The 487,587-nt window shown below is 49.2% G+C and overlaps 1 protein-coding gene across 1 annotated transcript; it reads left to right on the plus strand.

Moving 5' to 3' along the window:
• Positions 1-190,188: 190,188 nt before the first annotated feature.
• Positions 190,189-483,025, plus strand: ATF6B (activating transcription factor 6 beta). The gene is made up of 14 exons (XM_085640283.1): positions 190,189-190,920; positions 216,161-216,295; positions 217,328-217,469; positions 258,669-258,860; positions 266,760-266,950; positions 267,740-267,925; positions 292,134-292,225; positions 374,988-375,137; positions 455,639-455,746; positions 457,819-457,912; positions 459,959-460,032; positions 461,920-462,031; positions 464,202-464,286; positions 476,189-483,025. Exons 1-14 carry the CDS (start codon positions 190,189-190,191, stop codon positions 476,479-476,481), a joined length of 2,586 nt encoding a protein of 861 aa, XP_085496409.1. The 3' UTR covers positions 476,482-483,025.
• Positions 483,026-487,587: the final 4,562 nt, after the last annotated feature.

Genomic DNA, 487,587 nt, shown 5'->3' on the forward strand with positions numbered 1-487,587 from the left:
TGAGTTCATAGTCCATCCGGAAGATCCTTTTTGCAGTAACTTTGTAACTTTTACGCACCCATTGAAAACCTATGGGAGCACGCGTGTGACTATTTGCTCTGCACACGCAACCCGTGGACCTCCTGGTCACCAACTAAAGTTAGCTCCTTGTAGGCCCAGCGATTCTAGAGGCCCTAGGCCTTTTCCCTTTTCTGTTTGTGGTACTTATACCACTATTTTAGTATATGGTTTGAGCGGCCACCAAGGCCTATCCATATAAAGTGCAACTTCTGTGTATTCTACTATAATCTTGTTTGACGATTTGTGCTCCTGTGCTCATAAAGAGACTAGGGGTTACTTTGAGAAATAAATACATATATATTTTGAATTTATATCTGTGTGGTGTCCTTTCATTGGTATAAAGGGGGGTTGCATTTGGTAAAACAGCTGGCTTAACACGCTTCACGAGTTTAGCCTCAAAGACTGCTTAGCCTACGCTACCACTAGGGCAGCTAGTCCGAAAAGGTTGACTAACAACCACACCATAAGGGTTGCTTGGCATGGTACAAGGTGGTCACTTTAACTAGTGAACATCATAAACCAGGCCAACTTCTCACATTGGTGAGCAGCGGTTGGATTTGAGCTTGCTGTGTTTTACCATTGTAATCTCTTGGTTACCAATTGAAAGATCACGCAGCAGAATGTCGAAGTTCCCGTCTTCTTCTTAGTTTCAAGTTGATTCCAGGATGTCTGAAGTCTTAGGACACAGCTCCTACCTTTTAAGCGGATTCTAGGGGCCGGACTACCTGCTAGGTCCCTCCCTATGGGTGGGACCAGGAAGGGGGGTGGTTACACCCCCAATCCTTTGTCCAGCTCGCCCCAGGCCCGGGACTGGTGTGCCCCAGGACCGGTTTGAACTGGCATATGCACCGAGGCTCCTTGTGAGCCACAGGCATGTCTGGTTTCTTTCAAGCCCTACCTGACCAATACACAAAATCCTGTCTGGGGTGGTGCATGCACCTCCCCTGGCAGGAAACCCTTTGTCCACACCTCCCAAGCTGGAAGGACTCCCAGCAGCAGGAGGGCAGACTTGTGTCTGTGGTGGCAGCATCCATTTTGTGGAGCTGAGGCTATGTCTGATTTTACCCGGGTTTCAGGTACTGTACATGTCGTGTCCCTCTAGAAGGGTGGAATGCTAACCCCGTCACCAGAATTGGCGAGGGGTTAGTATTCCAATTCGTATGACACCTTACTCGACATGTTTTGATAAAGCCAAACCAAAGATAGCATTTAACCGCAAGGTTCATAATGCACTTAAGAGTATATGGTATGACGATATCTGGAAACAGTAGAAGGAAGTTGTTCCGACCACTGCAGACAGGCTCAGCTCATGCCAGAGCACCATCTCACATGGAACCAAGCACTCTGCCTTCAGGATTGTTAAGGCCTGCCATAGGAGTGACTTATAGGTTAACATGTGTCCCATTTAAGGTTAGGTATAGGTATACTACACCTAAGTAAGAGGTGATTACACCAACTTACCCCAGCTGAGTGATCAGCCAGTTGTGTCAGATTGTTAGGCCAAGCCTGGGGTGGCATAAGACATGCTTCAGCCCCTGGCAGGCCTTGGGTACACCAATGCCCTGCGTACCTAGTGTACACTGGTACAGGGGCTGACAGGGTGATCCACTTCCAATTGGTTATGCACCTAGGGTGCATAGTTTTAATTTAGTAGAGAGAACAGCAGGCTGGGGGTCTGATTGGCAGGCCCACAGCCTCAATATGTCAAAAACCAGTGAAGCAAAAAGCAAAAATTTTGGGTGACCATAGGATAGCAGACCCTACTCTCCTACACAACCCCCCCCCCAAACGCTGGGACATTAAACTAGCCTTGACCAGTCTCGTCTTCATGTCCTAAGTGGAAGTACCTGGAGAGACCATCTGCATTCCCATGGTCAGTACCTGGCCGGTGCTCCACTGTAAAGTCCATCCCCTGTAGGGAAATGGACCACCTAAGCAGTTTGGGGTTTTCACCCTTCATCTGATTTAGCCACAAGAGGGGCTTATGGTCGGTCTGAATCTTGAAGTGAGTGCCAAACAAGTATGGCCTCAGCTTCTTCAGGGCCCACACCACAGCAAAGGCCTCCCTCTCAATAGCTGACCAATTCTTCTCTCTGGGGGTCAACCTCCTGCTAATAAAAGCAATGGGTTGGTCTTGACCATCTACATTAAGTTGTGACAGCACAGCTCCCACACCCAACTCAGAAGCATCTGTTTGGACAATAAACTCTTTGGAGTAGTCAGGACTTTTCAGGATAGGTGCAGAGCACATGGCCTCCTTCAGGTCATCAAATGCCTTTTGACAGCCTACTGTCCACTGAACCTTTTTGGGCATCTTCTTGGATGTCAGATCATTAAGAGGAGTCACAATGGACCCATAGTTCTTAACAAACTTCCTGTAATACCCAGTCAAGCCCAAGAAAGCTCGAACTTGAGTCTGGGTGGTTGGAGGGGACCAATCCTTGATGGACTGTATCTTACTCTCCAGTGGTTGAACTTGGCCCCCACCTACAAGGTGGCCCAAATACACAACCTTACTCTGCCCTATCTGGCACTTAGTAGCCTTGATAGTGAGGCCTGCCCTTTGCAGAGCCTCAAGAGCCTTCTTCAGGTGGATCAGGTGATCCTCCCAGGTGGAGCTAAAGACAGCAATGTCATCAAGATATGCTGCGCAAAAGTCATCCAACCCAGTAAGGACTTGGTTCACCAGCCTTTGGAAGGTGGCAGGTGCATTCTTCAGACCAAAGGGCATCACCACAAACTGATAATGCCCACCTGGGGTTGAGAATGCTGTTTTGGCCTTAGACTCCTCAGCTAACCTGATTTGCCAATAGCCAGCTGTCAAGTCAAATGTGCTCAAAAACTTTGCAGAAGCTAGTTTGTCTATGAGCTCATCTGCCCTTGGAATAGGGTGTGCATCTGTCCTGGTGACAGCATTGAGTCCTCTGTAGTCCACACAGAACCTCATCTCTCTCTTGCCATCTTTGGTGTGAGGTTTGGGGACCAGAACCACTGGGCTAGCCCAGGGGCTCTCTGAGGGTTCAATGACACCTAATTCCAGCATTTTATGTACCTCAGCCTTTATACAGTCCCTGACGTGGTCAGGTTGTCTGTAAAGTTTGTTCTTTACAGGCAGACTGTCACCAGTGTCCACAACATGGGTACACCAGTCAGTTTGACTAGGTATCAAGGAAAACATATGTGAAAATGATTGTAGAACCTGTCTACATTCAGTCTGCTGATGGGCAGTGAGGTTGCCTCCAAGGGTCACTCCTTCCACTGAGCCATCTTCAGGGTTCTGAGACAACAGGTCTGGGAGAGGGTCACTCTCTTCCTCCTGTCCCTCATCTGTAGCCATGAGCAAGCCCATGTCTGCCCTGTCAACATATGCTTTAAGCCTGTTAACATGGAGTACCCTGTGGGGACTCCTGGGAGTTCCTAGGTCCACCAAGTAGGTGACCTCTCCCTTCTTTTCCAGGATTGTATGGGGTCCAGACCATTTGTCTTGGAGTGCTGCTGGGGCCACTGGCTCCAACACCCATACCTTCTGTCCTGGCTGATACTCAACCAAGACAGCCTTTTGGTCATGCCAAGCTTTCTGTAAGGCCTGGCTTGCCTCAAGGTTTTTAGATGCCTTCTCCATATACTCAGCCATCCTGGAGCGGAGACCAAGTACATAGTCCACTATGTCTAGCTTAGGCTTTTTGAGAGGTAACTCCCATCCTTCCTTCACCAAACACAGTGGGCCTCTCACAGGGTGCCCAAACAACAATTCAAAGGGGCTGTAGCCAACTCCTTTTTGTGGGACCTCTCTGTAAGCAAACAGAAGGCAGGGTAGAAGGATATCCCATCTTCGCCTGAGCTTTTCAGGTAATCCTTTGATCATACCCTTTAGGGTCTTGTTGAATCTCTCAACAAGCCCATTGCATTGTGGGTGATAAGGGGTGGTGAACTTGTAGTTGACACCACATTCCTTCCACATAGCTGTCAAGTATCCTGACATAAAGTTGGTACCTCTGTCAGATACTACCTCCTTAGGAAACCCCACTCTGGAGAATACTCCCAGCAGGGCCCTGGCCACAACAGGAGCTGTAGTGGTCCTAAGGGGAATTGCCTCTGGATACCTGGTGGCATGATCCACTACCACCAGTATAAATCTGTGCCCAGATGCAGTGGGAGGATCCATGGGACCCACTATGTCTATTCCCACTCTTTCAAAGGGGACCCCCACCACAGGTAGTGGTATTAGGGGGGCCTTTGTTGTGCCACCTGATTTGCCACTGGCTTGGCAGGTAACACAGGAGCGACAAAACTCCTTTGTATCTTCATTCATATGAGGCCAGTGAAAGTGAGGGACAAGCCTGTCCCAAGTCTTGTTCTGGCCTAAGTGTCCTGCTAAAGGAATGTCATGGGCCAAGGTAAGAAGGAAGCCCCTAAATTGCAGAGGTATGACCAACCTCCTGGTTGCACCAGGCTTGGGGTCTCTAGCCTCTGAATAAAGGAGCCCTTCATCCCAATACACTTTATGGGTACCTTGAGCATTCCCAGCAGCCTCAGCAGCAGCCAGCTGTCTGAGGGGTTCAAGAGAGGGACAGGATAACTGAGCCTGCCTCAAGTCAGCCCTTGAAGGTCCCCCTGTCCCCAGAAACTCAACCTGATCAGGTTCAAGCTCTTCAGGGACAGTTCCTTCAGGGTCCTCTAGATCAGCTTCCTGGGAAGGCTGATCATCACTCTGAGGCAGGGGGGAAGGCACAGCCTTGACCCTCCTGTTCTTCTTCTTGGTAGGTGCTTGGTCCATTGTTCCAGGATCCAAGACCTGAGGTTCAGTGAGGCACTTTTTGGCCTGTGACCTGGTCACAGCAAGGACATGTGATGATATACCTAACATCTCTGCATGAGTCCTGTACTCCACTTCTGACCATAGAGAACTCTCTAGGTCATTGCCCAACAAACATTCTACTGGGAGGTCTGCACTAACCACAACCCTTTTGAGGCCAGTTACCCCTCCCCATGAGAAGTTAACAACTGCCACCCTATGTGAAGTAGTGGCATTGCTGGCATTGGTCACCAGGTAGTTCTCACCTGGTATGAACTGTCCAGGGTCCACAAAGCCTGGTGTCACCATAGTGACACTGGCACATGTGTCCCTGTAGGCTTGAGCCACTTTGTCATTAATTAAAGGAGTCTGTCTGTACTTGCCCAGGTTACTGGGGCTCACAGTCAGGGACAAATCAATGTCCCCATCACAGATCAAGACTGCCTGTGTAAGGGTTCTGTCTAAGTCAGAATCTCCTTCAGTTCCCATAGTGATTCCCACTACACCCTTTGTCTGGGGACCAACACTGCTAACAGTAGTACTGGGAGCAGGTGCCTTAGGGGCAACAGTGTTGGGGGCTCCACCCTTTTTGCAATCACTAGTCCAGTGAGTTGTATTTTTACAATGATTGCACCAGGGTTTCTTCTGACCTTCTTTCTTCTTCTTGGACTGTTGGGACCCACCCTCCTTAGCAGTAGTTTGGGGCCCTGTTGAAGACTTCTGGTCTTTAGGTTTCTGATCTCCACCCTTTTGGTCTGTTTTCTTCTGATCACCCCCTTGGCCCTGGTTCTGGTTCTTTTGCTTAACCCTGGTTCTGACCCATTTGTCTGCCTTCTTTCCCAATTCTTGGGGAGAGGTCAGATCAGAGTCAACCAAGTGTTGATGCAGTTGCTGGTTTTGACAGTTATTTAAAATCTGTTCTCTCATCATCAAATTATACAATCCTGTAAAATCAGATACCTTACTTCCCAGCAACCAACCCTCCAAAGCCTTAGTGGCACATTCAATGTATTCAGACCAGTCCTGAGTCTGTGTCTTTTGGGTGTCTCTGAACATTAACCTGTACTGTTCAGTGGTTAAGCCTAACCCATCTACCAGAACACTCTTCAGGACTCTGTAGTTTCTGACATCCTCTTCTCTAACAGTGAGGAGTCTGTCTCTGCCTCTTCCTTCAAAGGAGAGCCAGAGGATTGCTGCCCACTGGTCTTCAGGAACCTGCTGTACTTTGCAGGCTCTCTCAAGAGCAGTTATCCATTTGTGGATGTCATCCCCACTTTTGTAGGGGGGCACAACCTTAGACAGGTTCCTATTGTCAAAGACCCTATCTTTGTCCTTAGGGACAATGCTGCCACCAGTGGGTATAGACCCACTCTCTCTAGGTTGCCTAGCCTTGTTCAGTTTTTCTTCCATCAGGGCTACTTCTAGCTCCTGCTTCCTGATCCTCAGCTGGGCTTCCTGCATTCTGGCCTCATGTTCCCTCCTCTGAGGGGTGGTCATCCTTTTCCTGGAGTGACCTTGAGAGCCCCTAGAGCCATGAGAAGCATTGGAGTCACCTGAGCGATTCCTTTGCCTCCCAAGCCCTGTGTTAAGTCCACTGGGGAGATCCAATGGGGGGAACCCATTGTCAGTCCCCAATAGCCTTAGTTTAGCTGGGCCAAGTAAAATACTTGGCACTGGGCTAGTTCTCCCTTCATCATCACTACTTTCTGTATCCTCACCACTTTCCTCCCCTGTAGTATGGTTCTCATCTAAGGGATGGCTATTGGAACTGGGTACCTCTGTAGTATCTTCAGAAGGGGGGCCTCCTGTTCCTGACCCTAAGGGGGCTAACTGGGAAGCTTTCTTGAGTGCTCTCTGATTCTCATCATTCTGTAAGAGCTCTCTGAGCTCAGCAGAGTTTGGGTTCTTGGGCTGTTTAAGGCCTCTAAGAGTTGCCAAATGCCTGAGCTCATTCTGATTAAGGGTAGCAAAGCTGGATGTTGCCCTCTGGGGGTCACTCTCAACAGAGATGGGTACAGTGGACCCCTCTGCCCCGGCCATTGCTCTTAAGTGTGGGTGGATGTGTTGCAATCTACCTACACTTGTGTTTACCTACTAAACCTATCTAGTAGTTGTAGTCAGGGTGTGCTACTCCCTTTGCTCTACAACAACTAAGTTCAGTAGAACTTATGTATATCTAATCTTGTTTTATATGTACCTACAGGTACCTATGTGATCCTTCAATTGGTAACCAAGAGATTACAATGGTAAAACACAGCAAGCTCAAATCCAACCGCTGCTCACCAATGTGAGAAGTTGGCCTGGTATATGATGCTCACTAGTTAAAGTGATCACCTTGTACCATGCCAAGCAACCCTTATGGTGTGGTTGTAAATCAACCTTTTCGGACTAGCTGCCCTAGTGGTAGCGTAGGCTAAGCAGTCTTTGAGGCTAAACTCGTGAAGCGTGTTAAGCCAGCTGTTTTACCAAATGCAACCCCCTTTTATACCAATGAAAGGACACCACACAGATATATATTCAAAATATATATGTATTTATTTCTCAAAGTAACCCCTAGTCTCTTTATGAGCACAGGAGCACAAATCGTCAAACAAGATTATTACAGAATACACAGAAGTTGCACGTTATATGGATAGGCCCTGGTGGCCACTCAAACCATATACTAAAATAGTGGTATAAGTACCACGAACAGAAAAGGGAAAAGGCCTAGGGCCTCTAGAATCGCTGGGCCTACAAGGAGCTAACGTCAGTTAGTGACCAGGAGGTCCACGGGTGGCGTGTGCAGAGCAAATAGTCACACGCGTGCTCCCATAGGTTTCAATGGGTGCGTAAAAAGTACAAAGTTACTGCAAAAGGAATCTTCCGGATGACCTAGGAACTTAAGATTTGGAACACAGGCACTAGAGATGTATTACTACACTTGGGCACAGGTGTGCCAGCTTTACCTCACCCACAGGAAGCGGGTGCATAGGCCTCGAAGTGCGTCGGGTTTCTTCTATCTGTTCCGTGGAGCTTGAAGACAAAGATGCTGCAGGCGGTCGGTCCGGGAGAGATGCAGTGGATCCAAGAGTGGATCGGAGATGTTGAAGACCTGTAAGCAGAGGGGACAGTGTTCACAGTCACTAGCCAGTGACCAGCGTGGCACCAGGTGGGTACCAGGCGATGTCGGGTGCAAACAGGTGATGAGGGGTAGCTTGTCTCCGCAGCCACGTGGTCCCTGAAGGTCGACGACGTCCAGGAGTCGGCACACGAGCGGTCCCACGCAGGCTCTCGCTGTCGGCGGTGTCGGCGACTTGATCGAAGCAAACAAGCCTTGGCAAAAGCAATTGCAGGAGGATTCGGAAATCAGCTGTTGGTTCTGACCAGCAAGGTCAGAGGGATTGCTCCTTTGGAGGGGAGCAAGGGCCAGTCTGGAGCAACCAGACCAGCGGTGTTTGTCGTAGATTTCGTCGCCAAGATGGCCACTAGCCAGCGGGCCAGCAACCGGTTAGGCGCGTCGAGTGGCAAAATGCAGAAGGGCCCCACGCAGATCGTGGAGATGCTGGAGGGCTCACCTTTGGTGCAGATGCTGCTCGAGGGTTGGGCTTCTCAGGACCCAAAGCACAACTTGGAGGGAGCCTCGGTTGTTGCACTGGTCAGCTTGTCGTAGTCGTTCCAAGATGGCTGGCTCCACGTGTCTCGGTGCCTCCACGGGTCTCCTCTTTTCAGGGACTGTGGATCGGGCGGTGAGAGGTCTGGAGGTCCAGGTCTTGTCAGTCTCTGGGCTCGGGCTCCGGCGGGAGGCGGCGGCAAAGCAGACGGTGATTCGCTGGATGGTGCTTGCGTTAGCAAGGTGGTCACTCCCTGACCACAGGGGAGATTTTCTTCAGTCTTCTGTGCAGCAGAATGTCGAAGTTCCCGTCTTCTTCTTAGTTTCAAGTTGATTCCAGGATGTCTGAAGTCTTAGGACACAGCTCCTACCTTTAAGCGGATTCTAGGGGCCGGACTACCTGCTAGGTCCCTCCCTATGGGTGGGACCAGGAAGGGGGGTGGTTACACCCCCAATCCTTTGTCCAGCTCGCCCCAGGCCCGGGACTGGTGTGCCCCAGGACCGGTTTGAACTGGCATATGCACCGAGGCTCCTTGTGAGCCACAGGCATGTCTGGTTTCTTTCAAGCCCTACCTGACCAATACACAAAATCCTGTCTGGGGTGGTGCACGCACCTCCCCTGGCAGGAAACCCTTTGTCCACACCTCCCAAGCTGGAAGGACTCCCAGCAGCAGGAGGGCAGACTTGTGTCTGTGGTGGCAGCATCCATTTTGTGGAGCTGAGGCTATGTCTGATTTTACCCGGGTTTCAGGCACTGTACATGTCGTGTCCCTCTAGAAGGGTGGAATGCTAACCCCGTCGCCAGAATTGGCGAGGGGTTAGTGTGAGAAGTTGGCCTGGTATATGATGCTGTGAGAAGTTGGCCTGGTATATGCTGTTCACTAGTTCTAGTGACCACCTTGTACCATGCCAAGCAACCCTTATGGTGTGGTTGTAAGTCAACCTTTTTGGACTAGCTGCCCTAGTGGTAGCGTAGGCTAAGCAGTCTTTGAGGCTAAACTCGTGAAGCGTGTTAAGCAAGCTGTTTTACCAATAGTAACCCCCTTTTATACCAATGAAAGGACACCACACAGATATATATTCAAAATATATATGTATTTATTTCTCAAAGTAACCCCTAGTCTCTTTATGAGCACAGGAGCACAAATCGTCAAACAAGATTATCACAGAATACACAGAAGTTGCACTTTATATGGATAGGCCCTGGTGGCCACTCGAACCATATACTAAAATAGTGGTATAAGTACCACGAACAGGAAAGGGAAAAGGCCTAGGGCCTCTAGAATCGCTGGGCCTACAAGGAGCTAACGTCAGTTAGTGACCAGGAGGTCCACGGGTGGCGTGTGCAGAGCAAATAGTCACACGCGTGCTCCCATAGGTTTCAATGGGTGCGTAAAAAGTACAAAGTTACTGCAAAGAGGATCTTCCGGATGGACTAGGAACTCAAGATTTGGAACACAGGCACTAGAGATGTAATACTACACTTGGGCACAGGTGTGCCAGCTTTACCTCACCCACAGGAAGCGGGTGCATAGGCCTCAAAGTGCGTCGGGTTTCGTCTATCTGTTCCGTGGAGCTTGAAGACAAAGATGCTGCAGGCGGTCGGTCCGGGAGAGATGCAGTGGATCCAAGAGTGGATCGGAGATGTTGAAGACCTGTAAGCAGAGGGGACAGTGTTCACAGTCACTAGCCAGTGACCAGCGTGGCACCAGGTGGGTACCAGGCGATGTCGGGTGCAAACAGGTGATGAGGGGTAGCTTGTCTCCGCAGCCACGTGGTCCCTGAAGGTCGACGACGTCCAGGAGTCGGCTCACGAGCTGTCCCACGCAGGCTCTCGCTGTCGGCGGTGTCGGCGACTTGATCGAAGCAAACAAGCCTTGGCAAAAGCAATTGCAGGAGGATTCGGAAATCAGCTGTTGGTTCTGACCAGCAAGGTCAGAGGGATTGCTCCTTTGGAGGGGAGCAAGGGCCAGTCTGGAGCAACCAGACCAGCGGTGTTTGTCGTAGATTTCGTCGCCAAGATGGCCACTAGCCAGCGGGCCAGCAACCGGTTAGGCGCGTCGAGTGGCGAAATGCAGAAGGGCCCCACGCAGATCGTGGAGATGCTGGAGGGCTCACCTTTGGTGCAGATGCTGCTCGAGGGTTGGGCTTCTCAGGACCCAAAGCACAACTTGGAGGGAGCCTCGGTTGTTGCACTGGTCAGCTTGTCGTAGTCGTTCCAAGATGGCTGGCTCCACGTGTCTCGGTGCCTCCACGGGTCTCCTCTTTTCAGGGACTGTGGATCGGGCGGTGAGAGGTCTGGAGGTCCAGGTCTTGTCAGTCTCTGGGCTCGGGCTCCGGCGGGAGGCGGCGGCAAAGCAGACGGTGATTCGCTGGATGGTGCTTGCGTTAGCAAGGTGGTCACTCCCTGACCACAGGGGAGATTTTCTTCAGTCTTCTGTGCAGCAGAATGTCGAAGTTCCCGTCTTCTTCTTAGTTTCAAGTTGATTCCAGGATGTCTGAAGTCTTAGGACACAGCTCCTACCTTTAAGCGGATTCTAGGGGCCGGACTACCTGCTAGGTCCCTCCCTATGGGTGGGACCAGGAAGGGGGGTGGTTACACCCCCAATCCTTTGTCCAGCTCGCCCCAGGCCCGGGACTGGTGTGCCCCAGGACCGGTTTGAACTGGCATATGCACCGAGGCTCCTTGTGAGCCACAGGCATGTCTGGTTTCTTTCAAGCCCTACCTGACCAATACACAAAATCCTGTCTGGGGTGGTGCACGCACCTCCCCTGGCAGGAAACCCTTTGTCCACACCTCCCAAGCTGGAAGGACTCCCAGCAGCAGGAGGGCAGACTTGTGTCTGTGGTGGCAGCATCCATTTTGTGGAGCTGAGGCTATGTCTGATTTTACCCGGGTTTCAGGTACTGTACATGTCGTGTCCCTCTAGAAGGGTGGAATGCTAACCCCGTCGCCAGAATTGGCGAGGGGTTAGTATTCCAATTCGTATGACACCTTACTCGACATGTTTTGATAAAGCCAAACCAAAGATAGCATTTAACCGCGAGGTTCATAATGCACTTAAGAGTATATGGTATGACGATATCTGGAAACAGTAGAAGGAAGTTGTTCCGACCACTGCAGACAGGCTCAGCTCATGCCAGAGCACCATCTCACATGGAACCAAGCACTCTGCCTTCAGGATTGTTAAGGCCTGCCATAGGAGTGACTTAGAGGTTACCAGGTGTCCCATTTAAGGTTAGGTATAGGTATACTACACCTAAGTAAGAGGTGATTACACCAACTTACCCCAGCTGAGTGATCAGCCAGTTGTGTCAGATTGTTAGGCCAAGCCTGGGGTGGCATAATACATGCTGCAGCCCCTGGCAGGCCTTGGGTACACCAATGCCCTGGGTACCTAGTGTACACTGGTACAGGGGCTGACAGGGTGATCCACTTCCAATTGGTTATGCACCTAGGGTGCATAGTTTTAATTTAGTAGAGAGAACAGCAGGCTGGGGGTCTGATTGGCAGGCCCACAGCCTCAATATGTCAAAAACCAGTGAAGCAAAAAGCAAAAATTTGGGGTGACCATAGGATAGCAGACCCTACTCTCCTACACAACCCCCCCCCAAACGCTGGGACATTAAACTAGCCTTGACCAGTCTCGTCTTCATGTCCTAAGTGGAAGTACCTGGAGAGACCATCTGCATTCCCATGGTCAGTACCTGGCCGGTGCTCCACTGTAAAGTCCATCCCCTGTAGGGAAATGGACCACCTAAGCAGTTTGGGGTTTTCACCCTTCATCTGATTTAGCCACAAGAGGGGCTTATGGTCGGTCTGAATCTTGAAGTGAGTGCCAAACAAGTATGGCCTCAGCTTCTTCAGGGCCCACACCACAGCAAAGGCCTCCCTCTCAATAGCTGACCAATTCTTCTCTCTGGGGGTCAACCTTCTGCTAATAAAAGCAATGGGTTGGTCTTGACCATCTACATTAAGTTGTGACAGCACAGCTCCCACACCCAACTCAGAAGCATCTGTTTGGACAATAAACTCTTTGGAGTAGTCAGGACTTTTCAGGATAGGTGCAGAGCACATGGCCTCCTTCAGGTCATCAAATGCCTTTTGACAGCTTACTGTCCACTGAACCTTTTTGGGCATCTTCTTGGATGTCAGATCATTAAGAGGAGTCACAATGGACCCATAGTTCTTAACAAACTTCCTGTAATACCCAGTCAAGCCCAAGAAAGCTCGAACTTGAGTCTGGGTGGTTGGAGGGGACCAATCCTTGATGGACTGTATCTTACTCTCCAGTGGTTGAACTTGGCCCCCACCTACAAGGTGGCCCAAATACACAACCTTACTCTGCCCTATCTGGCACTTAGTAGCCTTGATAGTGAGGCCTGCCCTTTGCAGAGCCTCAAGAGCCTTCTTCAGGTGGATCAGGTGATCCTCCCAGGTGGAACTAAAGACAGCAATGTCATCAAGATATGCTGCGCAAAAGTCATCCAACCCAGTAAGGACTTGGTTCACCAGCCTTTGGAAGGTGGCAGGTGCATTCTTCAGACCAAAGGGCATCACCACAAACTGATAATGCCCACCTGGGGTTGAGAATGCTGTTTTGGCCTTAGACTCCTCAGCTAATCTGATTTGCCAATAGCCAGCTGTCAAGTCAAATGTGCTCAAAAACTTTGCAGAAGCTAGTTTGTCTATGAGCTCATCTGCCCTTGGAATAGGGTGTGCATCTGTCCTGGTGACAGCATTGAGTCCTCTGTAGTCCACACAGAACCTCATCTCTCTCTTGCCATCTTTGGTGTGAGGTTTGGGGACCAGAACCACTGGGCTAGCCCAGGGGCTCTCTGAGGGTTCAATGACACCTAATTCCAGCATTTTATGTACCTCAGCCTTTATACAGTCCCTGACGTGGTCAGGTTGTCTGTAAAGTTTGTTCTTTACAGGCAGACTGTCACCAGTGTCCACAACATGGGTACACCAGTCAGTTTGACTAGGTATCAAGGAAAACATATGTGAAAATGATTGTAGAACCTGTCTACATTCAGTCTGCTGATGGGCAGTGAGGTTGCCTCCAAGGGTCACTCCTTCAACTGAGCCATCTTCAGGGTTCTGAGACAACAGGTCTGGGAGAGGGTCACTCTCTTCCTCCTGTCCCTCATCTGTAGCCATGAGCAAGCCCATGTCTGCCCTGTCAACATACGCTTTAAGCCTGTTAACATGGAGTACCCTGTGGGGACTCCTGGGAGTTCCTAGGTCCACCAAGTAGGTGACCTCTCCCTTCTTTTCCAGGATTGTATGGGGTCCAGACCATTTGTCTTGGAGTGCTGCTGGGGCCACTGGCTCCAACACCCATACCTTCTGTCCTGGCTGATACTCAACCAAGACAGCCTTTTGGTCATGCCAAGCTTTCTGTAAGGCCTGGCTTGCCTCAAGGTTTTTAGATGCCTTCTCCATATACTCAGCCATCCTGGAGCGGAGACCAAGTACATAGTCCACTATGTCTAGCTTAGGCTTTTTGAGAGGTAACTCCCATCCTTCCTTCACCAAACACAGTGGGCCTCTCACAGGGTGCCCAAACAACAATTCAAAGGGGCTGTAGCCAACTCCTTTTTGTGGGACCTCTCTGTAAGCAAACAGAAGGCAGGGTAGAAGGATATCCCATCTTCGCCTGAGCTTTTCAGGTAATCCTTTGATCATACCCTTTAGGGTCTTGTTGAATCTCTCAACAAGCCCATTGCATTGTGGGTGATAAGGGGTGGTGAACTTGTAGTTGACACCACATTCCTTCCACATAGCTGTCAAGTATCCTGACATAAAGTTGGTACCTCTGTCAGATACTACCTCCTTAGGAAACCCCACTCTGGAGAATACTCCCAGCAGGGCCCTGGCCACAACAGGTGCTGTAGTGGTCCTAAGGGGAATTGCCTCTGGATACCTGGTGGCATGATCCACTACCACCAGTATAAATCTGTGCCCAGATGCAGTGGGAGGATCCATGGGACCCACTATGTCTATTCCCACTCTTTCAAAGGGGACCCCCACCACAGGTAGTGGTATTAGGGGGGCCTTTGTTGTGCCACCTGATTTGCCACTGGCTTGGCAGGTAACACAGGAGCGACAAAACTCCTTTGTATCTTCATTCATATGAGGCCAGTGAAAGTGAGGGACAAGCCTGTCCCAAGTCTTGTTCTGGCCTAAGTGTCCTGCTAAAGGAATATCATGGGCCAAGGTAAGAAGGAAGCCCCTAAATTGCAGAGGTATAACCAACCTCCTGGTTGCACCAGGCTTGGGGTCTCTAGCCTCTGAATAAAGGAGCCCTTCATCCCAATACACTTTATGGGTACCTTGAGCATTCCCAGCAGCCTCAGCAGCAGCCAGCTGTCTGAGGGGTTCAAGAGAGGGACAGGATAACTGAGCCTGCCTCAAGTCAGCCCTTGAAGGTCCCCCTGTCCCCAGAAACTCAACCTGATCAGGTTCAAGCTCTTCAGGGACAGTTCCTTCAGGGTCCTCTAGATCAGCTTCCTGGGAAGGCTGATCATCACTCTGAGGCAGGGGGGAAGGCACAGCCTTGACCCTCCTGTTCTTCTTCTTGGTAGGTGCTTGGTCCATTGTTCCAGGATCCAAGACCTGAGGTTCAGTGAGGCACTTTTTGGCCTGTGACCTGGTCACAGCAAGGACATGTGATGATATACCTAACATCTCTGCATGAGTCCTGTACTCCACTTCTGACCATAGAGAACTCTCTAGGTCATTGCCCAACAAACATTCTACTGGGAGGTCTGCACTAACCACAACCCTTTTGAGGCCAGTTACCCCTCCCCATGAGAAGTTAACAACTGCCACACTATGTGAAGTAGTGGCATTGCTGGCATTGGTCACCAGGTAGTTCTCACCTGGTATGTACTGTCCAGGGTCCACAAAGTCTGGTGTCACCATAGTGACACTGGCACATGTGTCCCTGTAGGCTTGAGCCACTTTGTCATTAATTAAAGGAGTCTGTCTGTACTTGCCCAGGTTACTGGGGCTCACAGTCAGGGACAAATCAACGTCCCCATCACAGATCAAGACTGCCTGTGTAAGGGTTCTGTCTAAGTCAGAATCTCCTTCAGTTCCCATAGTGATTCCCACTACACCCTTTGTCTGGGGACCAACACTGCTAACAGTAGTACTGGGAGCAGGTGCCTTAGGGGCAACAGTGTTGGGGGCTCCACCCTTTTTGCAATCACTAGTCCAGTGAGTTGTATTTTTACAATGATTGCACCAGGGTTTCTTTTGACCTTCTTTCTTCTTTTTGGACTGTTGGGACCCACCCTCCTTAGCAGTAGTTTGGGGCCCTGTTGAAGACTTCTGGTCTTTAGGTTTCTGATCTCCACCCTTTTGGTCTGTTTTCTTCTGATCACCCCCTTGGCCCTGGTTCTGGTTCTTTTGCTTAACCCTGGTTCTGACCCATTTGTCTGCCTTCTTTCCCAATTCTTGGGGAGAGGTCAGATCAGAGTCAACCAAGTGTTGATGCAGTTGCTGGTTTTGACAGTTATTTAAAATCTGTTCTCTCATCATCAAATTATACAATCCTGTAAAATCAGATACCTTACTTCCCAGCAACCAACCCTCCAAAGCCTTAGTGGCACATTCAATGTATTCAGACCAGTCCTGAGTCTGTGTCTTTTGGGTGTCTCTGAACATTAACCTGTACTGTTCAGTGGTTAAGCCTAACCCATCAACTAGAACACTCTTCAGGACTCTGTAGTTTCTGACATCCTCTTCTCTAACAGTGAGGAGTCTGTCTCTGCCTCTTCCCTCAAAGGAGAGCCAGAGGATTGCTGCCCACTGATCTTCAGGAACCTGCTGTACCTTGCAGGCTCTCTCAAGAGCAGTTATCCACTTGTGGATGTCATCCCCACTTTTGTAGGGGGGCACAACCTTAGACAGGTTTCTATTGTCGAAAACCCTATCTTTGTCCTTAGGGACAATGCTGCCACCAGTGGGTATAGACCCACTCTCTTTATGCTGTCTAGCCTTGCTAAGTTTCTCTTCCATCAGGGCTACTTCTAGCTCCTGCTTCCTGATCCTCAGCTGGGCCTCTTGCATCTTGGCCTCATGTTCCCTCCTCTGAGGGGTGGTCATCCTTCTCCTGGAGTGACCTTGAGAGCCTCTAGAGCCATGGGAAGCATTGGAGTCACCTGAGCGATTCCTTTGCCTTCCCAGCCCTGTGTTAAGTCCACTGGGGAGATCCAGTGGGTTGAACCCACTGTCAGTCCCCAATAGCCTTGGTTTAGCTGGGCCAAGTATAACACTTGGCACTGGGCTAGTTCTCCCTTCATCCTCACTACTGTCAGTATCCTTCTCACTCTCATCCTCTGTGGTAGGCATCCCATCTAAGGGGTGACTATTGGGAAGGGGTACTTCAGTGGCATCTTTAGAAGGGGGGCCTCCTGTTCCTGTCCCTAAGGGGGCTAACTGGGAAGCTTTCTTGAGTGCTCTCTGATTCTCATCATTCTGTAAGAGCTCTCTGAGCTCAGCAGAGTTTGGGTTCTTGGGCTGTTTAAGGCCTCTAAGAGTTGCCAAATGCCTGAGCTCATTCTGATTAAGGGTAGCAAAGCTGGATGGTGCCCTCTGGGGGTCACTCTCAACAGAGATGGGTACAGTGGACCCCTCTGCCCCGGCCATTGCTCTTAAGTGTGGGTGGATGTGTTGCAATCTACCTACACTTGGGTTTACCTACTAAACCTATCTAGTAGTTGTAGTCAGGGTGTGCTACTCCCTTTGCTCTACAACAACTAAGTTCAGTAGAACTTATGTATATCTAATCTTGTTTTATATGTACCTACAGGTACCTATGTGATCTTTCAATTGGTAACCAAGAGATTACAATGGTAAAACACAGCAAGCTCAAATCCAACCGCTGCTCACCAATGTGAGAAGTTGGCCTGGTATATGCTGTTCACTAGTTCTAGTGACCACCTTGTACCATGCCAAGCAACCCTTATGGTGTGGTTGTAAGTCAACCTTTTTGGACTAGCTGCCCTAGTGGTAGCGTAGGCTAAGCAGTCTTTGAGGCTAAACTCGTGAAGCGTGTTAAGCAAGCTGTTTTACCAATAGTAACCCCCTTTTATACCAATGAAAGGACACCACACAGATATATATTCAAAATATATATGTATTTATTTCTCAAAGTAACCCCTAGTCTCTTTATGAGCACAGGAGCACAAATCGTCAAACAAGATTATCACAGAATACACAGAAGTTGCACTTTATATGGATAGGCCCTGGTGGCCACTCGAACCATATACTAAAATAGTGGTATAAGTACCACGAACAGGAAAGGGAAAAGGCCTAGGGCCTCTAGAATCGCTGGGCCTACAAGGAGCTAACGTCAGTTAGTGACCAGGAGGTCCACGGGTGGCGTGTGCAGAGCAAATAGTCACACGCGTGCTCCCATAGGTTTCAATGGGTGCGTAAAAAGTACAAAGTTACTGCAAAGAGGATCTTCCGGATGGACTAGGAACTCAAGATTTGGAACACAGGCACTAGAGATGTAATACTACACTTGGGCACAGGTGTGCCAGCTTTACCTCACCCACAGGAAGCGGGTGCATAGGCCTCAAAGTGCGTCGGGTTTCTTCTATCTGTTCCGTGGAGCTTGAAGACAAAGATGCTGCAGGCGGTCGGTCCGGGAGAGATGCAGTGGATCCAAGAGTGGATCGGAGATGTTGAAGACCTGTAAGCAGAGGGGACAGTGTTCACAGTCACTAGCCAGTGACCAGCGTGGCACCAGGTGGGTACCAGGCGATGTCGGGTGCAAACAGGTGATGAGGGGTAGCTTGTCTCCGCAGCCACGTGGTCCCTGAAGGTCGACGACGTCCAGGAGTCGGCTCACGAGCTGTCCCACGCAGGCTCTCGCTGTCGGCGGTGTCGGCGACTTGATCGAAGCAAACAAGCCTTGGCAAAAGCAATTGCAGGAGGATTCGGAAATCAGCTGTTGGTTCTGACCAGCAAGGTCAGAGGGATTGCTCCTTTGGAGGGGAGCAAGGGCCAGTCTGGAGCAACCAGACCAGCGGTGTTTGTCGTAGATTTCGTCGCCAAGATGGCCACTAGCCAGCGGGCCAGCAACCGGTTAGGCGCGTCGAGTGGCGAAATGCAGAAGGGCCCCACGCAGATCGTGGAGATGCTGGAGGGCTCACCTTTGGTGCAGATGCTGCTCGAGGGTTGGGCTTCTCAGGACCCAAAGCACAACTTGGAGGGAGCCTCGGTTGTTGCACTGGTCAGCTTGTCGTAGTCGTTCCAAGATGGCTGGCTCCACGTGTCTCGGTGCCTCCACGGGTCTCCTCTTTTCAGGGACTGTGGATCGGGCGGTGAGAGGTCTGGAGGTCCAGGTCTTGTCAGTCTCTGGGCTCGGGCTCCGGCGGGAGGCGGCGGCAAAGCAGACGGTGATTCGCTGGATGGTGCTTGCGTTAGCAAGGTGGTCACTCCCTGACCACAGGGGAGATTTTCTTCAGTCTTCTGTGCAGCAGAATGTCGAAGTTCCCGTCTTCTTCTTAGTTTCAAGTTGATTCCAGGATGTCTGAAGTCTTAGGACACAGCTCCTACCTTTAAGCGGATTCTAGGGGCCGGACTACCTGCTAGGTCCCTCCCTATGGGTGGGACCAGGAAGGGGGGTGGTTACACCCCCAATCCTTTGTCCAGCTCGCCCCAGGCCCGGGACTGGTGTGCCCCAGGACCGGTTTGAACTGGCATATGCACCGAGGCTCCTTGTGAGCCACAGGCATGTCTGGTTTCTTTCAAGCCCTACCTGACCAATACACAAAATCCTGTCTGGGGTGGTGCACGCACCTCCCCTGGCAGGAAACCCTTTGTCCACACCTCCCAAGCTGGAAGGACTCCCAGCAGCAGGAGGGCAGACTTGTGTCTGTGGTGGCAGCATCCATTTTGTGGAGCTGAGGCTATGTCTGATTTTACCCGGGTTTCAGGTACTGTACATGTCGTGTCCCTCTAGAAGGGTGCAATGCTAACCCCGTCGCCAGAATTGGCGAGGGGTTAGTATTCCAATTCGTATGACACCTTACTCGACATGTTTTGATAAAGCCAAACCAAAGATAGCATTTAACCGCGAGGTTCATAATGCACTTAAGAGTATATGGTATGACGATATCTGGAAACAGTAGAAGGAAGTTGTGAGAAGTTGGCCTGGTATATGCTGTTCACTAGTTCTAGTGACCACCTTGTACCATGCCAAGCAACCCTTATGGTGTGGTTGTAAGTCAACCTTTTTGGACTAGCTGCCCTAGTGGTAGCGTAGGCTAAGCAGTCTTTGAGGCTAAACTCGTGATGCGTGTTAAGCAAGCTGTTTTACCAATAGTAACCCCCTTTTATACCAATGAAAGGACACCACACAGATATATATTCAAAATATATATGTATTTATTTCTCAACGTAACCCCTAGTCTCTTTATGAGCACAGGAGCACAAATCGTCAAACAAGATTATCACAGAATACACAGAAGTTGCACTTTATATGGATAGGCCCTGGTGGCCACTCGAACCATATACTAAAATAGTGGTATAAGTACCACGAACAGAAAAGGGAAAAGGCCTAGGGCCTCTAGAATCGCTGGGCCTACAAGGAGCTAACGTCAGTTAGTGACCAGGAGGTCCACGGGTGGCGTGTGCAGAGCAAATAGTCACACGCGGGCTCCCATAGATTTCAATGGGTGCGTAAAAAGTACAAAGTTACTGCAAAAGGAATCTTCCGGATGACCTAGGAACTTAAGATTTGGAACACAGGCACTAGAGATGTATTACTACACATGGGCACCGGAGTGCCAGCTTTACCTCACCCACAGGAAGCGGGTGCATAGGCCTCAAAGTGCGTCGGGTTTCTTCTATCTGTTCCGTTGAGCCTGGGACAAAGAGGCTGCAGGCGGTCGGTCGGGAAGAGATGCAGTGGATCCAAGAGTGGATCGGAGATGTTGAAGACCTGTAAGCAGAGGGGACAGTGTTCACAGTCACTAGCCAGTGACCAGCGTGGCACCAGGTGGGTACCAGGCGATGTCGGGTGCAAACAGGTGATGAGGGGTAGCTTGTCTCCGCAGCCACGTGGTCCCTGAAGGTCGACGACGTCCAGGAGTCGGCTCACGAGCTGTCCCACGCAGGCTCTCGCTGTCGGCGGTGTCGGCGACTTGATCGAAGCAAACAAGCCTTGGCAAAAGCAATTGCAGGAGGATTCGGAAATCAGCTGTTGGTTCTGACCAGCAAGGTCAGAGGGATTGCTCCTTTGGAGGGGAGCAAGGGCCAGTCTGGAGCAACCAGACCAGCGGTGTTTGTCGTAGATTTCGTCGCCAAGATGGCCACTAGCCAGCGGGCCAGCAACCGGTTAGGCGCGTCGAGTGGCGAAATGCAGAAGGGCCCCACGCAGATCGTGGAGATGCTGGAGGGCTCACCTTTGGTGCAGATGCTGCTCGAGGGTTGGGCTTCTCAGGACCCAAAGCACAACTTGGAGGGAGCCTCGGTTGTTGCACTGGTCAGCTTGTCGTAGTCGTTCCAAGATGGCTGGCTCCACGTGTCTCGGTGCCTCCACGGGTCTCCTCTTTTCAGGGACTGTGGATCGGGCGGTGAGAGGTCTGGAGGTCCAGGTCTTGTCAGTCTCTGGGCTCGGGCTCCGGCGGGAGGCGGCGGCAAAGCAGACGGTGATTCGCTGGATGGTGCTTGCGTTAGCAAGGTGGTCACTCCCTGACCACAGGGGAGATTTTCTTCAGTCTTCTGTGCAGCAGAATGTCGAAGTTCCCGTCTTCTTCTTAGTTTCAAGTTGATTCCAGGATGTCTGAAGTCTTAGGACACAGCTCCTACCTTTAAGCGGATTCTAGGGGCCGGACTACCTGCTAGGTCCCTCCCTATGGGTGGGACCAGGAAGGGGGGTGGTTACACCCCCAATCCTTTGTCCAGCTCGCCCCAGGCCCGGGACTGGTGTGCCCCAGGACCGGTTTGAACTGGCATATGCACCGAGGCTCCTTGTGAGCCACAGGCATGTCTGGTTTCTTTCAAGCCCTACCTGACCAATACACAAAATCCTGTCTGGGGTGGTGCACGCACCTCCCCTGGCAGGAAACCCTTTGTCCACACCTCCCAAGCTGGAAGGACTCCCAGCAGCAGGAGGGCAGACTTGTGTCTGTGGTGGCAGCATCCATTTTGTGGAGCTGAGGCTATGTCTGATTTTACCCGGGTTTCAGGTACTGTACATGTCGTGTCCCTCTAGAAGGGTGCAATGCTAACCCCGTCGCCAGAATTGGCGAGGGGTTAGTATTCCAATTCGTATGACACCTTACTCGACATGTTTTGATAAAGCCAAACCAAAGATAGCATTTAACCGCGAGGTTCATAATGCACTTAAGAGTATATGGTATGACGATATCTGGAAACAGTAGAAGGAAGTTGTGAGAAGTTGGCCTGGTATATGCTGTTCACTAGTTCTAGTGACCACCTTGTACCATGCCAAGCAACCCTTATGGTGTGGTTGTAAGTCAACCTTTTTGGACTAGCTGCCCTAGTGGTAGCGTAGGCTAAGCAGTCTTTGAGGCTAAACTCGTGATGCGTGTTAAGCAAGCTGTTTTACCAATAGTAACCCCCTTTTATACCAATGAAAGGACACCACACAGATATATATTCAAAATATATATGTATTTATTTCTCAACGTAACCCCTAGTCTCTTTATGAGCACAGGAGCACAAATCGTCAAACAAGATTATCACAGAATACACAGAAGTTGCACTTTATATGGATAGGCCCTGGTGGCCACTCGAACCATATACTAAAATAGTGGTATAAGTACCACGAACAGAAAAGGGAAAAGGCCTAGGGCCTCTAGAATCGCTGGGCCTACAAGGAGCTAACGTCAGTTAGTGACCAGGAGGTCCACGGGTGGCGTGTGCAGAGCAAATAGTCACACGCGGGCTCCCATAGATTTCAATGGGTGCGTAAAAAGTACAAAGTTACTGCAAAAGGAATCTTCCGGATGACCTAGGAACTTAAGATTTGGAACACAGGCACTAGAGATGTATTACTACACATGGGCACCGGAGTGCCAGCTTTACCTCACCCACAGGAAGCGGGTGCATAGGCCTCAAAGTGCGTCGGGTTTCTTCTATCTGTTCCGTTGAGCCTGGGACAAAGAGGCTGCAGGCGGTCGGTCGGGAAGAGATGCAGTGGATCCAAGAGTGGATCGGAGATGTTGAAGACCTGTAAGCAGAGGGGACAGTGTTCACAGTCACTAGCCAGTGACCAGCGTGGCACCAGGTGGGTACCAGGCGATGTCGGGTGCAAACAGGTGATGAGGGGTAGCTTGTCTCCGCAGCCACGTGGTCCCTGAAGGTCGACGACGTCCAGGAGTCGGCTCACGAGCTGTCCCACGCAGGCTCTCGCTGTCGGCGGTGTCGGCGACTTGATCGAAGCAAACAAGCCTTGGCAAAAGCAATTGCAGGAGGATTCGGAAATCAGCTGTTGGTTCTGACCAGCAAGGTCAGAGGGATTGCTCCTTTGGAGGGGAGCAAGGGCCAGTCTGGAGCAACCAGACCAGCGGTGTTTGTCGTAGATTTCGTCGCCAAGATGGCCACTAGCCAGCGGGCCAGCAACCGGTTAGGCGCGTCGAGTGGCAAAATGCAGAAGGGCCCCACGCAGATCGTGGAGATGCTGGAGGGCTCACCTTTGGTGCAGATGCTGCTCGAGGGTTGGGCTTCTCAGGACCCAAAGCACAACTTGGAGGGAGCCTCGGTTGTTGCACTGGTCAGCTTGTCGTAGTCGTTCCAAGATGGCTGGCTCCACGTGTCTCGGTGCCTCCACGGGTCTCCTCTTTTCAGGGACTGTGGATCGGGCGGTGAGAGGTCTGGAGGTCCAGGTCTTGTCAGTCTCTGGGCTCGGGCTCCGGCGGGAGGCGGCGGCAAAGCAGACGGTGATTCGCTGGATGGTGCTTGCGTTAGCAAGGTGGTCACTCCCTGACCACAGGGGAGATTTTCTTCAGTCTTCTGTGCAGCAGAATGTCGAAGTTCCCGTCTTCTTCTTAGTTTCAAGTTGATTCCAGGATGTCTGAAGTCTTAGGACACAGCTCCTACCTTTATTCGGATTCTAGGGGCCGGACTACCTGCTAGGTCCCTCCCTATGGGTGGGACCAGGAAGGGGGGTGGTTACACCCCCAATCCTTTGTCCAGCTCGCCCCAGGCCCGGGACTGGTGTGCCCCAGGACCGGTTTGAACTGGCATATGCACCGAGGCTCCTTGTGAGCCACAGGCATGTCTGGTTTCTTTCAAGCCCTACCTGACCAATACACAAAATCCTGTCTGGGGTGGTGCATGCACCTCCCCTGGCAGGAAACCCTTTGTCCACACCTCCCAAGCTGGAAGGACTCCCAGCAGCAGGAGGGCAGACTTGTGTCTGTGGTGGCAGCATCCATTTTGTGGAGCTGAGGCTATGTCTGATTTTACCCGGGTTTCAGGTACTGTACATGTCGTGTCCCTCTAGAAGGGTGGAATGCTAACCCCGTCGCCAGAATTGGCGAGGGGTTAGTATTCCAATTCGTATGACACCTTACTCGACATGTTTTGATAAAGCCAAACCAAAGATAGCATTTAACCGCGAGGTTCATAATGCACTTAAGAGTATATGGTATGACGATATCTGGAAACAGTAGAAGGAAGTTGTTCCGACCACTGCAGACAGGCTCAGCTCATGCCAGAGCACCATCTCACATGGAACCAAGCACTCTGCCTTCAGGATTGTTAAGGCCTGCCATAGGAGTGACTTATAGGTTACCAGGTGTCCCATTTAAGTTTAGGTATAGGTATACTACACCTAAGTAAGAGGTGATTACACCAACTTACCCCAGCTGAGTGATCAGCCAGTTGTGTCAGATTGTTAGGCCAAGCCTGGGGTGGCATAATACATGCTTCAGCCCCTGGCAGGCCTTGGATACACCAATGCCCTGGGTACCTAGTGTACACTGGTACAGGGGCTGACAGGGTGATCCAACCAATTGGGTATGTACCTAGGGTACATGGAGTCCATTTTACAGAGAGAGCAGATAGCCTGAGAGCCTGAATGGCAGGATCTCAGGCCAACTAAGTCGAAAAACCAGCTAGACACTAGGCAAAAATTTGGGGGTAACCATAGTCAGATATCCACCTTCCTACACAACCCCCCCCCAAACGAAGGGAGATAAGGCTGACCTTGACCAGGTAAGCCTATATTGCCCAAGTGGCCATATAAGGAGGAACCAGCACTGGCATGGTTACCCCCTGTCTCATGGTCCACTAAGCAATCCCTCACCCTAAGGGTATCAGAGGGTCTCCACCATAGGGAATCTCTACCTGTGGTGTGTCTTGGCAAAGTAAAAGGCTGGTGTTGAGATGGAGTACTGAAGTGAGTGTCCTCAAAGTGAGGCCTCAGCTTCCTCCAATCATCCTCCACCATGGATGCCTTTCTTTCTTTAACTGAGTTGCACTGTGCTCTCAGGGTCAGCCTCTGGCTACCTAAAGCTGGAGGCTGGGTCCCTTTTGTGGGCTTACTGGAGGGACAGGTCAGGTTTGGGGCCCTAAGGTCCCATGTTTGCCTGTGCCCAACAGAATCCCCCTGGGGGAGGTCCCTAACTACCTGTAAAGGAGATCCCTCAGGAATGTTTTTACCCATCACCTGACTAGGGCTACTAGCCAGGCAATCCTCATTCTTTTGATGGGGGGGTTCTTGTGGACAGGGGCCCTCTGGGGGTCCACTGGCCTCCCTGACCTCTGCAGCCCTGGGCTGACTGAGGCAGGGTAGAGAGAGGCAGGCTACCTGCACCAGACTGGATCCCACCTTGGAAGGGGCCACTGACATCAGAGGCTCTGCCAGGCCAGGCCTGGCTACCTCTGGGGCAGTTCCTTCACAAGGGGTGAGGTCAGATCCCTGAGGAGGCTGACCTTTTCCTAATGTCTGGGGAGAGGGAGACTTTTCTTCCTCCCCACTACTCTCAGTTTGTGTGGAGTGATCCATTGTTTCAGGCTTCACTACACCTATGTCAGTCTGAGTATAGGCTGAGACCATTACAGCCTTGCCAACCTTTTCAGGGGGGCACTCAGTTTGTGTTTGAGCTGTGACTGTCACAGCTCTGCCAGTCCCTACAGGGAAGTCTGTCTGTGCCTGGGCTGTGGCTACCACTGCCCTTCCAACCTTTTCAGGGAGGAAATCTATTTGGACAGGGGTTGTGAATGGCACAACCCCCCTACCCTTTTGTGAAAGGCCTACCATTTTAGAATGGGTGTCTTGTTCAACTCCAGCCCAAGCTGAGAGTTCTAAGTCATTCCCCAGTAAGCAGTCTACAGGCAAGGTTGGGGACACTGCTACCCTTTTAGGGCCAGTGACCCCTCCCCAGCTGAGACATACCTCTGCCATGGGATGACTGTTCTGTTTGCCATCAATGTTAGTCACCTGGTAGGAGAAACCGGGCAAAAGCTGCTCAGAGGGAACTAGCCAATGGGCCACCATTGTGATGCTAGCCCCAGTGTCTCTGTAGGCCTCAGCTTTTGTACCATTGATGTAGGGCTCCTGTCTGTACCTACCCAAAGTGTTGGGACAGGCAGTGAAGTTGGCAAACCCCATGCCACCATCACAGACAAGAGTGGTTGCTGTAGGGGAATTGGCTAAGCCAGGGTCCCCCTGTGTTCCCCAAGTAAACCCACCCAGATTTCTGGGGGCACTCCCACCACCTGGGGGATTACTGCTGACAGTAATAGGTGGTGTGACAGGAGTAATTGGAGGAACAGTTTTGTTTTTAGCCCTTGGGCAACCGCTGTCAGTTTTCCAATGCCCAGGAGTTTTACACTCATGGCAGTAGGGCTTTTTAGCTGTGGTAGAGGAGGGAGCTTGGGACCCACCACCCTGTGTGGAGTTTTGGGGCCCTGAGGACGGTTTCTCTTTTTCTTTATCCCCACCCTTCTCTTGAGGCTTGGTGGTATCTTTCTTTTGGTCACCACCCTGGTTTTTAGGCCTGATCCTGGTCCTGACCCATTTATCTGCCCTCTTTCCCAATTCTTGGGGAGAGGTCAAATCTGAGTCTACCAGGTGTTGATGGAGAAGCTGGTTTTGACAATTACTTAAAATCTGCTCTCTCATCATCAAATTGTACAATCCTGTATAATCAGACACCTTACTTCCCAGCAACCAACCCTCCAAAGCCTTAGTGGCACATTCCACATATTCAGACCAGTCCTGAGTCTGTGTCTTCTGGGTGTCTCTGAACATTAACCTGTACTGTTCAGTGGTTAAGCCTAACCCATCAACTAGGACACTCTTCAGGACTCTGTAATTTCTGACATCCTCTTCTCTAACAGTGAGGAGTCTATCTCTGCCTCTCCCCTCAAAGGAGAGCCATAAGATTGCTGCCCACTGGTCTTCAGGAACCTGCTGCACTTTGCAGGCTCTCTCAAGAGCAGTCATCCATTTGTGGATGTCATCCCCACTTTTGTAGGGGGGCACAATCTTGGACAGGTTCCTATTGTCAAAGACCCTATCTTTGTCCCTAGGGACATTGCTGCCACCAGTGGGTATAGACCCACTCTCTCTATGCTGCCTAGCCTTGCTCAGTTTTTCTTCCATCAGGGCTACTTCTAGCTCCTGCTTCCTGATCCTCAGCTGGGCTTCCTGCATTCTGGCCTCATGTTCCCTCCTCTGAGGGGTGGTCAGTCTCCTTCTGGAGTGACCTTGAGAGCCTCTAGAGCCATGGGAAGCATTGGAGTCACCTGAGCGATTCCTTTGCCTTCCAAGCCCTGTGTTAAGTCCACTGGGGAGATCCAATGGGGTGAACCCACTGTCAGTCCCCAATAGCCTTAGTTTAGCTGGGCCAAGTATAACACTTGGCACTGGGCTAGTTCTCCCTTCATCCCCACTCACATCTGTATCCCCATCACTTTCTTCCTCTGTGGTAGGCATCCCATCTAAGGGGTGACTATTGGGAAGGGGTACTTCAGTGGCATCTTCAGAAGGGGGGCCTCCTGTTCCTGTCCCTAAGGGGGCTAACTGGGAAGCTTTCTTGAGTGCTCTCTGATTCTCATCATTCTGTAAGAGCTCTCTGAGCTCAGCAGAGTTTGGGTTCTTGGGCTGTTTAAGGCCTCTAAGAGTTGCCAAATGCCTGAGCTCATTCTGATTAAGGGTAGCAAAGCTGGATGGTGCCCTCTGGGGGTCACTCTCAACAGAGATGGGTACAGTGGACCCCTCTGCCCCGGCCATTGCTCTTAAGTGTGGGTGGATGTGTTGCAATCTACCTACACTTGGGTTTACCTACTAAACCTATCTAGTAGTTGTAGTCAGGGTGTGCTACTCCCTTTGCTCTACAACAACTAAGTTCAGTAGAACTTAAGTATATCTAATCTTGTTTTATATGTACCTACAGGTACCTATGTGATCTTTCAATTGGTAACCAAGAGATTACAATGGTAAAACACAGCAAGCTCAAATCCAACCGCTGCTCACCAATGTGAGAAGTTGGCCTGGTATATGCTGTTCACTAGTTCTAGTGACCACCTTGTACCATGCCAAGCAACCCTTATGGTGTGGTTGTAAGTCAACCTTTTTGGACTAGCTGCCCTAGTGGTAGCGTAGGCTAAGCAGTCTTTGAGGCTAAACTCGTGATGCGTGTTAAGCAAGCTGTTTTACCAATAGTAACCCCCTTTTATACCAATGAAAGGACACCACACAGATATATATTCAAAATATATATGTATTTATTTCTCAACGTAACCCCTAGTCTCTTTATGAGCACAGGAGCACAAATCGTCAAACAAGATTATCACAGAATACACAGAAGTTGCACTTTATATGGATAGGCCCTGGTGGCCACTCGAACCATATACTAAAATAGTGGTATAAGTACCACGAACAGAAAAGGGAAAAGGCCTAGGGCCTCTAGAATCGCTGGGCCTACAAGGAGCTAACGTCAGTTAGTGACCAGGAGGTCCACGGGTGGCGTGTGCAGAGCAAATAGTCACACGCGGGCTCCCATAGATTTCAATGGGTGCGTAAAAAGTACAAAGTTACTGCAAAAGGAATCTTCCGGATGACCTAGGAACTTAAGATTTGGAACACAGGCACTAGAGATGTATTACTACACATGGGCACCGGAGTGCCAGCTTTACCTCACCCACAGGAAGCGGGTGCATAGGCCTCAAAGTGCGTCGGGTTTCTTCTATCTGTTCCGTTGAGCCTGGGACAAAGAGGCTGCAGGCGGTCGGTCGGGAAGAGATGCAGTGGATCCAAGAGTGGATCGGAGATGTTGAAGACCTGTAAGCAGAGGGGACAGTGTTCACAGTCACTAGCCAGTGACCAGCGTGGCACCAGGTGGGTACCAGGCGATGTCGGGTGCAAACAGGTGATGAGGGGTAGCTTGTCTCCGCAGCCACGTGGTCCCTGAAGGTCGACGACGTCCAGGAGTCGGCTCACGAGCTGTCCCACGCAGGCTCTCGCTGTCGGCGGTGTCGGCGACTTGATCGAAGCAAACAAGCCTTGGCAAAAGCAATTGCAGGAGGATTCGGAAATCAGCTGTTGGTTCTGACCAGCAAGGTCAGAGGGATTGCTCCTTTGGAGGGGAGCAAGGGCCAGTCTGGAGCAACCAGACCAGTGGTGTTTGTCGTAGATTTCGTCGCCAAGATGGCCACTAGCCAGCGGGCCAGCAACCGGTTAGGCGCGTCGAGTGGCAAAATGCAGAAGGGCCCCACGCAGATCGTGGAGATGCTGGAGGGCTCACCTTTGGTGCAGATGCTGCTCGAGGGTTGGGCTTCTCAGGACCCAAAGCACAACTTGGAGGGAGCCTCGGTTGTTGCACTGGTCAGCTTGTCGTAGTCGTTCCAAGATGGCTGGCTCCACGTGTCTCGGTGCCTCCACGGGTCTCCTCTTTTCAGGGACTGTGGATCGGGCGGTGAGAGGTCTGGAGGTCCAGGTCTTGTCAGTCTCTGGGCTCGGGCTCCGGCGGGAGGCGGCGGCAAAGCAGACGGTGATTCGCTGGATGGTGCTTGCGTTAGCAAGGTGGTCACTCCCTGACCACAGGGGAGATTTTCTTCAGTCTTCTGTGCAGCAGAATGTCGAAGTTCCCGTCTTCTTCTTAGTTTCAAGTTGATTCCAGGATGTCTGAAGTCTTAGGACACAGCTCCTACCTTTATTCGGATTCTAGGGGCCGGACTACCTGCTAGGTCCCTCCCTATGGGTGGGACCAGGAAGGGGGGTGGTTACACCCCCAATCCTTTGTCCAGCTCGCCCCAGGCCCGGGACTGGTGTGCCCCAGGACCGGTTTGAACTGGCATATGCACCGAGGCTCCTTGTGAGCCACAGGCATGTCTGGTTTCTTTCAAGCCCTACCTGACCAATACACAAAATCCTGTCTGGGGTGGTGCATGCACCTCCCCTGGCAGGAAACCCTTTGTCCACACCTCCCAAGCTGGAAGGACTCCCAGCAGCAGGAGGGCAGACTTGTGTCTGTGGTGGCAGCATCCATTTTGTGGAGCTGAGGCTATGTCTGATTTTACCCGGGTTTCAGGTACTGTACATGTCGTGTCCCTCTAGAAGGGTGGAATGCTAACCCCGTCGCCAGAATTGGCGAGGGGTTAGTATTCCAATTCGTATGACACCTTACTCGACATGTTTTGATAAAGCCAAACCAAAGATAGCATTTAACCGCGAGGTTCATAATGCACTTAAGAGTATATGGTATGACGATATCTGGAAACAGTAGAAGGAAGTTGTTCCGACCACTGCAGACAGGCTCAGCTCATGCCAGAGCACCATCTCACATGGAACCAAGCACTCTGCCTTCAGGATTGTTAAGGCCTGCCATAGGAGTGACTTATAGGTTACCAGGTGTCCCATTTAAGTTTAGGTATAGGTATACTACACCTAAGTAAGAGGTGATTACACCAACTTACCCCAGCTGAGTGATCAGCCAGTTGTGTCAGATTGTTAGGCCAAGCCTGGGGTGGCATAATACATGCTTCAGCCCCTGGCAGGCCTTGGATACACCAATGCCCTGGGTACCTAGTGTACACTGGTACAGGGGCTGACAGGGTGATCCAACCAATTGGGTATGTACCTAGGGTACATGGAGTCCATTTTACAGAGAGAGCAGATAGCCTGAGAGCCTGAATGGCAGGATCTCAGGCCAACTAAGTCGAAAAACCAGCTAGACACTAGGCAAAAATTTGGGGGTAACCATAGTCAGATATCCACCTTCCTACAGAAGTTGTTCCGACCACTGCAGACAGGCTCAGCTCATGCCAGAGCACCATCTCACATGGAACCAAGCACTCTGCCTTCAGGATTGTTAAGGCCTGCCATAGGAGTGACTTAGAGGTTACCAGGTGTCCCATTTAAGGTTAGGTATAGGTATACTACACCTAAGTAAGAGGTGATTACACCAACTTACCCCAGCTGAGTGATCAGCCAGTTGTGTCAGATTGTTAGGCCAAGCCTGGGGTGGCATAATACATGCTGCAGCCCCTGGCAGGCCTTGGGTACACCAATGCCCTGGGTACCTAGTGTACACTGGTACAGGGGCTGACAGGGTGATCCACTTCCAATTGGTTATGCACCTAGGGTGCATAGTTTTAATTTAGTAGAGAGAACAGCAGGCTGGGGGTCTGATTGGCAGGCCCACAGCCTCAATATGTCAAAAACCAGTGAAGCAAAAAGCAAAAATTTGGGGTGACCATAGGATAGCAGACCCTACTCTCCTACAGATGCTCACTAGTTAAAGTGATCACCTTGTACCATGCCAAGCAACCCTTATGGTGTGGTTGTAAGTCAACCTTTTCGGACTAGCTGCCCTAGTGGTAGCGTAGGCTAAGCAGTCTTTGAGGCTAAACTCGTGAAGCGTGTTAAGCCAGCTGTTTTACCAAATGTAACCCCCTTTTATACCAATGAAAGGACACCACACAGATATATATTCAAAATATATATGTATTTATTTCTCAAAGTAACCCCTAGTCTCTTTATGAGCACAGGAGCACAAATCGTCAAACAAGATTATCACAGAATACACAGAAGTTGCACTTTATATGGATAGGCCCTGGTGGCCACTCGAACCATATACTAAAATAGTGGTATAAGTACCACGAACAGAAAAGGGAAAAGGCCTAGGGCCTCTAGAATCGCTGGGCCTACAAGGAGCTAACGTCAGTTAGTGACCAGGAGGTCCACGGGTGGCGTGTGCAGAGCAAATAGTCACACGCGTGCTCCCATAGGTTTCAATGGGTGCGTAAAAAGTACAAAGTTACTGCAAAAGGAATCTTCCGGATGACCTAGGAACTTAAGATTTGGAACACAGGCACTAGAGATGTAATACTACACTTAGGCACAGGTGTGCCAGCTTTACCTCACCCACAGGAAGCGGGTGCATAGGCCTCGAAGTGCGTCGGGTTTCTTCTATCTGTTCCGTGGGGCCTGTAGACAAAAGTGCTGCAGGCGGTCGGTCGGGAAGAGATGCAGTGGATCCAAGAGTGGATCGGGGATGTTGAAGACCTGTAAGCAGAGGGGACAGTGTTCACAGTCACTAGCCAGTGACCAGCGTGGCACCAGGTGGGTACCAGGCGATGTCGGGTGCAAACAGGTGATGAGGGGTAGCTTGTCTCCGCAGCCACGTGGTCCCTGAAGGTCGACGACGTCCAGGAGTCGGCTCACGAGCTGTCCCACGCAGGCTCTCGCTGTCGGCGGTGTCGGCGACTTGATCGAAGCAAACAAGCCTTGGCAAAAGCAATTGTAGGAGGATTCGGAAATCAGCTGTTGGTTCTGACCAGCAAGGTCAGAGGGATTGCTCCTTTGGAGGGGAGCAAGGGCCAGTCTGGAGCAACCAGACCAGCGGTGTTTGTCGTAGATTTCGTCGCCAAGGTGGCCACTAGCCAGCGGGCCAGCAACCGGTTAGGCGCGTCGAGTGGCAAAATGCAGAAGGGCCCCACGCAGATCGTGGAGATGCTGGAGGGCTCACCTTTGGTGCAGATGCTGCTCGAGGGTTGGGCTTCTCAGGACCCAAAGCACAACTTGGAGGGAGCCTCGGTTGTTGCACTGGTCAGCTTGTCGTAGTCGTTTCAAGATGGCTGGCTCCACGTGTCTCGGTGCCTCCACGGGTCTCCTCTTTGCAGGGACTGTGGATCGGGCGGTGAGAGGTCTGGAGGTCCAGGTCTTGTCAGTCTCTGGGCTCGGGCTCCGGCGGGAGGCGGCGGCAAAGCAGACGGTGATTCGCTGGATGGTGCTTGCGTTAGCAAGGTGGTCACTCCCTGACCACAGGGGAGAGTTTCTTCAGTCTTCTGTGCAGCAGAATGTCGAAGTTCCCGTCTTCTTCTTAGTTTCAAGTTGATTCCAGGATGTCTGAAGTCTTAGGACACAGCTCCTACCTTTATTCGGATTCTAGGGGCCGGACTACCTGCTAGGTCCCTCCCTATGGGTGGGACCAGGAAGGGGGGTGGTTACACCCCCAATCCTTTGTCCAGCTCGCCCCAGGCCCGGGACTGGTGTGCCCCAGGACCGGTTTGAACTGGCATATGCACCGAGGCTCCTTGTGAGCCACAGGCATGTCTGGTTTCTTTCAAGCCCTACCTGACCAATACACAAAATCCTGTCTGGGGTGGTGCACGCACCTCCCCTGGCAGGAAACCCTTTGTCCACACCTCCCAAGCTGGAAGGACTCCCAGCAGCAGGAGGGCAGACTTGTGTCTGTGGTGGCAGCATCCATTTTGTGGAGCTGAGGCTATGTCTGATTTTACCCGGGTTTCAGGCACTGTACATGTCGTGTCCCTCTAGAAGGGTGGAATGCTAACCCCGTCGCCAGAATTGGCGAGGGGTTAGTATTCCAATTCGTATGACACCTTACTCGACATGTTTTGATAAAGCCAAACCAAAGATAGCATTTAACCGCGAGGTTCATAATGCACTTAAGAGTATATGGTATGACGATATCTGGAAACAGTAGAAGGAAGTTGTTCCGACCACTGCAGACAGGCTCAGCTCATGCCAGAGCACCATCTCACATGGAACCAAGCACTCTGCCTTCAGGATTGTTAAGGCCTGCCATAGGAGTGACTCATAGGTTACCAGGTGTCCCATTTAAGGTTAGGTATAGGTATACTACACCTAAGTAAGAGGTGATTACACCAACTTACCCCAGCTGAGGGATCAGCCAGTTGTGTCAGATTGTTAGGCCAAGCCTGGGGTGGCATAATACATGCTGCAGCCCCTGGCAGGCCTTGGGTACACCAATGCCCTGGGTACCTAGTGTACACTGGTACAGGGGCTGACAGGGTGATCCACTTCCAATTGGTTATGCACCTAGGGTGCATAGTTTTAATTTAGTAGAGAGAACAGCAGGCTGGGGGTCTGATTGGCAGGCCCACAGCCTCAATATGTCAAAAACCAGTGAAGCAAAAAGCAAAAATTTGGGGTGACCATAGGATAGCAGACCCTACTCTCCTACACAACCCCCCCCCAAACGCTGGGACATTAAACTAGCCTTGACCAGTCTCGTCTTCATGTCCTAAGTGGAAGTACCTGGAGAGACCATCTGCATTCCCATGGTCAGTACCTGGCCGGTGCTCCACTGTAAAGTCCATCCCCTGTAGGGAAATGGACCACCTAAGCAGTTTGGGGTTTTCACCCTTCATCTGATTTAGCCACAAGAGGGGCTTATGGTCGGTCTGAATCTTGAAGTGAGTGCCAAACAAGTATGGCCTCAGCTTCTTCAGGGCCCACACCACAGCAAAGGCCTCCCTCTCAATAGCTGACCAATTCTTCTCTCTGGGGGTCAACCTTCTGCTAATAAAAGCAATGGGTTGGTCTTGACCATCTACATTAAGTTGTGACAGCACAGCTCCCACACCCAACTCAGAAGCATCTGTTTGGACAATAAACTCTTTGGAGTAGTCAGGACTTTTCAGGATAGGTGCAGAGCACATGGCCTCCTTCAGGTCATCAAATGCCTTTTGACAGCTTACTGTCCACTGAACCTTTTTGGGCATCTTCTTGGATGTCAGATCATTAAGAGGAGTCACAATGGACCCATAGTTCTTAACAAACTTCCTGTAATACCCAGTCAAGCCCAAGAAAGCTCGAACTTGAGTCTGGGTGGTTGGAGGGGACCAATCCTTAATGGACTGTATCTTACTCTCCAGTGGTTGAACTTGGCCCCCACCTACAAGGTGGCCCAAATACACAACCTTACTCTGCCCTATCTGGCACTTAGTAGCCTTGATAGTGAGGCCTGCCCTTTGCAGAGCCTCAAGAGCCTTCTTCAGGTGGATCAGGTGATCCTCCCAGGTGGAACTAAAGACAGCAATGTCATCAAGATATGCTGCGCAAAAGTCATCCAACCCAGTAAGGACTTGGTTCACCAGCCTTTGGAAGGTGGCAGGTGCATTCTTCAGACCAAAGGGCATCACCACAAACTGATAATGCCCACCTGGGGTTGAGAATGCTGTTTTGGCCTTAGACTCCTCAGCTAACCTGATTTGCCAATAGCCAGCTGTCAAGTCAAATGTGCTCAAAAACTTTGCAGAAGCTAGTTTGTCTATGAGCTCATCTGCCCTTGGAATAGGGTGTGCATCTGTCCTGGTGACAGCATTGAGTCCTCTGTAGTCCACACAGAACCTCATCTCTCTCTTGCCATCTTTGGTGTGAGGTTTGGGGACCAGAACCACTGGGCTAGCCCAGGGGCTCTCTGAGGGTTCAATGACACCTAATTCCAGCATTTTATGTACCTCAGCCTTTATACAGTCCCTGACGTGGTCAGGTTGTCTGTAAAGTTTGTTCTTTACAGGCAGACTGTCACCAGTGTCCACAACATGGGTACACCAGTCAGTTTGACTAGGTATCAAGGAAAACATATGTGAAAATGATTGTAGAACCTGTCTACATTCAGTCTGCTGATGGGCAGTGAGGTTGCCTCCAAGGGTCACTCCTTCAACTGAGCCATCTTCAGGGTTCTGAGACAACAGGTCTGGGAGAGGGTCACTCTCTTCCTCCTGTCCCTCATCTGTAGCCATGAGCAAGCCCATGTCTGCCCTGTCAACATATGCTTTAAGCCTGTTAACATGGAGTACCCTGTGGGGACTCCTGGGAGTTCCTAGGTCCACCAAGTAGGTGACCTCTCCCTTCTTTTCCAGGATTGTATGGGGTCCAGACCATTTGTCTTGGAGTGCTGCTGGGGCCACTGGCTCCAACACCCATACCTTCTGTCCTGGCTGATACTCAACCAAGACAGCCTTTTGGTCATGCCAAGCTTTCTGTAAGGCCTGGCTTGCCTCAAGGTTTTTAGATGCCTTCTCCATATACTCAGCCATCCTGGAGCGGAGACCAAGTACATAGTCCACTATGTCTAGCTTAGGCTTTTTGAGAGGTAACTCCCATCCTTCCTTCACCAAACACAGTGGGCCTCTCACAGGGTGCCCAAACAACAATTCAAAGGGGCTGTAGCCAACTCCTTTTTGTGGGACCTCTCTGTAAGCAAACAGAAGGCAGGGTAGAAGGATATCCCATCTTCGCCTGAGCTTTTCAGGTAATCCTTTGATCATACCCTTTAGGGTCTTGTTGAATCTCTCAACAAGCCCATTGCATTGTGGGTGATAAGGGGTGGTGAACTTGTAGTTGACACCACATTCCTTCCACATAGCTGTTAAGTATCCTGACATAAAGTTGGTACCTCTGTCAGATACTACCTCCTTAGGAAACCCCACTCTGGAGAATACTCCCAGCAGGGCCCTGGCCACAACAGGAGCTGTAGTGGTCCTAAGGGGAATTGCCTCTGGATACCTGGTGGCATGATCCACTACCACCAGTATAAATCTGTGCCCAGATGCAGTGGGAGGATCCATGGGACCCACTATGTCTATTCCCACTCTTTCAAAGGGAACCCCCACCACAGGTAGTGGTATCAGGGGGGCCTTTGTTGTGCCACCTGATTTGCCACTGGCTTGGCAGGTAACACAGGAGCGACAAAACTCCTTTGTATCTTCATTCATATGAGGCCAGTGAAAGTGAGGGACAAGTCTGTCCCAGGTCTTGTTCTGGCCTAGGTGTCCTGCTAAAGGAATATCATGGGCCAAGGTAAGAAGGAAGCCCCTAAATTGCAGAGGTATAACCAACCTCCTGGTTGCACCAGGCTTGGGGTCTCTAGCCTCTGAATAAAGGAGCCCTTCATCCCAATACACTTTATGGGTACCTTGAGCATTCCCAGCAGCCTCAGCAGCAGCCAGCTGTCTGAGGGGTTCAAGAGAGGGACAGGATAACTGAGCCTGCCTCAAGTCAGCCCTTGAAGGTCCCCCTGTCCCCAGAAACTCAACCTGATCAGGTTCAAGCTCTTCAGGGACAGTTCCTTCAGGGTCCTCTAGATCAGCTTCCTGGGAAGGCTGATCATCACTCTGAGGCAGGGGGGAAGGCACAGCCTTGACCCTCCTGTTCTTCTTCTTGGTAGGTACTTGGTCCATTGTTCCAGGATCCAAGACCTGAGGTTCAGTGAGGCACTTTTTGGCCTGTGACCTGGTCACAGCAAGGACATGTGATGATATACCTAACATCTCTGCATGAGTCCTGTACTCCACTTCTGACCATAGAGAACTCTCTAGGTCATTGCCCAACAAACATTCTACTGGGAGGTCTGCACTAACCACAACCCTTTTGAGGCCAGTTACCCCTCCCCATGAGAAGTTAACAACTTCCACACTATGTGAAGTAGTGGCATTGCTGGCATTGGTCACCAGGTAGTTCTCACCTGGTATGTACTCCCAGGATCCACAAAGCCTGGTGTCACCATAGTGACACTGGCACATGTGTCCCTGTAGGCTTGAGCCACTTTGTCATTAATTAAAGGAGTCTGTCTGTACTTGCCCAGGTTACTGGGGCTCACAGTCAGGGACAAATCAATGTCCCCATCACAGATCAAGACTGCCTGTGTAAGGGTTCTGTCTAAGTCAGAATCTCCTTCAGTTCCCATAGTGATTCCCACTACACCCTTTGTCTGGGGACCAACACTGCTAACAGTAGTACTGGGAGCAGGTGCCTTAGGGGCAACAGTGTTGGGGGCTCCACCCTTTTTGCAATCACTAGTCCAGTGAGTTGTATTTTTACAATGATTGCACCAGGGTTTCTTCTGACCTTCTTTCTTCTTCTTGGACTGTTGGGACCCACCCTCCTTAGCAGTAGTTTGGGGCCCTGTTGAAGACTTCTGGTCTTTAGGTTTCTGATCTCCACCCTTTTGGTCTGTTTTCTTCTGATCACCCCCTTGGCCCTGGTTCTGGTTCTTTTGCTTAACCCTGGTTCTGACCCATTTGTCTGCCTTCTTTCCCAATTCTTGGGGAGAGGTCAGATCAGAGTCAACCAAGTGTTGATGCAGTTGCTGGTTTTGACAGTTATTTAAAATCTGTTCTCTCATCATCAAATTATACAATCCTGTAAAATCAGATACCTTACTTCCCAGCAACCAACCCTCCAAAGCCTTAGTGGCACATTCAATGTATTCAGACCAGTCCCGAGTCTGTGTCTTTTGGGTGTCTCTGAACATTAACCTGTACTGCTCAGTGGTTAAGCCTAACCCATCAACTAGAACACTCTTCAGGACTCTGTAGTTTCTGACATCCTCTTCTCTAACAGTGAGGAGTCTGTCTCTGCCTCTTCCTTCAAAGGAGAGCCAGAGGATTGCTGCCCACTGATCTTCAGGAACCTGCTGTACTTTGCAGGCTCTCTCAAGAGCAGTTATCCACTTGTGGATGTCATCCCCACTTTTGTAGGGGGGCACAACCTTAGACAGGTTTCTATTGTCGAAAACCCTATCTTTGTCCTTAGGGACAATGCTGCCACCAGTGGGTATAGACCCACTCTCTTTATGCTGTCTAGCCTTGCTAAGTTTCTCTTCCATCAGGGCTACTTCTAGCTCCTGCTTCCTGATCCTCAGCTGGGCCTCTTGCATCTTGGCCTCATGTTCCCTCCTCTGAGGGGTGGTCATCCTTCTCCTGGAGTGACCTTGAGAGCCTCTAGAGCCATGGGAAGCATTGGAGTCACCTGAGCGATTCCTTTGCCTTCCCAGCCCTGTGTTAAGTCCACTGGGGAGATCCAGTGGGTTGAACCCACTGTCAGTCCCCAATAGCCTTGGTTTAGCTGGGCCAAGTATAACACTTGGCACTGGGCTAGTTCTCCCTTCATCCTCACTACTGTCAGTATCCTTTTCACTCTCATCCTCTGTGGTAGGCATCCCATCTAAGGGGTGACTATTGGGAAGGGGTACTTCAGTGGCATCTTTAGAAGGGGGGCCTCCTGTTCCTGTCCCTAAGGGGGCTAACTGGGAAGCTTTCTTGAGTGCTCTCTGATTCTCATCATTCTGTAAGAGCTCTCTGAGCTCAGCAGAGTTTGGGTTCTTGGGCTGTTTAAGGCCTCTAAGAGTTGCCAAATGCCTGAGCTCATTCTGATTAAGGGTAGCAAAGCTGGATGGTGCCCTCTGGGGGTCACTCTCAACAGAGATGGGTACAGTGGACCCCTCTGCCCCGGCCATTGCTCTTAAGTGTGGGTGGATGTGTTGCAATCTACCTACACTTGGGTTTACCTACTAAACCTATCTAGTAGTTGTAGTCAGGGTGTGCTACTCCCTTTGCTCTACAACAACTAAGTTCAGTAGAACTTATGTATATCTAATCTTGTTTTATATGTACCTTCAGGTACCTATGTGATCTTTCAATTGGTAACCAAGAGATTACAATGGTAAAACACAGCAAGCTCAAATCCAACCGCTGCTCACCAATGTGAGAAGTTGGCCTGGTATATGATGCTCACTAGTTAAAGTGATCACCTTGTACCATGCCAAGCAACCCTTATGGTGTGGTTGTAAGTCAACCTTTTCGGACTAGCTGCCCTAGTGGTAGCGTAGGCTAAGCAGTCTTTGAGGCTAAACTCGTGAAGCGTGTTAAGCCAGCTGTTTTACCAAATGTAACCCCCTTTTATACCAATGAAAGGACACCACACAGATATATATTCAAAATATATATGTATTTATTTCTCAAAGTAACCCCTAGTCTCTTTATGAGCACAGGAGCACAAATCGTCAAACAAGATTATCACAGAATACACAGAAGTTGCACTTTATATGGATAGGCCCTGGTGGCCACTCGAACCATATACTAAAATAGTGGTATAAGTACCACGAACAGAAAAGGGAAAAGGCCTAGGGCCTCTAGAATCGCTGGGCCTACAAGGAGCTAACGTCAGTTAGTGACCAGGAGGTCCACGGGTGGCGTGTGCAGAGCAAATAGTCACACGCGTGCTCCCATAGGTTTCAATGGGTGCGTAAAAAGTACAAAGTTACTGCAAAAGGAATCTTCCGGATGACCTAGGAACTTAAGATTTGGAACACAGGCACTAGAGATGTAATACTACACTTGGGCACAGGTGTGCCAGCTTTACCTCACCCACAGGAAGCGGGTGCATAGGCCTCGAAGTGCGTCGGGTTTCTTCTATCTGTTCCGTGGGGCCTGTAGACAAAAGTGCTGCAGGCGGTCGGTCGGGAAGAGATGCAGTGGATCCAAGAGTGGATCGGGGATGTTGAAGACCTGTAAGCAGAGGGGACAGTGTTCACAGTCACTAGCCAGTGACCAGCGTGGCACCAGGTGGGTACCAGGCGATGTCGGGTGCAAACAGGTGATGAGGGGTAGCTTGTCTCCGCAGCCACGTGGTCCCTGAAGGTCGACGACGTCCAGGAGTCGGCTCACGAGCTGTCCCACGCAGGTTCTCGCTGTCGGCGGTGTCGGCGACTTGATCGAAGCAAACAAGCCTTGGCAAAAGCAATTGTAGGAGGATTCGGAAATCAGCTGTTGGTTCTGACCAGCAAGGTCAGAGGGATTGCTCCTTTGGAGGGGAGCAAGGGCCAGTCTGGAGCAACCAGACCAGCGGTGTTTGTCGTAGATTTCGTCGCCAAGGTGGCCACTAGCCAGCGGGCCAGCAACCGGTTAGGCGCGTCGAGTGGCAAAATGCAGAAGGGCCCCACGCAGATCGTGGAGATGCTGGAGGGCTCACCTTTGGTGCAGATGCTGCTCGAGGGTTGGGCTTCTCAGGACCCAAAGCACAACTTGGAGGGAGCCTCGGTTGTTGCACTGGTCAGCTTGTCGTAGTCGTTTCAAGATGGCTGGCTCCACGTGTCTCGGTGCCTCCACGGGTCTCCTCTTTGCAGGGACTGTGGATCGGGCGGTGAGAGGTCTGGAGGTCCAGGTCTTGTCAGTCTCTGGGCTCGGGCTCCGGCGGGAGGCGGCGGCAAAGCAGACGGTGATTCGCTGGATGGTGCTTGCGTTAGCAAGGTGGTCACTCCCTGACCACAGGGGAGAGTTTCTTCAGTCTTCTGTGCAGCAGAATGTCGAAGTTCCCGTCTTCTTCTTAGTTTCAAGTTGATTCCAGGATGTCTGAAGTCTTAGGACACAGCTCCTACCTTTATTCGGATTCTAGGGGCCGGACTACCTGCTAGGTCCCTCCCTATGGGTGGGACCAGGAAGGGGGGTGGTTACACCCCCAATCCTTTGTCCAGCTCGCCCCAGGACCGGGACTGGTGTGCCCCAGGACCGGTTTGAACTGGCATATGCACCGAGGCTCCTTGTGAGCCACAGGCATGTCTGGTTTCTTTCAAGCCCTACCTGACCAATACACAAAATCCTGTCTGGGGTGGTGCACGCACCTCCCCTGGCAGGAAACCCTTTGTCCACACCTCCCAAGCTGGAAGGACTCCCAGCAGCAGGAGGGCAGACTTGTGTCTGTGGTGGCAGCATCCATTTTGTGGAGCTGAGGCTATGTCTGATTTTACCCGGGTTTCAGGCACTGTACATGTCGTGTCCCTCTAGAAGGGTGGAATGCTAACCCCGTCGCCAGAATTGGCGAGGGGTTAGTATTCCAATTCGTATGACACCTTACTCGACATGTTTTGATAAAGCCAAACCAAAGATAGCATTTAACCGCGAGGTTCATAATGCACTTAAGAGTATATGGTATGACGATATCTGGAAACAGTAGAAGGAAGTTGTTCCGACCACTGCAGACAGGCTCAGCTCATGCCAGAGCACCATCTCACATGGAACCAAGCACTCTGCCTTCAGGATTGTTAAGGCCTGCCATAGGAGTGACTCATAGGTTACCAGGTGTCCCATTTAAGGTTAGGTATAGGTATACTACACCTAAGTAAGAGGTGATTACACCAACTTACCCCAGCTGAGTGATCAGCCAGTTGTGTCAGATTGTTAGGCCAAGCCTGGGGTGGCATAATACATGCTGCAGCCCCTGGCAGGCCTTGGGTACACCAATGCCCTGGGTACCTAGTGTACACTGGTACAGGGGCTGACAGGGTGATCCACTTCCAATTGGTTATGCACCTAGGGTGCATAGTTTTAATTTAGTAGAGAGAACAGCAGGCTGGGGGTCTGATTGGCAGGCCCACAGCCTCAATATGTCAAAAACCAGTGAAGCAAAAAGCAAAAATTTGGGGTGACCATAGGATAGCAGACCCTACTCTCCTACAGTTAGTATTCCAATTCGTATGACACCTTACTCGACATGTTTTGATAAAGCCAAACCAAAGATAGCATTTAACCGCGAGGTTCATAATGCACTTAAGAGTATATGGTATGACGATATCTGGAAACAGTAGAAGGAAGTTGTTCCGACCACTGCAGACAGGCTCAGCTCATGCCAGAGCACCATCTCACATGGAACCAAGCACTCTGCCTTCAGGATTGTTAAGGCCTGCCATAGGAGTGACTTATAGGTTACCAGGTGTCCCATTTAAGGTTAGGTATAGGTATACTACACCTAAGTAAGAGGTGATTACACCAACTTACCCCAGCTGAGTGATCAGCCAGTTGTGTCAGATTGTTAGGCCAAGCCTGGGGTGGCATAGTACATGCTGCAGCCCTTGGCAGGCCTTGGGTACACCAATGCCCTGGGTACCTAGTGTACACTGGTACAGGGGCTGACAGGGTGATCCACTTCCAATTGGTTATGCACCTAGGGTGCATAGTTTTAATTTAGTAGAGAGAACAGCAGGCTGGGGGTCTGATTGGCAGGCCCACAGCCTCAATATGTCAAAAACCAGTGAAGCAAAAAGCAAAAATTTGGGGTGACCATAGGATAGCAGACCCTACTCTCCTACAGGTATGTACCTAGGGTACATGGAGTCCATTTTAAAGAGAGAACAGCCAGGCTGAGATCCTGAATAGCAGGATCTCAGCCCAACTAAGTCGAAAAACCAGCTAGACACTAGGCAAAAATTTGGGGGTAACCATAGTCAGATATCCACCTTCCTACACTTGTCATGTTGTGTGGTGTGTCGTGTGGAGTGGCGTGTCGTGTGGAGTGTCTTGTCATGTCGTGTGGCGTGTCTTGTCATGTCGTGTGGCGTGTGGAGTGGCGTGTCGTGTGGAGTGGCGTGTTGTGTGGAGTGTCTTGTCATGTCGTGTGGAGTGTCATGTGGCATGTCTTGTCATGTCATGTGGAGTGTCTTGTCGTGTGTGGAGTGTCGTGTGGAGTGTCTTGTCATGTCGTGTGGAGTGTCTTGTCATGTGTGGAGTGTCGTGTCGTGTGGCGTGTCTTGTCATGGTGTGTGTAGTGGCGTGTCTTGTCATTTTGTGTGGCGTGTCGTGTGGAGTGGCGTGTCGTGTGGAGTGGCATGTCGAGTGTCTTGTCATGTCTTGTGGAGTGTCTTTTCATGTCTTGTGGAGTGTCTTTTCATGTCTTGTGGAGTGTCTTTTCATGTCTTGTGGAGTGTCTTGTCATGTCGTGTGGAGTGTCGTGTGGCATGTCTTTTCATGTCATGTGGAGTGTCGTGTGGAGTGTCTTGTCATGTCGTGTGGCGTGTCTTGTCATGTCGTGTGGAGTGTCTTGTCATGTCGTGTGGAGTGTCATATGGAGTGTCTTGTCATGTCGTGTGGAGTGTCTTGTCATGTCGTGTGGAGTGTCTTGTCATGTCGTGTGGAGTGTCTTGTCATGTCGTGTGGAGTGTCGTGTGGAGTGTCGTGTGGAGTGTCGTGTGGAGTGTCTTGTGGAGTGTCTTGTGGCGTGTCGTGTGGAGTGTCTTGTCATGTTGAGTGGAGTGTCTTGTCATGTCGTGTGGAGTGTCTTGTCATGTCGTGTGGAGTGTCGTGTGGAGTGTCTTGTCATGTCGTTTGGAGTATCTTGTCATGTCATGTGGAGTGTCTTGTCATGTCGTGTGTCGTGTTGTGTGGAGTGGCATGTGGAGTGTCTTGTCATGTCATGTGGAGTGTCTTGTCATGTCGTGTGGAGTGTCTTGTCATGTCATGTGGATTGTCTTGTCATGTCGCGTGTTGTGCCATGTGGAGTGGCGTGTCGTGTGGAGTGTCATGTGGAGTGTCTTGTCATGTCGTGCGGAGTGTGGTGTGGAGTGTGGAGTGGCGTGTGGAGTGGAGTGTCTCGTCATGTCGTGTGGAGTGGAGTGTCATGTGGAGTGGCATGTCATGTGGAGTGGTGTGTCGTGTGGAGTGGCATGTCCAGTGTCTTGTCATGTCGTGTGGAGTGTCTTGTCATGTTGTGTGGAGTGTCGTGTGGTGTGTCTTGTCATGGCGTGTGGAGTGGCGTGTCTTGTCATGTCTTGTGGAGTGTCTTTTCATGTCTTGTGGAGTGTCTTTTCATGTCTTGTGGAGTGTCTTTTTATGTCGTGTGGAGTGTCTTGTCATGTCTTGTGGAGTGTCTTGTCATGTCGTGTGGAGTGTCGTGTGGCATGTCTTTTCATTTCGTGTGGAGTGTCGTGTGGAGTGTCTTGTCATGTCGTGTGGCGTGTGGAGTGGTGTGTCGTGGCGTGTTGTGTGGAGTGTCTTGTCATGTCGTGTGGAGTGTCTTGTCGTGTGTGGAGTGTCGTGTGGAGTGTCTTGTCATGTCGTTTGGAGTGTCTTGTCATGTGTGGAGTGTTGTGTCGTGTGGCGTGTCTTGTCATGGCGTGTGGCGTGTCTTTTCATGTCTTGTGGAGTGTCTTTTCATGTCTTGTGGAGTGTCTTTTCATGTCTTGTGGAGTGTCTGGTCATGTCGTGTGGAGTGTCGTGTGGAGTGTCTTGTCATGTCGTGTGGCGTGTCTTGTCATGTCGTGTGGAGTGTCTTGTCATGTCGTGTGGAGTGTCGTGTGGAGTGTCTTGTCATGTCGTGTGGAGTGTCATGTGGAGTGTCTTGTCATGTCTTGTGGAGTGTCTTGTCATGTCGTGTGGAGTGTCTTGTCATGTCTTGTGGAGTGTCTTGTGGAGTGTCTTGTGGAGTGTCTTGTGGAGTGTCTTGTGGAGTGTCTTGTGGAGTGTCTTGTGGAGTGTCGTGGGGAGTGTCGCGTGGAGTGTCTTGTCATGTCGTGTGGAGTGTCGTTTGGAGTGTCTTGTCATGTCGTGTAGAGTGTCTTGTCATGTCATATGGAGTATCTTGTCATGTCATGTGGAGTGTCTTGTCATGTCGTGTGGAGTGTCTTGTCATGTCGTGTGGAGTGTCTTGTCATGTCGTGTGTTGTGCCGTGTGGAGTGGCATGTTGTGAGAAGTTGGCCTGGTATATGCTGTTCACTAGTTCTAGTGACCACCTTGTACCATGCCAAGCAACCCTTATGGTGTGGTTGTAAGTCAACCTTTTCGGACTAGCTGCCCTAGTGGTAGCGTAGGCTAAGCAGTCTTTGAGGCTAAACTCGTGAAGCGTGTTAAGCAAGCTGTTTTACCAATAGTAACCCCCTTTTATACCAATGAAAGGACACCACACAGATATATATTCAAAATATATATGTATTTATTTCTCAAAGTAACCCCTAGTCTCTTTATGAGCACAGGAGCACAAATCGTCAAACAAGATTATCACAGAATACACAGAAGTTGCACTTTATATGGATAGGCCCTGGTGGCCACTCGAACCATATACTAAAATAGTGGTATAAGTACCACGAACAGAAAAGGGAAAAGGCCTAGGGCCTCTAGAATCGCTGGGCCTACAAGGAGCTAACGTCAGTTAGTGACCAGGAGGTCCACGGGTGGCGTGTGCAGAGCAAATAGTCACACGCGTGCTCCCATAGGTTTCAATGGGTGCGTAAAAAGTACAAAGTTACTGCAAAAGGAATCTTCCGGATGACCTAGGAACTTAAGATTTGGAACACAGGCACTAGAGATGTATTACTACACATGGGCACCGGAGTACCAGCTTTACCTCACCCACAGGAAGCGGGTGCATAGGCCTCAAAGTGCGTCGGGTTTCTTCTATCTGTTCCGTTGAGCCTGGGACAAAGATGCTGCAGGCGGTCGGTCGGGAAGGGATGCAGTGGATCCAAGAGTGGATCGGAGATGTTGAAGACCTGTAAGCAGAGGGGACAGTGTTCACAGTCACTAGCCAGTGACCAGCGTGGCACCAGGTGGGTACCAGGCGATGTCGGGTGCAAACAGGTGATGAGGGGTAGCTTGTCTCCGCAGCCACGTGGTCCCTGAAGGTCGACGACGTCCAGGAGTCGGCTCACGAGCTGTCCCACGAAGGCTCTCGCTGTCGGCGGTGTCGGCGACTTGATCGAAGCAAACAAGCCTTGGCAAAAGCAATTGCAGGAGGATTCGGAAATCAGCTGTTGGTTCTGACCAGCAAGGTCAGAGGGATTGCTCCTTTGGAGGGGAGCAAGGGCCAGTCTGGAGCAACCAGACCAGCGGTGTTTGTCGTAGATTTCGTCGCCAAGATGGCCACTAGCCAGCGGGCCAGCAACCGGTTAGGCGCGTCGAGTGGCAAAATGCAGAAGGGCCCCACGCAGATCGTGGAGATACTGGAGGGCTCACCTTTGGTGCAGATGCTGCTCGAGGGTTGGGCTTCTCAGGACCCAAAGCACAACTTGGAGGGAGCCTCGGTTGTTGCACTGGTCAGCTTGTCGTAGTCGTTCCAAGATGGCTGGCTCCACGTGTCTCGGTGCCTCCACGGGTCTCCTCTTTGCAGGGACTGTGGATCGGGCGGTGAGAGGTCTGGAGGTCCAGGTCTTGTCAGTCTCTGGGCTCGGGCTCCGGCGGGAGGCGGCGGCAAAGCAGACGGTGATTCGCTGGATGGTGCTTGCGTTAGCAAGGTGGTCACTCCCTGACCACAGGGGAGATTTTCTTCAGTCTTCTGTGCAGCAGAATGTCGAAGTTCCCGTCTTCTTCTTAGTTTCAAGTTGATTCCAGGATGTCTGAAGTCTTAGGACACAGCTCCTACCTTTATTCGGATTCTAGGGGCCGGACTACCTGCTAGGTCCCTCCCTAAGGGTGGGACCAGGAAGGGGGGTGGTTACACCCCCAATCCTTTGTCCAGCTCGCCCCAGGCCCGGGACTGGTGTGCCCCAGGACCGGTTTGAACTGGCATATGCACCGAGGCTCCTTGTGAGCCACAGGCATGTCTGGTTTCTTTCAAGCCCTACCTGACCAATACACAAAATCCTGTCTGGGGTGGTGCACGCACCTCCCCTGGCAGGAAACCCTTTGTCCACACCTCCCAAGCTGGAAGGACTCCCAGCAGCAGGAGGGCAGACTTGTGTCTGTGGTGGCAGCATCCATTTTGTGGAGCTGAGGCTATGTCTGATTTTACCCGGGTTTCAGGTACTGTACATGTCGTGTCCCTCTAGAAGGGTGGAATGCTAACCCCGTCGCCAGAATTGGCGAGGGGTTAGTATTCCAATTCGTATGACACCTTACTCGACATGTTTTGATAAAGCCAAACCAAAGTTAGCATTTAACCGCGAGGTTCATAATGCACTTAAGAGTATATGGTATGACGATATCTGGAAACAGTAGAAGGAAGTTGTTCCGACCACTGCAGACAGGCTCAGCTCATGCCAGAGCACCATCTCACATGGAACCAAGCACTCTGCCTTCAGGATTGTTAAGGCCTGCCATAGGAGTGACTTATAGGTTACCAGGTGTCCCATTTAAGGTTAGGTATAGGTATACTACACCTAAGTAAGAGGTGATTACACCAACTTACCCCAGCTGAGTGATCAGCCAGTTGTGTCAAATTGTTAGGCCAAGCCTGGGGTGGCATAATACATGCTGCAGCCCTTGGCAGGCCTTGGGTACACCAATGCCCTGGGTACCTAGTGTACACTGGTACAGGGGCTGACAGGGTGATCCAACCAATTGGGTATGTACCTAGGGTACATGGAGTCCATTTTACAGAGAGAGCAGATAGCCTGAGAGCCTGAATGGCAGGATCTCAGGCCAACTAAGTCGAAAAACCAGCTAGACACTAGGCAAAAATTTGGGGGTAACCATAGTCAGATATCCACCTTCCTACACAACCCCCCCCCAAACGAAGGGAGATAAGGCTGACCTTGACCAGGTAAGCCTATATTGCCCAAGTGGCCATATAAGGAGGAACCAGCACTGGCATGGTTACCCCCTGTCTCATGGTCCACTAAGCAATCCCTCACCCTAAGGGTATCAGAGGGTCTCCACCATAGGGAATCTCTACCTGTGGTGTGTCTTGGCAAAGTAAAAGGCTGGTGTTGAGATGGAGTACTGAAGTGAGTGTCCTCAAAGTGAGGCCTCAGCTTCCTCCAATCATCCTCCACCATGGATGCCTTTCTTTCTTTAACTGAGTTGCACTGTGCTCTCAGGGTCAGCCTCTGGCTACCTAAAGCTGGAGGCTGGGTCCCTTTTGTGGGCTTACTGGAGGGACAGGTCAGGTTTGGGGCCCTAAGGTCCCATGTTTGCCTGTGCCCAACAGAATCCCCCTGGGGGAGGTCCCTAACTACCTGTAAAGGAGATCCCTCAGGAATGTTTTTACCCATCACCTGACTAGGGCTACTAGCCAGGCAATCCTCATTCTTTTGATGGGGGGGTTCTTGTGGACAGGGGCCCTCTGGGGGTCCACTGGCCTCCCTGACCTCTGCAGCCCTGGGCTGACTGAGGCAGGGTAGAGAGAGGCAGGCTACCTGCACCAGACTGGATCCCACCTTGGAAGGGGCCACTGACATCAGAGGCTCTGCCAGGCCAGGCCTGGCTACCTCTGGGGCAGTTCCTTCACAAGGGGTGAGGTCAGATCCCTGAGGAGGCTGACCTTTTCCTAATGTCTGGGGAGAGGGAGACTTTTCTTCCTCCCCACTACTCTCAGTTTGTGTGGAGTGATCCATTGTTTCAGGCTTCACTACACCTATGTCAGTCTGAGTATAGGCTGAGACCATTACAGCCTTGCCAACCTTTTCAGGGGGGCACTCAGTTTGTGTTTGAGCTGTGACTGTCACAGCTCTGCCAGTCCCTACAGGGAAGTCTGTCTGTGCCTGGGCTGTGGCTACCACTGCCCTTCCAACCTTTTCAGGGAGGAAATCTATTTGGACAGGGGTTGTGAATGGCACAACCCCCCTACCCTTTTGTGAAAGGCCTACCATTTTAGAATGGGTGTCTTGTTCAACTCCAGCCCAAGCTGAGAGTTCTAAGTCATTCCCCAGTAAGCAGTCTACAGGCAAGGTTGGGGACACTGCTACCCTTTTAGGGCCAGTGACCCCTCCCCAGCTGAGACATACCTCTGCCATGGGATGACTGTTCTGTTTGCCATCAATGTTAGTCACCTGGTAGGAGAAACCGGGCAAAAGCTGCTCAGAGGGAACTAGCCAATGGGCCACCATTGTGATGCTAGCCCCAGTGTCTCTGTAGGCCTCAGCTTTTGTACCATTGATGTAGGGCTCCTGTCTGTACCTACCCAAAGTGTTGGGACAGGCAGTGAAGTTGGCAAACCCCATGCCACCATCACAGACAAGAGTGGTTGCTGTAGGGGAATTGGCTAAGCCAGGGTCCCCCTGTGTTCCCCAAGTAAACCCACCCAGATTTCTGGGGGCACTCCCACCACCTGGGGGATTACTGCTGACAGTAATAGGTGGTGTGACAGGAGTAATTGGAGGAACAGTTTTGTTTTTAGCCCTTGGGCAACCGCTGTCAGTTTTCCAATGCCCAGGAGTTTTACACTCATGGCAGTAGGGCTTTTTAGCTGTGGTAGAGGAGGGAGCTTGGGACCCACCACCCTGTGTGGAGTTTTGGGGCCCTGAGGAAGGTTTCTCTTTTTCTTTATCCCCACCCTTCTCTTGAGGCTTGGTGGTATCTTTCTTTTGGTCACCACCCTGGTTTTTAGGCCTGATCCTGGTCCTGACCCATTTATCTGCCCTCTTTCCCAATTCTTGGGGAGAGGTCAAATCTGAGTCTACCAGGTGTTGATGGAGAAGCTGGTTTTGACAATTACTTAAAATCTGCTCTCTCATCATCAAATTGTACAATCCTGTATAATCAGACACCTTACTTCCCAGCAACCAACCCTCCAAAGCCTTAGTGGCACATTCCACATATTCAGACCAGTCCTGAGTCTGTGTCTTCTGGGTGTCTCTGAACATTAACCTGTACTGTTCAGTGGTTAAGCCTAACCCATCAACTAGGACACTCTTCAGGACTCTGTAATTTCTGACATCCTCTTCTCTAACAGTGAGGAGTCTATCTCTGCCTCTCCCCTCAAAGGAGAGCCATAAGATTGCTGCCCACTGGTCTTCAGGAACCTGCTGCACTTTGCAGGCTCTCTCAAGAGCAGTCATCCATTTGTGGATGTCATCCCCACTTTTGTAGGGGGGCACAATCTTGGACAGGTTCCTATTGTCAAAGACCCTATCTTTGTCCCTAGGGACATTGCTGCCACCAGTGGGTATAGACCCACTCTCTCTATGCTGCCTAGCCTTGCTCAGTTTTTCTTCCATCAGGGCTACTTCTAGCTCCTGCTTCCTGATCCTCAGCTGGGCTTCCTGCATTCTGGCCTCATGTTCCCTCCTCTGAGGGGTGGTCAGTCTCCTTCTGGAGTGACCTTGAGAGCCTCTAGAGCCATGGGAAGCATTGGAGTCACCTGAGCGATTCCTTTGCCTTCCAAGCCCTGTGTTAAGTCCACTGGGGAGATCCAATGGGGTGAACCCACTGTCAGTCCCCAATAGCCTTAGTTTAGCTGGGCCAAGTATAACACTTGGCACTGGGCTAGTTCTCCCTTCATCCCCACTCACATCTGTATCCCCATCACTTTCTTCCTCTGTGGTAGGCATCCCATCTAAGGGGTGACTATTGAAAGGGGGTACCTCTGTGGCATCTTCAGAAGGGGGGCCTCCTGTTCCTGACCCTAAGGGGGCTAACTGGGAAGCTTTCCTGAGTTCTCTCTGATTCTCATCATTTTGTAAGAGTTCTCTGAGCTCAGCAGAGGTAGGGTTCTTGGGCTGTTTAAGGCCTCTAAGAGTTGCCAAATGCCTGAGCTCATTCTGGTTAAGGGTAGCAAAGCTGGATGTTGCCCTCTGGGGGTCACTCTCAACAGAGATGGGTACAGTGGACCCCTCTGCCCCGGCCATTGCTCTTAAGTGTGGGTGGATGTGTTGCAATCTACCTACACTTGGGTTTACCTACTAAACCTATCTAGTAGTTGTAGTCAGGGTGTGCTACTCCCTTTGCTCTACAACAACTAAGTTCAGTAGAACTTATGTATATCTAATCTTGTTTTATATGTACCTACAGGTACCTATGTGATCTTTCAATTGGTAACCAAGAGATTACAATGGTAAAACACAGCAAGCTCAAATCCAACCGCTGCTCACCAATGTGAGAAGTTGGCCTGGTATATGCTGTTCACTAGTTCTAGTGACCACCTTGTACCATGCCAAGCAACCCTTATGGTGTGGTTGTAAGTCAACCTTTTCGGACTAGCTGCCCTAGTGGTAGCGTAGGCTAAGCAGTCTTTGAGGCTAAACTCGTGAAGCGTGTTAAGCAAGCTGTTTTACCAATAGTAACCCCCTTTTATACCAATGAAAGGACACCACACAGATATATATTCAAAATATATATGTATTTATTTCTCAAAGTAACCCCTAGTCTCTTTATGAGCACAGGAGCACAAATCGTCAAACAAGATTATCACAGAATACACAGAAGTTGCACTTTATATGGATAGGCCCTGGTGGCCACTCGAACCATATACTAAAATAGTGGTATAAGTACCACGAACAGAAAAGGGAAAAGGCCTAGGGCCTCTAGAATCGCTGGGCCTACAAGGAGCTAACGTCAGTTAGTGACCAGGAGGTCCACGGGTGGCGTGTGCAGAGCAAATAGTCACACGCGTGCTCCCATAGGTTTCAATGGGTGCGTAAAAAGTACAAAGTTACTGCAAAAGGAATCTTCCGGATGACCTAGGAACTTAAGATTTGGAACACAGGCACTAGAGATGTATTACTACACATGGGCACCGGAGTACCAGCTTTACCTCACCCACAGGAAGCGGGTGCATAGGCCTCAAAGTGCGTCGGGTTTCTTCTATCTGTTCCGTTGAGCCTGGGACAAAGATGCTGCAGGCGGTCGGTCGGGAAGGGATGCAGTGGATCCAAGAGTGGATCGGAGATGTTGAAGACCTGTAAGCAGAGGGGACAGTGTTCACAGTCACTAGCCAGTGACCAGCGTGGCACCAGGTGGGTACCAGGCGATGTCGGGTGCAAACAGGTGATGAGGGGTAGCTTGTCTCCGCAGCCACGTGGTCCCTGAAGGTCGACGACGTCCAGGAGTCGGCTCACGAGCTGTCCCACGAAGGCTCTCGCTGTCGGCGGTGTCGGCGACTTGATCGAAGCAAACAAGCCTTGGCAAAAGCAATTGCAGGAGGATTCGGAAATCAGCTGTTGGTTCTGACCAGCAAGGTCAGAGGGATTGCTCCTTTGGAGGGGAGCAAGGGCCAGTCTGGAGCAACCAGACCAGCGGTGTTTGTCGTAGATTTCGTCGCCAAGATGGCCACTAGCCAGCGGGCCAGCAACCGGTTAGGCGCGTCGAGTGGCAAAATGCAGAAGGGCCCCACGCAGATCGTGGAGATACTGGAGGGCTCACCTTTGGTGCAGATGCTGCTCGAGGGTTGGGCTTCTCAGGACCCAAAGCACAACTTGGAGGGAGCCTCGGTTGTTGCACTGGTCAGCTTGTCGTAGTCGTTCCAAGATGGCTGGCTCCACGTGTCTCGGTGCCTCCACGGGTCTCCTCTTTGCAGGGACTGTGGATCGGGCGGTGAGAGGTCTGGAGGTCCAGGTCTTGTCAGTCTCTGGGCTCGGGCTCCGGCGGGAGGCGGCGGCAAAGCAGACGGTGATTCGCTGGATGGTGCTTGCGTTAGCAAGGTGGTCACTCCCTGACCACAGGGGAGATTTTCTTCAGTCTTCTGTGCAGCAGAATGTCGAAGTTCCCGTCTTCTTCTTAGTTTCAAGTTGATTCCAGGATGTCTGAAGTCTTAGGACACAGCTCCTACCTTTATTCGGATTCTAGGGGCCGGACTACCTGCTAGGTCCCTCCCTAAGGGTGGGACCAGGAAGGGGGGTGGTTACACCCCCAATCCTTTGTCCAGCTCGCCCCAGGCCCGGGACTGGTGTGCCCCAGGACCGGTTTGAACTGGCATATGCACCGAGGCTCCTTGTGAGCCACAGGCATGTCTGGTTTCTTTCAAGCCCTACCTGACCAATACACAAAATCCTGTCTGGGGTGGTGCACGCACCTCCCCTGGCAGGAAACCCTTTGTCCACACCTCCCAAGCTGGAAGGACTCCCAGCAGCAGGAGGGCAGACTTGTGTCTGTGGTGGCAGCATCCATTTTGTGGAGCTGAGGCTATGTCTGATTTTACCCGGGTTTCAGGTACTGTACATGTCGTGTCCCTCTAGAAGGGTGGAATGCTAACCCCGTCGCCAGAATTGGCGAGGGGTTAGTATTCCAATTCGTATGACACCTTACTCGACATGTTTTGATAAAGCCAAACCAAAGTTAGCATTTAACCGCGAGGTTCATAATGCACTTAAGAGTATATGGTATGACGATATCTGGAAACAGTAGAAGGAAGTTGTTCCGACCACTGCAGACAGGCTCAGCTCATGCCAGAGCACCATCTCACATGGAACCAAGCACTCTGCCTTCAGGATTGTTAAGGCCTGCCATAGGAGTGACTTATAGGTTACCAGGTGTCCCATTTAAGGTTAGGTATAGGTATACTACACCTAAGTAAGAGGTGATTACACCAACTTACCCCAGCTGAGTGATCAGCCAGTTGTGTCAAATTGTTAGGCCAAGCCTGGGGTGGCATAATACATGCTGCAGCCCTTGGCAGGCCTTGGGTACACCAATGCCCTGGGTACCTAGTGTACACTGGTACAGGGGCTGACAGGGTGATCCAACCAATTGGGTATGTACCTAGGGTACATGGAGTCCATTTTACAGAGAGAGCAGATAGCCTGAGAGCCTGAATGGCAGGATCTCAGGCCAACTAAGTCGAAAAACCAGCTAGACACTAGGCAAAAATTTGGGGGTAACCATAGTCAGATATCCACCTTCCTACACATGTCGTGTGGAGTGTTGTGTGGAGTGGTGTGTAGAGTGGCGAGTGGAGTGGCATGTCGTGTGGCATTGCATGTCGTGTGGAGTGTCTTGTCATGTGTCATGCCGTGTGGAGTGGCGTGTTGTGTGGAGTGGCGTGTCGTGTGGAGTGGCGTGTGGAGTGTCTTGTCATGTCATGTCGTGTGGAGTGTCTTGTCATGTCATGTGGAGTGTCTTGTCATATCGTGTGGAGTGTCGTGTGGAGTGTCTTGTCATGTGGAGTGTCTTGTCATGTCGTGTGTCATGCTGTGTGGAGTGGCGTGTGGAGTGGCGTGTCATGTGGAGTGTCGTGTGGAGTGGCGTGTGGAGTGTCTTGTCATGTCGTGTCATGTGGAGTGGTGTGTGGTGTCTTGTCATGTCATGTGGAGTGTCTTGTCATGTGTGGAGTGTCTTGTCATGTCGTGTGGAGTGTCGTGTGGAGTGTCTTGTCATGTCGTGTGGAGTGTCTTGTCATGTCGTGTGGAGTGTCATGTGGAGTGTCTTGTCATGTCCTGTGGAGTCTTGTCATGTCGTGTGGAAAGGTGTGTGGAGTGTCTTGTCATGTCGTGTGGAGTGGTGTGTGGAGTGTCTTGTCATGTTGTGTGTCGTGTGGAGTGTCTTGTCATGTTGTGTGGAGTGTCTTGTCATGTCGTGTGGAGTGTGTTGTCATGTCGTGTGGAGTGTCTTGTCATGTCGTGTGGAGTGTCTTGTCATGTCGTGTGGAGTGTCTTGTCATGTCGTGTGGAGTGTCTTGTCATGTCATGTGTCGTGTCGTGTGGAGTGGAGTGGCGTGTGGAGTGTCTTGTAATGTCGTGTGGAGTGTCTTGTCATGTTATATGGAGTGTCTTGTCATGTCGTGTGGCGTGTGGAGTGGCATGTCATGTCGTGTGGAGTGTCATGTGGAGTGTCGTGTGGAGTGTCGTGTCGTGTGGAGTGTCGTGTGGAGTGTCTTGTCATGTCGTGTGGCATGTCTTTTCATGTCATGTGGAGTGTTGTGTGGAGTGCCTTGTCATGTCATGTGGAGTGTCGTGTGGAGTGTCTTGTCATGTCGTGTGGCGTGTGGAGTGGCGTGTGGAGTGGTGTGTCGTGTGGAGTGGCGTGTGGAGTGGAGTGTCTTGTCATGTCGTGTGGCGTGTCTTGTCATGTCGTGTGGAGTGGCGTGTCATGTGGAGTGGCGTGTTGTGTGGAGTGTCTTGTCATGTCGTGTGGAGTGTCGTGTGGCATGTCTTGTCATGTCGTGTGAAGTGTCTTGTCGTGTGTGGAGTGTCGTGTGGAGTGTCTTGTCATGTCGTGTGGAGTGTCTTGTCATGTGTGGAGTGTCGTGTCGTGTGGCGTGTCTTGTCATGGCGTGTGGAGTGGCGTGTCTTGTCATTTTGTGTGGCGTGTCGTGTGGAGTGGCGTGTCGTGTGGAGTGGCATGTCGAGTGTCTTGTCATGTCTTGTGGAGTGTCTTTTCATGTCTTGTGGAGTGTCTTGTCATGTCTTGTGGAGTGTCTTGTCATGTCGTGTGGAGTGTCGTGTGGCATGTCTTTTCATGTCGTGTGGAGTGTCGTGTGGAGTGTCTTGTCATGTCGTGTGGCGTGTCTTGTCATGTCGTGTGGCGTGTCTTGTCATGTCGTGTGGAGTGTCGTGTGGAGTGTCTTGTCATGTCGTGTGGAGTGTCATATGGAGTGTCTTGTCATGTCGTGTGGAGTGTCTTGTCATGTCGTGTGGAGTGTCTTGTCATGTCGTGTGGAGTGTCTTGTCATGTCGTGTGGAGTGTCGTGTGGAGTGTCTTGTCATGTCTTGTGGAGTGTCTTGTGGAGTGTCTTGTGGAGTGTCTTGTGGAGTGTCTTGTGGAGTGTCTTGTGGAGTGTCTTGTGGAGTGTCGTGTGGAGTGTCGTGTGGAGTGTCTTGTGGAGTGTCGTGTTGTGTGGAGTGTCTTGTCATGTCGTGTGGAGTGTCATGTGGCATGTCTTGTCATGTCGTGTGAAGTGTCTTGTCGTGTGTGGAGTGTCGTGTGGAGTGTCTTGTCATGTCGTGTGGAGTGTCTTGTCATGTGTGGAGTGTCGTGTCGTGTGGCGTGTCTTGTCATGGCGTGTGGAGTGGCGTGTCTTGTCATTTTGTGTGGCGTGTCGTGTGGAGTGGCATGTCGAGTGTCTTGTCATGTCTTGTGGAGTGTCTTTTCATGTCTTGTGGAGTGTCTTTTCATGTCTTGTGGAGTGTCTTTTCATGTCTTGTGGAGTGTCTTGTCATGTCGTGTGGAGTGTCGTGTGGCATGTCTTTTCATGTCGTGTGGAGTGTCGTGTGGAGTGTCTTGTCATGTCGTGTGGCGTGTCTTGTCATGTCGTGTGGCGTGTCTTGTCATGTCGTGTGGCGTGTCTTGTCATGTCGTGTGGAGTGTCTTGTCATGTCGTGTGGAGTGTCATATGGAGTGTCTTGTCATGTCGTGTGGAGTGTCTTGTCATGTCGTGTGGAGTGTCTTGTCATGTCGTGTGGAGTGTCGTGTGGAGTGTCGTGTGGAGTGTCTTGTCATGTCTTGTGGAGTGTCTTGTGGAGTGTCTTGTGGAGTGTCTTGTGGAGTGTCTTGTGGAGTGTCGTGTGGAGTGTCTTGTGGAGTGTTGTGTGGAGTGTCGTGTTGTGTGGAGTGTCTTGTCATGTCGTGTGGAGTGTCGTGTGGCATGTCATGTCATGTCATGTGAAGTGTCTTGTCGTGTGTGGAGTGTCGTGTGGAGTGTCTTGTCATGTCGTGTGGAGTGTCTTGTCATGTGTGGAGTGTCGTGTCGTGTGGCGTGTCTTGTCATGGCGTGTGGAGTGGCGTGTCTTGTCATTTTGTGTGGCGTGTCGTGTGGAGTGGCGTGTCGTGTGGAGTGGCATGTCGAGTGTCTTGTCATGTCTTGTGGAGTGTCTTTTCATGTCTTGTGGAGTGTCTTTTCATGTCTTATGGAGTGTCTTGTCATGTCGTGTGGAGTGTCGAGTGGCATGTCTTTTCATGTCGTGTGGAGTGTCGTGTGGAGTGTCTTGTCATGTCGTGTGGCGTGTCTTGTCATGTCGTGTGGAGTGTCTTGTCATGTCGTGTGGAGTGTCTTGTCATGTCGTGTGGAGTGTCGTGTGGAGTGTCTTGTCATGTCGTGTGGAGTGTCTTGTCATGTCTTGTGGAGTGTCTTGTGGAGTGTCTTGTTGAGTGTCTTGTGGAGTGTTGTGTGGAGTGTCGTGTTGACTGTCTTGTCATGTCGTGTGTCATGCCATGTGGAGTGGCGTGTCGTGTGGAGTGGCGTGTCGTGTGGAGTGGCGTGTCGTGTGGAGTGTCTTGTCATGTCGTGTGGAGTGTCGTGTGGAGTGTCTTGTCATGTCGTGTGGAGTGTCGTGTGGAGTGTCTTGTCATGTCGTGTGGAGTATCTTGTCATGTCATGTGGAGTGTCTTGTCATGTCGTGTGTCGTGTTGTGTGGAGTGGCATGTGGAGTGTCTTGTCATGTCATGTGGAGTGTCTTGTCATGTCGTGTGGAGTGTCTTGTCATGTCGTGTGGAGTGTCTTGTCATGTCGTGTGGAGTGTCTTGTCATGTCGTGTGAAGTGTCTTGTCATGTCGTGTGTTGTGCCGTGTGGAGTGGCGTGTCGTGTGGAGTGTCATGTGGAGTGTCTTGTCATGTCGTGCGGAGTGTGGTGTGGAGTGTGGAGTGGCATGTGGAGTGGAGTGTCTCGTCATGTCGTGTGGAGTGGAGTGTTGTGAGAAGTTGGCCTGGTATATGATGCTCACTAGTTAAAGTGATCACCTTGTACCATGCCAAGCAACCCTTATGGTGTGGTTGTAAGTCAACCTTTTCGGACTAGCTGCCCTAGTGGTAGCGTAGGCTAAGCAGTCTTTGAGGCTAAACTCGTGAAGCGTGTTAAGCCAGCTGTTTTACCAAATGTAACCCCCTTTTATACCAATGAAAGGACACCACACAAATATATATTCAAAATATATATGTATTTATTTCTCAAAGTAACCCCTAGTCTCTTTATGAGCACAGGAGCACAAATCGTCAAACAAGATTATCACAGAATACACAGAAGTTGCACTTTATATGGATAGGCCCTGGTGGCCACTCAAACCATATACTAAAATAGTGGTATAAGTACCACGAACAGAAAAGGGAAAAGGCCTAGGGCCTCTAGAATCGCTGGGCCTACAAGGAGCTAACGTCAATTAGTGACCAGGAGGTCCACGGGTGGCGTGTGCAGAGCAAATAGTCACACGCGTGCTCCCATAGGTTTCAATGGGTGCGTAAAAAGTACAAAGTTACTGCAAAGAGGATCTTCCGGATGGACTAGGAACTCAAGATTTGGAACACAGGCACTAGAGATGTAATACTACACTTGGGCACAGGTGTGCCAGCTTTACCTCACCCACAGGAAGCGGGTGCATAGGCCTCGAAGTGCGTCGGGTTTCTTCTATCTGTTCCGTGGAGCTTGAAGACAAAGATGCTGCAGGCGGTCGGTCCGGGAGAGATGCAGTGGATCCAAGAGTGGATCGGAGATGTTGAAGACCTGTAAGCAGAGGGGACAGTGTTCACAGTCACTAGCCAGTGACCAGCGTGGCACCAGGTGGGTACCAGGCGATGTCGGGTGCAAACAGGTGATGAGGGGTAGTTTGTCTCCGCAGCCACGTGGTCCCTGAAGGTCGACGACGTCCAGGAGTCGGCTCACGAGCTGTCCCACGCAGGCTCTCGCTGTCGGCGGTGTCGGCGACTTGATCGAAGCAAACAAGCCTTGGCAAAAGCAATTGCAGGAGGATTCGGAAATCAGCTGTTGGTTCTGACCAGCAAGGTCGGAGGGATTGCTCCTTTGGAGGGGAGCAAGGGCCAGTCTGGAGCAACCAGACCAGCGGTGTTTGTCGTAGATTTCGTCGCCAAGATGGCCACTAGCCAGCGGGCCAGCAACCGGTTAGGCGCGTCGAGTGGCAAAATGCAGAAGGGCCCCACGCAGATCGTGGAGATGCTGGAGGGCTCACCTTTGGTGCAGATGCTGCTCGAGGGTTGGGCTTCTCAGGACCCAAAGCACAACTTGGAGGGAGCCTCGGTTGTGGCACTTGTCAGCTTGTCGTAGTCGTTCCAAGATGGCTGGCTCCACGTGTCTCGGTGCCTCCACGGGTCTCCTCTTTTCAGGGACTGTGGATCGGGCGGTGAGAGGTCTGGAGGTCCAGGTCTTGTCAGTCTCTGGGCTCGGGCTCTGGCGGGAGGCGGCGGCAAAGCAGACGGTGATTCGCTGGATGGTGCTTGCGTTAGCAAGGTGGTCACTCCCTGACCACAGGGGAGATTTTCTTCAGTCTTCTATGCAGCAGAATGTCGAAGTTCCCGTCTTCCTCTTAGTTTCAAGTTGATTCCAGGATGTCTGAAGTCTTAGGACACAGCTCCTACCTTTAAGCGGATTCTAGGGGCCGGACTACCTGCTAGGTCCCTCCCTATGGGTGGGACCAGGAAGGGGGGTGGTTACACCCCCAATCCTTTGTCCAGCTCGCCCCAGGCCCGGGACTGGTGTGCCCCAGGACCGGTTTGAACTGGCATATGCACCGAGGCTCCTTGTGAGCCACAGGCATGTCTGGTTTCTTTCAAGCCCTACCTGACCAATACACAAAATCCTGTCTGGGGTGGTGCACGCACCTCCCCTGGCAGGAAACCCTTTGTCCACACCTCCCAAGCTGGAAGGACTCCCAGCAGCAGGAGGGCAGACTTGTGTCTGTGGTGGCAGCATCCATTTTGTGGAGCTGAGGCTATGTCTGATTTTACCCGGGTTTCAGGTACTGTACATGTCGTGTCCCTCTAGAAGGGTGGAATGCTAACCCCGTCGCCAGAATTGGCGAGGGGTTAGTATTCCAATTCGTATGACACCTTACTCGACATGTTTTGATAAAGCCAAACCAAAGATAGCATTTAACCGCGAGGTTCATAATGCACTTAAGAGTATATGGTATGACGATATCTGGAAACAGTAGAAGGAAGTTGTTCCGACCACTGCAGACAGGCTCAGCTCATGCCAGAGCACCATCTCACATGGAACCAAGCACTCTGCCTTCAGGATTGTTAAGGCCTGCCATAGGAGTGACTTATAGGTTACCAGGTGTCCCATTTAAGGTTAGGTATAGGTATACTACACCTAAGTAAGAGGTGATTACACCAACTTACCCCAGCTGAGTGATCAGCCAGTTGTGTCAGATTGTTAGGCCAAGCCTGGGGTGGCATAATACATGCTGCAGCCCTTGGCAGGCCTTGGGTACACCAATGCCCTGGGTACCTAGTGTACACTGGTACAGGGGCTGACAGGGTGATCCACTTCCAATTGGTTATGCACCTAGGGTGCATAGTTTTAATTTAGTAGAGAGAACAGCAGGCTGGGGGTCTGATTGGCAGGCCCACAGCCTCAATATGTCAAAAACCAGTGAAGCAAAAAGCAAAAATTTGGGGTGACCATAGGATAGCAGACCCTACTCTCCTACACAACCCCCCCCCAAACGCTGGGACATTAAACTAGCCTTGACCAGTCTCGTCTTCATGTCCTAAGTGGAAGTACCTGGAGAGACCATCTGCATTCCCATGGTCAGTACCTGGCCGGTGCTCCACTGTAAAGTCCATCCCCTGTAGGGAAATGGACCACCTAAGCAGTTTGGGGTTTTCACCCTTCATCTGATTTAGCCACAAGAGGGGCTTATGGTCGGTCTGAATCTTGAAGTGAGTGCCACACAAGTATGGCCTCAGCTTCTTCAGGGCCCACACCACAGCAAAGGCCTCCCTCTCAATAGCTGACCAATTCTTCTCTCTGGGGGTCAACCTTCTGCTAATAAAAGCAATGGGTTGGTCTTGACCATCTACATTAAGTTGTGACAGCACAGCTCCCACACCCAACTCAGAAGCATCTGTTTGGACAATAAACTCTTTGGAGTAGTCAGGACTTTTCAGGATAGGTGCAGAGCACATGGCCTCCTTCAGGTCATCAAATGCCTTTTGACAGCTTACTGTCCACTGAACCTTTTTGGGCATCTTCTTGGATGTCAGATCATTAAGAGGAGTCACAATGGACCCATAGTTCTTAACAAACTTCCTGTAATACCCAGTCAAGCCCAAGAAAGCTCGAACTTGAGTCTGGGTGGTTGGAGGGGACCAGTCCTTGATGGATTGTATCTTACTCTCCAGTGGTTGAACTTGGCCTCCACCTACAAGGTGGCCCAAATATACAACCTTACTCTGCCCTATCTGGCACTTAGTAGCCTTGATAGTGAGGCCTGCCCTCTGCAGGGCCTCAAGAGCCTTCATCAGGTGATCCTCCCAGGTGGAGCTAAAGACAGCAATGTCATCAAGATATGCTGCACAAAAGTCATCCAACCCAGTAAGGACTTGGTTCACCAGCCTTTGGAAGGTGGCAGGTGCATTCTTCAGACCAAAGGGCATCACCACAAACTGATAATGCCCACCTGGGGTTGAGAATGCTGTTTTGGCCTTAGACTCCTCAGCTAATCTGATTTGCCAATAGCCAGCTGTTAAGTCAAATGTGCTCAAAAACTTTGCAGAAGCTAGTTTGTCTATGAGCTCATCTGCCCTTGGAATAGGGTGTGCATCTGTCCTGGTGACAGCATTGAGTCCTCTGTAATCCACACAGAACCTCATCTCTCTCTTGCCATCTTTGGTGTGAGGTTTGGGGACCAGAACCACTGGGCTAGCCCAGGGGCTCTCTGAGGGTTCAATGACACCTAATTCCAGCATTTTATGTACCTCAGCCTTTATACAGTCCCTGACGTGGTCAGGTTGTCTGTAAAGTTTGTTCTTTACAGGCAGACTGTCACCAGTGTCCACAACATGGGTACACCAGTCAGTTTGACTAGGTATCAAGGAAAACATATGTGAAAATGATTGTAGAACCTGTCTACATTCAGTCTGCTGATGGGCAGTGAGGTTGCCTCCAAGGGTCACTCCTTCAACTGAGCCATCTTCAGGGTTCTGAGACAACAGGTCTGGTAGAGGGTCACTCTCTTCCTCCTGTCCCTCATCTGTAGCCATGAGCAAGCCCATGTCTGCCCTGTCAACATATGCTTTAAGCCTGTTAACATAGAGTACCCGGTGGGGACTCCTGGGAGTTCCTAGGTCCACCAAGTAGGTGACCTCTCCCTTCTTTTCCAGGATTGTATGGGGTCCAGACCATTTGTCTTGGAGTGCTGCTGGGGCCACTGGCTCCAACACCCATACCTTCTGTCCTGGCTGAAACTCAACCAAGACAGCCTTTTGGTCATGCCAAGCTTTCTGTAAGGCCTGGCTTGCCTCAAGGTTTTTGGATGCCTTCTCCATATACTCAGCCATCCTGGAGCGGAGACCAAGTACATAGTCCACTATGTCTAGCTTAGGCTTTTTGAGAGGTAACTCCCATCCTTCCTTCACCAAACACAGTGGGCCTCTCACAGGGTGCCCAAACAACAATTCAAAGGGGCTGTAGCCAACTCCTTTTTGTGGGACCTCTCTGTAAGCAAACAGAAGGCAGGGTAGAAGGATGTCCCATCTTCGCCTGAGCTTTTCAGGTAATCCTTTGATCATACCCTTTAGGGTCTTGTTGAATCTCTCAACAAGCCCATTGCATTGTGGGTGATAAGGGGTGGTGAACTTGTAGTTGACACCACATTCCTTCCACATAGCTGTCAAGTATCCTGACATAAAGTTGGTACCTCTGTCAGATACTACCTCCTTAGGAAACCCCACTCTGGAGAATACTCCCAGCAGGGCCCTGGCCACAACAGGTGCTGTAGTGGTCCTAAGGGGAATTGCCTCTGGATACCTGGTGGCATGATCCACTACCACCAGTATAAATCTGTGCCCAGATGCAGTGGGAGGATCCATGGGACCCACTATGTCTATTCCCACTCTTTCAAAGGGGACCCCCACCACAGGTAGTGGGATTAGGGGGGCCTTTGTTGTGCCACCTGATTTGCCACTGGCTTGGCAGGTGACACAGGAGCGACAAAACTCCTTTGTATCTTCATTCATATGAGGCCAGTGAAAGTGAGGGACAAGCCTGTCCCAAGTCTTGTTCTGGCCTAAGTGTCCTGCTAAAGGAATGTCATGGGCCAAGGTAAGAAGGAAGCCCCTAAATTGCAGAGGTATGACCAACCTCCTGGTTGCACCAGGCTTGGGGTCTCTAGCCTCTGAATAAAGGAGCCCTTCATCCCAATACACTTTATGGGTACCTTGAGCATTCCCAGCAGCCTCAGCAGCAGCCAGCTGTCTGAGGGGTTCAAGAGAGGGACAGGATAACTGAGCCTGCCTCAAGTCAGCCCTTGAAGGTCCCCCTGTCCCCAGAAACTCAACCTGATCAGGTTCAAGCTCTTCAGGGACAGTTCCTTCAGGGTCCTCTAGATCAGCTTCCTGGGAAGGCTGATCATCACTCTGAGGCAGGGGGGAAGGCACAGCCTTGACCCTCCTGTTCTTCTTCTTGGTAGGTGCTTGGTCCATTGTTCCAGGATCCAAGACCTGAGGTTCAGTGAGGCACTTTTTGGCCTGTGACCTGGTCACAGCAAGGACATGTGATGATATACCTAACATCTCTGCATGAGTCCTGTACTCCACTTCTGACCATAGAGAACTCTCTAGGTCATTGCCCAACAAACATTCTACTGGGAGGTCTGCACTAACCACAACCCTTTTGAGGCCAGTTACCCCTCCCCATGAGAAGTTAACAACTGCCACACTATGTGAAGTAGTGGCATTGCTGGCATTGGTCACCAGGTAGTTCTCACCTGGTATGTACTGTCCAGGGTCCACAAAGCCTGGTGTCACCATAGTGACACTGGCACATGTGTCCCTGTAAGCTTGAGCCACTTTTTCATTTATTAAAGGAGTCTGTCTGTACTTGCCCAGGTTACTGGGGCTCACAGTCAGGGACAAATCAATGTCCCCATCACAGATCAAGACTGCCTGTGTAAGGGTTCTGTCTAAGTCAGAATCTCCTTCAGTTCCCATAGTGATTCCCACTACACCCTTTGTCTGGGGACCAACACTGCTGACAGTAGTACTGGGAGCAGGTGCCTTAGGGGCAACAGTGTTGGGGGCTCCACCCTTTTTGCAATCACTAGTCCAGTGAGTTGTATTTTTACAATGATTGCACCAGGGTTTCTTTTGACCTTCTTTCTTCTTTTTGGACTGTTGTTGGGACCCACCCTCCTTAGCAGTAGTTTGGGGCCCTGTTGAAGACTTCTGGTCTTTAGATTTCTGATCTCCACCCTTTTGGTCTGTTTTCTTCTGATCACCCCCTTGGCCCTGGTTCTGGTTCTTTTGCTTAACCCTGGTTCTGACCCATTTGTCTGCCTTCTTTCCCAATTCTTGGGGAGAGGTCAGATCAGAGTCAACCAAGTGTTGATGCAGTTGCTGGTTTTGACAGTTATTTAAAATCTGTTCTCTCATCATCAAATTATACAATCCTGTAAAATCAGATACCTTACTTCCCAGCAACCAACCCTCCAAAGCCTTAGTGGCACATTCAATGTATTCAGACCAGTCCTGAGTCTGTGTCTTTTGGGTGTCTCTGAACATTAACCTGTACTGCTCAGTGGTTAAGCCTAACCCATCAACTAGAACACTCTTCAGGACTCTGTAGTTTCTGACATCCTCTTCTCTAACAGTGAGGAGTCTGTCTCTGCCTCTTCCCTCAAAGGAGAGCCAGAGGATTGCTGCCCACTGATCTTCAGGAACCTGCTGTACTTTGCAGGCTCTCTCAAGAGCAGTTATCCACTTGTGGATGTCATCCCCACTTTTGTAGGGGGGCACAACCTTAGACAGGTTTCTATTGTCGAAAACCCTATCTTTGTCCTTAGGGACTATGCTGCCACCAGTGGGTATAGACCCACTCTCTTTATGCTGTCTAGCCTTGCTAAGTTTCTCTTCCATCAGGGCTACTTCTAGCTCCTGCTTCCTGATCCTCAGCTGAGCCTCTTGCATCTTGGCCTCATGTTCCCTCCTCTGAGGGGTGGTCATCCTTCTCCTGGAGTGACCTTGAGAGCCTCTAGAGCCATGGGAAGCATTGGAGTCACCTGAGCGATTCCTTTGCCTTCCAAACCCTGTGTTAAGTCCACTGGGGAGATCCAGTGGGTTGAACCCACTGTCAGTCCCCAATAGCCTTGGTTTAGCTGGGCCAAGTATAATACTTGGCACTGGGCTAGTTCTCCCTTCATCCTCACTACTGTCAGTATCCTTTTCACTCTCATCCTCTGTGGTAGGCATCCCATCTAAGGGGTGACTATTGGGAAGGGGTACTTCAGTGGCATCTTCAGAAGGGGGGCCTCCTGTTCCTGTCCCTAAGGGGGCTAACTGGGAAGCTTTCTTGAGTGCTCTCTGATTCTCATCATTCTGTAAGAGCTCTCTGAGCTCAGCAGAGTTTGGGTTCTTGGGCTGTTTAAGGCCTCTAAGAGTTGCCAAATGCCTGAGCTCATTCTGATTAAGGGTAGCAAAGCTGGATGGTGCCCTCTGGGGGTCACTCTCAACAGAGATGGGTACAGTGGACCCCTCTGCCCCGGCCATTGCTCTTAAGTGTGGGTGGATGTGTTGCAATCTACCTACACTTGGGTTTACCTACTAAACCTATCTAGTAGTTGTAGTCAGGGTGTGCTACTCCCTTTGCTCTACAACAACTAAGTTCAGTAGAACTTAAGTATATCTAATCTTGTTTTATATGTACCTACAGGTACCTATGTGATCTTTCAATTGGTAACCAAGAGATTACAATGGTAAAACACAGCAAGCTCAAATCCAACCGCTGCCCACCAATGTGAGAAGTTGGCCTGGTATATGATGCTCACTAGTTAAAGTGATCACCTTGTACCATGCCAAGCAACCCTTATGGTGTGGTTGTAAGTCAACCTTTTTGGACTAGCTGCCCTAGTGGTAGCGTAGGCTAAGCAGTCTTTGAGGCTAAACTCGTGATGCGTGTTAAGCAAGCTGTTTTACCAATAGTAACCCCCTTTTATACCAATGAAAGGACACCACACAGATATATATTCAAAATATATATGTATTTATTTCTCAAAGTAACCCCTAGTCTCTTTATGAGCACAGGAGCACAAATCGTCAAACAAGATTATCACAGAATACACAGAAGTTGCACTTTATATGGATAGGCCCTGGTGGCCACTCGAACCATATACTAAAATAGTGGTATAAGTACCACGAACAGGAAAGGGAAAAGGCCTAGGGCCTCTAGAATCGCTGGGCCTACAAGGAGCTAACGTCAGTTAGTGACCAGGAGGTCCACGGGTGGCGTGTGCAGAGCAAGTAGTCACACGCGTGCTCCCATAGGTTTCAATGGGTGCGTAAAAAGTACAAAGTTACTGCAAAAGGAATCTTCCGGATGACCTAGTGTAGGAAGGTGGATATCTGACTATGGTTACCCCCAAATTTTTGCCTAGTGTCTAGCTGGTTTTTCGACTTAGTTGGCCTGAGATCCTGCCATTCAGGCTCTCAGGCTATCTGCTCTCTCTGTAAAATGGACTCCATGTACCCTAGGTACATACCCAATTGGTTGGATCACCCTGTCAGCCCCTGTACCAGTGTACACTAGGTACCCAGGGCATTGGTGTATCCAAGGCCTGCCAGGGGCTGAAGCATGTATTATGCCACCCCAGGCTTGGCCTAACAATTTGACACAACTGGCTGATCACTCAGCTGGGGTAAGTTGGTGTAATCACCTCTTACTTAGGTGTAGTATACCTATACCTAACCTTAAATGGGACACCTGGTAACCTATAAGTCACTCCTATGGCAGGCCTTAACAATCCTGAAGGCAGAGTGCTTGGTTCCATGTGAGATGGTGCTCTGGCATGAGCTGAGCCTGTCTACAGTGGTCGGAACAACTTCCTTCTACTGTTTCCAGATATCGTCATACCATATACTCTTAAGTGCATTATGAACCTCGCGGTTAAATGCTATCTTTGGTTTGGCTTTATCAAAACATGTCGAGTAAGGTGTCATACGAATTGGAATACTAACCCCTCGCCAATTCTGGCGACGGGGTTAGCATTCCACCCTTCTAGAGGGACACGACATGTACAGTGCCTGAAACCCGGGTAAAATCAGACATAGCCTCAGCTCCACAAAATGGATGCTGCCACCACAGACACAAGTCTGCCCTCCTGCTGCTGGGAGTCCTTCCAGCTTGGGAGGTGTGGACAAAGGGTTTCCTGCCAGGGGAGGTGCGTGCACCACCCCAGACAGGATTTTGTGTATTGGTCAGGTAGGGCTTGAAAGAAACCAGACATGCCTGTGGCTCACAAGGAGCCTCGGTGCATATGCCAGTTCAAACCGGTCCTGGGGCACACCAGTCCCGGGCCTGGGGCGAGCTGGACAAAGGATTGGGGGTGTAACCACCCCCCTTCCTGGTCCCACCCATAGGGAGGGACCTAGCAGGTAGTCCGGCCCCTAGAATCCGAATAAAGGTAGGAGCTGTGTCCTAAGACTTCAGACATCCTGGAATCAACTTGAAACTAAGAAGAAGACGGGAACTTCGACATTCTGCTGCACAGAAGACTGAAGAAAATCTCCCCTGTGGTCAGGGAGTGACCACCTTGCTAACGCAAGCACCATCCAGCGAATCACCGTCTGCTTTGCCGCCGCCTCCCGCCGGAGCCCGAGCCCAGAGACTGACAAGACCTGGACCTCCAGACCTCTCACCGCCCGATCCACAGTCCCTGAAAAGAGGAGACCCGTGGAGGCACCGAGACACGTGGAGCCAGCCATCTTGGAACGACTACGACAAGCTGACCAGTGCAACAACCGAGGCTCCCTCCAAGTTGTGCTTTGGGTCCTGAGAAGCCCAACCCTCGAGCAGCATCTGCACCAAAGGTGAGCCCTCCAGCATCTCCACGATCTGCGTGGGGCCCTTCTGCATTTTGCCACTCGACGCGCCTAACCGGTTGCTGGCCCGCTGGCTAGTGGCCATCTTGGCGACGAAATCTACGACAAACACCGCTGGTCTGGTTGCTCCAGACTGGCCCTTGCTCCCCTCCAAAGGAGCAATCCCTCTGACCTTGCTGGTCAGAACCAACAGCTGATTTCCGAATCCTCCTGCAATTGCTTTTGCCAAGGCTTGTTTGCTTCGATCAAGTCGCCGACACCGCCGACAGCGAGAGCCTGCGTGGGACAGCTCGTGAGCCGACTCCTGGACGTCGTCGACCTTCAGGGACCACGTGGCTGCGGAGACAAGCTACCCCTCATCACCTGTTTGCACCCGACATCGCCTGGTACCCACCTGGTGCCACGCTGGTCACTGGCTAGTGACTGTGAACACTGTCCCCTCTGCTTACAGGTCTTCAACATCTCCGATCCACTCTTGGATCCACTGCATCTCTCCCGGACCGACCGCCTGCAGCATCTTTGTCTTCAAGCTCCACGGAACAGATAGAAGAAACCCGACGCACTTCGAGGCCTATGCACCCGCTTCCTGTGGGTGAGGTAAAGCTGGCACACCTGTGCCCAAGTGTAGTAATACATCTCTAGTGCCTGTGTTCCAAATCTTAAGTTCCTAGGTCATCCGGAAGATTCCTTTTGCAGTAACTTTGTACTTTTTACGCACCCATTGAAACCTATGGGAGCACGCGTGTGACTATTTGCTCTGCACACGCCACCCGTGGACCTCCTGGTCACTAACTGACGTTAGCTCCTTGTAGGCCCAGCGATTCTAGAGGCCCTAGGCCTTTTCCCTTTTCTGTTCGTGGTACTTATACCACTATTTTAGTATATGGTTTGAGTGGCCACCAGGGCCTATCCATATAAAGTGCAACTTCTGTGTATTCTGTGATAATCTTGTTTGACGATTTGTGCTCCTGTGCTCATAAAGAGACTAGGGGTTACTTTGAGAAATAAATACATATATATTTTGAATATATATCTGTGTGGTGTCCTTTCATTGGTATAAAAGGGGGTTGCATTTGGTAAAACAGCTGGCTTAACACGCTTCACGAGTTTAGCCTCAAAGACTGCTTAGCCTACGCTACCACTAGGGCAGCTAGTCCGAAAAGGTTGACTTACAACCACACCATAAGGGTTGCTTGGCATGGTACAAGGTGATCACTTTAACTAGTGAGCATCATATACCAGGCCAACTTCTCACATTGGTGAGCAGCGGTTGGATTTGAGCTTGCTGTGTTTTACCATTGTAATCTCTTGGTTACCAATTGAAAGATCACATAGGTACCTGTAGGTACATATAAAACAAGATTAGATATACTTAAGTTCTACTGAACTTAGTTGTTGTAGAGCAAAGGGAGTAGCACACCCTGACTACAAGTACTAGATAGGTTTAGTAGGTAAACCCAAGTGTAGGTAGATTGCAACACATCCACCCACACTTAAGAGCAATGGCCGGGGCAGAGGGGTCCACTGTACCCATCTCTGTTGAGAGTGACCCCCAGAGGGCACCATCCAGCTTTGCTACCCTTAATCAGAATGAGCTCAGGCATTTGGCAACTCTTAGAGGCCTTAAACAGCCCAAGAACCCAAACTCTGCTGAGCTCAGAGAGCTCTTACAGAATGATGAGAATCAGAGAGCACTCAAGAAAGCTTCCCAGTTAGCCCCCTTAGGGACAGGAACAGGAGGCCCCCCTTCTGAAGATGCCACTGAAGTACCCCTTCCCAATAGTCACCCCTTAGATGGGATGCCTACCACAGAGGAAGAAAGTGATGGGGATACAGATGTGAGTGGGGATGAAGGGAGAACTAGCCCAGTGCCAAGTGTTATACTTGGCCCAGCTAAACTAAGGCTATTGGGGACTGACAGTGGGTTCACCCCATTGGATCTCCCCAGTGGACTTAACACAGGGCTTGGAAGGCAAAGGAATCGCTCAGGTGACTCCAATGCTTCCCATGGCTCTAGAGGCTCTCAAGGTCACTCCAGAAGGAGACTGACCACCCCTCAGAGGAGGGAACATGAGGCCAGAATGCAGGAAGCCCAGCTGAGGATCAGGAAGCAGGAGCTAGAAGTAGCCCTGATGGAAGAAAAACTGAGCAAGGCTAGGCAGCATAGAGAGAGTGGGTCTATACCCACTGGTGGCAGCAATGTCCCTAGGGACAAAGATAGGGTCTTTGACAATAGGAACCTGTCCAAGATTGTGCCCCCCTACAAAAGTGGGGATGACATCCACAAATGGATGACTGCTCTTGAGAGAGCCTGCAAAGTGCAGCAGGTTCCTGAAGACCAGTGGGCAGCAATCTTATGGCTCTCCTTTGAGGGGAGAGGCAGAGATAGACTCCTCACTGTTAGAGAAGAGGATGTCAGAAATTACAGAGTCCTGAAGAGTGTCCTAGTTGATGGGTTAGGCTTAACCACTGAACAGTACAGGTTAATGTTCAGAGACACCCAGAAGACACAGACTCAGGACTGGTCTGAATATGTGGAATGTGCCACTAAGGCTTTGGAGGGTTGGTTGCTGGGAAGTAAGGTGTCTGATTATACAGGATTGTACAATTTGATGATGAGAGAGCAGATTTTAAGTAATTGTCAAAACCAGCTTCTCCATCAACACCTGGTAGACTCAGATTTGACCTCTCCCCAAGAATTGGGAAAGAGGGCAGATAAATGGGTCAGGACCAGGATCAGGCCTAAAAACCAGGGTGGTGACCAAAAGAAAGATACCACCAAGCCTCAAGAGAAGGGTGGGGATAAAGAAAAAGAGAAACCTTCCTCAGGGCCCCAAAACTCCACACAGGGTGGTGGGTCCCATGCTCCCTCCTCTACCACAGCTAAAAAGCCCTACTGCCATGAGTGTAAAACTCCTGGGCATTGGAAAACTGACAGCGGTTGCCCAAGGGCTAAAAACAAAACTGTTCCTCCAATTACTCCTGTCACACCACCTATTACTGTCAGCAGTAATCCCCCAGGTGGTGGGAGTGCCCCCAGAAATCTGGGTGGGTTTACTTGGGGAACACAGGGGGACCCTGGCTTAGCCAATTCCCCTACAGCCACCACTCTTGTCTGTGATGGTGGCATGGGGTTTGCCAACTTCACTGCCTGTCCCAACACTTTGGGTAGGTACAGACAGGAGCCCTACATCAATGGTACAAAAGCTGAGGCCTACAGAGACACTGGGGCTAGCATCACAATGGTGGCCCATTGGCTAGTTCCCTCTGAGCAGCTTTTGCCCGGTTTCTCCTACCAGGTGACTAACATTGATGGCAAACAGAACAGTCATCCCATGGCAGAGGTATGTCTCAGCTGGGGAGGGGTCACTGGCCCTAAAAGGGTAGCAGTGTCCCCAACCTTGCCTGTAGACTGCTTACTGGGGAATGACTTAGAACTCTCAGCTTGGGCTGGAGTTGAACAAGACACCCATTCTAAAATGGTAGGCCTTTCACAAAAGGGTAGGGGGGTTGTGCCATTCACAACCCCTGTCCAAATAGATTTCCTCCCTGAAAAGGTTGGAAGGGCAGTGGTAGCCACAGCCCAGGCACAGACAGACTTCCCTGTAGGGACTGGCAGAGCTGTGACAGTCACAGCTCAAACACAAACTGAGTGCCCCCCTGAAAAGGTTGGCAAGGCTGTAATGGTCTCAGCCTATACTCAGACTGACATAGGTGTAGTGAAGCCTGAAACAATGGATCACTCCACACAAACTGAGAGTAGTGGGGAGGAAGAAAAGTCTCCCTCTCCCCAGACATTAGGAAAAGGTCAGCCTCCTCAGGGATCTGACCTCACCCCTTGTGAAGGAACTGCCCCAGAGGTAGCCAGGCCTGGCCTGGCAGAGCCTCTGATGTCAGTGGCCCCTTCCAAGGTGGGATCCAGTCTGGTGCAGGTAGCCTGCCTCTCTCTACCCTGCCTCAGTCAGCCCAGGGCTGCAGAGGTCAGGGAGGCCAGTGGACCCCCAGAGGGCCCCTGTCCACAAGAACCCCCCCATCAAAAGAATGAGGATTGCCTGGCTAGTAGCCCTAGTCAGGTGATGGGTAAAAACATTCCTGAGGGATCTCCTTTACAGGTAGTTAGGGACCTCCCCCAGGGGGATTCTGTTGGGCACAGGCAAACATGGGACCTTAGGGCCCCAAACCTGACCTGTCCCTCCAGTAAGCCCACAAAAGGGACCCAGCCTCCAGCTTTAGGTAGCCAGAGGCTGACCCTGAGAGCACAGTGCAACTCAGTTAAAGAAAGAAAGGCATCCATGGTGGAGGATGATTGGAGGAAGCTGAGGCCTCACTTTGAGGACACTCACTTCAGTACTCCATCTCAACACCAGCCTTTTACTTTGCCAAGACACACCACAGGTAGAGATTCCCTATGGTGGAGACCCTCTGATACCCTTAGGGTGAGGGATTGCTTAGTGGACCATGAGACAGGGGGTAACCATGCCAGTGCTGGTTCCTCCTTATATGGCCACTTGAGCAATATAGGCTTACCTGGTCAAGGTCAGCCTTATCTCCCTTCGTTTGGGGGGGGGTTGTGTAGGAAGGTGGATATCTGACTATGGTTACCCCCAAATTTTTGCCTAGTGTCTAGCTGGTTTTTCGACTTAGTTGGCCTGAGATCCTGCCATTCAGGCTCTCAGGCTATCTGCTCTCTCTGTAAAATGGACTCCATGTACCCTAGGTACATACCCAATTGGTTGGATCACCCTGTCAGCCCCTGTACCAGTGTACACTAGGTACCCAGGGCATTGGTGTATCCAAGGCCTGCCAGGGGCTGAAGCATGTATTATGCCACCCCAGGCTTGGCCTAACAATTTGACACAACTGGCTGATCACTCAGCTGGGGTAAGTTGGTGTAATCACCTCTTACTTAGGTGTAGTATACCTATACCTAACCTTAAATGGGACACCTGGTAACCTATAAGTCACTCCTATGGCAGGCCTTAACAATCCTGAAGGCAGAGTGCTTGGTTCCATGTGAGATGGTGCTCTGGCATGAGCTGAGCCTGTCTACAGTGGTCGGAACAACTTCCTTCTACTGTTTCCAGATATCGTCATACCATATACTCTTAAGTGCATTATGAACCTCGCGGTTAAATGCTATCTTTGGTTTGGCTTTATCAAAACATGTCGAGTAAGGTGTCATACGAATTGGAATACTAACCCCTCGCCAATTCTGGCGACGGGGTTAGCATTCCACCCTTCTAGAGGGACACGACATGTACAGTGCCTGAAACCCGGGTAAAATCAGACATAGCCTCAGCTCCACAAAATGGATGCTGCCACCACAGACACAAGTCTGCCCTCCTGCTGCTGGGAGTCCTTCCAGCTTGGGAGGTGTGGACAAAGGGTTTCCTGCCAGGGGAGGTGCGTGCACCACCCCAGACAGGATTTTGTGTATTGGTCAGGTAGGGCTTGAAAGAAACCAGACATGCCTGTGGCTCACAAGGAGCCTCGGTGCATATGCCAGTTCAAACCGGTCCTGGGGCACACCAGTCCCGGGCCTGGGGCGAGCTGGACAAAGGATTGGGGGTGTAACCACCCCCCTTCCTGGTCCCACCCATAGGGAGGGACCTAGCAGGTAGTCCGGCCCCTAGAATCCGAATAAAGGTAGGAGCTGTGTCCTAAGACTTCAGACATCCTGGAATCAACTTGAAACTAAGAAGAAGACGGGAACTTCGACATTCTGCTGCACAGAAGACTGAAGAAAATCTCCCCTGTGGTCAGGGAGTGACCACCTTGCTAACGCAAGCACCATCCAGCGAATCACCGTCTGCTTTGCCGCCGCCTCCCGCCGGAGCCCGAGCCCAGAGACTGACAAGACCTGGACCTCCAGACCTCTCACCGCCCGATCCACAGTCCCTGAAAAGAGGAGACCCGTGGAGGCACCGAGACACGTGGAGCCAGCCATCTTGGAACGACTACGACAAGCTGACCAGTGCAACAACCGAGGCTCCCTCCAAGTTGTGCTTTGGGTCCTGAGAAGCCCAACCCTCGAGCAGCATCTGCACCAAAGGTGAGCCCTCCAGCATCTCCACGATCTGCGTGGGGCCCTTCTGCATTTTGCCACTCGACGCGCCTAACCGGTTGCTGGCCCGCTGGCTAGTGGCCATCTTGGTGACGAAATCTACGACAAACACCGCTGGTCTGGTTGCTCCAGACTGGCCCTTGCTCCCCTCCAAAGGAGCAATCCCTCTGACCTTGCTGGTCAGAACCAACAGCTGATTTCCGAATCCTCCTGCAATTGCTTTTGCCAAGGCTTGTTTGCTTCGATCAAGTCGCCGACACCGCCGACAGCGAGAGCCTGCGTGGGACAGCTCGTGAGCCGACTCCTGGACGTCGTCGACCTTCAGGGACCACGTGGCTGCGGAGACAAGCTACCCCTCATCACCTGTTTGCACCCGACATCGCCTGGTACCCACCTGGTGCCACGCTGGTCACTGGCTAGTGACTGTGAACACTGTCCCCTCTGCTTACAGGTCTTCAACATCTCCGATCCACTCTTGGATCCACTGCATCTCTCCCGGACCGACCGCCTGCAGCATCTTTGTCTTCAAGCTCCACGGAACAGATAGAAGAAACCCGACGCACTTCGAGGCCTATGCACCCGCTTCCTGTGGGTGAGGTAAAGCTGGCACACCTGTGCCCAAGTGTAGTAATACATCTCTAGTGCCTGTGTTCCAAATCTTAAGTTCCTAGGTCATCCGGAAGATTCCTTTTGCAGTAACTTTGTACTTTTTACGCACCCATTGAAACCTATGGGAGCACGCGTGTGACTATTTGCTCTGCACACGCCACCCGTGGACCTCCTGGTCACTAACTGACGTTAGCTCCTTGTAGGCCCAGCGATTCTAGAGGCCCTAGGCCTTTTCCCTTTTCTGTTCGTGGTACTTATACCACTATTTTAGTATATGGTTTGAGTGGCCACCAGGGCCTATCCATATAAAGTGCAACTTCTGTGTATTCTGTGATAATCTTGTTTGACGATTTGTGCTCCTGTGCTCATAAAGAGACTAGGGGTTACTTTGAGAAATAAATACATATATATTTTGAATATATATCTGTGTGGTGTCCTTTCATTGGTATAAAAGGGGGTTGCATTTGGTAAAACAGCTGGCTTAACACGCTTCACGAGTTTAGCCTCAAAGACTGCTTAGCCTACGCTACCACTAGGGCAGCTAGTCCGAAAAGGTTGACTTACAACCACACCATAAGGGTTGCTTGGCATGGTACAAGGTGATTGTAGGAAGGTGGATATCTGACTATGGTTACCCCCAAATTTTTGCCTAGTGTCTAGCTGGTTTTTCGACTTAGTTGGCCTGAGATCCTGCCATTCAGGACCTCAGCCCATCTGCTCTCTCTTTAAAATGGACTCCATGTACCCTAGGTACATACCCAATTGGTTGGATCACCCTGTCAGCCCCTGTACCAGTGTACACTAGGTACCCAGGGCATTGGTGTACCCAAGGCCTGCCAAGGGCTGAAGCATGTATTATGCCACCCCAGGCTTGGCCTAACAATTTGACACAACTGGCTGATCACTCAGCTGGGGTAAGTTGGTGTAATCACCTCTTACTTAGGTGTAGTATACCTATACCTAACCTTAAATGGGACACCTGGTAACCTATAAGTCACTCCTATGGCAGGCCTTAACAATCCTGAAGGCAGAGTGCTTGGTTCCATGTGAGATGGTGCTCTGGCATGAGCTGAGCCTGTCTGCAGTGGTCGGAACAACTTCCTTCTACTGTTTCCAGATATCGTCATACCATATACTCTTAAGTGCATTATGAACCTCGCGGTTAAATGCTATCTTTGGTTTGGCTTTATCAAAACATGTCGAGTAAGGTGTCATACGAATTGGAATACTAACCCCTCGCCAATTCTGGCGACGGGGTTAGCATTCCACCCTTCTAGAGGGACACGACATGTACAGTACCTGAAACCCGGGTAAAATCAGACATAGCCTCAGCTCCACAAAATGGATGCTGCCACCACAGACACAAGTCTGCCCTCCTGCTGCTGGGAGTCCTTCCAGCTTGGGAGGTGTGGACAAAGGGTTTCCTGCCAGGGGAGGTGCATGCACCACCCCAGACAGGATTTTGTGTATTGGTCAGGTAGGGCTTGAAAGAAACCAGACATGCCTGTGGCTCACAAGGAGCCTCGGTGCATATGCCAGTTCAAACCGGTCCTGGGGCACACCAGTCCCGGGCCTGGGGCGAGCTGGACAAAGGATTGGGGGTGTAACCACCCCCCTTCCTGGTCCCACCCATAGGGAGGGACCTAGCAGGTAGTCCGGCCCCTAGAATCCGAATAAAGGTAGGAGCTGTGTCCTAAGACTTCAGACATCCTGGAATCAACTTGAAACTAAGAAGAAGACGGGAACTTCGACATTCTGCTGCACAGAAGACTGAAGAAAATCTCCCCTGTGGTCAGGGAGTGACCACCTTGCTAACGCAAGCACCATCCAGCGAATCACCGTCTGCTTTGCCGCCGCCTCCCGCCGGAGCCCGAGCCCAGAGACTGACAAGACCTGGACCTCCAGACCTCTCACCGCCCGATCCACAGTCCCTGCAAAGAGGAGACCCGTGGAGGCACCGAGACACGTGGAGCCAGCCATCTTGAAACGACCACGACAAGCTGACCAGTGCAACAACCGAGGCTCCCTCCAAGTTGTGCTTTGGGTCCTGAGAAGCCCAACCCTCGAGCAGCATCTGCACCAAAGGTGAGCCCTCCAGCATCTCCACGATCTGCGTGGGGCCCTTCTGCATTTTGCCACTCGACGCGCCTAACCGGTTGCTGGCCCGCTGGCTAGTGGCCATCTTGGCGACGAAATCTACGACAAACACCGCTGGTCTGGTTGCTCCAGACTGGCCCTTGCTCCCCTCCAAAGGAGCAATCCCTCTGACCTTGCTGGTCAGAACCAACAGCTGATTTCCGAATCCTTCTACAATTGCTTTTGCCAAGGCTTGTTTGCTTCAATCAAGTCGCCGACACCGCCGACAGCGAGAGCCTGCGTGGGACAGCTCGTGAGCCGACTCCTGGACGTCGTCGACCTTCAGGGACCACGTGGCTGCGGAGACAAGCTACCCCTCATCACCTGTTTGCACCCGACATCGCCTGGTACCCACCTGGTGCCACGCTGGTCACTGGCTAGTGACTGTGAACACTGTCCCCTCTGCTTACAGGTCTTTAACATCTCCGATCCACTCTTGGATCCACTGCATCTCTTCCCGACCGACCGCCTGCAGCATCTTTGTCCCAGGCTCAACGGAACAGATAGAAGAAACCCGACGCACTTTGAGGCCTATGCACCCGCTTCCTGTGGGTGAGGTAAAGCTGGTACTCCGGTGCCCATGTGTAGTAATACATCTCTAGTGCCTGTGTTCCAAATCTTAAGTTCCTAGGTCATCCGGAAGATTCCTTTTGCAGTAACTTTGTACTTTTTACGCACCCATTGAAACCTATGGGAGCACGCGTGTGACTATTTGCTCTGCACACGCCACCCGTGGACCTCCTGGTCACTAACTGACGTTAGCTCCTTGTAGGCCCAGCGATTCTAGAGGCCCTAGGCCTTTTCCCTTTTCTGTTCGTGGTACTTATACCACTATTTTAGTATATGGTTCGAGTGGCCACCAGGGCCTATCCATATAAAGTGCAACTTCTGTGTATTCTGTGATAATCTTGTTTGACGATTTGTGCTCCTGTGCTCATAAAGAGACTAGGGGTTACTTTGATAAATAAATACATATATATTTTGAATATATATCTGTGTGGTGTCCTTTCATTGGTATAAAAGGGGGTTGCATTTGGTAAAACAGCTGGCTTAACACGCATCACGAGTTTAGCCTCAAAGACTGCTTAGCCTACGCTACCACTAGGGCAGCTAGTCCGAAAAGGTTGACTTACAACCACACCATAAGGGTTGCTTGGCATGGTACAAGGTGGTCACTAGAACTAGTGAACAGCATATACCAGGCCAACTTCTCACATTGGTGAGCAGCGGTTGGATTTGAGCTTGCTGTGTTTTACCATTGTAATCTCTTGGTTACCAATTGAAAGATCACATAGGTACCTGTAGGTACATATAAAACAAGATTAGATATACTTAAGTTCTACTGAACTTAGTTGTTGTAGAGCAAAGGGAGTAGCACACCCTGACTACAACTACTAGATAGGTTTAGTAGGTAAACCCAAGTGTAGGTAGATTGCAACACATCCACCCACACTTAAGAGCAATGGCCGGGGCAGAGGGGTCCACTGTACCCATCTCTGTTGAGAGTGACCCCCAGAGGGCACCATCCAGCTTTGCTACCCTTAATCAGAATGAGCTCAGGCATTTGGCAACTCTTAGAGGCCTTAAACAGCCCAAGAACCCAAACTCTGCTGAGCTCAGAGAGCTCTTACAGAATGATGAGAATCAGAGAGCACTCAAGAAAGCTTCCCAGTTAGCCCCCTTAGGGACAGGAACAGGAGGCCCCCCTTCTGAAGATGCCACTGAAGTACCCCTTCCCAATAGTCACCCCTTAGATGGGATGCCTACCACAGAGGAAGAAAGTGATGGGGATACAGATGTGAGTGGGGATGAAGGGAGAACTAGCCCAGTGCCAAGTGTTATACTTGGCCCAGCTAAACTAAGGCTATTGGGGACTGACAGTGGGTTCACCCCATTGGATCTCCCCAGTGGACTTAACACAGGGCTTGGAAGGCAAAGGAATCGCTCAGGTGACTCCAATGCTTCCCATGGCTCTAGAGGCTCTCAAGGTCACTCCAGAAGGAGACTGACCACCCCTCAGAGGAGGGAACATGAGGCCAGAATGCAGGAAGCCCAGCTGAGGATCAGGAAGCAGGAGCTAGAAGTAGCCCTGATGGAAGAAAAACTGAGCAAGGCTAGGCAGCATAGAGAGAGTGGGTCTATACCCACTGGTGGCAGCAATGTCCCTAGGGACAAAGATAGGGTCTTTGACAATAGGAACCTGTCCAAGATTGTGCCCCCCTACAAAAGTGGGGATGACATCCACAAATGGATGACTGCTCTTGAGAGAGCCTGCAAAGTGCAGCAGGTTCCTGAAGACCAGTGGGCAGCAATCTTATGGCTCTCCTTTGAGGGGAGAGGCAGAGATAGACTCCTCACTGTTAGAGAAGAGGATGTCAGAAATTACAGAGTCCTGAAGAGTGTCCTAGTTGATGGGTTAGGCTTAACCACTGAACAGTACAGGTTAATGTTCAGAGACACCCAGAAGACACAGACTCAGGACTGGTCTGAATATGTGGAATGTGCCACTAAGGCTTTGGAGGGTTGGTTGCTGGGAAGTAAGGTGTCTGATTATACAGGATTGTACAATTTGATGATGAGAGAGCAGATTTTAAGTAATTGTCAAAACCAGCTTCTCCATCAACACCTGGTAGACTCAGATTTGACCTCTCCCCAAGAATTGGGAAAGAGGGCAGATAAATGGGTCAGGACCAGGATCAGGCCTAAAAACCAGGGTGGTGACCAAAAGAAAGATACCACCAAGCCTCAAGAGAAGGGTGGGGATAAAGAAAAAGAGAAACCTTCCTCAGGGCCCCAAAACTCCACACAGGGTGGTGGGTCCCAAGCTCCCTCCTCTACCACAGCCAAAAAGCCCTACTGCCATGAGTGTAAAACTCCTGGGCATTGGAAAACTGACAGCGGTTGCCCAAGGGCTAAAAACAAAACTGTTCCTCCAATTACTCCTGTCACACCACCTATTACTGTCAGCAGTAATCCCCCAGGTGGTGGGAGTGCCCCCAGAAATCTGGGTGGGTTTACTTGGGGAACACAGGGGGACCCTGGCTTAGCCAATTCCCCTGCAGCAGATACTCTTGTCTGTGATGGTGGCATGGGGTTTGCCAACTTCACTGCCTGTCCCAACACTTTGGGTAGGTACAGACAGGAGCCCTACATCAATGGTACAAAAGCTGAGGCCTACAGAGACACTGGAGCTAGCATCACAATGGTGGCCCATTGGCTAGTTCCCTCTGAGCAGCTTTTGCCTGGTTTCTCCTACCAGGTGACCAACATTGATGGCAAACAGAACAGTCATCCCATGGCAGAGGTATGTCTCAGCTGGGGAGGTGTCACTGGCCCTAAAAGGGTGGCAGTGTCCCCAACCTTGCCTGTAGACTGCTTACTGGGGAATGACTTAGAACTCTCAGCTTGGGCTGGAGTTGAACAAGACACCCATTCTAAAATGGTAGGCCTGTCACAAAAGGGTAGGGGGGTTGTGCCATTCACAACCCCTGTCCAAATAGATTTCCTCCCTGAAAAGGTTGGAAGGGCAGTGGTAGCCACAGCCCAGGCACAGACAGACTTCCCTGTAGAGACTGGCAGAGCTGTGACAGTCACAGCTCAAACACAAACTGAGTGCCACCCTGAAAAGGTTGGCAAGGCTGTAATGGTCTCAGCCTATACTCAGACTGACATAGGTGTAGTGAAGCCTGAAACAATGGATCACTCCACACAAACTGAGAGTAGTGGGGAGGAAGAAAAGTCTCCCTCTCCCCAGACATTAGGAAAAGGTCAGCCTCCTCAGGGATCTGACCTCACCCCTTGTGAAGGAACTGCCCCAGAGGTAGCCAGGCCTGGCCTGGCAGAGCCTCTGATGTCAGTGGCCCCTTCCAAGGTGGGACCCAGTCTGGTGCAGGTAGCCTGCCTCTCTCTACCCTGCCTCAGTCAGCCCAGGGCTGCAGAGGTCAGGGAGGCCAGTGGACCCCCAGAGGGCCCCTGTCCACAAGAACCCCCCCATCAAAAGAATGAGGATTGCCTGGCTAGTAGCCCTAGTCAGGTGATGGGTAAAAACATTCCTGAGGGATCTCCTTTACAGGTAGTTAGGGACCTCCCCCAGAGGGATTCTGTTGGGCACAGGCAAACCTGGGACCTTAGGGCCCCAAACCTGACCTGTCCCTCCAGTAAGCCCACAAAAGGGACCCAGCCTCCAGCTTTAGGTAGCCAGAGGCTGACCCTGAGAGCACAGTGCAACTCAGTTAAGGAAAGAAAGGCATCCATGGTGAAGGATGATTGGAGGAAGCTGAGGTCTCACTTTGAGGACACTCACTTCAGTACTCCATCTCGACACCAGCCTTTTACTTTGCCAAGACACACCAAAGGTAGAGATTCCCTATGGTGGAGACCCTCTGATACCCTTAGGGTGAGGGATCGCTTAGTGGACCATGAGACAGGGGGTAACCATGCCAGTGCTGGTTCCTCCTTATATGGCCACTTGGGCAATATAGGCTTACCTGGTCAAGGTCAGCCTTATCTCCCTTCGTTTGGGGGGGGGTTGTGTAGGAAGGTGGATATCTGACTATGGTTACCCCCAAATTTTTGCCTAGTGTCTAGCTGGTTTTTCGACTTAGTTGGCCTGAGATCCTGCCATTCAGGACCTCAGCCCATCTGCTCTCTCTTTAAAATGGACTCCATGTACCCTAGGTACATACCCAATTGGTTGGATCACCCTGTCAGCCCCTGTACCAGTGTACACTAGGTACCCAGGGCATTGGTGTACCCAAGGCCTGCCAAGGGCTGAAGCATGTATTATGCCACCCCAGGCTTGGCCTAACAATTTGACACAACTGGCTGATCACTCAGCTGGGGTAAGTTGGTGTAATCACCTCTTACTTAGGTGTAGTATACCTATACCTAACCTTAAATGGGACACCTGGTAACCTATAAGTCACTCCTATGGCAGGCCTTAACAATCCTGAAGGCAGAGTGCTTGGTTCCATGTGAGATGGTGCTCTGGCATGAGCTGAGCCTGTCTGCAGTGGTCGGAACAACTTCCTTCTACTGTTTCCAGATATCGTCATACCATATACTCTTAAGTGCATTATGAACCTCGCGGTTAAATGCTATCTTTGGTTTGGCTTTATCAAAACATGTCGAGTAAGGTGTCATACGAATTGGAATACTAACCCCTCGCCAATTCTGGCGACGGGGTTAGCATTCCACCCTTCTAGAGGGACACGACATGTACAGTACCTGAAACCCGGGTAAAATCAGACATAGCCTCAGCTCCACAAAATGGATGCTGCCACCACAGACACAAGTCTGCCCTCCTGCTGCTGGGAGTCCTTCCAGCTTGGGAGGTGTGGACAAAGGGTTTCCTGCCAGGGGAGGTGCATGCACCACCCCAGACAGGATTTTGTGTATTGGTCAGGTAGGGCTTGAAAGAAACCAGACATGCCTGTGGCTCACAAGGAGCCTCGGTGCATATGCCAGTTCAAACCGGTCCTGGGGCACACCAGTCCCGGGCCTGGGGCGAGCTGGACAAAGGATTGGGGGTGTAACCACCCCCCTTCCTGGTCCCACCCATAGGGAGGGACCTAGCAGGTAGTCCGGCCCCTAGAATCCGAATAAAGGTAGGAGCTGTGTCCTAAGACTTCAGACATCCTGGAATCAACTTGAAACTAAGAAGAAGACGGGAACTTCGACATTCTGCTGCACAGAAGACTGAAGAAAATCTCCCCTGTGGTCAGGGAGTGACCACCTTGCTAACGCAAGCACCATCCAGCGAATCACCGTCTGCTTTGCCGCCGCCTCCCGCCGGAGCCCGAGCCCAGAGACTGACAAGACCTGGACCTCCAGACCTCTCACCGCCCGATCCACAGTCCCTGCAAAGAGGAGACCCGTGGAGGCACCGAGACACGTGGAGCCAGCCATCTTGAAACGACCACGACAAGCTGACCAGTGCAACAACCGAGGCTCCCTCCAAGTTGTGCTTTGGGTCCTGAGAAGCCCAACCCTCGAGCAGCATCTGCACCAAAGGTGAGCCCTCCAGCATCTCCACGATCTGCGTGGGGCCCTTCTGCATTTTGCCACTCGACGCGCCTAACCGGTTGCTGGCCCGCTGGCTAGTGGCCATCTTGGCGACGAAATCTACGACAAACACCGCTGGTCTGGTTGCTCCAGACTGGCCCTTGCTCCCCTCCAAAGGAGCAATCCCTCTGACCTTGCTGGTCAGAACCAACAGCTGATTTCCGAATCCTTCTACAATTGCTTTTGCCAAGGCTTGTTTGCTTCAATCAAGTCGCCGACACCGCCGACAGCGAGAGCCTGCGTGGGACAGCTCGTGAGCCGACTCCTGGACGTCGTCGACCTTCAGGGACCACGTGGCTGCGGAGACAAGCTACCCCTCATCACCTGTTTGCACCCGACATCGCCTGGTACCCACCTGGTGCCACGCTGGTCACTGGCTAGTGACTGTGAACACTGTCCCCTCTGCTTACAGGTCTTTAACATCTCCGATCCACTCTTGGATCCACTGCATCTCTTCCCGACCGACCGCCTGCAGCATCTTTGTCCCAGGCTCAACGGAACAGATAGAAGAAACCCGACGCACTTTGAGGCCTATGCACCCGCTTCCTGTGGGTGAGGTAAAGCTGGTACTCCGGTGCCCATGTGTAGTAATACATCTCTAGTGCCTGTGTTCCAAATCTTAAGTTCCTAGGTCATCCGGAAGATTCCTTTTGCAGTAACTTTGTACTTTTTACGCACCCATTGAAACCTATGGGAGCACGCGTGTGACTATTTGCTCTGCACACGCCACCCGTGGACCTCCTGGTCACTAACTGACGTTAGCTCCTTGTAGGCCCAGCGATTCTAGAGGCCCTAGGCCTTTTCCCTTTTCTGTTCGTGGTACTTATACCACTATTTTAGTATATGGTTCGAGTGGCCACCAGGGCCTATCCATATAAAGTGCAACTTCTGTGTATTCTGTGATAATCTTGTTTGACGATTTGTGCTCCTGTGCTCATAAAGAGACTAGGGGTTACTTTGATAAATAAATACATATATATTTTGAATATATATCTGTGTGGTGTCCTTTCATTGGTATAAAAGGGGGTTGCATTTGGTAAAACAGCTGGCTTAACACGCATCACGAGTTTAGCCTCAAAGACTGCTTAGCCTACGCTACCACTAGGGCAGCTAGTCCGAAAAGGTTGACTTACAACCACACCATAAGGGTTGCTTGGCATGGTACAAGGTGGTCACTAGAACTAGTGAACAGCATATACCAGGCCAACTTCTCACAGTGATCACTTTAACTAGTGAGCATCATATACCAGGCCAACTTCTCACACCTAGGAACTTAAGATTTGGAACACAGGCACTAGAGATGTAATACCACACTTGGGCACCGGAGTGCCAGCTTTACCTCACCCACAGGAAGCGGGTGCATAGGCCTCGAAGTGCGTCGGGTTTCTTCTATCTGTTCCGTGGGGCCTGTAGACAAAAGTGCTGCAGGCGGTCGGTCGGGAAGAGATGCAGTGGATCCAAGAGTGGATCGGAGATGTTGAAGACCTGTAAGCAGAGGGGACAGTGTTCACAGTCACTAGCCAGTGACCAGCGTGGCACCAGGTGGGTACCAGGCGATGTCGGGTGCAAACAGGAAGGAAGGTGTAGCTTGACTCTGCAGCCACGTGGTCCCTGAAGGTCGACGACGTCCAGGAGTCGAGTCACGAGCTGTCCCACGCAGGCTCTCGCTGTCGGCGGTGTCGGCGACTTGATCGAAGCAAACAAGCCTTGGCAAAAGCAATTGTTGTGGGCAAGGAGATAAGCTGATGGTTCTGACCAGCAAGGTCAGAGGAACGGCTCCTTTGGAGGGGAGCAAGGGCCAGTCTGGAGCAACCAGACCAGCGGTGTTTGTCGTAGATTTCGTCGCCAAGATGGCCACTAGCCAGCGGGCCAGCAACCGGTTAGGCGCGTCGAGTGGCAAAATGCAGAAGGGCCCCACGCAGATCGTGGAGATGCTGGAGGGCTCACCTTTGGTGCAGATGCTGCTCGAGGGTTGGGCTTCTCAGGACCCAAAGCACAACTTGGAGGGAGCCTCGGTTGTTGCACTGGTCAGCTTGTCGTAGTCGTTTCAAGATGGCTGGCTCCACGTGTCTCGGTGCCTCCACGGGTCTCCTCTTTGCAGGGACTGTGGATCGGGCGGTGAGAGGTCTGGAGGTCCAGGTCTTGTCAGTCTCTGGGCTCGGGCTCCGGCGGGAGGCGGCGGCAAAGCAGACGTTGATTCGCTGGATGGTGCTTGCGTTAGCAAGGTGGTCACTCCCTGACCACAGGGGAGATTTTCTTCAGTCTTCTGTGCAGCAGAATGTCGAAGTTCCCGTCTTCTTCTTAGTTTCAAGTTGATTCCAGGATGTCTGAAGTCTTAGGACACAGCTCCTACCTTTATTCGGATTCTAGGGGCCGGACTACCTGCTAGGTCCCTCCCTATGGGTGGGACCAGGAAGGGGGGTGGTTACACCCCCAATCCTTTGTCCAGCTCGCCCCAGGCCCGGGACTGGTGTGCCCCAGGACCGGTTTGAACTGGTATATGCACCGAGGCTCCTTGTGAGCCACAGGCATGTCTGGTTTCTTTCAAGCCCTACCTGACCAATACACAAAATCCTGTCTGGGGTGGTGCACGCACCTCCCCTGGCAGGAAACCCTTTGTCCACACCTCCCAAGCTGGAAGGACTCCCAGCAGCAGGAGGGCAGACTTGTGTCTGTGGTGGCAGCATCCATTTTGTGGAGCTGAGGCTATGTCTGATTTTACCCGGGTTTCAGGCACTGTACATGTCGTGTCCCTCTAGAAGGGTGGAATGCTAACCCCGTCGCCAGAATTGGCGAGGGGTTAGTATTCCAATTCGTATGACACCTTACTCGACATGTTTTGATAAAGCCAAACCAAAGATAGCATTTAACCGCGAGGTTCATAATGCACTTAAGAGTATATGGTATGACGATATCTGGAAACAGTAGAAGGAAGTTGTTCCGACCACTGCAGACAGGCTCAGCTCATGCCAGAGCACCATCTCACATGGAACCAAGCACTCTGCCTTCAGGATTGTTAAGGCCTGCTATAGGAGTGACTTATAGGTTACCAGGTGTCCCATTTAAGGTTAGGTATAGGTATACTACACCTAAGTAAGAGGTGATTACACCAACTTACCCCAGCTGAGTGATCAGCCAGTTGTGTCAAATCGTTAGGCCAAGCCTGGGGTGGCATAATACATGCTGCAGCCCTTGGCAGGCCTTGGGTACACCAATGCCCTGGGTACCTAGTGTACACTGGTACAGGGGCTGACAGGGTGATCCACTTCCAATTGGTTATGCACCTAGGGTGCATAGTTTTAATTTAGTAGAGAGAACAGCAGGCTGGGGGTCTGATTGGCAGGCCCACAGCCTCAATATGTCAAAAACCAGTGAAGCAAAAAGCAAAAATTTGGGGTGACCATAGGATAGCAGACCCTACTCTCCTACAGTCAGTTAGTGACCAGGAGGTCCACGGGTGGCGTGTGCAGAGCAAATAGTCACACGCGTGCTCCCATAGGTTTCAATGGGTGCGTAAAAAGTACAAAGTTACTGCAAAGAGGATCTTCCGGATGGACTAGGAACTCAAGATTTGGAACACAGGCACTAGAGATGTAATACTACACTTGGGCACAGGTGTGCCAGCTTTACCTCACCCACAGGAAGCGGGTGCATAGGCCTCGAAGTGCGTCGGGTTTCTTCTATCTGTTCCGTGGAGCTTGAAGACAAAGATGCTGCAGGCGGTCGGTCCGGGAGAGATGCAGTGGATCCAAGAGTGGATCGGAGATGTTGAAGACCTGTAAGCAGAGGGGACAGTGTTCACAGTCACTAGCCAGTGACCAGCGTGGCACCAGGTGGGTACCAGGCGATGTCGGGTGCAAACAGGTGATGAGGGGTAGCTTGTCTCCGCAGCCACGTGGTCCCTGAAGGTCGACGACGTCCAGGAGTCGGCTCACGAGCTGTCCCACGCAGGCTCTCGCTGTCGGCGGTGTCGGCGACTTGATCGAAGCAAACAAGCCTTGGCAAAAGCAATTGTAGGAGGATTCGGAAATCAGCTGTTGGTTCTGACCAGCAAGGTCAGAGGGATTGCTCCTTTGGAGGGGAGCAAGGGCCAGTCTGGAGCAACCAGACCAGCAGTGTATTTCGTAGAGTTCGTCGCCAAGATGGCCACTAGCCAGCGGGCCAGCAACCGGTTAGGCGCGTCGAGTGGCAAAATGCAGAAGGGCCCCACGCAGATCGTGGAGATGCTGGAGGGCTCACCTTTGGTGCAGATGCTGCTCGGGGGTTGGGCTTCTCAGATCCCAAAGCACAACTTGGAGGGAGCCTCGGTTGTTGCACTTGTCAGCTTGTCGTAGTCGTTCCAAGATGGCTGGCTCCACGTGTCTCAGTGCCTCCACGGGTCTCCTCTTTTCAGGGACTGTGGATCGGGCGGTGAGAGGTCTGGAGGTCCAGGTCTTGTCAGTCTCTGGGCTCGGGCTCCGGCGGGAGGCGGCGGCAAAGCAGACGGGGATTCGCTGGATGGTGCTTGCGTTAGCAAGGTGGTCACTCCCTGACCACAGGGGAGATTTTCTTCAGTCTTCTGTGCAGCAGAATGTCGAAGTTCCCGTCTTCTTCTTAGTTTCAAGTTGATTCCAGGATGTCTGAAGTCTTAGGACACAGCTCCTACCTTTAAGCGGATTAAGGGTGGGACCAGGAAGGGGGGTGGTTACACCCCCAATCCTTTGTCCAGCTCGCCCCAGGCCCGGGACTGGTGTGCCCCAGGACCGGTTTGAACTGGCATATGCACCGAGGCTCCTTGTGAGCCACAGGCATGTCTGGTTTCTTTCAAGCCCTACCTGACCAATACACAAAATCCTGTCTGGGGTGGTGCACGCACCTCCCCTGGCAGGAAACCCTTTGTCCACACCTCCCAAGCTGGAAGGACTCCCAGCAGCAGGAGGGCAGACTTGTGTCTGTGGTGGCAGCATCCATTTTGTGGAGCTGAGGCTATGTCTGATTTTACCCGGGTTTCAGGTACTGTACATGTCGTGTCCCTCTAGAAGGGTGGAATGCTAACCCCGTCGCCAGAATTGGCGAGGGGTTAGTATTCCAATTCGTATGACACCTTACTCGACATGTTTTGATAAAGCCAAACCAAAGATAGCATTTAACCGCGAGGTTCATAATGCACTTAAGAGTATATGGTATGACGATATCTGGAAACAGTAGAAGGAAGTTGTTCCGACCACTGCAGACAGGCTCAGCTCATGCCAGAGCACCATCTCACATGGAACCAAGCACTCTGCCTTCAGGATTGTTAAGGCCTGCCATAGGAGTGACTTATAGGTTACCAGGTGTCCCATTTAAGGTTAGGTATAGGTATACTACACCTAAGTAAGAGGTGATTACACCAACTTACCCCAGCTGAGTGATCAGCCAGTTGTGTCAGATTGTTAGGCCAAGCCTGGGGTGGCATAATACATGCTTCAGCCCCTGGCAGGCCTTGGGTACACCAATGCCCTGGGTACCTAGTGTACACTGGTACAGGGGCTGACAGGGTGATCCAACCAATTGGGTATGTACCTAGGGTACATGGAGTCCATTTTAAAGAGAGAACAGCCAGGCTGAGATCCTGAATAGCAGGATCTCAGGCCAACTAAGTCGAAAAACCAGCTAGACACTAGGCAAAAATTTGGGGGTAACCATAGTCAGATATCCACCTTCCTACACAACCCCCCCCCAAACGAAGGGAGATAAGGCTGACCTTGACCAGGTAAGCCTATATTGCCCAAGTGGCCATATAAGGAGGAACCAGCACTGGCATGGTTACCCCCTGTCTCATGGTCCACTAAGCAATCCCTCACCCTAAGGGTATCAGAGGGTCTCCACCATAGGGAATCTCTACCTTTGGTGTGTCTTGGCAAAGTAACAGGCTGGTGTTGAGATGGAGTACTGAAGTGAGTGTCCTCAAAGTGAGGCCTCACCTTCCTCCAATCCCCCTCCACCATGGATGCCTTTCTTTCCTTAACTGAGTTGCACTGTGCTCTCAGGGTCAGCCTCTGGCTACCTAAAGCTGGAGGCTGGGTCCCTTTTGTGGGCTTACTGGAGGGACAGGTCAGGTCTGGGGCCCTAAGGTCCCATGTTTGCCTGTACCCAACAGAATCCCTCTGGGGGAGGTCCCTAACTACCTGTAAAGGAGATCCCTCAGGAATGTTTTTACCCATCACCTGGCTAGGACTACTAGCCAGGCAATCCTCATTCTTTTGATGGGGGGGTTCTTGTGGACAGGGGCCCTCTGGGGGTCCACTGGCCTCCCTGACCTCTGCAGCCCTGGGCTGACTGAGGCAGGGTAGAGAGAGGCAGGCTACCTGCACCAGACTGGGTCCCACCTTGGAAGGGGCCACTGACATCAGAGGCTCTGCCAGGACAGGCCTGGCTACCTCTGGGGCAGTTCCTTCACAAGGGGTGAGGTCAGCTCCCTGAGGAGGCTGACTTTTTCCTAATGTCTGGGGAGAGGGAGACTTTTCTTCCTCCCCACTACTCTCTGTTTGTGTGGAGTGATCCATAGTTTCAGGCTTCACTACACCTATGTCAGTCTGAGTATAGGCTGAGACCATTACAGCCTTGCCAACCTTTTCAGGGGGCACTCAGTTTGTGTTTGAGCTGTGACTGTCACAGCTCTGCCAGTCTCTACAGGGAAGTCTGTCTGTGCCTGGGCTGTGGCTACCACTGCCCTTCCAACCTTTCCAGGGAGGAAATCTATTTGGACAGGGGTTGTGAATGGCACAACCCCACTACCCTTTTGTGAAAGGCCTACCATTTTAGAATGGGTGTCTTGTTCAACTCCAGCCCAAGCTGAGAGTTCTAAGTCATTCCCCAGTAAGCAGTCTACAGGCAAGGTTGGGGACACTGCCACCCTTTTAGGGCCAGTGACACCTCCCCAGCTGAGACATACCTCTGCCATGGGATGACTGTTCTGTTTGCCATCAATGTTGGTCACCTGGTAGGAGAAACCAGGCAAAAGCTGCTCAGAGGGAACTAGCCAATGGGCCACCATTGTGATGCTAGCTCCAGTGTCTCTGTAGGCCTCAGCTTTTGTACCATTGATGTAGGGCTCCTGTCTGTACCTACCCAAAGTGTTGGGACAGGCAGTGAAGTTGGCAAACCCCATGCCACCATCACAGACAAGAGTATCTGCTGCAGGGGAATTGGCTAAGCCAGGGTCCCCCTGTGTTCCCCAAGTAAACCCACCCAAATTTTTGGGGGCACTCCCACCACCTGGGGGATTACTGCTGACAGTAATAGGTGGTGTGACAGGAGTAATTGGAGGAACAGTTTTGTTTGTAGCCCTTGGGCAACTGCTGTCAGTTTTCCAATGCCCAGGAGTTTTACACTCATGGCAGTAAGGCTTTTTACCTGTGGTAGAGGAGGGAGCTTGGGACCCACCACCCTGTGTGGAGTTTTGGGGCCCTGAGGAAGATTTCTCTTTTGCCTTATCCCCTCCCTTCTCTTGAGGTTTGGTGGTATCTTTCTTTTGGTCACCACCCTGATTCTTAGGCCTGATCCTGGTCCTGACCCATTTATCTGCCCTCTTTCCCAATTCTTGGGGAGAGGTCAAATCTGAGTCTACCAGGTGTTGATGGAGGAGCTGGTTTTGACAGTTACTTAAAATCTGTTCTCTCATCATCAAATTGTACAATCCTGTATAATCAGATACCTTACTTCCCAGCAACCAACCCTCCAAAGCCTTAGTGGCACATTCAACATATTCAGACCAGTCCTGAGTCTGTGTCTTTTGGGTGTCTCTGAACATTAACCTGTACTGTTCAGTGGTTAAGCCTAACCCATCTACCAGAACACTCTTCAGGACTCTGTAGTTTCTGACATCCTCTTCTCTAACAGTGAGGAGTCTGTCTCTGCCTCTTCCTTCAAAGGAGAGCCAGAGGATTGCTGCCCACTGGTCTTCAGGAACCTGCTGTACTTTGCAGGCTCTCTCAAGAGCAGTTATCCATTTGTGGATGTCATCCCCACTTTTGTAGGGGGGCACAACCTTAGACAGGTTCCTATTATCAAAGACCCTATCTTTGTCCTTAGGGACAATGCTGCCACCAGTAGGTATAGACCCACTCTCTCTAGGTTGCCTAGCCTTGTTCAGTTTTTCTTCCATCAGGGCTACTTCTAGCTCCTGCTTCCTGATCCTCAGCTGGGCTTCCTGCATTCTGGCCTCATGTTCCCTCCTCTGAGGGGTGGTCATCCTTTTCCTGGAGTGACCTTGAGAGCCTCTAGAGCCATGAGAAGCATTGGAGTCACCTGAGCGATTCCTTTGCCTCCCAAGCCCTGTGTTAAGTCCACTGGGGAGATCCAATGGGGTGAACCCATTGTCAGTCCCCAATAGCCTTAGTTTAGCTGGGCCAAGTATAATACTTGGCACTGGGCTAGTTCTCCCTTCATCATCACTACTTTCTGTATCCTCACCACTTTCCTCCCCTGTAGTATGGTTCTCATCTAAGGGATGGCTATTGGAACTGGGTACCTCTGTAGTATCTTCAGAAGGGGGGCCTCCTGTTCCTGACCCTAAGGGGGCTAACTGGGAAGCTTTCTTGAGTGCTCTCTGATTCTCATCATTCTGTAAGAGTTCTCTGAGCTCAGCAGAGGTAGGGTTCTTGGGCTGTTTAAGGCCTCTAAGAGTTGCCAAATGCCTGAGCTCATTCTGGTTAAGGGTAGCAAAGCTGGATGGTGCCCTCTGGGGGTCACTCTCAACAGAGATGGGTACAGTGGACCCCTCTGCCCCGGCCATTGCTCTTAAGTGTGGGTGGATGTGTTGCAATCTACCTACACTTGGGTTTACCTACTAAACCTATCTAGTAGTTGTAGTCAGGGTGTGCTACTCCCTTTGCTCTACAACAACTAAGTTCAGTAGAACTTATGTATATATAATCTTGTTTTATATGTACCTATAGGTACCTATGTGATCTTTCAATTGGTAACCAAGAGATTACAATGGTAAAACACAGCAAGCTCAAATCCAACCGCTGCTCACCAATGTGAGAAGTTGGCCTGGTATATGATGCTCACTAGTTAAAGTGATCACCTTGTACCATGCCAAGCAACCCTTATGGTGTGGTTGTAAGTCAACCTTTTCGGACTAGCTGCCCTAGTGGTAGCGTAGGCTAAGCAGTCTTTGAGGCTAAACTCGTGAAGCGTGTTAAGCCAGCCGTTTTACCAAATGCAACCCCCTTTTATACCAATGAAAGGACACCACACAGATATATATTCAAAATATATATGTATTTATTTCTCAAAGTAACCCCTAGTCTCTTTATGAGCACAGGAGCACAAATCGTCAAACAAGATTATCACAGAATACACAGAAGTTGCACGTTATATGGATAGGCCCTGGTGGCCACTCAAACCATATACTAAAATAGTGGTATAAGTACCATGAACAGAAAAGGGAAAAGGCCTAGGGCCTCTAGAATCGCTGGGCCTACAAGGAGCTAACGTCAGTTAGTGACCAGGAGGTCCACGGGTGGCGTGTGCAGAGCAAATAGTCACACGCGTGCTCCCATAGGTTTCAATGGGTGCGTAAAAAGTACAAAGTTACTGCAAAGAGGATCTTCCGGATGGACTAGGAACTCAAGATTTGGAACACAGGCACTAGAGATGTAATACTACACTTGGGCACAGGTGTGCCAGCTTTACCTCACCCACAGGAAGCGGGTGCATAGGCCTCGAAGTGCGTCGGGTTTCTTCTATCTGTTCCGTGGAGCTTGAAGACAAAGATGCTGCAGGCGGTCGGTCCGGGAGAGATGCAGTGGATCCAAGAGTGGATCGGAGATGTTGAAGACCTGTAAGCAGAGGGGACAGTGTTCACAGTCACTAGCCAGTGACCAGCGTGGCACCAGGTGGGTACCAGGCGATGTCGGGTGCAAACAGGTGATGAGGGGTAGCTTGTCTCCGCAGCCACGTGGTCCCTGAAGGTCGACGACGTCCAGGAGTCGGCTCACTAACTGTCCCACGCAGGCTCTCGCTGTCGGCAGTGTCGGCGACTTGATCGAAGCAAACAAGCCTTGGCAAAAGCAATTGTAAGAGGATTCGCAAATCAGCTGTTGGTTCTGACCAGCAAGGTCAGAGGGATTGCTCCTTTGGAGGGGAGCAAGGGCCAGTCTGGAGCAACCAGACCAGCAGTGTATTTTGTAGAGTTCGTCGCCAAGATGGCCACTAGCCAGCGGGCCAGCAACCGGTTAGGCGCGTCGAGTGGCAAAATGCAGAAGGGCCCCACGCAGATTGTGGAGATGCTGGAGGGCTCACCTTTGGTGCAGATGCTGCTCGGGGGTTGGGCTTCTCAGATCCCAAAGCACAACTTGGAGGGAGCCTCGGTTGTTGCACTTGTCAGCTTGTCGTAGTCGTTCCAAGATGGCTGGCTCCACGTGTCTCAGTGCCTCCACGGGTCTCCTCTTTTCAGGGACTGTGGATCGGGCGGTGAGAGGTCTGGAGGTCCAGGTCTTGTCAGTCTCTGGGCTCGGGCTCCGGCGGGAGGCAGCGGCAAAGCAGACGGTGATTCGCTGGATGGTGCTTGCGTTAGCAAGGTGGTCACTCCCTGACCACAGGGGAGATTTTCTTCAGTCTTCTGTGCAGCAGAATGTCGAAGTTCCCGTCTTCTTCTTAGTTTCAAGTTGATTCCAGGATGTCTGAAGTCTTAGGACACAGCCCCTACCTTTAAGCGGATTCTAGGGGCCGGACTACCTGCTAGGTCCCTCCCTAAGGGTGGGACCAGGAAGGGGGGTGGTTACACCCCCAATCCTTTGTCCAGCTCGCCCCAGGCCCGGGACTGGTGTGCCCCAGGACCGGTTTGAACTGGCATATGCACCGAGGCACCTTGTGAGCCACAGGCATGTCTGGTTTCTTTCAAGCCCTACCTGACCAATACACAAAATCCTGTCTGGGGTGGTGCACGCACCTCCCCTGGCAGGAAACCCTTTGTCCACACCTCCCAAGCTGGAAGGACTCCCAGCAGCAGGAGGGCAGACTTGTGTCTGTGGTGGCAGCATCCATTTTGTGGAGCTGAGGCTATGTCTGATTTTACCCGGGTTTCAGGTACTGTACATGTCGTGTCCCTCTAGAAGGGTGGAATGCTAACCCCGTCGCCAGAATTGGCGAGGGGTTAGTATTCCAATTCGTATGACACCTTACTCGACATGTTTTGATAAAGCCAAACCAAAGATAGCATTTAACCGCGAGGTTCATAATGCACTTAAGAGTATATGGTATGACGATATCTGGAAACAGTAGAAGGAAGTTGTTCCGACCACTGCAGACAGGCTCAGCTCATGCCAGAGCACCATCTCACATGGAACCAAGCACTCTGCCTTCAGGATTGTTAAGGCCTGCCATAGGAGTGACTTATAGGTTACCAGGTGTCCCATTTAAGGTTAGGTATAGGTATACTACACCTAAGTAAGAGGTGATTACACCAACTTACCCCAGCTGAGTGATCAGCCAGTTGTGTCAGATTGTTAGGCCAAGCCTCGGGTGACATAATACATGCTTCAGCCCCTGGCAGGCCTTGGGTACACCAATGCCCTGGGTACCTAGTGTACACTGGTACAGGGGCTGACAGGGTGATCCAACCAATTGGGTATGTACCTAGGGTACATGGAGTCCATTTTAAAGAGAGAACAGCCAGGCTGAGATCCTGAATAGCAGGATCTCAGGCCAACTAAGTCGAAAAACCAGCTAGACACTAGGCAAAAATTTGGGGGTTTATGTTGTGTGGAGTGTCTTGTCATGTCTTGTGGAGTGTCTTTTTCATGTCGTGTGGAGTGTCGTGTGGCATGTCTTTTCATTTCGTGTGGAGTGTCGTGTGGAGTGTCTTGTCATGTCGTGTGGAGTGTGGAGTGGTGTGTCGTGGCGTGTTGTGTGGAGTGTCTTGTCATGTCGTGTGGAGTGTCTTGTGGAATGTCTTGTCATGTCATGTGGAGTGTCTTGTCGTGTGTGGAGTGTCGTGTGGAGTGTCTTGTCATGTCGTATGGAGTGTCTTGTCATGTGTGGAGTGTTGTGTCGTGTGGCGTGTCTTGTCATGGCGTGTGGCGTGTCGTGTGGAGTGGCGTGTCGTGTGGAGTGGCATGTCGAGTGTCTTGTCATGTCTTGTGGAGTGTCTTTTCATGTCTTGTGGAGTGTCTTTTCATGTCTTGTGGAGTGTCTTTTCATGTCTTGTGGAGTGTCTTTTCATGTCTTGTGGAGTGTCTTGTCATGTCGTGTGGAGTGTCGTGTGGAGTGTCGTGTGGCGTGTCTTGTCATGTCGTGTGGAGTGTCTTGTCATGTCGTGTGGAGTGTCGTGTGGAGTGTCTTGTCATGTCGTGTGGAGTGTCATCTGGAGTGTCTTGTCATGTCGTGTGGAGTGTCTTGTCATGTCGTGTGGAGTGTCTTGTCATGTCTTGTGGAGTGTCTTGTGGAGTGTCTTGTGGAGTGTCTTGTGGAGTGTCGTGTGGAGTGTCTTGTCATGTTGTGTGGAGTGTCGTTTGGAGTGTCTTGTCATGTTGTGTGGAGTGTCTTGTCATGTGGAGTATCTTGTCATGTCATGTGGAGTGTCTTGTCATGTCGTGTGGAGTGTCTTGTCATGTCGTGTGGAGTGTGTTGTCATGTCGTGTGTTGTGCCGTGTGGAGTGGCATGTCGTGTGGAGTGTTGTGTGGAGTGGTGTGTAGAGTGGCGAGTGGAGTGGCATGTCGTGTGGCATGGCATGTCGTGTGGAGTGTCTTGTCATGTGTCATGCCGTGTGGAGTGGCGTGTTGTGTGGAGTGGCGTGTCGTGTGGAGTGGCGTGTGGAGTGTCTTGTCATGTCGTGTCATGTGGAGTGTCTTGTCATGTGGAGTGTCTTGTCATATCGTGTGGAGTGTCGTGTGGAGTGTCTTGTCATGTGGAGTGTCTTGTCATGTCGTGTTGAGTGTCTTGTCATGTCGTGTGTCATGCCGTGTGTCATGCCGTGTGGAGTGGCGTGTGGAGTGGCGTGTGGAGTGGCGTGTCATGTGGAGTGTCATGTGGAGTGGCGTGTGGAGTGTCTTGTCATGTCGTGTGGAGTGTCGTGTGGAGTGTCTTGTCATGTCGTGTGGAGTGTCTTGTCATGTCGTGTGGAGTGTCATGTGGAGTGTCTTGTCATGTCGTGTGGAGTCTTGTCATGTTGTGTGGAGTGGTGTGTGGAGTGTCTTGTCATGTCGTGTGGAGTGGTGTGTGGAGTGTCTTGTCATGTTGTGTGTCGTGTGGAGTGTCTTGTCATGTCGTGTGGAGTGTGTTGTCATGTCGTGTGGAGTGTCTTGTGGCGTGTCGTGTGGAGTGTCTTGTCATGTCGTGTGGAGTGTCTTGTCATGTCGTGTGGAGTGTCGTGTGGTGTGTCGTGTGGAGTGTCTTGTCATGTCGTGTGGAGTGTCTTGTCATGTCTTGTGGAGTGTCTTGTGGAGTGTCTTGTGGAGTGTCTTGTGGAGTGTCTTGTGGAGTGTCGTGTGTCATGCCATGTGGAGTGGCGTGTCGTGTGGCGTCTCGTGTGGAGTGGCGTGTCGTGTGGAGTGGCATGTCGTGTGGAGTGTCTTGTCATGTCGTGTGGAGTGTCGTGTGGAGTGTCTTGTCATGTCGTGTGGAGTGTCTTGTCATGTCGTGTGAAGTATCTTGTCATGTCATGTGGAGTGTCTTGTCATGTCGTGTGTCGTGTCGTGTGGAGTGGCATGTGGAGTGTCTTGTCATGTCATGCGGAGTGTGGTGTGGAGTGTGGAGTGGCGTGTGGAGTGGAGTGTCTCGTCATGTCGTGTGGAGTGGAGTGTCATGTGGAGTGGCGTGTCGTGTGGTGTGTCGTGTGGAGTGGCATGTCGAGTGTCTTGTCATGTCGTGTGGAGTGTCTTGTCATGTTGTGTGGAGTGTCGTGTGGTGTGTCTTGTCATGGCGTGTGGAGTGGCCTGTCTTGTCATGTCTTGTGGAGTGTCTTTTCATGTCTTGTGGAGTGTCTTTTCATGTCTTGTGGAGTGTCTTTTTATGTCGTGTGGAGTGTCTTGTCATGTCTTGTGGAGTGTCTTTTTCATGTCGTGTGGAGTGTCGTGTGGCATGTCTTTTCATTTCGTGTGGAGTGTCGTGTGGAGTGTCTTGTCATGTCGTGTGGCGTGTGGAGTGGTGTGTCGTGGCGTGTTGTGTGGAGTGTCTTGTCATGTCGTGTGGAGTGTCTTGTGGAGTGTCTTGTCATGTCGTGTCATGTGGAGTGTCTTGTCATGTCATGTGGAGTGTCTTGTCATATCGTGTGGAGTGTCGTGTGGAGTGTCTTGTCATGTGGAGTGTCTTGTCATGTCGTGTTGAGTGTCTTGTCATGTCGTGTGTCATGCCGTGTGTCATGCCGTGTGGAGTGGCGTGTCATGTGGAGTGTCATGTGGAGTGGCGTGTGGAGTGTCTTGTCATGTCGTGTGGAGTGGTGTGTGGTGTCTTGTCATGTCATGTGGAGTGTCTTGTCATGTTGTGTGGAGTGTCTTGTCATGTCGTGTGGAGTGTCGTGTGGAGTGTCTTGTCATGTCGTGTGGAGTGTCTTGTCATGTCGTGTGGAGTGTCATGTGGAGTGTCTTGTCATGTCGTGTGGAGTCTTGTCATGTTGTGTGGAGTGGTGTGTGGAGTGTCTTGTCATGTCGTGTGGAGTGGTGTGTGGAGTGTCTTGTCATGTTGTGTGTCGTGTGGAGTGTCTTGTCATGTCGTGTGGAGTGTGTTGTCATGTCGTGTGGAGTGTCTTGTGGCGTGTCGTGTGGAGTGTCTTGTCATGTCGTGTGGAGTATCTTGTCATGTCGTGTGGAGTATCTTGTCATGTCGTGTGGAGTGTCGTGTGGAGTGTCGTGTGGAGTGTCTTGTCATGTCGTGTGGAGTGTCTTGTCATGTCTTGTGGAGTGTCTTGTGGAGTGTCTTGTGGAGTGTCTTGTGGAGTGTCTTGTGGAGTGTCTTGTGGAGTGTTGTGTGGAGTGTCGTGTTGACTGTCTTGTCATGTCGTGTGTCATGCCATGTGGAGTGGCGTGTCGTGTGGCGTGTCGTGTGGAGTGGCGTGTCGTTTGGAGTGGCATGTCGTGTGGAGTGTCTTGTCATGTCGTGTGGAGTGTCGTGTGGAGTGTCTTGTCATGTCGTGTGGAGTGTCTTGTCATGTCGTGTGAAGTATCTTGTCATGTCATGTGGAGTGTCTTGTCATGTCGTGTGTCGTGTCGTGTGGAGTGGCATGTGGAGTGTCTTGTCATGTCATGTGGAGTGTCTTGTCATGTGTGTGGAGTGTCTTGTCATGTCATGTGGAGTGTCTTGTCATGTCGTGTGGAGTGTCTTGTCATGTCGTGTGGAGTGTCTTGTCATGTCGTGTGAAGTGTCTTGTCATGTCGTGTGTTGTGCCGTGTGGAGTGGCGTGTCGTGTGGAGTGTCGTGTGGAGTGTCTTGTCATGTCATGCGGAGTGTGGTGTGGAGTGTGGAGTGGCGTGTGGAGTGGAGTGTCTCGTCATGTCGTGTGGAGTGGAGTGTCATGTGGAGTGGCGTGTCGTGTGGTGTGTCGTGTGGAGTGGCATGTCGAGTGTCTTGTCATGTCGTGTGGAGTGTCTTGTCATGTTGTGTGGAGTGTCGTGTGGTGTGTCTTGTCATGGCGTGTGGAGTGGCCTGTCTTGTCATGTCTTGTGGAGTGTCTTTTCATGTCTTGTGGAGTGTCTTTTCATGTCTTGTGGAGTGTCTTTTTATGTCGTTTGGAGTGTCTTGTCATGTCTTGTGGAGTGTCTTTTTCATGTCGTGTGGAGTGTCGTGTGGCATGTCTTTTCATTTCGTGTGGAGTGTCGTGTGGAGTGTCTTGTCATGTCGTGTGGCGTGTGGAGTGGTGTGTCGTGGCGTGTTGTGTGGAGTGTCTTGTCATGTCGTGTGGAGTGTCTTGTGGAATGTCTTGTCATGTCGTGTGGAGTGTCTTGTCGTGTGTGGAGTGTCGTGTGGAGTGTCTTGTCATGTCGTGTGGAGTGTCTTGTCATGTGTGGAGTGTTGTCGTGTGGCGTGTCTTGTCATGGTGTGTGGCGTGTCGTGTGGAGTGGCGTGTCGTGTGGAGTGGCATGTCGAGTGTCTTGTCATGTCTTGTGGAGTGTCTTTTCATGTCTTGTGGAGTGTCTTGTCATGTCGTGTGGAGTGTCGTGTGGAGTGTCTTGTCATGTCGTGTGGCGTGTCTTGTCATGTCATGTGGAGTGTCTTGTCATGTCGTGTGGAGTGTCGTGTGGAGTGTCTTGTCATGTCTTGTGGAGTGTCTTTTCATGTCTTGTGGAGTGTCTTGTCATGTCGTGTGGAGTGTTGTGTGGAGTGTCTTGTCATGTCGTGTGACGTGTCTTGTCATGTCATGTGGAGTGTCTTGTCATGTCGTGTGGAGTGTCGTGTGGAGTGTCTTGTCATGTCGTGTGGAGTGTCATGGGGAGTGTCTTGTCATGTCGTGTGGAGTGTCTTGTCATGTCGTGTGGAGTGTCTTGTCATGTCGTGTGGAGTGTCTTGTCATGTCTTGTGGGGTGTCTTGTCATGTCGTGTGGAGTGTCATGTGGAGTGTCTTGTCATGTCGTGTGGAGTGTCTTGTCATGTCGTGTGGAGTGTCTTGTCATGTCGTGTGGAGTGTCTTGTCATGTCTTGTGGGGTGTCTTGTCATGTCTTGTGGAGTGTCTTGTGGAGTGTTGTGCGGAGTGTCGTGTGGAGTGTCTTGTCATGTCGTGTGGAGTGTCGTTTGGAGTGTCTTGTCGTGTGGAGTGTCTTGTCATGTCATGTGGAGTATCTTGTCATGTCATGTGGAGTGTCTTGTCATGTCGTGTGGAGTGTCTTGTCATGTCGTGTGGAGTGTCTTGTCATGTCGTGTGTTGTGCCGTGTGGAGTGGCATGTCGCGTGGAGTGTTGTGTGGAGTGGTGTGTCTTGTGGAGTGTCTTTTCATGTCTTGTGGAGTGTCTTTTTATGTCATGTGGAGTGTCTTGTCATGTCTTGTGGAGTGTCTTGTCATGTCGTGTGGAGTGTCGTGTGGCATGTCTTTTCATTTCGTGTGGAGTGTCGTGTGGAGTGTCTTGTCATGTCGTGTGGCGTGTGGAGTGGTGTGTCGTGGCGTGTTGTGTGGAGTGTCTTGTCATGTCGTGTGGAGTGTCTTGTGGAGTGTCTTGTCATGTCGTGTCATGTGGAGTGTCTTGTCATGTCATGTGGAGTGTCTTGTCATATCGTGTGGAGTGTCGTGTGGAGTGTCTTGTCATGTGGAGTGTCTTGTCATGTCGTGTTGAGAGTCTTGTCATGTCGTGTGTCATGCCGTGTGTCATGCCGTGTGGAGTGGCGTGTGGAGTGGCGTGTGGAGTGGCGTGTCATGTGGAGTGTCATGTGGAGTGGCGTGTGGAGTGTCTTGTCATGTCGTGTGGTGTCTTGTCATGTCATGTGGAGTGTCTTGTCATGTTGTGTGGAGTGTCTTGTCATGTCGTGTGGAGTGTCGTGTGGAGTGTCTTGTCATGTTGTGTGGAGTGTCTTGTCATGTCGTGTGGAGTGTCATGTGGAGTGTCTTGTCATGTCGTGTGGAGTCTTGTCATGTTGTGTGGAGTGGTGTGTGGAGTGTCTTGTCATGTCGTGTGGAGTGGTGTGTGGAGTGTCTTGTCATGTTGTGTGTCGTGTGGAGTGTCTTGTCATGTCGTGTGGAGTGTGTTGTCATGTCGTGTGGAGTGTCTTGTGGCGTGTCGTGTGGAGTGTCTTGTCATGTCGTGTGGAGTGTCTTGTCATGTCGTGTGGAGTGTCGTGTGGAGTGTCGTGTGGAGTGTCGTGTGGAGTGTCTTGTCATGTCGTGTGGAGTGTCTTGTCATGTCTTGTGGAGTGTCTTGTGGAGTGTCTTGTGGAGTGTCTTGTGGAGTGTCTTGTGGAGTGTTGTGTGGAGTGTCGTGTTGACTGTCTTGTCATGTCGTGTGTCATGCCATGTGGAGTGGCGTGTCGTGTGGCGTGTCGTGTGGAGTGGCGTGTCGTGTGGAGTGGCATGTCGTGTGGAGTGTCGTGTGGAGTGTCTTGTCATGTCGTGTGGAGTGTCTTGTCATGTCGTGTGAAGTATCTTGTCATGTCATGTGGAGTGTCTTGTCATGTCGTGTGTCGTGTCGTGTGGAGTGGCATGTGGAGTGTCTTGTCATGTCATGTGGAGTGTCTTGTCATGTGTGTGGGGTGTCTTGTCATGTCATGTGGAGTGTCTTGTCATGTCGTGTGGAGTGGAGTGTCTTGTCATGTCGTGTGGAGTGTCTTGTCATGTCGTGTGAAGTGTCTTGTCATGTCGTGTGTTGTGCCGTGTGGAGTGGCGTGTCGTGTGGAGTGTCGTGTGGAGTGTCTTGTCATGTCATGCGGAGTGTGGTGTGGAGTGTGGAGTGGCGTGTGGAGTGGAGTGTCTCGTCATGTCGTGTGGAGTGGAGTGTCATGTGGAGTGGCGTGTCGTGTGGTGTGTCGTGTGGAGTGGCATGTCGAGTGTCTTGTCATGTCGTGTGGAGTGTCTTGTCATGTTGTGTGGAGTGTCGTGTGGTGTGTCTTGTCATGGCGTGTGGAGTGGCCTGTCTTGTCATGTCTTGTGGAGTGTCTTTTCATGTCTTGTGGAGTGTCTTTTCATGTCTTGTGGAGTGTCTTTTTATGTCGTGTGGAGTGTCTTGTCAGGTCTTGTGGAGTGTCTTTTTCATGTCGTGTGGAGTGTCGTGTGGCATGTCTTTTCATTTCGTGTGGAGTGTCGTGTGGAGTGTCTTGTCATGTCGTGTGGCGTGTGGAGAGTTGTGTCGTGTGGCGTGTCTTGTCATGGTGTGTGGCGTGTCGTGTGGAGTGGCGTGTCGTGTGGAGTGGCATGTCGAGTGTCTTGTCATGTCTTGTGGAGTGTCTTTTCATGTCTTGTGGAGTGTCTTGTCATGTCGTGTGGAGTGTCGTGTGGAGTGTCTTGTCATGTCGTGTGGCGTGTCTTGTCATGTCATGTGGAGTGTCTTGTCATGTCATGTGGAGTGTCGTGTGGAGTGTCTTGTCATGTCGTGTGGAGTGTCATGTGGAGTGTCTTGTCATGTCGTGTGGAGTGTCTTGTCATGTCGTGTGGAGTGTCTTGTCATGTCGTGTGGAGTGTCTTGTCATGTCTTGTGGGGTGTCTTGTCATGTCTTGTGGAGTGTCTTGTGGAGTGTCTTGTGGAGTGTTGTGTGGAGTGTCGTGTGGAGTGTCTTGTCATGTCGTGTGGAGTGTCGTTTGGAGTGTCTTGTCGTGTGGAGTGTCTTGTCATGTCATGTGGAGTATCTTGTCATGTCATGTGGAGTGTCTTGTCATGTCATGTGGAGTGTCTTGTCATGTCGTGTGGAGTGTCTTGTCATGTCGTGTGTTGTGCCGTGTGGAGTGGCATGTCGTGTGGAGTGTTGTGTGGAGTGGTGTGTAGAGTGGCGAGTGGAGTGGCATGTCGTGTGGTATGGCATGTTGTGTGGAGTGTCTTGTCATGTGTCATGCCGTGTGGAGTGGCGTGTGGAGTGGTGTGTGGAGTGGCGTGTCATGTGGAGTGGCGTGTGGAGTGTCTTGTCATGTCGTGTGGAGTGGTGTGTGGTGTCTTGTCATATCATGTGGAGTGTCTTGTCATGTCGTGTGGAGTGTCGTGTGGAGTGTCTTGTCATGTCGTGTGGAGTGTCTTGTCATGTCGTGTGGAGTGTCATGTGGAGTGTCTTGTCATGTCGTGTGGAGTCTTGTCATGTTGTGTGGAGTGGTGTGTGGAGTGTCTTGTCATGTTGTGTGGAGTGGTGTGTGGTGTCTTGTCATGTCATGTGGAGTGTCTTGTCATGTCGTGTGGAGTGTCGTGTAGAGTGTCTTGTCATGTCGTGTGGAGTGTCTTGTCATGTCGTGTGGAGTGTCATGTGGAGTGTCTTGTCATATCGTGTGGAGTCTTGTCATGTTGTGTGGAGTGGTGTGTGGAGTGTCTTGTCATGTCGTGTGGAGTGGTGTGTGGAGTGTCTTGTCATGTTGTGTGTCGTGTGGAGTGTCTTGTCATGTCGTGTGGAGTGTCTTGTCATGTCGTGTGGAGTGTCTTGTCATGTCGTGTGGAGTGTCTTGTCATGTCGTGTGGAGTGTCTTGTCATGTCGTGTGGAGTGTCTTGTCATGTCATATGTCGTGTCGTGTGGAGTGGCGTGTGGAGTGGCTTGTGGAGTGTCTTGTCATGTCGTGTGGAGTGTCTTGTCATGTCATGTGGAGTGTCTTGTCATGTCGTGTGGCGTGTGGAGTGGCATGTCATGTGGAGTGTCATGTGGAGTGTCGAGTGGAGTGTCGTGTCGTGTGGAGTGTCTTGTCATGTCGTGTGGAGTGTCTTGTCATGTTGTGTGGAGTGTCTTGTTATGTCGTGTTGAGTGTCTTGTCATGTCGTGTGGAGTGGCATGTCGTGTGGAGTGGCGTGGCGTGTGGAATGTCTTGTCATGTCTTGTGGAGTGTCTTGTCATGTCGTGTGGAGTGTCTTGTCATGTCGTGTGGAGTGTCTTTTCATGTCGTGTGGAGTGTCTTGTCATGTGTGGTGTCGTGTGGAGTGGTGTGTGGAGTGGCGTGTGGAGTGTCTTGTCATGTTATGTGGAGTGGTGTGTGGAGTATCTTGTCATGTCGTGTGGAGTGTCTTGTCATGTCGTGTGGAGTGTCTTGTCATGTCGTGTGGAGTGTCTTGTCATGTCGTGTGGAGTGGCATGTCATGTCGTGTGGAGTGTCGTGTGGAGTGTCCTGTCATGTCGTGTGGAGTGTCTTGTCATGTCGTGTGGAGTGTTGTGTGGAGTGTCTTGTCATGTCGTGTGGAGTGTCGTGTGGAGTGTCTTGTCGTGTGGAGTGTCGTGTCATGTCGTGTGGATTGTCGTGTGGAGTGTCGTGTCATATCGTGTGGAGTGTCATGTGGAGTGTCTTGTCATGTCGTGTGGAGTGTCTTGTCATGTCGTGTGGAGTGTCTTGTCATGTCATGTGGAGTGTCTTGTCATGTCGTGTGGCGTGTGGAGTGGCATGTCATGTCGTGTGGAGTGTCATGTGGAGTGTCGTGTGGAGTGTCGTGTGGAGTGTCGTGTGGAGTGTCTTGTCATGTCGTGTGGAGTGTTGTGTGGAGTGTCTTGTCATGTTGTGTGGAGTGTCTTGTCATGTCGTGTGGAGTGGCATGTCGTGTGGAGTGGCGTGGCGTGTGGAATGTCTTGTCATGTCATGTGGAGTGTCTTGTCATGTCGTGTGGAGTGTCTTGTCATGTCGTGTGGAGTGTCGTGTGGAGTGTCTTGTCATGTCGTGTGGAGTGTCGTGTGAAGTGTCTTGTCATGTCGTGTGGAGTGTCTTGTCATGTCGTGAGGAGTGGTGTGTGAGGTGTCTTGTCATGTCGTGTGGAGTGGTGTGTGGAGTATCTTGTCATGTCGTGTGGAGTGTCTTGTCATGTGTGTCGTGTGGAGTGAAGTGTCTTGTCATGTCGTGTGGAGTGTCTTGTCATGTCGTGTGGAGTGTCTTGTCATGTCGTGTGGAGTGTCTTGTCATGTCGTGTGGCGTGTGGAGTGGCGTGTGGAGTGGCATGTCATGTCATGTGGAGTGTCGTGTGGAGTGTCTTGTCATGTCGTGTGGATTGTCGTGTGGAGTGTCTTGTCATGTCGTGAGGAGTGTCTTGTCATGTCGTGTGGAGTGTCTTGTCATGTCGTGTGGAGTGTCGTGTGGAGTGTCTTGTCATGTCGTGTGTCGAGTGGAGTGTCTTGTCATGTCGTGTGGAGTGTCTTGTCATGTCGTGTGGAGTGTCTTGTCATGTCGTGTGGAGTGTCTTGTCATGTCGTGTGGCGTGTGGAGTGGCGTGTGGAGTGGCATGTCATGTCGTGTGGAGTGTCGTGTGGAGTGTCTTGTCATGTCGTGTGGAGTGTTGTGTGGAGTGTCTTGTCATGTCGTGTGGAGTGTCGTGTCATGTGGATTGTCGTGAGGAGTGTCGTGTCATATTGTGTACTTCTCACACGTGTGGAGTGTCTTGTCATGTCGTGTGGAGTGTCTTGTCATGTCGTGGTGAGTGTCTTGTCATGTCGTGTGGAGTGGTGTGTGGAGTGTCTTGTCATGTCGTGTGGAGTCGTGTGTGGAGTGTCTTGTCTTGTCGTGTGGAGTGTCTTGTCTTGTCGTGTGGAGTGTCTTGTCCTGTCGTGTGGAGTGTCATGTCATGTCGTGTGGATTGTCATGTCATGTCGTGTGGATTGTCGTGTGGAGTGTCGTGTCATATTGTGTGGAGTGTCATGTGTGGAGTGTCTTGTCATGTCGTGTGGAGTGTCTTGTCATGTCATGTGGAGTGTCTTGTCATGTCGTGTGGCGTGTGGAGTGGCATGTCATGTCGTGTGGAGTGTCATGTGGAGTGTTGTGTGGAGTGTCGTGTGGAGTGTCGTGTGGAGTGTCTTGTCATGTCGTGTGGAGTGTCGTGTGGAGTGACTTGTTATGTCGTGTGGAGTGTCTTGTTATGTCGTGTTGAGTGTCTTGTCATGTCGTGTGGAGTGGCATGTCGTGTGGAGTGGCGTGGCGTGTGGAATGTCTTGTCATGTCATGTGGAGTGTCTTGTCATGTCGTGTGGAGTGTCTTGTCATGTCGTGTGGAGTGTTGTGTGGAGTGTCTTGTCATGTCGTGTGGAGTGTCGTGTGAAGTGTCTTGTCATGTCGTGTGGAGTGTCTTGTCATGTCGTGAGGAGTGGTGTGTGGGGTGTCTTGTCATGTCGTGTGGAGTGGTGTGTGGAGTATCTTGTCATGTCGTGTGGAGTGTCTTGTCATGTTGTGTGTCGTGTGGAGTGGAGTGTCTTGTCATGTCGTGTGGAGTGTCTTGTCTTGTCATGTCGTGTGGAGTGTCTTGTCATGTCGTGTGGAGTGTCTTGTCATGTCGTGTGGCGTGTGGAGTGGCGTGTGGAGTGGCATGTCATGTCGTGTGGAGTGTCGTGTGGAGTGTCTTGTCATGTCGTGTGGAGTGTCTTGTCATGTCGTGTGGAGTGTCGTGTGGAGTGTCTTGTCATGTCGTGTGGAGTGTTGTGTGGAGTGTCTTGTCATGTCGTGTGGAGTGTCTTGTCATGTCGTGTGGAGTGTCTTGTCATGTCGTGTGGAGTGTCTTGTCATGTCATGTGGCGTGTGGAGTGGCGTGTGGAGTGGCATGTCATGTCGTGTGGAGTGTCGTGTGGAGTGTCCTGTCATGTCGTTTGGAGTGTCTTGTCATGTCGTGTGGAGTGTCGTGTGGAGTGTCTTGTCATGTCGTGTGGAGTGGTGTGTGGAGTGTCTTGTCATGTCGTGTGGAGTGTCGTTGTAGGAGAGTAGGGTCTGCTATCCTATGGTCACCCCAAATTTTTGCTTTTTGCTTCACTGGTTTTTGACATATTGAGGCTGTGGGCCTGCCAATCAGACCCCCAGCCTGCTGTTCTCTCTACTAAATTAAAACTATGCACCCTAGGTGCATAACCAATTGGAAGTGGATCACCCTGTCAGCCCCTGTACCAGTGTACACTAGGTACCCAGGGCATTGGTGTACCCAAGGCCTGCCAGGGGCTGAAGCATGTATTATGCCACCCCAGGCTTGGCCTAACAATCTGACACAACTGGCTGATCACTCAGCTGGGGTAAGTTGGTGTAATCACCTCTTACTTAGGTGTCGTATACCTATACCTAACCTTAAATGGGACACCTGGTAACCTATAAGTCACTCCTATGGCAGGCCTTAACAATCCTGAAGGCAGAGTGCTTGGTTCCATGTGAGATGGTGCTCTGGCATGAGCTGAGCCTGTCTGCAGTGGTCGGAACAACTTCCTTCTACTGTTTCCAGATATCGTCATACCATATACTCTTAAGTGCATTATGAACCTCGCGGTTAAATGCTATCTTTGGTTTGGCTTTATCAAAACATGTCGAGTAAGGTGTCATACGAATTGGAATACTAACCCCTCGCCAATTCTGGCGACGGGGTTAGCATTCCACCCTTCTAGAGGGACACGACATGTACAGTGCCTGAAACCCGGGTAAAATCAGACATAGCCTCAGCTCCACAAAATGGATGCTGCCACCACAGACACAAGTCTGCCCTCCTGCTGCTGGGAGTCCTTCCAGCTTGGGAGGTGTGGACAAAGGGTTTCCTGCCAGGGGAGGTGCGTGCACCACCCCAGACAGGATTTTGTGTATTGGTCAGGTAGGGCTTGAAAGAAACCAGACATGCCTGTGGCTCACAAGGAGCCTCGGTGCATATGTCAGTTCAAACCGGTCCTGGGGCACACCAGTCCCGGGCCTGGGGCGAGCTGGACAAAGGATTGGGGGTGTAACCACCCCCCTTCCTGGTCCCACCCATAGGGAGGGACCTAGCACGTAGTCCGGCCCCTAGAATCCGCTTAAAGGTAGGAGCTGTGTCCTAAGACTTCAGACATCCTGGAATCAACTTAATACTAAGAAGAAGACGGGAACTTCGACGCTCTGCTGCACAGAGGACTGAAGCCAATCTCCCCTGTGGTCAGGGAGTGACCACCTTGCTAACGCAAGCACCATCCAGCGAATCAACGTCTGCTTTGCCGCCGCCTCCCGCCGGAGCCTGAGCCCAGAGACTGACAAGACCTGGACCTCCAGACCTCTCACCGCCCGATCCACAGTCCCTGAAAAGAGGAGACCCGTGGAGGCACCGAGACACGTGGAGCCAGCCATCTTGGAACGACTACGACAAGCTGACAAGTGCAACAACCGAGGCTCCCTCCAAGTTGTGCTTTGGGATCTGAGAAGCTCAACACCCGAGCAGCATCTGCACCAAAGGTGAGCCCTCCAGCATCTCCACGATCTGCGTGGGGCCCTTCTGCATTTTGCCACTCGACGCGCCTAACCGGTTGCTGGCCCGCTGGCTAGTAGCCATCTTAGCGACGAACTTCAAGAAATACACCGCTGGTCTGGTTGCTCCAGACTGGCCCTTGCTCCCCTCCAAAGGAGCAGTCCTTCTGACCTTGCTGGTCAGAACCATCAGCTTATTTCCTTTTCCTACAACAATTGCTTTTGCCAAGGCTTGTTTGCTTCGATCAAGTCGCCGACACCGCCGACAGCGAGAGCCTGCGTGGGACAGCTCGTGACTCGAATCCTGGACGTCGTCGACCTCCAGGGACCACGTGGCTGCAGAGACAAGCTACACCTTTCTTCCTGTTTGCACCCGACATTGCCTGGTACCCACCTGGTGCCACGCTGGTCACTGGCTAGTGACTGTGAACACTGTCCCCTCTGCTTACAGGTCTTCAACATCTCCGATCCACTCTTGGATCCACTGCATCTCTCCCGGACCGACCGCCTGCAGCATCTTTGTCTTCAAGCTCCACGGAACAGATAGAAGAAACCCGACGCACTTCGAGGCCTATGCACCCGCTTCCTGTGGGTGAGGTAAAGCTGGCACACCTGTGCCCAAGTGTAGTATTACATCTCTAGTGCCTGTGTTCCAAATCTTGAGTTCCTAGTCCATCCGGAAGATCCTCTTTGCAGTAACTTTGTACTTTTTACGCACCCATTGAAACCTATGGGAGCACGCGTGTGACTATTTGCTCTGCACACGCCACCCGTGGACCTCCTGGTCACTAACTGACGTTAGCTCCTTGTAGGCCCAGCGATTCTAGAGGCCCTAGGCCTTTTCCCTTTTCTGTTCGTGGTACTTATACCACTATTTTAGTATATGGTTTGAGTGGCCACCAGGGCCTATCCATATAACGTGCAACTTCTGTGTATTCTGTGATAATCTTGTTTGACGATTTGTGCTCCTGTGCTCATAAAGAGACTAGGGGTTACTTTGAGAAATAAATACATATATATTTTGAATATATATCTGTGTGGTGTCCTTTCATTGGTATAAAAGGGGGTTGCATTTGGTAAAACAGCTGGCTTAACACGCTTCACGAGTTTAGCCTCAAAGACTGCTTAGCCTACGCTACCACTAGGGCAGCTAGTCCGAAAAGGTTGACTTACAACCACACCATAAGGGTTGCTTGGCATGGTACAAGGTGATCACTTTAACTAGTGAGCATCATATACCAGGCCAACTTCTCACAGTCGTGTCATGTCGTGTGGAGTGTCGTGTCATATTGTGTGAAGTGTCGTGTGGAGTGTCTTGTCATGTCGTGTGGAGTGTCTTGTCATGTCGTGTGGAGTGTCTTGTCATGTCGTGTGGAGTGTCTTGTCATGTCGTGTGGTGTTGTGTGTGGAGTGTCTTGTCATGTCGTGTGGAGTCGTGTGTGGAGTGTCTTGTCTTGTCGTGTGGAGTGTCTTGTCTTGTGGAGTGTCTTGTCTTGTCGTGTGGAGTGTCTTGTCTTGTCGTGTGGAGTGTCTTGTCTTGTCGTGTGGAGTGTCTTGTCTTGTCGTGTGGAGTGTCTTGTCTTGTCGTGTGGAGTGTCTTGTCATGTCATGTGGAGTGTCGAGTGGAGTGTCGTATGGAGTCTTGTCCTGTCATGTGGAGTGTCTTGTCATGTCGTGTGGAGTGTCTTGGCGATCCGTGTGGCGTGCCGTGTGGTGTGCCGTGTGGCGTGCCGTGTGGTGTGGCATGGCGTGCCGTGTGGTGTGGCATGTCATGTCGTGTGGAGTGTTGTGTGGAGTGTCGTGTCTTGTCATTTTGTGTGGCGTGTCGTGTGGAGTGGCGTGTCGTGTGGAGTGGCATGTCGAGTGTCTTGTCATGTCTTGTGGAATGTCTTTTCATGTCTTGTGGAGTGTCTTTTCATGTCTTGTGGAGTGTCTTTTCATGTCTTGTGGAGTGTCTTGTCATGTCGTGTGGAGTGTCGTGTGGCATGTCTTTTCATGTCGTGTGGAGTGTCTTGTCATGTCGTGTGGAGTGTCATGTGGAGTGTCTTGTCATGTCGTGTGGAGTGTCTTCTCATGTCGTGTGGAGTGTCTTGTCATGTCGTGTAGAGTGTCGTGTGGAGTGTCTTGTCATGTTGTGTGGAGTGTCTTGTGGAGTGTCTTGTGGAGTGTCTTGTGGAGTGTCTTGTGGAGTGTTGTGTGGAGTGTCTTGTCATGTCGTGTGGAGTGTCGTTTGGAGTGTCTTGTCATGTTGTGTGGAGTTTCGTGTAGAGTGGCGAGTGGAGTGGTATGTCGTGTGGCATGGCATGTCGTGTGGAGTGTCTTGTCATGTCGTGTGGAGTGTCATGTCGTGTGGAGTGTCTTGTCATGTCGTGTTGAGTGTCTTGTCATGTCGTGTGTCATGCCATGTGGAGTGGCGCGTCATGTGGAGTGGCGTGTGGAGTGTCTTGTCATGTCGTTTGGAGTGGCATGTGGAGTGTCTTGTCATGTCGTGTGGAGTATCTTGTCATGTCATGTGGAGTGTCTTGTCATGTCGTGTGTCGTGTCGTGTGGAGTGGCATGTGGAGTGTCTTGTCATGTCATGTGGAGTGTCTTGTCATGTCGTGTGGAGTGTCTTGTCATGTCGTGTGGAGTGTCTTGTCATGTTCTGTTGAGTGTCTTGTCATGTTCTGTTGAGTGTCTTGTCATGTCGTGTGGAGTGTCGTGTGGAGTGTCTTGTCATGTCGTGTGGAGTGTCTTGTCATGTCGTGTGGAGTGTCTTGTCGTGTCGTGTGGAGTGTCTTGTCATGTCGTGCGGAGTGTGGTGTGGAGTGTGGAGTGGCATTGTGGAGTGGAGTGTCTCGTCATGTCGTGTGGAGTGGAGTGTCATGTGGAGTGGCTTGTCGTGTGGAGTGGTGTGTCGTGTGGAGTGGCATGTCGAGTGTCTTGTCATGTCGTGTGGAGTGTCTTGTCATGTTGTGTGGAGTGTCGTGTGGCGTGTCTTGTCATGGCGTGTGGAGTGGCGTGTCTTGTCATGTCTTGTGGAGTGTCTTTTGATGTCTTGTGGAGTGTCTCTTCATGTCTTGTGGAGTTTCTTGTCATGTCTTGTGGAGTGTCTTTTCATGTCGTGTGGAGTGTCTTTTCATGTCGTGTGGAGTGTCTTTTCATGTCGTGTGGAGTGTCTTGTCATGTCGTGTGGAGTGTCTTGTCATGTCTTGTGGAGTGTCTTGTCATGTCGTGTGGAGTGTCGTGTGGCATGTCTTTTCATGCCGTGTGGAGTGTCGTGTGGAGTGTCTTGTCATGTCGTGTGGAGTGTGGAGTGGCGTGTGGAGTGGTGTGTCGTGGGGTGTTGTGTGGAGTGTCTTGTCATGTCGTGTGGAGTGTCTTGTCGTGTGTGGAGTGTCGTGTGGAGTGTCTTGTCATGTCGTGTGGAGTGTCTTGTCATGTGGAGTGGCGTGTCGTGTGGCGTGTCTTGTCATGGCGTGTGGAGTGGCGTGTCTTGTCATGTTGCGTGGCGTGTGGAGTGGCATGTGGAGTGTCTTGTCATGTCTTGTGGAGTGTCTTGTCATGTCTTGTGGAGTGTCTTTTCATGTCTTGTGGAGTGTCTTTTCATGTCTTGTGGAGTGTCTTTTCATGTCTTGTGGAGTGTCTTTTCATGTCTTGTGGCGTGTCTTGTCATGTCGTGTGGAGTGTCGTGTGGCATGTCTTTTCATATCGTGTGGAGTGTCGTGTGGAGTGTCTTGTCATGTCGTGTGGCGTGTCTTGTCATGTCGTGTGGAGTGTCTTGTCATGTCGTGTGGAGTGTCGTGTGGAGTGTCTTGTCTTGTCGTGTGGAGTGTCGTTTGGAGTGTCTTGTCATGTTGTGTGGAGTGTCTTGTTATGTCGTGTTGAGTGTCTTGTCGTGTGTCATGTCGTGTGGAGTGGCATGTTGTGTGGAGTGGCGTGGCGTGTGGAATGTGTTGTCATGTCGTGTGGAGTGTCTTGTCATGTCGTGTGGAGTGTCGTGTGAAGAGTCTTGTCATGTCGTGTGGAGTGTCTTGTCATGTCGTGTGGAGTGTCTTGTTGTAGGAGAGTAGGGTCTGCTATCCTATGGTCACCCCAAATTATTTCTTTTTGCTTCACTGGTTTTTGACATATTGAGGCTGTGGGCCTGCCAATCAGACCCCCAGCCTGCTGTTCTCTCTACTAAATTAAAACTATGCACCCTAGGTGCATAACCAATTGGAAGTGGATCACCCTGTCAGCCCCTGTACCAGTGTACACTAGGTACCCAGGGCATTGGTGTACCCAAGGCCTGCCAGGGGCTGAAGCATGTATTATGCCACCCCAGGCTTGGCCTAACAATTTGACACAACTGGCTGATCACTCAGCTGGGGTAAGTTGGTGTAATCACCTCTTACTTAGGTGTAGTATACCTATACCTAAACTTAAATGGGACACCTGGTAACCTATAAGTCACTCCTATGGCAGGCCTTAACAATCCTGAAGGCAGAGTGCTTGGTTCCATGTGAGATGGTGCTCTGGCATGAGCTGAGCCTGTCTGCAGTGGTCGGAACAACTTACTTCTACTGTTTGCAGATATCGTCATACCATATACTCTTAAGTGCATTATGAACCTCGCGGTTAAATGCTATCTTTGGTTTGGCTTTATCAAAACATGTCGAGTAAGGTGTCATACGAATTGGAATACTAGCCCCTCGCCAATTCTGGCAACGGGGTTAGTCCCCCTTCTAGAGGGACACGACATGTACAGTACCTGAAACCCGGGTAGAATCAGACATAGCCTCAGCTCCACAAAATGGATGCTGCCACCACAGACACAAGTCTGCCCTCCTGCTGCTGGGAGTCCTTCCAGCTTGGGAGGTGTGGACAAAGGGTTTCCTGCCAGGGGAGGTGCATGCACCACCCCAGACAGGATTTTGTGTATTGGTCAGGTAGGGCTTGAAAGAAACCAGACATGCCTGTGGCTCACAAGGAGCCTCGGTGCATATGCCAGTTCAAACCGGTCCTGGGGCACACCAGTCCCGGGCCTGGGGCGAGCTGGACAACGGATTGGGGGCGTAACCACCCCCCTTCCTGGTCCCACCCATAGGGAGGGACCTAGCAGGTAGTCCGGCCCCTAGAATCCGCTTAAAGGTAGGAGCTGTGTCCTAAGACTTCAGACATCCTGGAATCAACTTGAAACTAAGAAGAAGACGGGAACTTCGACATTCTGCTGCACAGAAGACTGAAGGAAATCTCCCCTGTGGTCAGGGAGTGACCACCTTGCTAACGCAAGCACCATCCAGCGAATCAACGTCTGATTTGCCGCCGCCTCCCGCCGGAGCCCGAGCCCAGAGACTGACAAGACCTGGACCTCCAGACCTCTCACCGCCCGAACCACAGTCCCTGAAAAGAGGAGACCCGTGGAGGCACCGAGACACGTGGAGCCAGCCATCTTGAAACAACCACGACAAGCTGACAAGTGCAACAACCGAGGCTCCCTCCAAGTTGTGCTTTGGGATCTGAGAAGCCCAACCCTTGAGCAGCATCTGCACCAAAGGTGAGCCCTCCAGCATCTCCACGATCTGCGTGGGGCCCTTCTGCATTTTGCCACTCAACGCGCCTAACCGGTTGCTGGCCCGCTGGCTAGTAGCCATCTTGGCGACGAACTTTACAAAATACACTGCTGGTCTGGTTGCGCCAGACTGGCCCTTGCTCCCCTCCAAAGGAGCAGTCCCTCTGACCTTGCTGGTCAGAACCATCAGCTTATTTCATCTCCTACAACAATTGCTTTTGCCAAGGCTTGTTTGCTTCGATCAAGTCGCCGACACCGACGACAGTGAGAGCCTGCATGGGACAGCTCGTGAACCGACTCCTGGATGTCGTCGACCTCCAGGGACCACGTGGCTGCAGAGACAAGCTACACCTTTCTTCCTGTTTGCACCCGACATTGCCTGGTACCCACCTGGTGCCACGCTGGTCACTGGCTAGTGACTGTGAACACTGTCCCCTCTGCTTACAGGTCTTCAACATCTCCGATCCACTCTTGGATCCACTGCATCTCTCCCGGACCGACTGCCTGCAGCATCTTTGTCTTCAAGCTCCACGGAACAGATAGAAGAAACCCGACGCACTTCGAGGCCTATGCACCCGCTTCCTGTGGGTGAGGTACAGCTGGCACACCTGTGCCCAAGTGTAGTATTACATCTCTAGTGCCTGTGTTCCAAATCTTGAGTTCCTAGTCCATCCGGAAGATCCTTTTTGCAGTAACTTTGTACTTTTTAGGCACCCATTGAAACCTATGGGAGCACGCGTGTGACTATTTGCTCTGCACACGCCACCCGTGGACCTCCTGGTCACTAACTGAAGTTAGCTCCTTGTAGGCCCAGCGATTCTAGAGGCCCTAGGCCTTTTTCCTTTTCTGTTTGTGGTACTTATACCACTATTTTAGTATATGGTTTGAGCGGCCACGAGGGCCTATCCATATAAAGTGCAACTTCTGTGTATTCTACTGTAATCTTGTTTGACGATTTGTGCTCCTGTGCTCATAAAGAGACTAGGGGTTACTTTGAGAAATAAATACATATATATTTTGAATATATATCTGTGTGGTGTCCTTTCATTGGTATAAAAGGGGGTTGCATTTGGTAAAACAGCTGGCTTAACACGCTTCACGAGTTTAGCCTCAAAGACTGCTTAGCCTACGCTACCACTAGGGCAGCTAGTCCGAAAAGGTTGACTTACAACCACACCATAAGGGTTGCTTGGCATGGTACAAGGTGATCACTTTAACTAGTGAGCATCATATACCAGGCCAACTTCTCACATTGGTGAGCAGCGGTTGGATTTGAGCTTGCTGTGTTTTACCATTGTAATCTCTTGGTTACCAATTGAAAGATCACATAGGTACCTGTAGGTACATATAAAACAAGATTAGATATACATAAGTTCTACTGAACTTAGTTGTTGTAGAGCAAAGGGAGTAGCACACCCTGACTACAACTACTAGATAGGTTTAGTAGGTAAACCCAAGTGTAGGTAGATTGCAACACATCCACCCACACTTAAGAGCAATGGCTGGGGCAGAGGGGTCCACTGTACCCATCTCTGTTGAGAGTGACCCCCAGAGGGCACCATCCATCTTTGCTACCCTTAATCAGAATGAGCTCAGGCATTTGGCAACTCTTAGAGGCCTTAAACAGCCCAAGAACCCTACCTCTGCTGAGCACAGAGAACTCTTGCAAAATGATGAAAATCAGAGAGAGCTCAAGAAAGCTTCCCAGTTAGCCCCCTTAGGGTCAGGAACAGGAGGCCCCCCTTCTGAAGATGCTACAGAGGTACCCAGTTCCAATAGTCACCCCTTAGATGGCAATAATACCACAGAGGATGAGAGTGATAAAGGTGCTGATACAGAAAGTAGTGATGATGAAGGGAGAACTAGCCCAGTGCCAAGTGTTATACTTGGCCCAGCTAAACTAAGGCTATTGGGGACTGACAGTGGGTTTACCCCATTGGATCTCCCCAGTGGATTTAACACAGGGCTTGGGAGGCAAAGGAATCGCTCAGGTGACTCCAATGCTTCTCATGGCTCTAGAGGCTCTCAAGGTCACTCCAGGAAAAGGATGACCACCCCTCAGAGGAGGGAACATGAGGCCAGAATGCAGGAAGCCCAGCTGAGGATCAGGAAGCAGGAGCTAGAAGTAGCCCTGATGGAAGAAAAACTGAACAAGGCTAGGCAACCCAGAGAGAGTGGGTCTATACCCACTGGTGGCAGCATTGTCCCTAAGAACAAAGATAGGGTCTTTGATAATAGGAACCTGTCTAAGGTTGTGCCCCCCTACAAAAGTGGGGATGACATCCACAAGTGGATAACTGCTCTTGAGAGAGCCTGCAAAGTACAGCAGGTTCCTGAAGACCAGTGGGCAGCAATCCTCTGGCTCTCCTTCGAAGGAAGAGGCAGAGACAGACTCCTCACTGTTAGAGAAGAGGATGTCAGAAATTACAGAGTCCTGAAGAGTGTTCTGGTAGATGGGTTAGGCTTAACCACTGAACAGTACAGGTTAATGTTCAGAGACACCCAAAAGACATAGACTCAGGACTGGTCTGAATATGTTGAATGTGCCACTAAGGCTTTGGAGGGTTGGTTGCTGGGAAGTAAGGTATCTGATTTTACAGGATTGTATAATTTGATGATGAGAGAACAGATTTTAAATAACTGTCAAAACCAGCAACTGCATCAACACTTGGTTGACTCTGATCTGACCTCTCCCCAAGAATTGGGAAAGAAGGCAGACAAATGGGTCAGAACCAGGGTTAAGCAAAAGAACCAGAACCAGGGCCAAGGGGGTGATCAGAAGAAAACAGACCAAAAGGGTGGAGATCAGAAACCTAAAGACCAGAAGTCTTCAACAGGGCCCCAAACTACTGCTAAGGAGGGTGGGTCCCAACAACAGTCCAAAAAGAAGAAAGAAGGTCAAAAGAAGCCCTGGTGCAATCATTGCAAAAATACAACTGACTGGACTAGTGATTGCAAAAAGGGTGGAGCCCCCAACACTGTTGCCCCTAAGGCACCTGCTCCCAGTACTACTGTTAGCAGTGTTGGTCCCCAGACAAAGGGTGTAGTGGGAATCACTATGGGAACTGAAGGAGATTCTGACTTAGACAGAACCCTGACACAGGCAGTCTTGATCTGTGATGGGGACATTGATTTGTCCCTGACTGTGAGCCCCAGTAACCTGGGCAAGTACAGACAGACTCCTTTAATTAATGACAATGTGGCTCAAGCCTACAGGGACACATGTGCCAGTGTCACTATGGTGACACCAGGCTTTGTGGACCCTGGACAGTACATACCAGGTGAGAATTACCTGGTGACCAATGCCAGCAATGCCACTACTTCACATAGTGTGGCAGTTGTTAACTTCTCATGGGGAGGGGTAACTGGCCTCAAAAGGGTTGTGGTTAGTGCAGACCTCCCAGTAGAATGTTTGTTGGGCAATGACCTAGAGAGTTCTCTATGGTCAGAAGTGGAGTACAGGACTCATGCAGAGATGTTAGGTATATCATCACATGTCCTTGCTGTGACCAGGTCACAGGCCAAAAAGTGCCTCACTGAACCTCAGGTCTTGGATCCTGGAACAATGGACCAAGCACCTACCAAGAAGAAGAACAGGAGGGTCAAGGCTGTGCCTTCCCCCCTGCCTCAGAGTGATGATCAGCCTTCCCAGGAAGCTGATCTAGAGGACCCTGAAGGAACTGTCCCTGAAGAGCTTGAACCTGATCAGGTTGAGTTTCTGGGGACAGGGGGACCTTCAAGGGCTGACTTGAGGCAGGCTCAGTTATCCTGTCCCTCTCTTGAACCCCTCAGACAGCTGGCTGCTGCTGAGGCTGCTGGGAATGCTCAAGGTACCCATAAAGTGTATTGGGATGAAGGGCTCCTTTATTCAGAGGCTAGAGACCCCACGCCTGGTGCTACCAGGAGGTTGGTTATACCTCTGCAATTTAGGGGCTTCCTTCTTACCTTGGCCCATGATATTCCTTTAGCAGGACACTTAGGCCAGAATAAGACTTGGGACAGGCTTGTCCCTCACTTTCACTGGCGTCATATGAATGAAGATACAAAGGAGTTTTGTCGCTCCTGTGTGACCTGCCAAGCCAGTGGCAAATCAGGTGGCACAACAAAGGCCCCCCTAATACCACTACCTGTGGTGGGGGTCCCCTTTGAAAGAGTGGGAATAGACATAGTGGGTCCCATGGATCCTCCCACTGCATCTGGGCACAGATTTATACTGGTGGTAGTGGATCATGCCACCAGGTATCCAGAGGCAATTCCCCTTAGGACCACTACAGCTCCTGTTGTGGCCAGGGCCCTGCTGGGAGTATTCTCCAGAGTGGGGTTTCCTAAGGAGGTAGTATCTGACAGAGGTACCAAGTTTATGTCAGGATACTTGACAGCTATGTGGAAGGAATGTGGTGTCAACTACAAGTTCACCACCCCTTATCACCCACAATGCAATGGGCTTGTTGAGAGATTCAACAAGACCCTAAAGGGTATGATCAAAGGATTACCTGAAAAGCTCAGGCGAAGATGGGACATCCTTCTACCCTGCCTTCTGTTTGCTTACAGAGAGGTCCCACAAAAAGGAGTTGGCTACAGCCCCTTTGAATTGTTGTTTGGGCACCCTGTAAGAGGCCCACTGTGTTTAGTGAAGGAAGGATGGGAGTTACCTCTCAAAAAGCCTAAGCAAGACATAGTGGACTATGTACTTGGTCTCCGCTCCAGGATGGCTGAGTGTGAGAAGTTGGCCTGATGTATGATGTCACTAGTTCTAGTGTACACCTTATATCAGTCCAAATACCCTTATGGTGATTGGTTGTAAAGTCAACCTTATAGACCAGCTATCCTAGTGGTAGCATGGACAAGAGCAGTCTTAGGCTAAACTCTGAATGGCATGTGAAGCCAGCTGTGATACCATATATAATCCCTTGAATACCAAATGAAAGGACACCACAACAGATATATATATAAAATAAAGTGTATTTATTCTAGTCAAACCCTCAGCACTCTTTATGAGATTAGAGGTAAGTACAGCACAGTCTTATTTAAGCATACATTAAATCACACAGGTAAGTAATACAGTTAGGCCCTAGGGGCCACGCAAACCATATACTAAGTAAGTGGTATAAGAACCACTGTCACGGAAATAGAATAGGCCTAGGCCTAGGGAATCGCTGGGGCTACACTACACTAGCGTTAGTTAGGAAGTGGGAGGCCCACGGGATTCGTGTGCAGAGTGGAAACACTCACGCGTAATGCGTAAAAGTCAATAGCAATAGTACAGTTTAGAAAACGATAGATTTAGGACACTTCCGGAGTAGCTAGGAAGTTGAGACTTGAAAACTAGACACTAGGATAGTCACTATCCTGATGAGCACTGGAGTACCCAAGTTACCTAGCCCACAGGCTGCGGGTGCATAGGGGTGAAGATGCGTCGTTTTCGTCGTCGACTCCTATGGATGCCTGAAGAAAGATGCTAACAGGCAGTCAGTGAAGAGTGTCCGGTGGATCCCAAGGCTGGGATCAAGAAGAGAAGAAACCTGCAAGCAGAAGGGACAGAGTCAAGGTTACTAGCCAGTGACCACGTGGAACCAGGCGATGTCGTGAAGATTTGCAGGTGAAGGTGAAGCTTGTCGCTGCAGCCAGGAGGACCAGGAAGCGTCGAGGACGACCAGGACCAGGAGGCGAGCTGTCCCACGAAGGCTCTTGCTGTCGGCGGCGTCGAAGTTGGACTAGGACTCACCAAGCCTTGGCAAGCGGAACCCACGAAGAACGAAGGACTTGCTTCTGGTTCAGACCAGGAAGGTCTGGGGTGCTTCTTCTTTGCAGAGAAGCGGGAGCCAGTCTGGAGGAGCCAAACCAGCGCAGAAGATTTCAGGGTGCGTCGTCACAAAGGCCACTAGCCAGCGGGCAAGCAACCGGACAGACGCGGCAAGCAGGAAAATGCTGAAGGGCGACACGCAGGACTCGTGGAGTGTGGGGGGCTGATCTTCGGTGCAGATGGTGCTTGGGGTAGGGGCTTCTCAATCCCCGGTGCACAACTTCGAGGGTACCTCAGAAGCTGCGCTTTAAGTTACTAGCCACTTTTTCCAGGTAGCCGGTCCCGCGTCGCTCGTCGCCTCCACGGATCTCAGCTCTGCTGTAGATGTGGATCAGGGTCGGAGAAGTCTGGAAGTCAAGGCTCTGGTCAGGCTCTGCAGTCGGTTCCTCGTAGAACGTGGGCAAAGCAAAGGGTAGTCTCTTGATGGTGCCTGTTTGCACAGGATAGCCACTCCTTGGCTACAAGGGAGATTCTTCAGTCTTCTTCTTTCGTCGAATGTCGAAGGTCCAGAGTTTCTGTTCAGTTTTGCAGGTTCAGGATAATCTAAAGTCTTGAGGCCCAACTCCCACTCTTATACTAATCTGGGGGGCTGGGATACCTGCTAGGTCACGCCTTATGGGTGGGACCTGGGAGGGGCTGGTTACACCCACTTCCCTTTGTCCAGTTTCGCGCCAGAGCTGGGGCTGGAGTGCCCCAGCGCCGGTTTGAACTGGACTATGCAAGGAACACCTTGTGTGCCCCAGGCATGTCTCATTCCTTTCAGCCCACCCTGCCCCAATACACTAAAGGCTGTCTGGGGAGGTGCTAGCACCTCCCCAAGCAGGAAACCTATTGTCCAGGCCTCCCTGGCTGGGATCACTCCCAGCAGCAGGAGGTCAGACTTGTGTCTGTGGCAGCAGCATCCATTTTGTGATGCTGAGGCTTTGGTTAGAGTTAAACAGCAAAGTAGGATTTTAACATGTCTCTCCCTCTAGAAGGGAGGAATAATATCCTCATCACCAGAAATGGTATGGGGGTATTATTCCAAAGTGTTAGACACCTTACACGACATGTTTTGATAATGCCAAACCATAGTTACCATAACCGTTTAAGATTATAAGGCACTTTAAGAGTATATGGTAGGCTATATCATAGAACAGCTATAAGGACATGGTTCCGAAAGCTGCAGACAGGCTCAGCTCATGCTAGAGCACCATCTCACATGTTACCAAGCACTCTGCCTCCAGGATTGTTAAGGCCTGCCATAGGAGTGACTGATAGGTACACATGTGTCTATATATAAGGGTAGATATAGGCATACTATATCTAAGCAAGGGGTGATTACACGGCCTTGCCCCAGCTGAGTGATCAGCCAGTTGTGTCTGATTGGAAGGCCAGACCAGGGGTGGCATAATACATGCTGCAGCCCCTGGGAGGCCTAGGGTACACCTATGCCCTGGGTACCTAGGGTACACTGTACAGGGTCCAATAAGGTGATCCTTACCAATTGGGAATGTACCTAGGGTACATGGAGTCCATTTTAAAGAGAGAGCAGACAGCCTGAGACCCTGAAGGGCAGGATCTCAGGCCAACTAAGTCGAAAAACCAGCTAGACACTAGGCAAAAAGTTGGGGGTAACCATAGTCAGATATCCACCTTCCTACACTGAGTATATGGAGAAGGCATCCAAAAACCTTGAGGCAAGCCAGGCCTTACAGAAAGCTTGGCATGACCAAAAGGCTGTCTTGGTTGAGTTTCAGCCAGGACAGAAGGTATGGGTGTTGGAGCCAGTGGCCCCAGCAGCACTCCAAGACAAATGGTCTGGACCCCATACAATCCTGGAAAAGAAGGGAGAGGTCACCTACTTGGTAGACCTAGGAACTCCCAGGAGTCCCCACAGGGTACTCCATGTTAACAGGCTTAAAGCATATGTTGACAGGGCAGACATGGGCTTGCTCATGGCTACAGATGAGGGACAGGAGGAAGAGAGTGACCCTCTCCCAGACCTGTTGTCTCAGAACCCTGAAGATGGCTCAGTTGAAGGAGTGACCCTTGGAGGCAACCTCACTGCCCATCAGCAGACTGAATGTAGACAGGTTCTACAATCATTTTCACATATGTTTTCCTTGATACCTAGTCAAACTGACTGGTGTACCCATGTGGTGGACACTGGTGACAGTCTGCCTGTAAAGAACAAGCTTTACAGACAACCTGACCACGTCAGGGACTGTATAAAGGCTGAGGTACATAAAATGCTGGAATTAGGTGTCATTGAACCCTCAGAGAGCCCCTGGGCTAGCCCAGTGGTTCTAGTCCCCAAACCTCACACCAAAGATGGCAAGAGAGAGATGAGGTTCTGTGTGGATTACAGAGGACTCAATGCTGTCACCAGGACAGATGCACACCCTATTCCAAGGGCAGATGAGCTCATAGACAAACTAGCTTCTGCAAAGTTTTTGAGCACATTTGACTTAACAGCTGGCTATTGGCAAATCAGATTAGCTGAGGAGTCTAAGGCCAAAACAGCATTCTCAACCCCAGGTGGGCACTACCAGTTTGTGGTGATGCCCTTTGGTCTGAAGAATGCACCTGCCACCTTCCAAAGGCTGGTGAACCAAGTCCTTACTGGGTTGGATGACTTTTGCGCAGCATATCTGGATGACATTGCTGTCTTTAGCTCCACCTGGGAGGATCACCTGATCCACCTGAAGAAGGCTCTTGAGGCTCTGCAAAGGGCAGGCCTCACTATCAAGGCTACTAAGTGCCAGATAGGGCAGAGTAAGGTTGTATATTTGGGCCACCTTGTAGGTGGAGGCCAAGTTCAACCACTGGAGAGTAAGATACAATCCATCTAGGACTGGTCTCCTCCAACCACCCAGACTCAAGTTCGAGCTTTCTTGGGCTTGACTGGGTACTACAGGAAGTTTGTTAAGAACTATGGGTCCATTGTGACTCCTCTTAATGATCTGACATCCAAGAAGATGCCCAAAAAGGTTCAGTGGACAGTAAGCTGTCAAAAGGCATTTGATGACCTGAAGGAGGCCATGTGCTCTGCACCTATCCTGAATAGTCCTGACTACTCCAAAGAGTTTATTGTCCAAACAGATGCTTCTGAGTTGGGTGTGGGAGCTGTGCTGTCACAACTTAACGTAGATGGTCAAGACCAACCCATTGCTTTTATTAGCAGAAGGTTGACCCCCAGAGAGAAGAATTGGTCAGCTATTGAGAGGGAGGCCTTTGCTGTGGTGTGGGCCCTGAAGAAGCTGAGGCCATACTTGTTTGGCACTCACTTCAAGATTCAGACCGACCATAAGCCCCTCTTGTGGCTAAATCAGATGAAGGGTGAAAACCCCAAACTGCTTAGGTGGTCCATTTCCCTACAAGGGATGGACTTTACAGTGGAGCACCGGCCAGGTACTGACCATGGGAATGCAGATGGTCTCTCCAGGTACTTCCACTTAGGACATGAAGACGAGACTGGTCAAGGCTAGTTTAATGTCCAAGCGTTTGGGGGGGGTTGTGTAGGAGAGTAGGGTCTGCTATCCTATGGTCACCCCAAATTTTTGCTTTTTGCTTCACTGGTTTTTGACATATTGAGGCTGTGGGCCTGCCAATCAGACCCCCAGCCTGCTGTTCTCTCTACTAAATTAAAACTATGCACCCTAGGTGCATAACCAATTGGAAGTGGATCACCCTGTCAGCCCCTGTACCAGTGTACACTAGGTACCCAGGGCATTGGTGTACCCAAGGCCTGCCAGGGGCTGAAGCATGTATTATGCCACCCCAGGCGCGGCCTAACAATTTGACACAACTGGCTAATCACTCAGCTGGGGTAAGTTGGTGTAATCACCTCTTACTTAGGTGTAGTATACCTATACCTAACCTTAAATGGGACACCTGGTAACCTATAAGTCACTCCTATGGCAGGCCTTAACAATCCTGAAGGCAGAGTGCTTGGTTCCATGTGAGATGGTGCTCTGGCATGAGCTGAGCCTGTCTGCAGTGGTCGGAACAACTTCCTTCTACTGTTTCCAGATATCGTCATACCATATACTCTTAAGTGCATTATGAACCTCGCGGTTAAATGCTATCTTTGGTTTGGCTTTATCAAAACATGTCGAGTAAGGTGTCATACGAATTGGAATACTAACCCCTCGCCAATTCTGGCGACGGGGTTAGCATTCCACCCTTCTAGAGGGACACGACATGTACAGTACCTGAAACCCGGGTAGAATCAGACATAGCCTCAGCTCCACAAAATGGATGCTGCCACCACAGACACAAGTCTGCCCTTCTGCTGCTGGGAGTCCTTCCAGATTGGGAGGTGTGGACAAAGGGTTTCCTGCCAGGGGAGGTGCATGCACCACCCCAGACAGGATTTTGTGTATTGGTCAGGTAGGGCTTGAAAGAAACCAGACATGCCTGTGGCTCACAAGGAGCCTCGGTTCATATGCCAGTTCAAACCGGTCCTGGGGCACACCAGTCCCGGGCCTGGGGCGAGCTGGACAAGGGATTGGGGGCGTAACCACCCCCCTTCCTGGTCCCACCCATAGGGAGGGACCTAGCAGGTAGTCCGGCCCCTAGAATCCGCTTAAAGGTAGGAGCTGTGTCCTAAGACTTCAGACATCCTGGAATCAACTTGAAACTAAGAAGAAGACGGGAACTTCGACATTCTGCTGCACAGAAGACTGAAGGAAATCTCCCCTGTGGTCAGGGAGTGACCACCTTGCTAACGCAAGCACCATCCAGCGAATCAACGTCTGCTTTGCCGCCGCCTCCCGCCGGAGCCCGAGCCCAGAGACTGACAAGACCTGGACCTCCAGACCTCTCACCGCCCGATCCACAGTCCCTGAAAAGAGGAGACCCATGGAGGCACCGAGACACGTGGAGCCAGCCATCTTGAAACGACCACGACAAGCTGACAAGTGCAACAACCAAGGCTCCCTCCAAGTTGTGCTTTGGGATCTGAGAAGCCCAACCCTCGAGCAGCATCTGCACCAAAGGTGAGCCCTCCAGCATCTCCACGATCTGCGTGGGGCCCTTCTGCATTTTGCCACTCGACGCGCCTAACCGGTTGCTGGCCCGCTGGCTAGTAGCCATCTTGGCGACAAACTTTACAAAATACACCGCTGGTCTTGTTGCTCCAGACTGGCCCTTGCTCCCCTCCAAAGGAGCAGTCCCTCTGACCTTGCTGGTCAGAACCATCAGCTTATTTCATCTCCTACAACAATTGCTTTTGCCAAGGCTTGTTTGCTTCGATCAAGTCGCCGACACCGCCGACAGCGAGAGCCTGCGTGGAACAGCTCGTGAACCCACTCCTGGATGTCGTCGACCTCCAGGGACCACGTGGCTGCAGAGACAAGCTACACCTTTCTTCCTGTTTGCACCCGACATTGCCTGGTACCCACCTGGTGCCACGCTGGTCACTGGCTAGTGACTGTGAACACTGTCCCCTCTGCTTACAGGTCTTCCACATCTCCGATCCACACTTGGATCCACTGCATCTCTCCCGGACCGACCGCCTGCAGCATCTTTGTCTTCAAGCTCCACGGAACAGATAGAAGAAACCCGACGCACTTCGAGGCCTATGCACCCGCTTCCTGTGGGTGAGGTAAAGCTGGCACACCTGTGCCCAAGTGTAGTATTACATCTCTAGTGCCTGTGTTCCAAATCTTGAGTTCCTAGTCCATCCGGAAGATCCTTTTTGCAGTAACTTTGTACTTTTTACGCACCCATTGAAACCTATGGGAGCACGCGTGTGACTATTTGCTCTGCACACGCCACCCGTGGACCTCCTGGTCACTAACTGAAGTTAGCTCCTTGTAGGCCCAGCGATTCTAGAGGCCCTAGGCCTTTTTCCTTTTCTGTTTGTGGTACTTATACCACTATTTTAGTATATGGTTTGAGCGGCCACCAGGGCCTATCCATATAAAGTGCAACTTCTGTGTATTCTACTGTAATCTTGTTTGACGATTTGTGCTCCTGTGCTCATAAAGAGACTAGGGGTTACTTTGAGAAATAAATACATATATATTTTGAATATATATCTGTGTGGTGTCCTTTCATTGGTATAAAAGGGGGTTGCATTTGGTAAAACAGCTGGCTTAACACGCTTCACGAGTTTAGCCTCAAAGACTGCTTAGCCTACGCTACCACTAGGGCAGCAAGTCCGAACAGGTTGACTTACAACCACACCATAAGGGTTGCTTGGCATGGTACAAGGTGATCACTTTAACTAGTGAGCATCATATACCAGGCCAACTTCTCACACTTGTCATGTCGTGAGGAGTGGTGTGTGGAGTGTCTTGTCATGTCGTGTGGAGTGGTGTGTGGAGTATCTTGTCATGTCGTGTGGAGTGTCTTGTCATGTTGTGTGTCGTGTGGAGTGGAGTGTCTTGTCATGTCGTGTGGAGTGTCTTGTCATGTCGTGTGGAGTGTCTTGTCATGTCGTGTGGAGTGTCTTGTCATGTCGTGTGGAGTGTCTTGTCGTGTGGAGTGTCTTGTCATGTCGTGTGGCGTGTGGAGTGGCGTGTGGAGTGGCATGTCATGTCGTGTGGAGTGTCGTGTGGAGTGTCTTGTCATGTCGTGTGGAGTGTCTTGTCATGTCGTGTGGAGTGTCGTGTGGAGTGTCTTGTCATGTCGTGTGGAGTGTCGTGTGGAGTGTCTTGTCATGTCGTGTGGAGTGTCGTGTCATGTCGTGTGGAGTGTCGTGTGGAGTGTCGTGTCATATCGTGTGGAGTGTCATGTGGAGTGTCTTGTCATGTCGTGTGGAGTGTCTTGTCATGTCGTGTGGAGTGTCTTGTCATGTCGTGTGGAGTGTCTTGTCATGTCGTGTGGAGTGTCTTGTCATGTCGTGTGGAGTGGTGTGTGGAGTGTCTTGTTATGTCGTGTGGAGTCATGTGTGGAGTGTCTTGTCTTGTCGTGTGGAGTGTCTTGTCTTGTCGTGTGGAGTGTCTTGTCTTGTCGTGTGGAGTGTCTTGTCATGTCGTGTGGAGTGTCTTGTCATGTCGTGTGTCGTGTCGTGTGGAGTGTCGTGTGGAGTCTTGTCATGTCGTGTGGAGTGTCTTGTCATGTCGTGTGGAGTGTCTTGGCGTGCCGTGTGGCGTGCTGTGTGGTGTGGCGTGGCGTGCCGTGTGGTGTGGCATGTCATGTCGTGTGGAGTGTTGTGTGGAGTGTCGTGTCTTGTCATGTCGTGTCGTGTGGAGTGTTGTGTGGAGTCTTGTCATGTCGTGTGGAGTGTCTTGTCATGTCGTGTGGAGTGTCTTGGCGTGCCGTGTGGCGTGCCGTGTGGCGTGGCGTGTGGTGTGGCATGGCGTGCCGTGTGGTGTGGCATGTCATGTCGTGTGGAGTGTTGTGTGGAGTGTCGTGTCTTGTCATTTTGTGTGGCATGTCGTGTGGAGTGGCGTGTCGTGTGGAGTGGCATGTCGAGTGTCTTGTCGTGTCTTGTGGATTGTCTTTTCATGTATTGTGGAGTGTCTTTTCATGTCTTGTGGAGTGTCTTTTCATGTCTTGTGGAGTGTCTTTTCATGTCTTGTGGAGTGTCTTTTCATGTCTTGTGGAGTGTCTTGTCATGTCGTGTGTAGTGTCGTTTGGCATGTCTTGTCATGTCGTGTGGAGTGTCTTGTCATGTCGTGTGGAGTGTCTTGTCTTGTCGTGTGGAGTGTCGTGTGGAGTGTCTTGTCATGTCGTGTGGAGTGTCGTGTGGAGTGTCTTGTCATGTCGTGTGGAGTGTCTTGTCATGTCATGTGGAGTGTCTTGTCATGTCGTGTGGAGTGTCTTGTCATGTCGTGTGGCGTGTGGAGTGGCATGTCATGTCGTGTGGAGTGTTGTGTGGAGTGTCTTGTCATGTCGTGTGGAGTGTCTTGTCATGTCGTGTGGAGTGTCGTGTGGAGTGTCTTGTCATGTCGTGTGGAGTGTCGTGTGGAGTGTCTTGTCATGTCGTGTGGAGTGTCGTGTGGAGTGTCGTGTCATATCGTGTGGAGTGTCATGTGGAGTGTCTTGTCATGTCGTGTGGAGTGTCTTGTCATGTCGTGTGGAGTGTCTTGTCATGTCGTGTGGAGTGTCTTGTCATGTCGTGTGGAGTGGTGTGTGGAGTGTCTTGTCATGTCGTGTGGAGTCGTGTGTGGAGTATCTTGTCTTGTGTGGAGTGTCTTGTCTTGTCGTGTGGAGTGTCTTGTCATGTTGTGTGGAGTGTCTTGTCATGTCATGTGGAGTGTCGTGTGGAGTGTCGTATGGAGTCTTGTCATGTCATGTGGAGTGTCTTGTCATGTCGTGTGGAGTGTCTTGGCGATCCGTGTGGCGTGCCGTGTGGCGTGCCGTGTGGTGTGGCATGGCGTGCCGTGTGGTGTGGCATGTCATGTCGTGTGAAGTGTTGTGTGGAGTGTCGTGTCTTGTCATTTTGTGTGGCGTGTCGTGTGGAGTGGCATGTCGAGTGTCTTGTCATGTCTTGTGGAAAGTCTTTTCATGTCTTGTGGAGTGTCTTTTCATGTCTTGTGGAGTGTCTTTTCATGTCTTGTGGAGTGTCTTTTCATGTCTTGTGGAGTGTCTTGTCATGTCGTGTGGAGTGTCGTGTGGCATGTCTTTTCATGTCGTGTGGAGTGTCTTGTCATGCCGTGGGGAGTGTCATGTGGAGTGTTTTGTCATGTCGTGTGGAGTGTCTTGTCATGTCGTGTAGAGTGTCGTGTGGAGTGTCTTGTCATGTCGTGTGGAGTGTCTTGTGGAGTGTCTTGTGGAGTGTCTTGTGGAGTGTCTTGTGGAGTGTTGTGTGGAGTGTCGTGTGGAGTGTCTTGTCATGTCGTGTGGAGTGTCGTTTGGAGTGTCTTGTCATGTCGTGTGGAGTGGCGTGTAGAGTGGCGAGTGGAGTGGCATGTCGTGTGGAGTGTCTTGTCATGTCGTGTGGAGTGTCTTGTCATGTCGTGTTGAGTGTCTTGTCATGTCGTGTTGAGTGTCTTATGTCGTGTGTCATGCCATGTGGAGTGGCGCGTCATGTGGAGTGGCGTGTGGAGTGTCTTGTCATGTCGTGTGGAGTGGCGTGTGGAGTGTCTTGTCAAGTCGTGTGGAGTATCTTGTCATGTCATGTGGAGTGTCTTGTCATGTCGTGTGTCGTATCGTGTGGAGTGGCATGTGGAGTGTCTTGTCATGTCATGTGGAGTGTCTTGTCATGTCGTGTGGAGTGTCTTGTCATGTCGTGTGGAGTGTCGTGTGAAGTGTCTTGTCATGTCGTGTGGAGTGTCTTGGCGTGCCGTGTGGAGTGTCTTGGCGTGCCGTGTGGCATGCCGTGTGGCGTGCCGTGTGACGTGCCGTGTGGTGTGGCATGGCGTGCCGTGTGGTGTGGCATGTCATGTCGTGTGGAGTGTTGTGTGGAGTGTCGTGTCTTGTCATTTTGTGTGGCGTGTCGTGTGGAGTGGCGTGTCGTGTGGAGTGGCATGTCGAGTGTCTTGTCATGTCTTGTGGAATGTCTTTTCATGTCTTGTGGAATGTCTTTTCATGTCTTGTGGAGTGTCTTTTCATGTCTTGTGGAGTGTCTTGTCATGTCGTGTGGAGTGTCGTGTGGCATGTTGTGAGAAGTTGGCCTGGTATATGATGCTCACTAGTTAAAGTGATCACCTTGTACCATGCCAAGCAACCCTTATGGTGTGGTTGTAAGTCAACCTTTTCAGACTAGCTGCCCTAGTGGTAGCGTAGGCTAAGCAGTCTTTGAGGCTAAACTCGTGAAGCGTGTTAAGCCAGCTGTTTTACCAAATGCAACCCCCTTTTATACCAATGAAAGGACACCACACAGATATATTCAAAATATATATGTATTTATTTCTCAAAGTAACCCCTAGTCTCTTTATGAGCACAGGAGCACAAATCGTCAAACAAGATTACAGTAGAATACACAGAAGTTGCACTTTATATGGATAGGCCCTGGTGGCCGCTCAAACCATATACTAAAATAGTGGTATAAGTACCACGAACAGAAAAGGGAAAAGGCCTAGGGCCTCTAGAATCGCTGGGCCTACAAGGAGCTAACTTCAGTTAGTGACCAGGAGGTCCACGGGTGGCGTGTGCAGAGCAAATAGTCACACGCGTGCTCCCATAGGTTTTAATGGGTGCGTAAAAAGTACAAAGTTACTGCAAAGAGGATCTTCCGGATGGACTAGGAACTCAAGATTTGGAACACAGGCACTAGAGATGTAATACTACACTTGGGCAAAGGTGTGCCAGCTTTACCTCACCCACAGGAAGCGGGTGCATAGGCCTCGAAGTGCGTTGGGTTTCTTCTATCTGTTCCGTGGAGCTTGAAGACAAAGATGCTGCAGGCGGTCGGTCCGGAAGAGATGCAGTGGATCCAAGAGTGGATCGGAGATGTTGAAGACCTGTAAGCAGAGGGGACAGTGTTCACAGTCACTAGCCAGTGACCAGCGTGGCACCAGGTGGGTACCAGGCAATGTCGGGTGCAAACAGGAAGAAAGGTGTAGCTTGTCTCTGCAGCCACGTGGTCCCTGGAGGTCGACGACGTCCAGGAGTCGGTTCATGAGCTGTCCCACGCAGGCTCTCGCTGTCGGCGGTGTCGGCGACTTGATCGAAGCAAACAAGCCTTCGCAAAAGCAATTGTTGTAGGAGATGAAATAAGCTGATGGTTCTGACCAGCAAGGTCAGAAGGACTGCTCCTTTGGAGGGGAGCAAGGGCCAGTCTGGAGCAACCAGACCAGCAGTGTATTTTGTAAAGTTCGTCGCCAAGATGGCTACTAGCCAGCGGGCCAGCAACCGGTTAGGCGCGTCAAGTGGCAAAATGCAGAAGGGCCCCACGCAGATCGTGGAGATGCTGGAGGGCTCACCTTTGGTGCAGATGCTGCTCAAGGGTGGGGCTTCTCAGATCCCAAAGCACAACTTGGAGGGAGCCTCGGTTGTTGCACTTGTCAGCTTGTCGTGGTCGTTTCAAGGTGGCTGGCTCCACGTGTCTCGGTGCCTCCACGGGTCTCCTCTTTTCAGGGACTGTGGATCGGGCGGTGAGAGGTCTGGAGGTCCAGGTCTTGTCAGTCTCTGGGCTCGGGCTCCGGCGGGAGGTGGCGGCAAAGCAGACGTTGATTCGCTGGATGGTGCTTGCGTTAGCAAGGTGGTCACTCCCTGACCACAGGGGAGATTTCCTTCAGTCTTCTGTGCAGCAGAATGTCGAAGTTCCCATCTTCTTCTTAGTTTCAAGTTGATTCCAGGATGTCTGAAGTCTTAGGACACAGCTCCTACCTTTAAGCGGATTCTAGGGGCCGGACTACCTGCTAGGTCCCTCCCTATGGGTGGGACCAGGAAGGGGGGTGGTTACACCCCCAATCCTTTGTCCAGCTCGCCCCAGGCCCGGGACTGGTGTGCCCCAGGACCGGTTTGAACTGGCATATGCACCGAGGCTCCTTGTGAGCCACAGGCATGTCTGGTTTCTTTCAAGCCCTACCTGACCAATACACAAAATCCTGTCTGGGGTGGTGCATGCACCTCCCCTGGCAGGAAACCCTTTGTCCACACCTCCCAATCTGGAAGGACTCCAAGCAGCAGGAGGGCAGACTTGTGTCTGTGGTGGCAGCATCCATTATGTGGAGCTGAGGCTATGGCTGATTCTACCCGGGTTTCAGGTACTGTACATGTCGTGTCCCTCTAGAAGGGTGGAATGCTAACCCCGTCGCCAGAATTGGCGAGGGGTTAGTATTCCAATTCGTATGACACCTTACTCGACATGTTTTGATAAAGCCAAACCAAAGATAGCATTTAACCGCGAGGTTCATAATGCACTTAAGAGTATATGGTATGACGATATCTGGAAACAGTAGAAGGAAGTTGTTCCGACCACTGCAGACAGGCTCAGCTCATGCCAGAGCACCATCTCACATGGAACCAAGCACTCTGCCTTCAGGATTGTTAAGGCCTGCCATAGGAGTGATTTATAGGTTACCAGGTGTCCCATTTAAGGTTAGGTATAGGTATACTACACCTAAGTAAGAGGTGATTACACCAACTTACCCCAGCTGAGTGATCAGCCAGTTGTGTCAAATTGTTAGGCCAAGCCTGGGGTGGCATAATACATGCTTCAGCCCCTGGCAGGCCTTGGGTACACCAATGCCCTGGGTACCTAGTGTACACTGGTACAGGGGCTGACAGGGTGATCCACTTCCAATTGGTTATGCACCTAGGGTGCATAGTTTTAATTTAGTAGAGAGAACAGCAGGCTGGGGGTCAGATTGGCAGGCCCACAGCCTCAATATGTCAAAAACCAGTGAAGCAAAAAGCAAAAATTTGGGGTGACCATAGGATAGCAGACCCTACTCTCCTACACATGTCTTTTCATGTCGTGTGGAGTGTCTTGTCATGTCGTGTGGAGTGTCATGTGGAGTGTCTTGTCATGTCGTGTGGAGTGTCTTGTCATGTCGTGTGGAGTGTCTTGTCATGTCGTGTAGAGTGTCGTGTGGAGTGTCTTGTTATGTCGTGTGGAGTGTCTTGTGGAGTGTCTTGTGGAGAGTCTTGTGGAGTGTCTTGTGGAGTGTCTTGTGGAGAGTCTTGTGGAGTGTTGTGTGGAGTGTCATGTGGAGTGTCTTGTCATGTCGTGTGGAGTGTCGTTTGGAGTGTCTTGTCATGTCATGTGGAGTGTCTTGTCATGTCGTGTTGAGTGTCTTGTCATGTCATGTTGAGTGTCTTGTCATGTCGTGTGTCATGCCATGTGGAGTGGCGCGTCATGTGGAGTGGCGTGTGGAGTGTCTTGTCATGTCGTGTGGAGTGTCTTGTCATGTCGTGTGGAGTATCTTGTCATGTCATGTGGAGTGTCTTGTCATGTCGTGTGTCGTGTCGTGTGGAGTGGCATGTGGAGTGTCTTGTCATGTCATGTGGAGTGTCTTGTCATGTCGTGTGGAGTGTCTTGTCATGTCGTGTGGAGTGTCTTGTCATGTTCTGTTGAGTGTCTTGTCATGTCGTGTGGAGTGTCGTGTGGAGTGTCTTGTCATGTCGTGTGGAGTGTCTTGTCATGTCGTGTGGAGTGTCTTGTCATGTCGTGTGTTGTGCCGTGTGGAGTGGCGTGTCGTGTGGAGTGTCGTGTGGAGTGTCTTGTCATGTCATGCGGAGTGTGGTGTGGAGTGTGGAGTGGCATTGTGGAGTGGAGTGTCTCGTCATGTCGTGTGGAGTGGAGTGTCATGTGGAGTGGCTTGTCGTGTGGAGTGGTGTGTCGTGTGGAGTGGCATGTCGAGTGTCTTGTCATGTCGTGTAGAGTGTCTTGTCATGTTGTGTGGAGTGTTGTGTGGCGTGTCTTGTCATGGCGTGTGGAGTGGCGTGTCTTGTCATGTCTTGTGGAGTGTCTTTTGATGTCTTGTGGAGTGTCTCTTCATGTCTTGTGGAGTGTCTTGTCATGTCTTGTGGAGTGTCTTTTCATGTCGTGTGGAGTGTCTTTTCATGTCGTGTGGAGTGTCTTGTCGTGTGGAGTGTCTTGTCATGTCTTGTGGAGTGTCTTGTCATGTCGTGTGGAGTGTCGTGTGGCATGTCTTTTCATGCCGTGTGGAGTGTCGTGTGGAGTGTCTTGTCATGTCGTGTGGAGTGTGGAGTGGCGTGTGGAGTGGTGTGTCGTGGGGTGTTGTGTGGAGTGTCTTGTCATGTCGTGTGGAGTGTCGTGTGGAGTGTCTTGTCATGTCGTGTGGAGTGTCTTGTCATGTCGTGTGGAGTGTCGTGTGGAGTGTCTTGTCATGTCGTGTGGAGTGTCTTGTCATGTGGAGTGGCGTGTCGTGTGGCGTGTCTTGTCATGGCGTGTGGAGTGGCGTGTTGTGTGGAGTGTCTTGTCATGTCGTGTGGAGTGTCTTGTCATGTGTGGAGTGTTGTGTCGTGTGGTGTGTCTTGTCATGGCGTGTGGAGTGGCATGTCTTGTCATGTTGTGTGGCGTGTCGTGTGGAGTGGCATGTCGAGTGTCTTGTCATGTCTTGTGGAGTGTCTTGTCATGTCTTGTGGAGTGTCTTTTCATGTCTTGTGGAGTGTCTTTTCATGTCTTGTGGAGTGTCTTTTCATGTCTTGTGGAGTGTCTTTTCATGTCTTGTGGCGTGTCTTGTCATGTCGTGTGGAGTGTCGTGTGGCATGTCTTTTCATGTCGTGTGGAGTGTCGTGTGGAGTGTCTTGTCATGTCGTGTGGCGTGTCTTGTCATGTCGTGTGGAGTGTCTTGTCATGTCGTGTGGAGTGTCGTGTGGAGTGTCTTGTCTTGTCTTGTCGTGTGGAGTGTCTTGTCATGTTGTGTGGAGTGTCTAGTTATGTCGTGTTGAGTGTCTTGTCATGTCGTGTGTCATGTCGTGTGGAGTGGCATGTTGTGTGGAGTGGTGTGGCGTGTGGAGTGTCTTGTCATGTCGTGTGGAGTGTCTTGTCATGTCGTGTGGAGTGTCTTGTCATGTCGTGTGGAGTGTCGTGTGGAGTGTCTTGTCATGTCGTGTGGAGTGTCGTGTGAAGTGTCTTGTCATGTCATGTGGAGTGTCGTGTGAAGAGTCTTGTCATGTCGTGTGGAGTGTCTTGTCATGTCGTGTGGAGTGTCTTGTCATGTCGTGAGGAGTGGTGTGTGGAGTGTCTTGTCATGTCGTGTGGAGTGGTGTGTGGAGTATCTTGTCATGTCGTGTGGAGTGTCTTGTCATGTTGTGTGTCGTGTGGAGTGGAGTGTCTTGTCATGTCGTGTGGAGTGTCTTGTCATGTCGTGTGGAGTGTCTTGTCATGTCATGTGGAGTGTCTTGTCATGTCGTGTGGAGTGTCTTGTCATGTCGTGTGGCGTGTGGAGTGGCGTGTGGAGTGGCATGTCATGTCGTGTGGAGTGTCGTGTCATGTCGTGTGGATTGTCGTGTGGAGTGTCGTGTGGAGTGTCGTGTCATATCGTGTGGAGTGTCATGTGGAGTGTCTTGTCATGTCGTGTGGAGTGTCTTGTCATGTCGTGTGGAGTGTCTTGTCATGTCGTGTGGAGTGTCTTGTCATGTCGTGTGGAGTGTCTTGTCATGTCGTGTGGAGTGTCTTGTCATGTCGTGTGGAGTGGTGTGTGGAGTGTCTTGTTATGTCGTGTGCAGTCGTGTGTGGAGTATCTTGTCTTGTCGTGTGGAGTGTCTTGTCTTGTCGTGTGGAGTGTCTTGTCTTGTCGTGTGTAGTGTCTTGTCGTGTGGAGTGTCTTGTCTTGTCGTGTGGAGTGTCTTGGCTTGTCGTGTGGAGTGTCTTGTCATGTTGTGTGTCGTGTGGAGTGGAGTGTCTTGTCATGTCGTGTGGAGTGTCTTGTCATGTCGTGTGGAGTGTCTTGTCATGTCGTGTGGAGTGTCTTGTCATGTTGTGTGGAGTGGCATGTCATGTCGTGTGGAGTGTCGTGTGGAGTGTCTTGTCATGTCGCGTGGAGTGTCTTGTCATGTCGTGTGGAGTGTCGTGTGGAGTGTCTTGTCATGTCGTGTGGAGTGTGGAGTGTCTTGTCATGTCGTGTGCAGTGTCGTGTCATGTCGTGTGGATTGTCGTGTGGAGTGTCGTGTGGAGTGTCGTGTCATATCGTGTGGAGTGTCATGTGGAGTGTCTTGTCATGTTGTGTGGAGTGTCTTGTCATGTCGTGTGGAGTGTCTTGTCATGTCGTGTGGAGTGTCTTGTCATGTCGTGTGGAGTGTCTTGTCATTTCGTGTGGAGTGGTGTGTGGAGTGTCTTGTTATGTCGTGTGGAGTCGTGTGTGGAGTATCTTGTCTTGTCGTGTGGAGTGTCTTGTCTTGTCGTGTGGAGTGTCTTGTCTTGTCATGTGGAGTGTCTTGTCTTGTGTGGAGTGTCTTGTCTTGTCGTGTGGAGTGTCTTGTCTTGTCGTGTGGAGTGTCTTGTCATGTCGTGTGGAGTGTCTTGTCATGTCGTGTGTCGTGTCGTGTGGAGTGTCGTGTGGAGTCTTGTCATGTCGTGTGGAGTGTCTTGTCATGTCGTGTGGAGTGTCTTGGTGTGCCGTGCTGTGTGGTGTGGCATGGCGTGCCGTGTGGTGTGGCATGTCGTGTGGAGTGTTGTGTGGAGTGTCGTGTCTTGTCATGTCGTGTTGTGTGGAGTGTCGTGTGTAGTCTTGTCATGTCGTGTGGAGTGTCTTGTCATGTCGTGTGGAGTGTCTTGGCATGCCGTGTGGCGTGCCGTGTGGTGTGGCGTGGCGTGCCGTGTGGTGTGGCATGTCATGTCGTGTGGAGTGTTGTGTGGAGTGTCGTGTCTTGTCATTTTGTGTGGCATGTCGTGTGGAGAAGCGTGTCGTGTGGAGTGGCATGTCGAGTGTCTTGTCATGTCTTGTGGAGTGTCTTTTCATGTCTTGTGGAGTGTCTTTTCATGTCTTGTGGAGTGTCTTTTCATGTCTTGTGGAGTGTCTTTTCATGTCTTGTGTAGTGTCTTGTCATGTCGTGTGTAGTGTCGTTTGGCATGTCTTGTCATGTCGTGTGGAGTGTCTTGTCATGTCGTGTGGAGTGTCTTGTCATGTCGTGTGGAGTGTCGTGTGGAGTGTCTTGTCATGTCGTGTGGAGTGTCGTGTTGAGTGTCTTGTCATGTCGTGTGGAGTGTCTTGTCATGTCATGTGGAGTGTCTTGTTGTGAGAAGTTGGCCTGATGTATGATGTCACTAGTTCTAGTGTACACCTTATATCAGTCCAAATACCCTTATGGTGATTGGTTGTAAAGTCAACCTTATAGACCAGCTATCCTAGTGGTAGCATGGACAAGAGCAGTCTTAGGCTAAACTCTGAATGGCATGTGAAGCCAGCTGTGATACCATATATAATCCCTTGAATACCAAATGAAAGGACACCACAACAGATATATATATAAAATAAAGTGTATTTATTCTAGTCAAACCCTCAGCACTCTTTATGAGATTAGAGGTAGGTACAACACAGTCTTATTTAAGCATACATTAAATCACACAGGTAAGTAATACAGTTAGGCCCTAGGGGCCACGCAAACCATATACTAAGTAAGTGGTATAAGAACCACTGTCACGGAAATAGAATAGGCCTAGGCCTAGGGAATCGCTGGGGCTACACTACACTAGCGTTAGTTAGGAAGTGGGAGGCCCACGGGATTCGTGTGCAGAGTGGAAACACTCACGCGTAATGCGTAAAAGTCAATAGCAATAGTACAGTTTAGAAATCGGTAGATTTAGGACACTGCCGGAGTAGCTAGGAAGTTGAGACTTGAAAACTAGACACTAGGATAGTCACTATCCTGATGAGCACCGGAGTACCCAAGTTACCTAGCCCACAGGCTGCGGGTGCATAGGGGTGAAGATGCGTCGTTTTCGTCGTCGACTCCTATGGATGCCTGAAGAAAGATGCTGACAGGCAGTCAGTGAAGAGTGTCCGGTGGATCCCAAGGCTGGGATCAAGAAGAGAGGAAACCTGCAAGCAGAAGGGACAGAGTCAAGGTCACTAGCCAGTGACCACGTGGAACCAGGAAGGAACCAGGCGACGTCGTGAAGATTGCAGGTGAAAGTGAAGCTTGTCGCTGCAGCCAGGAGGACCAGGAAGCGTCGAGGACGACCAGGACCAGGAGGCTAGCTGTCCCACGAAGGCTCTTGCTGTCGGCGGCGTCGAAGTTGGACTAGGACTCACCAAGCCTTGGCAAGCGGAACCCACGAAGAACGGAGGACTTGCTTCTGGTGCAGACCAGGAAGGTCTGGGGTGCTTCTTCTTTGCAGAGAAGCGGGAGCCAGTCTGGAGGAGCCAAACCAGCGCAGAAGATTTCAGGGTGCGTCGTCACAAAGGCCACTAGCCAGCGGGCAAGCAACCGGGCAGACGCGGCAAGCAGGAAAATGCTGAAGGGCCCCACGCAGGACTCGTGGAGTGTGGGGGGCTGATCTTCGGTGCAGATGGTGCTTGGGGTTGGGGCTTCTCAATCCCCGGTGCACAACTTCGAGGGTACCTCAGAAGCTGCGCTTTAAGTTACTAGCCACTTTTTCCAGGTAGCCGGTCCCACGTCGCTCGTCGCCTCCACGGATCTCAGCTCTGCTGTAGATGTGGATCAGGGTCGGAGAAGTCTGGAAGTCAAGGCTTTGGTCAGGCTCTGCAGTCGGTTCCTCGTAGAACGTGGGCAAAGCAAAGGGTAGTCTCTTGATGGTGCCTGTTTGCACAGGGTAGCCACTCCTTGGCTACAAAGGAGATTCTTCAGTCTTCTTCTTTCGTCGAATGTCGAAGGTCCAGAGTTTCTGTTCAGTTTTGCAGGTTCAGGATAATCCAAAGTCTTGAGGCCCAACTCCCACTCTTATACTAATCTGGGGGGCTGGGATAGCTGCTAGGTCACGCCTTATGGGTGGGACCTGGGAGGGGGTGGTTACACCCACTTCCCTTTGTCCAGTTTCGCGCCAGAGCTGGGGCTGGAGTGCCCCAGCGCCGGTTTGAACTGGACTATGCAAGGAACACCTTGTGTGCCCCAGGCATGTCTCATTCCTTTCAGCCCACCCTGCCCCAATACACTAAAGGCTGTCTGGGGAGGTGCTAGCACCTCCCCAAGCAGGAAACCTATTGTCCAGGCCTCCCTGGCTGGTTTCACTCCCAGCTGCAGGAGGTCAGACTTGTGTCGTGGCAGCAGCATCCATTTTGTGATGCTGAGGCTTTGTTCAGAGGCTAACAGTTGAAGTATGATTTTAACATGTCTTTCCCTCTAGAAGGGGGGAATAATATTCTCATGTCCAGAAATGGCATGGGGGTATTATTCCACAGTGTTAGACACCTTAGACGACATGTTTCGATAAAGCCAAACCATAGTTACCATAACCGTCTAAGATTATAAGGCACTTTAAGAGTATATGGTAGGCTATATCATAGAACAGCTATAAGGACAAGTTTCCGAAAGCTGCAGACAGGCTCAGCTCATGCTAGAGCACCATCTCACATGTTACCAAGCACTCTGCCTCCAGGATTGTCAAGGCCTGCCATAGGAGTGACTGATAGGTACACATGTGTCTATATGTGAGTTAGGTATAGGAATACTACACCTAAGCAAGGGGTGATTACACGACCCTGCCCCAGCTGAGTGATCAGCCAGTTGTGTCAAAATGGAAGGCCAGGCCAGGGGTGGCATAATACATGCTGCAGCCCCTGGTAGGCCTAGGGTACACCTATGCCCTGGGTACCTAGGGTACACTGTACAGGGGCCAATAAGGTGACCCTATCCAAATGGGTTATGCACCTAAAGTACATAGTATTAATTTAGAGAGAGAACAGCAGGGCTGTGGGTCTGATTAGCAGGCCCACAGCCACATCTAAGTCGAAAACCAGTAAAGCAAAAGCAAAAAGTGGGGGTGAACATAGAAAGCAGACCCTACTCTCCTACACAACCCCCCCCCCAAACTTAGGGACATTAAACTAACCTTGACCAGTTGAGTCTTCATGTTCTAAGTGGAAATATCTGGAGAGTCCATCTGCATTGGCATGGTCAGTCCCAGGTCTATGTTCCACTGTGAAGTCCATCCCCTGTAGGGAAATGGACCACCTAAGAAGTTTGGGATTTTCACCCTTCATCTGATTTAGCCACAAGAGGGGCTTATGGTCTGTCTGAATCTTGAAGTGAGTGCCAAACAAGTATGGCCTCAGCTTCTTCAGGGCCCAAACCACAGCAAAGGCCTCCCTCTCAATAGCTGACCAACGTTTCTCTCTAGGGGTCAGCCTTCTACTTATAAAAGCAATGGGCTGGTCTTGACCATCTACATTCAGTTGTGAAAGAACAGCTCCCACACCTAACTCAGAAGCATCTGTCTGGACAATGAACTCTTTGGAGTAGTCTGGACTTTTCAGAATAGGTGCACTGCACATGGCCTGCTTCAGGTCATCAAATGCTTTTTGACAGCTTACTGTCCACTGAACTTTCTTTGGCATCTTCTTGGAGGTCAAGTCATTAAGTGGTGTCACTATGGACCCATAGTTCTTAACAAACTTTCTGTAGTACCCAGTCAGGCCCAAGAAAGCTCTGACCTGAGTCTGGGTAGTTGGAGGAGCCCAGTCCTTTATGGTCTGGATCTTGCTCTCCAGTGGTTGAACCTGACCCCCACCAACTAGGTGGCCCAGGTATACAACCTTGCTCTGCCCTATCTGGCACTTAGTGGCCTTGATAGTGAGGCCTGCCTTTTGCAGGGCCTCTAAAACATTCCTCAGGTGGACCAGGTGATCCTCCCAGGTGGAGCTAAAGACAGCAATATCATCAAGATAAGCTGCACAATAATCATCCAACCCAGTAAGGACTTGATTCACCAACCTTTGGAAAGTGGCAGGTGCATTCTTCAAACCAAAGGGCATCACCACAAATTGATAATGTCCTCCTGGGGTCGAGAAAGCAGTTTTGGCCTTTGCACTCTCAGCTAGTCTGATTTGCCAGTAGCCTGCTGTTAGGTCAAATGTGCTCAAAAACTTAGCAGCTGCCAGTCTGTCAATGAGCTCATCTGCCCTAGGTATTGGGTGGGTGTGAGAAGTTGGCCTGGTATATGATGCTCACTAGTTAAAGTGATCACCTTGTACCATGCCAAGCAACCCTTATGGTGTGGTTGTAAGTCAACCTTTTCGGACTAGCTGCCCTAGTGGTAGCGTAGGCTAAGCAGTCTTTGAGGCTAAACTCGTGAAGCGTGTTAAGCCAGCTGTTTTACCAAATGTAACCCCCTTTTATACCAATGAAAGGACACCACACAGATATATATTCAAAATATATATGTATTTATTTCTCAAAGTAACCCCTAGTCTCTTTATGAGCACAGGAGCACAAATCGTCAAACAAGATTATCACAGAATACACAGAAGTTGCACGTTATATGGATAGGCCCTGGTGGCCACTCAAACCATATACTAAAATAGTGGTATAAGTACCACGAACAGAAAAGGGAAAAGGCCTAGGGCCTCTAGAATCGCTGGGCCTACAAGGAGCTAACGTCAGTTAGTGACCAGGAGGTCCACGGGTGGCGTGTGCAGAGCAAATAGTCACACGCGTGCTCCCATAGGTTTCAATGGGTGCGTAAAAAGTACAAAGTTACTGCAAAGAGGATCTTCCGGATGGACTAGGAACTCAAGATTTGGAACACAGGCACTAGAGATGTAATACTACACTTGGGCACAGGTGTGCCAGCTTTACCTCACCCACAGGAAGCGGGTGCATAGGCCTCGAAGTGCGTCGGGTTTCTTCTATCTGTTCCGTGGAGCTTGAAGACAAAGATGCTGCAGGCGGTCGGTCCGGGAGAGATGCAGTGGATCCAAGAGTGGATCGGAGATGTTGAAGACCTGTAAGCAGAGGGGACAGTGTTCACAGTCACTAGCCAGTGACCAGCGTGGCACCAGGTGGGTACCAGGCGATGTCGGGTGCAAACAGGTGATGAGGGGTAGCTTGTCTCCGCAGCCACGTGGTCCCTGAAGGTCGACGACGTCCAGGAGTCGGCTCACGAGCTGTCCCACGCAGGCTCTCGCTGTCGGCGGTGTCGGCGACTTGATCGAAGCAAACAAGCCTTGGCAAAAGCAATTGTAGGAGGATTCGGAAATCAGCTGTTGGTTCTGACCAGCAAGGTCAGAGGGATTGCTCCTTTGGAGGGGAGCAAGGGCCAGTCTGGAGCAACCAGACCAGCAGTGTATTTCGTAGAGTTCGTCGCCAAGATGGCCACTAGCCAGCGGGCCAGCAACCGGTTAGGCGCGTCGAGTGGCAAAATGCAGAAGGGCCCCACGCAGATCGTGGAGATGCTGGAGGGCTCACCTTTGGTGCAGATGCTGCTCGGGGGTTGGGCTTCTCGGATCCCAAAGCACAACTTGGAGGGAGCCTCGGTTGTTGCACTTGTCAGCTTGTCGTAGTCGTTCCAAGATGGCTGGCTCCACGTGTCTCGGTGCCTCCACGGGTCTCCTCTTTTCAGGGACTGTGGATCGGGCGGTGAGAGGTCTGGAGGTCCAGGTCTTGTCAGTCTCTGGGCTCGGGCTCCGGCGGGAGGCGGCGGCAAAGCAGACGGTGATTCGCTGGATGGTGCTTGCGTTAGCAAGGTGGTCACTCCCTGACCACAGGGGAGATTTTCTTCAGTCTTCTGTGCAGCAGAATGTCGAAGTTCCCGTCTTCTTCTTAGTTTCAAGTTGATTCCAGGATGTCTGAAGTCTTAGGACACAGCTCCTACCTTTAAGCGGATTCTAGGGGCCGGACTACCTGCTAGGTCCCTCCCTAAGGGTGGGACCAGGAAGGGGGGTGGTTACACCCCCAATCCTTTGTCCAGCTCGCCCCAGGCCCGGGACTGGTGTGCCCCAGGACCGGTTTGAACTGGCATATGCACCGAGGCTCCTTGTGAGCCACAGGCATGTCTGGTTTCTTTCAAGCCCTACCTGACCAATACACAAAATCCTGTCTGGGGTGGTGCACGCACCTCCCCTGGCAGGAAACCCTTTGTCCACACCTCCCAAGCTGGAAGGACTCCCAGCAGCAGGAGGGCAGACTTGTGTCTGTGGTGGCAGCATCCATTTTGTGGAGCTGAGGCTATGTCTGATTTTACCCGGGTTTCAGGTACTGTACATGTCGTGTCCCTCTAGAAGGGTGGAATGCTAACCCCGTCGCCAGAATTGGCGAGGGGTTAGTATTCCAATTCGTATGACACCTTACTCGACATGTTTTGATAAAGCCAAACCAAAGATAGCATTTAACCGCGAGGTTCATAATGCACTTAAGAGTATATGGTATGACGATATCTGGAAACAGTAGAAGGAAGTTGTTCCGACCACTGCAGACAGGCTCAGCTCATGCCAGAGCACCATCTCACATGGAACCAAGCACTCTGCCTTCAGGATTGTTAAGGCCTGCCATAGGAGTGACTTATAGGTTTCCAGGTGTCCCATTTAAGGTTAGGTATAGGTATACTACACCTAAGTAAGAGGTGATTACACCAACTTACCCCAGCTGAGTGATCAGCCAGTTGTGTCAGATTGTTAGGCCAAGCCTGGGGTGGCATAATACATGCTGCAGCCCTTGGCAGGCCTTGGGTACACCAATGCCCTGGGTACCTAGTGTACACTGGTACAGGGGCTGACAGGGTGATCCACTTCCAATTGGTTATGCACCTAGGGTGCATAGTTTTAATTTAGTAGAGAGAACAGCAGGCTGGGGGTCTGATTGGCAGGCCCACAGCCTCAATATGTCAAAAACCAGTGAAGCAAAAAGCAAAAATTTGGGGTGACCATAGGATAGCAGACCCTACTCTCCTACACAACCCCCCCCCAAACGCTGGGACATTAAACTAGCCTTGACCAGTCTCGTCTTCATGTCCTAAGTGGAAGTACCTGGAGAGACCATCTGCATTCCCATGGTCAGTACCTGGCCGGTGCTCCACTGTAAAGTCCATCCCCTGTAGGGAAATGGACCACCTAAGCAGTTTGGGGTTTTCACCCTTCATCTGATTTAGCCACAAGAGGGGCTTATGGTCGGTCTGAATCTTGAAGTGAGTGCCAAACAAGTATGGCCTCAGCTTCTTCAGGGCCCACACCACAGCAAAGGCCTCCCTCTCAATAGCTGACCAATTCTTCTCTCTGGGGGTCAACCTTCTGCTAATAAAAGCAATGGGTTGGTCTTGACCATCTACATTAAGTTGTGACAGCACAGCTCCCACACCCAACTCAGAAGCATCTGTTTGGACAATAAACTCTTTGGAGTAGTCAGGACTTTTCAGGATAGGTGCAGAGCACATGGCCTTCTTCAGGTCATCAAATGCCTTTTGACAGCTTACTGTCCACTGAACCTTTTTGGGCATCTTCTTGGATGTCAGATCATTAAGAGGAGTCACAATGGACCCATAGTTCTTAACAAACTTCCTGTAGTACCCAGTCAAGCCCAAGAAAGCTCGAACTTGAGTCTGGGTGGTTGGAGGGGACCAGTCCTTGATGGATTGTATCTTACTCTCCAGTGGTTGAACTTGGCCTCCACCTACAAGGTGGCCCAAATATACAACCTTACTCTGCCCTATCTGGCACTTAGTAGCCTTGATAGTGAGGCCTGCCCTCTGCAGGGCCTCAAGAGCCTTCTTCAGGTGGATCAGGTGATCCTCCCAGGTGGAGCTAAAGACAGCAATGTCATCAAGATATGCTGCACAAAAGTCATCCAACCCAGTAAGGACTTGGTTCACCAGCCTTTGGAAGGTGGCAGGTGCATTCTTCAGACCAAAGGGCATCACCACAAACTGATAATGCCCACCTGGGGTTGAGAATGCTGTTTTGGCCTTAGACTCCTCAGCTAACCTGATTTGCCAATAGCCAGCTGTTAAGTCAAATGTGCTCAAAAACTTTGCAGAAGCTAGTTTGTCTATGAGCTCATCTGCCCTTGGAATAGGGTGTGCATCTGTCCTGGTGACAGCATTGAGTCCTCTGTAATCCACACAGAACCTCATCTCTCTCTTGCCATCTTTGGTGTGAGGTTTGGGGACCAGAACCACTGGGCTAGCCCAGGGGCTCTCTGAGGGTTCAATGACACCTAATTCCAGCATTTTATGTACCTCAGCCTTTATACAGTCCCTGACGTGGTCAGGTTGTCTGTAAAGCTTGTTCTTTACAGGCAGACTGTCACCAGTGTCCACCACATGGGTACACCAGTCAGTTTGACTAGGTATCAAGGAAAACATATGTGAAAATGATTGTAGAACCTGTCTACATTCAGTCTGCTGATGGGCAGTGAGGTTGCCTCCAAGGGTCACTCCTTCCACTGAGCCATCTTCAGGGTTCTGAGACAACAGGTCTGGGAGAGGGTCACTCTCTTCCTCCTGTCCCTCATCTGTAGCCATGAGCAAGCCCATGTCTGCCCTGTCAACATATGCTTTAAGCCTGTTGACATGGAGTACCCGGTGGGGACTCCTGGGAGTTCCTAGGTCCACCAAGTAGGTGACCTCCCCCTTCTTTTCCAGGATTGTATGGGGTCCAGACCATTTGTCTTGGAGTGCTCCTGGGGCCACTGGCTCCAACACCCATACCCTCTGTCCTGGCTGATACTCAACCAAGACAGCCTTTTGGTCATGCCAAGCTTTCTGTAAGGCCTGGCTTGCCTCAAGGTTTTTGGATGCCTTCTCCATATACTCAGCCATCCTGGAGCGGAGACCAAGTACATAGTCCACTATGTCTAGCTTAGGCTTTTTGAGAGGTAACTCCCATCCTTCCTTCACCAAACACAGTGGGCCTCTCACAGGGTGCCCAAACAACAATTCAAAGGGGCTGTAGCCAACTCCTTTTTGTGGGACCTCTCTGTAAGCAAACAGAAGGCAGGGTAGAAGGATGTCCCATCTTCGCCTGAGCTTTTCAGGTAATCCTTTGATCATACCCTTTAGGGTCTTGTTGAATCTCTCAACAAGCCCATTGCATTGTGGGTGATAAGGGGTGGTGAACTTGTAGTTGACACCACATTCCTTCCACATAGCTGTCAAGTATCCTGACATAAAGTTGGTACCTCTGTCAGATACTACCTCCTTAGGAAACCCCACTCTGGAGAATACTCCCAGCAGGGCCCTGGCCACAACAGGTGCTGTAGTGGTCCTAAGGGGAATTGCCTCTGGATACCTGGTGGCATGATCCACTACCACCAGTATAAATCTGTGCCCAGATGCAGTGGGAGGATCCATGGGACCCACTATGTCTATTCCCACTCTTTCAAAGGGGACCCCACCACAGGTAGTGGGATTAGGGGGGCCTTTGTTGTGCCACCTGATTTGCCACTGGCTTGGCAGGTGACACAGGAGCGACAAAACTCCTTTGTATCTTCATTCATATGAGGCCAGTGAAAGTGAGGGACAAGCCTGTCCCAGGTCTTGTTCTGGCCTAAGTGTCCTGCTAAAGGAATGTCATGGGCCAAGGTAAGAAGGAAGCCCCTAAATTGCAGAGGTATGACCAACCTCCTGGTTGCACCAGGCTTGGGGTCTCTAGCCTCTGAATAAAGGAGCCCTTCATCCCAATACACTTTATGGGTACCTTGAGCATTCCCAGCAGCCTCAGCAGCAGCCAGCTGTCTGAGGGGTTCAAGAGAGGGACAGGATAACTGAGCCTGCCTCAAGTCAGCCCTTGAAGGTCCCCCTGTCCCCAGAAACTCAACCTGATCAGGTTCAAGCTCTTCAGGGACAGTTCCTTCAGGGTCCTCTAGATCAGCTTCCTGGGAAGGCTGATCATCACTCTGAGGCAGGGGGGAAGGCACAGCCTTGACCCTCCTGTTCTTCTTCTTGGTAGGTGCTTGGTCCATTGTTCCAGGATCCAAGACCTGAGGTTCAGTGAGGCACTTTTTGGCCTGTGACCTGGTCACAGCAAGGACATGTGATGATATACCTAACATCTCTGCATGAGTCCTGTACTCCACTTCTGACCATAGAGAACTCTCTAGGTCATTGCCCAACAAACATTCTACTGGGAGGTCTGCACTAACCACAACCCTTTTGAGGCCAGTTACCCCTCCCCATGAGAAGTTAACAACTGCCACACTATGTGAAGTAGTGGCATTGCTGGCATTGGTCACCAGGTAGTTCTCACCTGGTATGTACTGTCCAGGGTCCACAAAGCCTGGTGTCACCATAGTGACACTGGCACATGTGTCCTTGTAGGCTTGAGCCACTTTGTCATTAATTAAAAGAGTCTGTCTGTACTTGCCCAGGTTACTGGGGCTCACAGTCAGGGACAAATCAATGTCCCCATCACAGATCAAGACTGCCTGTGTAAGGGTTCTGTCTAAGTCAGAATCTCCTTCAGTTCCCATAGTGATTCCCACTACACCCTTTGTCTGGGGACCAACACTGCTAACAGTAGTACTGGGAGCAGGTGCCTTAGGGGCAACAGTGTTGGGGGCTCCACCCTTTTTGCAATCACTAGTCCAGTGAGTTGTATTTTTACAATGATTGCACCAGGGTTTCTTCTGACCTTCTTTCTTCTTCTTGGACTGTTGGGACCCACCCTCCTTAGCAGTAGTTTGGGGCCCTGTTGAAGACTTCTGGTCTTTAGGTTTCTGATCTCCACCCTTTTGGTCTGTTTTCTTCTGATCACCCCCTTGGCCCTGGTTCTGGTTCTTTTGCTTAACCCTGGTTCTGACCCATTTGTCTGCCTTCTTTCCCAATTCTTGGGGAGAGGTCAGATCAGAGTCAACCAAGTGTTGATGCAGTTGCTGGTTTTGACAGTTATTTAAAATCTGTTCTCTCATCATCAAATTATACAATCCTGTAAAATCAGATACCTTACTTCCCAGCAACCAACCCTCCAAAGCCTTAGTGGCACATTCAACATATTCAGACCAGTCCTGAGTCTGTGTCTTTTGGGTGTCTCTGAACATTAACCTGTACTGTTCAGTGGTTAAGCCTAACCCATCTACCAGAACACTCTTCAGGACTCTGTAGTTTCTGACATCCTCTTCTCTAACAGTGAGGAGTCTGTCTCTGCCTCTTCCTTCAAAGGAGAGCCAGAGGATTGCTGCCCACTGGTCTTCAGGAACCTGCTGTACTTTGCAGGCTCTCTCAAGAGCAGTTATCCATTTGTGGATGTCATCCCCACTTTTGTAGGGGGGCACAATCTTAGACAGGTTCCTATTGTCAAAGACCCTATCTTTGTCCTTAGGGACAATGCTGCCACCAGTGGGTATAGACCCACTCTCTCTAGGTTGCCTAGCCTTGTTCAGTTTTTCTTCCATCAGGGCTACTTCTAGCTCCTGCTTCCTGATCCTCAGCTGGGCTTCCTGCATTCTGGCCTCATGTTCCCTCCTCTGAGGGGTGGTCATCCTTTTCCTGGAGTGACCTTGAGAGCCTCTAGAGCCATGAGAAGCATTGGAGTCACCTGAGCGATTCCTTTGCCTCCCAAGCCCTGTGTTAAGTCCACTGGGGAGATCCAATGGGGTGAACCCATTGTCAGTCCCCAATAGCCTTAGTTTAGCTGGGCCAAGTATAATACTTGGCACTGGGCTAGTTCTCCCTTCATCATCACTACTTTCTGTATCCTCACCACTTTCCTCCCCTGTAGTATGGTTCTCATCTAAGGGATGGCTATTGGAACTGGGTACCTCTGTAGTATCTTCAGAAGGGGGGCCTCCTGTTCCTGACCCTAAGGGGGATAACTGGGAAGCTTTCTTGAGTGCTCTCTGATTCTCATCATTCTGTAAGAGCTCTCTGAGCTCAGCAGAGTTTGGGTTCTTGGGCTGTTTAAGGCCTCTAAGAGTTGCCAAATGCCTGAGCTCATTCTGATTAAGGGTAGCAAAGCTGGATGTTGCCCTCTGGGGGTCACTCTCAACAGAGATGGGTAGAGTGGACCCCTCTGCCCCGGCCATTGCTCTTAAGTGTGGGTGGATGTGTTGCAATCTACCTACACTTGTGTTTACCTACTAAACCTATCTAGTAGTTGTAGTCAGGGTGTGCTACTCCCTTTGCTCTACAACAACTAAGTTCAGTAGAACTTATGTATATCTAATCTTGTTTTATATGTACCTACAGGTACCTATGTGATCTTTCAATTGGTAACCAAGAGATTACAATGGTAAAACACAGCAAGCTCAAATCCCACCGCTGCTCACCAATGTGAGAAGTTGGCCTGGTATATGATGCTCACTAGTTAAAGTGATCACCTTGTACCATGCCAAGCAACCCTTATGGTGTGGTTGTAAGTCAACCTTTTCGGACTAGCTGCCCTAGTGGTAGCGTAGGCTAAGCAGTCTTTGAGGCTAAACTCGTGAAGCGTGTTAAGCCAGCTGTTTTACCAAATGTAACCCCCTTTTATACCAATGAAAGGACACCACACAGATATATATTCAAAATATATATGTATTTATTTCTCAAAGTAACCCCTAGTCTCTTTATGAGCACAGGAGCACAAATCGTCAAACAAGATTATCACAGAATACACAGAAGTTGCACGTTATATGGATAGGCCCTGGTGGCCACTCAAACCATATACTAAAATAGTGGTATAAGTACCACGAACAGAAAAGGGAAAAGGCCTAGGGCCTCTAGAATCGCTGGGCCTACAAGGAGCTAACGTCAGTTAGTGACCAGGAGGTCCACGGGTGGCGTGTGCAGAGCAAATAGTCACACGCGTGCTCCCATAGGTTTCAATGGGTGCGTAAAAAGTACAAAGTTACTGCAAAGAGGATCTTCCGGATGGACTAGGAACTCAAGATTTGGAACACAGGCACTAGAGATGTAATACTACACTTGGGCACAGGTGTGCCAGCTTTACCTCACCCACAGGAAGCGGGTGCATAGGCCTCGAAGTGCGTCGGGTTTCTTCTATCTGTTCCGTGGAGCTTGAAGACAAAGATGCTGCAGGCGGTCGGTCCGGGAGAGATGCAGTGGATCCAAGAGTGGATCGGAGATGTTGAAGACCTGTAAGCAGAGGGGACAGTGTTCACAGTCACTAGCCAGTGACCAGCGTGGCACCAGGTGGGTACCAGGCGATGTCGGGTGCAAACAGGTGATGAGGGGTAGCTTGTCTCCGCAGCCACGTGGTCCCTGAAGGTCGACGACGTCCAGGAGTCGGCTCACGAGCTGTCCCACGCAGGCTCTCGCTGTCGGCGGTGTCGGCGACTTGATCGAAGCAAACAAGCCTTGGCAAAAGCAATTGTAGGAGGATTCGGAAATCAGCTGTTGGTTCTGACCAGCAAGGTCAGAGGGATTGCTCCTTTGGAGGGGAGCAAGGGCCAGTCTGGAGCAACCAGACCAGCGGTGTTTGTCGTAGATTTCGTCGCCAAGATGGCCACTAGCCAGCGGGCCAGCAACCGGTTAGGCGCGTCGAGTGGCAAAATGCAGAAGGGCCCCACGCAGATCGTGGAGATGCTGGAGGGCTCACCTTTGGTGCAGATGCTGCTCGGGGGTTGGGCTTCTCAGATCCCATAGCACAACTTGGAGGGAGCCTCGGTTGTTGCACTTGTCAGCTTGTCTTAGTCGTTCCAAGATGGCTGGCTCCACGTGTCTCGGTGCCTCCACGGGTCTCCTCTTTTCAGGGACTGTGGATCGGGCAGTGAGAGGTCTGGAGGTCCAGGTCTTGTCAGTCTCTGGGCTCGGGCTCCGGCGGGAAGCGGCGGCAAAGCAGACGGTGATTCGCTGGATGGTGCTTGCGTTAGCAAGGTGGTCACTCCCTGACCACAGGGGAGATTTTCTTCAGTCTTCTGTGCAGCAGAATGTCGAAGTTCCCGTCTTCTTCTTAGTTTCAAGTTGATTCCAGGATGTCTGAAGTCTTAGGACACAGCTCCTACCTTTAAGCGGATTCTAGGGGCCGGACTACCTGCTAGGTCCCTCCCTAAGGGTGGGACCAGGAAGGGGGGTGGTTACACCCCCAATCCTTTGTCCAGCTCGCCCCAGGCCCGGGACTGGTGTGCCCCAGGACCGGTTTGAACTGGCATATGCACCGAGGCTCCTTGTGAGCCACAGGCATGTCTGGTTTCTTTCAAGCCCTACCTGACCAATACACAAAATCCTGTCTGGGGTGGTGCACGCACCTCCCCTGGCAGGAAACCCTTTGTCCACACCTCCCAAGCTGGAAGGACTCCCAGCAGCAGGAGGGCAGACTTGTGTCTGTGGTGGCAGCATCCATTTTGTGGAGCTGAGGCTATGTCTGATTTTACCCGGGTTTCAGGTACTGTACATGTCGTGTCCCTCTAGAAGGGTGGAATGCTAACCCCGTCGCCAGAATTGGCGAGGGGTTAGTATTCCAATTCGTATGACACCTTACTCGACATGTTTTGATAAAGCCAAACCAAAGATAGCATTTAACCGCGAGGTTCATAATGCACTTAAGAGTATATGGTATGACGATATCTGGAAACAGTAGAAGGAAGTTGTTCCGACCACTGCAGACAGGCTCAGCTCATGCCAGAGCACCATCTCACATGGAACCAAGCACTCTGCCTTCAGGATTGTTAAGGCCTGCCATAGGAGTGACTTATAGGTTTCCAGGTGTCCCATTTAAGGTTAGGTATAGGTATACTACACCTAAGTAAGAGGTGATTACACCAACTTACCCCAGCTGAGTGATCAGCCAGTTGTGTCAGATTGTTAGGCCAAGCCTGGGGTGGCATAATACATGCTGCAGCCCTTGGCAGGCCTTGGGTACACCAATGCCCTGGGTACCTAGTGTACACTGGTACAGGGGCTGACAGGGTGATCCACTTCCAATTGGTTATGCACCTAGGGTGCATAGTTTTAATTTAGTAGAGAGAACAGCAGGCTGGGGGTCTGATTGGCAGGCCCACAGCCTCAATATGTCAAAAACCAGTGAAGCAAAAAGCAAAAATTTGGGGTGACCATAGGATAGCAGACCCTACTCTCCTACAGTGGGCATCTGTCCTAGTGACAGCATTGAGACCTCTGTAGTCCATGCAAAACCTCATCTCTCTCTTACCATCTTGGGTGTGAGGTTTTGGCACACGAACTACAGGACTAGCCCAAGGGCTCTCTGAAGGTTCAATGACTCCCAGCTCCAACATCTTTTGTACCTCAACTTTTATACAGTCCCTGACATGGTCAGGTTGCCTGTAGATTTTACTCTTCACAGGCAGACTGTCACCAGTGTCCACCTCATGGGTGCACCAGTTTGTCTGACTTGGGGTCAGAGAGAACATATGTCTGTAGGATTGCAGAACCTGTCTGCAGTCCTGTTGCTGATGGACAGTGAGGCTGTCAGAAAAGACCACACCATCAACTGAGCCATCATCAGGGTTCTGAGTCAACAGGTCTGGGAGAGGGTCACTCTCTTCCTCCTGCCCCTCATCTGTAGCCATGAGTAGCCCCATGTCTGCCCTGTCAACATATGCCTTCAATCTGTTGACATGAAGCACCCTGTGGGGGCTTCTGGGAGTCCCAAGGTCCACCAAGTAGGTGACTTCTCCCTTTTTCTCAACAATAGTGTGGGGTCCAGACCATTTGTCTTGGAGTGCTGCTGGGGCCACTGGCTCCAACACCCACACTTTCTGTCCTGGCTGGTAAACAGTCAGTACAGCCTTTTGGTCATGCCAAGCTTTTTGGAGTTCTTGGCTTGCCTCAAGGTTTTTAGAAGCCTTCTTCATATACTCTGCCATCCTGGAGCGGAGACCAAGTACATAATCCACTATGTCTAGTTTGGGTTGTCTGAGAGGTCTCTCCCATCCTTCCTTCACCAAACACAGGGGTCCTCTTACAAGATGCCCAAACAAAAGCTCAAAAGGGCTGTAGCCAACCCCCTTTTGTGGGACCTCTCTGTAAGCAAACAGAAGGCAGGGTAAAAGGATGTCCCATCTTCGCCTAAGCTTGTCTGGTAATCCTTTTATCATTCCCTTTAGGGTCTTGTTGAATCTCTCAACAAGCCCATTGCACTGTGGGTGATAGGGTGTGGTGAACTTATAGTTAACACCACACTCCTTCCACATTGCAGTCAAGTATCCTGACATGAAGTTGGTACCTCTGTCAGAAATGACCTCCTTTGGAAAGCCCACTCTGGAGAATACTCCAAGCAGGGCCCTTGCCACAACAGGAGCTGTTGTGGTCCTCAGGGGTATTGCTTCTAGGTACCTGGTGGCATGGTCCACTATCACCAGTATGAATCTGTGCCCAGATGCTGTTTGTGGGTCCATTGGTCCTACAATATCTATGCCCACTCTTTCAAAGGGGACCCCCACCACAGGTAGTGGCATGAGGGGGGCCTTTGTGGTGCCACCTGATTTGCCACTGGCTTGGCAGGTGACACAGGAGCGACAAAACTCCTTAGTATCTTCTGACATATGGGGCCAGTGAAAGTGAGGGACAAGCCTGTCCCAAGTCTTGTTCTGGCCTAAATGTCCTGCAAGGGGAATATCATGGGCCAAGGTTAGAAGGAAGCCTCTGGACTTCAGTGGTATGACCAACCTCCTGGATGCACCAGGCTTGGGGTCTCTAGCCTCTGAATACAGTAGCCCTTCATCCCAATACACTCTATGGGTACCTTGAGCATTCCCTGCAGCCTCAGCAGCAGCCAGCTGTCTGAGGGGTTCAAGAGAGGGGCAGTCTAATTGAGCCTGCCTCAGATCTGCCCTTGAAGGTCCCCCTGTCCCAAGAAACTCAACCTGATCAGGTTCACGTTCTTCTAGGACAGTTCCTTCAGGGCTCTCAGAATCATCCTCCTGGGAGGGCTGATCCACCACCTGAGGCAGGGGGGAAGGCACAGCCTTAACCCTACTGCTCTTTCTCTTGGGTTGTGACTGGTCCATAGTTTCAGGATCCAGCACTTGTTCAGTGGTGCACTTTTTGGCCTGTGACCTGGTCACAGCAAGGACATGTGCATCTATCCCCAGCATTTCTGCATGGGTCCTATACTCCACTTCAGACCAAACTGAAGTTTCAAGATCATTGCCCAGTAAACACTCTACAGGAAGGTCTGAACTAACAACAACTTTCTTGAGGCCAGTTACCCCTCCCCAGGAGAAGTTAACAATAGCCACACTATGGGAGGTAGTGGCATTGCTAGCGTTGGTCACTAGGTAATTCTCACCTAGTATGATCTGTCCAGGGTCCACAAAAGCAGGTGTCACCATTGTGACACTAGCTCCAGTGTCCCTGTAGGCCTGAGCCATTCTTTGGTTGATAAAAGGTGTCTGTCTGTACTTGCCCAGGTTACTGGGGAGACAAAAAGAGTACAAAGTTCCTCAGGTCAAAGAAGAGAAGGTAATAGTTTCAGCAAGAATTGTCGTGTGTCACGGAAAGGGGGAAAGCCTTTTGTTGGAACTAGGGCTCTCACACACCCAGCAAGCTAGGTGTCATGCTTCATCATTTGAGCCTGCCCCTCGTCAGGTCGGCGCTGCAATTCCTGACGGGCTCCCAATAATGGGGCTCTTTGGCGGGGATCTTCTGTTCCTGCCGAAGGGTGCTGTGGGGGTAAGGGGCCCTAGACTGTGTAGATGTGGTGTGAGGATAAAATAGGTACTGTTAGTCCACGAAAAAATGTATTTAATGAAGTGGTAAACAGCCTAATTAAAAGAAATGAGAAAATGAGGTGGGGATAGCTACTAGTGGTTATGACGCTAGTTGTGTATGCCCTACACTCAGGAAGATCAACATGTTTCTTGCCTATAAAGTCAGTAAATGGTCACGGCAATTCGTCAGGATCAAAAAACATAAACTATCTACAATGAAGGTATGTGTGTTTTACATACCAGAGAGGTGCTCAGGAGTAACCTATGGAAAGATGGGAAACAGAAAAAACACATGACAAAATACCGCACGGTAAATTATACACACACAACAAAATGAGCTGAAATCATCAAGAGTCTCCTGGGGAGTTGCTCCCAGGGGGGTAATGAAAAGTCAAAAATGACGAGACCAACCCAGAGACAGGACTAAGGGCGGAGACAGACAGAGGGGAGGTGCAGCACTCACCTCGTGTACTTGCAAGGCAATCTTGCAGCAGTCTCCGGCGGGTAAAAAAGGACTCCGACGTGGGTCCTGGGGTAAAAAACCGGGAAGGGGGATTTTAAGTAGAGGACAAAGCCAAGTCCCCATCACAGATCAGAACAGCCTGAGTAGGTACTCTGACTAGGCCAGAATCCTCCTCAGTTCCCAGGGTTAACCCTACTACACCCTTTTGCTGGGAACCACCACTTACAGCTGAACTAGGGGGTACAGTTGCCTTAGGGGCAATGGTGGCTGGGGGCTTATCCTTTTTGGTGCACTCACTAAACCAATGTGAGTTGGACTTACAATAGTTGCACCATGGTTTCTTTTGGCCATCTTTCTTTTTATCCTTTTTGGGACCACCCTCCCCCTGAGCCTTTTGGGGGCCTGGTGAAGACTTCTGGTCTTTTTGTTTCTGCTCATTACCCTTCTTGTCTGCCTTTTTCTGATCACCACCCTGGTTCTGGTTTTTCTGCTTAACTCTAGTCCTGACCCATCTATCTGCCTTCTTTCCCAATTCTTGGGGAGAAGTCAGATCAGAATCAATCAGGTGTTGATGCAATAGCTGGTTTTGACAGTTGTTAAGTATTTGCTCTCTCATGATCAAATTATACAATCCTGTATAGTCCTTAACCTTACTTCCCATTAGCCAGCCTTCCAGAGCCTTAGTGGCACAATCTACAAAGTCAGTCCAGTCCTGAGTCTGTGTCTTCTGGGTATCCCTGAACAACAACCTGTATTGTTCAGTGATTAGGCCAAACCCATCAATCAGAGCACTCTTCAGGACAGTGTAATTATCTGCATCCTCATCACTAACTGTGAGGAGCTTGTCTCTGCCTTTCTCAGAGAAGGAGAGCCACAAGATAGCTGCCCACTGACTTTGGGGTACCTGCTGTACTTTGCAAGCTCTCTCCAAAGCAGTTATCCATTTGTGGATGTCATCCCCACACTTGTAGGGAGGGACAATCTTGCTCAGGTTTCTATTATCATAGTGCCTGTCTCTATCCTTAGGGATATTGCTGCCACCAGTGGGTTCTGACCCACTCAACTTTTGTTCTCTAGCCAGAGCAAGCTTCTCTTTGGCAAGGGCAAGTTCTTCCCTCTGAATCCTCAGATTAGCTTCCCTCATTCTGGCTTCATGCTCCTTTCTCTCAGGGGAAGTCATTCCCCTGTGAGAGGAAGCATTAGAGATGCTAGAGACATGGGAGTGGATGGATTCCCTTGAAGGGGATCTGTCCCTCCTGCTTCTCTGTGTAAGCCTACTTGGGGGTCTGTAAGGGGGGACCCCATGCAAACTCCCATGTAAGCTTAGGTTAGCCTGGCTAAGTCTTCCTACTTGGCCCTGGCTGTCTACCTCTTCATCTGAAGTCTCCTCTGACTCCTCTGTGGTGGGTAGACCCTTCTCTGTACCTAGGGTACCTGCCTGAGTTGCCCTAAGAGTATCATACTCCTCTAGGAGTTGTCTTAACTGAAGGAGGGTAGGGTTTGCACCCTGTTTTATTCCTCTGGAGGTACACAAGTGTCTCATCTCCTGGAATGTTAAGGTATCATATCTAGAGGGGGTCTTTTGCAGACCTGATCCTCCTGAGAGAGCATCTACTTGATCTCCTCTCAGAGACATGATCTAGTGAGGGTGTGGTGTGTGCACCTACCTACACTAGTTGTTTCTACTAAACCTCTCTAGTAGTTGTAGTCAGGGTGTGTTACTCCCTTCAACCTACAACTACTAAGTCCAGTAGGACTTAAGTATTATAATCTATGTTATATGTACCTAGACAATATCTGTGTGATCTTTCAATTTAGTATCTCAAGATTACAATGGTATTACAACAGCAAGCTCAGATCCCAACCGCTGCTCACCAATGTGAGAAGTTGGCCTGATGTATGATGTCACTAGTTCTAGTGTACACCTTATATCAGTCCAAATACCCTTATGGTGATTGGTTGTAAAGTCAACCTTATAGACCAGCTAACCTAGTGGTAGCATGGACAAGAGCAGTCTTAGGCTAAACTCTGAATGGCATGTGAAGCCAGCTGTGATACCATATATAATCCCTTGAATACCAAATGAAAGGACACCACAACAGATATATATATAAAATAAAGTGTATTTATTCTAGTCAAACCCTCAGCACTCTTTATGAGATTAGAGGTAAGTACAACACAGTCTTATTTAAGCATACATTAAATCACACAGGTAAGTAATACAGTTAGGCCCTAGGGGCCACGCAAACCATATACTAAGTAAGTGGTATAAGAACCACTGTCACGGAAATAGAATAGGCCTAGGCCTAGGGAATCGCTGGGGCTACACTACACTAGCATTAGTTAGGAAGTGGGAGGCCCACGGGATTCGTGTGCAGAGTGGAAACACTCACGCGTAATGCGTAAAAGTCAACAGCAATAGTACAGTTTAGAAAACGGTAGATTTAGGACACTTCCGGAGTAGCTAGGAAGTTGAGACTTGAAAACTAGACACTAGGATAGTCACTATCCTGATGAGCACCGGAGTACCCAAGTTACCTAGCCCACAGGCTGCGGGTGCATAGGGGTGAAGATGCGTCGTTTTCGTCGTCGACTCCTATGGATGCCTGAAGAAAGATGCTGACAGGCAGTCAGTGAAGAGTGTCCGGTGGATCCCAAGGCTGGGATCAAGAAGAGAGGAAACCTGCAAGCAGAAGGGACAGAGTCAAGGTCACTAGCCAGTGACCACGTGGAACCAGGAAGGAACCAGGCGACGTCGTGAAGATTGCAGGTGAAAGTGAAGCTTGTCGCTGCAGCCAGGAGGACCAGGAAGCGTCGAGGACGACCAGGACCAGGAGGCGAGCTGTCCCACGAAGGCTCTTGCTGTCGGCGGCGTCGAAGTTGGACTAGGACTCACCAAGCCTTGGCAAGCGGAACCCACGAAGAACGGAGGACTTGCTTCTGGTGCAGACCAGGAAGGTCTGGGGTGCTTCTTCTTTGCAGAGAAGCGGGAGCCAGTCTGGAGGAGCCAAACCAGCGCAGAAGATTTCAGGGTGCGTCGTCACAAAGGCCACTAGCCAGCGGGCAAGCAACCGGGCAGACGCGGCAAGCAGGAAAATGCTGAAGGGCCCCACGCAGGACTCGTGGAGTGTGGGGGGCTGATCTTCGGTGCACATGGTGATTGGGGTTGGGGCTTCTCAATCCCCGGTGCACAACTTCGAGGGTACCTCAGAAGCTGCGCTTTAAGTTACTAGCCACTTTTTCCAGGTAGCCGGTCCCACGTCGCTCGTCGCCTCCACGGATCTCAGCTCTGCTGTAGATGTGGATCAGGGTCGGAGAAAGCTGGAAGTCAAGGCTCTGGTCAGGCTCTGCAGTCGGTTCCTCGTAGAACGTGGGCAAAGCAAAGGGTAGTCTCTTGATGGTGCCTGTTTGCACAGGGTAGCCACTCCTTGGCTACAAGGGAGATTCTTCAGTCTTCTTCTTTCGTCGAATGTCGAAGGTCCAGTGTTTCTGTTCAGTTTTGCAGGTTCAGGATAATCCAAAGTCTTGAGGCCCAACTCCCAGTCTTATACTAATCTGGGGGGCTGGGATACCTGCTAGGTCACGCCTTATGGGTGGGACCTGGGAGGGGGTGGTTACACCCACTTCCCTTTGTCCAGTTTCGCGCCAGAGCTGGGGCTGGAGTGCCCCAGCGCCGGTTTGAACTGGACTATGCAAGGAACACCTTGTGTGCCCCAGGCATGTCTCATTCCTTTCAGCCCACCCTGCCCCAATACACTAAAGGCTGTCTGGGGAGGTGCTAGCACCTCCCCAAGCAGGAAACCTATTGTCCAGGCCTCCCTGGCTGGGATCACTCCCAGCTGCAGGAGGTCAGACTTTTGTCGTGGCAGCAGCATCCATTTTGTGATGCTGAGGCTTTGGTCAGAGGCTAACAGTTGAAGTATGATTTTAACATGTCTTTCCCTCTAGAAGGGGGGAATAATATTCTCATGTCCAGAAATGGCATGGGGGTATTATTCCACAGTGTTAGACACCTTACACGACATGTTTCGATAAAGCCAAACCATAGTTACCATAACCGTCTAAGATTATAAGGCACTTTAAGAGTATATGTTAGGCTATATCATAGAACAGCTATAAGGACAAGGTTCCGAAAGCTGCAGACAGGCTCAGCTCATGCTAGAGCACCATTTCACATGTTACCAAGCACTCTGCCTCCAGGATTGTCAAGGCCTGCCATAGGAGTGACTGATAGGTACACATGTGTCTATATGTGAGTTAGGTATAGGAATACTACACCTAAGCAAGGGGTGATTACACGACCCTGCCCCAGCTGAGTGATCAGCCAGTTGTGTCAAAATGGAAGGCCAGGCCAGGGGTGGCATAATACATGCTGCAGCCCCTGGTAGGCCTAGGGTACACCTATGCCCTGGGTACCTAGGGTACACTGTACAGGGGCCAATAAGGTGACCCTATCCAAATGGGTTATGCACCTAAAGTACATAATATTAATTTAGAGAGAGAACAGCAGGGCTGTGGGTCTGATTAGCAGGCCCACAGCCACATCTAAGTCGAAAACCAGTAAAGCAAAAGCAAAAAGTGGGGGTGAACATAGAAAGCAGACCCTACTCTCCTACACTTGTCATGTCGTGTGGCGTGTGGAGTGGCATGTCATGTCGTGTGGAGTGTCGTGTGGAGTCTTGTCATGTCGTGTGGAGTGGCATGTGGAGTGTCTTGTCATGTCGTGTGGAGTATCTTGTCATGTCATGTGGAGTGTCTTGTCATGTCGTGTGTTGTGTGGAGTGGCATGTGGAGTGTCTTGTCATGTCATGTGGAGTGTCTTGTCATGTCATGTGGAGTGTCTTGTCATGTCGTGTGGAGTGTCTTGTCATGTCGTGTGGAGTGTCTTGTCATGTTCTGTGGAGTGTCTTGTCATGTCGTGTGGAGTGTCGTGTGGAGTGTCTTGTCATGTCGTGTGGAGTGTCTTGTCATGTCGTGTTGAGTGTCTTGTCATGTCGTGTGGAGTGTCTTGTCATGTCTTGTGGAGTGTCTTGTGGAGTGTCTTGTGGAGTGTCTTGTGGAGTGTCTTGTGGAGTGTCTTGTGGAGTGTCGTGTGGAGTGTCGTGTGGAGTGGCATGTGGAGTGGCGTGTGGAGTGGCGAGTGGAGTGGCATGTCATGTGGCATGGCATGTCGTGTGGAGTGTCTTGTCATGTGTTGTGTCTTGTCATGTCGTGTTGAGTGTCTTGTCATGTCGTGTGTCATGCCATGTGGAGTGGCGTGTCGTGTGGAGTGGCGTGTGGAGTGTCTTGTCATGTCGTGTGGAGTGTCGTGTGGAGTGTCTTGTCATGTCGTGTGGAGTGTCGTGTGGAGTGTCTTGTCATGTCGTGTGGAGTGTCTTGTCATGTGTGGAGTGTCGTGTGGCGTGTCTTGTCATGGCGTGTGGAGTGGCGTGTCTTGTCATGTTGTGTGGCGTGTCATGTGGAGTGGCATGTTGAGTGTCTTGTCATGTCTTGTGGAGTGTCTTGTCATGTCTTGTGGAGTGTCTTTTCATGTCTTGTGGAGTGTCTTTTCATGTCGTGTGGAGTGTCTTGTCATGTCGTGTGGAGTGTCGTGTGGAGTGTCTTGCCATGTCGTGTGGAGTGTCGTGTGGAGTGTCTTGTCATGTTGTGTGGAGTGTCTTGTTATGTCGTGTTGACTGTCTTGTTATGTCGTGTTGAGTGTCTTGTCATGTCGTGTGTCATGTCGTGTGGAGTGGCATGTCGTGTGGAGTGGTGTGGCGTGTGGAATGTCTTGTCATGTCATGTGGAGTGTTGTGTGGAGTGTCTTGTCATGTCGTGTGGAGTGTCGTGTGGAGTGTCTTGTCATGTCGTGTGGCGTGTCTTGTCATGTCGTGTGGAGTGTCTTGTCATGTCGTGAGGAGTGGTGTGTGGAGTGTCTTGTCATGTCGTGTGGAGTGGTGTTTGGAGTATCTTGTCATGTCGTGTGGAGTGTCTTGTCATGTTGTGTGTCGTGTGGAGTGGAGTGTCTTGTCATGTCGTGTGGAGTGTCTTGTCATGTCGTGTGGAGTGTCTTGTCATGTCGTGTGGAGTGTCTTGTCATGTCGTGTGGCGTGTGAAGTGGCATGTCATGTGTGGAGTGTCGTGTGGAGTGTCTTGTCATGTCATGTGGCGTGTCTTGTCATGTCGTGTGGAGTGTCGTGTGGAGTGTCTTGTCATGTCGTGTGGAGTGTCGTGTGGAGTGTCTTGTCATGTCATGTGGAGTGTCGTTTGGAGTGTCTTGTCATGTCGTGTGGAGTGGCGAGTGGAGTGGCATGTCGTGTGGCATGGCATGTCGTGTGGAGTGTCTTGTCATGTCGTGTTGAGTGTCTTGTCATGTCGTGTTGAGTGTCTTGTCATGTTGTGTGTCATGCCATGTGGAGTGGCGCGTCATGTGGATTGGTGTGTGGAGTGTCTTGTCATGTCGTGTGGAGTGTCGTGTGGAGTGTCTTGTCATGTCGTGTGGAGTGGCATGTGGAGTGTCTTGTCATGTCGTGTGGAGTATCTTGTCATGTCATGTGGAGTGTCTTGTCATGTCGTGTGTTGTGTGGAGTGGCATGTGGAGTGTCTTGTCATGTCATGTGGAGTGTCTTGTCATGTCGTGTGGAGTGTCTTGTCATGTCGTGTGGAGTGTCTTGTCATGTCGTGTGGAGTGTCTTGTCATGTTCTGTGGAGTGTCTTGTCATGCCGTGTGGAGTGTCGTGTGGAGTGTCTTGTCATGTCGTGTGGAGTGTCTTGTCATGTCGTGTGTTGTGCCGTGTGGAGTGGCGTGTCGTGTGGAGTTGTCGTGTGGAGTGTCTTGTCATGTCATGCGGAGTGTGGTGTGGAGGGTGGAGTGGCGTGTGGAGTGTCTCATCATGTCGTGTGGAGTGGAGTGTCATGTGGAGTGGCGTGTCGTGTGGAGTGGTGTGTTGTGTGAAGTGGCATGTCGAGTGTCTTGTCATGTCGTGTGGAGTGTCTTCTCATGTTGTGTGGAGTGTCCTGTGGCGTGTCTTGTCTTGGCGTGTGGAGTGGCGTGTCTTGTCATGTCTTGTGGAGTGTCTTTTCATGTCTTGTGGAGTGTCTCTTCATGTCTTGTGGAGTGTCTTTTCATGTCTTGTGGAGTGTCTTTTCATGTCGTGTGGATTGTTTTCATGTCGTGTGGAGTGTCTTGTCATGTCTTGTGGAGTGTCTTGTCATGTCGTGTGGAGTGTCGTTTGGCATGTCTTTTCATGTCGTGTGGAGTGTCGTGTGGAGTGTCTTGTCATGTGGCGTGTAGAGTGGCGTGTGGAGTGGTGTGTCGTGGCGTGTTGTGTGGAGTGTCTTGTCATGTCGTGTGGAGTGTCTTGTGGAATGTCTTGTCATGTCGTGTGGAGTGTCTTGTCGTGTGTGGAGTGTCATGTGGAGTGTCTTGTCATGTCGTGTGGAGTGTCTTGTCATGTGTGGAGTGTCGTGTGGCGTGTCTTGTCATGGCTTGTGGAGTGGCGTGTCTTGTCATGTTGTGTGGCGTGTCGTGTGGAGTGGCATGTCGAGTGTCTTGTCATGTCTTGTGGAGTGTCTTTTCATGTCTTGTGGAGTGTCTTTTCATGTCTTGTGGAGTGTCTTTTCATGTCTTGTGGTGTCTTTTCATGTCTTGTGGCGTGTCTTGTCATGTCGTGTGGAGTGTCATGTGGCATGTCTTTTCATGTCGTGTGGAGTGTCGTGTGGAGTGTCTTGTCATGTCGTGTGGCGTGTCTTGTCATGTCGTGTGGAGTGTCTTGTCATGTCGTGTGGAGTGGTGTGTGGAGTATCTTGTCATGTCGTGTGGAGTGTCTTGTCATGTCGTGTGGAGTGTCTTGTCATGTCGTGTGGAGTGTCTTGTCATGTCGTGTGGAGTGTCTTGTCATGTCGTGTGGAGTGTCTTGTCTTGTTGTGTGGTGTGAGAAGTTGGCCTGGTATATGATGCTCACTAGTTAAAGTGATCACCTTGTACCATGCCAAGCAACCCTTATGGTGTGGTTGTAAGTCAACCTTTTCGGACTAGCTGCCCTAGTGGTAGCGTAGGCTAAGCAGTCTTTGAGGCTAAACTCGTGATGCGTGTTAAGCCAGCTGTTTTACCAAATGCAACCCCCTTTTATACCAATGAAAGGACACCACACAGATATATATTCAAAATATATATGTATTTATTTATCAAAGTAACCCCTAGTCTCTTTATGAGCACAGGAGCACAAATCGTCAAACAAGATTATCACAGAATACACAGAAGTTGCACTTTATATGGATAGGCCCTGGTGGCCACTCGAACCATATACTAAAATAGTGGTATAAGTACCACGAACAGAAAAGGGAAAAGGCCTAGGGCCTCTAGAATCGCTGGGCCTACAAGGAGCTAACGTCAGTTAGTGACCAGGAGGTCCACGGGTGGCGTGTGCAGAGCAAATAGTCACACGCGTGCTCCCATAGGTTTCAATGGGTGCGTAAAAAGTACAAAGTTACTGCAAAGGAGATCTTCCGGGTTAACTAGGAACTTAAGATTTGGAACACAGGCACTAGAGATGTATTACTACACTTGGGCACCGGAGTACCAGCTTTACCTCACCCACAGGAAGCAGGTGCATAGGCCTCAAAGTGCGTCGGGTTTCTTCTATCTGTTCCGTTGAGCTTGAAGACAAAGATGCTGCAGGCGGTCGGTCCGGGAGAGATGCAGTGGACCCAAGAGTGGATCGGAGATGTTGAAGACCTGTAAGCAGAGGGGACAGTGTTCACAGTCACTAGCCAGTGACCAGCGTGGCACCAGGTGGGTACCAGGCGATGTCGGGTGCAAACAGGAAGGAAGGTGTAGCTTGACTCTGCAGCCACGTGGTCCCTGAAGGTCGACGACGTCCAGGAGTCGAGTCACGAGCTGTCCCACGCAGGCTCTCGCTGTCGGCGGTGTCGGCGACTTGATCGAAGCAAACAAGCCTTGGCAAAAGCAATTGTTGTAGGCAAGGAGTTTAAGCTGATGGTTCTGACCAGCAAGGTCAGAGGAACGGCTCCTTTGGAGGGGAGCAAGGGCCAGTCTGGAGCAACCAGACCAGCGGTGTTTGTCGTAGATTTCGTCGCCAAGATGGCCACTAGCCAGCGGGCCAGCAACCGGTTAGGCGCGTCGAGTGGCAAAATGCAGAAGGGCCCCACGCAGATCGTGGAGATGCTGGAGGGCTCACCTTTGGTGCAGATGCTGCTCGAGGGTTGGGCTTCTCAGGACCCAAAGCACAACTTGGAGGGAGCCTCGGTTGTTGCACTTGTCAGCTTGTCGTAGTCGTTCCAAGATGGCTGGCTCCACGTGTCTCGGTGCCTCCACGGGTCTCCTCTTTGCAGGGACTGTGGATCGGGCGGTGAGAGGTCTGGAGGTCCAGGTCTTGTCAGTCTCTGGGCTCGGGCTCCGGCGGGAGGCGGCGGCAAAGCAGACGTTGATTCGCTGGATGGTGCTTGCGTTAGCAAGGTGGTCACTCCCTGACCACAGGGGAGATTGGCTTCAGTCCTCTGTGCGGCAGAGCGTCGAAGTTCCCGTCTTCTTCTTAGTTTCAAGTTGATTCCAGGATGTCTGAAGTCTTAGGACACAGCTCCTACCTTTAAGCGGATTCTAGGGGCCGGACTACCTGCTAGGTCCCTCCCTAAGGGTGGGACCAGGAAGGGGGGTGGTTACACCCCCAATCCTTTGTCCAGCTCGCCCCAGGCCCGGGACTGGTGTGCCCCAGGACCGGTTTGAACTGGCATATGCACCGAGGCTCCTTGTGAGCCACAGGCATGTCTGGTTTCTTTCAAGCCCTACCTGACCAATACACAAAATCCTGTCTGGGGTGGTGCATGCACCTCCCCTGGCAGGAAACCCTTTGTCCACACCTCCCAAGCTGGAAGGACTCCCAGCAGCCGGAGGGCAGACTTGTGTCTGTGGTGGCAGCATCCATTTTGTGGAGCTGAGGCTATGTCTGATTTTACCCGGGTTTCAGGCACTGTACATGTCGTGTCCCTCTAGAAGGGTGGAATGCTAACCCCGTCGCCAGAATTGGCGAGGGGTTAGTATTCCAATTCGTATGACACCTTACTCGACATGTTTTGATAAAGCCAAACCAAAGATAGCATTTAACCGCGAGGTTCATAATGCACTTAAGAGTATATGGTATGACGATATCTGGAAACAGTAGAAGGAAGTTGTTCCGACCACTGCAGACAGGCTCAGCTCATGCCAGAGCACCATCTCACATGGAACCAAGCACTCTGCCTTCAGGATTGTTAAGGCCTGCCATAGGAGTGACTTATAGGTTACCAGGTGTCCCATTTAAGTTTAGGTATAGGTATACTACACCTAAGTAAGAGGTGATTACACCAACTTACCCCAGCTGAGTGATCAGCCAGTTGTGTCAGATTGTTAGGCCAAGCCTGGGGTGGCATAATACATGCTTCAGCCCCTGGCAGGCCTTGGATACACCAATGCCCTGGGTACCTAGTGTACACTGGTACAGGGGCTGACAGGGTGATCCAACCAATTGGGTATGTACCTAGGGTACATGGAGTCCATTTTACAGAGAGAGCAGATAGCCTGAGAGCCTGAATGGCAGGATCTCAGGCCAACTAAGTCGAAAAACCAGCTAGACACTAGGCAAAAATTTGGGGGTAACCATAGTCAGATATCCACCTTCCTACACAAATCCCCCCCAAACGAAGGGAGATAAGGCTGACCTTGACCAGGTAAGCCTATATTGCCCAAGTGGCCATATAAGGAGGAACCAGCACTGGCATGGTTACCCCCTGTCTCATGGTCCACTAAGCAATCCCTCACCCTAAGGGTATCAGAGGGTCTCCACCATAGGGAATCTCTACCTGTGGTGTGTCTTGGCAAAGTAAAAGGCTGGTGTTGAGATGGAGTACTGAAGTGAGTGTCCTCAAAGTGAGGCCTCAGCTTCCTCCAATCATCCTCCACCATGGATGCCTTTCTTTCTTTAACTGAGTTGCACTGTGCTCTCAGGGTCAGCCTCTGGCTACCTAAAGCTGGAGGCTGGGTCCCTTTTGTGGGCTTACTGGAGGGACAGGTCAGGTTTGGGGCCCTAAGGTCCCATGTTTGCCTGTGCCCAACAGAATCCCCCTGGGGGAGGTCCCTAACTACCTGTAAAGGAGATCCCTCAGGAATGTTTTTACCCATCACCTGACTAGGGCTACTAGCCAGGCAATCCTCATTCTTTTGATGGGGGGGTTCTTGTGGACAGGGGCCCTCTGGGGGTCCACTGGCCTCCCTGACCTCTGCAGCCCTGGGCTGACTGAGGCAGGGTAGAGAGAGGCAGGCTACCTGCACCAGACTGGATCCCACCTTGGAAGGGGCCACTGACATCAGAGGCTCTGCCAGGCCAGGCCTGGCTACCTCTGGGGCAGTTCCTTCACAAGGGGTGAGGTCAGATCCCTGAGGAGGCTGACCTTTTCCTAATGTCTGGGGAGAGGGAGACTTTTCTTCCTCCCCACTACTCTCAGTTTGTGTGGAGTGATCCATTGTTTCAGGCTTCACTACACCTATGTCAGTCTGAGTATAGGCTGAGACCATTACAGCCTTGCCAACCTTTTCAGGGGGGCACTCAGTTTGTGTTTGAGCTGTGACTGTCACAGCTCTGCCAGTCCCTACAGGGAAGTCTGTCTGTGCCTGGGCTGTGGCTACCACTGCCCTTCCAACCTTTTCAGGGAGGAAATCTATTTGGACAGGGGTTGTGAATGGCACAACCCCCCTACCCTTTTGTGAAAGGCCTACCATTTTAGAATGGGTGTCTTGTTCAACTCCAGCCCAAGCTGAGAGTTCTAAGTCATTCCCCAGTAAGCAGTCTACAGGCAAGGTTGGGGACACTGCTACCCTTTTAGGGCCAGTGACCCCTCCCCAGCTGAGACATACCTCTGCCATGGGATGACTGTTCTGTTTGCCATCAATGTTAGTCACCTGGTAGGAGAAACCGGGCAAAAGCTGCTCAGAGGGAACTAGCCAATGGGCCACCATTGTGATGCTAGCCCCAGTGTCTCTGTAGGCCTCAGCTTTTGTACCATTGATGTAGGGCTCCTGTCTGTACCTACCCAAAGTGTTGGGACAGGCAGTGAAGTTGGCAAACCCCATGCCACCATCACAGACAAGAGTGGTTGCTGTAGGGGAATTGGCTAAGCCAGGGTCCCCCTGTGTTCCCCAAGTAAACCCACCCAGATTTCTGGGGGCACTCCCACCACCTGGGGGATTACTGCTGACAGTAATAGGTGGTGTGACAGGAGTAATTGGAGGAACAGTTTTGTTTTTAGCCCTTGGGCAACCGCTGTCAGTTTTCCAATGCCCAGGAGTTTTACACTCATGGCAGTAGGGCTTTTTAGCTGTGGTAGAGGAGGGAGCTTGGGACCCACCACCCTGTGTGGAGTTTTGGGGCCCTGAGGAAGGTTTCTCTTTTTCTTTATCCCCACCCTTCTCTTGAGGCTTGGTGGTATCTTTCTTTTGGTCACCACCCTGGTTTTTAGGCCTGATCCTGGTCCTGACCCATTTATCTGCCCTCTTTCCCAATTCTTGGGGAGAGGTCAAATCTGAGTCTACCAGGTGTTGATGGAGAAGCTGGTTTTGACAATTACTTAAAATCTGCTCTCTCATCATCAAATTGTACAATCCTGTATAATCAGACACCTTACTTCCCAGCAACCAACCCTCCAAAGCCTTAGTGGCACATTCCACATATTCAGACCAGTCCTGAGTCTGTGTCTTCTGGGTGTCTCTGAACATTAACCTGTACTGTTCAGTGGTTAAGCCTAACCCATCAACTAGGACACTCTTCAGGACTCTGTAATTTCTGACATCCTCTTCTCTAACAGTGAGGAGTCTATCTCTGCCTCTCCCCTCAAAGGAGAGCCATAAGATTGCTGCCCACTGGTCTTCAGGAACCTGCTGCACTTTGCAGGCTCTCTCAAGAGCAGTCATCCATTTGTGGATGTCATCCCCACTTTTGTAGGGGGGCACAATCTTGGACAGGTTCCTATTGTCAAAGACCCTATCTTTGTCCCTAGGGACATTGCTGCCACCAGTGGGTATAGACCCACTCTCTCTATGCTGCCTAGCCTTGCTCAGTTTTTCTTCCATCAGGGCTACTTCTAGCTCCTGCTTCCTGATCCTCAGCTGGGCTTCCTGCATTCTGGCCTCATGTTCCCTCCTCTGAGGGGTGGTCAGTCTCCTTCTGGAGTGACCTTGAGAGCCTCTAGAGCCATGGGAAGCATTGGAGTCACCTGAGCGATTCCTTTGCCTTCCAAGCCCTGTGTTAAGTCCACTGGGGAGATCCAATGGGGTGAACCCACTGTCAGTCCCCAATAGCCTTAGTTTAGCTGGGCCAAGTATAACACTTGGCACTGGGCTAGTTCTCCCTTCATCCCCACTCACATCTGTATCCCCATCACTTTCTTCCTCTGTGGTAGGCATCCCATCTAAGGGGTGACTATTGAAAGGGGGTACCTCTGTGGCATCTTCAGAAGGGGGGCCTCCTGTTCCTGACCCTAAGGGGGCTAACTGGGAAGCTTTCCTGAGTTCTCTCTGATTCTCATCATTTTGTAAGAGTTCTCTGAGCTCAGCAGAGGTAGGGTTCTTGGGCTGTTTAAGGCCTCTAAGAGTTGCCAAATGCCTGAGCTCATTCTGGTTAAGGGTAGCAAAGCTGGATGTTGCCCTCTGGGGGTCACTCTCAACAGAGATGGGTACAGTGGACCCCTCTGCCCCGGCCATTGCTCTTAAGTGTGGGTGGATGTGTTGCAATCTACCTACACTTGTGTTTACCTACTAAACCTATCTAGTAGTTGTAGTCAGGGTGTGCTACTCCCTTTGCTCTACAACAACTAAGTTCAGTAGAACTTATGTATATCTAATCTTGTTTTATATGTACCTACAGGTAACTATGTGATCTTTCAATTGGTAACCAAGAGATTACAATGGTAAAACACAGCAAGCTCAAATCCAACCGCTGCTCACCAATGTGAGAAGTTGGCCTGGTATATGATGCTCACTAGTTAAAGTGATCACCTTGTACCATGCCAAGCAACCCTTATGGTGTGGTTGTAAGTCAACCTTTTCGGACTAGCTGCCCTAGTGGTAGCGTAGGCTAAGCAGTCTTTGAGGCTAAACTCGTGATGCGTGTTAAGCCAGCTGTTTTACCAAATGCAACCCCCTTTTATACCAATGAAAGGACACCACACAGATATATATTCAAAATATATATGTATTTATTTATCAAAGTAACCCCTAGTCTCTTTATGAGCACAGGAGCACAAATCGTCAAACAAGATTATCACAGAATACACAGAAGTTGCACTTTATATGGATAGGCCCTGGTGGCCACTCGAACCATATACTAAAATAGTGGTATAAGTACCACGAACAGAAAAGGGAAAAGGCCTAGGGCCTCTAGAATCGCTGGGCCTACAAGGAGCTAACGTCAGTTAGTGACCAGGAGGTCCACGGGTGGCGTGTGCAGAGCAAATAGTCACACGCGTGCTCCCATAGGTTTCAATGGGTGCGTAAAAAGTACAAAGTTACTGCAAAGGAGATCTTCCGGGTTAACTAGGAACTTAAGATTTGGAACACAGGCACTAGAGATGTATTACTACACTTGGGCACCGGAGTACCAGCTTTACCTCACCCACAGGAAGCAGGTGCATAGGCCTCAAAGTGCGTCGGGTTTCTTCTATCTGTTCCGTTGAGCTTGAAGACAAAGATGCTGCAGGCGGTCGGTCCGGGAGAGATGCAGTGGACCCAAGAGTGGATCGGAGATGTTGAAGACCTGTAAGCAGAGGGGACAGTGTTCACAGTCACTAGCCAGTGACCAGCGTGGCACCAGGTGGGTACCAGGCGATGTCGGGTGCAAACAGGAAGGAAGGTGTAGCTTGACTCTGCAGCCACGTGGTCCCTGAAGGTCGACGACGTCCAGGAGTCGAGTCACGAGCTGTCCCACGCAGGCTCTCGCTGTCGGCGGTGTCGGCGACTTGATCGAAGCAAACAAGCCTTGGCAAAAGCAATTGTTGTAGGCAAGGAGTTTAAGCTGATGGTTCTGACCAGCAAGGTCAGAGGAACGGCTCCTTTGGAGGGGAGCAAGGGCCAGTCTGGAGCAACCAGACCAGCGGTGTTTGTCGTAGATTTCGTCGCCAAGATGGCCACTAGCCAGCGGGCCAGCAACCGGTTAGGCGCGTCGAGTGGCAAAATGCAGAAGGGCCCCACGCAGATCGTGGAGATGCTGGAGGGCTCACCTTTGGTGCAGATGCTGCTCGAGGGTTGGGCTTCTCAGGACCCAAAGCACAACTTGGAGGGAGCCTCGGTTGTTGCACTTGTCAGCTTGTCGTAGTCGTTCCAAGATGGCTGGCTCCACGTGTCTCGGTGCCTCCACGGGTCTCCTCTTTGCAGGGACTGTGGATCGGGCGGTGAGAGGTCTGGAGGTCCAGGTCTTGTCAGTCTCTGGGCTCGGGCTCCGGCGGGAGGCGGCGGCAAAGCAGACGTTGATTCGCTGGATGGTGCTTGCGTTAGCAAGGTGGTCACTCCCTGACCACAGGGGAGATTGGCTTCAGTCCTCTGTGCGGCAGAGCGTCGAAGTTCCCGTCTTCTTCTTAGTTTCAAGTTGATTCCAGGATGTCTGAAGTCTTAGGACACAGCTCCTACCTTTAAGCGGATTCTAGGGGCCGGACTACCTGCTAGGTCCCTCCCTAAGGGTGGGACCAGGAAGGGGGGTGGTTACACCCCCAATCCTTTGTCCAGCTCGCCCCAGGCCCGGGACTGGTGTGCCCCAGGACCGGTTTGAACTGGCATATGCACCGAGGCTCCTTGTGAGCCACAGGCATGTCTGGTTTCTTTCAAGCCCTACCTGACCAATACACAAAATCCTGTCTGGGGTGGTGCATGCACCTCCCCTGGCAGGAAACCCTTTGTCCACACCTCCCAAGCTGGAAGGACTCCCAGCAGCCGGAGGGCAGACTTGTGTCTGTGGTGGCAGCATCCATTTTGTGGAGCTGAGGCTATGTCTGATTTTACCCGGGTTTCAGGCACTGTACATGTCGTGTCCCTCTAGAAGGGTGGAATGCTAACCCCGTCGCCAGAATTGGCGAGGGGTTAGTATTCCAATTCGTATGACACCTTACTCGACATGTTTTGATAAAGCCAAACCAAAGATAGCATTTAACCGCGAGGTTCATAATGCACTTAAGAGTATATGGTATGACGATATCTGGAAACAGTAGAAGGAAGTTGTTCCGACCACTGCAGACAGGCTCAGCTCATGCCAGAGCACCATCTCACATGGAACCAAGCACTCTGCCTTCAGGATTGTTAAGGCCTGCCATAGGAGTGACTTATAGGTTACCAGGTGTCCCATTTAAGTTTAGGTATAGGTATACTACACCTAAGTAAGAGGTGATTACACCAACTTACCCCAGCTGAGTGATCAGCCAGTTGTGTCAGATTGTTAGGCCAAGCCTGGGGTGGCATAATACATGCTTCAGCCCCTGGCAGGCCTTGGATACACCAATGCCCTGGGTACCTAGTGTACACTGGTACAGGGGCTGACAGGGTGATCCAACCAATTGGGTATGTACCTAGGGTACATGGAGTCCATTTTACAGAGAGAGCAGATAGCCTGAGAGCCTGAATGGCAGGATCTCAGGCCAACTAAGTCGAAAAACCAGCTAGACACTAGGCAAAAATTTGGGGGTAACCATAGTCAGATATCCACCTTCCTACATGTGGAGTGTCTTGTCATGTCGTGTGGAGTGTCTTGTCATGTCGTGTGGAGTGTCGTGTGGAGTGTCTTGTCATGTTGTGTGGAGTGTCTTGTCATGTCGTGTGGAGTGTCTTGTCATGTCGTGTGGAGTGTCTTGTCATGTCTTGTGGAGTGTCTTGTGGAGTGTCTTGTGGAGTGTCTTGTGGAGTGTCTTGTGGAGTGTTGTGTGGAGTGTCTTGTGGAGTGTCTTGTCATGTCGTGTGGAGTGGCATGTAGAGTGGCGAGTGGAGTGGCATGTCGTGTGGCATGGCATGTCGTGTGGAGTGTCTTGTCATGTCATGTGTCATGCCATGTGGAGTGGCGTGTCGTGTGGAGTGGCGTGTGGAGTGTCTTGCCATGTCATGTGGAGTGTTGTGTGGAGTGTCTTGTCATGTCGTGTGGAGTGTCGTGTGCAGTGTCTTGTCATGTCGTGTTATGTGTGTCATGTGGAGTGTCTTGTCATGTCGTGTGGAGTATCTTGTCATGTCATGTGGAGTGTCTTGTCATGTTGTGTCGTGTGGAGTGGCATGTGGAGTGTCTTGTCATGTCGTGTGGAGTGTCTTGTCATGTCGTGTGGAGTGTCTTGTCATGCCGTGTGGAGTGGCGTGTCGTGTGGAGTGTCGTGTGGAGTGTCTTGTCATGTCGTGTGGAGTGTTGTGTGGAGTGGCATGTAGAGTGGCGAGTGGAGTGGCATGTCGTGTGGCATGGCATGTCATGTGGAGTGTCTTGTCATATCGTGTTGAGTGTCTTGTCATGTCGTGTGGAGTGTCGTGTGGAGTGTCTTGTCATGTCATGTGGAGTGTCTTGTCATGTCGTGTTGAGTGCCTTGTCATGTTGTGTGTCATGCCATGTGGAGTGGCGTGTCGTGTGGAGTGGCGTGTGGAGTGTCTTGTCATGTCGTGTCATGTGGAGTGTCTTGTCATGTCATGTGGAGTGTCTTGTCATGTCGTGTGGAGTGTCTTGTCATGTCGTGTGGAGTATCGTGTGGAGTGTCTTGTCATGTCGTGTGGAGTGTCTTGTCATGTCGTGTGGAGTGTCTTGTCATGTCGTGTGGAGTGTCATGTGGAGTGTCTTGTCATGTCGTGTGGAGTGTTTTGTCATGTCGTGTGGAGTGGTGTGTGGAGTGTCTTGTCATGTCGTGTGGAGTGGTGTGTGGAGTATCTTGTCATGTCGTGTGGAGTGTATTGTCATGTTGTGTGTCGTGTGGAGTGGAGTGTCTTGTCATGTCGTGTAGAGTGGCGAGTGGAGTGGCATGTCATGTGGCATGGCATGTCGTGTGGAGTGTCTTGTCATGTTGTGTTGAGTGTCTTGTCATGTCGTGTGTCATGCCGTGTGGAGTGGCGTGTCGTGTGGAGTGGCGAGTGGAGCGTCTTGTCATGTAATGTGGAGTGTCTTGTCATGTCGTGTGGAGTGTCTTGTCATGTTGTATGGAGTGTCTTGTCATGTCGTGTGGAGTGTCGTGTGGAGTGTCTTGTCATGTCGTGTTGAGTGTCTTGTCATGTCGTGTGTCATGCCGTGTGGAGTGTCGTGTGGAGTGGCGTGTCGTGTGGAGTGGCGTGTGGAGTTTCTTGTCTTGTCGTGTCGTGTGGAGTGGCATGTGGAGTGTCTTGTCATGTCATGTGGAGTGTCTTGTCGTGTGGAGTGTCTTGTCATGTCGTGTGGAGTATCTTGTCATGTTGTGTGTCGTGTCGTGTGGAGTGTCTTGTCATGTCGTGTGGAGTGTCTTGTCATGTCGTGTGGAGTGTCTTGTCATGTCGTGTGGAGTGTCTTGTCATGTCGTGTGGAGTGTCTTGTCATGTCGTGTGGAGTTTCGTGTCATGTGCAGTGTCTTGTGGAGTGTCTTGTTATGTCATCTGGAGTGTCGTGTGTAGTGTCTTGTCATGTTGTGTGGAGTGTCTTGTCATGTCGTGTGGAGTGTCGTGTGTAGTGTCTTGTCATGTCGTGTGGAGTGTCTTGTCATGTCGTGTGGAGTGTCTTGTCATGTCGTGTGTTGTGCCGTGTGGAGTGGCGTGTCGTGTGGAGTGTCGTGTGGAGTGTCTTGTCATGTCGTGTGGAGTGTTGTGTGGAGTGGCGTGTAGAGTGGTGAGTGGAGTGGCATGTCGTGTGGCATGGCATGTCGTGTGGAGTGTCTTGTCATGTCGTGTGGAGTGTCTTGTCATGTCGTGTTGAGTGTCTTGTCATGTCGTGTGTCATGCCGTGTGGAGTGGCGTGTCGTGTGGAGTGGCGTGTGGAGTGTCTTGTCATGTCGTGTCGTGTGGAGTGGCGTGTGGAGTGTCTTGTCATGTCATGTGGAGTGTCCTGTCATGTCGTGTGGAGTGTCTTGTCATGTCGTGTGGAGTGTTGTGTGGAGTGTCTTGTCATGTTGTGTAGAGTGTCTTGTCATGTCGTGTGGAGTGTTGTGTGGAGTGTCTTGTCATGTTGTGTAGAGTGTCTTGGCATGTCGTGTGGAGTGTCTTGTCATGTCATGTGGAGTGTCCTGTTATGTCGTGTTGAGTGTCTTGTCATGTCGTGTGTCATGTCGTGTGGAGTGGCATGTCGTGTGGAGTGGTGTGGCGTGTGGAATGTCTTGTCATGTCGTGTGGAGTGTCGTGTGGAGTGTCTTGTCATGTCGTGTGGAGTGTCGTGTGAAGTGTCTTGTCATGTCGTGTGGAGTGTCTTGTCATGTCGTGTGGAGTGTCTTGTCATGTCGTGAGGAGTGGTGTGTGGAGTGTCTTGTCATGTCGTGTGGAGTGGTGTGTTGAGTATCTTGTCATGTCGTTTGGAGTGTCTTGTCATGTTGTGTGTCGTGTGGAGTGGAGTGTCTTGTCATTTCGTGTGGAGTGTCTTGTCATGTCGTGTGGAGTGTCTTGTCATGTCGTGTGGAGTGTCTTGTCATGTCGTGTGGCGTGTGGAGTGGCGTGTGAAGTGGCATGTCATGTGTGGAGTGTCGTGTGGAGTGTCTTGTCATGTCGTGTGGTGTGTCTTGTCATGTCGTGTGGAGTGTCGTGTGGAGTGTCTTGTCATGTCGTGTGGAGTGTCGTGTGGAGTGTCTTGTCATGTCGTGTGGAGTGTCGTTTGGAGTGTCTTGTCATGTCGTGTGGAGTGGCGTGTAGAGTGGCGAGTGGAGTGGCATGTCGTGTGGCATGGCATGTCGTGTGGAGTGTCTTGTCATGTCGTGTGGAGTGTCTTGTCATGTCGTGTTGAGTGTCTTGTCATGTCGTGTTGAGTGTCTTGTCATGTTGTGTGTCATGCCATGTGGAGTGGCGCGTCATGTGGAGTGTCGTGTGGAGTGTCTTGTCATGTCGTGTGGAGTGTCGTGTGGAGTGTCTTGTCATGTCATGTGGAGTGGCATGTGGAGTGTCTCGTCATGTCATGTGGAGTGTCTCGTCATGTCATGTGGAGTGTCTTGTCATGTCGTGTGGAGTGTCTTGTCATGTCGTGTGGAGTGTCTTGTCATGTTCTGTGGAGTGTCTTGTCATGTCGTGTGGAGTGTCGTGTGGAGTGTCTTGTCATGTCGTGTGGAGTGTCTTGTCATGTCGTGTGGAGTGTCTTGTCATGTCGTGTGTTGTGCCGTGTGGAGTGGCGTGTCGTGTGGAGTTGTCGTGTGGAGTGTCTTGTCATGTCATGCGGAGTGTGGTGTGGAGTGTGGAGTGGCGTGTGGAGTGTCTCGTCATGTCGTGTGGAGTGGAGTGTCATGTGGAGTGGCGTGTCGTGTGGAGTGGTGTGTCGTGTGGAGTGGCATGTCGAGTGTCTTGTCATGTCGTGTGGAGTGTCTTGTCATGTTGTGTGGAGTGTCGTGTGGCGTGTCTTGTCTTGGCGTGTGGAGTGGCGTGTCTTGTCATGTCTTGTGGAGTGTCTTTTCATGTCTTGTGGAGTGTCTCTTCATGTCTTGTGGAGTGTCTTTTCATGTCTTGTGGAGTGTCTTTTCATGTCGTGTGGAGTGTCTTTTCATGTCGTGTGGAGTGTCTTGTCATGTCGTGTGGAGTGTCGTGTGGCATGTCTTTTCATGTCGTGTGGAGTGTTGTGTGGAGTGTCTTGTCATGTCGTGTGGAGTGTCTTGTCATGTGTGGAGTGTTGTGTCGTGTGGTGTGTCTTGTCATGGCGTGTGGAGTGGCATGTCTTGTCATGTTGTGTGGCGTGTCGTGTGGAGTGGCATGTCGAGTGTCTTGTCATGTCTTGTGGAGTGTCTTTTCATGTCTTGTGGAGTGTCTTTTCATGCCTTGTTGAGTGTCTTTTCATGTCTTGTGGAGTGTCTTTTCATGTCTTGTGGAGTGTCTTTTCATGTCTTGTGGAGTGTCTTGTCATGTCGTGTGGAGTGTCTTTTCATGTCTTGTGGCGTGTCTTGTCATGTCGTGTGGAGTGTCGTGTGGCATGTCTTTTCATGTCGTGTGGAGTGTCGTGTGGAGTGTCTTGTCATGTCGTGTGGCGTGTCTTGTCATGTCGTGTGGAGTGTCTTGTCATGTCGTGTGGAGTGTCATGTGGAGTGTCTTGTCATGTCGTGTGGAGTGTCTTGTCATGTCGTGTGGAGTGTCTTGTCATGTCGTGTGGAGTGTCTTGTCATGTTGTGTGGAGTGTCTTGTCATGTCGTGTGGAGTGTCTTGTCATGTCGTGTGGAGTGTCGTGTGGAGTGTCTTGTCATGTCGTGTGGAGTGTCTTGTCATGTCGTGTGGAGTGTCTTGTCATGTCTTGTGGAGTGTCTTGTGGAGTGTCTTGTGGAGTGTTGTGTGGAGTGTCTTGTGGAGTGTCTTGTCATGTCGTGTGGAGTGGCGTGTGGAGTGGCGTGTAGAGTGGCGAGTGGAGTGGCATGTCGTGTCGCATGGCATGTCGTGTGGAGTGTCTTGTCATGAGTTGAGTGTCTTGTCATGTCGTGTTGAGTGTCTTGTCATGTCGTGTGTCATGCCATGTGGAGTAGCGTGTCGTGTGGAGTGGCGTGTGGAGTGTCTTGTCATGTCGTGTGGAGTGTCTTGTCATGTCGTGTGGAGTGTCTTATCATGTCGTGTGGAGTGTCTTGTCATGTCGTGTGGAGTGTCATGTGGAGTGTCTTGTCATGTCGTGTGGAGTGTCTTGTCATGTCGTGTGGAGTGGTGTGTGGAGTGTCTTGTCATGTCGTGTGGAGTGGTGTGTGGAGTATCTTGTCATGTCGTGTGGAGTGTCTTGTCATGTTGTGTGTCGTGTGGAGTGGAGTGTCTTGTCATGTCGTGTGTCATGCCCTGTGGAGTGGAGTGTCGTGTGGAGTGGCGTGTGGAGTGTCTTGTCATGTCATGTGAAGTGGCGTGTGGAGTGTCTTGTCATGTCATTTGGAGTGTCTTGTCATGTCGTGTGGAGTGTCTTGTCATGTCGTGTGGAGTGTCGTGTGGAGTGTCTTGTCATGTTGTGTTGAGTGTCATGTCGTGTGTCATGCCATGTGGAGTGGCGTGTCGTGTGGAGTGGCGTGTCGTGTGGAGTGGCGTGTGGAGTGTCTTGTCTTGTCGTGTCATGTGGAGTGGCGTGTGGAGTGTCTTGTCATGTCATGTGGAGTGTCGTGTGGAGTGTCTTGTCATGTCGTGTGGAGTGGCATGTGGAGTGTCTTGTCATGTCGTGTGGAGTATCATGTCATGTCATGTGGACTGTCTTGTCATGTCGTGTGTTGTGTGGAGTGGCATGTGGAGTGTCTTGTCATGTCATGTGGAGTGTCTTGTCATGTCGTGTGGAGTGTCTTGTCATGTCGTGTGGAGTGTCTTGTCATGTTCTGTGGAGTGTCTTGTCATGTCGTGTGGAGTGTCGTGTGGAGTGTCTTGTCATCTTGTGTGGAGTGTCTTGTCATGTCGTGTGGAGTGTCTTGTCATGTCGTGTGTTGTGCCGTGTGGAGTGGCGTGTCATGTGGAGTTGTCGTGTGGAGTGTCTTGTCATGTCATGCGGAGTGTGGTGTGGAGGGTGGAGTGGCGTGTGGAGTGTCTCGTCATGTCGTGTGGAGTGGCGTGTGGAGTGGCGTGTAGAGTGGCGAGTGGAGTGGCATGTCGTGTGGCATGGCATGTCGTGTGGAGTGTCTTGTCATGAGTTGAGTGTCTTGTCATGTCGTGTTGAGTGTCTTGTCATGTTGTGTGTCATGCCATGTGGAGTGGCGTGTCGTGTGGAGTGGCGTGTGGAGTGTCTTGTCATGTCGTGTGGAGTGTCTTGTCATGTCGTGTGGAGTGTCTTGTCATGTTGTGTGGAGTGGCGTGTGGAGTGGTGTGTGGTGTGAGGAGTGGCATGTGGCATGTCTTCATGTCGTGTGGAGTGTCATGTCATGTCGTGTGGAGTGTCATGTCATGTTGTGTGGAGTGTCGTGTGGAGTGTCGTGTCATGTCGTGTGGAGTGTCGTGTGGAGTGTCGTATCATGTCTTGTGGAGTGTCTTGTCATGTCGTGTGGCATGTCGTGTGGAGTGTCTTGTCATGTGTGGAGTGTCTTGTCATGTCGTGTGGAGTGGCGTGTGGAGTGGTGTGTGGCGTGTGGAGTGGCGTGTGGAGTGGCATGTGGCATGTCTTCATGTCGTGTGGAGTGTCGTGTCATGTCGTGTGGAGTGTCATGTCATGTCGTTTGGAGTGTCATGTCATGTCGTGTGGAGTGTCATGTCATGTCGTGTGGAGTGTCTTGTCATGTCGTGTGGAGTGTCTTGTCATGTCGTGTGGAGTGTCTTGTCATGTCGTGTGGAGTGTCTTGTCATGTCGTGTGGAGTGTCGTGTGGAGTGTCTTGTCATGTCGTGTGGAGTGTCTTGTCATGTCGTGTGGAGTGTCTTGTCATGTCGTGTGGAGTGGCGTGTGGAGTGGCGTGTAGAGTGGCGAGTGGAGTGGCATGTCGTGTCGCATGGCATGTCGTGTGGAGTGTCTTGTCATGAGTTGAGTGTCTTGTCATGTCGTGTTGAGTGTCTTGTCATGTCGTGTGTCATGCCATGTGGAGTAGCGTGTCGTGTGGAGTGGCGTGTGGAGTGTCTTGTCATGTCGTGTGGAGTGTCTTGTCATGTCGTGTGGAGTGTCTTATCATGTCGTGTGGAGTGTCTTGTCATGTCGTGTGGAGTGTCATGTGGAGTGTCTTGTCATGTCGTGTGGAGTGTCTTGTCATGTCGTGTGGAGTGGTGTGTGGAGTGTCTTGTCATGTCGTGTGTAGTGGCGTGTGGAGTGGCGTGTTGTGTGGAGTGTCATGTTGTCGTGTTTCACGGTGCTTGCCGTTCCCCCCCGCTAACGCACACACAGAAACGGCCGGGAAACTCACTTCCGGGAGGAGGTTGAGTCCCGGTCTAGTCTTCTGCCTGTCGTTGAAAGGTCACGGAAGCACTTCCGGGGGATACGCTTAAACATCGCGTTTCCCGCCGGCTCCGTGCTTCGTATTCTATTGGATTTCCCCCGAGATGCGAGGTGTTGTTCCCGGAGCCGAGAAACGTCAGAAGCGAGCTGGTGCATTCTATGCTGGAGCGCTGCTGGTTGGCTGTCTTCCTCACGCTGGAGAACACGTCGAGGTACTACCCCTTCACAAACCTTGGAGCCCTTGTGACGCCAGTGCGTTGAGGGGTTTGCCTGGGGTTCTTCCGCGCAGGAGCGCTTAAGGGTTATTTTGGTTTTACCGCGCAGGAGCGCTTAAGGGTTTTTTTGATTTTACCGCGCAGGAGCGCTTAAGGGTTATTTTGGTTTTACCGCGCAGGAGCGCTTAAGGGTTATTTTGGTTCTACCGCGCAGGAGCGCTTGGGGGTTCACTCGAGTTTCATAAAACTTGAGCGCTTGTTCGTTCTCCTTGGTTTCTCAGCGCTGGAGCGCGATCCAGGGCAGTTGTGACTTCCGTTTACGGTAACCTGTGCCACGTAGGCACGCCTAAAAAGGGGGGTACCGGGTTTCTAGCACAGGAGTGCTTTACTTTGGGTTTGTCGCCTAGTATTTCTACTTCCCATCGCACTGGTGCGCTGAATTGGGAAAGAGCTCCACAGAGTTGGAGCAGTGCTAAACATTACATTTGTTTTCCAGGGATGCCACTGTTTAATTGTGTCTTATTGGTTCTACAATACGCGCAGAAGCGCTTTCCTTTGGTTTGCTGAGGAGCTTGTGTAGGAGAGTAGGGTCTGCTTTCTATGTTCACCCCCACTTTTTGCTTTTGCTTTACTGGTTCTCGACTTAGATGTGGCTGTGGGCCTGCTAATCAGACCCACAGCCCGGCTGTTCTCTCTCTAAATTGATACTATGTACTTTAGGTGCATAACCCATTTGGATAGGATCACCTTATTGGCCCCTGTACAGTGTACCTTAGGTACCCAGGGCATAGGTGTACCCTAGGCCTACCAGGGGCTGCAGCATGTATTATGCCACCCCTGGCCTGGCCTTCCATTATGACACAACTGGCTGATCACTCAGCTGGGGCAAGGTCGTGTAATCACTCCTTGCTTAGGTGTAGTATTCCTATACCTATCTTACATATAGACACATGTGTACCTATCAGCCACTCCTATGGCAGGCCTTAACAATCCTGGAGGCAGAGTGCTTGGTAACATGTGAAGATGGTGCTCTAGCATGAGCTGAGCCTGTCTGCAGCTTTCGGAACCATGTCCTTATAGCTGTTCTATGATATAGCCTACCATATACTCTTAAAGTGCCTTATAATCTTAAACGGTTATGGGAACTATGGTTTGGCTTTATCAAAACATGTCGTGTAAGGTGTCTAACACTTTGGAATAATACCCCCATCCCATTTCTGGGGATGAGGATATTATCCCTCCCTTCTAGAGGGAGAAGACATGTTGTAACCTACTTACCCGGTTAAAGTTAACCAGAGCCCCAGCATCACAAAATGGATGCTGCTGCCACAACACAAGTCTGACCTCCTGCTGCTGGGAGTGATCCCGGCAAGGGAGGCTTGGACAATAGGTTTCCTGCCTTGGGAGGTGCGAGCACCACCCCAGACAGGCCTTAGTGTATTGGGGCAGGGAGGGATGAATGAAACGAGATACTGCCTGGGGCACACAAGGTGTTCCATGCATAGTCCAGTTCAAACCGGTGCTGGGGCACTCCAGCCCAAGTCCTGGCGCGAAACTGGACAAAGGGAAGGGGGTGTAACCACCCCCCTCCCAGGTCCCACCCATAAGGCGTGACCTAGCAGGCAACCCAGCCCCCCAGATTAGTATAAGAGTGGTAGCTGGGCCCCAGGAGATTAGATTATCCTGAACCTGCAACTTGAACAGAAATCTGGACCTTCGACATTCGACGAAAGAAGAAGACTGAAGAATCTCACTTGTGGCCAAGGAGTGGCTACCCTGTGCAAACAGGCACCATCAAGAGACTACCCTTTGCTTTGCTGAAGTTCTACGAGGGACCGACTGCAGAGCCCAACCAGAGCCTTGACTTCCAGACTTCTCCGACCCTGATCCACATCCACAGCCGAGCTGAGATCCGTGGAGGCGACGAGAGACGTGGGACTGGCTACCTGGGAAAAGTGGCGAGTATCTTCCAGCGCAGCTTCTGAGGTTCCCTCGAAGTTGTGCATCGGGGATTGAGAAGCCCCAACCCCTAGCACCATCTGCACCGAAGATCAGCCCCCCACACTCCACGAGTCCTGCGTGGGGCCCTTCTGCATTTTCCTGCTTGCCGCGTCTGTCCGGTTGCTTGCCCATTGGCTAGCGGCTTTTGCGACGATGCACCTTCAAATCTTCACTGCTGGTTTGGCTCCTCCAGACTGGCTCCCGCTCCTCTGCAAAAGAGAAGCACCCCAGACCTTCCTGGTCTGCACCAGAAGCAAGTCCTACATTCTTCGTGGGTTCCGCTTACCAAGGCTTGGTAAGTCCTAGTTCGACGCCGCCGACAGCAAGAGCCTTCGTGGGACAGCTCGCCTCCTGGTCCTGGTCGTCCTCGACGCCTCCTGGCACCCGTGGCTGCTGCGACAAGCTTCACTCTTCACCTGCAATCTTCACGACATCGCCTGGTTCCTTCCTGGTTCCACGTGGTCACTGGCTAGTGACCTTGACTCTGTCCCTTCTGCTTGCAGGTACCCTTCCTTCTTGATCCCGGCATTGGGATCCACCGGACACTCTGCACTGACTGCCTGTCAGCAACTTTCCTTCAGGCATCCATAGAAGTCCACGACGAAACCCGACGCAAGTTCACACCTATGCACCCGCAGCCCGTGGGCTAGGTAACTTGGGTACTTTGGTGCTCACAAGGGTAGTGACTATCCTAGGGTCTAGTTTCCGAGTCTCGACTTTCTAGCTACTCCAGAAGTGTCCTAAAACTGCTTATTTCAAAACTGTACTATTTCTATCGATTATACGCATTACGCGTGAGTGTTTCCACTCTGCACCTGAATCCCGTGGGCCTCCCACTTCCTAACTGTTGGTAGTGTAGTGTAGCCCCAGCGATTCCCTAGGCCTAGGCCTATCCTATTTCCGTGACAGTGGTCCTTATACCACTTCTTTAGTATATGGTTTGCGTGGCCCCTAGGGCCTAACTGTATTACTTACCTGTGTGACTTAATGTATGCTTAAATAAGACTGTGTTGTACTTACCTCGAATCTCATAAAGAGTGCTGAGGGTTTTGACTAGAATAAATACACTTTATTTTATATATATATCTGTTGTGGTGTCCTTTCATTTGGTATTCAAGGGATTATATGTGGTATCACAGCTGGCTTCACATGCCATTCAGAGTTTAGCCTAAGACTGCTCTTGTCCATGCTACCACTAGGATAGCTGGTCTATAAGGTTGACTTTACAACCAATCACCATAAGGGTTGTTTGGACTGATATAAGGTGTACACTAGAACTAGTGACATCATACATCAGGCCAATTTCTCACATTGGTGAGCAGCGGTTGGGATCTGAGCTTGCTGTTGTAATACCATTTTAATCTTGAGATACTAAATTGAAAGATCACACAGATATTGTTTAGGTACATATAACATAGATTATAATACTTAAGTCCTACTGGACTTAGAGGTTGTAGGTTGAAGGGAGTAACACACCCTGACTACAACTACTAGAGAGGTTTAGTAGATACAACTAGTGTAGGTAGGTGCTCACACCACACCCTCACCAGATCATGTCTCTGGGAGGAGATCAAGGAGATTCTCTCTCAGGAGGGGCAGATCTGAATAAGATCCCCTCTAGATAGGATACCCTAACTTTTCAGGAGATGAGACAATTGTGTACCTCCAGAAAGTTAAAACAGGGTGCAAACCCTACCCTCCTTCAGCTAGTACAGATCCTAGAGGAATATGATGCTCTTAGGGCCTCACAGGCTGGTACCCTAGGTACAAGGGAGGGTCTACCCGCCACAGATGAGTCAGAGGGGACTTCAGATGAAGATGTAGACAGCCAGGGCCAAGTAGGAAGACTTAGCCAGGCTAACCTAAGCTTACATGGGAGTTTGCATGGGGTCCCCCCATACAGACCCCCAAGTGGGCTTAACCAGAGAAGCATGAGAGACCGAACCCCTTCAAGGGAATCCATCCACTCCCATGTCTCTAGATCTCTAATGCCTCTTCTCAAAGGGGAATGACTTCCCCCCAGAGAAAAGAGCATGAAGCCAGAATGAGGGAAACTAATCTAAGGATTGAGAGGGAAGAAGTTGCACTTGCCAAGGAGAAGCTTGCTCTGGCTAGAGAGCAAAAGTTAAGTGGGTTAGAACCCACTGGTGGCAGCAATATCCCTAAGGATAGAGACGGGCACTATGATAATAGAAACCTGAGCAAGATTGTCCCTGCCTACAAGTGTGGGGATGACATCCACAAATGGATAACTGCTTTGGAGAGGGCTTGCAAAGTACAGCAGGTACCCCAAAGTCAGTGGGCAGGTATCTTGTGGCTCTCCTTCTCTGAGAAAGGTAGAGACAAGCTCCTCACAGTTAGTGATGAGGATGCAGATAATTACACTGTCCTGAAGAGTGCTCTAATTGATGGGTTTGGCCTAACCACTGAACAATACAGGTTGTTGTTCAGGGATACCCAGAAGACACAGACTCAGGACTGGACTGACTTTGTAGATTGTGCCACTAAGGCTCTGGAAGGCTGGCTAGTGGGAAGTAAGGTTAAGGACTATACAGGATTGTATAATTTGATCATGAGAGAACAAATCCTTAACGACTGTCAAAACCAGCTACTGCATCAACACCTGATTGATTATGATCTGACTTCTCCCCAAGAATTGGGAAAGAAGGCAGATAGATGGGTCAGGACTAGAGTTAAGCAGAAAAACCAGAACCAGGGCGGTGATCAGAAAAAGGCAGACCAGAAGGGTAATGATCAGAAACAAAAAGATCAGAAGTCTTCACCAGGCCCCCAAAAGGCTCAGGGGGAGGGTGGTCCCAAAAAGGATAAAAAGAAGATGGCCAAAAGAAACCATGGTGCAACTATTGTAAGTCCAACTCACATTGGTTTAGTGAGTGCACCAAAAAGGATAAGCCCCCAGCCACCATTGCCCCTAAGGCAACTGTACCCCCTAGTTCAGCTGTAAGTGGTGGTTCCCAGCAAAAGGGTGTAGTAGGGTTAACTCTGGGAACTGAGGAGGATTCTGGCCTAGTCAGAATACCTACTCAGGCTGTTCTGATCTGTGATGGGGACTTAGCTTTGTCCTCTACTGTAGGCCCCAGTAACCTGTGCAAGTTCAGACAGACTCCTTTTATCAACCAAAGAATGGCTCAGGCCTACAGGGACACTGGGGCTAGTGTCACAATGGTGACACCTGCCTTTGTGGACCCTGGACAGATCATACTAGGTGAGAACTACCTAGTGACCAACGCTAGCAATGCCACTACCTCCCATAGTGTGGCAATTGTTAACTTCTCCTGGGGAGGGGTAACTGGCCTCAAGAAAGTTGTTGTTAGTTCAGACCTTCATGTGGAGTGTTTACTGGGCAATGATCTTGAAACTTCAGTTTGGTCTGAAGTGGAGTATAGGACCCATGCAGAAATGCTAGGGATAGATGCACATGTCCTTGCAGTGAACAGGCCACAGGCCAAAAAGTGCACCACTGAACAAGTGCTGGTGTCAAGAATTCCTGTCATACAAGGGAAACACGCCCTTATGTAAACAGGAGAGCTGTTACATAACTCAAGGGAAACACGCCCTTATGTAAACAGGAGAGCTGTTACATAACTCAAGGGAAACACGCCCTTATGTAAACAGGAGAGCTGTTACATAACTCAAGGGAAACACGCCCTTATGTAAACAGGAGAGCTGTTACATAACTCAAGGAAAACACGCCCTATAAAGGGAGGAACCGGGAGGTACAAGGCTGTCGGATATTGTGTTTACACCGACGTACCTGCTTCGTGAAGAGCAGTGTTCCGGAGTGGTGCTCCAGTAAGGCAAGAACGGAGGTAGGTCGAGTCGTTACTCCCTGGGCCGTGTCTTGCCCCATCGTCACCTGTGAAGGACCCGGAAGCTCTACCGGTCAACCATTGAGCTTCGCTTTTTGACTCGGCTGAGTCCAAGCGCAGTGGCGCTTTTGCTGGTTGGAGTCGTAACTCCCAGCCCGACCAGAGACACAGGGACTGCCAGCTGTAACGCACACCAGGAGGTGTTTGCCGCGTTACAGACTCGGAAGTCCACAGGATCGATCGAGCGGCTGCTCTCGGTTCAGTCTTCTTGCTTGTGATTGGGGTATCGGTGACGCATCACCAGGAGGTGACTCCGCGTCCCGGTGCAGTCTGAGGAAGAGGTTGAGCGGCTGCTCCCTTCAGGTAGAGACCCCGGCTGGGTGTTTCCCTGACTCCTCGATTCTCCCCAACACTCCTCGTGCCCCTCACAGCCTACCGATTGGCATTGTCGGCCATTTCATTTCTGCCCTCTGTTGGCATACGCCGGGATCGGCGTATATGCAGAGGACGGTTAGGACCATCCGTGCTGTGGGCTGGTAACGTACTTAGCCTGGAGGATTCCAGTGACTATAACTTTTGTTTGTTCTTTGTATTTTATTTGCCTTCATTAAAAGAACTAACCCTTCACAAGTGGTTGCGTCCTCATTGTCGTGTCTGTTAAACGATCCTGAGACGTTCAGGGCGTTACAGCTGGATCCTGAAACTATGGATCAGTCACAAACCAAGAGAAAGAGCAGTAGGGTAAAGGCTGTGCCTTCCCCCCTGCCTCAGGCACTGGATCAGCCCTCACAGGAGGATGATTCTGAGAGCCCTGAAGGAACTGTCCTAGAAGAACTTGAGCCTGATCAGGTTGCGTTTCTTGGGACAGGGGGACCTTCAAGGGCAGATCTGAGGCAGGCACAATTAGACTTCCCCTCTCTTGAACCCCTCAGACAGCAGGCTGCTGCTGAGGCTGCAGGGAATGCTCAAGGTACCCATAGAGTGTATTGGGATGAAGGGCTACTGTATTCAGAGGCTAGAGACCCCAAGCCTGGTGCATCCAGGAGGTTGGTCATACCACTGAAGTTCAGAGGCTTCCTTCTTACCTTGGCCCATGATATTCCCCTTGCAGGACACTTAGGCCAGAACAAGACTTGGGACAGGCTTGTCCCTCACTTTCACTGGCCCCATATGTCAGAAGATACAAAGGAGTTTTGTCGCTCCTGTGTCACCTGCCAAGCCAGTGGCAAATCAGGTGGCACCACAAAGGCCCCCCTTATACCACTACCTGTGGTGGGGGTTCCCTTTGAAAGAGTGGGCATAGATATTGTAGGACCAATGGACCCACAAACAGCATCTGGGCACAGATTCATACTGGTGATAGTGGACCATGCCACCAGGTATCCAGAAGCTATTCCCCTGAGGACCACAACAGCTCCTGTTGTGGCAAGGGCCCTACTTGGAGTATTCTCCAGAGTGGGCTTTCCAAAGGAGGTTATTTCTGACAGAGGTGCCAACTTCATGTCAGGATACTTGACTGCAATGTGGAAGGAGTGTGGTGTGAACTACAAGTTCACCACACCCTATCACCCACAATGCAATTGGCTTGTTGAGAGATTCAACACGACCCTAAAGGGAATGATAAAAGGTTTACCAGACAAGCTTAGGCGAAGATGGGACATCCTTTTACCCTGCCTTCTGTTTGCTTACAGAGAGGTCCCACAAAAGGGGGTTGGCTACAGCCCTTTTGAGCTTTTGTTTGGGCATCCTAAGAGGACCCCTATGTTTAGTAAGGGAAGGATGGGAGAGACCTCTCAGACAACCCAAACTTGATATAGTGGATTATGTAATTGGTCTCCGCTCCAGGATGGCAGAGTATATGAAGAAGGCTTGTAAAAACCTTGAGGCAAGCCAAGAACTCCAAAAAGCTTGGCATGACCAAAAGGCTGTGCTGACTGTTTACCAGCCAGGGCAGAAAGTGTGGGTGTTGGAGCCAGTGGCCCCAGCAGCACTCCAAGACAAATGGTCTGGACCCCACACTATTGTTGAGAAAAAGGGAGAAGTCACCTACTTGGTGTACCTTGGGACTCCCAGAAGCAACCACAGGGTGCTTCATGTCAACAGATTGAAGGCATATGTTGACAGGGCAGACATGGGCTTACTCATGGCTACAGATGAGGGGCAGGAGGAAGAGAGTGACCCTCTCCCAGACCTGTTGACTCAGAACCCTGATGATGGCTCAGTTGATGGTGTGGTCTTTTCTGACAGCCTCACTGCCCATCAGCAACAGGACTGCAGGCAAGTTCTGCAATCCTACAGACATATGTTCTCTCTGACCCCAAGTCAGACAAACTGGTGCACCCATGAGGTGGACACTGGCGACAGTCTGCCTGTGAAGAGTAAAATCTACAGGCAACCTGACCATGTCAGGGACTGCATAAAAGTTGAGGTACAAAAGATGTTGGAGCTGGGAGTCATTGAACCTTCAGTGAGCCCTTGGGCTAGTCCTGTAGTTCTTGTGCCAAAACCTCACACCCAAGATGGTAAGAGAGAGATGAGGTTTTGCATGGATTACAGAGGTCTCAATGCTGTCACTAGGACAGATGCCCACCCAATACCTAGGGCAGATGAGCTCATTGACAGACTGGCAGCTGCTATGTTTTTGAGCACATTTGACCTGACAGCAGGCTACTGGCAAATCAGACTAGCTGAGAATGCAAAGGCCAAAACTGCTTTCTCGACCCCATGAGGACATTATCAATTTGTGGTAATGCCCTTTGGTTTGAAGAATGCACCTGCCACTTTCCAAAGGTTGGTGAATCAAGTCCTTATTGGGTTGGATGATTACTGTGCAGCTTATCTTGATGATATTGCTGTCTTTAGCTCCACCTGGGAGGATCACCTGGTCCACCTGAGGAATGTTTTAGAGGCCCTGCAAAAGGCAGGCCTCACTATCAAGGCCACTAAGTGCCAGATAGGGCAGAGCAAGGTTGTATACCTGGGCCACCTAGTTGGTGGGGGTCAGGTTCAACCACTGGAGAGCAAGATCCAGACCATAAAGGACTGGACTCCTCCAACTACCCAGACTCAGGTCAGAGCTTTCTTGGGCCTGACTGGGTACTACAGAAAGTTTGTTAAGAACTATGGGTCCATTGTGACACCACTTAATGACTTGACCTCCAAGAAAATGCCAAAGAAAGTTCAGTGGACAGTAAGCTGTCAAAAAGCATTTGATGACCTGAAGCAGGCCATGTGCAGTGCACCTATTCTGAAAAGTCCAGACTACTCAAAAGAGTTCATTGTCCAGACAGATGCTTCTGAGTTGGGTGTGGGAGCTGTTCTTTCACAACTTAATATAGATGGTCAAGACCAGCCCATTGCTTTTATAAGTAGAAGGCTGACCCCTAGAGAGAAACGTTGGTCAGCTATTGAGAGGGAGGCCTTTGCTGTGGTTTGGGCCCTGAAGAAGCTGAGGCCATACTTGTTTGGCACTCACTTCAAGATTCAGACAGACCATAAGCCCCTCTTGTGGCTAAATCAGATGAAGGGTGAAAATCCCAAACTTCTTAGGTGGTCCATTTCCCTACAGGGGATGGACTTCACAGTGGAACATAGACCTGGGACTGACCATGCCAATGCAGATGGACTCTCAAGATATTTCCACTTAGAACATGAAGACTCAACTGGTCAAGGTTAGTTTAATGTCCCTAAGTTTGGGGGGGGGGGGTTGTGTAGGAGAGTAGCGTCTGCTTTCTATGTTCACCCCCACTTTTTGCTTTTGCTTTACTGGTTTTCGACTTAGATGTGGCTGTGGGCCTGCTAATCAGACCCACAGCCCTGCTGTTCTCTCTCTAAATTAATACTATGTACTTTAGGTGCATAACCCAATTGGATAGGATCACCTTATTGGCCCCTGTACAGTGTACCTTAGGTACACAGGGCATAGGTGTACACTAGGCCTACCAGGGGCTGCAGCATGTATTATGCCACCCCTGGCTGGCCTTCCATTATGACACAACTGGCTGATCACTCAGCTGGGGCAAGGTCGTGTATTCACCCCTTGCTTAGGTGTAGTATTCCTATACCTAACTTATATATAGACACATGTGTACCTATCAGCCACTCCTATGGCAGGCCTTAACAATCCTGGAGGCAGAGTGCTTGGTAACATGTGAGATGGTGCTCTAGCATGAGCTGAGCCTGTCTGCAGCTTTCGGAACCATGTCCTTATAGCTGTTCTATGATATAGCCTACCATATACTCTTAAAGTTCCTTATAATCTTAAACGGTTATGGTAACTATGGTTTGGCTGTATCAAAACATGTCGTGTAAGGTGTCTAACACTTTGGAATAATACCCCCATCCCATTTCTGGTGATGAGGATATTATCCCTCCCTTCTAGAGGGAGAAGACATCTTGAAACCTACTTACCCGGTTAAAGTTAACCAGAGCCCCAGCATCACAAAATGGATGCTGCTGCCACAACACAAGTCTGACCTCCTGCTGCTGGGAGTGATCCCGGCACGGGAGGCTTGGACAATAGGTTTCCTGCCTTGGGAGGTGCGAGCACCACCCCAGACTGGCCTTAGTGTATTGGGGCAGGGAGGGATGAAAGAAACAGGACACTGCCTGGGGCACACAAGGTGTCCCATGCATAGTCCAGTTCAAACCGTTGCTGGGGCACTCCAGCCCCAGTCCTGGTGTGAAACTGGACAAAGGGAAGGGGGTGTAACCACCCCCCTCCCAGGTCCCACCCATAAGGCGTGACCTAGCAGGCAACCCAGCCCCCCAGATTAGTAGAAGAGTGGTAGCTGGGTCCCAGGAGATTAGATTATCCTGAACCTGCAACTTGAACAGAAACTCTGGACCTTCGACATTCGACGAAAGAAGAAGACTGAAAAATCTCCCTTGTGGCCAAGGAGTGGCTACCCTGTGCAAACAGGCACCATCAAGAGACTTACCCTTTGCTTTGCTGAAGTTCTACGAGGGACCGACTGCAGAGCCCGACCGGAGCCTTGACTTCCAGACTTCTCCGACCCTGATCCACATCCACAGCCGAGCTGAGATCCGTGAAGGCGACGAGAGACGTGGGACCGGCTACCTGGGAAAAGTGGCGAGTATCTTCCAGCGCAGCTTCTGAGGCACCCTCGAAGTTGTGCATCAAGGATTGAGAAGCCCCAACCCCAAGCACCATCTGCACCGAAGATCAGCCCCCCACACTCCACGAGTCCTGCGTGTGGCCCTTCTGCATTTTCCTGCTTGCCGCGTCTGTCCGGTTGCTTGCCCGTTGGCTAGCTACCTTTGCGATGACACACCTTTGAATTTCCACTGCTGGTTTGGCTCCTCCAGACTGGCTCCTGCTCCTCTGCAAAAGAGAAGCACCCCAGACCTTCCTGGTCTGCACCAGAAGCAAGTCCTCCATTCTTTGTGGGTTCCGCTTGCCAAGGCTTGGTGAGTCCTAGCTCGACTTCGACGCCGCCGACAGCAAGAGCCTTCGTGGGACAGCTCGCCTCCTGGTCCTGGTCATCCTCGACATCTCCTGGTACCCGTGGCTGCTGCGACAAGCTTCACCTCTTCACCTGCATCTTCACGATATCACCTGGTTCCTTCCTGGTTCCACGTGGTCACTGGCTAGTGACCCAGACTCTGTCCCTTCTGCTTGCAGGTACCCTTCCTTCTTGATCCCGGCCTTGGGATCCACCGGACACTCTTCACTGACTGCCTGTCTGCAACTTTCCTTCAGGCATCCATAGAAGTCCACGACGAAACCCGACGCAAGTTCACACCTATGCACCCACAGCCCGTGGGCTAGGTAACTTGGGTACTTCGGTGCTCACAAGGGTATTGACTATCCTAGGGTCTAGTTTCCGAGTCTCGACTTTCTAGCTATACCAGAAGTGTCCTAAAACTGCTTATTTCAGAACTGTACTATTTCTATCGACTTTTACGCATTACGCGTGAGTGTTTCCACTCTGCACCTGAATCCCGTGGGCCTCCCACTTCCTAACTGTTGGTAGTGTAGTGTAGCCCTAGCGATTCCCTAGGCCTATTCTATTTCCGTACAAAAGGGGGTGGTGATGGACGGAGCATCAGAACCAATCAAACACTCACACCCAGTCAACAGATCTGGGTTTTATCCATCACCGTTCTTTATCCCACTCTGCCACCCCAGTTCAGACATGGCCATATGCAAATCAGTCTGACCTTGTGCCTCATGGGAACAGTCCAGCCCGAACTGCCAAGCCATGCCTTCCCTGGACCGGAAACAAGCTTCCTAGGACCGGTTTCTGGCATTTCAGCCGTCTTCAGCCAGGCTTGCTTGAATCCAGTGGCAAAGTGAGCAAGGGACTCACGTCTGAGCATACCCTGCCAACTTATGGCGAACAAAGCGGTACAAAAGGGGGTGGTGATGGACGTAGCATCAGAACCAATCAAACACTCACACCCAGTCCACAGATCTGGGTTTTATCCATCACCGTTCTTTAGCCCACTCTGCCACCCCAGTTCAGACATGGCCATATGCAAATCAGTCTGACCCTGTGCCTCATGGGAACAGTCCAGCCCGAACTGCCAAGCCATGCCTTCCCTGGACCGGAAACAAGCTTCCTAGGACCGGTTTCTGGCATTTCAGCCGTCTTCAGCCAGGCTTGCTTGAATCCAGTGGCAAAGTGAGCAAGGGACTCACGTCTGAGCATACCCTGCCAACTTATGGCGAACAAAGCGGTACAAAAGGGGGTGGTGATGGATAAAACCCAGATCTGTTGACTGGGTGTGAGTGTTTGATTGGTTCTGATGCTCCGTCCATCACCACCCCCTTTTGCACCGCTTTATTCTATTTCCGTGACAGTGGTCCTTATACCACTTCTTTAGTATATGGTTTGCGTGGCCCCTAGGGCCTAACTGTATTACTTACCTGTGTGACTTAATGTATGCTTGAATAAGACTGTGTTGTACTTATCTCGAATCTCATAAAGAGTGCTGAGGGTTTGATTAGAATAAATACACTTTATTTTATATATATATCTGTTGTGGTGTCCTTTCATTTGGTATTCAAGGGATTATATATGGTATCACAGCTGGCTTCACATGCCATTCAGAGTTTAGCCTAAGACTGCTCTTGTCCATGCTACCACTAGAATAGCTGGTCTATAAGGTTGACTTTACAACCAATCACCATAAGGGTTGTTTGGACTGATATAAGGTGTACACTAGAACTAGTGACACCATGCATCAGGCCAACTTCTCACAGGCGCCACTTCCTAAAAGATGCCAAACACACAGTAACCATCTACACTGATCACAAGATTCTCCAGTTTCTACGGTCAGCATGTGCCCTCACCGCCCGACAGCTTCGATGGACCCTGTTCTTCAATGAATATAACTTCATGATCACGTTCCGACCCGGGAAAGAAAACGCCAAAGCTGATGCCCTATTACGGCTAGGAGAATCCGACGAGGAAGCCGAAAACACCGAGCATGTTCCCATGATTGCTGAGAAACACTTCCAGGGCGTTGTAACATCCTCGGACTTCCTGACTCAGGTAAAAAAGTACACGAAGCAGTCCGACCTAGAGGTTCTGGCAGAAGTACACAAAGGGGTGACTTGCGTGGACGGTTTGCTTTTTCATGGAGAACGGTTGTACCTACCTGGGTTGCCCAGTCAGCAAGAAGCAGTCCGGCTGTGCCACGATCATGTCCTATCCGGCCACCCTGGCTATCATAAGACGCTTGAGCTCGTACAAAGACAGCTCTGGTGGCCAACAATGGTGACCGACATGCGAAACCATGTAACTAGCTGTGCCATTTGTCTATTGAGTAAGAACAGGTCAGAGCCTCCTGTTGGTCTTCTACGTTCCATTCCGGTGCCACCGTATCCGTGGCACACCATCTCCATGGATTTCGTGGTGGAACTCCCACTCACCAAGACGGAGCATACCACGATTCTCACCATAGTTGATCACCTCTCCAAGATGGCACATTTCGTACCCTTGTTGAAATTACCCACAGCTGCGGAACTGGCCTTAATCTTTGTGCACGAGGCGGTCCGCCTCCACGGCATTCCATCGGTGGTTATAACAGACCGGGGATCGCAATTTGTGTCCCGCTTCTGGAAGGAGGTGTGCAGGATCCTCGAGATGGACGTGCGCCTGTCCTCAGCGTACCACCCCCAGACCGACGGTCAGGCAGAAAGAACAAACCACACCATGGAGCAGTACCTCCGTTGCTTGCTGCTTATGGTTGAAAAAGAATGGTCCGAGGTACTATGGATGGCGGAATACGCCTACAACAACGGCAAGCATTCGGCCATCGGCATGTCCCCCTTCTTTTGTCTCCACGGCCGTCACCCTCGCACCTCTGCCTGGGAGGTTCCCCGGGACAGCCAGTTGCCATCAGTACGTTCATATCATGATTCCCTGCGCAGACTCTGGCAGCAAGCACGGTTTGAGTTGGCCAAGGCAAAAGACACCTACAAGGCACATGCTGACGCTCATAGACAGAGGGAGCCCAATTGCTGCTTGGGTGACTGGTTGTGGCTGTCCATTCGGCACCTCAACGTGCATGGCCCCAAGAAACTGTTGCCCCATTTTGTGGGTCCCTTTGTCATTGAGAAGGTGGTCAACCCCGTGGCTATGAAGCTCTCGCTTCCTCCGCACATGAGAATCCACCCAGTCTTCCATGTCTCTCTTCTGCAACCGGTCCGTTCTGGTGGCACTGTTCCCTCTCCTCCTTCTCCGGTGGTGGTGGAGGACCATGTTGAGTATGAGGTCAGGGCCATCTTGGGTTCTCGTCGTACCAAGGGTAAGCTTTTCTACCTGCTTGACTGGAAGGGTTACGGACCGGATGAACGGTTTTAGGAGCCTTTGTCCCATGTTCGCCATGCTCCCGTTCTAGTATGTGCCTTTCATCTGAGTCATCCTTTAAGCCCTCACCCTGCCTCCCCCTTTTGAGTTTCTGCGGGTGTTGGGGGGGACCTGTTTTGGGGGGGGGTACTGTCGTGTTTCACGGCGCTTGCCGTTCCCCCCCGCTAATGCACACACAGAAACGGCCGGGAAACTCACTTCCGGGTGGAGGTTGAGTCCCGGTCTAGTCTTCTGCCTGTCGACGAAAGGTCACGGAAGCACTTCCGGGGGAAACGCTTAAACATCGCGTTTCCCGCCGGCTCCGTGCTTCGTATTCTATTGGATTTCCCCCGAGATGCGAGGTGTTGTTCCTAGAGCCGAGAAACGTCAGAAGCGAGCTGGTGCATTCTATGCTGGAGCGCTGTTGGTTGGCCATCTTCCTCACGCTGGAGAACACGTCGAGGTACTACCCCTTCACAAACCTTGGAACCCTTGTGACGCCAGTGCGTTGAGGGGTTTGCCTGGGGTTCTTCCGCGCAGGAGCGCTTAAGGGTTATTTTGGTTTTACCGCGCAGGAGCGCTTAAGGGTTATTTTGGTTCTACCACGCTGGAGCGCTTGGGGGTTCACTCGAGTTTCATAAAGCTTGAGCGCTTGTTCGTTCTCCTTAGTTTCTCAGCGCTGGAGCGTGATCCAGGGCAGTTGTGACTTCCATTTACGGTAACCTGTGCCACGTAGGCACGCCTAAAAAGGGGGGTACCGGGTTTCTAGCACAGGAGTGCTTTACTTTGGGTTTGTCGCCTAGTATTTCTACTTCCCATCGCACTGGTGCGCTGAATTGGGAAAGAGCTCCACAGAGTTGGAGCAGTGCTCAACATTACATTTGTTTTCCGGGGATGCCACTGTTTAATTGTGTCTTATTGGTTCTACAATACGCGCAGGAGCGCTTTCCTTTGGTTTGCTGAGGAGCTTGCACAGGCGCACCTCACCTGGATTAAACTTTGTTGGAGCTGCACTCATTTCGGTATCCCGTGGTCTGCCGAGCACTGGTGAGTCTCCAGAATAGGGGACAGGGATATTTTCTGTGTGTGTTTTGCGGATCTTGTATAAAGTGGGAGTTGGGGTCCTTCACTGATCTGGGTCTTTCCTGTTTTCCAGTTAGCTCCGAGATACCCTGCACACCAACCCACTACCTTATTTCTGGCTCCCTTCCCTGCGTCCATCTCATCCCTGCTGGGTCCTACTGTCCACAAGGGTCAGGTGGGTACAGGGGCGGGCGCTCTTGTCGTCTCTGCGGAATTGCTTCACAAGCAGAGGTAAGTCTTGTGGGGCACTTGACACATGTCGAGTGTCTTGTCTTGTCATGTCGAGTGTCTTGTCTTGTCATGTCGAGTGTCTTGTCTTGTCATGTCGAGTGTCTTGTCATGTCGTGTGGAGTGTCTTGTCATGTTGTGTGGAGTGTCTTGTCATGTCGTGTGGAGTGTCTTGTCATGTCTTGTGAATGGCGTGTCGTGTGGAGTGGCGTGTTGTGTGGAGTGTCTTGTCATGTCGTGTGGAGTGTCTTGTGGAGTGTTTTGTCATGTCGTGTGGAGTGGCGTGTGACGTGTCATGTCATGTGGAGTGTCTTGTCATGTCGTGTGGAGTGTCCTGTGGAGTGTCTTGTCATGTGTGGAGTGTCTTGTCATGTCGTGTGGAGTGTCTTGTCATGTGTGGAGTGTCGTGTCATGTGCAGTGTCTTGTCGTGTGGAGTGGAGTGTTGTGTGGAGTGGCGTGTGGAGTGTCTTGTCATGTCGTGTGGAGTGTCTTGTGGATTGTCTTGTCATGTCGTCTGCAGTGTCGTGTGTAGTGTCTTGTCATGTCGTGTGGAGTGTCGTGTGTAGTGTCTTGTCATGTCGTGTGGAGTGTCTTGTCATGTCGTATGGAGTGTCGTGTGGAGTGTCTTGTCGTGTGGAGTGTCTTGTTGTGTGGAGTGTCTTGTCGTGTGGCGTGTCTTGTCGTGTGGCGTGTGGAGTGGCGTGTGGAGTGGCGTGTGGAGTGGCGTGTGGAGTGGCGTGGCGTGTGGAGTGGTGTGTGGAGTGGCGTGTGGAGTGGCGTGTGGAGTGGCGTGTGGAGTGGCGTGTGGAGTGGCGTGTGGAGTGGCGTGTGGAGTGGCGTGTGGAGTGGCGTGTGGATTGGCGTGGCGTGTGGAGTGGCGTAGCGTGTGGAGTGGCGTGGCGTGTGATGTCGTGTGGAGTGTCTTGTCGTGTGGAGTGTCTTGTTGTGTGGAGTGGGGTGTGGAGTGGAGTCTGGAGTGGAGTCTGGAGTGGAGTGTGGAGTGGCGTGGCGTCTGGTGTGGAGTGGCGTGGCGTGGTGTCTGGAGTGGAGTGTGGACTGTGGAGTGTGTAGTGTGGAGTCTTGTCGTGTGGAGTGTCTTGTCATGTCGTGTGGAGTGTCTTGTCATGTCGTGTGGAGTGTCTTGTCATGTCGTGTGGAGTGTCTTGTCATGTCGTGTGAAGTGTCTTGTCATGTCGTGTGGAGTGTCTTGTCATGTTGTGTGGAGTGTCTTGTCGTGTGGCGTGTCTTGTCATGTCGTGTGGCGTGTCGTGTCATGTCGTGTCTTGTCATGTCGTGTGGCGTGTCTTGGCGTGTGGAGTGTCTTGTCGTGTGGAGTGTCTTGTCGTGTCATGTGGAGTGTCTTGTCGTGTGGAGTGTCTTGTCGTGTCGTGTGGAGTGTCTTGTCGTGTCGTGTGAAGTGTCTTGTCGTGTCGTGTAGAGTGTCTTGTCATGTCGTGTGGAGTGTTTTGTGGAGTGTCGTGCCCTGTGGAGTGTCTTGTCATGTCGTGTGGAGTGTCGTGTGGTGTGTCGTGCCATGTGGAGTGTCGTGTCGTGGGATATAGTGGTGTGGAGTGTCGTGGGATATAGTGGAGTGGAGTGTGGTGTGGAGTGTCGTGGGATATAGTGGAGTGGAGTGTCGTGGGATATAGTGGAGTGTCGTGTGGAGTGTTGTGTCGTGGGATATGGGATATAGAGTGGAGTGTGGTGTGGAGTGGCGTGTGGAGTGTCTTGTCATGTCATGTGGAGTGTCTTCTGATGTCGTGTGGAGTGTCTTGTCATGTCGTGTGGAGTGTCTTGTCATGTCGTGTGGAGTGTCTTGTCATGTTGTGTGGAGTGTCTTGTCATGTTTTGTGGAGTGTCTTGTCATGTCGTGTGGAGTGTCTTGTCATGCCGTAAGGAGTGTTGTGTGGAGTGTCTTGTCATGTGTGGAGTGTCTTGTCATGTCGTGTGGAGTGTCGTGTGGAGTGTCTTGTCATGTCGTGTGGAGTGTCATGTCATGTCGTGTGGAATGTCTTTTCAAGTCATGTGGAGTGTCGTGTGGAGTGTCTTGTCATGTCGTGTGGAGTGTCTTGTCTTGTCATGTCATGTGGAGTGTCTTGTCTTGTCATGTCGTGTGGAGTGTCATGTGGCGTGTCTTGTCATGTCGTGTGGCGTGACTTGTTGTGTGGAGTGTCTTGTTGTGTGGAGTGTCTTGTCATGTGGAGTGTCTTGTCGTGTGGAGTGTCGTGTAGAGTGGAGTGCCTTGTCATGTCGTGTGGCATGTGGTGCCGTGTGGAGTGTCGTGTCATGGGATATAGTGGTGTGGAGTGTCGTGGGATATAGTGGAGTGGAGTGTGGTGTGGAGTGTCGTGGGATATAGTGGAGTGGAGTGTCGTGGGATATAGTGGAGTGGAGTGTCGTGTGGAGTGTTGTGTCGTGGGATATGGGATATAGAGTGGAGTGTGGTGTGGAGTGGCATGTGGAGTGTCTTGTCATGTCGTGTGGAGTGTCTTGTCATGTCATGTGGAGTGTCTTGTCATGTCATGTGGAGTGTCTTGTCTTGTCATGTCGTGTGGAGTGTCTTGTCATGTTGTGTGGAGTGTCTTGTCATGTGTGGAGTGTCTTGTCATTTCGTGTGGAGTGTCTTGTCATGCCGTAAGGAGTGTTGTGTGAAGTGTCTTGTCATGTGTGGAGTGTCTTGTCATGTCGTTTGGAGTGTCTTGTCGTGTGGAGTGTCTTGTCATGTCGTGTGGAGTGTCTTGTCATGTCGTGTGGAGTGTCTTGTCTTGTCGTGTGGAGTGTCATGTGGCGTGTCTTGTCGTGTCGTGTGGCGTGACTTGTTGTGTGGAGTGTCTTGTCATGTGGAGTGTCTTGTCGTGTCGTGTGGAGTGTCGTGTAGAGTGGAGTGCCTTGTCATGTCGTGTGGCGTGTGGTGCCGTGTGGAGTGTCGTGTCGTGGGATATAGTGGTGTGGAGTGTCGTGGGATATAGTGGAGTGGAGCGTGGTGTGGAGTGTCGTGGGATATAGTGGAGTGGAGTGTCGTGGGATATAGTGGAGTGGAGTGTCGTGTGGAGTGTTGTGTCGTGGGATATGGGATATAGAGTGGAGTGTGGTGTGGAGTGGCGTGTGGAGTGTCTTGTCATGTCGTGTGGAGTGCCTTGTCATGTCGTGTGGCGTGTGGTGCCGTGTGGAGTGTCGTGTCGTGGGATATAGTGGTGTGGAGTGTGGTGTGGAGTGTTGTGGGATATAGTGGAGTGGAGTGTCATGTGGAGTGTTGTGTCGTGGGATATGGGATATAATGGTGTGGTGTGGAGTGTGGTGTCATGGGGTATGGGATATAGAGTGGAGTGTGGTGTGGAGTGGCATGTGGAGTGACGTGTGGAGTGTCTTGTCATGTCGTGTGGAGTGTCTTGTCGTGTTGTGTGGAGTGGCGTGTGGAGTGTCTTGCCATGTCGTTTGGAGTGGAGTGGTGTGGCGTGTGGAGTGTCGTGTGGAGTGTCTTGTCATGTTGTTTGGAGTGTCTTGTCGTGTGGAGTGTCTTGTCATGTCATGTGGAGTGTCTTGTCATGTCGTGTGGAGTCTCGTGTAGAGTGTCTTGCCATGTCGTGTGGAGTGTCTTGCCATGTCGTGTGGAGTGTCATGTGGAGTGTCTTGCCATGTCGTGTGGAGTGTCTTGCCATGTCGTGTGGAGTGTCATGTGGAGTGTCTTGCCATGTCGTGTGGAGTGTCGTGTGGAGTGTCTTGTCATGTCGTGTGGAGTGGCGTGTCATGTGGAGTTGCGTGTCGTGTGGAGTGTCATGTCGAGTGTCTTGTGTTGTCATGTCGAGTGTCTTGTCATGTCGTGTGGTGTGTGAGAATTTGGCCTGGTATATGCTGCTCACTAATTCTAGTGATCACCTTGTACCATGCCAAACAACCCTTATGGTGGTGGTTGAAGTCAACCTTGATAGACCAGCTATCCTAGTGGACAGTGCAGTCTGCAGGCTAAACTCTTGAGGGCTTGTTAAGCCAGCTGTTTTACCATATGTAACCTCCTTGAATACCAAATGAAAGGACACCACACAAATATATATTCAAAATTTATATGTATTTATTTACTTAAAAGTATCCCCTATACTCTTTATGAGCACAGAAGCACATTAGTTTAAACAAGGCAGTGTTAAAATATACAAAAGTTGCACAATTATGGATGGGCCAGGTGGCCAGCTAAACCATATACTAAAATAGTGGTATAAGAACCACGAATAGAAAGGAAGGAAGGCCTAGGGCCTTGGGAATCGCTTGGACGACAAGGAGCTAACTGTAGTTAGTGACCAGGAGGCCCATAGGATGCGTGTGCAGTGTGAAAAGTTACACGCGTGCACCTATTGATTTCAATAAGTGCGTAAAAGTTACAAAGTTAAAGGAAAAGAAGTCTTCCGGGTGGACCAGAACCTAACAACTTGGAACCTAGACACTAGAGATGTTTCTCTACCCAGGAGCACCGGAGGGCCAGCGTTACCTCACCCACAGGAAGCGGGTGCATAGGGGTCAAAGTGCGTCGGGTTCCGTCATGCAGGTCTATGGAGCCTGAGGATGAAGATGCTGCAGGCGGCCAGGCAGGAAGAGTTCGGGTGGATCCAAGGGTGGATCTGAAGTGTAGATGACCTGTAAGTAGAGGGGACAGTGTTCAAAGTCACTAGCCAGTGACCGGCGTGGAATCAGGAAGGAACCAGGCGATGTCGGGTGCCAACAGCTGAAGAAGGGAAGCTTGTCTCCGCAGCCACGTGGAAGTGAAGGGATCGACGATGACCAGGAGTCACTCACGAGCTGTCCCACGAAGGCTCTAGCTGATGGCGGTGTCGGCTTCTTGATCGGAGCAAACAGGCCTTGGCTAATGCAAGCCACGCAGGAATCGATGCAATCTTGGTGTTCTAACCAGCAAGGTCAGAGGGGCTGCTCCTTTTCACAGGAGCAAGGGCCAGTCTGGAGCAACCAGACCAGTGGTGGTGTTTGTAGATTTCGTCGCCAAGATGGCCACTAGCCAACGGGCCAGTAACCGGGATGACGCGTCGAGTGGCAAAAAGCAAAAGGGCCCCACGCAGATCTAGTGGATGCTGGAGGGCTGATCTTTGGTGCAAATGCTGCTCGGTGTTGCGGCTTCTCAGGGCCCAAATCACAGCATTGAGTATGCCTCAGGTGCTGCGCAGTCAGCTTGTCGTGGACGTTTTAAGATGGCCGGTCCCACGTCTCTCGGTGCCTCCACGGGTCTCTTCTTTGCAGGGACTTTGGATCTGGCTCAGAGATGTCTGGGAGTCTGGGTCTTGTCGGGCTCTGGGCTCGGTCTCCGGCGGGAGGCGGCGGCGGCAAAGCAGCCGTTGAGTTGCTGGATGGTGCCTGTATTCACAGGGTGGTCACTCCTTGGCCACAAGAGAGATTCTCTTCAGTCTTCTGTGCAGCAGAACGTCGAAGTCCAGTAGTTCTTCTTATTTAAGTCGAGTTTCAGGATGATCTGAAGTCTTGGGACACAGCTCCTACTCTTATTCCAAATCTAGGGGCCGGATTACCTGCTAGGTCCCTCCTCTGGGTGGGACCAGGAAGGGGGGTGGTTACACCCCCTTTCCTTTGTCCAGTTTTGCACCAGGACTGGGGCTGGAGAGGCCCAGCTCCGGTTTGAACTGGCATATGCACAGGGACACCTTGTGTGCCCCAGGCATGTCTCAATCTATTCAGCCCTCCCTAACCCACTACACAAAATCCTGTCTGGGGTGGTGCAAGCACCTCCCCTGACAGGAAACCCTTTGTCCACACCTCCCAAGCTGGAAGGACTCCCAGCAGCAGGAGGGCAGACTTGTGTCTGTGGTGGCAGCATCCATTTTGTGATGTTGAGGCTCTGTTTAACTTTACCCGGGTTTCAGGTTGGGTACATGTCGTGTCCCTCTAGAAGGGTGGAATGCTACCCCCGTCGCCAAAACTGGCGAGGGGGTAGTATTCCAAATCGTATGACACCTTACTCGACATGTTTTGATAAAGCCAAACCAAAGTTAGCATTTGACCGCGAGGTACATAATGCACTTAAGAGTATATGGTATGGCAATATCATGAAACAGCTAAAGGACGTTGTTCCGAAAGCTGCAGACAGGCTCAGCTCATGCCAGAGCACCATCTCACTGGAAACCAAGCACTCTGCCTCCAGGATTGTTAAGGCCTGCCATAGGAGTGGCTGATAGGTTACCATGTGTCCATATATGTTAGATATAGATATACTATATCTAAGTAAGAGGTGATTACACCAACTTACCCCAGCTGAGTGATCAGCCAGTTGTGTCAAATAGTGAGGCCAGGCCAGGGGTGGCATAATACATGCTGCAGCCCCTGGTAGGCCTTGGATACACCTATGCCCTGGGTACCTGGGGTACACTGTTACAGGGTCCAATAAGGTGAACCAGTTCCAATTGGTAATGCACCTAGGGCGCATTGGCATTAATTTAGGGAGAGAGCAGCAGGGCTGTGGGTCTGATTAGCAGGCCCACAGCCACACTAAGTCATAAAACCAGTGAAGCAAAAGCAAAAATTTGGGGTGACCATAGGATAGCAGACCCTACTCTCCTACATTCCTCCGGCCCTGTTGGTGCGGTCTCTGCGGGTGAGCTTGTACCCGTCTGGGATGGCTATGGCGATGTCTGGTGAGGAGGCTTCGTTCATCCAGGTCTCCATCAGGAAGGCGACGTCCGGTGATGCGGTGTCGAGTAGGTCCCAGAGTTCGACGGCGTGTTTGTGTGCGGAGCGGGTGTTGATCAGGATGCATCTAAGCTGGTTGGGTTCCATCGTGGCGGGCGTCTCGACGCTTATGAGGCAGGAGAAGCTGCAGTTCAGGCAGGTGAAAGGGCCGTGGGAGCGCTTCGGGGTGACCTTGCAGCAGGTGTGGGTTCTTCCTGCGTTGAGAGCGACGAGGGTGTTGGCGTCGTAGCGGCGGCAGTCCTCTTGGCTGCTGAGAGGGGCAGGGGTTCTGGCGCTGGGCACGGTCCAGGCACGGACGGGCGCAGACGGGCTTGCCTTAGGCGCGCCAGCGGCGCATCGGCCACCTTATATGGGGAGGTGGGGAGGGAGGAACAGCTGGGAGGGGGGAGGCAAGGGTCGGGTGGAGCGAATGGGCGCGGAGGGGGCGTGGCTACAGGGGAAGCAGCAGCTTGGACTGGGAAAGGAGACAGGCGCGGCCACGGACTCGAGAAGGGGGCACAGAGGTCAGCACAAGGGGTACAAAATCAAAGGAGGCACAGTAGTCACAGAGGGCACAGAAGTCAGTCGGTACAAAATAAAAGGGGGCACAGAGGTTGGCGAGGGGTACAGAATTCAAAAGGGGGCACAGAAGCAAAGCGGCGAGCAGGGGGGCACAGAAGAGGAGCGGGCAGACAGTTGCAGGCACACACAGTAAGCGGAAACGAACCTAGGGCCACCACTGGCCACCAGTGATGAGGCGCAGGTGGATGCCTGCGGGTGGAAGAGGGCCTCGATTTCACCGGCAGCAGTAGAGACAGCGGGGGAGCAGGAGGAGCTGCAGCGGGGGGAGCGACCTACCAGGGAAGGTCAAGGGTCGCTCCTCAACATTGACAGATATTGGAACTGAGACACAAGTATATTTTGAACATGATTGAGAGCTGGACAGTAAAAGAAAATCCTCTGATTTGTGAATGAAGTGGTAAATCCATTGGAGATTCAAACATGACATTTTTCCCCCATAATTTTCCTGTGATGTAGGAAATATGTGTTGTGTATACTACCCAAAATGTCACACTCAAGCCACAAATCTAGGGTGATCTTCCATTACCTTCATCATAGGGATAGCATGCCAGATAAAATTCTGTTGACGAAAACTCTAGTGCTGGAAATGCCAGTAATGAGGGAATATTCGCTACAGGGAATGGGCTTTACTGTGGAACACTGACCTGGGGAGACCATGCCAATAATTATGTTCTCTCAGGAATATTCCATCTTAGTGAAGGGAATGTCCAGGAGTTTAGGTAACTCTCTCCACTTTTAACTGGGAGGGGCACATGTTAGCCCTGAAAGCCTTAAGGTGGTCTTCCCCCAAGGATTTTGCCTGCTTACCTCCAATTTTTCTGAATTGTATTTTGTTGGGCTTAGAACGCTGTGCTCTTTACCACTGCTAGCCAGTGCAAACGTGCTTGTGCTCACACCCATAAAAATAGTTTATTTGATATATGCCTAATTGGCATATTTGATATAATTGTAAGTTCCTGATAAAGTTGTATACCATAAACACAGGGCCTGTAAATTAAATGCTACCAGTGGGCTTGCTGCACTGATTGTGCCACCCACCTAGTAGCCCTTTAAACCTAGTTCCAGGCCTGTTCTTGCAGCCAGCAGGCAGTGTTACACTGCCATGTTGGCTTGGCATTTAAAACCCCTTGTCAGGCCTTAATCACACCATTTATTAAATATGTCACCTCTAAGGTAGGCCCTGGGTAGCTCATAGGGACGGGTGCTATGTAATTAAAAGGTAGGACATTTGACTTGAAGTTTTATATGTACTGGTTGTGAAAAACCTCCAGACTCATTTTTCGCTACTGTGAGGCCTACCTCTCTCATAGGATACAATTGAGGATTCCTTATTACATTTAAAAAGCTGTAATTCCTTATAGAGAGAAGGTTGATTTGTCATTCAATCATGGATTTGTAGAGCACGCTAATCACCTGTGAGGGTTCCAAGCGCTAGGTCCAGTCTGCTCGGGATTTCAGTTGAAGAGCGAGGTCTTAATTCCCCTTCTGAATTCCTGGAGGGAGGGAGGGAGTGATATGTCCTCAGGTGGATGGGAAGTCTTGAGGAAAGGTTGAAGCTCAGGTGGTGGTTGATGTACGCTGGTCCTTGGTTGTAAAGGGCTTTGTAGGCGTGCGTCATGATCTTGAATTGGCATCTCTTGTGTACAGGGAGCCAGTAGAGTTTCTTCAGGTGGGGGAGATGTGAGTCTGTCTGGGGAGTTCGAGGATGAGACTGGCTGCGAGTTCTGGATGGTCTAAAGTCTCTTAAGGAGGTGTGATGTGATTCCGGCATAAAGAGTGTTGCCATAGTCCAGGCGACTGGTCATGAGGACTTGAGTGATAGTACATCTGGTGGGTACAGGGAGCCATTTGAAGATCTTACAAAGCGTGTGGAGGTGAGGAAGTAGGTGGAGGAGACTGTTTATCTCGCTCTGTTTAGTACCGATGGAATGGTAATGATAAATCCTCTTTAAAGTTGGATATATTGTTAGTATTTTGAAAATGCCACTTTTAGAAATGCATTTTCCTGCTCTTAACCACTTGGTGTCTGCTGCCTATCTCTGATCAGTGTATGGGTTGCATGACTGCTGGGCTTTGTGGATTCCCTCTAGATACCCACACCCAAAGGGAGCTTAGGTATGACTGCATGGGTCTTCCTGGGAGGATGGAAGGGAGGAGCTGGGCACAGCCTCACACTTACACCTGAATAGGCTGTGTCCTGTCCACACACAAAGGGCGGCATATCCCCGTACTGAGCCTGGAGCCAGGGCAGGAAGGGAGAACCTCTGTGCACTTCAAAGACCCTTCTTTGAAGTCTACGCCACTTCAAAGGCACAACCAGATATAAGTACTGTACCTCCAACACCATCAACTCATTACACTTCTGGACCTGTAACCACTCTGTAAGAAGATGAACTGCTATGCTGAAGGACTACTAATCTGCTGGGCTGCTACTCTGAAAGAACTGCTGCCTTGCTGTGTGCCCTGCTACTCTCTATTGCCTGGGTGCTAAATATTGGACCAAAACAACTTCAACCTAGCGTGACCCCAAGGGCTAGCCGACTAGCCTCCTGAACTGAAGGTTCAGGGACATAAAAGAATTCCAACTACCCTGCTCCAGTTGAATCATTGGAAGTGGGCATAAGGGACTGCTCCAGGGCAACCGAAGCATCCTTTGCTGAGAGAGCAGAATTGGGACATTGCCACTGTTGCGGGAACATAACCAGTGCATTGCACTCGGAACCAGCGCTTCTCTGTCAGACCCACTGCATTGCCGCCACTGCATAGAAAAGATCGCAGCAGCGTGGAGAAACCCAGCGCATCACCTTTGGAATATCACACTTCCGAAATGGTGCATTCTTTACAGAACTGATACATCACCACTGTTCAGAGTAGAAAATTGATGCATCACCTTGACTGCAGGATCGACACTGATGCATTGCTCGGCTGCACCCCTCATCTTCATTGTCGCAACTGGGATCAAAGTACTTTTGTTCAGTGGTACTCAGGGGGTCCCTGTATACGGCCTGCGCTCCATCGGGGTCAGCCTGAACTTTTGATTTTGTCCTGGTCCGGATTGATCAGATATGCCAATTAGGTGCTTATTACTTCTAAGCGATATTTTGCAGTTCATTCTTTTAAAATTCATATCTCATGTTCTATTTATTGGATGTTTGTAGTTTTGGTCTTGTTTTATTTATAATATTAAGTTCTATTTGTCTATCCTGGTGTGGAGTCTTTTTGTGGTGTTAACACTATTTTACTGTTTGAAATGTTGCACAAATGGTTTACACATTGCATCTTAAGTTAAACCTGACCTTTCTCTGCTAAGCTACCAGACGATGAGCACACACTACTTTTAAGGTGTGTTGGTAGCTTACCCGGACTAGGACAGTGGCGTAACACAGACCCCCGCAGCCCCTGTGGTGCGGGCGCCCCCAAGCTGAAGGGGGGCCCTGAGCTGCAGGGAGCCCCCTTAGCACGGTACTCTGGCCTGGGAGCTCTGGATTAAATCTGGAGCGGGGGCCCCTCCATGTACTTGCAGGGGGGCCCCCTCAAGTTTCATTATGCATGTGGACTAGGATTGATTGCTGCTTGACCCCAGTCAACCAGGAACCCAATTTCTAACACACACATAAATATATATAAAAACAAGGTTAAAGGGACATTATAATTAGGAATTGTAATTATATATTACTTTACATTTAAAAAAAACAAAAACCTTTGAAATTCACTGAATAAACCAAAGGCTAAAGGTACATTATACTTAGGTGAAAAAGACAGTTAAAACATGCCATTTTAAACTAAAACCAAACACTGCAATTCACCAGTTATAGTTATCGCAAGTAATTATAAGTTGAGCTGAGTGGAAACACCAGCATTCAAACTGTGAGTGGGAGGTCAAACACTGATCCTTCAAGTGAATACATGAGTGTACAAATCCATCTGACTAATATAATCTGTTTGGTATCTTCAACATAGCATCATTGCACACATTATTGTGGAGACTTGAATTTGACTATGGTCACACACTATCAGGGTGGGGACCGTGATATCCGTATAATCACACACCATCTCTCTGGGGACCTGAGCATCCCTATAATAACACACTATCTCTGTGGAGACCTGACATCTCTATGATCACACACTATCTCTGTGGAGACCTGGCATCTCTATGATCACACACTGTCTGTGGAGACCTGGCATCTCTATAATCACACACTATCTCAGTGGGGCCCTTAGCATGTCTATAATCACATATCTCTGTGGAAACCTGGCCATCAATATAATCACATACTATTTCTGTGGAGACATGGCATTCCTATAATCACACACTGTGTCGGGATCTGGGCATCCCTATAATACTACAATAACACACTATCTCTGTGGAGACTGGGCATCTCTATAATCACACACTATCTCTGTTGGGACTTGGCATCCCTAAAATCACAAACTATCTGTGTGAGGGCCTGAGCATCCCTATAATCGCATACTATCTCTGTGGAAACCGGGCCATCCCTATAATCACACACTATCTCAGTGGGGACCTGAGTACCCCTATTATCACACAAAATATCTCTGGGGACTTGAACATCACTATAATCACACACTATCTCTGTGGGGACCTGGCATCCTTATTATTACGTAATATCTCTGTGGAAACCTGGCCATCAACATAATCACACACTATCTCTGTAGGGACCCGGGCATCCCTATAATCACACACGATCTCTGTGGGGCCCAGTGCACCCCTATTATCACACACAATATCTGTGGGGACTTAAACATTACTATAATCATACACTATCTCTGTGGGGACCTGGGAATACCTATAATCACACATTATCTCTGTGGGGACCTGGCCATCACAATAATTGCACACTGTCTTTGTTTGGACCTGGGCATCAATATAACCAATCACATACTATCCTTGCAGCAGGGCACTGCACCTGCCTACATTCACACACTTTCTCTGTGGGGAACTTGGTAACACCATTCACACCCACCATCTCAGTGAGGACCTAGACATCCTCATAATCACAAACTATCTCTGTGGGGATCTGGACATCAATATAATCCATCACACACTATCTTCTTGAGGAATTGATCATGGCTATCATCACACACTATCTCACTGGTGACCTTGCCACGTGTATAATCACACAGTGTCTCTGTTGGGACCTGGGCATCAATTTATTCACACTACTGCCTTGTGGGAACTTGAAGATTATCATCATCAGACACTATCTCTGCAGGGACATGAGCGTGTCTGTCATAACATTTTTCCATAGAGAAACTTGTGCTTGACAGTTGTACTCACTTTCGCTGCAGGTCTACAGTCACTATGGTTGTGGGAATGTGGGCATCCCTATTATCACACACAATCTCTATGGGGGCCTAGGCTTCACTATAATCACACAACACAACAATCTCTGCAGGACTTGAGCAAGACTATAATCACCCGCTATCTGTGCAGGCAACTGGGTGTGACCATAATAACATACTATCACTACAGGGACTTGAGCATGACTATTAAAACACTCTCTTTGTGGGGACTTGAACATAACTATGATTCATTCACTATCTATGTGGTGTTTTGAACATAACTATAATCACACAATATATTTGAGGGACCTTGAACATGAATATAACCACACACTATCTCAATATGGTCTTCAGAGTGAGTATAATTAAACGCTTTATTTGTGGGGACCTGAGCATTAATGTAATGACACGCTATTTCTACATGAACATCAGTATGACTATCATCATACACCATCTCTACGGGGACTTGAATATGACTATTACAACACTTTCTATGTGGGGACTTGAATATAATTATGACACACACTCTCTGCGAGAACCTGACAATCACACACTATCTCTGCGGGGACTTGAACATGCCAATAATCACGTACTGTGTCTGTGGGGACTTGAACATGACAATAATCACACACTATCTCTGTGGGGACTTGAACATGCCAATAATTACTGTGAGAAGTTGGCCTGGTATATGATGCTCACTAGTTAAAGTGATCACCTTGTACCATGCCAAGCAACCCTTATGGTGTGGTTGTAAGTCAACCTTTTCGGACTAGCTGCCCTAGTGGTAGCGTAGGCTAAGCAGTCTTTGAGGCTAAACTCGTGATGCGTGTTAAGCCAGCTGTTTTACCAAATGTAACCCCCTTTTATACCAATGAAAGGACACCACACAGATATATATTCAAAATATATATGTATTTATTTCTCAAAGTAACCCCTAGTCTCTTTATGAGCACAGGAGCACAAATCGTCAAACAAGATTATCACAGAATACACAGAAGTTGCACTTTATATGGATAGGCCCTGGTGGCCACTCGAACCATATACTAAAATAGTGGTATAAGTACCACGAACAGAAAAGGGAAAAGGCCTAGGGCCTCTAGAATCGCTGGGCCTACAAGGAGCTAACGTCAGTTAGTGACCAGGAGGTCCACGGGTGGCGTGTGCAGAGCAAATAGTCACACGCGTGCTCCCATAGGTTTCAATGGGTGCGTAAAAAGTACAAAGTTACTGCAAAAGGAATCTTCCGGATGACCTAGGAACTTAAGATTTGGAACACAGGCACTAGAGATGTATTACTACACATGGGCACCGGAGTACCAGCTTTACCTCACCCACAGGAAGCGGGTGCATAGGCCTCAAAGTGCGTCGGGTTTCTTCTATCTGTTCCGTTGAGCCTGGGACAAAGATGCTGCAGGCGGTCGGTCGGGAAGAGATGCAGTGGATCCAAGAGTGGATCGGAGATGTTGAAGACCTGTAAGCAGAGGGGACAGTGTTCACAGTCACTAGCCAGTGACCAGCGTGGCACCAGGTGGGTACCAGGCGATGTCGGGTGCAAACAGGTGATGAGGGGTAGCTTGTCTCCGCAGCCACGTGGTCCCTGAAGGTCGACGACGTCCAGGAGTCGGCTCACGAGCTGTCCCACGCAGGCTCTCGCTGTCGGCGGTGTTGGCGACTTGATCGAAGCAAGCAAGCCTTGGCAAAAGCAATTGAAGGAGGATTCGGAAATCAGCTGTTGGTTCTGACCAGCAAGGTCAGAGGGATCGCTCCTTTGGAGGGGAGCAAGGGCCAGTCTGGAGCAACCAGACCAGCGGTGTTTGTCGTAGATTTCGTCGCCAAGATGGCCACTAGCCAGCGGGCCAGCAACCGGTTAGGCGCGTCGAGTGGCAAAATGCAGAAGGGCCCCACGCAGATCGTGGAGATGCTGGAGGGCTCACCTTTGGTGCAGATGCTGCTCGAGGGTTGGGCTTCTCAGGACCCAAAGCACAACTTGGAGGGAGCCTCGGTTGTTGCACTGGTCAGCTTGTCGTAGTCGTTCCAAGATGGCTGGCTCCACGTGTCTCGGTGCCTCCACGGGTCTCCTCTTTGCAGGGACTGTGGATCGGGCGGTGAGAGGTCTGGAGGTCCAGGTCTTGTCAGTCTCTGGGCTCGGGCTCCGGCGGGAGGCGGCGGCAAAGCAGACGGTGATTCGCTGGATGGTGCTTGCGCTAGCAAGGTGGTCACTCCCTGACCACAGGGGAGATTTTCTTCAGTCTTCTGTGCAGCAGAATGTCGAAGTTCCCGTCTTCTTCTTAGTTTCAAGTTGATTCCAGGATGTCTGAAGTCTTAGGACACAGCTCCTACCTTTATTCGGATTCTAGGGGCCGGACTACCTGCTAGGTCCCTCCCTATGGGTGGGACCAGGAAGGGGGGTGGTTACACCCCCAATCCTTTGTCCAGCTCGCCCCAGGCCCGGGACTGGTGTGCCCCAGGACCGGTTTGAACTGGCATATGCCCCGAGGCTCCTTGTGAGCCACAGGCATGTCTGGTTTCTTTCAAGCCCTACCTGACCAATACACAAAATCCTGTCTGGGGTGGTGCACGCACCTCCCCTGGCAGGAAACCCTTTGTCCACACCTCCCAAGCTGGAAGGACTCCCAGCAGCAGGAGGGCAGACTTGTGTCTGTGGTGGCAGCATCCATTTTGTGGAGCTGAGGCTATGTCTGATTTTACCCGGGTTTCAGGTACTGTACATGTCGTGTCCCTCTAGAAGGGTGGAATGCTAACCCCGTCGCCAGAATTGGCGAGGGGTTAGTATTCCAATTCGTATGACACCTTACTCGACATGTTTTGATAAAGCCAAACCAAAGATAGCATTTAACCGCGAGGTTCATAATGCACTTAAGAGTATATGGTATGACGATATCTGGAAACAGTAGAAGGAAGTTGTTCCGACCACTGTAGACAGGCTCAGCTCATGCCAGAGCACCATCTCACATGGAACCAAGCACTCTGCCTTCAGGATTGTTAAGGCCTGCCATAGGAGTGACTTATAGGTTACCAGGTGTCCCATTTAAGGTTAGGTATAGGTATACTACACCTAAGTAAGAGGTGATTACACCAACTTACCCCAGCTGAGTGATCAGCCAGTTGTGTCAAATTGTTAGGCCAAGCCTGGGGTGGCATAATACATGCTGCAGCCCTTGGCAGGCCTTGGGTACACCAATGCCCTGGGTACCTAGTGTACACTGGTACAGGGGCTGACAGGGTGATCCACTTCCAATTGGTTATGTACCTAGGGTACATGGAGTCCATTTTACAGAGAGAGCAGATAGCCTGAGAGCCTGAATGGCAGGATCTCAGGCCAACTAAGTCGAAAAACCAGCTAGACACTAGGCAAAAATTTGGGGGTAACCATAGTCAGATATCCACCTTCCTACACAACCCCCCCCCCAAACGAAGGGAGATAAGGCTGACCTTGACCAGGTAAGCCTATATTGCCCAAGTGGCCATATAAGGAGGAACCAGCACTGGCATGGTTACCCCCTGTCTCATGGTCCACTAAGCAATCCCTCACCCTAAGGGTATCAGAGGGTCTCCACCATAGGGAATCTCTACCTGTGGTGTGTCTTGGCAAAGTAAAAGGCTGGTGTTGAGATGGAGTACTGAAGTGAGTGTCCTCAAAGTGAGGCCTCAGCTTCCTCCAATCATCCTCCACCATGGATGCCTTTCTTTCTTTAACTGAGTTGCACTGTGCTCTCAGGGTCAGCCTCTGGCTACCTAAAGCTGGAGGCTGGGTCCCTTTTGTGGGCTTACTGGAGGGACAGGTCAGGTTTGGGGCCCTAAGGTCCCATGTTTGCCTGTGCCCAACAGAATCCCCCTGGGGGAGGTCCCTAACTACCTGTAAAGGAGATCCCTCAGGAATGTTTTTACCCATCACCTGACTAGGGCTACTAGCCAGGCAATCCTCATTCTTTTGATGGGGGGGTTCTTGTGGACAGGGGCCCTCTGGGGGTCCTCTGGGGGTCCACTGGCCTCCCTGACCTCTGCAGCCCTGGGCTGACTGAGGCAGGGTAGAGAGAGGCAGGCTACCTGCACCAGACTGGATCCCACCTTGGAAGGGGCCACTGACATCAGAGGCTCTGCCAGGCCAGGCCTGGCTACCTCTGGGGCAGTTCCTTCACAAGGGGTGAGGTCAGATCCCTGAGGAGGCTGACCTTTTCCTAATGTCTGGGGAGAGGGAGACTTTTCTTCCTCCCCACTACTCTCAGTTTGTGTGGAGTGATCCATTGTTTCAGGCTTCACTACACCTATGTCAGTCTGAGTATAGGCTGAGACCATTACAGCCTTGCCAACCTTTTCAGGGGGGCACTCAGTTTGTGTTTGAGCTGTGACTGTCACAGCTCTGCCAGTCCCTACAGGGAAGTCTGTCTGTGCCTGGGCTGTGGCTACCACTGCCCTTCCAACCTTTTCAGGGAGGAAATCTATTTGGACAGGGGTTGTGAATGGCACAACCCCCCTACCCTTTTGTGAAAGGCCTACCATTTTAGAATGGGTGTCTTGTTCAACTCCAGCCCAAGCTGAGAGTTCTAAGTCATTCCCCAGTAAGCAGTCTACAGGCAAGGTTGGGGACACTGCTACCCTTTTAGGGCCAGTGACCCCTCCCCAGCTGAGACATACCTCTGCCATGGGATGACTGTTCTGTTTGCCATCAATGTTAGTCACCTGGTAGGAGAAACCGGGCAAAAGCTGCTCAGAGGGAACTAGCCAATGGGCCACCATTGTGATGCTAGCCCCAGTGTCTCTGTAGGCCTCAGCTTTTGTACCATTGATGTAGGGCTCCTGTCTGTACCTACCCAAAGTGTTGGGACAGGCAGTGAAGTTGGCAAACCCCATGCCACCATCACAGACAAGAGTGGTTGCTGTAGGGGAATTGGCTAAGCCAGGGTCCCCCTGTGTTCCCCAAGTAAACCCACCCAGATTTCTGGGGGCACTCCCACCACCTGGGGGATTACTGCTGACAGTAATAGGTGGTGTGACAGGAGTAATTGGAGGAACAGTTTTGTTTTTAGCCCTTGGGCAACCGCTGTCAGTTTTCCAATGCCCAGGAGTTTTACACTCATGGCAGTAGGGCTTTTTAGCTGTGGTAGAGGAGGGAGCTTGGGACCCACCACCCTGTGTGGAGTTTTGGGGCCCTGAGGAAGGTTTCTCTTTTTCTTTATCCCCACCCTTCTCTTGAGGCTTGGTGGTATCTTTCTTTTGGTCACCACCCTGGTTTTTAGGCCTGATCCTGGTCCTGACCCATTTATCTGCCCTCTTTCCCAATTCTTGGGGAGAGGTCAAATCTGAGTCTACCAGGTGTTGATGGAGAAGCTGGTTTTGACAATTACTTAAAATCTGCTCTCTCATCATCAAATTGTACAATCCTGTATAATCAGACACCTTACTTCCCAGCAACCAACCCTCCAAAGCCTTAGTGGCACATTCCACATATTCAGACCAGTCCTGAGTCTGTGTCTTCTGGGTGTCTCTGAACATTAACCTGTACTGTTCAGTGGTTAAGCCTAACCCATCAACTAGGACACTCTTCAGGACTCTGTAATTTCTGACATCCTCTTCTCTAACAGTGAGGAGTCTATCTCTGCCTCTCCCCTCAAAGGAGAGCCATAAGATTGCTGCCCACTGGTCTTCAGGAACCTGCTGCACTTTGCAGGCTCTCTCAAGAGCAGTCATCCATTTGTGGATGTCATCCCCACTTTTGTAGGGGGGCACAATCTTGGACAGGTTCCTATTGTCAAAGACCCTATCTTTGTCCCTAGGGACATTGCTGCCACCAGTGGGTATAGACCCACTCTCTCTATGCTGCCTAGCCTTGCTCAGTTTTTCTTCCATCAGGGCTACTTCTAGCTCCTGCTTCCTGATCCTCAGCTGGGCCTCTTGCATCTTGGCCTCATGTTCCCTCCTCTGAGGGGTGGTCATCCTTCTCCTGGAGTGACCTTGAGAGCCTCTAGAGCCATGGGAAGCATTGGAGTCACCTGAGCGATTCCTTTGCCTTCCCAGCCCTGTGTTAAGTCCACTGGGGAGATCCAGTGGGTTGAACCCACTGTCAGTCCCCAATAGCCTTGGTTTAGCTGGGCCAAGTATAACACTTGGCACTGGGCTAGTTCTCCCTTCATCCTCACTACTGTCAGTATCCTTTTCACTCTCATCCTCTGTGGTAGGCATCCCATCTAAGGGGTGACTATTGGGAAGGGGTACTTCAGTGGCATCTTCAGAAGGGGGGCCTCCTGTTCCTGTCCCTAAGGGGGCTAACTGGGAAGCTTTCTTGAGTGCTCTCTGATTCTCATCATTCTGTAAGAGCTCTCTGAGCTCAGCAGAGTTTGGGTTCTTGGGCTGTTTAAGGCCTCTAAGAGTTGCCAAATGCCTGAGCTCATTCTGATTAAGGGTAGCAAAGCTGGTTGGTGCCCTCTGGGGGTCACTCTCAACAGAGATGGGTACAGTGGACCCCTCTGCCCCGGCCATTGCTCTTAAGTGTGGGTGGATGTGTTGCAATCTACCTACACTTGGGTTTACCTACTAAACCTATCTAGTAGTTGTAGTCAGGGTGTGCTACTCCCTTTGCTCTACAACAACTAAGTTCAGTAGAACTTATGTATATCTAATCTTGTTTTATATGTACCTACAGGTACCTATGTGATCTTTCAATTGGTAACCAAGAGATTACAATGGTAAAACACAGCAAGCTCAAATCCAACCGCTGCTCACCAATGTGAGAAGTTGGCCTGGTATATGATGCTCACTAGTTAAAGTGATCACCTTGTACCATGCCAAGCAACCCTTATGGTGTGGTTGTAAGTCAACCTTTTCGGACTAGCTGCCCTAGTGGTAGCGTAGGCTAAGCAGTCTTTGAGGCTAAACTCGTGATGCGTGTTAAGCCAGCTGTTTTACCAAATGTAACCCCCTTTTATACCAATGAAAGGACACCACACAGATATATATTCAAAATATATATGTATTTATTTCTCAAAGTAACCCCTAGTCTCTTTATGAGCACAGGAGCACAAATCGTCAAACAAGATTATCACAGAATACACAGAAGTTGCACTTTATATGGATAGGCCCTGGTGGCCACTCGAACCATATACTAAAATAGTGGTATAAGTACCACGAACAGAAAAGGGAAAAGGCCTAGGGCCTCTAGAATCGCTGGGCCTACAAGGAGCTAACGTCAGTTAGTGACCAGGAGGTCCACGGGTGGCGTGTGCAGAGCAAATAGTCACACGCGTGCTCCCATAGGTTTCAATGGGTGCGTAAAAAGTACAAAGTTACTGCAAAAGGAATCTTCCGGATGACCTAGGAACTTAAGATTTGGAACACAGGCACTAGAGATGTATTACTACACATGGGCACCGGAGTACCAGCTTTACCTCACCCACAGGAAGCGGGTGCATAGGCCTCAAAGTGCGTCGGGTTTCTTCTATCTGTTCCGTTGAGCCTGGGACAAAGATGCTGCAGGCGGTCGGTCGGGAAGAGATGCAGTGGATCCAAGAGTGGATCGGAGATGTTGAAGACCTGTAAGCAGAGGGGACAGTGTTCACAGTCACTAGCCAGTGACCAGCGTGGCACCAGGTGGGTACCAGGCGATGTCGGGTGCAAACAGGTGATGAGGGGTAGCTTGTCTCCGCAGCCACGTGGTCCCTGAAGGTCGACGACGTCCAGGAGTCGGCTCACGAGCTGTCCCACGCAGGCTCTCGCTGTCGGCGGTGTTGGCGACTTGATCGAAGCAAGCAAGCCTTGGCAAAAGCAATTGAAGGAGGATTCGGAAATCAGCTGTTGGTTCTGACCAGCAAGGTCAGAGGGATCGCTCCTTTGGAGGGGAGCAAGGGCCAGTCTGGAGCAACCAGACCAGCGGTGTTTGTCGTAGATTTCGTCGCCAAGATGGCCACTAGCCAGCGGGCCAGCAACCGGTTAGGCGCGTCGAGTGGCAAAATGCAGAAGGGCCCCACGCAGATCGTGGAGATGCTGGAGGGCTCACCTTTGGTGCAGATGCTGCTCGAGGGTTGGGCTTCTCAGGACCCAAAGCACAACTTGGAGGGAGCCTCGGTTGTTGCACTGGTCAGCTTGTCGTAGTCGTTCCAAGATGGCTGGCTCCACGTGTCTCGGTGCCTCCACGGGTCTCCTCTTTGCAGGGACTGTGGATCGGGCGGTGAGAGGTCTGGAGGTCCAGGTCTTGTCAGTCTCTGGGCTCGGGCTCCGGCGGGAGGCGGCGGCAAAGCAGACGGTGATTCGCTGGATGGTGCTTGCGCTAGCAAGGTGGTCACTCCCTGACCACAGGGGAGATTTTCTTCAGTCTTCTGTGCAGCAGAATGTCGAAGTTCCCGTCTTCTTCTTAGTTTCAAGTTGATTCCAGGATGTCTGAAGTCTTAGGACACAGCTCCTACCTTTATTCGGATTCTAGGGGCCGGACTACCTGCTAGGTCCCTCCCTATGGGTGGGACCAGGAAGGGGGGTGGTTACACCCCCAATCCTTTGTCCAGCTCGCCCCAGGCCCGGGACTGGTGTGCCCCAGGACCGGTTTGAACTGGCATATGCCCCGAGGCTCCTTGTGAGCCACAGGCATGTCTGGTTTCTTTCAAGCCCTACCTGACCAATACACAAAATCCTGTCTGGGGTGGTGCACGCACCTCCCCTGGCAGGAAACCCTTTGTCCACACCTCCCAAGCTGGAAGGACTCCCAGCAGCAGGAGGGCAGACTTGTGTCTGTGGTGGCAGCATCCATTTTGTGGAGCTGAGGCTATGTCTGATTTTACCCGGGTTTCAGGTACTGTACATGTCGTGTCCCTCTAGAAGGGTGGAATGCTAACCCCGTCGCCAGAATTGGCGAGGGGTTAGTATTCCAATTCGTATGACACCTTACTCGACATGTTTTGATAAAGCCAAACCAAAGATAGCATTTAACCGCGAGGTTCATAATGCACTTAAGAGTATATGGTATGACGATATCTGGAAACAGTAGAAGGAAGTTGTTCCGACCACTGTAGACAGGCTCAGCTCATGCCAGAGCACCATCTCACATGGAACCAAGCACTCTGCCTTCAGGATTGTTAAGGCCTGCCATAGGAGTGACTTATAGGTTACCAGGTGTCCCATTTAAGGTTAGGTATAGGTATACTACACCTAAGTAAGAGGTGATTACACCAACTTACCCCAGCTGAGTGATCAGCCAGTTGTGTCAAATTGTTAGGCCAAGCCTGGGGTGGCATAATACATGCTGCAGCCCTTGGCAGGCCTTGGGTACACCAATGCCCTGGGTACCTAGTGTACACTGGTACAGGGGCTGACAGGGTGATCCACTTCCAATTGGTTATGTACCTAGGGTACATGGAGTCCATTTTACAGAGAGAGCAGATAGCCTGAGAGCCTGAATGGCAGGATCTCAGGCCAACTAAGTCGAAAAACCAGCTAGACACTAGGCAAAAATTTGGGGGTAACCATAGTCAGATATCCACCTTCCTACAATTACACACTATCTCTATGGGGCCTGGGCACTTCTTGAATAGCACACAATATTAGCATGAACTGCAGCGGGACTGTCATTGTACACTATCTGTAGAGGGACCTGAATCTGACTATAACCAAACATGATTATAATCGGACACTGTTTCGGAGAATTTCAACATGTCTATAATCACACACTATCTGTACGAGAACCTGGGAGCCCCTATAATGGCAAACTATCTCATGTGACTAAAACGTAACTAGCAGCAAACACAATCTTGTTGGGGACTCAAGTATTAGTATAACCACACATTATCTATGCGGGGACTTGAACATAAATATAATCACACACTATGCCTTTAGGAACTTGGGAGTGACTACATTGAAACACAGTTTTAATATAATCACACTCTATCTCTGTAGTGGCTTAAAAATTATTATCATCAATTACTCTCTGTCAGCTGTAGAACCATACTATAATAACACACAAAATCTTTGGTGCGTATCATTGCATAACATGCACAGAAAATGATGCCTAGTGGTGAGGTTGATGAAAATGACCTAGGTAATCTCAACTTGGCTTTCCTATCAGACCACATCGCAGGATGTTTGACTTCTAAATTATCTTAACATTGTGTTGTTTCCTTATTCCTGAAAGTTTGTGAGTACTCAGTAACAGGCTAAATATCTGTAAGTCTCTTTCCAGGGACTTCATATGCTATAGGCTTCTGCTGAGAAATTCATTATCATCACAGTCTATGTTATGTGTGCTCGTAGGACACCATGAGATATTTATATATGACTAAATTATCATGTAATTTAAATACAGCATTGAAAAATTACATTTAGCCATTTGTTTATGAAGGAATTCAATCACAAATGATAATTATTGAGTAAGTCCCCACGAGGATGGTAACACATGTTCAAGTCCCCACAATGAGGGTTCTGTGCCCACGATTAAAAAACAGTATATTTGCAAATTTGAAGCAGGATCCTGTATTATGAATTTTTTCTTAAAATATTTCTGTTATTGGCATATTTTTAAACCATTGGGAAAGGTTAGTCCCCACAAGGCAGGTGTTCACACATATTCCCCACAAGGATGGTAACGCGTGTGCGCGCACGTGTGTGTGTGTGTGTCAGTCAGACACTTGTGCTACTACTAAGCTGATGGCTCCTCTGTCTGCAGGCATCCATGTGAAGTCCGAGTCCGTACAGGTCAAGTCCGAGCCGGTCTCTCCTTCCTCTTCACAGTGCTCTGATTTTTCACTCTCCTCTTCCTCCAGCGACATCCAGCAACAGGTGAGTGCCTGCCCGGGAAACCCTTAGAGGTTTATAAGAAGAAGTCATAAACCTAACCAAAACATGCAACTACAGATGTTCCCTTCTCCCTCTGTCTGCTGATGTCCACACTTCTTGGATTACTGATGTACCTTGTTTGTTGGGGTGACTAAAAGTTCCTTCCTTTCACAGAATTAAGACCGGGCTCTAAGTACACAATTACATTCTGCGACATGACACGTAGACTCCACTAACGACTGATGGAGTAAAATTCCGTACCAGTACTTTAATCCCAGGACGAGGCATCAACAGGGTTTAGTTCACTGGAAAACCAGATTGAAAGTATGTTTCCTGACCGTCCCTTCAATCCCTTGACTAGGGTAGGCTAGAAACCCTACAATCACGAGGCGCTCTGCGGAATAAACTGCTCCAAGTGGTGGAATGCTCTCCTGCTGGGGTGGAAAAGGTGTAAGAATAGGTTAAACACTTCTTCCATCTTTCTAAATTCCTTATTCCAGTGCCTGTACGCATATGGATTTTGTGTGTGCTATAAGTGCCACTTAACTTGACATGTTTAGTGTAGCATGGCCCTTTTTAGTATCTGGTGATTTTGTTTGGAAATTTTTTTTTGTTTACAAAAATGCCTTTGAGGGAACATCTATAGGTGCATCTGCACTGTGGCAATGTCATCTAAAATAGCTTATGCTTTCGTATCAGCTTTAGTATAATGTTTTTGGGTTCAACAAATAATCAAGACGAGGTTGTTGTGAGTTAAAACTGGGTCACAAGTAACAAATTGATCTGGATTACATAAACAAATATATCTATAGTCTAGAAGACAGACAAAAACTAAAAGAATTTGAGAAAGATATGTGACTGTACAAGTCAAAAGCTTCTGTCCAAGGAATTTAAGGTGAGACTGGATGCTTAATCAGGGTATGAGTTGTCTTTAAGCCTTTCACCACTGAAGTTTTATGTTGTATTACACCCATTAACATATTGTACTGCTTTATGCTATGTATGCAGAATTAATAACTATGCTTTTCCTCTCAGCTGGTGAGTGCCGACATTACAGTCGTAAAAATCGAATGCCCACCTACACCGTCATGCTTGTTTGAGGAGACGTCTACGCCTCAGTTTGGCACTGTGCAGATAAATGTCATTGCTGCTCCAGATGGGGTGTCCAGGACAGCAGGTATGTGAAGGGCATGCTGGCAAACTGCTCCCATCAGAGAGGGGGCAAGAATAGGTTACCTGCACAACCACAAAGTGCTTTATCAACATGGCGAGTCAAACGTGCATTGAAAATCTACAAAGTGTGAGGAAATTACAGATAGTCTAGTCATCACTGACAAGTCAGAGACCAGTCCTCAAGCAGGAGACAACCTCTTCTTTCTCTGCTTTACCAAGGAACCCTTGGACTTCCTCCCCCACACCCTGCATACCCCTGTGCCAGCACACGTGCACTATCTCATCATTTCGGAATTCTTGAACTGTCATATTATTTCACAGTATCTATTCTTTTTGTATTGTCTAGTTAATCCTAATAGTAGAGGCTTGGCCTTTGGTTGACAGTGTTTGAGTAGTATTTATTTCTTATTTCTATTCCAGATGTTAATTAGGATTTAATTGTAGGTGGCTTTGTAGTGCAGCCAAGTGTGTTGATATTTCATTTTATATTGTGGAAATCGAAAATTGCTGTTAGCATGAGCTGAAGCCATCTTGGTTGTGGCTTGTTAGCCATGTGATTCTTCCGTCTTCACTGTTGCTTGCCTTTCTATTCTGTTTGAGTCATCAGCTCAGAAAGGCCTGTAGCTGCTAGAATGCACCTGTTTGAGAATGTAACTGTCTATCATATACTACTGATGTACGCAGTTCTGTCTCCCCTCCCACTTTGCTGACTAAGTGATATCCATCTGCCCATGTTAATCGATAGCTATTCCTGTGTATGTTGTACCTTCTATTTGAGTCTACATGCTTACTCCGCAAGAAACGCAGTATATAAGGCCCATGGTCTGTGTATTCAAGCCACTACCTCCTGGAACACTTGAGGGTGTTGTATGGACGTGGTCTCACTCATGAGTGAATAAACTTGTTATTTTGAATTCCAGCTTCAGTGCCAATCTCTTCTTTGTTGGTTTAAGGACCCGTGGAAAGATAATGGTGAACCCCTGCACCGGTGGGCCCTTAAATAATATACAATACAGGTACCCACGTAATTGTTCTGTCTAAGACACCCATAGCGTGGTGATGGAGGCTTCGACGATGTTCCTCACCAACCCATGCAGCCACTTATACACAAAGTGAGAGACTGATACAGATATTTACATATTTAAACATTACTCACTAAGCCATGTATTTACTATGATACACTTAGTCAGTTACACAATCAATTTTTCAAAAACAAATCATCCATTTAGACACTTATATACCCATTTATTCTTCCATCGACCTTGAGATATACATATATGAAACATATTTAATTTTCAGAAAAACACACATTCACTGGATGATGTCTTCAGTGATGTCATTTCAGATGTCATCAGTGATGTCATGAGTGATGTCACTGACCATGTCATGAGTGATGTAATATGTGACGTCATCAGCAGTGCATTGCGGGCGCGCGAGTTATAGTTAGCTGAACTAACTATAACGGGAGAATTTCAATGGTTTTGTACAAGTGAAAAGTCCAGCTAACTATAACACCCCTGAAACCTATGGTTTTTTCAGTGAATTTCTAAGGTTTTTTAAATGCTAATTCCTAACTATAACGTGCCTGAAACCTATGTTTTTTTCTGTGAATTTCAAAGGTTTTTTAAATGCTAATTTCTAGCTATGCCTACAGAGATAGGACATGTGAAGAAAGCAGAAAAAATGCACAGAAAGAAAAAAAAGAAGTGCAGAAAGAAGCAACAGAAGTCCTCAAAGACGAAGAAAAGTGCAGGAAGAAGGATAACGTGCAGAAAGAACAAAAAGAAGAGCAGAGAGAAGCTTTGTTGCAAAATCATCCTGTACCCTCAACTTTTTCAGACGGATACTGGTGGTAACTGAGTCTGACTAACCAGTCCTAGAGCCAGTGCTATGTTAAAAGACACTTAGAATACAGTGAAAACACCTACATACACTAGGGAACATTATGCGTTGGGGTCCCCCTGTGATTAGCATGACCTCCTCTGTAAGCCCCTAGTATATAATAGGGCCGGGGGATTAAAACTACCTCTTAAAACAGGCCACAGGGCGTTTTTGCACACGTTAACTCGGGCCCCGTCCCCTCCCTTCACCACTGTGTAAACACGCCCTGTGTCCGTTTTTAGTTGGGAGATTAAGTTCATTTGAATCCTGAGGGTCCCTAGGGTCCAACTAGCCCACTAGGTACCTCCAGTAAGTGCCACAGAGCTGCGTTGCAGAGAGGTGTAAAAAGTGGCACGGCCTGGACCACCTCTCTGCAATGCAGCTCAGTGGCGCTTACTGGAAGCACTTGGTGGGCTAGTTAGCCCCCAGGGGCCCTCAGTATTGAAGGGAAATAGTATCCCCAATTTAAAACGTGCCATAGTGCGTGTTTGCACACGTCACCTCAGGCCCTGTCCCCTCCCTTCACCACTGTGTAAACGTGCCCTGTGGCTGTTCTAAGTTGAGAGATTAAGTCCCCTTGAATCCTAAGGGTCCCTAGGGTCAAACTAGACCACTAGGTACCTCCAGTAAGCGCCACAGAGCTGCGTTGCAGAGAGGTGTAAAAAGGGGCTTGGCCTCAGAAAACCTGTCTGCAGCGCAGCTCCCTGACGCATACTGGAGATGCCTGTTGGGGGCGCGTTTGCAGAGTGCTGCACGGAGGGGGCATGGCCTCCGGCACGATGGCAGTCTTTTATTTATTTTAATTTTTTGAGAAGGGGGGCTGTGTGGTTCCCCTTCTTATTCTAATTTATTGGCCCTGATGACCCCATCCCCCAGGGCCTGTCTCCTAATTATATTTTTTTGACCCCAATCCCCAGGGCCGGCCACTGGTTTTTATTATTTTTTAAAAATATATATTTATAGACACACCTAGGACATGCTGGACAAACCGTACGTACCTATCACCATGACGATTTGCGTGATATTCATTAAAAGGCGACTATGCATGCAATGAATCCACGTGGAATGTATTTACACCACTAGTGAAGCTCTGACATGTCTGATGCCCTACCGTGCCTAATCCCGGTAGACACCCTTGTCGTTTATTTATACAAACATGGGTAGCTATTGACGGGCACATTTAATACACATGCACACCAAGCCATTCAAAGGGGATTCGACAAAAATTCGACCAAAACTATGCAAGAAACCCCCCTCACGGTTAATAAAACACACATCCACTGCCGGATGTGTAATACTTTTTATTTTACTCTCTGGAAAGGGGACGAACATCACTTGAGAGTCACAGCGCGCTCCTGACAGAGCCCAATGCTGTGTTACACCCACCATTGCCTGCCGAGTGCCACACACCTCTGTGTTGTATTCCACTAGCTAGTGCATATGCTATGACACTCTCTAGCCCATGTGCACTGTAACACCACCCCGTGAATATGTCATGCCACACTTGTCTTCGCACGGGTTATATTGCCCCATCTAACGTGCCTTCCTCGATGCCTATGTTATAACGCACAGTGCTATGCCATACATATTACAATCTGGGATCCATATCTTTGTCACAGTGCATATGCAACGTTACACTCCCCAGCACATATTTTATATTACAACTTTAGAGACTAGTTAGGTTACACAACACTGCCCTGTGCATATTACACTCCAAGGCACATATCGCATAGCACGCGCTAGTGCCTGTGCTATCTCGCGCTCTCCAATGAATCTGTCACTGCGCACAATGTATTGCATATTATATTTCACGCCCGGTTCATCTTATATCACACTTTTTGGTGCATAGTTTATACCATACACTATATCTAGTTTTCATTTTCAATCGTGCTCTCAGGACTACGTTCTATATAACACTGTGTTCACCTACCCTTTTCACGGGCATTACATTTTGCGATAGGGGGTGGAGGGTCAGGGGGTGTTTCTGCCAAGTGAGCCCGGAGTCACAGTCACAAACGTCCTCTTCTTCCTGAATAAAAGTGAAATTATTAAGTAGTTCGCACAGACACAATGTTTTAAAAACAATAAAGTTCCTAATACCCGCCTTCTCTGAACAGTTAGCTTGCTGCCCCATCCCCCTCCTCCCTATCCTCTGTTGTGTGAATCCATGGACTAGCCTCCTCCCTCCTGCCATGCATAGTCTGATGTGCTACCACTGCCCTCAATTTAGTATGATGTACCAGTCCACTCCTCCTGCCCTCCATTGCCCAATTCTATGCCCCATCATTGACCTCCTGCTTAAACCCTGTGCTTAGCTTGCTGCCCCTATTCTCCTTCCCCCTGCCCTCCGATGTCTTTGTGCATGCCCCTGCTCCATCCTTTTTGCCCACCATGTCCCATGGACCTGCCACTCCTATCTACTCTGAGTGTTCTGTTGAGCTGCCACTCCCCTCCCACCTGCCTAGCATTGTCAGATGACTGTAACTTGTCCCTGCCACCTCCACCCTGCCTGTCCACATGCCATGCCCCTATCCTCTTCCTCCTGTCCTACATGGTCCATTGTACTGCCACACCCTTCTGCCCTCCCTGGTCTGTTGTGCTGCAACTGCTCCTCCTGCCTGCCCCGTGTGGTTTGTTGTGAGGCCCCTTCCCCTGAACTTTCTTGTCTGTGCACAGGTCCTGACCCTCCCTTCTATCCTCCATCGTCCTTTGTGCATGCCCCTGCACCCTCCTTCTTGCCCATCATAGCCATTGTGCTGCCACTAACCCTCCCACTTGCCATGCATGGTCTTCGGTGCTGCCATGGCCCCTCCCACCTTCCCTGTGTGGTCAGTTAGCTGCCCCTGACCCCCTCCCACCTTCCCTCCATGGTCTGTGTGTATGCCATCACAGTCTCACTGTTGCTCTTCATGGTGTGTCTTGCTTCTAGTGCCCATCCTGCCTGACCTCCATGGCTATCTTGCTGCTCCTGCCCTGCCCCCTTGCCCCCAGCCCTCTGTTTACATGTGCAGACCCCTACTCCCTCCCTCCTGGCTTGTCTGTTCCATTGTAAGGCCCCTGATCCATCCCTCCTGCCCTTTATGGTCTGTTATGCTGCAGCTTTCTCTCCTGTCTGTCCATTATGGTCAGCTAGCTACCATTGCCTCTTGCCCCTCTGTTCTCTGTTGTCCATGTGCATGGTCCTGTCCCCTCCCTCTTGCTTTCTATGGATTGTTGTGCTGCACTCCCGTCCCGCATGCCCTGTGTGGTGTATTGTGCTGCTGCAAACCCTGATCCTTCCCCTGCAGGGTCAGTTTGGTGCACCTCTCCATGTCCCTCCTGTCCTCTGTTATCCAAGTCCATGTCCCTACCCCATTATCTTCCATGATCCAATGTACCATACTTGCGAACATTTTGAACTTGGTAAGAGGGAGATTTTGAAAAAAAACTGGGGTATTGATTTTCCCCTTTGAGTTACATTGAAAAAGAGGAGATTGTAGACAGGAGACAGATCAAATAAAGCCCATTTGAGCTTAAAAACATTGGACGTTTCCTGGCTGAATCGGGTCTGTTGGCATGTATGGTTGTACTACCATTGCCTCTTCCTTCTGCCCACAATGGTCTATTACATTGCCACAGCCTCTCTTGCAAGTCCTGTATTGTTGGTTTGTTGCCCCTGCCCCCCTTTCCACTGCCCTCCATAGTCTGTTGTGCTGCCACGGCCCTTCCTGCCTGCTCAGTGTGGTTAAATTGTTGCCTTTGCACCCTCCTACCTGCCTTCAATTTTCAGAGTCCGTGCCCCTGGCCTCTGCCTCTCAACAGTATCCTAATGAACAACTAGATTGCTAACATTCTATATTTATTACAAAAGTGTGGAACGCCTGACGTCATCTTGATGTAATCAAAACTGTAATACCTAGAGCATTTCCTTTAGAAACTACATATATGAGAGGGTCTTATTGGCATCAAAATTATGGTTAGTGCTCTAAAAGACTAAAATAAGGACATATTTTCTGAGTTTTCAAATAGCGACAAAGCACTTTTAAATTATTTGTTATCTTTATGTTTTTAAATCCAGTTGACCACTTGATTAAATGTTGCACTTTGGGGAGAGGATGTGGTGTTACTTCCAGAACTGCAGACTTTGCAACTGGGGACCAGGTTGGAGTTTCTGCTTCAGCTCGACATTCTGTGATTCTGGTCAAATCACTTAGTCTCCCCATGTCTACAACCAAAATGAATTTGTTCTTGTGTGATGTAACCAATGCTCATGTGAAGCACTCCAATACCTGACAAGTCTGCACTATATAACACTGCAAAAACACAAAATAATAAGTGTTTTGCACACTTTTGTCATTGGGCTATATTTGGGCTACATCTGGGTGATTTTGGGCTACATTTGGGCTCTTTTGTCTCTGGTGGCCATCCTGGGAGACTTATTTGTTATGAAGTTTCCTAATTTCCTCATTTACTGCAATCTCCTCAGTCGGAAATACTTTCAGTTTTTTACTTTGATTCCATCAAGAAGGGATTCAGATGTGTCACACATTTGCCATAAATTCAGAATGTTAGCACTCTTTTTGCTCATTAGATCACTGTAGTAAAGCTACTGCTCACCAGGGAAAACTGCTGCTGGTATTGAAAGTGCATGTTTCAGTCTGCATGTCAGAATTTTTTAATGAAATAGAAGAGGATTTGAGAAGTCGCTCAAAATGTGCCCTAATTTTTCTTTCTGGAGCACTAATCATACTTTTTATGGAAAAATGAACCCCCTCATTTTGTTCCTTTTTAAATTAAATGTTTTAAGAGTTACCACTTTAATCCAAGCAAGATGGCTTCAGGTGTGCCATACGTTTATCATAAGTAGGACTGTTAGCGCTCTAGTTGTTCTTTGGAACACTCTGGGAAGCTTCAGTAGAACACAAAGGAATCAACTGACAGTCTCTGCCCTTGTTGGATGTACATGTTTTACTGAGAATGTCAGACTTCATTCTCACATGACTGAGAAAGATAATGTGAATTTACAGAAAATATGCTCTCAGTTTAGCTTATAGATCACCTTCCAAACCTCTGTGGGAAAAGCATGAGAAAATATTTTTCTCTCAATCATGATATCCCAGCAGAAGGCTTTTTCACATGGTGAAATCACCTTAGAACATACCACAATTCCTAAAATGAGTATGGTACCATCAACAAATGATTTATAATGTAACTAAAGTCTTAAAACCTTCTATTAACTGCAATGCTTTTTAATGAGGTGCTATCATGTATATTGGTCCCAAGATGGCTGCCAACACTTCTTGGATGAAGTGCAGACAGCCAATCAGATCTTAGGATGAGATGTGTGGTTAGGCTCCGCCCACATATATATATGATTTTACTTTTGATTTTCTCAGGAACTACGGAACAGATTGACACCAGACCTGCAAAAGGCACTTCCCTGACCTGAGGACTACTTCTCTGCCAAATTTCAAGTAATTCTGTTCAGCCGTTCGGGCTGTACCTTGGACTAAAGGTCCCTATGGAAAAATGCATGGGGAAAACGCGTTTTGGGACCCCCCTTTTTTCTCGGCCCCCGCTTGACGAATCACCCCGAGACTTTCAGGGTAGGAGCGGAGCGCCCCACCTATTTTGAAAATGTTGCGAGGATTCGTCAACCGGCACCAAAGTTATTCCAAATAGAATGTTGCGGATTTCCTATGGAAACACGGTCCTAACTATAACTATCTACTGGCGACCGCCAGTAGATAATATATATATATATATATATATATATATATTGTGTGTGTATATATATAAATTCACTGAAAAAACCATAGGTTTCATGCACGTTATAGTTAGGAATTAGCATTTAAAAAACCTTAGAAATTCACTGAAAAAACCATAGGTTTCAGGGGCGTTATAGTTAGCTGGACATTTCCCCTCGTACAAAACCCTAGAAATTCCCCTGTTATAGTTGTTCAGCTAACTATAACTCGCGCCCCCGCAATGCACTGCTGATGACGTCACATATTACATCACTCATGACATGGTCAGTGACATCACTGATGACATCACTGATGACATCTCAAATGACATCACTGATGACATCACTGATGACCTCATCCATGTGACAAATTAGTGCACCTTCTCACACCCTAATATAACCTTTGACACACCGACTCAAAATTTCAAACGGCCATTTTGACAACCATAGATACTCCAATACCAATAACTACACACCCACTCATTGACTTTTAGGTCTACATACATCTCCACTCCCTCACCTGTACAGTCACTCATGCTTACAGTCACTCTGTGCATTTATACACCTATATAGACACTCACACACTGCCAATCATCCATTGAGGTACTGACACATCTCGTCAGTCATGCAAATAATTAATCACAGTCCAATTTACTCACCTATACAGTTAAACACACTCAAGTTCACTTACTCATAAAAATACTAACAAATTCTGTGTCTTCCTGCAGAAAAACAAACGGCACATGACACAGATATCCTTGCACTATGGCGCATACATCCACTCCCAAAATCACACACTCCCACATATAGATAGTTATATACTCTTACACACATATACACTGCGTTTCACATATGTAGTTACTGACACATGTACAACTGAGATATAAATTAAATCACTAACACACCCTTACATACAGTCACCCAACCATACAGTCCATCACAGATGCACTCTTAAAACCATGCACCCATAGAATCACCCACTCACACATCTAGTCACAGAGTCACACACACCCTACCCACACAAACACTCAGGCACCCATACAGATACTCAGACAACCAATCAATAACCCATATAGACACTCATATAGCTATTCACAAAACCATGCAGCCACTTATACACCAACACACACACATACAGACATTCACACAGTTTAGTCACTAGTCTGCAGTAGGATATATTTAATCACTCACTTATAGAGTCAGTTACGCACCTAGAAAATCATCCATTCACATACTTGTACACCAACTCATTCTTCAACAGACCTTTCACTATATATATTAAACATATTAAAACTGTACAGAAACACATACTCACTGGAGGATGTCATCAGTGATGTCATTTAAGATGTCATGAGTGATGTCACTGACCATGTCATGAGTGATGTAATATGTGATGTCATCAGCAGTGCATTGCGTGGGCGCGAGTTATAGTTAGCTGAACTAACTATAACAGGGGAATTTCTAGGGTTTTGTATGAGGGAAATGTCCAGCTAACTATAACGCCCCTGAAACCTATGGTTTTTTCAGTGAATTTCTAAGGTTTTTTAAACGCTAATTCCTAACTATAACGTGCATGAAACCTATGGTTTTTTCAGTTTTAAAAAAATTGATGAACTTTTAACCTGCACGTAGAATGTTCTAGAAAGTGTGTTGATAGAATACTTTGCACTTCTGACTAATATGTGTTGTTGAATATTTAAAAAACGGTTCATATGGAAAATTAAAAAGAAACCAATAGAGAAGTTTTGAAACCTAAAAGAATCAAGGAACTATTCTAATTTATTCTTTACATGTATTTATGTGTGGAGCAACAAAATTATAGACACAACAGCACCAGGAAGAGGGAGAAGCAGGGAGTGGGGGATGGGGGGAGATGGGCAGAATGGCACACATGCACAATTAAGTACAACACACATATAGACTAACAATGGCCAAAATGAAACACACCAACAAGGAGCACAAGTCACACAACCCGCCAACATCAAACCACTGAACGAGCATACAAGTGAAAACCACGCTGCATTCATACAGGATGTGTACAAAGGCCAGTCGTAAGTGTTGTGGGATGTCTGCGACCGTGGTCATCATCGATGAGATGCCCAGCCTGTGGCACATGGTCGAGTTCACTGTGTGTTATGTTGCCAAACAGCTGCTCCTCCCTCCCACGAGCCCCCACACTTTTGTACGGTGCACTGTTGTATCTCGTGCACTCGTACGGCACACCATTGTAATGCCTATTTGCGCATGTCCTGCTACATTCCAACTACACCATCACAGTGCCGTTTGGAGGTGGTGCATGCCACTTTACAACATCGACTGCTGCGGCTCTTGTAGCAGGCCACACCAGAACACAGAGACACACTTACCACACTTCCTGTACACGGACATGTCCGAGACACCACGTTCCCCTTGCCGGATAGGCACACCCCTGCACTGACCTGTGAACTCCAGACCAGCACATGCCAGTTGTGCATGCAGGAGGATGTGTGCGTAGCTACACGTCCAGGCTCACTGCCAACGCTGAGGTGACAGCACACTGTGATGTTGCAGGGCTCGTGCCTATCATGCTAAGACAATGACCACAGGGACACACTTGCTAAGATGTGGGTTTGGGGGGCATTGGCGGTCCTGGAGTTGTTGAGATGAGTCTTCTGGCCCTCATGGGTTCTGGTGTGGCTCTTGGCTGTGTTCCCTTTCATGGTGCAGGTAGTTGTCCTGCTTAACACCAGCAGAAAGCAGGTGTAAAATCCCTGGTGCTAACGTGTCTTATCACCGGAATTTGTTTCGCATTGCAATTGGTGTGAAAGTTGTGATGTGATTTTTTTCGTGTGCAGAATAATATACGAACTGAGCAGTGTATCTCGTCAAGATCCAGCACCTGTCGCACTATTCCCAATCAATATAAATACAATGAGATTTTTTAATAGATTTTGTGTGTACACTGTAAGTGCAGCCAATACCTCAGTGCAATTCAATACAGAATTTTAGTATTTCGAATAATTCGGAAAGGTGCACCTCGTGTCTTTTTGCACGGGAACGGCTAGTCTCCATTTTATTATCAGCACTTTAACGGATGTGAAGTTGAGATAAATCTAACACACTATTCAGAAGTTGGTGCAAACTGCAGATATCACCAGTATTCCAGCGATAAGTGCCCCAAAATTTAACACCATGGTGGTCTCCATCAAATAACAGTAATAAGAACAAGAAAGAGTCACACAGCAGTTAAGAGAACAACCAAAAACGTTATTAATTTTTTTTTCAAACTTTATTTTTTATAATCATAAATATGTAAACGATAAACTATTTTCAAACTTTATTTTTTTATTAACATATATATGAACGATAAACTAATAAACAAAATGTATCAACAATAATACAAAACAACAAGGCGGAACACTCCTGTGGGGACCATGGATGTCGACGACAGACCTGGAAAATCAGAAAGATTGTTAAAAAAAAAAAAAACATGCTATTCTCAACAAAATACCACAAGAAACAAATCACAGATATATAAAATGCATACAGCTAACAACATTTTATACGTTTAACTTACAAAAACTGTAAATGTTGCCGCTTTACAATATTTACCGAATCTGAGGAATTGTTTTTGCAGAAGGCACCACGCCCACAACGTTTTTCTTCAGTGGTGAGGACATTTTTTACTTTTCCCAAGGGGCAAACAAAGACCAATGCCACCTTGGTCACGTGCAAGATTTGCAAAAGAGTTCTGTCACGAGGGGATCCTAACAAGAACTACTCGTACGGCACAGCAAGTATGATGAAACACCTAAGGACCCTTCATCCGAACAATCTTGCACGAGAAGAGTGCAAACAGATGAGAAACACTCCTATTCTGTATCTGTAAAAAAAGAATCACAAATAAATGTATATTAATAACTTTCAAAATTATACTATTCCATTACTGTACAAACACATTTTATATAAATACTGACTAAGAAACTATGTCCTTGAACCACAAGTGTGACAATCGTTAAAACACTACATGCATAGTGCATACTACTTTGAAACAGTTCATGCCCTAAAGCCTACCTCACTAAAACTCTACATGCTAACTGACTAAATGATTACAGTACTATAAGGAGACACACTGGGTGAGTGACAGGGTGTTTGCTAGAAGAGTATGAATAGCAATAGCAAAATTGTCTTTCGCACCTTCAATTCCCTAGTCAGTATCCTTACACTTCCAGGAAACACCCTGTCACTCCCTTTGCAGTCTTCTAGTGACCTATTCAGCATCATGTACTAATCCATTCACTGTGCGAAAACTCAAACACTTATAAATTCACCAAGATACTATCTTTACAGTACTCTAATCATTCAGTCAGTGTCTAAGTATTCATGCACTGAGCCAGGCCTTAGCACATGGACTGTTTCAAACCCCTATCCACTATGCATGCAGTCTTCTAACCACCTAGACACTGGTCTTTCACACTTTCAATTTCCTAGTCAGTATCCATACAGTCCAGCAAACATCTTGTCACTGCCTTTGCACTCCTCTAGTGACCCATTCAGTACCAAGTACTAATCAATTCCCTGTGCGAAAAGCCTAGCACTTATAAATTCACCTAGGCACTCTCCTTGCTGTACTCTAATCATCCAGTCAGTTCCCAAGTAGTCATGCAGTGAGCCAGGCCTTCGCACATGGACTGCTTTAAATGCCTATGCAGTATGGATGCAGTCCTCTAATCACCTACACAGTTGTGTTTCACACCTTCAATTCCCTAGTTAGTATTCATACTCTTCTAGCAAACACCCTGTCACTCACCCAGTGTGTCTCCTTATAGTACTGTAATCATTTAGTCAGTCAGCATGTAGAGTTTTAGTGAGGTAGGCTTTAGGGCATGAACTGCTTCAAAGTAGTATGCACTATGCATGTAGTGTTTTAACCATCGTCACACTTGTGGTTCAGGGACATAGTTTCTTAGTCAGTATTTATATAAAATGTGTTTGTACAGTAATGGAATAGTATAATTTTGAAAGTTATTAATATACATTTATTTGTGATTCTTTTTTATAGATACAGAATAGGAGTGTTTCTCATCTGTTTGCACTTTTCTCGTGCAAGATTGTTCGGATGAAGGGTCCTTAGGTGTTTCATCATACTTGCCGTACGAGTATTTCTTGTTAGGATCCCCTCGTGACAGAACTCTTTTGCAAATCTTGCAAGTGACCAAGGTGGCATTGGTCTTTGTTTGCCCCTTGGAAAAAGTAAAAAATGTCCTCACCACTGAAGAAAAACGTTGTGGGCGTGGTGCCTTCTGCAAAAAAAATTCCTCAGATACGGTAAATATTTTAAAGCGGCAACATTTACAGTTTTTGTAAGTTAAACTTATAAAATGTTATTAGCTGTATGCATTTTATATATCTGTGATTTGTTTCTTGTGGTATTTTGTTGAGAATACCATGTTGTTTTTTTTTTAACAATCTTTCTGATTTTCCAGGTCTGTCGTCGACATCCACGGTCCCCACAGGAGTGTTCCGCCTTGTTGTTTTGTATTATTGTTGATACATTTTGTTTATTAGTTTATCGTTCATATATATGTTGATAAAAAAATTATCGTTTACATATTTATGATTATAAAAAATAATGTTTGAAAAAAAAATTAATAACGTTTTTGGTTGTTCTCTTAACTGCTGTGTGACTCTTTCTTGTTCTTATTACTGTTATTTGATGGAGTCCACCATGGTGTTAAATTTTGGGGCACTTATCGCTGGAATACTGGTGATATCTGCAGTTTGCACCAACTTCTGAATAGTGTGTTAGATTTATCTCAACTTTACTTCCGTTAAAGTGCTGATAATAAAATGGAGACTAGCCGTTCCCGTGCAAAAAGACACGAGGTGCACCTTTCCGATTTATTCTAAATACTAAATTCCTGTATTGAATTGCACTGAGGTATTGGCTGCACTTACAATGTACACACAAAATCTATTAAGAAATCTCATTGTATTTATATTGATTGGGAATAATGCGTCAGGTGCTGGATCTTGACGCGATACACTGCTCAGTTCGTATATTGTTCTGCACACGAAAAAAATCACATCACAACTTTCACACCAATTGCAATGCGAAACAAATTCCGGCGATAAGACACGTTAGCACCAGGGATTTTACACCTGCTTTCTGCTGGTGTTAAGCAGGACAACTACCTGCACCATGAAAGGGAACACAGCCAAGAGCCACACCAGAACACCCACAGGTGCCATAGAGTCAATGAACATGATACAGGGATACCCATGAGGGCCAGAAGACTCATCTCAACAACTCCAGAAAGGCAATGCCCCCCAAACCCACATCTTAGCAAGTGTGTCCCTGTGGTCATTGTCTTAGCATGATAGCATGATAGGCACGAGTCCTGCAACATCACAGTGTGCTGTCACCTCAGCGTTGGCAGTGAGCCTGGACGTGTAGCTACGCACGCATCCTCCTGCATGCACAACTGACGTGTGCTGGTCTGGGGTTCACAGGTCAGTGCAGGGGTGTGCCTATCCAGCAAGGGAAACGGGGTGTCTCGGACATGTCCGTGTACAGGAAGTGCGGTAAGTGTGTCTCTGTGTTCTGGTGTGGCCTGCTACAAGAGCCGCAGCAGTCGATGTTGTAAAGTGGCATGCAGCACCTCCAAACGGCACTGTGATGGTGTAGTTGGAATGTAGCAGGGCATGCGCAAATAGGCATTACAATGGTGTGCCGTACGAGTGCACGAGATACAACAGCGCACCGTACAAAAGTGTGGGGGCTCGTGGGAGGGAGGTGTAGCCGTTTGGCAACATAACACACAGTGAACTCGACCATGTGCCACATGCTGGGCATCTCATCCATGATGACCACGGTCGCAGACATCCCACAACACTAACGACTGGCCTTTGTACCCATCCTGTATGAATGCAGCGTGGTTTTCACTTCTATGCTCGTTCAGTGGTGTGATGTTGGCGGGTTGTGTGACTTGTGCTCCTTGTTGGTGCGTTTCATTTTTGCCATTGTTAGTCTATATGTGTGTTGTACTTAATTGTGCATATGTGCCATTCTGCCCATCTCCCCCCTCCCCCCACTCCCTGCTTCTTCCTCTTCCTGGTGCTGTTTTGTCTATATTTTTGTTGCTCCACACATAAATACATGTAAAGAATAAATTAGAATAGATCCTTGATTCTTTTAGGTTTCAAAAATTCTCTATTGGTTTCTTTTTAATTTTCCATATGAACCGTTTTTTTCATATTCAACAACACATAGAAGTCAGAAGTGCAACGTATTCTATCAACACACTTTCTAGAACATTCTACAACACGTGCAGGTTAAAAGTTCATCAATTTTTTAAAACTTAACGATATTTTTTTGCAATATTTTCTTGAACATTTAACGACACGTGCAGGTTAAAACTTCACGATTGTTTTAAGTTTGAACAGTGCCTTCCAAATGCAAGTAGCAGGTGTGGTTGAGCTGAGCAAATTTTATCCTATGATATGTACTCCACGTTGAAACTGCTTTTTCTTAACATATCACAAAGATGCTTTTCCACAAAACTAATGTGCACCCTACTTTAAAAAAAGAATGCTTTTCATGATATCTTTAGAGATAAGTTATAGATAGGAATTGGCATTTAAAAAACCTTTGAAATTCACTGAAAAAACCATAGGTTTCAGGGGCGTTATAGTTAGCTGGACATTTCCCTCGTACAAAACCCTAGAAATTCCCCTGTTATAGTTAGTTCAGCTAACTATAACTCGCGCCCCCGCAATGCACTGCTGATGACGTCACATATTACATCACTCATGACATGGTCAGTGACATCACTGATGACATCTCAAATAACATCACTCATGACATCATCCATTGAGTATGTGTTTCTGAACAGTTTTAATATGTTTAATATATATAGGGAAAGGCCTGTTGAAGAATAAGTGGGTGTACAAGTGTGTGAATGGATGATTTTCTAGGTGCGTAATTGACTCTATAAGTGAGTCATTAAATGTATCTTACTGCAGACTAGTGACTAAACTGTGTGAATGTCTGTATGTGTCTGTGTGTTGGTGTATAAGTGGCTGCATGGTTTTGTGAATAGCTATATGAGTGTCTATATGGGTTATTGATTGTCTGAGTATCTCTATGGGTGCCTGAGTGTTTGTGTGGGTAGGGTGTGTGTAACTCTGTGACTAGATGTGTGAGTGGGTGATTCTATGGGTGCATGGTTTTAAGAGTGCATCTGTGATGGACTGCATGGTTGGGTGACTGTATGTAAGGGTGTGTTAGTGATTGAATGTATATCTCAGTTGTACATGTGTCAGTAACTACATATGTGAAACGCAGTGTATATGTGTGTGAGAGTATATAACTATCTATATGTGAGAGTGTGTGATTTTGGGAGTGGCTGTATGCGCCATAGTGAAAGGATATCTGTGTCATGTGCTGTTTATTTTTCTGCAGGAAGACACAGAATTTGTTAGTATTTTTATGAGTAAGTGAACTTGAGTGTGTTTAACTGTATAGGTGAGTAAATTGGACTGTGATTAATTATTTGCATGACTGACTAGATGTGTCAGTACCTCAATGGAGGATTGGCGGTGTGTGAGTGTCTATATAGGTGTATAAATGCACAGAGTGACTGTAAGTATGAGTGACTGTACAGGTGAGTGAGTGGACATGTATGTAGACCTAAAAGTCAATGAGTGGGTGTGTAGTTATTGGTATTGGAGTATCTATGGTTGTCAAAATGGCCATTTGAAATTTTGAGTCGGTGTATCAAAGGTTATATTAGGTTGTGAGAAGGTGCACTAATTTGTCACATGGATGATGTCATCAGTGATGTCATCAGTGATGTCATTTGAGATGTCATCAGTGATGTCATCAGTGATGTCACTGACCATGTCATGAGTGATGTAATATGTGACGTCATCAGCAGTGCATTGCGGGGGCGCGAGTTATAGTTAGCTGAACTATCTATAACAGGGGAATTTCTAGGGTTTTGTATGAGGGAAATGTCCAGCTAACTATAACGCCCCTGAAACCTATTGTTTTTTCAGTGAATATATATGTGTGTGTATATATATATATGTGTGTGTATGTATATATGTGTGTGTATATATATGTGTGTGTATATATATTTTCACCTAAAAAACCATAGGTTTCACACACGTTATAGTTAGGAATTAGCATTTAAAAAACCTTGCAAATTCACTTAAAAAAACATAGGTTTCACACATGTTATAGTTAGCTGGACATTTCACTCGTAAAAAACCATCGAAATTCCCCCGTTATAGTTAGTTCAGATAACTATAACTCGCGCAACCGCAATCCACTGCTGATGACGTCATATATTACATCACTCATGACATGGTCAGTGACATCACTCATGACATCATCCTTGTGATAGAGTGGCGGTCGCGCGAGTTATAGTTGCCTGCACTAACTATAACGGGGGAATTTCAATGGTGTTTTACGAGTGAAATGTCCAGCTAACTATAAAATGTGTGAAACCTATGGTTTTTCAAGTGAATTTGTAAGGTTTTTTAAATGCTAATTTATGTATGTATTATTATATTTTTTATATATTTATATTACAATAAACTACCTATGTATATAGTTAAAGATTGACTGTATCCTGTAATATGGATTGGCTCAACTCTTTTTTTTTGTATTTGGATAAAGTTTAACAGCATAGTTAATATCTTCTATAAACTTATAAACAGTTGAATTTTTAAAGTTTTTTCACGGTGCGCGCATCCCGCGATTTTTTGAAAAAAAATTTAAAAAATGTTTTCACCCTTCGGGGTCCTTCAGGGACCCCCTGACAAAGGCTAGGGGGTCAGGAACTCTCGACCCTGCCCCCTTTTCACGTTCTCCACCTTTCTTTTTCACTGTCACACACAAAATGGCGGTCGACACTTCCTGATTTCGACCGATTCGAATGTTGACTGACATGTAACCACCCATCAGAATTACGCTTGCGCACAATAAGGTGCGCGCACGGTGCGCGCTTATAGATATTTATGTACTTTTAACTGCAATTTTCTCAGGAACTACTGAACAGATTGACACCATATATGCAAAAGGACCTGAGGACTACCTCTTTGCCAAATTTCAAGTAATTCTGTTCAGCCGTTCGGGCTGTACCTTCGACTAAAGGTCCTATGTGAAAATGCATGGGGAAAACGCGTTTTGGACCCCCCTTTTTTCTCAGCCCCCGCTTGACGAATCACCCCGAGACTTTCGGGTAGGAGCTCAGCGGAGCGCCCCATTAGTTTTGAAAATTTCGCAAGGATTTGTCAACCGGCACCAAAGTTATTCAAAATAGAATTTTCAGATTTCCTATGGAAACTCGGTCCTAACTATAACTATCTACTGGCGACCGCCAGTAGATAATGTGTATATATATATATATATATATATATATATAAATATATGTGTATATATATGTGTATGTATTCTTTTCAGAAACACATAGGTTCCCCAATTTTAGGAAGCGAGAAGTGAAGGGTCCGTAAAACCTTCCAGAGGGTAAGTAAGTAAGTAAGTTTATTATGCATAGTTAATTAAAACCAGTGCAAACATTTTACAAAAATTTAAAATAGCATAAAAGTTTGTTCATTATAATCATCATTTTTAAAAGCATGCAAAAAAAACCCCAGAGTAATTGTCCAGCAGCGTTTTTTCCCTGATGCAGGGCAGCATGTTCCTTGGCGTCCTAATGACCTCCTACTTATTGTCTGTGTAGTTGATCGCCGGTTTTAGTGAGTTTAACAGTCTATGCTCGGTCATCACAAGGAACTTAACATATCTGCAGTTCAGTTTCGTATTTGCAGGGTTCATGCAGGCAAGCACTGCTTGCCTTCTAGTGCTGGTCCCTAACTGCTTGAACTGGTCCTTTAGGAGGTGTTGGTGGGCTAGCCGAAGCTCTTCACAGAGGCAAGTCAGGTGGAGGATATCGCCCTTTTCTTGATTACAGAGCGGACAGGTTTCTTGGCCTTTGCTCCTGAGCCATGGTGGAAGATGCTCTCTACTCGGCAAGACCCCTAATCTGAGTTTCAAGAACCGCAGTTTTATGGCCTTGGGATAGCCCTGACTGAAGTATGATTGTGGTGTCAGAGTTTTGTATAAGTTTAAGGTCATCCACGCGTGGTTTCTTTTTGTGAATGCGGCCTTGTCCTCTAATAAGGAAAGAGATTTTACGTTTTTCCAAACCAGTTTTTTAAACGTGTTGTGCCCAAGTTGCATATCCCAAGTCGCAAATTGGTTGGTGACCCCCAGGGCTGCCTTCAAGTAAGATCTTGCTTGAGATTCGTCCCTGCTTTGGATGTCTTGCCATAGCAGCGAATTTAGGGTGTTAGCCGTGGCCGAGCGGAGTTTATGGCAGCAGATGATGTAGGCTCCCTGTCTGGCAAGGTCTTGTTTTAGCAAACCAAACTCCAGCCTTATTTGGGCAGGCGAAGTGTAGTGCGGGAGCGAAAACATTATTCTGTAGGCTTTTGTTTGGGTTGTGTCCAGGTTCTTAGAGTCTCTTCCTCGTAGTGCCTCACTGCCATAGCAGATGGAAGGGAGTAGTTTAGCCTGAATAACCTTCAAGTAAGGAGTCAAAATTGGACCCCGTCAGATGGTTGGCTAAGTTTTTCAATGAGACGGTGTAGGAGAGTAGGGTCTGCTATCCTATGGTCACCCCAAATTTTTGCTTTTTGCTTCACTGGTTTTTGATATATTGAGGCTGTGGGCCTGCCAATCAGACCCCCAGCCTGCTGTTCTCTCTACTAAATTAAAACTATGCACCCTAGGTGCATAACCAATTGGAAGTGGATCACCCTGTCAGCCCCTGTACCAGTGTACACTAGGTACCCAGGGCATTGGTGTACCCAAGGCCTGCCAAGGGCTGCAGCATGTATTATGCCACCCCAGGCTTGGCCTAACAATCTGACACAACTGACTGATCACTCAGCTGGGGTAAGTTGGTGTAATCACCTCTTACTTAGGTGTAGTATACCTATACCTAACCTTAAATGGGACACCTGGTAACCTATAAGTCACTCCTATGGCAGGCCTTAACAATCCTGAAGGCAGAGTGCTTGGTTCCATGTGAGATGGTGCTCTGGCATGAGCTGAGCCTGTCTGCAGTGGTCGGAACAACTTCCTTCTACTGTTTCCAGATATCGTCATACCATATACTCTTAAGTGCATTATGAACCTCGCGGTTAAATGCTATCTTTGGTTTGGCTTTATCAAAACATGTCGAGTAAGGTGTCATACGAATTGGAATACTAACCCCTCGCCAATTCTGGCGACGGGGTTAGCATTCCACCCTTCTAGAGGGACACGACATGTACAGTGCCTGAAACCCGGGTAAAATCAGACATAGCCTCAGCTCCACAAAATGGATGCTGCCACCACAGACACAAGTCTGCCCTCCTGCTGCTGGGAGTCCTTCCAGCTTGGGAGGTGTGGACAAAGGGTTTCCTGCCAGGGGAGGTGCGTGCACCACCCCAGACAGGATTTTGTGTATTGGTCAGGTAGGGCTTGAAAGAAACCAGACATGCCTGTGGCTCACAAGGAGCCTCGGTGCATATGCCAGTTCAAACCGGTCCTGGGGCACACCAGTCCCGGGCCTGGGGCGAGCTGGACAAAGGATTGGGGGTGTAACCACCCCCCTTCCTGGTCCCACCCATAGGGAGGGACCTAGCAGGTAGTCCGGCCCCTAGAATCCGCTTAAAGGTAGGAGCTGTGTCCTAAGACTTCAGACATCCTGGAATCAACTTGACACTAAGAAGAAGACGGGAACTTCGACATTCTGCTGCACAGAAGACTGAAGAAAATCTCCCCTGTGGTCAGGGAGTGACCACCTTGCTAACGCAAGCACCATCCAGCGCATCAACGTCTGCTTTGCCGCCGCCTCCCGCCGGAGCCCGAGCCCAGAGACTGACAAGACCTGGACCTCCAGACCTCTCACCGCCCGATCCACAGTCCCTGAGAAGAAGAGACCCGTGGAGGCACCGAGACACGTGGAGCCAGCCATCTTGGAACGACTACGACAAGCTGGCAAGTGCAACAACCGAGGCTCCCTCCAAGTTGTGCTTTGGGATCTGAGAAGCCCAACCCCCGAGCAGCATCTGCACCAAAGGTGAGCCCTCCAGCATCTCCACGATCTGCGTGGGGCCCTTCTGCATTTTGCCACTCGACGCGCCTAACCGGTTGCTGGCCCGCTGGCTAGTGGCCATCTTGGCGACGAACTCTACAAAATACACTGCTGGTCTGGTTGCTCCAGTCTGGCCCTTGCTCCCCTCCAAAGGAGCAATCCCTCTGACCTTGCTGGTCAGAACCAACAGCTGATTTCCGAATCATCCTACAATTGCTTTTGCCAAGGCTTGTTTGCTTCGATCAAGTCGCCGACACCGCCGACAGCGAGAGCCTGCGTGGGACAGCTCGTGAGCCGACTCCTGGACGTCGTCGACCTTCAGGGACCACGTGGCTGCGGAGACAAGCTACCCCTCATCACCTGTTTGCACCCGACATCGCCTGGTACCCACCTGGTGCCACGCTGGTCACTGGCTAGTGACTGTGAACACTGTCCCCTCTGCTTACAGGTCTTCAACATCTCCGATCCACTCTTGGATCCACTGCATCTCTCCCGGACCGACCGCCTGCAGCATCTTTGTCTTCAAGCTCCATGGAACAGATAGAAGCAACCCGACGCACTTCGAGGCCTATGCACCCGCTTCCTGTGGGTGAGGTAAAGCTGGCACACCTGTGCCCAAGTGTAGTATTACATCTCTAGTGCCTGTGTTCCAAATCTTGAGTTCCTAGTCCATCCGGAAGATCCTCTTTGCAGTAACTTTGTACTTTTTACGCACCCATTGAAACCTATGGGAGCACGCGTGTGACTATTTGCTCTGCACACGCCACCCGTGGACCTCCTGGTCACTAACTGACGTTAGCTCCTTGTAGGCCCAGCGATTCTAGAGGCCCTAGGCCTTTTCCCTTTTCTGTTCGTGGTACTTATACCACTATTTTAGTATATGGTTTGAGTGGCCACCAGGGCCTATCCATATAACGTGCAACTTCTGTGTATTCTGTGATAATCTTGTTTGACGATTTGTGCTCCTGTGCTCATAAAGAGACTAGGGGTTACTTTGAGAAATAAATACATATATATTTTGAATATATATCTGTGTGGTGTCCTTTCATTGGTATAAAAGGGGGTTACATTTGGTAAAACAGCTGGCTTAACACGCTTCACGAGTTTAGCCTCAAAGACTGCTTAGCCTACGCTACCACTAGGGCAGCTAGTCCGAAAAGGTTGACTTACAACCACACCATAAGGGTTGCTTGGCATGGTACAAGGTGATCACTTTAACTAGTGAGCATCATATACCAGGCCAACTTCTCACATTGGTGAGCAGCGGTTGGATTTGAGCTTGCTGTGTTTTACCATTGTAATCTCTTGGTTACCAATTGAAAGATCACATAGGTACCTGTAGGTACATATAAAACAAGATTAGATATACATAAGTTCTACTGAACTTAGTTGTTGTAGAGCAAAGGGAGTAGCACACCCTGACTACAACTACTAGATAGGTTTAGTAGGTAAACACAAGTGTAGGTAGATTGCAACACATCCACCCACACTTAAGAGCAATGGCCGGGGCAGAGGGGTCCACTGTACCCATCTCTGTTGAGAGTGACCCCCAGAGGGCAACATCCAGCTTTGCTACCCTTAATCAGAATGAGCTCAGGCATTTGGCAACTCTTAGAGGCCTTAAACAGCCCAAGAACCCAAACTCTGCTGAGCTCAGAGAGCTCTTACAGAATGATGAGAATCAGAGAGCACTCAAGAAAGCTTCCCAGTTAGCCCCCTTAGGGTCAGGAACAGGAGGCCCCCCTTCTGAAGATACTACAGAGGTACCTAGTTCCAATAGCCATCCCTTAGATGAGAACCATACTACAGGGGAGGAAAGTGGTGAGGATACAGAAAGTAGTGATGATGAAGGGAGAACTAGCCCAGTGCCAAGTATTATACTTGGCCCAGCTAAACTAAGGCTATTGGGGACTGACAATGGGTTCACCCCATTGGATCTCCCCAGTGGACTTAACACAGGGCTTGGGAGGCAAAGGAATCGCTCAGGTGACTCCAATGCTTCTCATGGCTCTAGAGGCTCTCAAGGTCACTCCAGGAAAAGGATGACCACCCCTCAGAGGAGGGAACATGAGGCCAGAATGCAGGAAGCCCAGCTGAGGATCAGGAAGCAGGAGCTGGAAGTAGCCCTGATGGAAGAAAAACTGAACAAGGCTAGGCAACCTAGAGAGAGTGGGTCTATACCCACTGGTGGCAGCATTGTCCCTAAGGACAAAGATAGGGTCTTTGACAATAGGAACCTGTCTAAGGTTGTGCCCCCCTACAAAAGTGGGGATGACATCCACAAATGGATAACTGCTCTTGAGAGAGCCTGCAAAGTACAGCAGGTTCCTGAAGACCAGTGGGCAGCAATCCTCTGGCTCTCCTTTGAAGGAAGAGGCAGAGACAGACTCCTCACTGTTAGAGAAGAGGATGTCAGAAACTACAGAGTCCTGAAGAGTGTTCTGGTAGATGGGTTAGGCTTAACCACTGAACAGTACAGGTTAATGTTCAGAGACACCCAAAAGACACAGACTCAGGACTGGTCTGAATATGTTGAATGTGCCACTAAGGCTTTGGAGGGTTGGTTGCTGGGAAGTAAGGTATCTGATTTTACAGGATTGTATAATTTGATGATGAGAGAACAGATTTTAAATAACTGTCAAAACCAGCAACTGCATCAACACTTGGTTGACTCTGATCTGACCTCTCCCCAAGAATTGGGAAAGAAGGCAGACAAATGGGTCAGAACCAGGGTTAAGCAAAAGAACCAGAACCAGGGCCAAGGGGGTGATCAGAAGAAAACAGACCAAAAGGGTGGAGATCAGAAACCTAAAGACCAGAAGTCTTCAACAGGGCCCCAAACTACTGCTAAGGAGGGTGGGTCCCAACAGTCCAAGAAGAAGAAAGAAGGTCAGAAGAAACCCTGGTGCAATCATTGTAAAAATACAACTCACTGGACTAGTGATTGCAAAAAGGGTGGAGCCCCCAACACTGTTGCCCCTAAGGCACCTGCTCCCAGTACTACTGTTAGCAGTGTTGGTCCCCAGACAAAGGGTGTAGTGGGAATCACTATGGGAACTGAAGGAGATTCTGACTTAGACAGAACCCTTACACAGGCAGTCTTGATCTGTGATGGGGACATTGATTTGTCCCTGACTGTGAGCCCCAGTAACCTGGGCAAGTACAGACAGACTCCTTTAATTAATGACAAAGTGGCTCAAGCCTACAGGGACACATGTGCCAGTGTCACTATGGTGACACCAGGCTTTGTGGACCCTGGACAGTACATACCAGGTGAGAACTACCTGGTGACCAATGCCAGCAATGCCACTACTTCACATAGTGTGGCAGTTGTTAACTTCTCATGGGGAGGGGTAACTGGCCTCAAAAGGGTTGTGGTTAGTGCAGACCTCCCAGTAGAATGTTTGTTGGGCAATGACCTAGAGAGTTCTCTATGGTCAGAAGTGGAGTACAGGACTCATGCAGAGATGTTAGGTATATCATCACATGTCCTTGCTGTGACCAGGTCACAGGCCAAAAAGTGCCTCACTGAACCTCAGGTCTTGGATCCTGGAACAATGGACCAAGCACCTACCAAGAAGAAGAACAGGAGGGTCAAGGCTGTGCCTTCCCCCCTGCCTCAGAGTGATGATCAGCCTTCCCAGGAAGCTGATCTAGAGGACCCTGAAGGAACTGTCCCTGAAGAGCTTGAACCTGATCAGGTTGAGTTTCTGGGGACAGGGGGACCTTCAAGGGCTGACTTGAGGCAGGCTCAGTTATCCTGTCCCTCTCTTGAACCCCTCAGACAGCTGGCTGCTGCTGAGGCTGCTGGGAATGCTCAAGGTACCCATAAAGTGTATTGGGATGAAGGGCTCCTTTATTCAGAGGCTAGAGACCCCAAGCCTGGTGCTACCAGGAGGTTGGTCATACCTCTGCAATTTAGGGGCTTCCTTCTTACCTTGGCCCATGACATTCCTTTAGCAGGACACTTAGGCCAGAACAAGACTTGGGACAGGCTTGTCCCTCACTTTCACTGGCCTCATATGAATGAAGATACAAAGGAGTTTTGTCGCTCCTGTGTCACCTGCCAAGCCAGTGGCAAATCAGGTGGCACAACAAAGGCCCCCCTAATACCACTACCTGTGGTGGGGGTCCCCTTTGAAAGAGTGGGAATAGACATAGTGGGTCCCATGGATCCTCCCACTGCATCTGGGCACAGATTTATACTGGTGGTAGTGGATCATGCCACCAGGTATCCAGAGGCAATTCCCCTTAGGACCACTACAGCACCTGTTGTGGCCAGGGCCCTGCTGGGAGTATTCTCCAGAGTGGGGTTTCCTAAGGAGGTAGTATCTGACAGAGGTACCAACTTTATGTCAGGATACTTGACAGCTATGTGGAAGGAATGTGGTGTCAACTACAAGTTCACCACCCCTTATCACCCACAATGCAATGGGCTTGTTGAGAGATTCAACAAGACCCTAAAGCAGAGGTCTTCAAACTTTTGGATGCCGAGACCCCCCTGTCAACATTTTGAGGCGTAAGGACCCCCTCCTGACAAAAATGTCTAAACCTGTTAACTAAATTGCGTGGGATGAAAATGTAAATGAGGTTATGTGATGCCGCGTTTTTTGGGATAGCATTGCTTCATTATTTTGATATTTGTTACACACAGTAACGCTGAGGAAAGATTTCACCCAATCAGTACCCATTTATAACCAAAATACAGCAATTATCATCAGAAAGATTTAAAGTCAACCTTTGTGAAGGGCCTTCCACTCTGCAGCAATACGTGCTGCCACATTAGAAGCTCACCTGGACCTGACCGGAAGAAGCAGGGGTCCCTTAAAACCCTGGCGGTTTTGTGTAGAGTTAAGCCGTTTACCCATGCAGCTTTCCTCTCACCCCCTCCCTTCCATCCCTCTCTCCTCTCCTAACCCCGGATCCCTCTCTCACTTTGCAGGTCATTTTCTTTCACCCCTTTTTACAACTTCTGAACTCTCCCCATTCAACCTCTCACTTCACCTTTAATCACCTCTTGCCATTCTGTCCTTTCACTGCCCTCATCTCTAACAGTCTCTCACATTTATCTCATGGCCTCTCTGGCCCTGTCACCTCCCGTGCCCCTCAGCACTTCTCATTCACCTAGTCTCTTCATTCAAATTTTTGTATATTTGTATCTTACACCTCTCCAGTCCCCCCATTCCTCTTTCACATCTCCCCTTTGTTCTAACAGAAGCCCTCACCTTTGGATCACACTCACTTCTTGCGTGTCCACACTTCTCTTCGGCAATTCACATTTCTCCTCATCCCTGACCTCATTTTGGGTGCGGATGCAAGTTCAGAATGGGATGACTGAATGTATGATTACTGATGGGCTTGTTTGAGTGAGTTGCATATTGAGTAGTGAGGGGGACAGGTGAGTGAAGTGTCACATGAGTGCAGGATGAGTAGTGTACTCGTGTGACTGCAGGTTGAGGTATAGTGTGAGCAGGACAAGTGCATTTTGAGTGCAGAGTGATCACTGTGAGTGCAAGGTGAGCGGGTGAATGGTGCAAGTGCATGGTGATCAGTGTGAGTGCATTGTGATCACTGTGAGTGCAAGGTGAGCGTGACAAAGGGCGAGAATGAGGAATGAGCTGTCTGAATGCAGGGTGCATTCCCAGACCCATGAAGTAACTCAGCATGTTATTGACGGGGGCGTAGACTTTAAGATCTAAGTTAAACTATTGCGGCATTAATCCGGGATCGAGGGTGAAGGGAATAAATAATGTGCTGATCCTGCAACAAACTTCCAGTCCTATGGTTAGGGTTACCAGCAGATTATTTTGATGGCCCAGTCGGTACAAAAAAAAAGCAGTCACCTAAAGCGGTATTTTCAGCGCTTATCTGTGCATACTTCCCAGGGCCGGCTTTAGTGCTGGTGGTGCCCTGTGCGACAATGTTTGTTGGTGCCCCCCCAATGACCACCCCCACCACGGATTCTCTCACTAGCACCCTTTAACAGTGACCAAGTCTCCATAACCCCACACTCTCAGATGCATTGAATTAGTTATATAGTGCCACTCATACCAGTGTAGGGTGTCCGAGCACTTTGCATCACACACACATTACACAGAGACAATCAATCATAAGTGTGTAAATCAGTGTATAGGAAATGTTACATAAGCCAAAGGACTAAAAGTATAGGAGTCACATGTCATCCATACTGGTAGGCAGTATAGTTCAAGAGTGCTTGGTGTGGAGAAGCACAAACTCAGTCGAAAAAGAAACAGCATAGTTGGGAGTTTCCTTTAATAATAAGAATTGATTTCTAGCCAAATTAACCCTTTTTGCAACATTAATCAATGGTCTAATAATGTATTCTTTGTAGTGTGCATGCTGTTCTAGGATGAAAGTTAATAGCTCACTATTCTATATTAGGACTTTAAGTTATAAATTGCAAGTAACAAAAGGATGTCTCTTTTGAAAGCAGTAACCTGCTGATCTCTTCACATCATACACACTCTGTAATCTACTTGGTACAGGTTCTTTGCAGCAGGCATATTAACCCTCTGCACTAACTTCACCTAAGTCAAAACCTCAACTATACAAAATTCTGATCTCTCTCCAGGAAGATAATTAATCACACAAGTTATCTTGACATTTATGTGAGGCCTGGTAATTGCCGGGGAAAGAAACGCAGCAGGTGCTTCAAAAGCACAATAAACTTTCACACACGGCGCCCCCAGGAAGCCAACTTTGTATTCCTTTCCATGAAATGCATTCTCACACTACGGCAGTGAATGTAAAATCCAAATGTAAGGAATAGGCACAGTGGGGACCCAGGGGGTACTGGAACCAGCAAAAAAACCTAAGCCTCTGTAACCAGTTTACAAAGGCATGTTAAAATGCAAATGGTCTTTAAAGACCTGTGAAAAAACACGGGGGTGCCGGAGATAGGAATACAGACACTGCCCAGCTGAGCCCCCAGCAGCTCAAGTTTCACTGCAGCAGTCCGGGCTGATGACACAGGACGGGGAAAGTGTGGGGGGGGGGGCTGAAGCCCTTGGGCCTGGGCAGAAGTGTGACTGGGAAGGCGCGACCCCCTTTGCATCACTCCACGGCCCCCCTGGGGGTCACGCCCCACAGTTTGAAGACCCCTGCCCTAAAGGGTATGATCAAAGGATTACCTGAAAAGCTCAGGCGAAGATGGGACATCCTTCTACCCTGCCTTCTGTTTGCTTACAGAGAGGTCCCACAAAAAGGAGTTGGCTACAGCCCCTTTGAATTGTTGTTTGGGCACCCTGTGAGAGGCCCACTGTGTTTGGTGAAGGAAGGATGGGAGTTACCTCTCAAAAAGCCTAAGCTAGACATAGTGGACTATGTACTTGGTCTCCGCTCCAGGATGGCTGAGTATATGGAGAAGGCATCCAAAAACCTTGAGGCAAGCCAGGCCTTACAGAAAGCTTGGCATGACCAAAAGGCTGTCTTGGTTGAGTATCAGCCAGGACAGAAGGTATGGGTGTTGGAGCCAGTGGCCCCAGCAGCACTCCAAGACAAATGGTCTGGACCCCATACAATCCTGGAAAAGAAGGGAGAGGTCACCTACTTGGTGGACCTAGGAACTCCCAGGAGTCCCCACCGGGTACTCCATGTTAACAGGCTTAAAGCATATGTTGACAGGGCAGACATGGGCTTGCTCATGGCTACAGATGAGGGACAGGAGGAAGAGAGTGACCCTCTCCCAGACCTGTTGTCTCAGAACCCTGAAGATGGCTCAGTTGAAGGAGTGACCCTTGGAGGCAACCTCACTGCCCATCAGCAGACTGAATGTAGACAGGTTCTACAATCATTTTCACATATGTTTTCCTTGATACCTAGTCAAACTGACTGGTGTACCCATGTGGTGGACACTGGTGACAGTCTGCCTGTAAAGAACAAGCTTTACAGACAACCTGACCACGTCAGGGACTGTATAAAGGCTGAGGTACATAAAATGCTGGAATTAGGTGTCATTGAACCCTCAGAGAGCCCCTGGGCTAGCCCAGTGGTTCTGGTCCCCAAACCTCACACCAAAGATGGCAAGAGAGAGATGAGGTTCTGTGTGGATTACAGAGGACTCAATGCTGTCACCAGGACAGATGCACACCCTATTCCAAGGGCAGATGAGCTCATAGACAAACTAGCTTCTGCAAAGTTTTTGAGCACATTTGACTTAACAGCTGGCTATTGGCAAATCAGATTAGCTGAGGAGTCTAAGGCCAAAACAGCATTCTCAACCCCAGGTGGGCATTATCAGTTTGTGGTGATGCCCTTTGGTCTGAAGAATGCACCTGCCACCTTCCAAAGGCTGGTGAACCAAGTCCTTACTGGGTTGGATGACTTTTGTGCAGCATATCTTGATGACATTGCTGTCTTTAGCTCCACCTGGGAGGATCACCTGATCCACCTGAAGAAGGCTCTTGAGGCCCTGCAGAGGGCAGGCCTCACTATCAAGGCTACTAAGTGCCAGATAGGGCAGAGTAAGGTTGTATATTTGGGCCACCTTGTAGGTGGAGGCCAAGTTCAACCACTGGAGAGTAAGATACAATCCATCAAGGACTGGTCCCCTCCAACCACCCAGACTCAAGTTCGAGCTTTCTTGGGCTTGACTGGGTACTACAGGAAGTTTGTTAAGAACTATGGGTCCATTGTGACCCCTCTTAATGATCTGACATCCAAGAAGATGCCCAAAAAGGTTCAGTGGACAGTAAGCTGTCAAAAGGCATTTGATGACCTGAAGGAGGCCATGTGCTCTGCACCTATCCTGAAAAGTCCTGACTACTCCAAAGAGTTTATTGTCCAAACAGATGCTTCTGAGTTGGGTGTGGGAGCTGTGCTGTCACAACTTAATGTAGATGGTCAAGACCAACCCATTGCTTTTATTAGCAGAAGGTTGACCCACAGAGAGAAGAATTGGTCAGCTATTGAGAGGGAGGCCTTTGCTGTGGTGTGGGCCCTGAAGAAGCTGAGGCCATACTTGTTTGGCACTCACTTCAAGATTCAGACCGACCATAAGCCCCTCTTGTGGCTAAATCAGATGAAGGGTGAAAACCCCAAACTGCTTAGGTGGTCCATTTCCCTACAGGGGATGGACTTTACAGTGGAGCACCGGCCAGGTACTGACCATGGGAATGCAGATGGTCTCTCCAGGTACTTCCACTTAGGACATGAAGACGAGACTGGTCAAGGCTAGTTTAATGTCCCAGCGTTTGGGGGGGGTTGTGTAGGAGAGTAGGGTCTGCTATCCTATGGTCACCCCAAATTTTTGCATTTTGCTTCACTGGTTTTTGACATATTGAGGCTGTGGGCCTGCCAATCAGACCCCCAGCCTGCTGTTCTCTCTACTAAATTAAAACTATGCACCCTAGGTGCATAACCAATTGGAAGTGGATCACCCTGTCAGCCCCTGTACCAGTGTACACTAGGTACCCAGGGCATTGGTGTACCCAAGGCCTGCCAAGGGCTGCAGCATGTATTATGCCACCCCAGGCTTGGCCTAACAATCTGACACAACTGGCTGATCACTCAGCTGGGGTAAGTTGGTGTAATCACCTCTTACTTAGGTGTAGTATACCTATACCTAACCTTAAATGGGACACCTGGTAACCTATAAGTCACTCCTATGGCAGGCCTTAACAATCCTGAAGGCAGAGTGCTTGGTTCCATGTGAGATGGTGCTCTGGCATGAGCTGAGCCTGTCTGCAGTGGTCGGAACAACTTCCTTCTACTGTTTCCAGATATCGTCATACCATATACTCTTAAGTGCATTATGAACCTCGCGGTTAAATGCTATCTTTGGTTTGGCTTTATCAAAACATGTCGAGTAAGGTGTCATACGAATTGGAATACTAACCCCTCGCCAATTCTGGCGACGGGGTTAGCATTCCACCCTTCTAGAGGGACACGACATGTACAGTGCCTGAAACCCGGGTAAAATCAGACATAGCCTCAGCTCCACAAAATGGATGCTGCCACCACAGACACAAGTCTGCCCTCCTGCTGCTGGGAGTCCTTCCAGCTTGGGAGGTGTGGACAAAGGGTTTCCTGCCAGGGGAGGTGCGTGCACCACCCCAGACAGGATTTTGTGTATTGGTCAGGTAGGGCTTGAAAGAAACCAGACATGCCTGTGGCTCACAAGGAGCCTCGGTGCATATGCCAGTTCAAACCGGTCCTGGGGCACACCAGTCCCGGGCCTGGGGCGAGCTGGACAAAGGATTGGGGGTGTAACCACCCCCCTTCCTGGTCCCACCCATAGGGAGGGACCTAGCAGGTAGTCCGGCCCCTAGAATCCGCTTAAAGGTAGGAGCTGTGTCCTAAGACTTCAGACATCCTGGAATCAACTTGACACTAAGAAGAAGACGGGAACTTCGACATTCTGCTGCACAGAAGACTGAAGAAAATCTCCCCTGTGGTCAGGGAGTGACCACCTTGCTAACGCAAGCACCATCCAGCGCATCAACGTCTGCTTTGCCGCCGCCTCCCGCCGGAGCCCGAGCCCAGAGACTGACAAGACCTGGACCTCCAGACCTCTCACCGCCCGATCCACAGTCCCTGAGAAGAAGAGACCCGTGGAGGCACCGAGACACGTGGAGCCAGCCATCTTGGAACGACTACGACAAGCTGGCAAGTGCAACAACCGAGGCTCCCTCCAAGTTGTGCTTTGGGATCTGAGAAGCCCAACCCCCGAGCAGCATCTGCACCAAAGATGAGCCCTCCAGCATCTCCACGATCTGCGTGGGGCCCTTCTGCATTTTGCCACTCGACGCGCCTAACCGGTTGCTGGCCCGCTGGCTAGTGGCCATCTTGGCGACGAACTCTACGAAATACACTGCTGGTCTGGTTGCTCCAGACTGGCCCTTGCTTCCCTCCAAAGGAGCAATCCCTCTGACCTTGCTGGTCAGAACCAACAGCTGATTTCCGAATCCTCCTACAATTGCTTTTGCCAAGGCTTGTTTGCTTCGATCAAGTCGCCGACACCGCCGACAGCGAGAGCCTGCGTGGGACAGCTCGTGAGCCGACTCCTGGACGTCGTCGACCTTCAGGGACCACGTGGCTGCGGAGACAAGCTACCCCTCATCACCTGTTTGCACCCGACATCGCCTGGTACCCACCTGGTGCCACGCTGGTCACTGGCTAGTGACTGTGAACACTGTCCCCTCTGCTTACAGGTCTTCAACATCTCCGATCCACTCTTGGATCCACTGCATCTCTCCCGGACCGACCGCCTGCAGCATCTTTGTCTTCAAGCTCCACGGAACAGATAGAAGCAACCCGACGCACTTCGAGGCCTATGCACCCGCTTCCTGTGGGTGAGGTAAAGCTGGCACACCTGTGCCCAAGTGTAGTATTACATCTCTAGTGCCTGTGTTCCAAATCTTGAGTTCCTAGTCCATCCGGAAGATCCTCTTTGCAGTAACTTTGTACTTTTTACGCACCCATTGAAACCTATGGGAGCACGCGTGTGACTATTTGCTCTGCACACGCCACCCATGGACCTCCTGGTCACTAACTGACGTTAGCTCCTTGTAGGCCCAGCGATTCTAGAGGCCCTAGGCCTTTTCCCTTTTCTGTTCGTGGTACTTATACCACTATTTTAGTATATGGTTTGAGTGGCCACCAGGGCCTATCCATATAACGTGCAACTTCTGTGTATTCTGTGATAATCTTGTTTGACGATTTGTGCTCCTGTGCTCATAAAGAGACTAGGGGTTACTTTGAGAAATAAATACATATATATTTTGAATATATATCTGTGTGGTGTCCTTTCATTGGTATAAAAGGGGGTTACATTTGGTAAAACAGCTGGCTTAACACGCTTCACGAGTTTAGCCTCAAAGACTGCTTAGCCTACGCTACCACTAGGGCAGCTAGTCCGAAAAGGTTGACTTACAACCACACCATAAGGGTTGCTTGGCATGGTACAAGGTGATCACTTTAACTAGTGAGCATCATATACCAGGCCAACTTCTCACAGACGGCAATGCAGAGCCCTCTCCTTTTTGTTTCTTGTTTATGCTGTGCAAATGTGCTGTCTCTGTCGAAGATGACTCCAAGGTATTTGTACTCAGACACTGGCTCTATTTTTTGGCCACCTAGGGCCCATGGCTTCTGATATTTGTTCTTGGTGTTGATTGACATGGTTCGGGTCTTACTCAAGTTTATTTTTAGATTGTTTTCCATTGCGTAGCTATGCATTTGGATCAGAAGCTGCTGGAGGCCGATATAGGTGTGGCTGAGTAGTACGACGTCATCCGCGTACAGAAGATTACTCAGAGATTTTCCTCCCAGCCTCGGGGAATGGGAGTTGCATGTTTTGAGTAGACTTGGTAGGTCAGCCATGTACAGATTAAACAATATTGGGGCAAGCACACACCCTTGCTTGAGGCCTTTGGTGGTACAAACCTTAGATGACAAGTGTGTGCCGCCTCCTAGCTTCACTTGCACCCAAGTGTCAGAGTGGAGGAGCTTCAGCATGTTGAGCGTCGGCTGTGGTATGCCCCATTGCGCCAATATCCCCCAAAGTCTGCCTCTCTCGATGTTGTCAAATGCTGCACTGAAGTCGATGTAGCAAAGGTGCAGCGGAAGTTTTTTAGTTTTTGCAGCATCTATGATTAGGGAGATAGCCAGAATGTTGGTTGATGTTCCTGTGTTTTTCCGGAAACCGGTCTGGTTCAGTGGAATAATCTGGTTTGCTCCGCCCATTGCACAATCTCTTCTAGGATAGTTCCCGCAAAGTATTTTGCCTCATTATCAAGGAAGGCTACTAGGCGATAGTTGTTGGGGTCCATTTTGTTGCCTTTTTTGTATATAGGGACGATGATCGACCCTCTCCAAGATTCTGGGATTCTATTTAGGAGTCTAACTTCCGAGAATATCGGTTGCAGAATGGTTGCCTATTCTGTATTTTTTTCCTTAAATAGGGCTGGCGGGATGCCATTGGGTCCTGGCGCGCCTTCTTTCCTGCCCTTACAAATCTGCTTTTTTATTACTGCTATTTGCTGAGCGGCTGATAGCTCCAAGTAGTTTTTAGTTTGGCCTTGCTCTCTCTTGATCAGAGGTCCCAGCGTTGGCGTAGTGGAGTCTGTCTCTATGTTGTTACCTCTTTGTACTCCTGTGTATTCCAGATGGTCATTAAAGTGGCTGTAGAGGTAGTTGATCCATGACTCTTCCACGATGTGCAATCCTAGGACTTTATGTTGTGGACGCAAGATCCTGTTCATTGATTGCCAGAAGCGGGCACTATTGCTGCTTTTAGTGTCATATAGTAATTTTGCCCATGCCTCATTTTCAGCATCTTTTTTTATGGTCCATTTTATACGATTGAGCTCAGCCCTTTGTTTTCTCAGCTCTGCTCGAAGATGTACATTGTTAGGGACTGATCTTAGCTTCCGTAAGGTCAAGATGACTTTTCTTTTGTGTGAACTTACTTGAGCTCTCGGACCTTTTTTTAAGTTGCTTTTGCTATTTTCTTTATGGAGGTTACTTTTTGAGGCGTTCCTAGTTGCCAGTTCTTTTAGCAGAAATGCTGTGTATTGCTCCCAGTGGGAGATGTGCCCAGCTGCATCTGGTTTGTGTGTGTTGTATATGAGGAGGGCAGTTTCAGCCAAGGTGGTTGAGTTAGTTGGCGTGCATTTGATCCTTTTCAGGTTGATCGAATAGATCTCCCCTAGCATATTGTCTGGCTTAATTGCAGTATGCGTCTTAGATGTTAGATGGCATTCCTGGGGACTGTGGTCACTTTCACCCTTGTCCCCCATTCTGAACCCCCGGATATGTGGAAATAATGCCAGACTGGCAAAAGTGTAATCCAGAATAGAGCTAGCAGTTTGTGAGTAGAAGGTTTCTACTGGAGGAGAATCAATCGGAAATCTTCCATTTAAGGCCCGAAGATTTTGATGTTCTAGATCTTTAAGTAAGGCGTTATTTTGATTTTTTTCTCCTATGTAGCAGGGAGCTTTGTGGTGGAATGGTGTAGATTTTATTGAGGGCTAAAGCCTCTTCTTCTGCTGATGAACCAAGTAAGTTTTGGTTGAAGTCCCCTGTCAAGAGGAAGAGAGGCTTTTCCATCTGAGTGACATACTCCATCAATTGGTTGCAGATTGTGTTAGAGTCTTTGGCTCTGTGTTTGGGGTGAACGTATGCGTTGACAAGGCATATCTCTTCTTCTTTATTGCCTAGCTGTATTTTTATCTTCACTGTTAACGTTGTGGATGTGGATGAGTCCATGAGGACTGCCGCAGGTATTGTTGTGGTGGATATGTATGTAGCCAAGCCTCCAGATTGGTGACCGAATCTGTTAGTTCTGACCTCTGCTGTAGAATAGCAGGTGAAGCCCATGATATGCTGTGTGGTTGTAAGCCAGGTTTCTTGCAGCATTATTATGTCGAATAAAGAGATGTATTTTTGAAAATCCGGGTCGTCCATTTTTGAGTTTAGGCCATTCCAAGAACAAATGCCTATGGTTGGTAACCTTCCCTTTTTCTCGTCACTAATTTGTTGGTAGAGTCAGGCCTCTTCGGGACATGTGAAGATCGTGCGAAATAGTATTTCTCTTGTTAGTGCTCGATTTTGATATGATACTCCCCTTGCACAAGCTACTGTACGTCCCCGGGGGCTGTGTGTGTGTTTATTTGGCGGACTTCCTCACGGGGACTTAGTGACGGTGAGAGTCCGAGACTGATAGTCCTTTGATGCTGTGCCCCGCCGGCTCGTTGTAAGTGCCGGCTCGAATCCGGCTGTCTCCTTCGGCCTGTCGATTGGTCGCTGCCAGGGGCTGATCTCTCTTGTTTTGGGCGAGCTTCCCAAGGCGCCTCTAAGGACGCTAAGGTTATTTACCTGTTGTGAGTCTGGTTCCGGTCTTGTCCTCCTCTGAAGTGGTGAGGGGTAGGCTGGTCTTTGTAAAAGGACTAGCTTGATGCCCCATATCTTAAATTGCGCTGCTTCTGCTGCAATTAAGTCGGCGACTTTGCTAGAGCACCAGGTAGTCTTGGTCGCCTCTGGGGAGTTTGAGTTTGTAGCGGGTAGGAATTCGACCGAGATCAAGTCCTTAGTGCTTATCCCCCCCAGGTTGGGGATGCATTCCATAAGTTTAAGAATGTTGCCACGATTTAGCGTGTCATGCTGCCCTTGTGACATATATTCTGGATAGAAAACCAAGGGCTCTGTTGATTGTTTTTTGTTTCCTTCCTCCTGGCGAGCTGGTGAACCTTGTCCTGGGTGCGCTTCGTGAAGTGCCAGGTTAGTGCCTTTGCCTGGCATATTGGCCATGAATGTTATTACTTTGGTTGGGATTGTTTGCTTTGGTATTATTCCTGTTTCAGATGGCCAATTTGCTTGTGAGTGCTCTGGTTGGATTGGAGTAGAGTGGGTGGTCATGATTGGTGTGGCTCTCCTTTGGACTTAATGGTTTGAGTTTAGCGTTGAGCCAGTTGGTCTTTCTCTGGCCCCCTCTTCAGAGTTTAGCCTGAGTGGATGCTTGCTTGCCGTTATTATTGATGTGTGTTGATTAATCGTCGCCACGGGTATTTCCCTCTGGAGAGAAGGGCCTTGTTTCGTTGTTCTTGGCGCCGCTTGGCTGTGTGTGCTGTTTGGTCATTACTGCCACATCTCTATGTGCATCTGTTTGCTCCGTTTGATCTCTTGCCGATGGACCTTGTGCATCTGTTTGTTCCGTTTGGTCACTAGCCGTTGGACCTTGGGGCCTTTGCCCCTGTTGCTTAGGCCGGCTATCGTTTGCTTTTTTCTGCTGTTGAGTAGGGTCGGTGGGCGCGTGGGCTACCCCTTCTGTGGTAAGGGCATTGTTTGTGCTAGCCGAAGATTTTTCCTCTGTGGCAAAGAAGATAGGAAAGTAATTTGTCGTGGATGATTCGGATGTTTGCTTACGCCCTTTTCTTTTTTGTTGCCGCCTTTGTTTTGTGTTAAGTTTTGGGGGTTGGGCCGGTCCCCTCTGAGATATCTCCTCGTTTGCGGGAGCGGGATGTTCAGTTGGCTCTGATCCAGATACTTTGCACCTGGAGGCTCCCTCTTCAGATTTAGTTGGGCCCATTTCCTGTATTGCGTTCCCTCTGTGTAGATTCCTCAGATCTCCTATTAGATCGGTTAGCATTGAGGGTAGTGTGGCTAGTTTATCGACAGCTTGGCTGCAATTGCAGCTCAGGTAGGTACTAGTTTGTGCTCTCCTGATCAGGTTGTTCAAATTGCCCAGCTTGTCATCGATGCCGGCTGTAAAAACTGCCAGTGTATTGAGAAGGGTGAGTTGTAGCTCCATTTTCTCTGATTGGTATTGCAGGGCATCTACAGCTAGCTGGATTGTATTTAGCAATGAGCCCCAAGTTCCATTGTTCTGTTCTTTTACCCGCTCTGTCGCCTCAGAGGTGTTACCGAGATTATTGGTGTTTTTGACTGCCGGAGATGTATCGAGGGATTGGGGCTCTTTATGGTCTGGTATGTAGGTTGCTAGTATCTCTTCCCATTCTTGTGTGTTAAAATCAGGCCCTGTTGCCTTGCCTTCCACATCCTGGCTAGAGTTATGGGGACTTGCTGCCTCCATACCAGAGGAGCTTGTTGCAAGACCGTAGGTTTCCCGATCTGTGTGTGGAGGAGCGCATCTGGCCCTTGGGTGCGACTTGATAGGTGTGCTTTGTCTGTATCTCATAGTTTGTGTGCCCAGCGCCAAGCTGGGAACTCTTTCCTCGGGTACAGCCGATGACGATGTCTGTGTGGCAGCCTCTGAATCCCTTACTATTGGGCACCTGTCTGAACCGTCAGCTGGTTTTAGTGCTGAAGTAGGTTTCACATTGGCTTTGTGCTCATCTAGGGGGGGTAGCGTGTCACCTCCCTGGCTGCGTTTAACCTTGTCATCTGGGTCCTCTGGGTGAATGGGTGGGAGTTCCTGCTTGGGGGTTGAGTCGTGTAACTTTCCTCTTGCATTTGAGGTCTCCAGAGGAGTGCAGTGGTTCGTGTGCTTTGAGATACTGTACTGATGCGGGTCTGTCGTTAAATTTCCTGGAAACAAGGGGCTTGCCGCCTCAAGCTTTGGTGGTGACGAACACGTTGGTTTTAGGACAGAGGGGAGCAGTGGGGTTTGCAAACCGTGCAGGTGTCTGTTGCTGGAGAAGATGGCAGAGCCGGCGTCTTTTAGAAATTCGAACTTCGTGTATATTTTAGATTGGTAAAGCTTTTTTGCAGTTTGTGGCTCATTTGTAAAGGCATCTGGGAGCAAGGTCATTGGTAATTCCTGCTCTGTTATAGTGTTGTTCCCCCCCGTTATCTGCTCCGCCTGCTCTGTTAAAGAGAGATTCGATTCTGTGCAGGTGGATGAGTTTGGGCTCGTTTTCTTTTTATTGTATCCCTTTCCTTTCCTTGTCCTTGCCTTTGGTTTTGCACTTGGTTTGGGCTTGGGCTTAGACTCAGGAGGCCCCCTGGCCTTCCCCGACCTCATAGTGCTGGTAAACGTAGAGCTTTTTCTTCCCCCCCTGGCTCTCCGGCTGTTTGGTTCACTAGTTCTCTGGCTGGTGTTGGAGGCCTGGGGCAGGCGTCGCCTTACTCCCTCGCTCCAGGGGGAGTGGGCTGACTCACAGGGGCAGGCAAGCTGCGTCTGAGCTGAGCTTGCAGGTCCGTGAACAGATCCGTGAGCCCGATGCCAGAGAGGTTGAGGTGAGGTGAAGTAGGGTGAGGGATGCCAGAGGAGGTGAGGGTGATAGAGCAGTTTTAGGGACCCCTCCCCTGCTCCAGAGCCTCTGCAGCTGTCGGTATCTTAAGGTCAGTGTGTGGGTGGTGGCTGAAGGTATTGCACGCGCGAGGAGCCTGCTGCGAGCGGAGCACACGGCGGGGGCCGTAGGTCAGTCGGACCTAGTCGGACTGCCTGTCTGACAACCCCCCGGGCTCTTACTTCGCGGCTGCATCTATCGGCAGCTGCGCTCGCATCTCCCGCGTCCTCCCCCAGAAGGCTTGCGCCTTACCGATAGCTGGGAGCCCGGGGCTACCAGGGTGCGTGAGCTCACCTCCCTATCGCTGGCAGACTGACGATGGTGAAGTGGTGAAGTGATGTACTGCTGGCAGAACTGGAGGTCTGGGATCGCGGAGCGAGAGCTCAGGAGAACACCACCGACAAAAAAAAAACCAAAAAAAAACGGCAGTGAGCGGCAGTAAGCGGCTCCTTCTCCTCACTCCTCTTGCTCCTCACTGCTCGCCTGCTTGCCAAAGTCGGTAGGTGGGTGGGGCAGGAGGGGGCTGTGATTCTTTGCCTCTATTCCACTCGTTTAAAGCCCCTTCAAGTCCTCGCAACCTCTTTGCCCACTTGGTCCCCCACCGCTGAGTAAGGACAAAAAAAAAAAATGGCAGAAAACAGGCACCCTGTCCAAACCGGATAGGCAGGATCAGCGTTGCTCAGTCACTGAGTGCCACAGCTTTAGCACTGTCATGGCAGGAAGAAAGCAGAGGGCAGCGGTGGTATCAGCAGAGCTCCTGCTTCCCACTGGCACTCACCGCGCCCGACACAATCAGAAGGAGGCAGGTCATGGTGTCACTGTTCGCGGATAGAGGATCGCGGTTCAGAGGTGCTTCAGAGGGCCGTGGTATTCAGCACCGCTCCCGCCTCTCCCGCTTCCCGCCTCTACCTGTATTACAATACTGGTGTTGCAGTCTCAGAGGAGGCTCGGGCTCAGTATCGGAGGAGGCTCAGGTTCAGCTCAAGCTCAATCTCGGCGAGCACTGGCATTGGCGTCTCTCCATTCTATCCAGAGGGGATTTTGTGTATAATCCTTCTTTGTAAGAGTAAGATGAATGACAAGTGGATGAGAGAGAGGAAGGACAAGAGTGAGTCAACACGTGAGCAAGAAAGCAAAAGGAGAAAGGGAGAGAGCATTTTAGTTTAGCACCAGTTTCAGCTCCAGCACTCTTTCAATTCAAAGCTATAGGGGATTTGCATTCCACACTACAGATAGTGAGTACCGAGGCTATAACTATATTCTTAGTAATTCTGGGTCAAAGCTGGAGTTCGAACTCTCTCAGTACTTTTCATCTCCTGAAAGGTTCTCTCGTTCATGGCCCGCTTTTTCTCCTGGTGACTTGAGCTCTCCCAAATATTCTTTCACTCCAGGTACTCATTCACTTCCTCTCCCACCCTCCCTTCTCCTCAGTCTGCACTTTAGACCAATGTACTTTTTCCTGGACCTTTAGTGTTTAATGTGTAGAAGAACACTGTGAACAGACATCAGTTTCTTTGGCCTCTAGGACCATTCTGTATCTGGCACCACCACATCTACAGTGGTCGCTGAGGGGGGAGACCGTGCCACCAGATGGAACTGGATGTCCTGAGATCAGCCAGTAGAGTGTCTTCCTCAAAGATCCCAAGTTGATACAAAGCCTCGATTCAGACTCTAGGGGGCGGGGAGAAGTATCAACCACATTTAGCTAAACCATTTCTGCTTAAGGGTTGTGGAAAGGTCTATTTTTATCTTGACAAGACCGCATTCGGAACCAAAGGTTTCTGAATATTTTGTCATGAGAGGATGACCCTTTTAGAAAGATGGAAAAGCTTCTGTCTCAGTAAGCTGTTTCTGCAGCATTGTGCAGAGGTAAAGACCGGTCCTCCTTCAGGTTTGGACAAATAACAAAGAACTTGTAAAATTGAGGGGAAGAAAAGCCATCAAAATAGGCTCTTTCTTTAGAACGATAAGTCACAAGGATGTTTTGTTAATATTTTCCAAGACTTTAGGCGTATTGTACCACAGCCAAGGCAGCGTCATTGAATTCTGGGAAATGCATCCAATGCAGACATTTTTAGCTGCTCCTCTGAAGCATTATTGACCGGATATAGTTTTCTTTTGGATACAAAAGTTTATTTTCTGAAACCTTGTGCTAGAAGCCTTGTGCCTCCCGTCAATAGTTTGAGCTTGTGCAGTCAGGCTTCTAATTAGTTAGACATTAATCTCTTTCATGTATTCTGGCTCTCTTCGTTCTGGCACTTCTTCCTTCACAATGCCTACCCAGCCAACTCCCTCTTAGGCACACAGCGTGTTCCAGCCAAACATGGCAGAAACAAATCACGAATTGGTGTAGGGGCTGGTGCACGAGGAAGAGGCGCTCATGCTGGTTTAAAGTGAGAGTATTTTTAGGAGGAGCATTTTGTGTCCTGACTTTAGGACTTCCTTAGTGGTTGTAAAGGGTGAACCAGAAGTAAGAGCAACTTTACTCTTCCTCTGTTTCACTAACATGGGCTGCTGGTATCTATTCCTTTCCCTCTCTCTCTTTCCTCACCTGCTCTTGCTAGCTTCTTTCTGTTCATTTTCCTTTCTAACCCTCTACTGTTCTAGCCTCCTTCTCTTGTTGCCATTATTCTTTTCTTTCTTTGTCTGCCCTCCCCCCATTCCTCCTACGATGCTCTCCGTCTGCCCTTTGTCACCCAACCCGGCCTCCACAGTTCTTCCATTGCCCTCACCCTGCCTTTCCTTTCTTCCAGGTAAAACACCCACAGACCTGAAGACCTGCAGTATCTTGAGCAGGAAGCCTGCTATTCAGCCCAAACCGGTCTTAGTGACTACCGTCTCAGCTCCTCCCGCCAACATCGCCAGCACTGCCACCACCCCTTCTGGCAGTACTATACTTCTAAAGTCTATGCCAAGCTCTCCTTCCCACCAGCCGACACTATCAGGTAACCCTTTCCCTGCATGTCTGTCTGTGAAATGATTACACTCGCTAACGACCCACTCTGCCAACTGCATGTTTTGGCGAGAACAGCCATCTTTACTACTTTATGGTTTAAATATTTTATTAGTTTTCAAGCAGGAGAAGGCACAAGACCCCCAGCTCCGTGGAAACAGTGCAATATAGACAACAAGTGTCGCAAATAGTAGCATTACCAAGGTAATATGAGCGGAGCGGGCCTGTGGAAGTAAACAATAAGAGGGGAGCGGGGAAAACAAACAGACAACTGGCATCCAACATTACCTCCCCCCCCGTCCACTAGTAAAAGGGAGAAATACCTGGGACTCAACGTGGTCGTGTGCGGTGTCGCGAGGAACCATCTTGTGGGAGCTGTGTGTCTGAAAGGCGAAGAAGTCTGAGGTATCGAGGGCATGTCAATTCTCGGAACTCAGTTATAAGTAAGGTCAGGAAGGGTCGCCACAACTCTGGGAAATCAGACCCCTTGCCAGCTAATGTGAGGGTTAACTTTTCCATCCCCAGTACCAGCCAGAGTCTCTGTAGCCATCCGGAGTGTGTTGGAAGCTGGGCGGAGCGCCAATGTACCAGGATATTCTGTGCGGCTGCGCCCAGTGCGATGGCAATCAATCGGCCACTCCGAGACTTTAGCGGATGTGTTATGGGGTTGGGTAAGCCCAGGAGAATGTATGCAGGAAATCTCGGAAATCTCATCAAGCACTTGGGACCAGTAGGATTGGATACGGTCACAACCCCAGAGGAGATGCACTAGGGTGCCCACCTCCCCACAACCCCTCCAGCAAAGGGCACTCTGTCGGGAATCAAAGCGGTGTAGGCTCTCCGACGTATAATACCAGTAAGTGGCTATCTTAGTTGGTGTCTCAGTGAGTCCCGTGTGGTATGCTGAATGTCGGGCCCTATGATATATGCCATCCCATTCCTTGTGACTAAGCGTCCTTCCCAGGTCCCGTTCTCATCTTGCTCGACCAGCGTTATATGTATGCATAGAGGATGTTAATAACTGTTTATATAGGTCGGAGATGATTTTTTTTATCGGATGTATGGGTAATGAGCCATTTCTCATAGGGGACCAAAATGCGCTGGGCTCCAGGTTTGATGTTCGGTTGAAGTGCCCAGTGCCTGAGCTTTAGGTAGGACAGTCGCTCTGATTCAGGGATGCCGTAGTATGTCTTGAGTTGTGGAAATGGGATGTTCCCTTCCAAGTCGAAGAGGTGACCCAGGGACCGACATGAAGTGGAACGCCAGGCGGCGAAGGCCCTAGTATCCGTGCCGGGTTGAAATTCTGGATTATCGTAAAGTGGTGTGAGGGGGGAGGGATAGGATGTCAGAGCATGGGCGGTGTTAATGTAGTCTCAGGACTCCATAATCGTGCTTGTGATGTATGATGCATAGAGATTGAGTGGCCTATGTGGCTTACAGAAGAATGGAATGCCTTGCAAGGGCATGGCTGCCACTGCCTGGTCTTGGAACAACCAGTGCTTCTCCGATTCTAGGTGATGCCATTCCACTAAATATCAAAGCTGTGAGGCATAAAAATAGAGCTGTAGGTCGGGGACTCCTACCCTCCCGTCTCCGGTGGAAAGATCGCTATTGCATGTTTAAACCGGGGCTTGCGACCCTGCCAAATAAAATGTGCTAAGTCTGATTGAGTTTGTTGAATCCAGACTTAGGGAGGGCGAAGTGGAAGGGTCTGAAAAAGATACAAGAACTGGGGAAGGATGGTCATCTTGGTGGCCACTATCCTGCCCGGCCAGTAGAGAGTATAGTGTTTCCATTGTCCTAGTTCCATACGGATGTGTGCGCGGAGTATGGAGTAGTTGGTTTTGGTTGTGGCTTGTATAGTAGGGCCTAATTGAATTCCAAGGTACGGGATCGACGATGTTGACCATTGTATGGGGTGTTCTTCTTGTAAATGAGCTAAAGTGGGCGGGGAGAGAGAGATGTTGAGAGCGACCGACTTATCCATGTTGATCTTAAATCCCGAGGCCTGCGCAAAGCAATGCATTTCAATAAAGAGGGCTCGCAACACAGGGATCGGGCTGGAGAGGGAGAGCAGGATGTCATCTGCATACAAACTTATAGTATGTACATCTCCTCACAACTTGATACCCGAGATAAGAGGATGGCGTCTAATCCGTGATGCTAACGGCTCCATATAAAGTGCTAATAGAAGGGGGGAATTAGGACACCCCTTTCTGGTGTCTCTTCCTATGGGAAAGTGAGAGGACGTGTGACCATTCACTCGAACTGTTGCCTTGGGCGAGCGGTAGCAATTGAGGATCCGAGTGTGCAGTTTCTCACCGAAGCCGACACGCTGTAAAACCTGTTACAGGTAGGGCCAATGCACCCTATCGAAGGCCTTTTCCGCTTCAATGGCCAGTAGCATGTACTCTCCCTGAGTGCGGGACGCTTTCTCGATTAGGTGCAAGACTCACTTGGTATTATCGCTTGTCTGCTGCTGCGGGATAAAGCCTGTTTGATCCGGCTCAACTAGTTTGGGAATATAGGGAGCTAGACAGGTCGCTAATATGCTAGTGTAAAGTTTAATGTCTATGTTCAGGAGGGAGATCGGCCTGTATGTGCCGCAGGATGTTTTGTCCTTCCCGGGTTTCGGGATAACCACTATCGACGCTTCGAGCATCTCTTCTGGAATGGCCCCAGTTTGTGCAAAGGTGTTGTAGGAGAGTAGGGTCTGCTATCCTATGGTCACCCCAAATTTTTGCTTTTTTCTTCACTGGTTTTTGACATATTGAGGCTGTGGGCCTGCCAATCAGACCCCCAGCCTGCTGTTCTCTCTACTAAATTAAAACTATGCACCCTAGGTGCATAACCAATTGGAAGTGGATCACCCTGTCAGCCCCTGTACCAGTGTACACTAGGTACCCAGGGCATTGGTGTACCCAAGGCCTGCCAGGGGCTGAAGCATGTATTATGCCACCCCAGGCTTGGGCTAACAATTTGACACAACTGGCTGATCACTCAGCTGGGGTAAGTTGGTGTAATCACCTCTTACTCAGGTGTAGTATACCTATACCTAACCTTAAATGGGACACCTGGTAACCTATAAGTCACTCCTATGGCAGGCCTTAACAATCCTGAAGGCAGAGTGCTTGGTTCCATGTGAGATGGTGCTCTGACATGAGCTGAACCTGTCTGCAGTGGTCGGAACAACTTCCTTCTACTGTTTCCAGATATCGTCATACCATATACTCTTAAGTGCATTATAAACCTCGCGGTTAAATGCTATCTTTGGTTTGGCTTTATCAAAACATGTCGAGTAAGGTGTCATATGAATTGGAATACTAACCCCTCGCCAATTCTGGCGACGGGGTTAGCATTCCACCCTTCTAGAGGGACACGACATGTACAGTACCTGAAACCCGGGTAAAATCAGACATAGCCTCAGCTCCACAAAATGGATGCTGCCACCACAGACACAAGTCTGCCCTCCTGCTGCTGGGGGTCCTTCCAGCTTGGGAGGTGTGGACAAAGGGTTTCCTGCCAGGGGAGGTGCGTGCACCACCCCAGACAGGATTTTGTGTATTGGTCAGGTAGGGCTTGAAAGAAACCAGACATGCCTGTGGCTCACAAGGAGCCTCGGTGCATATGCCAGTTCAAACCGGTCCTGGGGCACACCAGTCCCGGGCCTGGGGCGAGCTGGACAAAGGATTGGGGGTGTAACCACCCCCCTTCCTGGTCCCACCCATAGGGAGGGACCTAGCAGGTAGTCCGGCTCTAGAATCCGCTTAAAGGTAGGAGCTGTGTCCTAAGACTTCAGACATCCTGGAATCAACTTGAAACTAAGAAGAAGACGGGAACTTCGACATTCTACTGCACAGAAGACTGAAGGAAATCTCCCCTGTGGTCAGGGAGTGACCACCTTGCTAACGCAAGCACCATCCAGCGAATCAACGTCTGCTTTGCCACCGCCTCCCACCGGAGCCCGAGCCCAGAGACTGACAAGACCTGGACCTCCAGACCTCTCACCGCCCGATCCACAGTCCCTGAAAAGAGGAGACCCGTGGAGGCACCGAGACACGTGGAGCCAGCCATCTTGAAACGACCACGACAAGCTGACAAGGGCAACAACCGAGGCTCCCTCCAAGTTGTGCTTTGGAATCTGAGAAGCCCAACCCTCGAGCAGCATCTGCACCAAAGGTGAGCCCTCCAGCATCTCCACGATCTGCGTGGGGCCCTTCTGCATTTTGCCACTCGATGCGCCTAACCGGTTGCTGGCCCGCTGGCTAGTGGCCATCTTGGCGACGAACTTCAAGAAATACACCGCTGGTCTGGTTGCTCCAGACTGGCCCTTGCTCCCCTCCAAAGGAGCAGTCCTTCTGACCTTGCTGGTCAGAACCATCAGCTTATTTCATCTCCTACAACAATTGCTTTTGCCAAGGCTTGTTTGCTTCGATCAAGTCGCCGACACCGCCGACAGCGAGAGCCTGCGTGGGACAGCTTGTGAACAGACTCCTGGATGTCGTCGACCTCCAGGGACCACGTGACTGCAGAGACTAGCTACACCTTTCTCCCTGTTTGCACCCAACATTGCCTGGTACCCACCTGGTGCCACGCTGGTCACTGGCTAGTGACTGTGAACACTGTCCCCTCTGCTTACAGGTCTTCAGCATCTCCGATCCACTCTTGGATCCACCGCATCTCTCCCGGACCGACCACCTGCAGCATCTTTGTCTTCAAGCTCCACGGAACCAATAGAAGAAACCCGACGCACTTCGAGGCCTATGCACCCGCTTCCTGTGGGTGAGGTAAAGCTGGCACACCTGTGCCCAAGTGTAGTATTACATCTCTAGTATCTGTGTTCCAAATCTTGAGTTCCTAGTCCATCCGGAAGATCCTTTTTGCAGTAACTTTGTACTTTTTACGCACCCATTGAAACCTATGGGAGCACGCGTGTGACTATTTGCTCTGCACACGCCACCCGTGGACCTCCTGGTCACTAACTGAAGTTAGCTCCTTGTAGGCCCAGCGATTCTAGAGGCCCTAGGCCTTTTCCCTTTTCTGTTCGTGGTACTTATACCACTATTTTAGTATATGGTTTGAGCGGCCACCAGGGCCTATCCATATAAAGTGCAACTTCTGTGTATTCTACTGTAATCTTGTTTGACGATTTGTGCTCCTGTGCTCATAAAGAGACTAGGGGTTACTTTGAGAAATAAATACATATATATTTTGAATATATATCTGTGTGGTGTCCTTTCATTGGTATAAAAGGGGGTTGCATTTGGTAAAACAGCTGGCTTAACACGCTTCACGAGTTTAGCCTCAAAGACTGCTTAGCCTACGCTACCACTAGGGCAGCTAGTCCGAAAAGGTTGACTTACAACCACACCATAAGGGTTGCTTGGCATGGTACAAGGTGATCACTTTAACTAGTGAGCATCATATACCAGGCCAACTTCTCACAGGTGTTGAATACGTCCCTTAAGAGAGGGGCCACCTGGGTACAGAATGTTTTATAAAAGGCCGCTAAATAGCCATCTGGCCCGGGTGACTTGCCCACTTTGAGGCTGGAGATCGCTGCTATAACTTCTTCTGTTCCAATGTCCCTATCCAAGTAGTCGGCCTGCGCTTGGCTAAGGGAGGGTACATGTGCTGCTGCTAGATAGTCTGCGCTATTGTGAGCGTCTAGGGGGTCACCCGAATAGAGCTCTGCATAGAAGTCTCGAAAGACTTCCGCTATTGCCGCATCGTCCGTGGTAAGTTCGTCTCCAGAAGAGCGGATGGCCTGGACACCCTGTCTCTGCCTGGCCTCTCGTAATTTGTGGGCTAAAAGGTGACTGCACCTATCGCCCCCCGTGTAGTATGAGTGGTGGAGGTGGAGTGCTGCATATTCGGCCCTGTCCTGGTCTAATGCTGCGAGTTGCTTCCGCTCTATACACAATTGGCGCCAGACCCTGGAGGCGCCGGTCCGCTGGTGCATCTGCTCCAGCTCCGCGACCTGTTGGGAGAGCTCAGCCCTTTTACGACTACGTTCCAGGTTACTGGCTGTGGAGATGGCTATGAATTCCCCCCGTATGACTGCCTTTAGTGCCTCCCACTGTGTCGCTAAAGAGGTGTCTGGGTTGGCGTTGAGGGCGAGGTAGTTTGTGATGCCGGTCTTAATTTGTTCAACTGTGGAGGCTTGATGGAGCAAAGCATCGCGCAAGCGCCAGTGTCTCAGAGGCTGTCTTGCTGGCGGGAACTTAAAGGTGACAACGACCAGGTAGTGGTCTGACAGGGAGGCTGTCAGGATCTCGGTGTCAGTCGCAAGCGCATGCAGAGGGGCAGAGCTAAGAAGATAGTCCAGCCTAGCGTACGTTTTATGCGCTCCTGAATAAAAGGTGTAGGCTCGACTGCGGGGGTGGAAGTGGCGCCAGAGATCTAAAAGCCCCTGGTCCTGGAGACAGGCCCGTCCAACTGGGGAAAGAGCGCCGCTCTGGCCTGTCCGCTGGCACGAGCGATTGTTAAGAATATCAAACACTAAATTCAGGTCAGCCCCCAGTAGTAGGCGTCGTTCTGTGTTGGCTGTCAATGAGTGCGTGAGTGAAAAAACTTGTCCTGTCCCTCGTTGGGTGCGTACACAGATCCCGCTATAAAGGACACCCCTCCCACTAGAAACTGGTATGTGAGCAGTCGACCCCTGATCTCGGCTTCTTTCTGTAGCACTCTACCCTGAAAGGATTGGGAATCTAGGATAGCAACCCCAGTTGACTTGGTGGGATTAGAGGAAAACATCTGTTTTAGGGAAAGCGCTGGATTTCATCCTGTGATGATCTTTGGGGATGAGATGGGTCTCCTGTAGGAGGGAAATGTCGGCTTTGAAGTGTTCCAAGTAGTAAAGGACAGCTGTACGCTTAACCGGGTTATTCAAACCTCGCACATTTAGAGTTAAGATACTAAGAAAGTTGTGTGGCATCTAGGCTTGAATCTTTACTACTTTAAAACTCTTGGTGACTGAAAGAAGGGCATCACAAACACATTTCAGAAGCCTAAACCTATTATACATGTGTGACATCGTTAACAGTTGTAGATTTACATGCATGGTATCCGAAGCTGGCCTTTGGCATATATTCCGAGGGGTGCAGACGGAGCTGCCTGACTTAATGTCATGCAAACAGTAGCTTGTCCATCCCGCTTAATCTCAATCGGGTCCTGTTAAAGACTTTATAATTAGACCTTAATGTACCTCAGTGTAACTGGTAGCACCCCCCCCTCTCCCTTCCCTCCTCTCATCTTTCTCATACTTCCTGAAGTTACACCGCAACAACCCCCAACCCCCACAATGAACACCAAATTTTCTTTAAGGCCAGTTTGCTGTCCCGGTCAGTCTGATTTAGGGATATCATTTTTCCACCATTTAGTGGCTTGGTGATTAAAACATTTTGTTTCATGTCTAAACTTTTATCGGCATAACCCACAGGAATCTGGATGGCTCAAGATAACGTTGCCATAAAGCCTACAGTGCCTTTCACTAGATGTCACCTTCATGAAGTATAACATCTCCAAACTTCTGGCAGCGGGTTCAAGCATCTTCAGGCAGTTGTGACTGGTTTGCATTCTGGTCAGCTCTGAGTTTCAGAGGTGCCCAGCTTGTGGGTGAAGATCTAGACATGCAGATGTTCAGCTACTTTTGGTGCTGCCCAACAAGAAAACGAAGAGTAGCTTCAACTTAGGTGGGCAGACCGGACCACAACTCTAGCAGTCACTTGGTTCCACAAATGATCATTTATCACACTGCTTGTTTCATCCCACTGTTGCCCCACATACAATATTTCATTCTGTAACAGGATTCAGGGGGTTGTATATGGGGCTTGGTGGGGGAGGGAAGCACCTGGGCGAGAATATTTACTTCTTGTGTGTTCTTTTCCAGCGCCGTCTGTGGTTCTGTCCCAAGCCGACATGCTGCACCTCCCAGTGCCAGGACTACTTACGGTGCAACCGGCAAAGAGGAGTGTGGCCAAGACCCCCAGTGTAGGCCTGACACCCATCTGCAACAAAGCTGAAGCCAAAACCATCGTCCCTGCGCCCAGCCCGATGGGGTCCGTCCGTCCGCAGATGGATGTGAGTGCTCGTGTGGAACAGAGATACACAATGGAGGGGGTTCAGCGATGGGGGTGCAGTGGACAAGTGACAGCTAAATACTGTAGGTTGGAACTTTATGCCAGTACCACACTATTGAGGGGCTAGGAGAAGTGGCACTGCCGCTCTTTTCATGAAGCACCATCCAATGTGTAAATTAAAAAAAGTGACATCGGATCACTTTGATTTAAAATGCTGCCTAAATTTACTTCATAAAAAAAAGATTCTAAAGAACCACAATCCATATAAATCTTGCACATTGCCTTAGTTGAAGTTGAGAGATTGCACAGATCAGTTTGAATGTGGGTGCTTCATTCAGAGTCCGCAGTTCTGTTCCATGGCCACCAAGTCGTTTCTGCTCTTGGCAGGAGATGTGGGATCTCTCCTGGTAGCAAGTATTCTTGTTCGCAGAGGAGACAGGCCAAAGTGTAGCTGATCCAGCAGTGCCCATAAACTCGCTTGTGTTTGAGCCTGCGCACAATCTGCTGGAGGCATCTTCAAATAGCAGAGAGCTGCGAGTACTCTCTCCCACCCATTTTGTTCTTCTGCTGTTTACCACTTTTTAACATATGTAGGGTTGTAGTTTAACACATGTATGGCTGTTTTGGAAGGATACTGTCCTTCCAAACCTCCAGGACTGCAGGTGATGGACAGGCTCTTTTCTGGTGCACAAACACCTCTAGGGAATCATTTAGAGAATCTTCCTGTAGGATCACTTTGATCAAGCATGATCCTGTACTGTGAAGCTGAACAAAGAACCTTCTGCTTCAGGTGAAGGTTCTGAAGCGACAGCAGCGTATGATCAAGAACCGGGAGTCAGCCTGCCAGTCGCGCAAGAAGAAGAAGGAGTATATGCAGGGGCTTGAATCGCGACTTCAGGATGCGCTGTCGGAGAATGAACAGCTGCGGCGGGAGAATGCCATGCTCAAGAAGAAACTGGAGTCTGTACTACGGGAGGTAAGGAAGTCTTGTTTGTCTGTATCTACCCAGCCGTCTGTCTTTGGGACTACCTAGCTGTTTGTGTCTTTGCTCTGTGACTGGTTCTGCCCAGGTGCTGCTCTGCTTATTTCTCTCACTGGTCTGTCTTTGTTTGACCAGCTGTTTCCTCTTTTGTCTACTGTCTGGCTTTATTTCTACCCAGATGTCCCTCTACTGTCTCTTTCTATGTGTCAGTCTCAGGCTTGACTATGGTGAGCGCAGATCTAGATTGCTGGGACCTAGATTGTCTACTAGTTGTCAAAACCTCCTTTGTGTTTTGTGTAGTTGTCACGAGTCTATGGCTGTCCGAGGGTAGGGGTCGTTAGGCTTCATAGTCGCCCCCATCTTGCCTCCACACTCCATGGAAATTAATGGCTAGATTTTGACCCCCTCTGTGAGTCCCAGCCTGGCTCTGTGCCCCAGTCACTCTGCACGTAGCGACACTCCCCTGGAATACCCAGCCTACGTCTTGTTCCTCTATGATGTCAAAGAACTAAGCACTTATCATTCCCTGTCAATCATAACTGTCCTAACTTCCCAGTCGGAAGTGTTAGGCAGTACTTTGATCACAGAGGTACTCGCCTTTGAAGAAGCTGTAACGAAGGAGGTAGAATTATTACAAGTCAGGAGAAACACATTCAACAATCTGAGCAAGAAGGAACGAGAAGCCTTGACCTCCCTTCAGTCCAGAACTGATCTAATTATAAAACCGGCGGATAAAGGAGGGGCCACGGTTATCCAAAGTACTAGTGCCTACAGGATTGCATGTATGAACCTACTGGCAGATACTAAGTACTATAAAAAGATCAATCGAGACCCTACACAACGGATCAAAACAACGATCTCCACGTTGACCGCAAAAGCACTAGATAGGGAGTGGATTACAAAGAAGGAACATGACTTCTTGAACCAGGAGGACCCAAGAACACCTCTTTTTTACACAATCCCGAAAATACACAAAGGGAAAATACCACCGCCAGGAAGACCGATTGTCTCTGGGATAGGGTCCATTCTCGAACCTTTATCCAAGTATACAGATTGGTTCCTACGACCTCTTGTAACGAAGATTAAATCCTATGTACAGGACACCAAGCACCTTTTCAACCGACTGGAGGGGATACAATACAATCCAGATAAGAACATCCTGGTCAGCCTTGACGTTGAGGCGTTGTATACAAACATCCCTCAGGCTGAGAGCATCAGGGTAGTTGAAGAGATCCTCAGGAAGGAAGAATGGCCATGGGCAGCACCAATTGAATGGATCACCACCCTTATCCATCTGGCACTCACTGAAAACTTTTTTAAGTTTGAAAATCAGATATATCTACAAACCCATGGCACTTCGATGGGCAGCACATTCGCCCCGAGCCTGGCCTGTCTATATGTGGGACATTTTGAAGACCAACACATATGGACACATAATCCGTTCTCTGCTAACATACGCTGTTGGTATAGATATATTGACGACGTCTTTCTGATTTGGGAAGGAGATACCACTGGCCTGGAAACATTCAAGACATGGATCAATAGTTTGAATCCCCATCTACACTTCACTATGACTATGAATAAAGAAAAAATATCCTTTCTAGACGTAGTCTTCACAGCTAGTGAAGGTACCCTTAAGAACTCTCTATTTACCAAAGCTACGGATAAGAACAGCCTACTCAGATTCGATAGCGCACATCCACGCTCATTAAGGGAGAATCTACTGGTAGGCCAATTTTTAAGGGTTCGCAGAAACTGTTCTGACCTGGAAACATACAAAAAGGAAGCGACTATTCTCACTAACAAACTTAAACAAAAAATGTACCCGAGAAAGATCGTAGATAGAGCAAACAAGAGAGCCCGTAACACACCAAGAGAGGCACTGTTAGAGACCCATGCAAAGAAACACTCTGACCAATTGATATGTGTTACAACATATAACACATCTTCTAATGATTTAAAGAAGATAATAAACAAAAAATGGTCCATCCTGACATCGAATACAATAACGTTTGAGAAACCTATGTTCTCATTCAAAAGGAACACAAGTCTGCGAGATTTACTGGTACATACTGACACATATACACCGAAAATTACCAGTCAATCAACCCTCTGGAGTACACCTCAGGTTACGGGACACTACCCATGTGGCACATGTGTAGCATGCCCGTTCACTGAACACACCAAAGTAATAAATCTGGGATTACACTCTCCATGGGAACAGAGAACACACACCAACTGTAATTCTGAAGCAGTGATCTATATGATCAAGTGCCCGTGCGATCTAATGTATATTGGAATGACAAGCCGAAAAGTAAAATTACGCATCAGTGAACACAGGAGCACAATAAGACGTGCAATAACAGCAACAAAACTGACTGCACACTATAATGAGAAAAAACACAAGGACACAGAGATAAAGTGGACCATCATAGAAAAAATCAAACATGTAAATAACCTCCAACACAAACTCTTAAAGCGTGAACAACGTTGGGTCCATCGATTAAAAACCCATGAAAGGGGCCTCAATGATTGTATACCCTGGAACCAACTAAATAAATGAAGGAAAGGGATCTTTTTTACAACTAGGCCACCTTTTTTGTTTACTTTTTTGTTAATTAAATATGCGCCCTAAATCTGTTTATCCAACTTAGGGACTTCAATATGGCGGGTATGTGAACGTTGGTCCAATTTCCTATTTATAGTATTCAAACACGTCATGCTATGTCTTGCACATCCTCCCTTCATTGAAGGGCATATATATACAACACCCTATATATATAAAAAATTTTTGATGCCGGTATATCAGTTCCTACAAAAAGGAAAGTCTTTCAAAAATAACTCGCGGTTATACCCAGAATTAAGCCCCCCGAATATTCCCTACTAGGAGCTAAATAGGATTAAATCATGTGCATTACTTTTGGTTTTCAACCAACAGGTTCGCCATTATTTGGGTTTCGAAATTCCCCAATAATCAGTGTTCGAGTATGTTGGAGCATTGCTTCTATTAAAAAAATTTTTTTTGAGATCTCCACGAAGGATTACCCACGTTATTAGCCTATACCGACACAAATGGTTGTGGATATGGGGGATTCTTGATTAAAATAAACTAACAATCTCTTTTGACACACACGCATCACCGATCAAAGAAGCAGGCATACTGTGTTGGCTTCAACTGTGGTCTCATAGCGATGTTGTATAACGCGTTATTTTACCTTACTTTATTTTATTTTGTGCCTTGTGTCATTGTGGCAGTAAGTTAGGGAGAATGGTCCAGATGAGATACACTTGTTCGCAGTGTGTAGGATGGTTACAAGGAACTACAATTCCCTTGTTTCCTGACACGTCCTTAGATGCAATCACGTAATTCTAACAACGTCGAACGCCGGAAACCAAACAACATCTCTAACAAACCAGTTTGCATATAATGCTCAAACAATGCATCTTATACCCATTCACAATGGTAATAAGAGATTTCTACGACGTGTAAAAAGACTTAGATCTCCGTGCTTTTCACCAAACATAAATACGGAACTACAAACCCCATGATTCCGGGTACGTAATTAACGTCATGACGTACTTGGGTCCGCGCCGAGGGCCGCCTACCGATTTGTTCCTATGACAACTCAAGGGTACTAATACACGGTTCCTTCGCATTACAAACGCGAAAGCCGGGGACCGGAGCCAAGTAGGTGTGCACGCGGGGCAGGACTTTTGATGAAGTAAGTTATAGACTGGCAATTTCCAATCCGATCGCCAACACTCTCATCCTTCGTTCCTCTATATGGGGAATACGAGAGTTTAGATACACTGTGGTTAGAGAAAACCACTCACTATAATTTTTTTACATTTCCCTTAAACCTTCTGGGGTCACGATTTTAGGGTTTGACTATAAAGCTACCCCTAGATGCTTTACGGTCCCCTGAGACACAGAAACCATTCAAGAATTGGGTAAGGGAATGTTGTCTTTTTATTATTGTTTATTATTTTTAACGCACGAAATCAGGAGGGATAATGATAAACAAACATGATTACGATTACCGTTATTCTTTTCACAAACACGGTACGAATGTGGAGTGAATGTGAGGCATGGAGTGTGTTACTAGTGAATACATAGACATACTGCAATAAATTAGGATCAGTTTATTGAGTACCACTGCCACCCCACCAATCATCTGTCACGTAACAGTACTATGTGATGATAAGTACGTGAGTGGCACAAGTTTGGAAGCAATTGATTACCACTATGTCATAGACACAAATTGGCACATGTGGTTTATTAATTAGTTCCAGAGCACGCAATGTGGGACAAAGTTTTAAAGAGAAACAATGACATTACTATACAAATGTATGTTGTTTTTGTCTTTTTGTTTTTCTTCTTTGTTGTATGTCTTTTCTTTATAGATGGAGTACAATTTATGATTGGTAAATTATCAGTCATCATCACAAGGAGCAGCTACTCTGCCCTTGCATCGCATACAGGATAGGGAACCCCCTTTTATCCTGTCTCCTAGGGAGGCCAAAACCTAGCCCTGATGAAAGTCCAGGACCCATAAGGCCATTACAGGACTGAAACATGTTGGCACTAGGGTCTTAGGACCATAAGATTCCTTATAAGACCCAACATTTGTTTTTTAGTTACCCAAACAGACCCAAGAATAAAGGGAAACCGGGGATCTGTTTGAGGTATTTTAACTTATTCAGCCCCCCAGGTCAACAACTTCTTTCAAGAGCTCCCAATACTGTGGTTGAGCCCACCCCGACTTTTAGGCGTCGGGGTGACCCGATGATGAAGCATGACACCACTAGGGTGTGTGAGGGTAAATAAACAAAAAGGAAGACTTTTCCTTGCTCACCTGTTGGTGAAGACGTAGGCATTTACTCTATTTAGATCCTTCACATCTCTCCCCACTGAAGCGTACCCATATCAACTGCGGTTGATCCGTTAGAGTAATTTAAGTGACTAAGTGATTATATCATAGGAGGAGTTACTCTAACTTGATATCCTCTCTACCCCTCCAGGTAATGAAAAAAAGTGTTTTTCTATTTTACCTTTAAAGTGAATATAGTACTTTGATCACACCATGATAGTGTTAGTAATTACTGCCGGCTTGATGTTGCCCTTTAAGTAAGAATTAAATTGTTCAATGTGACCATTTCTTTGTGGATTGCAATAAAGTTGATATGCTCTAAGTGATATCTTTTGAGAAATTCGTTCATTTCGAGGAAAATCTACTGCACACCACTGTGACCACTGATCTGGGGAATCCCTTTATATAGATGGGAAGCTGGATGTAAGTATTGTGTGCAGTTGAGTACTAATAACTCGCAGCATAAATAGTACATCCGGGCCCCTCTGTGAGCCCTGTCCTGGCTCTGTGCTTCTATGGAAGACCCAGTCTGGCTCTAAGGCCACGTTTGAGAGCCCTGTCCTAGCTCTGTGCGAGCCCTGTCCTGATTCTGGGCCCCATTGTGAGTCCTGACCTGGCTCTGCATTACTTTGGAAGCTTCGCACTTCTAAGGAGATTCCTGGCTTTGGGCTTCTCTGGAACATCCAGTCTGGCTCTTGGCCCTGCTTAGGAGCCTTGTACTAGCTATGTGCCTCTCTTTGAGTCCTGGCATGGTTCTGGGCCCCTTTGTGAGTCCTGAAGAGCACAGTAACACTGAGTCTGCAGTCGCACCCATCACTCTGAGGAGCACAGTAACACTGAGCCAGCATTTGAGCTCTGAGGAGCACAGTAACACTGAGCCTACACTCTCAGCCCACGCTCTGAGGAGCACATTAACACGGAGCCAGCACCCGCAGCCCTCGCTCTGAGGAGCACATTAACACGGAGCCTACACTCTCAGCCCTCGCTCGGAGGAGCACAGTAACACTGAGCCTACACTCTCAGCCCTCACTCTGAGGAGCACATTAACACGGAGCCAGGACCCGCAGCCCTCGCTCTGAGGAGCACATTAACACGGAGCCAGCACTCTCAGCCCTCGCTCGGAGGAGCACAGTAACACTGAGCCTACACTCTCAGCCCTCACTCTGAGGAGCACATTAACACGGAGCCAGGACCCGCAGCCCTCGCTCTGAGGAGCACATTAACACGGAGCCAGCACCCGCAGCCCTCGCTCTGAGGAGCACATTAACACGGAGCCAGGACCCGCAGCCCTCGCTCTGAGGAGCACAGTAACACTGAGCCTACACTTGCAGCCCTGGGCACTGAGGAGCACATAAACACTGAGAAAGATCCGAAAGACCTGGCAATCTTCCTGGACGGCCCAGCGGCTCTGAACAGGGATACCTCACAACCCGGCTGCGCCAAGAGAGGAACCATCACCGGAGCCGAATACCGGATGAACAGTAGTCCTAAGGGAGAGACTTCAAGAAAGAGACAGAGACCATATCTACCTCAAAGATACCAAGGCTTACTACCGGCACTTACCTCAAAACGACGTAACAACTGTAAGAAGTTGGCCTGATGTATGATGTCACTAGTTCTAGTGTACACCTTATATCAGTCCAAACAACCCTTATGGTGATTGGTTGTAAAGTCAACCTTATAGACCAGCTATCCTAGTGGTAGCATGGACAAGAGCAGTCTTAGGCTAAACTCTGAATGGCATGTGAAGCCAGCTGTGATACCATATATAATCCCTTGAATACCAAATGAAAGGACACCACAACAGATATATATATAAAATAAAGTGTATTTATTCTAGTCAAACCCTCAGCACTCTTTATGAGATTAGAGGTAAGTACAACACAGTCTTATTTAAGCATACATTAAGTCACATAGGTAAGTAATACAGTTAGGCCCTAGGGGCTACGCAAACCATATACTAAGTAAGTGGTATAAGGACCACTGTCACGGAAATAGAATAGGCCTAGGCCTAGGGAATCGCTGGGGCTAAACTACACTACCAACAGTTAGGAAGTGGGAGGCCCACGGGATTCAGGTGCAGAGTGGAAACACTCACGCGTAATGCGTATAATCGATAGAAATAGTACAGTTCTGAAATAAGCAGTTTTAGGACACTTCTGGAGTAGCTAGAAAGTCGAGACTCAGAAACTAGACCCTAGGATAGTCAATACCCTTGTGAGCACTGAAGTACCCAAGTTACCTAGCCCACGGGCTGCGGGTGCATAGGTGTGAACTTGCGTCGGGTTTCGTCGTGGATTTCTATGGATGCCTGAAGGAAAGATGCTGACAGGCAGTCAGTGCAGAGTGTCCGGTGGATCCCAAGGCCGGGATCAAGAAGGAAGGGTACCTGCAAGCAGAAGGGACAGAGTCTGGGTCACTAGCCAGTGACCACGTGGAACCAGGAAGGAACCAGGCGATGTCGTGAAGATTGCAGGTGAAGAGGTGAAGCTTGTCGCAGCAGCCACGGGTACCAGGAGAGGACGACCAGGACCAGGAGGCGAGCAGTCCCACGAAGGCTCTTGCTGTCGGCGGCGTCGAAGTCGAACTAGGACTCACCAAGCCTTGGCAAGCGGAACCCACGAAGAATGGAGGACTTGCTTCTGGTGCAGACCAGGAAGGTCTGGGGTGCTTCTCTTTTGCAGAGGAACAGGAGCCAGTCTGGAGGAACCAGACCAGCAGTGAAGATTTCAAGGTGTGTCGTCGCAAAGGCCGCTAGCCAACGGGCAAGCAACCGGACAGACGCGGCAAGCAGGAAAATGCAGAAGGGCCCCACGCAGGACTCGTGGAGTGTGGGGGGCTGATCTTCGGTGCAGATGGTGCTTGGGGTTGGGGCTTCTCAATCCCTGGTGCACAACTTCGAGGGTACCTCAGAAGCTGCGCTGGAAGATACTCGCCACTTTTCCCAGGTAGCCGGTCCCACGTCTCTCGTCGCCTCCACGGATCTCGGCTGTGGATCAGGGTCGGAGAAGTCTGGAAGTCAAGGCTCTGGTCGGGCTCTGCAGTCGGTCCCTCGTAGAACTTCAGCAAAGCAAAGGGTAAGTCTCTTGGTGGTGCCTGTTTGCACAGGGTAGCCACTCCTTGGCCACAAGGGAGATTCTTCAGTCTTCTTCTTTCGTCGAATGTCGAAGGTCCAGAGTTTCTGTTCAAGTTGCAGGTTCAGGATAATCTAATCTCCTGGGGCCCAGCTACCACTCTTATACTAATCTGGGGGGCTGGGTTGCCTGCTAGGTCACGCCTTATGGGTGGGACCTGGGAGGGGGGTGGTTACACCCCCTTCCCTTTGTCCAGTTTCGCGCCAGGACTGGGGCTAGTGTGCCCCAGCACCGGTTTGAACTGGACTATGCATGGGACACCTTGTGTGCCCCAGGCAGTGTCTCGTTTCATTCATCCCTCCCTGCCCCAATACACTAAGTCCTGTCTAGGGTGGTGCTAGCACCTCCCAAGGCAGGAAACCTATTGTCCAAGCCTCCCTCGCTGGAAGGACTCCCAGCAGCAGGAGGTCAGACTTGTGTCGTGGCAGCAGCATCCATTTTGTGATGCTGGGGCTCTGGTTAACTTTAACCGGGTAAGTAGGTTTCAACATGTCTTCTCCCTCTAGAAGGGAGGGATAATATTCTCATCCCCAGAAATGGGATGGGGGTATTATTCCAAAGTGTTAGACACCTTACACGACATGTTTTGATACAGCCAAACCATAGTTACCATAACCGTTTAAGATTATAAGGCACTTTAAGAGTATATGGTAGGCTATATCATAGAACAGCTGTAAGGACATGGTTCCGAAAGCTGCAGACAGGCTCAGCTCATGCTAGAGCACCATCTCACATGTTACCAAGCACTCTGCCTCCAGGATTGTTAAGGCCTGCCATAGGAGTGGCTGATAGGTACACATGTGTCTATATATAAGTTAGGTATAGGAATACTACACCTAAGCAAGGTGTGATTACACGACCTTGCCCCAGCTGAGTGATCAGCCAGTTGTGTCATAATGGAAGACCAGGCCAGGGGTGGCATAATACATGCTGCAGCCCCTGGTAGGCCTAGTGTACACCTATGCCCTGGGTACCTAAGGTACACTGTACAGGGGCCAATAAGGTGATCCTATCCAAATGGGTTATGCACCTAAAGTACATAGTATTAATTTAGAGAGAGAACAGCAGGGCTGTGGGTCTGATTAGCAGGCCCACAGCCACATCTAAGTCGAAAACCAGTAAAGCAAAAGCAAAAAGTGGGGGTGAACATAGAAAGCAGACCCTACTCTCCTACAACAACTACCTACCTCATTCAGATGGCGCTAACAAAGCACCAACAAGCATGGTTGCACCCCTCAACAAGTTCGCAGGAGATGAAGACCAACATCAAGAAGACATCCTCAAGAAACCAACATCAAGGAACCACTGGAAGCACAGCATCGTATCCTTTTGAACAATTAGACTATACCCGCAACGCCCTATATGTATACATGTGCCGTAGATAACAATGCATACATGGGAATATACACGCCAATTGCCCAACATAATTTCTCCGGGAGGCGGAACAGCGATCCTGCAGTCGCACCTCTGACATACGAGTAATTCCAGGGGAGGGGGCAGAGAGGGGGGTGGGAGGGGGAGGAAACCGCACTAAGATTTCTCACATCTGTCTTCTGTATTTTCCATTATTTTCTTTGTTTCACACCTTTGTTCTCACTACATACGGTACCTGACAAGTCCTGAAAACCAACGCATGGGGGAAGCCACCCAGCCTAATACAGGTAGGGGGAATCACTTCTGGATAGTGATATATCTGAGAGGCAAGATACACCTGAGTGTTGGGCATACAGAACCGCCACACCACACTATAGCCGATGGCTCTTAACAACACACTCACCCTGACATTGGACCTCAACATTGTATCCCTCAATGTCAAAGGTCTGAATCACCCTGTTAAACGCCGAAAGATAATAGACTACCTAGCTAAAACTAAAGGCGATATAATACTCCTACAGGAAACCAAACTATCCATGGAGGCTACCAAGCTAGTCAGAGGCAAATGGATTGCGCACATGGCCAGCTCTCCAGCCAACAAAAAGAAGCGGGGGACCCTTACCCTAATATCCAAAAGCTCGAACATAACAATAGAATCACATTCCAACGACAATGAGGGTAGACTTCTAGTAACACATCTGAGGAGGGGGGGGGGGAGTGGTACCACGTAGCAAACATATACGGCCTCAATGCAGACGACCCATCCTTTTGGGCAAAGGTTTCGCGCACGTTAGACAGCTTCCCCCAAAACGATCTCATGGTGGTGGCAGGGGACTTTAACATCCCACTAGATCACATAACGGACAGGCAATCCTCCTGTCAATACCACCCCACTAACTCGCACACTACACTCCAAAACATCTGCTCCAAGTTCAATCTCAAAGACGCATGGCGTTTACAACACCCCGACACTAGGGACTACACTTTCTATTCCAATCCACACAACTCCTACACCAGGATAGACTACATACTTATATCAGGAATGCACACACACCTAATCGACCACGCTGAAATAGCGCCAAGGTTAGTATTGGACCACTCATGTATCAGCCTAAAACTGAGCGGGTGTCATAACCAAGACTTCCCCCGGAGGTGGCAATTTAACAGTGAAGTTTTATCAGACCCCGAGAACAAAAAAAAGATTGAGGAGGCCATAACTGACTACCTAAGTCATAATGACTCCCCGGAGACTAGCGTCAACACACTATGGGATGCCCTAAAACAACTGTCAGGGGAACAATAATTGGGATTAAGTCAAAAATTAACAAGAATACAAACCTGAGATTAAAACAACTCGAGCAGGAGATCAAGAGGTTAGAATTAGAACATACAAGAGCCACACGGGACAATAAGCTCCTAGCAAGACTAACACAGAACAAATACGAATATAACAAGATCCTGAGCGAGAGAGCAGGGTTGTGGTTCAACAAGTGCAAAGCCCTTAACCGTTGCCAAGCCAACAGAGCTGGGAAGCTTCTTGCTTCCTACCTAAAACACAAAGGCAACCAGTTTGCAGTTTCATATATCACAGACTCAAGCAATAAAACCCACACAAAACACAAAGACATCCTCAAAACATTCCAAGAGTTCTACTCAGAGCTCTACAGGAACGACCAAACCCTCAACCAAGAGGACTGTACAAAATACCTAGACAGAATAGGGCTGAAGAAGCTCAGCGCCGAAGACCCAATCGGGCTAGGTCAGGGTATTAGCTGCACTGAAATTGAAATGGCAGTCAAATCACTGAAAAAAAACAAAGCCCCTGGGCCAGACGGGTACACAGATGATTTCTAGAAGACCTTCATAAACCAGCTTAAACCAACCATGAAAAAGGTCTATAACCAGGCTGCAACTAAGGGGGAAGTGCCTCAATCCATGACAGAAGCCAATATAATCGTCATCCCCAAAGAGGGGAAAGACCACCAACTATCAGTAATTTACAGACCCATATCCCTCATCAATGTGGACTGTAAAATCTACGCCAAAATCTTGGCTGTCAGACTAAATAAGGTCCTCCCCAAATTAATAAGTAACTCCCAGGTCGGATTCCTGCGCAACCGAATGTCTAGCGACAACACCAGACTTCTCTGCCATATATTAGAACAAGTGTCCACTAAACCGCAACCGGCGGTGACTATAGCATTAGATGCAGAGAAGGCCTTTGATAAAGTATCCTGGGCCTTCCTAGAGCGCTGCATGCAATCCTTCAACTTGGGGGAGGCATTCATACGGATGACTATGGCCCTCTATCGGGCCCCCTCAGCCCGTATAACAGTAAATGGCACACTCTCGGACCCCTTCACACTGCAACAAGGAACCAGGCAGGGTTGCCCACTGTCGCCGGCGCTTTTCCTAATGGCCCTTGAACCCCTCATCCAAGACATAAAGCTAAACACTAGCATAAAAGGGGTCGCTATCAATGGAGTCGAAGTAAAACTAGCCGCCTACGCAGACGACATACTGATAGTAATGGAACAACCTAAGTCCTCAATAGGGGCACTGATGACCACTATAGCAGAATACTCCAAACTTTCAGGGTATAAATTAAACAAGGACAAATCTGAATGTAAACCGCTAAACATTCACTGCACGAAAGACACTCTAGGGAACTTGGGTTTGACCTGGTAGATGGGACATATTAAATACCTACCTGCTCTCTCCCTAAATTAATGCCAATGCACACTAGGTGCATTACCATTTGGAACTGGTTCACCTTATTGGACCCTGTAACAGTGTACCCCAGGTACCCAGGGCATAGGTGTATCCAAGGCCTACCAGGGGATGCAGCATGTATTATGCCACCCCTGGCCTGGCCTCACTATTTGACACAACTGGCTGATCACTCAGCTGGGGTAAGTTGGTGAAATCACCTCTTACTTAGATATAGTATATCTATATCTAACATATATAAACACATGGTAACCTATCAGCCACTCCTATGGCAGGCCTTAACAATCCTGGAGGCAGAGTGCTTGGTTTCATGTAATATGGTGCTCTGGCATGAGCTGAGCCTGTCTACAACTTTCGGAACAACGTCCTTTAGCTGTTTCATGGTATTGCCATACCATATACTCTTAAGTGCATTATGTACCTCGCGGTCAAATGCTAACTTTGGTTTGGCTTTATCAAAACATGTCAAGTAAGGTGTCATACGATTTGGAATACTACCCCCTCGCCAGTTCTGGCGACGGGGGTAGCATTCCACCCTTCTAGAGGGACACGACATGTACCTAACCTGAAACCCGGGTAAAGTTAGACAGAGCCTCAGCATCACAAAATGGATGCTGCCACCACAGACACAAGTCTGCCCTCCTGCTGCTGGGAGTCCTTCCAGCTTGGGAGGTGTGGACAAAGGGTTTCCTGTCAGGGGAGGTGCTTGCACCACCCCAGACAGGATTTTATGTAGTGGGTTAGGGAGGGCTGAATAGATTGAGACATGCCTGGGGCACACAAGGTGTCCCTGTGCATATGCCAGTTCAAACCGGAGCTGGGGCTCTCCAGCCCCAGTCCTGGCGCGAAACTGGACAAAGGAAAGAGGGTGTAACCACCCCCCTTCCTGGTCCCACCCAGAGGAGGGACCTAGCAGGTAATCCGGCCCCTAGATTTGGAATAAGAGTAGGAGCTGTGTCCCAAGACTTCAGATCATCCTGAAACTCGATTTTAATAAGAAGAACTACTGGACTTCGACGTTCTGCTGCACAGAAGACTGAAGAGAATCTCCCTTGTGGCCAAGGAGTGACCACCCTGTGAATACAGGCACCATCCAGCAACTCAACGACTGCTTTGCCGCCGCCTCCCGCCGAAGACTGAGCCCGACAAGACCCAGACTCCCAGACATCTCTGAGCCAGATCCACAGTCCCTGCAAAGAAGAGACCCGTGGAGGCACCGAGAGACGTGGGACCGGCCATCTTGGAACGTCCACGACAAGCTGACTGCGCAGCACCTGAGGCATCCTCAATGCTGTGCTTTGGGCCCTGAGAAGCTCCAACACCGAGCAGCATTTGCACCAAAGACCAGCCCTCCAGCATCCACGAGATCTGCGTGGGGCCCTTTTGCTTTTTGCCACTCGACACGTCATCCCGGTTACTGGCCCGTTGGCTAGTGGCCATCTTGGCGACGAAATCTACGAACAACACCGCTGGTCTGGTTGCTCCAGACTGGCCCTTGCTCCTGTGAAAAGGAGCAGCCCCTCTGACCTTGCTGGTTAGAGCACCAAGCTTTCATTGATTACTGCGTGGCTTGCATTAGCCAAGGCCTGTTTGCTCCGATCAAGAAGCCGACACCACCATCAGCTAGAGCCTTAGTGGGACAGTTCGTGAGTGACTCCTGGACGTCGTCGATCCCTTCACTTCCACGTGGCTGCGGAGACAAGCTTTCCTTCTTCACCTGTTGGCACCCGACATCGCCTGGTTCCTTCCTGGTTCCACGCTGGTCACTGGCTAGTGACTTTGAACATTGTCCCCTCTGCTTACAGGTCGTCTACTCTTCAGATCCACCCTTGGATCCACCCGAACTCTTCCTGCCTGGCCGCCTGCAGCATCTTCATCCTCAGGCTCCATAGACCTGCACGACGAAACCCGACGCACTTTAACCCCTATGCACCCGCTTCCTGTGGGTGAGGTAACGCTGGCACTCTGGTGCTCCTGGGTAGAGAAACATCTCTAGTGTCTAGGTTTCAAGTTGTTAGGTTCTGGTCCATCCGGAAGACTCCTTTTTCTTTAACTTTGTGACTTTTACGCACCCATTGAAATCAATAGGTGCACGCGTGTAACTTTTAACACTGCACACGCATCCTGTGGGCCTCCTGGTCACTAACTACAGTTAGCTCCTTGTCGTCCCAGCGATTCCCAAGGCCCTAGGCCTTCCTTCCTTTCTATTCGTGGCTCTTATACCACTATTTTAGTATATGGTTTAGCTGGCCACCTGGCCCATTCATAATTGTGCAACTTTTGTATATTTAAACACTGCCTTGTTTTAAACGAATGTGCTTCTGTGCTCATAAAGAGTATAGGGGATACTTTTGAGTAAATAAATACATATATATTTTGAATATATCTCTGTGTGGTGTCCTTTCATTTGGTATTCAAGGAGGTTACATATGGTAAAACAGCTGGCTTCACATGCCCTCAAGAGTTTAGCCTGCAGACTGCACTGTCCACGCCACCACTAGGATAGCTGGTCTATCAAGGTTAACTTCAACCACCACCATAAGGGTTGTTTGGCATGGTACAAGGTGATCACTAGAATTAGTGAGCATCATATACCAGGCCAACTTCTCACAGTAGCGACCCAATAAACACTCTACACTACAATAAAAAGACACTACTTGAAAAAATTAACAAACTTCTGGACTGCTGGTCCCCTAAATTCATAACGTGGTGGGGTAGAATCGAAACCATCAAAATGATGATCACCCCAATGATTAACTACCTGATAAGCATGCTCCCACTCCTACTCACAGACGATTTCCACCGATAAGTCGATATCATGCTCACTAAAATCCTCTGGCGCTGAAAGAAGGCAAGGATAAGCATTAAGAAACTGAGATTGGAGAAATCCCAAGGAGGGGTAAACTTAGCAGACTTTAGGTTGTTCCAACTGGCCTTTCTAGCAAAACAGGGATCATACGGGGTTTCCCCGTCGACCTACTACATAACAGTATGGCTGCAGGTAGAGATGGCCCTCCTAAACAATCTGAGCCCACTGGCTCTCCTAACAGCAAACACATACCCCCACTCATCCAAACCTATCTTTAAAAACACAAAAATCGCACTCCTAAAAGTCGACATGGAGGTTAGCATCAAAGGGTCTAAAGTAGAATCACTTTGGGCTAATAGCAAATTTAAATACAAAGGGAAAAGCCTTACTTTCAATACCTCGATAGAGGAAGGTATTTACTACCTGCACCAACTCGAAAATGAGGAATTCCCCATTACCTTCTCAGACCTCCAATCAAGACACCACCTAAATGACATCAAACTTTACAGGTTTCTGAAAATAAGAGCGGCCTTATCAAAGACCAAACTAACTACCCCCCAACCTTCCAATATGTGTCAACCATTAACAAACTAGGACACCAAGTCTCGCAGCTCTACAAACCCTTCCGCCCCAAAACCAGCAAACTTAATAGAAAACCAATTGCCTATTGGGATAAACAATCTAGCACCCCACTCAACGAACAGGAATGGGCAACATTGTGGTCCTTGTCCGCGCGTAATAAAATTACCCCAGTGCTGGCACAAACGAAATTTTGGCTACTTCACAATGCGTTTTGGACCCCAGCAAGACTACACTCATTAGGCCTCAGGGAGGACACTCTCTGCTGGAACTGTAACAAAGATAAGGGGGACCTAGCACACCTTATCTTCCAATGCCCAACACTCAAGGTATTCTGGGGGAAAATCTTTGATTTCATTAATGAGGTGTTTAAGTGCAAACTAGCAATAGAATTCTCCACCCTTACGTCGGCATTCATACGTTCGAAACTGAGAACTGAATAAGATAAAGACCTAATGGACCTTTTACTGACAGCAGCTGTGAAAATGGTCCTAAACAACTGGAAAGACACAAGCAAAACTAGCTTCAAAGGATGGATCCACTGGGTCACGCATCTCAGAGGAGCGGACAATATTGCGCTACAAAACTCACCCTGGAAAACGTCCTCGAGAGGGATGTGGGAAGCTCTGGACACGTACCTAGACTCTTATGATCCCCATAAACAGTTGGTATGCACAAACAACGTATTATCCCTCGACCCAAAGAGTTGTTCACCAACATAGCCCGGGTGGGCCTGCAGGCGGTCTCGAACATCCCGGAAAGTGTGCCAGACGTATTGTAGTATGTAGTATGTATTGTAGTATGTATAGATGGTACCAATGTAATGTACAATCACTGCACCTTTCTCTGGGTCTGTCCTATTCCTCCCTTGTTTCACCACTAATTTTTCTGTCCTTTCCTTCCTATCTGTTTCTCTCTCTTGCTTTCAAAATACAAAAATAATAGGGGCTAGCTATATATGCACCAATGTATAACCGAATATTACCCATGCTTGGCTAACCCTTTAACAGCCGTTGTGATTGTAATCTTTATAAATAAATAAATATAAAAAACACTGAGCCAACACCCGCAGCCCACGTTTTAAGGATTAAAATAAGTCAGTCCTGTCCTCGCACTGAAAATTACAACCCGAGCTCTGAGGAACCCATCCCGAGGTCTAACAAAATAACATTGAGCCTGCACTTGGATACGGAAATCTGAGGTGCACAATACCCCAGACCCTTACTCGCAGCCCGAACTCAGAGGAGTACAGTAACACCAAGCCTACTCTCGCCCTGTGGAACACTACCCACGCTTCAAGGAGCACTGACTACCAAAGCTCAAAGAAACACTGAAACACAAAACCTGCTCTCGCCCGATGAACGCTGCCTGAGCTCTAAGTAGCACAGTAACACTGAGCCGCTCACCTCTGAGACTGAATCAGCTTTAGGATGGGAGCAGATATTGTTTTCTGCCCTTTTGTGCTCCACAGACTTGATGGCTCTAGTGTGCATACATATACACTGAATCTGTCTCCGAGATGGTAGAAAAGTGGGAGCCTGCAACCCCGAGATCTGTCGCCCCTGTGACTGGATGAGCTGTAGAGTGGGAGGGTAGAGACCGAGCCTTTCACCTGTGAAACTGATGGGGCTGTAAGGTGGCAGAGTATACACAGAGCTTTTCACCTGTGAAACTGCATGGGTTGTAGAGTGGGAGGGTATACTCCGAGACACTGGATGGGCTGTAGAGACGGAGTATATACACAGAGCCTGCTATCTGTGGCATTGGATGGACTGTAGCGTAGAAATGCATACATAGACTCTTCCACCTCTGTGACTGGAGGGACTCTAGAGTGGGAGGGTATACTCGAAGCCTTTCACCTGTGAAACTGGATGTGCTGTAGAGTGAAAGTGTATACATAGAGCCTTTCACCTATAAGACTGAGTGGGTGTGTATACATGGAGCCTTTCACCTGTAAGATGGCATGGGCTGTAAAGTGGGAGTGTATACACAGCCATTTCCCTGTGAGACTGGATGGGCTGCAGGGTGAGAGTGTGAATACCAAGGCTGCCATTTATGAGACTGGATGGGGTATGGCGAACGGCAGGACTATAGAAACTGCCATCTCTGAGACTGGATTGGCCATGGGCGCAGTTATGCAGAGGTTGTCAACTGAGCTTAGAAAGGCTGCTGGGTAGGTACAAGTACACATGGCTGGCTGTTTCTGGGACTGGATGGTCTGTAGTGTCACTGGCACACAGAGCCTGCACCTCTTAGATTAGGTAGGCTCTGGGCACAGTTAGGCAGAGCCATTCACTTGAAACTTGGTGCCTTTGACCTCTGCGATTAGATGAAATGGGTTGTAGTTTCAGCACAGGTACGCAGATCTTGTCACCTCTGAGATTAGATGATATCAGGGGATTGAAACAAGCATACAGAGAGCCTACATAAGTTTGTCAATGCTGGTTTTCTTAATCTTCAGTGTGGCTAGTTCTCATAATCTTTAGGTACTTCTGTCTCGGTCCCCATTCACGCCTGGCTCCCTGGTGCTTTTGTGTCTGCCACCCTTGTGTTCCTGTCTCCCTTACTGTCTACTTATGTCTGTCAATACTAATTTCTCAGACAAATCTCAGTCTTGTTGATGTACACGTTGCCTGGTTCTTTACTCTCTGACCCTTTCTAGGGTTGAGTATTTTCAAGTATCCTGTCCTGCAGTCTCTAACATTCTCGCTCCTGACTCCACTGTCTTCTCTCTATCTCACAGTGCGTGTCATGTGAGTCATTTTGAAAACTCTGTCCTTTGCCAGTGTACAACCCCTCTCTCCACTCTTCATAGACTTTCCTTTAAGTCACCCACTCTGCACCTCACTCTGAAGCCTTTAAACCACTCCATGCGTGTATACTTGATTGTCTGTTGTCTCATGCCTATCCTGCTGTCTTTACACGGAAATCATGTGCAACATTATCTCTCTCTCGCCGGTTTCTAACTCCTCGTTCAAGTACCTACCTACGTGACATGCAGTGCTTAATTTGAGCCAGTGGCTGATGATGGGGGGGATACTTGCACTTGTTTTTCTGTATCGGATATTAACCGTGTGCAAGAGAAGGGAAATAAACAGATAGAAAAGACGGATGAAGAAAAAGATGGCAAAACCATCCCAAACAGAAAGCAGGAACCTGCAAGGCCGTGAAAGGGGGCAGGGGGTATCTCGTAGTGGATAAATACCACCGACCTTGGTATTCGGCATGCTGATGTTTAATTGCACCAGCCGCCGGCTTTTGAGCAGAGCTCTGGACACATCACTCTTCCCCCCCACAAATTAAGCACTGGGACATGCGCCTGTCTCTACCTCCTCTCACACTCTTTGTTTCTGGTCTTTCCTCGTTTCTACCCTACTACTCTTCATCCCAGTGTCAGCCTACATCATGTACCTGTTAAGTGTTATCTCTCACAAGTGTCTCTCTCTCTCTGCCTCTGCTCCAGCCTTTAGAGCCTGATGTTATGCTTTTAAGGCACAGTTGGGGTGTTTGTGTTGTATGTCTGGTCTGCCTGGTATAAGTTAAATTGCACAACAGTGTTCCTAGTTCCAATGTTGAGTGTGGAATTTCATGTCCATGCAGTTGGTTCCAAGCTGGCCAGGGATCACCACCCTTTGGTATATACTTGGCATTAAAGCTAATTTTACACCCTAGTGCATCTTGGAATTCTTAACAACATTTTGTGTCAACAATGGGTTAAACGTGACTGAATCTGTACTCCTGAGGCACAGCCGGGAGCTCTGCTTGAAATTGTATCTTTTTAAAACTTGTGTAAATTGTTTTTTAAGAATTTGCGCACCTCTCCCTCACCTGCTCGGCTGGTTGGGGCATTTATCCTGTACCTAATTACCCGTGCAGCCGATCTGAACGCTGCCACGGGGTAGGGAATCGCAAGCACCGCCATCAGCGAGCGAGCCTGTTCACAGGCCACGCCCACTTCTCCAGGCCACGCCCCCCCCTGATTATATAAAGCGCCGACGCCCAGCCCTTCCCAGAATCTGTACTCCTGAGGCACAGCCGGGAGCTCTGCTTGAAATTGTATCTTTTTAAAACTTGTGTAAATTGTTTTTTAAGAATTTGCGCACCTCTCCCTCACCTGCTAGGCTGGTTGGGGCATTCATCCTGTACCTAATTACCCGTGCAGCCGATCTGAACGCTGCCACGGGGTAGGGAATCGCAAGCACCGCCATCAGCGAGCGAGCCTGTTCACAGGCCACGCCCACTTCTCCAGGCCACACCCCACACGTCCTCTTTCTGCATAAAACTATGCTCAGCACCCGGACGCGCAGCGGACGGGCGCAGCGGGCGCGCCGTCAGCGCGCCGAAGGCGCACCTAAGGCAAGCCCGTCTGGGCCCGTCCGGGCCCAGCCGGACCCAGGCCCAGGAACTCTGCCGGATTTGCTGCAGGATCGCCTGGTGTACACAAGTGACATGCTCTGGGCCCTTCACCAGGAAAAAACTCAGGACTGCCACTATGTCCATGCCGAAGGTAAACCCTTTGTCAATTGCGCACGATGTAACCCAGCCGAATACGGCTCGGGAAAGCCGGGACTACAGATGGGCCTCCTTAACTGCCGCTCCCTCCCTAAGCATGCGCACGAAATCAACTTGCTGATACAGGATCATGGCCTGGTCGCTCTGTTTCTCACAGAAACCTGGCTCTCTGCCAGTACGGACTCGGATATTGTTAATGCCCTACCCCCAGGCTATCTCATTCAAACCTTACATAGACCTAAAGGGAGAGGAGGAGGGCTGGCAATTATCCACAGAGAACATCTTGCCTGTAGGATTAGCAATGCCAACATTGAAGATTGCGAAAGCTGCCACTTTGCCCTTCAAATTTCCCCGGCACACTCCCTCTGAGGACTGTTGCTCTACCGCCCTCCGGGGACACTAGGGAATTTCCTCAACGCCCTCACTGACACGGCGTCACAATCAGCCTTCTCCGCCTCAAACTTTCTCGTCGTGGGTGATCTCAACCTTCACCTTAATGACCCCACAAACTCCTCAGCTTCGGATCTCCTTCAGGACCTTAGGTCTCATCCGACTGATCAACAACGAACCCAACCATGATAAGGGTCACCTTCTGGACCCCGTCCTGACCAACATCAGGGATATCACTTCGGGTCCCCCCATTCCTCTCCCTTGGTCAGATCACTTCCTCGTTCCCTTTTCCTGGCTCCTTACCATTGCACTCCCCCTACCCCCCAAAATCCGAGTGACAGACCGACGTTGGCACAAGCTTGAACTGGTGGAATGGGCTAGCTTGCTCTCAGATTCCACACCTGTCCTCTCCACGGACCCGGTCACGGCTGACGAACAGTTTAACCTCTGGCTCACATCCTCACTGGATAAACTCCTCCCCAATACCACCACCTTTAAACATATGAAAAGAGTGACTCCTGCCCCCTGGTACACTCCGGCACTCAAATCCCTTCGACAGGAATGCAAGAGAACAGAACGCTCCTGGAGAAAGGATAAATCTAACGAAAAGAAGGAAGCCTATCATACCGCATCACAAAACTATAAAACCGCCCTCCGTAACACCAAAAGTCTATTCTTCCAAGAAAGAATAGAACACTCCGTTAGTTCCAGTAAGGAATCTTTCACCATCTTAAACGAACTCCTCAAAATCCCGGACCCGAGACCGAGAGACCCCCCAGACCCCAAAGCTGATGAGGAAAAGTGCTACAAGTTAGCGAATTTCTTCAAGGAGAAAATCCCAAAAATCCTCGACTCCATTCCATCCACAAGTTCAAGCGAGGAAAAAGAAGCCAACAACTTTCCTACCCCCCCCCCCCATGTCTCACTTCCTGGGGACAAGTGACGGCAGAAGAGGTTGAAGATACGCTGAATATCATTAAAAGTGGGTCTCCCAGGGATCCTGCCCCCTTACGTATTCTCAAAAAGGTAGTACCCACGATCGCTCCCCCCTCACCCACCTTATTAACGCCTCCCTCCAACAAGGAGTCGTCCCCCCCAGCTGGAAGGCGGCAGTCGTCAAGGCACTTTTAAAAAAACCCTCCCTTGACTCTGCTGACCTAGCAAACTATAGACCAATCTCCTTCCTCCCGGGAACTAGCAAGATCGCGGAAAAGCTCGTGAACAGAAAACTCTCACAATTTCTGGAGAACAACAACCGCCTAAAAAGTTCGCAGACGGGATTCCGCCCCGGGCAGGGCACCGACATCGCCCTCCTCATGGCAGTGGAGGAAACCAGAGCACTCTTAGACGAAGGAGGATCAGTGGCAGTGATCCTCCTCGACCTGAGTGCGGCCTTCGACACCGTCAATCACCAGCTCCTTATCCAACGACTCAGGAGTGTCGGTGTTGAAGGAACTGCTCTGTCCTGGCTATCGTCCTTCCTGAGTCAACGCTCCTTTCAAATCTGGGAGAATAACACCCGCTCCTCCGACACTCCCCTCCAATGTGGCGTGCCTCAGGGCTCTTCCCTGAGCCCCACATTATTTAACATCTACATGTCCCCATTGGAGGAGGTTGTTACTCCGTTCGGAGTGAGCATCGTCAGCTATGCTGACGATACACAGTTAGTGGTGTCCCTATCACACCCCAGACAACAACCTGCGGACCTTTACAACTGTCTGACACAGATACAAGGATGGATGAACCGATCGTCTCTGAAACTTAACGGTTCAAAGACTGACATTCTCCTCCTTGGTCAGAAGGGACCCTCTCCACTACAAAACATCTGGCCACCCTGTCTAGGCCCGCTCCCAGACCCCAAACCAGAGGTAAAAAGCCTGGGTGTTTGGCTTGATAAGGACCTCTCATTCGCAACACAAGCAAAAAAGGTAGCCGGGACGTGCTTTGGGCTGCTCAGGTCAATTCGAAAGATCCTGCCCCTGCTCCCCCACAAATCCCAGAAACTGTTGATTCAAGGCCTGATACTCTCCAGGCTTGACTTTAGTAATTCCATCTACTTAGGGGCCCCAGAGGTAACCCTGAACAAACTACAAAGGGTCCAAAATGCAGCTGCCCGGATCCTCACTAACACCCCTGCCAGAGCCTCGGCCAAACCAGCTCTGAAGCGTCTCCATTGGCTTCCGGTGAGAGAACGTGTGATGTTCAAGGCCCTCTGCCTGGCACATAGACTGCTTCAAAACAATGGCCCCCCAAGCCTGGAAAAATTCATCAAACCTTACAAAGCTCCTAGAGCCCTCCGCTCCGACCAGGAACATCTTACCGTCACTCCCAGAGTGAAGAAGGCCCGAACAGGAGGAAGACGCTTCTCGGTCCATACCGCACGCCTCTGGAATGCCCTACCTCACCACCTGAGAACTGAACCCAACTTCCTACGGTTCAGGAAGCAATTGAAAACCCACCTCTTCCCTTAACCTGTCTCCCTCCCTGCCCCCGCTGACCCCCCAGTTGTACTGATCTTAGCGCTGGGATACTTACGGGTGACTACGCGCTCTATAAAAAATAAATAATAATAATAATAGCGCTTTATGACTCGAACTAGCAATCCAATGGACTTGTCAAAAAAAACAACAGGATAATTAAAGGCTGTATTCAAAAGGTGTTGGAGGGTGACCAAGATGTATAGAGGATGGTCAATGGAATGATATGGGCCTGTCGCATAAATGAGAACAGTGTGACTGCAAAGTACCAATTTGCATTTATTAGAGGGAAGAAGCCCAAGGTCAAAATGGTTCCTGCTTGGATGAAGGAACTGGTGACTGGGGTGAATGCAAATTTGGAGGTTGTTGATTGAAAGGAGGTGGGTTGAAAGCTGGCGATTGAATATGGTCATAGTAAGTCGGTAGGGAGTGGGCTGACCACATTTCCGACATCAAAGCAGTGCAGAATTGGTATTTTCTCTTGAATGGAAAAAAGCGTAATTGCAGGAAGGTGGCGCTCTGCACAAGGGTTTCAGGTTGTAAGTTCTAAGAGGTAGAAGCTTGCAGAAGTTTCTTGAAGATGGGTGATTAGGAGTTGAGTTGGACATGAGGGGATACTGAGAGTAACAACTCAAGAATGGGTATGTAAGTTGGAGGAGATGAGTTGTAAACAAATGCGGCATTGGAAGGGGGTGGTGCCCTTAAGATATGTACAAGGGGAGAGTACCGTTGTGCGTGGACTAAGGACCGATAGGCCACCTGAGTATTTACAGGATTATGTTAATTTCTAGACACCTGTATATTCACAGGATTAGGTCAATTTCTACGCCTGGGTATCCTTCACTTGGGTTTGTTTTCTCAATTGTCTTTATTTAAATTGTTACTTCAAGCCTGCTGGCCCTGTAGCCTGGGTTTTTCATTGTTACCTTTTCTTCCCCTCTATTATTCCAGGATCCCTTGGGTTTGTTTTTATTTTTGTTTTTGTTCTGGGCACTGAAGGAGAGAAGAAATGTTATGCATGTAAGGCACAGCTGGAATGTTTCTGTGTTCTTGGTTCCAATGTTGTTTGAGTGCTGAATTCCATATCCAGGCACTTGATACTGGCTGGCTATGAATGATCACGCACTGGTAGGCATCTTGATGTTCTTCACAAAACCTGGCCCATCTCTGTACAATTTCACTCTAGACTTCCTTTCTTTCTACCCTTGACCCTCTCTTCCAGTGCCTAGTCTGTGTTCTTTCAATGCCAATTTTGATCAGTCGCAATCTTTCCTAGCACCTATGTGAATTGTTTCACCAATGCCTGCATGTTGTTTCTCTCTTCAGAATATGGAGATGAAGTTTGGCTACAGTAACAGGAAGGTGGTGTGTGTAATGGTGCTGCTTCTTTTCATCGCCTTCAACTTTGGCCCCGTCAGGTGAGGGTTGGTGCTTACTTCTCCTTAGAGCCGGACTCCAATCACACATTGTAGACTTAAGGTTGGCACCTGACATTTCTCTGCTGCACCTCAGATCAGCAGTTCACTCCGTTGTATCGTTCATCCTGATCTGAGACCCCAGTCCTTTCTCCCGACACCTGTACTTCCTTCCTATCTGTGTCCTAAATTCTGACCCATTGCTGTCCCTACACCCAAGACTCCTTTTCTCCTTTCTGATTCCTGTCCTTCCTTCTGCCAAGACCCTGGTCATTCTTTCTGACCTCTATCGATCTTTCTAATCTCTAGCCTTCCTTTGCTTCCTACCCATTCTACCTTCTGATCCCTGTTCTTGCGTCCAAGTCCTGTCTTTCCTTCCCAACCCATCCTTTCTTGCCATCCCTGCTTTCTTTATTCTCCATTGATTTGCTCTTCACCAACCATATTTGTTCTTCCCACCCATGTCTTTTCTACCTAAGACCTGCATTCTTTCCTCCTGAGCCTATTCACTCTCCTCACTCCCCTTCTTGATACTGTTGCTCATCTCCTCTTAAGACTGTAGTTCAGGCCTAGATTAATCTGCTACAAATGTTTAAGATCGAGGTAGAGCAATGGTGAGCCGTTAGGTTCCTAAAACACGTGGTTTATTGGTGTTTTTACCTTTCAAGAGTGTTTTTTATTCAAGATGTCATTTCTAGGATTTCATCAAACCCTGTCCAGAAGAAGATTGTCCGTCCTGGCTTGTGGCACAAAAGGCTTCTTGTCAGTGTAACCTGGTCAGGTCAGATTTGTTCGGTACTTAGCCATTGCCTAATTAGACTTGTTCATGTGTTTAAGGAGCGATAATCCACACAAACTCAGGCTTGCTTCTCAGAATTCCAAGCTAACACCAAAGGTTCTATCCAGAGCCCAATTCACTGATTAGTCGCCTTTTAAGGTAGCATCTTACCTCCTACTACAGGCCCTTACCACCTCCTTTGCTACCTGGAATGACACTGGTATAATTGAGCTAGGCTTTCCAACTTGACTTCCTAGCTCAACATATTTAGTTGCTCTCAATTCACCATTGTGTGTCCTACTATCTGGTGCGTGGGCAGCCTTACTAATCCAACAGAAAGCCTCATTGTTTCAATTATAGTGAAATATGAACACTATCTGGCATTTTTATACTTCTTGAATGCCAAAACAGTATCTGCCTTAGCAAGAGGCTTCATTATGTTCACATGATTGTGAGAAGTTGGCCTGGTATACCACTAGTTATAGTGGGCACCCTTTAGCAGTCCAAACAACCCCTTATTGGTTGTAGGTTAAAGACAACCTTTATTGAAAGCTGTCCTAGTGGTAGCTATGGAGAGCAACCTTCAGGCTAAGTCTTGAAGGAATGTAAAGCCGCTTGTTTTACCAGTCTATAATCTCTTGAGTGCCTAAATGAAAGACAATCACACCAGGTATATATATAAAATATATGTATTTATTTCTAAACACACCCTCCTAGACTCTTTATGAGGCTAGAGGTCAAAACACATAAGTTACACTTCGAATATGACAATAATAAGCACAAAGACACGACAGGCCCTAGGGGCGAGCCAAACCATAAACTAAAATAGTGGTATAAGAACCACGATTTAACTAGACACAAGACCTAGAGCCTGTAGAATCGCTGGGACCCCAAGGAACCACCCAAGGTAGTGACACAGGGGACCCACGGGGGTCATGTGCAGTGTGTGAACACAGCCGCGATCTCCCGTTAGCTTCTGTGGGGAAAGTTGCGATTAGATTTTTAAAGATTAGGGACACTTAGAAACGAATCAAGACCAAACCCTTTGGGACTTAGGAAGTTCTAGGGCCATCACCCACGGGAGCGCCGGAGTACTCGTGTTACCTCACCCAGGGAAACCGGGTGCATAGGTGTCAAATGGTGTCGCGTCGTCGTTTTCAATGGGAGCTGGCAAAGAAGTGCTGCTGCCGGGAAGATGCGAAGTGTCCGAAGAGATCCAAGCCTGGATCGAAGTCGAGAAGAACCTGAAAGCAGAGGGCCAGTGACCAGGAAGGCGATAGGCAGATGCCCACCGATGTCGGGTGATTTCGGGTGAAGAAGGTGAAGCTTGACTCTTCAGCCATAAGGACCAGGAGGCGTTGAGGACGACCAGGAGCTGGATTCGAGCTGTCCCACGAAGGATGTCGAGTGCTGTAGCGACAGTGCCCGGATTGGACACAACAAGCCTTGGCAACAGCAACCCACGCAGAAACGAGAAAGATGCTTCGGTGCAGACCAGCAAGGTCTGTGGGACTCATCACTTGGTAGGAAGTCAGGGCACGTCTGGAGCAACCAGGGAAGCCCAAGGAAAATCAAAGTTATCCCCTCAGGGACCTACCAGTCGACGGACCAGGGATCGCGAAGGGACCTCGAGACGAAACACCAAAATGGCAGCCCACGGGTCACTCGGGGTGACTAGGCCGACAATCTTAGGTGAATTCTGTGCTCAAGGTGGGGGCTACAAGTAAGCCCAAGCACGACTTCAAGAGACGTCGAGAAGTCAATGCACTTGCAAAAGTGCACGGTGACCAGGAGTTCCGGTTCCACGCTATTCACGAGGGCTGCTTGTCTCAGCTTTGCTGGGTACTCGGGTCGGCCTCTGAGATGTCTGGAAGTCCTCTTCCTGGGCTGCAAATACTTCGGAGTCCGGCGGGAGCTTCGGAAATGCAGACCGGCAAAATACTTCATTGGTGCCTGCCAAGCAGGGGAGTCACTCCTTGACCCCAAGGGAGATTTCTTCAGTCCTCTAGTCTTGAGTAGAGAGTCGAAGTTCCAGGATTCAGCTTCAGAGTTTAGTCTAGGGTAATCTAAAGTTCTGGTTACAGAGGTTCCTTACTTATACCTAAGTACGGGGTTGGACTAACTCTGGGGACCCACCTATGGGAGGGTTTGGAAAGAGGGATGCCTACACCCATTTCCTTTGTCCAGTTTCGCGCCAGAGCAGGGGCTGGAAGCCCCTGAACCGGTTTGACCTGGACTATGCACAGGGACACCAAATGTGCCCCCAGTGCAGGACTTCAAAGCACTCTGGGAGTGCTCCCACCCAGCCCCAATACACATAAGCCTGTCTGGGAGGTGGTTACACCTCCCTGTGACAGGAAACCTACTGTCCAGACCTTCCCTGATGGAGTTTCGGTCAGCAGCTGGAGGCCAGACCCGTGTCTGTGGCTGCAGCATCCATTTTGTGATGCCAGGGCTCTATTAGATTTCTACCGGGTATACCAGTACTGCCATGTCTCTCCCTCTAGAAGGGTGGGAACATATCCTCACATCAAGAACTGATGTGGGGGTATGATTCCAAGGTGTTTGACACCAAACACGACATGTTTCCATGCAGCCAGTCCAAAGTTAGCATTAACCGTTTAAGATATAATGCACTTAAGAGTATATGGTCATGCTGCACCACTGACAACCCTAGAGAAGAGATTTCGCAGGCTGCAGAGGGGCTCAGCTCCTGCCTGGGTACCCCCAGCACATATAACCAAGCGCTCTGCCTTCAGGATTGTTAAGGCCTGCCATAGGAGTGACTGATAGGTTTGTATGTGTAGTGTTATGTGAGGTATAGTGAACCTATACCTCAGTAAGGGGTGCATGCACCACCTTACCCAGGCTGTAGAAGCAGACCTGTGGTGTCATTTTGGGTGGCTTTCCAGGGGTCACATAATACATGCTTCAGCCCCTGGTAGGCCTCTGGGCTACCTATGCCCTGGGTACATAGTGTACCATATAGAAGGGACTCACAAGGGTACCTCAGGATCCAATCTGTGGTGTACCTAAAGTACATGCAATCAATTTAGAGAGGAAGCAGCTAGGCTTGGGGCCTGAATAGCAGGGTCCCAGCCAGACTAAAGTAAAAAAAAAAACAGTGAAACACCAGCAAAAAGTGGAGGTAAACATGTGAAGCAGATCCTACTCTCCTACACAACCCCCCCCCCCCAACCGCAGGGACATTAAACTAACCTTGACCAGTTGAGTCTTCATGTTCAAAGTGGAAATATCTGGAGAGTCCATCTGCATTGGCATGGTCTGTCTGAATAATGAAGTGAATACCAAATAAATATGGCCTCAACTTCTTCAGAGCCCAGACCACAGCAAAGGCCTCCCTCTCTATGGCTGACCAACGATTCTCTCTGGGGGTCAACCTTCTGCTTATGAAAGCTACTGGTTGATCCTGACCTTCATCATTCAACTGTGACAGTACAGCCCCTACCCCCAACTCAGATGCATCTGTTTGGACAATGAATTTTTTGGAGTAGTCAGGACTTTGCAGAATGGGAGCAGTGCACATGGCCTGCTTCAGGTCATCAAATGCCTTTTGACAGCTAACTGTCCACTGAACCTTTTTGGGCATTTTCTTAGAGGTTAAGTCATTGGAGGGTGTCATTATTGATCCATACCCCTTGACAAATCTTCTATAGTACCCAGCCAGGCCTAAGAAGGCTCTCACCTGAGTCTGGGTGGTTGAGCAACCCAGTGCATTATGGTCTGTATTTTGCTCTGCAATGGTTGAACCTGGCCTCCACCTACAAGGTGGCCCAGGTACACAACCTGACTCTGTCCTATCTAGTACTTAGTAGCCTTGAGAGTTAGGCCTGCTTTTTGCAGGGCCTCCAAAACATTCCTCAGGTGGACCAGGTGATCCTCCCAGGTGGAGCTAAAGACAGCAATATCATCTAGATATGCTGCACTATAGTCTTCCAGGCCTGTAAGGACTTGATTCACCAACCTTTGCAAAGTGGCAGGTGCATTCTTCAAACCAAAGGGCACTACCACAAATTGATAGTGCCCACTTGCATCATCCATCAGCTAGTCTGATCTGCCAGTAGCCAGCTGTCAGGTCAAATGTGATTAGAAATTGGCTGAGGCCAAAGTATCTATCAGCTCATCTGCCCTGGGGATGGGATGGGCATCAGTCCTATTGACTGCATTGGGACCCCTTTAATCCACACAAAACCTCATCTCTCTTGCCATCTTTGGTGTGAGGTTTAGGTACCAGGACAACTGAACTAGCCCAAGGGCTATCTGAGGGTTCAATAACTCCCAAATCCAACATATTTTGGACTTCTGTCCTTATACAGTCCCTGACATGGTCAGGTTGCCTGTATATCTTACTATTCACAGGCAGAGTGTCCCCAGTGTCCACTTCATGAGTGCACCAGGTGGTCTGACTTGGAGTCAGAGAAAACATATGTCTGTACTGACTGAGAAGCTTTCTGCAGTCAGTTTGCTGCTGGGCAGTGAGGCTGCCTGCCAAGGCTACACCATCAACTGACCCATCATCAGGGTTCTGAGAAAGCAGGTCAGGGAGTGGGTCGCTCTCTTCCTCCTGTCCTTCATCAGTAACCATGAGCAAGCCCATGTCTGCCCTGTCAACATAAGGTTTAGGTCTGTTGACATGAAGTACCCTGTGGGAACTCCTAGGGGTTCCAAGGTCTACCAAGTAGGTGACTTCCCATTTCTCTTCAACAATTGTTTGGGGGCCACTCCATTTGTCCTGGAGGGCTGCTGGGGCTACAGGCTCCAACACCCACACTTTCTGTCCTGGCTGGTAAATAGTCAGTACAGCCTTTTGGTCATGCCAGGCTTTTTGTAATTCCTGGCTAGCCTCAAGGTTTTTTAGTAGCCTTTTTCATGTATTCAGCCATGCTGGAGCGGAGACCACGTACATAGTCCACTATGTCCTGTTTAGGGGGTTTGAGAGGTAACTCCCATCCCTCCTTCACTAGACACAAAGGACCCCTGACAGGATGGGCAAACAAAAGTTCCAAAGGGCTGTAACCAACCCCCTTTTGTGGCACCTCCCTGTAGGCAAACAAAAGGCAGGGCAAAAGGATGTCCTATCTCCGCCTAAGCTTCTCTGGGAGACCTTTAATCATGCCCTTTAAGGTTTTGTTGAATCTTTCAACTAAACCATTGCATTGTGGGTGATAGGGTGTGATGAACTTGTAGTTCACTCCACACTCCTTCCACATAGCAGTCAAGTAACTAGACATGAAGTTTGCACCCCTGTCAGATACTACCTCCTTAGGAAAGCCTACTCTTGAGAATACACCCAAGAGAGCTCTTGCCACCACAGGTGCTGTAGTGGTCCTTAGGGGGAATGGCTTCTGGGTACCTGGTGGCATGATCCACCACCACCAGTATAAACATGTGCCCAGATGCTGTCTGGGGATCCATGGGACCAACAATGTCAATCCCAACCCTCTCAAAGGGAACCCCCACCACAGGTAGTGGTATCAGGGGGGCCTTTGTGGTTCCACCTGCCTTGCCACTGGCTTGCCAGGTCACACAGGAGCAACAAAACTCCTTAGTGTCTTCAGACATGTGGGGCCTGTGAAAGTGAGGGACAATTCTGTCGCAAGTCTTGTTCTGGCACAGGTGTCCTGCTAAAGGACTATTTTGGGCGAGTGTCAATAGGAAGCCCCTAAACTTCAGAGGCATACCCAACCTCCTGGATGCACCAGGATTGGGGTCTCTACTCTCTGAGTAAAGGAGTCCATCATCCCAATATATTTTATGGGTGCCACTAGCATTCCCAGCAGCCTCATCAGCAGCTTGCTTTCTGAGGGGTTCGAGGAATGGGCAGGTTTTCTGCTCCTGGCTCAGATCAGACCTGGAAGGGCCCCCTGTCCCCAAGAACTCAACCTGGTCAGGTTCCAGCTCCTCTGGGACAGTTCCTTCTTCAGGCTCAAGATCATCTCCCTGAGTTGACTGATCTGCATTCTGAGTCAGGGGGGAAGGCACTGCCTTAACCCTACTGCTCCTCCTCTTGGGAGGCACCTGGTTCATTATTCCAGAATCCAGGGCCTGTCCAGTGTTAGACATTTTGGCCTGTGGCCTGGTCACAGCAAAGACATGAGCAGGAATCCCTAACATTTCTGCATGTGTCCTGAGCTCCACTTCAGCCCAAGCTGAAGATTCTAGATCATTGCCAAGCAAGCACTGTACTGGTAGGTCTGCACTTACTACAACCTTCTTAAGGCCAGTTACCCCTCCCCAGGAGAAGTTAACAACTGCCAGAGAATGGTCTGTTGTGACATTGCTAGCATTGGTCACTTGGTACATTTCACCAAGTATAATCTGCCCAGGATCCACAAGATCTTTTGTCACCTTAGTGACACTTGCTCCTGTGTCCCTGAATGCCAAAGCCTATTTTCCATTTATTAAAGGCTGTTGTCTGTATTTGCCCAGATTACTGGGACTCACAAAGGAGGACATAGCCATGCCTCCATCACAGACTAGAACAGCCTGAGTTGGAACTCTGACTAGGCCACTGCTTCTGGGGGACCCTTTGAACTTTACAGGCCCTTTCCTGTGCAGTTATCCGTTTGTGGATGTCATCCCCACTCTGGTAGGGAGGGACAATCTTATTCAGTTTTCTATGGTCATAAGACCTCTCCCTATCTCTAGGGATGTTGCTGCCACCATGGGACTCTGTAGAGCTAAGGGCCTCCTTATCTAGGGCTACCTGCCTCTTTCTGATTTCCAGCTGAGCTTCCTCATACTTAAGCAGTCTCTCCCTCCTCTCCTGAGAGGTTTCCCTCCCGTGAGAAGAAATACAGGTCCCTATGGATGAGCCAGAATGGTTAGACTCCACTGAGGGAGATCTTGACCTTCTAGGCCCACTACCAACTCTTCCAGGAGGGACAAAGAGGGGCCTACTGTGGCCCTCTCCATCACCTTCTAGGGGAATTTGATTTTCCAGGTCCAGATCATTGTCATCTGCCTGGCCAGGATCAGAGGTCAGGTCATGGGGAGTTTCACCCCTAGGCCCTTCCTCGTGTGCTGTCCCACCCACTCTGCCTACCCCTTTAGACCCTATGGATCTGCTGAGATCATCCAGCCTGAGTACCTCTATGAGATGCAGGGTGGTTGAACTTTTGCCTGTCTTCGGTTTCCTAGCTGTGTATAATGCTCTCAGTTCCATGAATGGGGGGTTATCATACTTGGAAACTAGAAGCCCATTGGCTTCTGGCAGGGACCCACTGGTTCCTGGCCTTGAAGACATTACTAGTGAGGTGTGGTGTATTGCACTACCTACTCTAGTGTGGCCTACTAAACTCTCTTGAGTTGTAGAAAGGGTGTGCTCAGCCCTTAACACACAACTCTAAGTTCAGTAGAACTTACTGTATTCTAAAGCTTGTATTATATGTACCTAGGGTACCTTTAGTGGTTTTCAGTTAGTCACTCAATTGAGAATATCTGGTAAAACAATAGCAAGCTGTAATGTACCAGTCCAAACAACCCCTTATTGGTTATAGATTAAAGACAACCTTTATTGAAAGCTATCCTAGTGGTAGCTATGGAGAGCAGCCTTCAGGCTAAGCCTTAAAGGGATGTAAAGCAGCTTGTTTTACCAGTCTATAATCTCTTGAGTGCCTAAATGAAAGACAATCACACCAGGTATATATTTATAAAATATATGTATTTATTTCTAAACACACCCTCCTAGACTCTTTATGAGGCTAGAGGTCAAAACACATAAGTTACACTTCGAATATGACAGTAATAAGCACAAATACACGTCAGGCCCTAGGTGCGAGCCAAACCATATACTAAAATAGTGGTATAAGAACCACGATTTAACAAGACACAAGGCCTATAGCCTGTAGAATCGCTGGGACCTCAAGGAAACACCCAAGGTTGTGACACAGGGGATCTACGGGGGTTGTGTGCAGTGTGTGAACACAGCCGCGAGCTCCTGTTAGCTTCTATGGGGAAAGTCGTGGTTAGATTTTTAAAGATTAGGGACACTTAGAAACGAGTCAGGACCAGACCCTTTGGGACTTAGGAAGTTCTAGGGCCAACACCCTCGGGATCACCGGAGTACTCATGTTACCTCACCCAGGGAAGCCGGGTGCATAGGTGTCAAATGGTGTCGAGTTGCGTTGTCGTTTTCAATGGTAGCTGGCAAAGAAGTGCTGCTGCCGGGAAGATGCGAAGTGTCCGAAGAGATCCAAGCCTGGATCGAAGTCAAGAAGTGTTATGCTGCCCTGAGATCCTCTCCTCGGAATGACGTTGATGCTAGGTATGGGTCCACCTCCCATCTGTCCCCCGTCCGGCGTATGTATAACACCCTCGGACTCGGAAGACAGGTGGGCGAGGGAAGGAAGGGTAGGGACCGCGGGGATGGAGACCTGAAAAGAGAGAGGAAGACAGGTTACGCCGATGCGGTTCTTCAGGGCACTGCCACCACCCTGGGCCTGAGTTCCTCGGCTCACCTGGGTTCCTTTCCTCCCTCCGATGTGGCCCCGCGTAACACCCGATGCAGGAGCAAGAAGGTGCGTAGTCGGGGGGTTACCTCGTTGCGTCACGGGTAGCCGGGAAGGGAAGCCAAGTGTCATGAAAGGTTAAATAATAGCTGGTGTAGGTGCTGCCCTTCTATGCCTCTCGGAGCCTCCGAGGGCGGAGGAGCGCTGGAAATACTCAGTACTTCTTCCGTTCCTATACGGAGAAGTCTCTGGCCAAACAACTACTGTTCGTGGCGCTACGACATCACGCCCGGAATCCCTGGGTGGAGGAGCGCCGGAATTACTCAGTACTTCTTCCGTTCCTACACGGAGAAGTCTCTGGCCAAAACAACTACTGTTCCTGGCGCTACAACGTCACGCCCGGAATCCCTGGGCGGAGGAGTGCTAGGAGCAAAGGCTGGTCTCCCCCATTCCGGGCACGGAGGAACCTGAACAGAAGCCGGTGAGGTTGCTCACCAAGAGGGAATAAGTCTTTGCGTGGAGATTTGCTCGCTGCCCAGGGACAGAGCAGAGAGCCAAGCGGAGATGAATCCTCGGCGTCGCGGGCGGCGCCCGCTGGGGTGGAGTGCTTCGCGGCGTTTCAACACACCGGGAGGTCCTGAAGGGTACCTGAAGGGTACCTGATTCTCCCGTCATGCGGGAAGCGGAGATCGTACCGGATTCTCAAGTCCGGCGGGAAGCGGGGTTCTCAAGTCCGGCGGGAAGCGGGGATCGCGTCCAAGACCAAGCACTCAGCCTCGATGACCGGAATCATTGGCCCCGCCTCCTGGGAGGAACCGCGCTATATGCGCTTCCGGTGGTCACGGGTTGCCGGCCGGCGCCGGGGATTCTGGTCGATGGAGTTCTCTGTCCCGATGCGGTGCGGGGCGGCGTTTCGGATCATGACAGCACACCCCCCTCACACCGGCGTCCCCATGACCGCCGGGGCCCCCCGGCCTGGAGGGCGAGCGGCGGTGGAAGGCCGCCACCAGGCGAGCCGCATGAACCGCAGAGGCCGGTTCCCAGGAGTCCTCCTCCGGGCCATACCCTTTCCAGGCCAAGAGGTACCATAGCCGTCCCCGCACCAACTTGGAATCCAGGACCCGCCGTACAACGTACTCCCGGTCCTGGTGGACCCACACCGGAGCCGGAGCCCTCCGAACGGGGCACAGCAAAGGCTTGAGCAGAGACACGTGAAACACCGGGTGGATTCGCAGATGAGGAGGCAACCGGAGCTGCACCGCCACCGGGTTCACGTGTCGCACCACAGGGTAGGGTCCAATGTACTTAGGGTTGAAGACGCTGGACTTCCGGAATCGGATGTTCTTGGTGGACAACCACACTCTGTCCCCCTTGTGGTAGACCGGAGCGGGACGACGATGCTTGTCGGCCTGGGCCTTATACTTCCCTTTCGCAACCTGAAGGTGAGACCGGGCTTGTCGGAGAGCAGAGCGGATGGCACCTAGCCGACTCTGGAGATCGGGGAGGGTCGAGCTCTCTCGAGAGAGAGTAGGAAGGGTATGAAGCTAGGGTGGAACCCTGAGGCTAGGAAGAAGGGAGTGTGTTGTGTAGCGGAGTGTTGTGCATTGTTGTAGGCCACCTCCGCCACCCAGAGCAAATCCACCCAAGCGTTCGCCGCCTGGTCCACATAACAACGTAAGTATTGTTTAAGTGTCTGGTTAAGACGCTCGGTTTGGCCATCCGTCTGTGGGTGTAAGCTTGTGGAGAGAGAAGAGCGGATGCTGAGCTGTTCGCACCACACCTTTCAGAACCTGGCCGTGAACTGCGACCGCGGTCAGACACTATCCCTAACGGGAGTCCATGAAGCCGCACCACGTGCCTCAACAGGATGGACGCCAACACCCCAGCTGACGGGACTTGTTTACAGGCGATGAAGTGGCCCATTTTGGTGAGGTAATCCACCACCACGATGATGGCGGTGCATCCCTGGTCTTTTGGCAGCCCCACCACGAAGTCTATCGAGATTCTTTCCCAGGGGTTCATCGGCGTGGGGAGAGGCATCAGGAGCCCTTGCTTCCTCAGATGGTCGGTTTTCATTTGCGCACAGATCGTGCACTGCTGGACCCACTGCAACACGTCCGGCCTGGCGGAGGGCCACCAGAATTGTCTTAGCACCCTTTCCAGGGTCTTGGTCCCTCCCATGTGCCCCGCAAAGGGCTGCTCGTGACACCAGGAGAAAACTATCTTGCGAAGCCGGGGCGTGGGTACTAGGAGTCTGGATCCGCACAGGGGAAGACCTTGGTGGAGGCGCCATTCCTTATGGCTTTTCAACCATGTGGTCCAGGCGAAGGTGCGGAGCCCTTGTTTCACTTTCTGTAAGAAGGAGTCGGTCTTGATGCGACCTATAACCAGATCAGGCGGGACTATGGACTGTTCGGGGGTGCCCCTGGGAAGGTCCTGGGTATTCAGGCGGGACAGGGCATCGGCTTTTCGGTTGAGCGCTCCCGGTCGATAGGTGACCAAGAAGTGGTACTCCGCAAAGAAGAGCATCCACCTTTGTTGCCTGGGAGATAGGTGGCGGGCCGATCGTAGGAATTGAAGGTTCCGATGGTCCGTGTACACCGTCACCTGATGTCGGGCCCCCATCAACCAGTGTCACCATTCCAGGAACGCCTCCCGAATGGCGAGCAGCTCCTTCTCCGAGATGGTGTAGTTGAGTTCGGCGGGACTCAGTTTCTTAGACATGTAGGCGACCGGGTGGAGCACTCCTGTGTCAGGTTGTCGTTGGGATAGAATTGCTCCGACTGCTTCGTCCGATGCGTCCGCCTCGACCAGAAAGGGTAGTTCAGGATCAGCATGTCGCAAGATGGGAGCGCTGGTGAAGGCTCTCTTCAGTTGTTCGAACGCCCTCTGGGCTTCTGCGGACCATATAAAGGGAGTCCCTTTACGCGTGAGCTTGGTGAGTGGTGTTACCAAGTGCGAGAACTGATGGATGAATCTCCTGTAGAAGTTCGAGAAACCCAGGAAACTTTGAATGTCTTTCACGGATGTGGGCTGGGGCCACTCGGCGACCGCCTGCACCTTGTGCTCCGTCATGACCTGCCCCTCTGGCGTGAGTAGGACCCCAAGGAATTCCACCGTGGTAACATGGAACTCACACTTGGTGAGCTTGCAAAACAGTCGGTTTCTTTCCAGGGCCGCCAACACCTTTTGGACGTGACCGACGTGTTCTTCCTGATTTGATGAAAAAATCAGGATGTTGTCGATGTAAACTACGACATAGCGGTCCAGGAACTCCCTCAATACTTCGTTGAGGAAGTATTGGAACGCGGCCGGGGCGTTACACAGCCCAAAAGGCATCACTAAGTATTCGTACAAGCCGAACCGAGTTTTAAAGGTGGTCTTCCATTCGTCGCCCGCGCGGATCCAACCGCAGTACAGGGGGCGTGTAGATCCGCGCCCCCTGTACTTGCTCCAAGAGCACCGGAATGAGAGGCAGGGGGTATTGGTTCTTGACGGTCTGGGCGTTGAGCGAGCGGTAATCGATACAGCATCGACGCTCGCCGTTTGCCTTGGGAATAAAGAACAGGGGTGAAGCCGCGGGGGAGCTCGAGGGACGAATGAACCCCAGTTTTAAATACTCATCCAGGTAGGCTCGTAGGTGGCTGGCTTCCGGGCCCGTTAGGGCGTATACTCGGCTGCAGGGAAGTTCGGCTCCTGGAACTAGGTCGATACGGCAATCATAATCCCGGTGGGGTGGCAGCTCCTCGGCCTTTACTTTATCAAAGACCGTCGCATACCGAGCATAGCAGTCGGGGAGACCTTCTCTGCAGCAGTGGCCACGTATTGGGAGTTCCTTGTTGTTTCCTCTTCCGGGGCCCCCCGTAGGTGGCACTGGGCCCGACAAAAGGGGGATCCGAAAGTGATCGAGTTGGAGGACCAGTGGATGGAAGGCTCGTGTCGCCTCAACCAAGGTAGCCCAAGGATGAGCTTGCATCGTGGCGCATGGATGATGTTTAGGGCAATCCATTCGCCATGGTCTTTTCCTATGGTGATCCATAACAACGGGGTTATTTGTCGAATGGGACCGGATTCCAGCTCCTTGCCGTCTACCGCATACACCAGTTCGGGAACGGGTTTCGTGCGCAGAGGAATCCTCAACCGTTCTGCTTCTGTGCGGTCCATAAAGCAGCCCGTGGCTCCCGAATCGATCATGGCCCTCACCGCCATGGGGTTCTTGTCAAGGGTTACCTGTACTGTGAGAAACAGGTGGTCGGGTTCTCTAGTGCCGCCAGCTTCCAGGGAAGGGATGAAGTGACAGCTTGAAGGCTTCCTTCCCAGATCCTTCAAGCGCGTAGTTTTCCCGACGCCGTTTCCCCCATACCGACCGTGGCTAGGCTAGCTTTAGGCCTATTGGTCTTCGGACGCACAGGACATTCACGCAAGAAATGGCCCTTCTTGCCGCAGTAGAGGCAGAGGCCCTGTTTCCGTCGGTGATCTCGCTCGGTAAGGGTCAGGGACGCTCTCACCGTTCCGATCTCCATGGGGTCACCTTGTGACGCTGATGATTCCGACGACCGGGGTGTCTCCCGCTGCGTTGGGTACTTGTCCTTTCGGTTATTTTCCCCTTTCCTCTCTCGGAGCCGGTATTCCAGCCGGGAAGCCAGTTCTATCATGGCAGCGCAAGTGACTGGTTGCGGGTCGATTTGGGCGATGACGTCCTTTAGATCCTCCGTCAACCCGCGGTAGAAGATAGCGGTCTGCTTGGATTCCGGCCAGTTGGTTTCGGCCACCAACCGTCGAAAGCTGTTAACGTACCCCAAGTAGTCCGTGCTGGATTGCCGCAAGTCAAGGAGATCACGGTCAGCGGAGAAGGTGTCGGCCCGGCGGTCGAAGGTCTTTTCGAACTCCTGCCGGAAGGCCTCCCAGTCGTAGAGGAGGGCATCATCTCTCCTTACTAGGGGAACTGCCCATTGCGCTGCCTCTCCGGTTAGGTATGATATCAAGAACGCCACTCGGGCCTGATTCGTGACGAATAGCTTCGGCTTGCAGTGAAAGTGCAGCTGTATCTGTGTCAGGAAGACCTGCACCTTCTGTATGTCCCCATGAAACCGTTCAGGGGGGGCCAGGGGAATTTGTGTGGGCATCTCCACCACTACCGGGGGGATCGGGACCGGGGGGGCAGGACCCGCGTCAAAGGGGTTGCGCTGTAAGCGGTCCAAGCGTGAGTGTAAGGCTGCGGAGTCTGCTCTGGAAGCCGCTAACTCCAGTTGCACTTGGGCCAACGCGGCTAACACGTCGTCCAAGGTGGCCATGACCAACACCAACGAAATCAGGAGGAGGTAAATTCGTGGGCCAATGATTCTGTTATGCTGCCCTGAGATCCTCTCCTCGGAATGACGTTGATGCTAGGTATAGGTCCACCTCCCATCCGTCCCCCATCCGGCGTATGTATAACACCCTCGGACTCGGAAGACAGGTGGGCGAGGGAAGGAAAGGTAGGGACCACGGGGATGGAGACCTGAAAAGAGAGAGGAAGACAGGTTACGCCGATGCGGTTCTTCAGGGCACTGCCACCACCCTGGGCCTGAGTTCCTCGGCTCACCTGGGTTCCTTTCCTCCCTCCGATGTGGCCCTGCGTAACACCCGATGCAGGAGCAAGAAGGTGCGTAGTCGGGGGGTTACCTCGTTGTGTCACGGGTAGCCGGGAAGGGAAGCCAAGTGTCATGAAAGGTTAAATAATAGCTGGTGTAGGCGCTGCCCTTCTATGCCTCTCGGAGCCTCCGAGGGCGGAGGAGCGCTGGAAATACTCAGTACTTCTTCCGTTCCTATACGGAGAAGTCTCTGGCCAAACAACTACTGTTCCTGGCGCTACGACGTCACGCCCGGAATCCCTGGGTGGAGGAGCGCCGGAATTACTCAGTACTTCTTCCGTTCCTACACGGAGAAGTCTCTGGCCAAAACAACTACTGTTCCTGGCGCTACAACGTCACGCCCGGAATCCCTGGGCAGAGGAGCGCTAGGAGCAAAGGCTGGTCTCCCCCATTCCGGGCACGGAGGAACCTGAACAGAAGCCGGTGAGGAAACCCGGCGCTTCGACGTCACGCCCGGAATCCTGGGGCGGAGGAGCGCCGGGGGTTGCTCACCAAGAGGGAATAAGTCTTTGCGTGGAGATTTGCTCGCTGCCTGGGGACAGAGCAGAGAGCCAAGCGGAGATGAATCCTCTGCGTCGCGGGCGGCGCCCGCTGGGGTGGAGTGCTTCGCGGCGTTTCAACACGCTGGGAGGTCCTGAAGGGTACCTGATTCTCCCGTCATGCGGGAAGCGGAGATCGTACCGGATTCTCAAGTCCGGCGGGAAGCGGGGTTCTCAAGTCCGGCGGGAAGCGGGGATCGCGTCCAAGACCAAGCACTCAGCCTCGATGACCGGAATCATTGGCCCCGCCTCCTGGGAGGAACCGCGCTATATGCGCTTCCGGTGGTCACGGGTTGCCGGCAAGCGCCGGGGATTCTGGTCGATGGAGTTCTCTGTCCCGATGCGGTGCGGGTCGGCGTTTCGGATCATGACAAGAAGAACCTGAAAGCAGAGGGGACAGAGTCTGGGTCACTGGCCAGTGACCAGGAAGGCGATAGGCAGATGCCCACTGATGTCAGGTGATTTCAGGTGAAGAAGGTGAAGCTTGATTTTTCAGCCACGAGGAACAGGAGGCATCGAGGATGACCAGGAGCTGGATTTGAGCTGTCCCACGAAGGATGTAGAGTGCTGCAGCATCGTTGCCCGGATTAGACACAACAAGCCTTGGCAACAGCAACCCACGCAGAAACGAGAAAGATGCTTCGGTGAAGACCAGCAAGGTCTGTGGGACTCACCACTTGGTAGGGAGTCAGGGCACGTCTGGAGCAACCAGGGAAGCACAAGGAAAATCAAAGTTACCCCCTCAGGGACCCACCAATCGACGGACCTGGGATCGCGAAGGGACCACAAGACAAAACACCAAAATGGCGGCCCACGGGTCACTCGGGGTGACTAGGCCGACAATCTTCAGTGGATTCTGTGCTCGAGGTGGGGGCTACAAGTAAGCCCAAGCACGACTTCAAGAGACGTCGAGAAGTCAATGCACTTGCAAAAGTGCACAGTGACCAGGAGTTCCGGTTCCGTGCTACTCATGAGGGCTGCGGGTCTCCACTTTGCTGGGGACTCGGTCGGCCTCTGAGATGTCTGGAAGTCCTCTTCCTGGGCTGCAAATACTTCGGAGTCCGGCGGGAGCTTCGGAAATGCAGACTGGCAAAATGCTTCGTTGGTGCCTGCCAAGCAGGGGAGTCACTCCTTGACCCCAAGGGAGATTTCTTCAGTCCTCTAGTCTTAAGTAGAGCATCGAAGTTCCAGGATTCAGCTTCAGAGTTTTGTCCAGGGTAATCTAAAGTTCTGGTTACAGAGGTTCCTTACTTATACCTAAGGAAAGGGTTGGACTAGCTCTGGCGACCCACCTATGGGAGGGTTTGGAAAGAGGAGTGGCTACACCCATTTCCTTTGTCCAGTTTCGCGCCAGAGCAGGGGCTGGAAGCCCCTGAACCGGTTTGAGCTGAACTATGCACAGGGACACCAAATGTGCCCCCAGTGCAGGACTTCAAAGCACTTGGAGAGTGCTCCCACCCAGCCCCAATACACATAAGCCTGTCTGGGAGGTGGTTACACCTCCCTGTGACAGGAAACCTATTGTCCAGGCCTCCGCTACTGGAGTTTCGGTCAGCAGCAGGAGGCCAGACCTGTGTCTGTGGCTGCAGCATCCATTTTGTGATACCAGGGCTCTATTCGATTTCTACCGGGTATACCAGTACTGCCATGACTCTCCCTCTAGAAGGGTGGGATCATATCCTCACATCAAGAACTGATGTGGGGGTATGATTCGAAGGTGTTTGACACCAAACACAGCATGTTTCCGTGCAGCCAGTCCAAGTTAGCATTAACCATTTAAGATATAATGCACTTAAGAGTATATGGTCAGGCTGCACCACTGACAACCCCGGAGAAGAGATTCCGCAGGCTGCAGAGGGGCTCAGCTCATGCCTGGGCACCCCCTCACATATAACCATGCACTCTGCCTTCGGGATTGTTAAGGCCTGCCATAGGAGTGACTGATAGGTTTGTATGTGCAGTTTTAGGTGAGGTATAGTGAACCTATACCTCAGTAAGGGGTGCATGCACCACCTTACCCAGGCTGCAGTAGCAGACCTGTGGTGTCATTTTGGTTGGCTTTCCAGGGGTGGCACAATACATGCTTCAGCCGCTGGTACGCCTCTGGGGGTACCTATGCCGTGGGTACATAGTGTGACATGATAGACAAGCGTTATTTCCCTTAGGAGTAACGTCCCCAAATGTGCACTCCTTGGATGAATTTCAATGAAGTTCCATACACTTCTTGTCAATACTTTCTTCTTTATTAAGTTTGTTTAAGTTGGTTTCATACTATTGCATTCATAGTATTAGTTTCACATTTATTCTGCCCAGTGCATTTCGGGCTGAGCCCTTCTTCAGGGGGTTTAATTCGGAAAGTATAAGAATGATGTATTTTGTAACCAGCGGTGGTGTTGTGATGTCAAAACAACAGTATAAATGTCATTATGCGAAATGCTAAAAACAAAGTGCGTGAACAAACGTCCGTTTGGAATCAGAGTTATTCTGATGGGCAACTAATGTTTCTTGTGCTCTTCCGTGTGTTAATCAACAATGTGCGTCGGTCGGTAATCGCGTGAAAGAATACATGCTTCCGTGACGAGCAAAGACCCAAGTGGCATGCTGCCAACATGGTTGTTGTTAACGAGTGGTTCAGAGGACAATTGGTGTGGAGTCGGTGAATGATATTGTGAGTTAAAAAACTGCACAAGTGAAAATGCTGAAACTACCAATAATGATTTTGTGATATGATTAACTTGCTCGGGTGAAACGACGGGTGCATAAACATCTAACCATCGATGAAAGTTGATTTTGTGAAGACTTCGTTAAAAACCCATTCTTTCAAGAACCAATGATATCCAAACTATAGGATCACCGATAAATTAAACTACACGGGATTGTTAATGTGATGTCCAGTGCACAAAGTAAAACCGCATACTTGCTTACCATCTATTGCTGGTTAAACGCGGATGTTGATGACAGTGTTCAGTGCGTTAGTGCTGCGTGTCAGCGAGAGCGATTATTTAAAAACGATGACGTTCTAGTCATGTGTTAATGAATAGTGAAGAAATACTACGAATAGCGAACAACATGGGTGAAAGAAAACAGACTGACTCCGTGTGTATTGTGTGAAAACCGGGTACAATAAAGAATGTATTATCCTGAAGTTCCTTTTCAGGTGCTCACCAAAATATAAGTTGATAAAATATTTTGATAATAAAAGGCTGAAAAAATGTTGGAAGTTGAATTCAATAAGCGATACATCCATATGTTTAAACCGTCAGAAACATGAAGTGGTAGTGAACAATTCGGAAAAAAAAGTGTGTTAACACTGATTCCAGTACAGAAGTCATGAAATATGCACAAAATATAAAAGACATTTAAACATAAACACTTGTATGTACTGGTAAACAATGAAAACTTGTGATTCATTATGATGTAGTCAAAATGATTATAAGTTATAGAAAGCACCCAAATTCTAAGCGTTCATTCATGCCTTTAGGTTGTAACGTGGATAAGTAATTTATCCAAAAAGTTTCCCTCCTTAGTAGGTGTTGCGAGTGTTCTCTCCCAGGTACTAATGGCACCTTTTCTAAAATACAAAAACGTAACTGGCTGGGATTGTGATTGGACTGATTAAAATGTACATCAACTGTAGATTTTTCATTTTTTAATCGTATGTTACTCTTGTGTTCAATTATTCGCGTTTTTATTTTTCTTTGCGCTTTGATGACATATACCAATCCACAAGGACATTTCAACATGTAAATTAAATTACTGCTGTCGCAAGTTCCTGTAACTCTGAGTTTTATGGGGGTACCCCGTGTGGGGTGAGATATTTCACTTCCTTTAATTATAGCGTTACAATTTCCACAGTTGTGGCATGGGAGGGTGCCACGATATGGTGTTGTGGGTGTTTCCACTTTTTCTTTTAACAGTTCTTTGATATTGTTGGTGCGCAGATATGCAAATCTAGGATTGGCTGTGAAAATGCCTTTAAAATCTTCCTCCAGTGCAAGTAATGGCCAGTGTTTCAAGATAGATTTTTTGAATTCTGTAGCTTCTGCTGGAGTATTTGGAAACGAAAACGGGCCTTTGTTCATCACTTTTAGGTTTAGACATTAGTAGGTGTTTCCTTTCCAACCTTTGAACTCTTTCCTTGGCATTGTTTAATGTGGATTCAGGATATCCTCTCTGTTTGAATTTATTGAAAGTGATCACTTTGTGTTGATTATAAATTTCCTCTGTGAAAGCAATTCTTTTAATCCGAAGAAGTTGTGAAAACGGTAGATGCTTTTTTAATGAAGGTTGATGAAAGCTGTTATGATGTATTAAGTTGTTTCTGTCTGTTGGTTTGTTAAATATACTTGTTTGTAATATGCCATTGTTGTTTGTAATCAAGACATCCAAGAAAGAGATTTGATGTTTGCTAATGTTAGATGTGAATGTAATCCTGTTGTTGACCTTATTCAGGTTTTGAATGGCGGTAGTTAATGTGGTCTCTGATCCCTTCCAAAGGATGAAAATATCATCAATATATCTCTTGTATAAGATAAGATTTTGCTTCCATTCCGGTTGCTGTAGTATATGATCCAATTCAAACCGGTGCATAAAGATATTAGCATAGCTCGGTGCGGCACAATTTCCCATCGATGTACCAGATGATTGTACAAAAAACTGGTTGTTCCATTGGAAATAACTATGGAAGAGTGTAAAATGGAGTAACTCCATCAAAAATATTTTAAGATCTTCTTCTTTATCACTCTGTACCAAGAAACTTTCCACTGCTGTTAACCACAAATCATGTGGAATTGAGGTATATAATGACTTGACATCGATCGTACTCATAATCATCTCTTTAGAAAAAAGCATTTTATGATTTTTCCAAGGTGTTTAAAAAATGCGTAGTGTCTTTTATGTACGTTGACATGTTCCTAACAATGGTCTGTAAAGGCCTATCAATACATTTCCCTATGGGTTCATGTATTGAGTTGATCGTAGAAACGATTGGTCGAAATGGTGGCTGGGTAGCATGCTTAGTGTCTTATTTACCAAAGAAGACACGGTTCGCATTTACTCCCTCATTGAGGACACTGAAAGCATAAGCACCAGCACAGGATCCACCCAGTCAAACATTAAACAATTGTTATATATGTCCAAACGAATCGTAAATCAACGTTTACACGCCAGCACATTAATTAAGTACCACAAGGATCAACGTATCCCTCGTGGATTAAGGGTATCCCTCAAATCAACACTCTGTAAAAACAATGCACGCTTTACTGAAAAGTGGTACGCCATATTAAACAAATGTCCACTGGATTTAATATTACTGATCATTGAAGAATTGGCTAAACTTATTGAGGATTTGAACAAAGAGGTGAATCAACTCAAACAAGAACTTAGTACCACTCTGAACAAAGAGGAATGGGATGAAGTACTAAAAGAGATCAACCAACAATTGGAGAATTACAGAAAAGAAATCAACGACCGCAAAATTAGGAAATTCAAAAGAGACACTAGTGATTATAGACTAGGGGAAGTCTATAATTGGGCTGAGATATGTGCACGGTGGAGGCAACAGAAATCAACTTCGGATTGATCTTCTGAAGAAACGTCATCAGATGACTCACAGCACAGAAGACGAATACCTGCATCTGTTACCAGTGAGAGATCTGATGGCACTCACCTTCCTACGTCCGGCAACCAAAGACCACAAACACCGATTGCTACCTCTTTTTTTTTAGAACAAGGTCTAGGACAACAAGAAGATCCAGGAGGAGTAGGAACAAGAAGAAAACCAATTCCAGACCCAGTTGCCAAGAACACGAGAAGCCAAAAACCTTAGTCATAAACATTTCCAAACACATTGCGGAATTTCAAATACAGACTCTACAGAAAGGAACCTCGTTTGTCCCCACATACTATTCTAATCTTCTGGAAACACAGATATGTGTGTATAAGTTTTTACGATCTTTACGACTCAGACACTTCTTTACAAACGTTATAGACAAAAAAGATGAACCTAAACAAGACATTTTAATGGGACTAAGAAACGAGCAAATACGTACCACCAGTCGGTCACAAAGTACTTGACGCTTTTGAAAAGTTATTCTCAAAGACATGGATCAAATTTTCAAACAACCCAGATCTAAAACAACCAACATCACGCAAAAAGAAAGACAAGCGTTAAAACAACTAGCTTTAAACAAAGACATTACCATACGTCAAGCAGACAAAGGTGGAGCTCTTATAATCATGGACACTGACTTCTATACGAAGAATGTTAATGAACACGTCAACGATGCTGAAACGTACATGAAATTGGACACAGACCCTACCAACGAATTCACAAAGATTTTAACACAGATCATCAACACTGCCATTGACCGCGGTACTATTGGCAGTAAAGAGAAGGAATATTTAATCAAGACCAACCCAGCTATTCCGTACATCTACATGATTCCTAAAATACATATGCATGCTACCCAGCCACCATATCGACCAATCGTTTCTACGATCAACTCAATACACGAACCCATAGGGAAATTTATTGATAGGCATTACAGACCATCGTTAGGAACATGTTAACGTACATAAAAGACACTACGCATTTTTTATACATCTTGCAAAATCATCTCCAATTGTTGGTTGATCTCTTTTAGTACTTCATCCCATTCCTCTTTGTTCAGAGTGGTACTAAGTTCTTGTTTGAGTTGATTCACCTCTTTGTTCAAATCCTCAATAAGTTTAGCCAATTCTTCAATGATCAGTAATATTAAATCCAGTGAACATTTGTTTAATATGGCGAACCACTTTTCAGTAAAGCGTGCATTGTTCTTACAGAGTGTTGATTTGAGGGATACCCTTAATCCACGAGGGATACGTTGAGCCTTGTGGTACTTAATTAATGTGCTGGCGTGTAAACGTTGATTTACGATTCGTTTGGCCATATATAACAATTGTTTAATGTTTGACTGGGTGGATCCTGTGCTGGTGCTTATGCTTTCAGTGTCCTCAATGAGGGAGTAAATGCGATCCGTGTCTTCTTTGGTAAATAAGACACTAAGCATGCTACCCAGCCACCATTTCGACCAATCGTTTCTACGATCAACTCAATACATGAACCCATAGGGAAATGTATTGATAGGCATTTACAGACCATTGTTAGGAACATGTCAACGTACATAAAAGACACTACGCATTTTTTAAACATCTTGGAAAAATCATAAAATGCTTTTTTCTAAAGAGATGATTGAGTACAATCGATGTTGAGTCATAATATACCTCAATTCCACATGATTTGGGGTTAACAACAGTGGAAAGTTTCTTGGTACAGAGTGATAAAGAAGAAGATCTTAAAATATTTTTAATGGAGTTGTTCCATTTTACACTCTTCCATAGTTATTTCCAATGGAACAACCAGTTTTTTGTACAATCATCTGGTACATCGATGGGAAATTGTGCCCCACCGAGCTATGCTAATATCTTTATGCACCGGTTTGAATTGGATCATATACTACAGCAACCGGAATGGAAGCAAAATCTTATCTTATACAAGAGATATATTGATGATATTTTCATCCTTTGGAAGGGATCGGAGACCACATTAACTACCGCCATTCAAAACCTGAATAAGGTCAACAAGATTACATTCACATCTAACATTAGCAAATATCAAATATCTTTCTTTGATGTCTTGATTACAAACGACAATGGTATATTACAAACAAGTATATTTAACAAACCAACAGACAGAAACAACTTATTACATCATAACAGCTTTCATCAACCTTCATTAAAAAAGCATCTACCGTTTTCACAACTTCTTCAGATTAAAAGAATTGCTTCCACAGAGGAAATTTATAATCAACACAAAGTGATCACTTTCAATAAATTCAAACAGAGAGGATATCCCGAATCCACATTTAACGATGCCATGGAAAGAATTCAAAGGGTGGAAAGGAAACGCCTACTAATGTCTAAACCTAAAAGTGATAAACAAAGGTCCGTTTTCGTTTCCAAATACCACAGCAGAAGTCACAGAATTATAAAAATCTATCTCGAAACACTGGCCATTACTTGCACTGGAGGAAGATTTTAAAGGCATTTTCACAGCCAATCCTAGATTTGCATATCTGCGCACCAACAATATCAAAGAACTGTAAAAAGAAAAATGGAAACACCCACAACACCATATCGTGGCACCCTCACATGCCACAACTGTGGAAATTGTAACGCTATAATTAAAGGAAGTGAAATATCTCACCCCACAAGGGGTACCCCCATAAAACTCAGAGTTACAGGAACTTGCGACAGCAGTAATTTAATTTAGATGTTGAAATGTCCTTGTGGATTGGTATATGTCGGCAAAACGCAAAGAAAAACACAAGAGTAACATACGATTAAAAAACGCAAAATCTACAGTTGCTGTACATTTTAATCAGTCCAATCACAATACCAGCCAGTTACGTTTTTCTATTTTAGAAAAGGTGCCATTACTACCTGGGAGAGACAACTCGCAACACCTACTGAGGAGGGATAACTTTTTGGATAAATTACTTATCCACGTTACAACCTAAAGGCATGAATGAACACTTAGAATTTGGATGCTTTCTATAACTTGTAATCATTTTGACTACATCATATTTAATCGCAAGTTTTCATTGTTTAGAAGTACATACAAGTGTTTACGTTTACATGTCTTTTATATTTTGTGCATATTTCATGACTTCTATACTGGAATCAGTTTGAACATACTATTTTTTTCGAATTGTTGACTACCATTTCATGTTTCTGACGGTTTAAACATATGGATGTATCGCTTATTGAATTCAACTTGCAACATTTTTTCAGCCGTTTATTCTCAAAATATTTTATCAACTTATATTTTGGTGAGCACATGAAAAGGAACTTCAGGATAATACATTCTTTATTGTACACGGTTTTCACACAATACACACGGAGTCAGTCTGTTTTCTTTCACCCACGTTGTTTGCTATTCGTAGTATTTCTTCACTATTCATTAACACATGACTAGAACGTCATTATTTTTAAATAATCGTTCACGCTGACACGGAACACTAACGCACTGAACACTGTCATCAACATCCGCGTTTAACCAGCAATAGATGGTAAGCAAGTATGCAGTTTGCCGTCCCTACGTTCGGTTTTACTTTGTGCACTGAACATCACATTAACGATCCTTTGTAATTTAATGTATAGGTGATCCTATAGTTTGGATCTCATCGGTTCTTGAAAGAATGGGTTTTTAATAAAGTCTTCACAAAATCAACTTTCATCGAAGGTTAGATGTTTATGCACCCATCGTTTCACCCGAGCACGTTAATCATATCACGAAATCATTATTGGTAGTTTCAGCATTTTCACTTGTGCATTTTTTAACTCACAATATCATTCACCGACCCCACACCAATTGTCCTCTGAACCACTCGTTAACAACAACCATGTTGGCAGCATGCCACTTGGGTCTTTGCTCGTCACGGAAGCATGTATTCTTTCACGCGATTACTGAACGACGCACATTGTTGATTAACACACGGAAGAGCACAAGAAACATTAGTTACCCTTCAGAATAACTCTGATTCCAAACGGACGTTTGTTCACGCACTTTGTTTTTAGCATTTCGTATAATGACATTTATACTGTTGTTTTGACATCACAATAACACCGCTGGTTACAAAATACATGTGAGAAGTTGGCCTGGCATATGCTGGTCGCTAGTTATAGTGGCCACCTTTCACCAGTCCAATTCGACTCTTATGGTAGATAGGTTTAACACAACCTTTTAGAGAAAGCTATCCTAGTGGTAGCTGTGGAGAGCAGCCTTCAGGCTAAGTCTCAGAGGAATGTAAATCAGCTTGTTTTACCTTATAATCTCTTGAATTACCAAATGATACGACACCACACAGGTATATATATCAAATATATATGTGTTTATTTCTAGACACACTCTATTATTCTCTTAATGAGATTAGAAGCCAGGAACACATTCAAATATCAACGTTTCACAATAAGTTAAGCACAAATATGGCTGGGGCCCTAGGGGCGTACCAGACCATATACTAAACAAGCATTGGCATAGCCAATAGGTCTCGCTTTTGGGACCTTATAAGTATATTTACTTTTGCTCTAATCGCGGCACGGAAAGCGCGGGTGCCGCGATTATAGCAAAAGTAAAGAAATAGAAAAAAAAATCTATTTCTTTACTTTTTCTATGATCGCGGCACCCACGCTTTACGTGCCGCGATTATAGCAAAAGTAAACATACTCATAAGGTCCCAAAAGGGAGACCTATTGGCTATGCCAATGCTTGTTTACTTTTCGCGCAGGGGAGGGGGCCTGCGAGATTCCCTTGCGGGGGCATGCGACTATATGGCGCCACCATATGGCGCCGCGCTCTCTCGCAAGGAATTCGCCACAAGTGCATGCGTTGCCATTGCAAGCAATGCAACGCGTGCACGTTTTTGTCCCCAAAGCTGTGCCGATGGCATTAGGTCTCTCTCCTATGCAGCGCATGCGCGCTGCGTAGGCGAGACCTAATGACCTTATAAGACCACCAACGCTTTGCTTCGATGTTTTGCTTCGCCTGTGGGGGCAGTGTTGTATTGTATTAGTGTATCATTGTAATGATGGGTTATCTCTTTTATATTGGATGTTGTGATGTTCCCTGTTCTGTCATTAATTGATATTTGTTTACTCGTCAAGCGTGTTTATTGAATACTAATGGTAATTTCCGCTTGTTTCATTTCTCTGTTCTGGTTTGTTTTATGATGCGCCTAGAATGTGTACCATGACACTTGTTGCGTATTAAATAACACACAATGCGCAAAATAAATGCGCCGTAATGCCGGTCTTCACGGACTGCACCGCAATATCTTCTCTCTCTCTCTCTCTCTCTCTCTCTCCTCTCCTCTCCTCTCCTCTCCTCCCCTCTCCTCCCCTCCCCTCCCCTCCCCTCTCCTCTCCTCTCCTCTCCTCTCCTCCCCTCCCCTCCCCTCCCCTCCCCTCCCCTCTCCTCTCCTCTCCCCTCCCCTCCCCTCCCCTGCCTCCGTAGACACGCGTCCTGATTCGGTAGGAGGTCGAAGGGAAACTGGTCTTGGTCTCTTCAAAATTGTAACTGCAGCTGCGGTTCCCTTGTGTTATCTTGCCCAGAGCACGCCAAGCCCCTTTGTGGCTTATATACAAGCCCCTTGCGCGGCAGGTACGTAACTTTTCCCACATAAAAAGTGACGCAACGACGGCACAAGGGGTCTGGTAAATAACCCCTCTGAACTCTGTTAACTGCAAGCCAAACTTCGCCTTTCATCCTCGCCAATTGAAGTGAGCATCACGAGGCAAGGACATTACTATTAGCTAAGTATGTCGCCTCAAGAGGATCAATTAAAACATGTTATGTCCCGTCCTCTCGAAAGAGTACCGGCGCAGGCCATAAAGGTGAAATCCAGAGAAGGCAACTTCATTGAATGGTCTAGTACTGTAAAAAAAAAAAAAACATGTAATACTGTAATACCGCCAACGTACCGTTTCCAAAAGAGCCGTTTTGTGTAAGATTAAGAGGCACCTGTTACTCTGAGCACAGCGGCTCACCTCGCACTTGTAAAGCAAACAAGCACACGCAGCCACATATTTACTCCACACGCAAACAACCGCGCACATACACAAATGAGCGCAACCAGTGCGATACAGGTACGAATATTTCAACACCCAAAACTTTGGGGGCTGATGTACAAGCTCCTTGCGCCACCGGTGCGTCGCTTTTAAAATGGAAAAAAGCGGCGGCGCAAGGGGCTTGTAAATAAGCCCTTACATTTTTTTCGAAAATGAAAAATAATGCATATATAAATAGACATATTTTCTATAACATAAAGTAAGAATAATTTTTTCGGGTATTATCCCGAAAACAAATTAAGCGGACTGTCTCCATTTGTGGGTCAGAAATTAGATTGTTTGTGTGTTTTTAATAGGAATCGAGCCATGCTAATGTTAATGAGGTGCACGCCATTGAAATGGCTTTTAATGATGCTCCTCGGGCTACCCTGTGTTGAAAAAAACAAGGGCCATATTATCAAGGACGGTGTTAAAATGATCGCCGCATTAGCGGCAGGAAACTGCCGCTAAAGCGGCGATAATGGGCTTGATAATATGTCCTTGAGAATTCCAATAGAAGCCCATGTTCCAGGGTGAACATGGGCTTCTATGGGAATTCACAAGGGCATATTATCAAGCCCATTATCGCCGCTTTAACTGCCGGTAATGCGGCGATAATTACCTTTCCTTGATAATATGGCCCTATGTTATTCGTCTATAAATGAAGAGAAGATTCTGTGCCGGAGAATCGCATTGGATCGGAAATCACGGGGAGTGTGCGGTGGGCGCCATTGAACTGTGCGTGCCTCTGTGTGAAGTGACGGGGTCCAAGGAGTCCCCGGAACTCCCCCAGTTCCAATGACCAACTCTGTAAACGCAATTTGAATGCAGCGGGGCTAGGAGTCCAGGGTGGGCTTCGAATCTTGAACCACTTCAGTCTTATCAATGCTGGTGGCGAATTTAGGGCGTCGTTAAGTCGTACATTTTGTTGTATTCTTACACTTTTATTATTTCCAGCGCTTAGAAGGGGCATAAATGCCAATAACGAAGCGAAGTATCGCCCACAAGTGTTGGAACTTCACCACCACAACACCGGTCGCCCCTCGCAAAGCAGGCACGAGGAACAATAGCGAGGAGTCAAGTGGTTGGCCTCTCAGGGCTCTCGGACCCTGTGTCACTGCACCTGCTGCACCAATCGTAGATATGGCCTGAAGAGGGAACTGAGGCGCCTGTCCAACTCTTTGCGCTCGAGTTAGAGGGCATGGAGGCCCTTACATACCACTCGTGTGTGTCTGTGCCCCAAGACCATGAGGACAGGACGAGCCTACCCGACTGTGACTCAAAATGGCGGAGCACCCACATGTCAGTGTTTCCGGGGGCGGGAGCTCAAAAAAGCAAAATTAGATCCGACCGTGCTATAGCACCAGTGAGCCGTGTTCTGCTCGGGTGTACACGTGGGCACTCCTGGGCTAAAGGGCGACACAGCCTCACCCCTTTTGGAACAAACACACGTGTTGACATACTGCGGCCTTCCCAAGGCTGGAAGCGCAGCTATTTTGCGTTACTCTGTATACGAAAAGGCGAATACATTCCTCAGAGCCACACACTGACTCACGTAAGTGCTGTTGTTGGTGTCGGGTGGAGGTGCGTTACCGTATAAGGGCTTGAATTATCCGTTGCCTCCACCTGTGGCTTTTGAACACAGACACACTCTGACATTCTGCAATTATTTCCACACAATTGAGGCGAAAGCAACTAATGCACCGGCAACCACGTACACACACGCACACACACACGTATACACACACACACACACACACACACACACATACACTCTCTTAAATGGAGAAAGCCATAAACTACAGGGACCTGGTGTTCAAAGCCACAGGTGCAGACCCCAACTCCGACAAGCATTGGCATAGCCAATAGGTCTCGCCTTTGGGACCTTATAAGTGTTTAGCCATGCAATAGTTCAGGCGCGCAACACCCATTGGGCTCACCGGGCTTCAGCCCCCCCCGTCATGTGTGTCAGCCCGGCTGAGACAGCCTTGCGGGCTGGCGTCCGTTTAATTGCAGCCGCACCCGAGTACTTCACAGGTCTTTAAAAGACCATTTATTCGTTAATGAGGCTTTTGTTGTGTTTTCACCCCTTCTTACAGCCACTCTGCCTATGGCTGGAAGACTTAGCCCCCCCGAACTCTTTTTCAGCCCCCCCCCCGAAATTTGGCTCTAGTTGCCCGCCTGCAATAGTTGCATAACTAAATACTTATAAGGTCCCAAAAGCGAGACCTATTGGCTATGCAAAGCGGCCGTGGGGCCGCGAAAGTGATCGCGATTGCGATCACGATCAAACATCAAAGCGGCCCTGCGGCCGCAAAAGTGAAAGGGGGACCGGCCAGCGGCCACCCCGAGCGCGTGTGACACCCATTTACACAGGGCAAGCTAGACAGCCTATGCAGACAGGAGAATGCCCGAGCCATGGCCTCCAAGCCGTATCCCTTTACTTTCTCTTCAGCTGACATCTACGTAACATCAAAGCGCCTCAAGAGGGTTCTATAAAAAACACGTAGGCACGTTTCGCCAACAGTGAGCTTTACTGTGGACTGGACACAAGCATATCACTAAAAAGGCCAGTTTTTGTGAGCGAAACTTATTGGGGTCTTAAGACAAACAATAAGCTCACCCCTATTAAAATAACAGTGTCTACCGACGCCTGCCCTTGGGGCGCAGTGCTCTCTGAAGCTATTAACAAATTGGATTTATAATTTTATACAGATTATATAATGGAAGATTTTTTTGGGGGGGTGACCAAAGCATTTTTCCACTCCCTACAATCTATTGGCACCTGCAGCCGCCAGCAGCATTGCAATTCAATCTACATTTAAAAACAGGCCGTGGGCGGTTTAAAGGGACAGTGGCCCCTTTGTTACTCCTTGACAATGGAGTTGTCTGTGCAGCACCGAGTGTGAGTGTGTGATTTCATTTCTCTCCCTCCACTTGTAATACCCCGTAAATTAAATTTTCAAATCATCATAGTCGGCTCAACATGAATGCTTAACAAAGTAGAAAAAATCCAAACAACCATACATGCACACACCTATTCCAAATGGACTAACACGAATTCGGTTAGGTGAGTCTCAAAACATGCACATAATTATTTGCCTTTATGTCACTTACTAAAATGTTTTTAGCACAGATCTCAGTGTGTCATCTTAAGGATTTTGGGTTCCTGGGCAAGACATGCTTTGGCAACCTCTGTCCAGAAAACATTTAATTATATTAGCAATGTCCCGCTAATTCAAGCTCACGTAATGCCAAAAGTATTAAAATATATGTAGAATTTTGTTGAAATATGGCTTGCCTGGAATACCAAAAATCCTTAAGGTGACACGTAGAGAGACGGAGTTAGAAGTAAAGGTTGGCAGAGAGGTTTAGATAACGAAAAGATGGACAGAGGTAAAATAGAGAGAAAGTTCACGCTCCCAAGTGGGCCCTTGGAAGATGGGAACCCTGGGCAATTGCCCACTTTGCCCGTGCCTTAAAACGTCTCTGAAAGAGAACAACAAAAATAATTAAAAACAATAAAAAAAGTAGAAAGATACATCGACTTATTAATAACTGTTACTCTCTTAAACGAGTCGAGACTTGAATAATTCGTGCCATTTTTTTTTCTCCAGATCGGCGGTATTAATTCAATAAACTTGAGAAGTATGAAAGGCCGAGTGGGACCTGCAACGTGTACAAAGACAAAAGTACTGGGCGCTTTACTAGTTAAGTGCCAAAGATGGCTCCCTGCACCCCAGACTCGGATCTCTCAGGGCGAGGTTTCTTCCCAAGAAGGGAGTACTGGAGGCAGCCTTTGCCCAGGGGTCGCACGCACCCCAGTCCAGCGTAGACGCACCCCCATTTAGACACACCATCTACCAGCCGCATCTTAAAAACAATATTATTGCCAGGCCTACCCTTGGGGTAGCCAGAGTGTCCTGGGCCCTGGTACAAGGAAGGGAAAGAGGCCCCGGAACCTAGAAGTTCAAGAGCAATCTGGGTTCAGCGGCCCCTTCAGGCCTCATGGGCCCCGGTGCCACTGCGCCTGCTGCACCTACAGAAGCCGCGCCTCCGAGGACCACTGGGCCATGTGAGAAAGTGGGAAAGGATGAAACTGAAAAAGTGGAGTGTGTAGCGTTGTGGGGTGGGGGGCACCCAACTGACTAACAGGGAGAGCAGAGTGTAGGAAGGTGGATATCTGACTATGGTTACCCCCAAATTTTTGCCTAGTGTCTAGCTGGTTTTTCGACTTAGTTGGCCTGAGATCCTGCTATTCAGGATCTCAGCCTGGCTGTTCTCTCTTTAAAATGGACTCCATGTACCCTAGGTACATACCCAATTGGTGGGATCACCCTGTCAGCCCCTGTACCAGTGTACACTAGGTACCCAGGGCATTGGTGTACCCAAGGCCTGCCAGGGGCTGAAGCATGTATTATGCCACCCCAGGCTTGGCCTAACAATTTGACACAACTGGCTGATCACTCAGCTGGGGTAAGTTGGTGTAATCACCTCTTACTAAGGTGTAGTATACCTATACCTAACCTTAAATGGGACACCTGGTAACCTATAAGTCACTCCTATGGCAGGCCTTAACAATCCTGAAGGCAGAGTGCTTGGTTCCATGTGAGATGGTGCTCTGGCATGAGCTGAGCCTGTCTGCAGTGGTCGGAACAACTTCCTTCTACTGTTTCCAGATATCGTCATACCATATACTCTTAAGTGCATTATGAACCTCGCGGTTAAATGCTATCTTTGGTTTGGCTTTATCAAAACATGTCGAGTAAGGTGTCATACGAATTGGAATACTAACCCCTCGCCAATTCTGGCGACGGGGTTAGCATTCCACCCTTCTAGAGGGACACGACATGTACAGTGCCTGAAACCCGGGTAAAATCAGACATAGCCTCAGCTCCACAAAATGGATGCTGCCACCACAGACACAAGTCCGCCCTCCTGCTGCTGGGAGTCCTTCCAGCTTGGGAGGTGTGGACAAAGGGTTTCCTGCCAGGGGAGGTGCGTGCACCACCCCAGACAGGATTTTGTGTATTGGTCAGGTAGGGCTTGAAAGAAACCAGACATGCCTGTGGCTCACAAGGAGCCTCGGTGCATATGCCAGTTCAAACCGGTCCTGGGGCACACCAGTCCCGGGCCTGGGGCGAACTGGACAAAGGATTGGGGGTGTAACCACCCCCCTTCCTGGTCCCACCCATAGGGAGGGACCTAGCAGGTAGTCCGGCCCCTAGAATCCGCTTAAAGGTAGGAGCTGTGTCCTAAGACTTCAGACATCCTGGAATCAACTTGAAACTAAGAAGAAGACGGGAACTTCGACATTCTGCTGCACAGAAGACTGAAGAAAATCTCCCCTGTGGTCAGGGAGTGACCACCTTGCTAACGCAAGCACCATCCAGCGCATCAACGTCTGCTTTGCCGCCGCCTCCCGCCGGAGCCCGAGCCCAGAGACTGACAAGACCTGGACCTCCAGACCTCTCACCGCCCGATCCACAGTCCCTGAAAAGAGGAGACCCGTGGAGGCACCGAGACACGTGGAGCCAGCCATCTTGGAACGACTACAACAAGCTGACAAGTGCAACAACCGAGGCTCCCTCCAAGTTGTGCTTTGGGATCTGAGAAGCCCGACCCCCGAGCAGCATCTGCACCAAAGGTGAGCCCTCCAGCATCTCCACGATCTGCGTGGGGCCCTTCTGCATTTTGCCACTCGACGCGCCTAACCGGTTGCTGGCCCGCTGGCTAGTGGCCATCTTGGCGACGAACTCTACAAAATACACTGCTGGTCTGGTTGCTCCAGACTGGCCCTTGCTCCCCTCCAAAGGAGCAATCCCTCTGACCTTGCTGGTCAGAACCAACAGCTGATTTCCGAATCCTCCTTCAATTGCTTTTGCCAAGGCTTGTTTGCTTCGATCAAGTCGCCGACACCGCCGACAGCGAGAGCCTGCGTGGGACAGCTCGTGAGCCGACTCCTGGACGTCGTCGACCTTCAGGGACCACGTGGCTGCGGAGACAAGCTACCCCTCATCACCTGTTTGCACCCGACATCGCCTGGTACCCACCTGGTGCCACGCTGGTCACTGGCTAGTGACTGTGAACACTGTCCCCTCTGCTTACAGGTCTTCAACCTCTCCGATCCACTCTGGGATCCACTGCATCTCTCCCGGACCGACCGCCTGCAGCATCTTTGTCTTCAAGCTCCACGGAACAGATAGAAGAAACCCGACGCACTTCGAGGCCTATGCACCCGCTTCCTGTGGGTGAGGTAAAGCTGGCACACCTGTGCCCAAGTGTAGTATTACATCTCTAGTGCCTGTGTTCCAAATCTTGAGTTCCTAGTCCATCCGGAAGATCCTCTTTGCAGTAACTTTGTACTTTTTACGCACCCATTGAAACCTATGGGAGCACGCGTGTGACTATTTGCTCTGCACACGCCACCCGTGGACCTCCTGGTCACTAACTGACGTTAGCTCCTTGTAGGCCCAGCGATTCTAGAGGCCCTAGGCCTTTTCCCTTTTCTGTTCGTGGTACTTATACCACTATTTTAGTATATGGTTTGAGTGGCCACCAGGGCCTATCCATATAACGTGCAACTTCTGTGTATTCTGCGATAATCTTGTTTGACGATTTGTGCTCCTGTGCTCATAAAGAGACTAGGGGTTACTTTGAGAAATAAATACATATATATTTTGAATATATATCTGTGGGGTGTCCTTTCATTGGTATAAAAGGGGGTTGCATTTGGTAAAACAGCTGGCTTAACACGCTTCACGAGTTTAGCCTCAAAGACTGCTTAGCCTACGCTACCACTAGGGCAGCTAGTCCGAAAAGGTTGACTTACAACCACACCATAAGGGTTGCTTGGCATGGTACAAGGTGATCACTTTAACTAGTGAGCATCATATACCAGGCCAACTTCTCACATTGGTGAGCAGCGGTGGGATTTGAGCTTGCTGTGTTTTACCATTGTAATCTCTTGGTTACCAATTGAAAGATCACATAGGTACCTGTAGGTACATATAAAACAAGATTAGATATACATAAGTTCTACTGAACTTAGTTGTTGTAGAGCAAAGGGAGTAGCACACCCTGACTACAACTACTAGATAGGTTTAGTAGGTAAACACAAGTGTAGGTAGATTGCAACACATCCACCCACACTTAAGAGCAATGGCCGGGGCAGAGGGGTCCACTGTACCCATCTCTGTTGAGAGTGACCCCCAGAGGGCAACATCCAGCTTTGCTACCCTTAATCAGAATGAGCTCAGGCATTTGGCAACTCTTAGAGGCCTTAAACAGCCCAAGAACCCAAACTCTGCTGAGCTCAGAGAGCTCTTACAGAATGATGAGAATCAGAGAGCACTCAAGAAAGCTTCCCAGTTAGCCCCCTTAGGGTCAGGAACAGGAGGCCCCCCTTCTGAAGATACTACAGAGGTACCTAGTTCCAATAGCCATCCCTTAGATGAGAACCATACTACAGGGGAGGAAAGTGGTGAGGATACAGAAAGTAGTGATGATGAAGGGAGAACTAGCCCAGTGCCAAGTATTATACTTGGCCCAGCTAAACTAAGGCTATTGGGGACTGACAATGGGTTCACCCCATTGGATCTCCCCAGTGGACTTAACACAGGGCTTGGGAGGCAAAGGAATCGCTCAGATGACTCCAATGCTTCTCATGGCTCTAGAGGCTCTCAAGGTCACTCCAGGAAAAGGATGACCACCCCTCAGAGGAGGGAACATGAGGCCAGAATGCAGGAAGCCCAGCTGAGGATCAGGAAGCAGGAGCTAGAAGTAGCCCTGATGGAAGAAAAACTGAACAAGGCTAGGCAACCTAGAGAGAGTGGGTCTATACCCACTGGTGGCAGCATTGTCCCTAAGGACAAAGATAGGGTCTTTGACAATAGGAACCTGTCTAAGGTTGTGCCCCCCTACAAAAGTGGGGATGACATCCACAAATGGATAACTGCTCTTGAGAGAGCCTGCAAAGTACAGCAGGTTCCTGAAGACCAGTGGGCAGCAATCCTCTGGCTCTCCTTTGAAGGAAGAGGCAGAAACAGACTCCTCACTGTTAGAGAAGAGGATGTCAGAAATTACAGAGTCCTGAAGAGTGTTCTGGTTGATGGGTTAGGCTTAACCACTGAACAGTACAGGTTAATGTTCAGAGACACCCAAAAGACACAGACTCAGGACTGGTCTGAATATGTTGAATGTACCACTAAGGCTTTGGAGGGTTGGTTGCTGGGAAGTAAGGTATCTGATTATACAGGATTGTACAATTTGATGATGAGAGAACAGATTTTAAGTAACTGTCAAAACCAGCTCCTCCATCAACACCTGGTAGACTCAGATTTGACCTCTCCCCAAGAATTGGGAAAGAGGGCAGATAAATGGGTCAGGACCAGGATCAGGCCTAAGAATCAGGGTGGTGACCAAAAGAAAGATACCACCAAACCTCAAGAGAAGGGAGGGGATAAGGCAAAAGAGAAATCTTCCTCAGGGCCCCAAAACTCCACACAGGGTGGTGGGTCCCAAGCTCCCTCCTCTACCACAGGTAAAAAGCCTTACTGCCATGAGTGTAAAACTCCTGGGCATTGGAAAACTGACAGCAGTTGCCCAAGGGCTACAAACAAAACTGTTCCTCCAATTACTCCTGTCACACCACCTATTACTGTCAGCAGTAATCCCCCAGGTGGTGGGAGTGCCCCCAAAAATTTGGGTGGGTTTACTTGGGGAACACAGGGGGACCCTGGCTTAGCCAATTCCCCTGCAGCAGATACTCTTGTCTGTGATGGTGGCATGGGGTTTGCCAACTTCACTGCCTGTCCCAACACTTTGGGTAGGTACAGACAGGAGCCCTACATCAATGGTACAAAAGCTGAGGCCTACAGAGACACTGGAGCTAGCATCACAATGGTGGCCCATTGGCTAGTTCCCTCTGAGCAGCTTTTGCCTGGTTTCTCCTACCAGGTGACCAACATTGATGGCAAACAGAACAGTCTTCCCATGGCAGAGGTATGTCTCAGCTGGGGAGGTGTCACTGGCCCTAAAAGGGTGGCAGTGTCCCCAACCTTGCCTGTAGACTGCTTACTGGGGAATGACTTAGAACTCTCAGCTTGGGCTGGAGTTGAACAAGACACCCATTCTAAAATGGTAGGCCTTTCACAAAAGGGTAGTGGGGTTGTGCCATTCACAACCCCTGTCCAAATAGATTTCCTCCCTGGAAAGGTTGGAATGGCAGTGGTAGCCACAGCCCAGGCACAGACAGACTTCCCTGTAGAGACTGGCAGAGCTGTGACAGTCACAGCTCAAACACAAACTGAGTGCCCCCCTGAAAAGGTTGGCAAGGCTGTAATGGTCTCAGCCTATACTCAGACTGACATAGGTGTAGTGAAGCCTGAAACTATGGATCACTCCACACAAACAGAGAGTAGTGGGGAGGAAGAAAAGTCTCCCTCTCCCCAGACATTAGGAAAAAGTCAGCCTCCTCAGGGAGCTGACCTCACCCCTTGTGAAGGAACTGCCCCAGAGGTAGCCAGGCCTGGCCTGGCAGAGCCTCTGATGTCAGTGGCCCCTTCCAAGGTGGGACCCAGTCTGGTGCAGGTAGCCTGCCTCTCTCTACCCTGCCTCAGTCAGCCTAGGGCTGCAGAGGTCAGGGAGGCCAGTGGACCCCAAGAGGGCCCCTGTCCACAAGAACCCCCCCATCAAAAGAATGAGGATTGCCTGGCTAGTAGCCCTAGTCAGGTGATGGGTAAAAACATTCCTGAGGGATCTCCTTTACAGGTAGTTAGGGACCTCCCCCAGAGGGATTCTGTTGGGTACAGGCAAACATGGGACCTTAGGGCCCCAGACCTGACCTGTCCCTCCAGTAAGCCCACAAAAGGGACCCAGCCTCCAGCTTTAGGTAGCCAGAGGCTGACCCTGAGAGCACAGTGCAACTCAGTTAAGGAAAGAAAGGCATCCATGGTGGAGGGGGATTGGAGGAAGGTGAGGCCTCACTTTGAGGACACTCACTTCAGTACTCCATCTCAACACCAGCCTTTTACTTTGCCAAGACACACCAAAGGTAGAGATTCCCTATGGTGGAGACCCTCTGATACCCTTAGGGTGAGGGATTGCTTAGTGGACCATGAGACAGGGGGTAACCATGCCAGTGCTGGTTCCTCCTTATATGGCCACTTGGGCAATATAGGCTTACCTGGTCAAGGTCAGCCTTATCTTCCTTCGTTTGGGGGGGGGTTGTGTAGGAAGGTGGATATCTGACTATGGTTACCCCCAAATTTTTGCCTAGTGTCTAGCTGGTTTTTAGACTTAGTTGGCCTGAGATCCTGCTATTCAGGATCTCAGCCTGGCTGTTCTCTCTTTAAAATGGACTCCATGTACCCTAGGTACATACCCAATTGGTGGGATCACCCTGTCAGCCCCTGTACCAGTGTACACTAGGTACCCAGGGCATTGGTGTACCCAAGGCCTGCCAGGGGCTGAAGCATGTATTATGCCACCCCAGGCTTGGCCTAACAATTTGACACAACTGGCTGATCACTCAGCTGGGGTAAGTTGGTGTAATCACCTCTTACTAAGGTGTAGTATACCTATACCTAACCTTAAATGGGACACCTGGTAACCTATAAGTCACTCCTATGGCAGGCCTTAACAATCCTGAAGGCAGAGTGCTTGGTTCCATGTGAGATGGTGCTCTGGCATGAGCTGAGCCTGTCTGCAGTGGTCGGAACAACTTCCTTCTACTGTTTCCAGATATCGTCATACCATATACTCTTAAGTGCATTATGAACCTCGCGGTTAAATGCTATCTTTGGTTTGGCTTTATCAAAACATGTCGAGTAAGGTGTCATACGAATTGGAATACTAACCCCTCGCCAATTCTGGCGACGGGGTTAGCATTCCACCCTTCTAGAGGGACACGACATGTACAGTGCCTGAAACCCGGGTAAAATCAGACATAGCCTCAGCTCCACAAAATGGATGCTGCCACCACAGACACAAGTCCGCCCTCCTGCTGCTGGGAGTCCTTCCAGCTTGGGAGGTGTGGACAAAGGGTTTCCTGCCAGGGGAGGTGCGTGCACCACCCCAGACAGGATTTTGTGTATTGGTCAGGTAGGGCTTGAAAGAAACCAGACATGCCTGTGGCTCACAAGGAGCCTCGGTGCATATGCCAGTTCAAACCGGTCCTGGGGCACACCAGTCCCGGGCCTGGGGCGAGCTGGACAAAGGATTGGGGGTGTAACCACCCCCGTTCCTGGTCCCACCCATAGGGAGGGACCTAGCAGGTAGTCCGGCCCCTAGAATCCGCTTAAAGGTAGGAGCTGTGTCCTAAGACTTCAGACATCCTGGAATCAACTTGAAACTAAGAAGAAGACGGGAACTTCGACATTCTGCTGCACAGAAGACTGAAGAAAATCTCCCCTGTGGTCAGGGAGTGACCACCTTGCTAACGCAAGCACCATCCAGCGCATCAACGTCTGCTTTGCCGCCGCCTCCCGCCGGAGCCCGAGCCCAGAGACTGACAAGACCTGGACCTCCAGACCTCTCACCGCCCGATCCACAGTCCCTGAAAAGAGGAGACCCGTGGAGGCACCGAGACACGTGGAGCCAGCCATCTTGGAACGACTACGACAAGCTGACAAGTGCAACAACCGAGGCTCCCTCCAAGTTGTGCTTTGGGATCTGAGAAGCCCGACCCCCGAGCAGCATCTGCACCAAAGGTGAGCCCTCCAGCATCTCCACGATCTGCGTGGGGCCCTTCTGCATTTTGCCACTCGACGCGCCTAACCGGTTGCTGGCCCGCTGGCTAGTGGCCATCTTGGCGACGAACTCTACAAAATACACTGCTGGTCTGGTTGCTCCAGACTGGCCCTTGCTCCCCTCCAAAGGAGCAATCCCTCTGACCTTGCTGGTCAGAACCAACAGCTGATTTCCGAATCCTCCTTCAATTGCTTTTGCCAAGGCTTGTTTGCTTCGATCAAGTCGCCGACACCGCCGACAGTGAGAGCCTGCGTGGGACAGCTCGTGAGCCGACTCCTGGACGTCGTCGACCTTCAGGGACCACGTGGCTGCGGAGACAAGCTACCCCTCATCACCTGTTTGCACCCGACATCGCCTGGTACCCACCTGGTGCCACGCTGGTCACTGGCTAGTGACTGTGAACACTGTCCCCTCTGCTTACAGGTCTTCAACCTCTCCGATCCACTCTGGGATCCCCTGCATCTCTCCCGGACCGACCGCCTGCAGCATCTTTGTCTTCAAGCTCCACGGAACAGATAGAAGAAACCCGACGCACTTCGAGGCCTATGCACCCGCTTCCTGTGGGTGAGGTAAAGCTGGCACACCTGTGCCCAAGTGTAGTATTACATCTCTAGTGCCTGTGTTCCAAATCTTGAGTTCCTAGTCCATCCGGAAGATCCTCTTTGCAGTAACTTTGTACTTTTTACGCACCCATTGAAACCTATGGGAGCACGCGTGTGACTATTTGCTCTGCACACGCCACCCGTGGACCTCCTGGTCACTAACTGACGTTAGCTCCTTGTAGGCCCAGCGATTCTAGAGGCCCTAGGCCTTTTCCCTTTTCTGTTCGTGGTACTTATACCACTATTTTAGTATATGGTTTGAGTGGCCACCAGGGCCTATCCATATAACGTGCAACTTCTGTGTATTCTGTGATAATCTTGTTTGATGATTTGTGCTCCTGTGCTCATAAAGAGACTAGGGGTTACTTTGAGAAATAAATACATATATATTTTGAATATATATCTGTGGGGTGTCCTTTCATTGGTATAAAAGGGGGTTGCATTTGGTAAAACAGCTGGCTTAACACGCTTCACGAGTTTAGCCTCAAAGACTGCTTAGCCTACGCTACCACTAGGGCAGCTAGTCCGAAAAGGTTGACTTACAACCACACCATAAGGGTTGCTTGGCATGGTACAAGGTGATCACTTTAACTAGTGAGCATCATATACCAGGCCAACTTCTCACATTGGTGAGCAGCGGTGGGATTTGAGCTTGCTGTGTTTTACCATTGTAATCTCTTGGTTACCAATTGAAAGATCACATAGGTACCTGTAGGTACATATAAAACAAGATTAGATATACATAAGTTCTACTGAACTTAGTTGTTGTAGAGCAAAGGGAGTAGCACACCCTGACTACAACTACTAGATAGGTTTAGTAGGTAAACACAAGTGTAGGTAGATTGCAACACATCCACCCACACTTAAGAGCAATGGCCGGGGCAGAGGGGTCCACTGTACCCATCTCTGTTGAGAGTGACCCCCAGAGGGCAACATCCAGCTTTGCTACCCTTAATCAGAATGAGCTCAGGCATTTGGCAACTCTTAGAGGCCTTAAACAGCCCAAGAACCCAAACTCTGCTGAGCTCAGAGAGCTCTTACAGAATGATGAGAATCAGAGAGCACTCAAGAAAGCTTCCCAGTTAGCCCCCTTAGGGTCAGGAACAGGAGGCCCCCCTTCTGAAGATACTACAGAGGTACCTAGTTCCAATAGCCATCCCTTAGATGAGAACCATACTACAGGGGAGGAAAGTGGTGAGGATACAGAAAGTAGTGATGATGAAGGGAGAACTAGCCCAGTGCCAAGTATTATACTTGGCCCAGCTAAACTAAGGCTATTGGGGACTGACAATGGGTTCACCCCATTGGATCTCCCCAGTGGACTTAACACAGGGCTTGGGAGGCAAAGGAATCGCTCAGGTGACTCCAATGCTTCTCATGGCTCTAGAGGCTCTCAAGGTCACTCCAGGAAAAGGATGACCACCCCTCAGAGGAGGGAACATGAGGCCAGAATGCAGGAAGCCCAGCTGAGGATCATGAAGCAGGAGCTAGAAGTAGCCCTGATGGAAGAAAAACTGAACAAGGCTAGGCAACCTAGAGAGAGTGGGTCTATACCCACTGGTGGCAGCATTGTCCCTAAGGACAAAGATAGGGTCTTTGACAATAGGAACCTGTCTAAGGTTGTGCCCCCCTACAAAAGTGGGGATGACATCCACAAATGGATAACTGCTCTTGAGAGAGCCTGCAAAGTACAGCAGGTTCCTGAAGACCAGTGGGCAGCAATCCTCTGGCTCTCCTTTGAAGGAAGAGGCAGAAACAGACTCCTCACTGTTAGAGAAGAGGATGTCAGAAATTACAGAGTCCTGAAGAGTGTTCTGGTTGATGGGTTAGGCTTAACCACTGAACAGTACAGGTTAATGTTCAGAGACACCCAAAAGACACAGACTCAGGACTGGTCTGAATATGTTGAATGTACCACTAAGGCTTTGGAGGGTTGGTTGCTGGGAAGTAAGGTATCTGATTATACAGGATTGTACAATTTGATGATGAGAGAACAGATTTTAAGTAACTGTCAAAACCAGCTCCTCCATCAACACCTGGTAGACTCAGATTTGACCTCTCCCTAAGAATTGGGAAAGAGGGCAGATAAATGGGTCAGGACCAGGATCAGGCCTAAGAATCAGGGTGGTGACCAAAAGAAAGATACCACCAAACCTCAAGAGAAGGGAGGGGATAAGGCAAAAGAGAAATCTTCCTCAGGGCCCCAAAACTCCACACAGGGTGGTGGGTCCCAAGCTCCCTCCTCTACCACAGGTAAAAAGCCTTACTGCCATGAGTGTAAAACTCCTGGGCATTGGAAAACTGACAGCAGTTGCCCAAGGGCTACAAACAAAACTGTTCCTCCAATTACTCCTGTCACACCACCTATTACTGTCAGCAGTAATCCCCCAGGTGGTGGGAGTGCCCCCAAAAATTTGGGTGGGTTTACTTGGGGAACACAGGGGGACCCTGGCTTAGCCAATTCCCCTGCAGCAGATACTCTTGTCTGTGATGGTGGCATGGGGTTTGCCAACTTCACTGCCTGTCCCAACACTTTGGGTAGGTACAGACAGGAGCCCTACATCAATGGTACAAAAGCTGAGGCCTACAGAGACACTGGAGCTAGCATCACAATGGTGGCCCATTGGCTAGTTCCCTCTGAGCAGCTTTTGCCTGGTTTCTCCTACCAGGTGACCAACATTGATGGCAAACAGAACAGTCTTCCCATGGCAGAGGTATGTCTCAGCTGGGGAGGTGTCACTGGCCCTAAAAGGGTGGCAGTGTCCCCAACCTTGCCTGTAGACTGCTTACTGGGGAATGACTTAGAACTCTCAGCTTGGGCTGGAGTTGAACAAGACACCCATTCTAAAATGGTAGGCCTTTCACAAAAGGGTAGTGGGGTTGTGCCATTCACAACCCCTGTCCAAATAGATTTCCTCCCTGGAAAGGTTGGAATGGCAGTGGTAGCCACAGCCCAGGCACAGACAGACTTCCCTGTAGAGACTGGCAGAGCTGTGACAGTCACAGCTCAAACACAAACTGAGTGCCCCCCTGAAAAGGTTGGCAAGGCTGTAATGGTCTCAGCCTATACTCAGACTGACATAGGTGTAGTGAAGCCTGAAACTATGGATCACTCCACACAAACAGAGAGTAGTGGGGAGGAAGAAAAGTCTCCCTCTCCCCAGACATTAGGAAAAAGTCAGCCTCCTCAGGGAGCTGACCTCACCCCTTGTGAAGGAACTGCCCCAGAGGTAGCCAGGCCTGGCCTGGCAGAGCCTCTGATGTCAGTGGCCCCTTCCAAGGTGGGACCCAGTCTGGTGCAGGTAGCCTGCCTCTCTCTACCCTGCCTCAGTCAGCCTAGGGCTGCAGAGGTCAGGGAGGCCAGTGGACCCCAAGAGGGCCCCTGTCCACAAGAACCCCCCCATCAAAAGAATGAGTATTGCCTGGCTAGTAGCCCTAGTCAGGTGATGGGTAAAAACATTCCTGAGGGATCTCCTTTACAGGTAGTTAGGGACCTCCCCCAGAGGGATTCTGTTGGGTACAGGCAAACAGGGCCCCAGACCTGACCTGTCCCTCCAGTAAGCCCACAAAAGGGACCCAGCCTCCAGCTTTAGGTAGCCAGAGGCTGACCCTGAGAGCACAGTGCAACTCAGTTAAGGAAAGAAAGGCATCCATGGTGGAGGGGGATTGGAGGAAGGTGAGGCCTCACTTTGAGGACACTCACTTCAGTACTCCATCTCAACACCAGCCTTTTACTTTGCCAAGACACACCAAAGGTAGAGATTCCCTATGGTGGAGACCCTCTGATACCCTTAGGGTGAGGGATTGCATAGTGGACCATGAGACAGGGGGTAACCATGCCAGTGCTGGTTCCTCCTTATATGGCCACTTGGGCAATATAGGCTTACCTGGTCAAGGTCAGCCTTATCTTCCTTCGTTTGGGGGGGGGTTGTGTAGGAAGGTGGATATCTGACTATGGTTACCCCCAAATTTTTGCCTAGTGTCTAGCTGGTTTTTAGACTTAGTTGGCCTGAGATCCTGCTATTCAGGATCTCAGCCTGGCTGTTCTCTCTTTAAAATGGACTCCATGTACCCTAGGTACATACCCAATTGGTGGGATCACCCTGTCAGCCCCTGTACCAGTGTACACTAGGTACCCAGGGCATTGGTGTACCCAAGGCCTGCCAGGGGCTGAAGCATGTATTATGCCACCCCAGGCTTGGCCTAACAATTTGACACAACTGGCTGATCACTCAGCTGGGGTAAGTTGGTGTAATCACCTCTTACTAAGGTGTAGTATACCTATACCTAACCTTAAATGGGACACCTGGTAACCTATAAGTCACTCCTATGGCAGGCCTTAACAATCCTGAAGGCAGAGTGCTTGGTTCCATGTGAGATGGTGCTCTGGCATGAGCTGAGCCTGTCTGCAGTGGTCGGAACAACTTCCTTCTACTGTTTCCAGATATCGTCATACCATATACTCTTAAGTGCATTATGAACCTCGCGGTTAAATGCTATCTTTGGTTTGGCTTTATCAAAACATGTCGAGTAAGGTGTCATACGAATTGGAATACTAACCCCTCGCCAATTCTGGCGACGGGGTTAGCATTCCACCCTTCTAGAGGGACACGACATGTACAGTGCCTGAAACCCGGGTAAAATCAGACATAGCCTCAGCTCCACAAAATGGATGCTGCCACCACAGACACAAGTCCGCCCTCCTGCTGCTGGGAGTCCTTCCAGCTTGGGAGGTGTGGACAAAGGGTTTCCTGCCAGGGGAGGTGCGTGCACCACCCCAGACAGGATTTTGTGTATTGGTCAGGTAGGGCTTGAAAGAAACCAGACATGCCTGTGGCTCACAAGGAGCCTCGGTGCATATGCCAGTTCAAACCGGTCCTGGGGCACACCAGTCCCGGGCCTGGGGCGAGCTGGACAAAGGATTGGGGGTGTAACCACCCCCGTTCCTGGTCCCACCCATAGGGAGGGACCTAGCAGGTAGTCCGGCCCCTAGAATCCGCTTAAAGGTAGGAGCTGTGTCCTAAGACTTCAGACATCCTGGAATCAACTTGAAACTAAGAAGAAGACGGGAACTTCGACATTCTGCTGCACAGAAGACTGAAGAAAATCTCCCCTGTGGTCAGGGAGTGACCACCTTGCTAACGCAAGCACCATCCAGCGCATCAACGTCTGCTTTGCCGCCGCCTCCCGCCGGAGCCCGAGCCCAGAGACTGACAAGACCTGGACCTCCAGACCTCTCACCGCCCGATCCACAGTCCCTGAAAAGAGGAGACCCGTGGAGGCACCGAGACACGTGGAGCCAGCCATCTTGGAACGACTACGACAAGCTGACAAGTGCAACAACCGAGGCTCCCTCCAAGTTGTGCTTTGGGATCTGAGAAGCCCGACCCCCGAGCAGCATCTGCACCAAAGGTGAGCCCTCCAGCATCTCCACGATCTGCGTGGGGCCCTTCTGCATTTTGCCACTCGACGCGCCTAACCGGTTGCTGGCCCGCTGGCTAGTGGCCATCTTGGCGACGAACTCTACGAAATACACTGCTGGTCTGGTTGCTCCAGACTGGCCCTTGCTCCCCTCCAAAGGAGCAATCCCTCTGACCTTGCTGGTCAGAACCAACAGCTGATTTCCGAATCCTCCTTCAATTGCTTTTGCCAAGGCTTGTTTGCTTCGATCAAGTCGCCGACACCGCCGACAGCGAGAGCCTGCGTGGGACAGCTCGTGAACCGACTCCTGGACGTCGTCGACCTTCAGGGACCACGTGGCTGCGGAGACAAGCTACCCCTCATCACCTGTTTGCACCCGACATCGCCTGGTACCCACCTGGTGCCACGCTGGTCACTGGCTAGTGACTGTGAACACTGTCCCCTCTGCTTACAGGTCTTCAACCTCTCCGATCCACTCTGGGATCCACTGCATCTCTCCCGGACCGACCGCCTGCAGCATCTTTGTCTTCAAGCTCCACGGAACAGATAGAAGAAACCCGACGCACTTCGAGGCCTATGCACCCGCTTCCTGTGGGTGAGGTAAAGCTGGCACACCTGTGCCCAAGTGTAGTATTACATCTCTAGTGCCTGTGTTCCAAATCTTGAGTTCCTAGTCCATCCGGAAGATCCTCTTTGCAGTAACTTTGTACTTTTTACGCACCCATTGAAACCTATGGGAGCACGCGTGTGACTATTTGCTCTGCACACGCCACCCGTGGACCTCCTGGTCACTAACTGACGTTAGCTCCTTGTAGGCCCAGCGATTCTAGAGGCCCTAGGCCTTTTCCCTTTTCTGTTCGTGGTACTTATACCACTATTTTAGTATATGGTTTGAGTGGCCACCAGGGCCTATCCATATAACGTGCAACTTCTGTGTATTCTGTGATAATCTTGTTTGACGATTTGTGCTCCTGTGCTCATAAAGAGACTAGGGGTTACTTTGAGAAATAAATACATATATATTTTGAATATATATCTGTGGGGTGTCCTTTCATTGGTATAAAAGGGGGTTGCATTTGGTAAAACAGCTGGCCTAACACGCTTCACGAGTTTAGCCTCAAAGACTGCTTAGCCTACGCTACCACTAGGGCAGCTAGTCCGAAAAGGTTGACTTACAACCACACCATAAGGGTTGCTTGGCATGGTACAAGGTGATCACTTTAACTAGTGAGCATCATATACCAGGCCAACTTCTCACACAGAGCTAGAGCCGAGTTCCGTCTGACTTGGCTCCAAGAGCCCAGGTACCCGTAGCGCCTAGAAAATATTGGCATGTGAATCGTGCAACAAACCATGTAGAAATATGACAAAGACTCGAAAAATGTATTTAACACGTGGACGCGTTTTATCTTATTACAACAGGTTATATCACTACTAGGCTGCAAAGTATTTATAAATAATCATCGTTTTTAAACAAAAACTTAGTACGATTCCTGTACCCCAGCCCTGACATACATGCCATTAGTAGATTGAGAAAGTCAGTTGTCGAAAGGTATCATAAAAGTGACCTAGAGTCATATTATAGATGGAGCAACAGTATTGGCTAATATATCAAACACGAGAGAGGGTTATATGTACAGGGCACATCTTGAACGGCGTACTTCAAAGTTCCCTCATACCTGGCAATACAGAAAACAAGCGTGCAGCCGCGCCTTGCGCTAAAAGTGCGAGGGGTGGGGGGAGTGCGACAGCACGTAAAGCGTTTGTTTCCCTTGCGGGAGCGAGCCAGGGGCACCATGTGTTTGTAAGTTAATTACAAACATATGGTGCCAGGCTCGCTCCCGCAAGGCAATCGCTACACGTGCACACGTTGCCATTGAAGGCAATGGAACGCGTGCACGTTTTCGTCTGAAAAGCCGAAGCGATTGCATTAGGTCTTTTTGCCTATGCAGCGCATGCGCGCTGCGTAGGCGAGATCTAAAAAGAGGTTTAGGAAAGTCGACTTGCAAGGGGACAAGACCTAGGGCCTGTAGAATCGCTGGGGCTTCACTAATCCACCCAAGGCAGGTAAGTAAAAGACCCACGGGAGACACGTGTCGTGTGAGAACACAGCCGCGGGTTCCCTATTGATTACAATGGAGCAAGTCGCGGTTGGATTTTTAAAGTTTTAGGGTACTGCGAGGAAGTCTACAAGCAAGCCACTTACAAGGTAAGTAATTCGAGGGCCAACACACACTAGGGCACCGGAGTGCACGAGTTACCTCACCCACGGAAGCCGGGTGCATAGGTGTCTTTTGGTGTCGGGTCGCGTCGCTGTTTTCTATGGAAGCCAAGGAAGATTTGCTGCTTGCGAAGACTGAAGAAGTGTCTGGGGGAATCCAAGGCTGGATTCACGATGAAGAAGACAGTGTTCACAGTCACTTGCCAGTGACCCGGGGCCAGGAAGATGGATGCCCACGGATGTCAGGTAATTTCAGGTGCTTGAGGGTGTTTTGACTCTTCGCTCACGAGGTCCAGGAGAGATCGACGATGACCAGCAGCTGGATTCGGAGTGTCCCACAACGTCTGCAGCTGACTGAGGTGTCGGCAACCGGATTGGAGCCAACAAGCCTTGGCAACAGCAAGTCTCGTGAAAAGTGAATAAAGTCAATGGTGCAGACCAGCAAGGTCTGAGGGACTCACCCAGCGAGGGTGAGTGAGGGCAGGCCTGGAGCAACCAGGGGAGCCTTTTGGTTTGATAAGAAAGTCTTCAGGGGACCCACAAGCCAACGAGCAAGGGATCGCGAAGACGCCTCGTGAGGAAATGCCTTACAGGAGCCCACGGTCACTCGGGACGAGGTAGGCCTCTGATTTTCGGTGCACAACCTGCTCGATGCTTGGGCCACAAATGGTCCAAAGCACAAGTTCGTAGAACGTCGTGAAGGGGTTGCACTCGACAATAGTGCACGGTACCCAGGTATTGCGGTTCCTCGTCGCTCGTGGGGTCCACTCCACTCGCCTAAGCTCTGCTGGGGACTCACAATGGCCGTTGAGAAGTCAGGAAATCTACTTCCGGGGCTGCAGGGACTTCAGACTCTGGCGGGAGCGGGAAAGTTTCCGACCGTTGATTCAAGTTTTTGGTGCCTGCCAAGCAGGGGAGTTACTCCTTGACTCCAAGGGAGATTCTTCCATCTTCCAAAGGTAGTGGAACGTCGAAGGGCCAGGATTCTTCTTGTTAAGTGTCGTCCAGGGTTATCTAACTTGCAATGGCAAGGTGTACCTATCTTATAGTAAAATAAAGGGAGGGACTAGCTCTATGACCACTCCTCTAGGAGGGTCAGGGGGTGGGTGGTTACACCCACTTCCCTTTGTCCAGTTTCGCGACAGAGCAGGGGCTGGTAGCCCCTGAACCGGTTTGAGCTGGCATATGCACAGAGGAGCCTACTACTCCCCTAGTGCAGGACTTCAAAGCACTCTAGGAGTGCACCCACCCAGCTCCAATACACTAAATCCTGTCTGGAAGGTGGTAACACCTCACTGTGACAGGATGCCTATTGTGTGGCCTCCTCCACTGCAAGTTTCAGTCAGCAGCAGGAGGGCAGCCCAGTGTCTGTGCTGGTGGCATCCATTTTGTGATGCCAGGGCTCTTTCAGATTTCTACAGTGTTTCCACAGTGGGTGGTACATGTCATCCCCTCTGGAAGGGTGGGATCATACTCCCGCACCAGTTACTGGTGTGGGGGTATGATTCCAAGTTGTTTGACACCAAACACGACCTGTTTTGATGCAGTCATTCCAAAGTTAGCATTTACCGTGAGGAAATATGAATTTTGTGATCAGTTATGTCCCCTATCGTAGACCCCAACGGCTCCATGTGCATGCTATAAGTACATGTATATTCCCTCCTGCTCCAGTTCTGAAGACGCAAATATATGTGCGTCCACCGTCAACATGTCCTCTTTCAGATCCGCCATGAATGGGTCAGATATTCCATTCCTAAGTATGAAAGGCCACCGACTTTATGTGGTTCACTTTCCACATTTCACAGATTCAGGCGAGTAGGCCCGAATTCTGTCATCAAGCCTTTCCCTGCCTTCTGCCTCTGAAAGCTCCAGTCTGAGCCTGCATCTGTGACCATGAACTTTGTCTTACTCCTTGCGCGGCTAACGGTGCCTGATCCAGCCTGTCGCCTGCCAAAAACTGTATTTCACCTTCGAGATTATCTCCTTCGCTCCTCATCCGATGCATTCCTGTCTAGCAGAATTATGTATAAGAAAGAATGGTTCCATACACATGGGCCATAGTAAATGCACCACTGTAATAAAATTCAGTGATCAAGGCAAGTCTACATTTAGAGCTTCCCATCATTCCTACTTCATATGTGGTCAGACCGCATATATATGTCTACCTTTAGATTGGGATGGTACCTGTTACATAGCATTCCTTCTGCCACCTGTTTTCCTAGCTCCTCCTGATTATCACAGAAATACCCATTTAGTACACAATAGACAACAGAGAGATCTCCCAATTGTCGATTACACTGAAACAGCATGGGAGAAATACACAGATTTCAATAAAGGTTTCTTTCCCTATATAGGTACAGTCACTAATAGTAAGCTGATACGTAGATTAACAAGAACCCTTGAAGCAGTAGTGAACGAAACTATTTCCGCCTTAGGCAATTTAACAGAAGAGCAGTCTGCTATGCGGATTGTTGTGCTTCAAAATCGTCTTGTCCTTGACGTCATCCTGGCCGATAGGGGCGGAGCTTGTAGGGTCATCGGATCAAGTTGTTGCATTTTCATACCAGAAAATTCACCGTCAGTATATAAAGCCATAACCCGCCTTCATAAGATTATAAGCCAGATACACCAGAGTCCAGGCACCTGGACTTGGTCCGGTTGGTTCTGGGGCGTGTTGTCAGCCTGGGGATGGAGAATCCTATCCTTCCTAGGTATTGGCTTTCTCATACTATTCAGTTGCTGCTTATGTCTACAATGTGGGCCAGCGATTTGTGGTCTGTGTGCCACCTCGTGTATCCCACCTCCAAGTTTTCATTCGAGATCCCGGAAGAAGAAAGAAGAACAAATGATACTATATGAACAGATCGATGAATTGATGAAGATCGATATCTCCTAAGGGTCCGAAGGGGACAAGGAGGGAATGAGGAAATATGAATTTTGTGATCAGTTATGTCCCCTATCGTAGACCCCAACGGCTCCATGTGCATGCTATAAGTACATGTATATTCCCTCCTGCTCCAGTTCTGAAGACGCAAATATATGTGCGTCCACCGTCAACATGTCCTCTTTCAGATCCGCCATGAATGGGTCAGATATTCCATTCCTAAGTATGAAAGGCCACCGACTTTATGTGGTTCACTTTCCACATTTCACAGATTCAGGCGAGTAGGCCCGAATTCTGTCATCAAGCCTTTCCCTGCCTTCTGCCTCTGAAAGCTCCAGTCTGAGCCTGCATCTGTGACCATGAACTTTGTCTTACTCCTTGCGCGGCTAACGGTGCCTGATCCAGCCTGTCGCCTGCCAAAAACTGTATTTCACCTTCGAGATTATCTCCTTCGCTCCTCATCCGATGCATTCCTGTCTAGCAGTTTAGGTAAACATTCCTCCAGCTACCGTGCAAAGGGCCAGGCCTCGCTGTCCTCATGCAAGTAATTCATAGCCCCGTTACCATGGAATATTCCTACCCCCTCGCATCTAGTGTAGACACTTAGACGCTTGTACACGCACTAACAGTCAGTATAGTCAGTATAGAATAAGATTCTATCCTAAGAGACCTTTCCTTTTGGATAACACAGTTCTTTAAACATAGGATATTAGATATGATTTGGAATTAGGTTGACATAACCCCAGACTTCTGTCTCCACATGTAGAGCTAAATGTCAAGTCCCCTTCACCCTCTAGTTGCACGTCAATCACACGTCATGCGGCTGCGTGCGCATCTTTGTCAAACATTTCTGCTGATATTGCAGGATTCTTTTATGGATCCACCCACTTGTGACATCATGTTTAATGACGTTTAGTGACGTTTCTTGAATTACGCCCTCTATTAGCTACGTATGTACCTTTTATCAGCTGTTACGCCTCTTGCATCTGTTTCACTGTAATGTATTTTCTATAAAACTGCCTATCTGTCAATAATATATGCTCCCTTCCTTCCTGAACTTTCATGGTGATGGAACAGAAGGCCCACAATTCGAATTGTCTTCCTTTGTATAGGAATAAAGCCTTTTAAAACCTCTAATACCACGGATTCTGCCTCTTATATTTACTGAGTTATTCTTGATAGATTTTACCGCATAAAAAATAGTACCGGTAACAAACTATTTACCACAACCGGGAGGTTATAATGCACTTAAGAGTATATGGTTTAACTGCATCCACAAACAGCCACAGGGAATAGACCCTGCCAGCTGCAGAGGGGCCCTGCTCAGGCAGAGACACCCCCTCACATTGTAAACCAAGTGAAACTGGACAAAGGGAAGTGGGTGTAACCACCCACTACCCTGACCCTCCTAGAGGAGTGGTCATAGAGCTAGTCCCTCCCATCTTTTCACTATAAGATACCACACATTGCCAATGCAATTTAGATTACACCTGGACGACGCTCAACTAAGAAGAATCCTGGCCCTTCGACGTTCCACTATCTCTGGAAGACTGAAGAATCTCCCTTGGAGTCAAGGAGTGACTCCCCTGCTTGGCAGGCACCAAAACTCTCTACAACGATTGCAAACTTTACCGCTCCCGCTGGAGCCCGAAGTCCCTGCGTCCCCTGAAGCAGATTTCCTGACCTCTCGACGGCCATTTTGAGTCCTCAGCAAAGCTGTGGCATCTGGACCCCACGAGTGACGAGGAACGGCAAAAAAGGGATTTCGAGTGCAAGCCCTAAACTACGTCCAACGAAGTTGTGCTTTGGACCACTTGTTGTCCAAGTCCCTAGCAGGTCTAGTACCGAATTTCAGCGGCCTACCCCATCCCGAGTGACCGTGGGATGTTGTTAAACTTTTCCTGCAAAGGCGTCTTCGCGGTTGCTTGCCCGTTGGCTAGTAACTCACCTGAAGACTTCCACATCGATTCCAAGGGCTCGCCTGGTTGCTCTGGGCCTGCCCTAACTTACCCTCGCTGGGTAAGTCCATCAGACCTTGCTGGTCTGCACCATTGCCAATCTTCACTCCACTCCACACGAGACTTGCGGCTGCCAAGGCTTGTTGGCTCCAATCCGGGTGCCGACACCGTCGACAGCTGCAGATGTCGTGGGACCTCCCGAATCCAGCTGCTGGTCATCGTAGAGCCTTCCTGGACCTCGTGAGCGAAGAGACAAAACACCATCACCGACCTGAAGAGACGCGACAGCTGTGGTCATCCATCTTGCTGGCCACCGGTCACTGGCAAGTGACTCTGAACTCTGTCCCCTCAATTTCTAGGTCTTATGCAACTCCAATCCATTGTCAGATTCGAACGGACACCTCTCCAGTCGTCACAAGCAGCAAGTATCCAGTGATCTCCATTGGAAACAGCATCGCGACCTGACACCAAAGGACACCTATGCACCCGGCTTCCCTGGGTGAGGTAACTCGTGCACTCCGTGCCCAAGTGTGTGTTGGCTCTCGAAATACTTACCCTGTAAGTTGCTTTCCTGTTGACTTTTGCGAAGTGCCCTAGAACTGTAAAATACAAACCGCAACATTTGCCATTGAAACGCATTGAAAACCCGCGTGTGTGTTTAGACACTGCACGCGTCTCCTGTGGGCTCATTACTTACCTGCTAACACTGCAGAAGTGAAGCCCCAGCGATTCCCAAGGCCCTAGGCCTCTTCATTTTGCAAGTCGAGTTTGTTAACCCATTATTTTAGTATATGGTCTGGTACGCCCCTAGGGCTACAGCCATATTTGTGCTTAATTTATTGAGAACTGTTGATCTTTTGAATGTTTACCTGGCTCTAATCTCATAAAGAGATTAGTAGAGTATATTTAGAAATAAATACATATATATTTGATATATATACCTGTGTGGTGTCTTTTCATTTGGTAATTCAAGAGATTATAAGGTAAAACAAGCTGCTTTACATTCCTCAGAGACTTAGCCTGAAGGCTGCTCTCCACAGCTACCACTAGGATAGCTTTTTTTAAAAGGTTGTCTTTAAACCTATCTACCAAGAGTCGAATTGGACAGGTGCAAGGTGGCCACTATAACTAGTGACCAGCATATGCCAGGCCAACTCCTCACAGGAACTTAATTGAAATTCATCCAAGGAGTGCACATTTGGGGACGTTACACCCAAGGGAAATGACGCTTGTCTATCATGTCATTCATTTACCCTTGTGCTCAGAAGGGTTCACCAATACGGCACCCACTACTTTGAATAAATTGGATTACATGAACATACATTCGGAGTGTGAAAAATCCACATTCCAATTGGATTTCATTGGGTACATAGTGTACCATATACTAGGGACTCACAAGGGTACCTCAGGATCCAATCTGTGGTGTACCTAAAGTACATGCAATCAATTTAGAGAGGAAGCAGCTAGGCTGGGGCCCTGAATAGCAGGGTCCCAGCCAGACTAAAGTTGAAAAACAGTGAAACACCAGCAAAAAGTGGGGGTAAACATGTGAAGCAGATCCTACTCTCCTACAATGATTAGTCTTTAGGAGTTGTTTTTTGGCTGGGGATCTCCATATTGTAGGGCCCGTCCCAGTCAACACTGGAGCATTTTGGCATCGTCTCGCACCTTTAGGCATGCTAAAACATTCTGGTTACACTGGGCTTTTATTTTAGTGGTCCTCGTCTAGGGTTTCCTCGCTCAGTTCATCTAGCATCAAACCCTCAGCCTGTGTCTTGAAATTGCCCTACAACCTAGGCAGTGCCTAATTTGAGCGGTTATTACAGCCTGCCAAATGGTGGCGTTGTTTGTGTACTTTGGAGATGAGCACAACAACAGTTGTTTATTAGTTTATTGTACATTAAAAATGACTAATGCATGCCGCCTAAGCCGTTCTTATAGCTTTGGAGGCCTGGAATAGTCTGAATTGCCAAACCTGTAGGAGTGTGACGGCTCATAGTTGTGATGTTACTGGCTGGGGCAATGTGTGGTGCAAGCTGCAGTGGTCTCCTGGTGAGGGCCCTGTCACTGCTATTTTTACAAATCAATCACTGCACCTAGGTCCCCTGTATCATTTTTGTAACACAGTAGTGAGGCCTGAATTGTGACACCCTGGTTGAGCCAGAGAGCATGCCTCCAACAACTTCTGTTCCTGTCGGGTATTTCTAAAATGCTTTAAATAAGCTTCAAGGACCCGTTCTACAGATAACTACAAAAAACATTTGATCGGATAAGAGACTTCTAGCTGCAAATTCCTTACCTTATAACATTGCCTAGGAGTCAGACTGGATCTGGCATTTTTTCGTGTGCAGGATCCTTGTGCGCTGGTTGGTGGCATTATTTGGCTCTGCGTTGCATCGTCCGCAACAGAAGTGATGTGTGCGGTGCTTACATAGGTGCCAACCCAGAGCGCTGACATCTGTCCTCTCCTTTCCCAACCAGTCAGCGCAGAACGGGAAAGAGCTGCCCTCAGTCTTTTGTGACTGACCTTTTTTCAACTTTTTGTCGAGATGTTTTCGAGACCTTGTAGCCTGGTATGTCAAGGATGTCCGCTAGTAAAGCGGAGTTTAAACCATGTGGCACCCGTCATCGACAGATGTAGGTGACAGACCCGCATTTGGTGTGCCAAGACCTGCTCCACTTCCGCACCATGTACCCAAGGCCTTGAGGAGCGGTCATGTCATAGCCAGCCCCTTTTTAGGTCTCGCCTGATCCAGCGCTTGCGCTGATCTGGCCGAGACATTTTGTATACAGGCTTTTCAAAGTGCTGCTGTGGCCTAAAGCTTCAGTGCACGTGAACGTGCACGCGCGCAGCGCCATGTGTCTTTCCTCCGTATCACTTTCACTTTCGCGGCCGCAGCCGCCTTGCCAAAGCTTGTTTAGTCTGCCTCTGGCTGTACACAGAATGCATTAAATATAGATGGTGAACATTTTGTTTCTATATGGGTCACTGAAATTATATTGCTGCCAGCCGCATTTCCTAATTAATTTGGCAAATGGTAGAAAGTGAAAAAGACGCCATTTTAATTATAATAAAATTGCCCTTATAGCAAGATCGGATTTCAAAATGTACGCTTGTCACATTGACGTTTTTTTTAAAAACGACGCGGCGCAGATATTCAATTTACACCAGTTCAATGGTTATTTCACATTAAAGTGAAAACCTCCAAATTTGCAGGGCCTTTCACTCCCGCATCTCCGAAGATACAGAAAAGGAATTTCGCAAATTAGCATATTGTCCGTTCGTTAAAAATGGGAACAGTTGGTGAGGGTGGTGGAGTGGGAAGACACATTGATGCTTGCAAATCATGGCTGCAGTGGTGACGTTACATGTCTTTTTGAATAAATCATAGTATAACGTTAGTATAACAGCTAAGTAAGGCCATTATCCCTGTCTCATAATTAAATCATGGCTGCAGTGGTGACGTTACATGTCTTTTTGAATAAATCATAGTATAACATTAGTATAACAGCTAAGTAAGGCCATTATCCCTGTCTCATAATTAAAAACCATCAGGTATAAAGGCGTGCTGCTATTAGCAGACCATCCACCTGTGTTTGATGATGTCACTTGTCAATCAGTGCTCATAGCATGTTAAATACTCACAAGTATTAGTTGCAATCAATGCAAACCCCCTTTCAAGTTGTAGTGCATGCATTCCAAAAGTATAGAATGTCTCCTTGCATTAATGATGGGTCAGATTGACCTGAATGTGGACTGCACGCGCAGCTCAACGCAACAATAGGCTCGGGTTGCAGGCAAGCATTGTTTGGTGACGTGACATGTCTTACCTTTCTGCTCTGTGGCATAAACACGCGATAACATAACATAGTATAACATGACATGGTATAACATAACAAAAGATAGTATAACATAACAAAACATACCAAACCATAACTTAACAAAACAACACAACACAGGACAGCACAACACAACCTAGCCTAACACAACATAACACAGCCTAGCCTAACACAACATAATACAGCCTAGCCTAACCTAACCCAACATAACATAGCCTAGCCTAACACAACATAACATAACAAATTATAGCATAGCATAACAAAACAAAACCTAGCATAGCATAACAAAACATAGCATAACACAACAAAACATAGCATAGCAAAGCACAATATAGCATAGCATAACAAAACACGACAAAACATAGCATAACAAAAAACAACAAAACATAGCATAACAAAGCATAGCATAGCATAACAAAACATACCATAGCATAATAAAACACAACTTTCAAGTTGTAGCGCGTGCATTCCAAAAGTATCGAATGTCTCCTTGCATTAATGATGGCTTAGATTGACCCGAATGCGGACTGCACGTGCAGCTCAATGCGACAATAGGCTTGGGTTGCAGGCAAGCATTGTGTGGTGATGTGACATGTCTTACCATTCTGCTCTGTGGCATAAACACTTGATAACAAAATATAGTATAACATAACAAAACATAACAAACCATAACCTAACAAAACAAAACAAAAACATAACAAAACAAAACACAGCACAGCACAACACAACAAAACCTAGCCCAACACAACATAACACAGCCTAGCCTAACACAACATAACACAGCCTAGCATAACCTAATACAACATAACGTAGCCTAGCCGAACACAACATAACAAAACAAAACATAGCGTAGCATAACAAAACATAGCATAACACATCAAAACAAAACATAGCATAGCAAAGCACAACAAAGCATAGCATAGCATAACAAAATATAGCATTGCATAACAAAGCATAGCATAACACAGCAGAACAAAACATAGCATAGAGTAACAAAACACAACAAAACATAGCATAGCATAACAAAATATAGCATAGCATAACAAAACAAAGCATAGCATAACATAACAAAGCATAGCATAGCAAAACAAAACATAGCATAGCATAACCAAATAAAGCATAGCATAACAAAAAATAGCAAAGCATAGCATAGCAAAACAAAACATAGCATGGCATAACAAAACATAGCATAGCATAGCATACCATAATACAACACAACATAGCATCACAAAACATAGCATAGCATAACATAACAAAACAAAGATTAGCATAACAAAACACAACATAACATAGCATAGCAAAACATAGCATAGCATAACAAAACATAACAGAACATTGCATAGCATAGCATAACAAAACAAAACATAGCATAGCATGACAAAACATAGCGTAACACAGCATAACATAACAAAACACAAAAAACATAGCATAACAAAACAAAACATAGCATAGCAAAACACAACAAAACATAGCATAGCATAACAGCATAGCATAGCATAGCAAAACAAAACATAGCATAGCATAACAAAACATATCATAGCATAACAAAACACGAGCAAAACAGCATAGCATAACAAAACACAGCAAAACATAACAAACAAAGCATAGCATAGCATAACACAACACAACAAAACATAGCATAGCATAACAAAATATAGCATAGCATAACACAAAGCATAGCATAGCAAAACACAACAAAACATAGTATAGCATAACAAAACATAGCGTAACACAGCATAACATAACAAAACACAAAAAACATAGCATAGCATAACAAAACAAAACCTAGCATAGCAAAAGACAACAAGACATAGCATAGCATAACAAAGCATAGCATAGCAAAACAAAACATAGCATAGCATAACAAAACATATCATAGCATAACCAAACACGAACAAAACAGTATAGTATAACAAAACATAGCGTAGCATAACAAAACACAACAAAACATAGTATAACAAAACATAGTATAACAAAACATAGCATAGCAAAAAAAAACATAGCATAGCATAACAAAACAAAACATAGCACAGCATAACAAAACATAGCATATCATAGCATAACAAAGCATAGCATAGCAAAACAAAACATAGCTTAGCATAACAAAACATAGCATAGCATAACAAAACACAACAAAAAATAGCATAGCATAACAAAACAAAACATAGCATAGCATAACAAAACAAAGCATAGCATAGCATAACAAAACATGACAAAACATAGCATAGCATCACAAAACATAGCATAGTATAACAAAACAAAGCATAGCATAGCAAAACACACCAAAACATAGCATAGCATAACAAAACCAAACATAGCATAGCAAAACATAGCATAGCATAAGAAAACATAGCGTAACACAGCATAACATAACGAAACTCAACAAAACATAGCATAGCATAACAAAACATAGCATAGCATAACAAAACATAGCATAGCAAAACACAACAAAACATGGCATAGCATAACAAAACACAACAAAACAGAGTACAGCATAGCATAACAAAACACAACACAACATAGCATAGTATAACAAAACAAAACAAAACATAGCATAGCATAAAAAACACAACAAAATATAGCATAGCAGAACAAAGCATAGCATAGCATAACAAAACATAGCATAGCATAAAAAACACAACAAAATATAGCAAAGCATAACAAATCACAGCATAGCATAACAAAACATAGCATAGCCTAACAAAACACAACAAAATATAGCATAGCATAACAAAACGTAGCGTAACACAGCATAACATAACAAAACACAAAAAACATAGCATAGCATAACAAAACAAAACCTAGCATAGCAAAAGACAACAAGACATAGCATAGCATAACAAAGCATAGCATAGCAAAACAAAACATAGCATAGCATAACAAAACATATCATAGCATAACCAAACACGAACAAAACAGTATAGTATAACAAAACATAGCGTAGCATAACAAAACACAACAAAACATAGTATAACAAAACATAGCATAGCAAAAAAAACATAGCATAGCATAGCATAACAAAACAAAACATAGCACAGCATAACAAAACATAGCATAGCATAACAAAACACGACAAAACATAGCATAGCATAGCATAACAAAACATATCATAGCATAACAAAACAAAGCATACCATCACAAAGCATAGCATAACAAAACAAAACATAGCATAGCATAACTAAACATAGCATATCATAGCATAACAAAGCATAGCATAGCAAAACAAAACATAGCTTAGCATAACAAAACATAGCATAGCATAACAAAACACAACAAAAAATAGCATAGCATAACAAACCAAAACATAGCATAGCATAACAAAGCATAGCATAGCATAACAAAACATGACAAAACATAGCATAGCATCACAAAACATAGCATAGTATAACAAAACAAAGCATAGCATAGCAAAACACACCAAAACATAGCATAGCATAACAAAACCAAACATAGCATAGCAAAACATAGCATAGCATAAGAAAACATAGCGTAACACAGCATAACATAACGAAACTCAACAAAACATAGCATAGCATAACAAAACATAGCATAGCATAACAAAACATAGCATAGCAAAACACAACAAAACATGGCATAGCATAACAAAACACAACAAAACAGAGTATAGCATAGCATAACAAAACACAACAAAACATAGCATAGTATAACAAAACAAAACAAAACATAGCATAGCATAAAAAAACACAACACAACATAGCATAGCAGAACAAAGCATAGCATAGCAAAACAAAACATAGCAAAGCATAACAAATCATAGCATAGCATAACAAAACATAGCATAGCCTAACAAAACACAACAAAATATAGCATAGCATAACAAAACGTAGCGTAACACAGCATAACATAACAAAACACAAAAAACATAGCATAACAAAACAAAACATAGCATAGCAAAACACAACAAAACATAGCATAGCATAACAAAGCATAGCATAGCAAAACAAAACATAGCATAGCATAACAAAACATATCATAGCATAACAAAACACGAACAAAACAGCATAGCATAACAAAACACAGCAAAACATAGCAAAGCATAACAAAACAAAGCATAGCATAGCATAACACAACACAACATAGCATAGCATAACAAAATATAGCATAGCATAACACAAAGCATAGCATAGCAAAACACAACAAAACATAGTATAGCATGACAAAACATAGCGTAGCATAACAAAACACAACAAAACATAGTATAACAAAACATAGCATAGCAAAAAAAACATAGCAAAGCATAGCATAACAAAGCATAGCATAACAAAACATAGCATAGCATAACAAAACACGACAAAACATAGCATAGCATAACAAAACATATAGCATAACAAAACAAAGCATAGCATCACATAGCATAACAAAACAAAACATAGCATAGCATAACTAAACATAGCATATCATAGCATAACAAAGCATAGCATAGCAAAACAAAACATAGCTTAGCATAACAAAACATAGCATAGCATAACAAAACACAACAAAAAATAGCATAGCATAACAAAACATGACAAAACATAGCATAGCATCACAAAACATAGCATAGTATAACAAAACAAAGCATAGCATAGCAAAACACACCAAAACATAGCATAGCATAACATAGCATAACAAAACCAAGCATAGCAAAACAAAACCTAGCATAGCAAAACATAGCATAGCATAAGAAGACATAGCGTAACACAACATAACATAACAAAACACAACAAAACATAGCATAGCATAACAAAACATAGCATAGCAAAACACAACAAAACATGGCATAGCATAACAAAACACAACAAAACAGAGTATAGCATAGCATAACAAAACACAACAAAACATAGCATAGTATAACAAAACAAAACAAAACATAGCATAGCATAACAAAACATAGCATAGCAGAACAAAGCATAGCATAGCAGAACAAAGCATAGCATAGCAAAACAAAACATAGCAAAGCATAACAAAACATAGCATAGCATAACAAAACATAGCATAGCAGAACAAAACATAGCATAGCAGAACAACAGACAGCAAAACACAGCAAAGCATAACGAAACAAAGCATAGCATAGCATAACAAAACACAACACAACACAACAAAACATAGCATAGCATAACAAAACACAACAAAACATAGCATAACAAAACATAGCATAGCAAAAAATAACATAGCAAAGCATAGCATAACAAACCATAGCATAGCATAACAAAACAAAACATAGCACAGCATAACAAAACATAGCATAGCATAGCAAAACACGACAAAACGTAGGCCTGAGACATGTTTTAAATGGCAACTTTAATTGGTGGCACAATGAGTGCAGCGGGCCCACTGGTAGCATTTAATTTACAGACCCTGTGCTCAGATACTACCATGTACTAGGTACTTACAAGTAAATTAAATGCACCAATCAGGTGTAGGACACTTTTGGCATTCTTTATTCAGTGAACACAAACAGTTTTGTACTGGTTAGCAGTGGCAAAGTGCACAAAGTCTTAATTCCAACAAAAACTAATTGACAGAACAGGAGGGGTGAAGGCAAAAAGGTTGGATAAGACCACGCCATGGATGTCTGCTAATAACATAATATTACAATCACCTGTCCAAATTTAAAAAAAAAATATGCTAGCTAATCTCGCTTGCAGGTCTGAAGTTAGGGAAGCAAAAAAGCATTTTTACGTCACTCCACTTTGGAAAAATGCTAGAAATATCCACTACTGTTTTTTACAAAGTTTAGTGCACATAAATATTTAAAAGTTGACAATGTATTTCTAACAGCAATACTCTGTTCTATAGTACTATTATTTCGCCACCATTTTCTCTTTGAATTCCTACATCACTTTATAGATGGTTCCTGCTGCTAAACTTGTTTTCATATCCCCAGGGCCGGACTGGCCGTAGCGGGCACCCAGGAATCCCCTGGGGCAGGGGCCGGGCCGTTTTTAGGTCTCGCCTGAGCCAGCGCTTTAGCGCTGCTCTCACGAGAGCTTTTGTAAAAGGGGGATCTGGAAGTGCAAACTAGTGCTTTTCAGGCCTCCAAATAGAGTGCATGTGCGCCGGGCGCAAGCAGCATTTGGCAGCCTGAAAAGCACTGCCTGATCACTTTCGCGGCTGATTTGATGTCCTCAGTGAGCCGCGCGGCCACTGAGGACATCAAAGCGGCCGCGAAAGTGCACACCATTTGCCACCCCCTTCCTGCTTGTTTACTTTTGCCACCATTTCTCGCAACACAGGTGAGGAAAAAAGCATTTTCATTTGACTTTCGATGTCCCTCGTCAGTGCTTGTTTTAATTTGCTTTCACTACGTTCTTTAACTTTATTCTGCCGCACTTGCACCTTTCTGTTGTGCACTCGGCACCCAAACATTGTTTTTTTATTTAAATTAACAACCCAGCACGCTATTTAAATTAATAACACCGTGCACTCGACAATGGCGCCTGGCCCTGCAGCTCCTCCCACCCCCGGGTGCCACGCTTTACAAGTACAATTAAACATTTTAGTATTTTGCTTTGACTTTAATACTGCGCACTCGCACCTTTCTTGTTGTGCACCTAAAAGTAGTCTTTTTATTTATTTAAATTAACACGCGCATGCTCAACAATGGTGCCTGCCGCCCGCAGCCTGCCTCCGCCCCCTCTCGCCCCCTCTCGCCCCCAGGCACCAAACTTTAGGTTACATTTTCAGTATTAAAAAAAACTCTGCTCCCGAAGAGTTTGAGATCAAGGAGAAAGCCAATAGTAAAGGTGTGTTGGTTTTCTTTGTAATCGTTCCAAACCAGACGAGATCTCTATTTAATGGTAGTTCAGCTGGGCTTACGTAGCAGCCTGCAAAGTCTGCTTGTATCATGCTAATATCATGTTATAATATTGTGAAAATAGCTTAACTGGTTAAATACTTGCTACGGATGGCTGTGGTTAAACTCTGCTCACAGGTCAAAATCATAATGACCCAGAACGTTTAAGTGTTTTCTGCACAGCATCACTTGTTGTATAGCGCGGACTTTACCCGAAGGTGTCAGAGCGCTTCACAACAGGAACAGCAGTGTTACATGAAGAGAAAATTACAAGTGGGCATGTTACAAAAGTGTTGATCGTTAAAACAGCCTGTTTATAATATAAAGTTAAATAGTAGATTAGTTCATGCTCCTGGGGCGAATTGTTTTTTTGTGCATTGATCTTTTTGCGTACTCCGCTTTGTTTTTACATCCAGGACTACCAGTACGCGAATTCTTTTTTAAAATAAACTGGTTAGGATTAGCTAGTTGCGCTTGGAATAGCGAAGGGTGAACGATATATTACTAGATAATCTGCTCACTGATGTCGCATTCATTGGCAATACCATGTTATCCTTTGATCAGTATTGGACTGGCGTTTTGGTCAAACGTGTACTGCAGCAGTGGCGGCTGGTGAGGTTTGTGAGTGGTGGGGCTGGGCTTGGTGTGTGTAGGACTGGCACGGCATTTTTTGAGGAGGTTAGTGGCCATTTCCTGTGCAAATCGTATATAACAAAAGTAGGATAAAAAGCTGCATTTTTCAGCTCAATTTTTTTTAAATAAAAAGAGCAAAAACGAATAGCTTTCCTAGAAATGTTTACTCCTTTATCAAATGACTTTAGAGCACATAATCTACTTCTCATCCTGCTGCTGAAATAGTAGCATTTGTAATATGGATCTCAACACAAAGCCATGAGAGAGGAACTATGCACGCTTAATTTTATAGTGAATAACAAAAAATAATTCGCAAATGCTAAAGTGCACAGCAGAAGGAGTCTTTGTAAGTTTGAGCACAATACCAGCAAGGGTTGATTGTCAGACTATACATGCCCCCAGCAGTTGTCACCTAATTAACTGAGTACATCAGAAAAAACAATGTTTTTCTGCCCCCTACATTCCTGCCTAAACCTAAAGTTAAAAAACATATTTATCCAGGCGGCTGGCATAGATGCAAGTTTCAACCCAATCTACTTCTTTGTCTTCCAGAAATCTCCAAGAACAAAACTACAAATCCCAGAATGCAACTTTGCTGTTGGCTATAAAAGTAAAAATAGCTGAAGGTGTCTCAGAATCATTTCTGAAACTTTGCTCATTACATATGCATAATTAGTTTCCTCAACTTGTGGTAAAGTGTCACTTTACGCATTTTAATGTAACACACAAATGCACTCATGGACATGCCACACATAAGCAGTCTCGGAGTTTGGCAGCTATGATGACATTTGCGATTGGAAATGAACAAATTTGAGGGTAGTGAGTGAAAAGTAGGTGCATGCATGTTGAAAGGCGGATGCAATTTTCATAATAATTGCACTGCACATTTGGCTGAATACTCTGGTCCACAGAGTTTCACATTAGGCGCTTACAAAAACACATTTACATTGACCCAAAAGCAAATTGTAAAACATTTTTTTCAAGCAAACACTATAAAGTGATTTTGCGCTCTTAAAATCCCAATTTTCTCATTAACAGCATGAGTCCCAGCTTATATTAGTACCATTGGAAATTGTAACTCATTTAAACAGGACAAGATATGTTTTAAAATAGTGTCGGATTTCGACAGAAATGGCGCTGTGCTTCTGACAAATGGACTTTTCCATAATATGCCCTTGCTTATAGGGTTCCCATCATTTTAAGTGCCCCACCACCTCCCAAAGCCTGCTGTAGTACACCCCCACGTACAATCGATGGCCCAATTGCAACTAACAAGATGGGCCTGGACCCGGCAGCTGTCAATTTCTTTTTGCGGTCCTTACTTGGTGAACTTCTGAGTAGCGGCACAACTCCTTCACATGCATCATGACGACAGGAACTGTCCTGCAGTGCTTTCCGGCCCGACTCCTTCACATTGCGTCATGACAACAGGAACTGTCCTGCAGTGCTTTTTGGCCCGACTCCTTCACATTGCGTAATGACAACAGGAACCGTCCTGCAGTGCTTTTAGGCCCGACTCCTTCACATGCATCACGACGACAGGAACCTGCAGTGCTTCTGGTCTCTGTAGCAGCCCACTAGCTGCAGGCACTGCAGCAAATCATTTGTCTGTCTGAACAGACACACACACAGCATGCACATTTGATTAAATGGCACCGAAGACCGAACTCTCATAAGTGGAAGCACTCGCTGCCTCAGATGCCACTCAAGTGGAGTCTGCGCAGTCTCGATTTATTGCCTTCCCGCCTGCCACATCCTTTCCCAACCTGTAACGAGTTGGGAAAGGGCGGGGTGACAGCGCTCTCTCCACTCTCTGATTGACGTGGAGGCTTAGAGATACCGGGCTTCAATTCAAAACGCCCGGGTCTAACTTTACCTCCACGCCATCAGGGGGTGGAGACTGGGCGTGAATGCAAGGTCTTTGCCACGCTGATGACCTCACAGGCCTCAGGGCAGAGAGATTGTCAGCCCAGCAAAAAATGAGACTTTCGGCATACCCAGGGGAGCAATTAAAATGCTGTGTTAGGCTCGTCACCAGTCACGTGCCTGCATTGCTATCGCTGAGCACAGCAACAACGCTGGTGTAGGCGAGTGGAGCAGGCAGTGCCCCTCCCTCGTTCTATAAACTTATAAGGGTGATTTTTTAAATAAAACAAAAGATTTAACATTATAATGATAATGTTTGCATTGTTTTACAGTGGAAGTAAAGGGGGCGGAGCCCCGACGCCCGTGCTCAGAAACCGCCACTGTACTGCAGGTTGAAAGGGTGGTGTAGGCGGGGCCGGGTCACAGCGCAGCGCGCGCGGTTGTAGTCAAACCAGAATTTGATTTGCAACTGCCTACCTCCTCCCACCATCGGGCTCCTTTTAATCATATGGCCAAGCCAACACAGAGAACCATCAGTTCTCCCCGCGCTGTGGTGCACTGCACCGCCGCTAAATCTCCCATTATTACATTGATCCTTAACTACCGTCAACTTGAAACTTATTCACAATACAACTCGGAGCATACTATATCGTTTTCCAATCCCCGGAGCATGCAGGTGAAGTACACTATTCAGGAGCTGTAGTCAGAGCTTTAAGTGGGATGAAAAAACTGGGGGGGCGGTTCTCAAAGGGGCGTGGCTCAGAAACCCCTACGCCCAAAAATCTGTGCTTGGCATAGTGTGCCGCCCGACCTGTATTTTGCTGTTTCTGTCATTGCATTCAGATATGACACAAGTAACATCAAACCTACAAAAAGTCACGACTATTGACTTGGTTGTTGCATAAGAAAAATTAAGCTGCAAGTATGGCTGGTACATAATATAGAACAAGCATTTGCAATGCAATAGGTCTCGCATTTATACGAGTTTGAGCTATTGGCATTGTAAATGACAATGCTTTTTATCTAAGTTTGTTTTTTTAAAAACATAAATAAAAGGCACTGTCATTTACAATGCTAATAGCTCAAACTCACGCAAATGCGAGACCTATTGCATTGCAAATGCTTGTTTTTCCTGTAGGCCTGAATTGGGTGGGGTCTGTGGACCCTTATTGATACCAGTTAGAAGATCCTGAGAACAACTAATATGAGGATGTGGCGGATGCCAGTGGACTGAATACCTTCCCAGACACTGCCATTGTCTCTCTCACCCCCTGCCATGGCTATGGAGGAGGGTGCCTGATTTGCAGTGGTGGTGCGGAGGGCAGCTGAGGTCCTAGACCTTGCGCTACCCTCTGTGGCAGTCAAAACGAATGTCTTGACGGAGGTGCTTCAGCCGAGAGTTGCCCCCACCGAACCATTACTCCAATTCAAAGAAGCCCTTACTGACATCCTTCTCTGGGCCTGGTCCAAGCCCTGCACAGGGGCTCCTGTGCATAGGATAATGGCCCTCTGCCATTGCCCCACCCCAGGAGACCCCAGTTTCCTCACCCAGCACCCCACTCCGGAGAGCTTGGTGGTCCAGGCCTCCACCTCCAAAGTTACCCCAGAGCATTCCCTACCACAAGTCTGGATACCTTTGGGAAGAGGATGTTTTCTTCTACCAGCCTGCACTGTGGTTAGTAAACACTGCATGCCTCTTGAGCCAATACTCCCATACCATCTGGGACTCGGTTGCCTAGGTGCTGCCCATTGTCTTGGAGGAGGCCCAAGACATACTTTCTCAAGCAGTTGCTGAAGGGAGGGATTCATCCCAGTTCACAATACAATATGGCTGGACACAACCGACTCGCTGGGCAGAACAACTTAGACGCCACCCATGACTTAGAACAATTGGCTTCTCAGGGGATATCCAAGCTTCACTTATGGATATGCCCTTTGATGGCTCTCGGTTGTTTGGAAACAAGGTGGGCTCAATGTTGGAGAGCTTTGAGGACAGCAGAGCTATGGAGCGGTCCTTGGGCCTTTCCATGGCCCCTCGCTAACCCCAGTCTGCTTTCTGCCCCTTTTATGGCCATGGAAGGGGCTTCCAACTGCGTCTTTACACACCCAGCTAGCCCAGCCACCAAACAGCACAATCTTTTCGTCGAGGACACGGTTCCCTTAGACCAGGTGGGACAGCCTGCTAGAGGTCGAGCCATTCTGCCACCTTTCCTTCCCACACCCTTCCTGGCACCCGCAGCCTCCAAACTCCTTTAGTATGCCCTCCAACCGTCATGGGCATCCAATGGGGGGCAGGATATGCCATAACCTGCACCACCGGTGGTGAATGACATGAGACCTTTGGGTTTTGCAGCTCGTCCAAATGGGCTACTCCTTCCCCTTTGTGACCAAACCCTCACTCTTGCCACCTACTTACAACAAGCTAATGGAGTACCACCTCTCCTTGCTCCATCAGGAAGTGTTAGCTCTCTTGCCCAAGGGAGCTTTAGAGAAGGTGCCTGCATCAGAAGTAGGTTGTGCTTGCTATTTCCGCTACTTTCTGGACTGAAGCCTTCATCCTATTCTAGACCCGCACCTGAAATTCAAAATGCTCACGCTTGCGCAAGTCCTGTCTGCCATAGTCCCAGGAGATTGGATAGTATCGCTGGACTTACAGGACGCATATTTTTACATCCTTGACTCGTCTGCCCACAGATGTTACCTGCAGGTCATGGCTGGCCAAGAGCACTTTTAGTTTACAGTGCTCTCCTTCGGCCTCACCAGCGCCTCTTGGGTGTTCATGAAAGTGATGGCGGTGGTCACAGCTCGTCTGTGAAGGATCAGGAATTCCACTTTTACCCTACCTCGACAATTGGCTGTTGAAGGCGGGCTTGCCCCAAGCGGTCATCTCCCACCTTCAGACTAGCAAATCTTCTGCACTCACTGGTTTTCACTATCAACATGCTGAAATCGCACCTGACTCCTCTGACGCTCCCTTTTATCAGAGCTGCTCTGGACACAGTGCTCTGGACACAGTGCAGTTTCTGGCCTATCCTTCCGGGCTGCGAGTCCATGATATTCAGGCTCTCATACCAATGTTTTGGCTTCTATCTTGAATTTCGTTGAGACTGACTCGTAAGGATGTTGGGTCTCATGGCCTCCTGCATCCTTCTTGTGACATATGCCCGTTGGCATATGAGGGTTGGGTAGTGGGACTTGGAGTTCCAGTGGGCACAGCTTCAAGGAAATCTCTCCCGTGGTGACTAACGCAAGGGGACCCCTCTCCCTTCCTGACCAGAGCTGACTGTGGTGACAGATGCATCGCTTCTGAGCTGGGCGGCCATCTGGGAGAGGTGGAGATCAGCGGATTCTGGTTTTCCGGTGGAATCCGGGCTCCACATTAAACTGTTGGAGCTCTGAACGATCCGGCTGACACTGAAGGCCTTTCTTCTTTCAGTCAGGAGGAAGCTGGTACAGGTATTCACTGACAACACCACTGCCATGTGATATTACAACAAACGGGACAGGGTGGGGTCATGGACCCTTTGTCAAGAGGCATTATGCCTCTAGACGTGGCTGGAATAACAGGACATATCCCTGGTGGTTCAACACCTGGCGGGCTCTCTGAACGCCAGGGTGGGCGAACTCGGCCGTCGATGCTTAGCGGATTACAAATGGGTTCTTCATCTGGAGGTGGGTCAAGGACTCGTCCAAAAATAGAGAGCGCCTTGTTTGGATCGGGTTGCTTCTGTCGAGAATGCACTGTGTCAGCAGTTTTGTGCACTGGAGTTTCCAAGGCGACTCTTGCTCGGAGATGCTTTCGTCTTCAGTGGAGTTCAGACCTCTTGTACTCCTTTCCGCCAATACCTGCCAGAATATCAGGAACGACTGGGCCCAAGTCTTTCTTGTGGTTGGTATAAGGCTGAAAAGTGATAGCCCAAGCTGTTGAGCATGGCGAAGCTGTTGAGCATGCGCATGAGTCGTCTTATCAGGCTGCCTCCTCAGTAGGATCTTCTGCCACAGCAATAAGGCAGGGTCCTCCACCCGTACCTGAAAATGCTCCACCTTCAAGCATGGAGATTGAGTGGTGACAGTCTGCCCGAAGTCTGCAATGTTATCTTGACAGCCAGGCGGTCCTCCACAAAGACGGTATATACCTACCGTTGGAGCAAGCTCATAGCCTAGTGTTCAGATAAACAAGTTGACCCGCTATCTGCACCCTTTTCCCTGGTTCTTCTGTTTATTCTTACCGTAGCCAATCAGGGCTCTGTTTGGGGCACACTCAATGGTTATTTGCCTGCCAGATCAGTCATCCCTTTTCAAATCCCCTATTGTAAATATGTCTCACAAAGGTCTTCAACAGGTTTCCACCAGATCCTTTCTTTATGCCACTGTGGGACCTCAGCATAGTTCTCACATTTTTTGTGTGCTTCCTTCGAGCCACTATACTACTGCCCTCTCAGGCTCCTTACCACAAACACTGCCTTCCTAGTGGCAATAACATCTGCCTGGAGGGTCAGAGATCTGCAGGCACAGGCATCAGAGCCTCCAGAACTGGACACAGTACCACACATGATGCTTAAACAGCAGAAATCAGTACCAGAAGATACCATATGTTGCTCCTAGAAATCTACACATTATACCACAGGATACACCCAGATTTGCACATAATGTTCCAGGTGTTGCCTTCAGAATTGAACCTATACTCCTAATGGTACACCCAGAACTGGACACCATATTCCACATTATACCTCCAGAACCGGGCATGAACCCATAACATACCTTGAAAACTGGACACCATACTGCAGATGATCCAGTAAGTACTGGGCACAATATCCAGGACGACTGACTCCGGAATCTGGGGATCAACGTTCGATCCCCGGCACCGGCGGCAGATTAGCCCAGCACCATGTGACTCTGGGCAATAGCTTGCTTAATCTTCCCGACGGCCCCCAGCACCTAAAGACCCTTACGAGTGATTGTTCGCGCTTTACAAATGTGGATTATTTATGGATACATGCAGGACTGGTTGCAGTGCTGCCTCCAGACCGGGATATGGTAACCAGATGTTTACTTTAGAACTAGGCAAACTAGACAGAGTACTCAGACCATACTTTCGGAGCTGTACTCCGTGCCAACCTTTAGTGTGCCTGTGAGAAGTTGGCCTGGTATATGATGCTCACTAGTTAAAGTGATCACCTTGTACCATGCCAAGCAACCCTTATGGTGTGGTTGTAAGTCAACCTTTTCGGACTAGCTGCCCTAGTGGTAGTGTAGGCTAAGCAGTCTTTGAGGCTAAACTCGTGAAGCGTGTTAAGCCAGCTGTTTTACCAAATGCAACCCCCTTTTATACCAATGAAAGGACACCACACAGATATATATTCAAAATATATATGTATTTATTTCTCAAAGTAACCCCTAGTCTCTTTATGAGCACAGGAGCACAAATCGTCAAACAAGATTACAGTAGAATACACAGAAGTTGCACTTTATATGGATAGGCCCTGGTGGCCGCTCGAACCATATACTAAAATAGTGGTATAAGTACCACGAACAGAAAAGGGAAAAGGCCTAGGGCCTCTAGAATCGCTGGGCCTACAAGGAGCTAACTTCAGTTAGTGACCAGGAGGTCCACGGGTGGCGTGTGCAGAGCAAATAGTCACACGCGTGCTCCCATAGGTTTCAATGGGTGCGTAAAAAGTACAAAGTTACTGCAAAAAGGATCTTCCGGATGGACTAGGAACTCAAGATTTGGAACACAGGCACTAGAGATATAATACTACACTTGGGCACAAGAGTGCCAGCTTTACCTCACCCACAGGAAGCGGGTGCATAGGCCTCGAAGTGCGTCGGGTTTCTTCTATCTGTTCCGTGGAGCCTGAAGACAAAGATGCTGCAGGCGGTCGGTCCGGGAGAGATGCGGTGGATCCAAGAGTGGATCGGAGATGTTGAAGACCTGTAAGCAGAGGGGACAGTGTTCACAGTCATTAGCCAGTGACCGGCGTGGCACCAGGTGGGTACCAGGCAATGTCGGGTGCAAACAGGAAGAAAGGTGTAGCTTGTCTCTGCAGCCACGTGGTCCCTGGAGGTCGACGACGTCCAGGAGTCGGTTCACGAGCTGTCCTACGCAGGCTCTCGCTGTCGGCGGTATCGGCGACTTGATCAAAGCAAACAAGCCTTGGCAAAAGCAATTGTTGTAGGAGATGAAATAAGCTGATGGTTCTGACCAGCAAGGTCAGAGGGACTGCTCCTTTGGAGGGGAGCAAGGGCCAGTCTGGAGCAACCAGACCAGTGGTGTATTTTGTGAAGTTCGTCGCCAAGATGGCCACTAGCCAGCGGGCCAGCAACCGGTTAGGCGCGTTGAGTGGCAAAATGCAGAAGGGCCCCACGCAGATCGTGGAGATGCTGGAGGGCTCACCTTTGGTGCAGATGCTGCTCGAGGGTTGGGCTTCTCAGATCCCAAAGCACAACTTGGAGGGAGCCTCGGTTGTTGCACTTGTCAGCTTGTCGTGGTCGTTTCAAGATGGCTGGCTCCACCTGTCTTGGTGCCTCCACGGGTCTCCTCTTTTCAGGGACTGTGGATCGGGCGGTGAGAGGTCTGGAGGTCCAGGTCTTGTCAGTCTCTGGGCTCGGGCTCCGGCGGGAGGCGGCGGCAAAGCAGACGTTGATTCACTGGATGGTGCTTGCGTTAGCAAGGTGGTCACTCCCTGACCACAGGGGAGATTTCCTTCAGTCTTCTGTGCAGCAGAATGTCGAAGTTCCCGTCTTCTTCTTAGTTTCAAGTTGATTCCAGGATGTCTGAAGTCTTAGGACACAGCTCCTACCTTTAAGCGGATTCTAGGGGCCGGACTACCTGCTAGGTCCCTCCCTATGGGTGGGACCAGGAAGGGGGGTGGTTACACCCCCAATCCTTTGTCCAGCTCGCCCCAGGCCCGGGACTGGTGTGCCCCAGGACCGGTTTGAACTGGCATATGCACCGAGGCTCCTTGTGAGCCACAGGCATGTCTGGTTTCTTTCAAGCCCTACCTAACCAATACACAAAATCCTGTCTGGGGTGGTGCATGCACCTCCCCTGGCAGGAAACCCTTTGTCCACACCTCCCAAGCTGGAAGGACTCCCAGCAGCAGGAGGGCAGACTTGTGTCTGTGGTGGCAGCATCCATTTTGTGCAGCTGAGGCTATGTCTGATTTTACCCGGGTTTCAGGTACTGTACATGTCGTGTCCCTCTAGAAGGGTGGAATGCTAACCCCGTCGCCAGAATTGGCGAGGGGTTAGTATTCCAATTCGTATGACACCTTACTCGACATGTTTTGATAGAGCCAAACCAAAGATAGCATTTAACCGCGAGGTTCATAATGCACTTAAGAGTATATGGTATGACGATATCTGGAAACAGTAGAAGGAAGTTGTTCCGACCACTGCAGATAGGCTCAGCTCATGCCAGAGCACCATCTCACATGGAACCAAGCACTCTGCCTTCAGGATTGTTAAGGCCTGCCATAGGAGTGACTTATAGGTTAACATGTGTCCTATTTAAGGTTAGGTATAGGTATACTACACCTAAGTAAGAGGTGATTACACCAACTTACCCCAGCTGAGTGATCAGCCAGTGGTGTCAAATTGTTAGGCCAAGCCTGGGGTGGCATAATACATGCTTCAGCCCGCCCCTGGCAGGCCTTGGGTACACCAATGCCCTGGGTACCTAGTGTACACTGGTACAGGGGCTGACAGGGTGATCCACTTTCAATTGGTTATGCACCTAGGGTGCCTAGTTTTAATTTAGTAGAGAGAACAGCAGGCTGGGGGTCTGATTGGCAGGCCCACAGCCTCAATATGTCAAAAACCAGTGAAGCAAAAAGCAAAAATTTGGGGTGACCATAGGATAGCAGACCCTACTCTCCTACACAACCCCCCCCCCCCCAAACACTGGGACATTAAACTAGCCTTGACCAGTCTCGTCTTCATGTCCTAAGTGGAAGTACCTGGAGAGACCATCTGCATTCCCATGGTCAGTACCTGGCCGGTGCTCCACTGTAAAGTCCATCCCCTGTAGGGAAATGGACCACCTAAGCAGTTTGGGGTTTTCACCCTTCATCTGATTTAGCCACAAGAGGGGCTTATGGTCGGTCTGAATCTTGAAGTGAGTGCCAAACAAGTATGGCCTCAGCTTCTTCAGGGCCCACACCACAGCAAAGGCCTCCCTCTCAATAGCTGACCAATTCTTCTCTCTGGGGGTCAACCTTCTGCTAATAAAAGCAATGGGTTGGTCTTGACCATCTACATTAAGTTGTGACAGCACAGCTCCCACACCCAACTCAGAAGCATCTGTTTGGACAATAAACTCTTTGGAGTAGTCAGGACTTTTCAGGATAGGTGCAGAGCACATGGCCTCCTTCAGGTCATCAAATGCCTTTTGACAGCTTACTGTCCACTGAACCTTTTTGGGCATCTTCTTGGATGTCAGATCATTAAGAGGAGTCACAATGGACCCATAGTTCTTAACAAACTTCCTGTAGTACCCAGTCAAGCCCAAGAAAGCTCGAACTTGAGTCTGGGTGGTTGGAGGAGACCAGTCCTTGATGGATTGTATCTTACTCTCCAGTGGTTGAACTTGGCCTCCACCTACAAGGTGGCCCAAATATACAACCTGACTCTGCCCTATCTGGCACTTAGTAGCCTTGATAGTGAGGCCTGCCCTTTGCAGAGCCTCAAGAGCCTTCTTCAGGTGGATCAGGTGATCCTCCCAGGTGGAGCTAAAGACAGCAATGTCATCAAGATATGCTGCGCAAAAGTCATCCAACCCAGTAAGGACTTGGTTCACCAGCCTTTGGAAGGTGGCAGGTGCATTATTCAGACCAAAGGGCATCACCACAAACTGGTAGTGCCCACCTGGGGTTGAGAATGCTGTTTTGGCCTTAGACTCCTCAGCTAATCTGATTTGCCAATAGCCAGCTGTTAAGTCAAATGTGCTCAAAAAATTAGCAGAAGCTAGTTTGTCTATGAGCTCATCTGCCCTTGGAATAGGGTGTGCATCTGTCCTGGTGACAGCATTGAGACCCCTGTAGTCCACACAGAACCTCAGCTCTCTCTTGCCATCTTTGGTGTGAGGTTTGGGGACCAGAACCACTGGGCTAGCCCAGGGGCTCTCTGAGGGTTCAATGACACCTAATTCCAGCATTTTATGTACCTCAGCCTTTATACAGTCCTTGACGTGCTCTGTAAAGCTTGTTCTTTACAGGCAGACTGTCACCAGTGTCCACCACATGGGTACACCAGTCAGTTTGACTAGGTATCAAGGAAAACATATGTGAAAATGATTGTAGAACCTGTCTACATTCAGTCTTCTGATGGGCAGTGAGGTTGCCTCCAAGGGTCACTCCTTCAACTGAGCCATCTTCAGGGTTCTGAGACAACAGGTCTGGGAGAGGGTCACTCTCTTCCTCCTGTCCCTCATCTGTAGCCATGAGCAAGCCCATGTCTGCCCTGTCAACATATGCTTTAAGCCTGTTAACATGGAGTACCCTGTGGGGACTCCTGGGAGTTCCTACGTCTACCAAGTAGGTGACCTCTCCCATCTTTTCCAGGATTGTATGGGGTCCAGACCACTTGTCTTGGAGTGCTGCTGGGGCCACTGGCTCCAACACCCATACCTTCTGTCCTGGCTGAAACTCAACCAAGACAGCCTTTTGGTCATGCCAAGCTTTCTGTAAGGCCTGGCTTGCCTCAAGGTTTTTGGATGCCTTCTCCATATACTCAGCCATCCTGGAGCGGAGACCAAGTACATAGTCCACTATGTCTTGCTTAGGCTTTTTGAGAGGTAACTCCCATCCTTCCTTCACTAAACACAGTGGGCCTCTTACAGGGTGCCCAAACAACAATTCAAAGGGGCTGTAGCCAACTCCTTTTTGTGGGACCTCTCTGTAAGCAAACAGAAGGCAGGGTAGAAGGATGTCCCATCTTCGCCTGAGCTTTTCAGGTAATCCTTTGATCATACCCTTTAGGGTCTTGTTGAATCTCTCAACAAGCCCATTGCATTGTGGGTGATAAGGGGTGGTGAACTTGTAGTTGACACCACATTCCTTCCACATAGCTGTCAAGTATCCTGACATGAAGTTGGTACCTCTGTCAGAAACTACCTCCTTAGGAAACCCCACTCTGGAGAATACTCCCAGCAGGGCCCTGGCCACAACAGGTGCTGTAGTGGTCCTAAGGGGAATTGCCTCTGGATACCTGGTGGCATGATCCACTACCACCAGTATAAATCTGTGCCCAGATGCAGAGGGAGGATCCATGGGACCCACTATATCTATTCCCACTCTTTCAAAGGGGACCCCCACCACAGGTAGTGGTATTAGGGGGGCCTTTGTTGTGCCACCTGATTTGCCACTGGCTTGGCAGGTCACACAGGAGCGACAAAACTCCTTTGTATCTTCATTCATATGAGGCCAGTGAAAGTGAGGGACAAGCCTGTCCCAAGTCTTGTTCTGGCCTAAGTGTCCTGCTAAAGGAATATCATGGGCCAAGGTAAGAAGGAAGCCCCTAAATTGCAGAGGTATAACCAACCTCCTGGTAGCACCAGGCTTGGGGTCTCTAGCCTCTGAATAAAGGAGCCCTTCATCCCAATAAACTTTATGGGTACCTTGAGCATTCCCAGCAGCCTCAGCAGCAGCCAGCTGTCTGAGGGGTTCAAGAGAGGGACAGGATAACTGAGCCTGCCTCAAGTCAGCCCTTGAAGGTCCCCCTGTCCCCAGAAACTCAACCTGATCAGGTTCAAGCTCTTCAGGGACAGTTCCTTCAGGGTCCTCTAGATCAGCTTCCTGTGAAGGCTGATCATCACTCTGAGGCAGGGGGGAAGGCACAGCCTTGACCCTCCTGTTCTTCTTCTTGGTAGGTGCTTGGTCCATTGTTCCAGGATCCAAGACCTGAGGTTCAGTGAGGCACTTTTTGGCCTGTGACCTGGTCACAGCAAGGACATGTGATGATATACCTAACATCTCTGCATGAGTCCTGTACTCCACTTCTGACCATGGAGAACTCTCTAGGTCATTGCCCAACAAACATTCTACTGGGAGGTCTGCACTAACCACAACCCTTTTGAGGCCAGTTACCCCTCCCCATGAGAAGTTAACAACTGCCACACTATGTGAAGTAGTGGCATTGCTGGCATTGGTCACCAGGTAATTCTCACCTGGTATGTACTGTCCAGGGTCCACAAAGCCTGGTGTCACCATAGTGACACTGGCACATGTGTCCCTGTAGGCTTGAGCCACTTTTTCATTAATTAAAGGAGTCTGTCTGTACTTGCCCAGGTTACTGGGGCTCACAGTCAGGGACAAATCAATGTCCCCATCACAGATCAAGACTGCCTGTGTCAGGGTTCTGTCTAAGTCAGAATCTCCTTCAGTTCCCATAGTGATTCCCACTACACCCTTTGTCTGGGGACCAACACTGCTAACAGTAGTACTGGGAGCAGGTGCCTTAGGGGCAACAGTGTTGGGGGCTCCACCCTTCTTACAATCACTAGTCCAGTGAGTTGTATTCTTGCAATGATTGCACCAGGGTTTCTTTTGACCTTCTTTCTTCTTTCCCTTGGATTGTTGTTGGGACCCACCCTCCTTAGCAGTAGTTTGGGGCCCTGTTGAAGACTTCTGGTCTTTAGATTTCTGATCTCCACCCTTTTGGTCTGTTTTCTTCTGATCACCCCCTTGGCCCTGGTTCTGGTTCTTTTGCTTAACCCTGGTTCTGACCCATTTGTCTGCCTTCTTTCCCAATTCTTGGGGAGAGGTCAGATCCGAGTCAACCAAGTGTTGATGCAGTTGCTGGTTTTGACAGTTATTTAAAATCTGTTCTCTCATCATCAAATTATACAATCCTGTAAAATCAGATACCTTACTTCCCAGCAACCAACCCTCCAAAGCCTTAGTGGCACATTCAACATATTCAGACCAGTCCTGAGTCTGTGTCTTTTGGGTGTCTCTGAACATTAACCTGTACTGTTCAGTGGTTAAGCCTAACCCATCAACTAGGACACTCTTCAGGACTCTGTAATTTCTGACATCCTCTTCTCTAACAGTGAGGAGTCTGTCTCTGCCTCTTCCTTCAAAGGAGAGCCAGAGGATTGCTGCCCACTGATCTTCAGGAACCTGCTGTACTTTGCAGGCTCTCTCAAGAGCAGTTATCCATTTGTGGATGTCATCCCCACTTTTGTAGGGGGGCACAACCTTAGACAGGTTCCTATTATCAAAGACCCTATCTTTGTCCTTAGGGACAATGCTGCCACCAGTGGGTATAGACCCACTCTCTCTAGGTTGCCTAGCCTTACTCAGTTTTTCTTCCATCAGGGCTACTTCTAGCTCCTGCTTCCTGATCCTCAGCTGGGCTTCCTGCATTCTGGCCTCATGTTCCCTCCTCTGAGGGGTGGTCATCCTTTTCCTGGAGTGACCTTGAGAGCCTCTAGAGGCATGAGAAGCATTAGAGTCACCTGAGCGATTCCTTTGCCTCCCAAGCCGCTGGTTAAGTCCACTGGGGAGATCCAATGGGATGATCCCATTGTCAGTCCCCAATAGCCTTAGTTTAGCTGGGCCAAGTATAACACTTGGCACTGGGCTAGTTCTCCCTTTATCATCACTACTTTCTGTATCCTCCCCACTTTCCTCCTCTGTAGTATGGTTCTCATCTAAGGGATGGCTATTGGAGAGGGGTACTACTGTAGCATCTTCAGAAGGGGGGCCTCCTGTTCCTGACCCTAAGGGGTCTAACTGGGAATCTTTCTTGAGCTCTCTCTGATTTTCATCATTTTGCAAGAGTTCTCTGAGCTCAGCAGAGGTAGGGTTCTTGGGCTGTTTAAGGACTCTAAGAGTTGCCAAATGCCTGAGCTCATTCTGGTTAAGGGTAGCAAAGATGGATGGTGCCCTCTGGGGGTCACTCTCAACAGAGATGGGTACATTGGACCCCTCTGCCCCAGCCATTGCTCTTAAGTGTGGGTGGATGTGTTGCAATCTACCTACACTTGGGTTTACCTGCTAAACCTATCTAGTAGTTGTAGTCCGGGTGTGCTACTCTCTTTGCTCTACAACAACTAAGTTCAGTAGAACTTATGTATATCTAATCTTGTTTTATATGTACCTACAGGTACCTATGTGATCTTTCAATTGGTAACCAAGAGATTACTATGGTAAAACACAGCAAGCTCAAATCCAACCGCTGCTCACCAATGTGAGAAGTTGGCCTGGTATATGATGCTCACTAGTTAAAGTGATCACCTTGTACCATGCCAAGCAACCCTTATGGTGTGGTTGTAAGTCAACCTTTTCGGACTAGCTGCCCTAGTGGTAGCGTAGGCTAAGCAGTCTTTGAGGCTAAACTCGTGAAGCGTGTTAAGCCAGCTGTTTTACCAAATGCAACCCCCTTTTATACCAATGAAAGGACACCACACAGATATATATTCAAAATATATATGTATTTATTTCTCAAAGTAACCCCTAGTCTCTTTATGAGCACAGGAGCACAAATCGTCAAACAAGATTACAGTAGAATACACAGAAGTTGCACTTTATATGGATAGGCCCTGGTGGCCGCTCGAACCATATACTAAAATAGTGGTATAAGGACCACGAACAGAAAAGGGAAAAGGCCTAGGGCCTCTAGAATCGCTGGGCCTACAAGGAGCTAACTTCAGTTAGTGACCAGGAGGTCCACGGGTGGCGTGTGCAGAGCAAATAGTCACACGCGTGCTCCCATAGGTTTCAATGGGTGCGTAAAAAGTACAAAGTTACTGCAAAAAGGATCTTCCGGATGGACTAGGAACTCAAGATTTGGAACACAGGCACTAGAGATGTAATACTACACTTGGGCACAGGAGTGCCAGCTTTACCTCACCCACAGGAAGCGGGTGCATAGGCCTCGAAGTGCATCGGGTTTCTTCTATCTGTTCCGTGGAGCCTGAAGACAAAGATGCTGCAGGCGGTCGGTCCGGGAGAGATGCGGTGGATCCAAGAGTGGATCGGAGATGTTGAAGACCTGTAAGCAGAGGGGACAGTGTTCACAGTCACTAGCCAGTGACCGGCGTGGCAGCAGGTGGGTACCAGGCAATGTCGGGTGCAAACAGGAAGAAAGGTGTAGCTTGTCTCTGCAGCCACGTGGTCCCTGGAGGTCGACGATGTCCAGGAGTCGGTTCACGAGCTGTCCCACGCAGGTTCTCACTGTCGGCGACTTGATCGAAGCAAACAAGCCTTGGCAAAAGCAATTGTTGTAGGAGATGAAATAAGCTGATGGTTCTGACCAGCAAGGTCAGAGGGACTGCTCCTTTGGAGGGGAGCAAGGGCCAGTCTGGAGCAACCAGACCAGTGGTGTATTTTGTGAAGTTCGTCGCCAAGATGGCCACTAGCCAGCGGGCCAGCAACCGGTTAGGCGCGTTGAGTGGCAAAATGCAGAAGGGCCCCACGCAGATCGTGGAGATGCTGGAGGGCTCACCTTTGGTGCAGATGCTGCTCGAGGGTTGGGCTTCTCAGATCCCAAAGCACAACTTGGAGGGAGCCTCGGTTGTTGCACTTGTCAGCTTGTCGTGGTCGTTTCAAGATGGCTGGCTCCACGTGTCTCGGTGCCTCCACGGGTCTCCTCTTTTCAGGGACTGTGGATCGGGCGGTGAGAGGTCTGGAGGTCCAGGTCTTGTCAGTCTCTGGGCTCGGGCTCCGGCGGGAGGCGGCGGCAAAGCAGACGTTGATTCGCTGGATGGTGCTTGCGTTAGCAAGGTGGTCACTCCCTGACCACAGGGGAGATTTCCTTCAGTCTTCTGTGCAGCAGAATGTCGAAGTTCCCGTCTTCTTCTTAGTTTCAAGTTGATTCCAGGATGTCTGAAGTCTTAGGACACAGCTCCTACCTTTAAGCGGATTCTAGGGGCCGGACTACCTGCTAGGTCCCTCCCTATGGGTGAGACCAGGAAGGGGGGTGGTTACACCCCCAATCCTTTGTCCAGCTCGCCCCAGGCCCGGGACTGGTGTGCCCCAGGACCGGTTTGAACTGGCATATGCACCGAGGCTCCTTGTGAGCCACAGGCATGTCTGGTTTCTTTCAAGCCCTACCTGACCAATACACAAAATCCTGTCTGGGGTGGTGCATGCACCTCCCCTGGCAGGAAACCCTTTGTCCACACCTCCCAAGCTGGAAGGACTCCCAGCAGCAGGAGGGCAGACTTGTGTCTGTGGTGGCAGCATCCATTTTGTGGAGCTGAGGCTATGTCTGATTTTACCCGGGTTTCAGGTACTGTACATGTCGTGTCCCTCTAGAAGGGTGGAATGCTAACCCCGTCGCCAGAATTGGCGAGGGGTTAGTATTCCAATTCGTATGACACCTTACTCGACATGTTTTGATAAAGCCAAACCAAAGATAGCATTTAACCGCGAGGTTCATAATGCACTTAAGAGTATATGGTATGACGATATCTGGAAACAGTAGAAGGAAGTTGTTCCGACCACTGCAGACAGGCTCAGCTCATGCCAGAGCACCATCTCACATGGAACCAAGCACTCTGCCTTCAGGATTGTTAAGGCCTGCCATAGGAGTGACTTATAGGTTAACATGTGTCCCATTTAAGGTTAGGTATAGGTATACTACACCTAAGTAAGAGGTGATTACACCAACTTACCCCAGCTGAGTGATCAGCCAGTGGTGTCAAATTGTTAGGCCAAGCCTGGGGTGGCATAATACATGCTTCAGCCCCTGGCAGGCCTTGGGTACACCAATGCCCTGGGTACCTAGTGTACACTGGTACAGGGGCTGACAGGGTGATCCACTTTCAATTGGTTATGCACCTAGGGTGCCTAGTTTTAATTTAGTAGAGAGAACAGCAGGCTGGGGGTCTGATTGGCAGGCCCACAGCCTCAATATGTCAAAAACCAGTGAAGCAAAAAGCAAAAATTTGGGGTGACCATAGGATAGCAGACCCTACTCTCCTACAGTGCCCTCGAGAGCTCAGCGGTTTTTATAAGTGTAACTTACTAAACTAAACCTCCCTTAAGAACTGATGTTACTCAATGTGAGGTTGGCCTATGATCATTCTCCCTAGCCAGCATCTGTAGCCATCCTCCCCGAGGGAGAGGATGGTATAAGGATTTCACCCAGACTTACCTCCTAGCGGAGGGCGTCTTTTGCAGTGTTGGGGCAACACAATTCTTAGTGGACCTTGCAAGCCCCATCATCTTTAATAACCGGTAATGCACCTACAATCAAAGTTCCAGAAGAGAAGCATGTTTGTAATGAACTGCAGTTAGAAAAGGAACATGTAATTGGGCAGGTTCACAAGGGGCAGTCAGGGTTAACACGGAGAATACACTCTGATTGGATCAGTGTTATGTGAGCAAGCGACTTGATGGGAACTAAAAGGATCAAACCAACACTCTGACTTCACACCCAATGTGCTATGGAATTATGAAAGATTTTGATTTAATGTTTTTTAAATCAAACCTACAACCCAAGTAATTTTTAATGTCCGTACATGAAATTGATGTACACTTTTAGTAGCAGAAGATCTAGGAGGGGGGTCTTAACTCATAGGCCAGTTCTAATCACAGACGATTACAAGAATTCCTGGATTCCTGTTGCACTAAAGACGGATCCCTGCGTGTCTGAGCTCTTATCAGCAAGAGCGCAGTGCTGGGCACAGTCTTGGCTTAGAATCTGTAGTGTGCTGTGTCCATGAATTGAGATTATTCTCCTCATGTTTGTGCCTTCGTAAGTCCTAACATATTGTGCCCTGTCCTTCTCCTACCACCCAGCCCTGACACCAGCATCATATCCACTGCCCTTGGGTACTCTGCTGTCTATTCGGGCAAAGGGTACTGAGCCCTGCCACCATGGCTGCACCACTCGGGGCTACCACGTGGAGGCCAGAGACAGTCCTGATACAGAGCTGCTGTGTGTGAGACAGAACATATGAGAAGAGTTACTCTTATGTGCCTGTGCACACACATGCTTGAATAAAGACGTATAGTACTGTCCAGTTATATCAACATCAGAGTGAAAAAATGTTCATGACACTCCAACTTCCAACATAAGGTAAAACGTATGGCACACTCCAGATTGTTCTTATTCATTAGTTTATTGTTGGTCACTATGCCCAGCCGGCATGTGTTTCGTCAAGGTCAACACCCAAGACTTCTTCAGGGCTTGACGGCATAAAATGTTAATTTTTTCAATACGAAAAATTGCCAGTGATTCATCAAAATACTTCGTAAATCAAACTGGTGAGTATTCAAGAGCGTATATTTGTATTGGGAGTCCAATTCACTCCAAACCAGGACAAGACGGTCCAATGGCGTCGAGCCCCACGGGCTGGTTAAGCCGAGTATGGCCACCAAAGACGTACTTAGTCAACACAAGAATGTCGTGTAACTCTGCAATCCTGTGTGTGGATATTTTCCACGACCCATAAGAGTATCTATAGTGGGTCTTTTTAGTCCCTTGTTAAGGGTTGAGGGCTTTCCCTTTGCTTGTAGCACCACTTTGATTTTTGTAACTGATAAATTTTGCGTGATTTTGGGAGGCGCCGTCGCATTCTGCTCTATTAATAGCCCATTTGCCTGTATCATATGAGAAGAGTTGCAGGCTGAGAATTAGAGTGTCTTGGAGGCTTTTCCTATGTAGTGCTTGGGGTGACTCTTAAGTAGTGGTTCGTTACTGATGTTTGCTTGTGGCTGGACTCCTTGTGTTTGTCCTCTTTCTTGACTTACTCTCTTTTTTTCTGCCAGTTTGAACGACAGGAAGTCTGAGGCACTGAGACAGGAAGTGGAGCCGCTGCACACCGCCAGGCATCTGCTGGAGTTCCATGAGGAGCAGCTGAACGAGGAGCGTGTGGTGTACGAGAAAGCGAGCCGAGCTGGTGGGAAACTTCGGTTCAGGTACCAACCAATCCCAGTCGAGATATTGTTAAATTTTTAAGTAGGCCGTGCAGATTAAATAGGAGCACTGCCCTTTGGCAATGTTGTTGGGACACTGGCTCTCTGCTGGCAGCTGTGGTGGGGAAAGCCGGGATAGTGGCTTCCCGGTTGTATGGTTGTGTTGGGATTGTGTTAAAGTGTTGCTTGTGGAGGTGGGTTAAGAGACTTGGTTCTTGAGTTTTTGTGCATTGTGTGGGAAAGAACTAGCTTTTGGCCCGAGTTATGTAGGGATGTTATCTGTGAAGTGTGTTGTAGGATCGAGGTTTGTTGGGTCTAAAGTATGATTGTGGGCTGTAAGGAAATGCTATAGAGGCTGTAGAAGATGGTATATGAGCGCAAACAGTACAAGTTAATGCCTGAGCGCCGACAGTCCAAGCTCATGCATGAGCCCTGACAGTCCAAGCTCATGAATGAGCCCCCAACAGGGCAAGCTTATGAATGAGCTCCCACAGTGCAAGCTTATGAATGAGCCCCCACAGTGCAAGCTTATGAATGAGCCCCCACAGTGCAAGCTTATGAATGAGCCCCCACAGTGCAAGCTTATGAATGAGCCCCGACAGTCCATGAATGAGCCCCGACAGTTCAAGCTTATGAATGAGCCCCAACAGTCCATGAATGAGCCCCGGCAGTGCAAGCTTATGAATGAGCCCCGACAGTGCAAGCTTATGAATGAGCCCCGACAGTCCATGAATGAGCCCCGGCAGTGCAAGCTTATGAATGAGCCCCGACAGTGCAAGCTTATGAATGAGCCCCGACAGTCCATGAATGAGCCCTGCCAGTCCAAGCTTATGAATGAGCCCCGACAGTGCAAGCTTATGAATGAGCCCCGACAGTCCATGAATGAGCCCCGACAGTTCAAGCTTATGAATGAGCCCCAACAGTCCATGAATGAGCCCCGGCAGTGCAAGCTTATGAATGAGCCCCGACAGTGCAAGCTTATGAATGAGCTCCGACAGTCCATGAATGAGCCCCGGCAGTGCAAGCTTATGAATGAGCCCCGACAGAGCAAGCTTATGAATGAGCCCCGACAGTCCATGAATGAGCCCTGACAGTCCAAGCTTATGAATGAGCCCCGACAGTGCAAGCTTATGAATGAGCCCCGACAGTCCATGAATGAGCCCCGACAGTTCAAGCTTATGAATGAGCCCCAACAGTCCATGAATGAGCCCCGGCAGTGCAAGCTTATGAATGAGCCCCGACAGTGCAAGCTTATGAATGAGCTCCGACAGTCCCTGAATGAGCCCCGGCAGTGCAAGCTTATGAATGAGCCCCGACAGAGCAAGCTTATGAATGAGCCCCGACAGTCCATGAATGAGCCCTGACAGTCCAAGCTTATGAATGAGCCCCGGCAGTGCAAGCTTATGAATGAGCCCCGACAGTGCAAGCTTATGAATGAGCCCCGACAGTCCATGAATGAGCCCCGGCAGTGCAAGCTTATGAATGAGCCCCGACAGTGCAAGCTTATGAATGAGCCCCGACAGTCCATGAATGAGCCCCGGTAGTGCAAGCTTATGAATGAGCCCCGACAGTGCAAGCTTATGAATGAGCCCCGACAGTCCATGAATGAGCCCCGGCAGTGCAAGCTTATGAATGAGCCCCGACAGTGCAAGCTTATGAATGAGCCCCGACAGTCCATGAATGAGCCCTGACAGTCCAAGCTTATGAATGAGCCCTGACAGTCCAAGCTTATGAATGAGCCCCGACAGTCCAAGATTTTTTTTATGTGGCAGACCTAACTGCAAAAGATTTGGGGGCACTGATCGCCCACGTTTGTGTGTGCAACTTAAGGAAGGAGTTCTGACTCGAAGTTTTTGTGGTACGTAACTTTATACAGAGGTGCGTTGTGTGTGTGTCAGTGTGTGTGTGTGTGTGTGTGTGTGTGTGTCAGTGTGTGGGGTTGTGTGTGTGGTGTGTGTGGTTGTGTGTGTGTGTGTGTGTGGTTGTGTGGGTGTTGTTGTGTGTGTGGTTGTGTGTGTGAGTGTGGTTGAGGGTGTGATTGTGGGTGTGTGGGTGGATGTTTGTGTGGTTGTGTGTGCTGTTGTGTGTGTGTGGTTATGTGTGTGGTTGTGTGTGTGTGGTTGTGTGTGTGGTTATGTGTGTGTGGATGTGTGTGTGGTTGTGTGTTTGGTTGTGTGTGGTTGTGTTGATGTGTGGTTGTGTGTGTTTGGTTGTGTGTGTGTGGTTGTGTGTGTGGTTGTGTGTGTGGTTGTATGTGTGGGTGTGTGTGTGATTCTGTGTGTGTGGTTGAGGGTTGTGTGTGGTTGTGGGTGTGTGTGGTTGTGTTTGTGGTTGTGTGTGTTGTGTGTGTGTGGTTGTGTGTGTTGGTATGTGTGTATTTGTGGTTGTGTGTGTGTGGTTGTGTGTGTGGTTGTGTGTGTGTGGTTGTGTGTGTGTGGTTGTGTGTGGGGTTGTGTGTGTGTGTGTGTGGGTGTGTGTGTGGTTGTGTGTGTGGTTGTGTGTGTGTGGTTGTGTCTGTGGGTATGAGTGCAGTTGGGGGTGTGATTGTGGGTGCAGTTGTATGGGTGGATATGTGGTTGTGTGTGTGTGTGTGTGGTTGTGTGTGGGTGTGGTTGTGTGTGCAGTTGTGTGTGGTTGTGTGTGTACGGTTGTGTGTATGGTTGTGTGTGTGGTTGTGTGTGGTTGGGGTTGTGTGTGTGTGTGGTTGTATGGGTGTGGTTGTGTATGTGGTTGTGTGTGTGGTTCTGGGTATGTGTGTCGTATCTGTGTTTGTGTGAGCGTGGTTGTGTGTGGTTGTGTGTGTGGTTGTGTGTATGGTTGTAGTTGTGTGTAGGGTTGTGTGTGTGGCTGTGGGTGTGGTTGTGTGTGTGTGGTTGTGTTGGTGTGGGTGTGTGTGTGGTTGTGTGTGTGGTTGGTTGTGGTTGTGTGGTTGTGTGTGTGTGTGTGTGTGGTTTTGGGTGTGGTTGGATGTGGTTATGTGTTAGGTTGTGTGTGTGGTTGTGTGTGGTTGTGTGTGTGGTTGTGTGTGTGGTTGTTTGTGTGTGGTTGTGTGTGTGGTTGTGGTTCTGAGTGGGTGTGGTTGTGGGTGTGGTTGTGGGTGTGTGGTTGTGTGTGTCATTGTGTGTGTGGTTGTGTATGTGGTAGTGTGTGTGTGTGGTTCTGTGTGTGTGTGGTTGTGTGTGTGTGTTTGTGTGTGGTTGTATGTGTGGTTGTGTGTGTGGTGTGTGTGTGTGTGTGGTTGTGTGTTTGGTTGTGTGTGTGGTTGTGTGGATGTGTGGTTGTGTGTGTGTGGTTGTGTGTGTGTGGTTGTGTGTGTGGATGTGGATGTGTGTGTGGTTGTGTGTGTGGTTGTATGTGTGGTTGTGTGTGTGATTGTGTGTGTGTGGTTGAGTGTATGGTTATGGTTGTGTGTGGTTGTGTTTGTGTGTGTGTGGTTGTGTGTGTGGTTGTGTGTGGTTGTGGGTGTGTATGGTTGTGGGTGTGATTATGGGTGCAGTTGTGGGTGTGTGGGTGGATGTGTGGTTGGGTGTGGTTGTGTGTGTGGTTGTGTGTGTGGGTGTGAGTGCGGTTGAGGGTGCAGTTGTGGGTGTGGTTGTGGGTGTTTGGGTGGATGTGTGGTTGTCTGTGTGTGGTTGTGTGTGTGTGGTTGTGTGTGGTTGTGTGTGTGGTTGTGTGTGTGGTTGTGTGTGTGTGTGGTTGTGTGTGTGTGGTTGTGTATGGTTGTGTGTGTATGGTTGTGTGTGTGTGTGGTTGTGTGTCGGGTTGTGTGTGAGTGGTTGTGTGTGTTGTTGTGTGGTTGTGTGTGTGGTTGTGTGTGTGTGCAGTTGGGTGTGTTTGTGTGTGTGCGTGGTTGTGTGTATGGTTGTGGGTGTGTGTGTGGTTGTGTGTGTGTGGTTGTGGGTATGGTTGTGTGTGGTTGTGTGGTTGTGTGTGGGTGTGATTGTGTGTGCAGTTGTGTGTGGTTGTGTGTGTGTGTGCGGTTGTGTGTATGGTTGTGGTTGGGGTTGTGTGTGGTTGGGGTTGTGTGTGTGTGTGTGGTTGTGTGGGTGTGGTTGTGTATGTGGTTGTGTGTGTGGTTGTGTGTGTTTGTGTGTGTGTGTGTGGTTGTGGGTGTGGTTGTGTGTGGTTGTGTGTTAGGTTGTGGTTGTGTGTATGGTTGTGTGTGTGTGGTTGTGTGTGTGGTTGTGTGTGTGTGGATGTGTGTGTGGTTGTGTGTTTGGTTGTGTGTGGTTGTGTTGATGTGTGGTTGTGTGTGTGTGGTTGTGTGTGTGGTTGTGTGTGTGGTTGTATGTGTGGGTGTGTGTGTGATTCTGTGTGTGTGGTTGAGGGTTGTGTGTGGTTGTGGGTGTGTGTGGTTGTGTTTGTGGTTGTGTGTGTTGTGTGTGTGTGGTTGTGTGTGTTGGTATGTGTGTATTTGTGGTTGTGTGTGTGTGGTTGTGTGTGTGTGGTTGTGTGTGTGTGGTTGTGTGTGTGGTTGTGTGTGGGTGTGTGTGTGGGTGTGTGTGTGGTTGTGTGTGTGGTTGTGTGTGTGTGGTTGTGTCTGTGGGTATGAGTGCAGTTGGGGGTGTGATTGTGGGTGCAGTTGTATGGGTGGATATGTGGTTGTGTGTGTGTGTGTGTGGTTGTGTGTGGGTGTGGTTGTGTGTGCAGTTGTGTGTGGTTGTGTGTGTACGGTTGTGTGTATGGTTGTGTGTGTGGTTGTGTGTGGTTGGGGTTGTGTGTGTGTGTGGTTGTATGGGTGTGGTTGTGTATGTGGTTGTGTGTGTGGTTCTGGGTATGTGTGTCGTATCTGTGTTTGTGTGAGCGTGGTTGTGTGTGGTTGTGTGTGTGGTTGTGTGTATGGTTGTAGTTGTGTGTAGGGTTGTGTGTGTGGCTGTGGGTGTGGTTGTGTGTGGTTGTGTTGGTGTGGGTGTGTGTGTGGTTGTGTGTGTGGTTGGTTGTGGTTGTGTGGTTGTGTGTGTGTGTGTGTGTGTGTGTGGTTTTGGGTGTGGTTGGATGTGGTTATGTGTTAGGTTGTGTGTGTGGTTGTGTGTGGTTGTGTGTGTGGTTGTGTGTGTGGTTGTTTGTGTGTGGTTGTGTGTGTGGTTGTGGTTCTGAGTGGGTGTGGTTGTGGGTGTGGTTGTGGGTGTGTGGTTTTGTGTGTCATTGTGTGTGTGGTTGTGTATGTGGTAGTGTGTGTGTGTGGTTCTGTGTGTGTGTGGTTGTGTGTGTGTGTTTGTGTGTGGTTGTATGTGTGGTTGTGTGTGTGGTGTGTGTGTGTGTGGTTGTGTGTTTGGTTGTGTGTGTGGTTGTGTGGATGTGTGGTTGTGTGTGTGTGTGGTTGTGTGTGTGTGGTTGTGTGTGTGGATGTGGATGTGTGTGTGGTTGTGTGTGTGGTTGTATGTGTGGTTGTGTGTGTGATTGTGTGTGTGTGGTTGAGTGTATGGTTATGGTTGTGTGTGGTTGTGTTTGTGTGTGTGTGGTTGTGTGTGTGGTTGTGTGTGGTTGTGGGTGTGTATGGTTGTGGGTGTGATTATGGGTGCAGTTGTGGGTGTGTAGGTGGATGTGTGGTTGGGTGTGGTTGTGTGTGTGGTTGTGTGTGTGGGTGTGAGTGCGGTTGAGGGTGCAGTTGTGGGTGTGGTTGTGGGTGTTTGGGTGGATGTGTGGTTGTCTGTGTGTGGTTGTGTGTGTGTGGTTGTGTGTGGTTGTGTGTGTGGTTGTGTGTGTGGTTGTGTGTGTGTGTGGTTGTGTGTGTGTGGTTGTGTATGGTTGTGTGTGTATGGTTGTGTGTGTGTGTGGTTGTGTGTCGGGTTGTGTGTGAGTGGTTGTGTGTGTTGTTGTGTGGTTGTGTGTGTGGTTGTGTGTGTGCAGTTGGGTGTGTTTGTGTGTGCGTGGTTGTGTGTATGGTTGTGGGTGTGTGTGTGGTTGTGTGTGTGTGGTTGTGGGTATGGTTGTGTGTGGTTGTGTGGGTGTGATTGTGTGTGCAGTTGTGTGTGGTTGTGTGTGTGTGTGCGGTTGTGTGTATGGTTGTGTTTGTGGTTGTGTGTGGTTGGGGTTGTGTGTGTGTGTGGTTGTGTGGGTGTGGTTGTGTATGTGGTTGTGTGTGTGGTTGTGTGTGTTTGTGTGTGTGTGTGTGTGTGTGGTTGTGGGTGTGGTTGTGTGTGGTTGTGTGTTAGGTTGTGGTTGTGTGTATGGTTGTGTGTGTGGTTGTGGGTGTGGTTGTGTGTGTGGTTGTGGGTGTGGTTGTGTGTGTTTGTGTGTGTGTGTGTGGTTGTGGGTGTGGTTGTGTGTAGTTGTGTGTTAGGTTGTGTGTGTGGTTGTGTGTGTGTGGTTGTGTGTGTGGTTGTGTGTGTGGTTGTGTGTGTGGTTGTGTGTGTGTGTTTGTGTGTGTGGTTGTGGTTCTGAGTGGGTGTGGTTGTGGGTGTGGTTGTGGGTGTGTGGTTGTGTGTGTCATTGTGTGTGTGGTTGTGTGTATGTGGTAGTGTGTGTGGTTCTGTGTGTGTGTGGTTCTGTGTGTGTGGTTGTGTGTGTGTGGTTGTGTGTGTGTGGTTGTGTGTGTGGTTGTATGTGTGGTTGTGTATGAGTGGTGTGTGTGTGGTTGTGTGGGTGTTGTTGTGTGTGTGGTTGTGTGTGTGTGTGGTTGAGGGTGTGATTGTGGGTGTGTGGGTGGATGTGTGGTTGGGTGTGTGGTTGTGTGTGCTGTTGTGTGTGTGTGGTTATGTATGTGGTTGTGTGTGTGTGGTTGTGTGTGTGTGGATGTGTGTGTGGTTGTGTGTGTGGTTGTGTGTTTGGTTGTGTGTTTGGTTGTGTGTGTGGTTGTGTGGATGTGTGGTTGTGTGTGTGGTTGTGTGTGTGGATGTGTGTGTGGTTGTGTGTGTGGTTGTATGTGTGGTTGTATGTGTGGTTGTATGTGTGGTTGTGTGTGTGATTGTGTGTGTGTGATTGAGGGTTGTGTGAGGTTGTGGGTGTTTGGTTGTGTTTGTGGTTGTGTGTGTTGTGTGTGTGGTTGTGTGTGTGGGTATGTGTGTGTTTGTGGTTGTGTGTGTGTGGTTGTGTGTGTGTGGTTGTGTGTGTGTGGTTGTGTGTGGTTGTGTGTGTGGTTGTGTGTGTGTGGGTGTGTGTGTGGTTGTGTGTGTGGTTGTGTCTGTGTGGTTGTGTCTGTGGGTATGAGTGCAGTTGGGGGTGTGATTGTGGGTGCAGTTGTATGGGTGGATATGTGGTTGTGTGTATGGTTGTGTGTGGTTGTGTGTGTGGTTGTGTGTGTGGCTGTGTGTGTGCTTGTGTATCTGTGTGGTTGTGTGTGTGGTTGTGTGCATGTGTGTGGTTGTGTGTGTGGTTGTGTGTGTGGTTGTGTGTGTGTGGTTGTGTGTGTGTGGTTGTATGTGTAGTTGTGTGTTGGTGTGGGTATGTGTGTGGTTGTGTGTATGTGGTTGTGTGTGTGTGTGTGGTAGTGTGTGTGGGTGTGAGTGCAGTTGAGGGTGTGATTATGGGTGCAGTTGTGGGTGTGTGGGTGGATGTGTGGTTGGGTGTGGTTGTGTGTGTGGTTGTGTGTGTGGGTGTGAGTGCGATTGAGGGTGCAGTTGTGGGTGTGGTTGTGGGTGTTTGGGTGGATGTGTGGTTGCCTGTGCGTGGTTGTGTGTGTGTGGTTGTGTGTGGTTGTGTGTGGTTGTGTGTGTGATTGTGTGGTTGTGTATGTGGCTGTGTGTGTGTGTGGTTGTGTGTGTGTGGTTGTGTATGGTTGTGTGTGTGTGGTTGTGTGTTGGGTTGTGTGTGAGTGGTTGTGTGTGTGGTTGTGTGTGTGGTTGTGTGTGTGGTTGTGTATTTAGTTGTGTATGTGGTTGTGTGTGGTGTGTGTGATTGTGTATGTGTGGTTGTGTGTGTGTGTGGTTGTGTGTGGTTGTGTGTGTGGTTGTGTGTGTGTGCAGTTGGGTGTGGTTGTGTGTGTGCGTGGTTGTGTGTATGGTTGTGGTTGTGTGTGTGGTTGTGTGTGTGTGGTTGTGTGTGTGGTTGTGGGTATGGTTGTGTGTGGTTGTGTGTGTGTGTGGTTGTGTGTGCAGTTGTGTGTGGTTGTGTGTGTGTACGGTTGTGTGTGTGGTTGTGTGTGGTTGGGGTTGTGTGTGTGTTTGTGGTTGTGCGGGTGTGGTTGTGTATGTGGTTGTGTGTGTGGTTCTGGGTATGTGTGTCGTGTCTGTGTTTGTGTGTGCGTGGTTGTGTGTGGTTGTGTGTGTGGTTGTGTGTATGGTTGTAGTTGTGTGTATGGTTGTGTGTGTGGTTCTGGGTGTGGTTGTGTGTGTGTGGTTGTGTTGGTGTGGGTGTGTGTGTGGTTGTGTGTGTGGTTGGTTGTGGTTGTGTGTGTGTTTGTGTGTGTGTGTGGTTGTGGGTGTGGTTGGATGTGGTTATGTGTTAGGTTGTGTGAGTGGTTGTGTGTGAGTGGTTGTGTGTGGTTGTGTGTGTGGTTGTGTGTGTGGTTGGTTGTGTGTGGTTGTGTGTGTGGTTGTGGTTCTGAGTGGGTGTGGTTGTGGGTGTGGTTGTGTGTGTCATTGTGTGTATGGTTGTGTATGTGGTAGTGTGTGTGGTTCTGTGTGTGTGTGGTTGTGTGTGTGTGGTTGTGTGTGTGGTTGTATGTGTGGTTTTGTGTGTGGTGTGTGTGTGTGGTTGTGTGTTTGGTTGTGTGTGTGGTTGTGTGGATGTGTGGTTGTGTGTGTGTGGTTGTGTGTGTGTGGTTGTGTGTGTGGATGTGTGGACGTGGATGTGTGTGTGGTTATGTGTGTGGTTGTATGTGTGGTTGTGTGTGTGATTGTGTGTGTGTGGTTGAGTTTATGGTTATGGTTGTGTGTGGTTGTGTTTGTGTGTGTGTGGTTGTGTGTGTGGTTGTGTGTGGTTGTGGGTGTGTGTGGTTGTGGGTGTGGTTGTGTGTATGTGTTTGTGGGTGTGGTTGTGTGTGATTGTATGTGTGGTTGTGTGTGTGGTTGTGTGTGTGTATGGTTGTGTGTGGGGTTGTGCATGTATGGTTGCAGTTATGGATGCAGGTGCAGTTGTGGATGCGGTTGTGGGTGTTTGGGTGGATGTTTGGTTGTCTGTGTGTGGTTGTCTGTGTGTGGTTGTGTGTGTGTGGTTGTGTGTGGTTGTGTGTGTGATTGTGTGGTTGTGTATGTGGTTGTGTGTGTGTGTGGTTGTGTGTGTGGTTGTGTATGGTTGTGTGTGTGTGGTTGTATGTGTGTGTGTGGTTGTGTGTTGGGTTGTGTGTGAGTGGTTGTGTGTGTGGTTGTGTGTGGTTGTGTATTTAGTTGTGTATGTCGTTGTGTGTGGTGTGTGTGATTGTGTATGTGTGGTTGTGTGTGTGTGGTTGTGTGTGGTTGTGTGTGTGTGTGCAGTTGGGTGTGGTTGTGTGTGTGTGCGTGGTTGTGTGTATGGTTGTGGTTGTGTGTGTGTGTGGTTGTGTGTGGGTGTGCTTGTGTGTGCAGTTGTGTGTGGTTGTGTGTGTGTGCGGTTGTGTGTGTGGTTGTGTGTGTGGTTGGGGTTGTGTGTGTGTGTATGGTTGTGTGGGTGTGGTTGTGTATGTGGTTGTGTGAGTGGTTCTGGGTATATGTGTCGTGTCTGTGTTTGTATGTGCATGGTTGTGTGTGGTTGTGTGTGTGGTTGTCTGTATGGTTGTGTGTAGGGTTGTGTGTGTGGTTGTGGGTGTGGTTGTGTGTGTGTGGTTGTGTTGGCGTGGGTGTGTGTGTGGTTGTGTGTGGTTGTGTTTGTGTGTGTGTGGTTGTGTGTGTGGTTGTGTGTGTGGTTGTGTGTGTGGTTGTGTGTGTGGTTGTGGGTGTGGTTGTGGGTGTGGTTGTGTGTGTGTGGTTGTGTGTGTGGTTGTGTGGATGTGTGGTTGTGTGTGTGGTTGTGTGTGTGGATGTGTGTGTATGGATGTGTGTGTGGTTGTGTGTGTGGTTGTGTGTGTGATTGTGTGTGTGTGATTGAGGGTTGTGTGAGGTTGTGGGTGTTTGGTTGTGTTTGTGGTTGTGTGTGTTGTGTGTGTGGTTGTGTGTGTGTGGTTGTGTTGGCGTGGGTGTGTGTGGTTGTGTTTGTGTGTGTGTGGTTGTGTGTGTGGTTGTGTGTGTGGTTGTGGGTGTGGTTGTGTGTATGTGTTTGTGGGTGTGGTTGTGTGTGGTTGTATGTGTGGTTGTGTATGTGGTTGTGTGTGTGTATGGTTGTGAGTGGGGTTGTGTGTGTATGGTTGCAGTTATGGATGCAGGTGCAGTTGTGGGTGCGGTTGTGAGTGTGTGTGTGGATGTGTGGTTGTGTGTGGTTGTGTGTGTGTGGTTGTGTGTGTCATTGTGTGTGTGGTTGTGTATGTGGTAGTGTGTGTGTGGTTCTGTGTGTGTGTGGTTGTGTGTGTGTGGTTGTGTGCATGTGTGTGGTTGTGTGTGTGTGGTTGTGTGTGTGTGGTTGTATGTGTAGTTGTGTGTGGGTGTGGGTATGTGTGTGGTTGTGTGTATGTGGTTGTGTGTGTGTGTGGTAGTGTGTGTGGGTGTGAGTGCAGTTGAGGGTGTGATTATGGGTGCAGTTGTGGGTGTGTGGGTGGATGTGTGGTTGGGTGTGGTTGTGTGTGTGGTTGTGTGTGTGGGTGTGAGTGCGATTGAGGGTGCAGTTGTGGGTGTGGTTGTGGGTGTTTGGGTGGATGTGTGGTTGCCTGTGCGTGGTTGTGTGTGTGTGGTTGTGTGTGGTTGTGTGTGGTTGTGTGTGGTTGTGTGTGTGATTGTGTGGTTGTGTATGTGGCTGTGTGTGTGTGTGGTTGTGTGTGTGTGGTTGTGTATGGTTGTGTGTGTTGGGTTGTGTGTGTGTGGTTGTGTGTTGGGTTGTGTGTGAGTGGTTGTGTGTGTGGTTGTGTGTGTGGTTGTGTGTGTGGTTGTGTATTTAGTTGTGTATGTGGTTGTGTGTGGTGTGTGTGGTTGTGTATGTGTGGTTGTGTGTGTGTGTGGTTGTGTGTGGTTGTGTGTGTGTGCAGTTGGGTATGGTTGTGTGTGTGCGTGGTTGTGTGTATGGTTGTGGTTGTGTGTGTGGTTGTGTGTGTGTGGTTGTGTGTGTGGTTGTGGGTATGGTTGTGTGTGTGGGTGTGGTTGTGTGTGCAGTTGTGTGTGGTTGTGTGTGTGTACGGTGTTGTGTGTGTGTCAGTGTGTGTGTGTGTCAGTGTGTGTGTGTGTGTCAGTGTGTGTGTGTCAGTGTGTCAGTGTCGGAGAGGTTTTAGATATATGCTGACTGTTTGGATGGAGGCCCACTGGCTTTACATTGATCTGGTGTAAATTGAAGCAATGCACTTTACTCCCATGTAGTTTAAGAGTTATGTTGCATAGTTTCTGGTGTCCCTTTGAATCCAACTCGTAAATCCTTTTTGGAATGAGACGGGCCACCTCGTGAGGCTACCAAGGACACCCGGGACCCGGTTCCCTCTAACAGTTGATCTTGAAGCCTTGGCACTGTCACCGAGTGGCAGATACTCACACAGAGTGACATGATATCGTTACAGACTTATTGAGAGGTCTTCTGATATGTTTGGTGACTGAAGGCCCAGCCCGAGGCTCTTGTGATTACTGTTATATGCCTTGGATAGATCACCAGGCTTGGTAAAGCCAGAAATGCCAGCCCTCTCGATTCAGGCGGGAGGCTACCGATTCGAAGGCTAGTCTCCCGCCTCCCGATTCATATATCTAGAAACCTGATGCCAGCACTAATTAGGTTACCTGCTGCTCTAGGCTGCTTAATAACACAGAAGCGGTGCGCTCAAAACGAGTCCGGCTTTAGTTTCTGCTCTTTTCTTCTGGACTTCCCCCCAACTGGTCCCGGTAGTTTTTACTATAACCTGAGCACCCCCCAAGAGCTATTGGTTTATATTTGAGCTTGGGCGGGCCCAGGGTTAAGAACTCCGGAAACAAATCAGTTTCTATTTGCCAGACATTTTTTTAGTACCATGAGTCACTCCCCTATGACATTTTGTGGTAGCGTAGTTGGCTGTTCCCTGTGCTGTCCCTCCGGGCACCCCTCCCTCCAGCCCATCTGACTTTGCCACATGTTGGTGTGGTGTCAGAGCAAAATGGGTTAATTCTTTCCACACGCAAAGCCGACAAGGAATGGGAAGAGTACGCCACCTCAGGCGTCAAAGCCTGGTTTCATGAAAACATTCATGACCTCTCGTCAGGTTTTATGTTTATTTTCTCCAGTATGCTGTTCCCACCGAGGGTACAATACCACCACATTGAGACAAAACACAAGCTGGTTTCAGAATCACTAACAAAGTGAAACACCTCTAGAATGGATGCCACAAATACGGTTTAAAGGGTTTGTGTGTGTGTGAGAGTAGGTTTGTAAGTTTGTATGTTTTATGTGATTTGTGTTTGGATGTGTGTTTATATGGTTTCTCTGTGCCCTTGTATGTGTGGGGGTGCCTGTGACGGAGGGCGAGGAGGCTGCTTCAATTTCTCTCACATTATCACAACATACACAAAAAGGACAGCCTTGACGTAGAAGCGAACATAGACACAATTCTCGACCCTGAGCCCCTGGCTGCACAAAGGCATACAATACCACGGGTCTCTTTGCTAAGATATGTTTATATGAGCATGCATGGAGGCAGCCAAAAAGAAAGCATCTTGCCTGTCAAGCAGCAGAAAATGCGATTACAACATAAATCAGTTTCAGAATCCATAATACACAGAGACAGCTGCATCTAATGTTACTTGACAGAATGTGTAATATCATATATGTCAAATAGGTGACTTGTTAGATGGAAATCGAAGGAAGCCCCTTTCAAAAAGCAAGACCAGCTGTAAGAATGTGAACACCATATGCCGAACATTATTATTATAGTTATAAATGTTAAATACGTTTGTGCTAATTGAGTGTCATCGAGTGGTTGTGTGCATGTGTATTGTAATGCTATTGTGATGCTGTGTATGACTTGGCATATTCTGAGCAGTGGCCCATGTCATATGACGTGTCATTTTGGAGATGCATGTAAAATTGTATGTCAGTGATTTTGTTTAGGTTTATGTCATATTTAGGGTGATGGTTTTTCTTCCATTTCTAGGTGAATTAGATTTTTTTTCATAGTTTACTTTATTAATGCTTGCCTTTCTGCTGTTAGTTTTATATCCTATCTGCATTGGTTTTCAGAGTGATTTTCTTGCAGTGCCTGTGAGTGGCTTACTCCAAGGCTTGGCTGGAGTAGATTTGAGCCTGTCCGGGCAGTTGCACTGCTTGAATAGATGTGGGTGTAACTTATGAGCACTGGGTCTGCCTTACACTTTTGTAATAGTGGTTATACATTTTCATGACCCTCCTTGTTTCCCCTTACTTTTTGTACTTTTCCCTTCTTTTCTCCCACTTTGTAGTAGGTATTGTTTATTTTTCTGACACTACCCCACCCTGGCTACTCCCACACATACTACAAAGTAGTAGGTCTATGTGTGCCTGAGTTCTACTTGTAGTGGTAGGAGCCACCCGCGAAATACAGCAGATTGAGGGGAAAATCTACAGCGTGGATTTTGGCAAATAGCACTTAGGTTTTTGAGACGGAGTACTACAATAGTATTATTCTGAAACTCGCAAATTGCCTTTTAAATCAAGCCTATTGTTTGTAGTTTCAACAATCGTAGTCTCTAGGGCCCAAACATACATTTTATCATTGACCGTCAGAGGCAATTGGAACAATTAAAGGTCAGTCGCACAAAGCAAATGTACGCCTTCATCAAAAGCAGTTCTGAATTACCTTTGGTCCGCGTTACCACTCTAGACACTAACTCTCTTTGAAGTGCAGAGTGACTCTGCACTTCAAAGTGTGTTAGTGTTTATAGAGCCAGCACTGGGCCTAGCTTCAAAAACATAATGATAGAAATGTTTCTGACGCTAGGCCCTGCTGGCACACAGCATGTATATTGCTCAGAGGTGTGTGGCACTGGCAGGGCCTAGCTTCAGAAACATTTCTATCTACGTGTTGTTATATGACATCCCTTTATTAATGTAATAACTGCACTTTCACAATTGCTTTATTAACCTTCTTGTTTCTCAAATTTGCTTGAAAATGCACCATTTACCCACTCTTTTTAGGTCTCGCCTGGCGTAGGCTGCGCGCAGGCGCAGTCTCGCTGGCGAGATTAAATGATATGAAGTATTTTCTGTAAGGGGCATTAAGCCCTGCTCCTCTTTTCCATTGGCTGGCGTCGCCGTTTATGCTAAAAGGTGGCCAGCCATTGGAAAAGATCTCCTTGCGACGTATTCGCTCGGCTTTTTCGGCCGTCCCATTTGGATGGCCTTGCCTGCTTTGCGTTCGTCGCAAAAGGTTTCTTATCTTTATGGGGCCAAACACATGGCCCCATAAAGACAAGAAACCTTTTAGCAGGCGAGAAAGCCGAGCAAATACGTCATGGCAAGCGCTTGTTTTGCTATCTGGTTAGCACGCTGTAGGGTGCCTTTGTAATTGGAGATCATCTGGAAACAATAATTCCCGTCCTCTTGACCTCAACGTGCATATGGTAAAAATCTATTGCACCCCTTCCCACTCCCACATCTCTCCGTGCTGCCAGCCCCCCACAAGCACCTCCCCTTGCTTTTTCTGTGACATACAGTCACCACCAAAGAATGCTGCTGCAGTATTCAATGTCACGGCACCCGTGCTTTAGCTTAAGATGTTCAAAGTCTAAGCGTGGGTGCCGTCATTATTAAATAAAAAAGTAAATAAATAAAGATTAAAAAAAAGGTTGGCGCCAGCTTACAAGCACGCATGCTTTTTTGTTTACTTTTCTTTTATAATGACGGCACCCGCGCTTAGACTTTGAACATCTTAAGCTAAAGCGCGGGTGCCGCGATTGCTGTAAGTAAAATGCAAAACAGTGACGTGCAATGCCCAGGATCACACGCTACGGCCAAGTGGAGGTGCCGGGAGCAGAACACACGCCTCTTTGTTCCATAGTCAGTAATTCACCTAATCACTTGAGTAAATCAATTCAAAATGTTTGCAAGCCTTTGTAAATACTGTTTAACAGCTGCTATGTAACCAACGGCGAAAGACTTATTTTACAATAAGGAAAGATATTTTAAAATACATGACCTTGTTAGTACGCGCCATATTAGCGAGACGCCATTTTCCCTTTTAAACTAAACACGGACAAACTAAATTGCCGTTACCAAATGCAAGGTCCAAATACCTCAGGAAAAGTTTAAATAAAACAGAAAATACTGCAACAAGCGAACAGCTGTTGCATAATCATAACGCATCATTTTCTGGTGTTCCCAATCCATCGTGAGCAGACTTCCTCCGACTGTATCACATGCAGGGCTGCAAATAGGTCAGTCGGATGCTAGTAGCAGGCAGACGAACAAGGTTTGGATTTGAGTGACACCGCCCTAACCCCACTGGCCTGGCAGAGGCAGCTATATGTTCCATAGTGGTAACTTTTATAGTATCCACATCTAAGCATTACAATACATGTTGGATAGCGAATTTGTTTTGGTTTCTTTAGTAAAACACTTGCAGCGTTAAGGGGTTTCTCTGCTGTAACCCGCCTAATATGTGTACAGTCGTGCTGACGCCACACCAACTCGAAGTACAATTACCAAGCGGACCCCACTCTCTAAACCTGAGCTTTAATCAAAGGCAGCGGGAGACATTTTATTTTACACCGTTCCGACTCATTACTTCTAAATACTTTGAATAACGCAAGCGTATTCATTTGTCGGTAGTGACTCCGCTTCCATTTTCAAAAAATAAAAACGTGCAGATTTTACTAAAATAAAAAATTCTTTTACTTCCATAGGTTGTAAAGTTGCATCACCTGAGACCTGAGTGATTCTCATGGGGAATTATACACTGACACTGCAACAGCAGGTAGCTTCAGAAACGTTCAGGTTTAAAAAACAATGCAGAGGAAAACAATAAAAGCTAGCACAGCATGCAGAACAAGCAAAACTGGTTTCAAACCTGACATCGGACAACCTCCCCATTCCTGGGCATGTGGCTAAAAGGGCAGTTAGATGAACAAGCATTTGCAATGCAATAGGCCTCGCTTTTGCAAGAGTTTGAGCTATTCGCATTGTAAATGACAATGCCTTTTATTTATGTGTTTTGATAACTTGCAAGAGGTGAGTAACCGTGCACTCTGTACTTATAGCCTTTGCTTACGTGAAGCAAGCCTGGCAATAACTGTGCCTCTTTTACTACCAGCCTTGCTTCTCGTAAGCAAAGACTATCTGTACAGAGTGTGTGTTTACGCACCGCTTGCAGCTTTTCAAAAAACACAAATAAAAGGCATAGTCATTTACAATGCCAATAGCTCAAACTCTTGCAAATGCAAGACCTATTGCATTGCAAATGCTTGTTTCAAAATTTTCTCGGGGGGAGAAGCCCCCCAAACCCTCCTTAAGATGTTCGGGCTCGCTGTACTCGCTCGCCAGGGCGCATATTTCTCCCTCTTATCGAAGTTGAAATGTTGGCATGTATGGGTAAGGCGGTCTTAAAATCAAGTCATTGGAGGGGGGATCTTGTCTGGAAAGGCAGCATCCACCCTCATTTGCTAAGGCTGTCTACAGATCCAGGGGCCATGGCACATGCAGCGCCCCTCGAACACTCGCTGCCAGCGATTTATCAGAGAGTTTGTTCTCTTCTGAGTGCCTTTCCACAGAGCCTGACACTACCATGACAGGGAGAGACTATTCTGTATCCAGCCACCAGATGGCAGGTGTGTGCAAATTATGTAAATCCACAAAAATTGTCAACTACTGCACTGCTGGGAGTTGGTCTCTTGGTGTTTGACTGGAACAGGCCTGAGATTTAGGATAGGCGGGTCTTCACTCATTGAAAGGGGGTCTGTGTAGTAAGGCATTTGAAATCTGGGAATGGAAGTGTTAAACGGGTAGGGTGGGTATCCCCTGCCCCATTACCCTGTGCTCCTCCAGCCCTGGATGACATGCTCTGTATCTTGGTGCCAGTCACTGAGCTCACCCGACCCTAGAGGTGACAGGCTCTATATGCGTGTGCCAGTCACCCGGGCCCTAGCCAGTCCTAGAGGTGGCAGGCACTGTATGCATGTGCCAGTCCCCCGTGCTCTATCCATTCCTAGAAGTGGCAGACACTGTGTGCATGTGCCAGTTCCCCACGCCCTATCCAGTCCAAGAGGTGGCAGTCACTGTATGCATGTGCCAGTCCCCCGCGCCCTATCCAGTCTGAGAAGTGGCAGGCTCTGTATGCATGTGCCAATCCCCCGTGCCCTATCCAGTCCTTGATGTGGCAGGCTCTGTATGCATGTGCCAGTCCCCCGCGCCCTATCCAGTCTTAAAGGTGGCAGGCTCTGTATCCATGTGCCAGCCCCCTGCTCCCTATCCAGACCAAGAAGTGGCAGACTCTGTATGCATGTGTCTGTCCCCCGCACTCCATCCAGTCTGAGAGGTGACAGGCTCTGTATGCATGTCCCACTCCTACAGTCCTAACAGTGTCAGGCTCTGTATCCCTGTGCTGATCAACTGTGCACGGGCAGTCCTATAAGTGTCAGCCTCTGTATCCCTGTGCCAATACCCTGTGCACAGGACAATCCTCGAAGTGTCAGGTTCTGTATCCTGTGTCGGTGCACGGGCCCTCCCAGAAGGGCAAGGCTCTGTATCCTCTTTCAATCCTCTATGCATGGTACAGCCCTGGCAGTGTCCGCTTCTGCGTCCCTGTGCCAGTCCCCTGTTCACGGGACAGTTCTAGCAGTGTTAGACTCTGTATCCCTGTGCACTGTACAGTCCTAGCAATATCAGGCTCTGTACGCCTGTGCGCAGAACAGTCCTAACAGTGTCTGTATACCTGTACCAATATCTCGTGCACAGGACGGCTCTAGCAGTGTCAGTCTATATATCCCTGTGCCAATCTCCTGTGCATGGGACAGTCCTCAGGCTCTGTATCGCATGTCTGTGCCCGTGCACGGGCAAGCCCAGAAGTGGCAGGTGCTGTATCCTGTTTCAATACCCTATACATGGTTCAGTCCTATCAGTGTCAGGCTCTGTATCCCTGTGATAATCCCCTATTCGCAAGACCATCCCAGAAGTGGCAGGCACTGTTTCCTATTTCAATCCCCTGTGCACGGAGCAGCCCTAGCAGTGTCAGGCTCTGTATCCTGTGCCAATTCCCTACACACTGTACAGTCCTTGCAGTGTTAGCCTCTGTATCCCTGTGCCAATCAACTGTGCACGGAACAGTCCTAGTCGTGTCAGTCTCTGTATCCCTGTACCAATCCCCTGTGCACAGGACAGTCCTAACAGTGTCTGTCTCTGTATCCCTGAGCCAGTCCCCTGCGTGCGGTACAGTCCTAACAGTGTCAGTCTCTGCATCCCTGTACTAATCTCCTGTGCACGGGACAGTCCTAGCCGTGTCAGGTTCTGTATCCCTGTGCCAATTGCCTTTGCACGGGACAGTCCTAACAGTGTCCGTCTCTGTATCCATGTGCCAATCTCCTGTACACGGTACATTCCTAGCAGTGTCAGCCCCTGTATCCCTGTGCCAATCCAGTGTGCACGGGACAGTCCTAGAAGTGTCAGCCTCTGTATTCCTGTGTCCATGCCCAGTGCACGGGCAGTACTAGAAGTGTCCGGCTCGGTATCCATGTGTCCATGCTCCGTGCACAGGCAGTCCTAGAAATGTCAGCCTCTGTATCCCTGTGCCAGTCCCCTGTGCACGGGACAGTCCTAAAAGTGTCAGGCTCTGTATTCCTGTGCCAACCCACTGTGCGCGGGCAGTCCTAGAAGTGTCAGGTTCTGTATTCCTGTGTCAGTGCCTGGTGCACAGGCAGTGCCAGAAGTGTCCGACACTGTATCCCTGTGTCCGTGCCCGGTGCATGGACAGTCCTAGAAGTGTCAGGCTCTGTATACCTGTGTCCGTGTCCAGGGCACGATCGGTCCTAGAAGTGTCAGGCTCTGTATCCCTGTGTCCGTGCACAGGGAGTCCTAGAAGTGTCAGGCTCTGTATCCTTGTGTTTGTGCACGGGAAGTCCTGGAAGTGTCAGGCTCTGTATCCTTGTGTCCGTGTCCAGGACACGATCGGTCCTAGAAGTGTCAGGCTCTGTATCCCTGTGTCAGTGCCTGTTGCACTGGCAGCCCTAGAAGTGTCAGGCTCTCTATCCCTGTGTCCATGCCCGGTGCACAGGCAGTCCTAAAAGTGTAAGGCTCGGTATCCCTGTGCCAGTGCCTGGTGCATGGGCAGTCCTAGAATGTCAGTCTCTGTATCCATGTGTCCGTGCTCCATTCACGGGCAGTCCTAGGAGTGTCAGGCTCTGTATCCCTGTGTCCGTGCTCAGTGCACGGGCAGTCCTAGAAGTGTCAGGCTCTATATTCCTGTGTCAGATCCCAGTGCACGGGCAGTCCTAGAAGTGCCAGGCTCTGTAAGCCTGTAACCATGCCTGGTGCACACGCAGTCATAAAAGTGTCTGGCTCGGTATTGCTGTGCCAGTGCCTGGTGCACTGGAAGTCCTAGAAGTGTATGGCTCTGTATCCATGTGTCCGTGCACGGGCAGTACTAGAAGTGTCAGGCTCCGTATTCCTTTGTCCTTGCCTGGTGCACGGGCAGTCCTACAACTGTCAGGCTCCGTATCCCTGTGTCTGAGCCCGGTGCACGGGCAGTCCTAGACGTTTCAGGCTCGGTATCCCTGTGTCCGTGCTCTGTGCACGGGCAGTCCTAGAAGTGTCAGGCTCTGTATCTGAGCCCGGTGCACGGGCAGTCCTAAAAGTGTCAGGCTCGGTATCTGTGTGTCATTGCCTGGTGCGCGGGCATTCCTAGGAGTGTCAGGCTCTGTTTCCCTGTGTCTGTACCTGGTGCACGGGTAGTCCTAGAAGTGTCAGGCTCGGTATCCGTGTGTCATTGCCTGGTGCACAGGGAGTCCTAGAAATGTCAGGCTCTGTATCCTTGAGTTTGTGCACGGGAAGTCCTGGAAGTGTCAGGCTCTGTATCCCTGTGTCCATGCACTGGCAGTCCTAGAAGTGTCAGGCTCTGTATCCCTGTGTCCATGCACGGGCAGCACTAGAAGGGGCAGAGTTTGTATCCCTGTGTCAGTGCTCTGTGCACGGGTAGTGCTAGAAGTATCAGGCTCTGTATCACTGTGTCCGTGCACAGGCAGTCCTAGAAGTGTCAGGCTCTGTATCAGTGTCCGGTGCATGGGCATTCCTAAAATTGTCAGGCTCTGTATCCCTGTGTCCGTGCTCCGTGCACGGAGAGACCTAGAGGTGTCGGGCTATGTATCCCTGTTTCAGTGCCTGGTTCATGGACAGTGCTAGAAGTGGCAGGCTCTGTATCCGTGTGTCTGTGCTCCGTGCACAGGCAGTGCTAGAAGTGTCAGGCTCTGTAGCTGTGTGCGGAGTCCATGTGACCAAGGGGGGTGAGCCCTGGTCCAGCTCTGCACCCCAATACTTCTAGTGGTCATCGGCTCTGGATGTCGGTGTCATTTTCCCTATCCACACTTCAGAGCCAAACATTCTAGACCCTCCTCTGTTCTAGGACCACCGCCATTCTAGACACCTCTCTGTTCTAGGACCACCCCCATTCTAGACCCTTCTCTATTCTAGGCCACCCCTCCAATCTAGACCCCTCTGTTCTAGGCCCCCTCCATTCTAGACCCTCATCTGCACTAGACCCTCCTCTGTTTTAGAGACCCACTCATTCTAGATCCTTCTTTATTCTATGCCCGCTCCATTCTTGGCCCTCCTCTGTTCTGGGACCACCCTCATTCTAGACCCTCCTCCGTTATAGGCTCTCCCCTCATCTAGACCCTCCTCTGTTCTAGGCCCCCCTTCCATTCTTGACCCTTCTCTGTTCTAGACCCCCTCCATTCTAGATCCTCTTGTGTTCTAAGCCCCCCTCCATTCTAGACCCTGCTCTGTTCTAGCCCCACCCCTCCATTTTAGACCCTGCTCTGTTCTAGGCCCCTCCTCCATTCTAGATCCTGCTCTGTTCTAGGCCCCCCTCCATTCTAGACCCCCCTCCGTTCTAGACCCCCCTTTGTTCTAGACCCTCCTCTGTTGTAGGCCCCCACTCCATTCTAGTCTCTCTGTTCTAGGCCCCCTTCATTCCAGACCCTCCTCTGCTCTAGACCGGTCTCTGTTCTAGGCCCTCCCCCATTCGAGATCATCCTTTATTCTATGCCCCCTCCATTCTAGACCCACCTCTGTTCTAGGCCCTCTATTCTAGACCCTCCTCTGTTCTAGCCCCCCTCCATTCTAGACCCTCCTCTGTTCTAGGCCCCCTCCATTCTAGACCCTTCTCTGTTCTAGGCCCTCCTCCATTCTAGACCCTCCTCTGTTCTAGGCCCCCCTCCTTTATAGACCCTCCTCTGTTCGATGCCCCCCCATCCATTTCAGACCCTACTCTGTTCGAGGGCCCCCCTCCATTCTAGACCCTCCTCTGTTCGAGGCCCCATTCTTGACCCTCCTCTGTTCGTGCCCCCCCCCATTCTAGACCCTCCTCTGTTCTAGGCCCCCTCCTCTGTTCTAGGCCCCCCTCCATTCTAGACCCTCCTCTGTTCTAGGCCCTCCATTCTAGACCCTCCTCTGTTCTAGCCCCCCTCCAATCTAGCCCCTTCTCTGTTCTAGTCCCCCCTCCATTCTATACCCTCCTCTGTTTTAGGCCCTCTATTCTAGACCCTCCTCTGTTCTAGGCTCCTCTCCATTCTAGACCTTAATCTGTTCAGCCCCCCTCCATTCTAGACCCTTTTCTGTTCTAGGCCCTCCTCCATTCTAGACCCTCCTCCATTCTAGACCCTCCTCTGTTCTAGGCCCCCCTCCATTCTAGACCCTCCTCTGTTCTAGGCCCTCTATTCTAGACCCTTCTCTGCTCTAGGCCCCCCTCCATTCTAGACCCTCCTCTATTTCAGACCCTCTATTATAGACCCTCCTCTGTTCTCGGCCCCCCTCCATTCTAGATCCTCCTCTGTTCTAAGCCCCCCTCCATTTTAGACCCCCCTCTGTTCTAGGACCCCCTCCATTCTAGACTCCTCTCTTCTAGGTCCCCCTCCATTCTAGACCCTCCTCTGTTCGAGCCCCCCTCCATTATAGACCCTGCTCTATTCTAGGCCCCCTCCATTCGAGATCATCCTTTATTCAATGTCCCCTTCTCTGTTCTAGGCCCTCCTCCATTCTAGATCCTCCTCTGTTCTAGCCCCCCTCCATTCTAAAACCTCGTCTGTTCTAGGCCCCCCCTCCATTCTAGACCCTCCTCTCTTCTAGACACCCCTCCATTATAGACCCTCCTCTGTTCGAGGCCCCCCTCCATTCTAGACCCTGCTCTGTTTTAGGTCCCCCTCCATTCGAGATCATCCTTTATTCAATGTCCCCTCCATTCTAGACCCTTCTCTGTTCTAGGCCCTCCTCTATTCTAGACCCTGTTCTAGGACTTCCTCCATTCTAGGCCCTCCTCTGTTCTATGCCCTCCTCTGTTCTAGACCCTCCTCTGTTCTAGGCCCTCCTCCGTTCTAGGTTCCCCTGCATTCTAGACTCCTCTGTTCGAGGCCCCCCTCCATTGTTGACCCTCATTTGTTCTAGGCCCTCCTCTATTCTAGGCCCTTTCTTATTCTAGACTTATATGTTCTAGGCCCGCCTTTGTTCCAGAGCCAGCTCTGTTCGAGGCAAGCCCCCCCCCCCATTCTAGACCCTCAACTGTTTGAGGCCCCTTTTTGTTCTAGCCCCCCCTTCCATTCTTTCCTTGTTCCAGGCCTTTGTTGTCTTTAATGTTTCCTAAAGTTGTTGTAAGATGTTTAAGCCCCTCCACGCCCAGTTGATCACAGATCCATGCTGAGCCTTTTACCACATGGCAGGCGCCTCTGTACCAGCACCTCCCAGCGCCCACACGTCTGATGTGCCCCGGTGCCTTCACCGACTTTAATGCTTGTTTTAAATCTTCGTCTCGAGAGACAAACTCAGCAGAGCTTGGGATAATGAGAGCCAGGTAGCAGATGAGGTGTCTGTTCTTACATAACTGAGGGGTGCCTGAGAGCTCCCGTAAGCACAGTGTACAGAAAGGCACTACTGCATGGGACTCTGATGGCCCTAGTGTGTAGGAGAGTGAGAGCCCCTCTTTCGGGAACTCCCAGCCCCCGAACATCAGAAAACACACACCACACACCCCCTCACCCCCTGCGGAAAGGGCAGGGGCCATGCCTGGCGAAGTATGTGTGTGCCGCATAATTCACATTGTCAAAACCGAATCCTGCTTCCTGGCTCACCTCTGACGTCCACTGACCCAGCTGTGGAATTTAAAGACTCTTTAATTTTAGGAAGAACACTGTAGGAGAGTAGGGTCTGCTATCCTATGGTCACCCCAAATTTTTGCTTTTTGCTTCACTGGTTTTTGACATATTGAGGCTGTGGGCCTGCCAATCAGACCCCCAGCCTGCTGTTCTCTCTACTAAATCAACACTATGCACCCTAGGTGCATAACCAATTGGAAGTGGATCACCCTGTCAGCCCCTGTACCAGTGTACACTAGGTACCCAGGGCATTGGTGTACCCAAGGCCTGCCAGGGGCTGAAGCATGTATTATGCCACCCCAGGCTTGGCCTAACAATCTGACACAACTGGCTGATCACTCAGCTGGGGTAAGTTGGTGTAATCACCTCTTACTTAGGTGTAGTATGCCTATACCTAACCTTAAATGGGACACCTGGTAACCTATAAGTCACTCCTATGGCAGGCCTTAACAATCCTGAAGGCAGAGTGCTTGGTTCCATGTGAGATGGTGCTCTGGCATGAGCTGAGCCTGTCTGCAGTGGTCGGAACAACTTCCTTCTACTGTTTCCAGATATCGTCATACCATATACTCTTAAGTGCATTATGAACCTCGCGGTTAAATGCTATCTTTGGTTTGGCTTTATCAAAACATGTCGAGTAAGGTGTCATACGAATTGGAATACTAACCCCTCGCCAATTCTGGCGACGGGGTTAGCATTCCACCCTTCTAGAGGGACACGACATGTACAGTACCTGAAACCCGGGTAAAATCAGACATAGCCTCAGCTCCACAAAATGGATGCTGCCACCACAGACACAAGTCTGCCCTCCTGCTGCTGGGAGTCCTTCCAGCTTGGGAGGTGTGGACAAAGGGTTTCCTGCCAGGGGAGGTGCGTGCACCACCCCAGACAGGATTTTGTGTATTGGTCAGGTAGGGCTTGAAAGAAACCAGACATGCCTGTGGCTCACAAGGAGCCTCGGTGCATATGCCAGTTCAAACCGGTCCTGGGGCACACCAGTCCCGGGCCTGGGGCGAGCTGGACAAAGGATTGGGGGTGTAACCACCCCCCTTCCTGGTCCCACCCATAGGGAGGGACCTAGCAGGTAGTCCGGCCCCTAGAATCCGCTTAAAGGTAGGAGCTGTGTCCTAAGACTTCAGACATCCTGGAATCAACTTGAAACTAAGAAGAAGACGGGAACTTCGACATTCTGCTGCACAGAAGACTGAAGGAAATCTCCCCTGTGGTCAGGGAGTGACCACCTTGCTAACGCAAGCACCATCCAGCGAATCAACGTCTGCTTTGCCGCCGCCTCCCGCCAGAGCCCAAGCCCAGAGACTGACAAGACCTGGACCTCCAGACCTCTCACCGCCCGATCCACAGTCCCTGAAAAGAGGAGACCCGTGGAGGCACCGAGACACGTGGAGCCAGCCATCTTGAAACGACCACGACAAGCTGACAAGTGCAACAACCGAGGCTCCCTCCAAGTTGTGCTTTGGGATCTGAGAAGCCCAACCCTCGAGCAGCATCTGCACCAAAGGTGAGCCCTCCAGCATCTCCACGATCTGCGTGGGGACCTTCTGCATTTTGCCACTCGACGCGCCTAACCGGTTGATGGCCCGCTGGCTAGTAGCCATCTTGGCGACGAACTTTACAAAATACACCACTGGTCTGGTTTCTCCAGACTGGCCCTTGCTCCCCTCCAAAGGAGCAGTCCTTCTGACCTTCCTGGCCAGAACCATCAGCTTATTTCATCTCCTACAACAATTGCTTTTGCCAAGGCTTGTTTGCTTCGATCAAGTCGCCGACACCGCCGACAGCGAGAGCCTGCGTGGGACAGCTCGTGAACCGACTCCTGGACGTCGTCGACCTCCAGGGACCACGTGGCTGCAGAGACAAGCTACACCTTTCTTCCTGTTTGCACCCGACATTGCCTGGTACCCACCTGGTGCCACGCTGGTCACTGGCTAGTGACTGTGAACACTGTCCCCTCTGCTTACAGGTCTTCAACATCTCCGATCCACTCTTGGATCCACCGCATCTCTCCCGGACCGACCACCTGCAGCATCTTTGTCTTCAGGCTCCACGGAACAGATAGAAGAAACCCGACTCACTTCGAGGCCTATGCACCCGCTTCCTGTGGGTGAGGTAAAGCTGGCACTCCTGTGCCCAAGTGTAGTATTACATCTCTAGTGCCTGTGTTCCAAATCTTGAGTTCCTAGTCCATCCGGAAGATCCTCTTTGCAGTAACTTTGTACTTTTTACGCACCCATTGAAACCTATGGGAGCACGCGTGTGACTATTTGCTCTGCACACGCCACCCGTGGACCTCCTGGTCACTCACTGAAGTTAGCTCCTTGTAGGCCCAGCGATTCTAGAGGCCCTAGGCCTTTTCCCTTTTCTGTTCGTGGTACTTATACCACTATTTTAGTATATGGTTCGAGCGGCCACCAGGGCCTATCCATATAAAGTGCAACTTCTGTGTATTCTACTGTAATCTTGTTTGACGATCTGTGCTCCTGTGCTCATAAAGAGACTAGGGGTTACTTTAAGAAATAAATACATATATATTTTGAATATATATCTGTGTGGTGTCCTTTCATTGGTATAAAAGGGGGTTACATTTGGTAAAACAGCTGGCTTAACACGCTTCACGAGTTTAGCCTCAAAGACTGCTTAGCCTACGCTACCACTAGGGCAGCTAGTCCGAAAAGGTTGACTTACAACCACACCGTAAGGGTTGCTTGGCATGGTACAAGGTGATCACTTTAACTAGTGAGCATCATATACCAGGCCAACTTCTCACAAACACGATCTCCGATTGAATGAGAAATAGGCATTTAAAAAAAAATATATTCAAAAGAACAATTTCTCAATACCACAAGAGAGGGGCAGGTTATCAGAAGGGGCCGGCGGGGCCCTTTGATGTTAAATCAACAATGGCAGCACCTTTCTGTACCATAGGCTCTTCACTGAGAGTAATAAATGTTAGAATAGTTGCAGGATGAAAGCGTGGCAGCGAAAGTGAAAGCGACCGCGCTAATTAGAAAAACAGATGGCACCCTGCGCGCCGCTGCTCGCTCCCGACAGCAAAACGCCATGGGAGTGAACATTTTAAGAAGAGGTGGGACATGCACCCGTTTTGGCCAGTTACGTGCTTTCATTTTTTGACAGCCACACGCAAAGGCCAATAGAATTTGACAAGCAGACGCACAAGCTTTCAGAAAGCTTTCTGAATGTCTGCAGTGATTACAAGAGGCCCTGTCCTAGAGCAAAAACAACAGTTGATGGACAGAATGCAGAACAATGTCATACATTCACCCCAGTACAGAGATCTGGGCCTAAATCCATTGTTTTTTTGCTCACCATGCCATTCCAGTTTGAACCCAGCCATATTCAAATCCGTCTTGACCCTGGGCCTTATGGAAACAGTCCAGACCGAACTGCCAAGCCAGGTCCTCCCTGGACTGGAACCAAGCATCCTAAGACCGGTTTTGGGGTTTCACCCCTCTTCAGCCAGGATAGCTGGATTCCAGTGGCATGGAGAGCACAGGACTCGCGTCTGAGCATACCCGTCCCACTCGGGGTGACAAGTGCAAAAACAAGTTGATGGACAGAATGCAGAACAATATCATACATTCACCCCAGTACAGAGATCTGGGCCTAAATCCATTGTTTTTTTGCTCACCATGCCATTCCAGTTTGAACCCTGCCATATTCAAATCCGTCTTGACGCTGGGCCTCATGGAAACAGTCCAGACCGAACTGCCAAGCCAGGTCCTCCCTCTCTCCCTCTCGCTAGGCGAGACCTAAAAACCACCAAAAACAGCAGAATCACCTACAGCTCCCTAGTAGTGAGCGTTCTTAAGTGAGGGTGTGTTTCATGCGTGCAACTACTCCAGTGCGCCCTTGCGCTGCTCGACAAGGCCATGACCTCACCATCAGCACTTTGCTCACATACCGAGGTGCGCTCCTCCAGGTATCTGCAACTGACACAGGTTTGAAGGCAACCAATAGCGTGACTATGACCACCCTCCTAACACCCTCAGTCACTACAGATTCTCTCTGAACTGAAGATCAACTTCACTTACCCTCTCATGTCACTCCCGACCCCCTGTGCTGGCGCCATGTTCAGGGCTTCCACCTCTGCCCGCTCCCTGTAGCTTCTACCACATCACGAGTGCACTCCCTCCCACCCCTCCACCCCCCTTTAAAGAATTTGGGACTGCATTGAAAAGTCACCTGTTATAACATGGAGGCGAATGAATACTGCCCCATCCTGATGTAAACCAGCCTCTTGCCTGTAGAATTGTTTAATGCGTGTCTTTTGCACAGCATCCCTCATTCCGTGGTGTCAGTCATCCACAGCATCCCTCATTCCGTGGTGTCAGTCATCCACGCCTCCCTGCTGCCACTCCTCGTTTATATTGATAATAACCTCGACCCCAGCTGGGCGCCAACGTTACTTCTGTAAAACTTTCGATGCATAGGTTGTTACTGCTGAATTCAGATATCAATAAATCCCCGCACGTCTGATGAGCGGGTACCTAGCGGACGGAGTAGCTTCCAGTGGGGTCGAGTGATGGTTATAGGGGTTTGAGTGTGCTTAGCTGCAGACAGGAGGGCTTCTTGCAGCATAGCACTTGTGAGGTTAGTGTTCTCACACTTTGAGCACAGGTTGCGGGGCCCAGCAGCCTCTGTGGTGGTGTGGATGACCCTCGGTGTAGTGCGGGTGGGCCCCCGGTGCGGTGTCATGGGTGGGCCCCCGGTGTGGTGTAGCGGGACGGCCCTCCGTGTGGTGTCGTGGGATGGCCCTCGGTGTGGTGTCATGGGATGGCCCTCGGTGTGGTGTTGTGGGTTGGCCCTCAGTGTGGTGTTGTGGGTGGCCCTGGATGGCCCTCGGTGTGGTGTTGTGGATTGGCACTCGGTGTGGTGTGGATGGCCCTCGGTGTGGTGTAGTATGATGGCCCTCGATGTGGTGTTGTGGGTTGGCCCTCGGTGTGGTGTTGTGAGTTGGCCCTCGGTGTGGTGTTGTGGGTTGGCCCTCGGTGTGGTGTTGTGGATGGCCCTCGGTGTGGTGTCGTGGGTGAGCCCTCAGTATGGTGTCGTGGGTGGGCCCTCGGTGTGGTGTCGAGGGTGGGCCCTCGGTGGGGTGGGATGGCCCTCGGTGTGATGTCGTGGGTTGGCCCTCGGTGTGGTGTCGTGGGTTGGCCCTCGGTGTGTTGTCTTGGGTTGGCCCTCGGTGTGGTGTCGTGGGTTGGCCCTCAGTGTGGTGTCGTGGGTTGGTCCTTGGTGTGGTGTCGTGGGATCGCCCTCGGTGTGGTGTTGTGGGTGGGCCCTCGGTGTGGTGTTGTGGGTGGGCCCTCAGTGTGGTGTGGGTGGGCTGTGGTGTGGTGTCGTGGGTGGGCCCTCGGTGTGGTGTCGTGGGTGGGCCCTCGGTGTGGTGTCGTGAGTGGGCCCTCGGTGTGGTGTCATGGGTGGGCCCTCGGTGTGGTGTCGTGGGTGGGCCCTTGGTGTGGTGTCATGGGTGGGCCCTCGGTGTGGTGTCGTGGGATCGCCCTCGGTGTGGTGTTGTGGGTGGGCCCTCGGTGTGGTGTTGTGGGTGGGCCCTCAGTGTGGTGTGGGTGGGCTGTGGTGTGGTGTCGTGGGTGGGCCCTCGGTGTGTTGTCTTGGGTTGGCCCTCGGTGTGGTGTCGTGGGATGGCCCTCAGTGTGGTGTCGTGGGTTGTTCCTCGGTGTGGTGTCGTGGGATCGCCCTCGGTGTGGTGTTGTGGGTGGGCCCTCGGTGTGGTGTTGTGGGTGGGCCCTCAGTGTGGTGTGGGTGGGCTGTGGTGTGGTGTCATGGGTGGGCCCTAGGTGTGGTGTCATGGGTGGGCCCTCGGTGTGGTTGTGGGTGGGCCTTCGTGCGGTGTCGTGGGTGGGCCCTCGGTGTGGTGTCGTGAGTGGGCCCTCGGTGTGGTGTCGTGAGTGGGCCCTTGGTGTGGTGTCGTGGGTGGGCCCTCGCTGTGGTGTTGTGGGTGGGCCCTCGGTGTGGTGTTGTGGGTGGGCCCTCGTGTGTTGTCGTGGGTGGGCCCTCGGTGTGGTGTTGTGGGTGGGCCCTCGGTGTAGTGTCGTGGGTTGGCCCTCGGTGTGGTGTGGTGGGATGGCCCTCTGTGTGGTGTGGTGGGATGGCCCTTGGTGTGGTGTGATGGCCCTCGGTGTGGTGTCGTGAGATGGCCCTCGGTGTGGTGAGTGGGCCCACGGTGTGGTGTTGTGGGTGGGCCCTCGGTGTGGTGTTGTGGGTGGGCCCTCAGTGTGGTGTGGGTGGGCTGTGGTGTTGTGGGTGGGCCCTCGTGTGGTGTCGTGGGTGGGCCCTCGGTGTGGTGTCGTGAGTGGGCTCTCGGTGTGGTGTCGTGAGTGGGCTCTCGGTGTGGTGTCGTGGGTGGGCCCTCGGTGTGGTGTCGTGGGTGGGCCCTCAGTGTGGTGTCGTGGGTGGGCCCTCGGCGTGGTGTCGTGGGTGGGCCCTCGGTGTGGTGTCGTGGGTGGGCCCTCGGCGTGGTGTCGTGAGTGGGCCCTCGGTGTGGTGTCGTGGGTGGGCCCTCGGTGTGGTGTCGTGGGTGGGCCCTCGGTGTGGTGTCGTGGGTGCGCCCTCATGTGGTGTCGTGGGTGGGCCCTCGGTGTGGGCTCGTGGGTGGGCCTTCGGTGTAGTGTTGTGGGTTGTGCCCTCGGTGTGGTGTCGTGGGTGGGCCCTCTGTGAGAAGTTGGCCTGGTATATGATGTTCACTAGTTAAAGTGACCACCTTGTACCATGCCAAGCAACCCTTATGGTGTGGTTGTAAGTCAACCTTTTCGGACTAGCTGCCCTAGTGGTAGCGTAGGCTAAGCAGTCTTTGAGGCTAAACTCGTTAAAGCGTGTTAAGCAGGCTGTTTTACCATATGTAACCCCCCTTTATACCAATGAAAGGACACCACACAGATATATATTCAAAATATATATGTATTTATTACTCAAAGTATCCCCTAGACTCTTTATGAGCACAGGAGCACAAATCGTTAAACAAGAAAGTATTACAATATACAGAAGTTGCACTTTAAATGGATAGGCCCTGGTGGCCACTCAAACCATATACTAAAATAGTGGTATAAGTACCACGAACAGGAAAGGGAAAAGGCCTAGGGCCTCTAGAATCACTGGGCCTACAAGGAGCTAACTTCAGTTAGTGACCAGGATGTCCACGGGTCGCGTGTGCAGTGAGGAAAGTTACACGCGGGCTCCCATAGGTTTTCAATGGGTGCATAAAAGTTTAAAAGTTACTTCAGAAAGGGTCTTCTGGATGGACTACGAATTTAAGATTCAAAACACAGACACTAGAGATGTTTCTCTACACTTGGGCACCGGAGTGCCAGCGTTACCTCACCCACAGGAAGCGGGTGCATAGGTCTCGAAGTGCGTCGGGTTTCTTCTATCGATTCAATGGAGCCTGATGACAAAGATGCTGCAGGCGGTCGGTCCAGAAGAGCTGCGTTGGATCCAAGGGTGGATCGGAGTTCTAGAAGACCTGAGAGCAGAGGGGACAGTGTTCACAGTCACTAGCCAGTGACCGGTGTGGCACCAGGTAGGTACCAGGCGATGTTGGGTGCAAACAGGTGAGGAGGTGTAGCTTGTCTCCGCAGCCACGTGGTCCCTGAAGGTTGACGACGTCCAGGAGTCGAGTCACGAGCTGTTTCACGCAGGCTCTCGCTGTTGGCAGTGTCTACGACTCGAAAGAAGCAAACAAGCCTTGGCAAAGGCAGGAGTCGTGGAAAGAAAAGAAATCTGATGGTTCTGACCAGCAAGGTCAGAGGGGCTGCTCTTTTGGAGAGCAGCTGGGGCCAGTCTGGAGCAACTAGACCAGCATCGTTGATTTCAAGTTAGGTCGCCAAAATGGCCACTAGCCAACGGGCCAGGGACCGGGCAGGCGCGTCGAAATGCAAAGTGCAGAGGGGCCCCACGCAGATCGTGGAGATGCTGGAGGGCTCACCTTTGGTGCAGATGCTGCTCGGATGTTGGGCTTCTTAGGACCCAAAGCACAACTTGGAGGGAGCCTCTGTTGTCGCGCTTGCAGCTTGTCGTCGGTCTTCCAAGATGGCTGGCTCCACGTGTCTCGGTGCCTCCACGGGTTCCTTCTTTGCAGGGACTGTGGATCGGGCGGTGAGAGGTCTGGAGGTCCAGGTCTTGTCGGGCTCTGGGCTCAGGCTCCGGCAGGAGGCGACGGCAAAGCAGACGTCGAATAGCTGGTTGGTGCTTGCGTTAGCAAGATGGTCACTCCCTGACCATAGGGGAGATTTCCTTCTGTCCTCTGTGCAGCAGAGCGTCGAAGTTCCCGTCTTCTTCTTTGTAGTAAGTTGATTCCAGGATGTCTGAAGTCTTAGGACACAGCTCCTACCTTTAAGCGGATTCTAGGGGCCGGACTACCTGCTAGGTCCCTCCCTAAGGGTGGGACCAGGAAGGGGGGTGGTTACACCCCCAATCCTTTGTCCAGCTCGCCCCAGGTCCGGGCTGGTGTGCCCCAGGACCGGTTTGAACTGGCATATGCACCGAGGCTCCTTGTGAGCCTCAGGCATGTCTGTTTCCTTTCAAGCCCTACCTGACCAATACACAAAATCCTGTCTGGGGTGGTGCTCGCACCTCCCCTGGCAGGAAACCCTTTGTCCACGTCTCCCAAGCTGGAAGGACTCCCAGCAGCAGGAGGGCAGACTTGTGTCTGTGGTGGCAGCATCCATTTTGTGGAGCTGAGGCTATGTCTGATTTTACCCGGGTTTCAGGTACTGTACATGTCGTGTCCCTCTAGGAGGGTGGAATGCTAACCCCGTCGCCAGAATTGGCGAGGGGTTAGTATTCCAATTCGTATGACACCTTACTCGACATGTTTTGATAAAGCCAAACCAAAGATAGCATTTAACCGCGAGGTTCATAATGCACTTAAGAGTATATGGTATGACGATATCTGGAAACGGTAGAAGGAAGTTGTTCCGACCACTGCAGACAGGCTCAGCTCATGCCAGAGCACCATCTCACATGGAACCAAGCACTCTGCCTTCAGGATTGTCAAAGCCTGCCATAGGAGTGACTTATAGGTTAACATGTGTCCCATTTAAGGTTAGGTATAGGTATACTACACCTAAGTAAGAGGTGGTTACACCAACTTACCCCAGCTGAGTGATCAGCCAGTTGTGTCAAATTTGTTAGGCCAGGCCAGGGGTGGCATAATACATGCTTCAGCCCCTGGTAGGCCTTAGATACACCAATGCCCTGGGTACCTAGTGTACACTGGTACAGGGGCTCACAGGGTGATCCAATCCCAATTGGTTATGCACCTAGGGTGCATAGTGTCAATTTAGTTAGAGAGAACAGCAGGCTGGGGGTCTGATTAGCAGGCCCACAGCCTCAATATGTCAAAAACCAGTGAAGCAAAAAGCCAAAACTTGGGGTGACCATTGGATAGGAGACCCTACTCTCCTACACAACCCCCCCCCCCCCAAACGCAGGGACATTAAACTAGCCTTGACCAGTCTCGTCTTCATGTCCTAAGTGGAAGTACCTGGAGAGACCATCTGCATTCCCATGGTCTGTACCTGGCCGGTGCTCCACTGTAAAGTCCATCCCCTGTAGGGAAATGGACCACCTAAGCAGTTTGGGGTTTTCACCCTTCATCTGATTTAGCCACAAGAGGGGCTTATGGTAGGTCTGAATCTTGAAGTGAGTGCCAAACAAGTATGGCCTCAGCTTCTTCAGGGCCCACACCACAGCAAAGGCCTCCCTCTCAATAGCTGACCAATTCTTCTCTCTGGGGGTCAACCTTCTGCTAATAATAGCAATGGGTTGGTCTTGACCATCTACATTAAGTTGTGACAGCACAGCTCCCACACCCAACTCAGAAGCATCTGTTTGGACAATAAACTCTTTGGAGTAGTCAGGACTTTTCAGGATAGGTGCAGAGCACATGGCCTCCTTCAGGTCATCAAATGCCTTTTGACAGCTTACTGTCCACTGAACCTTTTTGGGCATCTTCTTGGATGTCAGATCATTAAGAGGAGTCACAATGGACCCATAGTTCTTAACAAACTTCCTGTAGTACCCAGTCAAGCCCAAGAAAGCTCGAACTTGAGTCTGGGTGGTTGGAGGAGACCAGTCCTTGATGGATTGTATCTTACTCTCCAGTGGTTGAACTTGGCCTCCACCTACAAGGTGGCCCAAATACACAACCTTACTCTGCCCTATCTGGCACTTAGTAGCCTTGATAGTGAGGCCTGCCTTTTGCAGAGCCTCAAGTACCTTCTTCAGGTGGATCAGATGATCCTCCCAGGTGGAGCTAAAGACAGCAATGTCATCAAGATATGCTGCACAAAAGTCATCCAACCCAGTAAGGACTTGATTCACCAACCTTTGGAAGGTGGCAGGTGCATTCTTCAGACCAAAGGGCATCACCAAAAAATGATAATGCCCACCTGGGGTTGAAAATGCTGTTTTGGCCTTAAACTCCTCAACTAATCTGAATTGCCAATAGCCAGCTGTCAAATCAAATGTGCTCAAAAACTTAGCAGAAGCCAGTTTATCTATGAGCTCATCTGCCCTTGGAATAGGATGTGCATCTGTCCTAGTGTCAGCATTAAGTCCTCTGTAATCCACACAGAACCTCATCTCTCTCTTGCCATCTTTGGTGTGAGGTTTGGGGACCTCTGAGGGCTCAATGACACCCAGTTCCAGCATTTTGTGTACCTCAGCCTTTATACAGTCCCTGACGTGGTCAGGTTGTCTGTAAAGTTTGTTCTTCACAGGCAGACTGTCACCAGTGTCCACCACATGGGTACACCAGTCAGTTTGACTAGGTATCAATGAAAACATGTGTTGAAATGATTGTAGAACCTGTCTACATTCAATCTGCTGATGATCAGTGAGGTTGCCTCCAAGGGTCACTCCTTCAACTGAACCATCTTCAGGGTTCTGAGACAACAAGTCTGGGAGAGGGTCACTCTCTTCCTCCTGTCCCTCATCTGTAGCCATGAGCAAGCCCATGTCTGTCCTGTCAACATATGCTTTTAACCTGTTAACATGGAGTACCCTGTGGGGACTCCTGGGAGTTCTTAGGTCCACCAAGTAGGTAACCTCTCCCTTCTTTTCCAGGATTGTATGGGGTCCAGACCATTTGTCTTGGAGTGCTGCTGGGGCCACTGGCTCCAACACCCATACCTTTTGTCCTGGCTGATACTCAACCAAGACAGCCTTTTGGTCATGCCAAGCTTACTGTAAGGCCTGGCTTGCCTCAAGGTTTTTGGATGCCTTCTCCATATACTCAGCCATCCTGGAGCGGAGACCAAGTACATAGTCCACTATGTCTTGCTTAATTATGATAAGAGGGACTCGCTACATCTACCAGTTGAGGCCTGTCCACATACTTTCATCTTAGCTAATGTCCCAAAATTGGAGGGGGGCAAAAAGGAACACTGGACCTCTCTGAAAAACAAGGCCATCCATTTCTTATCTAATAAAACTGTTCTGGGACAACATCTTGCCAGCAATTTCATGATGATTAGAATGGTTCCTTGGGTGGGTAGGACAAACAAGAGCCTACAGGGCGATTGTATTGTGGTTAGTTTTAGATCTCCAAGGCTGGTTGATGATATACTGAGACAGGCTAGGACACTGAGAATCCAGACGGATTACGTCAATGTCCTCCCTCTGGGTTTTTTTTATCCCCCACTTCCTGTTGGGTCATTGTCAAGTGACCCTCCTAGGGGTAAAGGTTTTATTAACTATAACTATGTCGTCCCTGTTTCCAACAGATTTGATGCTCTTTCAAACCTAGACGATATTGAATGACTAGGGTCACTGGCAGAGCACACTACTTTAGTTAATCGAGTTGCTGGTCCTGATGAACTTATACTGAAACCATTGGTTGAAACTCATTCTGAACTAATTTCCGGACCAGTGGGCAACTCAACAAGACTGGTTAGTTGGAACATAGCTGGCCTGAAAAATAAAATTGATGACCCAGCCTGGTGAGCTTTTATAGGCTTAAGTCAAATCATAAGTCTACAAGAAACTTGGGATATAGAGAATACCCTAACTATTGATGGGTATAGTAGCTTTTTTGTATCAGCAGTATCATCAAGCATGGGGAGGGCAAAGGGTGGGTTGGTCACCCTAATTTCTGCTAGTATACCTGGTTTACAGACCCAAATAGAGACGGGTTCGCGGAATATTTTGGCAGTACAAATCTCCCTGACAGAGGGAGGTGTCCTTTTAATTGTAAATTTTTATAACTCTTATGATAGAGTCACCACAACCGATCATCTCGTTACTTTAACACGCTTTTTGGCGGATTATAAGGAGGCTAATCAAAAGGATTGTTTTATCATAATCTTGGGTGATTTTAACATCCATGGCTGTTTGAATAAATGTCTGTCCTCTGATCCGTTAGGTCCGTCAGCACAAGGTGAGGCTCATTTTGAGCATTCTGCCCAGGGAGATTGTTTAGAGTCAATCCTAGCAGATTATGGCTTGATACTCCCTTCTTTGACGTCTGAGGAAATCCCTACTTTCAAAGGGAATGGTAAACATTCGGTAATTGTTTACATTTTTATTAGTATTGCACTCGGTGATTTGATCCACGGCTATAGGGCTATTTGGTCTCATTTTAGCGACCATAACTCTGTGGTCCTTAGTATTTCGGCTATTCTTATAACCCCCACTAAAACTTTGGACAGGACGGATAAATCTAATATTCGCCCTACTGATCAGTACCGCAGGATTAGATGGAACAAAGTAATTCCGGGCGATTTTCATACTAACCTAAGAAGGAAGGTGGGTCCGGAGATAAACATTTGTTTGGATTTGGATGCAGGGAACAAGGAAGTTTTAGAGGCATATTCGGCTATTTGTTCCCAAATCTCTGCGGACCTTAAATGCCCTGCTAAGAGTAAAGATAACACCGACTTGGGTTGGTTTGATAAAAACTGTTCTTTGGCGAACAGAAGGCTGAAGGCCGCCCTAAGTTGTAAACCTATTAACAGGGCAAATATTGTCACGCTCAGGAAGGAATATGATAAAGCCTTGAAAACCAGAAAGCAAAAGATCAGAGAGGATGCTTGGGCTGAATTATCTTCCATAGATGTCCTTAGAAACAGTGCAAAGTTCTGGTCTGTGGTGAATAAACCTTATTTCAGTGATGCATGTAATGGCCAATTAGATTGCGGTATAGGGGAAGAGTTGTGGTGCTCTCATTTTAAATCAGTCTATGAAGGGGCAAACAATGGGGCATCGAATTTGTCCCCCATTGTAAACCCATATACTTTATCGGTTTCTAAGATCGAGGTTCTCGAGGCCATCGAAAAGATGACGAGTAACAAGGCCCCAAGCCCGGACGGCGTTCCGGTCGACCTTTACAAATCTGACCTTGAGACCTGGTCTACAGTTTTAATGAATGTTTTTAATAGGGTATGTGTCTCAGGTATTCCGGACACTTGGTCCGAATCTGTAATTATACCCATTTTTAAAAAAGGTTGCAGGGGGATCCTAGTTGTTACCGCCCTATCTCCCTTATCGATTCTGCAGTCAAAGTTCTGGGGCGCGTAGTTTTGGGGAAATTAACATCATGGTTGGAGGATACTGATACCCTCTCATGTTTACAATATGGGTTCAGAGCAGGTCGGGGTACAATAGACCAAAGTCTGAACCTATACTTAATAATAGGTAAATACATTATTGCCAAAAGAGGGAAGTTATATCTTGCCTTTATGGACTTGTCCTCGGCCTTCGACCGAGTGAATCGGTCAAAGCTGTGGGAATTGCTCCTTAAGTGCGGCATTGATGAAAACATTGTATTTTTCCTGGCTGATTTACATAGGGACCTCTCCGCCACTGTGAAATACGATCGCCTGGGGAACTGTACAGGCAGGATTGGTATCACTAATGGTGTTAGACAGGGCTGTATTTTAGCCCCCCTGCTTTTTACGTTATATATTAATGATTTAGGCGCTGCTTTAACTGGGTCTTGCAAGGATATCCCAAGAGCGGGCAAGTATTCTATTCCGGCATTACTATATGCAGATGATGCCGCCTTGCTAACACGCACAGCCGTGGGTTTGCAACGCTCGTTGGATTAATTTGCTAGTTTCATGAAAGCACTTGATCTTAGCGTGAATTTTGCAAAATCACATGTCATGATATTGGGCTGTAAATCAAAAAAAGTGAAAACAATGCATTGTGAAGGGCATGTTTTATCCCGTGTTACCAGATTTCCCTATTTGGGGGCTACTTTTGATGATAAGCTTACTTGGTCCCCACAGTTAGCAGCCAAACGTAATGTTTTTGTCAGGTCCACTTTAGCCGTCCTGGATTTTGGTCGCAAACTGGGGGTGAAGCCAATACAGGCTATGTTGAATATATAAGCTGCTAAATGTCTATCCATAGCAATGTATGGGGCTGACCTATGGGGTATCAAAGATGTTAAGGTCCTACAAGTAGTAGAAGACAAATTTTTTAAATCTATCTTATGTCTACCTCAGTCAACCCCCGCCTATATTGTTCATCAGGAATGCGGGATGGATTATTTATTAGATCGTATTGCTCTAGCCCCATTGCTTAAATGGATTACAACTTGGTTAAACCCAGATCTGGAACTAAATCATGTGATTTTAAAGGATTGTCTATCTCTTGAGTATGGCAATGCCATTCCTTGGCTAAAATATGTTAAAAATTTATCCAGGGAATTAGGCCGTCCCGAATTATTTGATTTACCTGGCAATTTAAATAAGGGGGATTTGAAATGGGTGAAAATTGCCCATAAACAGCGGGCAACTTTAGAAAGGGAAGAAAAAGAGTTACTTAAACCTTCAGTAAGGGCTCATCAGTTGGTAATTACTTCAAATAGTATTGAACCCTACTTGGTCATTGTTAACAATATGAACCATCGTTTTTTATTGACCAAGTTCAGACTGAATAAATTTCATCTCCTGCTCACTGACTCCCCTGGGTGGACGAAGGAGAGTAATTTGGAGATCTGTTCTTGTGATGGATTTTCCATCAAAGATATGGTGCACTTTATCTTCTTCTGTAAGCACTTGTCCCCTATTCGTAAAAAAATAATTATCCCCCTTATTAAGGGTAAAGGTTTTTGGCAGGTTAAACCTGCTCTTCTATATTTACAACTGCTGGGTTCCACTTGGGAGATATTTAACATTGCCAATTTTTTAGCAATCTCAATGAGATTAAGGAAATTTTTTTCCTGGATTTAACATAACAATGGTTAACTTATGAATCGAAATCAAGTGTCTTGTATACCTTTTTAACTCAATTGTAGTGTTTATTGTCATTGTTATTTATATGGTATGTGTGTTATATTTATATGCTTTTATGGTTTTTGCTATGAACCGAATAAAGTAATTCTTGACTGACACTATGTCTTGCTTAGGCTTTTTGAGAGGTAACTCCCATCCTTCCTTCACTAAACACATTGGGCCTCTTACAGGGTGCCCAAACAACAATTCAAAGGGGCTGTAGCCAACTCCTTTTTGTGGGACCTCTCTGTAAGCAAACAGAAGGCAGGGTACAAGGAGCTAACTTCAGTTAGTGACCAGGAGGTCCATGGGTCGCGTGTGCAGTGAGGAAAGTTACACGCGGGCTCCCATAGGTTTTCAATGGGTGCGTAAAAGTTTAAAAGTTACTGCAGAAAGGGTCTTCTGGATGGACTACGAACTTAAGATTCAAAACACAGACACTAGAGATGTTTCTCTACACTTGGGCACCGGAGTGCCAGCGTTACCTCACCCACAGGAAGCGGGTGCATAGGTCTCGAAGTGCGTCGGGTTTCTTCTATCGATTCAATGGAGCCTGATGACAAAGATGCTGCAGGCGGTCGGTCCAGAAGAGCTGTGTTGGATCCAAGGGTGGATCAGAGTTGTAGAAGACCTGAAAGCAGAGAGGACAGTGTTCACAGTCACTAGCCAGTGACCGGCGTGGCACCAGGTAGGTACCAGGCGATGTCGGGTGCAAACAGGTGAGGAGATGTAGCTTGTCTCCACAGCCACGTGGTCCCTGAAGGTCGACGACGTCCAGGAGTCGAGTCACGAGCTGTCACACGCAAGCTCTCGCTGTCGGCGGTGTCGGCGACTCGAAAGAAGCAAACAAGCCTTGGCAAAGGCAGGAGTCTTGGAAAGTGAAGAAAGCTGATGGTTCTGACCAGCAAGGTCAGAGGGGCTGCTCTTTTGGAGAGCAGCTGGGGCCAGTCAGGAGCAACCAGACCAGCATCGTTGATTTCAAGTTAGGTCGCCAAAATGGCCACTAGCCAACGGGCAAGGGACCGGGCAGGCGCGTCGAGATGCAAAGTGCAGAGGGGCCCCACGCAGATCGTAGAGATGCTGGAGGGCTCACCTTTGGTGCAGATGCTGCTCGGATGTTGGGCTTCTCAGGACCCAAAGCACAACTTGGAGGGAGCCTCTGTTGTTGCACTTGCAGCTTGTCGTCGGTCTTCCAAGATGGCTGGCTCCATGTGTCTCGGTGCCTCCACGGGTTCCTTCTTTGCAGGGACTGTGGATCGGGCGGTGAGAGGTCTGGAGGTCCAGGTCTTGTCGGGCTCTGGGCTCGGGCTCCGGCAGGAGGCGGCGGCAAAGCAAACGTCGAATAGCTGGTTGGTGCTTGCGTTAGCAAGATGGTCACTCCCTGACCATAGGGGAGATTTCCTTCTGTCCTCTGTGCAGCAGAGCGTCGAAGTTCCCGTCTTCTTCTTTGTAGTAAGTTGATTCCAGGATGTCTGAAGTCTTAGGACACAGCTCCTACCTTTAAGCGGATTCTAGGGGCCGGACTACCTGCTAGGTCCCTCCCTAAGGGTGGGACCAGGAAGGGGGGTGGTTACACCCCCAATCCTTTGTCCAGCTCGCCCCAGGTCCGGGGCTGGTGTGCCCCAGGACCAGTTTGAACTGGCATATGCACCGAGGCTCCTTGTGAGCCTCAGGCATGTCTGTTTCCTTTCAAGCCCTACCTGACCAATACACAAAATCCTGTCGGGGTGGTGCTCGCACCTCCCCTGGCAGGAAACCCTTTGTCCACGTCTCCCAAGCTTGAAGGACTCCCAGCAGCAGGAGGGCAGACTTGTGTCTGTGGTGGCAGCATCCATTTTGTGGAGCTGAGGCTATGTCTGATTTTACCCGGGTTTCAGGTACTGTACATGTCGTGTCCCTCTAGGAGGGTGGAATGCTAACCCCGTCGCCAGAATTGGCGAGGGGTTAGTATTCCAATTCGTATGACACCTTACTCGACATGTTTTGATAAAGCCAAACCAAAGATAGCATTTAACCGCGAGGTTCATAATGCACTTCAGAGTATATGGTATGACGATATCTGGAAACGGTAGAAGGAAGTTGTTCCGACCACAGCAAAAAAATGGGACCCCCTTCAAATGAACTTCAGGTCAGGGAAAAAGGGGAAATAAACACTAACATATAGTAAAGCTTCCCTCACGACCTCTTTTTTTCAAACAAACAAATTAATTGCAAAAAGGGAAGAGACCAGGCCTAAAAACAATGATGCTACACACAAAACATTTTTTTATAATAATTTTTTTGATAATTTGATTTTTATTGTTTACCCTTTTCAATTTGTCTTAGATCAACTCAATACATTTCTTCTTTTCACATTTAAATAATATTTAAGAATCACTGGTTAAATTCATTACAGTGATACTGCATCATATAAACAGAGATGCTAGGGCACATAAATGATAAAGAAAAATTATTGTAACTTCATACCATCTCATCTACATCCATACCGACACATACCACATTCATACATCTACCAGAATCAACAACAGAAAAAAGTTTTCTCATATACTAGACATTTGGAGCATGAAATACATAAATGTCTTCTATAATTAATGCGACAACTGCAAAAGCAGGATGTTAACGTCACAAGGTCAGTGGTCGACGCGTTTCGATGGCAATGGTGCCACCTTCATCAGGACCAGAAGTATATTTCAAAAAACGATAAGGCCCCAGGAAGACTTTTTTTTTTTTTTTTTTTTTTTTTTTTAAACTTGGAAAGTCAGTGTAACCCGTCACACATGAGACATGCAATCATGGTTTGTAGTCATGCGAGAAATCCTGATAAGCGGGGAAAAGGTCTTTCTACTATTCTCCACGAGTCACGGTTACTTGATAAAGGCACCGGCACAGTACCAAGCTAGAGTACCAGCATTTTCAAATTTAGTCAGAACGCCAATGAAAGGTCCCCTTATTTTTATTGCTTTTGTTGAATTGTGAAGCAGGTCAGCTCACGGGACAGAGAGTCAATATCAGTACTGCGTCGTGATATCTTCTTTGTAAGTCTCTTATAGCATACGTAGTCCTTCAAGTAACCGGCAAACGCAAAACGGCTGTTTCCTGCTTCACAATTCAACAAAAGCAATAAAAATAAGGGGACCTTTCATTGGCGTTCTGACTAAATTTGAAAATGCTGGTACTCTAGCTTGGTACTGTGCCGGTGCCTTTATCAAGTAACCGTGACTCGTGGAGAATAGTAGAAAGACCTTTTCCCCGCTTATCAGGATTTCTCGCATGACTACAAACCATGATTGGATGTCTCATGTGTGACGGGTTACACTGACTTTCCAAGTTTAAAAAAAAAAAAAAAAAAAAAAAAAAAAGTCTTCCTGGGGCCTTATCGTTTTTTGAAATATACTTCTGGTCCTGATGAAGGTGGCACCATTGCCATCGAAACGCGTCGACCACTGACCTTGTGACGTTAACATCCTGCTTTTGCAGTTGTCGCATTAATTATAGAAGACATTTATGTATTTCATGCTCCAAATGTCTAGTATATGAGAAAACTTTTTTCTGTTGTTGATTCTGTTAGATGTATGAATGTGGTATGTGTCGGTATGGATGTAGATGAGATGGTATGAAGTTACAATAATTTTTCTTTATCATTTATGTGCCCTAGGATCTCTGTTTATATGATGCAGTATCACTGTAATGAATTTAACCAGTGATTCTTAAATATTATTTAAATGTGAAAAGAAGAAATGTATTGAGTTGATCTAAGACAAATTGAAAAGGGTAAACAATAAAAATCAAATTATCAAAAAAATTATTATAAAAAAATGTTTTGTGTGTAGCATCATTGTTTTTAGGCCTGGTCTCTTCCCTTTTTGCAATTAATTTGTTTGTTTGAAAAAAAGAGGTCGTGAGGGAAGCTTTACTATATGTTAGTTGTTCCGACCACTGCAGACAGGCTCAGCTCATGCCAGAGCACCATCTCACATGGAACCAAGCACTCTGCCTTCAGGATTGTCAAGGCCTGCCATAGGAGTGACTTATAGGTTAACATGTGTCCCATTTAAGGTTAGGTATAGGTATACTATAGCTAAGTAAGAGGTGGTTACACCAACTTATCCCAGCTGAGTGATCAGCCAGTTGTGTCAAATTTGTTAGGCCAGGCCAGGGGTGGCATAATACATGCTTCAGCCCCTGGTAGGCCTTAGATACACCAATGCCCTGGGTACCTAGTGTACACTGGTACAGGGGCTCACAGGGTGATCCAATCCCAATTGGTTATGCACCTAGGGTGCATAGTGTCAATTTAGTTAGAGAGAACAGCAGGCTGGGGGTCTGATTAGCAGTCCCAGAGCCTCAATATGTCAAAAACCAGTGAAGCAAAAAGCAAAAATTTGGGGTGACCATAGGATAGCAGACCCTACTCTCCTACACCCTCGGTGTGGTGTTGTGGGTGGGCCCTCGGTGTAGTGTCGTGGGTTGGCCCTCGGTGTGGTGTGGTGGGATGGCCCTCTGTGTGGTGTGGTGGGATGGCCCTTGGTGTGGTGTGATGGCCCTCGGTGTGGTGTCGTGAGATGGCCCTCGGTGTGGTAAGTGGGCCCTCGGTGTGGTGGGTGGGCCCTCGGTGTGGTGTGGTGGGTGGGCCCTCGGTGTGGTGTGGTGGGTGGGCCCTTGTGTGGTGTCGTGGGTGGGCCCTCGGTGTGGTGTCGTGGGTTGGCCCTCGGTGTGGTGTCGTGGGTTGGCCCTTGGTGTGGTGTCGTGGGTGGGCCCTCGGTGTGGTGTCGTGGGTGGGCCCTCGGTGTGGTGTCGTGGGTGGGCCCTTGGTGTGTTGTGGTGTGGTGGGTGGGCCCTCGGTGTGGTGTTGTGGGGGGGCCTCGGTGTGGTGTAGGTCACCTGACCATGGTAGGCTGTCTACGGGGGCTGCACCTGGCGAGAGTCTGTCTTGTGGAAAGTGGAGAGACCGTGCCTGAGCGGGTGCAGCCCCGTGCCACGGAAGCTTCGTGGGTGACCGTGTGCAAATGGAACTCACCCTTGCTCTGTGCGAGGTCAAGTGACAGTTTCCAGAGGCCTACACACCGGACCCTGGTTTACGCTGTGCCTCAGAACAATGCACCTCGGTATTTACTTCCTGTATGAGTAGTGGATGCCTTAAGGCTGTCTGAGCAGGAGTCGAGGGGCATGGCCATATATGGAGGGGTCCTCAGCAGGGGTACAGGTGAGTGGTAGCACCTGCCGGAGCCCACCCAGGACCTCCAGGCGCGGGCTAGCTACTACCAGAGCAGAGGTGCAGGCGGGAGGTAGCACCTGCCGGGGGCCACCTCGGGCCTGAAGGCGCGGCACTCCGTGGCGGAAGTAAAAGGACCCCTCTGACACTCATGCTTTCCTGCGGTGGGAGGGCGGGGCAGCGGGCACAGCCAGACACGTCATGGAGGGTTAGTCTCTGCATCACCTGGGCGAGAGTCCTCTGCACCTGTTGAGTCTTTCACAGCTGATCAAAGCCGCCCAAGCCATTCAGAGGCTTCCCATGACAGCAGGTAGAAAGAGGGGTGTAGACGTCGATTTCCTCCTCGACGTCGATCTTTGCGTTGACGTCAATGGTGATCGGCGACGATGCTTCGGCGGCGACCGTCGCTTGTGAGACTCAGATCGACGCCGATGATGCCTCGACGCCGATGCTCGTTGCGTCGACGTCGAACATGGGGAACCCCACGGCGGCGATCTCGCCGTTCATCTCCTCGACGTTGATCATCGACGTCGCTTCTACCCAGAGCCCTGGGTCGACAGTCAGCATATCGTGGTCATACCTGCTCTCGTTGCCACCGTTCTTGACGTCGACTGGGAACGGCGTCATTTTTCTGCCGGGGAGCCCCCCAGAGGTCAAAGCATGGGACTTGGTAGAGGACTTACCCTCTCCTTTCCCAGAGGCTGATGAAGCTGCCTTCTGTCTCCTCTGCTCCATTCCTTGGAGCCGAATCTTCTCCCTGTCACGCAGGGTGCACCTGGAAAAGTTCTTACAAATGGCATGATTATGACTATCAAGGAAATACCCCTTCAAGAGAACTGGAGTTACAGGTAAGAAACTGCTCCTTATCTTTCAGATTGCAGGCACGATGTTCCGTCTGTAAACTGATGCCGCGGCGCCGTGTCCTTGTATCGGTTCTTCATTCGTTGTTTTTTTAAGGTGAGACTCGCGCACCAATGCAGAAGTGCACCCCAAGGCATAGTGTGAGCCAGAGGCGCAACTAGAGCCAAATTTCGGGAGGGACTACTAAAAATTTGGGGGGGGCGGTCTGATTCTTCCAGCAATATGCAGAGTGGAGATGCCGGGGCTCTAAGAAGGGGTGAAAACACAACAAAGCCCTGTTAGCAAGTAAATGGTCTTTTAAAGACCTGTGAAGAACTCTGGTGCGGCGCTGTGTGTGCGCCTGGAAAGCTGTCTCGGGCCCGGCTGACACACAAGGGGTGGGGGGGAGGCTGAAGCCCTTTCAGTCCTTTGGGCGTTGCGCGCCTGGTGTGAGCACTGCAGAAGGGAAAGGTCGCTCACCACTGCAGAAGTGCACCCGAGGCATAGTGTGAGCACTGCAGAAGGGAAGCATTGTGCACCATTGCAGAAGTGCACCCCGAGCCATAGTGTGAGCACTGCAGAAGGGAAGCGTCACTCACCACTGTAGAAGTGCACCCCAAAGCATAGTGTGAGCACTGTAACCTCCACAGGCCTTGGAGAAGGGAATCATTGCTCACAACTGCAGAAGCGCACCCTGAGGCATAGTGTGAGCACTGCAGCCTCCACAGGCCTTGGAGAAGGGAATCATTGCACACCTCTGCAGAAGCACACCCCGAGGCATAGTGTGAGCACTGTAGAAGAGAAGCGTCGCTCACCACTGCAGATGGGCACCTTGAGGCATAGTGTGAGCACTGCAACCTCCACAAGCCTTGGAGAAGGGAATCATTGCTCACCACTGCAGAAGTGCACCTCAGGCATAATGTGAGCACTGCAGAAGGGAAGCGTCGCTTACCTCTGCAGAAGTGCATCCAGAGACAGTGTGAGCACTGCAGAAGGGAAACGTCGCGCACCACTGCAGAAGCGCACCCCGAGGCATAGTGTGAGCACTGCAGCCTCCACGGGCCTTGGAGAAGGGAATTGTTGCACACCTGCAGAAGCGCACCCCGAGGCATAGTGTGAGCACTGCATAAGGGAAGCGTTGCTCACCACTGCAGAAGTACACCCTGGGGCATAGTGTGAGCACTGTAGAAGAGAAGCGTCGCTCACCACTGCAGAAGTGCGCCACCAAAGCATTGTGCAAGCACTGCAACCTCCACAGACCTTGGAGAAGATAATCATTGCACACCTTTGCAGAAGTGCACCCTGAGGCAGAGAGTGAGCACTGTAGAAGGGAAGCGTCACTCACCACTACAGAGGTGCACCCCGGAGCACAGTGTGAGCACTACAGAAGGGAAGCATCCCTCACCACTGCAGAAGTGCACCCTGAGGCATAGTGTAAGCATTGCAGAAGGGAAGCGTCGCTCACCACTGCAGAAGTGCACCCCGTGGCATAGTGTGAGCACTGCAGAAGGGAAAGGTCGCTCACCACTGCAGAAGTGCACCCCGAGGCACAGTGTGAGCACTGCAGAAGGGAAGCATCGCGCACCACTGCAGAAGTGCACCCTGGGGCATAGTGTGAGCACTGTAACCTCCACAGGCCTTGGAGAAGGGAATCATTGCATACCTCTACAGAAGCGCACCTTGAGGCATAGTGTGAGCACTACAGCCTCCACAGACCTTGGAGAAGGGAATTGTTGCACACCACTGCAGAAGTGCACCCTGAGGCATAGTGTGAGCACTGCAGCCTCCACAGGGCATGGAGGCGGGAATCATTGCTCACCACTGCAGAAGTGCACCTCAAAGCATAGTGTGAGCACTGCAACCTCCACAGGCCTTGGAGAAGGGAATCATTGCTCACCAGTGCAGATGGGCACCCTGAGGCATAGTGTGAGCACTGCAGAAGGGAAACATCGCTCACCACTGCAGAAGTGCACCCCGGGGCATAGTGTGAGCACTGCAGAAGGGAAAGGTCGCTCACCACTGCAGAAGTGCACCCCAAGGCATAGTGTGAGCACTGCAGAAGGGAAGCATCGCACACCACTGCAGAAGTGCACCCCAAAGCATAGTGTGAGCACTGTAACCTCCACAGGCCATGGAGAAGGGAATCATTGCACACCTCTGCAGAAGCGCACCCTGAGGCATAGTGTGAGCCCTGCAGCCTCCACAGGCCTTGTAGAAGGGAATCATTGCACATCTCTGCAGATGCGCACCCCGAGGCATAGTGTGAGCACTGCAGAAGGGAAGGGTTGCTCACCAGTGAGAAGCACAGCCGAGGCATACTGTGAGTGTAGGAGAGTAGGATCTGCTTCACATGGGTACCCCCACTTTTTGCTGATGTTTCACTGTTTTTCGACCTTAGTCTGGCTGTGGCCCTGCTAATCAAGACCACAGCCTAGCTGCTTCCTCTCTAAAACGGTTTCCATGTACATTAGGTACGTATCTAATTGGATTCTGGAGTGCCTTATAAGCCCCTAGTATATGGTATACTATGTACCTAGGGCATAGGTACCTCAGAGGACTACCAGGGGCTGCAGCATATATTAAGCCACCCCTGGGAAGCACTCCAAAATGACACCACAGGTCCGCTATTGCAGCCTGGGTAAGGGTGTGCTTGCACCCCTTACTGTGGTATAGGCTACCTATATCACTACCTTATACAGACACATATAAACCTATAAGCCACTCCTATGGCAGGCCTTGACAATCCTGAAGGCAGAGTGCTTGGTTTATGTGAGAGGGTGCCCAAGCATGAGCTGAGCCCCTCTGCAGCTTTCAGAAATACTTCCTTATGGCTGTTCTGTGATACAGCCATACCATATACTCTTAAGTGCATTATAACCTCGCAGTAAATGCTAACTTTGGGATGGCTGCATCAAAACATGTTGTGTTTGGTGTCAACCGCTTTGGAATACTACCCCCCCCCCGCCAGTCCTGGCGGCGGGGGTAGCCTTCCACCCTTCTAGAGGGAGAGACATGTTCACACTGGCTAAACCCGGTAGGACTTTACTGAGCCCTGGCATCACAAAATGGATGCAGCTGCCACAGACACGGGTCTGGCCTCCTGCTGCTGACCGAAACTCCAGGAGGGGAGGCCTGGACAATAGGGTTCCTGTCTAGGGGAGGTGTCCCCACCTCCCCAGACAGGCTGATGTATATTGGGGCTGGGTGGGAGCACTCTCTGATGCTTTGAAGTCCTGCACTGGGGGCACACTTGGTGTCCCTGTGCATATTCCAGTTCAAACCGGTTGCAGGGGCTACCTGCCCCTGCTCTGGCGCGAAACTGAACAAAGGAAATGGGTGTAACCACCTCTCTTTCCTGGCCCACCCATAGATGGGGCCTTGGAGTTAGTCCATCCCCTAAACTTAGTATAAGTATAGGAATCCAGTCCCTAGGACTTTAGATTACCCTGGACGAAACTCTGCAACATACATCCTGGACCTTCGACGTTCTATCCTGACTAGAAAACTGAAGAAATCTCCCTTGGGGTCAAGGAATGACTCCCCTGCTTGGCAGGCACCAAAGAAGCAACTGACCGGTCTGCAATTCTGAAGCTCCCGCCGGACGCCGAAGTCTCTGCGTCCCCAGAGGTGGATTTCCAGACTTCCCCGAGGCTACCCTGAGTCCACGGCAAAGCTGAGTCCAGTGGCTATCGTGGGTGACGTGGAACCATGACCCCTGGACACCGTGAACTTTTGCAGCAACACTATCTTCCTGGTCCTCCTCGAAGTTATGCTTTGTGCTCCGAGTAGCCCCAGCCTTGAGCACCTCCTGCACCGAAGATTGTTGGCCTCCACTCCGCGAGTGACCTGTGGGCCAGCTTCAAGTGCGACCGCTTGAGGCTCCTTCATGATCACTAGCCCGTTGGCTAGCAGGTTCCCACGAAAGTGACTCCTTTTCTGATTGGGCTTACCTGGTTGCTCCAGAAGTGCCCTGACTTACCTTCGCTGGGTGAGTCCTTCAGACCTTGCTGGTCTGCACCGCAGTCCTTTCTCTGATTTCCAGTGACTTGCCGTTGCCAAGGCTTGTTGGGTCCTTTCTGGTCACCGACACCGCAGCACTCGACAAACTTCATGGGACAGTTTGAATCCGGCTTGTGGACTTCGTCGACGCCTCCTGGACCTCGTGGCTGAAGAGTCAGGACACCCATCAACTCACCTGAAGCACCCGAGATCTGTGGGCATTGGTCCATCCTGCCCTCGGTCACTGGCTAGTGACCCAGACTCTGTCCCCTCTGCTTTCAGGTTCCTTACATCCTAGATCCTGGCTTGGATCTCTTCGGACACTTCTCCTCTTCACGGCAGCAGCAGTTCTTTGCAGGCTTCCATTGAAATCGACGACGCGACCCGACACCAAAAGACACCTATGCACCCGGCTTCCCTGGTTGAGGTAACTCAGGTACTCCGGTGCTCTCGTGGGTGCTAGCCCTAGAACTTCTTAAGTCCAAAAGGGTTTGGTCCAGACTCGATTAGAAGTGTCCCTTATCTTTAAATTTCCAACCGCGACATTGCCCATAGAAGATAATTGGATCCTGCGTTTCTGTTTTAACACTGCATACAGCTCCCATGGGTCCCCTGTGTCACTACCTTGGGTGGTTCCTTGGGGTCCCAGCGATTCTAGAGGCAATAGGCCTAGTTCCTATTCCAGTCATGGTTCTTATACTACTTTTTTGGTATATGGTTTGGTACGCCCCTAGGGCCCAAACATGTATTTGTGCTTTTACTAATGCTTGATCACTTGTAACTAAAGTACTTCGAACTCCAGTCTCATAAAGAGACTAGAGGGGTGTGTGTTAACCTAAATGCATATATTTTAAATGTATACCTGGTGTGGTTGTCCTTTCATTTGATCATTCAATAGATTATAGACTGGTAAGACAAGCTGCTTTACATTCCTTCAAGACTTAGCCTGAAGGCTGCTCTCCATAGCTATATTATCACAAAAGCAACTGCTGGTAACTATATCCCAAATTTAGTTCAATAGGTTTCTAGAGTCAATTTTAGAAACAATGTTTTGACCCGAGTCGTCCTATGTAACAGATGTTGTTTTTGGACATAACCATAGAAGATGTTAGGATATCCACAGATATTGGAGAAGACGCCTCACTCACTAATAGTGACATGCTTCCTCATAGGCGCCTTTCCACACCCAGGTAAGATGGTACTACCTGGGCGGACTCAACCAAAAGATGTAATGGGAGTTCTTATATACATTTTCTCTGGTTATGCAGGGAACCAGTTCGATAGTAGATTCATAAAAATACCTACAGGTATACCCCTAATGCGAAGCTTTATTCTTGGGGTACCTGGGGTACCGAATAAAAAGCGAATGCTGTGATGGGGTTATTTTGAAATTTTTGTTTCAAATGTACCCACTTGTTATGCCAACATGTTTCGGCCCGCACACGGAGCCCACATGGGTCTGGGGCCTTCTTCAGGGCTGTATTTTCTAGTAGTTGGTTTCCCTGACTCTAGTTTGACCATGTACTACATGCAAACCCAGGTAAAAAATGAGGCCTATTGCACTCACCTATAATTTGTGTTCCAGTAGATTGTCTGGAAAGAGAAAATAATGTCAATACCTTATTAGAACTCTATGTTGAGCTAACACCCGTAGTGACATCTGTGACTATAATCTGTGTGGCTATATCACTCCACCCGTGGTTAGTGTGGTATCACCTACTACGTGGTGTTTATTTATTTCCTATTCCACACATCTAGCTTATGTGTGGCTAATTTGTTTAAAAACTCTCTTCCCAAAGCCAGTCAGATCTCATCTCTCAAACCAGATCTCCAAATGCCCTTCGTGACAATGTGATTATTATTGCCTATGTGCCCCGTAATTTACTTATAAGAGGGGGGGGCGAACCGGGGGGTGTTCACTCGGTGTAAGATATGTGAAGATGATATCCCTTCCAAACCTACATAATCCTTTCGTTGATCTGAAGTGTTAACAATAGATTCGTCAGGTATCAGTTCTCACCTACTGATTGGTGCTAAATTGCACCATGCGGGTCACGTGACTTAAGGTGCCGTCTTGTAGTCACACATTGGGGATAAAACATAAAGGAATCTTTATAGTTTTGTAAAAGTGTATAGAACGGTGGTGATGGTTTAATTACACATCCATAATCATCCTGCATTCATAAGTTTTTTTTATACTGTCGTAAATATGGTTGCATCATCACCAGTGATATGACGGTTGATTCTGAACTGTGCCATAAATGTGGCAGTATTCCTCGTGTTTCCCAAATTCATACGTCTCCGTTCTTCACACAATACCGTGCCTATGGTCTGACCTGGTTGTGTGTGCTTTGATCAAGTTGCCATCGGACCTTGTCGACTTGACACTCCCCCATTGTCAATCAATCAATCAATCAAAGACATTTATAGAGCGCGCTACCTACCCGTAGGGTCTCGAGGCGCTATGGGGGGGGGGGGTGCCGCTACTGCTCGAACAGCCAGGTCTTGAGCTTCTTCCTGAAGGAGAGGTGGTCTTGGGTCAGGCGCAGGTCTGCCGGGAGGGAGTTCCAGGTCTTGGCGGCCAGGTAGGAGAAGGACCTTCCTCCTGTGGTGGCTCTGCGGATGCGTGGGACGGCGGCGAGGGCGTGGCTGGCGGATCGGAGGTGGCGTTTGGGAGCGTAGAAGTTGATTCGGTTGTTGAGGTAGCTCGGGCCTTGGTCGTGGAGAGCTCTGTGTGCGTGGGTAAGGAGGCGGAAGGTGATTCTCTTGTTGACCGGGAGCCAGTGCAGGTCTCTTAGGTGTCCGGAGATGTGGCTGTGTCGTGGGATGTCGAGGATGAGTCTGGCTGAGGCGTTCTGGATGCGCTGGAGCCTCTTCTGGATCTTGGCGGTGGTTCCGGCATAGAGTGCGTTGCCGTAGTCCAGTCGGCTGGTGACGAGGGCCTGGGTGACGGTCTTCCTGGTCTCTGTGGGGATCCACCAGAAGATCTTCCGCAGCATGCGCAGGATGTTGAAGCATGACGAGGAGACGGCGTTGACTTGCTTGGTCATGGAGAGGGAGGAGTCCAAGATGAAACCCAGGTTGCGTGCGTGGTCCGTCGGTTTGGGTGCGGTGCCCAGGGCGGGGGGCCACCAGGAGTCGTCCCAGGCGGAGGGCGAGGAGCCCAGGATGAGGACCTCCGTCTTATCTGAGTACAGTTTCAGGCGGCTCGTCGTCATCCACTCGGCTACCTCTCTCATCCCCTCGTGCAGGTTGGCTCTGGCGGTGGCGGGTTCGTTGGTCAGGGAGAGGATCAGCTGGGTGTCGTCGGCGTAGGAGATTATGTTGAGGTTGTGTTGGCGTGCGATGGCCGCGAGGGGGCTCATGTAGACGTTGAAGAGAGTCGGGCTCAGTGAGGATCCTTGTGGGACGCCGCAGATGACTTTGGTGGCCTCTGACTTGTACGGTGGTAGGCGGACTCTTTGTGTTCTTCCGTCGAGAAAGGAGACGATCCATTCCAGCGCCTTCTCCTGGATTCCGACGTTGCTGAGGCGCTGCACTAGGGTGCGGTGGCAGACCGTGTCGAAAGCCGCGGAGAGGTCTAGGAGGATGAGGGCCGCTGTTTCCCCGTTGTCCATCAGGGCTCGGATGTCGTCGGTGGCGGCGATGAGGGCGGTCTCGGTGCTGTGGTTGGCACGGAAACCGGACTGTGATGGGTCGAGGGATCCATTCGTCTCGAGGAAGGCGGCCAGCTGTTTGTTGACGGTCTTCTCGATGACTTTGGCTGGAAACGGGAGGAGCGAGATGGGGCGGTAATTCTTGAGTTCGGTGGGATCTGCTGTAGGTTTCTTCAGTAGAGCGCTGAGTTCGGCGTGCTTCCAGCTCTCGGGGAAGGTGGCGGTGTCGAATGAGGTGTTGATGATGTCCCGCAGGTGGGGTGCGATGACAACGTCGGCTTTGTTGAAGACGTGGTGAGGGCAGGGGTCGGTAGGAGATCCGGAGTGGACGGAGTTCATCGTGTGGACGGTGTCTTCGGCGTTGACCGGGGTCCAGGCGCGGAGGGTGGTGGTGGGTGGAGGTCCTGCGGTCGTGGCGTGCGTCGGTTGAGTGCTGAAGCTGTCGTGTATGTCCGTCAAAGGTTAAGACTAATAGTAGTGTCGAAAAACTGCGTGTGGTATTTGACAAAATTTGTGTCTTCTCATTCAAACAGCATATTGTTGCACCGCAGTGTTTCGTCATGACACACGCACTCACTTGATTTAGGCAAACACGCTTACTTCCGCAGCATCTTACTTCGTCAAAGATCGGTCACCGTATGTCCACCTATAGTGTTCACTGCCCGCCGTCGTACTGATCCGGTGTTTGGGCTGTGATTTTTAAATGGTTTGTGAGCTTCCGTTAGTCCCCAGTGTTGTGTGGGCAACGTATCGTGTGATTGGATGCGGCGTGTCGCGTGATTAGACGTTGTGTCACGTGATTCGGCGTTTAGAAAACGTACATACGTCATGTGGCTCGAGCGTCGGCTGAATGACGCACTTGTGGATGGATGATGGGAATTGTAGGCTGCAAGATCGATGTATAGATGTTTACACCTTACTCCGAACGAGAAACCGAAGCAATCCATACTGAGTTGTGACGATGGTAGACATATATTAATATATTCTAGAGGTCTCAAGTACAGATGTATATCGCGGTAGTTCCCATGTTGAATATCACTGAAACACGTCCTACATCTATCGATGTCTATGTCTATGTCTAGATCTTTTAGTCTGTACCGGTATCTAGTTCCATCGAGATTCTAAGTGTGTAAAAAAATAGAATAAAAGGCTGTTGGAAACACAAGTTTGAGTTCAATCTATGACACACCTCGTGCCTGTTCGTATGCGGATGTTTGCAAAACGAGTATCCCTCTTAAGTTTTAATTCAATTCTTTCTTTGTTCGTTGCATACGTATTTGTTTGAGTAGATAACGTATACTTGTAGATATCAGTGACGTTCAATTATTGTGTGGATCCCCACTCATGTTAACATTGACCACGGAATTTCCTCATTTAACCCATTGATGACACTTGAGGTTCGGTAGATCCATCGTTGTTCTGCTTTCAACAGTTGTTTGTCATTGCATTGGTTGGGCAGTTTTTCAATAATTGACCAAGTGAAGTCATTCTCACTATGTCCCAACGTTTGAAAATGACGCATCATCTTCGTGACCGTTTTTCCGCATCGAAAGGTGCTGCGGTGTTCATTTAGTCTTGTCTTGACTTTGCGTGAACTCATGCCAATATACCTCAAATTATATTTACAGATCATGATATATATCACATTTTGGCTGTTGCAATTTGAGAATGACCTCTGTTCCCATGGTGTTTGTAAACCAAGATCAATGGTTTTACTTGCTTTTGTTTGGGGGCACACATTACAGCTCCCACATGGAAAGTGTCCTACAACTGCGGGTAAATCCCAAAGTGTATTGATGTTATCTCTGGTTCCTGTCTTTTTCTTTGGCCGGGTGTGTACTTTTGAGTGCCGTAGGGATTTTCCGTGTTTGAATGCGAAGAAGGGTTTTGGTAAATTGAGGGTTCCCGAGTTTAGGGTCTTCCAATATCTTAATATGATTCCCTTCAATTTATTTGATTCCTTGCCAAAAGTGGTAACGCACACTATTCTCTTGTTCTCTGGTTTGAGATGTGACTCCAGTAGTGCTTCTCTTGGGTTGTTAATTGCCCTCTTGTTTGCTCGTTTTACTAGCCTTGGTGGATACAGTTTTGAGTGTAACTTTAGTGATAGCTTCTTTGCATGAACCATGTAGGCTTCCTTGTCTGTACAATTTCTGCGTAGTCTTAGAAATTGTCCTACTGGTAAATTGTCTTTCAAAGTTTTAGGGTGAAAGCTATCATATCTCAGTAAGTTGTTCACATCTGTAGGTTTATAGAAGACTTCAGTTTTTAATTTGCCTTTATCTGGCCAGATTTTTAGATCGAGGAAGGTAATCCAGTCTCTCTTTACAGTCATTGTGAACTTGAGATATTGATCTCTTGAATTTAACCAGTTCAGAAAGTCTTCTGCTGTTGCTTCGTTCCCTTTCCATATAAGGAAAATGTCGTCTATATATCGCTTCCACACCGACATGTTGTCTGCATACGGATTAGTGTTGGTGTAGATAAACTTAGTTTCAAAGTCATGGACATATAGACAAGCTATACTGGGTGCACAGGTCATGCCCATGGAAGTGCCATGGGTCTGTAAGAAGAAATCGCCCTCGTACTCAAAGTAGTTTTTTGTTAGTGCCAATCTCGCACAGTCAATGATGAACTTTATAGGAGTGATTGATACCCATTGTTCATTCCTCAACAATGTTTCGATTACTTGTAGGGAGGCCTCCTGGAGAATGCTGGTATACAGCGCCTCCACATCTAAAGTAATGAGCAGATCTGTAGATACACTGTATGGTATCAACTGGAGATTGGTTAGAATATCTCGGGTATCTTTCAAGTATGACGGCATCCTTTGAACGATAGGTCTTAGAAAATGATCTGTGAATTTAGACAATGGTTCCAAAATTGAACCAATCCCGGAAACAATTGGTCTTCCCGGTGGGGGGTTCACATTCTTGTGCACTTTAGGTAAAATATAAAAGTAGGGAACTTTTGGGTTAGGTTCTACCAAAAATGCTGCTTCTGCTGTCGTGATCCACCCCTCATCAGCTGCTGTATTTACCATTGTCGCTATATTTTGCTTCAACACTTCTGTGGGATCTCTCTGCAACCGTTTGTAGTTGCGTTGGTCATCCAATAATTTTCTACATTCCTGTTGGTACATTTCCACTGGCATCACTACTGTGGCGCCACCCTTGTCTGCCGTTTGGATTATAATATCATTCATGCAATCGATATTTCTGATTGCTTCTCGCTCCATCGAGGTCAAGTTGTTAAAAACTTTCTGTTCATTAGTTTTCATTTTATCCACTTCTAGTGTGACTGCCTTCTCAAACGCTAGAAGAGCGGGTGGCATAGTGTGATTGGGAGGAGTAAATCGTGATTTTCTTCTGAGGCCGGTGTTTTTATCCTCTTCTGGTTCACGTGTGTCGTCTGCATCTGCGAAAAATACTGATAGTCTCAGTTTTCGAAAGAATTCTGACAATTCAATCCTTAGATTGAATAAATTTGTCCTGGCCGTGGGTACAAAACTAGGATAGCTTTCATATAAGGTTGTCTTTAACCATTCACCATAAGGGATTGTTTGGACTGATACAAGGTGCCCACTAGAACTAGTGGACAGCATATATCAGGCCACCTTCTCACAGTGAGCACTGCAGCCTCCACAGGCCTTGGAGAAGGGAATAATTGCACACCTCTGCAGAAATGCACTCTGAGGCATAGTGTGAGCACTGCACAAGGGAAGCGTCGCTCACCACTGCAGAAGTGCACCCCGGGGCATAGTGTGAGCACTGCAGACGGGAAGCATCGCGCACCACTGCAGAAGTGCACCCCAAAGCATAGTGTGAGCACTGCAACCTCCACAGGCCTTGGAGAAGGGAATCATTCCATACCTCTGCAGAAGCGCACCTTGAGGCATAGTGTGAGCACTGCAGCCTCCACAGGCCTTGGAGAAGGGAATCATTGCACACCTCTGCAGAAGCGCACCCTAAAGCATAGTGTGAGCACTGCAGCCTCCACAGCCCTTGGAGAAGGGAATCATTGCACACCTCTGCAGAAGCGCACCCTGAGGCATGGTGTGAGCACTGCAGCTTTCACAGGCCTTGGAGAAGGGAATCGTTGCACACCTCTGCAGAAGCGCACCCCGAGGCATAGTGTGAGCACTGCAGAAGGGAAGGGTTGCTCACCACTGCAAAAGAACACCCAGAGGCATATTGTGAGCACTGCAGCCTCCACAGGCCTTGGAGAAGGGAATTGTTGCACGCCACGGCAGAAGTCCACCCCGGGGCATAGTGTGAGCACTGTAGAAGAGAAGCGTCGCTCACCACTGCAGAAGTGCATCACCAAAGCATAGTGTGAGCACTGCAACTTCCACAGCCCTTGGAGAAGGGAATCATTGCACACCTCTGCAGAAGTGCACCCTGAGGTGTATTGTGAGCACTGCAGAAGGGAAGCGTTGCTCACCACTGCAGAACCACACCCCGAGGCATAGTGTGAGCACTGCAATCTCCACAGACCTTGGAGAAGGGTATCATTGCACACCTCTGCCGAAGTGCACCCTGAGGCATAGTGTGAGCACTGCAGAAGGGAAGCGTCGCTCACCACTGCACAAGTGCACCCCGGAGCATAGTGTGAACACTACCGAAGGGAAGCGTCGCTCACCACAGCAGAAGTGCACTCTGGGGCATAGTGTGAGCACTGCAGAAGGGAAGCGTCGCTCACCACTGCAGAAGTCCACCACAGGGCTTAGTGTGAGCACTGCAGAAGGAAAGCGCTGCTCACCACTGCAGAAGTGCACCCCCAAAGCATTGTGTGAGCACTGCAGTCTCCACAGGCCTAGGAGAAGGGAAATCATTGCACACCTCTGCAGCAGCTCACCTTGACGCATAGTGTAAGCACTGCAGAAGGGAAGCATAGTGCACCACTGAGGAAGCTGTGCACCCCAAAGCATAGTGTGAGCACTGCAGAAGGGAAGCGTCGCTCACCACTGCACATGTGCACCCCGGGGCATAGTGTGAGTACTACAGAAGGGAAGTGTCGCTCACCACTGCAGAAGTGCACTCCGGGGCATAGTGTGAGCACTGCAGAAGGGAAGCGTCGCTCACCACTGCAGAAGTGCACCGCGGGGCATAGTGTGAGCACTTTGCGAGAAGTTGGCCCGATATAGGCTGTCCACTAGTTATAGTGGGCACCTTGTATCAGTCCAAACAACCCCTTATGGTGATAGGTTAAAGACAACCTTTATTGAAAGCTATCCTAGTGGTAGCTATGGAGAACTGCCTTCAGGCTAAGTCTTGAAGGAATGTAAAGCAGCTTGTTTTACCAGTCAATAATCTCCTGAATGACCAAATGAGAGGACATCCACACCAGGTATATATTTAAACTATATGTATTTAAGATAAAACACACCCCTCTAGTCTCTTTATAAGACTGGAGTTCGAAGTACTTAATTTACAAGTTAGCAATCAACAGTAATAGCACAAATACACGTTTGGGCCCTAGGGGCGTACCAAAACATATACCAATAAAGTGGTATAAGAACCACGACTGAACTAGACACAAGGCCTAGAGCCTGTAGAATCGCTGGGACCTCAAGGAACCACCCAAGGTAGTGACACAGGGGACCCATGGGGGCCGTGTGCAGTGTGTGAACACAGCTGCGGGTTCCCGTTAGCTTCTATGGGCAATGTCGCGGTTGGAAATGTAAAGATTAGGGGCACTTAGAAATGAGTCAGGACCAAACCCTTTTGGACTTAGGAAGTTCTAGCACCCACGGGAGCACCGGAGTACTCGTGTTACCTCAACCAGGGAAGCTGGGTGCATAGGTGTCTTTTGGTGTCGGTTTGCGTTGTCTATTTCAGTGGAAGCTGCGAAGAAGTGCTGCTGCTGTGAAGAGGAGAAATGTCCGAAGTGATCCAAGCCTGGATCTGGGATGGAAGGAACCTGAAAGCAGATGGGACAGTCTGTGTCACCTACCAGTGACCAAGGGCACGATAGACCAATGCCCACAGATGTCGGGTGCTTCAGGTGAGTTGACGGGTGTCTTGACTCTTCAGCAACAAGTTCCAGGAGATGCCGATGATGACCAGGAGCTGGATTCGAGCTGTCCCACGAAGTCTGTCGAGTACTGAGATGTCGGCGACCAGGTTGCACCCAACAAGGCTTGGCAACGGCAAGTCACTTGGAATCAGAGAAAGGATGGCGGTGCAGACCAGCAAGGTCTGTGGGACTCACCCAGCGAGGGTAAGTCAGGGCACATCTGGAGCAACCAGGAAAGCCCAATCAGAAAAGGAGTTGCCTTTGTGGGGAGCTACTAGTCAACGGGCTAGCGATCGCGAAGGAGCCTCGAGCGGTCGCACTGGAAACTGACCCACTGGTCACTCATGGAGTGGAGGCCAGCAATCTTCGATGCAGGAGATGCTCAAGGCTGGGGCTACTCGGAGCCCAAAGCACAACTTCGAGGAAGACCAGTAAGATGATGGATCAGCAAAAGATTACGGTGTCCTGGGATCACGGTTCCACATCACCCACGATAGCCACGGGCCTCAGCTTTGCTGTGGACTCAGGGTAGCCTCGTGGAAGTGTCGAAATCCACCTCTGGTGATGCAAAGACTTCGGCGTCCGGCGGGAGCTTCAGCGATGCAGACCGGTCAGTTGCTTCTTTGGTGCCTGCCAAGCAGGGGAGTCACTCCTTGATCCCAAGGGAGATTTCTTCAGTCTTCTAAGTAAAGTAGAACGTCTAAGGTCCAGGATATATATTGCAGAGTTTCGTCCAGGGTAATCTAAAGTCACAAGGACTGGATTCCCATACTTATACAAAGTTTGGGGGTTGGACATACTCTAGGGACCCATTTTCTTTGTCCAGTTTCGAGCCAATGCAGGGGCAGGTAGCCCCTGCAACCGGTTTGAACTGGACTATGCACAGGGACACCAAGTGTGCCCCCAGTGCAGGACTTCAAAGCACCAGAGTGTGCTCCCGCCCAGCCCCAATACACATCTGCCTGTCTGGGGAGTTGGTTACACCTCCCTGGGACAGGAAACCTATTGTCCAGGCCTCCCGTGCTGGAGTTTTGGTCAGCAGCAGGAGGCCAGACCCGTGTCTGTGGCAGTGGCATCCATTTTGTGATGCCAGGGCTGTAGAAAGTCCTACTGGATTAGACCATTGTGAACATGTCTCTCCCTCTAGAAGGGTGGAATGCTACCCCCGCCGCCAGAACTGGCGGGTGGGGGGGTAGTATTCCAAAGCGTTTGACACCAAACACGACATGTTTCCGTGCAGCCAGTCCAAAGTTAGCATTTACCGCGAGGTTATAATGCACTTAAGAGTATATGGTCAGACTGCACCACAAACAGCATCAGAGGAGGTACTCCGAACGCTGCAGATGGGCTCTGCTCATGCAGGGGCACCCTCTCACATAAAAACCAAGCACTCTGCCTTCAGGATTGTTAAGGCCTGCCATAGGAGTGACTTATAGGTTTTATGTGTGTGCGCATTGGTAGTGATATAGGTAGCCTATACCACTGTAAGGGGTGCAAGCACCACCTTACCCAGGCTGCAGTAGCAGACCTGTGGTGTCATTTTGGAGTGCTTCCCAGGGGTGGCATAATACATGTTTCAGCCCCTGGTAGGCCTCTGAGGTACCTATGCCCTAGGTACATAGTATACCATATACTAGGGGCTTATAAGGCACTCCAGAATCCAATTAGAAATCTGCCTAATGTACATGGAAACCATTTTACAGAGAAAGCAGATAGACTGGGGCCCTGAATAGCAGGGTCTCAGTCCAACTAAGTCATAAACCAGCAAAACACCAGGCAAAAAGTGGGGCAACCATATAGTCCGATTCCACTTTCCTACACACTGCAGAAGGGAAGCGCTGCTCACCACTGCAGAAGTGCACCCCCAAAGCATAGTGTGAGCACTGCAACCTCCACAGACCTTGGAGAAGGGAATCATCGCACACCTCTGCAGAAGTGCACCCTGAGGCATAGTGTGAGCACTGCAGCCTCCACAGGTCTTGTAGAAGAGAATTGTTGTACACAGTGCTTTAAATGGGCCGGTACTCCCCGGTACTGAGTACCGACACTTCTGTTTTTTTATCCCCAAGAGTACCAGCACTTTTTCATTACAAAGGAGAGTATCGGTACTCATTCAGTCAGGTCGGCGTTTCAGGTACAGTGAGCATGCGTCACATTTTTGCACTGTGACACATGCTCACATGATGGCTGTAATGTGTGTCGTGGTGCAGCAGTGACGTGGCACAGCCAAGCAACGTCTGACATCACCCACCAGGTAGTTGTTTGGCACGAATGATCGGAAGCCCTTTAAAAAGGCCAGTTTAGGCTGGTTTTCCCGTTTCGGTTTCCCAGCGCAGGACGGAAAGCAGAGCCACAGGATCAGCACAGAAGAAGAACACTATCGTGAAGGGATTTGCCATCGCCAGCCAGACCCAGCGAGGAACCCTCTCCATCAACTCCTCGGTACATAGGTTAGTACCCTGCACGCCTTTTGTTTTGTTTCTGCCTCTGCTGGAACGTAGGATTGATGGGCCCCTTGGAGAGATGTAATGCAGGGCACCGGGGTGAAGTGCAGCAGCCGCCCCTGCATTACACAAGCACCCTAATTTTTTTTAGACTACCGTGCCTGAAACAAATTAGTGTGCTTGTGTAATGCAGGGGCGGCTGCTGCACTTCACCCCGGTGCCCTGCATTACATCTCTCCAAGGAGCCCATCAATCCTGCGTTCCAGCAGAGGCAGAAACAAAACAAAAGGAATCTAATAAATTCCTTTCCTGCTGTTTCTGCCTCTGCTGCTGTGTTTCACGTCGGTCCTCGCTGCTGGCCCGGCTCCTCTCTCCAAGGGAAGATCTTCAGGAGGGTTTGTATGGGGCGACCCCCCTCACCTCCCAACCCAAGTATACTTATTTATTTGGTCCGGTTTTATGGCGTTTATTCAGGCCAGGTGTTTGCACAATTAAAACGTTTGGACAGCAGCGACTGGTATCTGGGCTAGCAGGCCTTTAAAAAATCACAGACGTGTAATTTGCCTTTTTGATGGCCCGCTGGAGTGCAATACACTGTTTAGGTCTTCAGTATTTTGCAGTTTTTATAGTTGTCCTTTATACAACTCTCCAATTTACACCAGAATTGGGGTTTAGATTTGTACCTAACAAGCGGATTAGTGAATATCATGGGTTCTCACTTACATTTTTGTTTGACTAGGATCACACAATTTGGGAAAGTGGGGAAGCCAGGATTAATCCCAGGTTTTCTGGTTTCGCATTGTGCAGTTGACCAGAAATCAGAAAATCTGGGATTAATCTTGGCTTCCCACTTTACCAAATTGTGTGATCCTACACAATTGTTTATACTTTCCCTCCTTTTACTTCATTATCACATATAGGAGAACCTTGCAATATTACTTCAGAATATGCGCTTTACAAAATCCTCCCCTGTGTTTGATTGATAAATTATAGTGATCATGTATAATGGGAACCCAGGCCGCTCAAGAGGATGAACATAAGTTCAATATTGGCATTGTTGTCAGGGTGGAGGGAAGAATTCATGTTTTTAAATTCACATTTGAAAACCATCACTTTAAACGAAAAGATGCTTATCAACGCACTGGTATAATCTGATGTAATAAGCATAAGCGGTTCTGCATGTTAATAAAATAACACTTTTTTAATTGGGAAGAGACTTTATATATTGTTTACACTCTTGTAGCAAAATGTGTTAAAAAATGAGTGTTGGTAAAGTTAAGAGGTGCAGGACACCCTAGTTACTTTCTTTTTTTAACGTCACTTAACCTTTAAATAAATGCTTCCATGTTTATTTAAAATCTTTTTGATGTCAGTTCTTAGTCGAGTAGGGTGCAGCCTAGTGCTACGGTTGATCTGGGGCCGCATGTTAAGTGCAGTGCTGTATAGCATTCTGTTAGCCCATAACCAGAAAGATAAAGCATACTAAAGACGGTGATACTGGTGGCCCTAATCATGGAATGTTTAGCCTACAGCAAACTCTTTTGTGGGTCAGTCATGTGCCGTAGGCCCTTGCCTCTCTCTCACACTGTTAGAGCTGTGCAGGCAGCAGACTCTTTTCACAGTGGTGCTTCTCGTATCGGGACTCAGAAAAGACCCTGATGCAGGCAGAGATAGTCAGGGTCAAACCAGTTAGGTTAGATGTGCTTCGTAGCTACACTGATTCTCCTCTACCCGCTCCCACCACCCGAATGGGCAACTGTGGCTATTAGAGCAGCACTATTAGAAGCAAGGGAGAGCAATGAAAGCAGGCCTGCCCCAGGTTTTAGCTGGTACTTGCTAGATGTTCAAGAAGTAGGGTGGGGGTTAGTGTTGTGGTTACTCAGTGGCCTAATGCATCCACTTAACAAGCATTTGCAATGCAATAGGTCTCGCATTTGAGAGTTTGAGCTATTGGCATTGTAAATGACAATTGCTTTTATTTATATGTTGTTTTTAAAACAGATAAATAAAAGACATTGTCATTTACAATGCCAATAGCTTAAACTCTCGCAAATGCGAGACTTATTGCATTGCAAAGGCAATCTATAAAAATTTTAAAAAGCATTAGGAGAGAGTGTGTCCTGCCTGCAATAGCAGGTAGGACAATGCTATTTGAGAAAATAGTGCTTGGAGGCTGTAATTAAAGCCTATAGAGCAACAACACACGTAACAGGGGGTGTTGTCATGGGAGGTTACAAAATGAGACATGGCGGTACTAAGGAGGGACAACTAAGCTTTTTGACCAATAAACAACCACAGTTTACAGTGGACAATGACACGAGCCAATGAAAAATGTGGGTGGAGAGTGGGCGAAGCTTCAAGTCCCTATCTCAAAACAGCATGCCTCACAGAGCAGCGCATGCGCTGCCCAAGCTCGAAATAAAAATGGTTGGATTAAAACCAAAAATCCACCAAAATGTGTTTAACAGTTAGATCCACCATCCTTAACTCAAAACAGCCATGCCAACCATAACTCAACTGCGGTCCTCATGACCTCAAACTACGTGTAACTAATGCAATTACAAAAATGATCTGATAGGTCAGATTACATATCCCATTAACGCTATCAATGAGACAACCGTGAATTTAAATTATTTATATGCTGTGCTTTTAGGTGTTGATACTTATTGGTATGACTACTGTGCAGTACTAAGCATTTAATTTGGTGGCTGTTATCAAGGAGTAATGATTGAAACAATAATTTGACCGTGAGAAGCAAAATTTCCACTTTCTTGTTTGCTAGTTCCTGGTCCAAGCCTCATCTGTAGCCAATATTTATAAACAGATGGTCCTAAAAGTTGCACTCCATTCTATCCAATAATATATCATGACATTGATGGAAAATGTTTCTATTAAATGTACAATAATATATTTTAAGTAGAACAACTGCACGCCAACCACAGGGCTGCAATTATTCAACTCATGGTTTTTCTGGTATCAACGTAAACGCAAGGTTAGCACTAAAAGACGTTTTTGCATAATGCAATGATTATTATATATTATATGTTTTGTATTTCATAAACTACTATAGGTTTGAGACCAATCCGCTGACATGGCACTGGACATGAAAAGCAGTTCAGTATGCTGTGCAGAATAAAGGCACAAGTACGGAGGATAATATGCAAGTTTATTCGCAATAAATCCTCAGGCAGGTCGCATTTAGTGGACATCATTCAGGGATTTGCGCTAGTGAGCGTAAAACACCCAGATATCTTGATGGTCAGAGGTCAGCTGTGGCTTCAATTTACAGAGACCATGAGAAGGTGTGGTGGAAGCATAGGGTTCATCAGATAGGCTATGTGATTATAATCCAACGTCGCAAGACCAAATTAAAAAAGCATGTAAACCTGTCCAGTTTTACCTTACACTTATAAGGTCCCAAAGGCGAGACCTATTGGCTATGCCAATGCTTGTTAACTTACCAACCTGCTTCCTGAGTATTTGGTTTTAGTCGTGCGAAAGTGTAATTCGAAATGTCACACATTTGACAGTAGAATGTCACCCATAGTTATAAGTACTCAAACTGTGGAAATGTCATACATATACAATCTGAAAACTAGGCAACTATGTTAGTGATGGTCACATAATTGTCTAGTGACAACTGCGCTCTCAAGCCAGACCATAAAAATGTTTCCTGAAGACTATGTTCAAGATTCAGCAGTGGGCTCATCTGTAGTCCCCCTTGTGCAAAGAGGTCTTGTAACTTTTTGGTTTTCCCAGCTCATCCAGTCAAGATTTTTTCTTTTCATTCTCAGATTTGAAGAACTGTTAACCCATTTAAAATTCAAGAACAGTTCTCAGAATGCAAAGGAAAACAAGCACTGCAAAGGGCACTAGGCATGGCCTTGGCAAGCAGGTGTGATGTTTCTTTTTTTATTATTTTTATTGCTGGCATATTAACAAATAGAAAATGAAGAACACATTCCTAATAAAACATGGCAGCCGCATGCTTGCATTAAAAGTGTTAAATTAAAAAAATATAATCATCACATTCTACTGTAATACAACAGTAGGAGTGCTTCCTACCAGGAGGGTGAACTCTGAACAGGTACAGACACCCTTTTTTCAGTTTTAATGCACAGAACAAGAAAATATGATACTTAATACCACAGAAGCAGGAGCTTTTGCAACTCCTTTAATGTACGCCAAGACAGTTTTATCACACAAGTTGTCGCGTCGCGTCGCAGTAATCACAGCGACACCAAGTAAGTTGTCGATTCTTTTATTGTATGTGCTCTGCAGCCAGCATGCTGCACGTCCTGCCTCGTCCCCTGCTTCCTGTGTGTACCCGTGTTTCCCCCCTGACCGGAACTGGTGTCCGGTGACCTGTCCGGCACTCTGACCTCCTCCGAGGTCCTAGTGCCCTCGTGCCCCATCTCTCAGGACACTACATCTCCCCCTTTTGTCACAAAAAGTTACAACAGTAGCATTCGTTGGTAATCAGAAATGGGACACTTTCTTTCGCATAGTCTGTTGCAAATGTGAAATGTCGATAGATGTTATTCGCGAGATGCTGCATAGGGTGGCAGCTCACATTTCTTCTATTAGTCTCTTTGGTCTCACAATGTCTCTCCTCGGCCTCGTCACAAGTCCTTGGCCCTCCTTTGGCCTGGCGGCTTCTTCTGTACCTGCTTCTTGGCTCTCCCTTTTTGTTGTCTCTTCGATGCCTGTCACTTGCTCTTCGTCCTTTTCTTCTTTTAGGCCTTTGAAATGGGAGCTGTTCCTTGTTATTCGTCGGCTGTCTGACTCTGCTGTTACCATTGTTCCTTTTACCTTTGTTATCGTCAGCGGGTCTTGGGTGAATGTACTGTCCGACTTCCGTTGTTGTCTCTGTCGTACCACAACAGTATCTCCTTCATGGAGGTGTGATTTGATGGCATGTCGCCTTTCGTCAGCATATTCCTTCATTTTTTTCTTGGCCGCCTCATCTTTTGCTGCCACGCTGTCGTGCCCTGGTGCTGTCAGTCCTTCTACCTGCAGCAGCCTCGTTCTGCTTGTCCTCCCTAGTACTAGCTCCGCCGGGCATTTCCCTGTAGACCCATGAGGCGTGTTTCTGTAGTCTCTCAGTATTTGGCATAGTGCTTGGCCCAGGGAAATCTGTGACAACTTCGCCCTCTGAACTGCCTTCTTGATATTTCCCATGAACCTTTCGACCATGCCATTTGCTTGCGGCCATAGTGGTGTTATCTTTCTGTGCTGTATTCCAAGGTAGGCCATGAACCTTCGAAATTCCTCTCCTGAGAACGGAGGACCATTATCCGTTTTCAGTGTCTCTGGCGAGCCCCATGCTGCAAATATGTCGTCCAGAACCGGTAATGTTGCGGCTGCTGACGTTGAGGAGACCGATCTCACAATGGGGAATCTGGAGTATTCGTCTATGATGACCAGTAGGTACGTTCCCGCGTCTAGTGGTGCTCCACAGTCATCACGGCCTTCCTGATCTCTTTGAACGATTCATTGCATTGTTGAGACCAGACAAATTTCTGGCCTTGTTTCGTTAGTTCTCTCAGCGGCGTGCTCACCGTGGCAAAGTCTTGTATGTATCTGGCACAGTAGCTTGCCAGGCCTAGGAATGATCTTATTTCTGCCACATCTGACGGTGGCTTTGTATTCTTCAGCGTCTCCACTTTGCTGGGATCAGGCCTCATCCCTTTTTCCGAGAATATGTGTCCGAAGAAGATCAGTTCTCTCCTCCCTAGCTCGCACTTTTCTCCATTCAGTGTTAATCCAGCCTGCTTTAGTTGTTTGCACACTTGCCTTAGGGCACTATCATGTTCTCCGTCCGATTTCCCAAACACTAGGATGTCGTCGCTGTAGTTGAAACTGTTATGTACTGGTCGTATCACCTGTCTTATTGTCTCCTGAAATATTTCGGCCGCTGACGAGATACCAAAACTGAGCAGTTTGTACCTGAATAGTCCTAGGTGGGTGGAGAATGTCGTTATGTACCTTGATTGTTGGTCCAGCTCTAGTTGGTGATACCCTTTGCACAGATCTAGCTTTGAGAATCGGCACGCCCCTGTCAACCGGCTGATCATGTCGTTCAGATGAAGTCCTGGATGACGTTCCCTCGATATTGCAGTGTTCGGTATTCTCATGTCCACACAGATCCGTATTTTGGACGTATTTTTCTTCGGGACTGCCACAATCGGTGATACCCACGGTGTCGGCCCATCTGCAGGCTCAATTATGTCTTGCTGCAGTAAGTTGTTTATTTCTTCTTCCACTTGCGGTTGTAGGTGAATTGGCACTCTCCTGTGATGCTGTGCCACTGGTCTCACTGCTTCGTTTATGTGTAGGGTGACCTGTTTGTCTTTTAGCTTCCCCAGTCCTTGCAGTATTTCTGGATATTCTTGCAGTATGTTCTCTTTTTCTGTCATGTGATATGTCATAGCCAACAGCCCCATGACTTGTGCCGTGACGTTGCTCAGCAGGCAGGGTGCAGGGATGTCCCCTTTCAGGACGTGTATTTCTTCTTGATATGTCATGTCCTGATATGTTAATGTTTCAGTGAACTTGCCCATGTTTTCTACGGGTGTCTTTGAACCCCACGTGAACACATCTACTTTTGATGGCGATAACTTTGGCTTTGTTCTCATCTTCATGTATTCTGACATGCACATTATGTTGCATGTGGCACCACTGTCTAGCACAAATTTTGTTCTGTGGCGCCCGACGTCGATGTCTACTGTGGCCGTCTTTTTTATTTGCTGTTTCTCCACCAGCTGGATGTGTTCCTGCTGTCTTCCTTCCTTTGGTGTGTCGCACATGAGGTATAGCCGTGCTTCTCTCCCAGCCGTCGTCTGTCCGTCCGACTCATCCGACGATCCTCTCTCTTCTGTCTCCATGTGTCTGGCATGCCTGGTGCCTGTTGTCCTTGGTCTAGCTGTTCGTCCCCTCTCATTCCTAAATTGCCGGCTCATGCAGGTGCTTGCGAAGTGGTTGTTCCCGTTGCATTTTCTGCATTTCTGGCCCATTGCTGGGCAGGTGCCAACGTGTGGGAAGTCAAGGCCGCATCTGTAACATGTGACCGCTTGTTTCCTGGGATGTTGTTGCTCCCTGTTGTCGTTCCTTTTGAAATATTCCGTCATCCGATGCGCCATCGCTGTTCCTTTTTCTTTGCCAATTTGTATCTGTTTGGCATGGTCCGTGGCCCGTGCTTCTGTGCGGGCCATCGTCAGTATTTTTTCAAGTGTCGTTGGTTCTTTTAGGATGCGTGCTCTGAACTCTACTGACAAACACCCTACGATGAGGCGCGTTCTTATTGCTTCTTCATTGTCAAACTTATCAAATTCGCAGTACGTCACCAACTTCCGCAACCTTGTCGCGAAGTCGTCCATGCTCTCTTCTGGTTGCTGGCATGCTGTGTGGAACGTGTATCTTTCTAAATCAATGTTGCGTTGTGGGTCGAATTTCTCCGTGAGGCACGCTTTCGCGCCTTTATAATCTGCCGTTTTTTCACTCGGTAGTGTCATCATTAGGTCTTCTATTTCGTCTCCCGCAAGGTTGACCAGCAAATCTAGTTGTTTGCTCTCTACGACGTCCGTTGCGCGCATGTATCGTTCAAATTGTCGTAGCCATCTCTCCCATCTGATGCCTGCTTGCGGTTCCGATATGTTGAATGGCAGTGGCCTGCGGAACACAGCTTGTGTGCTCCTTGTCTCTTCGTCACCCATATCCTTCCTTTCTGTTATTTGCTAATTTATTTATTTGTTCCTTTTTACTTCCTTTTTGTCCCTCTGGTGCTATTTTCCTTCTTTGGCACCTTTTTCTTGTCTTTTCTCTTTTATTTAGACCTTTTTTTGCCAATTTTCCTTTTTGCCTGACCTTAAAATGGCCTCCCGGCCTTCCTGTGCTGCTATTGGCCCAAATTGCCTGACTTCAAAATGGCCGCCACACTCTCGCACGATTTCGCGCTGTTCGGGACTTTGCCTGACCCTTCAAAATGGCCGCCGTCTATCTTGGACGCTGATTGGCTCAATTCGCCTGACTTCAAAATGGCTGCCACCTCTCGCGAGAGTTCGTTGAAACTCACGCGCGAGAGGGATTTTAATCTTTCCTTCAGTTGCTTGATCAGTTTCAGTCTCGCGCTGCTCTTACTTCTCTTAGCAGCGCCGGGGTGGGCTCCCGCAACGATGTTCTTTTCTTGCTGGACACTTCGGACCAGGGTGGGCTCCTGGCTCCGATCTTCTTTCCGCGACCGGGTGGGCTCCGACAGTCGCCGCGACGCGTGGATTTCGATCCCGCCTCGTCGCCAGTTGTCGCGTCGCGTCGCGTCGCAGTAATCACAGCGACACCAAGTAAGTTGTCGATTCTTTTATTGTATGTGCTCTGCAGCCAGCATGCTGCACGTCCTGCCTCGTCCCCTGCTTCCTGTGTGTACCCGTGTTTCCCCCCTGACCGGAACTGGTGTCCGGTGACCTGTCCGGCACTCTGACCTCCTCCGAGGTCCTAGTGCCCTCGTGCCCCATCTCTCAGGACACTACACAAGGTTGAGTGAATGACAGAAGTATAATGAACGGAAAAAACGCGCTGGCAAAATATTGGGCCACCTGCCATAGCACTGAAGTAAACTTCTGTTTAGAAGATCTGCACGTTATTACATGGGTGCAGTCATTCGCAAGGGAGCCAATGGCTGAAGTGAGCTGCCCATGCTGTACCGTGGTGGGTGGATTCTTTTATTTAAGCTTTTCAAATATTTAATTACATTAGGCTTCACCACAATAAAATATGCTTCTAAGCCATACCTAAAAATGGAATGGGCAAACTACTCGTAAATGGGCCCGAGAAACTTAAGAGCTCTGCAGCACTACAAATCCACTAGCATGCTCTGCGGGGACACACGTCCAGTCTTTGCACGCGTACTAGACACAAGCACCAGTCCTTCCACCTGCACAGCAGGGTCCCAAGCTTCGCTCTTGGGTCTGGGCCCAGCCACTGTTGACGCGTACGTGCCGAGAGCTCTACCGGGTTGTGAGCAAAGCATGTGCACAGAAGACGCCCAGTGCTAGCTAACTTCAGCATCTAACACTCGTCGTTTCTATTTCCCAGGTCTAAATTGCAACCCAACTCTTTCCAGCTAGCCAAAATGGATGCACAAGGAAAACAAGCCCACGAGTGGTGTGCGCGCGCCACTGCGAGCCATGGCCTATTGGTGTCTATTACGCGCACCAAGCGCGTAATAGACACCAATAGGCCATGGGCAGAGCAATGCGCCCGCCTCTGGCCAATTGCGTGCAGTCTATTATAAAAAGACGCATGCAAAGGCCAATCGCGCACCACAAAAGGAATCGCACACGCACGAGCGTGTGCGATTCCAGGGTTGATTTCTGGACCCCAGACAAAAGGACGCTCGCCTGTGCGAGCACTGCTGCTCAGTGCAACGCAGGTCGCGGGACGTAAAAAATGTGTGTTTGATCTCTTGGCAGCAGCTTTAAATCCTAGGAGGTTCTCTCAGCCTCCCAAAAATTCTTATGATGTCTTTGTCCTGCACACACAGCCTGTTTAGTGCAAGCAGCCTTCTGGCCTCAGTTTGTAAAGTGACTCACTTGTGAACTGTACTAACGAATGTCATTTCTCTGTAAACCCACATAGGTGGTGCACTCTTTTTAAATAAGGTTAAACAATGCATTTAATGCACAACTATTTAAATAAATATGTTGGCTACACGTGGAGCCATATGTTTTACAAACATGCAGCTTGGAAGAGCAGCTTACTGGATATTCCAGCATTACGTATACAGTGGCATTGCTTTCTTTCAGCAGAAATCGCTTATTTTCCCATCAAACCATACACCTACAAAAGCAACAACTGGTCCCCAATGTCAATAGCTCAAAATAATGTCATTGCGAAACCTATTGCACTGCAAAATCTTATCATAAAACAGAATAGAAAGTGCAGGTTAATCATGATGTGGGCAAGACTATCATCGTATTAGCAAATTGGAGCAGTTTTCATAAACATTATATTGCCATAGTGCTTAAACACTATCCCACGATATGAATATTAATTATGGCCACTCTAGCTAATATCATGCGGAGGTGGCATGACAAACAAGTTACATGAACAGCAAACTGGTATGAATGAATAGGGCACTAGTTGATGTGCAACAGTAGTGTGATCATGCTACCCAGAGTTGCAGTGTGAAAAACACACAATAGTGCAGTGATACTGCCACAGACTGTCTGCTTTACACTGCAATTGTCCTTTCTCGATGCATAATTGTCTCTTTGATGCATTATTGTCTTTTCTTGATGCAAACACTGGCGTGTAATTTGGTCCTCCCATGCCACAGAATTCTACTGGTTCTCATAAAGAGCCTCAGACCTGTAAGCAACCTCGAACGTTCTTGCTAATGCAGTGCCATAATATAGGAACAGGATCATTCATCTTTCACTAAAACCAATCTATGCAGCTTTTGATGTGTTTTTAATGTGCTTGTGCTATGCAAGTTACAACAGCACGCTCATTGTAAGTGAAATAGATCTCTGTGCACAATGCAAATCAAGACTTGGTTATGGGAACCTACAACTTCCTTCAAAGTGAGGCTTCTGCTAGGACTCAATTATGTGATCCTGAGCAAGTTACCTCATCTCTTTAACTCACTTGACTTATGGATGGGACTGCTTGCTGGAATTTCAGAATTCGCCTTGTGTGCAGTTTATCAAATCAATATCCATTCATGCAAGATTTCATCTTGACAAGTCAGTTTACATCATCCGTGCCACATTTGTGTATTGTCATTGCAGATCAAAGCAAATTTTTTTTCTTTCAGTTTAACTGCGTCGGGCTTCGTGAGACGTTGCGAACAGGGAGAGGTTGCCGGTGTCAGACATTAGGTTGCTACAGATCCAAGTTCAATCTACGTAGTGAAAATGAGTTTGCTGAAGTGGTTTCAAAAGTATAATGCCTCTCAAGGCTCTAAAAGGAAGCAAATGGAGCCGGAGTATGCTGACGATATTGAATGTGTTGTATCTGATGGTGGTAATACTAATCATAATGCAGATGATTATATTACTGTGGACACTGCTGTGCCTCAATCTAGTGAGAATGTGTCCTGTTTGCCTGACAAAACACAGCTTTTTACCACATCTGCTACGAAAGAGCTCAAAGAGGGAGACTTACCGGACTGCTGGAATATTGAGCAAATGCAATATTTCTGTAAAGAATATAGCAGGCTAATTGTTAAAAGTAAAAAATTAGGCTGCTCAACATGTAGATCGCTAACAACACTGGGTGCAAATAAAACCCAAGGCATAAGATTTGCACACAAATGGTCCGATTGCGAGGTAACGTATTATGGAAAAGAGAAATGTAAGCAGCAGATGTCCCTACAGAAAAAAAATCAGAGAGCATGCATTTTCAACAGCTCATGTCACTGCAGAAAAAAATTGCACAGGAGTCCCTGAGACAGAGCATGGAAAATCATGCACATTTAATGTACATTGCAGAACAGGAAACAACATTCCGCGTGTTTCATACAGCATATAAAATAGGGAAACATGGGCGGCCATTTGTAGATATGTCACTTGATGTTGATGTGCTGAATGGATTAAATATGGGCCGTGTTCTACACAGTAACAATTCGTGTGCTGACATTTTAGACCATATAGCTTCAGGCATGAGGAAAAAACTTGTATAGGACATATTGGAAAAAAAAACGTAAAATATGCTTGTTAATTGACGAATCCACCACATTTAGTGGAAAATCTGTGCTTGCCCTTTGCTTGCGTGCTGCGGTCGCAAATGATTCTGATGTGCGTACTTTTTTTTTTCACTTACTTGAACTTGATGACACCACAGCTAATGATACTATCACTGCTGTGACTGAGTGTCTACCCAAGCATGACTTTCATGAGGACTTTCTTCGAGAGTGTTTGATCGCCTTGGCCTGTGATGGTGCATCAGTTATGCTTGGGATGCAGGCTGGAGTTGCAACACAGCTTCAGATTCGCTATCCAGGATTATTTGTGTGGCACTGTAGCAATCATCGGTTGGAGCTAGCTGTGGGAGATGTTATGAAAGAAATTTCAGGCATAAATCACTTTCAGATTTTCTTTGACAAACTGTATTCTTTGTACCATGCTTCACCTAAAAATCAAAGGGAACTGAGGCAGTGTGCAAATTGAGCAGCGTTTTCTTGTAATTGGACGGATTCTTTCCATTCTCTGGGTTGCTTCCAGTGAAAGGAGCGTAAAGGCTGTTTGGCAGAGCTTTTCATCACTACACCAGCATTTCTCAACAGCTGCTGCTGACCAAAAACGTGATGCCAGAGATAGAGCAAAATATGCTGGCCTTAACAATATTCTGACCTCATGCTCATTTGTAAAGAATGTTGGTGTCATGTTGGACGCTCTAGCAGAATTGAGTGACTTTTCACGCCAGCTTCAGCGCAATGATACAACTCTTCCTGATGCTGAAAAATTGCTGACAAGGGCAGTCAGGGTCTTTGAATCAATGGTTAACACCCCGGGTCCATACACTGAGGAAGCCATGGAAGACTGCAGCAGCCTAAAATTCAGGGATGTAGAACTGCATGAAAAGAGTTCATTTCCAATGATAAATGCAGGTCAATTCTACAGGAGCTTTGCTGAAAACCTAAAAACAAGATTTTCCACTACAAAATCGTCCCATGTTAGCACTAAAATGACAGACACTCCCAAAGCAGGCTACTTGAAATTGTTTACGCAGCACATAAAACTGCTTTATCCTGAAAACTGGCCAGAAGACAGCATGGATATACAATATGGTGACAAGGATGTGAGGCAGCTCTGTCGAATCTTGAGAGCAAATGTGTTCGATAGAATCGGGGGATTTAGAGAGTACAAGGAAGTCAAAGCTGTCAACATGCCTCTAGATTTTATGCCATTGATGAAAGCTGTTGAAACCATTGATGTATCCACCAGTGAATGTGAAAGAAGCTTTAGCTCTATGAATGATCTGCTTACACCAAAGAGAAATTGTCTTTCCACAAATCGTCTGTCGTCCCTTCTGTTCTTGAAATGTGTGAGCCACCTATTCAAAGGTTTGAACCACTACCATATGTTAAAACATGGTTGCAACTAGGAAGGAGATCAGCTGATGAGACAGCTTGTCGTTCACGCAACCAGGGGGCAGAAAAGTCCCCTTTTGAAGCTATGTGGACGCTTTTTTGATGAATGACAAGAAACACTGCTGATCTTTTTATAACATTTAATGGCAATTTCCAAGCTTTCTGCAGTCCCACAACATTTTCGTTTTTGTTGTATTTATCCAGTACCTTACATCGTATTTGCTGAATATGTCAGGCTTTAACTGAACTGTGTCCTGTTAGATTAATAAACTTTCTTTTTTGCAATTGATCTTGGTGGACTGAATTCCAGACTGTACTTTCATTAGACCAATGTCTCTGATAAAAAGGAAAACCTGATGGCTACCTATTCAATAATCTGTCAACTAGTATTGGTTGGTAGACAAATTGTCTACTTTTCTTCTATAAGCTGGCCATGGTCGCTGAATCTGTGCATAATAAATGTGATTCATGTGCCATTTGTGCACCGGCAATTTCATATGCAACATTTGAAGGAAAATGTTAAAAGTATCTTTAATACATGCAAGGGTATCTTTAATACATGCAAGGGTATCAACAATATATTACAGATTGAAGCAATCTGAAAGAAACACGTTAGTTAGATTCCTCACCTTAGAATATCCCCAGGCGTCAGACTGGATCCGGAAGATTTTTGTAGCAATACCCCTTGCGCGTCGCTAGGCGTCGTCTGCGGCTCCGCGTCCGTCGTTGGCGTCGTGCGCCGGAATGACGTCGTCGGAGTACTTAGACGCCGCCCTCGCGCGCTGACGTCAGTTCCTCTTTTTTCCGCGCCAGTAAGCGCCGATCCGGGAGAGCTACCCCTTTAGTCAATTTTTGACTAACTTTTTCAACTCTTTTTGGTCACTTTCTCGACTCTGGTGCCGGTAGGATGCCTGGTTTCAAGGCCTGCGACGACTGTCACCGACTGATGTCGGTGACCGATCATCACCGCCAGTGCCTGTACTGCTTGGGCCTCGACCACGACGCGGAGTCGTGCTCCGATTGTATGGCCCTGACCTCGAAAGCTAGGCGGGAGCGGTCCCGCAAGCTTCTCGAGCTTCGCCACTCGGCTCCGCGCCCCTCTCGATCCCGGTCCAGGAGGAGGTCCAAGGATCGGTCACGGAGCCGCACTCGACATCGTCGCTCGTCTGACTTGAAGTCTTCGGGTAAGTCGAAGCGCTCCAAGAAGTCCAAGAGGCGACACCGCTCATCGGACTCCCCTCGCCGGTCGCGCGACTCGGCCGAGGGTCAGGGTGGTTCCACCCCTGCGGCTCCGCCGGAGCCGCAGGCGCTGCACAAGTCCCCATACCCGCCGGTCCCTGGGACTGATGCGACGCCGGCGGAGGTCAGTGCCTTCCTCTCGGCCATGAGGAGCCTGGCCCCGCCGCCGACGACCGCTAGTGTGCCTTCGGGCCCCGCGGACTCGACTGGGCGACCTTGCGTGCCGGCGGTTCTGGCCCCGGCGCCGTTGGAGGCTCCGGCCCCGACGCCGCAGGTCCCCGAGGGGCCCGAGCCTGGGCCCCCGTCGACGCCGGTCGACCTAGTCACGCCTCCTCCGCCGGCGTCGACACCGGTGCCACCTCCTCCGACGACTCTGGTCAACGTCGATCCCCGGTTCAGCCCCTGTCCGGTCCCGACGCCGATGCGGCGCCGCCCGACGCCGCATCCGACGCCGCTAGAGACACATTTTGTCTATCGACCGGCTCCGATCATTCCTCCTGTTTACCAGGAATCGGATGACGGGGGCGACTGCGAGGGGTCTGAGGACCCTATGGCCCTTCAAGGGCAACTTTCACAGGACTGGGCAGATGAACTGGGGGAGGCCAGTGGATTGGATACCTCCCCGGACACTGGATTCATCTCTCCTCCGACTTTGGCTTCGGAGGAGGGTGCAGCTTTTTCTGTGGTGCTGCGCAAGGCGGCCGCGGCCCTTGGGCTTGCGCTGCCTGGCGTTGCTGTGAGGACTAACATCCTCACTGAGCTGCTTCATTCTGCCGCTTGCTCCACTGAGCCTCTGCTGCAATTCAATGAGGCCCTCACTGACGTTCTGCAGGGCACCTGGTCCAAGCCCTCCACAGTCCCTCCTGTGGATAGGAACGTTGCCAGGCGCCACCGCCCTGCTCCGGGCGCCCCAGTTTTCTGTCCCAACACCCCACCCCCGAGAGTCTGGTTATCCAGGCCTCTACCTCCCAATCCTCCTTCCCGTCCGCTCCTCCGGACCGGGATTCCAAGAGACTGGAACAGTTCGGTAAGAAGCTGTTCTCCTCGCTCAGTTTGGGCCTGCGGTCTTTAAACACCGCCTGTCTCTTGGACCGTTATCCCCACTCTCTGTGGGATACGGTGGAGGACGTGCTGCCACTGTGCCTGGAGGAGGCCCGAGCATGGCTTTCCTCGGTTCTGGCCGATGGGAGAGATGCAGCGCGCCATGCCATCTGATGTGGACTCGACACTACGGACTCGCTGGGTAGGGCGATTTCTACCACGGTGGCGCTTCGACGTCATGCCTGGCTGCGGTCCACGTCCTTTTCAGGGGATGTCCAGAGCACACTCATGGACGTGCCTTTTGATGGCGCTCGCCTTTTTGGTGAGAAAGCGGACAGTGCGCTGGCTCGCTTCAAGGCCTCCCGGGCTACGGCCAAGTCCTTGGGCCTCTCGGCCCCGCGGCCACAAACTTCCGCTTTTTGCTCCTTTCGTGGCCAAGGAAGGGGCACCTCCTCACGTCCGCCTAGCCACCGGCCGCAGAACCAGCCTGCACGCGGTCGCGGACGTGGTTTCCGCCGAGGCGGTACTGGAGGACAACGTGGTCAGTCCACATCCACCCCGGCAGCATCCGCCTCAAAGCCTTCCTAGTCTGAGCTTTCAAGCCCATTCCTCGCCAGTGGGAGGCCGGGTTCGCCATCACCTGCTCCACTGGCGTACCATTACTTCGGACAGGTGGGTGCTGCAAATCGTCCGAAGGGGCTACTCCCTCCCCTTCGAGACGACCCCTCCAGCCATGCCACCGCAGCACCACCGTATCTCGTAGGATCATTTGAATCTTCTGTAAGAGGAAGTTTCGGCCCTCTTGGCCAAAGAGGCCGTCGAGCACGTTCTGAGCCCAGAAGTAGGTCGTGGTTGTTATTCCCACTACTTTCTGGTTCCCAAGAAGGGCAAAGGAGGCCTACACCCTATCTTGGACCTCAGGAATGTCAATGCCTTCCTCCGTAAGGAACGGTTCAAAATGTTGACTTTGGCTCAGGTTCTAACTGCCCTAGACCCTGGAGACTGGATGGTAGCGTTGGACTTGCAGGACGCATATTTCCATATCCCCGTTCTGCCGGCCCACCGGCGTTACCTGCAGTTCACGGTGGGTCAGGAGCACTTTCAGTTCACCGTGCTCCCCTTCGGCCTTACCAGTGCCCCTCGGGTGTTCACGAAAGTGATGGCGGTGGTCGCAGCTCATCTGCGCAGATCAGGGGTTCCAGTCTTCCCCTATCTCGACGACTGGAAGGCGGGCTCGCCCCAGACAGTCGTCTCCCACCTCCAGACTACAGCGGATCTCCTGCATTTGCTGGGGTTTTCCATCAACGTGCCGAAGTCACACCTGAGCCCCTCTCAGAAGCTCCTCTTCATCGGAGCGGTTATCGATTCGGCGCAGTTCCGGGTCCATCCACCGGAACAGCGGGTCTGGGATATACAGGCCCCGATTCCCATCTTTCGGCCTCTATCCTGGGTTTCGGTCAGGCTAGTGTTGCGGCTTCTGGGGTTGATGGCCTCCTGCATCCTACTAGTGCATCACACCAGGCGGCGCATGCGGGCTCTGCAGTGGGACCTGAAGTTTCAGTGGGCCCAGCATCACGGCAACCTGTCCGACCATGTCTTGATCTCGGAGGGCACTGCACAGCAGTTGCAGTGGTGGCTCACGGACCGCGATTGGGTCACGGGCAAGAGCCTCTCCCTACCCCTACCGGAGCATGTCGTAGTGACGGATGCGTCCCTCCTGGGATGGGGTGGCCATATGGGAGAGGCGGAGATCAGAGGCCTCTGGTCTCCGGCGGAGTCTCGCCTCCACATCAACTTGTTGGAGCTGAGAGCGATCCGACTTGCACTGAAAGCCTTCCTTCCCTCTGTTCGGGGAAGTGTCGTGCAGGTGTTCACGGACAACACCACGCCATGTGGTATTGCAACAAACAGGGCGGGGTGGGGTCGTGGACCCTTTGTCAGGAGGCTCTGCGCCTCTGGACATGGCTGGAACACCAGGGCATCACCCTGGTGGTTCAACATCTGGCGGGTTCTCTGAACGCCAGAGCAGACGAACTCAGCTGCCGGTGCATGATGGATCACGAATGGCGTCTGAACTCCGAGGTGGCGCAAGGTCTCCTTCAGCAGTGGGGAGAGCCTTGGTTAGATCTATTCGCCACCGACGAGAACGCGCAATGTCAGCAGTTCTGCGCGTTGGAATTTCCAAGGCGGCACTCGCTCGGCGACGCTTTTCGTCGCGAGTCGAGTTGCGGTCTGTTGTACGCCTTTCCGCCTATACCACTTCTGCCCAGAGTGCTGAAAAAGATCAGGCGCGACCAGGCCCAAGTCATCTTGGTGGCTCCGGATTGGGCACGAAGGTACTGGTATCCCGAGCTACTCAGTATGTTGACCGATCCTCCGATAAGTCTGCCCCTTCGGGAGGATCTTCTGTCGCAGCTGCAGGGGACGGTCCTCCACCCGAACCTGTCCAGCCTCCACCTCCATGCGTGGAGATTGAGCGGTGGCAGTTGATGCCATTTGACTTGCTGAAGTCTGTGATATCATTCTGGCAGCCAGGCGTCCCTCCACAAAGACGGTATACACCTGCCGGTGGAACAAATTTGTGGCATGGTGCACAGCAAAGGCTGTGGATCCCCTTTCCGCCCCTCTTTCTGAGGTTCTCCTCTTTCTTCTTTCTTTAGCCCAGCAGGGCTCTGCCTTGGGCACCTTGAAAGGTTACCTTGCTGCCATCTCTGCCTTCTTACGGCTTCCTGATCAGCCCTCTCTTTTCAAGTCCCCTGTGGTGTCACGCTTTCTTAAAGGCATTACTCACACGTTTCCTCCTGTCCCTTTCGTAATGCCTCAGTGGGACTTGAATCTTGTACTCACATTTCTGATGTGCGCTCCCTTTGAGCCTCTTCACAATTGTCCTCTTCGTCTTCTGACTCTTAAGACTGCTTTCCTGGTAGCCATCACCTCGGCTAGACGGGTGAGTGAGCTCCAGGCTCTATCGTCCAAGCCTCCTTTCCTATCTGTTCATCTGGACAAGGTTGTCCTTCGGCCTCGTCCTTCCTTTCTACCGAAAGTGGTGACCCCCTTTCATCTTGGGCAATCTGTCACCTTGCCCACCTTCTTTCCGCCTCCGCATCCTTCCAAAGAGGAAGAGCGGCTCCACCGTCTGGACCCAAAACGTGCGCTCTCCTTTTATTTGGACCGCACAAAACAGTTCCGAGTGGACGACCAGCTTTTCGTTGGCTACGTGGGTGCAAAGGAGGGAAAAGCTGTACACAAACGGACCATCTCCCGGTGGGTCGTTTTGTGTATATAAATCTGTTATTCCTTCGCAAAAAAGGCCCATTCTACTCGGGCCACGGCGGCTACTACTGCTTTGGGACGGGGAGTCCCTTTGCAGGACATCTGTCAGGCGGCGACGTGGGCTTCGCAGCACACGTTTCCCAGGCACTATTGCCTAGACAGCCAAGTCCGGAGGGATGGCTTCTTTGCCCGTTCTGTCCTCCAGGACTTTCTGGTGTGATCTTGGTTCGCAGACCCACCACCGGGGTTGGTATTGCTTGGGTATCTATTCTAAGGTGAGGAATCTAGCTAACGTGTTTCTTTCAGATGAACAAGTTACTTACCTTCGGTAACGATGTATCTGTAAGAAACATTAGTTAGTTAGATTCCTCACCGACCCACCCATCCTCCCCATTCTGCGAACCGACATCTAGGGTTAAGGCTATCCTTTTCAGGGCCCTAGATTTTTTGGCACCAGTGTCGGTCTCTTGCATGGCTCTGCGTTCCTGGCGCGGAAAGCTATGTACAAGAACTGAGGTCAGCGCGCGAGGGCGGCATCTAAGTACTCCGAAGTCATTCCGGCGCACGACGCCAACGACGGACGCGGAGCCGCAGACGACGCCTAGCGACGCGCAAGGGGTATTGCTACAAAAATCTTCCTGATCCAGTCTGACGCCTGGGGATATTCTAAGGTGAGGAATCTAACTAACTAATGTTTCTTACAGATACATCGTTACCGAAGGTAAGTAACTTGTTCATTTGTCATTATTCACACCCCAAAAAATTATTGCGCCTTTTAAAGTGACATTAGCCCCGCCTCCTTGCCACGCCCCCAGTTCACAGCTCAAAATGATGAGTACCTGCACTTTTTTTTCCCATTTAAAGCACTGGTTGTTCACCCTTGCAGAAGCGCACTCCAAATCATAATTTGAGCACTGCAGCCTCCACAGGTCTTGTTGAAGGAAAGCGTCGCGCACCACTGCAGAAGCACACACTGTGGCAGAGTGGGCACATACCTCCATGACACACTGATGTTACATGTCACTCCTGTGAGACTGATCACTGCAGAGGGGCAGGGGAGATGTTACATTGATTAATAATATTGTGGGGGCCTTATGGGCCGCTCCTCTCGTATACAATGTCTCTCCTAGTCACAAACCAGGCTAGTGCTGTCTAGAAGCTCCCGGGCTCACAAAGCTGTCTTGTCTTCTCTTCTCCCCAGGGACCTCAGCGCGGCCATCTCAGATGTGAAGGAGATGGTCCTCCGCGATATCGACCAGCTCTTCCTGTCCTCCGACTGCCGCCAGTTCAACCGCACGGAATCTCTCAGGTGAGTACAGGCAGGCAGCCTAGGTGGGGAAGGGCAGAAGGTACTTTCAATCTTCTCTGTAGTCAACCTTCAGCAGACTGCAATCTTTTCTGTTAGCTTGGCAGAGACATAATAATTTTTCTGCTAGCCTCTTTGATGAAGTTTTGAACTCCACCATTGTTCCACCTTTTTCTCGACATAAAGTTGAAAGCTGTCAGGTATGGGTTAGAATGTCCCTGACCACACCTGTCTTTAGGATGCGCTTGTTTACTGTAGCATGCTCTGGGACTCTGATGCACTTGTACAGTGTATGTTGTTTACAGTTCATTGCTTTCCAGATAACTCAATATTTATTTATTCACAGCTTGCGATAATTTAGATATATCTCTAGGGCCAGTTTGATGCACATTTTAGGATCGCCAAATAATTTGCTGTTTTTCTGCTTTGAAATGAGGACTGTTTAGATTACTTCCAGTGTGTCTTCTTTAGAATCTGTTATATGATGCAGTGATCTGCAGTGTGGATTCTCTTAAATTTTGTGATTTCCCAATAGCTCCTCGGGTGTTGCTTCTCTGAATGCTTCACTGAGAGAATTGCAATGTCTGTTATCTGAATCTATAGGTGTAGGTGGCAAAACATTCCCTTAAAATTCTGTATCTTAAAGTAATTCCTGAATTATTCCACCACCCACCCAGACACGTCGGCTCTGCAGAAGTCCTACTTACATACATCCTGTGCATACGCAAAGCCAGATCAGGAGGACGTGCGTTCTCTTACATCGCTCCTAAAGCGTGAAACAACCTTGCACTCTACATCAGAGCCTCTCTCTCTTCTTCAGTTCTGTAAGAAGCTGAGAAGCTGGTTTTTCAATCAACCAACCTATCACAGGTAGGCCGTGGCACAGACACCTGCCCCAGGCCAGGATACCCTTGCACGATGTTAGTGCACTCTACAACTGCACATAACATTCCTTCACATAATTATGTATTCTCAAATAATTGTCATTCTGTTTTATAAGTTTCTTGCAAAACCACCTGTGGAGTTGTATTTCTGAATTTTGTAATACCATGGTTACTCAAAAATGACGTCTTTATAATTTATACTTTCCCGAACTAGTGAAGGCTCTCAATGCTATTTTATATTACTATCCCTCTCAGAGCATGTCTCTTCTGCATTCATTGACCTCCAGATAACATCCATGATACTTATCCTCAGATCCCCACATAAACGATGCAGCTTCTTTTCTCTTAGTCCTGTCATTTCCAAATAAATCCTGTGGTACCTTAACGAAAACTATGTATTCTCAACGTTTGTGGATTCTTGTAACTGTCTTCAGTAATCTCCAGTTCATCTTTAACTTCTCTAATTTCCACGTAACTCTTGCAGTATCCAAGCTCTAAATCCTGTAATATCTCAATAATAGCTGTGACATCTTATCTTTATCTCCTATCTCCAGAACACTCCTACAGTATCCAGGCTCTAAACTCTGAAATATCCCTGTAATAGCTGTGACATCGCATATTTATCTCTTCTCTCCAGAACACTCCTGCAGTATCCAGCCTCTAAATTCCGTAATATCCCAGTAATAGGGGTGACATCTCATCTTTATCTCTTCTTTCCAGAAAACTCCTACAGTATCCAGGCTCTAAACTCTGAAATATCCCAGTAATAGCTGTGACATCTCATCTTTATCTCTTCTCTCCAGAACACTCCTGCTGCATCCAAATGCTAAATTCTGTAATATCCCAGTATTAGCTGTGACATCTCATCTTTAACTTCTCTGATCTGCAGAACTCTTGCAGCATCTCTTCTTTACATTCTGTAGTCACCACGTAGCTTCCGTATCCTATTTTCTTCAAATTCTGTACTGTCTAGCTAACGCCCACTATATATTAAAACTCATTTCTGCAATCTTTCCTTAAATGTATCGGTATTCATTTCTGCAGTGAGTCCTGTAAGTACATTAACAACATTACTCCACACAGTGTTATTTTTTAGAGGATTGGGTCTTTCAAGTATGTAAAAGTTAATATTTATGTTAAAGGTCATTGTTTATTTTATTTTTTATGTTCTATTTTTTTGTTTTGTTTTAGGCTCGCTGATGAGCTCAGTGGTTGGGTTCAGCGCCACCAGGATGGGAGGAAGTCTGGGAAACTAACACAGATGAAAAAAGCTCGAGCGACCAAGGCATGGCTGAGACTCCACCTGTTGGGGAAGGGGATTTACTGCTCACTCCACATTGTAGCCTGTTTCTACTCTGTCTATCACCAGCCTCTGCTGAGTGCAGGTTGATGTGCATCGCTAGCTTTCCTTGCGCAGCATTACCTCCTTGCATTCTGTCTTGATGATGCTGCTTTTCTTCCCAACCTCAATGTGCCCAGCCTGCAGCGTACTGGCCCCATTTGTACCTGATCACTCACTAAGTACATCAATGATGCCTGCATAGTGCAGGACCTGTGACGTCACTTCCTCTTGCCAAGTTCAACTTGCAGCAGTGTTTGACCTGTGGCAGAGTGGCCTTAAGGGTGGTGGCAGGCTCCTTCAGTGTTCCACTGTACCCACTGCATACAGGCTAGTGCCAAAGAGATGGCACAGGGCTGAGCAGGTAGCATCTTTCTGCACAGTCCAGCAGCATCAGTGGGGCCCAAGAGCGGCTAGGGGATGCTCTTTACACACTCACATGGGCTAGTGGCTGGCGGGATGCAGTACCTGCCAGACTGCAGACTGTCCCAGGGAGGTAAAGTATGGAAGGATTATGGTAATCCCTGCTTTATCTGTGGAATAGTCGTGATGCTGGGGAAACAGTTCACTTCTGGAATCCGCTCAGAAGCACTTTGTTACCGTGAGGCAGCTTTCCTCTGTGTTTCTGGTGAGAAGGACTCTGGGGGGGATCCTGAGAGCTCTGGGGTCTTCATTGGCTATCCGTTAGCCAGGAGAAGGACCATGTGCCACAGGCAGACCAGTAGGGTTATGTGCAGATATTCCTCAGGCTCAGGAGACGGGCAGCTTCGATGGTCACAAAGCTCAAGCAGGGCCGACCAGGCTTGGTGCAACTCTTCACAGTTCCTGAACGTGGTTCAAGATTACATTCACACATTGGACGGTGTAACAGGAGGCCACTTCGAATCAAAGGAACTGGTTTGGTTTATGTTTTGAGCACGAGTAGCCTTTAAAGGGCATCATTGTGAGCATCCGTTTCTCTGCAGTGTGTTTCAAAGGATGGCTTGTGTTGTATTTTGTGTGTATTCCAGCCCTAAGCCAGACACAAGAAAAATAACCCCTTAGATGGATTTGTATCCTGCTGAAACAGGGCAGCTTTTGCCAACTTCTGCCAGCACCTATTCCAAGGGCTTCCTGGATGGGAGAGTGTCTGAAATTACTCTAGGAAGTAAAAACGTGGAACGCAGGAGGTGTAGAAATGGAGGACGTGGACATCTATATTGTGGTGCAACAGATAAACCTTTCTAAGGGCACAGCTGCACACTCAGTCAGAAAAAAGTGGGCTCTACTTACCTTGGTAGAGAATACTCCATCCTACCCTGTAGTACAGAAGTACTCCCAAAACTATCTCTCTTGGCTGTCAGTAAGAGGCCTGAACATATGAGGGTCAAAAGAGGATACTGCACTGAGTACAAGTTTCAGGCAAACACTTTCTAGACTCCCTCTCCTAACAAAACACCAGGGCTCCGCTGTGGGGTGCTCTTGATTTGGTGTTTCAGGTGTTCCCTCAGGTTAGTTGCTATCAGTCACATCATATAAGGAAGCCATTTGTGTGGAAAATTAACATTACCAAAACGGCAAAGTGGAACAGCGGGCACCAACTGTGGATTTTGGTACTACAGCTGTCCTTACAACACACTGCAGGAACGCACGTGTGGTACTGTGTGTGTTGTGAAAGTGCCCTGGGCTAGCCGCTGCCCCATAGTCCTCGGCCGAGAAGGCTGTAGTTCATGGTACTCCCAGATCAAGATGACATCAGCTTTCTTATAAAGAGAGGCCTGTACGAGTAATAGCTAGTGATTCCAGGATTAAAATCCACCAGGAAAAAAGGGGGTAAAAGTATGTTTTTACATCCTGTCCCTGCCTTAGGGGGCTTCAAGGACTCTGCACCATTGACCTCAGTATGAAGGGGCTGTTATGGTGGCCAGTCCTCATGTGCCCTTTGAAGAGTATCTATTTGTGTACCGTGACTTACCCTTTCCTCAGTAATGAGCTGTTTCTTTCTCATTTCAGAAGCAGTTGCTGCAGAAGAAATTACTGAACCTCTCTCGTTACGTCCCCGCACACCCTTTCAGGCACCATGAAAGGTAAGCTTGGGGTGTCATTGGTGCCATGATTAGTCTTGGCCAATCTTAACCTCTTCCCCCACCATTTACCATTAACAGCCCTTAAAAACTGCAAGAATTCACTTGGAAAACAACCCTCCCTGCTCACTCTCCAAGCTGTGCAGTAAGAATGGCTTTTCCAGCCCTTGCAACACTAGAATCACAGCAGCCATGGACCATGTTATTGTGGCTCAGCCTACCTCCTAACGAACGTATACGCCTCTGTCCCACTCAACTTAGCAGCATACAGTAGAAACATTTGGCAAACCTGATAGGGCTGGCTTTCGCATAAACAAAAGGTTTTCTCAAGCTTCAGTAGCCTACACATAATAGGTACAGTGCGCACAGCAGCTGTGAAAGGTTCCTTCATGCCCAGAATAAAGTGTATGTAGCAACAGTGCAAACCCCTTGATGCAGGCTGCATAGTACAGCACAAACAAGTTTCCTAGCCATACAAAGAGCAGCTACGACTATTGGCAGCAGCAATGCAAGCTTCTATTGGACAAAGAAATGGCACAAAAAGGGCAGTATACTGCAAGCTATCCTCACACACAGAATACATACCTGACAAAGCAGCAGCAATGGAAACCTTCCTCATATTACAGTTCCATTCACATGAAAGTACAGGCAGATGTAGTAGCTTCCCTCATTTAAAGAATTGGTACAGTACAGGTGTCGGCACTACATTCTTTCTGCAACTCCCATGCGCATGCATGTACCCACACAAAGAATATAGTACAGCACAGAGGTTCTTGTTGGACACATAATTGCAACACAACAGATGCCGGAAATGCAACCACTACTCGGAATACACAGAACAGGTAGAGCATGGGAAAAGCAATCCAAGCTCCCTCACACACGCATGTAACCGGTATAGCCAACATGGGTGCAGTGAAAGATTGCCTCACATCACAGCAACCGAAGCGATCTTACTCCCAACCACTACTGGCATCTCATACAGCAGCAGTGCTTAATTCTTACATTCACTCACACACACTGCCCTCCCCCCTCTGGAATCCACCCCATGGAAGAAGAATCAAAAGCACAAAAGTGGAGGATGAAAACCTGGGTTCAAATGGTGAGGTAGGTCCTGGCATTTACACCAAGCAAAGGTTGTTAGACTTGTGGCCTTACTTTGTGGTTGGTTTAATTTCACTCTAGAGCTGTAGCTTTGGGTGTGAGCTGCCACCCAACACGTGTCTTACACATTAAGATAGATGGATTGGGATGGCATAGGGCAGAAGCACACAGGGAGTTCCCTGGTGGTCGAGGTCCAAGCGAGAGTAGGTTACCCAGGATGCTCTTGGCAGCCCCGGTTGCTGGTGGTATCCACATGTGGTGGCATCACCACTTATGCACACATAAGTTGTGTCTGTGCTTCTCCACAGGATGCGCAGCCCCGCTATGGTTCTTAATGAGTGCTGTACCTGGCCATACGAGATAGCAAGGGTGTATTCAATGCAGAGGCAAGATCCGATGCCTGGATATTTTCAAATGCAGAGAAACACAACGTGACCGCATTGGTATTTCCAAAGTGCAGCAGGGCTTAATATGTAGAAAAGTGTAAAACATCTTAACAAGGAGCCATCTCACTTTGAGAAATCATCCAAACATTTCAGTCTTTACCTACATGTCAGTGGAAATCAAACAAACCCAGCTATACTGGAAGACCATTTATTGTCTACACAAGGTCAAGGATTTGGTCAATTGCTGTTATTGTTTAGATCTAAAGACATTACACCTGTCAATTTTGTAACATTTACTTTGAGTTTGTCTTGGTGCCTTGATGCTTATACATGAAAGGTTGAGATTCTTGCCTTGCTCTTGGCCCGTTGTCCCGCAGTCTGTTTACTGTGCCTCTCATTTCAGGGTACCATCCAGCCAGCTGCAGGTCTACCATCGGCCGGACCAGACATATCATGACTTCATGGATGCCATTGACCGGCGAGAAGACACCTTCTATGTGGTCTCCTTCCGAAGGGTGGGTTTCATCATTGGCTGGGGCAGGTGCTGTAGCAACAAGTCATCCCTAGTGAGAGGAGATGATGCAATTGTAATGTAACACAACAACACAAGACACAACTTTGACTGCAAAGCTAGTAAGCCTGCTTAGATTGAAAGAGTAGTGCATTTGAAGCCTTTTGTGAGGACAGTGTTTAAGGTGATGAATTATTTAGCAATGGGACAGGAGTAAAACCAGCATAACAAAGCTTCAAAATTGAGAGCAGAGGCTTCATGTACAAGAACAATTTCTCATAAATTGACGTCTTGCTGCAGTGACTTTAGGCTACCAATATTTTTGCCCTATTACTGTGCCTTATCTTAACTCCCCCTACTCCTTCTCTCTTCATCGCAAACAATTTTTTTGACAATTTTTTGTGTGTGCTGTATCAGAAGTCATCCGAGGTTTCAAATACAACAAGCAGTTGTTTAAGAAGCATACCCTTGAGCAACAGTAAGGCTAAACTCCCCCCTGCTGAACCCAGCCAGAGTGTGAAGTCCGAATTCTCAGGATGGCTAAAATGTAGATAAGTAGTACCTTCTAGCACTGGAAGGGCCAGAGACTATTCTGCTCACCTGTCTAGATGACTGAAGGGGATGGAAGCACTCCTGGGCGCAAATGTTATTGTGGTCAGTGTTGCTTTCAGCCGACAGCCGGTTGTAGCTGGGGCAACACACAATCGGTAAAGATAGTCTGGAGGTAGAGTCGAGTAGTGATGTGGTGGCAGTTTTATTCCTCTGTCTTATTGGTGTCACTTGTAGGCTCGTATAGAGAATCTCCTATACTGTTGAGCCTCTGAGATGTTTTGGTCAAAGGAGCCAGCATTTAACTTACTTAGATGGCGACTGCAAGGACATTTATATGGAGGGGACTTGTAGGCAGTCACCTCACATAAAGGGTATAGGAGGAACGGCCACATGAATAGCAGTTCTTCTCCCACCATTGTCAGTCTGGCTAGAGAGGGCAGTAGCCACTCTCTTGGAAGGCTTGTATGTTTGTCGAGTTTACTGGAGGAAAATCACAGAGCTGTGCATAGAACTTACAAGGCCTGATTAGCACAGCGTCCACAAATGATGCAGAAGACTTTACTCCTTCTGGCATAGGACTGCAGAATATAGAGACGGCACATACCAAGACATAACATCTAAAAGTAGGTAGTGGTCATTGGAGTCCACCAGAATGTGAAGTGATCTAGTCTATCTTTCTTTGATCGCAGGTCAAAGAAAGCTAATTTGGATTTAAGGAGGTGCCTGCATTTATGGTGGTTTGTTTCAGCTCTTAAATGGGGATTCAACGCATTCCAGAGATTAGATCGTTGAACTACCAGTGACTGGCTTAGGGGGTGCAGTCGATTGAAGGGGGTATTGGGGACATTGGTGATTCACTGAGCGAAGAATCCTGGTGGCGGGGTAGTGAGGGGTGCCTGCTTTTAAAGGTGGGAAGAACATTTAGTCCAGAAGGCCTAACAAATAATACACCATGTTTCAAATTTGATTCTAGATTCCAGTTGGGGCAACTGTGGTGCATTCAAACCCAGCTTGATGCAATCCTCCTTTTTTTTTTTGACTCATGCTTATGTTCAGGGCCTGGCTATGAAGCCTTTGGAGAGGGTTGCAGATAAGCAGTTTCGTTTTTTTAATAGAACAGTCACTGTAGCAATATTCCCTCTTCAATTAGGCTCGCCTGCGGTAATTCACCTGCCCAAGTAGGAAGAGGTTTGTAAATTAATCTGCCATTCCAAACAAAATGAGTTGGGTTTATTTGTAGCCAAATATTTAGAGTTCATAAAAGTGGATGAAAATTGTTTTTTATGAAAATAAAGTACTTTCTTTTTATTAAAAGACAAGCGCTGGAAAGACACAGATGTATTGTGTTCATTGTTTGAATGAGTTCTGAGTTTTGAACCTTGGTCCCCTATACTACCTCCCTGAGAAGCCTTTAACTGCTCACCATTACTACCCTGATAGCTAATTGCAGAAAGGGAGTACATGACCTAGTTCGCTGAGCCATTCTAGTACATCAGTGGCAATGGCCATAAGCAGCATGGCTGTGGTCAGTAGCGCCTGCTCTCCCACCCCCAAACGATGTCTGACAGTCTCGCTCACCCCTTGTACCCTGTGGTTAACCTGTGAATTTTTTTGATTTCCAGGATCACCTCCTGCTTCCAGCCATCAGTCACAACAAGACGTCCAGACCTAAAATGTCGCTGGTCATGCCAGCCATGGCGCTGAATGGTAACTTGAATGGTTATGTTTTGCAATACCAGGGAGGAGATAGGCTGTGTTTGTTATTTAGGCAATCAATAGAGATACAAAGAGAAATTCTGGTTGCCCAAGGAGTGTCCTGGTAAGAGGATGTGATTGAGGCTTATGCTTGTGGGAGGAGATGGGTAAGTAACTAAGTGGAACGTTTGATGGACAGGAGAGGATTTATAGAAGTTCTGTGTGCTCAGTACCGCAGTGGTTCTGGGAAGCCTCGGTACTCTTCATATAGTGCACAAGTTAGCTTCAAGGTTGATAATCCAGGTATCACACCACGATGAATGAGTAAGGACCCTCTAAAGCCTTTTTGTAACGATCCCTCTTGTGTGACAGATTCTCTCTAGTGAATATAACTGAGGTAGAAACAGAGTATATGCTGATGTTTCTAGGAGTTGGGTTTTAGACGTTCTGGTAACTGTAAAGATTGTTTCAACATCTTGAAGCTCTAACAGATTTCATTCAGGGACACAAATGGGCCACAACACCAAGGAAGAACTAGGAGAGAGTAGCGTCATTGAGGTACAAGCGCCATAAACTGTACAACAGCACTGGTCAGTTCCGCAGGTTTCCTCACTTCTTGCTAGTTTGGAGCAAGAGTGGTGTGTTTCCCCTGGGTGGTGTGTGGTTTCTAGAGTCTGTTGGCAGAGTCTGTAACTATTGTCTGCATCTGCTAATCCTGCTGTGCTGGCTGTACTATTGGTGTCTGAGTGGAAGAGAGGAAAGCGTGTGAAGGAGAATTTCATGCCAGTGTGCAGCTGTGCTGCTAGATACAAGAGTCGTAGGCAACATCTGCATGTAAGTTTTGTTTCTAGTCTGTGATCTGTTGCTGATGTGTGGCTAGTGAGCATGGTCTGCTGCTAGTGGTGGGATTCCACCCTGGCTTTTCAGCCTGTGGGTGACCTTTTGACCAGGCTGGTGTCCTCGACCTCATCAACCTGCCGGGTGCCCATTGCCAGGCCTCTAATTAGAGGGCTTCCACTCATCCCAGATGTCTGAGCCAATTAGTAGCAGCCTGCCTTGTGTCTGAGACATGTGTGCGCACGCGCGCTCCTCATCCCTGGTTCAGCCATTGAGTGCACTTCCATAGTCTGTCCACGAGAGGTACCCACCCCCACCCTGGTCGCCTTTGTGCTTCTCCATCCTGGTTTAGCTTGTGGGTGCTTTCCCTTCCACCTTTTTCTGTTGTTGGGTGCTCCCGGTCCCTTGGTCAGTTTCTTTTTCTTCCTTTTCCGGGTTTAGTCGATGGATACTCTTCACTGCCAGTCAGTGAGTGCTCCCTGTATCTAGTTCAGTCGGTGGGTGTCCCCTTCTCTGATTCAGTCAGAAGGGTGCGTGCTCTCCGACCCCTGGTTCACTCCGCGGGCGCATCCTCTTCCAGGTTCAGGCACTGTGTGCCCCTCCTTGCATCAGTAGGTGAGATGCTCAAACCCGGGTTCTGTCAGTGGGTTTTCACTTTTCCCAATTTTGTCAGTGTGTGCTCCTCCCCCATCTCAGCCTGGTGGGTGTCCCTTCCCTGCTTCAGTCAGTGGGTGCTCCCCCATGGTTTAGTCAGTCGGTGCCCTCTCTCCAGTTCAACTGGTGGGTGCTTTTCCCCCTTCCTTGGTTCAGTCAGTGGCTGCTCTCCTCTACTAGGTTCAGTCAGTAGTCACTCCCCCTACGGTACAGTCGATGTTCGCTCCCCCTGCCGCTACATTCGGTGGTGGCCCCCCGCAGTACATTCATGGGCGCCCCCCACGGTACATTCGTGGTCGCCCACCGCGGTACATTCGTGGTCGCCCACCGCGGTACATTCGTGGTCGCCCCCCGCAGTACATTCGTGGTCGCCCCCCCTGCGGTACATTCGTGGTCGCCCCCCCCACGGTACATTCGTGGTCGACCCCCCCCGCGGTACATTTGTGGTCGCTCCCCTGCGGTTTATTCGGTGGTCGCTCCCCCCGCGGTTTATTCGGTGGTCGATCCCCCCCGCGGTACATTCGGTGGTTGCTCCCCCCACGGTACAGTCGATGGTCGCTCCCCCCGCAGTACATTCGTGGTCGCACCCCCCGCGGTACATTTGGTGGTTGCCCCACCCCGCAGTACATTCGGTGGCCGCCCCACCCCGCGGTACATTCGTGGCCACCCCCCACGGTACATTCGTGGTTGCCCCCCACAGTTTATTTGGTGGTCGCCCCCCCACGGTACATTCGGTGGTTGATCCCCCCCGCGGTACATTTGTGGTCGCTCCCCCGCGGTTTATTCGGTGGTCGCTCCCCCCGCAGTACATTCGGTGGTCGATTTCCCCCCCCCCGTGGTACATTCGGTGGTTGCTCCCCCCACGGTACAGTCGATGGTCGCTCCCCCCGTGGGACATTCGGTGGTCGCTCCCCCCGTGGTACATTTGGTGGTCGTCCCCCCGCAGTACATTTGGTGGCCGCCCCACCCCACAGTACATTCGTGGCCGCCCCCCCATGGTACATTCGTGGTCGCCCCCGTGGTACATTCATGGTCGCCCCCCACAGTTTATTCGGTGGTCGCCCCCCCCACGGTACATTCGGTGGTTGATCTCCCCCCGCGGTACATTGGTGGTCGCTCCCCCTGCGGTACATTTGCTAGTCGCTCCCCCTGCAGTACATTCGGTGGTCGCTCCCACTGCAGTACATTTGGTGGTCGCTGCCCCCGCAGTGCATTCGGGGATCACTGGTACATTCGGTGTCCGCCCCACCCCGTGGTACATTCGTGGCCACCCCCCCACGGTACATTCGTGGTCACCCCCCGCGGTACATTCGTGGTCGCCCCCCACAGTTTATTCGGTGGTCGCCCCCCCACGGTACATTCGGTGGTTGATCCCCCTCGCGGTACATTTGTGGTCGCTCCCCCGTGGTTTATTCGGTGGTCGCTCCCCCCGCAGTACATTCGGTGGTCGATTCCCCCCCCCCGCGGTACATTCGGTGGTTGCTCCCCCCACGGTACAGTCGATGGTCGCTCCCCCCACGGTACAGTCGATGGTCGCTCCCCCCGCGGTACTTTCGGTGGTCAATCCCCCCGCGGTACATTCGGTGGTCGCCCCCCGCAGTACATTCGATGGCCGCCCCACTCCGCGGTACATTCTTGGCCGCCCCCCCCCACGGTACATTCGTGGTCGCCCCCGTGGTACATTCGTGGTCGCCCCCCACAGTTTATTCGGTGGTCGCCCCCCCACGGTACATTCGGTGGTTGATCTCCCCCCGCGGTACATTCGCTGGTCGCTCCCCCTGCAGTACATTCGGTGGTCGCTCCCCCTGCGGTACATTTGGTGGTCGCTCCCCCCGCGGTACATTCGGTGATCGCTGGTACATTCGGTGGTTGCTCCCCCCGCGGTACATTCGGTGGTCGCTCCCCCCGGTACATTCGGTGGTCGCTCCCCCCGGTACATTCGGTGGTCGGAACATCAAGGCATTACCTTGGTGGTTCAACACCTGGCAGGTTCTCTGAACACCAGGGCGGACGTACTCAGCCGCCGGTGCTTGATGGATCACAAATGGTGTCTGACCTCGGATGTGGCGCAAGGTCTCTTTCAGCAGTTGGGAGAGCTTTGATTAGATCTATTCGCCACCGAAGAGAACGCGCAATGTCATCAGTTCTGCTTGTTGGAATTTCCAAGGCGGCACTCGCTAGGTGACGCTTTTCGTCGTGAGTGGAGTTGCGTTCTGTTGTACGCCTTTCCGCCTATACACTTCTGCACAAAGTGCTGAAGAAGATTCGGCGCGACCGGGCCCAAGTCTTCCTTGTGGCTCCGGATTGGGCACGAAGATACAGGTATCCCGAGCCACTCTGCATGGCGATCGATCCCCCGATCCGGCTGCCTCTTCGGGAGCATCTTCTGTCGCAGCAGCAGGGGACGGTCCTCCACCCGAACCTGTCCAGCCTCCACCTCCATGCGTGGAGATTGAGCGGCGACAGTTGACAGCTTTTGATCTTCCTCCCGAAGTCTGTGATGTCATTCTGGCAGCCAGGTGTCCCTCCACTAAACCAGTATACGCCTGCAGATGGAACAAGTTTGTGGCATGGTGCACAGCTAAGGCTGTGGATCCCCTTTCTGCCCCTCTTTCCAAAGTCCTTCTGTTCCTTCTTTCTTTGGCCCAGCAGGGCTCTGCTCTGGGTACTATCAACGGTTCTCTTTTGGCCATCTCTGCCTTTTTACGGCTTCCAGATAAGCCTTCTCTTTTTACGTCCCCGGTTGTTAACTGTTTCCTAAAAGGCATTACGCACACGTTTCCTCCCGTGCCGTTCATAATGCCTCAATGGGACTTAAACCTTGTCTTGACATATCTGATGTGCGCTCCCTTCGAGCCCCTTCATACCTGTTGTAGGAGAGTAGGGTCTGCTATCCTATGGTCACCCCAAATTTTTGCTTTTTGCTTCACTGGTTTTTGACATATTGAGGCTGTGGGCCTGCCAATCAGACCCCCAGCCTGCTGTTCTCTCTACTAAATTAAAACTATGCACCCTAGGTGCATAACCAATTGGAAGTGGATCACCCTGTCAGCCCCTGTACCAGTGTACACTAGGTACCCAGGGCATTGGTGTACCCAAGGCCTGCCAAGGGCTGCAGCATGTATTATGCCACCCCAGGCTTGGCCTAACAATTTGACACAACTGGCTGATCACTCAGCTGGGGTAAGTTGGTGTAATCACCTCTTACTTAGGTGTAGTATACCTATACCTAACCTTAAATGGGACACCTGGTAACCTATAAGTCACTCCTATGGCAGGCCTTAACAATCCTGAAGGCAGAGTGCTTGGTTCCATGTGAGATGGTGCTCTGGCATGAGCTGAGCCTGTCTGCAGTGGTCGGAACAACTTCCTTCTACTGTTTCCAGATATCGTCATACCATATACTCTTAAGTGCATTATGAACCTCGCGGTTAAATGCTATCTTTGGTTTGGCTTTATCAAAACATGTCGAGTAAGGTGTCATACGAATGGGAATACTAACCCCTCGCCAATTCTGGCGACGGGGTTAGCATTCCACCCTTCTAGAGGGACACGACATGTACAGTACCTGAAACCCGGGTAAAATCAGACATAGCCTCAGCTCCACAAAATGGATGCTGCCACCACAGACACAAGTCTGCCCTCCTGCTGCTGGGAGTCCTTCCAGCTTGGGAGGTGTGGACAAAGGGTTTCCTGCCAGGGGAGGTGCGTGCACCACCCCAGACAGGATTTTGTGTATTGGTCAGGTAGGGCTTGAAAGAAACCAGACATGCCTGTGGCTCACAAGGAGCCTCGGTGCATATGCCAGTTCAAACCGGTCCTGGGGCACACCAGTCCTGGGCCTGGGGCGAGCTGGACAAAGGATTGGGGGTGTAACCACCCCCCTTCCTGGTCCCACCCATAGGGAGGGACCTAGCAGGTAGTCCGGCCCCTAGAATCCGCTTAAAGGTAGGAGCTGTGTCCTAAGACTTCAGACATCCTGGAATCAACTTAACACTAAGAAGAAGACGGGAACTTCGACGCTCTGCTGCACAGAGGACTGAAGCCAATCTCCCCTGTGGTCAGGGAGTGACCACCTTGCTAACGCAAGCACCATCCAGCGAATCAACATCTGCTTTGCCGCCGCCTCCCGCCGGAGCCCGAGCCCAGAGACTGACAAGACCTGGACCTCCAGACCTCTCACCGCCCGATCCACAGTCCCTGAAAAGAAGAGACCCGTGGAGGCACCGAGACACGTGGAGCCAGCCATCTTGGAACGACTACGACAAGCTGACAAGTGCAACAACCGAGGCTCCCTCCAAGTTGTGCTTTGGGATCTGAGAAGCCCAACACCCGAGCAGCATCTGCACCAAAGGTGAGCCCTCCAGCATCTCCACGATCTGCGTGGGGCCCTTCTGCATTTTGCCACTCGACGCGCCTAACCGGTTGCTGGCCCGCTGGCTAGTAGCCATCTTGGCGACGAACTTCAAGAAATACACCGCTGGTCTGGTTGCTCCAGACTGGCCCTTGCTCCCCTCCAAAGGAGCAGTCCTTCTGACCTTGCTGGTCAGAACCATCAGCTTATTTCCTTTTCCTACAACAATTGCTTTTGCCAAGGCTTGTTTGCTTCGATCAAGTCGCCGACACCGCCGACAGCGAGAGCCTGCGTGGGACAGCTCGTGACTCGACTCCTGGACGTCGTCGACCTCCAGGGACCACGTGGCTGCAGAGACAAGCTACACCTTTCTTCCTGTTTGCACCCGACATTGCCTGGTACCCACCTGGTGCCACGCTGGTCACTGGCTAGTGACTGTGAACACTGTCCCCTCTGCTTACAGGTCTTCAACATCTCCGATCCACTCTTGGATCCACTGCATCTCTCCCGGACCGACCGCCTGCAGCATCTTTGTCTTCAAGCTCCACGGAACAGATAGAAGAAACCCGACGCACTTCGAGGCCTATGCACCCGCTTCCTGTGGGTGAGGTAAAGCTGGCACACCTGTGCCCAAGTGTAGTATTACATCTCTAGTGCCTGTGTTCCAAATCTTGAGTTCCTAGTCCATCCGGAAGATCCTCTTTGCAGTAACTTTGTACTTTTTACGCACCCATTGAAACCTATGGGAGCACGCGTGTGACTATTTGCTCTGCACACGCCACCCGTGGACCTCCTGGTCACTAACTGACGTTAGCTCCTTGTAGGCCCAGCGATTCTAGAGGCCCTAGGCCTTTTCCCTTTTCTGTTCGTGGTACTTATACCACTATTTTAGTATATGGTTCGAGTGGCCACCAGGGCCTATCCATATAACGTGCAACTTCTGTGTATTCTGTGATAATCTTGTTTGACGATTTGTGCTCCTGTGCTCATAAAGAGACTAGGGGTTACTTTGAGAAATAAATACATATATATTTTGAATATATATCTGTGTGGTGTCCTTTCATTGGTATAAAAGGGGGTTACATTTGGTAAAACAGCTGGCTTAACACGCTTCACGAGTTTAGCCTCAAAGACTGCTTAGCCTACGCTACCACTAGGGCAGCTAGTCCGAAAAGGTTGACTTACAACCACACCATAAGGGTTGCTTGGCATGGTACAAGGTGATCACTTTAACTAGTGAGCATCATATACCAGGCCAACTTCTCACACCTGTCCTTTGTGTATTCTCACTCTCAAGACAGCTTTCCTGGTAGCTATCACCTCTGCCAGAAGAGTGAGTGAGCTCCAGGCTCTTTCTTTCTTTCTTCCTAACCTCCTTTCCTTTCTGTTCATCCGGACAAGGTGGTTTTAAGGACCCGTCCTTTTTTCTTGCCAAAGGTTGTCACGCCCTTCCACATCGGGCAGACCATCACTTTGCCTACCTTCTTTCCGCCTGCACATCCTTCCAAAGAGGAAGCGAGGCTCCACCGTCTGGACCCAAAACGTGCGCTCTCGTTCTACCTGAAGCGCACACAACAGTTCCGGGTGGATGACCAGCTACGTGGGCACCAAAAGAGGTCAAGCTGTGCACAAACGGACCATCTCTCGGTGGGTCGTTCTCTGCATGAAGGCCTGTTACTCGTTGGCTAAGAAGGAGCCTCCTGTGGGGCTGCGTTCCCATTCTACCAGGGCGACGGCAGCCACTACTGCCTTGGGACGCGGCGTCCTCTTGCAGGTCATTTGTCAGGCAGCTACGTGGGCCTCGCTGCACACGTTTACCAAGCATTAATGCCTTGACAGTCAGGTCCGGAGAGACGGCTTCTTTGGCCGTTCTGTTCTCGGTGACTTTCTGGTGTAATCTATTCACAGACCCACCACCCTTTTGGTATTGCTGGGGTATCTATTCTAAGGTAAGGAATCTACCCCTAACGTGTCTCTTTCAGATGCACAAGTTACTACTTATGAAACGATCTATCTGTAAGAGACATTAGTTAGTGATAGATTCCTTACCGCCCCACCCATCCTCCCCGTTCTGGGAACTGATTTCTAGGGTTAAGGTCATCCCTTTCAGGGCCCTAGTTTCATGGCACCAGTGGTCAGTTTCTTGCATGGCTCTGCATTCCTAGCGTGGAAAGTTGTGTACAAAACAGACGTCAGCGCGCATGGGTGGCGCTTAAGTAGTCTCTGTGACGTCATCTCGGCACTTGGACGCCAGCGACTGACGGGGAGCCGCACAACACCACCTACTGACGCGCAGGGGTACTGCTAGCAAAACTTTCGGGATCCAGTCTGACGCCTGGGGATATTCTAAGGTAAGGAATCTATCACTAACTAATGTCTCTTACAGATAGATCGTTACACAAGTAGTAACTTGTGCTTTAGGTCATCTACACTAAAATAAGTATTGGCAAAGCCAATAGGTCTTGCGCATGAGAGCTATTGGCTTCGGCAATGTCTTGTAGCCATGCTGTACAGCAGCTGGATGCTTTACAGTGTGGCTAGAACTGATTTTTAAAAGCGCTATGATACAGCCGGTGCTAACGTTTTTTTTAAGGGCATTAACGCTGGATGCATCATGGTATTTCTATATTTTTAGCCATGCTGTTATGCAGCATGGCTACAAATCATAGCTAATTGTGGGATTGCCCATGCTGTTCAGCAGGATCAAAAGGCAATGCCAGATCTAATAGTCTCAAAGAAGACACCTTTTGGCTTTGCCAATGCTTGCTAGGTTTCTACACAACACACCTGTAATTCTGTGCTAATCAGTTAATCCCTCCCGAAGTGTGAAAAAGAAAAAAAATAGGTAATTTGACAACAAATCCTATCAATAAAGAAGGCAAATACTGCAATTTTCATGTCTTAGTCAAAAAACTGTTAGAAGCAGATAACATCTGTTGTCACAATAAACATCCATTTCAAAGGAGAAAAGGACTTCCTTGAAGGGCCTGTGGCATAGTAAAACAAAGCTACAAATGCCAATAGGTTTAACAAGAATAACAGGAAAGAAGAAAAAGTAAAAATAGTACCTCAATCACAGCTCAATCAGTACCTGGTCTATGCTCCAGCCAAAAGAAGAAGTAAAGCCAGCACACGCTGGCCAATTAGAAGGCAGCAAATAAGAGTGACAATGAAGCCAACAAATGTTAAACAACAAGTAGGCTACGAGACTCATGTTGTATACAATATCTCTTGCAAGCGAATGAGCATGTAGCGTATGCGCTGTGGCAGGCGAGACCTAAACATACAAAGAGATGTGCTTTGTGCCACCCTGCTTCAGCCATTGGTTGATTTGGGCCAGTCATTGCTTGATAAAGTAGCATTCACGTTTAAAATCTGGTCAGCGGAGTATTTCAGGATTTCCAGTACCTATTGCCTATTAGGAGTGTTAGTCCACCTGCCTAAAGAGTTTCTCCAGTGGCAGCCCAGGGTTATACACTGCAGTTGAGGTATACTTTTGCTCCTAAAGTGTTTACATATTCATGCTCATGTTGCATTACAAGCAATTTTGCATTTAAATGAGATTTTTCCTGCTAAATGTGACACCACTATACTGCATACTTTGCACCAGAAATCTGTTTTGCACCTAGATGTGTTTCTGTATTTACTTTTTCCGCACACCTGCTGAGGTGGGCGGAGATGTGATGGTTCAGTAGTGATGGCCAGAGATGTGCTCAGATCACGAGCGGTGGTGGCAGCTAACACGCGAAGGGTGCATATGATGTGTACCTGTGCATTCCCCAGTAGTCCAGTTTGTGCCTTCGAGTCTTCTTGCTGTGCTATCGAGCCAAAGAGGTACCCGAATCCTCCGATTGATGCTTGTCCATAGCAGTCAGCATAATAGTTTGGGACCTGTTCTCAGGATCAGTACCGCATAGTGACCCTTCCATACCTTCCCAAGCTTCCTCTGACATTACCTTCCTATATGTCTCCAGGCTGGTCTGGCCCTTCAGGTGCCTTCTAGGCATTGTTTGCAGGGAATGGTTTACACCCTTTCAGAAACAGCTGTCATCTAGGAGAAGGATCTCGAAGAAAGACAGTAGGACATGTGAATTCCTCCAACCCCAGGTTTGCTGGATGCTGAGCACCAAAGATTAAAACGCATGAGACACTTACAGACTCCATTTCCCTAGGTCATGGGGAGTAGATGCCAACTGTCACCCTAACCTTCCAACCTGCCCACAAGGGCTTACCCAGCCACAGCGGCCCGAGGTAGGCAGGCAGATGGCAGGGGGATTTCAGACCCTGCATTGTTTAAGGAAAGAGATTGCAGCATGTAAAATAACTACATTGAAAAAGAAAGTATAAAACAGGCCCACCATGCCACCATAAATCAGCCTTGGTTTTGCTCCAAGTACAGCCCACACTACCAGGCCAGGACCCTGAGAAGGGAGCAAGCATCCCCAGACTTGTTTAGGGCTAAGTAAGTCAGAGCGGGGAGGTGTCGCTTGAGTCCTGTGTTACTGTGCACGTGGGGCACGTCTGGGCACACCTGACACCTATAGGACATCACAGTGAGGAAGACAAAAAAGTGATAGGTGGAATATTCAAATGAACCTTAGCCTCTGGTAATTACTTGCAGCCACATCTTAGTCTATCATTTTCTGCCCACCACCCATCTCAGACAGGAGCCAACCATTGCCCATTATCAGTTCTTTAAGATATTATTGTCCAAGCTTTCTATCTTCAAACACACAGCTCAGGCTTCTCGCAGGTTGCCCTTGCGCAAATAGAGCTTTTCTTAACAGTGCAGACCATGAATGCAGTGAGCCATCCAGACGCAAATTCGTAGAATGAACGCAAGGCGATTGAAGGGCTTAGTATTGTCTTCTCCTACTGGACTTGCAGACTCCTTCGCATTCACCTCTGACCGCAGGCTCCACTCTCTTCCCCAGCACAACTTCATCCTGGGCAGTTCATTAGAAGACACCCAGGTGACATTAGTTGGGCTGTAATTCTATTGGCTTGGCTACAAAATGGTTGCTGTCTTTAGAGGCAATCCTGAGATGGTGCATTAACTGAAGAATATGAATTAGAAAACAAATTATACCTTAAGGGACATTTCTTCTTAAATGGTTTATAGCACAGTATACCCATAAATTGGCAATGTGATGTGAAGTGGGTCAAATTTATATCACACTTAACTATAAATCTTGTTGTTTTATTCTGAAACAGAAGAGAACATTAACCTGTGAGGTTAGGAATGACACGCCAGAAGTGATGAGTACTTGTAATATGAAGCTATTATGGTTTTCCTGTCGGATTGCAATAGACAAAAGTGTGTATTAAAACATTCTGAATACTTCAGGCTAGGAACAACCTTCTATCGCAATGCAGCAGCATCTAGAGATAGATGGTGCAAGGGCGGACACCACTCTGGAGGAGGAGGCTTCTTGGAGGTAGACCAGCTGATCTGGAAAGCAGACTTTCTGTTCAGCACCTTGTGAATTGGACCTTGATATTGACTTAACAATGGGGTTGTGCAGGGTGTAGAGGTTTCTTTTGCATTCCCCTATTCTTGTGCTCGTGCTTGCATCTACCTTTTCCCTGCCTATAGGAGATATAGTCCTTCCTGAACTCTGACACTGAGTGAACTAAGGAGGTCAGTGGGTAGAAGCTCGAGGACTTGGGTGACTGGTGAGTTTCAGAAAGAGCAGCAGATGCTTTAAGTCAAGCTTCACAGAAACACTTAACTGCGTTGATATATACTGGAGTACATGGTCAAAGAGGGTCTTAAAAAATGGGACCTTAGTGCTTCTGGTAGTGTGAGATGACCATGTCCTACTACGAGAAGGTAGGGCGAGTGAATGTTGGACGTGTGAGGGGGTGTATCCAGGCAAAAATGGGGCACTTCATCGAAGTGATTGGATTTTGGTGATGGATTTGTGAGTCCTGTTAAGAGGTATTCAGTGCTGGACATGTCGCAAGATACAATGTTGTCTTTTAGTGAGGCTTACAGTAAAGACCAGAAGAGTCCTGGCCCTTGTTATTTCTCTCTGTTGACATCTCTTCTTTCCTTTCGGCCCACAGAGAGCCTCTACAACTCGACCCAAGACATCGAGATGATGATGCAGATTGACTGTGAGGTCATGGACACACGTATGATAGAGATCAAGAGCTCCGCTGTCCCTCCATTCCTGCGCAAGGAGCGGGACAACCGCACCACTAACAGCACCACCTTTCCACACCACCGATCTGACAGCTCCAGCTTCACGAGGGTGCACCCCAAGACAGTGCCCATAGCCTCAACCATTCATACAGGGAACATGTCACTATATGTGGAAGATGACGAAAAAGGACAACTAGAAGATGGGCATGCTTAAGGCCACAGGCTATCTGATATAAAGGAATGGCGGGAGAAGAGACATTCCTTCCGCTGGCCATGAAACTGTGGAAGCATTCATCTTCCAGCTCTCCTTTCTCGTATACAGGAGTAGAGACTCCTAACTGTAGGAGAAACTTTTTGTTCATCCTGGTTTGTGCGCTACACAAAAGAACACAGTTGACTGTATATGTGTAAATATGTCGAATTTACAGATGCCCGATGTCCTCTGAAAGTGACACTGTAGTTACCAGAGTGAGGTGGGTATCATGCATTTGCAAACAGGCACAGAATCAAATGTGTAGAAGTGGCACTGAAAACAAGGCATAGTTTAACTACTGCTCACTGTAGTCCCCCGACTAGGCCCAAACATCAAACGGCTCCACTGATACATAGGAAATTGGACAAGGCTTGGCCAGCCTTAGCGCTCAAGAAGCAACAGGTGGAGCCCAAAATTGGCCTAAAGGTGAACGTTGTGAACCCCTCACCTACTGATGAAGCCGTGGGTGAGACTTTGACAGGGCAAAGTAAAGCAAGCACCAGTAATGTTATTTCGTGCCAAGGATCTTCTTGCTACTTTGACATAACCAAAACTTGGCCCAGCTGTAAATGTTCATGCATCAAAGGTATTTTTGCTCCATGACCTAAACATTTAATACCAAAATCCTAAATAAGGTGGAAAAAGCTCACACATATGGAGAACCCGAAGGGGTTTTGAAAATCAACTCTAATGTAGAAATATAGACTATTTTCTTGAAAGGAAAATTCCATGTATGCTATGTCATGACAGGAGGCCATAGAAAGGTTCAGCAACAAAACTGACTCGCCGGGACACAGCAAGAAACAAAGATTGCCTATTGAACAGACAATGATGCTTCTTGATAGTGTTCTGTAATGTAAATGTTCGAGGCATATGAGCTGCAGATTGTACACTATGCATAGATCGCCATCTGGTGTTGGGCTTGGATGCTTGCACGTTGTTGTCTTGAAAGAGTCTTTTCTAGTCACGAGATAGGTGACTGCTCTCTTGGAAGATAGTGCGCATGGGCATCGACTCCATCCTCAGATTGTTTTTTTCCGCCATGGGGTTCGGATGTAACTTTTGCGCTCCGGTCCGGCACCTTATTCTCCAAACCTTTTCGACGTGCAAACTATCTACAACTCAACAGTATTGTTTTCGATCGCGTGATCTTCGACGTGCATCTGAGCTACTCTATTTCCGTCGTGGCCGCGGGCCGCTGGGCCTATCGACGCCGTTTAGGCCTACAGCCCATGGAAAAAATGCCCCCAGTGTGGCGCTAAATTTCTACACAGTCACCACCACAAGGTCTATAACCTGTGTCTCTCACCCGAGCACGACGAGAACAATTGCCAAGCCTGTGCCTCTTTTCGATCCAAGAAAACCATCCGTGATCGCCGGGCCCGACGACACATCATAGCGCAGCGAGCAGCTCCGGTACCGGTGGACATTTTTGATGAACGCCCCGATGTCCCGGAGGAGGATTCTGAGGACCTGGAAATCGTGTCCGAAGCAGACGACTCAGATTCAGACGACAACATCACTCCTGGTCAACGAATGAGTACAATTTGCCCCTACTCCAATTCCACCCCAAAAAAAGGCGGCCCTGGTCAAAACTTCTCCTGCTGGACCCAGTCGCGACCGAAAAAAAGCTTCAGAAGCCCCGCCCCCGAGCCCGGCTCCAAAGATAAAGGACAAGCCTTCCGGTAGCTCGAGACCGAGCAAACCGTATCTCAGTGTCCCGCAGGCGCCTACGGCACCCAAAATGGGAGAACAACCTACTCCCAAAAAGAAGTCGGCAGTGACTACCTCGATGCCGAAAGAAAAGCCATCGGATCCGAAACCAAAGTCTTCGGAACCGAAAAAAGATTTCCGTCTCCATAGCCAAACCAAAGGACCCCAAAACACCTTCTAAGGCCTCGGAGCAGTAGTCCAAACCCCGTTCGGACCCAAAGAAGTTGGCGCCGAAAGCGGTTACCGAGGAGGAAGAACATTTTCGACTGGATCCTGTTGATCCGATGCAGAAAAAACTCCATATAGACCCCAAAACAGGATATGTGGCTCCTGTTCCACACAAAAAGAGGAAGCTAGACACACCAGACACTCCTGCAGTGCCTGTGAAGAAAAAAGACTGTGTCACTTCACCTTTAAGACCCTCTTCTCCTGTCCTTCCTCCTGAGCCTGTTCTTCCTCCTAAGCCTGTCTCTCCTCCACAGCCTCCAAAACTTACACCACATTCACCACCACCACCGCAGGATGACGATGATGATTTAGGGGGTGGAGGAGGTAACAATGACCCTTTCAGTGACCCTGATGATGAAATGGACGTACCACAGGACGATTATGATGACCCAATAGATCCCCCAGACCTTCCGGATCCCCAGCCATATCCAACAAAGCCATCTCCACCAGATGACAATATTGGGTTTGGTCAGCTTGTAAATAGAGCTGCTGTCTACCATGGTGTTCAGATGCATTCAGACCCTGCAGATGAGGACTTCCTCCTAGTCACCTTTGAATAGTCACAGAAAACTGTCCAAATCCTGCCAATGCTAAAAGGGGTCATTAAACATGCCCCTGACATATTCAAAGACCCTGTGAGAGCTAGAATTCTCAATCCCAGGATTGACAAAAAATATAAACCTGCCCTCGATGATCCTACCTACGTCAAAGGGCTGCTACCCTTAGACTCACTAGTGGTAACTAACGCTGGGAAACGTGCCCACTCACAAACCTCCGGTGACGCACCACCTCCGGATAAGGATTCTAAGTTGCTAGATGCTTCTGACAAAAGAGTTGCTGCCCAAGCAGCTAATCACTGGCGCATAGCAACACCCAAGCATTACTTGCTAGGTACGATAGGGCTCACTATGACCAACTAGAAACTCTTTTACAACATTTACCTGACCAATACAAAACCCAGGCAAATGATTTAATTCAAGAAGGCAAATTAATAACCAACGCATCAATCAAGTGTCCCCTTAATGCAGCTTACACAGCATCTAGGTCCATTAACACTAATGTGCTACTCAGACGACATGCCTGGTTACGCATCTCAGGATTTAAACAGGAGGTACAATTAACTATCCTCAACCAGCCGTTCAATCTGTCACAACGTTTTGGACCTGCTGTAGATACCACTCTAGAGAAGATGAAAAAGGACACGGAGACTGCTAAATCTATGGGAGCATTGCAGTCTCCATCCACACGTGGTTCCTTTCGTCACTCCTTCTATAGAGGAGCATCCAAAAACATTGGAACAGACACCGCCTCCTCTTCCTACAAAAACACCACGCAAACATCCCCCAACAGAGGATATTTTAGAGGCAGATACAGGGGAAATAACAACAAAGGGAGAGTCCGAGGTAACAACAACACTCGCGCGTCCCCCACTAATAAACAGTGACTTCCCTCCACTCCCTCCAGACCATTCCACTCCAGTCGGAGGAAGACTCTCACTGTTCCTACCTGTCTGGGATTCCATCACAACAGACAAGTGGGTAAGACAAATTATCCAGTATGGTTACTGCCAGGAACATACAGCAACCCCACCCACCATACCACCCAAACAGCATCCAATGTCCACGGAACACCTCACGCTCTTAAAACAAGAAGTTCTCTCACTGCTTCAAAAGCAGGCAATAGAACTAGTTCCCTTACAGTATCAAGGAACAGGGGTTTACTCGCTGTATTTCCTAATCCCCAAAAAGGACGGGACCCTACGGCCAATACTCTACCTCAGACCCCTCAATCTCTATATCCAATCAGATAATTTTCATATGATCACTCCCACCAGGTCCTCCCACTACTTCAACAAGGCGACTTTTTTGCCACCCTAGATCTCAAGTACGCCTTGTTCCACATTCCCATACACCCTGCTCACAGGAAGTATCTAAGGTTTTCATAGTGGACGGACAACACTCAGTTCAAAGTCCTTCCATTCGGGGTGAACACCGCACCCAGAGTATTCACAAAGTGCCTTTCAGTGGTAGCATCACACTTGAGAAGACAACAAATCCATGTCTTTCCATATCTCGATGACTGGCTAATAAAAGTAAAGTCATTCAACCAGTGTGTTCATCACACTCATCAAACCATCCAGCTACTACACGACTTGGGATTCACAGTAAACTACCTCAAGTCAAATCTTCAGCCCTCCCACATACATCAGTATCTAGGGGCCACATTAGACACGTCCAGAGCTCTAGCATATCCAAATCCGGCCAGGATAGCCAGTATGCAAACATAATTTCCAGATTTCAACCACAACATTCCCTCCCAGCAAGGGTATTCATGCAACTCGTAGGGATGATGGCCTCTTGCATCTTTATCGTACCTCATGCAAGACTTCAGATGCACCCCTTACTGGAATGCCTAGCATGTCAGTGGAACCAGGCTCGAGGTCAACTTACAGATCTGGTGTTGGTGGACAGCCGCACACATCGCTCTCTGCAGTGGTGGAACACACAAAACCTTTCCAAAGGGCGGCCGTTCCTCGAGCTGATTTCACAGATAGTGCTAACAGCAGACGCATCGGCTGGGGAACCCATCTCCTAAACCACACGATTCAAGGCAAATGGACCACACAGCAGAAAGTGCTCCACATCAATCACCTAGAATTACTGGCAATATTTCTAGCACCAAGATCATTCCAAGTACATCTACAGCACAAGACTGTCCTAGTCCGGACAGACAACATGACAGCCATGTATTACATACAGAAAAAGGAGGCACACATTCTTTGCAGCTGTCTCAGCTCGCACAATCTATTTGGAGATGGGCCATTCCACTAAACATATACCTTCTGGCAGAACATCTTCCAGGAGTTCACAATCAAATTGCGGATCTGCTAAGTCGACAGACACAGCAGATACACACATGGGAACTTCACCCCCAAGTTCTTCAACCATTTTTCCGAATGTGGGGTCAACCAGACATAGATCTGTTCGCCACTCACGCAAATGCAAAATGCCCAACCTTCGCCGCCAGGTTTCCACACCCGTTGTCCAAAGGCAATGCGATATGGATGAACTGGTCAGGCAGATTTGTGTACGCTTTTCCGCCACTCCCATTGATTCCCCTAGTAGTACGCAAGTTCAGACAACAGTCTCTCAAGATGATCCTGGTGGCTCCCACATGGGCACGGCAACCATGGTTCACAACACTACTGCAACTCTCAGTAGTTCCACACCAAAAACTACGCCTCTCCCCAACATTGCTAACGCAGAACCATGGAGAGATAAGGCACCCCGATCCAGGTCAACTGAATCTAGCGATCTGGCTCCTGAAGTCCTGGAGTTCGGTTACCTTAACCTTCCGCCGGACTGTTTGAACATCATTAAAGAAGCCAGACGCCCTACTACTAGAGCTTGCTATGCAGCAAAATGGAAAAGATTTGTCATCTACTGCAATAACAATAAGATTGATCCGCTGGATGCTTCAATCCAAGACATCATTTGCTCTTTGCTACACTTACAAAGATGTAATCTAGCATATACATCCATACGATTACATCTAGCAGCACTTGCTGCTTATTTACAAAACAGACAACACTTGTCACTGTTTAGAGTTCTTACCAGGCTCATGGGTCCCCTATTTGAACCTCTACATGAATGTGACCTTCAGTTCCTCACATAGAAAGTAGCTTTCCTTGTCACAATTACCTCTCTCAGAAGGGTAAGTGAGATCCAGGCTTTAACCATACAAGAACCATTCTTACAAATACATCGTAATAAAGTGGTTCTCAGAACAAATCCAAAATTCCTTCCCAAAGTAATCTCCGCTTTTCCTCTTAACCAATCAGTTGTTACCGGTGTTTTTCCAAAACCCAGACTCTGTGGCAGAGAGAGCTCTTCACACACTAGACGTCAAAAGAGCCCTACTTTATTAAATTGACAGGACTAAGCCCTTTAGAAAGACAAAACAACTGTTTGTAGCCTTCTCCCTACCTCATAAAGGTAACCCCATCTCCAAAGCTGGGATCACGAGGTTGATAGTAAAATGCATTCAATTATGCTATCAAAAGGCTAAACGCACATTGACAAATCCCCCTAGAGCGCATTCAACACACAAACTAGGGGCTTCCATGGCATTCTTGGGGAATATTCCCTTAGATGACATCTGCAAAGCAGCAACATGGTCTACACCACACACCTTCACCAAACACTATTGTGTTGACGTGCAGGCTAAGCAACAAGCTTCTGTAGGCCAGGCTGTTCTTAAAACACTTTTTCAAACTACTGCAACAGATACAGGTGACCACCGCTAGGGGAGACACTGCTGTACAGTCTATGCATAGTGTACAATCTGCAGCTCATATGCCTCGAACGGAAAATGCTACTTACCAGTATGCATTTGTTCTTGGCATGTAGAGCTGCAGAGTCGTACACGCCCACCCACCTCCCCGGAACCTGTATCTGTTCCAGTATTATCTTAATTAGATACATTCACATGGACATCTCTTACTTCTTACTGACTCCATCATTTCCCATTATGGCGAAAAACAATCTGAGGATGGAGTCGATGTCCATGCTCACTATCGTCCAAGGGAGGAGTCACCTAGCTTGTCACTACAAAAGACTGTTCCAAGACAAAAACAATGTGCAAGCATCCGAGCCCAACACCAGATGGCGATCTATGCATAGTGTACAACTCTGCAGCTCTACATGCCAAAACAGATGCATACTGGTAAGTAACATTTTCATTTACATTGATAATAAGGGCCTATGGGGAGTAGGTGTGTGTGTGTGTATTTGTATGTGTATATATATATGATATATATATAGATATATTCCCCCCCCCTCCCCCCCCCAAGGAAAGTTGTGCTCCAAGCAAAGCATGCTTAGGCTGTGACGAAGACGACAAAGTCGAAATGTTCTGCCCCTAAATAAATTCTTAAAACTCATTGAGGAGCGTGCTTTGTTTGGATCGCTATACTTCCTTGACATTGCAAACGAGGCTTGCTCTCGATGTCTCGTACCAACTCCTAATGGCTTATGTAACTATTAACAGAAGGTGTGAGAAATGGGTGGTGGGTACTAGCAAAGTGGGTGTTAGGGTAGAGCACACTTAATTTCTCACAAAGAGAAGTGTCTGACTCACTTTAAGGTTGCCAGTCTCTTGCTGTACTTTCTGCTTACATCCCAGCTACCCTAGGAAGGTGGAAAGGGAAGGTTGAGAAGATGACCATATGGTTGATTGAAGTCTTCACAGCTCGGAGTTTAGCTCTTCTTGGTATGGATACTTTTCTTTATCTTAGGTCTGTTGAGAAGCAGAAGACATTCTTTCCTAAATTGCGTTGCTTAAAGCTCTCTCACGTACGTGGGTATTTAGTTGCTCAAACTAACCTATTGTCACATGCTGAAACCTTCAAATGTCTTCTGTGATTGTGTGTTGGGACAAAGTTCCTTATTGTTGTCGCTGACAGCTGGTTGAAGTTGGTTAATGCCCTTTTCCTACTTCAAATATGAAAGGGTCACATCTGAGGTTGTAAAGATGAGGGCAAAGGTTGTAGGTTCTGCCTTTACCTCATCTCTGTGCATGACTTAATCCTGTTGTCCCCTTTCCACATTGAGTAAAGCACATCTGATTGCTTGTGTCAGGAAACATCTCCACGAATTGCAACTTTCCTGGAGCCAAATCCACCAGTCCCATCTGCGTTTGTAGTACGTTGGTCTGCATGCGGTGGGATCTCTTACACATTAAGAGACTGTCAGATGACCTTCAAATCCTTATGCGACTTGGTGTCCTACATCATAAGGTATGCATCCCTTTCTACCGTTAAGGGATACTTTAGAGAGCCTCCCATTGTGGTGTGGATGAGTGTAACCTTGAGTTGTCTTTTTTTAAATGATTTTGTCATGTGCACATTAGTAGAGACAGGCCAGTATTTTCCCTTTCATTCAGCATTTGTATTTAAAATAGTTTCCTTTGGCTATAAACAATATCCACCATTTCCTTTCCACCACCCTCAGTTAACCTATTTAGAAAATATCTGCTCCTCTGCCCACTGACCTACTCCAAGGAAACTCTGATGGTAGGTGCCTCATGGGGAGAGAGTACAATCCAAACGTGGTTATCAGAAAAGATAAAGCTGACCATGGCTGCCCAAAGGAAAAGGGAGTCCAATGGTTGATGAGTTTGGGATGCTTGTTATTTATTTATACATTTTGATGTCTGTGTTTTTATTTTGAGGTGTGCTGATCACATTCCCATCAGGAAGTTGTTTCCCTTTCTTCTACGGGTGTCTGAGATTCTATATGCCCATTTCTTGCCATTACCACCATACTACCATTAGTTTAAGGTAAGAGAGAACATAACACGAGGTGGAATTTGTAAGACAAGGGAAACTAGGAGATGTAGTCTGGTAATTGTCAGATGCTGTATCAAGGGTCTCCAGTTGTAGCCTAGGCTTCCATACTTGTCCAAATTGTCCTGCTTGGTAAATCTTTTGGCCACAAAGCCTCAGTGTCTTTTTAAAGTTGAGATTGCTTAGTAAGGACTTACCCCAAAATAGGGTATTGTATACTTTGCAAAGATCACACAAAGAAGTATAAGTTTTGTCTGCTTGTCCGATTTAAAGTGTGAACTGTTGCCTTCAATTAATTGAGTGGTGAGGCTGTGGGCAACATTTTACGCTGTAAACATTTGAAAAATATACTGGAGCTATGGAAAAGTAAGCACTACACTGGCTACGGAAACACTATAGACCAAGTTGAAGCAGGTGCATAATTCCAGAGCTGTCTAACGAGAAGCCATCACCTCTCTTAACTGAACATAAAAGGAAATCATTTGTAGTTGTCAGATCCGTGCAGATCTTGAAGAGATCATCAGTATGGTCTTGCCTATTGGTCACTTACTACTGAACACAGAAGGTCACAAAACAGCAGTGTTGATAGCTAACCGCAGCCTGACCTCGCGGTAAGCAGGAGCGCACCTCAGTATTTTGGCTGCAATCCTCTCTACTAACAGTCTCATCTCCTACTCCAAGAGCTGATTGCAGGAGGGCTGCCTCTCCCTGATGAAGTCATCTCAGTGGGTAGTTCTAGAGAGAGAGATATTTTAATTAACTCAGGAGACTGGTCTGACTAGGGTTCTTGTACTTGTGGGTTACACTCCTGCTGCTGTTAGTGGTGACTCTTGGTTAGCTAGACTAGTGACCTGGCCAGTGTAATGGCTTCCTTGCTGACATGAGACAATGGCTTCCTAAAGGGAAAGCATTTGACATTGTAAGGAAGTTGTTCTGTCATGGGAGGGGATGTCTACTTTGTGATTTGCTGTTTTATTTTTTAATTGGTCACTATTGATAAATGGAGAGGGATTTTATGTTTGTGTATTTTAAGTTTACTGTGGTATTTAACTTGTTTTGCATTTTATTTTTGTCATAAAACTCATTGATCAGTTGGAAATAGTTTTATAGTCTATGTTGATTTGAAGTTCATCTGTTGTAAATACCTTTTTTATTTTTATAGCGATTCGTTTTTGGCAGATGTTGCAAATAAAGAAATGGTAATTATGACATGTGCCAGAAGGGTCAGTGGCACATAAACGCATGTAAGGTATAGTAAGAGGGAATCCTGGCACCAGCTCTCTGAGTGTGACTTTATTGGTAAACGAATGTTCCCCTTGGGCATCAGTATGGTCCCCTGGAAATTGTGGCCAGCTGGCATATAATCACTTGCCAGTAAATGGTGAAGTAAAACGTACGCCTTGAAATAATGATCCAGTGGTAAGCATCTTCTGTTCATGGTAAGTTTTTGGCCTACCATGATTCCCCAAAACTTCATTCTTCCTGTGCGCTGTGTTGAGCCGGTGCGCAGAGCAGGACTAAGGAGTCAGAGTGGAGAAGTTAAGAATAAACCATCTCTGATTATCCTTATGTAAAGAATTGGCGCACAAAGCCCTTCCTCTCTCTAGATCTAAACATATATATATAGGCTGCCTTTGGCAAATGGTACCAGTAATGGTAATCGACCCTTTCTGTCACATTTAATGTGCAATCTTCTGGTTAAATGATGTTTACGCACTCACTACTACTTTTTGCATCAAATGTCCTATGTAACTACTTTTTGCATCATAAGTCCTGAATATCCCTCTGCTGACACCACATTTGAACCATTACAAAATAATGGGGCGACCCATACTAGTCCATGGACCAGGGTAATGCTTGGTATAGAAAACAATGGTCCTAGATTAATTGCCTTAGGAAGGTATTCATTAAGTCAAAATCTATGAACATGGTACACATAGAACTCAAGTTACATCATAAGTGTACCCCAGTAGTTTCTCAACTCAATTAAGTATATCCTCAATAAGACACTGTAAACCACGACCAGTTTACTAAGGACATTACTATGTGTTATTGATTGTTTTAACTACTCTCTGATTTCCTTCCCTATACATCTGTTCTATCCTCACGAGCACAATAATTTTTCCACACTCCCCCGGAGCAACCCTCTTTTCTGTTTTGAAACGTTCCCTACAGTGATGTTATAATAACTGTGCGATTCAACAGTGACTATTGAAGCTATTTATGGTGCTTGTGTGTCTTTTTTGAGGATATACTTAATTGAATTGAGAAACTACTGGGGTACACTTATGATGCAACTTGAGTTCTATGTGTATCATGTTCATAGATTGACTTAATGAATACCTTCCAAAGGCAATTAGTCTAGGGCCATTGTTTTCGACACCACATTTGAGTCATGCACACTCACTAATTCGTGGTAAGGAACACAGGCTTTAATTGTGCTTGATGGTAAGTGACGTACAGTATGTGATGGATGTCACATAGAACAATCCCGGTGGCAACCGTCTTGCCAGCAATGTGTAGGGTATCCCAACACTACCACATTCCATATTTGTATGCTATCTAAGCATCCATGCCTTACCATCGCACAGCTATGTGCAACAGATCTTTCATATGAAAGGTTTCAATGCCCAGCCGACATTCTTCATGGCCTGAGCTCCATTCTAGTCACCAGGCTGTGTGAACAGACATAGTCGCTGTTCTCTTGTGCTTTAGCTTCATTGCTCTTTTAACTCGCCTTGCCTCGGGCAGTTACTTTTTGATTTGAGATTGGGAGACAA

The sequence above is a fragment of the Triturus cristatus genome, unplaced genomic scaffold (assembly GCF_964204655.1).
Source record: "Triturus cristatus unplaced genomic scaffold, aTriCri1.1 SCAFFOLD_118, whole genome shotgun sequence".
Lineage (NCBI taxonomy): Eukaryota > Metazoa > Chordata > Amphibia > Caudata > Salamandridae > Triturus > Triturus cristatus.

What these genes read in the sequence shown, in the direction of transcription:
- ATF6B (XM_085640283.1), top strand. Translation starts at nt 190,189, where the DNA reads ATGATCACGTTCCGACCCGGGAAAGAAAACGCCAAAGCTGATGCCCTA. An exon ending in TGTCCCGCTTCTGGAAGGAG is followed by an intron (nt 190,921 to 216,160) that starts GTGTGCAGGATC and finishes GCTACTACTAAG; the next exon opens with CTGATGGCTCCTCTGTCTGC. An exon ending in TGGAGTCTGTACTACGGGAG is followed by an intron (nt 267,926 to 292,133) that starts GTAAGGAAGTCT and finishes TTCTCTCTTCAG; the next exon opens with AATATGGAGATGAAGTTTGG.